Source organism: Pinus tabuliformis, chromosome 7 (assembly GCF_031772625.1).
Source record: "Pinus tabuliformis cultivar Carrire ecotype Pingquan chromosome 7, CPIR1, whole genome shotgun sequence".
Classification (NCBI taxonomy): Eukaryota; Viridiplantae; Streptophyta; class Pinopsida; order Pinales; family Pinaceae; genus Pinus; species Pinus tabuliformis.
In genome coordinates, this window is record NC_142293.1 from 2028478366 (window position 1) to 2029055081 (window position 576716).

General features: G+C 39.3%; 2 protein-coding genes across 3 annotated transcripts; both read right to left on the reverse strand.

Annotated features, from left to right (window-relative positions):
• Positions 1–30345: 30345 nt before the first annotated feature.
• On the reverse strand, positions 30346–377232 carry LOC149256637 (asparagine--tRNA ligase, chloroplastic/mitochondrial-like). Of its 2 annotated transcripts, XM_089460807.1 has the most exons (16): positions 376612–377231; positions 343136–343204; positions 341914–342024; positions 241299–241406; positions 240392–240529; positions 153691–153771; positions 129241–129318; positions 128958–129026; positions 128711–128785; positions 128440–128523; positions 128102–128188; positions 127698–127793; positions 127511–127585; positions 89522–89648; positions 30978–31093; positions 30346–30811 (listed from the first exon to the last, which is right to left on the reverse strand). In XM_089460807.1, the coding sequence occupies exons 1-15, from the start codon at positions 377113–377115 to the stop codon at positions 30978–30980; spliced, it is 1818 nt and encodes a 605-aa protein (XP_089316933.1). In that variant the 5' UTR covers positions 377116–377231; the 3' UTR covers positions 30346–30811. The 2 variants fall into 2 exon arrangements, with proteins under 2 accessions (XP_089316933.1, XP_089316934.1); XM_089460808.1 differs by lacking the exon at positions 240392–240529 and having other exon boundaries at positions 376612–377232.
• A 21986-nt stretch (positions 377233–399218) lies between these two features.
• On the reverse strand, positions 399219–404024 carry LOC149256638 (uncharacterized). The gene is made up of 4 exons (XM_089455424.1): positions 402847–404024; positions 402486–402754; positions 399589–402362; positions 399219–399344 (listed from the first exon to the last, which is right to left on the reverse strand). The coding sequence occupies exons 1-4, from the start codon at positions 404022–404024 to the stop codon at positions 399219–399221; spliced, it is 4347 nt and encodes a 1448-aa protein (XP_089311550.1).
• Between the last annotated feature and the right edge of the window lie 172692 nt (positions 404025–576716).

A 576716-nucleotide genomic window follows, 5' to 3' on the forward strand; every position in this document is an offset into this window, starting at 1 on the left:
ATACCCGAATCTGTTAAAAATAAAAATAAAATATATATTTATATATATTTTGATAGTGTTGAATTTGTTAACCTGATAAATGAGAGTGGCCAACTAGGATGGTATCTAAAGTGGTAATATAAATTAATTTGTAATAACAATATTTAATCTTATGACCTAATAAATATCACGCGATTAATTAAATTCAACTCAAAAACTAATTCAAAACTATCGTATACATAACTCATATTTATTAAGCAACCAACAAAAACATACATAGAGCCCAATATCCTTGGAGAGCCAAAATTTTATATGCTCAGTTAAGGACTAATTCTCATCAACTCCATTGTGAAACAGGGCGCTGGAATAGGCCAAAGGAAGTGTGGGAGGAAAGGGTATGCATTTTTTATTCTTCTGGAAAAGTGGAAACAGAAAAACATTTCATTTTAGAATGTGAGGCCTTCAAAGACAACAGGGAAAGTTATGTAGATATGCTGGCAGCTAGCTCTTGGGATAATCTATTAAGCGAAGGGTTTGTCGAGAAGCTGGGAGCATTTATTGTGAAGCTTCACAGAAAAAGGGCCGAATACATCAAGCAGATGAAGAAGCAATCTGTCCCATAGGCTATATTTAGCCTCGTGGACGTTAAAAATGATTTCTTTCTTTCTTTCTATATTCGGAAATGAATCAAGATTCCAAAGATATAGTTAACAATACATTCCCAAAATTTCCAAGAATGTTATTTATTAGTCAATTACCTTGAATTTTGAAGGCTGGAAGATGATGGACAAGTTCCTTGTTTGGACATATAACAAATATAAAACAAATAATTATACGAGAAATTTTTATGGGAATTCTAGAGTTATGATGCATTTTAGTGAAATAATTAGCACCAAGTATTATTGGAAGGACTCCATATTCGTCTCTTTTGCATTAAATGTGGGATTCTCCCAAAGGCAACAAGGAATTAAGCCAATGGCCTTCTTTTGATTCTGTTACTACTCAAAATATTTCTTGACTGTGGTTGATTCCATGGTTTAGCTCACTAGTTATCATTATATCAATCATCGTTGTGATCTACAGTTGTAGTGAATTTTTATTTCTTCACCTTTAGAAAAATTACACTACAACTCATATTAATCTTTTAGAAGATCGGGATTGATTTCAAAGATGCTCAATGAAATAGATAACTGATGCATCCAATGACAACTAACTAATTAATTATTATTTATGGAATACAAACATGTCTCTTAGTTTCATTCACTAAAGAGCGTCGATATTCTATACATGCAAGCGTGGTAAAGTTTGAGACATAGCACCAAGTTATGTACACTTGTTGAAATAGATACGGATTGCTGCAAAAGTACCAATGCAGGTTAAATTAGAGGATTTTCCTTGTTTTAATTTATTTTCTTCTTGTGTTGACTCTAAGTGAATATGTGGCTGCAAGGGACAAAAGGTGTGAGTATGTTTCTAGGTTTACCTAGTGCAGGCTTGATGCTTATAACAAGGAACAAATCTCTGCTTTGAACTGATGGACACTATTTTTAGAAGAAACACAACAATTGCGTGAACACGAGAAATTTAATGCGCATAGGTGAAGAACCCTTGGTGGAAACTTGGATAGCTAATAATCTGGATAAGGATACAACAATAGGTGTGTATCCATGGTGTATATCAATAGATACTGCCCAGAGATGGAAGCAAGCCTTTTTGAAGAAGGGACAAAATCTCATCCAATTAGAGAAAAACCTGGTAGATGAAGTTTGGAAGGACATATAGTTGCCTGAAGCAACACCTATTTCTGTACATCCTTTGCAATTGAAAGGGAATTCTATCAAAGGAAATTTAGATGGTTTGGTGGGAAAGCATACTCAGGAGAAAGTCGAGGCTATCATCATTACAACTCTTGATGAGGTTGCTTGGTTGTACAACATTTGTGGATATGATATAGCCTATAGTCCAGTTGTCAAGGCATATGTAATTGTGAATATAGATTTTGCCTCACCTTCTTTTATATGGACAGGATAAAATTATCATATGAGATGGAGAAACATCTATGTGAAAATGGGATAACAATATGGAATTATGAGGTAGTGATCATCTATTTAGAGTTGTTATCATCTGGTCAACTTGCGCTTGCAGTAAACCAAATAGAAATGCCATTTTCTTGTTTAAGAAGCATTATTTTCCTTCTCAGTGACTTTAGTATAATCCTTCACTATATGTAATTTTTTTTACATTGACTTGCTAGAAAAGTCGTGACAAGGGTTGCATTAATACCAAGGTTTTAGAATGTAATACAATTACTTAAGTAAAATTGTAGGACGTCATATCAGTTTTACTATTTTGTAGACTTAGGGAAGCCTAGTTTCTTGAAAAGTGACGTTGAGGGGAATATTTCCAGAAAAACCAGTGATAAATGGTATTTTTGACAATAATGAGTTTTGTGAGAAATAACCTATGTTTCTTTGAGAAACGATTTCAATTTCTTGAGAAACCCAAACAAAAATTATGAAAGATTTAAGAGAAACATAATAATAAAAAAAACAAGATGAATGAAATAAACTAAAATCCAAACTATAAAATCACCATATAAAGTCACTAAGATAACATTGCTCTCATATGATTGTGAGAACATATAAGAGGTTGCACCACTCTTGATGTCTAAGGGCTACTGGATGATGAAGTATGGGAGTGAAAGAGTATTTGTAATTGCTGTTGTATCACTATTATTGTGTTGATGAGATTCTATGCCAATGAGAGAGAGCATCAGACTCTAGGTGTAAGGTACCATCTTACCAAACATCAATAATATAGAGAAGTAAAGGTCACATTGAATACTATTACTCAATTTGTTATTCTATTTTTTACTTATTTTTGTTTTACTCATAATATGACTAACTTAGCTATCATGTAATCATGTTCCTTCAACTATTTCAATGTAAGAATATAACATAAGAAGTTGGGGATAACTTTCCCTTAATATCAAAAACTATATTGACCCAAAAACATTTCCAAATTCATCAATTAAAATTCCCAATCCCAATTATTAAGTTAATGCTTCAATTGTGAGAATTGTATAATGAATGTTGCAACAAGAGAAATTAATGTTACCAATTCAGAAGCATATTATTCTTCAAAATGTGTCAAGTAAAATAAAGGACCTGCATAAATTGGGCACAAGTAGTTGTTTTCTACAGTCATTGAAGCAAAAGAATGCACCCATGAATACATGCAGCACATACGAAACTTACTATGCTCATTTGCAAAATTCCTACAGAATTAGTCACTGTAAAATTGTTTCCAGCAACAACCATTTTTTTAAATGAAAGCTTTAGATAATAAAAGTAACACCTGTCTTATTCTCTATTCACACTTCAACAACTTATTAAATTCAGTTTCACATTCATACAAAAACTTGCAGACATAGGAAGCTACATCCATTAAATAATATATTCATAAATTTTCAAGTGCATAAAAGCTACAGTGAGGAGGACATTTACTCTAACAATTTGTATTTACAAAAACTACATCCATTGAAGTTTTGAAAAACACTTTGCAAGCATGCAATCTACAAACTACAACCATTGAGGCCTTTTGACAAACACTTTTCAAGCATGCAATCTACAACCATTGAGGCCTTTTAACAAACACTTTGCAAACATGCAATATACAACCATTGAGGAATTTTTTCAAACACTTGGAAGTCACAATCTCTTAAAGAAATTTTACATGAATACAATATCCTCCCTAAACCTATTTAGCTCATAAAACTTATATTCTTCAAATGACAAAATATTAAAACAATGACTAAATCATCTTATTCTCACCCAAAACTTGACAACATGTGCACAAAGTTGGCAGCAATAATCTGGGTTTTGAAAAGTGTCTTTTTTGAATCAAATTGGGGTTACAGGACCATATAACACGGATACCCCCTGACATTGTCCTGAATCGTACGAAACCATGCATAGATGCATTTTTAAAAACTAGAAAATATGTTGACTCTAATAATTTCATTTACATTTTTTGTCAAATAGATGGCAATCAAGCTTGAATCTACAGCTATGAAAAACAAATAACAACCTTTAATTAAATTATAATAACTTATGTATTTTCTAAATGCCTTTCAAAATCATTTCATCAACTATAAGTGAATTGAAGGGCTTTGAGATTCATCAAACATTATTTTCATTCAATCATTCCTACAAACCCATGGCAAGTATCTTGAACTATTGCAATACATAATGATTGAAAATTACCTCAATGATTCTCTTTAAAACTCTTGTCTTCCATCTTGTTTTTTTTAACATTTTATTTCAACGACTGACCTAGTGAATCCTCCTGGTATAGGTATGCATCCATTTCCTGCTCTGGCAGGCTGCAAGTTAACACTTACTCATGCATAATGATAAAAATAATAATATCATTTTTCATTCACAAATTTTGTGAAACACTTTGCAAAATATCCTGAAACCCTTTCTAAAACTTGTCTTTAATTACATGAAACAAAACCATAACTCATGAACTCTTACCCAAGTCCTTTGGAATTTCTTTATTGCCATTTATCTTCAGCAATATTTGTCTTTCCTTTCTCAAATGCTACAATACCAATTTTAGTACAATAGACTACACCAATAATAATTCCATAACATCTTGAGATCTAAACATCCATTCATACAGACCACTCTTAGTCTTCATTTTCAACTATCTAATAAGATTCCAAATAGCATAAGCTTAAAAAAAATTAGATTCGTACAATAATATAAATTTCTACTTTTTATTTTATGCTAAAGCTATACTATAATTTTAGGACAATAAAAATTACACCTGAAGAGATATTCAACTCCAATCACTTAGAATATGATCCATCCTTGATTCCTTAACCAATTCATTTGAACCATCCAGTTTTCCACCCAACCATATCCAAGGAGAACTTCTCCCCCTGGAACCCTTGATCTGTAAGAGCTCACAAACAGTACCAAAATATAACAGTAGAGAGGTATCCAAGGCAAGTTGAGGAAGATAAGTTTTACTTCCTCCCAACACCACTCAAGGTCAGCTCCACCAGGTAGAGCAACATAGTAATTTAGTTTAGGAATTTCAAAATAATTTTGAAAGCAACTGGCTACTATCCAAGTCTCTCACTCTCATAATATTTTTCAAATCTCTCCAACTCTTGGTATTACAATTGTAATATATCTGACCTTCAAATATATTAAAACAGAAATATGCCCAATACTGCAAGTAAACCCAAGAGTCAATACAATGGAAAAATAGATAAATTTTAGATCTTTATTAATATCAAACCCTTGAGGTAGGGTAATACCATACAATCACTCTTTAAGGAAGGAGAACACTCCACAAGCCATATGATTTCCAATACAATAATCCTTCACATGTCTCAATGGGGAGTCTCTAGCTTTTATATAGGCTTCTTATATACAATACCATGGGTCTCTCAATACCATATATCTAATACAATGAGCTTATCACATTATTCCTAACTACTTGTGGTCCCTTACATGATGTGGGTTAACCACTTTATTTTTTTAACTATGACTCATCACATTATTACATTATTCCCTTGGGTACCTCCCTCTGTGCCCCATCATATCCCCCCTAGGTATACTACATTCCACCCCCCTTAAACATGTTTCATCCTCGAAACATATGAAGAACACAAATAATAAGATCTACTAAAAAAAGTAGTTCACTGGTACCATGCACGTGCATCTAGCCATCCCAGAGACAAGTGATTACTTGTTCTAGCTGGTGCCTTGCTCACTTGAGATGGGAGTTGATCTTGGTGGTTCCTCTATATTGATGTGCTATGGGTGGATTGTCACACCTCTCTATCTGTCATGCAGCGGTTTTTGTCCTTGTTGTTGATTCGTTGCCATCTTGTTGGTTGTTTTCTCGCTGGGTGATGTGGGTGGTGATATGCTGAATTTTTGACCAATGGTGTATCTTTCTTTAATTCACCACCTAATGGAGCTTGATTGGTATCTGGTACAAGTTTTGGCGCTTGTGGTTTTTGCTTATCTTCCAATATTACTTCAACCACGGATTCCTCATCTGATGTGTCAGTCCCTGCAACATCTTCTGCTTCAGCCTCCTTGGACTCTACCTGTTTATTGATGGAAACATCTTATAGTGTGATTTCCTTCTTTTTATACCAGAGCTTTAGGAATTTATTCTGCACATTAATATTGATAGTACCAACAGATTGCATCCAAGGGTATCCCAAAACAACATCCACATTATCTATATTTGAAGCATAAAAATCAGAATGCAATACATACTTATCCATAGAAATCTTCAAATCTTTATAAACTCGCACCTGCTCATTATTAACCGGTGTGTACTCCATATGTTTGGTCAAGACTTGCAATCTTTTTTTCAAATTAACATTTATAAATTTTTGCTTGCATCGAGGATTTATAGACAGCTTCTCCTTTTGAATACATCCATAAACTTGTAATAAAAAGATAGCTTCAGAAAATAACCCTTTTCGTGTTTCATTATCCTGTTGTGTAACATGAAACCATTTATCCAAAAGGAGTTTTACAAATTCTTCATCCGAAAGGTTGAACAAATTCTTGCTGTCAAGTGAGCTCTACCATCTGGTAGCCTCATCTTTCAAAAAAATGCATAATAAACCTCTCCAATGTTTCAAAATGGTTTTTTTAAAACATTTTATGAATTCTTCAATAGTAGGATCATTATCTTTTCCTGTAAAAAATTCTTTGCTAAAAGCCATGAAGAGGGTTTTGAAAAAAATCACTTACGTGGCGAAAATTTAAAATGGCCACAGTTCGGTCAATATTGCTCAGAATCATTATTATGAATTGTTTTCGAAAATGGAACAACCATTTTGCATCTTGTGTGATAGAAATCCCGATCTAGGCACTCTGGAGTTTCAGATTCACGCTGCAACTGTCCTGCCGTCACAATTTTTTTGAAAATACGAGCTGATTTTAAATCAATGATATCTCTCTCATTCGGATTCTGATTCGACCAATTGTTTTTTTTTTAAATTTGATAGTTTTTCAATAGGATCTCAGATATGCAATTATTTTCTCAAAATTACCCAAAAAACCTGTAACAATTGACTGGAGATTTGTTGTCCACGAATATTCGTTAGAAAAATTTCTGCAACACAACTGATTTTTAAATTAGTGATATCTCCCTTATCCGGACTTCGATTTGACCGATTGTTTTTTTGAATTTGGGTATTTTTCACAAAGAATCTAGATATGCAATTTGTTTTTGCAAATTTTACACTAGAAGATTTAGATATGATCTGCAAACTCGTTGCCCCAAAAAATTCCTGCAAAAATAAAAGAAAATATCTCTTCGCTTTGCCCAGGAAAGTGCTCTGATACCACTTGTAATATATCTGACCTGAAAATATATTAAAATAGAAATATTTCCAGTACTGCAATTAAACCCAAAAGCCAATATAATAGAAAAATAGATAAATTTCAGATCTTTATTAATATCAAACCCTTGAGGTAGGGTAACACCATACAATCACTCCTTAAGGAAGGAGAACACTCCACAAACCATATGCTTGTCAATATAATAATCCTTCAAATGTCTCAATGGGGAGTCTCTAGCCTCTATATAAGTTTCCTACATACAATGCCATGGGTCTCTTAATACCATATATCTAATACAATGAGCTTATCACATTATTCCTAACTACTTGTGGTCCCTTGCATGATGCAGGTTAACCACTTTATTTATTAATTATGACCCATCACATTATTATATTATTCCCTTGGGTACCTCCCTTTGTACCCCATAATACCCCCCCTAGGTATACTAAAACAATGCACCTACCTCTCACCTAAGTAAGAATACATGAGACACATATATAGGAGAAGTGTTATAGATCTGATATGAAAATATATGATAATAGAAATAAATCCAAGAAATAACAAGATCTGAATATAGATAGAAATGCTTCACTTTATTAATCAAACCCCTAAGGTAGGGCAACACCATACATTCACTCCCTAAGGAAGGAGAACACTTCACAAGCCATATGCCTATTCATACAATAATCCTTGACACCTCTCAATGGGGAGTCTCTAGCCACTATATAGGCCTCATACATACAATACCATGGGTCATTACCGTGGTTCCCTCAATACCATCTATCTAATACCATGGGCTTATTACATTGTTGCTAACTATTTGTGGTCTTTTATATGATACGGGTTAACCATCTTATTTATTACTATGGCCCATCCCATTATTACATTATTCCATTGGGTACCTCCCTCTGTACCCCATATTATCCCCCCTAGGTATACTACAAGGAGCCACAAATTATTTTCATAAAGGAAGACTAATATGCATGCCTTGTATTCCATTTAGAGGAGTGTAACTCATGCCATTAAGGATAGGTATGCACGCCTTAGTTAAAGAGAGTGTAACTTATGCATTAAAGAGAGTGTAAGAGGATTCTTTTATGACATGTCTTTAATGAGTGGAAGAGGAATATGCCATTCTTTGATGAGTGCATAAAATAGAGTGTAATGTATTATTAAAAGAGAGAGATTTACATATAGCCATGAGAGTCATCAGGGAGAAAGGTGTGAAGTGATTGAGGAGATGAAGGCGACTTGTAATTCCCTTTTAATAATAATATCATAGTCTCATAAAAGATAATAACAATATTAAAATATTGAGGATTAAGTCGAGATTGAACTATTAGGATTGATTAATGATAAGTTAAGTGATTTTCCTTTAGCTATACTTGATTGCCAATTTATGCAAGGTGATTTAATATTTTTGGAAAGTCATGCTTGAGATGCTAGACATGACTTTCTATTTTTAGGAAATCACTCTAAGATTGTTAGAAAATAGGTTTTATTAAGTAAATTCATCCCTTAGCTTCCCATGAGTCATATTTTTCTCCCGGAGAATAGGGATTCCACACCCTTATTGCATGCATCTCTGTGCCTTATTAGATTGAGGACTCCATGCCTTGATCTACTCTAAAGATCCAAGATTCCACACCTTGATCTTTTTAAATATTCAGGACTTCGCGCCCTAGACATTTTATTATAGATACAAGACTCCACGTCTTTATCTTTCATGGATTTAGGACTACGCGTCCTAATTTTCATGGCTTCTCATCTACTCTGCTTTGAAACTCCACACTTCACCTTAAAGTATTGACTGTGAGCTCATACCCATCCGATGGTTCATTGGTAAGGCCTTGTTCCAAGACCTACACACATCACAATCTCATAGATCAAAGGAATCAATGAATTTTATAATTAACTTGTTCACATTTTACCAAATATTGTACATGACTTCCGCAACCATTTTGGTTCTAGGTAAATGACTTCCACAACCATTTAAAATTTGAACATCCTTGTTTGAAAATAACCACGTTCCATATCACATCCTGCTCAATGCAAGGTTAAAAATATAAAATCATAAAAATCATGTATCATGACTTCCATAGTCATTTATAATTTGAGCATCCTTGTTTGCAAATAACTATGTCTCCTGCCACATCTTGCTCATTACAAGACTAAACATATATAATCATATAAATCATGTATCATCCATAAAGCATAATTAACCATATGTTCCACATAACCATGATGATCCATGGATCTATGTGTCTCAATCCTGAATTAACATCCATGTCATACACCTATTTCCAAACTAATATACCAAAAGAGAAAACATCGATAATATGCTCTTAAACAAAATCAATTCTTATACACACAACCATAGATATTATCCTAAGCACACAACAACTAGGTGACCCAAACTAGGTCTATAGCATATAATCATGTACATAAGTTTCTCACACATAATATTATATCATTATATCAAAATCACCCTCTCTACGTGTCATCAAAGCTATCTCACCAAGAAGGGACACTACATACTCCCCCTCTTGGGCTAAACTTGGCCTGAAATTTTTCCTACAGTCATAAGATACTTAGTTATTTTTGATTCTCCTATCGTTAAGGTGTTAACCTTATGTATATGTATTTGATATCTTTTTCTTCATTCCAAACCATAGTTTAATGTTTTTTGAATTGGAAGCAATTCCATGAAAACTGAAACATACCATTCTTAATCAAGTAGAAAATAGATCTATGCCATATTAGGCATGTTTCTATATAAAATGCCAAATATTCCTATATCAAAACCAACCATACAATTTATAGTGTTGTTGGGCCGCCAAATTAACATTAATTTTCACTCCATTTTGACCTTTATCCTCATTTTCTCACCTCATTTCATCACATTATCATTACATAACCCAATATTTCTCTTACCATATGGGTTTATATTTTCATTTTCCAAAGTTATTAATTTCAAGTATTTAAAGTGCATTTATGATTAAAAGTTAGAAAAATAACATGTATTTGCTTATACCTAAACGTGGAATGAGTTTGGTGACATGTGTTGGTGATTTGGAAGGTTCCAAGATACTCTTATGTGGTCTCCAAGACTCGAATTCGAATTCTCTTAAAGATTTGAAGGAGATTTGGGATAGGGGTCAAGCATATCTCATGGAGAAAAATCATGGATAAAGGAATATGTGTCTCATATTGGTTGTAACCATATGAATGATTTGTGGAACTAGGAGGGATTAGTGGACCTCCATTAATGAGTTAGTTGCTTAAATTTTTGTATAAATAGGAGAACCTCCTCCATTCCAAAGGGAGGACTCTTGGAGCATGTATCCAACTTATAATGGAATAGAATAAAGCTTCATTTTACATAAATTTCCATTCTATAGTTTTAGATATAAATTGTCTTAATGTAGTATATGGAATAATTTGTCACTTTGTTCTTAAGAGAATTGAGCTCACTCTAAAAGGATCAAAGAAACATTTTATTTTATAATGGATCTTATTTCATTTAATTGCTTAGATGTTTGAGGATTTGTTTGTGATTGATGAATGAGTTTTAAATTAAAATCTTATCAGCATATGAGGGGACAACCAAGGGTCTAAGTTAGGCTCTCTCTCTATTTGATTTGCATGATAATTGAAATTCATTCTTTTGCTTTTAAGTTTCTAGTTATTTCATTTCTTATGCATATGAATGAATCTTAGTTTAGTTTGGATCAATATACGAGGGGACAATCAAGGGACTAAGTTAGTCTCTCTCTCTATTTGAATCTAAACAACAATTAAAATTCATTCTCTTGTCTTTATTTCAAGTTTCTGGTTTTACGTAATCAATGGTTTCTTTTCAATCTATAATATTGTAGGGAAGGAAAACCAGGACCTCCTCAATTAGGAGCCTCTCCCCTTGCATATTATATTGAATCATAAATCATTTAGTTAGACATAGAATTAGTTGCCTACTCCTGCATATATTTTGCTAGTATCATCACAAGCTTACGAGTATCCCTGGTTGATAATTTAATGAAAGCAATTTAAGCAGTTAAATTGCCCAACATTTTGGCGTCGCTGCCGGGGATGGTGCTAAGGGATTAGGCATGAGAAATTTAATTCAGTATTAGTATTTTTTTTGGAAAAGCTAACTCATGTTGAAAGGATGACTTGGTGATAGCAGGATTAGTAACATGGGGAAGTATACATAGGGGTTAGCTTTGAATCTCATTTTTAGCTGCATATATAAATCATGATAAATAGGATGCATAAATTTCAATCAATCTTGTCACTATAAAAGTGTCGAACTAATCCATTTATGGACAGGAGATCTAGAATGATGTTCAATCATTTGGAGGAGAGCTAAGAGAATGAGTACTACATTGAAGAATGGTTTTAAAAGGTGACTAAGCTACAACATTCTTCCATTCTTCAACAAATCCTAGCATTTAATCCAAATGTGCAATTGATTTCTCATATCCTTGCAAACATTTAGGTATATTTTTCAAATTTGGATGTGAGCATACTGAGATTTTGATCCGTAAATGGCTTCATTGGAAATATTCCTTCACTTAAAAAAAATAAGAATCTCTTTCTCAAAATAAACGATATAATAGGAAAATAAAACCAAGCTTGGAAAGTTTTTCTAAAGTTTTTGATTTTTAAATTTGATTTCATTTATTTCTTGGAAATTTTGGTGGTGCAATAAGAACCACCTCATTCACTAACCATTGGCAGGAATCTACAATCAAAGGGATATTTGTGAAGAAGGAAAACAAGTGGAGTTTAGAGCGCTAAAATTTGAGGTTTGAGATCAATTCTTCTTACTATGTTTTTCAAATTCAAAATTTCAAATGTATAAAAAATTGAAAAAAAATTCCAAGTATGCTCTCTTCTTGCGCCTTGTGCGACTTGGAAGATCAGAAAGGAAATTGAATAAGTTATCTTTGAAATTTTGCAATAATAAAAAAAACATAAATTTAAAAAAATGACTAGGAAATCTAAATTCACTATTTATTCTAAAATTGATTTAAATTTTGATCTTCAAATTTCAAACAAAATTTTCTCAAATCCATTTTTATTTATTTTTGTATTAAAAAAAAAAAAAAAAAACAATAAAAAACTAAATTAAATAAAAAAAAAAAAAAAACAATAAAATGATAAAAAAAAACAAAACACATTAATTAAAAACCAGAATAAAACAATAGTAACAACAAAAACCAAACCTAAAAATACAAAACATAGAAATGAAAACCAAACAAAACCCTTGATGCAATGTGAATAACAAATAAAATAAAATACAAACAAATGAATTAAATTAATGCAACAAAAAAAAATCAATAAAACAAAATCCAACGCATGGCATATGCTATAAAATCCACGACTCATAAGCTTGTAGATTTAATAAAGGTAGGGCAGAAGATAAAAATGAAAGTATGAAGTCACAATTTGATGGCAGCGTGAACATGACACACTGGTGAAAAATCCATGGCTTCTCTACATGGCTTATCGCAACTTCAAATTCATTGTTGGGCTTCATGCCTTCAACACAACCTGCAAATGGAAAAAACTGTAATGTGAATTTTGCTCAATGGTTAAAACTTGATTTAAATCAAAGATGAAATTTGTTCAATGGTTGCGTGTTTATGGTTGAAATAAAATCACCACATGGCTTGTAATAGTTGTTTGGATTAATCGCAAGAGATCATGGATTTTGAATTTGGTAATAGCCATTTGACTTTTAACAAAAACAAAATCTAAATAATACAAAAGAAAACCTGACTGTGCATTTCGCCGACACAGGTTGCAAGCTGTTGCTATTTTCAGGCAATTGAAGAGTTTTAATAAAAGGAAAAATCTTCAGTGGCATTAATTGTTTGAGAACTGTGAATTGTTTCAGCGGCATTTAATTCAAGTTGGTTGATGGTTGCGTCTTTCAGAGGAAAATTTTGTATAAAATCTATATGTGGGTGCGAACAACCAGACGGGTGTGGCATAACTGTTGGGACGTTCGGTTTATTTGGTAGAGATCGTGGCTTCAATCCCAACAACGGTTACTCATTTATAAAACCAAAAATGAATTAAATACACTTTGCAGATCCCTGCATTGCATAACACTCTGATGTGTAGAGGAGAGATAAAAATCGCAATGTGTATATTATTTGGTCGACAGATGAACTCTGGCGATGGAGGAATTCAACTTTAACAAGAATGTATCGGTGGACATTTTCCAAATGTCCACGTATATTGCAAAGGCACATAATGAATGTGACACGTTTTGTTGGGTGGAGATTTCATTTTGATTTGTAGGCAGAAATCTTGTGGAAATCTCAGATTATTCAGAAAATTTTTCTGGATTATCTCATCTATGAATTAATGCATTATTGGGCACTAAAAGTGGTTGCAAAGATTCCGGTTTTTCCCATTTATTTCCATGTGTTTCCCACAACTTTATACTCTTGCATCCTTCACCGTTATAAAATCAGGAACAACAATGAAGAATACTTTGAAGAAAAATTAAGGAACCAAGAAATAACTGTAGAATAGATGGTGGCTCAACGCTTTGGATTTCCATCTCCCACAATCACTATTAGGTTGTACAAGGCCTGATATATTTGCCGGTTGGTAAATTTTAGCAATGTTGAATTGCTCGTATCTTTTCTTCACATGACAAACATATCAAGTTTTTTTTGGCCGGTGTTTTAGCAGGGAAAGATTCCCATATATTTTGGTCCCTGCTCTACAAATTGCAGAATTTCTTATTAAAAAAAAATCCTGATACTTTTCCCAAGTTGTTTGTAAAAGAAGGGGTTGTTCATGCAATAGATACATTGATATCAGCAGATCTATCAAGTTCATATTCAGTACAGCTCTTTCCCTCGCAGAAAGATTGTTTTTCAGGATAATCTGTCATAAATTCCACAGGCAATATTCTACATTTATATAGGTCAAATAGTGAAACAACTGGAGAGGAAGAATATGGAGTTTTAATACTAGAAGAGTTGGTTCACTATTTCCTTATGGAGATGAAACAACTCATGCGTAGTTTTAAAAATTCGAAATGGTCAAAAAGCACTTATTTTTTGTTGTTTTTTCTGAGCAAAAGAAAATGAAATTTGAAAAACAAAAACATGGGTTTTTTTAAAGAACGAGCCTCCACGTGGGCAAGTTTCTCAAATTCATTTCTGTTTTGGATATTTTTATGGTTTTTCCAACTCCTATTTTGCAGATTGCGTGGAGGATTTTCTATTGGTCGCTCTGGCATTGGCATTCACACTAGGCAAGAATGGGGACTACATGCAGAAAGGTTCCCTATGAAAAAAGTAGGGATGTTGTGAGGGAGAAGATGCAAAAAGAGCCTTTGGAAAAATATTCCTACTTTGAGCATGCATGGATAGAAACCACTTCATCACAATTGCACTTTTTTAAGTCGATGACAATTCTCTAGATAAATTGATTGTTTTCATTTCATTCTTGACTCAAGAGATTTTTACTAACATGTTTCTATATAGAATGATCATGTTTCTTTTAGTCTTGCAGGTATAAAATTCGAAGGCATCAAAAACTGGAAAATCTTATGCCATGGCTCAGCAAAAGAAGATAGACAAGGTTTTTAGATGCAAGAAGGGTGCAATCCTGCAACTGAGAAACCTCATGAAAATCTTCATTGTTTCACCCAAATTTCAAATAAGCACAACTTTCTCATAAGACATCGGATTTCGACGATTCAAGCATCGTTGGAAATATCTCGACGAGATTTACATAATGAGAAAGATAACATCAAAATTTGAAACATTTAAAGAATGAAGAAATTGTTGACAAGATATAACAGGTAAAATGAGACACTAGTTTTGACATAGGTATAAATTCTTTCGGTTTTTCTTTCATGAATTTGTTTTATTAGTACCAATTCTCAGTTTTTTTGTAAATGTCATAGATAGAGAGATTGATCACCTCTCTATTATGATAAACTTACATTTCATTGCAGAAAAAGTACTAAGTTTTTGCAGGTTCGAGGAAGATAAACAAATGACCACAAGCAAACAATGTCTTTTAAAGACCCCATTTCAAGCATGAGGATATGCTTTTGGGTAAGCAAAGGGGGAGAATGTCATCATATCCATCATATCAGCCTCTCAAAGATGACATTTCTTTCACAAGAAAATTATCAAAGCAGCAACAAAGATGAGACATCAATGCATGAGCACATGATGTCAAATCAAATCCATCACTTGCAAGCCTTTCAGATGCCAGTGTCTCCATTGCATCCATGCTTCTTCAGTTAATAAACATTCGCCTCATTTCCCTTTACATTCGCCATTATATTTCTACTCCTTTTTAGTAAATAAAAACTTCATTGCATTCCCACTTCTTTAGTCAATAAATTTTCCATTCCATTTTCCTTTTCATGTTTTCAAATAAAACCTTGATCCATTGTTCATTTTCCTTCACAGTCATTTTCCTGTCTCTTTCACTAACCTGTAGCCCATGAATAAATTCATTCAACTCCCTTACAAAGCTGAGTCACCCATTTTCCTTTTCTTCCAAATAAACCCTGATTCAATGCAAATTTTCAATCTATGGTCCTTCAAAATCCTTATTTCATACTCGCGTTAGATGATGGAGGATTCATCAAGGCCTTCCTTCTAGCAAGTCTTGACCCATCGACATCAGCACTTTATCTGGGATAAATACTAGAGTCATTATTAGTACCTTGAGGCTTGCATGCTTTAATGGCAAGTTTTCTCGCCAATGAACAATGGGAATACATTAATGTCCATTGTTTATTGGATCTTGCAAGTGGCTCGACATCAACTCATCTATTCGCACTTCGCAAGATGTACTTAGATATCTTGGCACTCAATGACATTAATGGTGAGTTTCCCTCGTATTAGTTAACGACATTCATCAATGGTCAGTAATCCAATGGCTTCTTTCCATGTTCGACATCGACACATTTATTCACATGGAAAGAATTGTTCCACGATATGGAATGACATGAAGACTATATGATTCAGTAGCAGATTCAACAGTACTAAGGATCCACAGTTATGACTTCATCCATCATGTATGCAACCAAGACACAGATCACATTATTGTATTCTTCATTCCATGATTCAGCAGCAGGAGCTATACTTTTCTACATATACACAGTTTGTCCACTTAGGTAAGTAAAGGTATGTTCTTTTCTAGCTTTTTATCATACAATTCCTTTAATACTAAAATTATAATTTTTGGAAAATGTTTTACCATGTTCATATTCACATTCATACTCCATTATCACATTCCATATGTCATATATGTCCTTTCTACAAATATCATCCTAACCAACATACTTTCTCCAAACAATTACTATTACATTATGGTTCAAACGTTACATGTTTTGCAAATAATGATCAAAGAATGAATGGTTGATTAAATGTTTTCAAAGTATTTTGATGCAACATAAAAACAATGAAAGTATTGTTACCATAGAACCAATACTAATCAAATTTTGGTTGTCACACAAGAACCAACTAAAATAATATGTTGCAATCAAATGTTTTTCAAGAAAGAAGACTTTGCAAAAAGGAACAAAGTTGTCAAAAAGAAAATTATGTGAAGTTAAAAAATCAATATCAGCCAAAGTTCATGTAAAAGCAAGACAATTTAAAAGATCAAATCATGATCAATGTAATAGATTGCATGAGGACATGCAATAACTTAAGTTGGGCAGCCAAATTAACATAAATTTTCACTCTATTTTGACCTTTATCCTCATTTTGTCACCTCATTTCATCACATTATCATTACATAACCCAATATTTCTTTTACCATATGGGTTTATATTTTCATTTTCCAAAGTTATTAATTTCAAGTATTTAAAGTGAATTTATGATTAAAAGTTAGAAAAATAACATGTATTTGCTTATACCTAAAGGTGGAATGAGTTTGGTGACATGTTTTGGTGATTTGGAAGGTTCCAAGATACTCTTATGTGGCCTCCAAGACTCAAATTCGAATTCTCTTAAAGATTTCAAGGAGATTTGGGATAGGGGTCAAGCATATCTCATGGCGAAAAATCATGGATAAAGGAATATGTGTCTCATATTGGTTGTAACCATATGAATGATTTGTGGAACTAGGAGGGATTAGTGGACCTCCATTAATGAGTTAGTTACTTAAATTTTTGTATAAATAGGAGAACCTCCTCCATTCCAAAGGGGGGACTCTTGGAGCATGTATCCAACTTATGATGGAATAGAATAAAGCTTCATTTTACATAAATTTCCATTCTATAGTTTTAGATATAAATTGTCTTAATGTAGTATATGGACTAATTTGTCACTTTGTTCTTAAGAGAATTGAGCTCACTCTAAAAGGATCAAAGAAACATTTTATTTCATAATGGATCTTATTTCATTTAATTGCCTAGATGTTTGAACATTTGTTTGTGATTGATGAATGAGTTTTAAATTAAAATCTTATCAGAATATGAGGGGACAACCAAGGGTCTAAGTTAGGCTCTCTCTATATTTGATTTGCATGATAATTGAAATTCATTCTTTTGCTTTTAAGTTTCAAGTTATTTCATTTCTTATGCTTATGAATGAATCTTAGTTTAGTTTGGATCAGCATACGAGGGGACAATCAAGGGACTAAGTTAGTCTCTCTCTCTCTATTTGAATCTAAACAACAATTAAAATTCATTCTCTTGTCTTTATTTCAAGTTTCTGGTTTTATGTAATCAATGATTTCTTTTCAATCTATAATATTGTAGGGAAGGACAACCAGGACTTCCTCAATTAGGAGCCTCTTCCCTTGCATATTATATTGAATCATAAATCATTTAGTTAGACATAGAGTTAGTTCCATACTCCTGCATATATTTTGCTGGTATCATCACAAGCTTACGAGTATCCCTGGTTGATAATTTAATGAAAGCAATTTAACCAATTAAATTGCCCAACAAGTACCATATCAAAATATTATTTTCAGTAATTGATATGACATCTATAATAATTTGATATTCTACATGTTCTTCTTTTTCATAGTCTACATGAATCCTACATGTGTCATCTTCTTGGTTCTATAGTACATTGAGCTTTCCAAGCTATAAATAGCTCACACATTAGTTGTAGAAAAATAATAATAATGGTCCATCCCATCTCACAATCAAATTTGCATACAAGAAGCATAAAATCATCCACATACAATTTCCAGTGAAACTATGCAACAAAACATGATGTCATATATAAAACCCACTCTTACATCTCACTTAATTTATGTCTTCTCAATCCAAGTTTCCCCTTTTCATTCCATAAGACATTCTTGCAATCAAAATCTTTAGGATCTACCAATAGTTTTTACTAAATGCTTAATCTTTAGGAAAAATCACAATTTTAGGTTTAAGACACCATTTCTTTTAAACTAACAAGCTAAGGTTCCATACAGTCCTCATTGACCCACTTTTGTATTATAGACCATTCCTTTAATTCCCATAATCTTAATTATTATTCACTTCTCTTACTCGAGAATTAGTTATGAATGATTCAGTTAGAAGATATTCATTCCAAAAATAATTAAATATATATTTTTGAAAGTGGCTTGTAATCAAGAACAACTTTCGTAATTATACAAATACACTACCTATATTATTGAATCTATCTTGATAAGTATAAGTCAACTTGTTTTCCCACTATAAAATTACTCGTGATTTCTATTCAATAATTAATCAATCCATTTGGTTTCATGTCTTATTCCTTACTATTAATACATACACACAAAAATAAACAAGTTATGAAAACCATACATTTCTCAAATTATGAAGAATCTTGTGGATTTAAATAAGATTTAGATTATTATAAAGACATTTCTAGCCTAAGGATAAGGTTTTTTTTGGTTTTTTTTGTTTTGTTTTTTCTATTACCTCTCAAAAAATTATAACCTTTTGCAGGATTACTAACTACTCATACAACTATACATCCAAGAACAAAAGTCCTAAATCCTTCAATCTCTTCCATTCCACACATAATAAAATCATCTTAGGCTTCTAAATCATGCAAGAATTCCAATTCATCAAAATGCGATCTCACTCTCCTTCAATTTCTCCCTAAAAAATATCACATATTGTAAACTAGAACTCAACTAAGATTTTCATTAATCACATACCTTTTTCTTTAAGTTCAAATAAAACAAAGTTATCACCACATAAAATGTTTATCTTCTAAACATGTCGTTCTCTTAACAATTTACAAGTTAATCAAATTCTAAGAAAAAAGTTCATCAAGTTTATAAACAATATGAATTTTGACTCGATCACCTAACTAGAAATAGTTTAGAGCAGTTCATGAGTTCAATCCTCATAATTTCTCTAATTAATTTGATTAAATAGAATTCAACCAATATTGAACTGACAAAATAATTAAAGAGACTATTATGGCTTTCCTATACCTAATTTGTCTTGAGCCAATAACAAGGATATTTCATCAACTTATCACAATAATATTTTTCTACATTTCAATCATTTGAAAATCATTTTAATTGTACCTAAATCCAACACATACAAAATAATTAAGATACTAGAGGATAGATACCTAGTTCACACTTGACTCCATATATAAAAATCAATTATTCCAAATGTTCTAAACCACCTAATGGTGTTCATTATACCAATCTTAGTATCTTCATTTGTAATAAAAACAAAATAATGGATTTAAATCTCAAGCAAGTTCATGTTACGAATCTCTATCAATTTAACATTAATTACACATAATCAATCCTCCTTAATCATGTTTATGAGATTTCATCAAAATATTTTTGTTCATTCTAACCAAAAGAATTACTTAACTGATAGATATATGTTAGTATGGATTCCACACGCACACCTTACCTCATTACTTAGCTCATAGATATATGTAAGTATGGACTCCACACCCATACCTTTGCTCATAGATATATGCTAGTATGGATTCCACACCCATACATCAGCTTATATATATATATATATATGTTAGTACGAATTCCACACCCATACATAACTTAGGGAAAACACAATCTTTAAGTGTTCCTTCAAATGGCTTCCACAACCCTTCATGCACCAGTCATTTAAGCCTCTTGTTTATTAGGAAGGACATACCTCAACCTACTATTTTATTTGAGTAATTTAGAGTTATTTGATGCATAAAGTCAACCCAAATTACACTAAGTCATGTCAAATAAATCATAGGAATTCCATTCTTACTCATTAAGAATGTATTCCCAAATCATATTTTAACACATAAAATTAATGCACATACATTACTATTGAATCTACATTCACAGTTAAAAGTGACATCCTTCAAGGTAGCTTCTGTTAAGTTCCCGTTAGTGTAGGTAAGAAAAGAGTAAAAATTAACATGACGAACTCAATCATCATGTTTATTGAATATTGGCCTTACACTTGCTACACATTCCCAAAGAATACACACCAAGGCCATCAAGCTATAGTTTAGATTAGGCTAATATTTTTCTTGGTAGATACAATTTCAACTAGTAGAGATGGCTAGTAAGTCCATATCACATTGATAATGATGCATTAAACATATATGAAGCCATGCATCCACTCCACATATATCACTCACCCATTGAAGATAAAACCATTCACATGCTTGGGTTTAACCCCAACTTCTCAAGCACATCCTTTCCCTACATGTCTTTAAGTCCTTTATCATATTTCTTATAATTTGTCTTAGCAAAAATATAAAGGAATATAAGAAGCCATTATTTTTCTTTCACGAGTTTCTAAATGACATAATAATAATAATATCCTTTATCCAACCAATATGCTTCCAAGTGAACATACACAATAATTCAACATGCATGCAAAATAACCATTCATGCATCAACCTACAAGCAAGCATGTTGACCCGTTAGGCCCTAGTGTTTTAACCTGGCTCTCATACCATATGTAATGTCCCACCTTATCAAACATCAATAGTCTAGAGAAGTAAAGGTCACATTGAATACTATTAGTCAATTAATTTTTTTTGTTTTGTTTCGTTTTACTCATGACATGACTAACTTAGTTATCATTTAATCATGTTCCTTCAACTATTTCAATGTAATAATATAACATAAGAAGTCAGGGATAACTTTCCTTTAATATCACAAACTATATTGACCCAACAACATTTCCAAATTCATCAATTAAAATTCCCAATCCCAATTATTAAGCTAATTATTCAATCATGATAATTGTATAATGAATGTTGTAGCAAGAGAAATTAATGTTACCAATTTAGAAGCATATCATTCTTTAAAATGTGTCAAGTAAAATACTGGACCTGCATAAATTTGGCACAAGTAGTTTTTTTCTATAGTCATTGAAGCACAAGAATGCACCCATGAATACATGCAACTCATACAGAATTTATTATGCTCATTTGCACAAATTCCTACAAAATTAGTCACTGTAGAATTGTTTCCAACAACAACCATTCTTTTAAATGAAAGCTTTAGATAATAAAAGTAACACCTGCCTTATTCTCTATTCACATTTCAACAACTTATTAAATTCAATTTCACATTCATACAAAAACTTACAGACATAGGAAGCTACATCCATTAAATAATCTATTCATAAATTTTCTAGGCATAAAAGCTACAATAAGTACGACATTTTCTCTAACAATTTGTATGCACAAAAACTTCACTACATCCATTGAAGTTTTGGCAAACACTTTGCAAGAATGAAATCTACAAACTACAACCATTGAGGCCTTTTGACAAAACTTTGCAAGCATGCAATCTACAACCATTGAGGCCTCTTAACAAAAACTTTGCAAACATGCAATCTACAACCATTAAGTCATTTTGTCAAGCACCTGGAAGCCAGAATCTCTTAAGGAAATTTGACATGAATATAAGATTCTCCCTCAACCTATTTAGCTCATAAAATTTATATATTATTCTTCAAATGATAAAATATTAAAACAATGACTAAATCATCTTATTCTTTCACCCCAAAACTTGACAACAGGTGCACAAAGTTTGCAGCAACAATTTGGGTTTTGAAAAGTGTCTTTTTGGAATCAAATTCGGGGTTACAGGACCATATGGCATGGATACCCCCTGATGTTTTCCTGAATCGGTACGAAACCACACATAGATGCATTTTAAAAAACTAGCAAATATGTTGACTCCAGGAATTTCATTTACAATTTTTGTCAAATAGATGGCATGCAAGCTTGAATCTACAACTATGAAAAACAAATAACAACCTATAATTAAATTATAATTACTTATGTATTGTTAAATTCATTTCAAAATTATTTCATCCATTATGAGTGAATTGAAGGGCTTTGAGATTCATCAAACATTATTTTCATTCAATCATTCCTACAAACTCATGGAAAACATCTTGAAATATTGCAATACATAATGATTGAAAATTACCTCAATGATTCTCTTTAAAACTCTTGTCTTCCATCTTGTTTTTTTTTTTAACATATTTATTTCAACGACTGACCTAGTGAATCCTCTTGGTATATTTTAGGTATGCATCCATTTCCTGCTCTGGTGGGCTGCAAGTTAACACTTGTTCATGATAATATCATTTCTCATTCACGGATTTTGTCAAACACTTTGCAAAATATCCTGAAACCCTTTCTAAAACGTCTCTAATTACATGAAAAAAACCATAACTCATGAACTCTTACCCAAGTCCTTTGGAATTTCTTTATTGCCATTACCTTCAACAATATTTGTCTTTCCATTCTCAAATGCTACAATACAATGTTAGTACAATAGACTACACCAATAATAATTCCATAACATCTTGAGATCTAAACATCCATTCATATAGACCACTCTTAGTCATCATTTTCAACTATCCAATAAGATTCTAAATAACATAAGTTCAAACAAAAATTAGATTCTTACAATAATTTAAATTTCTACTTTTTGTTTTATGCTAAGCTATACTATAATTTTAAGACAATAAAAATTATACTTGAAGAGTATTCAACTCCAATCACTTAGAATATGATCCATCTTTGATCCCTTAACCAACTCATTTGAACCATCTGGTTTTCCACCCAACCATATCCAGGGAGAACTTCTCCCCTTGGAACTCCCGAGTTGTAAGAGCTCACAAACTATACCAAAATTTAACAGTAGAGAGATATCCAAGGCAAGCTGAGGAAGATAAGTTTCACTTCCTCCCATAATTTCGAAAGTAATTGGCTACTCTCCAAGTCTCTCACTCATAATATTTTCCAAATCTCTCCAACTCTTGGTATCACAATGCACCTCCCTCTCCCCTAAGTGAGAATACATGAGACACATATATAGGAGGAGCCGCAAATTCTTTTCATAAAGGAGGAGTAATATGCATGCCTTGTATTCCATTTAGAGGAGTGTAACTCATGCCATTAATGAGAGGTATCCATGTCTCAATTAAGGAGAGTGTAACGTATTCATTAAAGAGAGCGTAAGAGGAATATTTTATGACATGTCTTTAATGAGTGTAATAGGAATATGCCATTCTTTGATGAGTGCATAAAATAGAGTGTAATGTATTATTAAAAGAGAGATATTTACATAGAGCCATGAGAGTCATCAAGGATAGAGGTGTGAAGTGATTGAGGAGATGAAGGTGACTTGTAATTCCATTTTAATAATAATATCATAGTCTCATAAAAGATAATAACAATATTAATAATATTAATAATATTGAGGATTAAGTCAAGATTGAACCATTAGGATTGACTAATGATAAGTTAAGTGATTTTTCTTCAACTATACTTGATTTCCAATTTATGCAAAGTGATTTACTATTTTTGGAAAGCCAGGTTTGAGATGCTAAACATGACTTTCTATTTTTATAAAGTCACTCTAGGATTGTTAGAAAAGAGGTTTTATTAAGGAAATTCATCCCTAAGCTTCCCATGAGTGGTATTTTTCTTCTGGAGAATAGGGATTCCGCACCCCTATTGCATGCATCTCCGTGCCTTAGTAGATTGAGGACTCCATGTCCTGATCTACTCTAAAGATCCAAGGTTCCACACCTTGATCTTTTTAAATATTCAAGATTCCGCACCCTAAACATTTTATTATAGATACAAGACTTGACGTCTTTATATTTCATGGATTTCGGACTCCATGCCCTAATTTCCATGGATTCTCATCTACTATGCTTCGAAACTCCATGCTTCACCTTAAGGTACTAATTGTGAGCTCATACTCATATGATGATTCATTGGTAAGGTCTTGTTCCAATACCTATACACATCACAATCTCATAGATCAAAAGAATCAATGAATTTCATAATTAACTTGTTCACATTTTACCAAATATTGTGCATGACTTCCACAACCATTTTGGTTCTATAGAAATGATTTCTGCAACCATTTACAATTTGAACATTCTTGTTCGAAAATAACCACGTTCCATATCACATCCTGCTCAATACAAGGTTAAGCATATAAAATCATAAAAATCACGTATCATGACTTCCACAATCATTTATAATTTGAGCATCCTTGTTTGAAAATAACTATGTCCCCTGCGACATCTTGCTCATTACAAAATTAAACATATATATTCATATAAATCATGTATCATACATAAATCATAATTAACCATATGTTCCACATAATCATGATCATGGAGAATATGTAGGGTAGCAAGATCATGTTCAGCGATAGATAGAGCAAGTCAAGGTTTGACAAGCAAAGAGGTTTGTTGATCACATTGAAGTAGCAATTGTAGGGAACTCGGACCTGTGGTTTCTCCAAGTTTCAAAAAAGATCACTTAAGTAGATTTGCAGGCATTGAAAGGTTAACAGTCCGAAGGTTTTGGGCATCATCATTTAGCCCTAATCTCTGCATCAAAGGCAGCAGTCCTAATCCAAGCTAGGCAAAGGCATAAGTGAAGGTTAAAATAGAAACCTCCAGATCTGCATCTTTTATCAAATTCAAATGTACACTGTAATCATCAGTGAATTTATCGAAGTTTTGAAGGATTGTTCTAGGATAGCAAGGCATTCAAGGCCTTTCTTTTGGAAACCATATCAACCGTATAAGAGACACAAATCTTCTATCCCTAGTCCAAAATTCTATGGCATTATTTTATAATTATCACATTGATAGCCCGTAAAAGATAGTGTCCAACAGAATCAAGATTCTAAATCTACATTTGGGTTGATAATCAGTCCCAAATCCATTTTTTTTTTTGAGGGATATTTTGGGCATAAGATCAAGCGAATTCCATACCCTTCATCTATTCATGATCTTCTATACTCACTTGGGCATGAGGTTCTATTCAAAGTTTTTGGGACTAGAAAAAGAAGTAGCCTTGTTCTCCCGAGTTCCATTACATTTCAAAAGGAACTTAATTGTATGGGCTTCGATTTTATCACATTGTCCTCCTACATCTTGCTTAGTCCCTCTTCATCACAGAACATATAGTATCTTTGTGATTTGGCTGTTATAAAGCACGGATTAAGTATGGTTCTCTGCAATTATATGTCCTCTGAGATCATCATTCATTTGGCATTGGCACGCAGCTCATTTGTGGATAGTAGTCGAACAATATTGGAATGGGCATATTGATATGGCACTATAGAGAAGTGAATGTTGATCATATTCACCTCTGGGTGATATTCAAGTCCTGCACATTCTATCGTAACATGATCAAGCTTAGGTATATTCTTAGCTTGAATTTCTTATATCAGTAAAGTTTCTACAGTCATCAGATTTTTTTTTTTTTGGAAAGAAGGATAGTAACAGGCTTCAAGTGGTGGAAGCATTTGATTCGAGTATCGAAGTCAATCCTCTTTCAGCTTTAAGAGGAAGCTTTAAGTGGCAGAGCTGAGATTATGCCAGACCTTAGTAGAAATGATCTTACTGGGAGTTTGAAGATCTATAAACCTCAATATTATTTGTGACATCAGATCTGCTACGTGATGGCAGTATTCTATGACTGGCAGACTCAACATCTCTTATGGTCTGTTCAACATTATGTAAACCCTGTATATCGATGACAGTGTTATAGTCTTGTTCACAATTGAAGTTGTGAACAAGACAGATGTAAATCTTGAATACCTTATCTTTTGAAGCAGCTACAGTGGATCTTGGCATCATCTCATGATGATCATTTGTGAAGGTATGCAAGAATCAACTAATCAGTAAGATAGAGTTTATGACTTGTTGTGAAATATTCAACTCTTGCAGAAACATCAAAGATGCCATCTTGAGCAAGGACTTCAATATACAGTACTGGTTTGCAATAGGAGGTTCCAGTAGTAATGTCTGTAATAGCAACAGTTACATCAAGGTTCACGGTATAAAGTCTGGATGGCAGTAAGAGTGTTTACTTTGCAGACTTTTGAATGTGTATCAGTTTCATTAGCACCTGCTTTATAATCATTGCCAAAGTATAATGTCTCTCCTTTCGGCAAGGAAGAAGATTGCAGTTGTTGTATTGAATGACATCAAAGGTATTGATTCAGAATTAACTCCAACATCCCATTATTCTGGCAGACTACAGTAGGTATCTATGCAACAGTTATCAGTAAGGGTGGTTTTACAGTTTCACCTTCAGAAGTATTCACAAAAACTTGTTGTCACATCACCTCCTTACAGCATGATAAAGTCTCATCTTAAAGATGAAGTGCAGATTGACAAAGGCTTGATGATCTCCTAAAGCAAGGATTCAGAGGGAGTTGTAATGTTTTGATGATGTCTGTCCATCAGATGATGATCCTCCCATTTACCAATGAAAGAGGTGATTTTTAAAATGTAAGATCTAGCTTTATTCCTAGTGTTAAAAGTCCGGTAAATGGAGCATCTGTTGATCCAGATATAGACTATGCACGGGGACACTGGGGTATACCTTGATATGAAGACTCTAAGTTGATTTATGGTCAAGCCACATATATTGGTTAACTGCTCACTAATATTAGCTAAAGTACATTGCTGATCTGACAATACAATAACGGAATCAACACTATATATCATGAGGACCACCTTCATGAATAAAACCAGACTGAAGTTTGCTGCTCTAAGGCACCATTGAAGCACTACATATAAAGCAGCCAGCATGGCTTATTGTGAAGTCATTTGAGAAAGCTCTTCAGTAAACCATTTGAGCACGTGCTGGAATCCATCACTGTACATTGGAGTAGGATTCACCTTACAAAGAGCCTTGTGTTCATGACTGCTCCAATCATATTGATCATATTGACATCAGGTAGATATGGTACATTGGAAATCTGCCAAGCTCCATCATTGTTGGATGAACGGATTACTGTCTTCCTATCATAGCCTCTTGCTCATAGGCTAGGAATCGTGGATAGACCCTACTAGGAGGGTCTCTATTGAACATTGAGCTTTGGGAGCTCTTTATGACTTGAGGTACTTTTTGAAGCTATGAGCGACCATAGGGTGAGTGGTTCACCTTCCCCTATAGGTGCGCTATGTACAGGGTGAGTGGTTCACCTTCCCCTACTATTGATGACATATGCATAGGATGAGTGGTTCACCTTCTCCTATGGCATATGAGCAAGATGAGTGGTTCACCTTCTCTTGCAAATACCTCAGTGAGAGATGTATATAGGCATTTGTTGGTTGTCACATGTGGACATGTCGGTGGGACATGGTTCATCCTTTCCCCACATGCAGGATGCTCATTCCTTATGATCAATGGTTGACATGTCGATGGGACGTGGTTCATCCTTTCCCCACATGTAGGACACTTCCTACGATTATTGGTTGGCATGCATGTAGGACGTGGTTCATCCTTTCCCCACTCTTGGTGGTTTACATGCACGTAGGATGTGGTTTATCCTTTCTCTACAATGGTTTTGATATGTGACTGTACGATGTGGTTTATCCTTTCCCTACGACGGTTGTGATATGTGACTGTAGGATGTGGTTTATCCCTTCCCTACGATGGTTGTGATATGTGACTGTAGGATGTGGTTCATCCTTTCCCTACGTGTGATTGTCGGCAAGGTGTGATTTATTCTTTCCCTGCTATTGCTTCAGTATCATCCTACCCATGTAGTCCAGGACACATGGGAAGTACCTCTCATTTGGCCAATGAGCTGGGAAAAGTGGATAGAGACCATAGCACTACCGATGGACGCATTGTGTACTACCATACTCCCTATGTCTAGGATGCATGATGTTCAAACAACTTGATCACTTTAGATCAAGTCTGATTGGGGTTTGTCCTTTGGTTATGTGGACCAACTTTTGTCAGTGGAGAGTGGCAAGGTCTTGTGACTCACTCTCGATCGATTCTTTTTTATTATTCATATTAGTTTTCAGCAGAGTAGAGATGAGTACATGTCGACAGGGTGGCATGATGATAGATGATGATGGATGGATTAACAGGTGGAATTCTCCCTAGTTGAGAGGGAGTGTTAAAATTGGCAACTAGGGCTAAATCCCACTTTGAGCAGCGCATTTGAAGAAGATAATTGTGGAATTGAATTCCTCTTTTCAAGAGGATCAAAATCGACCTAAAGATCACTAAATTTGGATAAGGAAAAACATTTTTTTGAAACAAAGCCCACTCATATGCTAATTATTAAGGTCGGCCTCTTCCCCAATGTAGGCTTATGAAGTCCAAACGTCATGTTTCTTGACTTTCTCCGATTTGTATAAATTGAGGTGACCTCCAACCTCATTTGCACCGATCATCTCATGAGAAATTGATCTATGAGGCAGCCAAGCTCAGGAAGAGGACTAGACAAGGAAGATTGGGGACTATTAGGATTATTTTGGAAGCCGCATAGCTGTAGGAGGACAGCCGCAGGGTATGAGGCAACTTCTGGGCAAATGTTGTATGGGTTTTACATCTCCTACAGGTCCTGAAGAGCAGCAGAAGGCAGCTGCATTCTCCAGGCAGATGTGGGAAGGTTGTTAGTATGATTTGGAAGTGGTTCAGCTCTGTTTCATGAGGCCGCAACCCTAGAAGAAAGATCAGGTAGGCTGCAGGCCCTACCTACCCCAGATCATGGTGCCGTGAAGGTAGTTTGGGGCTGGTAATTAGCCCTAGACAACCACAAGTTGGAACAGAGATATAGGTAGCCTAGCCGCAGCTGTTAGGAGGCAGTTTGGACTTTGGAGGAGATTGAGTGGGCTAATGTGGACTGCAACATGTTTGTTGAGTGCCCTAACCTGTGGATGAAATCCACAGCAGTATATTCAGAATCAGAGGTATGTATATATAGCTATGGACTAAAAGCAACCCTAATCAGATCATGCTTCTACAGCTGTTTGTCTCCTTCAGAATTTTGTCAAGTCTATTTTGACTTAGAATTATTGTACTCTCTCTCTGCTGAGCACTTGATATTAATAATAAGGAAGATTGATCAAGGGTTTTTCCCTGGCTTGAGCCAATTTTGTGTTCTCTTGTCTTGGCTTGTCCTCTGCATTTATGGTTTATGTTCTTTCTTCAGTTACCATCAATGTCATAATGATTTATGTGATTACAAACAAAAGAAATGGAAATATAAATTGGGCTATTAAGGAATATTGAAGTAAGTGACCTAAGCAAAGAACATGTTAATCCAAAAATTAACACCACTCAACAATAATGACCATTAAAAAAAATAAACACATCAATTGCACCCTTAATGGTCATTCTGGAAAATACATAGAATTGCTTAGACCAAGTAAAACATTTGAGGTCCAGTTCAAGGTAATGTCTACAATCACCAACTGGAAATGACTTTTTCAGCAAGGCTGGTGTAGAACAAACCATGCCACCAACCTCAGTTTGACCATTGACTCACCTGTTGGATGAGAGCAAATCTTTGCTCAATACTCAACCTTTCCACCATTGATGTAGAACTTGGTTTGTTTCCCTGTCCAAATTGTCCGCAAAAAGTCCCTCAGACCACTGATCAATGCAGCCCCTAGGCATTCACCTGCCTTCTCTTGGCTCTGATACCATATCAAATTTACACACAAGAAACACATGGACAATAATACACAACAAAATGAGAGAATAATCACTTCAATTCATTATTAAAAAATGATCAATATGATTCTACTGCATCTCAAGTCCCATGGCTGAAAGATTAAGAGTCTCATGGGAGATGAAACACAAGTCATCTTGACTTATTTATTACTAAATCTAAAAGCATCTACGATGCACAATCACCATTAAATATATATACATTAACAGATTAGTAATTAGTTCGTATAGTTGGTTAGCACAGCGATAGTTATCCACTCAAACAATTACAGGAGTGTTATAATATGTTTTGAAAGTATGGAAAAAGCACCTGATTTTACCTAAAAAAACTACGTTTAATTGGATCTCAAATTGCTTATCATATTCATTAAGGACAATGACTAGAGACACTGATCAACATTTGATTTCTAATTTCTCTTTCTCCTTTTCAAGAACTCTTTGAAAGCATATCAATATTTCTTCTCACTCTACACCACCCTGGGAGGTCATCTGCACAGAAGGAAAAAGAGTGGGAACAGGTCCTCATTTCTTGTGCAAAGAAAAGTTTACATGTTGCAACAAAAATAAAAATAATATATATATATATATATATATATCAACAGCATCACCATATGTAATCATATTTAATTTCAACTACAAAAATTCTCATTTGAACCTAAAATTCTGCAGAGCCAGGAGTTCTTGGAAATGGTATAACATCTCGGATGTTCTCCATTCCAGTTGCAAATTGGACAAGCCTCTCGAAACCCAATCCAAACCCAGCATGAGGAACTGCAATAAGTAGCCAAGAAATGTTTCAGATAAGAACATAATCACCACTAGGTATATCCAAACTACTATTGATCATTTACTGCATCCATAGAAGATCCAAAGTGAAAAATGCACAATCAAGTTTCGTTGCAAGTGAGATGCTCACAGCATTCACAGGTTTATAACATCTAAAATGTAATCACACATGGGAGGAGATTTTGGTATCAATTTTTAGTCCAGTACGAGTAAAATATCATGCTACATTTTATTTTCCATCCTATGAAAAATGCATGCAAAATAAAGTTCAGCTAAAGTAATAAATAAAAATGATTGAAAACTTAAAGATCCTTATTTATAATCGAAGTATGAAATTACAACAAAGAGAATTTAATTATCTTCAATGTATATAGATGGTTGGAAACAATCTAGAATGAACAAATCAGCCATTGAACATACACGTGCACAAAACCCTGATGCAAATTCTCTTACCAACTAGTGTAACAGAACAAATCTCAAGTTGTAGGTCAAGATCACGTGTACAATGACATAACAATAAATCAGTTATTGTCCAAAAGAAGGTTTTTGCATTATGCAGAAGTTGAATAATTCTTTTAAGGGGCAGGTGTCTGCACAAGTAGCTAAGAGTTTCATCATATGATGAAAGATTTGTTACATCACACCCTCACAATCTCTCCAGTCACAAAGCCAAATTTCCAAAGCCTGCATCATATCATATTAATGATCTGGTGTAGAATGAACAGAAAAAACTAAAAACTTTCGAGTCCAAAAAATTTCAATGCCAAAACTCAAGTTGAAAAATCCCATGCCCAATATCTTCCTCAGACATTTCTCGCACACATCTTACAAATGATCCTCTCAAACAGGGTGAGAAGGGTTTTATTCTAAGTTGCCAGAAACGCCATCCTTAAGCCTCTGAAACGGCGATCACCATTTCAGGTACTGAAACGTGTACGATCCAGCTTGGAAACGGATTGGATACTTATCACTCCTGTTTCAGTCTTTTCGAAACGTGCAATTGCTGAAGGGAAATGGATCTTCACGTTTTAAGGCATTTTAGATCCGTATCACGATTTTCGTACGGATCGCGTATTTTCAGAAACGGATCAGATAACGAAAACACGTCGAGTCGGGAATAGATAAAATCGACCAATCACCAAGAACGGGCAAATTTTTATTTGGTTGTCGGATTGAATTTTTAATTGACGGGGTCAGATTAAAGTTAAACGACTCGATCAAGTGAACACTTTTAACCTAACCTGTCGGGCCGCCTCATTCGTTGATTGACTCATTCGACTCTTGAGCCATTGTTAAAGAGCCGTCGTGTGCTTGTTGGAATCGTAAGACGGTAAGAGCCATCTATTGGAGCCGTGACAACCATTTGTGACTCCGTTGGAGCTGCCACGGTCAAACCCTAAGTCGGAGCCAGGTTTCCAAAGTTGCAGTTAAGCCGCCACTGTAAGCGGTTCCATTGTTCTAACTTCCAGGCAAGCAGACGAGTTAAGAACCATGAGGTTTTCGATGCTATTACATCTCGGACTCCAGAGTGAATAGTTAGAAATGGGGAAATAATTTGCAATTGATTGCTTAATGTGATGCGACATTGGAAATGATCATGCCCACACCTAAACCATCCTCCAACATTGAGCAACAACAAGAAGTTAGCCAATGCACCATCCAAAAGCCACGGATACCATTTTAAAATTTATAAATCTTGCATGCCAAAACATAAGGTCAGCAACAAAATTTGAATCTTCATGCTGTGAAAACCAAGGTTGTGATCCTAAGAATCTCAGTTTTATTCACAACACTTGCAGGCATAATCCACATAGCTATTCGTGCACTAGCCACGATACATAAAACTCATCACTAAATGAAACCCTAAAGTAATCTTTTCATCCCACTCTAATGACCAATTTTCATCCCTACACCTTTCAAATTTAACCCTTTATGGATGTGGGACAACACAGTTTATGATCTCATTTCAAAAAACTTGGAGGGTGGATGACTCCCTTGTCCACATTTGGGAGCAAAAGCTTAAAGCAACTAAACTAGCTATCAAGGACTGGGCCAAGAACTCATCATCCACAGTGAGGAACATTATAGACAAAAGGAAAACTGCACCACATCCAAGTTAAAAATGGAGGCAGAACAAGTCACTCAAAATGGCTTCTCATTGACCACCCACCCCACCTAGCCCTAGTATATGTGTTCTTGCACAAAACACTGCCCCCAATTATCAATATCATGTCACCAATACATCACATCCCTCTCTTCAATTCACCATGCTACCATAGCCTTAACCACCAAGACTACACCCTTGACTTGGATACTATAATGTTGCACCTCCAAATTGGGGCAACTTATATACAATGCAGGCACAACCATAGAATTAAGCTTTGAACCAAAATCAAAACTGACAACAAAGGAAGAATTATGTGATGTTTTAAGTGTGGAATGTGGCTACACATTATCACGAGTTGTCCATTTAAATATGTCAATCAGAATATCTGTGTTTTGTAAACAATGCACCAGCAACCAGAGGACCATTAAAATCCCACTGTAGAGAAAAGAATGCTTCCACGGTTTTGTTTTCTTAAATGCTTATAGCCTTATAGGTAGTACTTGGTCAAGCGAACTTGTTTGTGTCATGTGATAGAGGAGAAACTATACCTCTCTAATTCTCTAAGTCGTCGGAAAGTATAAACAAATATTTATTATTTCACTAGAATATCAACAAACCTTTTTTAAAATTATTTGAGTCTGAAATTGTAATTGCCAATTTTATTTTGCAGTTTTATTTACATCGTCATCATGGCAAATTCAAGTTAAGTCATTTGTGAGTCAGAGGAACATGAAATTGAATCTATCTCTAAAGTTGACAAGAAGTCACCACTTTGGAAATATGTAACTGTTGTAGGGAAGATCAAAGGAGGGGGATCATTGGCATGGGTTTCCAATGAGTGTCAAAAGGAGTTGAAGGGATCATACACCTGGGATAAAGCACATTTACCTGGGTTAAGAGGCAATGGGATTTGAATATGCACTGGCTCACCTAAAGAGAATGGGATAGAGAGAAAAGTTTTGAGCAAGGAAAAACTTGTAAAATATCGGAACGAAAAAATAAGGCAAATCCCGTCTCTCAATTCAAACAAACAACAAGGTTGGAATCATCTTCATCAAGGCCTCCAATTCCCTCTTATGGAATTGGCAACCCTAGTTCAAAGCAGTCTAATTTGGGGCTGCTTGAAAAGAGTTTTAATAATGATGCTCGAGAGACAACAAATGCAGCTATAGGTCAATGCATTTATGCAAATGGCCTTCCCTTTAACCTTGTGTGATCTCCTTACTGGGCAAAGATGATCAAAGCAATGAATGAAGCCCCAAAAGGGTACAAGAGCCCTGGATATGAGAAGGTCCGCACTACAATGTTGAGTGTTGAGAAGTTAGATTTGGAGGCTAAATTAAGCCCCATTTGTAATTCATCGCACATTTTAGGGGTGTCCCTCATCTCTGATGGATGGAAAGATCAAAGAAATAGGCCTTTGATCAACGTGATTGCTCAAAGCCCAAAGGGGGCAACGCTTTTGAAGGTAATGGATTGTGAGTGGCAGCTGAAAGATTCCCAATTCACTGCTTACATTTTAATTGAAGTGATTTAAATGGTGAGGCCAAAAAATGTTGTCCAGGTAATAACTGAAAATGCAACGGTGTGTAGAGCAGCAAGTCAAATTATTGAAGGCAAATATTGTTGAGAAATCCAAAGTGTGGCAATTAATCGACTTCTCTTATTATGACATTATCTTGTGATGTTTCATAATTATTATTCTTTCATTCGATTTATCTTTTCTTTATTATTAAGACTAATGCCAAACAAAAAATAGTAGAGGACACAAGATGTAGGCACACAGCTAGGGCAAAACCCCTCTCTAGGGGAAAACGGTCAAAATTCTTCCTTCAATAGATTCAAAAACAAGATGAGACGACCAAGACCTTCACAACCTATAGTAGAGAATTCCTCCATCAAGTCAACCTTGTGATTAGTATTGCATTCTTCAATGTGTTCTTCCTTGCAACAATTAGATGATGCATCAGACAAGCTTCGATTCTCATTGTGATGACACAGTCCGGTAGTATGCTTCATGCTTCAGTTCTGTATGAGTAGTAGTTATTTGATAACTTGGTCACATAACAAAGTTAATCTCTGTCCAATACTGTAATATATGCTTCGGTCCAACAATGATGATCAACATTGTAATATACTCTTGCCCTCGATCCTGTGATGACTGCCCCAAACTCAAATCTTGGTCCTGCAATGATCCGAGTTTCCTCACTGTAATATACCAAGACTTCATTGTAATATTCGGACTTCATCACTGAGGTAGCACCGAACTTCTTCACTGCAATAACACCGAGCTTCTATACTGTGATAGCACCGAACTGTGATTTCCGCACTAGTCTCTGAGATCCTGTGAATTCATCTCTCTGAAATCCAAGCTCTTTCACTATGCTTGATGTGAAGTCCTTAGGCTTGTATATATAGTTGTTTCCATGTGAAATAGGCCGACATGAATTCTTGAAGAGATGTGTCTCTATATAAGATTAGCCCGACTTATAGGCCGACTTGATGATGATTTACTTGAGGCCGACAACAAGGAGACTTTGATGGAGGAGTCTTTGACCAAACAAGAATTGACTTAAATAAATAATCCTAAAGCCTACAATGGAGGCTCGACCTATGACAATTGACCCAAGCATGAAACCCATGCTTTAAAAAGTCAATTCAATTAATAATAAAATACTTTTTGCTTTCTTTTGACAAATATATTACATTTTGACTAAGTACAATTATGAAGACCGAACCTAGTTACATTCTTCAATACTCCCTCTTAACTAGGGAGGTATTCATATTTACGCATAACCATAGAGGTACAAAGGAGATCTCAAAACACATAATCTATGAAGAAGTTTAGGCACCGCAATGCTATGGACTAGATTCTTGACAAGGGCCATCTATCCAAGGTCCTCCAACAGTGTAGGTACCGCAATACCAGGGACTAGATTCCTGATCAGGGCAATCTATTCAAGGTCATCCAACAATTTAGGCACCGCAATACCAAGGACTAGATTCCTGATCAGGGCAATCTATGCAGGTGGGACTAAGATGGACTAAAGCTTTTAGCTAGTCTAGGTACCATCAAGCTTACTTTCTACCCATCAACCCAGGGATCTTAGGTGCGTATCCAAGGTCAACGCTCTACGACCAACGTTACCCTCCCTACTTTGGGAACTAGGCATCAACACAAAGTGTCAGCCAGATGTCCTCCCAAGCAATGTCTCACTCACAAAGCCTCAACTTCCCGATTATTCCAATTTGTAACAAGTCCTTCCAAATCTCTCCCAATCAAATTGATTGAAAACTCTAAGCATGTCAAAACATGCTATCAAACTTCTGAGAGATTTACTTATACAAACACAACCCTAATCAGTAACAAACTTTCAAATGTAGATAAACATATACAAACCTCTGGGGTCTTCCAGACAACTTGATATTGCCTCTCAACTTTCCACAGTAGGACTTTGAGCTTTTACAATGAATCTTGACAGAAGAGTCCTCAACCATGCAACTTCCTTTCCTACTTCTCATGCAGCAACATATTCCACAAATCGATCTGGCTTTTTCTTATCTCAGCAACCCTTCAAAAATACATTCTCCAACTTCTTCTATCAAGGTTTCCATCATGACTATGATATAAGCCCCCTCTCAAGGGAGATTCCTTTTATTCGCGCTCCCTCTTAATCTAGGGAGATTTCTTTCATTCAAGCTCCCTCTTGTCCTAGGGAGATTTCATCCAGGCTCCCTCTTAATTTTAGGGAGTTCTACTTACAACATCGGAGAATCTTTCATGGCTTCCATCCTTCTCACTAGAGTTATCATTACCATCACCATTCACATCACGCTTATCACATCAACTTTTCTTTACGAACATCTTCACTATCTTGAAGATCACGTACCTGCACAACTTAGATAGCAAGTACAACCAAATCTATAGAAGCATGAAGTTAATCATATCAAAATCACGAAAGCATTCAACTTTAGACATCAAAATACTCAAACTTGGTTACATACAAGAGACACATACTTTTCAACTTCTTGTTAGGTTCTTTTTGTTTGTCATAAACCCTAGACTATATCATCAAGACTCTGAGCAATTCATAACAACCTCTATTACATCTATGGTTTCAATGTTTCTTCTAGAGATATGTCATACCCTACTACATTATATAATAAACCCTAGAAATAATTCAAACAAATATAGATTCACAATGTATCCAACCAACTTTCAAAATTCATATGTTAGACTTCCTACTAAGGTTTCATACAAAGCCTAGATTTCATACAAGAGATTCAACAATCAAGACCAATCATAGGTCAATCAACAACATGACTAGATTTCACTAGGATTTGTTACAAACCCTAGATTTTCTCAAACACTCAAACATCCATCATAACTAAAACTCAGATTTCAACAATCTTACACAAATCTCAAATTATCACGTTGTCATCATACAAACCCTAGATTTCATACAAGAGATTCAACAATCAAGACCAATCATAGCTCAATCAACAACATGACTAGCTTTCACTAGGATTTGTTACAAACCCTTGATTTTCTCAAACACTCAAACATCCATCATAACTAAAACTCAGATTTCAACAATCTTGCACAAATCTTGAATTATCACATTGTCATCATTCATCAAAGATTTTCACTTCTACTAAGGTTTAACTCCAAAACCCTAGAATTCACAAATACTACCATCCTAGAGAAACAAACTTCGACAAGAGCTTAGTTCCAAACCCTAGGACTCATGACCATCAACAAAAAAGTCAACTCACACATCTAGGATATCATCATCATGCACAGGCATCTCATAACATGTGTCAGTCAAACCCAACTACATAAATATCAATAAGAGTTAAAAATATAACAAACTTGATCAGACTAGGGTTTGATTGGACAAACACACACATGTCAAGGATTTCATTTCTAAGACATTATAAGGTTCTTGCTTATAAACTCTACCAAACCCAAATATTATAGGGTTTCAGTACAAAACATAGAAAACCCTAAATTATCAATACTTCAAAGGATTGAGATTTCAGACATTATCATTCAACCCTAACAAGTTAGGGTTTCAAAACTCATACCAAAACCCCAAACATGACATCATCAAAAACTTCAAATAACATTTTCAAATAACCCTAAGCAAGCTAAGGTTTCACACATTATCATTAACATACCCTTAGGTTACGGTTTTTTCCAGAGAGCCCTTTTAGGGTTCCACATAAATAATCAAAGATATGAGGAGGGTAGATTTATATAATTATGAATCACCCAATCAAGAATCTTCATGATCCAAGAGAGCTAGACATAATGATATTAGTAATGTAGCGCAAATTTCAAAATATGATGAACATATCTTATAAGAGAATTTCATAAGGTGTATAGTCTAATACATACATAGAGATGTTCCTTGACAAACTTTGTAAGGATTCCTTGGAGTGTTCTGTATTAGGTCAATGATCTTTTATGCCTGTAATAAATACTTTCAAGCAAAACATGTGATCCCAAGAACATTATTTTAATTTCTAAAGTTAGATTTTCTATGTAACAATGGAGGATGGAATCCTATGATATCGAAGATCAAGTTATTCCTTCTACCAATCAACATTAGGACTTTTGCTTGACATCCTAGATTACTTGGAAACCCTAGAAGATAAGGATTAAGGTTCTAATGGGAGACTTTCATATGTTATCTAGGGATTACAATCTTTATCCTAGACTGACTATAAATAAGGATTATATGAACCATTTAAGAAAATCTAAAAGCTCACGAATATATGTACCTTGTGTTTACATACCTTTGATTCATAAGACTTGTTGAATATGCATCTTGTTAAGTAGGGACCTCCCCCGTAAATGGACCTTTATGAACTTCTAAAAGGTCCTTGAGGTTATGGCCAATGTGCTAATTGGTCTTATACATATGATCGGCTATCAGGAAAAGCACTGCAATAGCCAAATGATGATGTGCGGTATCGGTCAACCACGAATCCCCAGTTACTAGATTTAATCCTCCATGAAAAGTCAAAAGTTTGAATATTCCGACCAATTCAGGGTGAAAATAAGGTCAACCCCTTAGCAAAATTGGGATAAAGTTGAGCCAAAAGATCGCAATTCAAAATAAATTCATGAGGAAGTGGTATCTCTTTAAGATCCACTCCAGCGTATAGAAGTTGGTTAATGGGTAGAGAGACGTGTATTTGATGTCCTGCCCAAGATAGAGATCCACGTCCTAGTAACCCTGCTAAATGATGGTTCAACATGGATTCTACATCTTGGAACCAAGCCAATTTTGGGGCAGCTTTGTGATAATGGAACCAACCAGCAAAAAGCATTAACGCTGCAAAGATCAATGCACCAATTGCAGTGCAATAAAGTCGTAACTCACTGGTTATTCCAGATGCTCGCCAAATTTGGAAGAACCCAAAGGTTATTTGTATCCCTTGAAAACCTCCACCTATATCCCCATTCAATATTTCTTGGCCTACTATTGGCCAAACTACTTGGGCACTGGGTTTAATGTGAGTGGGATCAGCCAACCATGCTTCATAATTAGAGAAAAAAGCGTCGTGAAAGTACATCCCACTTAGCCAAATAAAGATGATGGCTAGTTGACCAAAATGAGCGCTAAAGACTTTGCGAGAAATCTCTTCCAAACCATTAGTATGGCTATCAAAATTGTGAGCATCAGGATGTAAGTTCCAGATCCAAGTGGTAGTATCAGGGCCTTTAGCTAGCGTCCTTGAGAAATGCCTGGGTTTGGCCCATTTTTCAAAAGAGGTTTTTACAAGATCTCTCCCCACTATGATCTTTACTTCTAGTTTCGGTGAACGAATGATCATTGAATTTTCCCCTTTTCGCACGGGACATAAATAAGAAGAAACCTGCCAATAGCAATTAGTGAACTTCTGAGAGATATATCTCAACTCATTTCTCCCCTTATTTTCTAGTTTATGACTGGAGCAACTATGATACGGGAGTCGATCTGAGGCAGGTGTTCAATTTTATTATGACATATCTTTGAGGTGCTCAATGGACTGTGGGTTGTTACCATGCAGAAAAGTCTTTCCAGTGTAATGGAAAAAGCAACGGTGATTATTACACCATTTCTAGATGGATATATATATATATATATATATATATATATATTGATACTCCTCTGTATGTCCCCATACAAAAGGCCATCCATTATAAATTGTTATTGATAGATCATTAATGAAAACCATCTCCGGATGGATTTTATCCCTATCAAGAAGATCCATCAACAATCTAGAATCAGAAAAGGTATTATTTTTATATTGTAAATATATTCCTATAAGATGTCGACGAAATAGAATCTAATTTTTGGGAATATTGTGGAAAAATCCCATTGATTTCGAGTCAGATATTCAATAATGAAAACGATTACTCAATAATAGACACTCTCATTCTCCAAAGCATCCTGTAATCTTTAACCAATTTTTTGCTTCGTGTAATTGCCCGAAGCAAGTGCTATAGCTTGTTCCCAATACTCAACAGCTTGATCGAACCAAGCCTCCACAGTTTCAGGATCGAACCAAGCCTCCACAGTTTCAGGATCGAACCAAGCCTCCGCAGTTTCAGGATCTCCCTGTCGAATGGCCTGTTCTCCTCGGTCGGGATAGGTCAACTTGGAAAAGTTTTCTTCCCTCAAAACCATACTTGAGAGTTTCCTACCTCATATGGCTCAATCCACTATTCTTTAGTCTTCTACCAAAATTTCCAAAGAATTGGAGATGATTCCTTGGGAGTTCATATTAACCAAAGGACCAAATAAAGTCAATGACATGAGTTTCTGATTTCACTTCCAATCAATTCAATGATCAGGGTCTATCTTTTCTCCTACCCTAAAAAATATGAAGTATATCTCTTTCTATAATTCAGATTGATTGTCCAAATCAAAGTCTTTTTGCAAGGTAACTATCTCAGTCCCGTATAGAATTTTTGGAGAGTACTCTCTGGCTGGAGTAATCCACATCTTTAGGATCTGATGCTGCACCGCTGCTCAATAGCTTAGTAGATCAACTCTATTACATAAGTTGATTCTTGATTCTTCCAATGAGCAGATTTGATCGTATCAGCCTGAACCTTCTTTGAATAATTGATATTTATGGTGCTTCCATCATCAATTGAATTTTTTATCCATGGAATATTTAGGCTCTATCTATTGATTCTATTCATATTCGGGCTCCTATGAGAGATGGCTTTTTTCACTACAGTTGATAAAAACCGTTACTTGGGATGGTGCATATGTAGAAATCCTTTTCTTTTGTCCTTACTCGTAGTAGTTATTAACTAATTTATTCTATGGTACAGCTAGTCGCACGTAATGACAGATCAAGGCTGTATTATTAAGAGCTTGTGTAAAGGATGGGTTCCATTCTAATGCTTGGAAATAATATTCCAAAGCCTTCTTATGTTCCCCATTACTTGTATGCACAAGACCTATATTATATAGTATATAACTTCGATCATAAGGGTCAGTTTCCAGTCGCATAGCTTCATAATAATTGTTGGACACCTAATCCTAAATGGGTTAGTGTGGAAGCCGAATAGACCAAAGCAGTCCAAGAGACCTTGGGATCTAAAACCCAAGAGTCACATAATGTACTATAAATGTAAATCTCTTGTTAATAAAATTGTATTTGCATGTTTTATCTTTTATATCTCTCTTGCTGTCCATGTGAATTTAACATGGTATCAGAGCAGACGATATCCTGCCCTGCTCATATTTGAGCCACTAATTTTTGTGGTTTTTGATATGAATTGGAATTGATATATCTTCTGGGGTGTTGGCCGTTTTATTTCAATTAATGAATCCTTGTGCACTCTCCCTTTGAACACTGGTCTGAGTTTGCTTCTCAAATTGTTCCTTGTATGTATCCCATTTTTGTCCAAAGGAATTAATTATATGTCACCGCACTTCTGAGATATGTTCCTGGAACTAATGGAACTAATTTATCTATCACTACTGCTCTTTTAATACATTTTCCTGCACAGAACCTGTGTAGAATGATTTGGTTTTTTCTTGTGAAATTGGTCAAGGGTTTTTGCCTAACAGTGAACGCTGCCCCACATTAAACACTGTCTCAGAACGTGGCTTTGGAAATGATATGATGGATGGCATGTGTGCTCCTGTGAATTGTGGAAACCGTGTGATTAAAGAGGCCGTAGCATAAGCAGATGAATCGTTATATTTTATGTATGACAGTTATGACAGGTGTTGCGATACAGATGGTGCAGAGATTGTGGAGCAATTTGCATTATATACAAAACGTTTGAACAAGTGAACTGGTATGTATGCTCCACTTTATTGACTGATTGATGTGCATGAATGTTTGCTTCGGGCAATGGAGAAAGTTGGTCGAATGGTATTGGGAAATAGCGCAGAAAAACGCTCTCTGTCCATCATATTCGCATTATGTCTCTGCCATTCTGCACTGTTCTTCTAAGAAAAACGCCTCTGTCCATCATATTCGCATTATGTCTCTGCCATTCTGCACTGTTCTTCTAAGAAAAACGCCTCTGTCCATCATATTCGCATCATAGCAGCGTTTTCTCCATCAAAGCATTCTCCATCGGACCGTGGAGCACTCGCACGTGCAATAAGGGTGCCACCTTCCAGAACAGCCACCGCTTCCACACAATAAGCAACCACGTCGGTAGCATCAACAATACCTTTCTTCATAGACTACAACTCGCAATTTATTACACAGATTATTTTAACCATTGTGATGGCGCTAGAAAGAGGGCATGGCGATCAAATTATCCTCTTCTCCAACGAGCTCAGATGCTGCAATGCACAGAACCGAAGGCATGAACTCCCTATCATCTGTTAATAGATACCTCCTCATTAGTTGATGCACTTCAGTTTCACCTTCCTTCACTAATCTGTAAAGGAGTCTTTGGAACAGCTTCACTTAACGCTTCCCTTAAGGACGCGATCTTTGTAACCGTTTTCGTAGCCATTTTCTTGATAACCATTCTCGCAGCCATAGCAGTTGCGTCAAACACATGAAAATGCTTAACCTCTGTTAACCCAACTCACAGATTGAATCAATTGCAAAAGAAAGGGTTCTTCTTCTCGGCGGTGTGTAGAGGATTCAGATTTACAGTTGTTGGAGTTTGGGGTTCGTGGAATAAAATAGCAGAAAGTTGGAAGTGTGAAAGAATGTTTAATGAGTTCTCCAAAACGATAAATTCATGGAGCGTGGAGGTAGATCCATGTATGTAGCCATTTTTTATATATAAATTCTTTTGTAAATTGGTTCCGTTGCCTGAAGGATATCCTTGGACACGTAGAAGAAGTGCACAGCCCGAAAGGAGAAGAGATGGACGTTGACCCGCAAGGAAAAGAGATGCAGACCTATCATTTGCATCAAGTTATGTAAGTTTTTTGCACTGAGACACCTGACGAATTCGGGACATTAAACAGCCTGTTATGCCGTGCAGTATGCCTAGCTGGTATTCATAAATTAACGTGAGTGTGTGCTGCTGCTGATGATTTGGAGTCACTTTATATATGGAAAGACGTCCTTCGTGGCTATCAGAAGTCTTTAGCACGGTGTAGTAGGCGGTCATCTAAGCCCTGGTTTGCAATCATCGACAGATATTCATATTCATGTACCGAACATTTTTGGGTGTTTATGTGCCCATTTGACTGAGAAAGAATTCATTCTCTTCTTTAGTTAGATTAGTCAAAGACTCGTGAGTCTTGGCTTGCAGTTTGAAGTTTGAACCGCGATGTTTGCTTGATTTGTTATCTGAAAAGAAAGGAAGGTCTTGGGCAGAGCAGTGGTCTTTTGGGATTGGACAACGATCCATAAGGCTTTGAAAGCATCGTACTAACGGCGGCAAAGATTTACATCTGTTTGTATACACAGACCTCCTCTCCTGGTATACACGTGGTTACCCCACACGCCAACATCTCTGGTTAACGTTTCTCAACTATTTTTTGGTGTTCGCCTATGACGGAATCGCTACAAATAAACTCAATTTCACTGATACGGACCTGAGATACGAAAATTTCCGCCAAATTTAAGATATTTCGGTGGTGGAGGAAACGGAAGATTGGGCGTAGAAGGAAAAGATTAATGAGAACTCAGAGGTGTCAGTCAGAGGGATTGCGTAATTTTTAAAATTCTCTTAATGTTTTAATCGTCGGTGATGCCGTGGCCATTCTCCATTGGATTGGACGTTTCGATTTGGAGGTGCTCCACAAGAAGTCGTGCCGGCTTCTGTCATTTGCTTTATAAACAGCGCCGGGCCATTTCGTCAGTCCAACAAAACCGCTGATTCGCTGACATTGACGATTCATTTCCGTCATTCATTCCATAGAAAGAGCCAGAATTGGATATCGTTTCATCGTGCCATCGCCGGCTGAGTTCGCTGAATTGTTACTGCTGGGTAAACTGTTGAAGTAATTCCATTTGTTATTATTGTTGTTGTTGGTATATCGTTGAATCGTTATTGCTCACAAAAGCACGCAGGTCGGAAAGGCGTGCAGGTTTAGCTGCTGAAGTATTCCCATCTATTGTTGTTGCTGTTGCTGGTGAATGATTGAATCGTTATTGCTCGCAAAGGCCCGCAGGTCTGTTTGCTGAGGTTGCTTGCTATATAAAGGTTGAACTCGTCCCTTGTTCGCTAGATGAGTTGTTATTCTCACTGCTCATTCTTGGTCGAGTTTCTTGTTGTGGGTACCACAATTGTGTACATGTTGGTAGTTGAATAAATTACAGAGCATGAGCTGGGAATTCGAAGGCATACTGTAGAAGTTATCTTTGTCATAGAAGGTTGATCTCACTGTGAAGAAATCGATACCAGGTTCCCTAATTCCTTATCTTTGTAATCTCTATTGCATTTTTTTGGCTCAAAATCAGAATATAAGGTTGCAGACTTTTTCATGCTGCAAAAGTGCCGGTGCTGGTGGTGGACAAAAGAGCGGTTATATTGATTGCAGTTATAGTTCATTTGGTTTGCAAACCTGCAAATTCTCATTTAATCAACCAATTTTGTGTAAATTATAGCGCAAGGTATTATAGTTGGAGAAAATGGCTAGATTTGATGATGTATTAGAGTTACTGAATACACTAATACACTCTACTATTGATGGGAAGGTAAATGTCAGCAAAGACACTCTTTCTGACATTCAGACCTGTCTACATGATGCACAAGAAAAGATTGATTTTTTGCAACTAGAATCTCAATTCCAGCAAGATGAGCTTCAACAGATTTGTCATTCCACATTGTTTTCTGCTCAAAACAATATGTTGTTCAAGGTTAAACCAGCAAGTGGTGAAATTAGTAAGATTGAGGTTGAATCAGATCCAGAACCCAATAAAGCAGCTGTTGTACATGCAGATGCAGAAACTCAATCTGCACTTCCCAAGCCCATCATCAGACCTTGGGAATAGCTTGTCCACAACAAGCACAGAACTGGTCTTGGATATGGCAAGGACTTGTCCTTTCATATTCCAGGCTATGCCAAGCCCATTCAGTTTCAGAGTGCTGGATTCATTCATGACAGTTCAGCTGCTCCTCATGACAGTTCAGCTGCTCCTCATGACAGTTCAGCTTCCGCTGTTCCAGACTCTCTCCTCTTCCACAGCAACAACAACAACAAAAATAACAGATCGTGAAATGCCAACACTGTGACCGAGTTGGCCATTTGAAAGATCACTGTTTTGATCTTCATCCATGTAAGCATTGTCATAAAACTAGCCATCCTTCACACAGATGCTTCAGAAACAAACGCCCTGCAAGAACAAAGATTCATCTTGGATGGATCGCTTCTTGGCAATGGGCATCAACAGCCAAGAAGATATTCCAAACACATGTCAGAACTTGTTCCAGAATATTGAACAGTCTTGCAGTTGAGTTTTCTCCATCATCTCACCTTGTATCTGACAGGGGGGGAAATGATGGTCATCTACAAGCTTCAAAGTCACATCAAGCGAGCCTGAGCCACAACCTGCCACACCAGTTTCAGAGTTGTAGCCAGAGACAAAGATGCCCGTGAACATGACTTCAGTTGGCAATCTGGGACACTTCCTCTAGCAGAAGACTTCAGCTTCTTGCCAGTTTTGGAAGCATTCCAGGAACAAAATTGAGAACACTTCCTCTAGCAGAAGACTCCAGCTTCTTGCCAGTTTTGGAAGAGTTCCAGGAATTGCATTAAGCATTCCAAAGTTGTTGGTCATCCTTAAACCATCACAGGTTGAGACTTCCCTTTTCAGGTTGAAGTTTTACCTTTTATGTGTGGTGAGACCTCCCTTTTATGGTTGAAGGTTTCCCTCTTTAAAACAATAGGATCACTTCCTCTAGTAGAAAACTTCAGTTTCTTGCCAGTTTTGGAAGAGTTCCGGGAACTGCACTAAGCGTTCCAGTGTTGGTGGTCATCCTCAAACTACCGCCCTTTTTACCAACATTTCATAGAGCACATTCAGCCTAGTGCTGCCATGCATTTTTTGCACATTTTGTATTACAGCTCTCTTCTTGGACTCATACATAACCCTTCGGATTAAGGGGGGGAATGTTGGACACCTAATCCTAAATGGGTTAGTGTGGAAGCCGAATAGACCAAAGTTGTCCAAGAGACCTTGGGATCTGAAACCCAAGAGTCACATAATGTACTATAAATGTAAATCTCTTGTTAATAAAATTGTATTTGCATGTTTTATCTTTTATATCTCTCTTGCTGTCCATGTGAATTTAACAATAATTTTGTAAAGCTTCCGCATATTCCCCTTCCGATTGAGTTGACATCTGTTAGGGTTCATTCATTCCATTGAAATGATCTCCGCTTCAAAACTGTACATGAGATTCCCACCTCATACGGCTCCTCCTTTCTTTACAATAGGTAATATGGGGAGAAATCCGTGGAATTGATTAAAAAAAAATAATTTGACCCAATATTATGAATTAACAGGGCTAGTGTATTTCTAATGAATCTCTAGCCATCCTTCTTCCAAAGATTCTTTTCCAAATACCAAGGATCTTAGTACTAGGAATGGAACCTCTAGCAACTTCTTTGTTCTTAACGCCCTATATTCTCCGGGGATTAATCACTTCAACAATCTCTGATGGTTCCATTATAAGGGTAGATTTATCTAATGATGAATCACCCAATCAAGGATCTTTATGATCCAAGAGAGCTAGACATAATGATGCTAGTAATGTAGCGCAAATTTCAAAATATGATGAACGTATCTTATAAGAGAATTTCATAAGGTGTATAGTCTAATACATACCTAGAGATGTTCCTTGACAAACCTTGTAAGGATTCCTTGGAGTGTTCTGTATTAGGCCATGATCTTTTATAACTGTAATAAATACTTTCAAGCAAAACATGTGATCCCAAGGACATTATTTTAATTTCTCAAGTTATATTTTCTATGTAACAATGGAGGATGGAATCCTATGATATCAAAAATCAAATTATTCCTTCTACCAATCAACATTAGGACTTTTGCTTGACATCCTAGATTACTTGTAAACCCTAGAAGATAAGGATTAAGCTTCTAATGTGAGACTTTCGTATGTTATCTAGGGATTACAATCTTTATCCTAGACTGACTATAAACAAGGATTATATGAACCATTTAAGAAAATCTTAAAACTCACGAATATACGTACCTTGTGTTTACATATGTTTGATTCATAAGACTTGTTAAATATGCATCTTGTAGGGAACAGTCACAATACTTGCTTGATTTCTTTGAGTTGGTTCCTTGTGCTCAGACTATCAATTCAGATTTTCAAAGAGTAAGTGTTGAAGTTTCTATCTTTACTTAGTTTAGAAACCCTTCATACACTTTATCTTATTTATTCCTACATACTTGTTATTTTTTCCTTAACAAGTTATTTACAAAGTAAATACTGAAAATAAACACCAGTGCATGCTCAACATATTACACATCAGCAACTAAAAGAAACAAGAACAAACACACCACATGACACCATTATTTTTGGACCAATGTCCCCAGAAAAACCAAATGCAAGAAAACCGGTGTAGCGATCTGAGGGTTTTCTTATTAAGCAATATCAGAGTAAAATTTGGGTGTCGAACTTGGCCTACCCAACAGAGAATTTCCTTAGCAGCTATACCTCATAGTTTGAGAGAAATCTGTTGGACACAGATTGTCATTGATGTCAATATGGCAATATTTGAGGAGCAAAACTCAGATAGATATATATATATATATATATATATATATATATATATATATATATATATATGCATTCATTTAAACAGCGCTTAGGGACCATATATGCCACAATAGAGCTATCAGAGCTACAGAGGAGCCATATATATATATATATATATATATACACACCATACATATATGCCAAAGTACAGGAGCAAACAGAGCCAACAGAGGACGCAGACAGCCATCGGAGCAACAGAGGAACAAGCAGAGCTATGGGTGCATGTATATTATCGGGAGCTATCGGGCCATAAAAGAACTATATGCATGCAGATACAAGCGGAGGAGCATATATCATACATATATGTTTTTACACTATCAGGGGCGTAGAACCTTATACATACACATTTATGCTATCGGGCCCGTAAAACCCATGTATGCATGTTTTAACACTATCGGCGGACAAAAAACCCATATACATAGGCTAAACACTAACGGAGGTGGAAGACTTGGCTCTAGGGCAATTACACTATCGGAGGCGAATTGCGGACTTAAAACTCTATACATGGGAGTGTTGAGTTGTATCGGGTCCGGCACATCGCATCGCTATGAGGGGTCTACGTTAACGTCGAGCCTTGACCCTATGCAACTTGCGATCGCCGATAGCGATAATCGCATCAGCACTTCGGAAGCGGGCGCTACAATATGTCAAGCGGTCCATTGCGATCGCCGATAGCGATATCGCATCGGACCTCCACCAGGGGCAACTCCCGACTGCGATGCATATCCACGTGGACCCGCCGCACATTGCAATATAAGTTAATCTATTATCGCATCCGTCACAATCGCATATGTTATGAAGCCTTGCCACACCCAAGCGCCGATTGCGATGAACGTTGTGGACCCGATGCGACATCACAACTTGGCTTAATATAATATCGCGTCTAGTGGTGGATCGGTTGTCGACCATCGGCGATGTCATGGGCCCGACATATAAAGGACCGTCGGGAGTCACGAATCGCTGATTGCGATTTAAGCTGTGGACCCGATACAGTTTAGATGCAGGTGTAATATTGCTTGAAGTCCGCCCCTTAGTCTTTTGACTAGTTGTTTTTTCTCATATACTCTGTGTAATGAAATATTTGGCTTGCGCGAGGTGTTTTAGGCCGAAAGGCTTACAATAGTTGTTTCTGATGGTTCAGAAGGTTGAACGTCATTTAAAAGGGGTGAATCATGGCAATTATGATAGCGATCGGGACACAACATCTCCGTTAAACTAGTGAAAAAAAAAACCGTGTATGCCTGCAATCATTGCCAAAAGGAGCACTGTTACGGTAAACTGGGAAGATGTGTTCTCCGTGGATTGTTTGGACCTGTCAAATGAATCTACGTGTCCCCAGAGAGTCAGTGAACTCGCATAGTGCAAAGGAAGCCACAACGACAAGGAGGAAGCCTAAGAGGCAGTGTAAGCGGAAATGAATGGACAGAGGCATGAGGAATGAATAAAACAGGAAAACAAAGAACTGTGGTGCGAGTTGTGTTGGTGAATAACCAGAGTGAGAGGCAGCAGAAGCAGCAGAGGCGGCAGAGTAGGAGGTTGGAGCCTCAGAATTGAACATGACTGACATTCTTAGGGGTTGGTGCTCCTAAGCGCGGAACCATTGCAAAAACAGAGTTGGTGCTCTGGATGTTGGAGCCTCACTGAAGTCCAAGTTGGAGCTTGGCAACTAATCACAACCAGATATATACTTATATTGTATTTACTTCATTGCATTGTTTTGTGTTAATAAAAGCATTAATTCCAGCTGTCGATTTCTGTGTTCTATATATAGACATATATATATGCTTTTGGTAATAACTAGAACAATTAAAAATAAATACTGATTCACCCCCTCTAGTATTTCCAACAATTGGTATCAGAGCAGGCTTCTTCATACTAGCCTAATAGCTTGAAGAAGGATCTGCAGCCATGATGAGAAATCACGAAGCATCAAGAAGACCTCCTCTATTCGATGGCACTAACTTTTATTTCCGGAAAAAGAGAATGACCTACTACTTAATGTCCCTTGGAACTGAAGTCTTCCAACGGATCAAGACGAGAGGAAAGCCTACATTGCAAATGCAAAGGCCTTAAACTCCATCACTAGTGGAATCACTGATTCCGAGTTCACAACAGTCATGAACTGTGACTCTACCAAAGAAATGTGGGACAAGCTAGTTGGCTTATACGATGGAGACTCAAAAGTCAAGAAGGCAAAGCTTCAAACTCATAAAAGACAATTTGAAAGCCTGAGGATGGAAGATGAAGAAGATATTGCAGCATACCTCCTCTGAGTAGCTGAAGTGGTCAACTCCCTTAAAGGATTGGATGAAAAAATTGAAGAAAGTACCATTGTTAAAAAAATATTAAGATCTCTTCCAGACAGATTTGACTCCAAAATAAGCGCCATAGAAGAAGCAAAGCATCTATATACCCTCAAGATGGTTGAACTCTATGGAATCCTCACTGCCAATGAGATGAGGAAAGGTGGCCCAAGCCCCAAAGATGCAGCATTCAAGGCTTCAAAGTTAAAGAAGGGGAAAGAAAGGAATGACTGTAGTGATGAGTCCGATGTGGAATCCGAATTGGCTCAATTTGTACGAAAGCTGAAGAAAGGATCTAAGCTTAAAGGCAAGTACCCTCTTATTTGTTTTAAGTGTGGAAAAATAGGTCATTATGCAGCAAAATGTCCTCATAAACATGATAGTGATGATGAAGGAAATTCTAAAAGAATGGCACACAAAAAGAAAGGGTTCAATAAGAAGAACTTCTTCTCTAAGCAAGATGAGTCTGATGAGGATGAGTTTATGGTCATCAAAAAGAAATCAGATGAGGAAAGTGACCATGATGAAAGCCAAGAAACATTATTCATGGCATTCACAAATGATGATGACTCAGGGCTGGAAGGAAATGTAGATGAATTGTTAATTAGTGCCATTGAAGAAAATGAAAAGCTACAGAATAAAATCATCTCTCTCAAGGTGTAAAACGAGGAAACAAGAAGGAGAGAAGATCTCCTGCAAACAAAGCTAAAAGAAAAAGAAGAGACTTGTGAAGAATGTGAGGCCGAAATAGTGTCTCTAAGGAAGGAGTTGGAGGAAATTAAAAAGGGCTATTAAAGCTCTCAAATACTTGAGACTATTCTAAAAGGTCAAAAACCCCAACATGACAAGTCTGGAATAGGTTTCAAAGGAGAATCCTCAAGCACTAAGAATAGTGCGAAAAGCTATGCCGATGCACTTTCCTGCAATCCAAAACAAGAAAATGTATCTTATCAAAAGCCCAACCCAGATCCGAAGAATGAAGAGAGAATTACTCCAAAGAAGAATGTGGAGTAGAATTATGAATACTACAGCAAATATAAACCTGTACTCCACCAAGGGCCCTTCTCAAATCCAGAGAATGAGGCAAGAGTAATTCCTAGGAAGAAAATCGACTCAAACCGTGGCTACTTCAACAGGTACAAAACCATCTTTCTTGGACACTGTTTTCACTATAAAAATTTTGGTCATCAAGCCAAACATTGCATGGCCCGCAGAAGTGTAACACCTAAGCTAAAGGACTGAATAATCAATTCATATGCCCCCAAAAGGCAGGGACAAATCAAAACCTTCAATTCATTTGATCCCTTGACCAAATTCGATCTAATTTGCTCATTCTGCTACAATAATGGACACTATGAACAAAACTACCCACTCAAAGGAAGAAAGACGAGTAGTAAGAATTCCAACATGGATAAATGCGGCCTCACTCTATATGCTCAAAATAATGGAAATCATTGGTTTGTGGACAGCGGGTGTTCCAGACACATGACAGGAGACAAAAGGAAGTTTGTCTCATTGAGCAAAAAGGAAGGAAATGTGTCTTTTGGAAGTGGATCTACCAGAATTGCGGGAAAAGGAACTGTTACTCTGATCAACGGAAAAGGAAAAGCTCAAGATGCTCTGCTAGTAGATGGGCTCAAACACAATCTCCTGAGTGTCAGCCAAATTTGTGATCAAGGACATAAGGTTGTCTTCAGCACCAAAGACTGTGAAATAAGGAACTCTTCCTCAGGGGAACTTGTGGCGAAAGGGGATAGAACACCAGACAACATTTACATCCTGAACAAGATTCAGGAAAATAAATGCTACCTGAGTTAGACAGATGAAAGTTGGTTGTGGCACAAGCGACTTGGACATACAAGCTTCGAAAATCTGGCCAACATCAGCAAGATTAGAGCTGTACAAGACATCCCAAGGCTGTTCAAACCAAATCAAGGAGTCTGTGGTCCATGTCAACATGGAAAGCAAACCAGAACCGACCACAAGACAAAGGAGCTCTCTACATCAAAGCCCTTGGAGATCATCCATGTTGATCTATGTGGACTAACTAGAAATCAGGCACTCCAAGGAGAAAGGTACTTTGTGTTATTTGTTGATGACTATACTAGAATGATGTGGATATATTTTATAAAGTATAAATCTGAAACTTTTGAATGTTTTAAGAATCTAAAAGCCCTTGTAGAAAATGAAAAAGATTCAAAAATTAAGTGCCTCAAAACAGATAGAGGGGGAGAATTCACATCAAACGAGTTTAGTAAGTTCTGTAATATTCATGGAATTAAAAGGGAATTCTCTGCTGCCAGAACACCTCAGCAAAATGGGGTAGTTGAAAGAAGAAACCGAACAGTCCAAGAAATGGCAAGAACAATGTTACTAGCAGCAGACTTGTAGCCGAAATTCTAGAGAGAAGCAGTAGGGACAACTGTCTATACATTAAATCGAACTCAATTGAGACCAAACTGTGAAAAAACACCTTATGAGTTATGGAAAGGAAGACCAGCTTTAGTAAAGTACTTCAAGATCTTTGGAAGCAAGTGCTTCATAAAAATCAATGATGGCTCACCAGGAAAGTTTGATTCTCGGGTTGATGAAGGGATATTTCTTGGATACTCTACACGGAGCAAGGCTTACAAGTGCTACAATTTTCGACTAAAGAAAATAGTGGAAAGCATTGATGTAAAGGTTGATGAAGGACTTCCAGAAAAAGAAATTGAAGAATATGAAGATGATCTTTTCATTGAAGAAGAAGGACCTAAAGAAGAAGAACCTGAAGAAGAAGAAATAGATGAGGAAGAAGAAGAGGAGAAAGAACCACCTCATACCCCTTCAAAGATGAAGTTTATCTAGAAATATCATCCACAAGAGCAGATTATTGGCAATAGAGATGAAGGGATGCAAACAGGGTTACCATTACACCAAAGAGAAATGTTATTGCTCTTCTATCTATGACAGAACCAGAAACATTTGCAGAAGCAAGTAAGGATCCTCATTCGGTGAAATCCATGGAAGAAGAAATGTCCCAAATTGAGAAGAACAAGACATGGGAGCTAGTACCTCATCCAAAGGACAAAAACATAATAGGAACTAAATGGGTGTTCAAAAATAAAATGAATGAGGAAGGATAGGTTATCAGAAACAAGGCAAGGCTTGAGTGCAAAGGCAATTCACAAATTGAAGGAATTGACTTTGAAGAGACATTTGCACCAATAGCCCGTATGGAAGCTATCAGGATGTTCTTGGCTTTTGCTTGCTCAAAAGGATTCAAAATCTATCAAATGGGCGTGAAATCAGAATTTCTAAATGGGGAACTCAAAGAAGTCTACATGGAGCAACCAGAAGGGTTTGATCTAACAGAAGGAAAGGACTTAGTCTGTAAGTTGAAAAAAGCTTTATATGGGTTGAAACAAGCTCCTAGAGCTTGGTATGCAAGATTGGATCACTATCTACAACAAGAAGGTTTCAAAAAGGGAGTGGCTGGAAGTAATCTATACATAAAGATGGATGAAGGTAAGTTACTAGTTACTCTTGTTTATGTCGATGATGTGATTTTTGCTAGTAATAATGATGAAATGAGCCATGAATTTTCTCAAAACATGTCAAAAGAGTTTGAGATGTCAATGATAGGAGAGTTGTCTCACTTCCTTGGACTTCAAGTATCTCAAACTAGAGCAGGATTGTGTATATCTCAAACCAAATATCTAATAGACATGCTCAAAAAATATGGAATGGAGGACTGTGCACCCATGAGCACACCTATGACCACAAATTGCAAATTGAGCAAAGATGATGACTCCCCTCTAGTAGATGCAAGTCATTATAGGTTGATGATTAGAGCCCTTCTATACTTAACAGCTACAAGACCAAACATAATGCAGGCAGTAAGAATGGTGGGAAGATTTCAATTTGCTCCCAAACAATCCCATTTATTAGTTGTAAAAAGAATTCTCAGATATCTGAAAGGAACTTCTGATTTCGGTCTTTGGTACCCAAAGAGCTCAACACTGATTGTAACTGCATACACCGATGCTGATTGGGCTGAAAGTATAGATAATCAGAAAAGTACTAGTGGAAATAAGTTCTTACTAGGAGACTGTTTAGTATCTTGGCTCACCAAAAAACAATCATCCATATCATTATCCACAGTCGAAGCCGAGTATATTGCTACAGCAGACTGTTGTACTCAGATACTATGGATGAAGGAAGCTCTAAAAGATGTCGACATATGTACAGATCAACAGATTACTGTTTATTGTGACAACACAAGTGCTATCAGTCTCAGCAAAAATCCAGTGATGCACTAAAGAACCAAACACATACCAATCAAGTATCATTTCCTCCATGAGCAAGTAGCTGAACAAAACAACATCTTGGAATATATCAGTACTAAGGAGCAGATAGCTGATATTTTCACAAAACCTCTTCTTCAAGAAGCATTCAAACATCTATGTCAAAAGATGAGGGTTATCTCTTTATCATCACTCAAGTTCACTCATAAAGATGTAGCACGACAGGGGGAGTTCGTATGCATTCCTTTGCCATTGATGTCAAAGGGGGAGAGCAGAAGAATATTGCCATCAATAACAAAGGGGGAGAATGTTGGACACAGATTGTCATTGATGTCAATATGGCAATATTCGAGGAGCAGACGAAGCCAAAAGGAGCAGAACTCAGATATATATATCTATATATATCTATATATATATATATAGATATATATGCATGCATTTAAACAGCGTTTGGGGACCATATATGCCAAAATAGAGCTATCAGAGCTACAGAGGAGCCATATATATATACCATACATATATGCCAAAGTACAGGAGCAAACAGAGCCAACAGAGGACGCAGACAGCCATCGGAGCAACAGAGGAACAAGCAGAGCTATGGGTGCATGTATATTATCGCGAGCTATGGGGCCACAAAAGAACTATATGCATGCAGATACAGGCAGAGGAGCATATATCATACATATGTGTTTCTACACTATCGGGGGTGAAAAACCTTATACATATACATTTATGCTATCGGGCCCGTAAAACCCATGTATGCATGTTTTAACACTATCGGCGGACAAAAAGCCCATATACATAGGCTAAACACTAACGGAGGCGGAAGACTTGGCTCTAGGGCAATTACACTATCGGAGGCAGATTGCGGACTTAAAACTCTATACATGGGAGTGTTGAGTTGTATCGAGTCCGGCACATCGCATTGCTATGAGGGGTCTACGTTAACGTCGAGCCTTGACCCTCTATGACTTGTGATCGCCGATAGCGATAATCGCAATGGCTCTTCGGAAGCGAGCACTACAATATGTCAAGCGGTCCATTGCGATCGCCGATAGCGATATCGCATCGAACCTCTGCCAGGGGCAACTCCCGACTGTGATGCATATCCATGCGGACCCGCCGCACATTGCAATATAAGTTAATCTATTATCGCATCCGTCACAATCGCATATGTTATGAAGCCTTGCCACACCCAAGCGCCGATTGCGATGAACGTTGCGGACCCGATGCGACATCACAACTTGGCTTAATATAATATCGCATCTAGTGGTGGATCGGCCGTCGGCCATCAGCGGTGTCATGGGCCTGACATATAAAGGACCACCGGGAGTCGCAAATTGCCGATTGCGATTTAAGCTGTGGACCCAATACAGTTTAGATGCAGGTGTAATATTGCTTGAAGTCCGCCCCTTAGTCTTTTGACTAGTTTTTCTCATATACTCTGTGTAATGAAATATTTGGCTTGCGCGGGGTGTTTTAGGCCGAAAGGCTTACGATAGCTGTTTCCGATGGTTCAGAAGGTTGAACGTCAGTTAAAAGGGGTGAATCATGGCGATTATGATTGCGATCGGGACACAACATCTCCGTTAAATTAGTGAAAAAAAAACTGTGTATGCCTGCAATCATTGCCAAAAGGAGCACTGTTACAGTAAACCTGGAAGATGTGTTCTCTGTGGATGGTTTGGACCTGTCAAATGAATCTACGTGTCCCCAGAGAGTCAGTGAACTCGCACAATGCAGAGGAAGCCGCAGCGACGAGGAAGCCTAAGAGGCAGTGTACGCGGAAACAAATGGACAGAGGCATGGGGAATGAATAAAATAGGAAAACAAAGAACTGTGGTGCGAGTTGTGGTGGTGCAGAACCAGAGTGAGAGGCAGCAGAAGCAGCAGAAGCAGCAGAGGCAGTAGAGGCAAGAGAGTAAGAGGTTAGAGCCTCAAAACTGAATAGGAGTGACATTCTTAGGGGTTGGTGCTCCTAAGTGCAGAACCATTGCAAAAACAGAGTTGGTGCTCTGGATGTTGGAGCCTCACTGAAGTCCAAGTTGGAGCTTGGCAACTAATCACAACCAGATATATACTTATATTGTATTTACTTCATTGCACTGTTTTGTGTTAATAAAAGCATTAATTCCAGCTGTCGATTTCTGTGTTCTATATATATATACATATATATGCTTTTGGTAATAACTAGAACAATTAAAAAGATATACTGATTCACCCCCCTCTCAGTATTTCCAACAAAATCTCTTGGCTGAAACCCCAGAAAATCCTTCCGGCAATTCCTCAGCACAAAACTGCTCTGCAACCCCAGCGTCTGCCCAATCTGGACTGCGTCAGCCCCTCTCTGTCTCACGTTCGCCCTGCGTCAGCCCTAGGACGCCCTGCACCAGCTTTCTGGGCCTCTGCATCAAACACGCTGGCCTCTCTAATGGTCTGCGTAGCACTTGGCTAGCTTTGTGTGGCCCTGCGTGAGCCCTTGCTGGCTCTGCGTCACTCTCCTTGGCTGCTGCGCTGCTCTCCCAGCACAATCTCTGCCCTCTCTGTTTCTCTGTACTCAATGCCCCTCAGCTGCTCTTCTAATCATTGATTCTATCTCTCTTAGCAAATCCTGCTCTAGAGAATAGAATCACTGATCATCTGGTGTGTTCTCCAAGTGCCCTCAAGCCTCCTCTTATACTTTTCTTGTTAACATCTCAACGGCCGAGATTAAGTCCCTAATCAATGGCTAAGATTAGGTCTGGCTTGATCCATGTCTTTTGGACCATTCTAACATAGGTTCATATTCATACACATTAATATTTTATTTTCCCTAAGTTTAGACTTAAGAACTCCATTAAAAATATCAATTATTTTAATATCTCCTTATCTGTTTAGAATTTGCCCAAACCCTTTCTGGGTATTGGAGATCTCATGTGCCCCAACCTCTCCACCAAATTTCGTGGTTGGAGCACATCCGATGCTACCCCAAATCAACACACCCTCTTAGCGAAGACTATGCTCTAGCAATACTCCTCACTGAGTATTACTCTGATCATCCAGCATCGGTACCTGTGTTGATGCTAGGCCTTCCTGCCCAACATCCTTTGCACTATTGCCCATGGTTTTGCCACTTCCACTGTTGCATTTGTACAACAGCTCCCTCTACATCTGTGTTGTTGCTGGTCCTTTCTCCCAACATTGCATCCGCATTGCACCTCCTCTCATCAAGCTGCATCGTGCTGCCCACTGCTGCACTATAACTCAGTTACTGAGAAGTAAGTAACTGATCTCCCAACTGACCTCCCTGTTGGGCGAGAACCACCCACTAATGTTGAAGCTCCCTCTGCCGCTGACAAGTGCTCCCTATCTCTGACCTCTGCGCTGCTGCAACAACTCCCTGCACCTCGCACCGTTGCACACCTCTCTGTGCCTTCCTGCACTAGTGCAACACTCTTGTGCCTCATGCACTGCTGCAACCTACTAGCTCTGCGCCGTCTCGGGACTCCTGCACTATATCTCTCTTTGCCGCTTCATCCGCATCGGTCTCCACTCACATCAGCGAGTCCTGCTACTCCTCGTCGGGGCTCCTGTAGCAAGGTCTAATCCAAGAGGTTGGGTACCTCAAGGATCCTGCCCCTCGTCGCCTGTAGTCCGCCTAACTACAGCTCGATGTCTCCCCACCGTGGTGCGTGTGCACTCATGGCACAATCATCGTCTGTCAAAACTTCCTTCTCTGCTCGTGTTGGCGCTGCCTTAGTCTCAGAAGACTCTCCCTTACTCCTCTTCCTTGGACACTGGGTTGCATAATGACCCAGCTCCCAACAATGGAAACACTTGATCTTGGAGAGATCTTCTTCCGCTTCTCCTGCTTTCCCTCAAATGCTAGGACCATATCTTCCTCCTCGTGCTTGACTTTGATCCCCTTGCTGTTGCTACCCATCTTTGACTATCGTCTGATCTCTTCCTGGCGAAGAGTTGCCCACATCTCGTCCCAAGGTGGAAGTGTCCCTCTGCCCAGTATACTCTAGAAAAATACTTCCCATTCTTCTGAGACAGCATCCAGGGCTGTCCTCACCATCAGTTCTTGATCCGGTGTCGCCTCTATAACAGTCAACTGATCTCGGAACTCATTCGGTCCTCCGAGGAAGATGCCAATCGGTTCTCCCTTCTTCATCTGATACAACCTCAACTGATTCTCAAGTAGGATTCTTCTCTGCACAGAAGTATGTTGGTACAATTTATTGAGGGCCTCCCACATCAGCAACTAAAAGAAACAAGAACAAACACACCACATGACACCATTATTTTGGACCAATGTCCCCGGAAAAACCCAATGCAGCAAAACCGATGCAACTTTCTGAGGGTTTTCTTATTAAGCAATATCAGAGTACAATCTGGGTGTCGAAACTGGCCTACCCAACAGAGAATTTCCTTAGCAGCTGAACCTCACAGTTTGAGAGAAATCTCTTGGCTAAAACCCCGGAAAATCCTTTCGGCAGCTCCTCAGCACTAAACTGCTTTGCAACCCCAGCATCTGCCCAATCTGGATTGCGTCAACCCCTCTCTATCTCATGTTGGCCCTGCATCAGCTTTCTAGGCCTTTGCGTCAGACACACTGACCTCTTTAATGCTCTGCACAGCACTTGGCTGCCTTTGTGTGGCCCTGCGTGAACCCTTACTGGCTTTGTGTCACTCTCCTTGGCTGTTGCGCTGCTCTCCCAGCACAATCTCTGACTTCTCTATTTCTCTGTACTCAATGCCCCTCAACTGCTCTCTCAATCACTGATTCTATCTCTCTTAGCAAACCCCGCTCTAGAGAATAGAATGATTGATCATCCGGTGTGTTCTCCAAGTGACCCTCAAGCCTCCTCTTATAATTTTCCTGTTGACATCTCAAAGGTCGCGATTAAGTCCCTAATCAATGGCTAAGATTAGATCTAGCTTGATCCATGTCTTTTGGACCATTCTAACACAGATTCATATTAATACACATTAATATTTTATTTTCCCTAAGTTTAGATTTAGGAACTCCATTTAAAATATTAATTATCTTAATATCTCCTTATCTGTTTAGAATCTGGCCAAACTCTTTCTGGGTATTGGAGATCTCATGTGCCCCAACCTCTCCACCAAATTTCATGGCTAGAGCACATCCGATGCTACCCAAAATCAACAGTAAGCCTTGTATTTTTTTCTCTATAGGACAAACTTCAGATTCCTTTCATAGTCCTCAAATGAATGCTTTAGATCTCACACTTCAAACTGTTTCTTCAAACTATAGGATCACTTTAATCTATTTCTTCAAGTGTAGGAGAACTGTTACTGTTCTAGTAGGATGTTGGTGATAATGATGAACTCCAACTCAGCCCTAAACTGATGAACTTCTGCCTATAATGAAGGCTCTGTTGTCGCACAGAATGTCTAGGCACCGCAACAATGGCTTAGATCGGGGGCTGTCACTCTGATCCTCAATCTCTCCATTTAAGTTGTCTCCCTACAACAAGCTAATGGGAGTAGACCCTATGGAAAAATGGAACGAAGAAGAACTACTTGAGAACCAACCAGTTCGGAAGACACAGTGAAGCGATCAAGTACTTGATTAAGATTTAGCAAGACTTATAGGATTTGATTAGATTTTAAATGATTGATACCAGTGCATTATGGAGTCAACGATCTTGCTAGGGAAATGAAGACCAAGTAATCAATTAACAACTGTTGCTTAGATGAATGACTATCTTATATGAAATGCAGACCCTAAAACTAATGTGAGATGCAAGAATCTTGGTTAATTTTAGTTGAATGCCTATCCAAGTTTTAACCCTTCGATCCTTTCTATATTGAGCCTGATTTCATAGTAATTGGCAGAAAGAAGATAAGGTGAAGCACACTAAGGTGTGATTAACGATACCTCTCTTGAAAATCCAACATATCTGGTGCCTCCGGTGCTACAGAGAGTTGTGGCTCTGATGACTGCAAGGTCACTGTTTTAAGTACTATTAAAAGCAAGCTACTCAAGCAAAAATGGATGGATACCTATCTCTTTATCGACCAAACTTATGCTTGGAAGTAAATTTTATTTATGCAAAAATAACTTATATGCAAATATATCAGATGATGAGAAGACGAGATGAAGTTAGATTCAAGGATGCAAAGATGCTTATGTCGCAGAAACTTCCAATACCCAAATGAAATGTTCACTTTATTAAATGAAAACTCAAAATTAAACCCCTGAAGATATTACAATTAGAACACAAGCTTATTTCAAATCTTTCTGATACAGTTATAGCTCAAAGAGAGCAAAAACTTCTCTGCGATTAATATCAAGAGATGCTTAAAAAATACTTAGTTTATGAAACAAAGGATATGCATTTTATCACAATTCCATGACAGAGTACTTAATTTTCAAATTAATTTTTAGGACAGCAATAAGAAAAACTTTATGACAACAGCGATATGACAATGAAAACAGTAAGTTATCAATGATATCTTTATGCCAGAAATATACCGAAATTTTTCCAAACTTGCCCACATGAATTATCAAAAATTTCAGTCTATTATAATGTGATTTCCGAAATTATATCAGAACTGATATACTTACTACAGCCAACAATTAAAACGTGAAATAAGCCTAATGATGAATGCTCAACTCAAGAAATTAATTCCTTAATGTATTAAACAACTTAGGAACGGATTTTAGGCTAACCCACATGAAATTTTTCTATTGTTATATTTCAGACTTCAGAAACAGAATTATTCAGAGACAACAGTGACCCAAAATGTGGATCTAGGCCAAATTCTTGATACACATCAAACATAAATGACTTATTAATATATTTAGCAATTTTTTAGTTAATTTCAAACCACTTAGATGTGTTTTTCACCACTATTAGAAAGGTATATGACTGTTGTAACAAATAGTGAGGAAAAAGATGGTTTAGAGATCAAACCCTTAAGCCCTAGGCCTTGAAGATCACTTGTCCAAGTTGCCAAAAAAATTTCAATACCTGAAACACAAATTTTCTGCAAAACCCACCAGTGATTAGCTTCAGAAAATTGAATATTCAGATCAGAAATGGAGTAAAGGGCATCTAGTGCCAATGAGAGCTAGCACTCGGGCTAGGAGAAGGCAGATCTGGGCTTAGGAGCCCCAAAACTTGAAACCCTTGCCCTGAAAAAATTATTTTGCTTCAGATCTTCAGATTTATTGCAAAATCTTTAATGGTTGGCCTTGCAAAAATATTTGGGACAAGATATTGCCCTCCGAGGCCTACATCTGCTTGAAAAATCTCAGATCTGAAGATTTACTTAGCTGATTTCTCAGATCTATTTTTGCAAACAATCTTTGAGCCCAAATCTTGCCCTCCAGGGTCTAGATCTAGCTCAGATCTAAAGATTTTCTTCGTTGATTTATCAGATCTATTCTTGCACACAATATTTGAGCCCAGATCTTGCCCTCCAAGGTCTAGATCTAGCATAGATCTGAATATTTTCTTGGCTGATTTCTCAGATCTATTCCTGCACAAGTAAAAAGAGAAAAACACACTACCCAATATGTACAAAAATAGAGAAAATCCCAAAACCCAAATGTTAAAATTCAAAATTATGTAGATCTACACAAGTAAATAATAGATCTATACAAATAATTTATAGATCTATACAAATAAATAACAGATCTATACAAATAATTTACAAATCTATCAAATCTGAGGAGTATGAGTCCAACTCCGCTCCCAAATCTGATATTCTAAGGCTCTTAATAGCCAGATCTATCAAAATTTCCACAATATTTAAAAGATTTTGAAATTTTAGAGAGGTACTAACCCAAAAACACCCTGCAGAAAAAAAGGTTGTCGTTAAATAAATCCTGAGGCTTATATGAAGTAGGCTCTTCAGAAAATATGTGTTGAGAGTTGGTTGGTCCAACCGAAGACTATCCCCAAACACTTAATGAGAACCTAAGAGATCTTCTGTAAACACTAAATCAACCATCAAATCAAACATAGAAATAGAACAACAATAAAATTCTGAAGAAATAGATATACTTGCTACTTCAATCAAAATTAAAAATGTTACCCTAGATCCAACAAACTGAATAAGATACCTGTATTCAAATTATTCTAAAAGAGCTATCACTTGATAGTTTTTACATAATATCAATGTTGCATTAATCGTTAACAGGATTAAATCGGCGCGGGGAAAAAATCGTAACATACACAAATATTCATTTTTTTCAATTTTTTTAATATCTAAAGCATCTACAACATAAAATAAATACATTGACACATAAATATGATAAAAGAACTAATATATAAGATGTTTAATATCATTTCTAGTGCTACATCACACATAACAGTGAATCATGTCCTGAATAGTATGTCCTGACTCCTGAGTCCCAAATCAGCCTCACAATATCAACAAAAATATAATAATGTATCTCATATCATGAGTCATAATGTCATATTAATATACAATAAAATGAAGTTAATGAACCAAATAACTAAATTCTAATACTATTATACTACGGATTTCCTCTGCCCCTCTAGATGTAGATGTTGGTGAGTTGGCAGTGGACTCTGCTTTGATCTAGAAGTTGAAAAACTAGGAGCTACAGGAGGTAGACCACGTCCTCTACTAGTGACAGGGGTAGCTTGGGTAGGTTGTGTCACCTCCTCCTCCTCATAAAAATAAATAAAAGTATATATATCTATGTTGCCAGGAAACGTGGGTGCGGGGACGGGGACGGGGACGACATTTTTGGAAACAGGGTGCGTGGGTTCGTCGGGTAATATAATAATATTAAATTTTAATAATTATATTTTATAAATTATAAATTTATAATTAATAATACATATGAAATTTGAATTTGTATATTTTTTCAACTTTAAACAAGAAAACTTTAATGATAATCATTTAAACATGCACATCATTGAACATTCAACATTGACATTGAAATTTCAAAATTTATCACCAAAAAATTGTTCTTTTGAATCTTTTCCGTGTAACCATGACACTGTGACAGCTATGTGAGAGAGCTCAAGGCTACTACTAAAACTGAAAATTCAAAATAAATACTAGGATAAATGCTAGACTCAGCTATTTTGGTGAAACTTGGGACAGATTTTTTCACACACAGGCTTTAAAAATAACTATGCAACTTAGGTTCATTTGCAAGGATGCCTATCAATGAATCAGGCTGTGGTCGTACAGACCCTTCCTCCTACACGGTGGAGGAGTGTTAGCATTTCTGCCTCCTCCTCTAATTTCAAGACAGCTTCTCTCCTTATTGCAATTGCTCATTATGGCTGGAGCTTGAGCTTGTAACTTTGCTTTGAATGTTTAGTCTCTCCCATATAAAAACACAATTTTTTCATAGGAGATTCTTCTCAACCTGATAGTGGTCTAGAATTTTCTTGATGTCTAATCATCTACCTGCCCCATGCATGGTGTGCTCTGTGGTAAAGCAATCCCAAAAACAGTGGCAGCCTTACCCTTCCACAAAACACGCTTATCAGTCTTTGTTTCCCAATAAAATGCACAGCAGCCATCTGATGGCTTGAGGGATAGTTTGTCTTTGAGTGCGAAGCTCTGCCTGAATATTAATTATCTAAACATAAAACATCTTGGCAGTTTTTAGAGATTACTTGGTGTACAAGTCTGTAGAGACCATATATGATTTAGGCATATTTTCCTAGTTTTAATCTTAACATGATGTTATCAGAATGCTGTGAGAAATTGGCAGATTTTGATACTTAATTTAGCCATTGTCCAAAATAGCCCTTCGCCATTTAACAGCATCAATTCATTACAGCTTATGGCTAGTCTCAATCCTACTTTCTATTTGACCGAAAATGTCTGAACCTGTATGTGTGCATTTATAGTTTATAATTTGATGGTTATTTGGCTCGGGAATGAATGTTTCATTCCAAATTGATTTACAAGAATTCTTAAAAAAAAGACTTGTAAAAAACTTAAAAAACCAGGTGCGGGTACCCGTGCAACACAGGTTTTGATGGTAAGGACCGTGGAAGAATGTTTCATTCCAAATTGATTTACAAGAATTGATTTAGGGTTTTTTAGGTTTTGTTATAAGTTTTACCTTTGTTATAAGTTAATTTTTAAATTTCAATAAAAAAAATTATCTGAAAATTAAATTTTTAATATAGTTTTTTTTATGAAGAACCCAACCTGAAGAACCCGAAGAACCCAAGCACCCGAAGAACCCCAGAACCCGTTAAAGGAAAAGAACCCAATTTTTTTTTTGAAGAACCCGGTTCTTCTGGGTTCGTCTGGGAAGAACCCGTACCCAAATCCGGTACTTGGGCGCGGGAACCCGGGACGGGTTCGAGAACCCCACCCCCGGGTGCGGGTACCCGTGCAACACACACACACACACATATATATATATATAGATGTTCCACTATTTTTCCCCAAAAATCGCAAATTTTTCCAAAAAATAGTTGAAAAAAAAATGAAAATGTTTGTATTTATAAGGTAATAATATCGCCAGTTTTAAAAAACCACGATTTTACGATAAAATCGCGATTAGTGCAACACTGCATAATATTAAGCAGAAATTAAAACAATGTTACCACAAATTCATGAAGAGGAACACTACAGCATGTTGAAACCCCAAAGGCTTTTGCATTAATTCAAAAAAGTATACAAGAGAGCTTGAGAGCTTAGTACACAATCCAGAGATCGAATGAACTCATTGACAAATGACCTCCTATTTAAAGATAAATCATCCAACGGCTAGTTCGAATGATCCTCGTCAAAGCAATCTCGACCATTGATGAGGATTAAAATTTCTTTCAATCTCATCTGTCGAAGTTTTAAATTATTGATGAAATTCGAAATTTTCAATTAAATGAATTTTAATTAATTCAAAAATTAAATTTTTGAATTAATTTCCTCAAAATTTTGATTTTGACTTAACCCCAGGGACCAAAGGCTTAAAATTTAGCAAAATAATTAATTTACCTTAATCCCTGCACCTCTTAAAATTTAATTTTTTAAGGACCAACGAATTTTGCCTTCGAAGAATTTAAATTTACATAGGACTGAGAATTAATTAAATTTCTGACTTAGGATTTTAATTAATTTTGGCCAGAAAATTTAGTTAATTAACCTATGAGGAGATAAATTATTTTTCTAACCCTCAAGACACTTTATATCAGGAATTTTACATTTTTTACATCTCAAAGGGGAAAACCCATTTGCAAAAGACCCTCACAGACTACCCAATTCTGCGACAAATATAATCCAGCAAACCAAGCAATTTGTAATAAAATAACCTAACCAGATGGTTAGGATTATTCACAAATCACTTTTACATAGACTCGATCTAAAACACTGGGACTCCCCTAAGATTCCAATGACAAAATCCATTCCAGCTTTTGGGTAAGGCTGAAGGAAAACTCTGCCGACCATCCGAGAATGGATCGATGAGACAAAAAACCACCCAGAATGTAGATCGTCATCAGAAAATTAGGTTTACCTAGGTAATTAAATACAAAACATGAATCTGCTGAGATTATTTACATTATACACATACAGAATGGGTTTACATTATAACATGATGATGATAGCTGGACAGCACGGACACGTCGATCAGGCGCTATCCCTTTTGTGAAAACGGAGGTGTACTGCTATGGGTCGTTGACACGTAGTGGTCAACAAGCTCCTTCAAGTTATATATCTTAACTAAGGAGGCTTTAGACCTTTGATCGTCTTGGATGATTTGATATACTCTTGACAATGAATTCGATCTCAGACAATGACTTTGCTCCAATTCAAAACCTTCTTGCCAATAAGGTGATTCTCAACCTTCTTTCACCATATAGCTCTGATACCATGTTGAGAAATCCAAAGTGTGGCAGTTAATCGATTTCTCTTATTATGAAATTATCTTGTGATGTTTCACTATTATTATTCTTTCATTCAATTTATATTTTCTTTATCATCAAGACTAATGCCAAACAACAAATCGTATAGGACACGAGATGTAGGCGCACAACCAGGGAAAAACCCCACTCTAGGGGAAAACCCGATCAAAATTCTTCTTCAATAGATTCAAAAACAAGATGAGACAACCAAGACCTTCATAACCTATACTAGAGACTTCCTCTGTCAAGTCAACCTTCTGATTAGTATTGCATTCTTCAAAGTGTTTCTCCTTACAACAATGAGATGATGCATTAGACAAGCTTTGATTCTCATTGTGATGACGCAGTCCAGTAGCATGCTTCATACTTCGGTTCTATATGAGTAGTAGTCATTTGATAACTTGGTCACATAACAAAGTTATGTCTTTGTCCAATATTGTAATATATGCTTCAGTCCAGCAATAATGATCAACATTGTAACATACTCCTACCCTTGATCCTGTGATGTCTGCCCCAAACTCAAATTGTAGTCCTGTAATGATCCGAGTTTCCTCATTGTAATATTCGGACTTCATCACTAAGGTAGCACCGAACTTCTTCACTGCAATAGCACCAAGCTTTTATACTGTGATAGCACCGAACTGTGATTTCTGATTTCTGCACTAGTCTCTGAGATCCTGCGAGTTCCTCTCTCTGAAATCCGAGCTCTTTCCCTGTGCTTGATGCGAAGTCCTTAGGCTTGTATATATAGTTGTTTCCATGTGAAATAGGCTGACATGAGTTCTTGAAGAGATGTGTCTCTATATAAGATTAGGCCGACAGCAAGGAGACTTTGATGGAGTCGTCTTTGACCAAACAAGAATTGACTTAAATAAATAATCCTAAAGCCTACAATGGAGGCTTGACCTATGACAATTGACCCAAGCATGAAACCCATGCTTTAACAAGTCAATTCAATTAATAATAAAATTCTTTTCGCTTTCTTTTGACAAATATATTACATTTTGACTAGAGTACAATTATGAAGACCAAACCTAGTTACATTCTTCAACAATTATGAACCATCCCACAATTTAATTATGAACCTAGTTACATTCTTTTAATTTTTGTCTTAGCTGGGAACTATCCCACAATAGGTGTTCAGTATTCAAGGCTATGGCCCTACTATTACTATGCAATTCATGGTAATATTTAAGTGACATTCTCCTTTATCTTTCATTTTCATCATTTTACTTAAATCTTTTACATTACCATGAAATGACTCAGGATGTTTGAGAGTGGTTCTAACCCCATTGAATTTCATATGGAGAAAGTAAAATTTTAGATCTCATTCAAAATCCAACAGACTTAACAGTTTTTCAGGATTTCAAGATTGGGTTTATTGCAATGTTTCCATTGGATTTTATCGTGTATGAGTGTATCAAATTGGCATTTAATTAGGAGCACCAATCCCTCTATGTACCTTGATGTTAGTGGCATTGATTGTTGAATTCCTCTATCACGAACCTACTAAAAATGTACCCATCACTCAAACAAAATCTTGAATTGACATGCTAAGCATTTTTTATCTTATTTTAAAGCTTGGAGGCTGATATTGGTGACGAAGATCCCAATATAGGCAAATATTTTGATGATATGTAGGTATTTGTTGTAGCCTAATTTATTTATTTTTGAGGCTAGAGGCCATCTAAGACCTTTTTTATGTATTTTTGGTTCAAAAATGGATTGCACTTTATGTTATTTTGGTTATGTGCACCCTTACATGGTCTATAAGTGACAACTTTTTCTTAATTCTGTATAAATGGTTTGGATTCAGATGGATGCACATGAATATATGTGGTTTTCTTTAAAATTTGAATATTTTATGTTTTTGGTTGACTGGTTCTTTTACCGGTTCCAGTCTGGTTCTGACCGATCCCTGATCGAGAGGGTTTACCAGTTCGATGACCAGTCTAGTTTTGATAACATTGCTCGAAATCTCTCAATAGTCATAAAGCCAAACTTGCTAAGCTTGCATAAACTCATATTAATGATTTTATTGCCAAAAGTCAAGTTGAAATATCCCATGCCCAATATCTTCTTCATACCGTTCCTCGCACACATCTTACAAATGATTCCCTTAAGAGAGATTAATCAAGGACCCTATTTGGTAGTTTAAACCTCTAAGGGAATAACAAGTCCATGGTGCATCCGTCAAATAGCAGGTGTCATGTGAAATAATGGTGGAATGGAATGGGGCAACAGGGAAGGCTCTAAGGTACATGCCATGGTACAAAGGTAGAAATGATGAAGGAAGCCCGCACATGGGTGTATGGATGTAGGAGGGAAAAATCATGGTACATGAGTTCCCTGATCTTTGTTTTTCCACCCTTCATCATACGCCTTTTTCCTTTTATTGATTTTTCTTTCATTGAACTGCTCGGGGCTCTAGGGAATGAGAGCATGATGTGTATGATAAAGCAATGAATAACCCTTAAACTTGGACAGTTCATCACTCACTAGGGGTTGGGACAATCATGGGTTCCACAATGTTGCAGGGGGCTCATATAGAGGCCCTAGGAACCAGGGTGATGACCATAATGATAGGGGTGGAGCTCATGTTTGGCTTTTTCCCATGCGCTAAATTGTCATGTCCCAACCATCTTTTACATTTTATGGTACATTTCCTGTTGTAAGTGGCCAAATTATGCTTTTAACTTTTTTTAGTTGCATCAACCTCTGGGGCATTGTTCCAGACCCGACCCAAAGTGTGGACAAGGGGAGGGGGAGGCTAACTCCATGTTGACCCAAATGGGAAAAGTGTGAAAGGGGGTTATTATGAGCGGAGGAGAATGATGTATATGGTGTCGGGAAGTGGGACCACGCGACCAAAAACAAGGTTTCCCATGTAGTGCCACTTCTATGACTAGTAGTCGATAAAGGAGATCCCATAAGACTAGGATACAATATTAAACATCAGGTTGGGACAAGGGAACAAGAGTGCAGACCAAGCCCATTTTTCCCGCCGAATCCCCCCACTAATCCATGTCCAAATGCGTGCAAGAAAAGCAAGCAAAAACACCCAATTGCATAATGAAAAACCATACCTTCGAGGTAGGGAGGCCCACCGTCAAACATACAATCAAAACAGATGAGTAAGGGCACATAATGGTTGGCTCAGGTGGGGGACAATGGTGGCACATTAAGCTATTTGGTGGCTACAAGGGGCTGCTGGCTACCAGCTAAAGACAAATCTAGGAGAAAAATTCTCCTATACAGGTCACCCACTAGTGGTGGGTAACAAGTTCATCGTGGAAGTTGCCCAAGCTATGCTGCATGATCAAAAGTTGTCAAAGTTCCTATGGGGAGAAGCTACAAATACTGCAGTCTATGATCAAAACAAGGTTCCTCATCAAACTTTGGATAACAAGACTCTCGAAGAAGTATTCACAGGTGTATTTTCATGTGCCAAAGGACAAGAGGAACATGTTGATTAATGCTTGTCATTGATGTCAACCCAAGCAGCACTAGGGGCTACCCCGATCTTGCATGGGCATTTTGACTTGACAAGTTACTCTATTCTTAGTCAAAGATCTTCTAGATGGATTCTACTTGTCGAGATGTTTCCGTTGATATATGGCACGCCAAGTAATTCTTCACGGTTTGAGAGATATTCATGTTTGAAGTTAGTAACCCCAGTTAGTGGGCTAAAACCCTATGGGGTTGTGGATGGCACTCATAATTTGTTGTGGTCATTGAATAATCAATAATTAATAATAATAAAAAATCTCCTAGAATCCCTCCAATGTTCACTTGTTGAAGAACCTCTCAACTCAAGACATTCATATAAATAATGACCCTCGTATCCTCCTCTAGTAGGGATATTGTGGCTTCAAACAGGTCATCGTGGAATTTTCGCTATAAATTTTTTTCTGCAAAGCTTCAGAAGCTGAAATTGAAACCCATTTGAGTCGAAATCTTGATGAACCTCATGACCTCGCTATATTTTCGGAGATATGATCTGAGGAAGTTAGGGTTTTTGTAGGCTCCCGAATTCCATGTCAAACAGGTGACATTGGGAAAATAGTCATAACTTTCTCTCCAACCATTGGATTCAAATTTTGTAAATAGTCACAGAAAGAGGACGAGTTGTAGTTGGTTGAGTAGAATTTTCAGGGCTGAAGCTCGCAACAGTGACACGCGGCACTTCTTACAAGTTCACTCTACTAAACCAGTCTATAATCAGGTCATTGTGGGAGATTGCGCATAACTTTTTCTTGAAGAATCCAATCTTGATCAGACCTATTGGGTTAGAAACAGGACTTAGAGGGCTACCACAAGACAAAATTTCAAACCCTAGAGATCCAAAATTACATAGATACAATAGATTCAATATGGAGCTCCTAGAAGGCAAGAAAAAGCATGCATTCAAGGATCACTGCAGTAAGAGCAACAGATCAACAATCAAGGGTAAGTCTCCTACAACAAGGTATGTATGATTAGTGTTTACATTTGAATTTTGAGTATCATCTCTAGCATATGTTTTTACAGGACAACGTAAGTATATATAGTGACTCGGTTATATCTCGATGTCTCTATATGTCACAATTAGTTTTTCGGATGTCCTATTCTTGATACTACACATTTTATGCTACATATTCTTGATGCTACACCAAGTTTGCTAAATCTATATGATGTTGTAAGTTCATATTACTTGTCTTGTCATAGTTGACAGAATGGTCTTTGTTGTTGTACTTAGAACTTGGTCCATCACAAGTCTAGGGTCTGTCATCAGTTTTTATTGTATATATCTTTAGGTCAGTTTTGGATATAATCTTGCATAGAGTCCAAGCCTATATCAAGAGTGGGAGTCTTTGTCTACCGCTGCAACAAGTCGACAACAAAAGCGACAAGCACACTTCAGGTATGCATTGTAATTTTAATTTGTATTTATTTATTATTATGCACTTACATGTATTTTGCAAGCAGAGGTAAGTTGAAAGGTATTTTGTTTTGTTTTGGGATTGGTTTCGCCGGGCAAATTTTGCATGCAGGTAGAAGAAGATTCAAGTACAACTTCACGCAAGAATTCAAGAGCAGAAGTATCAAATCAAAGGAAGCATTGCAGCGGGACATCCTTTGAAGACATGACAGCCATCTGTATATTGTGAAGAGGTGTCAAGGCCAAGAGTCATCACTGTAAAGTTGTAAAAGAGTCATTTGTAAAAGTGTCATCATTGGAAGAGTCATTATTGTAAAAGAGATGATTTACCTAGAGTCAAAAAGGAATTATTGGAAGGTATAGGAGTCTCTATTGGGATGATGTCATGGTTAGGTCGCAGGTCATAGTGTGATTGGGTGTTCGGTCAAAATCATTGTAAATCATATTGTATCATGAATCGTTGTCCCTGGTACGGGAATCCACACTCTCGTCTCGTTTTAGTCATTATAGGGTGGCAGGGAGGTGCTAGGATGGTGCATGAAGTTGATTACAGGTTGGAGCCTTGTGAACACTTCAAGGTGGTAGGTTGGTCTAGGATGTTGGGGCATCCATTCAGTTGACTACTGAGAAACCAGGGCGTTGGGCGTCCTTCTAGTGGGAGTTGGATAAGAATGCTTTTCTAGAATTCTAGGAAGTTGTTGCTTTCATTTCAGTTGGGGCTGAAAATTAAATAATTTATTGGAAAAGTATTCGGTGGTTTTTAACCCAAAGGGGGTTTTCCACCTAAAATTATTGTGCCTACTATGTTCTTTTATTTACTGCTATTACTGCATAAACATTAATAATAATTAAAGAGTAACTAATGCTCTTAAGAGATTTAAAAGTGCTAATTGCTAAGGAATACTGGTTCATCCCCCTTCTCAGTGTTTCCAACAGAACAAGCTAGAAGTCACTAGAAAGAAAGGTACATTTGTTGGATATTGTGAAAATTATAAAGCCTTTACAATATATATGTTTGGTCAAAGGAGAATCGAGTTTAGAAGGGATGTAACTTTCGATGAAGATGTTGCCCTTGGAAGTGCAAGGGACCTTCCTCCACCTCCTCCTGTTGAGAAGAATGATGATGACATGGACTTCTAGAAGGTCCTTCTGTGTCGGAATCTGAGAAGGATATTGTTGATGATTCCATGGAGCCTATGGACCCCTTGGATGATCCTCCAAGTGATCCCCTTGCAAGGAAGAGACCATTGTGAATTCATGATATATTTCAAGATGCGAAGAGACATGTTCCTGCTAAAGGAACCTTTGGAGAAAGCAAAAAGCCATGCTAATACTAGGGATACGTTACAACTATGAGTACTATCATCCAGGCTGAGCCTCCCACTTTTGAAGAAGTTTTCAGATAACAGGTTTGGAAGGTTGTTATGGCTGAAGAGTACGAATCGATTATGAAGAATGATGTATGGGATGTCGCGAGAACTAAAGGAAAATTTGTTGTGACTTCGAACTGGCTATACAAGATCAAGCATGGAGCAGATGGAAGCATTGAGAAGTATAAGTCAAGGTTCATGGCTAAAGGTTTCTCCAAGAAAGAGGGAGAAGATTATGATGACATATTTGCACCTGTTGCCTGCTACACCATTAGATCAATTGTTGCCCTTTTTTCTAGTCAAGGATGGACTTTTCATCAAATGGATGTGAACACTGCATTTCTTCATGGCATATTGTAGGAAGAAGTATATGTTGAGCAGCCTCAGGGATTTGAAGTGAAGGACAGGAAGACTCATGTTTGCGGGTTGAAGAAAGCTCTATATGGTTTGAAGCAAGCCCCTAGAGCCTGGTATGCCGAGATTGATAGTTACCTAGTGAAGCTTGGATTCACAAGAAGCAGTGTTGACCCAATCCTCTAATTCAAAGTGGTCGAAGGTATGCCTTTGATTTTGGTTTTATATGTTGACGATTTATTCTTGACAGGTAGTGAGCCTTTAATGCTCGAGTGTAAGAGAGAGTTGGCCTCTAAGTTTGAGATGATCTTGGTTTGATGCATTACTTCTTAGGATTAGAAGTGTAGCAAAGACCCGGTGAAATTTTCCTTTCTCAAGGAAAATATGTCGTGAAGTTGTTGGAAAGATTTGGAATCGTAGAATGTAAGCCCCTGGCCACACCAATGGAGATGAATTTCAAGAAGTTATGTGGGCATGCTATTAGACCTAATTTGACGAATCACTCTAAGTATTGACAGTTGATTGGGGCATTGATGTTCCTTGTGAACACCCATTGAGACATATGTTTTGCAGTGACCACTTTGACTCAATTCATGACTAAGCCCGTTCATGCACACTAGGTTGTTGCCAAATGCATGTTGAGATATCTGCATGGGACGATTAACCTTGGTTTGAGATACACTGTCGATGATGTACGACTTCATGGGTACACTGATGCTGACTAGGCCAGAAATGTTATTGACAAGAAGAGCACATCAGGAGGTTGCTTTAGTTTGCGTTATGCCATGATATCTTGGATGAGGAGGAAACAAAAATCCATAGCTTTGAGCACAACTGAGGAAAGTATATTGTTGCTAGCATGGCTAGTTGCGAGGCAATTTGGTTGAGGAAGCTCTTTGGAGAGTTGTTTGAGCATGTCCTAGATACTACAGTGATATATTGCGACAACAAGAGTGGGATATGATTTGCAGAGAATCTTGTATTTCATGACTTGTCCAAACATATTAAGATCAAATATCACTATATACGAGACATGGTGTAGAAAGGAGTAGTGTGACTCCATCATGTTTCAACTGATGAACAGATAACAAACATACTCACCCGTTTAGACATATGTTTTGCAGTGAACACTTTGAGTCAATTCATGATTGAGCCCCTTCATGCACGTTGGGTCATTGCCAAACACATGTTGAAATATTTACATGGGACAATTAACCATGGTTTGAGATACACTGTCGATGATGTACGACTTCATGTGTACCTTGATGCTGACTAGGCTCGAAATGTTATTGACAGGAAGAGCACATTAGGGTGTTGCTTTAGTTTGGGTTTTGCCACAATAACTTGGATGAGCAAGAAACATAAGTCCAGGGCTTTGAGCACGATCGAGGCAAAGTATATTGTTGCAAGCATGGCTAGCTACGAGGCAGTTGGTTGAGGAAGCCCTTTGAAGATCTCTTTGAGCAGTTCCTAGATACTACAGTGATATATTGCGACAACAAGAGTGGGATCTGATTTGCAACGAACCTTGTATTTCATGACAAGTCCAAGCATATTGAGATCAAATATCTCTATATATGAGACATGTTGCATAAAGGAGATGTGAGACTCCATCATATTTCAACTGATGAGAAGATAACAAACATACTCACCAAGGCTTTGTTGAAAGGGAAGTTCTTAGTCTTCAGAGACTAGCTTGGACTGATGGATGCGACCATCCTGGGTAAGGGTCCCAACTGATCAAGAACCCTGAGCATAGCTCTTCCCCCTTTGTGAGCTCCCAATGTGAGGAATGGAGCAATAAGGGCTCATGGGCTTGAGGGAACACTGGACAATAGGATAGGGTGTGATCCCTACCCTTGTGGTAAGTCGATCTTGCATATTGTCATTATAGGGTGTGGGTAATCTTCCCTTACCATCAATTCTAGGATTTAGCAGAGTTTACCATAGTTGGCATCCTACCCACAAGTTAGGCTTGTTGGGATTGGTCCTCCCCATATGGTCAATGGGTTGTTGAAAAATGAGTAACTAAGTTCGGTCTTCATAAATATGAAATGTATTTTTGATTATTGTAAATTATAAAATGAAAGAAAATCATAATTATTATTTTTCGAGCATGGGCTTCATGCTCGAGAACTTTAATTTTATAGGTCAGGCACCCATTGAGTGCTTCTACGGTTGGTCCTAGGTCAAGAAGTCAAAAGAGTCATTGTCATAAGTTGAAGACCCCATCAGGGACACTGTAACTTGTAAAGAAAATTATTTTTTGTCCTTAAAAGTGTCAAAATACCCTTCAAGACCAAGTTGGCCTAATTTGAGGAGCCACGTCCACCTTGAGAAGCCTATATAAAGGAGGAAACTCGACCTCCTTAAAGCACATTCATCTCTCACTCATCTAAGCAGAGGAACAAGAAGAAGGCAACGAAGAGGGAAGAGGACAAAGGAGAATTGTTTTTGGGCTATTTCTCTTTCACATGTGCGAAGGAAGGCTAGGATTTCCGCAACAAATCTAGGGTTTTCTTCTACAAGTTCGCTTTTGAAGGGAAGGAAAGAAGGCCAAGCGAAGGTCACAAGAAGCCATCCTTAAGCTCCAGAAGGAAGAGAAAGCCAAGCGAAGGTCTGAGGAAGCCTTGGAAGGCTAAACAAAAGCTCACACATGTGGCAGCAACAACTGTAGGAGGGTCAAAGATTTCAAGTTTGCAGTGGAGGCTGAAATGTCGAAGTTGTGCTACTGGAAGGGATTTGACTAGGTTTGACTTGTTTACGGAAAGCATATCACCTGGAAAGGTTGGACTTGGTCTTGGAGGGCATTGGTCTTGGTCTATAGGTCTTAAAATTCGTTAATTGAAGAATCTATAAGGAAAAAAAGAGATTTGTTGGTTTTCCTCTCAATTGGAGAAGTTTTGGCCCTGTCTTGTAGCCTATATTTTGTGTTCTTGTTCTTCTTGTTTTGGCAGTTGTTTGATGATACACAAACAAAATAATAAGTAAATAAGCTAACAAGTACGAAAAAGTAAAAATACATAACAAGCAATTATCAAGGAAAGAGAAATCACTCTAATCATTGCCCTATATATTTCTCAACATGGTTTCAGAGCTAAGGTTGGCAAAGGGCATTATGAAGATCTCTACTACATTGAAGAAGTTCCTAAAGAAGTGTTCAAAGGTAGCAAGTCATCTCAAGAAGGGTATCAAAGAAGCATGGAATCTCCTATTTACTCCAAAGAAGAAAGTAACCAAGACAAAGGACGAAGGACTCTTCTCAACACTCACTGGCACATTTCAAGATGAGAACATTTGGGTAATCAATAGTGGAGCATCAAGGCACATGACCGGGCATCACAAGCAACTAAAAACATTGTCAAAAGGAAAGTCTTCTTACTCCGTAGAGCTTGGAGATAATAAGAGTTATCCTGTGAGAGGAATTGGATCAACCTCAATAGAGCTGGAGAATGGAGGCAATATTCATCTCAACAACATCCTATTTGTTCCAGGTTTGCATAAGAACTTACTCTCCATTTCAAGTCTAGAAGATAAAGGTGATAGAGTGGCTTTCATTGATGGAAAAGTTGTAGTATGTGTTGAATTGGGGTAGCATCGAATGTGCTCTAAGCCTCAAATTTTGCAAGGAGGCTTGGGCACAGGTATTCCAAAGAAACCGGAAATTGTTTTGGGAAATTCCACCTAGAAGTGATTTTATTAAAATAATTAATATTTTTAATGGGGTTTCTAAGCCTAAACTTAGGAAAATTAAAATATTAATGGGTATTAATCTAATCAGGGGTGAAACTTCTAGAAAAATCCACGGATCAAGCCAAAACGATCTGAGCCTTTGATTAAGATGTAAACTAGGTTGTTGGTTGTCCAACAAGAAGATATAAGAAGGGGCTTGAGGGTCATTTGGAAAATATAAAGAGAGATAGAGAAAATCGATTTTCTGGAGTAAGAAGTTCTCAGGAGAAAAAATCGATTGAGGATATCTCTTGCAGTTGAGGGGCAAGGATAGCAACTTCCGGAGAGAGAGATTCTCAACTAGAGATAAATCAGCAGAGAGAGGCAGTAAGTGATCCAGAGACCTTGATGCAGGGCCAGAAGGGCCACGCAGAAGTGATGCAGAGTCAGAGAAAGAAAGTCGAAAATCAAAGCAAAGGGTTGGTTTCAGCAATCGGAAGTCGGGGTGTGAAACGGAGAGGCTGAGAGCAATGCCTCTGGGCTATTGATCGATTCCTCAGTTGGGTGATGTAGTGCCTAAAAGGGTTGACACTGGGACAGCGTAGAAGAAGCGCAGAGTTAGTGCAGTGCCTGCAAGGGGCATCTCATCTAGCAATCGGAACAACCGGGACTTTTCTCAGTAATTATGTGAGATAAACTCACAAAGATTCTGCCAGTATTTCTCTTTGTGACTGAATAACCTGGTGAAGTACTCAATGATGTATTCAGATTTTGCTATTGCTTAATAATAATAAACCCTCGAGCTACTACACCAATTTTCCCGCATTGGATTTTTCTAGGGACATTTGTCCAAAAATAACTGTCCTATGTGTTTCTATTTTCCTTGCTCAGTTTCTATGTTTCAGAATCATGTTTAATTGGTGTAGGTTGCTTCAGCAATTTACTTCAATATTTCATGAAGAAATATGAAATAAGCTTATAATGTAATTTACAATCTAGGTTAAGTAGATTCAACTGGTTGAAGTAGGATTCCTGAGACTGTTAGATCTAGGAATTTTCACAGTATGCAGTAAGAACTCAAGCATAGAAAATGCTAAAGTAGTTGGGATTCGTGAAGGAAGACTCCACAGGGTGCTATCCCCTCTTGCTTAAGCTTTAGTTCACATTGAAATCAACCCATGTGAACCTTGGCATAGAAGATTTGGTCATCTCCATTTCAAAACTCTTCCAACTCTAAGCTCTATCGTAGATGGAATTCCCGAACTGAGAGAAGATCACGAAGGGGTATGCAAGGAATGTGCATTGGGTAAGTACACCAAGAGACCATTTGGAAGCAGTGCTTCACGGTCAAAACAAATCTTGGATCTTATTCACTCTAATGTTTGTGGTCCTATGACTCCTAAATCACTTGGAGGTCATCTATATTATGTCACCTTTATAGATGATCATTCAAGGAAGACTTGGGTTTACTTAATGAAATCCAAGGATGGAGTATTTACTAAATTTTAAGGATTCAAAGCTGAAGTAGAGAACCTTACAAAAAGAAGAATCAAGATATTAAGATCCGATAATGGAGGAGAATATACATCCAAGGAAATCATAGATTTCTGTAAGGAGTATGGGATTAAGAGGGAGTTGATAGTGCCATATAATCCTCAACAAAATGGGGTTGTAGAACGAAAGAATCGATCCATTGAAGAAAGAGTCAAAGCAATGTTACATGATCAAGACTTACCGAAATTTTTGTGGGGTGAAGCTACAAGGACCGTTGTATATATACAAAATCAAAGACCCCACAAGTCTCTAGATAACAAGACTCCTGCAAAGATGTTCACTAGGAAGAAACCAACAGTAGATCATCTCCAAATTTTTGGTTGTCCTGTCTATATACATACCTAAGGACAAAAGAAAGAAGTTGGATCCATCTGGCATGAAGGGAACCTTTGTGGGCTACAATAACTCTTCTAAGCCTCTACGATTTACATAAAGGAAGGACACCGGATAGAAGTCAGTCGAGATGTGATATTCGACGAAAGTATTGCATTCAAGAAATCAAAGGATCTCCCTATGGACTCTGATGAAGAACTTTCGGTATTCATAGAAGTTACCAGGGAAGAAGAAGAATCAAACCATGAAGATGAAGGTCCCCGTGAACCAATACAACTTGTGATATTTTCCGAAACTAGAAAAAAGACCTAACTGGTTGAAGTCTACACTTCTAGATGCAGAAGGTCATGGAGAAGCTCAAGTTACATTTAGGGAAAGTGAGAGGCCCAAACGATATTCTGGGTATGAAGCCTACATAACAAAACTCATTGAAGCAGAGCCATCCACTTTTGAAGAAGTTGTCAATCACCAAGAATGGAAGGATGCCATGAATGAAGAATATCAATCTATAATGAAGAATGGAGTTTGGGAGATCGTACCTAAGCCTGAAGACAAATCTGTGGTAACTTCCAAGTGGCTCTACAAGATAAAACATGTATCAAATGAGAAATCACCCTAATATAGCTGCCCTAGATTTCTCATCACAACAGCATATTGGCTTCTATTGGAAGAAGCTCCTATTTTTTGTGTTGAGGACTTCGACAACCTTGAGGGTCAAGCAGCCCAAGATATGGGACATCTTCTTAGTATTCTCACATGTGGTGTTTAGTATACCTATTGATATATGAAGTTTGGGACGCACACAAACACACACACTCCCATTTCCCAATTTTGATAAGTTTTGGATGCGTGGTCAAACTCCACTTTGGACTGCTCCTTTGAAGAAGATAATTATGGCATTAGAATCCTCACTTCGAAAAGACCAAAATCGATCTAAAGATCATCAAATTTGGAAAAGTAAAAGTGGGTTTTCGAATTTATTCTCACATTCGACCTTATCTCTATGTCAGCTCAATAGGTCCAATAGACACATCTCTTGACCCTCTAACAATTTGTATAAATAGGGGTGCCTCCACCCTCATTTGGAGATGTCCTAAGAGCAACTCGCACTACAAAGGATCTTTGTTTGGCTGCAAATTAGGAGCATTCAAGAGGAGGAGAGGACAGGTACTAAAGCCTTTTCAAGACCATTTGGATGTCGATTTCTTCTTGCAGTAGGGCCAACTAATGGAAGGTGATTTCTGAATTGTTTGTGCATGCTTTGGGTCTGGTTTTCAAGCACTTTTGTGTGGGCAGATCTTTTGTAATAAGGCTACAGACCTGTACTAAAGCTTGAGGAGGGTCTAACCCTATATCCTTGTTTGAGAAGGGTCGTGAGTCTACACAGTGGGCTGGAAGTAGCCCTACTAGCCAGCAAAGTATAGAGGAGCCTCACAAGAAGGTAGTTGCAACTGTTAGAAGGATACTTGAGCAAAAGATTAGGGCTGAAGATGTCTGGTGATTAGCCCTAACCAGACCGTGACTAATAGTAGTACGAGAAAAGCCTAAACAGTGAAGAATGAAGGCATGTGAATGATTTGTTTCCAGGTGTTGAGTCCAAGTTTTGGATCGGATTGGATGGAGGTCCTATTTGGACTGTGATTTTTCCATCCTTGTCTTCAGTAAAGAAGGTCACATATACATCCACGATTGAGCTGCTTTTGAAGTCCGGTAAGTGGATGCATTATACAGCGATGAAGACTTGACTGGGTTATCTCCTTGACAACTGGATAATGGTATTGCTCAACATATCGGCAAGTCAATTTGACATTGTGTACTCTTTCTCTCATTCTCCGTTGGACATTTGATGATAATTATAGTAAGAAGAATTGATCAAGGATTTTCCCCTTCTTAGGGTTTTTCCCTGGCGTATACCATATTCATGTGTCCTCTTGTCTTGGCTTGTCTTCTGCACCTTTTGTCTATGTTCTTTCTTCAGATGCTATCATGATAATAATCTTATGTGATTGCTGTGAAAATTCGGCAAACCTCAAATCCTATTGCAGCAACTGATGTTAATTCGATTAAACAATTTACTTGTTGTGTGCTACGGAAAATATCGAATTAAATACATTACAACCTTCACAAAATAAATATTGTGGAAGAAATAAAAATGTTGGAAGAATAGATGCACACACACACAGATACACAGTTATTTTTGGACTAAGTCCTCGGAAAAACCCAACTCGGGAAAACCGGTGTAGCAACTGAGGGTTTTAAACTTTTAATATTATGCAGTAGTAAATCTAAGTACAAGACTATGGATGCTCAAATCTAGCAATCCATACAGAGAAATGACTAACAATAAATCTAGTGAGAAAAATCTCACTCCCACTGGCGATCCGACACTGACCTTGGTTCAAGTTGAGTTGCTCTTTGCTGCCTCTACGTAGTCACTATGTCAGCCTACGCAATATTGTGTCCCACAACTCGAAACTGCTTCTCTCTTGCTATCTGATTAGCTTTTGTCTGGAAGATGGATCCTCCTGGCCTCCAGACTCTCTCTTCAGCTTCTGGCACTGAATCACTGCTTCTCCCCAGCAAAATATGGAATCCCCTCTGAAGCACTGCATTGCCTCTCTGTGGCACTCACTAACTCTTTGCAGTCCACTCACCGGAACTGGAAAAACTTCCTCCAGCCTTACTATCTCTGTCCCTCTCTCACTGCTTCAAGCTCACTAGCTCTCTCTCCGGCAATTCAATGCTACTACTCTAGAAAACGATTTGACAAGGAAATCGAACTACTCGTGTTTTCTCCAAGCCCCATTGAGTTTCTTCTTATAATATTTCGTTGAGACATTAACGGCCACGATTAAAACTTAATCGATGGCTAAGATTAACTAGAACTCGATCCAAGGCTTTTTCTAGAAGATTCTCACCATGACTTAATTAATACCCTTTAATTAATCATATTCCCTCAGTTTAGACTTAAGAAATATTAAAAAACTTATTAATTATTTTAATTAAGTCGTCTCTAGGTGGAATTTCCAGGGGTTTGGAGAATACATGTATTCTAGCCTCTCCACCAAATTTCGTGGCTAGAACACATCCGTTGCTACAAAACTAACAATTGCTAATGAAAATTGGGCTAATATGTATCGCTGAAGTAACTATCTTATGAAAAGAACATGTTAACTCAAAAATTAACATAATATCAGAGCTAGGAGAAGTCAAGCCCAAGAAAGAGTAGATCAATCAGTCATATAATTTTGGATAATGGATTTACTAAGGCTCGTATGGAACTGTTCTGAGGCAAATGGCATCTTCACTTGGTTAGCTCAGACACTGCATTTACATAGCTTGGCACAGGGACTCTTCGCATGACAGTGTCACAAGATCTTTCCTTCACTTATGGCACTATGGCGCAGGTCTAGTATCCCTGCGTTTGGTCTTGTATCTCTGCATTTAGTAATTCAATGATCATGCTTTGGAATGTCCTCACTACAATAGATTTGAACATTCTCCATTGAACATTTGATTTTATATAGTCTCTATAAACTTTGGCGATTTTTAAGGTAAACTAATTTTATGATATAAAATTTGGGTGAATCATATTTTAGGAAAAATGGAAATTGACGAATCTTTTTTTGGAAAAAAACATAGAAAATTAGCCCACCTGCGAATATTAGCCCCTAAAATTTTCACTGCTGTATCCCTGTTATGATCTCAGTAAATCTCCAGTTTGTTACCCCAAGGTAAGGCATTTCCTAAATAACAGTATACATGATTTGAAATGTATTATTGGAAGTAAACTAGCATGACATCTCAACATTCTCAGAGTATCAACGGTGATAAGTGCATGGCATATCTAAGTACTTCTATGGCTAAATTTTTGTGCATCATCTCCATGATTCAATATGTCTTATCAATCAGCTAGAACTCTGTTGAATTGAATTGAGGATGGTTGACAGTATGTCTGCACCTGTATACTCAGTTCTTATATGCAGTACCTTCGAATTTGGCATCTTGGATAAGGGGAGAAGTACCTTAGGAATATCCGTTCCTGAATAACAAGAACTAGGCATCTCATTACAGGCCTTCAACCATGAAGCACAGAATCATATGTGATGACAAATATTTTCTTCTGATATTGTTCAAGCCATCACCATTATTTTTACAAACTTGACTAAGAAAAGGAGATGGCTGCAATGATCTTGTCCTTTCTCTATGATGATGCTATTCAACCTAAGCAGTAGTTGATTTCAGCTTTCCTCCACCCTTTTCCGACCATATCTTCAGGAAGATCAAAAGGAGTGGAAGTATTTCAGAAATCTGGGAAAAGTTATGTGTCAGCTCCTCTTCATGTAAAAATGGTCAAATGGATTATATAGCTCCTCTTACCCATTGATTATGCATGACTCGTTGGGCAAGTTCTCATTTCAAATATTCAGAGGGAGCTATGACTCAGAGCTAGTCGATTTCTTCCTTAGCTTTAAGATCTGACATAATGGAGAAGTTGTTGATTCAGACATCTTGTAAAATTGCTGAAGCATAATATGGTGAACAGTAAGATGCTATAATTCACCTTATTTCATGAAAGACTGAAGTCTGGGAGCTTCGTTGTGGCTGAATGCATAAAGTAGTAAGTTGGGCTTACTATTAAGACATTTGAGTTAGCACTTCAGTGAGCTATTTGAGCACACCTTTGTTGTAAATTGCAAAAGAAGATGTACTTCACAACAAACGACATTCCTATTGCATGCTTGAGTGGACAAATCTCATGATGAGCAGATTGTCTAATGGACACTGTGCACTTTGGAAAAACAAGTTTAGGTTGTGGTCTCCCTGTGTAAGAGGGAGTAGTCAAATATTTTATTCATCAAGATGTGCAAGAAGCAGAGGATTGCTAATTGTTGTCGAGATCTCTGTTGTAAATTAATATGTTTACTATATACATCTATCTGCTGCTAAATGAAGGTATGACACTCCCATTGATCTAGTCTTGACATTCAGAAAGCAGCTTGGCTCTATTCCCTATATGAAGGAATCCTTGCTTAAGATTGAACATTGAGCTCTGGGAGCTCCTGAAGACTTTGGGTACTTATTGAGCTAAGAGCAACCATAGGGTGAGTGATTCACCTTCCCCTATAGGTGTGCGGTATACAGGGTGAGTGGTTCATCATCCCCTGTGATAGATGACATGTGTGTAGAGTGAGTGGTTCACCTTCCCCTACGATTGATGACACATGTGTGTAGGGTTAGTGGTTCACCTTCCCTACTATTGATGGCATATGCATAGGATGAGTGGTTCACCTTCTCCTATGGCATATGAGAAGGATGAGTGGTTCACCTTCTCCTGCGGATATCCAAGTGAAAGATGCTTAAAAGCATCTATTGACATGTCAGTGGGACGTGGTTCATCCTTTCCCCACATGTAGGATGCTTATTCCCTACGATCTGTGGTTGACATGTCAGTGGGATGTGGTTCATCCTTTCTCCATGTGTAGGATTCTTCCTACTATTGCTGATTTGCATGTGTGTAGGACGTGGTTCATCTTTTCCCTACTCTCGGTGTTCTGCATGCATGTAGGATGTGGTTCATCCTTCTCCTACGATGATTATGATATGTGATTGTAGGAGGTGGTTCATCCTTTCCCTACATATGGTTATGACATGTGTTTGTAGGATGTGGTTTCTACTTTCTTGTGAGCAGGATGTGATATAGAATTTCTCTGTTGATGTTCTTGCATCATCCTACCCATGTAGTCCGGGACACATAGGAAGTACCTCTCATCTGGCCAATGAGTTGGGAAAAGTAGATATGGACCATAGCACTACCGATGGACACATCGTGTACTTTCGTACTCCCTATGTCTAGGATGAATGATGTTTCTTCAATTGATCACTTGGGATCAAGTCTGATTGAAGTTCTCCCTTTGGTTATGTGGTCTGACTTTTGTCAGTGGAGAGTGGCAGTGACACACTCTCGATTGATTTCATATCAGTGTTCAGCAGAGCAGAGATGAGATGAAATTTAGAGACGATTCATGGCGACAAGACGTTATAATGTTTTCTGGTTCGTCAGGTGGAATTTTCCCTAGTTGAGAGGGAGTGTTAAATTTGGCAACTAGGGCCACATTCTACTTTGGACTGCTCCTTTGAAGAAGATAATTATGGCATTAGACTCCTCTCTTCGAGAGGACCAAAATTGATCTAAAGATCGTCAAAATTGGATAAGTAAGAGTGGGTTTTTGAATTTATTCTTTCACACGAAAATTATCAAGGTCAGCCTTATCCACCCTCATTTGGAGATATACTAAGAGCAACTCGCACTACAAAGGATCTATGTTTGGCCGCAGATTAGGAGCATTCAAGAGAAGGAGGAGAGGACAGGTACTAAAGCCTTTTCAAGACCATTTGGATGTCGAGTTCTCCTTGCAGCAGGGACAAGTAATGGAAGGTGATTTGTGAACTGTTTGGACATGCTTTGGGTCCAGTTTTGAAGTACTTTTGTGTGGGCAGATATTTGGTAATAAGGCCGCAGACCTGTACTAAAGCTTGAAGGAGGATCGAACCCTAGATCCTTGTTTGAGAAGGGTCGTGAGTCTGCACAGTGGGCTGGAAGTAACCCTACTAGCCAGCAAAGTATAGAGGAGCCTCACAAGAAGGTAGCCATAGCTGTTGGAAGGATACCTGAGCAGAAGATTAGGGCTGAAGATTTCTGGTGATTATCCCTAACCAGGCCGTGACCAATAGCAGAAGGAGCAGACCCTAAACAGTGAAGGACGAAGGGATGTGCATGATTTGTTTCCAGGTGTTGAGTCCAACTTTTGGATCGGATTGGATGGAGGTCCTATTTGGACTGTGATTTTGCCATCCTCGTCTTCAGTAAAGAAGGCCACATATACATCCAGGATTGAGCTGCTTCTGAAGTCCGGTAAGTGACTGCATTATACAACAGTGAAGACTTGACTGGGTTATCTCCTTGAAACTGGATAATGGTATTTCTCAACATATTAGCAAGTCAATTTGACTTTATGTGTACGCTCTCTCTCATTCTCTACTGAACATTTGATAATTATAATAAGAAGAATTGATCAAGGGTTTTCCCCTTCTTGGGGTTTTTCCCTGGCTTGTGCCATATTCATGTGCCCTCTTGTCTTGGCTTGTCTTCTGCACCTTTTGTCTATGTTCTTTCTTCAGTTACTATCATGACAATAAGATTATGTGATTGTTAATGAAAATTGGGCTAATATGGATCCCTGAAGTAACTATCCTATGCAAAGAACATGTTAACTCAAAAATTAACATATCATATATGAGATGCTTATTGATATATGAAGTTTTGGACATCTATTGATATTGTGCAATGTATGGACATGGCTTTAGTGAATATGAAACAAAAATGTCTTTTCATTGAGAAATGTATACATTTTTATATTTTTGTACTTGTGGAAATTATTCCTAATCCAATTCAAACCTTTGGATCTTATGCCTTGCTGAGTCCTTGCCAATTTTGTGTCTGGTGACATTGGAAGAAATTAGGGACAGTGTGCTAGAAGTAAAACTGATGAGACTTAATGTAGTGAACATGTACAATAAATGTAATTTAGCTAATTTGCACTTTCTATTTCTCCATTAGGTGACTTAGTTTAATGTCAAACTGATCACTCGTGCATTTAATTGGAGACTTGGTCAATGTTGGTCACTCTCCCACCCCCAATTTTGTACATTATATCTAGTTAATACAAATGAGTATACAACAAAGATGTACAGCTCTAACAATATTCTCTTTTACTTGCATACTTTCTCTCATGTTCTCTTGTCTGAGTATTCCCATTGCTATTTTTGTGCTCATATCAGAAGTCAAAGTCAGGAAGTTCTCGATGTGACTTGTAGTCTGTTGCAAATATTACTCATACAGATGTACTAATTTAAAAGGTTTCATCTTTAACCAATTTGTTTGCAACTGACAAGAATATCCTAACAGCTATTGATTCATTTCCAACATTTGATGAGGTCTTCTTTAAAAGCCCTGTGTAAGAGGATACTTATACAGACAAAATCGGCCTTGTGCATCCCTAATATACTAAATAGCAGCCTAAATTCACATTAAAAAAAGATGATTTCAATGACGAATATATGCCAACTTAAAACAGAAGTACAATCAAAGTGTGGGATAACATTAAACTTACATAGGCTGCCCAACAATAAAATAATGGGTCAACCTCAACAAGCATTACTTGACTAGTATAAAGAAGGTTCAATCCATGTACATCCAAGTATTTTCAACCAATTGTTGATTTGGGGTAGCATAAGATGTGCTCTAGCCGCGAAAATTGGTGGAGAGGCTAAGACACATGAGATCTCCAATACCCAAAAAGGGTTTGGGCAGATTCTAAACAATTTGGGAGATATTAAAACAATTAATATTTTTAATGGAGTCCCTAAGTCTAAACTTAGGGAAAATAAAATATTAATGTGAATTAATATAAAACTGTGTTAGAATGGTCCAAAAGTCATGGATCAAGCCAGATCTAATCTTAGCCATTGATTAGGGACTTAATCTCGGCCGTTGATTTGTCAACGAGAAATGTATAAGAGAAGGCTTCAAGGTCACTTGGAGATCACACCGAGAGATCAAGATTTCGACTTTCTGGGGCTGGGTTTGCTAAGAAATTCGAGAGAGTGATCAGAGTTGCAGCTGAGGGGCAGTTAATACAGAAGCAGAGGGGCAAAGATAGCACTAGGAGGATCAGCGTAGTAGCTGAGAGTGAAGGACACAGAACCAGCCAGGGGTTCATGCAGACCCAGCAAGGGCTCACGCAGAGGTAGCCAAGAGTTGCGCAGTGCCTCAGAGGGCCAGCATGGGTGAAGCAGAGGGCCAAAGGGTTGACGCAGCGCCTCCAAAGGCTGACGCAGGCTAAGCCAGAGTGACGCTAGGCAAACGCTGGGCCAGAAAGGGCTGACGTTGTCCCTAGATGCTGACAATGAGGTTTTGTGGGGCAGAATGGAGCTGTGAAGCTGCTGGAGTGATTATCCAGGGTTTCAGCCAGAACATTTGTCTCCAACTGAGAGGTGCTACTACCTAGATTATTCTTTGTTGGGTGAGCCGATTTTGGCACCCAGATTGTATCCAGAAACTGCATAATAATAAAACCCTCAGATAGCTGCCCCGGTTTTCCCGCATTGGGTTTTTCCAGGAACATTGGTTCAAAAACAACGGTGTCACTTGTGTGCTTGTTTCTGTTTCGTTCAGTTGATGATCTGTAATGTGTTGAGGATGTACTTGTATTTATTTCCAGTATTTACATGGTAAATAACTTGTTAATTAACAGAACAAATAGGTAGGAATAAATCAGTGAAGTACATGAAGGGTTTCTAACAGGTTAGACTTAGAAATTCCAACACCAATGTTATAAAAACAGAACTGGTAGACCCTCTGAACCAGGAACCGGTAAAAAACCCGGACCAAAAAACTGGTTGACCAAAAATACATCAAATATTTAGATTTTAAAGAAAAAGATATATATTCATGTGCATCCATATGAATCCAAACCATTTATACATAAATATGCAAAAGTTCTTATTTATATAGCATGCAAGAGTAAATATAACCAAAATAGCACAGAGTGCAATCCATCTCTGAACCAAAAATACATCAACAAACACACTCTAGATGGCCTCTAGCATCCAAAAAAAAATCATGCTACAATAAATACTAACATATCATCAAAAACATTGCTTGTATTTGGATCTTCGTCATCAGTATCACCCTCTAAGAATTAAAATAAGATAGAAAAAGCTTAACATGTCTACTCAAGATTTTGTTTGAGTTATGGGTACAATTTTACTAGGGTCACAACAGAGGAGTTCAACAACCAATGCCACTAACATCAAGGTACATAGAGGGCTTGGTGCTCTTGATTAAATGCTAGTTCCATACTCTCGTACATGACAAAATCCAATGGAAACATTGCGACCTAAAAACTGGGAAGTCTGTTGGATTTTGAGAGGGAATTACAATTCTATTAATTGCATACCAATACCATTAAAAATTCAGAACCACTCAAACATCTAATTTATAATTTAACATTACCATTAATTGCATAACAATAGTAGAGACCTATTGAATATTAGACTGCCACATTCAAAAACTGTTGTTTTCAATGTCCTTGGTCCAATTGTACAGAACCAGCTCGTTTGGTACATAACCGACTGGTTTCATGAAGAAAGGCCAGTTAGTTACCAAACCATCTTTTCTGGTTCCAGGCCTCTAACCAGAGTGGTTTCGGGGTCAAACCAGTCGGACCAGCCAGCTCCACCAGTTCTGGTCTGGTTGTGATAGCACTGCTTTCAACGAGATCACAATTCACTAGGGTCTTAAAAATAAAGACTGTCATTCATTAGGATCTCAGTAAAACAATTATAGAAATACCTGAACCGTAACGTCGCAAATCTAGATACCACCAGTAACTTTCCTTTCTGAGCCCCAACTGTTCCATTCGATTCTCAAGTAATTCAAGGCGTTCCTCACGTTGGCTTCCACCAATGAGCTCACCCACCTGAAATTGATTGATTAGCTTCATATACCAAAAATAAATATGAAACTTGTATCACAAGAAGTAACAAAATCTCATATCTAAATCAATAGAAACTAAAAAGAGGCAATGTTGACAATTTAGATGCATACAATCCAAATTGCATCAAATTATATAGAAATCCAAACAAAAATTATCAATATGCTCAAGTGACCAACAATGGTCAACACAACAAAATAGGAAGTAGAGATAAGCAAGGGAATGGGTAACATGTTTCCAACCTAGGTGCCAAAATCTAGAAAATAGATAGGGAAAATATGAAAAATACGTTTAGCAAAACAACGAACAAAAGCTCAGAAGCAAATATGGATTGTGCTAAATTAATAAGTTTAGATACGTTCGATATAAATTGAATGAAATTCCATTACGTTTATAAACACCTGTCATTGGAGAATTATTATTTATTATTCTAAACACCTGTCATTAGAGAATTATTATTTATTGGGTTACCCATAAAGTGCATTTAAAATATTTTGATAAATGCAAAACTTAAATAAAATATATACAGATTAATAAAAGAAATAATAATAATAATAAAATCATCAACAGCTGCCACTATTCATGAAAACGTATATATGTTTGTTACCACATAAAATGGCATGGTAAACATGTACAAGAATTGTTGAAGCATAAGCAGATATGCCACGTGGGATGACACAGCCTCCCATCATTACTTACTATTGAGACTGCAAGAAAGCACCAGCTGGAACTTCAGAAGTATAAGTCGAGCTGGTCAAGGGGATGAAATACATAGTTAAGGAACACCATCAGGACAAGAACTAGCAGATACATAACCCATGACAAAAGGAACCACATAGAAGATTGCGAGTTGGAAGGCTATGCCATGACAATATCTACAGCCTTTGGTACTGGGACCTCATAAAAAATATAAGCCCAGAGCTGAGTGTGCATCTTAAAAGCCCAGGCCAAATGGTTCAAAGGAAACAGAATGTGCTGCTGGAAGTAACAATGACAAGGCAGCAAGGTTTCCACATCAATACTCATCCCAGATCATTCCTGCATCATCTTGAACCAATCACACCATGCAAAGTGTCAATACTTAATGCAATGGATGGCACACGATTAGAGGAACAGAACAAAGGTCATTTGACCACACCAGAGACATGGAGCTGCCCTCATTGTTGTGTTTTAGGAAATATCTTAAATGAGTAGAGATATAATCATCATTGACCATGTCAGTGATGACCAATTTATTTTAAATGGCATTATCATGTAACCCACTGAGCTAATCTGACCAAATCAGCAAGGCTGTGAAAGGATATTTGTTTAAACTGAGATTTGTAATAAAGAAAGGGGGTGACATGGAGATAATTAAAGATGGCATGGCAGCAAGAAATGAGCAAAGGTGGAGAATACAGGCATATGGCCAACAATGAATAAAGCTGGGAACAATGTTAAAAGTCCAGGAATTAATGGGTAGATCCATAAAAGGATGAAAGAAATGATTTGGCAACTTAAGAGGACTAAAGAGCCTTGAACCATGTAATTTTACTTAAATTCTGGATAATTAGCTAATATAGGCAAGCATGAGTCATGATTCGTTGTTGATCCTTTTTGACAAACATAGTTATGAAGTAATCATATTTGACCTTATCAAGATAATCAATATATGTTTGTAATAAAACAGTATACAAGGGGAAGAGTGAAACCTTTATATGGATGGGGTCATTGGGGCTCACATATCTTAGCAGTGTATCTTGATTTTGGGTGGCATCGGATGTGCTCTAGCTCCGAAATTTTGTGCAGGGGCTAGAACACATGAGATCTTTAGAACCCAGAAATCGTTTGGAGAAATTCCACCTAGATGAAGAGTTATTAAAATAATTAATATTTTTATTGGGTTCCTAAGTCTAAACTTAGGAAAATAAAATATTAGTGTGTATTAATAAGAATATGGGTGAGAAGATTCTAAGTGACAAGGATCAAGCCTGTTTTAATCTTAGTCGTTGATTAGGGACTTAATCTCGGTCGTTGATTCATCAACACGAAAAGTATAAGAGGAGGCTTGAGCAGTGTTGTTAAAATCGCGATAAAATCGCGATTTTATCGGAAAATCGCGATTTTTTCATCTTGCCGATCAAATCGCGATTTTTATACGAAAAAATCGCCTACTTTTTTTTTTGCCGATTTTTACTGAAAAAATCGCGCTTTTTTCAAAAAATCGCGATTTTTTCGAAAAAAACGCGATTTTTAACGAAAAAATCGTGGGGGATCAGGACAGCATAGTTTTATAACTTTTTTTGGGTTTTTTCATGCAATGTTTTTTGAAAGAAACAAATAATTTTTGAGTGGGGTAGCTTAATGATCAAGTCTAGGCCCTAGTATGGATATGCTATTCATGGTAATGTTAAATTCTTAAAGTAAAAGTGACATTCTCCTTAATCTTCATTTTCATCCTTTTACTTAAATTTTTAACATTACCATGAAATGACTCAGGATGTTTGAGAGTGGTTCCAGCCTCATTGGATTTCATATGGAGAAAGTAGAATTTTAGATTTCATTTAAAATCCAGCAGACTTATCAGTTTTTCAGGATTTCAGGATTGGGAGATTGTAATGTTTCCAGGTGACACCACCTGCCCGGGCTACCCCTGCCACCAGTAGAGGACGTGGTCTACCTCCTATAGCTCCTACTTCTAGTTCTTCAACGTCTAGATCACATCAGACTCCACTGCCATTTCCACCTGCACGGGCACCAGCATCTACATCTAGAGGGAAAGGGAAAGCTGTGGCATTTTCTCGCAAGAGGGGCAGAGGAAATCAATAGGATTAGGCTTTCATTTTATTGTATATGACATTATGACATGATGAGATACATTATCATATTTTTTGTTGATATTTTGAGGCTGAGTTGGGACTTACTATTCAGGACATGATTCAATGTTATGTGTGATTTTAGCGCTAGAAATGATATTAAACATCTTATATATTAGTTTTTTTATCATATTTATGTGTCAATGTATTTATTTTATGTTGTAGATGGTTTAGATATTAAAAAAATTGAAAAAAAAATGAAAAAAAATGAATATTTTTGTGCCAAACGATTTTTTCCCGCTTTTTTCCGATTTTTTCCCGATTTTAACGATTTTTTCCGCTTTTTTCCCGGCGCCGATTAAATCCCGATCGCGATGTGTGCAACACTGGGCTTGAGGGTCAGTTGGAGATACACCAAAACATCAAAGAGTTCGATTTTTCTGGGGCGTGGTTTGCTGATAAAGTCGAGCTAAGCGATCTAAGTTGCAGTGAGAGGGGCAGTTCGACAGAGGAACTTCAGTCCAAGGCCGAAATACATAGCAGAGAGACAAAGCAGCAGCGGCAGAGACAGCGCAGCTCCAGAGAGGGTGACGTGGAAGCTAGAGGGGCTGACGCAGAAGCTAGAGGCAACGTGAGGCTTTCTGTGGGGCAGAGAGAGTAGCAGTTCAGCATATCGACTTCTGAGCAAGGGAGGCTCACTGGGAGGGTGATGCAGCTCCTAGAGGAGGTGACGCAGTTCCAGCGCAGAGCTTGGAGCAGCCATCGCTGCCCAGCACTGGGAACAACAGTTGTCATCTATGGGGTTTGATCATCCAATTGTTGGATTGCCAAAATATCTATCTCCGGATAGAGGTAATTCTGCAAGGTTTATTCTCTATTGGGTGAGTCAGATTTCACACCCTAGTTGTATTCAGAAATATGTTTAATAATACAAACCCTCTATATGCTACACCAATTTTCCCGAATTGGAATTTTCCGTGGACAATTGTCCAAAAATAACGGTGTCCCTTGTTTTATTATCTCAGTTTATTTCAGTTCATGATTTGTATGTATGTGTAGGTTGCAATAGTGTTTTCCTCATTGTTTAAGTAATTAAATAACTTGTTGAATGTAAAGAACAAGTAGGAGATGATAAACGAGTGATTGTAGTAGGATTTCGATGTGTAGATTCAGAAATTCTCACATGGTATCAGAGCATTGCAGATCATAGGAGACTGAAGACACCAGCTAAGAAGATCCAGAGAATTTGTTGCAAGAGAAGCAGTTGTCCCGAGTGATAGCATTGTTTCAGAGGAAGAGGAGCAGCTGCAGGAGTGACGCAAAGGCTCACGCAGTGCCTGTGTCAGCATTTCGAGCCTGCAGAGGGTGACACAGAGCCAGAGAGGAGCCCAAGTAGTGACTACGTCAGCTCTCTAGGCCAGCGCTGAGTCTGAGTGTTAAGTTATGGTATGCTCTATGCTTATAACAGTTTACTTCTTTTCCTTATTATATTCCACAGATTAGCAATCACATGTACATAAAGTAAAGTGCAGATAGAACATTAAACGATCGACGGAAAACAAGCCAAGACAAGAGACACAAGATGTGGCGGCTAGCCAAGGACAAACACCACAATGTGTGGGGAAACCCTTTGATCAAATCTTCTTTTATCTTCAATAATTCAGCATAGAGAAATAGTACAATAAATCTGATTCATATCAGCAGTAGCAAACCCTAGATCAGCAGCATCAGCATTAGCGGCTTCATCATCAAACTAGGGCAGACGATATCTCACAAACCAACCGTCGGATTGGCTTGATTCCACCACCGAAAGTTGCGGCTTCCAAAGGAGGTTCAGATGAACCTACAGCGCAGTTTAGAGGAGGAGACCTTCTAGTCCACGCAGGTCAAACTTTACTTCTGCAGTTGCAGTTTCAGTTTCTGCAGCTTTTGGCTTCAAACTAAGGTAGTAGATATCTTGCAAACCGTCCATCGGATTGACTTGATTCCACCACCAAAAGTTGCAGCTTTTAGAGGAGGTTCAGATGAACCTACAGCGCAGTGCAGATGAGGAGATCTTTACTTCTGCAGTTGCAGCTTCAGTTTTAGCAACTTCCGGCTTCACGTGTGAAGGGGAGACCCTTTTCTGCACAATAGAGAAGAGACTCTTTTCTGCACAGTAGAGAGAGAGAGAGATGTGATGAGATGAGTGAGTCCAAATGAGGAAAATTCCTCCTGTATTTATACACAACGTTGGTGTTTGAATAGATGTGACTGTCGGGCTTCTGAGCCTACATGAGTTGTAGGTCGGCTTGATAATAATTCCATAATCAAAATAAATTCATATCTCCATGAATACTTATCGAAATCGGATGATATTTATATCAATCCTACACCTCTCGGTGAGAGGAATCTAATAAAAATATTATCAGCCATGACTAAGATGACCCACATGAAGTTTTGCCCTAGTTGCCAATTTTAACACTCCCTCTCAACTAGGGAGAACTTCATCTACAATCTATCTATCAGTCGTTACTATTCCTCCATCAAATGCACTGCCCTGTACAGCCTGACCCTTGCCCTGCTTTGCTCTATTCTACTTGTTCTGCTTTGTCATGTTTTGTCCTGTACTGAGCTGTATGGCTCTGCTCTGTTATGCGCTGCTCTACTTTGTTCTGTTCTGCTCTGCTTTTGTCCGAATTATGAAGAAGAAGAAATGATCGAGGATGTATCATACTGACTCAAAGTCAGTCTCAGAGTATGTACCACTGGTCCCAGACCAATCTCAACCAACCCGAAGTCAGCGTCATAGTGAGTACAACTCCACTGGTCACAGACCAATATCATCCTCCACTGACTCAAAGTCAGTCTCAGAGTGCGTACCACTGGTCCCAAACCAGTCACATCTGACCCGAAGTCAGCTTCATAGTAAGTACCACTCCTACAACTGGTCCCATACCAATATCGCAGTCTCAGAGAGTGTACGACTAGTCCCAAACCAATATCGCAGTCTCAGAGAGTGTACGACTGGTCCCAGACCAGTCTCAATCGACTCGAAGTCACTGTCATAGTATGGTACAACTCCTACCACTAGTCCCAGACCAGTATCATTGATCCCAGATCAATGGAGGTCATCCTAGCGTAGGGAGTACGGTAGATACAACGATGCATCCATTGGTACTACTATGGTCCCTAACTTCATTTCCATACTCATTGATCAGATGAGAGGTAATTCCCATGAGTCCCAGACTGCATGGGTAGGATGCCTCGACAGGAGAACAAATCAATCCTGTCCTCACAAGAGAACACATCAATCCTGCTACAATCGCCATGGAGAACACATCAATCCAGACCTCATAGGAGAACACATCAATCCTGCTACAATTGCCATGGAGAAAACATCAATCTAGGCCTCACAGGAGAACACATCAATCTTGCTACAATCGCCATGGAGAACACATCTCCAAGCCTCACAGGAGAACTAATCATCCTACTACATAGGAGAGCAAATCATCCTGTTCCACAAGAGAGAAAATCATCTTGTCCCACAAGAGAGCGAATCATCTTGTTCCAGTGCGCACCACCAGGGGAGGGTGAGTCACCCTGTGGTCGTATGTTGCTCCAGTAAGAACCGCAAGCCCTCAGAGCTCCCAGAGCTCAATGTATGCAACATGCAGGACCCTTGTACAAGGGTTTCTTGACGACTCCAAGTCGTTTAGGAAAATCACAAATTATATCTTTCCTTGGGGCTTTGACAAGGTGTATCAACCTATACATCATCTTAATGCGATGGAGCCTCCTTGCTCATCGACTTACCATATCCCAGATGATGTCTATCTGCTGGAGCAATCGACGAATATGGGATTCCTCAATAATTGAATCCCACCTCTGGTTGTTACAGAGAATCACAGTGGTATCCAATGTAAATCCAAACAGCTCACTGAAGAGCTTTCGCAACCAGACTGCCTCACAGGAGGCCATGCTAGCAGCAATATATTCTGCTTCGGCGGTGCTCAAAGCCACCGACTTCTGCTTCCTACTCATCCAGGATATCGAAGCAGATCCCAAGGTGAAACAACACCCGGAAGTGCTCTTACGGTCCACCACACTGCCTGCCCAATCAGCATCAGTATATCCAAGTAGTCTCACATCTCCGGCAGTGTATCTTAACCCATTAGTAATTGTGCCACGAAGATATCTTAGAAGATTCTTGGCATCAATCCAGTGAGGCTCAACCAAATATGAGCTCACAATGCTAACTGCAAAACATATGTTCGAACAGAGGTTCACCAAGAACATCAATGTGAATGAGTTTATGAAACTCAGAGGCATTTCGCAAATCTGGTCCGACATCACTACCATATAACTTCTAAAGTTCAGATCCTCAAGGTAGTCACAAGCTTGCAGTCCATCATACCGAATCTTTCCAATATCTTTACCACATATTTTCCTTGAGATAGGAAAATTTCCCTTGGCTTTTACCACACTTCAAGTCCTTGGTCCTTCATTTCAAATTTAGAAGCCAACTCCCTCTTACATTTGTGAATGAGAGAGTATGCACCTGTTAGAAAGAGGTCATCCACATAAAACACCAGTATGAGAGGCTTGTCATCTTCAACCTTAAAGTAAAGGTTAGGATCGGCTTCACTCCTAGTGAATCCCAGCTTCATAAAGTAGCTATTCATCCTCTCATACCATGCTCGAGGTGCATGCTTCAGCCCATAGAGAGCCTTCTTCAACCTGCATACATGAGATTTCGATCATAAATCTCAAATCCTTCGGGTTGCTCCACGTAGACCTCTTCTTTGATCGAACCGTGCAAGAACGCAGTCTTGACATCCATCTGATGTAGGTTCCATCCTTGTGAAGCCGCAAGGACTACGATCGAGCAGATGGGCGTATATCTGGCAACAGGTGCAAATATCACATCATAGTCTATACCTTCCTTCTGGGAGAAACCACAAGCAACAAAACAAGCCTTTTACTTTTCCGTACTTTCATCTACTACATGCTTTATCTTGTAAAGCCATTTAGAAGTGACAATTGTCTTGTCCTGGGGTTTGGGAACTACTTCCCAGACATCATTCTCCATAATAGACTCATATTCTTTGGCCATAGCATCCTTCCATACTTGATGCTTGACGGCATCTGAGAATGATGGAGGCTCATTTTGTATGATCATGCTCATGATGGTCAGGTATCCCTGATACCTGTTAGGTTTCCTACTTTCACGGAAGGTTTTGGGGTGCAGCATGTCCTTCAGCATCATCAAGTATCCCCCTAAACCATGAAGGCCTCTTCCTAGAAGAGGAAGGCTCAGGTGGATAAATAGGATCCATGGGTTCCCCCAAATCAAGCATTGTTACATCATCTACCCTTAGAAACAGCTTCCACAATCGTACAGTTCTTCCTTTCTGCCACACCATTCTGCTCAGGAGTATGTGGTGTAGTAGTCTCCCTCTTAATGCCAGCCTCAGATATGCCTGAGTGAACCAACTGTAGTATATCGGAGGTCTTGCTTTGACTTGAGGGGAATGGTCCCCTTTTGAGCTTTCCTACGGCACATCCTGGACATACACCTTCTTTCTCTACTCGGAATTCGGGCATCCCTGTCACCATTTGTCTTACATTGGGTAGAGCTTTGTAATGAAGGTCGACCAACCTCCGATGCCAAAGTTCGGACTAAAGAGTTGTGTCATAAGACATGACACCTAGCGGACTTCCACCGACCTGATATAAAGAATTAGCTCGAAACCCAAGAGTGAAAGCATCTTTAATATTATTTTTCCATATATGTACCTTGCCATCACTAAAGGTTACCTTGTAGCCTTTGTCTTCCATTCCCAACTCTCCTCTTACCTTTGCTATTGAATTTGTCATTCCTCTGATTGCCATCAGAAGGATTTTGATCATCGTCCCGGTGTGAGTCCTTTCTATCAGGGCACTCCCTTGCATAGTGACCTGCTTTATCGTAACATCGTCCTTTTCTTCCACCCTTAGGTCCAGCTTTTCCTTTTGATTTAGTCCCGAAATTATTTCTTTTCTTAGCATGAGAAGAAAAGGCAGCAGGAGGACCTTTAGGCATGGGTATTTCTTGCTCTTCTACCCTTGTTTCTTCTCAAATGCATCTAACCATTAATTCCTCGAAACCAGGAATTACATTATTGTTCAGAAGAGTAGTCCTGAACACGTACCATTCGAATGGTAATCCTGCAAGAGTTGTGAGTGCTATTTCCCTGTCAGTAATAGTTTCCCCAATAGATAGGAGATCGTTCTTGATCTTGGTGATTCTTAAGAAGTATGCTTGCATACTCTCATCTTTACCCTTCTTGATTTCCTTCAGCTTATTTATAAGAAACAAAACTTGATTTGCATCATTAACTTTAAATAAACTCACCAGTCTATCGTAGATTTCCTTGGAGGTGTCTAGTTCAAAGATGTAGGCCACCAAGTGCTTGTCAATAGAGTCCCGGATGATCTTCTTTGTTTTGACTTCTCCGTTTTTCCATTTGTTCCAGGAAGCAACAAATACATTTGATGGAGGCTCAACAATATTGCCTCTTACATGGTCCAGCACTCCTTGATCCTCTAGGGTTAGATCGATAGGCATCTTCCATCCGTGATAGTCAGCTTTCTCATGAAGCTTGTCTTCGACAGGTAAGAGTGTTGAGGACCCCATAGTTCTTTTAGGATAGCCTTGCCAATCTTCTCTTCGGTGATTTCTCTTGCTCTTACTCGGGCTTTGTCTTCACCTCAGCTCTGATTCCATGTTAAGTTATGGTATGTTCTATGCTTATAACAGTTTACTTCTTTTCCTTATTATATTCCACAGACTAGCAACCACATGTACATAAAGTAAAGTGCAGATAGAACATTAAAAAATCCACAGAAAACAAGCCAAGACAAGAGACACAAGATGTGGCGGCTAGCCAGGGACAAAACCCACAATGTGTGGAGAAACCATTTGATCAAATCTTCTTTTATATTCAATAATTTAGCAGAGAGAAATAGTACAATAAATCTGATTCACATCAGTAGTAGCAAACCCTAGATCAGCAGCATCAGCATTAGCGGCTTCATCATCAAACCAGGGCAGACGATATCTCACAAACCGACCGTCGGATTGGCTTGATTCCACCACCAAAAGTTGCAGCTTCCAGAGGAATTTCAGATGAACCTACAACGCAGTTCAGATGAGGAGATCTTCTAGTCCACACAGGTCAAACTTTACTTCTGCAGTTGCAATTTCAGTTTCGGCAGCTTCCGACTTCAAACTAGGGCAGTAGATATCTTGCAAACAGTCCATCGAATTGACTTGATTCCACCACCAAAAGTTGTGGCTTTTAGAGGAGGTTTAGATGAACCTACAGCGCAGGTTAGATGAGGAGATCTTCTAGTCCACACAGGTCAATCTTTACTTCTGCAGTTGCAGCTTCAGTTTCAGCAGCTTCCGGCTTCACATGTGTGAGGGAGAGACCCTTTTCTGCACAGTAGAGAAGAGACTCTTTTCTGCGTAGTAGAGAGAGAGAGAGATGTGATGAGATGAGTGAGTCCAAATGAGGAAAAGTCCTCCTGTATTTATACACAACGTTGGTGTTCGAATAGATGCCACTGTTGGGCTTCTGAGCCTACATGAGTTGCAGGTCGCCTTGACAATAATTCCATAATCAAAATAAATTCATATCTCCATGAATACTTATCGGAATCGGATAATCTTTATATCAATCCTACACCTCTCGACGAGAGGAATCTAATAAAAATATTATCAGCCATGAATAAGATGACCTACATGAAGTTTTGCCCTAGTTGCCAATTTTAACACTGAGACGCTCAATTCTGTCAGTTGTAGGGGCTCGACAAGCAATGCAGATTCAATCAGAGGAGCTGGTGGGACGTTGTTTCTGTTGGTGCAGAACAGTGTTTGTGGAGACAGAGCCGAGGTAGAGGGAGCCATTGCCTTGCCAGATTTCCTTCAATCGACCGAGGAAGATGTCGATATGTTCTCCCTTCTGCATCTGGTATGACCACAACTGATTTTCTAGTAGCATCTTCCTCTGTACGGAAGTATGTTGATAGAACTTCTTTAGGACCACCCACATCTCATTTGTCGTATTCTTCTCAGCAATGTGTGATACTACATGGTCCTTGACCCCGTCAAGGATGATGCTCTTGGCCCTTGCCATTGCATCCTCGTACTTGTCGTTATCAGCCGGGTCAACTGGGACTGTTATTGTCCTCAAGGTGAAGTGCTTGAGACAGTTCTTGTCTAGAACGGATAAGATTCTGGCCTTCCAGACTACGAAGTTTGAGGCTCTGTACATTCTGTCCTGGTCTCTTACCCCGTTCACTGCCATCTCGTTGCTCCTCTACTTCCTTTCTGGAAGTTCTCGGTGTGACGCCCTCTGAGCCTCGATTTCCCTCCTGGAAACCCCTCTGCCGATGTCGAGATGCCCCCACTCCGATCCTTAGTGTAGTTGCACCACTGATCCAGATTTCTTGGCTAGAAATCCTCGGTAGCAACTCCCTCCTCCTTGGTCTTGCCCTGTTAGGAACTGTTCTGACTACAGTACCCCACTAGCTTTACTTTGCAACTTACCTACAGCCTCCTAAGCCCCAGCAAACTGAAGGTTAGAGCTTCTAGGCTCTGCGCAATCCTGGCACCAGCGAAATCCGCACCTCCTACCCATAGGCGTCAATCCTTCCTAACTGAGAAAGATGATTGGGCACTGCGTAGGTCAAGTCTGCTCCCCTCTGCCACCGCGCTGATCCTCTTCCTGGCTCAAACTTGATGACGCAGGCATTGCGTCACCCCTTCCTTGTTGCTTCTCTGCTAGGAACAGCTTTTGTCACTCAGGACAGCTGTTTTCTGCTGTTGCTGCTCTGCTCAGTTGATGTCCTCAGTTCTGCTGTGATCTACAACTTGGCTCTGTTGTCGCGCGGATTGACACGACAACGCTCAGACCGGGGGCTGTCACTCTGATCCCCGGTCTCTCCGTTTAAGCCTGTCTCCCACGGCTAAGGGGGGTAGACCCTGAGGAAAGACGAAGGCCAACTGCCAAACAGTTGGGCTGGGAGACGAAATGCACTACGATGATTTTATTAATTTGATAGATCAGTGCCTTGAGAGATTTGGTGCTTAAATGATTACTAACTAGACGATATAAGAATATGAACCACAGGCAGCAATCACTTACATCAAATAAAGAGAACAATGCTTTAAATATCCAGTAAAACACAATGTTCATCAAATAACGATATCCAGCAACTTAAAAGAAATAAATTGCTTCAAACAACAGAGAAACCAGATATCAATTTCGTGCTCAGATCTCAGCGTGAAAGATACAGCATAAATAAAAGACTGAACTGGCAAAAACAATTTTCCCAAATTTATTTTTTTTTTTTTTTAAATAAAAAAAATCTAAACTATGAAAACTTTAAAACTAAATCTAAAATCTAAGGGAATTTTTTTTTTTTTATTTTTTTTTTTTTTATTTATTATTTTTTTTTTAATTTTATACTAAGCAAAATCTGAAAAAATAAAAAATAAAAAAAAAAAATCTAAGAGAATAAATCTAAAACTAAACTATTTCTTTGTTATTTTTTATTTTTTATTTTTTTATACTATATTTAAAAAAAAAAAAAAAAAAATCTAAGATCTAAAACTTTTAAAAATCTAAAACATTAACTTAATAAACACTACAACAATATGAACCATGAAAATTAAAAAAAAAGAAACTATATGAAAAATTTAATTAAAATAAAATCCTAAAAGTCTAAACTCAACTATTGACACAGCCAAAACGTATTTTCCTTTTTTACTTTCATACTTTATAGAAAAAAGCACCCAAAATGAAAACCTACGTTGAACAGAAAAGCCGCAGATCATTTGGGAGCCGACAAACTGCAACCCGTGGGTCAAAACAACGCTTATATGACAAGGTAAATCGATTTCAAAGGCTCCGGAAATTTGCTGTTTAGCATTGCTGCATACCTGAAGGGAAAACGACACTGCCTCAGCCGCCGAAAGGAAACCGAGCCACCTGCTGCCGGCGTGAAAGAGTTTTCTGATGCAGACGCAGATGGCAGGAGAAAAGAAGTTGTGCCCACGCTGGAGGATTCACCGCATTTAAGATTTGATCAAACCGGATTTTTGATAGACCCCGACCACGAATGCAGATCACAGTGCTGGAAAGGCGACTCGAATGGGACACAGCCGCAAGCCAAATCAAAAGAAAAGATGCACTCACGCCAATGGCTGGGCATAAATACGATTTTTTAATGCAATGGCAGATGAAAGGCGCTCAAACGATGTAAATCGATATTGGGTAACACATACACAAACACGATCACGACCACAAAATCGTAGGGCTCAATAACCGGATGCGTCCGATGCACAGTCAACAGCAGCAAGAAAAATCGATTTGAAATTCATTTAATACACAGAAATTGCCTGGAGATGGTCCACGTAGTTGCAATATCAACGTATGCGGGCAAGTGGATAGCAGAGACAGCAAGACCCTTAGATTTAAAACGATAATGAGACGAGGGTTTCGTTGATAGAATCAAAGCAGTGCATAATGCAAGCTCCAGCATGCAGTGCAAAGAGACAACAAACACATAGATGCCCAGAAATAACGAAATCGTGGCCCTGGCTCGGAAAAGAAACTGGGGAATCGATAATGCGTTGAATCAAATGAGGAATAGCCGTAGCTGTGAATACGTATCAAGCAGAATGACTGATATAAAACAAAACTACAGCAGGCAAAACGACCCCCAAAATGCCCACGTCTGGGGAATGAAGGAAATTGCAGAATGAAAATGGAAAACCCCAGCAGTCGATGGTTAATGGTTTTGACAATCGATTATCACCTGGTCACTAATGGAGAAAGACTCACCTGTAAATTTCGTCAAGCTGCTTGCAGAGCAGACTGTAGAGATGCTGATTGAACTTAAGACAAGACTGCAGACACACGGCTTCAGGCACCAAATGTCTACGATTGAAAGCACAACGTTGTCATTCACACTGAGATTCCCCTTTTTCTTGTTTGATTTCTCGCAGACAGAGAAATAGCTTCCAAACGCCCTTATGCCAATTTCCCAGAAACGCTGTTTATTCTCAAGACAGCAGTACAATAACCCTGAAAGACAAACAACAAAATCTCGGCAGATATATGCAAAATTTCAGAGTAAAGCCCCTCAAAATTTACCAAAAGTTACAGAAGTTTCTAGCTCTGGACAGCCTGATTTAAAAAATAATTGCAGTAATGCTTTCACTATATCAGAAATTTCACCTTTACTGTGAACAGAAAGAAACTTTTCTCATGTAAAATCGAAAATGAACTTCAAATAATTAACCCAGGGCACAATTAGCTGGGCTCTGCACAGAAAAGCCTGCGGGAGTCGGCTGGTTCAGCCCAGAACTTCCCCAAACGCCCACAAATACCCTTCACCTAAAAATCTCCTGCAGACCTCAAGCAAACATCAGTAAAGAGGGCAAGAAACACTGCTAGATTTCAAGAAATAATGGAGATACCTGCCATTATTTCAGAAACCCTACAACATTCAAACCCTAGCACATGAGCAAGATACCTGTACCCACAATGCTCTGAAAACCAGCTATTATTAACTGCTGAAAACTGAAATATGCAGAAAAATGAAAACCTCACAGCAATTCCAGAGAGTAACACCAGCCAGCTTTGAACCCCAAAGTCTTTTTATTAATCAGAAAATCAGATTACAAGAGAGCTTTCTCAGTACAGACTCACAGATCAGATAAACCTGTAAAATGACCCCCTAAGACCCTATAAAAAGGAAATGATCCCAACGGCTAGTTTTGGGTGATCCATGTAGAACTGATCTCGACCGTTGATGAGGATCAAGACATCTCTTGATCTCATCCGTCGATTTTATTTAAAAATGATATTTTGCATGTGTTCACAAAAAATATTATTATTTTATTATTTAGGGTTTTTGCTTTGTTTTATGAATTTTTTATTATTTTTTATATTTTTTATTTTTTATTTTTATTTTTTATTATTTTTTATTTTTATTTATATTTTAATATTTTATTTATTTTCTAAATGGATCATTTGAACCAAACCGTTGGAAACATCCCCTAGGACCTAGGACCTAGGACTCATGAGGGGATTTAAACATTTCTCAACCCTCAAGACACATTACATCATGACTTTTACAATTTACATCTTAAGGGGACGAACCCACTTTAACATAGACCCTCATAAACCACCCAGTTCTGCGACACAACTATAATCTAGCAGATTAACACGCTAGGATTCTCCTAAAGTCCTAATAACAAAATGCATCCCGGCTTTGGGGTCGGGTTTGAAGGAAAACTCTGCCGATCCATGGATCGGTGAGACTAAAAACCTCCCGGGACGCAGATCATCATTAGCAAGTTAGGTCCACCTAGGCAATTTTAGATACATGACTCTGATCTGCTTAGATTATTTACAATTCAAACATGCAGACTGGGTTTACAACAAAAATGATCAAGTTGTCGATGACTGTAGGCTGGCACGGACATGTCGCTCAGGAGCTACCCCTCTCTGCCAACAGAAAGGAGGTGGACTGCATGGGCAGTTGACCAGTAGTGGTCAACATCTGGCTCTACTTGGGGACACGTTGCTGCACTGGTAGGAATGTAAGAATCCAGAATCTGCATCCATACAACACACAAATGAAAATAAGTAGCGTCCATTCCAAAATCATCATATACATTAAGTACAGGAAAGATAAAAGCTCTTCATTTATTGACTAACTAATAACATGAAAAGTAAATCTAATCCTAAAAACAGAAATGAAATGCTGAAAAGACAAGGAGTAGGGATAGAAATACAATACAAAAGATGCCCCATGGCATCAGATATCATCTCTGAAGAACAGCTTGAGCATTTGGCCGTTCACTGGTAGATCAAGTGGTTCGCCATCCAATCTGCTCAAGTAGAATGAGTTTGGCCCAGCTATATCTCTAATGATGTATGGTCCCAGCCACAAGCTGTCAAACTTTTTATGCTTTCCTGGTTTTTCATTTTTGCGATCCCAAAGTAAAACCATATCTCCAACCTGCAAAGATCTAGATCTAGAGCATTTATCAAAGCTTTTCTTAATATTAGATTGATTTTTACATGTAGTTTCAAAAGCTGTCCGACGAGTCTCATCTAATTCCACAATCTGATCTATCCTATTCTGAACAACATCTTTATCAGTGGAAAAATTTTGGAGAAGCTGATAGGCTGGCAATTTCAGGTGCACAGGTAAGGTAACATCCAAGCCATAAACCAATTCAAAAGGAGATTTACCAGTAGATTTCTTCTTAGTAATTATGTCTGCCCACAAAGCATACTTGATTTTGCTGTCCCAAGACTTCTTGTTATCTCCTACTATTTTCTTGATAATGGTTATGAGATTTTTATTACTTGATTCAGCCAAACCATTACCCTGAGGATAGTAATTCGACGAATGAGATAAGACAATGCCATATTTGAAACAAAAAGATGTAAACTCTGAAGAACTGAAAGCCTTGGCATTGTCAGTAGTGATCTTAGCAGGGACACCAAATCTAGTAATGATATTATTCTCAATGAAATCCATAATCACCTTTTCAGTGGCATTCTTAGCAGGAATGGCTTCGACCCATTTAGTGAAATAATCAGTAGCCGTCAAAATCCAAGAGTAGCCATTGCTAGAATTTTCATGGAACTTCCCTATGAAGTCCAGACCCCAATGCTGAAAAGGTGCCTCTACAATAACAGGTTGTAGAGGAAGGGCAGCAAGTTTCTGTTTCCCAGTGAACAGTTGACAGGCTTGACACGTTCTAACATACTTGTGCACATCAGAAAAAATCGAAGGCCAATAATAGCCAGCTCTCAGGATTTTGTGGGCAGTAGTTCTAGCGGCATAATGACCACCACAAAATCCTGAATGAAATTCGGAGATTAATCTTTTGGACTCAACATCGTCAACACACCTAAGCACTATGCCCTCTGGATTTCTCCATCCAAGGCCATCCTTCATAAGGCAGTACTTAGTGGCTTTTAGTCTAAGAGCCCTTTTCTTATGAGCGACTAAGTGGTTAGGACATGCAAGGTTTGTTAAGTAGTAAACTATGTCCTTATACCATTCATGCTCAGCTAACCTTCTTAATTCTGGTGAAGATAGATCGTCAAGGCAGAACAAACCAAGAGTCTTTTCATTACTTTCAGCTAACATTTGAGCTAAACCTTGGCCTTTGATCAGTTTAGTGGGTCTAATCTCTAAATCATACTCCTGTATCTTAGTAACCCACCTAGCACGAGTCCCTAAGCAATCAGTTTGAGTTAATATGTCCTTAACAGCCGAATGTGGGACGAAAGCGATGATCTTAGAATAACCCACATAAGTTTTAAAATGCTTAAGAGACTTGACCAGGGCATAAGCCTGCTTTTCCATGGTATTGTACTTCAATTCGGAGTTTTGAAGTGCTCTACTCATGAAAGCGATTGGCTGCTCATGACCATCTTTATTCTTTTGAAGCAAGACACCGGCAATGGTATCCTCAGAAGCGAAAGAAAAAATCATGAAATCTTTGGAGTAATCAGGACTAACAAGGACAGGAGCTTTCGCGATAGCAGACTTGATTTCCTGGAAAGCCCTTTTGCCCTCTTCCTGCCAGACAAATTTCACATCTTTCTTCAGAAGACTTTGAATGGGCTTAGCTATTTCCGCATAATTCGGGATAAATCTTCTAATAAAATTTATCTTTCCAAGGAAGGACTGAAGGGACTTGAGGTTGTGCGGGAGAGGAATCTTTTGAATTGCTTCAACTCGTTCAGGATCGACCTTGACTCCTTCCTTAGAAATGATATGACCCAGAAGTTTCCCTTCAGTTACCCCAAAGACAGATTTAGCCGGATTCAAAGAAATTCCATATTCTCTGCATCTATCGAAAACCTTCCTAAGATGATCTATATGGCTGATACCATCTTTAGAGAAAACAGTAAGATCGTCTTGGTAAATTTCGATGATTTTCCCGATTAACCCTTTGAAGGCATAGTCCATGGCCCTCTGGAAAGTAGCCCCAGCATTTGTTAACCCAAATGGCATTCTGATGTATTCAAACGTGCCCCATGGTGTTGTGAATGTGGTCTTGTGTCGATCTTCCTTTTTAACCCAAACTTGATTATACCCAGAAAAACCGTCTAGCAATGACATCATTCCAGACCCAGTTACTCTTTGCAACAAAGTTTCCATTTTTGGCAAAGGGTAATTATCCTTTTTGCATGCTAGATTAAGGTTTCTAAAATCGACACAAAGTCTTATTGTACCATTCTTTTTCCTGACAATCACTAAATTCGAACACCATGTCGAATGCCTAGTTTGAGCGATGATCCCTGCTGCAAGCATTTTCGTAAGCTCTTTCTGGACCAGGGGGGCTAACTTAGGATTAATCTGCCTAAGTTTCTGCCGAAAGGGTTTAGCATTTTCGTCTTTTAAGGGAATAGTATGCTCCATGATATCTTCCCTATAGCCCTTCAACTCATCATAGGAAAAAGCCAAAACATCTCGGTATTCACGAAGTAAATCAGTTAACTTTTTCCTTTCCTCCAGACTAGTGCCTTTACCGATTTTAACCATTTTCGGATTTTCAAAAGTACCAATGTTAACTTCAAGGTACTCGCCTGGGTCCAACTTGTCTTCTTCTCTCAGCTTCGTGGCATCATGCCGATCAAAATGTTGCTCTAAGGCAACTACATTTCTGGGAGTAGGGTTTATGATATGTCCATGATCTAAAGAACCATCCTCGCCAGAAACTATCCGGAAATCCTCAAACTCATCCAAACGATTGAGAAAACGAACGACTTGTTTTTCATCATTAAAAACTTGCCAATGCTCGGAGTTGTCTGGAACAGATGGTCTGAATATTACTTCCATCTTAATTTTATCGTTAATCAACTCGTCAGACAACTGGAAAGTGGTAGCAGCTACGGCAAGCTCATCCGCCAAACTATTTAGCCCTCTAGGGATTGCTTCAAGGTTAAGGGCATCGAAGTGCTCCATAGTATCCCACACAGCATTCCGATAGTTTCTTAATCTCTGATTTCTACATGTGAATTTGTTTTTAAGCTGCATGATAACCAGATCGGAATCCCCCTTGATGCTAAGCAATTTAACCCTTAAAGCCTTGGCCAATTCAAGACCCAACAATATAGCTTCGTACTCAGCAACATTGTTGGTTGCTTCAAATTCTAAACGATAGGCAAACTTGAATACGTGACCAAGGGGAGATTTAAGCACAACTCCCGCACCTTTACCATGACTAGAGGACGCACCATCAAAATACATATACCAGACTTCATCCCTAAGATCTTTAATCTCATCATCGGGAGGAATTATGAAATTGGACACGATAGCATAGTTCCCGATGTCAGATTGTTCTCTAATTATTTCATTACGAGGCTTCTTAGGATCTTCAACATGAAATTTCCTCTCAGGCTCTCTATTTAGTCTAACGAAATCGTCACCGCTAGGAGAAGGAATCATAGCATATGACCAATTCATCTGAATGCTCCCTCCTAGATCAGAAGCCCACTTCCTAGATAACAGCATACCCCAAGCATCAGGTACATCAACGACAACAATATCCATAACCACCATGATGTCTGGGTAGACCGAAAGATGAACTTGCAAATCCTTAATTAAACCATGTACCTCGATCTTCTTAGAATCCATGGCGCATATATTATAGTAGGGTCTGGAAACTCTTAAGTTAAGCTGTTCCATAACCCTTTTAGTCATAACACAAGCAGATGCGCCTGAATCCAACATGCAGTTATTCAATTTATACCCATTGACTAATAAGGTGATAAAGAAGGGTTGATGATCCTTGTTATCAGCATCTACGCTTTGCAGATAAATAGGAGCATCATGATAGTCAACCTCACGAATCTTCTGCTGAGAAGCGTTGACTTGAGGACCCTGAATTGCTTTTAGTAACTTGTCCCTTTGGGAAGGGATCTTAGCGATCTCAGACACGGGAACCCAGATTTTAGCATTATTAAACCAATTCCCCAAATCGACATCTATTCCAGAGTTTATACCAGGGCTTAAAGTTCGAGGAGGAATTTGATTTCCGCTCTGATCTTTATCCCTTCTCTGGTATGTTAAACCCTTATCTCTAGCAATTTCCAGAATTTTCTCAGGAGAGGGTTTCTCACCATATAACCTGGCCAAAATGTCATCTTCGCTTTCAAGGTTATTTATACCAAAAGCAGATTGAGGATTCACAACATCATAGCTCCTTTCCTTAACCTCTATCCAATCATTCATGGGCAAAGGAAACTTGCTCCCTACTACGTTTATTTGCTCACCTGTCCCAAGCATTCCATTATCGAGAAGTCTTCTGATAATGGGACAAGAGGACTCTTCGTGAAAATCAGCACAAGCACGACAGTAAGGAGGAGCATCATCCACCAGGTTGGTAAGCGGATTAGGGGGCCTTTGCTCACTAGATTGACCCTTTCTTTGCCAGTTACTATTTCTGTTATTATTATTTCGAGGCTGAAAATTTTGCGGTTGCGCTCTTTCCATTTGAATTAACCTATTCTGCAAAGTGTTTATCTCCTTATTATGATTGATTTCCATGGTTTCAATTTTTTGAAGCAATTTAAGAACAAGCTCACTTTCTGGCTCCTGGGCTGCTTTTCCCTTAGGTTCCTTTAGTTTCGTAGCAGCCCTATCAAACCCTGGGATTTCAGACTTCCCAGAAGCTGCCTTGTCCTTCTCAAGCTCTACAGCTAAGGTTTGGCAAGCTCGATAATCAGTAAGTTTAGCACGCCTTAACTCATAAGATGGCTCAGGACCAAAGGCATCAATATAAAAATCTTGGAGAGTTTTATCTGAAGGTTTATAGTCTTGAGGTAATTCTCTAATAATGCTATTAAACCTTCTATTAAATTCCTCAACAGTTTCGTCTTCTCTCTTTCTCATCAGAGTAAGAGCTCTTACAAGATGTCGTCCCTCTCTTTTATCTCCATATCTTTCTCTAAATGAATTAATGATTGATTGTAAAGAGTCAAACGAATTAGGAGGTTTTTCTGTAAACCAGTCATGAGCATCACCTCCTAGAGTCAAGATAAAAAGGGTCATCCTGACATCCTCATGATCAAAATCAGGAGATCTAGCGTACTTAGCCATCCATATGTTGAAATCTCGCAAATGGGAATTAACAGTAACGGCATTATCTCCATGAAAGCTAGGCAATTTGTCTATCCCAACAGATGGAATATCATTGGGGGCTCCAGGAATGTTAGAAAAATCACAAGGACCCAACATACTCATGGTGTTGCGCCTAACTTGACCTTTAAAGAGCAAATGAATATCGGAGAGGGCTTCTTGTCCAAGATTTACAAGAAGTGTACGAGAAGTGAGTTTGTGTGATCGCACCCTATAAACCTTTTCAGGATCAGGAGTAGGATTGCACAGACTGCTTGGATGTCTTCTAGTGTACACTCTTGTAGATAATATAGGAAGTGGAGTCGCCACTTGAACAAGAAGCTAAGCACAGAAAAGCTTGAAAAGCAAGAACCAAGGACAGAAAAACTCTATCCCCGGCAACGGCGCCAAAAAATGTTGTCGCGCGGATTGACACGACAACGCTCAGACCGAGGGCTGTCACTCTGATCCCCGGTCTCTCCGTTTAAGCCTGTCTCCCACGGCTAAGGGGGGTAGACCCTGAGGAAAGACGAAGGCCAACTGCCAAACAGTTGGGCTGGGAGACGAAATGCACTACGATGATTTTATTAATTTGATAGATCAGTGCCTTAAGAGATTTGGTGCTTAAATGATTACTAACTGGACGATATAAGAATATGAACCACAGGCAGCAATCACTTACATCAAATAAAGAGAACAATGCTTTAAATATCCAGTAAAACACAATGTTCATCAAATAACGATATCCAGCAACTTAAAAGAAATAAATTGCTTCAAACAACAGAGAAACCAGATATCAATTTCGTGCTCAGATCTCAGCGTGAAAGATACAGCATAAATAAAAGACTGAACTGGCAAAAACAATTTTCCCAAATTTTTTTTTATTTTTTTTTTTTTTTTTAAATAAAAAAAATCTAAACTATGAAAACTTTAAAACTAAATCTAAAATCTAAGGGAATTTTTTTTTTTTTTTTTTTTTTTTTATACTAAGCAAAATCTGAAAAAATAAAAAATAAAAAAAAATCTAAGAGAATAAATCTAAAACTAAACTATTTCTTTGTTATTTTTTATTTTTTATTTTTTTATACTATATTTAAAAAAAAAAAAAAAAAAATCTAAGATCTAAAACTTTTAAAAATCTAAAACATTAACTTAATAAACACTACAACAATATGAACCATGAAAATTAAAAAAAAAGAAACTATATGAAAAATTTAATTAAAATAAAATCCTAAAAGTCTAAACTCAACTATTGACACAGCCAAAACGTATTTTCCTTTTTTACTTTCATACTTTATAGAAAAAAGCACCCAAAATGAAAACCTACGTTGAACAGAAAAGCCGCAGATCATTTGGGAGCCGACAAACTGCAACCCGTGGGTCAAAACAACGCTTATATGACAAGGTAAATCGATTTCAAAGGCTCCGGAAATTTGTTGTTTAGCATTGCTGCATACCTGAAGGGAAAACGACACTGCCTCAGCCGCCGAAAGGAAACCGAGCCACCTGCTGCTGGCGTGAAAGAGTTTTCTGATGCAGACGCAGATGGCAGGAGAAAAGAAGCTCTGCCCACGCTGGAGGATTCACCGCATTTAAGATTTGATCAAACCGGATTTTTGATAGACCCCGACCACGAATGCAGATCACAGTGCTGGAAAGGCGACTCGAATGGGACACAGCCGCAAGCCAAATCAAAAGAAAAGATGCACTCACGCCAACGGCTGGGCATAAATACGATTTTTTAATGCAATGGCAGATGAAAGGCGCTCAAACGATGTAAATCGATATTGGGTAACACATACACAAACACGATCACGACCACAAAATCGTAGGGCTCAATAACCGGATGCGTCCGATGCACAGTCAACAGCAGCAAGAAAAATCGATTTGAAATTCATTTAATACACAGAAATTGCCTGGAGATGGTCCACGTAGTTGCAATATCAACGTATGCGGGCAAGTGGATAGCAGAGACAGCAAGACCCTTAGATTTAAAACGATAATGAGACGAGGGTTTCGTTGATAGAATCAGAGCAGTGCATAATGCAAGCTCCAGCACGCAGTGCAAAGAGACAACAAACACATAGATGCCCAGAAATAACGAAATCGTGGCCCTGGCTCGGAAAAGAAACTGGGGAATCGATAATGCGTTGAATCAAATGAGGAATAGCCGTAGCTGTGAATACATATCAAGCAGAATGACTGATATAAAACAAAACTACAGCAGGCAAAACGACCCCCAAAATGCCCACGTCTGGGGAATGAAGGAAATTGCAGAATGAAAATGGAAAACCCCAGCAGTCGATGGTTAACGGTTTTGACAATCGATTATCACCTAGTCACTAATGGAGAAAGACTCACCTGTAAATTTCGTCAAGCTGCTTGCAGAGCAGACTGTAGAGACGCTGATTGAACTTAAGACAAGACTGCAGACACACGGCTTCAGGCACCAAATGTCTACGATTTAAAGCACAACGTTGTCATTCACACTGAGATTCCCCTTTTTCTTGTTTGATTTCTCGCAGACAGAGAAATAGCTTCCAAACGCCCTTATGCCAATTTCCCAGAAACGTTGTTTATTCTCAAGACAGCAGTACAATAACCCTGAAAGACAAACAACAAAATCTCGGCAGATATATGCAAAATTTCAGAGTAAAGCCCCTCAAAATTTACCAAAAGTTACAGAAGTTTCTAGCTCTGGACAGCCTGATTTAAAAAATAATTGCAGTAATGCTTTCACTATATCAGAAATTTGACCTTTACTGTGAACAGAAAGAAACTTTTCTCATGTAAAACCGAAAATGAACTTCAAATAATTAACCCAGGGCACAATTAGCTGGGCTCTGCACAGAAAAGCCTGCGGGAGTCGGCTGGTTCAGCCCAGAACTTCCCCAAACGCCCACAAATACCCTTCACCTAAAAATCTCCTGCAGACCTCAAGCAAACATCAGTAAAGAGGGCAAGAAACACTGCTAGATTTCAAGAAATAATGGAGATACCTGCCATTATTTCAGAAACCCTACAACATTCAAACCCTAGCACATGAGCAAGATACCTGTACCCACAATGCTCTGAAAACCAGCTATTATTAACCGCTGAAAACTGAAATATGCAGAAAAATGAAAACCTCACAGCAATTCCAGAGAGTAACACCAGCCAGCTTTGAACCCCAAAGTCTTTTTATTAATCAGAAAATCAGATTACAAGAGAGCTTTCTCAGTACAGACTCACAGATCAGATAAACCTGTAAAATGACCCCCTAAGACCCTATAAAAAGGAAATGATCCCAACGGCTAGTTTTGGGTGATCCATGTAGAACTGATCTCGACCGTTGATGAGGATCAAGACATCTCTTGATCTCATCCGTCGATTTTATTTAAAAATGATATTTTGCATGTGTTCACAAAAAATATTATTATTTTATTATTTAGGGTTTTTGCTTTGTTTTATGAATTTTTTATTATTTTTTATATTTTTTATTTTTTATTTTTATTTTTTATTATTTTTTATTTTTATTTATATTTTAATATTTTATTTATTTTCTAAATGGATCATTTGAACCAAACCGTTGGAAAACATCCCCTAGGACCTAGGACCTAGGACTCATGAGGGGATTTAAACATTTCTCAACCCTCAAGACACATTACATCATGACTTTTACAATTTACATCTTAAGGGGACGAACCCACTTTAACACAGACCCTCATAAACCACCCAGTTCTGCGACACAACTATAATCTAGCAGATTAACACGCTAGGATTCTCCTAAAGTCCTAATAACAAAATGCATCCCGGCTTTGGGGTCGGGTTTGAAGGAAAACTCTGCCGATCCATGGATCGGTGAGACTAAAAACCTCCCGGGACGCAGATCATCATTAGCAAGTTAGGTCCACCTAGGCAATTTTAGATACATGACTCTGATCTGCTTAGATTATTTACAATTCAAACATGCAGACTAGGTTTACAACAAAAATGATCAAGTTGTCGATGACTGTAGGCTGGCACGGACATGTCGCTCAGGAGCTACCCCTCTCTGCCAACAGAAAGGAGGTGGACTGCATGGGCAGTTGACCAGTAGTGGTCAACAGGCTCTAATACCATGTTGGAATTTCTAAGTCTAACCCGTTAGAAACCCTTCATGTACTTTCTGATTTATTTCTGCCTACTTGTTCTAATTAATTAACAAGTTATTTACCATGTAAATACTGAAAATAAATACAAGTACATGCTCAACACATTACAGATCATCAACTGAAGGAAACAAAACAAGCACACAAGTGACACCGTTGTTTTTGGACCAATGTCCCCGGAAAAACCCAATGCAGGAAAACCGGTGCAGCTATCTAAGGGTTTTATTATTATGCAGTTTCTGAATACAATCTGGGTGCCAAAACTGGCTCACCCAACAGAGAATAATCTCGGCAGTAGTACCTCTCTACTCGGAAGCAAATATTCTGGTTAAAACCCCCGATAAACACTCCAACAGTTCCCAGCTCCAATCTACCCCACGAAAACCCCAGCGTCAGCCTCTAGGGACTGCATCAGCCCTTTCTCGCCCAGCGTCAGCCTCTAGGGACTGCATCAACGCTTTCTCGCCCAGCGTCACCCTAGCTCACCCTGCGTCAGCCCTTAGAGCTTTGCGTCACCCACGCTGGCTCTTTGAGGCACTGCGCAGTTCCTGGTTGCCTCTGCATGAACCCTGGCTGGCTCTGAGTGAACCTCTAGCTGGCTTTGCGTCCCTCTCCCGGCTTCTGCTTTGATCCTCCTAGTACTATCTCTGCCTCTCTGCTTCTATATTCACTGCCCCTCAGCTGCAACTTTAATCACTCTTTCGACTTCCTCAACAAACCCTACCCCAAAAAATCAAAATCTTGATCAACTTGGTGTGTCCTCCAAGTGACCCTCAAACCTCCTCTTATACTTTTCTCGTAGACAAATCAACGGTCGAGATTAAGTCCCTAATCAATAGCTAAGATTAACTTTGGCTTGATCCATGACTTTTGGACCCTTCTATCACAATTTTATATTAATTCACATTAATATTTTATTTTCCCTAAGTTTAGACTTAGGGACTCCATTAAAAATATTAATTATTTTAATATCTCCCAAACTGTTTAGAATCTGCCCAAACCATTTCTGGGTATTGGAGATCTCATGTGCTTTAGCCTCTCCACCAATTTTCGTGGCTAGACCACTGTTAATCTAGGTTTTCATTGATGTCAATATAGCAACGTTTGTGATGGCAAATTCTTTGATACATGATTGTCCATTGATGCCCATTGATCATAATGCTTATAGTGATGAAAGTTTGATATATGATGATATGATGAGATGGAGGACCCAAGTGGATTGAACAGCAAGAGGTCAATTGAATAGCAATTGAACAACAAATGAGGAGGGAGGTCAATTGAACAGCAAATGACGCAGGAGGTCAATTGAATAGCAAATGATGTAGTAGATCCAATAGAGCAACAGCAATAACAAAGGAGTAAAGAAGAAAGCTATCGAAAGAGCGGAAGCGTGAAGAGAAGTCACAGGAGCAACAGCTATCGGAAGAGCGGGGGTAGGAAAGTACGGACTTCCTTGATCGTGGCTGAAGTCCTGCACTCAATCCTAACCGTCGATCTCATAGTCAACCCTTAGATCACGGTCAACTACGGGGGTTAAGGCCGTTTTTAATCCATGTGCTAGTTGAAGTCCCACAAACCGTCTATTGCGAAAACTTAAAAGGCTATGGACCCAACAGATTTATTAACAACCGTTTATTGAATATCGCCACATCGCAAGCCTCTTTAAAGCCTTGCCACATTGAAATCCGCAGATTGCGATATGTATGCGGACCCGCTGCACCATTATAATACGTCCTAAAGAAATATCGCATCCCTCGCATATCACAAGTCGTAAAGAAATGTAACGATGGTAAACTGTGATTGCGATAAGACTTTGTTGAAATTTGGTACCGGAGGACAGGTGGTTCCCTAAGGCTTTGATCTTTGGCCTAGGGAAAAGTGTCCAAAAGAATTTAATTTTCCTCCTAAAGTGACTTTATAATTTTTATAAAGTCAAATTTAATTTAAAAGTGACTTTAAGTGGTAAAGTTACTAAAGTCTAATTTTAAAGTAACTTTTATAAAGTCAATGAAAAATTACAAAGGAAAAGTGACTTTGGAAATAAATGACTAAGTGGGTCTTTATTAAAGTGGGGTGAATTAAAAAATAGAAAGTGATATTTAAATGAGCATTTAATCTCAGCCCTAGATCTCAATCTATTTCAGCCATTGGATTTAGGGATCACCCAAAAGTCACTTAGGGTTGGATTAAGGGAGGAAAAGGAGGAAAAGATCATTCATTCTTTCATGAGCAGATTGAGAGAGAGAGAGCAAGAGAGCAAGGGAGATTTCTGGACAAGGAGGAGAAGGAGGCAACAGCTTGGGACACATACCAAGACAGCATTTAAGCAAATCCTTACAGCTGAATGAGCAAGCAGTAAAAGGCAAATTTCTGCTGAGCAAACAGCAAAAGGCAGATTTGTTTTTGCACAGAAATCGAGGCAGCTGATTTTCTGCACAAAAATCGAGGTCCATACAGTCCGTACAGCAGGTTTCAGTGTTTTGTTTTGCTGTTTGGAAATTTCCAGTGGGCTGTGAGGCTCAGGAATCAAGATAAGTTGTAAAATTTGTTTGCTGATTTTTTGCTGAATATTTCTCACTGTAAAAAGGCATTCTCCAGAAATAAAGAAGAGCTCTTGAACTGGTTTTCCCCAAGAGTTGTAGGGGGCTTTTCCAGGGTCACCTTGACCAAAAATCTCTGTGTTTAAATGTGTTTTAATGGCTGTTTGTAATTGCTGAATTTTATTTCTGCATTTTCCAGCATTCTGTAAAATTTCCAGAATTGTGTTTTCAGCAAAATTTTGTTTTTCAGTGTTAAATGTATGAATATGGGAATGGGCATTTAACTATATGGGAGAAATAAGGTGAAACTGAAAACCGGGGTGGGAAAACATAAATTTTTACATGGCATCAGAGCTTGAGTGCTGAAGGGCAGTTTGGGACAGCAAGGAGGAAAATTACAGCCTGCTGATTTTTCACTCAGAAAATTCCAGCAACTGATTTTTCACAAACAGCAGTTTTTATCTTTACTACAGCAATGCTATTTTTGAGTTTTAGGACAACAGGATGTCATTGGGATTGAGAGTGGAGGATAGGTTGGATGGGCATACAAACTACAGCGTTTGGAAGGAGAGAATGCAGAGTATCTTTGAGGAGGCAGAAGTCTGGAACATCATGGTGCATACCGCACAGAACCCTGTTGTTGTGCCTACTGATGCCACTCAGTTGGCTGAGTATAATAAAAAGAACAACAAGGGTAAGAGATTGATTCTAGACGGAGTCAAAGACCATTGCATTCCTCATGTGAGAGGAAAGAGAAATGCCCATGAGATGTGGACAGCATTGTCCAATCTCTACCAAAGTACCAATGAGAACCAGAAAATGGTCCTGAAGGAGAAGCTGAAGACTATTAAGATGGGTAATGATAGTGCAGTTGGATATCTCACAAAGATTACTAATGTGAGAGATGAGTTGGCAGCAGTTGGAGAGGACATTCCACCCACTGAGTTGGTGCGGATTGCAGTGAATGGCCTCCCCTGTTCATGGATGAACTTTGCTGATGGGGTTTGTGCGCGTGAGACCCTTCCCACATGAGAGAGGTTTTGGGATGATTGCATTCAGATAGAGATCAGGTAAGGTCAGCTTGGGGCAGCCAAGCCAATTGAGCAGGATAAGGATGTAGCACTGTCAGCAGGAGGCAAGAAAGGCAAAGGGAAGAAGCAGGCTTCCACAAGCAATGGTGAGGGCAAAGGCAAAGGTAAAGGTAAACAGGGTGACACACAGAAGGACTATTCTAAGGTGAAGTATTGGAATTGTCAAAAGATGGGACACTATGCAGTTGTGTGTCCGGAGAAGAAGAAGAAGAAGGGGAAGAACCAGAACGTGGCAGCTTCAGCAAAGGTTGAGGACTTTGCAGTTTGTTTTGACCGAGAGTTTGGGTTCACTGTGTATGAGTCCCCTAGTGCAGGATCACCTGCCACACAGGTTCAGAGGGAGCATGCTTTTCCCTCGATTAGCGGAGCATCTTCAGGTATCTGGTATGTGGACAGTGGGGCTTCACGTCACATGACAAGAGTCCAGGAGTACTTTTCAAAGCTTTCAGAGAGTGGCACTGATATTGAGGTAGTACTCGGTGATGACAGAGTTGTCAGAGCAGTTGGGGTGGGGACACTGACATTTCAAAGGGAGTCCAAACCTCCCTTGAAGGTGTCAAACGATCTTTATGTGCCAGGGATGAGGAAGAACCTCATATCTGTCTCAGCTTTGGAGGACAGAGGATATGAGGTACTGTTCAAGGGAGGACAGGTGTTGATGTATCCTAGGGGCACTCCAGCTGATTCAGCTAGAGTGATAGGTGTATGCCATGCAAAGGTGTACAAGTTTGCATTCCAGTCCCTTGTGGCATTGAGGAGTAGTACCCACAGCAGAGCTAGCAGTTCTGAGCTGTGTGAGATTTGGCACCGCAGGATGGGACATATGTATCATGGAGCCTTGAGGACCTTGCGGGAGATCACTACAGGTGTGCCAGATTTCAGCACTGATCACTTTGATACTTGTAGAGGATGTGCGATGGGCAAGTTTGCCAAATCCCCTTTTCCCAGCAGTGACAGCAGAGCCACTGGGATACTTGATTTGATTCATTCTGATGTGAGCGGTCGGATGTCTCATGTTTCCTTGAGTGGATATGAGTACTATGTTTTATTCATTGATGATCACTCCAGGAGGACCTGGATTTATTTCTTGAAGACCAAGAGTGAGGTCTTCAAGCGGTTTCAGGAGTTTAGAGCTCTTGTGGAGACACAGACAGGTCAGAAGATCAAGTCCCTGAGGTCGGACAATGGGGGAGAGTACACCCTTGGAGAGTTTGTTGACTATTGTGCGGAGGCAGGCATTAGGAGGGAGTTCATTGTTCCTTACAACCCCCAGCAGAACGGGGTTGCGGAGAGGAAGAACAGATCCATCGTAGGGGCTGCCAAAGCCATGTTACATGATCAGGGGTTGCCATTGTTCTTGTGGGCAGAGGCCTGCAACACAGCTGTTTACTTGCAGAACAGGAGTCTGCATCGTGCCTTGGGGCACATGACTCTGGAGGAGGCTTTCTCTGGGAAGAAGCCTGATATTGGTCATCTTCGTATCTTTGGATGCATTACATACTCCTACATACCCAAGGAGAAGAGGACCAAACTAGAGCCCACCGCAGAGAAGGGTATCTTTGTGGGCTACAGTGAGACCTCAAAGGCCTTTCGGATTTACATTCCTGCACAGAGGAGAGTTGTTGTCAGACGGGATGTGAAGTTCGAGGAGGACAGGGCCTTTAGGAGATCACGGGAGTTAGAGTATCTGGATCAGCCAGACCCTCAGCAACAGTTGAGTCAGTCGCAGGGATCCAGTGGGCAGGGATCTGGAGGATCTGGAGGTACATCTATAAGGATGTCATGTCCGTCAGTGAGCAGTGGCTCACCGAGCCAGAGGGGTGGTGCTCCAGGCAGCATGCAGAGCAGTTCACTAGGGAGTCCACTGATGGACAGTTCACACGATACCTCCGCTTCTACAGGTTCAGGTGCAGGCGGGAGGATAGCAAACAGACAGTCAGGAGTTTAGGCTCCTGATGATGATGGGGAGGAGGAGTTTCATTCTCCTATGGGAGAAGTGCACTCAGGGAAGAGGAAGCCCAAGTGGCTTCAAGACACCTTGAGAGATGCCACATCTGTTGCTGAGCCGAAGAGGCCGGTCAGAGAGAGTAGACCACCTGAGAGGTTTTGTAGCTCTATGGCAATGGTTACTAGCATCCTTGACTCTGAGCCTTCTAGCTATGAGGAGGCAGCTAGCCAGCAGGTGTGGAGAGAGGCCATGCAGGAGGAGTATCCTTCTATCATGAAGAATGATGTTTGGGAGGTGGTCCCGAGGCCTGAGGGCAAATCCGTGGTTACTTCCAGATGGCTTTACAAGGTAAAGCATGCTACAGATGGCAGCATTGAGAAATTCAAAGTGAGGTTTGTGACCAGAGGATTCTCCCAGGTAGAGGGAGTTGATTATGAGGAGACCTTCGCTCTCGTGGCTCGATATACTTCGATCCGCTCCATTATATCGATAGCAGCAGAAATGGGTTGGAAGATCCACCAGATGGATGTGAAGACTGCATTTCTCAATGGCTTCATACAGGAGGAGGTGTACATTGAGCAGCCACAGGGCTTTGAGGTGCATGGAAAGGCCTCCCATGTGTGCAGACTGAAGAAGGCCCTTTATGGTCTGAAGCAAGCTCCCAGAGCTTGGTACTCCAGGATAGATACATACTTGCAGGTGTTGGGTTTCACAAAGAGTGAGGAAGATCTGAACCTTTACTTTATCGTGATAGGTGAGGAGCCTCTCATTCTGGTGCTGTATGTGGATGACTTGGTCATTACAAGTGCAGAGAGACTCATAGAGCACTGCAAGAGAGATCTTGCGGCGGAGTTTGAGATGAAGGACATTGACTTGATGCATTACTTTTTGGGTTTGGAGGTGTGCCAGGAGGAGGGGCATTTCTTCCTAGGGCAGGGGTAGTATATTCTGGACATCCTTGGCAGATTCCACATGGAGGATTGTGGACCCATGTCAACACCGATGATCACCAACTAGAAGAAGCTTCAAGCTTCGGATTCTGAGTTGGTGGATCCCACATTGTACAGGCAGTTGATTGGTTCCTTGATGTATTTGGTCAACACTAGACCAGACATTTGTTTTGCAGTCAACACGATGAGTCGGTTTATGTGTGAGCCTAGGAAGGTTCACTGGGTGGCTGCAAAACACATTTTGCGGTACTTGCAGGGGACAGTGGATTATGGTATGGACTACAGGCAGGGGGATGGAGTGAGATTGGTAGGTTACACTGATTCTGATTGGGCGGGTTGTGCTTCTGATAGGAAGAGCACTTCAGGGTGCTGTTTTGGGTTGGGTTCGGCAGTAGTGTCATGGTTCAGCTGGAAGCAGCAAGTCAGTAGCATTGAGTTCAGCGGAAGCAGATTATATGGCAGCCAGTTTAGCTAGTTGTGAGGCCATCTGGCTTCGCAAGATGTTGTTTGGCTTATTTGGTCAGCAGTTGAGGCCTTCAGTGATTTACTGTGATAATCAGAGTTGCATTAAACTCACGGAGAATCCAGTATTTCATGACAGGTCAAAGCATATTGGGATCAAATATCATTTCATCAGAGACTGTGTTCAGAAGGGCATTGTGAAGCTTGAGTATATTCCCACTGATGAGCAGGTTGCAGATATTCTTACCAAAGCCTTACCACGGGGCAAGCATGACTACTTCAGAGACAATATGGATGTGGTGAGGAACAGCTTCATCGGTAAGAGGGAGTGTTGAAATTTGGTACCGAAGGACAGGTGGTTCCCTAAGGCTTTGATCTTTGGCCTAGGGAAAAGTGTCCAAAAGAATTTAATTTTTCTCCTAAAGTGACTTTATAATTTTTATAAAGTCAAATCTAATTTAAAAGTGACTTTAAATGATAAAGTTACTAAAGTATAATTTTAAATTGATTTTTATAAAGTCAATGAAAAATTAGAAACGAAAAGTGACTTTGGAAATAAATGACTAAGTGGATCTTTATTAAAGTGGGGTGAATTAAAAAATAGAAAGTGAGATTTAAATGAGCATTTAATCTCAGCCCTAGATCTCAATCTATTTCAACCATTGGATTTAGGGATCACCCAAAAGTCACTTAGGGTTGGATTAAGGGAGGAAAAGATCATTCATTCTTTCATGAGCAGATTGAGAGAGAGAGAGCAAGAGAGCAAAGGAGATTTCTGGACAAGGAGGAGAAGGAGGCAGCAGCTTGGCACACATACCAAGGCAGCATTTAAGCAAATCCTTATGGCTGAATGAGCAAGCAGTAAAAGGCAAATTTTTGTTGAGCAAACAGTAAAAGGCAGATTTGTTTTTGCACAGATATTGAAACAGCTGATTTTCTGCACAAAAATCGAGGTCCGTACAGCCCGTTCGTACCGTCCGTACAGCCCGCTCGTACAGTCCGTACAGTCGTCCATACAGTCCGTACAACAGGTTTCAGTGTTTTGTTTTGCTGTTTGGAAATTTCCAGTGGGCTGTGAGGCTCAGAAATCGAGATAAGTTGTAAAATTTGTTTGCTGATTTTTTGCTGAATATTTCTCACTGTAAAAAGGCATTCTCCAGAAATAAAGAAGAGCTCTCGAACTGGTTTTCCCCAAGAGTTGTAGGGGGTTTTTCCAGGGTCACCTTGACCAAAAATCTCTGTGTTTAAATGTATTTTAATGGCTGTTTGTAACTGCTGAATTTTATTTCTGCATTTTTCAGCATTCTGTAAAATTTCCAGAATTTGTGTTTTCAGCAAAAATTTATTTTTTCAGTGTTAAATGTATGGATATGGGAATGGGCATTTAACTATATGGGAGAAATAAGGAGAAACTGAAAACCGGGGTGGGAAAACAGAAATTTTTACAGACTTGTGGACCCGACAAACCGCCGATTGTGATGGAGCTATGGACCCGACGAATCTATTGATGACTGTTTAATATTATATTGCGTCCATTTCATCGACAGTATGAATATCGGCCATGTTACATCGGTGATGTTAAGAGTTGCGATCGCAGAACCTCCAAAATTTGCGATTGCGATTGATGACGTGGATGTGGGACCTCATTGGGTACAGTGTCTCCTATGAAATCCTCCATAAATAATGAGTCTATTGTATGAATATTAAAAAAAAGGGCCTCTCTGATATAATTTTAATATGCAACATCTATTGTAATTTGGCCTCTCTTCCAATGAACGTGTCTTTTGAGTATTGGTGAACTCGAAGAGACAGAGGAAGCTAAAGATCGAGAAGTCGAAGGTCGAGAAGCCGAAAGGTCCAGCAAAAAAGGAAGCCAAAAGTCAGGCGTATCAGGCATCTATAACAGAGAACAAGGAAAGTTCACAATGTGTGTACTAGAAGAAATAGAGGAAGTCGAAGGTCTGGCAGACGTGGAAGAAACAGAGGAAGCCGAAGGTCTAGCAGACGCAGAAGGTGCAGTAGAAGCTGAAGGTCTAGCAGACGCAAAAGGTGCAGTAGAAGCCGAAGGTCAAGCGAGCGAAGAAGAAAGCTTAAAGGTTTAGCGGAAGAAGAAGCAAGCCGAAGGTTGAGTGAGCGCAGAGGAAGCCGAACGGCCAGCGGAAGACGAAGATCTGTTTGACCTCGAACCAGCCAAGTAAGATTTCATCAGTCATCAGTTGAAGGGAGCAGTAGACAACATCAGCGTTGAAGTACTTGTGAGTTTGTTCCTTGGAAGTAAGATACTGCGACAATCACTCCTAAAGCAGTTACTGCGACAATAAGAATAGAGGCTTGAAAATAGAGAATTGTTTTTGTGCATACATTGAATATTAGCACAGATATCTTGTTGGAAAGCCTCAACAAATCTTGGAAACATTGTTGGAGATCATGATGCCTATTTGAAATCATCATGAGGTAACTTTGCAGAGTTGTGAAGACTCCTTCATATGAAGACAAGCTGTCATTGATGTAGCAGTGAAGGTGTAGATAGACAAAATTCAATGAAGAAGATGTTGAGAGCAGAGAATTACTACCAAACATATCTAGACAATATATAGCAGAAGGTTGGAGCCCTTGGGGTTGGTGCCTCAGAATTGGAAGGATTGGTGTCCTTGGAATTGGTGATCCTAAATCCAAGGTTGGTGCCTTGACAAGACAGGGTTGGTGCCCTGGAGGTTGGAGCCTCACAAAAAGTCCAAGTTGGTGCTTGGCAACTGGTTTGAACCCTATAAACATTGTACTTGATTTATTGTAAAGATTATATTAATAAAAGCATTTATTCATGTTGTTCATTTTGTGTTCTAAATATAATGATTTAACTGGTAAAAATAACAATTGAAAAGAAACATTGATTCACCCCCCTCTCAGTAAAACCATTTATGGGTATTGAAGATCTCATGTGCTTTAGCCTCTCCACCAATTTTCGTGGCTAGAGCACATCCAATGCTACCCCAAATCAACAGCTACATGGTGTGTCCCTCTCCTCTCCTTAGGCTTGCTTTCATAACTTCTCATTGAGCTAAATCCCTAACCCTAATATCCAAAGTAATGGATGGCTGAAATTAGATCTTACCTCACTTGAGATCAATGGTTGAGATTAAAACATGATCACTAAAGTAAACACTTTACTTTTCCTAAGTTTCTTTAGCTCATAGTCAATATAATTAATTATGTGTTTTTCCTAAATTAGTCTAAGTGACAAAAGAAATTTACCCAATACTTGAGCAAGTTTCCTTAGGAAACTTTGTGTGTGACTTCTACACGCCTAGACACTTCGGCCTATGCATAAGTACCTGCCCGAGCTGCAACCATCAACATTTTTATGTATTATGTTGCTGTAACAGACCTTGAAATTTACTTGAGAGAGTTAGTATGAGTTTCTTACTGCCTTGGTAGGCATCTGTATTAAATTATGTAATTGTTCATGCATAGCATTTGGTATTTTTAATTCTAGCATCTAGTCCAGGTCTGTGCATAAATATTAATGGGAGGTCCCATTTTTCACATATTATTGCAACAAACTATCTGATGGACAGCCTGACAAACCTGTTTGAGGAACAGACCAAAATACTAATTGCTGCCCGTTACCAACCATTTTGGTCAATGTCACATGGTTCGGGTTCACCAATGATTAGGTTTGGTTTGAATTTGAATTTTGTGATGAGATTCGCCATTAGGTTGGTGTGTATATATATGTCTATAGATATAATGAGTTATACGATAAAATAATAAGCAATCAACATCAGTAAACATCAAAAATGTTATCAAGGAAATGGAAACTGCAAGGATAAATTACAAGCTTGAGTTGTGATGTGAGGTTATGAGTTTTGATCTATGGACTTGGTCAATGGCTATGAGGTTCGATGAGGTTCGCCTAATCTTAAAAATATTTTAAGGTTCGCGAAAATTCGAACCTCAAGGTTAAAGTTCGACAAACCTTGTGACATAGATTTTGGTTGGCTACTAAATTTTTTGCAAACAGTGAGGAAGCTAGACTGGCTGCCATTATGGGAGATCTAGGCTTGACAGCTCTTTTAGAAAGAAATTGTTGTCATAAATGGCTCCAAAAGATCAAGAAAAAAACAAGAATCTTTTGCAGTCAATCTTGCTATAAGAGTTGGATATATCAGAGGAATTTTCAATCTTCACTGCGCAAATCTAAAATTGCATCAGCCGAAGATTTCACGAAAGTTATAGTGAAGCTGGGCACCGGCAGAGGAAGTACTAGAGCAAAGGAAGATTTCACCATTGTAGCTTTTGACTCATTTGTACAGCGGTGGAAGCTCTAAGGACCACCTTTGTAATCTAATTTCCTGAGGATCAATAAAATTCTCAAGCAAACCATTTGAAGTTGGAGTTATCCCACAATGCGTTACTCTGGAATAAAATTCCCCGTCTCTGTTATACGAGTAATTGTTGCTAAATTTTGCACTGAGTTCTTTGCATTCTATAACAAAAACAGTTAATTTACACAGCAAATAAAGCATAGAAGAACAAGTCAGTTAGTAATATAAGGTCTGTGTTGGTGGATTGTGACGGACATATTCTGAGCGATTATGGAGCATAATATTCGATAGGGCACTAAATTGTTCCAAAGTAGGGCACTAAAAATTACAGTAGATCTTCATATTTTATGACTTTGCCCAAATAGTGTAACCTAACAAACAAACAAAAAAACCTCACGCGAGGGACTCAAAAAATAGTCATGTTAAAAAGCCACTAAATCTAGACAAAATATATTTTAGTGATCATCCTCCTATGAAGTTCAGTTGAAGATAAAATGTCATCCACATGAGCCATGATAGGCAGGTCATTCAAATAATTATTTAAACAATCAACTTTAACGTTAACCAGGGTTAGCATCCGGCCAATTCATGTCAACATGATCATAAGACGTTGTAACTCTGAAAATGAAATTTGGAATCTTTTGAAATATTATCCTGATGATGGGCAATAGACTTGCTCAAAATGTTGGAACATCAAAACCATTGTGACAGTCTTAAATTCAAAACTATAATGGACAAAGTTTACAGCTGTGAAGGCCTGAATGAATCAATAATACCAATATTTTCAATGCTTAACATCCTTGAGAAACTATGACAGCATCAATGTGCCCTATGTTAGGCTGCAACACTCCAAGTAATTTTATCATCCACAATAAAGGATTCTAGAATTTGGCTAAAACTAGTTCCATAAAGAAAGTTTGCCACATTCAGAAAGCATGGAATGGTTGCATATGCATCTCTCTTTATTTGAACAATTTCAGATAAAGGTTCTCTAGATCCTGGCTACATAAGTTTCTTAAAATACCAAGCTCTATAAAGATGTTGTTTATAACAAAACTAGTTCCATAAAGAAAGTTTGCCACATTCAGAAAGCATGGAATGGTTGCATATGCATCTCTCTTTATTTGAACAATCTCAGATAAAGGTTCTCTAGATCCTGGCTACATAAGTTTCTTAAAAGACCAAGCTTTATAAAGATGTTGTTTATAACATCTTTATACATATTAAATTTAATCAAATTTGACACCAAGCATGCAAGGTCTTCCAATAGTAAGCTGAAATTCCTCAGTACCATGTCAATTAAAATTTAACTTTACCGTCAACTTATGATTAACATCAAAAGTGGAAAAGAAATCTTGAAGCCAATCAGTAAATACAATTATAGTAGATGATGGTAAGCAGCAATGAAATATGTTACCCTTGGAACTAAAACATCCATAGCTGCTACAGTCTTCCCATCCGCATTTTCTCGCATATAGAAAGCTTTTATATCCTGAAATTTTAGAAAAAAAAAATGTACTTTTAGGTGCAATTAACATTCATGACAGTGAATTAATTATCCAACGTAAACTGCATAACAACATCTGCAGAAGCCAAGCACTTGCTTTAGGATAATCTTTTATAATAACAGGTGAACCAGAAAAGGCTTCCTCTGTTATATAACGCTCATGCTCACTCTGCAAGTCACATCCCCATGTCACCTGAGAAATATTGACAAGCTATGAGTCAGAAATATCACATGCCTTAGTTTGCTTGAGATATAACTAGAATGTATAGCTGATCAAGTTAGTTGCATATAAATGCACTGATTCACAAACCTGAATCAATATCAATAAGCAGGACCACAACAATTCATCTGTTGATAACATCAATTACATGATACGAAATTGCTAACGACAGCAGTTTTTAATGAATGATAGTGAAATAGGCTGTTGAAGGGAAGGACTCTTGAAGAAATAGAAAAAGTACGGAAACTAGAACAACAATAGCAACAAGGTAATTCACTTACCGGGAATTCAAAATTTTTCTTTGCTTTCAAAAGCAGTTCAACTGCATCTGTATATGTCAATTGCACAAATTCCTTTTCTGCAACATTCTGCCAAAACAAATGCAAAAGAAGAAAGAATCCAGATGAGGGAAAAATTATTTTCTATATACCAAATCCTTTCTCAAATCAAAACCCAAGGAGATAGAGACAATGTTAGGGTAGCCAAGGAAGAGCACTATGAATAAGATGGCATAGAGCAATAAATTGTACTTTACCACCCATGTTTAATATGTAGCAACATATACCACATGTTTAAAAAAAACCTATCTGAGATTCAGGCTGGATATCTGCATACATACACTTAAACGGGTAATTATCCCCTTCTCAATCCAGGTATTAAAGAATTCCATATCTTCTTTGCAATTATCCAGAATAAACCTCACCTGAAATAATTGGCATTGCTTAGTTCGACAAGGATTCCAAAGAAAGTAGAAATGGGGTAAATATTAAAATAATGAACCAGAATAGTTGAATAAAACAAGTTACATCAATGAAAATTAAGTAAATAATTTAGTTTACAGAAAGTGCAAACAATTTAATAAAGAATAAAAGACATGAATAGTAACCTACGACATACTGGAGATAGGCAGTTGCACAAGCCATGTCATCATTCAGATTGGCAAAAGCAAGCTCTGGTTCAATCATCTACACTAACTCAAAAGGTCACAAAGCACATAAATGTGGTCAATTGCATAGACAGAACATGGTACTGCTGAAACTGTACACAAGGTAAATAGGAAATCATAACACCTAAATTTGCAAAGTTCAGACTACAAAAAGGTTAAATCATCCACAACTGGATCTGAAAGTAAATTACCCAGAACTCAGCTAAATGACGTGAAGTGTTCGACTGCTCTGCTCGAAATGTGGGACCAAACGTGTATACCTTGAAAGCAATTTAGAATGTCAGCATTATAAAATGATTTCAAACTTTAAAAAAGTGATTCTGAAACAGAATAATATGCTCTAGTCACATCCTGTTCTTGAAAGAAACTAGAGATAATCCAAAATGGTGACTGAAGCAGAATGTCATCCTTTAAATGATATCCAATTTTTAGAAAGAGATCATAAGCAATTTAGGTCGAGAAGATATTTCATACATCTGAAAGAGCACATGCATAGGTTTCTCCATTGAGCTGTCCAGAAACTGTCAAGAATGCTGGTTTTCCAAAAAAATCCTGCAAAAATAAAAGAGCTTATTGTAGAATGCACACACAAATTTGAGCTCTAAAGATGTAAAATTCTCTACTGGACAAACTGAAATAAGGATCATACATGAAAACAATAAGAAGAAGAGACAAACAAAGAATTCTCCCTTGGGAAATGGGTCATGCATTAACTAATTACACTACACAGATAATCCCAAAAATGGCATTTCATATGTTGGACTGTGAACATCCCTCCAAAGATTAGATAAAGACATGTCTACTGCAGTCACTGTTACTCACCAATAGCGGGTAACCCCGTAGGAGAGAAATTTTATCCTTCTTTGGACAGCCAGCAGCCTACATCACTTAGTACATGAAGGTATGCCATGATCCTCCACCATTTGCACCAGTCAGACACCTCTTAAGCCTCGCCCAAGGTTGCTTGGGAGCGGGAGCAAATGTGGGAAGTGAGAGCAGAAGCCAAAGCGGGGAACGACATTTTCAAAAGCTCCCGGTTTGGGAGCGAATCGGAAGCAAATTTTTATTTAATACATATTTGTATATTTTTTAATGCATATATGTCAACAAAAGCATTTAGAATGATGAATTAGATATAAAAAGCATAAAAGCATGGATTGAACCATATAACATCAATCATCTAGAAGTTATAATCTTGATCAACCACATCCACAAGTTAGTAACGTAAAACGTATCGAGTCTCATGATTCATCAATCTTAAAGTTTCAAGCTTTCAAAATTCAATATATAGTATTTATCACCATTGATCACTAAAGTTGTACTTGTAACCATTACCATTACCAAGTGACCAAACTATAACAAAGAATATCTAACAAGAAATGAAATGTTTCAACTTTCATGAAGCATAATATTCATAATTCATTACCAATGACTTATAATCAATGTTGTTAAAAGCGCGAGCGGGATTAAATCGGCGCCAGGAATGAAGCGGAAAAAATCGGAAAAAGCGGAAAAAAGCGTTTGGTACAAAAATATTCATTTTTTTTCAATATTTTTAATATCTAAACCATCTACAACATAAAATAAATACATTGACACATATGATAAGAAAACTAATATATAAGATGTTTAATATCATTTCTAACGCTAAAATCACACATAACATTGAATCATGTCCTGAATAGTAAGTCCTGACTCCTGAGTCCCAGCTCAGCCTCAAAATATCAACAAAAAATATGATAATGTATCTCATCATGTCATAATGTCATAGACTCATATACAATAAAATGAAAGTCTAATCCTATTGATTTCCTCTGCCCCTCTTGCGAGAAAATGTCACAGCTTTCTCTTTCCCTCTAGATGTAGATGCTGGTGCCTGTGCTGGTGGAAATGGCAATGGAGTCTGATGTGCTCTAGAAGCTGAAGAACTAGAAGTATGAGCTACAGGAGGTAGACCACGTCCTCTACTGGTCCTAGTGGTAGCCCGGGTAGGCGGTGTCACTCCTCCTCCACCTGCTCCTCCTCCTGCTCCTCCTCCTCCTGCACTAACCAATCATCAGTAGAATCCATGAGAGGCCTCTCGGCCTCAACCCTCCATGCAGCACTGGTGTCAATCCCATCCAATGAGATGGCATCCACATCAGGTGTCCTCTCAAGTTGCCTCACCCACAATCGAAGATTGTATTAGACGTAGACCATGTCATTAAGTCGCTGGACTCCAACCTGTACAAAGATCATGAAATAATAATTAATAAATCCAAATTTTCATTATAAATCGTGTTGCCACGGACCCCCGAGCTTTTTACAAAAAAAAGTTTTTTCGAAAAAAGCGCGCTTTTTTCAAAAAGCGGGCTTTTTTCGAAAAAAGCGGCAAAAAAATTTTTTAGGCGCTTTTTTCCATAAAAAGCGCGATTAAATCGGCTTAGGAAAAAAGCGCGATTTAATCTCGCTTTTAACAACACTGCTTATAATTGCCAACTTCAAACTTAAATTGTCATATATTCTTTACAAAAAATATCATAATAAAAATGAAAGAGTCAACAGTTATAAAAACTACTAGAAACTAGAAAAGACAAGTAAATCTATTATCTACTGCTTCCTCTTGCTGCCACAAGAAATTTTTAATCTCTGAGAAGGTCGTGGTGGTCTACCAGTACTAGGAGTCTCCTCCCGCATAGTCGAACAACTAGAACCAGAAGCCACATGCTCTCCACGTGAGGATGTAGATGGAGATGGTAGCAGCAAAGACAAAGATGTTGGACTTGGAACTCGAGTACTGCTACTAGATGGTGGGGGTTGCATGGTTGTTGTTGCTTCATCATCATCTTTCAAAAGCTTTGTTGGCAATTCTTCTAGAGGTAGATCATCATCCTCCAAATTATCTTCCTCGGGGTTGTTGTCCCAAGTTGTATATGATGTATCCTCACGAGCCCAATCATAATAATGACTCAACAACCTCAAGTTGTAGTGCACATAAAACAAGCTTTCTGCCCGGTTTTCATTGAGACTATAAGTTGTAGGTGCTCCAACACCTCTTTGCAGAAGAAGTATTTACAAACCTGTGAGAGCACATTTTTTGCCAATTTTGGCAAAAGTCCCTACCCACTGTTGCACACATTTTGTCAAAGTTGCAAGGAAGCAAAAGTGCCAAATTTTTTCAACAAGATTGGGTCATCTATCAATAATCTACATGTCATTGTAAACCCATTTTGCAAGTTATGTAATGTAAATAATCCTCCTAAGACTATGTAACAACTTAGGTAAGCCTATAATTTATTGTCAAAATCTTAGGTGAGTCCTAGTGTTTTTAGTCGAGTCTGATGTAAAATTGATTTGGGAATAATTTAAATAGTTGGCTTAATTATTTTATTACAAATCACTTGGTCTACTAGATCATATTGTGTCGCAGATGGGTTATGTGTATTGAGGGCCTAAGCCAAATGTGCTTCACCCCTTTGAGGGTTGTAAATGTAAAATCTTATGTCTTAGAGGGTGAAAAAATAATTAAATCCCCTCATGTAAATTAATTTACTCTCTGGCAAAAATAAAATTAAATCCTACGCCAGAAAATTAATTAATTAGAGTCAAAACTATATTGCCTTAGGAGAAATAATTCTCCAAGTGGAAAAAATTTTGGGTCTTAAAGGAATCAATTTTTAAAGGTCCTCTACTAAGAGAATATTGTATATTTCAAAAAAAAATGGACCCTTGGACCTTGGTGGTTAAGTCAAAATCAAATTTTTGAGGAAATTATTTCAAAATAATTAATATTGAGCTAACAAAAATGGAATTAAAAGATAAAATCGAAAATTCCTCAAAAATAAAAAATCAAGGGAAGATTAAAAGATCTTTAAGTGTTTATAAACGGTTAATAATATTTTGACAAGGATCAAAGCAACTAGTTGTTATTTTTCCACTTGGGGGATAAATCTATAAATTAGAGTCATTTGAGTCTCTAGCATCTTGATCTCTGGCTAGAAAATTGTTGTTGAAGTATCTTTGTAACTATTGTCCTGCTGGGAACTATTTTTTCTATCATAATAAAGACGTTGGGGTGCAACTCAAGGTGTTCTTACATATTGATTTGTGGTATGTGTTGACTACATAGTACGGACATCTCTATGGTGTGTTGAATATTGGTAAGATCTAGTTTTTTTCATGAGATGGAAATAAAATCATACTATTGATAGTTTTGGGCTAATCTTAGGTGTTTTGGTTCTCCAGAGTCCATATAATCTAACAAATTATTTTTGAGATATATACATAGTGCTTGCAGGTACTTCAGTCCTTGGCCTCCAAGTTCACAAACTTGGGCAGGAATAATTGTTACTTGGATCCCAAATATTTGTATGGTGGATTAAATCTTCGCAAGGCTATAGTATACATTGGGGTTTCTAAAGTATTTTTAGCCATTCATCAAAGGAGAAAACTCCATAAAAATATTTTTCTCAAAATTTAAATTTTTTGAAAACCCTTGTATATTTGTAGATTTTGTATATAATTTTGTAAATCTAATTTGTAAATTAATTTTTCTAACTTGGGTTTTGGGGAGTTAAAGTTGGGGTTTGAGTGTTTTATTTTCATTTTTTGCAAGTTGGATCAAGTATTCAAGAGATCAAGTGGAAGAAGAGCTAGATCTACGCCCTTGAGGGTAAAATCTAGTCTCTTGGAAAATTTGCAGGGCTATCCACTGAACATTTTGGTAGCAAAATTCAGATATAAAAGAGAAAAAAAAAAATCGAGACAAGGGATTTGCTTTCCAGCCCTACGAAGACCGGATCTAGCCCTCCTAGGGCCAGCATTGCCCTCTCTCCTCCCAGCATCGACAGTTGTAGTCCTCGGAGAGATCTTTCCCATGAGGTATCATACGCGTCAAACGGAGATAATATGACCAAGTTACAACCCCGGGAAGTTGGTTGCCCAACAGGGCCCATAACTCTCAGGGTTACATCTCCTCGAGTTAGGGTTTTGGTTGTTTAGGGTTTTCTCTTATCGTTCAATAATAAAAAGGCCCTTGAACCTCATTGTAACTTAGTTCAGAGGCATGTAGCCGCCACATCTCTTCTCAAAGTTAAGCTACCATCACCGAGCTATCTTATTTCCATTTTGTTTGTAAGCATAGTTCGGTATTTTTCTATTAATGAAATGAAGTGTTTTCTACTGCATCTCTATGTTTATGATTATATCTGTAAGTTGTTGCGTTCTGTTTAAGTTCGGATCAGTGGGGTATTAGAGCAGTCTACTCTTTCTCTGTTTTTCTTTACATGTTCCCAACGATGTCAAGGTATAAGGAGTTAGGGCTCAATCTAGTTGAACCATTGCAGGATCAGCCTTGAAAAACCCGACGACCTCCCATGGTGGAAGAAAAGAAAGACAAGGGGGCAGGAGATCCTTTCAAAATGTTGCTCAAGGAAGCCCTCAAGCGATAGAGGGACACGATGATGGATAACTTTTTCCAGATCCTTTGACGGCTACCCACAGGCGATGCATCTGTTATCCTTCCTGATTTTTCCTTGTCGTTGTTGTCGATCGGAATTGCACGCTCATTATCATCATCAGAAGGTGGAGACACAATGAGGTTGTGCAACAATCCCAGAAAATGATGAGCTTTTCCATCTGGTAGCCGTCGGGACCATCTTTCCATATCTTTCTGATCATAATCAAAAGGGTAGAACCTCGTCCCTGGAACTCTTACCACCACATCCAAAAGAAATTCCTCCACATTATTGACCGAATTGAACTCCAATTCGAGTAGCTTTCGGAGAACTGTGAAGGGGATTTGATTTTCCAGCATCAAAATGTCATTCAGTATATCGAATCCAGTAAAATCAATCCTATTTCTATCAAAAATAGGTTCATACTTATCACTACCTTCCCAGATTAAGTCGTCTCCACCCAGAGTCCTCAATATTTCGAGAAGGAAGCAACCGTCCAAAGTAAGCATCACAGCCAGGCACTCTGGCTTGCAGTCAATTTTTTCTTCGTAGCTGTTCTTGATATTGTCCACGTCCTGGAAGATCTTCTCGATTGCACGAAAGGAGAAGTCCAAATTATCTGGATCAGTGGCGCCCCTCATATTATTGAACCTCGTCATCATTCTACGCAGGGCTCTCTTTTTGTGATCGTCCATTCCAGAAAGATTTGCTCTGCTGGAATGATAGGGACCCAGCGAAACAGCTTGAGGGACATATGCTTTGATATTCAACTCTTTGAGGAAGTTAGGAACTGTAAATATGGATACAACGGACTGCAATTTGGGATCAGCATAGGATTCCTGTGGAATATGAAGAGCCAATGCTCTGTTCCTTATCCATTTTGTTATTTCTCTACCGCCAGGTATTTCTCCCGGTTGATCAGTCACGGCTCCGAGGGCCGTTTCTCTATTGTCAGGTAATTCTCGCAATTGACCAGTCACGGCTCCAAGGGGGGTTCTCGATCGGGATTTAGATGCTCTCAATTGATATTTAAACGATCTCAATCGATATTCAGATGATGGTATTTTGCTCATCTTCCCCTTTGAAGAGCCGAATGAGAAACGACCTTCCCAACGCTAAATGTTTCAGATAAACCACGCCACCAGCTATGAACTGTTTTTCTTTTTACACATTCTATAGCTTTTGTTAATTCAATCCTTTGTGAATGAGACGAAAAATCCCATCTCTAACTTCAATCAGGAATTAAAAGACGCAACTAGCTGATATAATCTTCACGAAAACCTTTCATATCACCACTCGTTTTACTCAGGACTTGATAACCACCCGACGCAGTCTACAAATGCGGTGTAGACAAACAAGCCACTTTTTGGATTTCTTTCGAAATGAAAGGTCATCCGATCAGAATTCATGGAAAAATCAAGCCCACAAGAAATAATTGAAAAAACCAATGCCACCTAACGGCTACCCACAAGCAATGCCATCTAACCAGTTCAATCGATCGGGTTATTACCGAATCAACCAAGTTGTCTAACAACTCGACCGAGTTATTACCAAGTCCACCAAGTTCGGTAATGACCCGGTCGCTCGGTAATAACCCAGTCGGCTCAGTGACAACGGCCCGTAAACTCAAAAAACAGCGATTTATTTTTTTTTGCTTTTTTGGGGACCCCAACTAGATTTGTAATTTGTCTATAGCTTATTTGAGGTCCATTCCCCCCTCCTAAACCCTATAAAACCCACCCAACCCCTCTCATTTCCTCACAGCCATCTCATTGCATTTGAGTGAGAATTTGAGTGAGTTTGTGAGGAGTTGTGAATTTTGTTTTTGGAGCAGCAGTGAGGACTCGTGGGCAAGCATTGTAGCAAGAGTGAGGAGCTTCTTGGGCAGCCATTTGGAGCAACATTGAAGAGTCGGTTTGTTGGACCAAGCTTGAGGAGGCAGTGTGTGCCTGGAGGTATTTTTTTTCACTTGTAAAACTCTGTTTTTGCTTATTAATATTTATGTGCAATTCTGGAAATTGAAAAGAGTGTTTTTTTGTGAAAGAAATGAACATTGAAGCAATGCTATTTTTTTTGTTTTCATTTTCAGATTTTTTTGCTTTCATTTTCAAGTCAAAAAATGGCACCTAGAGTGAGAGATGTTACTTGGGCATATGTTGAAATGGTTGATAGTCAGCCATAGAAAAATTAAGGAAGGTCCTGGGGGCATTAATAGGTTGAAACAACAGTTAGTGAGGATTAGAGGCCAAATTACTCCATGTGAATCAGATGAAATTGGGGAGATTAGGAAGGAATTGTTAGCCAACTTTGAGAAGTTTAAAGAAGAAAAGGCTAGGCAAAAAGAGTTAGAGGCTAAAATTGGGAGGAAGAGGAATATACAAAAAATGTTGGCTACCAACCCCCATTTTGATTTTGAGGGCTCTTCCTCTATCCCTTGTACTGATGCATCCAACCCCTTCTGATATGTTCCTCCCTCTTTGGAGTCTATTCAAGAAAAGGGTAAGGGTAAAATGAAAAAGAAGGGTGATATGAATATCAAAAGTTATTTCACTGTCACACCCTCCTCTCCATCAGATGCACATGGTCCTCAAGCCAGTAGAATTTTGCAACCCACTTTAGATGACCATTGGAAGAAAGAATTGAGGGAGACTGCTTGTGATTACATATGTAGATGGTGGTATGATGCTGATATCCCCTTCAATGCTTCCCGTTCACCATATTATGAGCCTATGTTTGATGCCATACATGTTGTTGGAAAAGGCTTCAAAGGCCCTACTATGCATGAGATAAGGGGGTATCGTTTGCAGAAGGAAATTGCCTCCATTAATGAGTATTTGAAAGATTTCAAAAACTCATGGGCAAGAACAGGATGTACCATCATGTCAGATGGATGGACTGATCAAAGAAACCGTACCATCATAAACTTTCTTATCTTCTACCCACAGGGAACCATGTTTCTAAAATCAGTTGATGCATTTGATAAGGTAAACGATGGAAAATTGTTGTTTCAGCTATTGGATGAGGTTGTTGAGGAGGTGGGGTGGCTAATGTTGTTCAAGTCATCATAGATAAAGCCTATAACTATGTTCTTGCTGGTAAATTGTTAGAGGAAAAACACAGAACCATCTTTTGGACCCCATGTGTTGCACATTGCATAGACCTCATGCTTGAGGATATTGGCAAATTAGATTGGATCAAAAACACTGTAGATCATGCCTAAAGCATAACAAAATTTATCTACAATCATTCATGGATTTTGTGCCTGATGAGGAAACACACAAGGGGTAGGGACATTATTATGCCTGCCATCACTAGATTTGCTACTCATTTTTTGACATTGCAATTTATGCTTTCACAACATAGAAACTTGCAAAAGATATTTTCCAGTGAAGAATAGAATCAAAGCCAGTGGTCTCACAAACAGGAAGGCAAAGAATTGAAAAACAAAGTTAATGAAAAGATATTTTGGACAAAGGCAGCAGAGATTGTGAAGCTTGTTAAGCCACTGGTTAAGGTGTTGCGGTTGGTGGATGGCGAAAGATTGGTTATGGGTTTCATTTATGAGGCTATGGATCAAGCAAAGGAGCAAATAAAGAGAGCATACAAGGATAAAGTGGCTAAGTATGGGCCCATTTGGGAAAACATTGATGAAACATGGAACAATCAATTCCATCGCCCTATACATGCAGTTGGGTATTTTTTGAACCCATGGTATCATTATAAAGCTAAGGAGACAGGAGCTTTGAAGGGGGAGGTTAGAGATGGATTGATTGACTGCATTGATCGCATGATCCCATTGGAGTGTGATTAGCTGGAGATACACCGACAGGTCACAACCTTCAGCAATGCCTCAGGTACCTTTGGGAAGAACCTAGCAAAGATTGCAAGGGAAGCAGATGAGCCAGGTAAACAAAAATTTCAATTTTCAAATTCTTAATACTTATTTTGTTAAATCGTTTATAATTTGAAAGTTGGATATAATTTGTAATTTTGTTGAGCTAACTCATTACACTCCTATGTTTTTTGCAGCACAATGGTGGGAGGCTTTTGGTAGCCATTGTCCTGAATTGCAGAAGTTTAAAATTCGTATTTTGAGTCAAACTTGCAGTGCTACTGGGTGTGAGCGCAATTGGTCTGTCCTTGAGAGGATTCACACGAAGAAGAGAAACCGTTTGGATCAAAAACTGTTAAATGATCTAGTCTATGTCCAATACAACCTCCGGCTCAGACGCAACCAATTGTTGAACAAAAGACCTGATTCAGATCCCATTGTGTTGGAAGACATTGATCCAACATCAGATTTGGTAGTGGAGAGTCATCTAGCAGAGTTTGATTCTGATGAGGATCTTGATTTGGATTTACAGGTGGAGGCATCACTCGAACATAATGTTCAGTTGAATGCAAATCATGATCCACTTGTACCAGCCTCAGCGTCAAGGCCAACAAGTCCTCCAGTTGTAGGCGCTTCCTCTACTCAGCCTCAGCCACGACAGAAGCACATATCTCGTCTATCTCAGCTTACAGCTGCTGCACAACCTGCTAGTGCTACCACTTCTACAGTTGCAGTTGGAGATGATGAGGAGGAGGAGCCATGGGGCCCCCTGTCTGACTCTAATCCAGAGGTTGATCCAGATGATCTTGGCTCCTCTAACAGTAGCCAGTAGTACTGGCCATAGTTTACTTTCGTTGTAGAGGCCATTTCTAGCCTCCTTGGTTATGTATTTTTGTTTTGATCTCTATATCATCATCATGTATGTATTGGACAGTGCGCTGGGTGCCATTTTTATATAATGGATATATTCATGAGCCTACCTTGATCATATGTTGTCTTCTATCTATATTCTAATGCTGTGTGTTTGGAAACATGAATGAAAATCTTTAAAATTATGTTTTTTTATAATAAAAAAATATTTAATGTATTTTTTACAACGACCAAGTCATTGAAATCAAGCCAACCGAGTCGATACCGAGTCATAGTCGAATTCAGAGTCGACCCTCGGCCGAGTCGGAGTCAGAGTCGGAGTTTTAAAACATTGGCATCAGCCCTTCTAGGGCCAACTCTGTCTCTCCCGGCACTTCACTGCCTCTCTGTTATGTATTCTTCAACCTCGGATGGAAATCCCTTGCTGAACTGCCCCTCACTGCAACTGATCACTAACTCGATTTCCTCAACAAACCTCACCCCAAAAAATCGAATTCTTTGATCACTTAGTGTATCTCCAACTGGCTCTCAAGCCTCCTCTTATACTTTTCTTGTTGACGATTCAACGGTCGAGATTAAGTCCCTAATCAATGGCTAAGATTAGAACTGGCTTGATCCTCGTCGCTTAAAACTTTCTCACCCATATTATATTAATATACACTAATATTTTTATTTTCCTAAGTTTAGACTTAGGAACACATTAAAAATATTAATTATTTTAATATCTCTTCATCCGGGTGGAATTTCTCCAAACAGTTTCTAGGTCTTGGAGATCTCATGTGTCTTAGCCTCTCCATCAAATTTTCAAGTCTAGAGCACATCCGATGCTACCCAAAATCAACACTCCCTCTTAACGAGGAATGTGCTCTAGCAATGCTTCACCATAGAAGCATCACATTGATCCTCCGCATCGGTCCTCTATGTTGATGCTTGCCCTGCTACCCCACATCCACTACATTGTTGCTTCCTGTACTGCTGCCCATGACACTGCCACTACCACTGCTACATCTGTACTGCAGCTCCCTCTCAACATGCTGCATCATGCTGCCCATAGCACTGCCACTGCTAACTGTTGCACTGCAACTCAATTACCGAGAAGTAAGTAACTAAATTCACCCAAACACTGACATCCTGGTCAGTCTGGAAGCCTTGTGACGCTGAAGCCACCTCTACTGCTATTTTGTGCTCCCTCTGCTGCCACGACACTGTTGCAACGTCTTATGTGCCTCTCGCACTGCTGCAACCTCCACTGCGCTCCTACAGACTTCTACACTCTAGCACTACCTTGCCGCTCCATCACACCTTGCTCCACCCGAAATCTGTCGTCATGCTACTGTCTTTGAGGGCTCCCATAGCCATATGTGATCCAAGAGTTTAGGCACCTCAAGGATCCTGCCCCTTTTCTGTAGTCCTCTCAACTACAGCTCCAAGTCTCCCCACCTCTTCTCTAGAGGCGCATGAGCACTCATGGCACAGTTGAAGCAATTGACCTTGGAGATGTCTTTCTTCCTCCTCTTTTGTAACCCCTGTTGTCCCATTGAAGCGAGAGTTGCATCCTACTCCTCCTCCTTCTTGATTCGAACTCCCTTACTACTACTCCCCGCCTTATTCAATCTCCTGAGCTCTTCCTGTCGAAGAGCTACCCACATCTCCTCCCAACTGGGGAGAGTCGCTCTGCCCAAAATGCTTTGGACAAATGTCTCCCACTCCTCAGAGACTGCATTCAGGGTAGTCTTGACCATGAACTTTGGATTTTGTGTAGACCCCACGGAAGTAAGCTAGTCGCAAATCCCTTGCAACTTGAGAAGGAAGGGATCTATCTCCTCCCCTTTCTACATCTGGTATGACCTTAGTTGACTCTCCAATATCATCTTTGTTCCACGGAAGAGTCTTGGTATAAGGTGGCCAGGGTCTCCCACATATCCCTTGTTGTTGACTTCTCGGCAATATGTGGCATTACATGATCATTGACCCCATCTAGGATCATGCATTTCGCCTTCACCTAGGCCTCCTCATACTTCTCATTTGCATCAAGGTCAACTGGGACAGCTACTGTTTTCAAGGCATAGTCCTTGATGCAATGTTTATCGAGGATTGCCAGGATCCTGGCCTTCTAGATGGCAAAATTGGAAGCCCCGTCCAATCTGTCTTGATCCCTAAATCCGTTCACTGCCATCTATGCTCCTCTTTCCTAGACACCCTCTGAGTCCTTATTTCCCTCTTGGAAATCCTTCGTCCAATCAACAAATCGCTCCTCTCCAATCCTCCTTTGTTGCTGCAACCCGGATGTAGATTTCTTGGCTAGAAATCTGTCGAGGTAGTGCTTCCCTCTACCTTGGTTCAGTCTCCTTAGACACTGTTCTGCACTGACAGAAACACCGTCCCACCAACTCCTCAAATCGAAATCTGCTCAGCTCCCTTAACCCCGGCAACTGAAGAATCTAAGCCCCTCTGGCTCTGCACAATCAGAGTGAGAGTTGGATCAGCTCCCCCTAGCCAATGTGTCAATCCTTCCTGGCTCAAAAATATGACTTAGCACTGTGTAAGCCTAATTTGCCTCCCTCTACCTCCGTGTTGGTGTGGACAGCTAACGCAGCTACTGCATGGGCAGCTAACGCAGCTACTGCGTGGACAGCTAACGCAGCTACTGCGTGGGCATTGTGTGAGCCTCTGTGTCACCTTCTCTACACTACGTCACTCCCCTTCTACATCTTTGGATCTAGAACACCGTTGTCACTTGGGACAGCTGCTTTTCTACTGCAAATTCTCTAGATTTCTTGGTTGGTGCCTTCAGTCCCCTATGATCTGCAATCCCTCTAATACCATGTGAAAATTCTTGAATCTAACACATCAGAAACCCCTACTGCAATTACTGGTTTACACTCTCCTACTTGTTCTTTACATTAAGAAGTTCTTTAATTGCATAAATATCAAAGTAAACATTATTGCAGTCTTCACAAATATACAGATCATGCATTGAAATAAACAGAAACAATAACACAAGGGACACCACTATTTTTGGACAATCATCCTCGGAAAAACCCAATTCGGGAAAATCTGTGTAGCATATAGAGGGTTTGTATTATTAAGCAGATTCGTGAACACAACTAGGGTGCCAGAAATGGCTCACCCAACAGAGAATATCCTCAGCAGTATTAACTCTATTCGGAGACAGATATTCTGGCAAATCAGTAACCGGATGATCAAACCCCACAACGACTTCGGTTCTTCCCTATGCTGGACTGCGAAAGCTACTCCAAGCACTGCTCTGGAACTGTGTCACTCCTCCAAGATCTGCGTCACCCTCCCCGGCTCAGAATCTGCAGATCTGCTCTCAGTTTGCCCCACAAAATCCCACAGCACTGCTGCTGAAGCCCTCTACGACTTTTGTGTCCGCCTCTACGGCTTTTGCGTCAACCTCTACAGCCCTCTGCGTCAGCTCCTACAGCCTCTGCATCAGCCCTTCTAGGGTCTGCATTGTCTCCCCCAGCACTTCACTGCCTCTCTGTTATGTATTCTTCAGCCTCGAATGGAAATCCCTTGTTGAACTACCCCTCACTGCAACTGATCACTAATTCGATTTCCTCAACAAACCTCGCCCCAAAAGATCGAATTCTTGATCACTTGGTGTATCTCCCACTGACCCTCAAGCCTCCTCTTATATTTTTCTTGTTGGCAATTCAACGGTCAAGATTAAGTCCCTAATCAACAGCTAAGATTAGAACTGGCTTGACCTCGTCACTTAGAACTTTCTCAACCATATTATATTAATATACATTCATATTTTTATTTTCCCAAGTTTAGACTTAGGAACTCGTTAAAAATATTAATTATTTTAATATCTCTTCAACCAGGTGGAATTTCTCCAAACGATTTATGTCTTGGAGATCTCATGTGCCTTAGCCTCTCCACCAAATTTTCAAGGCTAAAGCACATCCTATGCTACCCAAAATCGACAAAGGGTGTATTTGTTGGAAACAACACAGGAAGGCTAGAGAACGTCTAGCGTTGGTGCATTCAGATTTGTGTGGTCCAATGGAGATTGTGTCTTTTGGAAAGGCATGCTATTTTCTCACTTTTATTGATGATTATTCTAGGAAGACATGGGTGTATTTTCTGAAAGACATGGGTGTATTTTCTGAATGACAAGTCTGAAGTGTTTTCTTATTTTCTTGAGTTTAAGGCTTTAGTTGAAAAGCAAAGTGGTCTACAAATTCTCACCCTAAGAACAAATAATGGGGTAGAATACAAGTCAAATGAGTTTTTGAATTATTGCAGGAAGAATGGAATAAAGCGAGAGTTTACTAATTCATATTCTCTTCAACAAAATGGTGTTGCGAAGAGGAAGAATAGAACCATAGTTAAAATGGCTAGAAGCGTGTTAAAAACTAAGTCACTTGGAAATGAGTTTTGGGCTGAAGCAGTACACACAACAGTATACACTCTTAATCGATGTCCTACAAAGGCAGTGTTGAATTTGACTCCAGAAGAAGCATGGTCAGGATACAAACCAAGTGTTGCACATATGAAAGTTTTTGGTTGTACTACATATGCACATGTTCCTAAGGAAAAGAGGAAGAAATTGGATGATAAGAGTGTGAAGTGTATCTTTATTGGATACAATACTGAAACAAGAAGTTACAGGTTGTTTGATCCAGAGGCAAAGAAGGTGATAATAAGCAGAGATGTGTTTGATGAGAAGGGAATCTATCATCCAGAACAGGTATAGTTTGAATTGAAGAAAGATGCAGTGAATATTGGTGATGAATCAAATTCCAAGTTAGTAAAAGAAGATGACATTAAGAAGAAGCCTAAGTGGCTTGAAAGGGTCATTCAAAAAGCAGTATGTTGGATAGAAATTTTGAAAGAAGGGTTACTAGATCTCAAAGTTATCTAGTGAATTATGCACTTATGGGACAGGTAATGAAAATGGATGAACCACAGGATTATGCAGAAGCATCAAGAAAGAAAGAATGGAATGAAGCTATGGAAGCAGAAATGAATGCCTTGGTGAAAAATGATACATGGGACTTGGTCAAATTACCAAAGGGAAAAGATGTAATTGGCACTAAGTGGGTTTATAAAACCAAGTATAAATCAGATGGCACAATTGATAAGTACAAGGCTCGTTTAGTTGCAAAGGGCTATGCACAGAAAGAAGGAATTGATTATACTAAGACATTTGCCCCAGTGGCAAAGTTGGATACAATTAGGATGGTTCTTGCATTAGTTGCACAATACAAGTGGCCAATTTTTCAAATGGATGTTAAATCAGCCTTTATAAGTGGTTGTGGATGAAGAAATTTATGTGGAGCAGCTTGAAGGTTTTGAAGTGCCAGGAAAAGAAGATTATGTTTATAAGTTGAAGAAGGCCTTGTATGGTCTTAAGCAAGCGCCAAGGGCATGGTATTCAAGAATTGATAAGTATTTTCAGGACCATCGCTTAGTTAAAAGTTTATCTAATCCCAATCTCTATATCTTTCAGTCAGGACATGGCATTCTGATAGTTGTCTTATATGTTGATAATTTCATCTACACAGGGAATAGTACGAAACTATTTCAGAGGTTTGAGTCACATATGATTGCTGAGTTTGAGATGACCTATCTTGGTGAGTTGCATTATTTCTTGGGTGTTGAAGTTTGGTAGAAGGAAGATGGCATTTTCGTGTCACAAGCCAAGTATACTTGGGATATTTTGAAGAAGTTCAGTAGGTTGAGTTGCAAGCCAGCGACAACTCCTTTGAAAGTTGGGTTGAAGTTATACAGACATGATGACTCCAATTCAACTGATGTTACTTTGTGTCGTCAATTGGTTGGAAGTTTGATCTAATTAACTACAACTTGACCAGATATTTCTTTTGAAGTCAGTATGGTATCAAGATTTATGGCAGAACCCAAGGAAATACAATGGAAAGCAGCAAAGAGGATTTAAGATATCTGCATGGAACGGTTGGTTATGGTTTGGTATACAGGTCTACAAACGATTTCAGGTTTATTGGTTATGCAAATTCAGATTGGGTTGGATCTATGGATGACAGGAAATCAACTTCAAGGTATTCATTCAGTATGGGTTCAGCGGCAGTTTCTTGGAGTACTTATAAGCAACTGACAATTTCTCTCTCGACAGCAGAAGCAGAGTATAAAGCGGAAGCGATAGCAGCATGTGAAGCAGTTTGGTTAAGAAGAATTCTAGAGGACCTACATGAACAACAAAAGCAGCCCACTTAGTTGATGTGTGATAATCAAAGTGCTATTCAAATGACCAAGAATCCAGTTTTCCATAAGAAGACCAAGCATATTGATATTCAGTATCATTTTGTTCGGGATCTAGTTCAGCAAGGAGTGATCAAGATAGAGTACTGCAAAACAGATGAACAAGTAGCTGATATATTCACCAAAGCACTGTCTAAGGAAAAGTTCTGCAAATTTAGAGATGATCTTGGAATATTTCCAAATGATCATTATGCGGGAGAAATGATGGAATAATGAATCATTTGTCAAATATTAAATAGTTAAATTTATTGTTTTTAGTGAGAGATTTATGGAGAAATTAGTGGAATGACAGTTGAGAGATTTGTGGAATGATTGTTGAGAGAATTATGGAGTGATTTGTGGAGTTATTGATTGAAAAAAATTGTGGAGTTGACAAAATCCCAATACCTCTCCTCATGTATAAATATATCTCTATGTTAATGAAATAAGTTGAGTTGGTGTGTGAGAGTTGTGCATTATTGTTGAATGTTTTATGCTCTATAATTTAGTTTTTATTGTGTTGTTCTATCTTTCAACATGAATACTACCCTCTATCATTATGGCCATCACCCTGGATCCTGGGCCCCCTATATGAGCCCCCTGCATTATTAAGGAACCCATGATTGACCCAACCCCTGGTAGGCAATGAACTGCCCCACCTAAAAGAGGTATGCATTGTTATATCTTACACATCATGCTCTCATCCCCTGGAGCCCCAAGCGTTTATGAAAAGGAAAATCAATAAAAAGGCAAAAGGCATATGAAGAAGGGTAGAAAAACAAAGGTCGAGGTAACTCATGTACCACGATTACTCTCTCCTACATTCATACACCCAAGTGTGGGCTTCCCTTATCATGGATACGCTTGTACTGTGGCATATGGCTTGGAGCCTTCCCTTGCTGCCCCACTCCATTCCATCATTATATCACATGCCACCTACTATTTGGTGGATGTACCATGTACATGTCACTCCCCTTAGATGTTGAAACCACTTAATAAGGTCCTTGATTAACCTCCTTCTTGAACTTGGAGACACTTGTACGTTCTAAAGCCCATTATGGAAGGGCATGCCACTATGAAGTGTCCACCTAGTTCCATGATTTGTAATTTCATTTACTCAATTGCATTGATGATTTGTTGTACTGGAAGGTGAGGAGATGCATTGGATCTTATACAGGATTGCAAGTGGGTCTACATCTTGGGGTTTAGTCTCCCTATACAGTGTCCAAGCCATCCAAAGGGTCATATTGACATTTGTAAGGTGAGTGTTGAGAGCCATGGGCCTCCACTATAGCAGAGAGAAGATAGTCACATCATGGGATCCTTTAGCTCCACTCAATGCTCAATCATGTTCCATTTATTTGACAATGATGATGTACCTAGACCACCTTGCCCAGGCGACTCACACTTGCACCACACAGTTCACAGTTGCTCTAGGGCCCAGATGAGGATGTGTCTCACCATGGGAGACAAAGGGAGGACTTGCATCATTGTTTCGGCCCTTACGGATGGGATACAAGTTTGTTCGATCCACTTTGAGACCCATGAGGATGTTTTTATGCCCCCACAACCACTTGGGAGCACCACAGGTCATTTGCTTGGAGATCAAGGGGCTACCCCTTTCATCACTAATTTTGGAGCCCTTTCATCCATTTTAGCACATGTTGGACTTCACTGGGCCTTCCAACGACCCTCCTAGATATTGTATTTGTTGGAATTTCTAAGTCTATCCATTAGAAATTCTTCCTATACTATCTAATTTATTTCTTCCTACTTGTTCAGTTACTTACCATGTAAATACTGAAAGTAAATACAAGTACAGTATACATACAAATCATCAACTGAAAGAAACAAGCACAAAAATGACAGTTATTTTTGGACTAATGTCCCCAGAAAAACCCAATGCGGGAAAATTGGTGCAGCTATTCAAAGGGTTTTATTATTATGCAGTTTCATAATACAATCTGGGTGCCAGAAATGGCTCACCCAACAGAGAATGCCCTCGGCAGTAGTACCTCTCAGTCGAAGATAGATATTCCAACCAGTGTTGCAGGAATCGCCCCCCCCCCCCCCGGATCCAAAGGCAGAATCGCGAATCGTACGGAATCGATCCGGAATCCCCACAGGAAGCGCGATTTCGTTTTTGAGGTGGCGCGATTCCAGGTTAAAAAAACGATTCCTGCCATTTGAGGTTGCGGCCCCCCGGAATCGCGGTTCGGGAGGCGATTCGGGCAAGGGGTGGCGCCACGCAACCTGCCCGGAAGCGCACGCCACCCAGGCGCAACCCGCACGCAACCCGCGGAGGCAGCGAATTAAACGTATTTTTTTTTTAATTTCTTTTAAAATTTAACTTAACTAGCATGAGGGGGTGGGTTAGGGTGAGTTTAGGGTGACTTTAGAAAAGAATAAAGCCCCCATTCTCTTCTCATTTTCTCACTTTGAGTTTATGAGAGTTGGAGAAGAGAAGAGAGGAGAGGAGAAGAGAAGAGAGGAAAGGAGAGGAGAAGAGAGGAGAGCTTGGAGGAGTGAAGAAGGAGGAGCTAGGAGAAGGAGGAGGAGCTTGGAGCAAGAGCTTGGAGGACTTCATCTACAAGAGCTAAAGAGGTAAGTTCAAACCCCAAACTCCCTTGTTTTTTTGAAAAAAAAATTGTATTTTTCTCCTCCCTCTCCTACTCTTTCCCATTGTTTCTACTTGCTCCTTTATTTACAGGTTGTCCACCACCTATATCCATATTCCAAGATGGTGTTCTTTTGGCTTCTATGTATCATTCCACTCTTGGTTTTAATGATGGCAAGGGTGAGGAATAGAGGGGAAGAGGAAGGGGATGAACTTGGTCCTAATAGTAGTGACCCAATGTATGATGAGGAGGAAGGGTTTGAAGAGGAAGGGGATGAACTTGAAGAGGACACTGAAGCACAAGATGGGAAAGGTACATCAAATCCCTTGTGGAACTATGTGACCAAACTTGAAGGGGGAAAGGGTGGTGGATCTTACAAATGGATGTGCCCTCATGGTTGTCATGGAGGAAAACCATATACGGGTTCATATACCCGTCTGAGGAGGCATCTTTGTGGGGTGCTAGACAGTGATGAAAAAAAGGGTTCTGTGGGGGTAACCATTTGCCCAAACATTTCAAGTGAACAAAGACAAAAATACATCAAAATAGAGATGGCTGCACAACGAAAAAACAAGAAACAAAAAACTCATTCTGAATCAAGTGCAACCTCTAAATTTGGTAGTTGCCCATCTCCTCATGGTACTTTTGCAACCTCTGGAGGTAGAAAAACAATAGGGGATTTCCTTAATGTTGCTGGGAGGGATGATGTGGATGGAAAGATAGTCCGTTTTCTTTGTGCTTGCGGTGTACCATTCAATGTGCTTCGCTCTCCCTATTGGCATGAAATGGTAAAGGCCATCAATGAAGCCCCAAAAGGATACAAGGCCCCCAACTATGAGAAAGCTAGAACAGTGTTATTAGAAAGAGAAAAAGCTAAGGTTCAAAGAGCTTTGACACGTTTTACACATGAGTGGGTGGATTCTGGGGTATCCATTGTATCAGATGGGTGGACAAATATTAGAAACCAACATTTGATAAATGTTCTTGGTGTTTCTTCTAGTGGTGCAGTATTTATTGCATCTCATGACTCCTCCTCCATCAGTGCAACTGCACCAAACATTGCAGATCTCCTATTGAAATCAATCAAAGATGTTGGTCCGAATAATGTGGTTCAAGTGATCACAGATAATGCAGCAAATTGTAAGTTAGCAGGAAAAATTATTGAGCGTACTCATCCACACATCTTTTGGTCTGGGTGCCTGGTTCACACATTGAACCTTTTGATGCATGATATTGTGAAACACAAAGATTGTGGGTGGATTGCTGAGGTTTACAGGAAAGGGAAGCAGCTCATTAAATTCATCACAGGGCATACAAGGGTAAACTACTTCTATGGCACTTACTCCAAGTTGCAATTGCTTAAAATTGCAAAGACAAGATTTGCTAGTTATTACCTCACCTTTAGGCGGCTAGTGAGGGTGAGACAAGCTTTAACTAATCTGGTGTGTGCTGAAACATGGGATGAAATTAACACTGACACAGATGGTGCTAATGAAGTCAAGGACACTGTTCTTGACAGTTACTTTTGGTCACAGGTTAAATATGTTTTGCAATTCACCAAACCAATTTATTACATGATCAAGTTTGCAGATTCAGATCGACCAGTAATTGGGGAGGTGTATGAGCAAATGGATAGCATGTTGGGGCAGATTAAAGACATTGTTGAGCCTAGAGATACCACCTTGTACAATTATATTCGTGAAGAGGTGGAAAAACGATGGGATATGCTAAATGTTCCATTGCATGCATTAGCATATGTTTTGACACCTAAATACTATCATCCATCATGGCTTTCAAAACCAGCACCTGGGGGGGGAGTCAGGAAAAAACCACACCAAGATAAAGAGGTTCACGAAAAATATATGGCTGCATTGAGTAGATTAATCCCTGATAATGAGGAGGCTGCATTGGTACGGAGACAGGTGAGCAACTATACGAGCAACACTGGTCCATTTGGGAGCATGCATGCAATTCAAGATCGAGAGCATTTTTCTGCTCTTGAGTGGTGGAACATGCATGGAGGGCCTACTCCACTTCTACAGAGTTTGGCATTGCGGGTGCTATCACAGGTGGTAAACACTTCTTCTGCAGAGAGGTGTTGGAGCTCTTATTCTTTCATCCACAGTGTTAAAAGGAACAGGTTGAATTTAGACCGGGCAGAGAGCTTGGTTTATGTTCATTACAACTTGCGATTGTTGTCCCATTACTGTGAAGATGCAAAGTCTAATAAAGACTTGTTGACTTGGGACAAGAATCCAGAGGAGCCCAATTTGGAGGATGGAGTGTTGCGACTAGAGCAATTAGAGGATTCTCTTATCCAGGTATGTCCATTGTGGTATGAATTTTCCAATTTTCCCTTATAAAGCATTTCTCTAATTCATGTTTTTAATTTTTTTGTTAACTAGTGTTTTTTTTTTGCATGAATTTTTTGAGCAATTCTAGGATGATGACACGGGTGTTGATATGCCACCACCCCCACCCCCATCTGGTCCCTTGGTTTCTAGGTTCCATGGTTCAACACCAACGGCAGGGGGTTCTTCTTCATCAGTTCCAGTGCCACGACTTACACAGGGACCATCTTCTTCATTGCCACCACGTGGAGGCCCGCCATCACGTTCTATTCGTGGTGGAAGGAGGAGAGATTAGTAGATATATTCACAATCTACTTCTTTTTGTCATAGATTACTCATTAGACTTGTAGACTTGTGAATTTAAATTTTGAACCTTTTTGGCTTGGCGGTGACCAAGTGACATATTTTGTAAACATTATTATTTGAATTTTGGACATGACAAATGTTGACAGTTGCTCACTTGCTAGATAAATCATAATATGCTCTATGTTTTATGTTTTATAATATGCTTAAATGTTTTATGTTTTATAATATGCTTAAAAATTTGATGTATGTTTGTAATAGCTAGAATATAGATGATTGTTGTACATACTAGTAACTACAATGGAATCATGGATGCCATATCTATCTTGATTTATGCAAAAATATGCATGTTTTCATGTCTTCTACAATTAATTTGGTATTTGGGATGTTTGGTTTGAGTATAAATGCAAAAAAATATAAAAAAATATATATATATAGCAGACGCTTCCGCGGACGCTTCGCTTCCTAGATTTTTGGAAAATGACGCTTCCGCGCTCCGCGCTTCCGCTTCGCTCCCGCTTCGTGCAACATTGATTCCAACTAAATCACCAAAGGAACGATCCCACAACAACACTGTAGCGCTTCTGTTGCTCTTTGTCACTCTGATAGGGACTGCGTAACCCTATCCAGCTCTCCAACTCCAATCTACCCCACGAAATCTCCCAGCGTCAGCCTCTAGGGTCTGTGTCAGCCTCTCTAGCCTAGCGTCAACCCAGCATCAGCCTCTCGGGGCTTTGCGTCAGCCTTTGGAGCCTCTGCGTCTCCCACGTTGGCGCTCCTTAAGCTCTGCGCAGCTCCTGGCTTCCTCTACGTGGCCTCTAGCTAGCTCTACGACAACCCCCTCTCGGCTTCTACGTTGATGCTCCCGGTACTACCTCTGCCTTTCTGCTACTATATTCACTACCCCTCAACTACAACTCTAATCACTCCTTCGATTTCCTCAGCAAGCCCTGCCCCAGAAAATCAAATTCTTGATCAACTCAATGTGTTCTCCAACTAACAATCAAGCCTCTTCTTATACTTTTCTCGTTGACAATTCAATGGCCGAGATTAAGTCCCAATCAACGGCTAAGATTAGATCTGGTTTGATCCATGACTTTTGGACCATTCTAACTCAGTTTTATATTAATTCACATTAATATTTTATTTTTTCTAAGATTAGACTTACAAACTCCATTAAAAATATTAATTATTTTAATATCTCCCAAACTGGTTAGATTCTGCCCAAACCATTTCTGGGTCTTGGAGATCTCATGTGCTATAGCCTCTCCACCAATTTTCGTCGCTAGAGCACACTTGATGCTACCCCAAATCAATAGTATTATCATTTTTGTTGTCTTGAGAGGCTTATTGTTCATGTTATGGAGCTATTTGGTGGGATTGTCACCAATTAGGGTGTTATTTTGCATATTAGAGGCACTTTTAGGGGTTTGTTAGGCTAATTAGACCCATTGAACTATTAAAGGCTCATATAAATACAAGTGAGGCCTCATTTGTAACTCATCATCTCTTGGATTTGGATTGGTATCTCTTCTTAAGAATTTCGCATTAGCTCTTGGAGGACGAATTAGAGATTCTTGAATGCATTTTGATGTTTGGATTGATGCTATCCTATTTTAGAGCTTCTCTCTTGCAAATATAATGGATGGATATACTTTTTGTGCTATGTAAGTTTTTCTTCCATGCGAAATTTTCAATTTATGTCAAATGTATGGAATACTACATCATGGTGTTGCTTGTGCTCTAAATTTAAGGGAAAATCTTGAATCATCTAAAAGTCTTGATCAATTGCATGTTTATTCATTGGGCATGAAAACTGAATGTTCCTAAGGCGAATCATTGAAGGTTTAAACCTCAAAACTCCATTATTTTGTCAAATCGAAGTATAAATCCTTGTTGTAGCTGGGTAGTTGCTTCACTACGGCATGCGAAGCTGCAATTAGGCTCCTTGATAGAGCAAAAACACCAAAATCAATCTCACCCTTGACTCCATTCTCCCAATAGACTAGGCCCTGGTCTAGTCCTCGGTGATCATCTCAACGAATAAACTTTTTCACCTCCCTTTCTCTCTTTTCTAAGCCCTAAACCTAGTGTCTCATAAGGTATCACACAAAATCAATTGTAACCATCCAAAATTGATGAAACTTGGTCAAGAACTGCGTTGGTGTGTCCTTGAGAGGTCCTCCAATTTTCAAGTGATTCCAACAGTGGAATCTAAAGTTATCCCAAGCCCTAGCTCAAGAACCGTTTCTCCCTAGGCTTCCTTTGGTTAGTGGCTTCATTAAGGATCATTGCATTGAAAATCCAGGTCAAATCCTATCTCTTGTATCATTTTCTCCTCCCTCACTTGGTAAAGTCCATTTGTCTGAAATTTCACCTCAAGCCCTTGACCTCGATTGGGTCCACTAGGGCTTCTTTGTGGTCTCGCAACCTTGTCACTCCAATGTCACATAGATTGCTTAGAAACCCTGTTCTTCTAGGATTCCTTGGTCTATGGCACTTCTTACCAAGAGAGACTCCTCAACCCTAGGTGTAGGTCTCCTTCTAGCCCTTCTTGGAGAGCCTTTCGTCTTGCTTCTAAAACAAGCAATTCCTATCATTAGAGTCTCTCTTTTGAATAGGCTCTTGGAATCACTACCTTTACACCATTGATATATTTCTCCTAGTGATTTCCCTAATACCGGAACTTCTCCCATCAGTAAAAGTCTGTAAAGAGCAGGGAGCTTTAGCCGAGGTGATAGTGGGTTGTTGCTCCATTGTTGTCACTTGACCTAGTAATTTCTATATAGGAACCCCTCCTAGGACCCCTGCTAATGTGAGCGGTAACAGTAAGAAAACCAAAGAAGGCAATGGAATAAACATAATAGTATTTTTAAATAATTAAAATATATTTATACATAGCCACAAGTTTCATTGTAATGATCATATATATTAAGAATGATCATTAAAAACACTAAGAGAGGACGCAAATAGGATGAATGGTAATTAGCACAATTATCAAACCTAGTGGGTCTACCCAAAACCAATGGTTCTATCAAACCAACCACTCAAACAATCATGCTGCTCAAAGTTGAGCTGACTCAACCTTAAGAATTCAAGCTCAATATTTGTATCATGTCTTGATATAACTCCTAAGATAAATCATAATTTTACCTGATCAGCAATAGAATAGAACTTTCTGACACGCATGGTTAGACACGTCATAGATAAGTATGTAATTTGTTTCTTTTCACATACAACATAACAAAATTTTAATAAATTACCTGTGCCCAATCAACATAACCATCCTTTGTGCTAGGGATCATGCTAATTGGAGAGCCCACATCCTCCTTAGAGCTAGGAAGCTGTTACATATCAAGAAAATCTGGTTAAGAATAATACAACAAGAAGAGGAAAAATATCAGTTAGTTCTTATAAGCAATTTAAAATCCTCCAGAACTTAAAATAGCTTACAAATCAAGGTAATCAACATATAAAAAAGCATCTTTTTAGAAGGAAAAGGAGATAAAAATACAGCCTTGCATGAACAAGCTTTTACCAAAGAAAGAGATACAGGAAAACTGATTACCAAAAACAAATATTTGGAATTTCTGCTCCAGCAGATGTCATTATATAAATGAAAGACCTTCTGAAATGAAAAACAAATTGAAGTGGCAAAGCAATGCAACATCTATAAGACCTTCCAACATTCAGAGACCTAAAAATCAATATCTGAAAATTTACAAATAAAATATCAATTGGATGTCCAAACAAAGAAAAAGAAACAATTTTTGCATGCATAAATAAAAAGGGTAAGCAAGTGCATGGTTTCATTCTTTTCGATTCTAGACATAATAAAAAATTTACTATGGAACATTTATAGCTACAATCAATAGATTACATGCACTATCCATCATCCACAACAATAAAATCAACTAAGGCTTATCGACTAATACCAATTATCAAGGAATGACCTGACATTGGATACATGTGGAGCCTCAATACAAGAGCTTGTCAGCCCATCAAGCAGCATATGGTAGTCTTTCTTCTACTACCCATGCTAGAATCCCCATGTGAACAAAAAGATTCTGATAATAAGATCTTATGATTTTTTTATTTTTTTCAGTTTGGTGAGGCTCAGGATTCACATAACCCAACACTTATTAGACATCCACTTTCTCATCGTGTGAGAAATCCATACATGAACTTGGTGATGCAAGGAATGCTCCAAATCTCCCACTCTATTGGAATATTGATGTATAATTGTGTGATCCTAGGTCTTTTGTTAAGAGAATCATAAAGTTCACACATTATGTGAGTTGCTTATGAAGAATATATTGTTGATGAGTTTGTTACAGATGCCAAAATATGGAAGGAGAGATAAGATTCCACTTTCTATTAGAAATATACCACTGCTAATAGAATTCCAGAACTGTCATGTTTTAACCAATCCAAACTTGGAATCGGCAATAAACCAGTGAGGCAAAAGAGCGAAGAGCTTTAATTGGATTGGGAAAAAATCAGTGAATACAATAAATAAAGATATTGTTAGTTTAGGTATGTTCTATGCTAGAGCAATTTATTTTAATTTTCACAGCTAGCTCAATATCTTTTCCAGATTAGCAATCACATCAGCATTAAAGTAAACTGCAGATAGAACATAAATATAAATCGCAGAAGACAAGCCAAGACAAGAGGACACAAGATGTGGCACTAGCCAGGGACAAACCCCAATGTGGGGAAACCCTTGATCAATTCTTCTTATATGTTTTAATAGTTCAGCAGAGAGAGAGAAATAGTACGTTTACAACAGAAGTCAACACTTTGACTTATCTAGATAAGAGCATAGATCATCTCTAAGAAAATGATATATGAGATCAGTTGAAGACATGCTGCTTCAACTGATTCTCCAAGGTGACTCCTTCACCTATCATTGTGTTGCATTTCGTCATCATGCTGCACCTCATCATGATGCACCATGTTGCACCCACCATCACTATGCTGCATCTCATCATGCTTCATTAATCATGATTCATGACTGTACCCATCACTATACTGCATTATGTGCCATCACCGCACCATGTTGCCATACTGAGCTATGTGCTGGTTGCATCTTGCTTGCTTGTTGTCCCTAGCATGCTTGTTGTCCTTAGCATGCTTGTTGTTGCATGCTAGTTGTCCCTTGCATGCTAGTTGTACCAATACATGCTTGTCCCTTGCACGTTGCTCTCCTTCGAAGACAGATGCTTTGGCGAAAACCCTGGATAAACACTCCGGCAGTTCTGGCTTCTACCCTCTGCGTCAGCTTTCCTAGCAATTCCAGTCATTCCTGGCAGTTCCGGCTTCTGCCCTCTACGTCAGCTTTCCTAGCTGTTCCGACAGTTCCGGTTGTTCTCGGCAGTTACGGCTTCTGCCCTCTACGTCAGCTTCCCGGCTGTTCCGGCAGTTCCGATTGTCCCCGGCAGTTCCGACTTTTGCCCTCTGCATCAGCTTTCCCGACAGTTCTGGCTTCTTCCCTCTGCGTCAGCGTTCCCAGCTGTTCCGGTAGTTCCCGACAGTTCCGGTTGTTCCCGGCAATTCCGGCTTCTACCTTCTGTGTCAGCTTCCCGGTTGTTCTAGCAGTTCCGGTTGTTCTTGGCAGTTCCGACTTCTACCCTCTGCGTCAGCTTTCCCGGCAGTTCCGGCAATTTCGGCTTCTGCCCTCTGCGTCAGCTTTCTTGGTTGTTCTGACAGTTCCATTTGTTCCCAACAGTGCCAGCTTCTGCCCTTTGCGTCAACTTTCCTGGCAATTCCGGCTTCTGCCCTCTACATCAACTTTCCCAGTAGTTCAGGCTTCTACCCTTTAGATTAGGGCAGCGTTATCCCTTAGGATCTCTCCTCCTACTAAAACCCAAAGACAAGTAGAGAGGAAGAGATCCCAAGTGTGTTGAAATGACTTGAAAGACACCTCTATTTATACTAAAATGTTGAGCACAAGTGAGGTTTATTTGGTTGTTGGCCAACCTTGACGAATTGTCCCATAACACAAATAAATTCATATCTCCATGAATACTTATCGGAATCGGATGATCTTTAGATCAATCCTACACCTCTTGATGAGAGGGATCCAAGAAAAATATCAGCTTCCATTAATAAGATGACCCACAAGGAGTTTGGCCCTAGTTGCCAGTTTTAACAAATATACATATATTGAATAAATAAATAAAAAATAAAAAATAAAAACATTTTCCATTGATATTCAATAAAGCCATGTCCAAACAATGCATAATATCAATAGATGTCCAAAATATCATGAATGAATAAGTATCTCATATATGTTATGAGTCCAAACATGATCCAAATTACTGAGTCCTGTTGAATGGAGTTGCCATTGATGCGAACGTCTGTAAATGAATGCTCTTAATATTTGTTTGGATTGCATTAGTTGGAAGCTCCAATGGAAGGATGGATGGAAACCCTTGTAGCCCTGCATTTATTGAGGTTTTTGAGGATGAGATCAGTGAATTTGATCTAAAGATCACCGTCATTCGATCCTCCTCGATGTGCCGATTCAAGCGGTAGGTTGCATGCCATGTGGGTCCTCACGGTTGAGTAGATATTGCTTCTTGAAGTTGAAACCCCTGATTTTCGTCAAGCTTCCACAAATCAATTGCAAAAGTAGCTCCATTATTATTTCAAGTTTGGCATTAAAAACTTACTTTGTTCATATGGATCTTGGTAATTACAATGTTGAACAAGGAAGCTTTATAGAAGGGTTTACCCTTTTGAAAAAGGATTTTATTTTAAAATTATGAATTGATTATCAGTTGGGATCAAAAAGGTTTTGTTTAAATTTGTAAAGTTGGCACCAGAATATATGCCAGTCATGTTCGTTGATCTAGGCTCAAATTTTTATGGACGAAAAAAATTGGTCACATACATTTTAACCTTACAACTCTTGTCGTACTTCATGGTCGGTTCCTCCACTGTCCGACCATCAATATTATATAAATATCACACCAAGGGATTGAGTGGAGGTATCAAAATAATTCCTAGATAATTATCTTCAATCTGTTGTCAAGTTCAACAGAATTAATGGTTCGAATCGGTGGTGAATTCACTTATGGTCTGTACTCTGCAATGAGGAGGGTTTTCTTATTTTGGATGATTGCTTGTTTTTCTAGGACTCGCCGAGCAACTTTCTTTCAAGTGAAGACCAAAGTTCTATGCCAATATTTTATTTTTGAGGCTTGGACTCGTTTTAGCAAGGTTTGCAAGATCAATCAAAACATCTCATGCAACTAGCTCTTTTGACACGTATCTCAGTGCACTTGCATATCTAGAATGTGTAAATCTAGTGTGGAATTCTTAAGAAGAATATATACATGTGGCCCAGTCTGAAGTATTTGCTCAAGAAATACTCAATCTAGTTTTTCGACAATCTCTTTGGCAAGAATTTGGAATCGGAAGACATTCAGATCTTTTTTTTGAGATTCTTTAACACTTCTAGGATGAGCATTGAGAACCATGGGCTTCCACCATAGCAGATATTACTTCTTGGATCCCCAGCAACGTTCATTGATTGCTCGTGTTCCACCTTTTGGATGAGGATGATGCACTTGGTCCACCATGCCTAGCCAGCTCCACAGTTGCACCATAAACCTGGCAGATGTTCCAGGATTCCTCCCGTTGCAGAGGGAGGGCTTATGTCAGTGCTCGACGGTCTACAAGCATATTTGATCCATTTGGAGACCCATGAGGATGTCCTTGTGCCCCCACACCCACTTGGGAGCACCACAGGTTCTTCATTGGATAACAAGGAGCCAGCTCATTGTCCACTATGTTTGGAGTCCATTTCTTCATTATGGCGCCCCTTGTACTTCATCAGGCCTCCTCAAAGGCCCAACAACTAACATTGTTGATCATTCGACCCTCTTGAGAGTCTTATCTTTACATTATTGAGCTATTTGGCAGGTTTGTCACCAAAAGTTTTGTTATTATGGACATTATTTTATTTGAGGGGCTAAATTAAGCCTAATTAGCTAAATCGAATTCATTAGGAAGTGTATAATCACAAGTGTGGTGAATCATTTTGATCATCATCAATTGGATTCGATCATTCTCTCTTGGGAGATGTTTGCTATTCTTTTTGAAGGACGAAATTGGATGAATGGATGAATTTTGATGTTTGGATCAATGTGGAAAAAGTCAAAGCCGGAATTAAATCAGCAAGGGTCCAAAAATTGAAAAACTCGTTAACGTCGGGAGTTTTTTGAAAAAGTTGGCAAAAAGTCGGCAAAATTAAAAAATACAAAAATATTCATTTTATTTTTATTTTTATTTTTTTAGCATCTGGAGTATCCACAGCATCAAATAAATGCATTTCCACGTAAACATGTAAAGAAAGCTAATATATCATATGTATATGAAGTCTAGTGCTACATCACATATCAAAATAGTGAATCAACTCCTGAATCTTGAGCCTTGTCTGAGTTTCAACTCTCAAGAGTCAAAATATCAACAAAAAATATAATAAATGTATATCAAGAGTCATCTACATGTCATAAAGTAATCAGTCACTGAGATTCTCTGCCCCTTTTACAGGAATAGGGAATGGCTTTGCCTTTTCCTCTAGAGGAAGAAGGCCCAGATTCTGGAAATACAAGTGGACTCAGTCATCCTCTAGAAGTCGATAAAAGAGGTGGCTTTTGTCCTATGTTGTTGTTGCCCATCCTAGATGGTGTCACCTCCTCCTCATCATCTTCATCCAGCTCTGCCTCTTGACCCTGATGCTTCTCCTCCTCCTCTACCTCTGGCTCTCCCTCCCCTGCAATCGCTACCTCCTCTAGATCCACGTCTAACCAATCAGGAATCGAGTCCATGGTCTGCCTCTTAGTCTCGACCCTCCATGCAACAGTGGTATCAATATTGTCCAGTGAGATGGCTTCCACATCAGGAGATTTCTGAAGTTGTCTCACCCACAATAGAAGATTGAAATAGATGTAAACCATGTCATTGAGGCGTTGGGACTCCAATATGTAATAAGGTCATAGATTGTAAATTCGTACTTTGAAAATTTAAAATTTAAATATTAAAAATAATGAAATGAATTCAAAACATTTAATTTGAAATTGTTTTACCTGTTGCACTTTTCGCTGTGTATTTTTTCAAATACACTCCAGTTGCGCTCACCCCCAAAGGAACTGCGTGTTTGGCTAAGCACTCGAATGGCAAGCTTTTGGAGATGGGGTACTCTTCCACCATAGCTTGTCCACCAAGCATCTACAAGTTAAAAGAAAAATGAGAAACATAAAAAAACATTGAAATTCTAAACTTGAAAGTTTGAAACAAACTGAAGCTTACCTAGCATTTTGGTCATCCTATTCTTAATAGTCATGGTAAAACCAAATGTGCCACCTTCCATCCTATATACCTCCATTTCTTTAGAAATATCTTCACATTCTTGCTCAGATGCCACCATCCTCTCAACACAAGTGAAGAATCCACCCATCACCTCGGCATCAAATCTGAAACCACAGGTGTAAGCAAATGTGGGGTTGAGGTAGATACCTGCAACATGAATGGGGCGATGGAGGGTATTGTTCCACCACTCATCAATCACTCTCCGTATGACATGTTGTTTCTCTAACCCCTCGTCTCCCTTATCTTCTTAATAAGCACGAATGGCTTCTTTGGCCCTATCCATGGCCTCATACAAGTAGGCACATTGTGGGTACAAGTAGGCACATTGTGGGCTTGTCTCCATCAACCAACCGAAGAACCCTTACCAAAGGCTCTGATATGGCACACACCTCCTCTACTCCTGCCCAAAAGCTCTAATCATATGAAACTAGTCTACATATGCCCTCTCCCTCTGGTTTGCGACTAATAGATAAAGCACGCCAATCTGGTGAAAGAAACATGCTCTTCACATCCCACATAGAATTCAACAGAGACTGAAGAGATATGAAAGTAGTGGCAAATCGTGTAATGGCAGGACGCACCAACTCTTTGTTGTTGGTGAATCTTCTCATCAAGCTAAGCACAGATGCATGATTATATATAAATTTTGTTATGCTCCTAGATGATTCAACAATATCCCTCACAATAGGAATCTTACCTATATCCTCCAACATCAAGTCAATACAATGAGCAGCACAAGGTGTCCAAAACAAGTTAGGATACCTCTCCATAAGCAACTTGCCAGCTGCAACATAATTTGCAGCGTTGTCCATTATGACTTGGACAACATTTCTTGGGCCTACTTCCTAAATGAAGATGTCCAACAACTCACATAATAAACGTGCATCTTTAAACAAATTTCATAAACATTGTCCCCTTGGGACAACTAAGCAAGAAGTTAAGAAGGGTCCTACCCTTCTGGCCAGTCCAACCATTTGACATGACTATGCATCCAGTGTGTTCCCATGATGCCCTAAACTCCTCCAATCTAGAAGTGCAATTAGTTTTTTCATCTTGAAGAAGAGGCCCTCTCAATTCTGCAAAGGTGGGGGCTTTGTACCCCGGGTCAACAACAGCAACAACATCAAACATAGGTTGGTAGAATGGGTTTGTCTTGGCAATGTTGAAAGGAACATCACTCCATTGAAGATATTTACTGACCAACCTGTCAGCTTCTGCCTTTTCTTTTTTTTAAGTGCCAATTTGGTGCCAGGTTGTGCACCAAGTGTGGTTCTAGGAACACAAAAAGTTGAGAAAGATGAGGGGTTGGGACATATGGGTGTGGAAGGTGATGTTGAAGAACCACTCTCACTTTCCCCCACCCTTGAGGCCCCTACAAGTTGGATTTTTGGTGCTACCCTGGTGTCTTTGCGCTCCTCTTTATCCATCAACGATTGAATGGCTTGCCTAATTATTTATGGAGATGGATTTGGGCAAAGGTCTACATTTTGCCTTAGAATTTGCCCCAAATGGAATTTTAATCTGTTGAAACCCCCTAACATATGCTTGCCACACAACTTGCAATTCAAATACATTCTATTAACCCCCCCAGATTCGAGTATAGTATCAGGTTCACCATATTCCCACATAGGGTCCAAAAGCCTTGGCATTTTGTTTGAAACTTTGAACTTGAATTTGAATCTGGGCACAAAAAAAATTAAAAAAAAATTAAAAATTTCCCATCACATAAGAAGTAAACACAAATGTAATTGTTGATTTTAGATTTTAAATGCCTCTTCTCACTCACTTGAACACACTCAGATTAACTAAACAAGGGTTTGAATTTTTGTCATTTGATTCTGGAAAGTTGAAGTTTTGTTCCAATCTAGATTCTAAACAATTTTTTGATTCAAAATTCTAAGCAAAAATAAGATAAAAACAAACTAATAAAATTATAGAAAGATTTAAGAAGCCTTGTGTAACAAAGACTAAGAGAGAAATTAAAATACATACCTAGCAGCAGCAATTCAGCACTTTGAATCTCTCACGTTGAGCAGTGGACAAATCTCAAAATCCCCACCACAAAACTAGCAAATCTCCTCCTCTTGGGCAATGGCAAACAACTACTCTCTCGATAGGGACAAATGAGGGCAAAAACAGCAAACAAATGTGTGTTTTTTCCCTTTACGGCCTCTTATCCACGGCCTGAGAAATGAGGGACGACTTTTTGGGTCGACTCCCGATAAAATCGGGATTATTACAATTTATTCTTGATTTTTTCGGGAGGGAAAATGTCAGCAAAAATTCGGCCGATTTAATCCACTGGCTGAAAAAACGGAATTTTAAGATCAAATCCCGACTTTTTCCACGTTGGTTTGGATCTCTTCATTTTTGTCTTGGAGCTTCACTCTTCGCATATAATGATTATTGGATATACTTTTTCTTACATGTAAATAATCTTTTCATGTTATTTTATCATTTCTTCTGCCACATGCATGTTGTTGGGGATTTTCACTATACTGAGCTGAAATTCACTGCTTTTCTTATGTGAAATTGTAGAAATTTTGTCTTTTCATCGGATTGCATCATGTAATGGGCCATGTATGAATAAGTGAATATTCCTAGAGATATTTGTCGAAATTTTATCTTGATAAGTCATCATATATTGCATATCAAAGTATAAAGACCTTGAAGCAATTGCCCATGCGAAATTGTTCTAGAGGCCTCCTTGACTAAATGAAATCATCCCAAGCATTGGAATCTCCTTGACTCCATTTCTCCCAAAGGATTAGGCATTGATCCTCCACTGGTGATCACTCTAAAGCACATCTTTCTCACCTTCTCTCTTTCTTTCTAGGCCTAGCCTCCATACGGGACCCAGGGCATCATTTTTCTCAAAATCCACTGATCAAAAAAATTCAATCTCTTGCCCTCTACTGCGTTGTTGTGTCTCCCAAGAACCCTCCAAATTTGAGGCAATTCAATCAGTGGGATCTCGAGATATTCCAAGCCCTAGATCTGAAATTGATTCTTGCCCTTGGTTTCCCATTGGCTAGTGACCTCATAGGGATCATTGCATTAAAATCACTAAAAATTTATCCTTTGATCCCCTTCTCCCCCTTAATTAGGTCACATACACCCCTGATTGATCAACTCCAGCTATTGGACCTAGCTTTGGTCCACTTGGTCTCATGTGGTCCCACAACTTATGGAAGATAATTTTACAAAGACCATTTGGAAACCAAGTTTTCACAAGGGTTTCTAGGACTAGGTTCCTCCTTGATAAGTCTCATTCACAAACCCTAGCCCTTGAAAGTACCATGGCCCTTATTAGAGAGCCTTACACCTTGCTTCTCAACCAAGCAAACCATACAATTATGTCTCTCTTGTGAATAGGCCTTAGGAATCACTCCTTTTCTCTTCATTGATTCATCCTTCTAGTGATTCCCTTTACTACCGAGTCTCCTCCCATCGGTGAAAATCCATAAAGAGCAAGGAGCTTTAGCTGAGGTGACAGTGGGCTATCACTCCATTGTTGCCCCTTGACCTGGTAGTTGCTCTATAGGATCCCCTTCTATGACCCCTGCAAGTTTGAGTGGTAACATTTTTGGCGTTGCTGCCAGGGACACGAGACGTGTGTCTTGTTCCTCATATGACATTATTGACATATCATTTTGGCGACTCCATTGGAAGAACGAAGCCCTAGTTCTTCATTGAACCTCAAAGTCAATGCTTGTAGGGTGAAGCAAGCATTTGTTAAGGCAATTTTAGTTCACCCTGGCAACTCCCATGATATCAATATATAAAGATCAATGGCTTTTAAAAGGCTTCATGAGTGGTTTCCTGCTTTGGATATCACATGGGTTCCAGGATACCCAAATGGCCTGGATTGGAAGTTCATGCAAAATATGCCACAATTTGAGGGTGATCCATCCACAGCAATTGACCACATAGCAAAACTTATTAAGCATGCTTCTGAGGTTAATGTGGTTCATCTAGACAGCCTCATGGAGTTATTTATTGCCTCTATTGAATACAAGCACCGAGGTTGGCTTGACTCGTGTGAGCTTGAAAGCATTTCATCTTTTATCAAGTTGATCAACAAATTCGTGGAGTATAAGGGACCGAAATTCCAATCTAATGAAGTTGCTTGTGAGAGCCTAGAGGAAGCCCTCCGAAGGGAAGGTCTCATTAGTCAAGATGAAGAGGTTGGAGATAACCTTGAGGATCTAAGCGATGAGCAGGAAGATGAGTCCTCATGGGTCCACATGATGAACAAGATGATTTTGAAAACACGTGTTGGGAAGGATGAGTCTACGGAAAGTGAAATCGAGACTAACCTTGCCTTTCTCAAGGATATTACTCTCGATGACTCTTCTTTTGAGAACCTTGAGGAATGTGATCCCATTAGTGCCTTGGAAGATGACATTGAAGATTACTTCCACATTGAAATGGAGAAGTGAAAAATCGTTAGTCCTCAATTTGATTGTGCTCCCATTTATGACACCGACAAGGAAGATGAGGTTGAGAGTGGTCTCCCATTTCTCTCAGACATATTTATGATGACATATCCATCGATACCCTTGGGAAGGAGAATTATTATTTTCCCTTGCATGAAGAGAGGCAGTTGGAAGTAATCGATTCTCCTTTTAGGGAAAAACCAATCTTTGATGTTAATAATGAGGAAATCGATAAGGCTCCTACCTATCCTCCTTATGATTCTATATTCAAATCACTTGAGCCTTTAGATTATGATCTTAGGGAAGAAAAACTTGTTGAATATGACACTTCACCATCCCCTTTGTCTTTTCCTCTTATTCATCATCTTGAGTCTTCCTCAAGTGATTCCCTCACCCATTCTCCTTTTAGGGAAAAACCAATCTTTGATGTTAATAATGAGGAAATCGATAAGGCTCCTACCTATCCTCCTTATGATTCTATATTCAAATCACTTGAGCCTTTAGATTATGATCTTGGGGAAGAAAAACTTATTGAATATGACACTTCACCATCCCCTTTGTCTTTTCCTCTTATTCATCATCTTGAGTCTTCCTCAAGTGATTCCCTCACCCCTTGTCATATGATCCCAAGTGACCATGAGCCCTTTCCCCCTTTTTAGTGTCAAGGACGAGCCCCTCATTGACTATACTTTATCTCATTGGACACACCCTCAGGGTTTTGATGACTCCATGACCTCCCCTCTCTAATGGACCCATCACCTTGAGCAGCATATTCGTTGCACTCCTCCTTTCCCTCGTCCTTCATCCCCCTCTCATCGCAACTTTCTAGCATCTACAAAGCACAATATTATGAGCAATGATTGTGACAAGAATTTGACTCCATGACCTCCCCTCTCTAATGGGCCCATCACCTTGAGCAACATATTCATTGCACTTCTCCTTTCCCTCGTCCTTCATCCCCCTCTCATCGCAACTTTGTGGAATCTACAAAGCACAATATTATAAGCAATGATTGTGACAAGAATTTCTTAAGGGAAATCATTCATTCGACCATTGTGTACTTAGGGGGAAGGCCCTGCACTTCTAGATTAATCTTGTACAACCATTTAGAAGTTACAACAGAATTTCCTTCGGGTCTTGGAACCACGTCCCACACATCATTCTTCATTATGGACTCATATTCTTCAGCCATAGCATCCTTCCATACTTGTTCTTTCACTACTTCTTCAAAAGTGTGTGGTTCAACCTGTATCATGTTGCTCATTGCTACAACATATCCCTAATATCGGCATGGCTTCTTGCTTTCCCTGAAGGTTCCTCTTGCAACATTATGTCTCTCAGCATCTTGTATAGTGTCACAAAGCTATAGCGATCTCTTCTTAGCAAGAGGATCACACGGAGGGGGATCCAAGGGGTCCATGGGTTCCATAGGATCATCAACAACATCAATCTTTGGCTCAAGCATAGAAGAGTCTTCTTGTACATCCAATTCATCGTTCTTATTTTCAACATTGGCAGGGGAGGAGTGTCCCTTACTTTCCCAAGGATAGCATCTTCATCAAATGTCACATCCCTACTAAACTCTATAGTCCTTTGACCAGCCACATATATTCTATAAGCTTTAGAATTGTCACAATAGCCAACAAAAGTACCTTTCTTTCATGAAGCTTCCAGCTTGTTCCTCTTGTCCTTTGACATATGAATGTAAACAGGGCAGCAAAAAATCCTCAAATTTAAAACATCAGGCTTCATAGCTATAAAAATTTCTTCAGGGGTCTTGTCACCTAAGGCTTGATGAGGAGCCCTATTTTGAAAATAGACAATAGTGTTTGTAGCTTCTCCCCATAGAAACATCGACGGCTTTTAATCATGCAACATAGCTCGGGTAGCTTCCATGATGGTCCTACTCTTCCTTTCAGCTACTCCATTTTGCTCAAGGTTATAAGGTATGACGGTCTCCTTCTTGATTCCTGTGTGCTTGCAAAAGTCAATGAACTCATTTGACATTAATTCTCTTCCATTATCAAACCTGAAAACTTTTATTCTCTTCCCTGTTTGATTTTCTATCATTGCCTTGAAGTCCTTGAACATGTCAAATGCTTGGTCCTTGTGCTTCAAGAAGAAAATCCATGTTTGACGGGAGAATTCATCCACAAAGATTATATAGTATAGGTAGCCACCAAGAGATGTCACCAACATGGGTCCACATAGATCAGAATGTATTAATTGAAGTATTCCATTTGTCCTGCTCCTGCTAGAAGGGAATGGTCCCTTTGTCTTCTTTCCACTTGCACATCCCAGACAAACTCCATCATGATTTGCTTGAACCTCAGGCATCCCAAAAACCATCTTCCTCACCTTAGGCAAGGCATCATAATGAAGGTGAGCGAATCTTTGGTGCCATAGCTCACATTGATGATTACTATCATGAACCAATGCTCAAATCAATCTTCCATTGACTTTATAAAGGCCTTTGATTCTTGATCCCAAAGTGAAGGCTTCCCTCAAGCGAGATTCCATAGGCCAAGTAAGGACCTTCAAATTTATAAAAACAACCTTCATTCGTTTTTCCTCCAAGGCAAATATAGACACAAGATTCTTTTTCAATCCTAGCACATATAGAACATCTTTAAGATGTATAGTTTGACCATAATCTAGATGAGAGGTAACAAAACCAAACCCCTTCACAAGATAAGTAGAATTGTCCCCAAGAATGATCTTCAAATTTGTCTCCCTCTCAACCAAGTTTGAGAGAACTTCACAATAACCAATGAAGTGTCTAGAGGCCCCACAATCCACTAACTAGCTATCAAACGAATCCAGAGGAGAGGAACTAGAAAGCACAAAAATAAGAAAATATTCAGATTGAGTAGCAGTTGCATTTTTATCATACCTTGAATTCCTTGATCTCTTTTGAGGACAATGGCCTTCTTCAAGAGAAGCAAGAGCATCTCTTCGTCTTCTATTGCTATATTTGTTTTTGTTGTAGCCACAGTTGTTGTAGTTGTACCTTGAAGCACCTCTCTTTTTCAGATAGTCTCAAACATAGTGACCATGCTTGTGGCAATTGTAGCATTCAACTTGTGGCCTCTCCTTTCTAAATCTTCTATGGAGTCCTGGGATTCAGGGGCAAGCTTTCTTGAATTAGATGGCCCTCGTTTTCCTTCCCTCTTCTTGTCTTGAGCAGCAAATGCAGTGGGTTCTCCTTCTTCATGATTTTAAATTCTCCCTTTAGAAATCATCCTGGTCTCCTCTTGAGTGCACTTTCCCAGTAGTTCATCAAATGAACGAAACCTGTCATTGTTGCTAATGGTGGTAATAAATGTCTCCCAAATCGTTGGAAGACCTCCAAGGGCAATTAGAACTAGCTCTCTATCGAATGTAATTTATCCAACAGAGAAAAGCTAATCCTTGAGTTGGGATATCCTTAATGTCCTTGAGTTGATTCTTCAAAGATAGAATATGGTTCAAGTCGTTGACCTCATACATCCCAACCAACTTATCATACATTTCCTGCAACACAAATAATCAAATGATCTCTCAAAGAATCAATAATAATTTTCTTAACTTTGACCTCACCTTTCTTGTACTTGGACTTGACAACATTAGAAGCATTCTCTAGAGGCTTAGGTACCTTTCCTTCAACGTATTTGAAAACATCATTGTCCTCCAAAGTCAACTCAACCCTAGCTCTCCAAACAGCATAGTTGAGTTATTCAGCTTCTCCTCAATCTTGAAGTATGAGGTAGACATCTTGACCAAATGAAGTGATCTTCAGTAGCGAATAAGATATCTTCAAAGGGTGATTGCTCATCTCCTTGGGCTTGTCTTCACCTCAACTCTCCTCAATCTTGAAGTATGAGGTAGACATCTTGACCAAGTCAAGTGATCTTCAACAACAAATAAGATATCTTCAAAGGGTGATTGCTCTTGTCTCCTTGGGCTTGTCTTCACCTCAACTTTGATACCATGTTAATTTTCCAATGTTTTATGCTGTAACAATCACTTATAACAATTCTTCTTCCAATAGCAATCAATTATCCAATATATTTTCAATCACCCAATAACAGTAAGAAATTGTAGATAGAACATAAAACCATATGCACAATAGAAGACAACCAAGAACAATAGAGACACAGAGATTTGGTCAAAGACAAAGGAAAATCCCCACAAGGGGGGAAACCCTTTCCAAATTCTTCTTTTATTAGATTGTCATCAAATGTTCAGCAAAGAGATACATAGTCCAAGTACATCTAACAAATAGTCAAAGGTCAATGCCTTGACCAACCAAGTCAACTATCCAATATGCAATCAAATAAGAGCAATATAGTCAGATCTGGTCAAACTTCAATTATGCAATTTTCAGTCAAAGTCAACAGTAGTCAACGCAACCCTAACCAATCCTTGATCAACAATCAAATTTGCTCCAAAAAATTCGGTCAAAATAGTCCCAAAAGTCTGCCCAAAAATCTAGTCAAAGCCAAAGGTTGACCTGCAGAAACCCTAGCGCAAAAATTGCAGTCAATGTTCGTCAAGTGTTGAAATTTCTAAGTCTGACACATTAGAAATCCCTACTGCATTATCTGGTTTAATTTCTCCTACTTGTGCATTCCATTAACTGAAATAAACACAAACGCAGCCTTAACTCATATATAGATCAGCCACTGAAATAACTGAGACAAACACACAAGGGACACCGTTATTTTTGGACAATCATCCCCATAAAAACCATATGCGGGAAAACCAGTGTAGCAAATATGAGGGTTTTATTATTATGCAGTTTTTGAATACATCTAGGGTGCCAAAAATGGCTCACCCAACAGAGAATGTCCTCAGCAATAGTACCTCTCCTCGGAGATAGATATTTCGGCTGATCAAACATCGAATGAATGATCCCACAGCAACAATGGCAGCTCCTTCGCTGGACAGCGAAAGCTGCTCCAAGCTTCTCTATTGCTCTGCGTCACCCTTCCTGGCTCACCAACACTCAGTCTGCCCCACGAAAATTCTTCTAGCACCGCCTCTTGGCCCTGCATCAACTCTACTAGCCTATGCACATCTATTAAAGCCTCTACGTCAGCTCTGAGGCCCTTTGTGTCACCCACGCTGGCCTCTACAGCCTTTGCGTAGCTCCCAATTTCCTCTGCATCAACCTCTCCAGGCTCTGCGTTGTCTCTCTGGCACTATCTCTGCCTCTCCGCTATGTATTCTCGACCTCGTGCCAAACTGCCGCTCAGTGCAACAGATCACTTGCTCTATTCTCTCAGCAAACCCTGCTCCAGAAAATCAAACTGATTGATCAATTTGGTGTATCTCCAACTGACCCTCAAGCCTCCTCTTATACTTTTCCTGTTGAGTCTTCAACGGCCGAGATTAAGTCCCTAATCAACGACTAAGATTAGATTTGGCTTGATCCATGTCATTTAGAACATTCTCACCCAGTTTTATATTAATACCCATTAATATTTTATTTTTCCTAAGTTTAGACTTAGGAACCCCATTAAAAATATTAATTATTTTAATATCTCTCCAACCGGGTGGAATTTCCCCAAACCATTTCTGGGTCTTGGAGATCTTATGTGCCTTAGCCTCTCAGCCTTATCCTCTCTGATGTTCCTTATGACGAGTAGCTCTAACAAAAAATACAGCTTTTTCTGTGGTGTCTTAGCAGTTAATGGCTCAGGCTTGAGGGCTCCTAACTACTAAGGCTCAGTACTTCTTAACCTCCTGCTAAGCCAAGTAAGAATGATTTTCATGGCTAGAGCGTAGCTGATGCTACCATAAATCAACACTCCCTCTTAGCAAGGAATGTGCTCTAGTAATGTTTCATCATGGAAACATCACACTAATCCTCCGCACCGATACCTGTGTTAATGCTTGGCCTACTACCTCACATCATCTACATTGTTGCTCCTATAATGCTGCCCATGACACTGCCACTGCTACATCTGTACTACAGCTCCCTTTCAATATGTTGCCCATGTTGCCCCTAGCACTACCATTGTTCACTGTTGCATTGCAACTTAGTTACCGAGAAGTAGGTAACTGACTTCTCCCAAATACCAACATCCCAGTCAGTCTGGAAGCCTCATGAAACTGAAGCTGCCTCTATTGCTATTTTGTGCTCCCTTTGTTGCTACTGCACTGCTACATACACCTCTATGCCTTTCGCACTGCTGTAACCTCCACTGTGCTTCCTCAGATTCCTGCACCCAAGCATTGCCTTGTTGCTCCACTACACTTTGCTCCACCTGACATCTGTCATTCTGCTACTGTTGTTAACGGCTCCTGTAGCCAAATATGAACCAAGAATTTGGGTACCTCAAGGATCCTACCCCTAGTATGTAGTCCTCCTGACTATAACTCGATGTCTCCCCACCTTTTATTTAGAGGTGCATGAGCACTCATGGCATAGTCGTCACCAGTCTCGACTTCTTTCTCCGCCTTAGCTGGAGCTGCCTTGGAATCAGAAGTCTCTCCCTTGTTTTTCTTCATGGGACACTGGGATGCATAATGTCCCAGCTCCCCAAAATGGAAGCAATTCACCTTGGAGATATCCTTCTTCTTCCTCTTCCCTTGTTGTCCCGCAGATGCTAGAGTCGCATCCTCCTCCTCCTCTTTCTTGATTCCATTTCCCTTGCCACTACTACTCGCCTTGGTCAATCTCCTAATCTCTTCTTGGCAGAGAGCTACCCATATCTCCTCCCAACTTGGAAGGGTAAACCTGCCCAAAATACTTTGGACAGATGTCTCTCACTCCTCAGAGACCGCATTTAGGGCAGTCCTAACCATAAATTTTGGATCTGGTGTAGACCCCACAGAAGTAAGTTGATCGCGAATCTCCTACAACCTGAGAAGGAATGGATCTATCTACTCTCCCTTCTACATCTGATACGACTGCAGTTGATTTTCCAATAGCATCTTCTATTGTACAGAAGTGCCCTGATACAAGGTCGTCAGAGTATCCCACATCTCCTTTGTTGTATTCTTTTCAGCAATATGTGGTATGACATGATCTTTGACCCTGTCTAGGATCATTCACTTCGCCCTCACCATTACATCCTCATACTTCTCATTCTCATTTGGGTCGACTGGGATAGCCACGGCTCTCAAGGCAAAGTCCTTGATGCGATGTCGATCTAGGACTGCCAGGATCCTGGCCTTCCAGATGACAAAGTTGGAAGCCTCGTCCAACCCGTCCTGATCCCTTAGTTCGTTCACTGCCATTTTAGCTCATCTTTTGGACTCCCTCTGAGATTTGACTTCCCTCCTGGAAATATCCATGTAAGTCCTAATTTCCCTCCTGGAAATCCTCTGGGTAGCTATCGAACCGCTCCTCTCCAATCCTCCTTGCAACTACAACTCGTATCTGGATTTCTTCGCTAGAAATTCGTCAAGGTAGCGACTCCCTCTACCTTGGTTCTATCTCCTTAGGTATTGTTCTGTTCTGACGGAACCAGCACCTCACCAGCTTCTCAATCACAATCTGCCCACAGCTCCCCAAGGCCCGGCAACTGAAGAAACTGAACCTTTTAGGCTCTGCGCAATCCCAGCAACAGCAGAATCTGCTCCTCCTGGCCACAGCGTCAATCCTTCCTGGCTAAGAAAGATGACCGGGCACTGCTTAGGTCTAATCTGCCCCTCTTTGCCTCTGTTCTAACCCTCCTCCTAACTCGAAATGATGACGCATGCCCTCTGCATCACTTCTTCTCTATTGCTTCTACTCTAGAACAAGGTTGTTTCTCCGGACAACTGCTACTGCTGTAAATTCTTTAGATTATTGTTGGTGCCTTCAATTCTCCTGTGATCTGCAATGCTTTAATACCATGTTGAAATTTCTAAGTTTGACACATTAGAAATCCCTACTGCATTATCTGGTTTAATTTCTCCTACTTGTTCATTGCATTAACTGAAATAAACAATGCAGCCTTAACTCATATACAGATCACAATTGAAATAACTGAGACAAACACACAAGGGACACTGTTATTTTTGGACAATCGTCCTCGGAAAAACACAATGCAGGAAAAACGGTGCAGCAGATATGAGGGTTTTATTATTATGCAGTTCCTGAATACATCTAGGGTCCCAGAAATGGCTTACCCAACAGAGAATGTCCTCGGTAGTAGTACCTCTCCTCGGAGGTAGATATTCTAGCTGATCAAACACTGGATGAACGATCCCACAGCAACAACGGCAGCTCCTTAGCTGGAAAGCAAAAGCTGCTCCAAGCTTCTCTGCGTCACCCTTCCCAACTCACCAGCACTCAGTCTGTCCCACAAAAATTCTTCCGACACTGCCTCTTGGCCCTACGTCAACTCTGCTAGCCTCTGCGTAGCTATTGAAGCCTTTGCATCAGCTCTCAAACCCTCTGCGTCACCCACGCTGGCCACTACAGCCTCTGCGTAGCTCCCAACTACCTCTCTGCGACTATCTCTGCACTATCTTTGGCACTATCTCTATCTCTCTGGCAGTATCTCTGTCTCTCTAGCACTATCTCTGCCTCTCTACTATGTATTCTCGGCCTTGTGCCGAACTACCCTTCGCTGCAACAGATCACTAGCTCGATTCTCTCAGCAAACCCCACTCTAGAAAATCGAACTGACTAATCAATTTGTTGTATTTCCAACTGACCCTCAAGCCTTCTCTTATACTTTTCTTATTGAATCTTCAATGACTGAGATTAAGTCCCTAATCAACGGCTAAGATTAGATTTGACTTGATCCATGTCATTTAGAACATTCTCACCCAGTTTTATGTTAATACCCATTAATATTTTTATTTTCCTAAGTTTAGACTAAGGAACCCCATTAAAAGTATTAATTATTTTGATATCTTTCCAACCGGGTGGAATTTTCCCAAACCATTTCTGGGTCTTGGAGGTCTTATGTGCCTTAGCCTCTCCACCAATTTTCATGGCTAGAGCACATCTGATGCTACCACAAATCAACATCAAGATGCCCAGAAAAGTTTGGTCAAATTCCCAGTCAACTCAGCCGTCTAGAACAAATCCAAACCCAAGTCAAACGAAGTCAAATCGTACTAAGTCAACATTGTTCAAACAATCCCAAAACATAAGTCAACGTTGGTCAACAGAAGTATCTCTCTCTCCTTCGCACTTCTAAACTTGAACCCGTAAATTTAAAAGAAGATCAAACCAAATGAAGAAGGAATGATGTGTGATGTAATGCCTCCAAGTGATGTGACCTTAGGTGTTTCTATATGTGGTTGAGGTGGACGAATTTCCTCTTCCAAGCCGACATGTACTTTTTGATGTGACATGGACCAGCATTAAAAGTATAATTTTCCCATGTGCAAAAAATATTTTTTCCAAGGACCAGTGGGGTCTCCTCAAGGTGAGTAGAGCTTCTTCAAGGAGGGAATTTCTTCCTCAGCTGCCAAATTTCAACATGTATAAATACCTAGACAAGTGCCCTTTCACTAAAAGGCATGTCCTTTCATTGCAGTGTCTCTGTTGGAGAATTGTAACTAGTTTCGGTCTTCATAATGACCTTTGTACTTGTGACATTATATATTTTTGTAAAAAGAAAAAGAATTATTATTTTCTAGCATGGGTTTCATGCTTAAGTTAATTTGTCCCTAGCTCAAGCATGTTCTTCATGCTTCTAGGGTTTGTTAAGTCAAACGAGTATTTTTCATAATTCTTGAAATCAAGTCCCATTTAGAATTTGAAAAGAAACTGTAAAGAAAAAATTATTTTGAGTCAAAATGTCATTTTTGTCCCTACAAGGCCAAGTCGACCCTATTAGGGGTAATTTGACTTCCTCATTTGGTATACACTAGTGTTGAGAACATCGCAATTGGGACTAAATCAGCGAGGGTCCGAAATCGGAAGAAATTGGAAAAAAACCAGTAAAAATCGGCAAATACAAAAATATTCATTTTTTTCAATTTTTTTAATATCTAAAGCATTCACAACATAAAATAAATGCATTGACACATAAATATGATAAAAGAACTAATATATAAGATGTGTAATATCATTTTTAATGCTACATCACATATTACAGTGAATCATGTCCTGAATACTAAGTCTTGAGTCCCAACTCAGCCTCAAAATATCAACAAAAAATATAATAATGTATCTCATATCATGAGTCATAATGTCATATACAATGAAATGAACCAAATAACTAATACTATTGATTTCTTCTGCCCCTCTTGCGAGAAAATGCAACATCTTTCCCTCTAGATGTAGATGGCGGTGGAGCTGTCACCTTTTCACACTTTGTACTAATGCATACAATTCTTTATCATATGTGGGATAATTAACTACTGCAGAAGCAAATGTCTCAGAACGATAGCATATGGGTTTTCCGTGTTGCATCAACACTGCTCCCATGGCATAGTCACTAGCATCTGTCTCAATCTCAAATGGATGTTGAAGATCTGGCAGTGCTAGTCCTGGTGTTGTACTGATTTTCTCTTTTAAGGTGTCGAAGGCTTTCTGTTGTTTGCCTCCCCACGTAAACACATGTTTCAATCCTGTTAAAGCATGTAATGGAGCTGCAATCAAAGAAAAGTTAGTAATAAACTTTCTCCAGTATTGTGCTGCCCCTAAGAAACTCCTAACCTCTGTAGCAGATTTGGGTTTCGGCCAATTTACAATGACTTCAACCTTAGAGGGATCTATCTTCAATTCACCACCCCCTACAATATGACCCAAATAATTTAAAGATGTTCTGCCAAATTCACATTTTGACAGTTTTACATAGAGATTTTCTCTTTTTAAAACATCTAAAATCTGCTTTACATGCTTTACATGATCTTCCCATGTCTTACTAAAAACAAGAATGCCATCTAAATAAACAATTACAAAGTCATCAATAAAAGGTTTGAGTACATCATTCATAACTCTCATAAATGTAGTAGGAGCATTAGTTAAGCCAAAAGGCATAACCAACCATTCATAAAGTCCTTGCTTTGTCTTGAAAGCATTGTTCCATGCATCCTGTTCTGCAACTCTGACCTGATGATAGCCACTTTGTAAGTCTAACTTAGAAAAGTAAACTACTTCTTTCAATTGATCTAATAGATCATCAATACGAGGAAGAGGATAACGATTCTTGATCGTTATTTTATTTAGTGCTCTATAATCAATGCACATTCTCCACGTACCATCTTTCTTTCTCACCAGCACGATTGGAGATCCATATGGTGATGTGCTTGGTCGTATAAACCCTTTATTGAGCAACTCTTGTACTTGCATCTTTATCTCTGCATTCTCTAAAGCTGACAACCTGTACATTCCAACGTTAGGTAATGGAGCATCTTGCTGCAATCAAATATCATGTACTATTTCCTTTTGGGTGGCAGACCTTTAGGTTCTTGAGATCAGATATCATATTCTGAAACAATTTTAACTAAATCAGCATTTTGTTTATAATCGCAACCTTCAAATGCATTGGACTTTTCAGGATCCTTTGCCTTTACAACCATTAGTAAAAACTGCTTACTTGAATTCACAATTCTTTTCATCTGTCATGAGTTTATGAGAGAATAGTTTCCTTTTGAGTTTATGAGCTCTTACAATATATTCCATTTCATCTTTAGTGAGTTGATACTTATTTTCGACTCTATAGAAAATAGCTTTCCTATCATACACGTATGGACTTCCCAAGACAATACCACATATATCCAATGGAACTATATCTAACTCAACCTCATCTATAAATGTTGATCCAGTAGCAAACCTAAGTTTACATTGTCTCGTCACTTGTAGCTTTGTTTTATCACACACCCAACCTAATGGATATGGCTTCTCATGAGGTTTTGTTTATAATCCCAACCTTACAATTGTTTCAGAAATCAAATTTACTTCTGATCCACTATCAAACAAAGTATCAATCTTATTGTGCTTGGAAATTACTCTAATATGAAAAAGCTCATTTCTTTCCCTCTCATTACTTTCATTATCAACAGATTGTGCAGAATTACTTGTGGATGCTTCAAAATCTTTACCTTTAATACCTGTGGTTGTAACTGTTGTTTCATCGCCTGAATCTGATCCCAAGTCCTGCTGAATAGCTGCAGCATTCTTTTTCTTCCTTCCACCAAACTTCTTAGGTCTCCATTCTGGATGCAAAAGCCAGCAGTGTGCCTCATCATGTCCTTCTTTCTTGTAATGAGTGCATGAAGGTTTATCCTTCTATACAGTGTTTGCTTTCCTCTCCTTCCATTTCAGTTTCTTCTTTTCCTTGCTCTTGTTTACAGAATATTTAGATGTTCCCCCAACCTCTGGGTTTACATTTTTACCTCGAGCTTCTAGATGTGTGGCTTGAACTGATACATCATCTAAGCTAGTGGGATTATACATGAGAATAGTATGCTTTAAATAGTTATGAAGACCACCTATATACTTTAATAAAGTCTCAGGTGAATCTAATGATATACCTAGAGTTAAAGCTCTCTTTTTGAATTCCTCAGTATAACTCTGTACACTCTGACCCTTCAACTGACGAAGAGTTTTCCAACTCATCATTGCCTGCTGCATGTAACCTAAAGGATAGAATTGCTTTTTGATAGCAGAAACAAATTCATTCCAGGTAGAAATGATTTTACCATGTTTTTGCAGATCAGCTTGTGTCTTGCCTTCCCACCATACCTGTAAGGCCTCCGGGTGATGATGGATGGGCGCTGAACACACACCAAGCCGACGGGCAATAAAACAAAGGTTTGGGCGTTCACCATAATATTTGAAGGGTCGGCCCAAGGTGATACGCACAAGTGAAGTGCGTATATGTAAGGGAAGGCTGCGGTTCATTTGATACAAGCAACTTTGCACTTCTAATCAACGCATAGCGGTAAAACAAATCTGCGCAGGGGTAAAGTGGAATACGCATGGGTTATGCGTAGTTCCTCCAATGTGTAGAGGTGGAGTTTTGATCCGGGTTGAGATGTGAAGGTTGGTTATGCAGAGAAGGTGTGCAGGACTTGACAGGGTGAAATAGGTGGCTCGGGTGACCGTTCACTTTGTGCAAGGGTGCACATAATTGTAAAAGGTTGTTCTATGCCTCGATTGTAAAATTATTCTAAGTATTGGCTTGGAACTTGCCAAGCATTACTTGTGTTGTAATATTGAAGAAGCTGTTATAATATTTTGTTGGGCAGACTTTCTGGGAGTTGCCCCTCCCTTTGTACTTGCTTATTGTTGATGTTCTCGGTTAATTGTATATGGTTAATGATTGAGAATGGTCTTCACTAAAGTATAAAGGATAATGTTTTTACTTGGTTGCGAAACAAAAACTAAGTATGTTAATGTTGAAGTAGGCGTAGTCCACGAATGTTAGTATTGTTAAAAAGAAAGCGTTCGGTGGTACCGCACCTCGCTACAAGCGGTTGGAAGATCACCGCAGGTGTAGGGGCGTGACAGTTGGTATCAGAGCTCGGTCGGAGCTGGTGAGCAAAGGTTGTTCGTGGCAGTGACAAGGGTACTTGCAGGTGAAGGAAGCCGTTTCACACGAAATGAAACAAGGGTTGGTTCAGGTTGCAGGATACTCGAATGGTCAAGACTAGATCACAAAGGAAGGAGAAGCTGGTCGAGATGGCAGCCGGGTCTCAAGCCGGGTCTAGTCATGATGGCAAGGAAACTACTATGGAATTCATTGAAAGGGTGTTGGTAAAGGTAGAAGATATGGAGATTTCTTTTGAAGAGAAACTCGATGAACTCCGAACACAGAATGATGAGCTTAAGACACAAAATGAGTACACTGATCTTAGGTGTGCACAACTTGAACAAAGAGTCAAAGACGTCGAGGAATCAAGAAATCAAGGTCTTGCAGAGATCGTGAACTTGAAGAAGACTCTTGAAGATACAAAGAATGAGCTTACGATTGTGAAGAAGGCCATGGGGCATAATTCATTTGGGGGAATGCCTCATATGAAGGTCAAGGAACCGGAATCTTATGATGGAACAAGGAAGGCAGCAATTCTTGGCAACTTCTTGTGGGACGTGGAGCAGTACTTGGAGCGGTTGAACCTGGTTGATGGTGAGACACAAGTCAAGGTAGCTACTCAGTTCTTGACAAAGGATGCTAAGATGTGGTGGCGAAGGAGAGTGGACCAGATTGCCAATGGCAGTGCTGATGACATCACTTCGTGGAAAGACTTGAAGAAGGCTTTGCAGACCCACTTCAGTCCTCAGGATGACACATGGGAAGCAAGGACCAAACTCAAGTACATAAAGCAAACAAGAAGCCTACAAGCATACCAGCAAGAGTATTCAAGTGCAGCTTTGGAACTTCATGACATGGCAGAAAAAGACAAGGTGTTCAACTTCATTATGGGATTGAAACCTTGGGCACGCAACGAGGTGAGGAGACAGAAGATTAGAACACTTGAAGAAGATTTTGCTGCAGTTTATAGGTTGGTGGATCACTTTGAGGAAACTTCTGATGACAAGAAGAAGAAGACCGAAAAGCCAAAAGAGAAGAAGGATGATGGTGCTTCAAAATCGGAGGATGGCCCGAAAATGAAGAACCCTTTGAAGTGTTGGTTATGTGCAGGACCACACACGGTGAAGAATTGTCCCTCTAAACTAAAGGTGGCTACGATTGCACAATCTGATGATGAGGGTAATGATGCTTCTGTGGGGATGATGCAGATACTTGGTGCTTCTGCTACTACAGAAGTAATCTCTAAAAGAGACCCGGAAAGAATCAAGCTAGAGTATGTTCGAATGAAGGTTGGAAGTACTAATGTGCTCACTTTGGTGGATAGTGGAGCCTCTCACAACTTCATGAGCGAGGATACTGCAAGAAGAATTGGGCTGAATTTTGTACCGGCAAAGGCACAAATGAAGACAGTGAATTCTCCTCCTATGGACATTCTTGGTATAGCTGAGGAAGTGGACACTACACTTGGTGAATGGACCGGAAAGGTGGACTTCACTATAGTATGGATTGATGACTACGAAGCTGTATTGGGGATGGAGTTTATGAAACAATTCGATGCTATGATTGTACCACATTTGAAGAAGCTCTACATTTATGATGGAAGGGAAGATGTACCCATTGGTGTGCCTACCATTGGTGCAACAAGACCTGATTGTAAAGTAGGAGCAATGCAAATGGAGGATAAGGAGAAGGTGAACAAGCGGTTGTCCACTGTTGAGACAAAGCTTGTGGAGCAGTCATTGGTCATTAGATCACTTTCAGATAGCATCTTGGACTTGACAAGGAGGCTAGAGATAGTGGAAGATGATGATGATGATGAGGTATATGTAAGGCCGGATGTCCAGAAGGAAGACCGGGTTGCTTATCTACAAAGGATGGAGATTGAGAATCCTGATAGATGGATTGAGTTAATTAGTGAGGGAGAGCCTTCAGGCTCTACTCCCTCTACATCTTCTTAGATGAGTAAGAAGATGGGCTCATTGTTAGCTGCAAATGGCAGTGAGTCCTCAAGCATATGGAGCAGGTATGATTGATGATGGCATGTTGCAGATGAGATGGATGGAGTTTCCATGGACCTGGGCATGGATCGTGGAGATACATACTTTGGTATGGTGAGCTTGGTGGCAGTTGGTCACTAGGCCGAGACATGGTGGAGACAGTGGTTCTACATATGTTGCAGTGATGTTTGCCTTATGTGGAGGAGTCAACATCATGGATGATGGTATGTTGTCGAGGACGACAACGATTTCAGGTGGAGGAGAATGTAAGGCCTCCGGGTGATGATGGATGGGCGGTGAACACACACCAAGCCGACGGGCAATAAAACAAAGGTTTGGGCGTTCACCATAATATTTGAAGGGTCGGCCCAAGGTGATACGCACAAGTGAAGTGCGTATATGTAAGGGAAGGCTGCGGTTCATTTGATACAAGCAACTTCGCACTTCTAATCAGCGCATAGGGGTAAAACAAATCTGCGCAGGGGTAAAGTGGAATACGCATGGGTTATGCGTAGTTCCTCCAATGTGCAGAGGTGGAGTTTTGATCCGGGTTGAGATGTGAAGGTTGGTTATGCAGATAAGGTGTGCAGGACTTGACAGGGTGAAATAGGTGGCTCGGGTGAGCGTTCACTTTGTGCAAGGGTGCACATAATTGTAAAAGGCTGTTCTATGCCTCGATTGTAAAATTATTCTAAGTATTGGCTTGGAACTTGCCAAGCATTACTTGTGTTGTAATATTGAAGAAGCTGTTATAATATATTGTTGGGCAGACTTTCTGGGAGTTGCCCCTCCCTTTGTACTTGCTTATTGTTGATGTTCTCGGTTAATTGTATATGGTTAATGATTGAGAATGGTCTTCACTAAAGTATAAAGGATAATGTTTTTACTTGGTTGCGAAACACAAACTAAGTATGTTAATGTTGAAGTAGGCGTAGTCCACGAATGTTAGTATTGTTAAAAAGAAAGCGTTCGGTGGTGCCGCACCTCGCTACAAGCGGTTGGAAGATCACCGCAGGTGTAGGGGCGTGACAATACCAGTGCAATTCCTCCAAGTCAAAGGCTAGCCAGCTGAATCTTCTTCCTTTCTAAATCAACATTTTGTACCCTGCAATATACATCAATTTGTCTTATCCAATTATCTAGCTTTTCTGTGTTGAATTCTCCATCATAAATTGGCAAATCAAACTTCACATCTAATTTAATCAAAGAAGTTTTCTTCTTTTTCTTATCAAGGCTAGATTTATGCGAAGAAGATGATGAGGATGATGAAGGTGATGATGGAGGAGATGGTGGAGAAGGCATTTCTCCTTTTCCTTTGCCTTCTGGAGGGGCAGCTAGAAAAGGTTCCTCTGCTCCTTTGTTTGGTTTGGGTGTTGAAGTGCTTTCACCTTGACCCTTCTTAAACTCTAGATACATCTCTTCCACCATGGCTCGCATGGCCATAAAATTGTCCATGAATTGAGATTCTGATCGCAATGGAGCTACTTTTGCCATTCTCCTCTAAGAATAGACTCTTCCAATCTCTGGATTAGCCTCAACAAGTTCTCCTTCTCCTATTTTGAGCTTTAATCTAGTTAGCATTCAAAATCCAGCACAAGCTTGTCTAACCTTAACAAAACCAAAACCAAAAGCTCTGATACCACTTGATCTAAAAATGAGATCTTAAATCAATATTAAGGTGTTAAAGACTCATGTGCAGGAATGCCTATATTAATCAGTGCAACAGATCGAAAAGATTGTGAATAATATAGGCAATGAGCAGTTAGAAATCATAATAAACACACACATCAACACAGCAAATAATCAAGGAGTTCACCAGACTTCCTGGCTACATCTCCTGGTCCAGCTTTTAGTGTCGACCTCTATATTATGTCTTTAAGAGAAGAATATTACAAGTGTAAGCTCAAGCAGAGTCTCAACACAACAACAGTGATATTACATAGGGATTTCACTCGAAAACCTCGAGTTTAAAGAGTACACAGACTCTCCCTATTAGTGCCTCTGATCAACTGTTTGTAGCTGCGTTTTCTCTGACTCTCTGTCTCTGAGCAACTGTTTCTCTCCTCTGCCTCTGCCATTGAGTGGTTTTTAAGCCTCTCGGCCCTGTCCGTTCACCTTCCTTTTCGGGCTCTCTACCTTCCGGCCTTTGTCCCTTCATCTCCCTGCCGAGCGTTAAACACTCATTGCAAAACGCTTAAGGCACATAGGCAGCTGTTCACAACGGAAAGATCTTGGGCGTGGGTGAAAATCCCCTGAAATTACACTTCTCTGTTTAAAACGGAAATACACTAAAAATAATGGAAAATCCGACCAACAGACCAAAGCCGGAACTCAAAAGATACAAAGCCGCATCTATAAACCTATCGGGTTTGCCATTCTATCGCAATATCGCATTGTATGTGGTCAAACATCAATACACGGGGAAATACAAAGAAATACACAAAAAGCGAACTTCAAATATATTTAAATCGCGTCCATAATCCCTATCGGGTCCGGCCTTTATTGCATGTCACAAGGCCCCTTTTGTATTTGATTCACCGATCCCATTCGCCGATTGTATTCGCCGATCGCCGCCATCAGCATATCGCTCATCGCATGTCCAACGATCCTCTTAGCATCACCCCTTTGTTATATTGTGATGCGATATTGCGATGCGATAAGTCGCAATCGCATATGGCTTGTGTCTCTGGCCTACGGTAAGTCCTTCCCTTTTAAATCTGCGATGCGATATACATGGTCTTTGCCGTTCATCTGCACGCCGATCCGACGATCCACGTTATATCGTTGGATCGCAGTCGCAACCTACTCAAGGTTAGCACCGATATGCCCTGCTGACCTCCGCCGATGCGATCTGCCGACCTCCTCCAATGCGATCTGCCGATTTGATATGGACCGTCAATCTGTCCAATCCAACGGCTCCTGTGCAGTGCCATTTGAACCTGATGAAGGCTCGAAAAATCGGGACTCCAACAAGGGGGATAACCACCCGGTCCGGACCTTAGGACAGCTCCTTTTCCGTTTGGAATAGTGGCTTGACTGGGGATGATGGGACCAATTTCCCAATCTATTTATGATGTTCGTTCTAACGGGATGATGTTTTTCTTTTCTGGGTTTTATGGGGTGAATACTTATTCTAAACTTAATCTATCTTCTAACTATCATATGCAATCTATCATAATCAAAGAAAACATCTAACTTTAAAACTATCCCGGGAGTAACGTTTATATATGCGATCTAAAATGATTTCTGAAAGTAATTGATAATAAAGATCATTCAATCACGATAAGAAGAGAATCCGTTTAATAATGATCATTTCGTATAAAAAGTTAGCCGAAACAATATGAGAGATATATCGCATAAAGATTCATTCATATATTCAGCATAAAGAATAAATCATCATCATACAAAAGTGCAATAATGATAACTAAGAATTTAAACTTTCATACATAAATAACTGAAAATGATTTATTGCTTGATACACAAGTAAAAAGCATTAAGAGATAGAAGTACCATTTGTAATACATCCTACTCATGTGCTCCAGCAATATTGATCTACCTTCATATCACTTAACATCAACTAAGAGTACAGCACTGCAATTTCAGTAGAAGATGCTAAACTCAAGTAGAAAATAAATCTCGTTCCATTAATTTTACCAAAACCTCCTCAGTGGGGGTCAAAAGTGCACATTCTGAAGAATATTTTTGATAAAATTTCTAGACCCTTTTCTAAATGCATGAGAGGGGTTTAAATACTAATCCATGAAACTTAAAAATAGAAATTACAAAAATAGATGAGGAGGTTTAAACGACTTGCCTCATTTTAAGTGAAAATAAACAAAAACAAAAATAAAATGTCTATGACTAATCCTGCATCTGGTCCTTGAGATCGCAAATATCCAGCATAGGTTTAAGGAGTGTCAGTTGGCCAACTTCAGCTTTCAGTTGTCCTGCAAATACGGCATTGGTGAGCGTTGGCACCATTTTCTCGGTGGAAGTAATCAGGCACTTCAGGGTCATCCATTGGCTGTGCGGTTTCACTAGGTATTGCCAGTATGCCTCCCAGTTCAACCTGTTTACTCGTCTAATTGCCTCTACCCTTTCCTCCGCTGCCTGTTTCCATACTGCTTGAAGTTGTTCTGCTTTTGGAAGAAAGCCAGGGGTGGTTTCTGCTACCAAATTAGCATTGTGTATATTTTCATTCACACATTCGATGACATTGTTTGCTGCTACTGCTGCATCCTCCATTGCTTGTTCTGCCTCTCTGAGCCGAGAATCCCATTTCGCAAATAAGATTTCTTTGTGCGATTCATCTATTTTGGGCATATCTGCTCTTTTCCCATCTTCGGATTTCTGCCAATTTAAGAAGTCTAAAACTTTCTTAAGAATTGAATCATATTCAAGTTGTAATTCCACAACTTGGTTCGTTATGTTATTGCTCATTTCGCAGTGAGAATTCCACTGCGAAATCTTCTGGCATAATAATTCTTTCTGGTGTAAAAGCTGGGAATTGAGGCCAAGTGCTTCTGTGACAAACTGTTCAATTTTGGGATCATCTTTATGCAGTTTTGTTATGCTCTGTAACTGTGCTTCTTTACCAACTAAATTACTTTGATGTGCCAACTGCATTTGTTGAAACTCTTGCTGAAGTTTAGCCAACTGCATTTCTACTTGTTGGTTGATACTGACCTGCTGTAACTGTTGTTCTAATAACAAAATCTTATCTTCTTTTTCTTTGAGCAATAGTTGTACCTCTGCTGCCTTGTCAATGGTTGTTGAAGCATATGCGCCTACGACCTGCGAGAGTCTAGTGAGGTTAGTCGATGGATCTGTGGATGGGTCTTTCCAGAGAACATCTAGAGGTTCATCCTCAAGAGTGAGCACGGAATCCAACTTTCTTTTCTTTCTTTGTCTTCTAACGACGACTTTGTGTTGAGGGCTGTAGAATACATCTAGAGGAGGAATTTCCTCTATTCTCAATACAATCTCAGATGTGGGAGCAATGGGAATATGCTCTGTTTCCTGAGTGCTAACAGCTCCTTCTGTTACCATTTCTGTAGTCGTTTCTTGTTGGTTTGTTGGTGGCTCTGCGATTTGTTCCTCCGTGTTGAGTATCTTATTGAAATTTTCCCATTCTTCTTCTAAATCAATTACCAGCGGCTTTGCTTGCTTTGTAAGGGGAGTTGAGGCTTCGGCTTGTTTTATAAGTGAAGTTTGCTGATCAAACTTTGCTGTGGACTGGGCTATGTCTTTAATTGACTCCTCACTCTTGCTGTGTTCATTCTCTGATGTTTTCTCAGATTGATCGACAAACTTTTCTACGGATTCATTTCCAGAACTTGTTTTGGATTTTTCTTTTGAGTCTCCACCTATGCTTGCACTGGGAGTAGGATCTCTCACTGGCTCAATGAGTAGTTGGTCCAATGGGACCTTAGATAACCTCTTTTTCCTGTAATTATCAAATGTTTGGAGACCTTCTTGATCAAAAAGTATTTGTGCCATATGCTGCACTTCTTTGAAGGTGTTTTTCTGCAGGAAAACATCATCAAAGGGGTCTTTTTCATGGGTAAATATTCTTATTTTGACCATTGTGTTAAAATCTTTTACAATACCAAAGGGATCATATTGTCTTCCTGGGAACTTGGGTAATTGCAAAGATAATACATTGTCAACCTCTTTGAAAGCATGTCCTAAGTCATGCAATGCAAATACTCCACATGTTACAGGAAATTGAGGCCAAATGGCCTTCTTGGAATCTTTCAGTATCTTACTCATTCCTCCCTCACCGCATGTCTGATAGGCTATCTCCCTAGCCATCAGTTTGTCTGGGACATAAAAAGGTAGAACATGGGGCGAGGCAATACTGTCGAACACTCTGATATATGTGAATAATTCTTCCCCGAACCATCTGGCTACGGGGAGAATATCTACTTCAGCCTCTTGGGAGAACCTAGGGGCATCTCGGTTGTAAATCTTTTTGTGAATTGGAAGCATAACTCCGTGACAAATCTTGAAGAAGTGTGGTACAAAATTAGACTCCCACATGACTTTGTGATATATTTGAATGAGAAGTGGATTTTGAGTAGTCCACTTCCATCCTATAAGAGGGATTTTGGAACCAAAACAAATAGCATCCATAACATAGGCGCTCATGAAAAATGGAGGGTAAACCCTCGAAACAATACTCCTTTTTCTTCTGTACTCTAAAATTGTTGTAGCTAAGTTATCAGACAGGATTTAAGCCCAATTCATCATTGTAGCATTGACGGTTGTATCCATTAGGGGTAACCATTATGACGAGAATTCGGTGTTGTCTGGTTGACCAAACAATATACATAACATAGCGGCAACAAAACAAAAAGGGGAACTAAGAGAACCGGTGGTGTACATACCGTTTTTATCTTTCTTGAGTCTTTCTTCGTTGTTCGACCAATTCTTCATGCATTCTGCCAAGTCTTCATTTTCCTTGGTGAACTTCTCGACAAACTGCCTGTTGTAGATGGCCTACGGCTCTGGTAGATGGTACATGAGTCTCAGGTTGTCTGGAGTAAACAACCCTATGACTTCTTGGCTTGCCATCTTGAATTCTCCGTCCAATATGTCCACATCGTCTATGATCCACTTAACCATGTCAGTATAAGGAAGTATCTTTGGTCTTGCAGCAATGTGGTGCAAGAATGAGCATGCAAGTTCAGTCAGAGTAGCATCAGAAGAAACGCGTCCATCCACTGTAACTATTGTTTCCATAAGTCTCGGTTGTTCTTCCTCTAATAGCTGATACATAGTCTCCCATGTGGACGTCCCTGCATCTCGATTACAAGTAGTATCTGTGAACAGGGGGGTCATCTCTGACTTCTCAGAAGCGGGTGCCTTTCCTTTCTTCACCATTTCTTCGGATGTCCTGCTCTGTGTGTTCTTCCTGAAAGTTACAAGCAGAGAGCAGAATAGGATAAAAATGATAGTGAATGCAGAAATAAATCAATAGAAGGACGAAATAAGGGTGACGCAGGGTCTTTAATTCTAAATCACGTTAGAAGATATCAACTTGTGTCAAATGGCCTTTCACACCTGATCGTAATCGTTCTTTTAATAAATGTCCACTAATGAACCGTTATGCTTAACTTAATGTTCATAACTTCACATTGAAAGTCGGGAAGCACTCTCCTAGAACTGTGAGCCCTTTTAGTTGCGATAAACGCGATTTTGCAATTTGCTACATAATATCGCAGATCACTAAATAGCAAAAACTTGTTTTCGTTAAGACTTACCGCCATGTGAGTTGATGCGATATGAAATATGCGAGATGCTATCGCATTTTGCAATATCTGCTTATGCTTTATCAAGTAGCATTGCATAGTTAAAAATGCGATGTGAGAAGATTATAGGAGTTTTTTAAGATTTCGCATTTCGCAGATATGGGGTAACTTTTATAAGGAAGGTCCGATGTGAGAATAATCCTCTAAAAGCGGGTATTTTCAAGGTTTATTTTAATATTCACGACTTTCCAGGTATAAAGGTACTCTTAGGCTATTTTGATCATGTGGCACTTATTTAAGAAACTTATCGTTTGTGAAGTTTTATACGCTTAAAGTATGAAAAGGTAAATTTTCCATGGTTTTGCAAGTTCCATTTTGACATCTTATTTTATTCTAAAAATAAAAAGGCATGACTAGATGCTAAGATTTGATTTTTTGGAAGGGTCCCCATTTATTAATGTTATTGCTAATATTAGTAAATGTGGGGGTTGTTGATAAGCACAACAGAACCTTGGCTTAGCTCTATTTCCGTCAAATCTTAATGTTTTTTCCATGCGATAGTGTTTTCCGATATTTGAAGACTTAGAGGTTTAGAGGGTTTAAGATCCATTTTGGATCACAAACTAAAGCTTAACTGGCATTTTGGTCTTCCTATCCACAACAGCCATGTCAAAGCTAAATGTGCCACCTGCCATATTGTATATCTCCATTTCTTTGGAGATTTTTGCACGTTTTGATGGAGATGGCACCATTCTCTGAACACAAATGAAGAATCCATCCATGACCTCAGCATCAAATAAGAAACCACATGAGTAAGTAAATGCGGGGTTCAGGTAGATCTCTGCAGCATGAATGGGACGATGGAGTGTATTGTTCCATCGCTCATCAATCACTTCCCATAGAAATTGTTGTTTCTCAAACCCCTCATCCCCCTTATCATCATAGTAGGTCTGAATGGATTCTTTGGCCCTATCCATGGCCTTATACAAGTAGCCCATTGCGGGCTTGTCTCCATCAACTAATTGAAGAACCTTTACCAAAGGTTCAGTAATGCTACACACCTCCTGCACTCCCGCCCAGAAGCTTTCCTGGTATGAAACTAACCTGCATATGGCCTCTCCCTCTGGTTTGCGGCTAAATGCCAAAGCACGCCACTACCCTAAAAGAAACATTCTCTTCACATCCCACATATAATTTAAGACGGATTGAAGAGATATGAAAATGGTGGAAAACCATGTAATGGCAGGGCGCACCAACTCCTTGTTGTTGGTGAATGTTCTCATCAAATGAAGCACAGATGCATGATTATATATAAATTTTGTAATGTTTTTTGATGACTCAACAATATCCTTGACAAAAGGACTTTTTCCTATGTCCTCCAACATCAAATCAATGCGGTGTGAGTGCAAGATGTCCAAAATAAGCTAGGATGTCTCTCCATAAGCATCTTGCCAACAGCAACATAATTAAATAATTTGCAACATTGTTTGTTATGACTTGGATAACATGTTGTGGACCCACCTCCAGAATGAATACATCCACCAAATCACATAATAACCGTGCATCTTTGATATGTGCAGATGCATCAACAGATTTCATAAACATTGTCCCTTAGGACAATTAACCAAGAATTTAATAAGGCTTCTACCCTTTTGATCGGTCCAACCATCTGACATCACAGTGCATCCTATGTGTATCCATGATGCCCTAAATTCCTCCAATATCTTAGTGTAGTCAACCTTTTCATTTTGAAGAATGCTCCCTCTATATTCATCATAAAAGAGACTTTGTACCATGGGCCAACAATAGCAATAACATCAATCGCGCGCTGGAAAAATGGACTGTTCCTTGCAATGTTGAAAGGAATATCACTCCAAAAAAGAAACTTGCCCAACAACTTGTCAACTTCTTTCTCCCTTTTTTAATAACTAAAGAGATAGATGGTTGTGAACTAGGTGTGGTTCTAGAAACAAAAAATGATGAGGCAGCTACAAGTTTGGTTGTAGATTATTATGTTGAAGTAGAACCAGTGCCACTCTCATGTTCGCCTCCCAATCTTGACACTACTCCATGCTCGCTGACTTGGACAATTTGGTTTGTTCTCTTTCTTCTAATGATCTGAGGGCTCTTCGGATGATTTCTGGATTTGTATTTGTGCAAGGCCCTACCTCATGTCCAGGAATTTGTGCAAATGTGATACTTCAATCTGTATACCCCACTATCATATGCTACCCATATAACTTGCAAATCAAATTTGATATGTCAAACCCTCCATTAGGTTCACCAAATTCCCACAAAGCGTCCAATTTCCTTGGCATGTTTGTAATTGAACTCTTGAGTTTTAATGTAGGATGAAGTTTGAAATTTGAAGTTGAACCGAGGGCACAAGAAGAATTGCAAGTTAAAAAAATAAAATTAAAATTTACATACAACATATTGAATTTTTTACAACAACAAAAAAACCTCAACTCAATGCAACAATAATGGAAAAAATACACATTCAAATCCAAGCAAAAATGATGGAAAAAAACTAGGGCACAGGAAGAAATTAAACTAATAAATTTAACAATCAATTTTTTGCATTTTTGACCAAAATAAATGCTCTCTACTATATCCAACAAAAATGAAAAAGAAAAACACAATCAAATCATATAAAAAATCATGGAAAATAAATGGGTGATAGAAACCCAAGGAAAAACAAAAAAAAATGGCCAAATTTGATGCTCATACCTAAAAACCACGCTTTGCTGAAGAGACTTGGTCCAAACTTGAATTTTTTTGCTTGGGATGCTAAATTCCTTCATTTTTCTCCTCCCTTGCGTTTGTAGATGAGTTCTCCTCCTTGTTAACTCTCACTCTTGCCCTCTATATGAAAAAAATGAGGAAAAAAAACCACAAAATTGCTTTTCTAACTCGTTCTGCGGCCCCGCAATTTTTACCTGTCAGATCGCGATTTTTTGTTGATCTTTCGAAAATAAAAATAAAATCTGCGATTAAATCATTCTTGCAAAAAAATCGCAATTTTTTCAAAAATCGCTATGCACACAAGCAAGTTCGATCTCTTGTGCAAGATGCAGCAAAAATCAGCAAGAAATCAAAGGAAAGAGGGGAAGAAAAGTGAAATCAAAAGAGACAAAATCTGCCCTAGAAAACCTCACACCTGCGAAATTTCAGAGTTGCAGGAAGGTCGAAAATTGTAGGTTTGTTGCAAGAGGCTGAAATTCTATTGCAAGGACCAAAATCTGACGTTTGACCAGCTTTTGGAAGGTTTGACTACCGTTGACTTGAGGACAATTTGACTTGTTGAAAAGGCTTGGAAGGAGGGATGACTTGGGGCTTGTCAGTGGACTTGATCTTGGCATTTGGGTCTTGGATTTCTCATTTGATTTGATTCTATCAGAAGAGAAGAAATTATTTATGGGTATTCCCCTTTGAGAGGGGTATTGCCTTGGCTTGGAGCCTGCATCTTGTGTCCATTCTCTTTTATGATCTTCATGTTTTATGGTCTTGATAACTGTTTGATGAAAAGAATCTAACGAAGAATAATAAGAAGCTAACATAAGTTCACAAGCAATAATCAAGGATAAGGAGAATTGTTTTAATTACTTCCCTACTTGATTCTCCAACATGGTATCAGAGCTAAGGTGAGAAGAAGGTAGCTTGAAGATCATCGTCGCTGGCATAAGTGGAAGACATCCATTGAAAGACATCATTTAAAGGACACAAGGAAAGGCTCAAGGAAGAAGACCTAGAAGGAAGGATACTACATCAAGCTCTCATTGAAAGCCTCGTCATCTTAAGAAAAGACATCTATCTTTCTCTCTCTTGAAGACTCTTTGCTATTGAAGGAAAGTCATTGAAGTCTACTAAAAGGTCTTGAAAGCATCAAGATAGTTGAAGGCATCATCAAGAAAAACACTTGCTTGACAAGTACCATATTGTTTTCAATGTCTCAATCTACAAATCAAATGGCTTCATTTTGCAAGGAAAGCAACAAGCTCAGTGGATCAACAAACTTTCTAACATGGAAGAAGAGGATTGATTTGGTGCTCATAGAAAATGAAGTCATCGACTATGTTCTTGGCGAAATTACTGAACCAGAAAAAGAGAACACTCAAATACAAGGGAGAAGTGAGGGCACAAAGGATTCTTATTGAATCTATAAAGGATCATCTCATTCCCCTTGTTACTAATTTGAGTACATCTAAAGCGATATATGATAATTTGGTGAAAATCGTACTCTATAAGTACCTCAGGTCAGAAAATATCCTTGAGGAATCAATATATAAAACAAGGATGTCAAATAATGAAGATATGGCCCCATATCTTATGAAGATCTCACAATTGAGGGATCAGTTGCAAGGGCTTGGGGAAGTCATTTTAAATTTAGAAATGACTGCTAGTTTACTAAATGCTTTGCCACCTGAATGGAGAAATTTTGTGACTAGTGTCTACTCAAGAAAAGATACTAATCGCTTTGATGAACTATGGTCTCAATGCATCTTGGAAGAAACAAGTTTGAAGGCAAAAGATGACATTGAACCAAATGAAAAGTCTCAAGCCTTTGTTACAAAATCCAAGAAGAAGAAAGGGGAATTTGGAAAGTCCAAAGGAAAACAAGATATGTCCAAGATACAATGTTATGGATGCAATGAATATGGACATTTTAAGAGAGATTGTCCAAACAAGAAAAACAACAAAAGGAAGGAAAGGAGTGGAGTTCACATAGCTGAAGAAAAAGAAGAACATGAGAAGAAGTTAAAAGGTGAAGATGCTAAGGATCTATAATATTGAAAGAAGTTTCGTCTCTATCAGGTTTATTTGCAGTGTGTCTTTCTTTTGTTAGAAAGTAGCAGTTAGAGTAGCATGCACCGTTGCATTCTCTAGAAGATTCTTGGTTTTTGCGAAGCATGGCATCATAGAAGGAAGCATATGATAGTAGAAGATTTACAGTCTACATGATCAAATCGCTTTGGAAGAAGTTATCCAACTGACAAGAATAAAAAAAATTGAACCATCTTGCACATCACAGTTGGGTTGGAAAAAGTAACTAGTTTTGGTCTTCATAATTGTTATTGTACTCATGCCATTATGTATATCTTATGCTACAAGAAAAAGAAGAAAGAAATATATTATTTTATTCATGGGTTTCAAGGTCCTCTAGGTCAAGACTGTTTTTCATGCCTCTAGCGTTTGTCATGTCAAAAGAATATTTTTATTGAGTCAAATAATTTGTATAAGACCCTATTGGGCAAATTGTAACATGTAAAAGATATTAATTATGAATCTAGAAAGTCCTTCAAGCTTCCTAGCACAAGTCGACCCTAGCAAAGACAAGTTGGCCTAAAGAGGGGTATTCGACTTCATGGAAAGACTATAAATAGAAGCAAATTCGACCTCATTTAGTCACCAATTCGATCTCTCAAGAAAGAAGTTCGATCTAGAGCAAGGAAGATCAAGGAAGCTAGAGTGAAGATAAAGGAAGCAAGAAGAGGTCTAGAAGAATAGGGAAAAATTGTTTTGGGCCTTGTTATCTCACACTGTGAAAGTTGGGGTTTCTGCAGCTTCAAGGAAGGCCGAAAATTGCAGGTCTAAATTGCAGGAGGCTGAATTGCAGATCCAAGTTGTAGGAGAACCGAATACTCTAATTTGGTCTAGTTTGACTTTGGAGACCTCAGCTTATTTGAAGGAAGACTTCTTGAAGAATTGACATGTGCCAGAATTAGAGATTTTGAAGCAATTGCAGGGCCGAAATTGCAAGTCGGAGTTGGGGGCCTAAGTTAAAGTTGGAAGTTGGTTGAAGCAGGATTAACTCTTGTTGTCTTGGTGTTGATTTGGGGTAGCATCGGATGTGCTCTAGCCACAAAATTTGGTCAAGAGGTTGGGGCACATGAGATCTCCAATACCTAGAAAGGGTTTGGGCAGATTCTAAACAGATCAGGAGATATTAAAATAATTAATATTTTTAATGGAGTCATTAAGTCTAAACTTAGGAAAAATAAAATATTAATGTGTATTAATATGAATCTGCGTTAGAATGGTCCAAGAGACATGGATCAAGCCAGATCTAATCTTAGTCGTTGAGTAGGGACTTAATCTCGGTCGTTGAGATGTCAACAGGAAAAGTATAAGAGGAGGCTTGAGGGTCACTTGGAGAGTACACCAGATGATCAGTCATTCTATTCTCTAGAGAAGGGTTTGCTAAGAGAGATAGAATCAATGATAGGGAGAGCAGCAGAGAGGCATTGAGTACAGAAAAACAGAGAAGGTAGAGATTGTGTCAGGACAACAGCGCAGCAGCCAAGGAGGGTGATGGAGAACCAACAAGGGCTCACACAGGGCCACGCAAAGGCAGCCAAGTGTTGCGCAAAGCACCAGAGGGGCCAGCGCAGCTGACGCAGAGGCTCCCAGAGCTGACGCAGGGCCTCCTAGGGCTGATGCAGGGCCAGCGTGAGACAGAGAGGGGTTGACGCAGTCCAGATTGGGCAGTCGCTGGGATTGCAGAGCATTTTTTTGCTGAGGAACTGCTAGAAAGGTTTTCCAGGGTTTCAGCCAGGAGATTTCTCTCAAACTGTGAGGTATAGCTGCTAAGGAAATTCTCTGTTGGGTAGGCTAGTTTCGGCACCCAGATTGTACTCTGATATTGCTTAATAAGAAAACCCTCAGATAGTTGCACCGGTTTTCCCGTATTGGGTTTTGCCGGGGACATTGGTCCAAAAATAATGGTGTCATGTGGTGTGTTTGTTCTTGTTTCTTTTAGTTGTTGATCTGTAATATGTTTAGCATGCACTAGAGTTTATTTTTAGTATTTACTTTGTAAATAACTTGTTAAAGGAAAAATAACAAGTAGGCAGGAATAAATCAGAAAAAAGTGTATGAAGGGTTTCTAAACTAAGTAAACTTAGAAACTTCAACAAGATATCAGAGTGTGATTGCAGATCACAAGAGGACTAAAAGACATCCGCCGAGCAGAGCAATAGCAGTAGAAAACAGTTGTCCCGAGGCGACAGAAGTTGTTTCTAGCAACGCAGAAGCCAAGAAGTGTGATGCAAATCCAGCCAGAGCCATGCAAAAGAAGCCGGGAGCTGCGCAGAACCTCAAAGAGGCTAGCGTTGTTGATGCAGAGGACCAGAGGGCTGACGCAGGGCATCCCAAAGCTGACGCAGAGCCAGCATGAGGCAGAGGGGCTAACACAGTTCGCAAAGAGGCAGTTGCTGGAGTCTAGAAGGCTACAGAAATATTGCAGAGTGGAGCTGGTGAGGTACTATAGTCAAAACAGTACCTGTCAGAGCAGGGCCAGAGGAGTTGTTAACGAGGGTTTATAGCTGAGGAACCTGGATCAGCAGTGCAGTTGCACAAGACAATCAGAGTAGGGGGCATCTCGACAAGCGGCAGAAGGATTTCCAGGTGGGAAATCAAGACACAGAGGGAGTCCTAAAGAGAACTTCCAGACGGTAAGTAGAGACTCAGAGGAGTCGAACAGAGAACTTCCAGGAGGGAAGTATAGGAGCGTCATGGCACTACACGGGGTAAGAGACCAGGATACACTGGACGGAGCATCGAACTTCGCAGTTTGGAAGGCCAAAATCTTATCAGTGCTTGACAGGAATCGTGTCAAGAACTTTGCCGTGAAGGTTATAGTTATCCTAGTCGACCCCAATGATAACGACAAGCGCGTTATCCTTGATGGGGTCAAGGATCATGTGTTACCACATATAGCTGAGAAGGAAATTACAGTTGAGATGTGGGAGGTTCTCAAGAACCTGTACCAGCATACTTCTGTGCAGAGAAGAATGTTGCTCGAGATACCGACGATGTCGTATCAAATGAACAAGGGTCAATCGATTGACACCTTCCTCGGAGGACTGAATGAGATCCAAGACTAGTTGACTGCTATAGGAGTGACACCGGATCAAGAGCTTATGGTGAGGACAGCCCTGAATGTTGTCTCTGAAGATTGGGAAGTGTTTGTCCAGAGTATCCTGGGTAGAGGAACTCTCCTACTGTGGGATGAGATGTGGGCAGCTCTTCGCCAGGAAGAGATCAGACGGCAGTCAAAGACAGGTAACAGCAGCAAAGGGATCAAAGTTCAGCAGGAGGAGGATGTGGCCCTAGCATCTAAGGGAAAGCAGGAGAAGTGGAAGAAGAAAGATCTCTCCAAGATCAAGTGCTTCCACTGTGAGGAGATGCGTCAATATGCAACCCAGAGCCCAAGGAAGAAGAGTAAGGAAGAGTCTTCCGAGACTAAGGCAGCGCTAGCACGGGCAAAGAAGGAAATTTTGACATACGATGACTATGCCATGAGTGCACACACGCCACTTGGGCGGAAGTGGGGAGACATCGCGCTATAGTTAGATGGACTACAGGGGATGAGGGGCAAGATCCTTGAGGTACCCAGCCTCTTGGATTAGACCTTGCTACAAGAGCCCGACAAGGAGTAGCAGGACTGGCTGAGTCGGCAGAGACGGATGTGAATGAAGCGGCAGAGAGAGCTACAGTACAGGAGTCCCGAGACAGCGCAGAGCTAGCAGGCTGCAACAGTGCGAGAAGCTCAGGAGTGTTGCACCAGTGCAGGAAGGCACAGAGAAGTGTGCAACGGTGCGAGATGCAAGGAGTTGTTCCAGCAGCGCAGAGGTCAAAGAGGGAGCACTTGTTAATGGCAGAGGGAGCTTCAGCATCAATGGGTGTTTCTAGCCCAACAGGGAGGTCAGTTGAGAGATCAGTTACTTACTGTAGAAATTTCTGTTTTCCCACCCCGGTTTTCAGTTTGTCCTCATTTCTCCCATGTAGTTAAATGCCCATTCCCATAACCATACATTTAACAGACTGAAAAAAATAAATATTGCTGAAAACACAAATTCTGGAAATTTTTCAGAATGCTGAAAATTGCAGAATTAAAAATCAGCAATCAAAAACAGCCATTAAAACACATTAAAACACTGATATTTTTTGTCAACTTGACCCTGGAAAAACCCCCTAGAACTCTTGGGGAAAACCAGTTTGAGAGCTCTTGTTTATTTCTGAAAATTGCCTTTTTACAGTGAGAATTATTCAGCAAAAAATCAGCGAGAAAATTTACAACTTATCTCCTTTCCCGTGCCTCACAGCAATCTGGAAATTACAGCAAACAGGACAGCAATAAATGTTGTACGGCCTCCGTTTTGTGTGCAGAAAAATCAGCGAACTGCTCCTCGATTTTTGTGCAAAAATCTGCCTTTCACTATGTGCTGAATCAGTTGTACAAATCTGCTCAACTGCTGCCTTGGAATGTGTGCCAAGCTGTTGTCTCCTTCTCCTCCCTGCTCAGAAATCTCTCTTGCTCTCTTGCTCTCCTTCTCCCAATCTGTTCATGAAAGAATGAATGACCTTTACCTCATTTTCCTCCTTTAATATAACTCCAAGTGACTTTTGGGTGATCCAAGTGACTTTTGGGTGATCTCTAAATCCAATGGCTGAAATAGATTTAGATCAATGGCTGAAATTAAATGCTCATTTAAATCTCACTTTCTATTTTTTAATTCACCCCACTTTAATAAAGACCCACTTAGTCATTTATTGCCAAAGTCACTTTTCCTTTCTAATTTTTCATTTACTTTATAAAAGTTACTTTAAAATTAGACTTAGTAACTTTATCACTAAAAGTCACTTTTAAATTAGATTTAACTTTATAAAATTATAAAGTCACTTTAGGAGAAAAATTAAATTCTTTTGGACACTTTTCCCTAGGCCAAAGATCAAAGCCTAAGGGAACCACCTGTCCTCCGGTACCAAATTTCAACACTCCCTCTTACCGAGGAAGGTGTTCCTCACCACACCCATCTTGTCCCTGAAGTAGACATGCTTGCCCCGTGGTAAGGCTTTGGTAAGGATATCTGCAACCTGCTCATCAGTGGAAATATACTCAAGCTTCACAACTCCCTTCTGAACATAGTCTCTGATGAAATGATATCTGATCCCGATATGCTTTGACCTGTCAAGAAATACTGGATTCTCCGTGAATTTAATGCAACTCTGATTATCACAGTAAATCACTGAAGGTCTCAACGGCTGACCAAATAAGCCAAACAACATCTTGCGAAGCCAGATAGCCTCACAACTAGCTAGACTGGTTGCCATATACTCTGCTTCCGCTGAACTCAGTGCTACTGACTGCTGCTTCCGGCTGAACCATGACACTACTGCTGAACCCAACCCAAAACAGCACCCTGAAGTGCTCTTCCTATCAGAAGCACAACCTGCCCAATCAGAATCAGTGTATCCTGCCAATCTCACTCCATCTCCCTGCCTGTAGTCCAGACCATAATCCACTGTCCCCTGCAAGTACCGCAAAATGTGTTTTGCAGCCACCCAGTGAACCTTCCTAGGCTCACACATAAACTGACTCATCGTGTTGACTGCAAAACAGATATCTGGTCTAGTGTTGACCAAATACATCAAAGAACCAATCAGCTACCTGTACAATGTGGGATCCACCAACTCGGAATCCGAAGCATGAAGCTTCTTCCAGTTGGTGATCATCGGTGTCGACATGGGTCTACAATCCTCCATGTGGAATCTGCTAAGGATGTCCACAATATACTTCCCCTGCCCCAGAAAGAAATGCCCCTCCTCCTGCCACACCTCCAAACCCAAAAAGTAATGCATCAAGCCGATGTCCTTCATCTCAAACTCCGCCGCAAGATCTCTCTTGCAGTGCTCTATGAGTCTCTCTGCACCTGTAATGATCAAGTCATCCACATACAGCACCAGAATGAGAGGCTCCTCACCAATCACAATAAAGTAAAGGTTCAGATCTGCCTCACTCTTTGTGAAACCCATCCCCTGCAAGTATGCATCTATCCTGGAGTACCAAGCTCTGGGAGCTTGCTTCAGGCCATAAAAGGCCTTCTTGAGTCTGCACACATGGGACTCCTTCCCATGCACCTCAAAGCCCTGTGGCTGCTCAATGTACACCTCCTCCTGTATGAAGCCATTGAGAAATGCATTCTTCACATCCATCTGGTGGATCTTCCAACCCATCTCCGCTGCTATCAATATAATGGAGCGGATCGAAGTATATCGAGGCACGGGAGCGAAGGTATCCTCATAATCAACTCCCTCTACCTGGGAGAACCCTATAGCCACAAACCTCGCTTTGAATTTCTCAATGCTGCCATCTGCAGCATGCTTTACCTTGTAAAGCCATCTGGAAGTAACCACGGATTTGCCCTCAGGCCTCGGCACTACCTCCCAAACATCATTCTTCATGATAGAAGAATTTAGAATACTCCTGCATGGCCTCTCTCCAGACCTGCTGGCTAGCTGCCTCCTCATAGCTAGAAGGCTCAGAGTCAAGGATGCTGGTAACCATCGCCATATAGCTACAAAACCTCTCAGGTGGTCTACTCTCTCTGACCGGTCTCTTCGGCTCAACAACATCTCTCAAGGTGTCCTGAAGCCACTTGGGCTTCCTCTTCCCTGAGCGCACTTCTCCCACCGGAGAATGAAACTCCTCCTCATCATCATCATCAGTAGCCTGAACTCCTGACTGTCTGTCTGCTGTCCTCTTGCCTGCACCTGAACCTGTAGAAGCTGAGGTACCGTGTGAACTATCCATCAGTGGACTCCCTAGTGAACTGCTCTGCATGCTGCCCGGAGCACCACCCCTCTGGCTCAGCGAGCCACTGCTCACTGACGGACCTGACATCCTCATAGATGTTACTCCGGATCCTCCTGATCCCTGCCCACTGGATCCCTGCGACTGACTCAACTGCTACTGAGGGTCTGGCTGATCCAGATACTCTAACTCCCGTGACCTCCTAAAGGCCCTGTCCTCCTCGAACTTCACATCTCTTCTGACAACAACTCTCCTCTGTGCAGGAATGTAAATCCGAAAGGCCTTTGAGGTCTCACTGTAGCCCACAAAGATACCCTTCTCTGCGGTGGGCTCTAGTTTGGTCCTCTTCTCCTTGGGTATATAGGAGTATGCAATGCATCCAAAGATATGAAGATGACCAAGATCAGGCTTCTTCCCAGAGAAAGCCTCCTCCGAAGTCATGTGCCCCAAGGCACGATGCGGACTCCTGTTCTGCAAGTAAACTGCTGTGTTGCAGGCCTCTGCCCACAAGAACAATGGCAACCCCTGATCATGTATCATGGCTTTGGCAGCCCCTATGATGGACCTGTTCTTCCTCTCCGCAACCCCGTTCTGCTGGGGGTTGTAAGGAACAATGAACTCCCTCCTAATGCCTGCCTCCGCACAATAGTCAACAAACTCTCCAAGGGTGTACTCTCCTCCATTGTCCGACCTCAAGGACTTGATCTTTCGACCTGTCTGAGTCTCCACAAGAGCTCTGAACTCCTGAAACCGCTTGAAGACCTCACTCTTGGTCTTCAAAAAATAAATCCAGGTCCTCCTGGAGTGATCATCAATGAATAACACATAGTACTCATATCCACTCAAGGAAACATGAGACATCCGACCGCTCACATCGGAATGAATCAAATCAAGTATCCCAGTCGCTCTGCTGTCACTGCTGGGAAAAGGGGATTTAGCAAACTTGCCCATTGCACAACCTCTGCAAGTATCAAAGTGATCAGTACTGAAATCTGGCACACCTGTGGTGATCTCCCGCAATGTCCTCAAGGCTCCATGATACATGTGTCCCATCCTGCGATGCCAAATCTCACACAGCTCAGAACTGCTAGCTCTGCTGTCGGTACTACTGCTCAATGCCAAAAGGGGCTGAAATGCAAACTTGTACACCTTTGCATGGCGTACACCTATCACTCTAGCTCAATCAGCTGGAGCGCCCCTGGGATACATCAACACATGTCCTCCCCTGAACAGTACCTCATATCCTCTGTCCTCCAAAGCTGAGACGGATATGAGGTTCTTCCTCAACCCTGGCACATAAAGAACATCTGACACTTTCAAGGGAGGTTTGGACTCCCTCTGAAATGTCACTGTCCCCACCCCGACTGCTCTAACAACTCTGTCATCACCGAGTACTACCTCAATACCAGTGCCACTCTCTGAAAGCTCTGAGAAGTACTCACGGACTCCTGTCATATGACGTGAAGCCCCACTGTCAACATACCAGATACCTGAAGATGCTCCGCTAATCGAGGGAAAAGCATGCTCCCTCTGAACCTGTGTGGCAGGTGATCCTGCACTAGAGGACTCACACGTAGTGAACGCAAACTCCCGGTCAAAACGACCTGCAAATTCCTCAATCTCTGCTGAAGCTGCCACGTCCTGGTTCTTCCCCTTCTTCTTCTTCTTCTCCGGACACACAACTGCATAGTGTCCCATCTTTTGACAATTCCAACACTTCACCTTGGAATAGTCCTTCTGTGTGTTACTCTGTTTACCTTTACCTTTGCCTTTGCCTCCACCACCGCTTGTGGAAGCCTGCTTCTTCCCTTTGCCTTTCTTGCCTTCTGCCACCAGTGCTACGTCCTCATCCTGCTCAACTGGCTTGGCTGCCCCAAGCTGTCCTTTCCTGATCTCTGTCTGAATACAATCATCCCAAAACCTCTCCCATGTGGGAAGGGTCTCACGTGCACAAACCCCATCAGCAAAGTTCAACCAAGAATGAGGGAGGCCATTCACTGCAATCCGCACCAACTCAGTGGGTGGAATGGTCTCTCCAATCGCTGCCAACTCATCTCTCACATTGGTAATCTTTGTGAGATATCCAGCTGCACTATCATTACCCATCTTAATGTTCTTCAGCTTCTCCTTCAGGACCATCTTCCGGTTCTCATTGGTACTCTGGTAGAGATTGGACAATGTTATCCACATCTCATGGGCATTGCTCTTTCCTCTCACATGAGGAATGCAATGGTCTTTGATTCTGTCTAGAATCAGCCTCTTACCCTTATTGTTCTTCTTTTTATACTCAGTCAACTGAGTAACATCAGTGGGCACAACAACAGGGTTCTGTGCGTTATGCACCATGATATCCCAGACTTCTGCCTCCTCAAAGATACTTTGCATTCTCTCCTTCCAAACACTGTAATTTGTATGCCCATCCAACCTATCCTCCACCCTCAATCCCAATGACATCCTGCTGTCCTAAAACTGAAAAATAGCACTGTTGTAGTAAAGATAAAACTATTGTTTATGAAAAAATCAGTTTGCTAGAATTTCCTGAGTGAAAAATCAGCAACTGTAATTTTTCCTTTTGTTGTCCCAAACTGCCCTTCAGCACTCAAGTTCTGATACCATGTAGAAATTTCTGTTTTCCCACCCCGGTTTTCAGTTTCTCCTTATTTCTCCCATGAAATTAAATGCCCATTCCCATAACCATACATTTAACAGACTGAAAAAAATAAATATTGCTGAAAACACAAATTCTGGAAATTTTTCAGAATGCTAGAAATTGCAGAATTAAAAATCAGCAATCAAAAACAGCCATTAAAACACATTAAAACACTGATATTTTTGGTCAACTTGACCCTGGAAAAACCCCCTACAACTCTTGGAGAAAACCAGTTTGAGAGCTCTTCTTTATTTCTGAAAATTGCCTTTTTACAGTGAGAATTATTCAGCAAAAAATCAGCAAGCAAATTTACAACTTATCTCCTTTCCGTGCCTCACAGCAATCTGGAAATTACAGCAAACAGGACAGCAATAAATGTTGTACGGCCTCTGTTTTGTGTGCAGAAAAATCAGCAAACTGCTCCTCGATTTTTGTGCAAAAATCTGCCTTTCACTATGTGCTGAATCAGCTGTACAAATCTACTCAACTGTTGCCTTGGAATGTGTGCCAAGCTGCTGTCTCCTTCTCCTCCCTGCTCAGAAATCTCTCTTGCTCTCTTGCTCTCCTTCTCCCAATCTGCTCATGAAAGAATGAATGACCTTTTCCTCCTTTTCCTCCTTTAATATAACTCCAAGTGACTTTTGAGTGATCCAAGTGACTTTTGGGTGATCTCTAAATCCAATGGCTGAAATAGATTTAGATCAATGGCTGAGATTAAATGCTCATTTAAATCTCACTTTCTATTTTTTAATTCACCCCACTTTAATAAAGACCCACTTAGTCATTTATTTCCAAAGTCACTTTTTCTTTCTAATTTTTCATTTACTTTATAAAAGTTACTTTAAAATTAGACTTAGTAATTTTATCACTTAAAGTCACTTTTAAATTAGATTTAACTTTATAAAATTATAGTCACTTTAGGAGAAAAATTAAATTCTTTTGGACACTTTTCCCTAGGCCAAAGATCAAAGCCTAAGGGAACCACCTGTCCTCCAGTACTAAATTTCAACACTTACTTCTCAATAACTGAGTTGTAATGCAGCAGTGAGCAGCACAATGCAACATAATGAGAGGAGGTGCAGTGCAGAATCGCAGATGCAGTGTTGGGAGGAAGGACCAGCAGCAGCACAGATGCAGAGGGAGTTGCAGTGCAGATGCAGTGCTGGGAGGAAGGACCAGTAGCAACAGCACAAGGTGGGCAGGAAGGCTTAGCATCAGCACAAGTAACGATGCCAGATGATCAGAGTAATACTCAGTGAGGAGTATTGCTAGAGCACAGTCCTCGCTAAGAGGGAGTGTTGATTTTGGGTAGCATCGGATGTGCTCTAGCCACGAAATTTGGTGGAGAGGTTGGGGCACATGAGATCTCCAATACCCAGAAAGGGTTTGGGCAAATTCTAAAAAGATCAGTAGATATTAAAATAATTAATATTTTTAATGGATTCCCTAAGTCTAAACTTAGGGAAAATAAAATATTAATGTGTATTAATATGAATCTGTGTTAGAATGGTCCAAAAAGACATGGATCAAGCCAAAGCTAATCTTAGCCGTTGATTAGGAACTTAATCTCGGCCGTTGAGATGTCAACAGGAAAAGTATGAGAGGAGGCTTGAGGGTCACTTAGAGAGTACACCAAATGATCAGCCATTCTATTCTCTAGAACAGGGTTTGCTAAGAGAGATAGAATCAGTGATCAGGAGAGTAGCAAAGGGGCATTAAGTACAAAGAAACAGAGAAGGCAGAGATTGTGCTGGGAGAGCAGCGTAGCAGCCAAGGACGGTGAGGCAGAACTAGCAAGGGCTCACGCAGGGCCACACAGAGGCAGCCAAGTGTTGCACAAAGCACCAAAGGGGCCAGCGCAGCGGACGCAAAGGCTCCCAGAGCTAACACAGAGCCTCCTAGGGCTGATGCAGGGCCAAGGTGAGACAGAGAGGGGCTGACGCAGTCCATATTGGGCAGACGTTGGGGTTGCAGAGCAGTTTTGTGCTGAGGAACTGCCGGAAGGGTTTTCCAGGGTTTCAGCCAGGAGATTTCTCTCAAACTGTGAGGTATAGCTGCTAAGGAAATTCTCTGTTGGGTAGGGTAGTTTCGGCACCCAGATTGTACTATGATATTGCTTAATAAGAAAACCCTCAGATAGTTGCACCGGTTTTCCTGCATTGGGTTTTTCCGGGGACATTGGTCCAAAAATAATGGTGTCATGTGGTGTGTTTGTTCTTGTTTCTTTTAGCTGTTGATCTGTAATATGTTGAGCATGCACTGGTGTTTATTTTCAGTATTTACTTTGTAAATAACTTGTTAAAGAAAAATAACAAGTAGGTAGGAATAAATCAGCAAAAATTGCATTAAGGGTTTCTAAACTAAGTAAACTTAGAAGCTTCAACACTAAGTTGATCCCTGACATAATTGGAAGGATTTCTTGGAGTGCTGACTAGGTGCTTGGAGGAGGACTTGGTCTAGGGTTTTGGGCCTTGGTTCTCTCATTTGAAGCAAATTCTACAAGAAAAGAAGAGATTTTATGGGTTTTCCCCTTGGAGGGGTTTTGCCCTGGTTTGGAGCCTATATGTTGTTAGAAAATCAGAAAGGCAGAAAGATTTTCTTTATATAGATAATTACTTGTGACTTTCTTATCTTTATGTTCTTCTTTTACCTTTTAGTTCATCAAGCAATTACCAAAACAATAGCACAGAGATCATAGACACCAGATATAGACGGAGAGCCAGGGCAAAACCCCAATCTATGGGAAAACCCAGTCAACAACTCTTCCTTAATAACTTCCTGCGATAATCCAAGACTGTTAGCCTAGACAAAAGGTTTCCTCCACACCAAGTCAGCCCTTTCTTCCTTCAGCAGATGATAACCCTCTAGCAGCAACTTCAACCTAGCAGCAACTTCAGCAGCAACAACTTCAACTTGGCAATAAAGACTTCAATCTTCCTAGATACTCCACTCTTGTGAGAGATAGATGAACCAAAACTTCGTTTTTGATGTCTTCTTCCTTTTTTTCCAATTGTGCACCCTTTCTAGCTTCTTTTCCAACTTCACACTTTTTAGCTACCTTGGCTTGGAAGTCGAAAATGTGTCTCAAATGAATTGCACTGCACTGCATATATAGCCTTCTAGTGAGGTCGAATTGCCCTTCTTGAAGCCAACTTGATATCCTTGAGGTTGACTTGGTGAGGAGGGGACAAATAGCATATTTGACTCAATATTAATTCTTTTTACATGATTCAAAAGCCCAAGAAGGGTCTCTTTAAATGGAAAATGACTCTAATGACTCAGAATAAATCCCAGAAGTCCTCAATGGGGACTATTGCACTCAAATTGTCAAAGTTCCAGGGAAGCAGAAGTACCAATTTTTTCAACAAAGATCGGATCACATATCAGCACTCCATGTGTTATGGTTATCCCATTCTGCAAGTTATGTAATGTAAATGATCTTAGTAAAACCTTGAGTCTATGTAATTTTAACCTCCCTGATTACCTGTGTTTCTAAACACGGCTAATCAGAAGAGTTTTTTCCCTCCAACTTAAACCCCAAAGCTAGGGTGAAATTTATTGTCAAATTATTAGGTGAGTCCTAGTGTTTTTAGTCAAGTCTGACGTAAAAGTGGTTTGGGAATAGTTTAAGCTAGTTGGCTTAATTATTTTATTAAAAATCATTTGGTTTACTAGATCATATTATGTCGCAGATGGGTTATGTGTCTTAAGGGTCTAAGCCAAATGTGTATTCCCTCTTTGAGTCTTGTAAATGTAAATTCTTATGTATTAGAAGGTCGGAAAAATATTAAATCCCTTCGTCGAAATTAATTAATTTTTCTGGCAAAATAAAATTGAATCGTAAGCCAGAAAAATAATTAATTAAAGTCAAAATTAAATTGTCATAGGAAAATAAATTCCCCAAATGGAAAAAATTGTGGATCTTAAAAGAGTCAATATTTAAAGGTCCCCCGCCAAGGGAATATTGTATATTTCAAGAAAATTTGCACCCTTGGACTTTGGTGGTTAAGTCAAAGTCAATTTTTTGAGGAAATTAGCTCAAAATAATTGTTTTTGAGCTAATTAAAATGAAATTAAATGATAAATTCGAAAATTCTTAAAAAATAAGAAATCAAGGGTCAAGATTAAAAGATCTTTAAGTGTTTATCAACGACCAAGATTATTTTGACAAGGATCAAAAAACTAGTCGTTATTTTTCCATTTGGAGGATTTATCTATAAATTAGAGAGTCATTTGAGTCTCTAGCATCTTGATCTCTGGCAAGAATATCGTTGTTGAAGCATTTTCATAAACTATTGTCCTATTATAAACTATTTTTTCTGATATAATAAAAGGCTTTGGGGTGCAACTCAAAATGTTCTTGTTCGTTGATCTGTGGTATGTATTGACTACAGGCTTCCTATGTTGTGTTTTATGTGATTATATTGAAATAATACAGTGTTTGCAAATACTCAATCCTTGGTCTCCAAGTTCACAGACTGTGGGCAAGGATCATTTTTCTTGGATCCTTAGTTTTTATATAGTGGATTAAATCTTCGCTAAGGCTATAGTGAGCATAGATTTTCTGAAGTATTTCTAGCCATTCTTCAAAGGAAAAATATTATATTTTCTCAAAATCCATTTAAAATCCCTTGTATAATTTGTAAAATAATTTTGTAATTGTAACTGTAAATTATTTTTGTAACTTGGGTTGGGGTTTTTAGATTTATTTTGTATATATTTGGGGTTTGGGTGTTGTATTTTTATTTTTTGCAGGTTGGATCAAGGGATCAAGTGAAAGAAGAGCTAGATCTAGGCCCTTGAGGGTAAGATCTAGCCTCTTGAGAAATTTTTGCAAGGCTATTCACTGAAGATTTCATAGCAAAATTCAAATCCGAGAAAGAAAAAAAATTCAAAACAAATGTTTTCATTTTTCGGGCCTAGATCCGACCTCCTCAGCCCCTGCGTCAGCCTAGTGACTCCCTGCGTCAGCCCAAAGACCCCCTGCATCATCACTTTTCAGCTTTTTATGGCTGGCCGTAAAACCTAAAGGCCTCCTCCTTCTCCCTCCTTCCCTGCGCAGAGGATTTTAGATCTTCACAAGGCAACTCATAGCATTTTGGGGCCTCGGCCTCCCTCTAGAAGGCTAGATGAATGCCCTTGAGGGTTTGTCGTGGCTTTTTAAGGCCCAAAACCCTTGGCATCCTCCCTTTTGAGCACTGGTTACCCCTGCGTCAAGCCTTTGAGGCTCTTTCTCCCCCAATGTTGCCTCTTTCCGACCTCCTCTTGCCTTTTCTGCCCTCGATCCATCACTCTAGCCCCCTTATCCCAAAACGGTGGCCTTCTTTGGCCTAGCTTTGGCTTTTCTTGGCCACTTTTGCCCTAATCTGCCCTAAAACCACCCTCTAATTTTTCAGCACTGAATACTTGGAGGTCTTGCAAGTTTGAAGCTCAAAAATTATGTTTTTCAAGTGGCAACTTGATCCTAAAGTTTCAACAATTTTTTACCAAGGGATCTTCAAGGCCTTGGGCCTAGGGTTTGACCTTTAAACCTAGTTTTATCTTTGTTTTAGTACAGTAGTCAATTCAATGATAATTAAGCCCTAAAATCACATGTTTAATGGTCAAAATCACCTAAAATTGTAAAATCTAAATTTTCATGAGTTTTGGCCACTTGAGCATCTTAGATCTAGCCTAGATCTAATTTTATGCTTGTTGGAATTTACTGCATAACTGGCAATTTCAGCCCTGAAATTTCTGAAACATACTGGATATAAGGGTCAAAATTTTTGAATTTTTAGTTTCCGGCAAAATTTTACTATTTTGGGCATTGTCTTAAGTATTGCTAGCTTGTTGATCTGTCCTCTGTTTACTACTGTAATAAACATATCAGATTTGAAATTTCCTGAGTCATATGACATACTCTATAAAAGCGATACAAATTGAAAAAATTCAAGTTTCACTACATTTTTGTTATTTTTGGGCATATTGGTCATTTATTTTTGGCATCATTAGCTTGTTGATCTGTGGTTATTTACTGTTGTAACTAAAAAATCAGATCTGAAATATCATTGAATACATCATCATAAAGTGGGCTTAACAAGTTAGTTTTCATTTGTTGGTCATCAGAAAATTTTATGTTTCATGTGTTGGGCAAATTTCATGATTTGAAGTGGTTTCCTTACTGCTGTCATAACATTAACAAAGTCTGAAATTTCTGAAGTGTTATTGCTGATCTAAATTGTCATAAATCTGAAATTGGCTTATCTCATCTTGGTCTCAAAGGTTGTCTAACTTTGCACTCAAAATCTGAAGTTAATCTTGTTGATGAATAGAGTTAACTTGGGCTTCTAAGTTTAAATTGGCATAATATCTTGTGTTGATAATCATTGGTGGATAAGTTGATTTACTTAAGAATCTTGTGGATTGACCTATAGTTGAATTTTTGCACTTATATTCGTTGGCATCTAGCTTGTTTAGAAATACAAACTTTAGAAATACCTGTGGTTTATAAGCCACCATACAAACTTTAGAAATACTGAGATTTATAAAACTTAATCAAAGGCCACAAGGTTTTGATAAGATAGGTCGAGACCTACAACCTCATTTCTTGTGGAATCCAAGGCTAGAAGTAGCCCCATAGTCCAGCAAAGTGAGACAACTTGAAGAAGATACAAGACCACAGGTTGAAGATGCATTTATAGTAACTGCAGTAAGCCCTAACTAGACGGTCAAAGTTGCAAAATAACAACATTAACTTGATTCCAAATCTATCATCAAGGGTATCAAAGTAAAGAAGGATTGTTGTATTCCCTTCAAAGTTTGTTTGAAACAAGAAGGATGTAATGGAAGCCACAGTTTGAGGACCAAAGCTTCAAAAGTTTTGAGACCTAAAATTAGTATTAGATCTATTGTTAAAAGAACAACAAAATAAGTAGAAGCCCTTAAGAGCTTGTCCAAGGACTATTTGAAAACTGAAGCACCAGTAGAAATTCAAGATGAGCAGAAGTTAGTCACCTTCAGAAGAGCATCTTCACTTAACATTTTTGAAGCTTCTCTTGAAGACAATGTTATTAAGAAGATCGTAACAACAGTGAAGGTGACAAATATTTCTTCATTTATGAGATCAAGATTTTATTCTTGGGAAGCAAATGAAGTCCAATTCTTTGCAAGGAAGGATAAGGTAAGGCTGCAGTAAAGGTATGTATAATTGTCTTTATACTTATCTAGCTTAAGTTAAAGGGTTTGCATAATGTAATGACATGGGATGCATTAGGGTTCTAAGGTTTATAGACTTCACTTTGTTGATGGTTTGTTGGTATCTAAGGATTGTAAACCCTAGATAGGACTTGGATTAGAAAACCCTAACCCTAATCAGTTTGTTCCCTCATAGAAGCCCTAGCTCTTGACTTCTAGGGTTTGCAGATAATCTAGGGTACATGGTAAACCTTAGCGAGGGTGGAATGGGGCGAAATCTATGATATGACATCAAGATTCAAAACCCTAGGGATGATGTTTCCAAGGGGAAATATCAAATTTAGGGTTTGTGTCTAAGAACACTACGAGAATACCCTTTGAGAAAACCACGGAAACCCTAGATCGTCATCATGTATACATGTATATACTTTGCTTGGTTGTACTTGTCAGTGAATATTGTAGGTACATAATAAAGGAAGCAAAATGAGAAGGATGGCTAAGCAAAGTAGTTCTTGTGCTTGTTAATGATAACCATGATAAAAGGAGGGAATAGTAAGGACCCTGAAGGAATTGATGCTAACAAATTCATTAAAGGAGTAAGCATGCATCATTGTGTTTCTAGAAGAATCTTAATTGAGTATGGCATCATAAATAGAAGCATGTGATAGTAGCATATTTAGAGTCTACTTGATAGAATTGCTTTGTAAGAATCATCTAGTCTTTAGAGAATGAGAAATTTGGGACCTGTTATCACTTGAAATTTCACCTCAGGCTGAGAAAGGTAAACCTCAAGGCAGCATCAAACCATTTAGCCTCGTAGCTAGCCCTACGGGGCTGGAGAAGGCTCTCTTCGGTCTATCTCGGTAAAATCTTCAATAGATGAGATGACCAATATGGTAACACTGATATTAGGCTAGTAAACTGATCAGAGCGTTTGATTTGGGGTTTTTTGGGTTTTTGGTGGCAAATTGAGGAGAGGGCAATTTTGGGTGCGGGGATTTGGACAGAGTTTCTGCAGGGGGTTCCTTGGGGCGAGGTAGGAGACAGCGTTGATGCCTTTAACTAAGGTGAATGGTCAAGAATGAAAGATGAGGAGCTAAAGAGAGCAAACAATCACTTTGAATTCTCTTTAGACAGAAGAAAACATTGAAATTAAACAAACTTAAAAGCAGAGCATGGCAAACATGAATTCTTACTTTAACACTTCATTTGCTTAATGTGCAGAAGTAAAAGAAAGGAAATGAATCACATAACAAGCTTACTAGAACATTGAGAAACACACCATCAACACATGAGTCCACAAGAATCCCAAAGAGGACTGCAAAACCCTGGTCTTCCTTAGCCAAAAATTGCAGAGATACAGTGAATAATACAATGATAGCTTCTCCCTCAAGAGTCCAACCATGAAAATGAGCAAGAAAGTACATAATATAGATGATCTAACCTCTTTCCCTGCCTCCATGGGTCGAGCTCACTATCCTAGGAGTTGTTTCAACCACTTCTAAACTAAGCACTACAAACTAGGCAGTCAAAACAACTTGCCTCTAATAACTTGGAAACCAATTCATTCATTTAATATTTACCCTTTTCATGAATGAATGTTCTGGAAGTGTTGCATAAGAGTAAAAGTGTCTAAAAAGTACAATAATTACATCAAAGAGAATCACATTTCATCCCAAAAAGTCAAACTAAGTCAAATCTGCGTTTTCTGGGCTGTACAGTGCATTTCTGGACAAAACTGCCTGACAGGCCGCACGCCCCTGCCTGACGGGTCACGCGCCTTTGGAGCCATGTTTGGAGCACTTGCAGGTGGCCAAATTGAGCAAAAGTGGGCTTGTTGGAAAGGTCTGTGAGTCTACTTTCCAACCCAACTGGAATTTTTGAATTTGGAGTTCATTTGCCCTGTCAAAAATCAAATCTCCCAAGACTGCTTTCTGCAGTTCAAAAAAGTGGCAGAAAGTCATTTTTTGCTAGTTTTTTGACTTTCTGGAGGCCCAAAACTTCACCAAATCTCAAGTCCACCCATGAGCATATGTAACTTTGCATGACAAATCTGGAAATGCTGAGTTTTGGTCAAAAGGAGTTGCCCTGATGAAGGGTCGCGCGGGGGGTGAGACCCGTTAATGGGAAAAACCTGCAAATTGTCAAAAAATGCCAAAATTCACCCAAAATTCTCAAAAAAATTTGGGATTTGTGCTGTGGCTAGGCTATTTAGTGCCTTGATCCTTGAGTGAAGCCTCAGCCAAGATACGGAGGGGATTTGGCCTCTTTCTCCGTTTTAGTGCCTCGGTCAACCGCCTTTGAAACATCTTCATTTTTGCCTTGCACACATGCATCCTTGCCCAGTAGTGTTCTTCATGTTCCTCAGCAGTTTCTTCTCTTGGTTGGCCTTAGCCAACAGCCTCTCCAAGTGTGTATTTACCTGGATGAGAATGGACTCTCGGTCAACAGGCAATGGGTCACCCGGTCTTCTTCGGTTCAAGATTCGGTCACTACGAATCCTCCACAGCTCATCAAGTGCTTTCTCCTCCTCCAACTGCTTGTTGCGCTGCTCCAGGTATGTGATGGTCCATTGTGCACCCTCTAATCTCCTCTGCAAGGCATCATTTTCAGCTCTGAGATGCTGAATGGCCTCCTTTGCCTCTTGGCTTGGAGAAATGGCCTCAAGATCAACAAACTCAATATCTGGAACTCCTGATGGCCCCTCATCAATCTTGGGCTGCTTGCCCCTCTGTGCTGCCTGTGCTGCTGAAGAGAGCGAGGCCCCTTCCACCTGATGTGGAGATAACACTCGTTGAGCTGATGATGAAGGTGAGACCCCTTCCACCTGCTGTGGAGATAGTACTCGCCTAGCTGATGCAAATAAGGCCCTCGGGCCTTTCTGATAGGTAACCAGAGGTGAGGAGCTGACATGTCTAGTGACAGGGATGTCATGCTGCTGTGATGGTCCTCCCTCCTCATGAATAATCTCAGGATGTGGCGAGGGTGGCGCTGTGAAAAACTCACGAGAGATGAACTCCTCCCATGAGATGCCCTGCTGAGTCAACTGATGCAATACTACTAGCTGAATCAAACCATAATGATAAAGGCTCTTGTACTGCTGTGCCGGGCTCTTCCTCTGTAACATGGGCACCATCCTCTAAATGTTCTAATAGAAGAAAACAGGGATGTTCATCATCCTCACTCGGGTGAAGTGCATCAAGAGGCGAATATGATATGAATACACCTGTGAAAATCTGCCCTCACAGGTAAAATAGTGCATGATGAGCCTCATCATGGGAGCATACTCGCTCCTGAGAAACCTGAATGGAAACACACCTGCCAAATGTCTCATGAATGGTGGCCGGACAAAAGGCTCAAAGTGAACATTATCCAGCACCTTGCGCTTATTCCACACCTCCCCAACATTAGGTATCCCTGTGGCATGTGAGATCACCTCGGGTGTCAATGTGAAGTCCACCCCTGCAAGGTTGACATGTCCATCATGCAAGTGTAAAACAAAAAGGCGAGCCAACTCTCTGTGGTGTTGAATCCAAGAGATCCTCTCACAGAACTCATAACAAGACATATACTGAAAACATGTCACTACCATAGGACAAGCCTGTAACTCTGCTAAAGAGGTGGGCTCCTCTCTCTTATGATGTCCACCCTTACCGCCCTTATGAGGCCTCCTCTGTGCCTCAATCTCTAAAGCTGATGACTGGTCATCACTTTGCTCATAGGTTTCAGTTTCTGACATGTTTAAAAGAGCAAAGTGGACAAATGTACTGCTGCTTCTGCTTTATAAAATGTTGATTTGTATGTTGTTTCAAGGGGACAAGGAACACGAGGGAAATGTTAGGGGAGGGGCATTTTTACAAGGAAAATGGGAATACATGTATATAGCAGGGAATTTAGGGAAATACACTGTAAACATCATTGCATATACATCATCAAATTTCATATGTTTACATGGGCATAAGGAGAGATAGGGTTAGGATGTGATTTTTTTTTGTTTTTAAAGGGAAAAGGGGTAGGGTTTATTTTCTTTACAAATTTATAAGGGAAATTGACATGGAAATATAGGGAAAATGAAAGGGAATGAGGAAAATAATTACAAGGGAAAAACCATGAAACAGCACTAAACCCTAGCACTCTTTTACAATGTAACATTCAGCCATATGGAGGTCTTGCTCCTGAACATTTTGATCATCAAAAACACATTCATAATATCCATCAACCATAACCAGCAATCATTCCAAGCTTAGAGAACCTACCTCAAGCGATTTGATGGCTTGGAAGGCGTTTGAGCAAATTTGAAATAGGTTTGAAGGGAGACAGTTTGACGGGTCGCGCACCTCGCCCAACGGGTCGCGCGGGCCTGACGGGTCGTGCCCGTTGGAAATTTGCACTGCAGGGAACCCTCTGACGGGTCGCGCGCACCTGACGGGTCGCGCGCCTGTCACTCGCCCGAACTTGCTCTGCTTTCGCTCCTTTCACTCTATCACTCACTCAAACTTCTCTTGCAAGTGTCTTGGATGCACAATGAGAGTGAAAGGAGGGAGATTGAGTTTTTATAAGTTTCATTTGAAAAAATTTCATGTTCAAACCCACTTTCTAATGTTTCTCTTTGACACTTTATAAAATTGACTTTTTGGTTTCCTTTGTCCTGAAATTGACTCATTTAGTGCTTTGACTTGATTCTTTTTGCAGGTAGATCATCTGAGGGATCTTGGCAAGGGGACCAGGGTTGCATACTGTCCACTGAAGTCTTTTGAAATTTCATCACTTTTTACAAACATTTGAAAAATGACCTTGGCTTTAAAAACAGAGTTTTTAAATCCAAGGTGAAAATTAACTGTACAGGATAAAAAATCTCGAATAAATATCTTTACAATCATCCCTCTGGCTTGCTGAGCACTTATTGACCTTCAAAACATGACCTTGTAGACATTTTTGACCAAAACCCTAGACCTAGGAAATTGACCTCAAGACAAGACAAGACAAGCTTTGAGAGAGCTTAATGACTGAAATGACCTGAGCCAGCAATGCCAAGAGGGGAAAAATATACCAGCTCCTCCATCAGGGTTATGGCATGCCTAATGGGATGCAAAAATTGACACTGATGAGACACCTACATATGCAAATGCAAAGAGTTTTGATCGCTGATGGAGGGCTCAAGACCGACTCTAACATTGGCTCCAATGGGGATGGTAGCTCCTTGGAGGTACCAAGAACCATAGACCTCTGGGAGAGCAGACCAGTGCCTTATTAACATTGGGCAATGGAGTCAACTTTTACACATGTGACCAAATTTGAACAACCTTATTTGACTTGGACAATTGACTGAAATCCTAGACTAACTTTGACACTAACTAACTCACTTTATGCAGAAAATAAACTGACTGAAACAACTTCAGAAACTCACACCAACTAATCACCATTTTCAGAATTATAGCCTTCACTGCGGGCCCCAAACTGAAGATGGGAGATCAGTTCACACTTGCTGCAGAATAAAAGTAAAATGGTAATTACAATGAGAGTGATTAGAGCAAAAAATGCTCAAGCATGATACCTTTTGAGCAGCCAGCCATTCACCGACCCACCAAGACATTCATCACCGTTCATTTCTTTGAGAAGAAAAGCATTTGGACCACGGTATGCTGCAATTTTGTAGGGACCTTTCCACAAGTTGTCAAATTTTCCATGTTTCCCTTTGTCTTCATTTCGGGCACATCCCATCTCAACACAACATCATCAATCTGAAAATCCTCTGATTTAGCCTTTTTGTCATAGATTTTCTTTATGCGCTCCTGCAACTTAAGGGAATTTTGATGAACCTCTTCTCGTGTCTGCTGTAAATGAATCATTTGACTGATCCGCCGTTGCATAGGATCCTCGTCGCCACCAGCTTCTTGAAACAACTTGGCTACTGGAACACTAAGTGAAGTAGGAAACACTGCATCAACTCCATAAACCAGCTCAAAAGGTGACATACCAATGACTTATTTTGACTTACCCGATCAGCCCATAATGCATTTACTAACTTTTTGTGCCAGCTTTTCTTATTTTTTTCCAGCAATTTCTTTATGATGTTCACTAGAGATTTGTTTGAAGATTCAGCCAGCCCATTACCTTGCGGATGGTAGGCAGTTGAATGCCCCAAGCTGATGTTATATTTGTAGCAAAAATCAACCATTTTCTTCGATTTGAATGCTGCTGCATTATCTGTAATCAACTTATGTGGACAGCCGAAACGTGACAATATATTACTTTCAAGAAAAGAGATAATTACCGAATCTGTGGCCTGCCGGGTGGGAATGGCTTCAATCCACTTCGTGAAGTAATCTGTGGCAGTCAAGATCCATCGATGCTGCCCGGAAGATGCTGGGTGGATTTCGCCAATAAAATCCAAGCCCCATTGCTGAAATGGTGCGATGATTTCAATGGGCTTGAGAGGCAACGGCTGTAACTTTTGCTTTCCTTGAAAAATTTGACATTCATGACAGCTCTTTACCGCTTTATACACATCAGAAAATAAAGAAGGCCAATAGAAACCAGCTCTCAAGATCTTATTAGCCGTGGTCTTCCAAAACAAGTGACCCCCACAGTCACCTTTATGAAAATCTTCTACCGTTGTCTTAGCTTCTTCTTCGACCAAACAGTTCAGCAATAGGCCACCGGGATCTTTCCAATAAAGTGCTGATTTGATAATGCAAAATTTGGCAGCCTTTAGCTTCAATGTTCTAGCTTTGTTTCTAGGCATCCCAGGGGGTGAAGACAAATTTTGAAGCACATATACTATATCAGCATACCAAGGGGAAGGCACAAAGATATCGGATACCTGTAGAACTGAATTTTCTTCATCTTCATCAGACAAGGCAGCAATCAAATTAATATCAAGGACGTGAAGATTTGTTTCAGCCATCAACTTAGCAAGACCTTGACCTTTAATCAACTTGGTAGGCTTAATTTCTACATCATACTCTAATAGTGCAGCGATCCACTTACCCCTTCTTCCTTCCGGTTCCGTTTGTACTAAAACATCCTTAACAGCTGCATTGGGAACATATGCTAAAATATGAGAATTCAATATGTATACCCGGAAATCTTTCAAGGCTTTGATCAGCGCCAATGCTTGCTTCTCAATAATATTATAATTCAGCGCTCCATCCCTTATGATACGGCTGAAAAAAGCGATGGGCCTCTCAACCCCATCTCTCTTTTGCATCAATACGGCTGCCAATGTATGCTCAGAAGCAAATGAAAATAAAATAAAATCCTGTGTATAATCTGGGCTGATCAAAGTTGGGGCTGAAGATAAGATTACCTTGATCAAATTAAAAGACTTTACCGCCTCTTCGGTCCATTTGAGCTCGCTGTCCTTCTTGAGCATGTTGGTTATCTCTCTAAGATGTTCGGCAAGATTGGGGATGAAGCGACGCAGAAAATTCAATTTACCATTGAAGGACTGAATTTCTTTCTTGCTACGGGGCTGCTCTAATTGCTGAATTGCTTCCACCCGTGCAGGATCGATACGAATGCCCTCTTTAGAAATGATATGGCCCAACAGCTTGCCTTCGCTCATAGCAAAAAGACTCTTCTTCGGATTCAATGAGATACCATACTTTCTGCACTTTTGAAACACCTTAATCAAATGAAACAAATGCTCTTCATCTGATTTAGAAAACACGGTAAGATCATCGAGATAAACAACTAAAAAGACATCTTTCTCATTTGCAAAGGCCATGTCCATTGCCCGCTGAAATGTGGCACCCGCGTTCTTCAATCCAAACGGCATCTTGGCATAATGAAATGTACCCCATGGAGTAGTAAATGCTGTCTTGTCACGGTCATCTTCATGTACCAAAATCTGATTATACCCGGAATAACCATCAAGCAATGACATCCTTGATGCCCCCACTACCCGCTGCAATATATGGTCCATTTTAGGCAGCGGATAATTGTCCTTTAATGACACCTTGTTCAGATTTCTGAAGTCTATGCATAATCGAATCTCGCTGGTCTTCTTTCTCACGGGCACCAAGTTGGAAATCCAATCAGAAAACCGGATTGGCACTATGATTCCAGACTTATACAACCTGTTGACTTCCTTCTCAATCAATGGCAGTAATTTAGGATTAATTCTTCTCAACTTTTGTCGGAAAGGCGTTTGATTTGGCTTTATGGGAATGGTATGTTGAATGATACTTGTATCATAAGTTTTCAAGTCTGAATAGTCCCATGCAAAAACATTAGAAAAAGAAGACAATAATCTGATATACTCTTTCTTTACCTTTGGCGGCAATGCTTTCGAGAGCTTCACCATCTTTGGATTTTCGGTTGTCCCAAGATTCACATCTTCAACTCCTTCGTCCGTTGGTCTCAAAGTTGGCTTGCGGGCCACATCATCTTGATCGAACAATTCTTCCAAAGGAATTAATCCTTTAGGAATGTAATTGTCCTTGAGCTGCAACACATCCATATGATTAACTCCTTCAGCTTCTGTCTCTATTGAAATGTCTTCGAATTTACCCTCAATTTGCAGAAAATCTTTGATTTCTTCGTCATCTTGAAAAACTTGCCAACACCTTTGATTATCTGGAACTGTAGGACGATGCTTCACATATATCTCAAACTTATTGTTGGAATTCATGGGTATTTTCAGATTACTTGCTGCCTTTGACAATGCATCCGCAACACCATTTTGAATATGGGGCACACATGTCAAAGTATGTTCTGAAAACCGCTTTAATATATCTAGGACAGCATTCTGATATACTCGCATACGAGGATGTTTGGCCTGAAATTCACCTTTCACTTGCTTGATAACCAACTCGGAGTCGCCATATACCACTATCTTCTTTGCCTTCAACTTCCGAAGGATTTTCAGACCAGCAATAAGAGCTTCGTATTCCGCCTCATTATTTCAACAATCAAATGCCAATTTATAAGAACATACCCGTACCTTGCTTGGAACTTGGTTTTGGACTGAAAATGGGCTTCGAATCCACACACCTATACCAGCGCCATCGCTGCCCACTGCGCCATCAAAATCCATGGTCCAAAGACCATCCTCATCATCTTCTAAATGCTGAAAATTTGATGTTGATGCATGATCTGTTTGCTGCTCACTTGTTTCAGCAATTGGCCTTATGCCAGCAGACCTTTCTTCACTTTCCTTTGTCAAAACTTCTCTGAAATGTCTGGTATATCTTCTACTTGCACTAACTGACTATCTACCTCATTGAAATTATCCGCAAACAAAACAAAAGATTCTAAATCTGTTTGTACATAATTTACAGGATGATTGACGGGCTTTTCCTTACTAGTGATCATGTATTTCATCTTTTGTTCCCGATATAACTTCCTCATTTGACCGAAAACTGGAATTGTAGCATAAGAAAAATCAAGCTGAAGTGTACCTTTGAGCTTGGCTCCCCATGATCTCGACAGCAACATGCCAAACCGCGGAGGAATATCCGCCACCACCACATCCATCAAAACATTCTTCGCTGGAATTTGATCTAGACTCACCACCAAGTCTTTGATCAAACCAATACATCTTACCCGGCTGGAATCAAACGAATACAAATCATGATACTTCCTTGTGATGTCAAGTCCCAGCTTCTCCATGATCGTTTTCGGCATCAAATTATGCGAGGCTCCCGAGTCAAACATGGCATTGTGCAACACAAACTCATGCAATCGCAAACTGATATAAAATGGAGGAACATCACTTTCAGGAGACTCACCATTTAAAGCTGGCCCAAAAATCAACTCCGGCTGATCATCTTGTACATTCACCGTGTCTAGCATTGGATCAAAATTCAACATCTTGGAGAGCTGACCTCGGTAGGTGCTATTCTTCATGATTTCTGTCAAAGGAATGGGCACTTTCAACTTTGCAATCTCATTCTCCAAACTGAAAACTGAAACCTTCTCACCTTCTTTAGCCGGATTATCTCTTTTTTCAGCTTTATCTTTTGCCACATTTGATGGCTGATCCGTCTTAGCAGCTGGTGATGATTGACTTGTTGAAGGATCGACTATATCTTTTCCTTTTGCGTGTGAGGAAGCTGAATCATTCTTTGCTAATGTATCTTTCCTTTTCTGAATGGGATTTATGGGAATAGTTTGGTTTCTCAATTGCCTTGGCTGGCCTTGCTGGGCTGATAACGCATGCAAATACCCTCTTTGATACTCTTCGGATTCTTCTTCAAGTATTGCATCATTTGACAAAATATAATGCTCATCTTGGGGAATGACGGAATTACTCACCAACTCATCTTCTTCTGTAATATAAGTGGGCATGTCATCAGGAGTGAAGAAGTGATTTTCCTCTCCAACATTATCACCTTCGTCATCAGATTCTTGAATAACAAAATTCTGCTGAAAAGGAGGTTTCATTTGCTGCTGAACTGCTGCCTCTTGTGCCTTTGTTTCACGCTGCTTGATCCTATATTGTTGCTGCTGTTGACCTCTGAAATTGGGATTACGAATCTGAGGCTCTGGCTTGTCAATAGTAACCTTTTCAAGTGCCCTCTTTATCTGTTCAACATCACGAAGTAGCTGATTTGAAGTGGATGCTTCCTCTTTGATTGTGACTCGCTTTTCTGCCTTCATCCTTGCTCTTTTGTCATTCAAGTTTGCCTCAACGCTGACAGCAATCTTCTGCATATCCTCCAAGGTAGGTGGATCTCTGTCTCTCAATGAGTAGGCCATCTCCGGATCAAAACCATCCGGGAATTTAAGAAGTGCTCATTTTCTTGACGGTCTCAAATCGTCGGGAATAGCATTGTAAACTGCATTGAATCTGATTATGTAATCTTGAACTGACTCACCCGGATTGTGCTTGAGGTTGTTGTATTCGGCATTAATCTGAAGCGGATCCTTTCTGATTTCCCATCGATCTAAGAATTGATTATGAAGTGCTTCCAAGGTGGCAATGCTGTTAGTTGTCAACCCTCTGAACCATTTTATAACTTCTCCGGCAAATGTTTGCACGAACAACCGCATGGTAACATCTTCTTCATCTAACTCATATAGATCAAAGAAAGTGGTCATTTTGTCGATATGTTGCCGAGCAGTAATACTTTGTGGAGTGCCATCAAACATGGGAATTTTGCTTTGATAATCAGCTGGCATATCATGAAGATTTGCAGGCAAAGCAAGTGGGGCAAACCGAGCAGCCATCGTTCTAGGAGGGGGAGTAGGATGAGTATGAAGAAGAGGAGCTGTGATAGCAGGGACTATAATAAGAGGAGGTTGTGGAGTCGGGGGAGTCGGAGGGGTAGGAGAAGTAGGAGGAGTATGGGGTGTAGAAGGAGAACCGACTGTGGATTCGGGATAGGTGATTATAGGCGAAACTGAAACATAAGGAGGATAAGATTCTTCGTGAGCCGTGATAGTGGATCCAATATGATCAGAGATATTCTCAACAAAATCAGCAAGGGTAGTAGCTTGAATATGTGTCTGGAGATGTCTCAAGATGATTTTTTCGACCAATTTGTTATGTTTCTCAAATTCAATAGCAGCTGCAAAATCAGGGTCAAGGACTAGAGAATCGAGCACACTTTCAGATTTGGCTTTAAACAGAGACAACTCAAAGCTTTCGTCAAAATCTAAATCTTCAAGATAATCAAAAATAGCTGGGCATGAATGAGATCTGGAAATGGGTCTAGGATCTGTAGCCAGCTTGTTTTTCTCAAAAAGACTAGGAAAGAAAAACCATTCAGCCTATGAAAACTCTCAACCTATCATCCACGGCTCAGAGTTAACAATTATACTGGGATAAAGTGTCAATGAAGCGCTACGTTCACAAGCTCACGGAGATTGACTGAAGCAGCGTTTATCTACTAACGCTGATGTAAAACAAGAGCGTTTTCGAAGGCTACCTGGCGTAACTTCAGGCTTCGTCTAAGACTTATGAAATAACACGTCAATGAGCAAACGATTAGTGTGTTCTCTCCAGTATGGTCGCCAGTATGTTATCGCTTGAAATTTCACCTCAGGCTGAGAAAGGTAAACCTCAAGGCAACATCAAACCATTTAGCCTCGTAGCTAGCCCTACGGGGCTGGAGAAGGCTCTCTCCGGTCTATCTCGGTAAATCTTCAATAGATGAGATGACCAATATGGTAACACGGATATTAGGCTAGTAAACTGATCAAAGCGTTTGATTTGGGATTTTTTGGGTTTTTGGTGGCAAATTGAGGAGAGGGCAATTTTGGGTGCGGGGATTGGACACAGTTTCTGCAGGGGGTTCCTTGGGGCGAGGTAGGAGACAGCGTTGATGCCTTTAACTGAGGTGAATGGTCAGGAATGAAAGATGAGGAGCTAAAGAGAGCAAACAATCACTTTGAATTCTCTTTAGACAGAAGAAAACATTGAAATTAAACAAACTTAAAAGCAGAGCATGGCAAGCATGAATTCTTACTTTAACACTTCATTTGTTTAATGTGCAGAAGTAAAAGAAAGGAAATGAATCACATAACAAGCTTACAAGAACATTGAGAAACACACCATCAACACATGAGTCCACAAGAATCCCAAAGAGGACTGCAAAACCCTGGTCTTCCTTAGCCAAAAATTGCAGAGATACAGTGAATAATACAATGATAGCTTCTCCCTCAAGAGTCCAACCATGAAAATGAGCAAGAAAGTACATAATATAGATGATCTAACCTCTTTCCCTGCCTCCATGGGTCGAGCTCACTATCCTAGGAGTTGTTTCAACCACTTCTAAACTAAGCACTACAAACTAGGCAGTCAAAACAACTTGCCTCTAATAACTTGGAAACCAATTCATTCATTTAATATTTACCCTTTTCATGAATGAATGTTCTAGAAGTGTTACATAAGAGTAAAAGTGTCTAAAAAGTACAATAATTACATCAAAGAGAATCACATTTCATCCCAAAAAGTCAAACTAAGTCAAATCTGCGTTTTCTGGGCTGTACAGTGCATTTCTGGACAAAACTGCCTGACAGGTCGCGCGCCCCTGCCTGACGGGTCACGCGCCTTTGGAGCCATGTTTGGAGCACTTGCAGGTGGCCAAATTGAGCAAAAGTGGGCTTCTTGGAAAGGTCTGTGAGTCTACTTTCCAACCCAACTGGAATTTTTGAATTTGGAGTTCATTTGCCCTGTCAAAAATCAAATCTCCCAAGACTGCTTTATGCAGTTCAAAAAAGTGGCAGAAAGTCATTTTTTGCTAGTTTTTTGACTTTCTGGAGGCCCAAAACTTCACCAAATCTCAAGTCCATCCATGAGCATATGTAACTTTGCATGACAAATCTGGAAATGCTGAGTTTTGGTCAAAAGGAGTTGCCCTGATAAAGGGTCGCGCGGGGGGTGAGACCCGTTAATGGGAAAAACCTGCAAATTGTCAAAAAATGCCAAAATTCACCCAAAATTCTCAAAAAAATTTGGGATTTGTGCTGTGGCTAGGCTATTTAGTGCCTTGATCCTTGAGTGAAGCCTCAGCCAAGATACGGAGAGGATTTGGCCTCTTTCTCCGTTTTAGTGCCTCGGTCAACCGCCTTTGAAACATCTTCATTTTTGCCTTGCACACATGCATCCTTGCCCAGTAGTGGTTCTTCATGTTCCTCAGCAGTTTCTTCTCTTGGTTGGCCTTAGCCAACAGCCTCTCCAAGTGTGTATTTACCTGGATGAGCATGGACTCTCGATCAGCAGGCAATGGGTCACCGGGTCTTCTTCGGTTCAAGATTCGGTCACTACGAATCCTCCACAGCTCATCAAGTGCTTTCTCCTCCTCCAACTGTTTGTTGCGCTGCTCCAGGTATGTGATGGTCCATTGTGCACCCTCTAATCTCCTCTGCAAGGCATCATTTTCAGCTCTGAGATGCTGAATGACCTCCTTTGCCTCTTGGCTTGGAGAAATGGCCTCAAGATCAACAAACTCAATATCTGGAACTCCTGATGGCCCCTCATCAATCTTGGGCTGCTTGCCCCTCTGTGCTACCTGTGCTGCTGAAGAGAGCGAGGCCCCTTCCACCTGATGTGGAGATAACACTCGCTGAGCTGATGATGAAGGCGAGACCCCTTCCACCTGTTGTGGAGATAGTACTCGCCTAGCTGATGCAAATAAGGCCCTCGGGCCTTTCTGATAGGTAACCAGAGGTGAGGAGCTGACATGTCTAGTGACAGGGATGTCATGCTGCTGTGATGGTCCTCCCTCCTCATGAATAATCTCAGGATGTGGCGAGGGTAGTGCTGTGAAAAACTCACGAGAGATGAACTCCTCCCATGAGATGCCCTGTTGAGTCAACTGATGCAATACTACTAGCTGAATCAAACCATAATGATAAAGGCTCCTGTACTGCTGTGCCGGGCTCTTCCTCTGTAACATGGGCACCATCCTCTGAATGTTCTGATAGAAGAAAACAGGGATGTTTATCATCCTCACTCGGGTGAAATGCATCAAGAGGCGAATATGATATGAATACACCTGTGAAAATCTGCCCTCACAGGTAAAATAGTGCATGATGAGCCTCATCATGGGAGCATACTCGCTCCTGAGAAACCTGAATGGAAACACACCTGCCAAATGTCTCATGAATGGTGGCCGGACAAAAGGCTCAAAGTGAACATTATCCAGCACCTTGCGCTTATTCCACACCTCCCCAACATTAGGTATCCCTGTGGCATGTGAGATCACCTCGGGTGTCAATGTGAAGTCCACCCCTGCAAGGTTGACATGTTCATCATGCAAGTGTAAAACAAAAAGGCGAGCCAACTCTCTGTGGTGTTGAATCCGAGAGATCCTCTCACAGAACTCATAACAAGACATATACTGAAAACATGTGACTGCCATAGGACAACCCTGTAACTCTGCTAAAGAGGTGGGCTCCTCTCTCTTATGATGTCCACCCTTACCGCCCTTATGAGGCCTCCTCTGTGCCTCAATCTCTGAAGCTGATGACTAGTCATCACTTTGCTCATAGGTTTCGGTTTCTGACATGTTTAAAAGAGCAAAGTGGACAAAATGTACTGCTGCTTCTGCTTTATAAAATGTTGATTTGTATGTTGTTTCAAGGGGACAAGGAACATGAGGGAAATGTTAGGGGAGGGGCATTTTTACAAGGAAAATGGGAATACATGTATATAGCAGGGAATTTAGGGAAATACACTGTAAACATCATTGCATATACATCATCAAATTTCATATGTTTACATGGGCATAAGGAGAGATAGGGTTAGGATGTGATTTTTTTTTTGTTTTTAAAGGGAAAAGGGGTAAGGTTTATTTTCTTTACAAATTTATAAGGGAAACTGACATGGAAATATAGGGAAAATGAAAGGGAGTGAGGAAAATAATTACAAGGGAAAAACCATGAAACAGCACTAAACCCTAGCACTCTTTTACAATGTAACATACAGCCATATGGAGGTCTTGCTCCTGAACATTTTGATCATCAAAAACACATTCATAATATCCATCAACCATAACCAGCAATCATTCCAAGCTTAGAGAACCTACCTCAAGCGATTTGATGGCTTGGAAGGCGTTTGAGCAAATTTGAAATAGGTTTGAAGGGAGACAGCTTGACGGGTCGCGCACCTCGCCCAACGGGTCGCGCGGGCCTGACGGGTCGCACCAGTTGGAAATTTGCACTGCAGGGAACCCTCTGACGGGTCGCGCGCACCTGACGGGTCACGCGCCTAGCTTGACGGGTCGCACGCCTACCACTCGCCCGAACTTGCTCTGCTTTCACTCCTTTCACTCTATCACTTACTCAAACTTCTCTTGCAAGTGTCTTGGATGCACAATGAGAGTGAAAGGAGGGAGATTGAGTTTTTATAAGTTTCATTTGAAAAAATTTCATGTTCAAACCCACTTTCTAATGTTTCTCTTTGACACTTTATAAAATTGACTTTTTGGTTTCCTTTGTCCTGAAATTGACTCATTTAGTGCTTTGACTTGATTCTTTTTGCAGGTAGATCATCTGAGGGATCTTGGCAAGGGGACCAGGGTTGCATACTGTCCACTGAAGTCTTTTGAAATTTCATCACTTTTTACAAACATTTGAAAAATGACCTTGGCTTTAAAAACAGAGTTTTTAAATCCAAGGTGAAAATTAACTGTACAGGATAAAAAATCTCGAATAAATATCGTTACAATCATCTCTCTGGCTTGCTGAGCACTTATTGACCTTCAAAACATGACCTTGTAGACATTTTTGACCAAAACCCTAGACCTAGGAAATTCACCTCAAGACAAGACAAGACAAGCTTTGTGAGAGCTTAATGACTGAAATGACCTGAGCGAGCAATGCCAAGAGGGGAAAAATATACCAGCTCCTCCATCAGGGTTATGGCATGCCTAATGGGATGCAAAAATTGACACTGATGAGACACCTACATATGCAAATGCAAAGAGTTTTGATCGCTGATGAAGGGCTCAAGACCGACTCTAACAGGACCATTTTGCATAATGTTCATCCATACATTGTCTAACTTTATGTTAGAGATAGTCATTTTGCTTAGGGGGATCACTAAGATCCTAGAAGAACCATCGCTTTGAAAGGTTCTAGGAAGAAGCAATATGACAAGGAATGGTATACATTCCATATAGTATGGAAACAATACTTTTAAAAGATGAAGGAATGCAATTGCTCAAGATGAAAGCTCCTTAAACTCATTGGAGACCTAATCAGCGTGATCCGAATTTTCAGCTGCGCCTAGCGAGCTCTGATCAGGGCCTTCGGCCTCCATGGAACCCCCGGATCCTCCCTGTGGGGGTCCGGATCTGCATCGTGCCTTCTCGGATCTTGTGAGATCTCTCCCCCCGCAACGACCCAGGCCCACTGCCACCAAATTCGTTAAAAAGCTTGACATTCTGCAGGAAGTTCATTTGCCGCCAACAATTCCACGCATGGCAGCTCTTTCTTTGGCTGAGAAAGGATTAATTGGGCAATTTACAGGACTATGGCCCTCGCCCAGAACTGTTCAGAGATGGGTAGAGAGGAACTGGGCAGACAAGATTCAAGGGAAGATATCCATTCGCTTCTGTGGCAGAGGATATTATACTTTTCATTTCGAGACAAAGGAGGATAAAGACTTGATATTCAGAAACGGGCCATACTTCATGGACTCCAGGGGACTCTATCTAAACAAATGGACCCCAGACTTTGACCCAGAACTAGATATTCCAAGCGTCGTTCCAGTATGGGTTCGTCTGCCCCATCTTCCTCTTCACTGCTGGGGGGATGACTCAGTTAAGGCAATAGGGAATGCTGTTGGTAAATACATAGATAGGAGCGAACCTAAAGACAACATGCAGGCATGCGCAAGGATCTGTGTGGAAGTCGATCTAGGACGGGGGCTACCGGAAGCAATAAAGTTGAAAGTAGATGATTGGAGTCACATCCAGCAGCTGGACTACGAGCAGATCCCCTTCAAATGTAAGGTATGCCACGAGTACGGACACTTTGCTAATAGATGCACAAAAATTGTCAATATAGATAATGAAGAGCAAGACGGGCGCTGGGAAACTGTTAAAAAGAAAAAACTATCCCCTCCCAAAACAGATGTGGATCCGGGAATTCCTGGGTCTTCATCTTTGAGATCCTCCTCTCCATCCTCTTCGAATCCTGATATGCAGCCATCTGATCCACCGCTTCCCCCCTCTACCAACCCTTTTGCGGCCCTTTCTGAGACAGAATCAGCCCCTGATATCCCTTCCTCTGATCCCCCTCCTCTACAGCCCCCTCAACCTTCCTTGCAGTCGCCATCTGATCCACCAGCACCAAGAATCACCAGGAGCATCTCAAAGGATCATGGAGCGCCCAGTGATATCTTTAAAAAGCAAGGCCCTGGAAGAAAATCAGCGAGACAGCAGAGGGATGAAAATGCACAAAAGGACATAGCAATGGGCACACAGACCCCAATCGAGACATTTATTCTCGGCCATCAGGAAAAAGAGAATAACAGTAAAGGCCATGAGAGGCGAGCACCTCTCCATATGACCAGTAACACATGATGAAAATCCTATCCTGGAACTGTAGGGGGCTAGGGCACCCCTCAAAACTAAATGCCCTCAGAGATTTGATCCACAATGAGAAACCTAAAATCATCCTTATTCAGGAAACAAAGCAAGAGCAATCTGAGATGAATAGAATCATAAACCAACAAAAACAGTATTCTGGAAACATTAGCGAGGCAAGAGGAGCCTCAGGAGGCATCGCAACCATATGGGACAGTAATGAATGGGCATGCAACTCCACCGATACCCACCAAAATTGGATCCGAACTGCGCTTGATAGCAGAACAGGAGGACAATCAGTCATTATCTACAATGTTTATGCTCCAAATAACTATAGAGAAAAAGAAGTTTGCTGGCACAGTCTTAAAGCAAGAATAGAGGGAGATCAGAACTCTAATCTCATCGTAGCAGGTGATTTTAACTTGGTACTCCATGCCAACGAAAAAAGAGGCGGCAGTTTTACACCAGATTCTTCCAGAGGTCGGCTGGAAACCATCATTCAGGAAAATGACTTAGTTGATGTCATTCCTAAGAACCGTAGGTATACCTGGAGTAATAGGAGGCTCGGAATAGGCAATATAATGGAGCGGTTGGATAGATTCCTTGTCAGCATAGCATATCTATCATCCTTCTCAAACGGTTATTCCAACATTCTCAACATGTCAGTCTCTGACCACTACCCGATAACGTTAACCTTGCAAAGACACAGCATATTTTCATAAACAGGCCACAATTAGAAAACTTAAAAACACAGTGAGTACAATCATGGATAATGAAGGAATCAGATGTAGCAGTCAGGAAGCTATAAAGGAAGCGGCCACCAAGCATTTTAGCAAATTGTTGACGGAAGAAAAAGCAGTAGAAGACTACTCAGATATGCTCCAATATTTGCCTAAAGGGGTCACGCAAGAAATGAATAACAGCCTCAGCAAAGAAGTAGAAGAAGAGGAAGTCAAAGCAGCTATATGGAGTTTGCACCCAGACAAGGCCCCAGGGCCGGATGGTTTCACTATAAGCTTCTTCAGGGAATATTGGTCAATGATAAAAAGGGATCTTTTAAAGATGATTCGGTGGGTACTGAAAAAAGGGAAAATGGGAGGATACACCAACTCCACATATCTTGCTCTTATACCAAAAGAAAACCGCCCCTCCACTTTTGAGAGATTCCGTCCCATCTCTCTTTGCAACTCAGCCTATAAAATTGTCTCAAAAATCCTAGCAACCAGGCTCAAGCCTATTCTCCCCTCTTTGATAGCTGAAAACCAAAGAGGATTCCTCCCCGGAAGGCAAATTACTGATTCCATCATGCTTGTCCAAGAGGCCATCCATTCAAGTCTAACCAGAGGAGAAAAGGGATTTGTATTAAAGCTGGACTTAGCCAATGCCTTTGATAGAGTAAGGCATTCTTTTCTGTTTGTTGTTCTCTACAAAATGGGGTTTGAAACACCCTTTATCAATATGATCGTAGCCTGTATAACCGGACCCTGGATATCTCCCCTGATCAATGGGAGACCATGTATAGCCTTCCAATCATCTCGAGGCCTTAGACAAGGCTGCCCACTCTCTCCATATCTGTTCATTCTCATGGCCGAGTCATTCAGTCAAGTCTTAGATTATAACCGGAGAATAGGATTAATTACTGGCATCAAGACAGAAAATGGAACAAAGAATATTAATCATTCTCAATTTGTTGACGACACCCTGCTCATTGGTGGAGCCTCCACCACAATAGCACGGAGATTTAAGAAGCTGTTAGATCAATTCATAGAATACTCAGGAGGCAAAGTCAACCAGTTAAAAAGCTGTATTTATGGATGGAACACAGCAAGTCATACTATCCACAGTATAGCGAGCATATTTGGAGTAACTTGCAGCTTAAATTGGCACCATTTCTACTATCTAGGTATGCCAGTAAGCCTGGGGCCCTTGAAGGCCGAAACATGGAACGAAATTTTGGACAAGATTAAGCGAAAAGTGCAGCAGTGGGGCACAATGTGGTTGAACCCAGCAGGAAGGTTAATCCTCCTCAAATCAGGTATTGCTTCTCTCCCTGTATATCGATTTTCTCTTTATCAGGCTCCAGCAATTTTCCACCATAAAATGGAAACTGTTCTTAGGCAGTTTCTTTGGCAAGGAGGGAAAACAGTTAAAAATAAATTCAATCTGGTAAGTTGGAAAAATGTGATCCAATCTCAGGACAGAGGCAGACTGGGCATTAGATCTCCAAAACTTCTAAATTTGGCCTTTGGTGCCAAACTTGTATGGAGGTTGATTACAAGACCTGCAGCATGGTGGAAAAAGGTTATGGAAGCAAAATATTTAATATGTCCAAGGCAACAGCTATTGGAATCTAATATTCCTAACAGGGAAAGCACGAGAATATGGAAGCTGTGCAGAAAGGCAATATCATTTATGCACCAAAATATTTCTAAGGTACCAGGAGGGGGAGCCAGCATCAATTTTAACACAGATAAGATCCTAGGACAGCAGCCCCTGGGGATAAACGCAGAGGCATCTCCTGGCATAAACTGGCTCAACAGTAAAGGAATTCACTACTTATCACAAATCTCCAGTTGGGACCCCCATACTCGTGCTTGGACTGGCTGGAAATTCCCGGACCCGCCAAATAATTTAGCACCCAGTCTTAACGCCTTGAAGAAATTCCTCCACAGCAAAGCCCCAATTCAGGAAGGCATTCTGGATGGGCTGCGATGGGATGCGACGGGAACTCATTACACAGTTAAAGCTGGACACCAATATCTATGTGATAGCACTTACCAATCTGAACTTTGGAACCATTGGAAAGTTGTATGGAGAGCAGAGGCTCCCCCCAAAGTCAAATTCTTTATCTGGTTGCTTCTCAAAGGGAAAACGCTAACAGCTGAGAATCTTAGAAAAAGAGGAATAATTGGACCTACCAGATGCCCAAATTGCTGCAGATCGGAGGAAACAATGCAGCACTTATTTATAGAGTGTCCAGTAGCAGTAGAATGCTGGAAGCAGATGGCTTCAATGGGGGGATTAACATGGGAGCCTCAAGCTACTATAGCAGATACGATCTACAATTGGAAGAAAGCCTGCCCATGGAAGGAAAAAAGAAGCAAACTAACGCAGAGAGCATGGAACACCTTTCCCCTCACGCTTCTGTGGCGACTATGGCTAGCCCGAAACGGGAAGGTCTTTCAGGCGAAAGATTTCAGTATCCGCAAGATATGTCATAAAGCCAAACTGTTGGCTTTAGAAACAATAACAAACAATACCACGGGCAGAGTAGATGCAACCAGCTACAGCATCGAGGAGCGTAATTTAATCAGCTACATATTGGAAAATAATTCCAGGGCCATGGAAAACTGCAGGAGAGGGACAAAGACAAGAGAAGAAGCTAGCACATGGAAGCTTCGATTAAAAGAGGAGGAATTCTCAAACTGGCTAAGAAACTGCAACACTTTCTGCCTATTCTTTGACGGAGCATCCAAGGCAAATCCGGGACTGGCAGGTGCTGGCGGTCTTATCTGCGATGCAAATGGTGAATGTATCCTTCATTTTGAATGGGGGCTGGGGGAAGTCTCTAATAACAGAGCAGAAGCTCTCGCCCTATTTCAGGGGCTCACCCAGCTAAACAAACTCGGGATAAAAAAGGCGAAGATCTTGGGAGATTCTTCAATCGTCATCCGTCTCATGGCACACCGGCAGCGCACTCCAAACATTATGCTCCAACAGATCAATCAGCGGAATCAGATCCTCCATGAGACAATGGAGGAGGCCAAGTACTACCATATCCTCCGTAGCCTGAATAAGATGGCGGATGAGCGGGCTAATAAAGCGTGTGAAAGACCCATAGGCAGCCTGAATAAGATGGCGGATGAGCGGGCTAATAAAGCGTGTGAAAGACCCATAGGCAGCCTGAAATGTAACACAACTGTGACATTCTTTCTGTTACCTTAAAAAAAGAGGAAAATGTATTTAGTCAACAGCAACAGACCTATAGCTGGCAGAATTACAGCGAGGAAGCACGTGATAAGTGCTGGCGATATGAAGGACAAAGTATGGTGGATCTCGAACAGATGTGCAAACAAAGAAATGTTACAGAGCATAGGTAATGTCAAAATAGCAAGCGATATTTGTCCCTTCCGAATGGATTACAAGACTTCACAGGATTTGCTTCAGTACTTGTCAAGGATGCGCCATAATCCCAAAGCGATCAACCTGATCTTCTCCTACCTCCGAAACAATCTCTCTAAATCCGATTTTGCCTATATAAGATCAGCTTGGCCTATTTGTCATTTCAAGTTAAGAAATCATTTAGAGTTTCAGTCAGCCACAGCTCTCTCTGTTTTTATTCAGTCTTCTGGTAGCGCTCAGAACAGCGACGCCGCTCCCAACAGTCTGTGCCCGAGCTCATTGAAAGATTGTGTTACTTTGGCAAGAAACAGCAGTCACAATAACTGCTCTGTAGGAAGGAATACATTTGAAGCAAGTAGGAACAGTTCAGAAGATTTCATATAGAAATAGATTAAGATATAGATTAAGAATGTTCTACTGTTGCAAATTATGGTCTTTTCAGTATATTAGGATTTATAGCAGTTCAGGTAATATTACAAGCATAACAATTAGAACAAGGATCAAGGAAGTGATCTATCTTGTAATTCCTATGATCCATGATATCAAAACTTTGTATTCATGGAGCCGTGACTCCTTCTTTTTCAGCAATCAATAGCAACCGACTCTTTTAAAAAAAAAAAAAGATGAAAGCTCCTTTTAGGATTTAAATAGTTAGATAATTGTGTGAAAGATTAAGAATGCATGTTTAAAGTAACTTTTGGGTAGAATCCACTTAATCTTGTAAGAAAAGTTGGTCGTAAACTATGCATAGTGAATCTTTCATTTGGTTATATGATGCCTATGAAGATGAATTTGACTTATTCTAGAATGGATAGAATATTAAGACTTTCTCGCTAGAATATATATATATATATATATATATATATATTAGTGATCAACATCTAGTATAATCTCCGAAAGAAAATGGTAACTTGGTAATCAAGTTCGATCCTTGGGCATTCTAATGCATGAAGGAAGATCCATGTGGAGATGAACCTTGAAGATGTTGATGATGAGAAAGTTGTCACTATGAGGTAAGTTTTGATGTTAATAATTATTATTGGTTATCTGGTTAACATATTGTTTTGCTACCTGGAAGGATATTGCAAGAACACATGATGACAGTTGAGGCAAGTTCAATTGTATGGATGAAATACATGAAGAATGTTGAGGGAAACTCACTATGTAATCCCTGGCAACTGTGAAGTCAAGATGTATTGATCTTTGGGATTGAGAGGTAGCAGTACGAGAAGATAACTTGAAGATCAAAGTTTGTACTACAATCAAAGGAGATCACTTTCTTGACGAAGCTATGATCAGCTAAAACTTTGGGAAGGCTCAATATAATGCCTTCATTGACAAGAAGTGATGTGAAAAATTGATGACCTGGAACCTGTCACAAGATTGAGGGAAAAAAGATGGTTCCATGATACCCATGAAGGAAGGAAACTCGATAAAATGAGGTGCAAAGGAAAGAGGGACCCATCCAGAATAGGTATGGAAACAAGCTTGAGAGCTTGTGGCTATGACTTCACTAGTGGAAAATGAAGTCACACTTAGAATCCAAATGCTTTAAGAAGATGGAAGCCTTAGAAGCAGCAATGAAGAAGCATAACATCCATTTGGAGCACTCTTCAACTTCAACTTCATCTTCAGGAATAGCACTTTCTGCATGTGGTTGTCAAGCATCTCGGTCTGGTTATGCACAAAATGTATCTTCTTCTTGTCATTCTCATGAGTGGCTCATTGATTCTGGAGCTTCTTATCACATGGCCAAAAACAAAGCCATGTTTTCTTTTTTAAATGATTGTAAAACCAAGAATATATATGTTGGTGATGATAGATCTCTTAGTGTTGTAGGGACTGGAACTATTCATCTAGAAATGGTCATGTTGTCGCACAGATTGTCACGACAACGCTCAGACCAGGGGCTGTCACTCTGATCCTCGATCTCACCGTTTAAGCCTGTCTCCTGCGGCTAAGGGGGGTAGACCCTATGAGGTGATGAAGACCAACTGTCGACCAGTTGGATTGGGAGACACGAAGAAACAAGGACTAAATTGACTTTGTTAAGTTAAAAGACCAGTGCCTTGTGGGTTTGATGTTTAAACAGTTATTTACTAGATGTTGCAGAGATGTAAACCATGTACAGCAATCATTTACCATCAAACAACTTGAACGATGCAAGATATCCAGCGATTAAAAAATTTCGAAAGATGAATGCTTTAAACAACCACGCAATTATGAACATTAACCAGATATCATATTCATGCAGCTAATCTTCAAAATGATCATTCATGTGCAGACTCGCATAAAATGATAAACATTCATTCCACATCAAAAAAATTAGCCTTAGCAGAAAAGATAAAATGTGATAAAATCCCCGAGCCAAGACTGAATCTGGCAAAATATTTCCAAAATATTTTTTTACGTTTTTCAAAATAAAACAAGACTATAAAGTCTAAATAAAAAGGTTTTTTTGATTTTTTTTCTTTTTTTTTCTTTTTTATTTTTTATTTTTTATAATTTTTGTACTTTTATGATTTTTTTTATGATGTTTTATGATTAATAAAACTAAAATTTAGATCTAAAAAACAAAACTTTAATAAAACTAAAATCTAGTCTAAAACTAAAGTAAAAATTTATTAAATCTAAAATTTGAAAATAATTAAAATCTACATAAAAAAAGGGGGACTCTTTTTAAGCTTTTTATTTTTATGATTCTAAATTCAAAGTTTAAATAAAACAAAAGCTAAAGGAAATAAAACTAAAACAACGATTATAGTTCTAACTTAAAAATATTAAATAAAACCTAAATCTAAAACTTAATAAATAAATTTAAACTATGAAAATCGTATATCCCTAAACTAAAACAACGAAAAACAAATCCAGATGAAACTAACTGCGAAACCGAAATAAAACTCAGATTTCAGATCGAATTCTACCCAGAAAAATTGACTGAGGCTCGAATGGAAAATCTGACCAGCGTAAAAGACCCAATCGTTCTCCACGCAGGCCCGCAGAAGCTCGGGTAGCACAAGGGAAAGAAAACTGACTGCGTGGGCGTGTGAGGAAAACGTTGTTTCTAAAACGCACTGCCCAGCAAAGGTCGAAAACTTCGAATCGTATTGGAGCTTACCTGATGCCCGCGCGAATGCTGTGATTACCTCACGTGAAATACCTGATCCCTTCCCCGTCTCTGAGCGCTGCAACGACTTTTGTTTGAGCAGGTGCTGGTAATGCGTGGCCAGACAGTTTCGATGGAGATGATATGCGGTGAAAGGCGTAGCCGCAGGGATTGATGGATACGTTTTCCTTTAACGCCTTAAAAGAAATCACATTTAAGTTATATGTGTGTGCAGGTGATGGAAATATGCAAGCGGCTGAGCAGGTGGAGGCTGGAGCTGCGTGAAGAGCAGGAATATCGTGGGCAGAAGGCGATATGCGTGAACAGGCAAACGAGGGGTGACGGGTTTGGAGCAGAAATGCAACACGTTGGTGGGCAATGAATTATCTGCGAGCAGCTTGATGTAAACCCGATGGTGGATAGAATTTGCAGCGTGAAGGATCAATAAAGAGAGCAGTAGGGACAATGTATGCAGTCGACAGCAGATAAGGGATCACAGGAATAGAGGGTTGCCAAATAAATCACGTGGAGAACAGGAGGTTGTGCAGAAATCAAACAACCTGCTCTCATAAAAATCCTTCTTCCTGCAAATAACCTTGTGATCTGAAATGCAAAAAACACCAAGAAGTGAGACCTACCAGAAACAAATGAAACTCTAAATCAGCTAAAAAAAAATTACAATTGTCGACTCTTAAACAGCCAGATCTATCGGTAATCAGCAGTAATATTATCAGAATTTTCAGATTTTACTATGAAGAACTTCAGAAAATCTCTCATGCAATTTAGAAAAATAAACTGAATGATAAACCCAGGATCAAAACTAGCTGGGCTCTGCAAGAAATGCTTGCGGGAGCTGGCTGGTTCAGCCGAGAACTTCCCCAAACGCCCACTGGTCTTCTTTAATAAGGGTTTCCTGCACAGCTCATTTCAACCGTCAATAAAGAGAGAAAAAACAATACTAGATCTCAACAGCAATGGAGATACCTGCCATTACTTCAGAAAACCTAATACCATTCAAACCCTAGCATGTGAACAAGATACCTGTGCTCAACAATACTCTATAATAAGCTGTTACTAATGGCTGAAAATCAAAATATGCAGAAAATAAAATAGCTCACAGCACTTCCAGAGAGTAACACCAGCAAGATTTGAACCCCAAAGTCTTTCTTTATTAGCACCAGAAAAGTTTACAAGAGAGCTTCTTCAGCACAAGACTCCAAGATCGAATGATCTCAAATGACCCCTAGCACCCTATTTAAAGGAAAAGATCCCAACAGCTAGTTCAAGTGATCCATGTCAAAATGATCTCGACCGTCGATGAGGATCAAGATATCTCTTGATCTCATCCGTCGAATTTTTAATGTATTAAAAAATTGAAATTCTGCATTTATTTACTCAAAATATTATTATTTTATTATTTTTAGGTTTTTTTTATTTTTTATATTTTTATATTTTTTATTTTTATTTATTTATTATTTTTTAATTTATTTTTAAATGGATCCTTGAACTTAGCTTTTGGGAAAATTACCTAGGACCTAGGACTTAGGACTTATGAGGGGATTAAAACATTTCTTAACCCTCAAGATACTTTACATCATGACTTTTACAACTTTACATCCCAAGGGGAAAACCCATTTGACATAGACCCTCATAAACCACCCAGTTCTGCAACACAACTATAATCTAGCAGATTAACACACTAGGATTCTCCTAAGATTCTAATGACAAAATCCATCTCGGCTTTGGGGTTAGGCTGAAGGAAAACTCTGCCGATCATGGATCGGTGAGACGAAAAACCTTCCGGAACGTAGATTATCACTTAGAAACTTAGGTCCACCTAGGCAATTTACAGACTTGACTCATATCTGCTAAGATTATTTACAATTTATACATGCAGACTGGGTTTACAACATAAATTGATCAAGCTGTCGATGACTGTAGAATGGCACGGGCATGTCGATCAAGCGCTACCCCTTTTGCAAAGAAAAGGGGGGTGTACTGCTATGGGCAGTTGACCGGTAGTGGTCAACAGGTCAATTTAATGATATTATGTGTTCCTACCTTATCCTACAACCTTCTATCTGTATATAAGATAACTCGTTCAGGTGAAAGTAAAACCGTTGAATTTTCACCTCATGATGTTGTAATTAAGGACCTAAGAGTTCCTAGACAGATTTTAGCTATTGGCATTGCTGATGATTCTACAAGGTTGTATAAGTTTAACAACTTTGGGTCATCAACTCTTCCCTCAGTATTTGTTGCTCATAATGATGACATGAGCAAACTTTGGGATGAGCGATTTGGTCACTTAAACTATCGCTCCCTTCAAAATCTATGGAAGGAAAATATGGTGACAGGTCTTCCTATGGTATCTTGCAGAGATGGTGTTTGTTCCAGATGTGTACTCGGAAAATATCATCGGGATAGTTTTGAAAAACATGCCTCTTGGCACGCCTCATCCCTTTTAAAGCTTGTGCACGGTGATTGATGTGGTCCACTTCCATATGTTTCATTCTCTGGCTACAAGTATTTCTTAACTTTCATTGATGATTTCTCTAGACGCACTTGGGTATACCTCTTAAAACTCAAGAGTGAAGTCTTTAACATGTTCTTGGCCTTTAAGGCCTTTGTTGAGAAACAATCTGGACATCAAATTCCTAAGCTAAGATCTGATAATGGTAAACAATATGTTAACAACAAATTCATCAACTTTTGCACTTAGCATGGAATTCAAATGCAATATATTGTTCCATATACTCAACAAAATGGTGTAGATGAAATGAAGAATCGCACCTTAGAGGAAATCATTAATTGTATGCTTCAATCTAAAGGACTTAGTCTTAATTTTTGGGTAGAAGAAATTAACTGTGAAAATTACATAGTAAATCGCACTCCTACTAAGGTTTTAAAGAATATCACTCCAGAAAAAGCATGGAGCTCAATTAAACCAAATGTAAGTCACTTTTGTGCCTTTGGAAGTGAAGCATGGGCCCATATTCCCGATGAGAAACATAAAGCCTTAGAACCTAAGAGTGAAAAATGTATTTTTGTTGGATATTTTGAAGATTTCAAAGGATATAGTCTTCTTCCACCTAAATCCAAAAATGTTATCATTAGAAGAGATGTAAAGTTTGCTGAAAATATATCGGCTTACAAGCCTAATTCGGCGGATGTGCCACCTCTCTCTATCCCTTCTACTTCTGAAAATATTTTTCTTCAGATGATGACGGTGAGGATGACAATCCTCCCCCACCTTCTCAGGATCCTCCTTCAACTCCTCAGCATCAAAAATGGGTATGTGCTACTCGGGATGCAGCAGGTGCTCTTGCAGGTGATCCTACATATCAACGACGTACACGTTCTCAATTCCATAGAGCCTCTTCTTCACTGGCTCAAGCTTCAGCAAAATATGATCTTGACACCTTTGCAGAAGCTACAAGCCATCCAGATTGGAACGCAACTGTGAATGAAGAATATCATTCATTATTGGCAAATGAGAAATGGCATCTTGTTCCTCTTCCAAAGGGACGAAAACTTGTTAGATGTAAATGGGTTTATAGAACCAAGTTTGGACCAGATGGAAAAGTTGATAAACATAAAGCTCGTCTTGTTACCAAGGGTTTTTCACAAGTTGAAGGCATTGACTATACTGAAACCTTCTCCCCTGTTGCCAAAATGAACTCTATCCACCTTGTTCTTTCCTTTGCTGCCTCTTTCAAATGGGAAGTCCATCATATGGATGTTAAATTTGCTTTCTTGCATGGGGACTTACATGAATAAATCTATATGGAACAACCCCTTGGCTTTATACAAACAGACTCCAACCTTGTATGTCGGCTTAAGAAATCCCTTTATGGTCTCAAGCAAGCCCCTTGGGCTTGGTATGCCAAAATGGATAGCTTTCTTTTAGATATTGGCTTTTCTAGGTGTCATTCTGGCAATACTGTCTACACCAAGAAAGTGGGTAAGTCTATTATCGTTCTTGTTCTTTATGTTGATGATCTTATCCTTACCAATAGTGATCCCAACCTTATAAACCATGTGAAGTCCAGCCTTAAAAAGCAGTTTGAAATGACAGACTTAGGACACTTGCATTATTTTCTTGGTCTTCAAGTTTTGCAATCCAAAGAAGGTATTTCCCTTTCCCAGTCCAAGTATGCATGTGATCTTCTACGCCACTTTCACATGGAAGATTGTAAGCCAACCCCTTCTCCCTTTCAATCTGGAGCCAAACTTTCAATCACGTGTACTTCCCCTGAAGTTGATGCTACCTTATACCGTCAACTTGTAGGAAAACTTTTGTATTTGACCCATACTCGTCCTGACCTTTCCTTTGTTGTTGGCCTTTTTGCTTGGTGTATGCAAAACCCGCATGAAAGTCATTGGAAAGCAGTGAAAATAATACTTTGTTATGTTCGAGGTACAGTTCAATTTGCGATTCATTACAATGTAGAAGTATCTCCTCTATTGGTTGGTTTCACTGATTCCGATTGGGCTGGTGACCTTGATGATCGGAAGTCTACTACAGGTTATGTCTTCACTCTTGGTTCTGGACCTATTACATGGGCTTGCAAGAAAGAAAGTTCCATTTCTCTTTCTTCAATAGAAGCAGAGTATCGTGGCGCCGTAGAAGCTAGTAAGGAAGCCCTATGGCTTTGTCAAATCCTGTCAGAGTTTGGCTTTCAACAACAGTGTCCGACTACACTTTGGTGTGATAATCAAAGTGCCATTCAACTATACAAAGATCCAATCCAACATCAGCACAGCAAACACATTGAACTACACACGCACTTCATCAGAAAGCTCATTCATGACCATGTTCTTGAAGTGCAATATTGTTCAATCGATGATCAAGTTGCATACATCTTTACAAAGGCTCTCACATAGGCGAAGTTTACTAAACTTCGAATTATTGTTGGAGTTCAGTAAGTTGTTAGTAAGTTACTAAGGGGGGATAGGCTCTAATGCCTCCTTCCTTCTCCTATTGTCATATTTGTACATCCTTCAATCCTATCCGAAGTTGTTCTTAAGGGGGGATGTTAGGATACTCCGAAAACATATGAAATATTTAAGTATAACTTGGTCTATCGTAGAGTTAGGTAAAGTGTGTTTCTTTACTATGTACTTTTGTAACTTACAATCCGACGGTCACGATATGTTCTAGACATGAAGTGATCTGACGGTACATTCTCTCCTTGGTATTACCGACACTTCATCCATGGCTTAACACCCGATTGGTCCATGATATCTATTTAAAGAGCATGGAGGGTCATTTGTAAGGTGACCGTTCATGAGAGAAACTTATGTAAATTTTCTTATTTTACATTAATAAATTGTCTGAAGTGGTTGCGTTGGCTTAGGCAGTGGACTATTTCCCCCTTTGAGGGTTTTAACCACGTCAAGAATACCGGTGTACTGATCTGTGATTTGTTTGTGAGCGAGTCCTTTGGTGTTCTATCTAAGGAACTTACCCTGTAAATTCCTACAAAGTCAGAGGAAATAGGAGAAGAAAAGCGAAGTCAAAAGAGAGAGAATCTGTCCTAGAAAACCTCTCACATGCAAAATTTCAGAGTTGTAGGAAGGCCAAAAATTGCAGGTCTGTTGCAGGAGGCTGATATTCTGTTGCAGGGGCCAAAATCTGAAGTTTGATCAGCTTTTGGAAGAGTTTGACTACCGTTGACTTGAGCAGACTTTGACTTGTTTAAAAGGCTCGGAAGGAGGGATGACTTGGGGCTTGTGAGTGGACTTGGTCTTGGCATTTGGGTCTTGGATTTCTCATTTGATCTGATTCTATAAGAAGAGAAGAAATTCTTTCTGGGTTTTCCCCTTTGAGAAGGGCTTTGCACTGGATTGGAGCCTACATCTTCTGTCCATTGTCTTTTATGATCTTCATGTTTTATGGTCTTGATAATTGTTTGATGAAAAGAATCTAATAAAGAATAAAAGAAGCTAACATATGTTCTCAAGCAGTTATCAAGTATAAGGAGAATTGTTTTAATTGCTGCCCTACTTGATTCTCCAACAGTCTCTTCATTAATTATTAATTATTGTTGTTATTTATTGTCATTGATATTTTTAATTATATATATTAATCTTTATTACATTATCAAGTTTTTGTCAAATGCTGAACTATAGACTGTGGAACAATCATTCCCTTTTCATATTATTATGCTGACCAGTGAGACTGCAGCAATTTTCTAATACAAAATTTAGCCATTCCTGCTTAATTTAAAACAAATGATGATGATCTGATTTTTATCAAACCTTGTACTTGGCTAAGCAACTCTCATTTCATTAAGACAAAAAAATTCCTACTTTTTTGATGGTAAATATCTTATGAATGAGAATTCTTTGTATGATTGCTCTTTACTGTCTATTAGATTTGGATTTGAAATCTGCATATCCATAGGATTCAAGTTTGAAATTACATTACAGATTCCTCTTGTTTTTCTTTCTCTCCATTGCTCAACTTGACTAAGACAGGTTACTTTTAAAAATCAAAAACCCAGTGATACAAATTTTCTTTGGGAGTTAGAAAAGCAATAACTTTGAAGTGGGAGAGATTGTGCAGGTAACGGGGGCACCTTCCCTAGCTGATCCTTCAACCTCCTTGGGACTAATTCCCAATGGGACAATTTCAAGGGATAACACGTGGCCAAGAAGAATCACAAACAATTGGAAAAGGCATCGCCAAAAAGAATTGGGGTTGATTGCATTTGCCAATGGGACTTCAATATTTGAAGCAAATTAAGAAAACTAAAAAGAAGCAATATCGAGAAGCACCTTCTATTAACTTCATGAACCATTCACATATTTTCAACCGATAATAGGAACATGTTCCCTACCAAAGATGTGACACAAAATTGCTCTCCGGCACCTTCACAATCTGAAGCAGTGATTATTGGACTGGCAACCCAGACAAAACCCATCTCCTGGAAAAATTTGTGTGTAGCATATGCGAGGGCATTTCTTACTCGGGCAACCTGATAACCAGCTCCCCAAAGAAAAACCAATCAATAAGATTTCTTGTTTATTTTTTTTTTCCAGCAAGAAAAATTTGCTGTGTACTAAAGCCTAGAAAAAAAGCAAGGAAAAATCTAAACAGACAAACTACTGAAAATACTACAAAAGATTCTTGTGCGAAATGAAAATTTCCTTGCGTCTAAAAGCTTAGAAAAGGAAATTAAAATGACAATCTAAACTGCAAACTACTTAAAATACTCTAAAGGCCAACACACTGTTTTATTTCAATCAAAACTTTGGTCTTGAGAAAACAGAAATGCACACCCTCCTTGGGCATGCAACAAATTACATCTAAAAGCAGAGGTGGTTCTCATGAATAGACAACTTATAAAATGTACTTCATCACTGAGATTATATTACAGAGTGTACATTTTTCACCTTATAGGCTAAATAAAATCCTTTATGAACTGCAGCATCTGATTATACAGCCCACTCTACTCCAATGGAATCACATAGACATGCTATATGGCCAATGCAGATAATGTCTTTGACATAATACTTTTAGACTCAAGAATACTAACTCTGGCTGAAAATAGTTTACCAATGAAGCAGATGAGAGATGCTGTACATCAACTCTGCTCTTTAAAATCACTTCCAAATCCTCATTTTCCACTCAGTATCATAGTTGGGATAATTTATATCAAAGCACCACTGCAAATAAATTTTGAAAAACTATTATGGGTATATCAGCTGAAGAAAACTTTCTAGACCCTAAAACACACAACATACCGCACCAAATGTATTTGTTCGAGGCCGCATATGTGCTACACTTCTCAGATACTCTCTACTTGCCTTTTTCTTTTGAACAGGAAATGTGGCAGCATCACAGCTCCCAATCTGCCAGAAACAAACAAAATTCGAAGTACATTAATAATACGATAACCAAGAAACAGAAGATGAGACTGGAAACTGCACCAGAAAAGTTACATTAAAGAGACAATTACTCAAATCTAAAGTTAAGGCAGTTAAAAAAAGATACGAAAAGCCCTTGGGGGTACGCTCACTTGGCAAAGCATGTTATGTAAAGTGTTATGTAAAATATCATGAAGTCCTTGGTTCAATCACTCCGATTTACCCATGTCCATGTTAGAGACAGCATGGTGCACAGAGTAGTTACAGTGGTAGCAGATGGTATTGACCCCATGTCATGCAAGTACGAGACCGCTTCAGTTGTCAATTCCACTAGTTACAAACAAAAACTAATTTAAAAAAAGAAAACAGAAGAACAAAACAAAGATATGAGAAGGATGAAAAGAAAATGCAGGTAGCATGCTGACATACTGCCATGATTTTCCATTCACTACTTCAATTCATGCATAAAATTTTCAAATCTCAAAAGTCCAAATCAGAATACACCTCAACATTAATGGATAAAACACTACTGCCATTCAATCAATACACCAGATAAAACTATTAAATTTAATGCCCAGGAAACCATGTGTGCTATTGCAAACTCCGATAATTTTGAACACCCAATGAATCAACTAGCTTACTTGAATTCTCATAGTATGCATCACCAAACATAATTATTTACAATATTACAAGGGTTGAAAGTCAACAATTTCCATCATAATCGGAACCAACCGGAAATAGAATTTCCAAAATCACAAACCGCACAGGAACTAACCAGAAAAAAGGGTTAAAAACCAGTCAACTGAAATACATAAAATATAGAAAATTTAAGGGGGGGGAGATTATTCATGTAAATTATGTAAATCGAAACCATTAGACACCAACTATCCAAATTATGCACATGTATATAGCATGTAAGGAGGAATATAGTGAAGCTCTGAATAAAATTATTAAAGTTATCAGAAACCAAACTAAAACAGGCCGAGGGTCAGATCAGTATGGAACCAGAATCAGACAGGAACTGGTCTGTTAACTGCTTTGTGAATCAGTCTACTAAAAAATACACAAAATAGACATACATAAATACATATATATATGGTGACTGGGTAATGTTGGTGAAGGCTTGAACCTGACTGGGAAAGTAGCAGTGAAAATGCTATTGCAGTGGCGGAAGGCAGCAGTTTGATGGCGTACATGAGGGATGATAGCAGCGGTGGCTGTCTGTCTGATGGAAGCGGCAGTTGGACGCTGTCTGGTCAGTGGCGGGTAATGTGGTGGCTGCCTGGGGCCGAGTGCAGCTGGAGATTGGTCACTCTGGTGACAGGTGGTCTGCGGCGGTGGCGTAGACAGCTGCTGTGGCAGCCGTCGTACAGCTGGACAGCCAGCTGTAGGATGGCGGTGCTGCAGATTGGTCGCAGGACAATTTTATTTTTCTTATTTGTAATTTGTTAGCTTTTTTATATTTATTTTTATCTTGATTTTAAAAAAAAATAATAATAATAATATTTTAATATATATATATATATACTCATTTTTTTATATATATTTTGACTTTTTTTATAATTCTTTTTTTTCTATTCTTTTTCATTTTTTTAATATATATATATATATATATATCGTTTTATTTTATTTTAATTTTATTATTTTTTTATTAGCCAAAGGCCTCATGGCAAAATTGGAGAACTTCCAAAGCTTCGTGTGGCTAAGAAACGTCAATTGCAACAGCAATGGACTTGATGAGGGGTTTGATGGCCAAAGGCCTAGTGATCAGACAACATGGCTCTAACGCCAATGTCACAAACAATCATTGAAGTTGTTTACACTTAAACGTAAAATACACAAACGTATTGTAAATAATATATATTGATAAGATAATAGAATTAATAGTTTGATATGATATGATTACAAATGAGGACCCACTTATATAGCTATGCAGGTGCCCCTTCATGAACGGTCATGTCCTTTGGGACATGTCTCTTCAATAACTAATTTTTATTTAATTAATCATTATTTTATTATTATTATTATTTATATTTTTTTTATATTATATTCATAACATTTCCCTCCTAGAAATCAATTCAACAAGGACAAATCCTTTCCTAAGAAAGTCACCGAAGGAGACCGTACCATGCAACAGAATGTTCCTAACACTCTTGCTCCAACCAATTTGGTAGGGCAAGGAGGGTCACCTTGGGATCAACCTTCTAAGGATCCTCAAGAGGATAGCCCTTATGAGCAAGATGAAGAGGAGGAAGATCCTGAGCATTTGAATGTCGTAGGTGAGACTCACCCTTTCAATATCCTGCTTGGGGACTCCTATGTTCACCCACAACCTAGCCAAGCCCAAATCAACGCTAATCAAATGGAGCCTATTCTAGCTGTGGAGAATAATGGGAGGTTTAAAGGTCTACAATACTCTAGGAAGAGCAATGATCAAGCCCAAGCAAGCTCTAGCTCGGGAAATCCATCTCAAGGGAAGAACACTTCCCAAGGGCCACCTCAAAGCAAGTCAAAACCCAAGCCTAGAAATGATGAAATCGAGTTGGATGTGGATGCAAGTAATGTTGTGGCTAAACTCACTATGTAGGTCCCCATAAAAGAGATGGCTAAACTCCCTCCTCATAGGAGGCAAATCAAGAAGGCTTTAGGTCTCAATGATGAGCCTGATGACCCTCTTGTTATATTGCAAAACATGAACTTTGACAAAGGGAATAGAGGTCATGAGCCATTCTTATTATCCCTAGTGATCGATAGACTTATACTTCACAATTGTATGCTTGACTCTATCTTTTGCTAATGTCATGCCATTAAAAGTCATGCATCAGTTGGAATTTGATATCACTAGGCCATATAAGAATGTGTGTGGTTTTGATTCTAGGTCAATCCCCATTTATGGTCTTATCAAATATCTTAAGGTTTCTTTGGCTGCTAACAAAGACATTTCAATGCTAATGGATGTTGTTGTTATCGATGTACCTAATGTTTGGGGAATGTTACTATCAAGGAAATGGAGTGCCTCGGTTGGTGGCCAATTACAAATGGATTTATCATATGCCACCATTCCCAAGCCCGATGGGACCCCATTCATTCTTTATAGGGAACCCCAACTCCCAAACCATGTGGAGGATATAGACCCCTTTCCATTTCCGAATCATCAGCATGGGACCATGAACCAAAACCATTCGGGCAATTCGTCTAAGCTCATTAAGCCTCCCCCTTCTCAAGAAGTTTGCCATATCAAGAAGTCAAACCCAAGGTCAACCATTCCTAAGAAGCAATGGGTCCAAAAACTAAAGAAGGATTTCCAAATAGGAGAACTTGTCTTGGTTGACAAGGACCTTGTCCCCATCAAGATCCATGGGAAAGTGGGTGTAGGATACTTTTACATTGCCAAGCTTGATGGTGAACATTTACCTTCACCGATAAAAGCGAGTTGCCTCACCTCATTCACAGGAGATTTATATTCACATGTTATGCATGGTAGTGTAGGTGCATTGCATATTCAATTCGCATGCTAATATCACCCATCTCATGTTTTCAAGCAAATTAGAATGCATTTAGATTACACTTTGCATTTAAATTAGACTTTACTTTCTGTATGGCTTTATTACTTTGATATAAAACATGGGTGATACCCTATGCCCAGTGCACATCCTCCCAAATAAGTTGTTACAATGTGCAAGTTAAAGACCTGCAGTCCCAAGAGTGTATTGGAGTTCTCATGAACTCCCGATTCGAGTACATGGATCATACACTCAATAGTGAGCTCTTGTCCCAATTGGAGCCAGATGTTACCCACCGAAAGTGGGTGACCCCATAGGAGAAACTTTTCTCCTATCATCTTTTCCAGTCGGCCAACTAGCAGCCCTTGACAGCCACTAGTAGTCGATGACGATGTGCGATTCATATCTCTGCTACCTACATTAATCATATGTTTCCTCGCCCATTTGGCAAGAGCACATGTTGTAAGGTGGGCATCCGATCAATTGTACGTTATTCATTTTGCAAATTGGGTACTTAGGCTTAATTATATTTTGGGCATTTGACATAGATTATGGGATAATCTAGAAGGAAGAGGGGTTTTGACCGTGACGTTGTTCCCTCACCTTAAATAGGGAGTTAATCTTTCATCCTAGTCCAGTGGGACCTCCCCTAATGGTCCAATGGGTATAGGAGGGGCACTAATTGGGAAACCCCCACTGAGATAGCATAGTCCCATTTTTCCCTATTCCATACTTACCACTTTCCATCTTACATTACAAACCCGATATTTCACATCCCTTCTTCAAGTTCAACTGACCATTGGTTCTCAGCGATTTGACCCCTGGTTAGGACCCAGCACTTTGCCCTGGGAAGTTGATGTAGCTAAAAGAACAAGAAAACACATATGTTGCCTACAAGAAAAAACCAAAAGAAGATCAAAATGCAAAAGAGGGTCAGGACATATGTTGAGAAACCAAGCGTAGGGTAGATTAGGGTTGATTCCTCTTAACTTGATAATTACTTATGAATGTTAGATTTATTCTTATTGTTTGTTATATCTTCTTCATCAAGCAAGCCAAGGCAAAACCTCACAAAGGGGAAAACCCAACAATCCTTCTCTTATAGAATTAGATCAAAATGAGATATCCAAGACCAAGACCAAAACTACCACCAAAATATCAAGTCTAGCCCTCCTCCAAGTCACCTCCAAAAGACAAAGTCAACACAGATCAAACCTGGTCCAAATCTAGTCTTCTTCATGAAATTTTAGTCCTCTTCTTGTCAACATATTGAAATTTTGGGTCTGCAACGGAGGGGCAGAAAATAGGTTTATAGCTGTGTCAAAAAACTCATCCTCGTTAACAGATTCTACCCTCCATGTGCAAGATTCTCTCTCCTTTAATTTGGTACTCTTCTTCTTTATTAGGTGCAGAAAGTACTTTATGTGATGATAATTGATTGTGCTTCAAATGGGTTGAACTGTCCTTTATATATAGTTGTGCACGAGGTCAAATGTGTCACTCTGGAGGGCCAGGCCAACTTGTCTCAAGGAGGGCCGACCTTCTCATTTGGTGGACTTATGACTCAACATAAAAATGAATTTTTCTTTTCTTATAAATGTCTAAATGGGACATGACTCAAATACATTTTGACTCATAATAAATTCTTCTTAACTCTTTTTTACTCTATGAGCATGAAGAACATGCTTTGACCAAAGATAAATATAATAATAATAAATACAACAACGATAGATTTACATTACATTATCAAGACCGACACTAGTTACAACTTCAACACTCCCTCTTAACAAGCAAAGCATTCATAATGACTTGACGGGAGAGTCTCGAGTTGAAATATTCATATAAGAAAGGATCTAGATTGATAAGCATCAATGATGTTAACATCATCATAACCAACATTGTCAAAATACCAAGGCCTTGACAAATAAGCTCTATATCTCTCCACTAGATCATAGCACAATGCTAGGAAGCACTAAATTGGGCACCACCGCCTCTCAAGGCACATACTGTTGAAATGTAACTAGTGTCAGTGTTCATAAATTGTATTTGAGTCATGACTTGATGTGATTTTGTTGTATTTGTCATAACTTATAAGGAATAGAAAAAGAAAAATTATTTGTAAAATAAAAATTATTATTTTTGAAATGGGTTTCTTGCCCATCAATTTGTTGTCTTATGTCAAAGCACCCATTGTGTGCTCTAAGGGTCTTGATGTCAATTCAAAGAGTCAAGGTCATGATGTACTAGCCCTTGGATGGCTCATGTAACAAGAAAGAGAAATAATTATTGTAAAATATGGAGTCTAGAAGCCTCTAAGACTCCATATTATATATATAATATTATATATTATATATATTCGCTTAATATATATAATTTATAATTATATATATTGAAAAAATTATTATTATATAAAAATTTTATTAAAAGAGTGAACAAAATAAGAAGAAGAAGAAGAGAATATTTGAAATATATATATATATATATTAGATTTTTAAAAGAGAGAAGTAAATTTAAAAAAGAAAAAAGAAAAAAAGAAAAAAATATGGAATCCCTGAGTTGGGAACAAAAACAATCAATCGCAAGAGATATAGAACAATTAATTACAAGAATGGAGCGACGGGCTGAGGAGAGAAAGAGAATGAATTCCTTCATCGATTCTCTATATCCATCATCACTTCCACAGAATGATGTTATCCAGTGTACCGAGAAAGTGCAACTAAAAGATCAAGAGAATGACAAAATAGCCAAAATTCAACAAAGCAAGGAAGTGTTAGATTGCGAACATAAAAATCTTGTGGATATACATTACAAAGAAATAATGGAAACGGATGAAGAAATTTCTCGTCTCAAGAACCACGTCGAAAAATTATTGGCACAAGTGAAAAAGACTAAAGTCTCAAAGAAAGAACTCAAGCAGCATTTATCGGAACAAGAAGAGGAAAATTTGCGTTTAAAGAACATTAATAAAAATTTATTAGAACAAATCAGAGATTTAAAAGATGAAAAACTTAAAATTCAAAACAGTGAAAATAAGGTTGAAAAAAACCAAAGAACTTTTACATTTGAGAAACCATAATCAAAGTTTGCTCAATCAAACTAAGAAACTAAGAAATTTATAATTATATATATTAAAAAAAATTATTATTATATAAAAATTTTATTAAAAGAGTGAACAAAAAAAGAAGAAGAAGAAGAGAATATTTGAAATATATATATATATATATATATATTAGATTTTTAAAAGAGAGAAGTAAATTTAAAAAGAAAAAAATATGGAATCCCTGAGTTGGGAACAAAAACAATCAATCACAAGAGATATAGAACAATTAATTACAAGAATGGATCGACAGGCTAAGGAGAGAAAGAGAATGAATTCCTCCATCGATTCTCTACATCCATCATCACTTCCATAGAATGATGTTATCCAGTGCACCGAGAAAGTGCAACTAAAAGATCAAGAGGATAACAAAATAGCCAAAATTCAACAAAGCAAGGAAGTGTTAGATTGCGAACATAAAAATCTTGTGGATATACATTACAAAGAAATAATGGAAAATGATGAAAAAATTTCTCGTCTCAAGAACCACGTCGAAAAATTACTGGCACAAGTGAAGAAGACTAAAGTCTCAAAGAAAGAACTCAAGCAGCATTTATCAAAACAAGAAGAGGAAAATTTGCGTTTAAAGAACATTAATAAAAATTTATTAGAACAAATCAGAGATTTAAAAGATGAAAAACTTAAAATTCAAAACAGTGAAAATAAGATTGAAAAAAACCAAAGAACTTTTACGTTTGAGAAACCATAATCAAAGTTTGCTCAATCAAACTAAGAAACTTAAGGAGGATAAGAAAGCATTAAAAGATAAGTTGGAACAAGTCACTCAAGTAGAAGTATCAGAATCTCCAGTCGCAACCGTTCAAGTTGAAAATAAGGGATCGAATATCGACCCCGTGAATATGACAACTCAAGAAGAAAACTCAGTTGAAGAAACGACACACGTAGATGTTGCAGTTCAGATAATAGACATCCCAAGTGAATGTTCCATAACCAATTCAACAACATCTTCGCCAAAAGAAAATCTAAAAACTTTATATCGACATCCGAATCATGAGAGTAGACAACTCAACCATGCTACATATCAGGACCATTCAGACCAGAAACAACAAATTGATGTTCTAGATAATAGTGATGTAACCTCAATCCCGTCTTATGCTAACAAGTTGTCACAAAATTCCAATGATCGGAATATTACACAGAAGATTAATCTAGGATGGTCTGACCCCTTCTCAGTGCGACAATTCTGTTTGTCTCTAAGAAGATCATATCAGCGTGTATCGACGAAGATGATTGTTCCAAGTTAGAAAGACGCTTGAAGTCGAAAAAGAGATCAAGCCTTTTTTCATCAACAAGCTTTGAGGACAAAGCTTTTTGAGGAAGGAGGCTATGTAACGAATAAAATATATAAATAATATAAATATAAAGTAAAAGATAATAATCATAATTAATTATTAGTTAAGTAGTAATTAGGTTGAAGAGGTATGTCTAATTGAGACATGACTCTTCATGAAGAGACACTTGATTTGTATATAAGCAAGCCTCTCGTTCTCATTGTAAATCATTCATCTTATTCTTATTCACACATTTAATATATAATATTTGTATCCTCATGGATATCTATATATTCCAAGTATTTTGGAGTAATTAAATTGTAGAAGGAACTTTGTTCGCTTCAGATGGGTTGACCAGCCCTCCTCAAGTCAACCTAAGGAGGCCTAATCCGCCCTCACAAGAAGCCTATTAAAGGAGCTCGCTCTCACATTTGAAGGGATATATACAACGGAACATACTTATGATCCTAGAGAGAAGGAAGAGGCCTGATCCAGCAAGGAGGAGGAGCGAAATTGTTAAGAGGCCAGCGAAGAAGTGAAGGAAGTGAATTTTTGTTCTTTACATCTATTTCTGCTCACACATGCGAGTTTGATGGAGGATCTAGGGTTTCCTCGGTTCAGATTTTGCAGAGATAAGTTTGGGGTTTCGTTGGCTCATCTCTTGGGGTTTGGTCAAGGTCAAGGTCTTGGAAGTCTTCATTGAAATTCTATAAAAAGAGATTTTTGTGGTTTTTCCTCTCTAGGAGAGGTTTTGACCCTGGCTAGCAGCCTACATCTGGTGTTCTTGTGTTTGCATTGTGATCTTCTTATTGGCATTTGTCTTGATGATAAACATAACTAAATAACGATGATAATGTCCTAATATAAATCACAAGAAAATGCCAAGGATTAAAAAGAAATCAAGTCAATAAATACTCTAACTCTCTGCCCTAGATTTTTCAACACATACCCCACCTAGGTGTTCCCAACGTATGTACTCACAAGACCATTTCCTAATCCCAAGGAAAAGTTCATCCATCGAACCATTCTTTACTAAGTCCATGTATTCAACTTAGGATGTTAATCCTAATCAACATCAATACATGACTCAAGAATGTTCATCCCTAATGCTTATCCAACCCACCATTCTGCCTACCCGTGTTCATGCACTAGGCTTACGGATGTTAGTCCTGGCCATAGTACGTGACACATGGAGAATAACGGTGTCCATCCTCACTCCCTCTCAATCAGGGAGTAGATAACTACCAGATCAAGCATTTGTCAAAAGTACTCAAACTTCTCTTACATCAACTACATGTTCATTCGTGGAGATTTGTTGTAGTTTCTCGGCTCCTATCTGCACCATACTCTCGAATCATAAAGCACTTTGACCTTCGTGGTTCTCTAACAATCTTCATATAGCTTTAATTAATCAAATCGACATGTCATCTTGAACATATTACAGAGCCAAACTTCTTCACTGCTGATTGTACAAACTTCCATATCATCTTCCTTCATAGTGCAACAAAATCTTGCTTCATGTTCTTCCAAGAAACCATACTAGTTTCCCAACCATCAGTAGTATCTCTATCAGCATCATTACTGTCAACCCAATCGATATGTTCTTGAATCGAATATATAAGGGAACCAATCAGCTATTGGTGCATCAATATCAGAATTCTTCAACTTCTTGCCATAGTTTTGTCATCTGTCCTGAAGAAGAATTTTGACCACTAGCTTTTCTGGGTTTTCTGCCAAACCTTAAGTACTATTGTATCCATCCAAGATCTTACAACTCCCTCTTTCCAGCTAAGGTAAGAGAACTTCTTTCATTAAGTCTTGCTTTCCTGCTGCCATCAAATTGACTTCTTTGATGCATACTTCAAACTGCTTTCTCCTTCTTCATTTACGTCTATTGAGATTCAGAAAAATCTTTGTGCTTTGCTACGCTCTTCCAATTCTTCCATCCACTAATATGTAATATTACCCTTTGGAAACACCTTAATTTTCCATTAATTTTCCAAGTTTTTATTGAAGATCTCGGTGACGGTTTCGTCAAACAGTTTGGAAATACAATGTTGTAGGTACATTTCTCACAATTTTAATTCAAGAAGCACACACAGTGACCATTACACACCATGAGAATGCTTCAAAATAACCTTGACTGATATATAATGAACCCAAAATATATTTCATGCTGTAATAAATGTTAGTGACAATAAATCTGAGCATAGGCAGCTTATAATATATGTTACACAAATATACACAGTGAATAACAAGTGTAAGAGAACCTGGTATGTTTCTTCCAGCAAACTAATTCTCTGAATATCAGTCCTCTTCAAGGTAAACAGAGCAATACATATATGTCCTCTTTCGTTGATGATGTGTGACAACAATCCTTGAAGAATGCTAGGAAATATCCCAAAATCACCACTAAGTTTTCTGAATTTTAATGAACCTTTTCAGTGGAATATTTCATCAAACACATTGTGAATATATCACTGTAGGTGTAATTTTTCACTTGTTTATTTTATACATCAGTATACAGTGACATGGATGTATTATCAAACCTCAGACCAACGATTAGAGTGATGAATAAAACTCAGAAATGATATATAATACTGTCACAATTGGTATTATTGCAGAGGTATTCAATCTTCACATTAAATTTTAATTAAAGAAATACACAATGAGGGTAAATAGAGGAACCTGGAAATTATTACAGCAGTATATCAGTGGCATATAAGATCCATCAAATATGCATCTTCAGCCATAAAACATCAGCGACACGTGTATAAATGGTTGCATCTCAACTAGTCATTCCCACAATGAAACTCAGTCCAGGTATGCCAGAACTCATGCCCACACTTAGTTTAATTCTCAGCTTCAAGGGTGGCAGGGAAACTCATGCTCCTTCATTGTATAACCCAGTTTTGGCACTATAACCAGTCACAAAACTGAACCACGGCCAGTAAGAATACAAACTTCAACCCACAGCAAGGGTGATTCATCCAGCAAAAGGAGTAAAGGGATTCGGCCCTTTTTTCAGTGTTATTTCGACCCAGCAACAAAGAAATTCGACCAACAATAACAATACACTAGGAGGAAGCACAGCCTCTTTTGACTTTAGTACTTCTCTAGCTCAGAAATTTGACCTGGGTGTTTGGGAGTATTAGACATTCAAGAAAGGATCTCAGATTTGGCTTTCTTCCTTCAATGTCACAGCCTACAATAGATATGAAGAAAAAACAAGGATTAGGGGATAAAATCAACTAATAATACATCTTTTACCTCCTTGTCTTTTGCAAGTCTTTTTCTCCTTGATAGCGTAATGGTGAAATCTGAGTGATTTCACTCTATTAAACAACTAGGGTGTATAGTTTCAACACCGAAGTTAACAATGGTGGCTAGGGTTTCTCAAACCCTAAGCTTCTCTCCAAAATCTCTTCAAGAGCTCCCTTTGTCAAAAATACAAGCGATAAAATGAATAGAGGCCCTCTCATTTCCCTTTTTCTAACTCACTTATTTTTTCCCTCTAATAAAAATATTAAAAGCACTTTTTTTCTTTGTTTAATAAAGTGACTTTTATTAACTAATTAAAACCATTTTAACCTCGGAAAATACTTAATTCACCTCCATGGTCATGCCGGCCATCCAAAGCCCCTTTTTATCATTCTACCCTGTAAATATTTTCACCCCGATTCCAACAAGCTATCACACTAAGGTGTTTCTTCAAGTAATCAACCCGAAACAACAACTTAAGCGTAATTGATTAAAATATCCCTATTAATAACCCACTTTTACATGAATCGCCGGAATGCAACGAAACCAAGAGCGAACCGTGCAGAATCGATCGTGATGGTGAAATACGGCAAGCGATCTCAGTCGAACCCTGTGGTAATCCTCGAAACTCTACGAGCCCAACAAGAATTTAATCCAACTCCTGTGACCTGGCTGACATAAGTTTTGGAGACTCCTAATCTCATCACAAGATAATGCAAGAATTGGAGACATTACAGTCTCCCTTCCCCAATATTGCTTGTCCTCAAGCAATGCCATCACATGTTGCCTCTCCATAAGCTGATCATTGTTGCACAGAATGTCTAGGCATCGCGACAACGGCTCAAATCAAAGGTTGTCACCCTGATCTCCAATCTCTTCGTTTAAGTTGTCTGAGTCTCCCAATAGCAGGCTAAGGGGGGTAGACCCTATGGAAATGGGATGAAAGAGAACTAGTTGGAAACCAACCAGTTCGGGAGACACAGTGAAGCGACCAAGTACTTGTTTTAGATTTAGCAAGACTTATAGGATTCGATTAGATTTAGATGATTGATACCAGTGCCTTATGAAGTCCACAATCTTCCTAGGAAATTTAGGACCAAGTAATTGATGAACAACTGCTGCTTGGATGAATAACTATCTTATATGAAATGCAATCCTAAAACTAATGTGAGATGCAAGAATCTTGCTTAATTTTAGTTAAATGTCTATCTAAGTTTTAACCCTTCGATCCTTTCAATATTGAGCCAGATTCTGTAGTAAATGGCAGAGAGAAGATAAGGTGAAGCACACTAAGGTGTGATTAACGATGCCACTCCTTAAAATCTAACATACCCGGTGCCTTCCGCGCTGCAGAGAGTTGTGGCTCTGACAACTGCAGGGTCACTGTTTTAAGTACTACTAAAAGTGGGTTTCTCAAGCAAAGATGGATGAGTACCTATCTTTCTATCGACCAAGCTTATGCTTGGAAGTAGATTTTAATTATGCAGAACTAACTTAATATGCAAATGCACGAGATGAATAGAAGATGGACCGAGATGACGTTAGATTCATGGGGTTGAAAGCGTTTTATGCCACGATCTATTTCAGAGTTATAAGCCAAAACCTTTGATCACCCAAATAAATATTCACTTCACTACACTGAAACTTCTCAGCAATATGCTTAAAATATCACAAATTAATGCCCAATTAAACCACAAGTTTATCACTTCAAATATTTTTAAATCAATTATAGCTCAAAGAACAAAAAATTTCTTCACAATCTTTTAATATCAATGCCAATTATATACATGCTCAAAAATGCTCAGTTTAGGAAACAAAATATATGCAATTTACCATAATTCCATGAAAGAGTACTTGAAAATTTCTCAAAAAATAAACTAATATGCAATAAATATCCAATAATTCAAGTAATTAAACCATGCTTAGAGTTAATTAAATGACAAGCAATCTCAATAGATGTCAAGCACAAAAAACCCAATGTCAGTGATTATAAAACCTAAGCACTTAAATTCCAAAAATTAATTACCATAAAGAACTATGAAATTCAAATGCTAAACACTTCAAACAATTCCAGATTTAAAATAATTTTCTTAAGTGACCCAAATCTAGAAAAAAATATTGTTTTCCTATAGTCAAATTTTAGAGAGAATTTAAAAAAAAAAAAATGTGCCTTGACCATAGAAGAAATTTAATTTTTTACCCCTCAAAAATTTTGCTTTTAAGATTTAAAAATCCCAAACCTTTATCACAAAAAACCCAAAAAATGAACTTTAGATTTAAAAATTTATATTATTCCTTTGGCAAATTTTATTGTGACAAAGTTACGAGTACAATTTTAATGTGGTAAATGTGAAAATCAAAAAGGTTTGATTTTAATTTTTAATGGGCCGAAGGCCACATAAAAAATTTAATTCGAAATTTTAAAGCCTTGAAAAATCAAAGCCACACTAAAATTAAAAATCAAAAATCACACTTTCAAAAATCGAAGCCACACTAAAAAAAACGTAAAATATGAGCAATTAGATGTGAGGCGTAGGGTTTATCAAAGGAAATGACCGCGAAGGAGGAAACATTGCAGGTCGAGGAGCGGCAAAGAGAGGTTTGATTGCAGGTTCGAGCAGCGTATGGTTTACAGGCAGCGGAAGGAACGCAGAAAGGAGGGAGAGTTGAGAGCCGTAGTAAGGAAAATTCAAAGCAGAGATGCAGGTCGAGGAGCAGCGGAAGAGAGGTTTGATTGCAGGTTCGAGCAGTGTATGGTTTGCAGGCAGCGGAAGGGACGCAGAAAGGAGGGAGAGCTGAGAGCTGTAGTAAGGAAAAATCGACGCAAAGATGGAGAGCGAGGAGCAGAAAGGAGAAGGGAAACTCAGTTGAAGGGAGCAAAGGAATCGAAGCACGCAGAGGAGGTAAGCCGCAGGTTATGGAGCAGAGAGGACACAGTGAGGAAGAGGATCGAGCTAGGGTCGCAGCAGGGAGAAAATGTAGGCAGAGAAGGAACCGCGGAGAGATGAAGGAAGGAAACGCAAAGAGGAGAAGGGTTGAGCTAGGGCCGCAGAAGAAAATGATGCAGAAAGGAGTGGGAGGACAAACACAGGAAGGAAAGGCAGCGATTTGAGCGAGTTGCGATTTGAAGGAGCAAAGAAGGAAAAACAAAAAGGGTTAGGCCCAAAACTTCAAAAAAATTGCCCATAACCTTATTTTAAAGATCTCAAAGAAATTTTATGAACAAACCCAGATTTAGAATTCTTTCCTACACACAAAAAATTTATGAGACAAGATCTTGCCCTCCATGGCCTAGATCTGTCTCAGATCTCGAAAATTTTCCTTGAAAAAACCTTCAGATCAGCACCTGTAAAATGAAAACAAAAATATCAAGATCCCAACATACAAAAAAAAAAAAAAACCCAACACCCTAAATTAGAAAACATCTCAAATCTATATCTATAGATCTGTGCACAAGAGTTGCGGATCTATAAGATCTGAGTAAGAGTCCAACTCCGCTCCCAAATATTAAGATCTAAGGCTCTTACTAGCCAGATCTATCAAATTTTCCACAAAATATTTAAAAGATTTTTTTTTTAGAGAGGTACTAACCCAAAAACACCCAGTAGAAAAAAATTAATCGTTAGATAAACCCTGAAGCTTATATGACGTAGACTCTTCAAAAAATATGTGTTGAGAGTTGGCTAATCCAACCGAGGACTATCCCTAAACGCTCATTGAAAACCTGAGACATCTTCTGCAAACACTAAATCAGCCATCAAACCAAGTAGAGAAATATAATAACAAAAAAATTCTAAAGAAAGAGAGATACCTGCCAATTCAATAAAAATTAAAAATGTTACCCTAGATCCAACAAACTGAATAAAATACATGTATTTAAATAATTCTAAGAGAACTATTGATTGATAGTTTTCACATAATATTAAGCAGAAATTAAAACAATGTTACCATAGATTCATAAAGAGGAACACCATCGCAAATTGAAACCCCAAAGACTTTTGCATTTATTCCAGAAAATAGACAAGAGGGCTTGAGAGCTTAGAACACGATTCAAAGATCGGATGAAAAAAAAGTTCAACACCGACCTCTAATTTATAGATAAGATCTCCAACGGCTAGTTGGCTTGATCTCTGTCAAATTAATCTCGACCAATCATAAAGATTTAATTAATATTTAATCACCACCGTGAAAATTATTTATTTTTTGAGGAAAAATCGAATTTTTCATTTTACTGATTTTTAATTAACTCAAATTAATTAGTTTGAGTTAATTTCATCAAAAACTTGACTTTGACTTCACCACCAAGGCCCAAGGGTCCAAAATTTCTTGATTTCTTCAATATTCCTTTGGTCGGGGACCTCCAAAAATTAATTTCTTTAAAACCCACGAATTTCATCTTTGGAATATTTAATTTTACCTAGGACACAAAATTAACTAAATTTCTGGCTTAGGATTTTAATTTAATTTTACCAGAAAATTTAATTAATTGACTTATGAGGGGAATAATAATTTTTCCAACCTTCTAATATTTAGCCATGGTGTCTAATTATGAGGGACCATGCACTAAATATTTTTTACATCAATATATTACAATTTAATACATGAAGGGGGAACACCCGTTCGTTATAGACCCTCAAATATCTACCCAATTCTGCAACTCAAAATATGATCTAGTAGACTAAGTAATTTGTAATAAAATAATCTAGCCAATTAGCTAGAATTATTCCCAAATTACTTTTATAAGGACTCGATAAAAAACACTAAAACTCACTTAATATCTTGACGACAAAATCCATCCTAGCTTTGGGGTGAGGTTGGAGGGAAAAACTTTGTCAATCATTTGTGTATGTGAAAATTTGGATGCCCAAATTCCTACTACAACAACTGATTACGTTTCTCCTATTTGTTAATTATTAAACCAAATTATTTATTGTTTCCTACAATAAACACTGAAACGAATACACTGCGGCCTTCACCATTTAATAAAATATGGAAAAAAGAAACTGAACAAGAAAGAAATATACAACGCATCTACACAGTTATGTTTGGACAAATGTCCCCGGAAAAACCTAATGCAGGAAAACCAGTGCAGCAGCTCTAAGGGTTTTATTATTATGCAGTAGTAATTTCTAAATACAATCTCTGAATGCCCTCCCGACAATCTAGTTACAAAGAATATCACTAACAGAGAGATAAGTGAGGTTACCTCACACTATTACTAGAAATCTTAGCTGATCCAACCACTGAATGAACTGCCCCTGGCTGCCTCTGCGTTAGCCCAGCGTCACCCCTTCAGCTGATTGATTTGCTGCCCAGGAACTTTGATTTGCACGTCCTGGTCTCACACCCCAGCTTCCAGCTTCTACAATTGACTCCTTCAACAAAATTTTGAATTCCCTCTTAGCTTTTGCGTTGCCTCTGCCTGGCCCTACATGGCTCTGCATCATCCTCTCTGGCTTTACGTTGCCTCTGCTGGATCTCTCTCTCTTCTTTGCTGAGTATTCTTCGACCGGGAAAGATTTCCATTCGGATACTATCCCTACCCCTCGCTGCAAAAGATCACTATCGAAAATCTCTCCAGCAGTTACTCTGCTTCAGAAAATCGAACTTCTGATCTCCCCTTTGTGTGTGTTCTCCAAGTGCCTCTCAAGCCTCTTCTTATATTTTTCTGTTGGGCAACCAACGGCCCAAACTAACTTCTAATCAATGGCTTAGATCATTTTGGTTTGGTTCTCATCTTCTTCTAGAAGTTACACCCACGGTTTAGATTAATACCCATTAATTATTTTAATTTCTTAAGTTTAGACTTAGGGTCCCATTAACAATAATTAATTATTTTAATAAAACTGTCTCCGAGTGGAATTTCCTAAAACGATTTCAATGTATTGGAGAATGCATGTGTCTAAGCCTCCCTGCAAATTTTGAGACTTGGAGCACATCTGATGCTACCAGAAATCAACACTCCCCCTTAGCGAGGAATGCGCTTGTCAGGCCAGGGTAACTCCAGAATGGGCAGAAGAAATTGATTGATTATTTCATTACACAGCTATTGTTTATATACATAAAATGGACGGATCAGTTCATCTTCTTGATGACTGTTCATGTTCCAGGTTACCCAACCGTTGAAGATTAGGTGTGAACATTCCCCCCCCTTAATCTGAAGGGATGTTGGTGAGTCCAAGCATCGTTCTGAATCTTTCAAGCTTTTCTCTTCCAAGCGCTTTGGTGAAGATGTCTGCAATTTGCTCATTTGTGGAACAATGACGGAGATGGATTGTTTTGGCCTCAACATGATGTCGGATCAGATGATATTTAGTATTGATGTGCTTAGTACGATCATGGAACTTTGGGTTCTTGGCCAACTTTATTGCAGAGGTGTTATCAATCATGAGTGGAGTTGATTGTACTTGTTTTACCTGCAAATCTTCAAGAATTTTCCTGAGCCACACAATTTCTTTCGTTGCTTCAGCTGCTGCCACGTATTCTGCTTCTGTTGTGGAATCAATTGGAACTGATTGTTTGCGTGATCTCCAGGAGACAGCTCCTGATCCAAGACTCATAGCATATCCTGAAGTAGATACCCCAGTTTCTTTGTCTCCATCAAAGTCTGAATCAGAGTATCCAATCAAGCTGAAGTCGTCCACCTGTGTATACTTGATTCCAAGGTCTTGAGTTCCCTTCAAGTACCTTAGAACTCTTTTTGCAGCAGACCAGTGTCCCTCACAAGGCTTTTGCATAAACCTGGAGAGGATTCCAACAGCAAATGAAATGTCTGGTCTGGTAGTAGTGAGGTAGATGAGACTTCCTACAAGCTGTCTATACTTTGTTGCATCCTCAAATTCCTTTCCTTCAATAGATGTGAGCTTCAAGTTTTGTTCCATTGGAGTAGAAAGAGGATTGCACTCTGTCATGCCAAATCTGTTTAACAAATCTCCAATGTATTTCTTTTGAGAAAGAAATATGGATTTTGGATGTTGGGTTACTTCAATGCCAAGATAGTAATGAACATAGCCCAAATCAGTCATTTCAAAACTTTTTCCTAATTCTTTCTTTATGGATGCAATATAGCTTTCATCGTTCCCTGTAATTAAAAGATCATCTACATATACCACAAGATATACAACTGTTTTGCCAACTTTCTTGACAAATAAAGTTGCATCATCAAGATCAAAATGTTTGAAGTTGAGTTTCAGAAGATGCTCAGTTAGTTTTTCATACCAGGCTCGTGGTGCTTGTTTGAGGCCATACAAGGACTTCACAAGTTTGCATACTTTGTGTTCATGTCCTTTCACAGCAAATCCTTCAGGCTGGGACATAAAAACATTATCTTTTAGATCTCCATTCAAGAATGCAATTTTTACATCCATTTGATGGACTTTCCAACCGTTCTGAGCAGCTAGTGCAAAGAGTGTCCGGATGGTGGCCCATTTTGTTGTGGGGGCAAAAGTTTCCTCATAATCGACCCCTTCCTTCTGTGCAAAACCTTTTGCCACAAGCCTAGCTTTATGCTTGTCAAGTGAGCCATCAGTTTTGTACTTGTTCTTGTAGACCCACTTGCAGCCAATTGGTTTGGTTCCAAATGGAGGATCAACCAGCTTCCAAGTGCCATTCTTTATGAGGGCATCATACTCCTTCTGCATCGCTTCTTTCCATTCATCATGAGAAGCAGCTTCTTTGAAGGAAGTTGGTTCAAAATCTGTAGACAAGTTCAATTCACAATCATAAGTAACATCCATATCAACAGGTGAATTAGAGTTATCTACATCACCTCCATCTTGTCGGTTTGTATCTCTGGTTCTTGTTTTTCCAATTTCATCAGGATGAACACTTTCAAGTGTCTTTGTTAGCCACTTTGGGGGACCTTTCTGAGATGGTCCAGACTGCTCTGTTGATTGAGTTGGAACTGAATAAAGATTGAGTCTCCCAAGTCTATCAATTACATCACTTAAAGCATCATCCGTTGTTGGAGTTTCATGCAGGGGAGATTGTTCTTCAGAAGAAGATTCCACATGTTGTTCTAGTATAGGAATCCCCCCTTCAAGATGTGGAATCTGATTATCAAATTCTTGAAATGATTTCGTTTTTGCGAATCTATCCAAGCGATCAAGTTGCCGCTCAACAACACTGCCAGATTTGGATGATTCAAGAAAAATGACATCTCTAGATACAACAAACTTTTTATTTACTTCATCATAGAGACGGTATGCTTTAGAGGTGTTTGAATACCCCAGGAAGATACACTTACGACTTCTAGCACCAAGTTTGTTTCTATGTACCTTTGGTATTAAAGCATAACAGGTGGAACCAAAAATCCTGAGATGTTTTACCGAAGGAACATGTCCATACCACAGTTCATAAGCAGTCTTGTTTCTTATAGCACTAGATGGACATCTATTCTTTATATATGCAGCACACAGAACAGCATCAGCCCAAAACATTATGTTTACATTTTTGAAGAAAAGCATGGATCGTACCATATTCAAGATTGTTCTATTCATTCTTTCTGCTACACCATTTTGTTGGGGATTATAAGGTACAGTTGTTTGATGTTTGATCCCATGTTGGCGAAGATAGTTTTCAAATTCATTTGATGTATATTCTTTTCCATTATCAGTGCGAATAGACCCAATATGAGATTGTGCATCATTTTCAATCCACTTATGAAAATTCTTGAATGTTTGAAAAGCATCAGACTTGTCCTTCAATAAATAAACCCAACACATTCTGGTGTAATCATCAATAAATGTCATGATATATTTATTTCCATTTGCAGAAGGAACAGGCATTGGACCACATAAATCTGAATGAATGAGTTCAAGCTTCCTATGTGCTCTTGAATGTGAATCATGAAAAGACTGTTTGCTATGCTTTCCTAGAATGCAAGCATCACATTGCTTATGTTTTCTAGGAATGGTAGGCAAACCAGCAACACCATTTTTCTTCAACAAGCAGAGACTATCATAGTTTAAATGTCCAAATCTAGCATGCCATAATAAACTTGACGGAAGTGTACCTTCTTCATGATGAGAAATATATGAGAAATGTTGTGCATGAGCAGAGGTTCCTTGCAGTTTAAGAAGTCTTTCTTCTTCTATACCCCTCATGACAAGTGAGTGGTCAGATTCCTTTCTTACCTCAAGCTTTCCATCAAACATATGAATGGAGTGACCTTGCTGGCGGATGTGGACCAGGGACAGCAAGTTTCTCTTGAGCTGTGGGAGATATAGAACATGATCCAGAAGAAAGTTTGGAAGACCAGGCAGTTTAAGCCTGATTGTGCCAAGCCCTGATGGCTTGATTTTTGACTGATCTGCAAAGTATACTGCTCCATCAACATTGTCAGTGAAATCTTCAAAAAAATCTTTCCTATGAGTCATATGACAGGTTTGCTCCTGAATCAAGCAACCAATCATTTTTCGAAGAAGCAAGTGAAGCATTAAACAAATCTTCATTTACTCCAATGTTACATTGTGCCTCAATATAGTGAGCGGATTCAGGTGCTTTACCTTTGTCTGTGTCATCAGTTTTACCTTTCTGCTGATTTCTTCTCTACTCAATTTTGTCCCATGGTAGCTTGCATGTAGAAGCATCATGTGATCCATTTCGTTTGCAGCGAATGCAATGCAGATCTGCCTTTTCTCCTTGAGAATGTCTGCCCCCCTGCCTCTGAAGTATCTTCCTCTTCCTCTTCGTCCACCTCTTCCTCTTGTAGAATCTTGAGAAGGATGCTTTTCTTTATGAGCAAGGCAAACAGTCTCTTCAGAAGATTCAGGGACTGTCTTCTTTCCAAAGGCTTTCTCTCTTTCAGCAAACTTTTTCATAAGAGAGTCAAAGGTTATATCTTTAAGATTTCCATTTGCTTGTAATGACTCAAGATAATTGGAGTAGGTAGGATAGAGTGCTTTGAGAAAGGCAATAAGAGAGATATCCAGCTCAACCTTAGTGGATTTAATATCATGCATTATAGACTTTATTTCAGATGCAAGAGCAAGAGGATGATTATTTTTCAGTTCAAGAGTGAAGAGTTTAATCATGAGCTGAACAACTTCAAGTGCAGAATGTGTATCATAGAGTTCTTTCAGCTTTTGTAAAGCTTCAAAGGCAGTGGAATAGGATGAAATATGACGACTTCTTCATTTACAGATGCTGCGATCAATGCATAGGCTTTGCTGTTCTTGTTTTCCCAAATGACAAGTTCTTTATCTGATGTAGGTTGCACAGGGTCTTTGTCTTCTTCTCCGACACACACTCCTTTCCACAACTCATTGTAGATGAGGGTGTGTTTTACCATCCGAGACCATTCAGAATAGTTCTCCTTGCCAGTGAGAACTATTCCGACCATAGAGATGATTGAATGCATTCTGTAAAAATTACTTCTGCTGATAAAAAATCCTTACGTTACAGCCTTCAAATCCTTCTGATATTTGCTAAAAGCATCAGCATTTCATCACTGTAATACTACTATGTTTTGAAAAAATGCGCAAGGGATCACTTCAATGTATTAATATATCACTTCAATATATCAATTTATCATGCAACACTACAAATGTTTTGATATATAAAACACTCTGACTGATATAACTTGAATGCTTTGAAAACTGCCTTGAATGATATATATATAAACACTTTGAAAAACAGCGCAATATACTGAATGCTTTGAAAAACTGTTTATATAGATGGCGCAATACTACAACATTACCATTCAAATGATAAAGAATTGTGCAATATTATAGGCATTCAAATCAAAAGCCAAGACCTACGCGGGCAGAAGCAAATTCGGAGATCTGCTCTTCTTATCGTAGATGCCAAACAACTCTTGGCGTTCTCTTGACAAACGATTCTGCTCTGCGCTAAATCATTACAGTCCCCAGCACTCTCATTAGCAGGATTACATCCATATGACCGTGGGACAAAATACATTGACCTTGGCAAACCACAAAAGGCTTACGGGGCTTATATCTCGGGGTTTCCTCGTCAGAACGTCTCAGTAGGCCGTCTCTTCGGCTTCTTGGACGGACGAGATACTCGCTTAGAGCGCCGGTCGAGGTACCGTCAGCCGAACGATTTCTGGACAGCAACTCCCAAGGGGCCGAGAACTTCAGCCACGACAAATTGAGCCCGCGACTACTGGATATTCTGCCTAGATTGAAGCGTTTATTAATCGATCAAAATATCAACAAGAAAATAGAGTTTCGAGAATTACCCTTGGAAAACTGGGAACTGCCCAGCGTCGGGCTTCTCTGATACCATCATTTGCAGCGCAAATCGACCAAGAAAAACACTATTGTTTCTCAATAGACCATGAGAACATTCATTGCAGTTTAAGAGTTCGATTCATGCCCGCTCTGCTAACGTCCACGGTTCAGGCCAGCTAAACAAAGTTGAATTGCGTTTTGGGTATATCAATCGGTGTTTGGGCACAATCTGAGGTTTGGAGACAGCGAGGGAAAAAACGTTTACCATGCAGATGCGCAGGGTATGATGAGGCCGACAGTAAATGACAGAGATTTCATGAGGCAGCGAAACCACGCAGGGATTTGAGCCTTTGTCAGGGGTGGAGAGGCAGGATAATCAATGATGCGCAGAGAATTAATAACACTCAGAACAGATGCAGCGCTCAGGACAGAGCAGCTCTCAGGACTGAGCAGCGCTCAGGACAGAGGAGCGCTCAGGACAGAGGAGCGCTCAGAACAGAGATAGGAGTTACAAGGAATCTGGGACCTGCGCTCTGATACCATGTCAGGCCAGGGTAACTCCAGAATGGGCAGAAGAAATTGATTGATTATTTCATTAGACAGCTATTGTTTATATACATAAAATGGACGGATCAGTTCATCTTCTTGATGACTGTTCACGTTCCAGGTTACCCAACCGTTGAAGATTAGGTGTGAACAGCGCTCTAGCAATGCACCCTGTTGAAGCATCACTCTGTTCTGTAACATCTCCTTCTTCGTTGCGGATCTCTGACGTCCTATCCACCAACTACTACGCAAAATGTTGCATCTGTACTACTGCTGACCCTGCCATTGTCAACACTGCATCCATACTGCAACTCCCTCTCAATTTTGTGTCCATGTTGCTACTGCCACTGCCACTACCACTGCAACCTTCTCCAACTGTTGCTACTACTACATCAGCAACAGAAAAGCATCCCAAATTACTAAACAAGACACTCCCTCTTAGCGAGGAATGTGCTCTAGCAATGCACCCTACTGAAGCATCACTCTGTTCTGTAACATCTCCTTCTACACTGCTGATATCTGACATCCTGCCCACCAACTACTGCACAAAATGTTGCATATGTATTGTTGCTGACCCTACCATTGTCAAAACTACATCTGTACTGCAACTCCCTATCAATTTTGCATCCATGCTGCTACTGCCACTGCCACTGCCAAAACTGCATCTGCACTGCAATCTTCTCCAACTGTTGTTGCTACTACATTAGCAACAGAAAAGCATCCCAAATTACTGAACAAGTGTTTAGTATGATCCAACTCGTTGTTGGAGTCTGACTGCTACTAGTCTCTACGCTGACCATCTGAAGCCTCTGCGCTATCGCTGACTCTGCTCTGTGCCAAATGCATTGTTGTCAACTGTAGCTCTGCGTTGTTCAGTCTCTGGTTCTCCTAGCCACTACAACTGTCACTCCAGCACTCTTCTGCACCAACACTGGTCCATCCCGCTACTACTAATTTGGGCTCTCTTAGCAAGGAATTGATCTAAGACGAGGGCTCCTCAAGGATCCTGCCCACCTAAAGTCCTTTCAAACTACAACTCTAAATCACCCCACCTCCCTCCTGGAGATGACTGGGGTGTCATGGCGAACTCCTCCTCCTCAATCTTCATGGCTACAACACTCGGATCATGCTTCTCATCTTTGTCCTTCTTCCTGATAGGACATTGTGTTACGTAGTGACCGAATTCACCACACTTGAAGCATTTGATCTTCGAAACATCTTTCTTCTTCTTTCGTTGCTCATGCTGCCCCTTCGATGCGAAGGCTGCATTCTCTTCCTCCTCCTTGGGCTTCGACCCACTACTACTGCTTCCATCAAGTTTACACTTGACCAAGTCTCTCCTCAGCTCCTCTTGCTTAAGAGCTACCCACATTTCATCCCAGTTTGGCAAAGTCGCCCTGCCCAAGATGCTCTAGACAAAGACTTACCACTCCTCAGATATTGAATTTAGGGCTAGTCTTACCATCTCGAAACCTTGAAGAGTTGACCCCACAGCTGCCAGCTCGTCTCGGGTCTCCTAAAGCTTAGTGAGGAATGGATCAATGCATTCCCCCTTCTGCATCTGCAAAGATCTCATCATCTGCTCTAAGTACATCTTTTGCTGCTCGGAAGATCCTTGATATAGCGTCGACAATGCATCCCACATCTCCTTGGCAGTGTCTCTGCTAGCAATGTGACAGACTATATGATCCTTTACTCCGTCGAGGATCATTCTCTTTGTCTTCGCCATTTCTCCCGTGAACTTCTTGAGCGGATCTGGATTTGCAGGCTCAGTTACCACGTTGTCGACGTAGACTTGAGAAAATGCTCATCCATAAGGCATGACATCCTTGCCTTCTAGATCACATAGTTGGATGCACCATCCAACCTATCCTGATCTCATCAATCCACTAGCTACCATCTCTGCCAATCGAAAAATTCAAATGACCTCCTCTCTCCTGCTACTGCTCAGCAAATGAAAATTCAAATTCCCTGGCAAGGAATTCTGTAAGGAAGAAATTCCAAGTGTCTCTCTTCTTCCTTCTGACATCTTTCTGTCCAGCAACTACCTGCAGAAAACTGCATCCCACCAGAAACCCCTCTTCGTTGAAGCTTCTACTGTGTTGCTCCCTCTGTCGCTAACATGTTTCAATCCGGAAATGCTACCTCTCTGTCAACTCACTCATAGAGATTTACCACGAATATCTAGCCCTCCTAGCCTAAACTGTGCAATCCCTTTAGGGATTCGAATTTCTGCCTCTTGAGGAATTTTGAACTCCCTTTCTCCTTAAGTGTTGGGCTCTTTCAACACCGATCTCTTGTTTCACCTGCAACTCTAATACCATGTGAAAATTTGGATGCCCAAATTCCTACTGCAGTAGCTGATTACGTTTCTCCTATTTGTTTATTACTAAACCAAATTATTTACTGTTTCCTACAATAAACACTGAAACAAATACACTACAGCCTTCACCATTTAAATAAAATACGAAAACAAGAAACTGACAAGAAAGAAATACACAACACATCTACACATTTACTTTTGGATAAATGTCCCCAGAAAAACCCAATGCGAGAAAACCAGTGCAGCAACTCTGAGGGTTTGATTATTATGCAGTAGTAATTTCTAAATACAATCTCTAAATGCCTTCCCAGCAATACAGTTACAGAGAATATCACTAACAGAGAGATAAGTGAGGTTACCTCACACTATCACTAGAAATCCTAGCTGATCTAGCCATTGAATGAACTACCTCTGGCTGCCTCTGTGCTACCTCTGCGCAGTCACTGCATCAGCCCAGCATCACCCCTTCAGTTGATCGATTTGTTACCCAGGAACTTCGATTTGCACCTCTTGGTCTCACACCCCGGCTTCCGGCTTCTGCAATCGATTACTTCAGTAAATTTTCCCTCTTGACATTTTCATTGCCTCTACATGGCCCTGCGTGACTCTGCGTCAGCCTCTCTAGCTCTGTGCTGCCTCTGCTGGATCTCTCTCTCTCTCTCTTCTCTGTTGAGTATTCTCCGACCGGGAAAGATTTCCCTTCGGATACTATCCCTGCCCCTCACTGCAAAATATCACTATCGAAAATCTCTCCAGCAGCTGCTCTGCTTCATAAAATCGAACTTTTGATATCCCCTTTGTTTGTGTTCTCCAAATGGCCCTCAAGCCTCTTCTTATATCTTTCTATTGGACAACCAACGGCCCAGATTAACTTCTAATTAATGGCTTAGATCATTTTGGCTTGATCCTCGTCTTCTTCTATAAGTTACGCCCATAGTTTAGATTAATACCCATTAATTATTTTAATTTCTTAAGTTTGGACTTAAGGTCCCATTAAAAATAAATAATTATTGTAATAAAATTGTTTCCGGGTGGATTTTCCTAAAATGATTTCTGGGTATTGGAGAATGCATATGTCTAAGTCTCCCTGCAAATTTTGAGACTTAGAGCACATCCGATACTACCCGAAATCAACAGTGTCTAGAGACAGAGATGAATCGGTAAGGCAAAAAACCTCCTAGGATAGAAATGTCACCAAAATACTATGCTTACCTAGGTTGTTACATACATGATGGTTTTACTAAGATCATTTACATTATAACCATGTAGAAATGGGTTTACATCTTTCACAAGTTGTCAAATGATGATCAAAATCTGAATGATGCGAACACTTGAACATGATAGATCCCTTTACGAAAAAAGGGGTGTACTGCTATGGGGTCGTTGACACAGAGTGGTCAACACTCATGATGTTACGGCCCCAAACCATCTTGATCATCGTGAAGCATTCCTCAGTCCACCCACTCTCCAACAATGCATAGACACCAGAGACCCTTTGTATACTCTCAATACGTAGAGCATCTCGATAATGAGAAATTTCAATCAACTCCTCGGAAAGTTGCTCAACCTGAAAACCAATCCAATGTACCTCAAGAGTGAACTCTTGATTGTGCAATCCTCCTCGTTCGTATGAACTAGCCACGGCCTCCTCCTGCTGATAATATTGCCATGCTAGTGAGGTGCTCCATAATATGAATGGGTCACTTGCTGGAAAATCAAAGTAGTTATATTATGCTTTGATTCTCCTTTCTTAACAATTACTTGTGAGTGTGTTGCCTTCTTTTACTTCTTTATTATCTTATCTTTCATCAAGCAATTACAATATTATGTGTGTATGAAGATCACAAAACAAGAGACACAAGATATAGGCACCATGCCAAGGAAAAACCCCCCTTGAGGGGAAAACCCAATCAAGATAATTCTTCCTTTCAATGGTATTCTTTGAGACTCTTCACCCTAGACAAATAACAGACCTTCCCTCCACACCAAGTCAGCCTCCCAGATCTTTGACCCCTTCCAGCAACTTCGACCAGGCAACAGCTTCCAGCAACAACGAAACTTGGAAGACTTCGATGTCCCAAACTAGGGCACAAAACAGAGAGAGAGAGAGGCACCGAAAGTTCACTTTTCTTCTTCTCCTTAGAATTCCGCAAACCCGCACTTCCTTTGGCTTCCCGGCAACAAACTTTGCACTTCCCAACTACTCTTGAGATATCGAACTAGCTTGAGATGTGATGCTGCAAATGACTTCGACTAGCTTGTTTTTATAGGCTTCTTGTGGGTCGAATAGGTGTACTTAGGCCAACTTGATCTCTTCTAGGCCGACTTGGTCTGGAGGATACATAAATTATATTTGACTCAATACATAACCTGTTTACATGATTCAAAGCCCAACAAGGGTCTTTTTAAAAGTACAATGACTCTATTGACTTAGAAGAAATCCTAAAAGTCCTTAACAGGGACTTTGACCTAAAACATGGTGACCCAAGCATGAAACTCATGCTTTAATAAGTCACAATAATAATAATAAAAATTATTTTCTTTATTATTTTGACAAGTGCATTACATGATGACTCAAATACATTTAATAAAAACCAGACCTAGTTACATTTTCCAACACTCCCTCTTATCTAGGGAGGTATTCATCATATACAAGTACAAGGAAGATCTCAACTATATGGACCATGAAGAAATTTAGGCACCATAATGCCATGGACTAGATTCATGACCAAGGCAATCTATCCACTGGTCTCTCAACAATTTAGGCACCACAATGCCACAAACTAGATTCCTGACCAAGGCAATCTATCCGAGTGGGACTAAGATGGACTCCAGCTTCCAGCCTCTCTAGGTACCATCAGGCTTACTTACTAACCACCAACCCAAAGATCCAAGTGTGTATCCAAAAACAAAGCTCTATAATCAACACCACCTTTTCCAACATCAAGACCTAGACATCAACACAAAGTGATGGCCAAATGTCCTCCCAGGCAGTGCTTCACTCACCAAGCCTCAACACTCCTTGATCCAGCAGATCCAAGATCACCAATCTCTCCCAATCAAACTGAATGGTAACCACCGTGTTATCAAAACCTTCGAGAGATTCACCTGTACAAACACAACCCCAATCAATAATACTTTCACATGTACATAATCAAATACAAATGTTAATTTTAGGTATGTTCTATGCTTAGAGCAATTTATTTCAATTTTCACAGTTAGCTCAGTATATTTTCCAGATTAGCAATCACATCAGCATTAAAGTAAATTGCAAATAGAACATAAATGTAAATCGCAGAAGACAAGCCAAGACAAGAGGACACAAGATGTGGCGCTAGCCAGGGACAAACCCCAATGTGGGGAAACCATTGATCAATTCTTCTTATATGTTCTTCAATCGTTCAGCGCAGAGAGAGAGAGAGATAGTATATTTACAATAGATGTCAACACTTTAACTTATCTAGATAAGAGCATAGATCATCTCTAAGAAGATGATACATGAGATTAGTTGAAAACGTGTTGCTTCAACTGATTCTCCAAGGTGACTCCTTCACCTATCATAGTGTTGCATCTCATCATCATGTTGCACCTCATTGTGTTGCACCATATGTTGCATTGTTGTCACATCTGCCATTGTAGAACCATGTTGTCATACAACATGTCTCATGTGCTTGCCACAGCTATCCATGTTGTCCATGCTTGCCATGTTGCACCATGCCATCCATGCTTGCCATGTTGTCCATGCTTGTTGTCCCATTGTGCTATTACTGCACAATGTCATTGTTGTCCCATTGTGCCACTGAATCATCATTGTGTTGAACATTGTGGCACAATATCATCTCTGTCCCATCATTGTTTTGTCTCATCATACTGTTGTCCCAACATCTTACAGTTGTCCCATTGAACATTGCAGCACTATATCATATTGTTGTCCCAACATCTTACAGTTGTCCCATTGAACATTGCAGCACTATATCATACTGTTGTCCCAACATCTTACAGTTGTCTCATTGAACATTGCAGCACTATATCATACTGTTGTCCCATGCATTTTAGCAGTGCTATGTAGCCTGTTGTCCCATTTACTTTGCTGCACTAGTTAGCAGTACCATGTAGCCCAGCTGTCCTATAGCCCAGCTGTCCTATTTACTTTGCTGCTGTCCACAACATTGTTGTTCCAATGCTGCCTTTACTGCTGCTTATATGGTGACTAGTTAGGGCATCTGGCAGCCCTTACACACCCAGCTATCTGTCCACAAACAGTAGCATATTGCTTCTATTCTCCTCGACTTGGTTGCTTGCTTATGGTGCACTTAACTGTCTTGTCCCCATGTTGTCCCTACAGCCTCCATGTTGTCCCTTTGATCCTTCATGCTACGGCTAAGGCTCCACTATCCACACAGCCCTTCACTCTATCTAGGGTAGCCTCCACGTTGTCCCTTTGACCCTTCACATCAGCGTCCTCCTTCTTCTTGAGCTGCCTTAGGATAGCTTCATTAGGGTTGCGTTTAGGTCTTAGTGAGGAAAGCCTTTAGTTCTACTTTAGGGCAGCTTTTAGGTTTGCGTTAGGGCAACCTTTAGGTCTGCATTAGTAGGGACCAGCATATAGGTTTAGGGCTCCTCCTTGATAGCGTTAGGGATTTTCTTCATGATTGCGTCCTCTAGATTAGGGCAGCGTATTTCTTCTTGACTGCGGCTAGGGCAGCTTCTTATCCTCCAACATTTAGGGCTTCCACTCCTAGATTTCTCTTCCACTAAAACCCAAGACAAGTGGAGAGAAATCAAGATAGAAGTGTGTGTGAGAAATGACTCTCAAGTCATCTCCTTTTATACTAAAACGTTGAGCACATGTGGGGTTTATTTGGTTGCTGGCCGACCTTGACGAATTGTCTTATAACACAAATAAATTCATAACTCCATGAATACTTATCGGAATCGAATGATCTTTAGATCAATCCTACACCTCTCGATGACAGAGATCCAAAAAAAAATGCCAGTTGTCATAAATAAGATGACCCACATGGAGTTTGGCCTTGGTTGCCAATTTTAACACTCCCTCTCAACTAGGGAGAACTCCATCCGTTGATCCATATGTCTGACTGTACTATCTCTGCCATCAGTGCCCTGCACTGCTCTGCTCTGCTGAGCTCTGCTTTGTTGAACCATGAAGAAGAAGAATTGATCGAGAATGTCTCATACCATTCTCTACTGACCCAAAGTCAGTATTATTGATCCTAGATCAATATCACAAGAGAGTTTCTCAAACCACTCATATTGATCCCAGATCAGTTTCATTGATCCCAGATCAATGGAGGTCATCCTAGCACCAGGAGTATGGTAGATACAACAATGAGTCCATCGATATTACTACTATAGTCCCTAACCCCATTTCCCTACTCATTGGCCAAATGAGAGGTACTTCCCATGAGTCCCACACTGCATGGGTAAGATGCCTCGACAGGAGAACAATTCATCCTGTCCTTAAGTCGCCTCGAGGTATCACAGGGGAATGCTGAGCCATTCACCATGTACACAGCGCACCATTAGGGGAGGGTTAGTCGCCCTATGGTCCCTGGTTGCTCCAATAAGTATCCCAAGCCCCCCGGAGCTCCCAGAGCTCAATGCATGCAACATGCAGACCCTCATAAGAAGGTCTCTCAACGACTCCAAGTCATTCGGCAAAATCCCAAATTTGACCTTTCCCTGAGGCTTTGACAAAATGCTTACGACCTGTACATCAGTCTCAATGTGATGGAGCCTCCTCGCTCATCGATGTACCATATCCCAGATAAGGTAGTATTTGATGTCTATCTGTTGTAGCAATCATAAAATACGGGATTCCTCGACAATCGAATCCCCCCCTGGTTGACACAGAGGATCATGGTGGTATCCGTCATGTGTACAAACAGCTTGCTGAAGAGCTTCCACAACCAGCCAGCTTCACATGAGATAATACTCGTGGCTATGTATTTGGTTTCAGCGGTGCTTATAGCAACCGACTTCTGCTTCCTGCTCATCCAGGATATCGAAGCAGAATCCAAAGAGCACCAACACTCAGAAGTGTTCTTGCGATCCTCCACACTACCTGCCCAGTCAGCATTCGAATTAATCATGCAGCTTCACATTTCCGGCAGTGTATCTCAATCCATAAGAGATTGTGCCCCGAAGATATCTCAGAAGATTCTTAGCACCAATCCAGTGAGGCTCAACCATATACGAGCTCATCATGCTAACTACAAAACATATGTCCAGACGGAAGTTCACCAAGAACATCAGGCCCGGCATCACTACCATACAACTTCTGAAAGTTAAGATCTTCGAGGTAGTCACGAGCTTGCAGTGTATCATTCCACATCCGGAATCCAACTCCCTCGTACTTCTGCAAATGAGAGGGTCTACACCTGTTAGAAATAGGTCGTCCTCAGAAGGTGCCGATATGAGAGGTCTATCATCCACAACCTTCGAGTAATGGTTTGGATCGACTTCACTCCTAGTGAATCTTAGCTTCATCAAACAGCTATCAATCATCTCATTCTAAGCCCGGGGTGTTTTGCTTCAAGCCATAGAGGGCCTTCTTCCACCTGCACACATGAGATTCTCGATCATGAATCTCAAACCCCTCAGGTTGTTCCAAACCTGCGGACCTGCTACATGAGGAGAATGGTCCCCTTGTAAGATTTTCCTTCGGTACATCTTGGACATGTACCTTCATGCTCTTCTTGAATTCAGGCATCCCTTTCACCATCTGACTCACATCGAGTAGGGCCCCATAATTAGTAGACCTCCAGTGCTATAGATGAGATGTGACAACTGACATGGTCCCCAATGGACCATCCTGCAACTTGATACAAAATTCTATTTTCAAACACGTACCTTTCTATCGATGAATGCCACCTTGAAACCTTTGACTTCCATTGTCGAAATGGACATCAGGTTCTTCTAGCAATCAGGTACACAAAAAAGATTCTTGTAAATGAATCAAGTTACCCTTATTCAATTAAGGGGTAACATTCCCTACACCCTTTCCGAGATAAGTGGCATCGGCTCCAAGTATCATCCCACGATTGTTTCCATCTCTGTTAAATTTGAGAGAGCACCCTTCTATCCGATGAAGTGCCTTGAAACACCACAATCAATAAGCCAGATTCCCAAAAAATCTGAAGGAGACAACCAATACAAGATAATGCTTCTTTATCTTATCAAAAACAACATTTGATTCTTCATACTTGGGGTTCCTTACTTTCTTTGAAGAGTTAGTCGTTTTCTTGATGACCTACATTACTTGTCATTCCTCCAATCATTGAAGATATCCCTGGAATGATTGTTATCTTCATCAAGAGATGTGTCCCTGCCATTCAGACTCTCCTTTGCATAATGGCCACACTTATTACAAACAAGTCATCTGCCTTTCCTTCTGCCCTGAGATCCGGTCTTCCCAATGAAGTGATCTTTAGGTAGGCCATCAGAAGCTTCCACTACGCCATTCTGATAATATTCACTGCTTAGATTTCAACCTCAGTGAATTTGAAGAGGGATGAGGAATCCACTAATCCTTTTGTCCTTTCCCAACTGTCTTCGATGATTGCTCTGTCACTCTTGCTTGGGCTTTGTCTTCACCTCAACTCTGATACCATGTTAATTTTAGGTATGTTCTATGCTTAGAGCAATTTATTTCAATTTTCACAGTTAGCTCAATATCTTTTCCAGATTAGCAATCACATCAACATTAAAGTAAACTGCAAGTAGAACATAAATGTAAATCACAGAAGATAAGCCAAGACAAGAAGACACAAGATGTGGTGCTAGCCAGGGACAAACCCCAATGTGGGGAAACCCTTGATCAATTATTATTACATGTTCTTCAACAGTTCAGCAGAGAGAGAGAGAGAGAAAGAGTACATTTACAATAGACGTCAACACTTTAACTTATCTAGATAAGAGCATAGATCATCTCTAAGAAGATGATACATGAGATCAGTTGAAGACATGTTGCTTCAACTGATTCTCCAAGGTGACTCCTTCACCTATCATAGTGTTGCATCTCGTCATCATGCTGCACCTCATCGTGTTGCACCATGTTGCACCCTATGCTGCACTGTTGTCACATGTGCCATTGTAGAACCATGTTGTCATACAACATGTCTCATGTGCTTGCCACAGCTATCCATGTTGTCCATGCTTGCCATGTTGCACCATGCTTGCCATGCTATCCATGCTTGCCATGTTGCGCCATGTTGTCCATGCTTGTTGTCCCATTGTGCCACTGCTGCACAATGTCATTGTTGTCCCATTGTGCCACTGCCTCATCATTGTGCTGAACATTGCGGCACAATATCATGTCTGTCCCATCATTACTCTGTCTCATCATACTGTTGTCCCAACATCTTACAGCTATCCCATTGAACATTGCAGCACTATATCATATTGTTGTCCCAACATCTTACAGTTGTCCCATTGAACATTACAGCACTATATCATACTGTTGTCCCAACATCTTACATTTTGTCCCATTGAACATTGCAGCGTTGTATCATACTGTTGTCCCAACATCATACAGTTGTCCCATTGAACAATGCAGCACTATATCATACTGTTGTCCCAACATCTTACAGTTGTCTCATTGAACATTGCAGCACTATATCATACTGTTGTCCCATGCATTTTAGCATTGCTATGTAGCCTGTTGTCCCATTTACTTTGCTGCACTAGTTAGCAGCACCATGTAGCCCAGTTGTCCTATTTACTTTGTTGTTGTCCACAACACTGTTGTTCCAATGTTGCCTTTACTGCTGCTTATATGGTGACTGGTTAGGGCATCTGGCAGCGCTTACACACCCAGCTATCTGTCCACAAACAGTAGCATATTGCTTCTATTCTCCTCGGCCTGGTTGCTTGCTTATGGTGCACTTAACCGTCTTGTCCCCATGCTGTCCCTACAGCCTCCACATTGTCCCTTTGATCCTTCATGTTGCGGCTAAGGCTCTGTTGTCCACACAGCCCTTCACTCTGTCTAGGGCAGCCTCCACGTTGTCCCTTTGACCCTTCACATCAACATCGTCCTTCTTCTTGAGCTGCCTTAGGATAACTTCGTTAGGGTTGCCTTTAAGTCTTAGTGAGGGCTGCCTTTAGGTCTGCATTAGGGCATCTTTTAGGTTTGCGTTAGGGCAGCCTTTAGGTCTGCATTAGTAGGGACCAGCGTATAGGTTTAGGGCTCCTCCTTGATAGCGTTAGGGCTTTTCTTCATGACTGCGTCCTCTAGATTAGGGCAGCGTATTTCTTCTTGACTGCAGCTAGGGCAGCTTCTTATCCTCCAACGTTTAGGGCTTCCACTCTTAGATATCTCTTCCACTAAAACCCAAGACAAGTGTAGAGAAATCAAGATAGAAGTGTGTGTGAGAAATGACTCTCAAGTCATCTCCTTTTATACTAAAGCGTTGAGCACATGTGGGGTTTATTTGGTTGTTGGCCGACCTTGACGAATTGTCTTCTAACACAAATAAATTCATAACTCCATCGATACTTATCGGAATCGAATGATCTTTAAATCAATCCTACCCTCTCGATGAGGGGGATTCAAGAAAAATATCAATTGTCATAAAAAATATGACCCACATCGAGTTTGGCCCTAGCTGCCAATTTTAACAACAAACCTCTGTGGTCTTTCAAACAACAAATGTTGCTTCTCACCTTTCCATAGTAGGACTCTCAACTGAATCTTTAACAGAAGATTCTTCAATAGTACACTTTTATTTCCTACTTCATATGCAGCAACATATTCTTCAATCAGAACCTGCTTTCCCTCTTTCAACAACACATCAAAATGCATTCTCCAATTTCCTTCTCTCATTCATGGCCTTCACTAAAACTTACAGTTGTTGGTTTGATCTAGTGCATGACACATGAAGTAGAGAACCATATATGTCACTCCTTCTTAATCAAAGAGGATCTAGTTATTCCTGTACAAAGAATATTCTCAACCATCCTCTTATCTTAAGGAGATTTCATCCAGGCTCCCTCTTAACCTAGGGAGTTCTACTTTTTCTTTACGACATCGGAGAATCTTTCGTGGCTTCCAACCATTTCATCAAAGTTATCATCATCCCCATCATGCTTATCACATCAACGAACATCTTCACCATATTGAAGATTGTGTACCTGCACAACTTAGATAGCAAGTACAACCAAATCTATAGAAGCATGAAGTTAGCCATATCATAATTACGAAAGCATATATCAGATACCCAAACTTAATTATAAACAAGAGACACATACTCTTCAACATCTTGCTAGGGACTTTGTCATAAACCCTAGACTACTTCATCAAGGCTTATTTCATAACAATTTTCATTACATCTAGGGTTTCAATGTTTCTTTCCAAAGGTATGACATACCCTACTACAACATATAGCAAACCCTAGAAACAATTCAAACAAGTATAGATCTGCAATGTATCTAACTTTCAAAATTCATATGTTAGACTTTCTACTAGGATTTTATACAAACCCTAGATTTCATACATGAGATTCAATAATCAAAACCAATCACAACTTAGTCATCAACATGACCAGCTTCCACTAGGGTTAGTTGCAAACCCTAGATTTTCAATCAAACATCAATCCCAACTAAAACTCAGATTTCAACAATCTTACACATATGTCAAATCATCATTTTATCGTTAGAGATTTTTACTTCTACTAAGGTGTGTTAGGATATTCTAACACAGTGGAAATAGTTAAGTATAACTTGGTCTAGTGTATAGTTACTTAAACTGTGTTTCTTTAGTATGTACTTTTTGTAAGTTACGATCCGACGGTCACGATATGTTCTAGCCATAAAGTAATATGATGGTTCATTCTTTCCTCGGTATTACCGACACTTGATCCGTCGCTTAACACCCGATTGGTCCATGATCTCTATTTAAAGAGCATGGAGGGTCATTTGTAAGGTGACCAATCAAAAGAGAAGCTTATGTAAATTTTCTTTCTTTTACATTAATAAATTCTCTGAAGTGGCCGCGTTGGCTCAGGCCATGGACAGTTTCCCTCTTTGAGTGATTTTGATTGGGCTGGTGACCCTGATGATCGGAAGTCTACTACAGTTATGTCTTCACTCTTGGTTCTAGACCTATTACATGGGCTTGCAAGAAACAAAGTGCCATTTCTCTTTCTTCAGCAGAAGCAGAGTATCGTGGTGTCATTGAAGCTAGTAAGGAAGCCCTGTGGCTTCGTCAGATCCTATCAGAGTTTGGTTTTCAGCAACAACATCTGACTACACTTTGGTGTGATAATCAAAGTGCCATTCAACTATGCAAAGATCCAGTCCAACGTCAACACAGCAAACAAATTGAACTACACATGCACTTCATTAGAAAGCTCATTCATGACCATGTTCTTGAAGTACAATATTGTTCAACTGATGACCAAGTTGCAGACATCTTTACAAAGGCTTTCACAGAGGCAAAGTTTACTAAACTTCGATTTATGGTTGAAGTTTAGGAAGTTGTCACTAAGGGGGGATAGGTTCCTTCTCCTATTGTGTCATCTTTGTACATCCTTCAATCCTATCCCAAGTTGTTCTTAAGGGGGGATGTTAGGATATTCTGACACAGGAAATAGTTAAGTATAACTAGGTCTAGTGTATAGTTAGGTAAGGTGTGTTTCTTTAGTATGTACTTTTTGTAACTTACAATCCGACGGTCACAACCTGTTCTAGACATGAAGTGATCCAACAGTTCATTCTCTCCTCGATATTACCGACATTTGATCCATGGCTTAACACCCGATTGGTCCATGATCTCTATTTAAAGAGCATAGAGGGTCATTTGTAAGGTGACCGTTCATGAAAGAAGCTTATGTAAAAAAAAAAAAATTACATTAATAAATTGCCTGAAATGGCCACGTTGACTCAGGTCGTGCACTGTTTCCCTCTTTGAGGGTTTTAACCACGTCAAGAATACTGGTGTATTGATCAGTGATCTATTTGTGAACGATGTCCTTTGGGGTTCTATTTGAGGAACTTACCCTACAAATTCCTATATGGTATTAGAGGTATTCGAGGGTCACATTCGTTGGTGATCCAAATCCTAAGCCAGTACAACTGCATCCAACTATCGTTTCCTAGATCTATTGTTTCTGACCGCTTTCGGGCCGAGAGGATTGCTCTATTGTGTTAGGAGCATTTGTTCCAGTGAGGAACCCCTTTCGTTTCATGCGAAAAGGTTTCTAGTAGCCCTAGCTACGTCATTTTTAAGATCTGGAGGTAAACAGTATTTATTTGCAGTTACAATTATTTATCTCTCTATTTATTTCAGTTTATAGTCCTCTATAATTTCTTTTATGACCGGATCTATACCTTTCATTTCTACATATGCTCATTGCCCACGACTCTATGCGATCTAGACAAACCAGAAACAGAAAGAAAGGATTTTTCTCATGCATATGCTCTTTTCCACTGTGTCTTAGTGTGATCTCGGAAAATCAAAAACATTGAGGAAAATATTTAGTTTCCAACTAAATCCAACTTTAAGCCGTAAGGCTTGGATTTATTTTGCATGTTCGTTTTGGGTTGTGTGTTTTTTTTTTGTTTTGTAGGCAAAAAGAGGTTTTTCAAGTAAGCACGCACTCCAAAGCTTCGGTGAACGATGGGAAAATAAAATAAAAATAAACGAACAAACAAACAAACCTTCCTCCTTTCCGAAAATTACTATCCTTTTAAACTAGCTCACAAGGTCCAAAGTTACTTTATGAGAATAGAGGTTTTGGGTTCAAGTCTTTCTTTTGGTTGAGTTACTTTTTCAAAAAGCACATGTAACTTATGTTTTAAAGTTACTTTATTTAAAAGTGTTCTCACCCATTATGAAATGAAATGAGATAATATTTTAAGGTCCACGAGACTAAAAATAGTCTATGAGACCATTAGTTCCCTGTTTTTTGCTTTTTGCAATTCAATCCTTTTCCGATTCAAATAGATGATGGAACAGTGTCTTTTGGAAATGACGAGTCTTCAAATGTCATAGGAGTAGGTACGGTCACTCTTGGAAGCAAGGATGCATTAGCAAAGGATGTGTTGTTGGTTGAAAATATGAATCACAATTTACTCAATGTTGGACAGATGTGCGATCAAGGACACACGATGTTATTCAACTCGAAGAAATGTGAAATCGGGAAAGACAAGTTTGGTAAAATTGTGGCTACAGCAAGCAAAGCTCCAAACGACATATATATTTTGGATGAGACACCTAGAGGATGTTTCTTGGCAAAAGAAGACGAGAGTTGGTTATGGCACAAACGAATGGGACATATAAATTTTGAAAATTTGGTCAAGATTAGCGAAAAGGAAGCAGTTAGAGAAATGTCGAAAATCTCAATACCTACCAATACGATATGTGAATCTTGTCGGCACGGCAAATAGACAAAAGTCGAGTTCAAGACAAAGGAACATTTTGTGTCACGTCCAATGGAATTAATACATACTGATCTATGTGGTCCTATGAGAACAAAAGGTTTAGACTGTGAATTATACTTTATGTTAATGATAGATGATTACACCGGAATGAAAGTCGTCAGTTTCCTGAAGAAAGAGTCTAAGGCATTCGAATGTTTCAAAACCTACGAGGAATTGGTCAAAAATGAAACAGATTTGAAGATCAAATGTATAAGATCAGATAATGGCGGAGAATTCACGTCCAAAGCATTTCAGCAATACTGTGACGAACATGGAATAAAAAGGCAATTCTCAATAGCCAGAACACCACAATAGAATGGAGTAGCTGAAAGAAAAAATAAAACCGTACAGGAAATGGCTAGAACCATGTTAAAAGACTCAAACTTAGACGATAAATTATGGGTTCAAGCAATTGATACTGTCGTATTCATTATAAATAGAGCCCTGCTCAGGAACAATTGTAACATGACTCCGTACAAACTACGGAAAGGAAGACCAGCTAACATCAAATACTTCAAAATATTTGGAAGTAAATGCTACATCAAAAGAGAAGACCAAAAATTGGGCAAGTTCGATTCCCATGTTGACGAAGGTATTTTTGTTGGTTATTTGCGCAAAAGAAAGGCTTATATATGCTACAATCTAAGGCAAAAACAAATAGTTGAAAGTATAAATGTTACTTTTGACGAAGACTGTGTTCTAAAGGATAAAAATGAGATCATCTCTTTAAGCAAATCTGAGGGCCTTGAGGTACAATCTGTGAAAGATGAAGAAGAAGCTCCAGAACAAGACCAATCAAATAAGGAAACACCAGTCAACCAAGAAGAAATAAGAAATGATTAACAGGATGTACAAGAAGTTTCTCCAAAAGGTTCAAAAGAATGGTATCAAAAGAATCATCCGTCAAATCAGATCATCGACAACATAAATGAAGGAATTGGAACCAAAAGAAGTCGACAGCTTCGTTCATCACAGCAAGCCCATCTTGCCCTTTTAGCGATTGTTGAGCCTAGCAATTTTTAGGAAGCTAGTCAAAATGAACACTGGGCAACAGCTATGAATGAAGAACTGGATCAAATTGAGAAGAAAAACACTTGGGAATTGGTTCCAAGACCAAAGGATAAAAATGTTATTGCAACTAAATGGGTCTTCAGAAACAAACTGAATGAGGACGAACAGGTTACTGCGAATAAAGCAAGATTAGTTTGCAAAGGATATGCACAAGTTGAGGGAATCAATTTTGAAGAAACATTTGCTCTCGTTGCAAGAATAGAAGCTATCAGGATGTTTCTCACTTATGCATGCTCAAGAAAAATCTAGGTCTACAAAATGAATGTTAAGTCAACCTTTCAAATGGTGAATTGGAAGAAGAAGTTTACATTGAACAACCCGAAGGTTTTCTACTCACTGACAAAGAAAACTATGTTTGCAGATTAAATAAGGCACTATATGGTCTCAAGCAAGCTCCTAGGGCTTGGTATGATCATCATGATAGGTATCTACATCAACAAGGATTCAAGAAAGGAAGCGCTGACAGCAATCTCTATGTGAAAATGAATCAAGATAACCTAACGATTATCGAGGTATATGTGGATGATATAATCTTTGGAAGCAATGATGACAGATTAAGTAAAGACTTTGCCACAAAAATGCAAAGTGAGTTTGAAATGTATATGCTTGGCGAGATGACATCATTTTTGGGGCTTCAGATTTCTCAACAGGATAAAGGAATATTCATATATCAAACCAAGTACATCAAGGAAATGCTCAGAAAATTCCAGATGGAAGATGGCAAGCCAGTCCTTACCCCCATGATAACAAGTTGCAAGTTCAGCTTAGAAGATTCGTCGAAGGATGTGGACCAAAGATTGTATAGATCCATGATTGGTAGTCTCTTATATGTGACAGCCTCTCGGTCGGATGTGGTGCAGGCAGTTGGACAAGTAGCAAGATTCCAAGCAGAACCAAAAGAATCTCATATTATTGTTGTCAAAAGAACATAAATAAGATTCACAAGCAAATAACAAGGTTAAGAAAAATAAGATTAATAGTTGCCATTATCCATTTTCCAACAGGACTAACCGTTGTAAGTCTCAGTGAAGGCCATAAAGAAAGAATAGAGTCTGGAGGATTAGATAAGCATCTACGACTGGAACTACTTATGGATTAGAGAATCCAGGAAAAAGAAGTTGTTGATTGATACTCATTGAGGATGAGGTAGGGCATCCAAGATAACAGTAATCAAAGAAGACTGATATTCCTTGAGGATTCAAGATTGGAAATCCAAGATAAGAATAGTCCTAAAAGGACATACTCGGTGAACATTCGGATGGGGTATGTGCCTTAGAAGTAGTGTGGCAGCTCACTTAAAGCCTCCCAGCATTATGCTCTCGAATAATGATGAGATTGTCTAGTTAAGGCCTTCAAGGACAATGTTGGTTATGATAAAGATGCTTGACAAAAGATGGCTTATCATTCTGACTCTTCTTACGAGAATGGTTGAAGATTAAGATTCCTTGTACCGTGTAATGGGATTATGAATACCTCCCTAGTTAATAGGGAGTGTTGAAAATTGTAACTAGGTTCGGTCTTCATAATGACCTAATTGTAATCATTGTTGAAAAATGTGTAACTAGGTTCGGTCTTCATAAATATGAATGTACTTTTGATTCTTGAAAATTATAAAATGAAAGAAAATTATTATTATTATTTTTGGAGCACGGGTTTCATGCTCAAGGTCTTTTATCTTATAGGTCAAGCACCCATTGAGTGCTTCTAGGGTTAGTCCTAGGTCAAGAAGTCAAAAGACTCATTGTCATAAGTTGAAGACCCCATCAAGCACATTGTAACTTGTAAAGAAAATTATTTTCATCCTTAAAAGTGTCAAAATACACTTCAAGACCAAGTCGGCCTGGCAACTGACAAATCAACCTAATTTGAGGAGCCACGTCCACCTTGAGAAGCCTATATAAAGGAGGAAACTCGGCCTCCTTGAAGCACATTCATCTCTCACTCATCCAAGCAAAGGAGGAACAAGAAGCAAGTAGCGAAGAAGGAAGAGGGCAAAGGAGACTTGTTTTTGGGTTATTGCTCTCTCACACGTGCGAAGGAAGGCTAGGGCTTCTCCTACAGATCTAGGGTTTTCTTCTACAAGTTCTATTTTGAAGAAGTTAAGGAAAGAAGGTCAAGCGAAGGTCATAAGAAGCCATCCTCAAGCTCCAGAAGGAAGAGAAAGCCAAGTCAAGGTTTGAGGAAGCCTTGAAAGGCTAAATGAAGCTCACACGTGTGGCAGTAGCAATTGCAGGAGGGCCGAAAATTTTAGGTCTGCAGTGGAGGCTGAAATTCTGCAACTAGCGGTCAAAGTTGTGCTACTGGAAAGATTTGACTGGGTTTGACTTGTTTAAGGAACGCATATCATCTGGAAAGGTTGGACTTGGCCTTGGAGGGTATTGGTCTTGGTCTAGAGGTCTTGGAATTCGTCAATTGAAGAATCTATTAGGAAGAGTATGTTGATTTGGGATAGAATCGGATGTGCTCTAGCCACGAAATTTGGTGGAGAGGTTGGGGCACATGAGATCTCCAATACCCAGAAAGGGTTTGGGCAGATTCTAAACAGTTCAGGAGATATTAAAATAATTAATATTTTTAATGAAGTCCCTAAGTCTAAACTTAGGAAAAATAAAATATTAATGTGTATTAATATGAAACTGTGTTAGAATGGTCAAAAGACATGGATCAAGCCAGATCTAATCTTAGACGTTGATTAGGGACTTAATCTCGGTCGTTGATTTGTCAATGAGAAAAGTATAAGAGGAGGTTTGAGGGTCACTTGGAGAATATACTGAGGGAGACCAACCAGTTCAATTTCTGGAGCGGGGTTTGCTGAGAAATTGAACCAGTGGTCTAGAGAGCAGTCAGGAGGCAGCAAGTATGGAACAGAGAGATGGGAGATCAGCACAGAGGCAGAAGAGGCAGACGCAGAGCCAGAGGAAGCCACGCAGAGGCAGCAGAGACTGCACAGAGCCAGAAGGGCCTACGTCATCCACGCAGAGGCTACAGGAGTGACACAAAAGGCCAGAGAGGATGTGCAGAGCCTTAGGAGGCTGATGCAGAGGTTTTCAGGGTGATGCAGAGGTCAGAAGTGCTGGAAATTTGTATATGTGTGGGTAAGCTAGTTTGGCACCTTGTTGTACTAGAAAATTGCTGAACAATAAAATCCTCCCTTGCACTGGTTTTCCCACATTGGTTTTTCCGGGGACATTAGTCCAAAATAACTGTGTCAATGTGTGCATATGTTTGTTTCTGTATTACGGTGTGATATTTGCAGCAGTGTTTATTTTAATGTTTGTTGAACTAATTTCATGAATAACTTATGATGAAATAAGTAGAAAAAGTAAATCAGTTGTTGCAGTGATAGAATTTTCACATGGTATAAGAGCGAGTAAGCAGATACAAAAAGGGAAAATCAGATATGGGTCGATACCACGATGCAAAGGCATCCACTTCAGGGGACTCGCGCAAATTTTCAAAAGATTGCACAAGAGAGAGAAATTTTGATTTCTCTATGTTGGCTTCCAGGTTGGAAGAAGAAGTGGCATGCATGACTAGTGTTGCATCACCAGAAGTATGGTATATAGACAGTAGAGCCTCATGGCATATGACGGGAATCAGGGAGTGTTTCTCGGAATATCGAGAAGAGAAAATGAATTTTCAGATCAACATGGGGAATAAGGCAAAGTGTACTCCAGTAGGAAAGGGTACCATAGTTTTTCAGACAGAATCAGGAGAATGGTTTCGTGCCACAAATGTGTTGCATGTACTAGGATTGGGGATGAATTTACTTTTTGTGTCACAACTACAAGGCAAGGGCTATGACATTTACTTCATCAAGGAAAAGGTATGTGTCAAACATCCGAGCTGGAAAAAGAAAGTGAGATTGGGATCAAAAGTAATCGGTTGTATAGATTACAACTAGAATCTCCAATGGCACTAATAGGCAGTCATGGGGACAAAGACTTGAACGAACTATGGCATAGAAGGATGGGTCACTTGCACCATGGAGCTCTGAGAATTCTCAGGAGCACTGTAACAGGAGTTCCAGATCTGAGTACGGAACGAGATGATGTATGCAGAGGATGCGCTCTAGGAAAATATGCCAAGGCAGCATTTCCTAGGAGCAACCACAAGGCCAAGAGTGTACTAGGATTGATACACTCAGATATCTGCGGACATATGTCTGTCAAAGCTCTCAGCGATGCCGAGTATTTCATTACCTTCACTGATGACCACTCGAGGAAAACTTGGATCTATTTTTTGAAAACCAAAGATGAGGTTTTCTGTCAATTCAAGGAGTTCAAGGCTCTAGTGGAGAATCTGACAGGTAAGAAAATAAGAGTCTTTCGCTCAGATAATGGTGGAGAATATGTCGATAAGGAATTCACTGATTATTGCGCTAAGGAGGGCATCAGAAGAGAGTGGACAACTCCCTACATTCCGGAGCAGAATGGGGTGGCAAAAAGGAAAAACAAGACGATTGTAGAAGCAGCTAGGGCCATGCTGCATGATTAGGATATGCCAAAATTCTTGTGGGCGGAAGCATGCAACACCGCTATCTATGTTTAGAATAGGACTCCTCATCGGGCATTGGGAAAGATTACTCCAGAGAAAGTCTTCACTGGGAAGACGCCTGAAGTCAGTGATTTTAGGATATTTGGGAGTTTAGCATATTGTCGTATACCCAAAGAAAAGAGGAAGAAGTTGGATCAGACTGCGGAAAAGGGGTGTCTAGTGGGATATAGCAAGAACGCTAAGGCATACAGAATCTACCTTCCAGGAAGTAGGAAGGTAGTAGTACGACGAGATGTAAAGTTCATGGAGGACATAGCTTTCAGAAGATCTCGCGAAATGCCTTCCGAGGAGCAGTCGAAAGAGGATCCGTTGGTCATGCCTCTTCAACCAATGGAAGTGAAGAATTCTTCCTCAAATCAGGAAGATTCTCAGGATGAGGAGGAGGAGCGAACAGAAGCACCTGCTAGTAGAGGAAGAACCAGGGAGGAACTTCGTCAGATTCTGTGTGATGTGGAGAACTTCATCGGAGAGCCAAGGAACAGCAAAAGAGAGCGAAAACAGCCAAACAGGTATTAGGCATTAGTAGCTCAGGATGGGGAGCCTGCCAGCATCAAGGAGGCAGCTCAGCATCAGGTCTGGCTAGATGCGATGGTGGAGGAGTATAACTCCATAATGGTAAACGATGTCTGGGAGGTGGTGTCAGGGCCTCAAGATAGATCCGTGGTAAGTTCAAGATGGATCTACAAGATCAAATATACTGCGGATGGCAATGTTGAAAAATATAAGGCCATGTTTGTGGCTAAGGGGTATGCTCCAAAGGAAGGGATTGACTATGAGGAAACCTTTACCCCAGTAGCCAGGTATACATCTATTAAGACCATGATATCTCTTGCAGCCCAGATGGTATGGGAGATCCATCAGATAGATGTTAAGACGACATTTCTAAACGGGGTAATAGAAGAAGAGGTATACATTGAGCAACCAAAGGGCTTTGAGGCTCATGAGAAGAAGTTTCATGTATGCAGATTGAAGAAAGCCTTGTATGGACTGAAGCAGGCACTGAGAGCATGGTATGGTCGAATAGATGGCTACTTGTAGAAGATGGGGTTTGTCAAGAGTGACGCGGATCCGAATCTCTACTATCTGGTCGTAGAGAACGAGCCACTTATCTTAGTATTATATGTGGATGATCTCTTCCTGACAGGATCATCCAGACTCATTGAGGACTGCAAGAAGAATCTAGCCACAGAGTTCAATATGAAGGATCTAGGATGAATGCACTATTTCCTAGGGTTGGAAGTTTGGCAGCAGAAAGGAGAAATCTTCCTTGGGCAAGGGAGGTATGCTACAGAAATCCTGAAAAGGTTTGGGATGGGAGACTGTAGACCTATGGCTACGCCAATGATCACCAACTGGAAGAAGATTGATGCATCAGAAGACAAGGATGTCGATCCCACCCTATACCGACAACTCATAGGGTCCCTGATGTATCTAGTCAATACCAGGCTAGATATTTGATACGCTGTCAACACCCTCCGTCATTTCATGGTGGAACCAAAGAGGGCTCACTGGGCAACAGCCAAACACGTTCTCAGGTATTTACAAGGAACAGTTGATTATGGGCTCTTATACACCAAGGGGAAGGATATCAAGTTGAGTGGATTTACTGATGCAGATTGGGCAGGAAGTTCAGTGGATCGGAAAAGTACCTCTGCGTACTGTTTCAACATTGGAATGACCTCCTGGTGCAGTAGGAAACAGAAGTTTGTGGCTCTGAGCTCGTCTGAGGCAGAATATATGGCAGCAAACACAGCTTCGTGTGAGGCCATATGGCTTATAAAACTGCTAGTAAACCTATTCAAAAGAATTATGGAGGCAACCAAGATCATGTGTGATAATCAGAGTTGCATCAAACTCTCTGAGAATCCAATATTTCATGATTGGTCAAAGCATATTGATATCCGGTGTCACTTTGTCAGAGATTGTGTCCAACGAGGAGCTGTACAGTTGAGCTACACTCCTACAGGGGAACAAGTGGCAGATATCCTCACCAAGGCCCTTGGAAAGTCAAAATTTGACTACTTTAGGGAAAATATGGGGATGGTAAAGAACCCCTTTTAGAAGTAGTGCATTAGCAGCACAAATAAAGAGGGAGTTGCAGTGCAGATGCAGTGTTGGGAGAAAGGACCAGCTGCAGCACACATGCAGAGGGAGTTGCAATGCAGATGCAGTGTTGGGAGAAAGGACCAGTTGCATCACACATGCAAAGGGAGTTGCAGTGCGGATGTAGTGTGCGGGGAAAGGACCAACAGCAGCATGAATGTAGAGGGAGCTATCGTACAGATGCAGCAGTGGCAGTAGCAGAGTCATGGGCAGAAATACAAGATGCAGCAGTGCAAAGGATGTTGGGTAGGGAGGATTAACATCAGCACAAGGACCGATGCCGAATGATCAGGGTGATACTCAGTGAGGAGTATTACTAGAGCACAGTCCTTGCTAAGAGGGAGTGTTGATTTGGGGTAGCATCGGATGTGCTCTAGCCACAAAAATTGGCAGAAAGGTTGGGGCACATGACATGGCAACTATGGCAAAACTTCATGTGGGTCATTTTATTCATGGTTGATAATATGTTCATTAGATTCCTCTTGTCGAGAGGTGTAGGATTGATATAAAAATTATCCGATTCCGATAAGTATTCATGGAGATATGAATTTATTTTGATTATGGAATTATTATCAAGCCGACCTACAACTCATGTAGGCCCAGAAGCCTAACAGTCGCATCTATTCACACACCAACGTTGTGTATAAATATAGGACTTTTCCTCATTTGGACTCACTCATCTCATCACATCTCTCTCTCTCTACTGCGCAGAAAATAGTCTCTTCTCTACTGCACAGAAAAGGGTCTCTCCCTCACACATGTGAAGCCGAACGTTGTTGAAACTGAAGCTGCAACTGCAGAAGTGAAGTTTGACCTGTGTGGACTAGAATATCTCCTCATCTGAATTGCGTTGTAGGTTCATCTAAACCTCCTCTATAAGCCGCAACTTTTGGTGGTGGAATCAAGCCGATCCGATGGTCGGTTTGTGAGATATCGTCTGCCCTAGTTTGATGATGAAGCCGCTAATGCTGATGCTGCTGATCTAGGGTTTGTTACTGCTAATATAAATTAGATTTATTGTACTATTTCTCTCTGCTGAATTATTGAAGAAAAAAGAAGATTTGATCAAAGGGTTTCGCCACACATTGAGGGGTTTGTCCCTGGCTAGCCGCCACATCTTGTGTCTCTTGTCTTGGCTTGTTTTCTGTTGATCGTTTAATGTTCTATGTGCACTTTACTTTATGTACATGTGATTGCTAATCTGTGGAATATAATAAGGAAAAGAAGTAAACTGTTATAAGCATAGAACATACCATAACTTAACATGGTATCAGAGCTCAGGTGAAGACAAAGCCCGAGCAAGAGCAAGAGCAATCACCGAAGAGAAGATTGGCAAGGCTATCCTAAAAGAACGATGGGGTCCTCAACACTCTTTCCTGCTGAAGACAAGCTCCGTGAGAAAGTTGACTATCACGGATGGAAGATGTCTATCGATCTAACCCTTGAGGATCAAGGAGTGTTGGATCATGTGAGAGGCAATATTATTGAGCCTCCATCAAATGCACCTCCTGCTACCAGGAACAAATGGAAGAACAGAGAAGTTAAAGCGAATAAAATCATCCGAGACTCTATCGACAAGCACTTAGTGGCCTACATCTCTGAACTGGACACCTCCAAGGAAATCTACGATAGACTGGTGAGTTTATTTAAAGTTAATGATGCAAATCAAGTTTTGTTTCTTAGAAATAAGCTGAGGGAAATCAAGAAGGGTAAAGATGAGAGTATGCAAGCATACTTCTTAAGAATCACTGAGATCAAGAACGATCTCCTATCTATTGGGGAGACTATTACTGACAGAGAAAGGGCACTCACGACTCTTGGAGGATTACCGTCTGAATGGTATGTGTTCAGGACTACTCTTATGAACAATAATGTAATTCCTAGTTTCGAGGAATTGATGGCTAGATGCATTCAAGAAGAAACAAGGGTAGAAGAGCAAGAAATGCCCTTGCCTAAAGGTCCTCCTGCTGCTTTCTCTTCTCATGCTAAGAAAAGAAATAATTCCGGGACTAAATCAAAAGGAAAGGCTGGACCTAAGGGTGGAAGAAAAGGACGATGTTTCATCTGCAATAAAGCAGGTCACTATGCAAGGGAGTGCCCTGATAGAAAGGACTCACACTGGGATGTTGATCAAAATCCCTCTAATGGCAATCAAATGACAAATTCAATAGCAAAGGTAAGAGGAGAGTTGGGAATCAAGGAAGACGACAAGCATTCAATAAGGCTAGAAATTCCAGGATGTATTAAATGCACCTGACCTCTGAAAGAACCTAGTGTCCATCTCAGCAATGGAAGACAAAGGATACAAGGTAACCTTCAGAGATGGCAAGTCCGAACTTTGGCATCAGAGGTTTGCCCCCCTTCATTACAAAGCTCTACCCGATGTAAGACAGATGGTAACAGGGATGCCCAAATTCCAAGTAGAGAAAGAAGGTGTATGTCCGGGATGTGCCGAAGGAAAGCTCAAAAGGGGACCATTCCCCTCAAGCCAAAGCAAGACCTCCGATATATTACAACTAGTTCACTCAGACATATCTGGTATGATGCCTATGAACTCCTTGGGAGGATATTCATATTATCTTACTTTTACAGATGACTATTCTCGAAAGACCTAGATATACTTCTTGAAAAAGAAGGATGAAGTGTTCTCTTGGTTTCGACACTTCAAAGCCCTGATCGAGAATCAAACCGAAAAGAAGATCAAGATCTTAAGAACTGATAATGGGACTGAATATGAATCTAATGAGTTCCATGATTTTTGTAAAGAGGTTGGCATCAAGAGGGAGACTACTACACCATATACTCCTGAACATAATGGTGTAGCGGAAAGGAAGAACCGCACGATTATGGAAGCTGTCTGGGCCATGCTACATGATCAAAGACTTCTGAAGTTTCTATGGGCTAAAGCTGCAAACACTGCCATATATGTACAAAATCGATGCCCTCATCAAGCATTGGGTTCCAAGACTCCTGAAGAAAAGTTCACCGGTAAGAAACCTGATGTTTCTCATTTTAGAATTTTTGGAGGCCCTGTATATTTTCATGTGCTGAAAGAGAAAAAAAAAAAAAAAAAAAAAAAAAAAAAAATTTGGTTCATCTGGAAAGAAGGGAATTTTCGTGGGCTATGGTGAAAATACTAAAGGCTATAGAATCTATGTAGCCGGTCAAAGGGAAGTCTTGATTAGTCATGATGTCACCTTTGACGAAGATATGGCTCTCAGCAAGGTGGAAAATCTTCCGACTTTGAGGAGCTCTCAAGAAGCCGACACTAGGGAACCGAAAGAAAAGGATGATGAATCAATGCCTGATATAGAAGATCCCATGGATCCGATTGATCCTCCTCCACATGAGCCTTCCTCTTCTAGGAAGAGGCCTTCATGGCTTAGGGGAATACTTGATGATGCTGAAGGACATGCTGCACCCCGAGGAACCTTTTGTGAAAGTAAGAACCTAATAGGTATCAGGGATACCTGACCATCATGAGCACGATCACACAAAATGAGCCTTCATCATTCTCAGATGTCGTCAAATATCAAGTATGGAAGGATGCTATGACCGAAGAATATGAGTCCATTATGAAGAATGATGTCTGGGAAGTAGTTCCCAGACCCCAGGACAAGACAGTTGTTACTTCCAAATGGCTTTACAAGATAAAGCATGTAGCAGATGGAAGTACGGAAAAGTATAAGGCTCGTTTTGTTGCTCATGGTTTCTCCCAGAAGGAAGGTATAGACTATGATGAGATATTTACACTTGTTGCTAGATATACAACCATCCGCTTGATCATAGCCCTTGTGGCTTCACAAGGATGGAACCTACATCAGATGGATGTCAAGACCGTGTTCTTGCACGGCTCAACCAAAGAAGAGGTCTACATGGAGCAACCCGAAGGATTTGAGATTTATGATCGAAAATCTCATGTATGCAGGTTGAAGAAGGCTCTCTATGGGCTGAAGCAAACACCCCGAGCATGGTATGACCACTGGTGCTGTATGTGGATGACCTCTTTCTAACAGGTGCATACCCTCTCATTCACAAATGTAAGAGGGAGTTGGCTTCTGAATTTGAAATGAAGAACCAAGGACTTGAAGTGTGGCAGAAGCCAAGGGAAATTTTCCTATCTCAAGGAAAATATGTGGTGAAGATTCTGAAAAGATTTGGTATGATGGACTGCAAGTCCGTGACTACCTCGAGGATCTTTACTTTCAGAAGTTATATGGTAGTGATGTCGAACCTGATTTGGGAAATGCCTTTGAGTTTCAAAAACTCATTCGCGTTGATGTTCTTGGTGAACCTCCATCTGAACATATGTTTTGCAGTTAGCATTGTGAGCTCATATTTGGTTGAGCTTCACTAGATTGGTGCCAAGAATCTTCTGAGATATCTTCAGGACACAATCTCTCATGGATTGAGATACACTGCCGGAAATATGAAACTGCATGATTATTCGAATGTTGATTAGACAGGTAGTGTGGAAGATCATTGGAGCACTTTTAGTGCTGTTTCTCTTTGCATTATGCTTCGATATAATGTATGAGCAGGAAGCAGAAGTCGGTTGCCATAAGCACCGCCGAGACCGGATACATATCTACAAGTATGAACTCGTATGAAGCTGCCTGGTTGGGGAAGCTCTTCAATAAGCTGTTTGAACACATACCATTGTGATTCTCTATAACAACTAGAGGTGGGATTCGATTATTGAGGAATCCTATATTCGTCGATTGCTCCAGCAGATAGACATCATCTGGGATATAGTAAGTCGATGAGCAAGGAGGCTCCATAGCATTAAGATGATGTACAAGTCAATACACCTTGTCAAAGCCCCGAGGAAAGATCTAATCTGTGATTTTCCCAAATGACTTGGAGTCGTCAAGAAACCCTTGTACAAGGGTCCTGCATGTTGCATACATTGAGCTCTGGGAGCTCTGAGGGCTTGCGGTTCTTACTAGAGCAACATACGACCACAGGGTGACTCACCCTAACCTGGTGGTGCGCACTAGAACAAGATGATTCACTCTCTTGTGGGACAAGATGATTCGCTCTCTTGTGGAACAGGATGATTCGCTCTCCTGTGTAACAGGATGATTAGTTCTCCTGTGAGGCCTGGATTGATGTGTTCTCCATGGCGGCCTGGATTGATGTGTTCTCCATGGCGACTGTAGCAGGATTAATGTGTTCTCCTGTGAGGCCTGGATTGATGTGTTCTCCATGGTGACTGTAGCAGGATTGATGTGTTCTCCTATGAGGCCTGGATTGATGTGTTCTTCATGGCGGCCTGGATTGATGTGTTCTCCATGGCGATTGTAGCAGGATTGATGTGTTCTCCTGTGAGGACAGGATTGATTAGTTCTCCTGTCGAGGCATCCTACCCATGCAATCTGGGACTCATGGGAAGTACCTCTCATCTGATCAATGAGCAGGGAAATGAAGTTAGGGACCATAGTAGTACCGATGGATGCATTGTTGTATCTAACGTACTCCCTACGCTAGGATGACCTCCATTGGTCTGGGATCAATGATACTGATCTGGGACCAGTGGTAGGAGTTGTACCATACTATGACACTGACTTCGGGTCGCTTGAGACTGGTCTGGGACCAGTGGTACATACTCTGAGACTGACTTCGTGTCAGTGTAGTACTAGTCTGGGACCAGTGAGAGTGGTACATACTATGACGCTGACTTCGAATCAACTGAGACTAGTCTGGGACCAGTGGTACACTCTCTAAGACTGTGATACTAGTCTGGGACCAATGGTAGGAGTGGTACTTACTATGAAGCTGACTTCAGGTCAGTTGAGACTGGTCTGGGACCAGTGGTACGCACTCTGAAACTGACTTTGAGTCAGTGGAGGATGATATTGGTCTCGGACCAATGGAGTTGTACTCACTATGACGCTGACTTCGAGTTGGTTGAGATTGGTCTGGGACTAGTGGTACATACTCTGAGATTGACTTTGAGTCAGTATGATACATCCTCGATCATTTCTTCTTCTTCATAATTTGAACAAAAGCAGAGCAGAACAGAACAAAGCAAAGCAGCGCATAACAGAGCAGAATCGTACAGATCAGTACAGGGCAGAACAAGACAAAGCAGGACAGGCAGAATAGAGCAGAGCAGGGCAAGGGTCAGGTTGTACAAGGCGGTGCATTTGATGGATGAATAGTAACAACCGATAGATAGATTGCCGAGGAAGTTCTCCCTAGTTGAGAGGAAGTGTTAAAATTGGCAACTATGGCAAAACTTCATGTGGGTCATTTTAGTCATGGCTCATAATATGTTCATTAGATTCCTCTTGTCGAGAGGTGTAGGATTGATATAAAGATCATCCGATTCCAATAAGTATTCATGGAGATATGAATTTATTTTGATTATGGAATTATTATCAAGCCGACCTACAACTCATATAGGCTCAGAAGCCCAACAGTGGCATCTATTCACACACCAACGTTGTGTATAAATATAGGAGGACTTTTCCTCATTTGGACTCACTCATCTCATCACATCTCTCTCTCTCTACTGCGCAGAAAAGAGTCTCTTCTCTACTGCACAGAAAAGAGTCTCTTCTCTTTTGCGCAGAAAAGGGTCTCTCCCTCACACATGTGAAGCCAGAAGCTGCTGAAACTGAAGCTGCAACTGTAGAAGTGAAGTTTGACCTGCGTGGACTAGAATATCTCCTCATCTGAATTGCGTTGTAGGTTCATCTGAACCTCCTCTAAAAGCCCCAACTTTTGGTGGTGGAATCAAGCCGATCTGATGGTCAGTTTGTGAGATATCGTCTGCCCTAGTTTGATGATGAAGCCGCTAATGCTGATGTTGTTGATCTAAGGTTTGTTACTGCTGATATAAATTAGATTTATTGTACTATTTCTCTCTGCTGAATTATTGAAGATAAAAGAAGATTTGATCAAAGGGTTTCCCCACACATTATGGGGTTTGTCCCTGGCTAGCCGCCACATCTTGTGTCTCTTGTCTTGGCTTGTTCTCTGTTGATCGTTTAATCTTCTATCTGCACTTTACTTTAAAGTTTATGTACATGTGATTGCTAATCTGTGGAATATAATAAGGAAAAGAAGTAAACTGTTATAAGCATAGAACATACCATAACTTAACACATCGGATGTGCTCTAGCCACAAAAATTGGCAGAAAGGTTGGGGCACATGACATCTCCAATACCCAGAAAGGGTTTGGGCAGATTCTAAACAGTTTAGGAGACATTAAAATAATTAATATTTTTATTGAAGTCCCTAAGTCTAAACTTAGGGAAAATAAAATATTAATGTGTACGAATATGAAACTGTGTTAGAATGTCCAAATGACATGGATCAAGCCAGATCTAATATTAGTTGTTGATTAGGGACTTAATCTCGACCGTTGATTTGTCAACAAGAAAAGTATAAGAGGAGGCTTGAGGATCACTTGAAGAACATACTGAGAGAGACCAGTCAGTTCAATTTCTGGAGCAGGGTTTGCTAAGAAATTGAACCAGTGGTCTGTAGAGCAGTCAGGAGGCAGCAAGTACAGAACAAAGAGACGGGAGATCAACACAGAGGTAGAAGAGGTAGATGGAGAGCCAGAGGAAGTCACGCAAAGGGGGCAGAGACTGCGTAGAGCCAGAAGGGCCTGCATCATCCACGCAGAGGCTGCAGGAGTGACGCAGAAGGCCAGAGAGGCTGTGCAGAGCCTCAGGAGGCTGACACAGAGCCTCATTAGACTGACGCAAACGGTTTCAGGCTGACACAGAGGGTTTTAGGCTGACGCAGAGGTCAAAAGTGCTGGAAATTTGTATATCTGTGGGTAAGCCAGTTTGGCACCCTGTTGTACTAGAAAATTGTTGAATAATAAAATCCTCCCTTGCTGCATCGGTTTTCCCACATTGGGTTTTTCCAGGGACATTAGTCCAAAATAACTATGTCAATGTGTGCATATGTTTGATTTTGTATTACGGTGTGATATCTGCAGCAGTATTTATTTTAAATTTTGTTGAACTAATTTCATGAATAACTTATGATGAAATAAGTGGGAAAAGTAAATCAGTTGCTGCAGTGATAGAATTTTCACATGGTATCAGAACGAGTAAGCAGAGACAGAAAGGGAAAATCAATTATGGGTCGAGACCACAATGCAGAGGCATCCACCTCAGGGGACTCACGCAGATTTTCAGAAGATTGCACAAAAGAGAAAAATTTTGATTTCTCTATGTTGGCTTCCAAGTTGGAAGAAGTGGCGTGCATGACTAGTGCTGCATCATCAGAAGTATGGTATATAGACAGTGGAGCCTCATGGCATATGACAGGTATCAGGGAGTGTTTCTCGGAATATCGAGAAGAGCAAATGAATTTTCAGATCACCATGGGGAACAAGGCAAAGTGTACTCCAGTAGGAAAGGGTACCATAGTTTTTCAGGCAGAATTAGAACAGTTTTGTGCCATAAATGTGTTGCATGTACCAGGATTGGGGATGAACTTACTTTCCATGTCACAACTACAAGGCAAGGGCTATGACGTTTACTTCATCAAGGAAAAGGTATGCGTTAAACACCCAAGCTGGAAAAAGAAAGTGCAGATCAGGATCAAAAGTAATCAGTTGCATAGATTACAACTAGAATCTCCAAGGGCACTAATAGGCAGTCATGGGGACAAAGACTTGAATGAACTATGGCACAAAAGGACGGGTCACTTGCACCATGGAGCTCTGAGAATTCTCAAGAGCACTGTAACAGGAGTTTCGGATCTGAGTGCGGAATGAGATGATGTATGCAGAGGATGCACTCTAGGAAAGTATGCCAAGACGGCATTTCCTAGGAGCAACCACAAGGCCAAGAGTATACTAGGATTGATACACTCAGATATCTGCAGACCTATGTCCGTCAAAGCTCTCAGTGATGCCGAGTACTTCCTTACCTTCATTGATGACCACTCAAGGAAAACTTGGATCTATTTTCTGAAAACCAAAGATGAGGTTTTCTATCGATTCAAGGAGTTCAAGGCTCTAGTGGAGAATCTGACAGGTAAGAAAATAAAAGTCTTGCGCTAAGGAGGGCATCAGAAGAGAGTGGACATCTCCCTAAATTCTAGAGTAGAATGGGGTGGCAGAAAGGAAAAACAAGATGATTGTAAAAGCAGCTAGGGCCATGCTGTATGATCAGGATATGCAAAAATTCCTATGGGCAGAAGCATGCAACACCGCTGTCTACGTTCAGCACAGGACTCATGCAACCAGAAAAAGACTTAACTAGTTGAAGTCTACACTTCTAGATCCAGAAGGTCATGGAGCAGCTCAAGGTACATTCAAGGTAAGTAAGAAGCCTAAACGATATTTTGGGTATGCAGCCTACATAACAAAACTCATTGAAGCAGAGCCATCCACTTTTGAAGTTGTCAATCACCAAGAATGGAAGGATGCCATGAATGAAGAATATCAATATATAATGAACAATGGAGTTTGGGAGATCATACCTAGGCCTGAAGACAAATCTGTGGTAACTTCCTATTGAAAAGTGTAACTAGGTTCGGTCTTCATAATGACGTGTAAATTGTGATTTTATGTAATTGATGAAAAGAAGAAAATACAATTATTTTTGTAGTACTTGAATCAAGGGTTCAATGATCAAGGAATTTTATTTAGTTAAGGTTCCAATTGTGAACCTTTAGGTTTTGTCATGTAGTCATAAAAGTCAAATTGAGTCAATGTCATGTATGAAGGACCCTTCTTGGGCATGTTACGTTTTTGTATGATCCATTAAATGTATAAAAAGGCCCTCCATGACCAAGCAAAGGCACCTCCTACAAGTTGGCTACAAGATGGAATAAATAATCTTCACAAAAGGACATGTCGGCTCACCCTCTCTCAAGTCGGCCTAATTGACTGGGAAACAACTATAAATAGGCATCTCGACCTCATTCTAGAAGGCAGAATTTCGGTGAAGAATTCAGTCTAAAATCAAGGTATGTGAAGTCCACTTAGAAGCAAGCCTAATCATCAGCAAAGAAGGGAGAGAAGGAAAGCGAAGTCTTTAGCATCATTTGGATCTATTTTTGGGTCACTTTGATCCCACACATGCGAAGAAAAGGGACCGTCCCTACTGTAGAAGAGATCGAAATATTGCAATCCCATTGGAAGGTTAATTCAAGGAGGAAGCAAGGGTGTATCTCAAGCCAAGTTCACAAGGAAGTACCCTCCACCTACAGCGAAGGAAATTAAGATTACAATCTTGATGATTTACACATGCTAGGGTTTCTGAAGGAAGCCGAGATTTGCAGGAAGCTGAAGTCTAAAGAGCAACCGAGAAGGAAAGAAGAATTAGCAGATTGACCATCGTTAGCTCAAGGAAGGAAAGGGTCAAGCTAAGAAGCTTTGTATCTTGGTCTTGGAGTGGAAAATAAGTCAAGGGTCTTGGTCTTGGTACTCGTCAATTGAAGTCTCTATAAGAAGAAGAATTTGTTCGGGCTTTCCTCTCAAGTGGGAGAGGTTTTGGCCCTGGCTGGTAGCCTATTTTTTGTGTCTCTTGTCTCTTTATGGTTTACGCATTGGTAGTTGTTTATGAAGAAGAACACTATAATAACATAAGTAATAGAAGATCCTAATCTAAGTAAAAAGCATTCACAAGCAGTTATCTAAAGAAGAGAAATCACTTAATCTCGATGCCCTAGATTTCTCAACACTTCCAAGTGGCTCTACAAGATCAAACATGCAGCAGATGGAAGTATTAATAAATATAAGGCAAGATTTGTAGCTAGGGGCTTCTCTCAACAAGAAGGCATCGATTATGAAGAAACAACTCCAACGGCAAGGTATACAACTATTTGTTCGTTGGTCTCTTTGGCAGCGTCAATGGGATGGAACATCCACCAAATGGATTGCAAGACTGCATTCCTAAATGGCACAATTGATAAGGAAGTCTATATAGAGAAACCCTTGGTATTTCAAGTTAAAGACAGAAAGGCATATGTTTCCAGATTGAAGAAGGCCTTAATCAAACACCAAGGTCATGGTATGCTAGAATGGATGCATACCTACAAAGATTAGGTTTCTCAAAGAGTTATGCTGATCCAAACCTTTATATTAAGGTTGTGAAGGGATTGCCAGTAATAATTTTTCTGTATGTGGATGATCTCCTCTTGATAGGTGTGGAAGATTGAATTGAAGAATGTAAGAAGCATCTAGCAGCAGAATTTGACATGAAAGATCTAGGGCTTATGCACTACTATTTGGGATTGGAAGTCTAGCAAGGACCTCATGAAACCTATCTAGATCAAGGAAAGTATGTGATCAAGATGTTGAAGAGGTTTGACATGATGGATTGCAAACCAATGACAACCCCAATGATCACAAACTTGAAAAGACTAAGGAGTTCTGAATCAAGCCCTATGGATCCTTCCAGGTATAGGCAATTGATTGGCTCACTAATGTACTTGGTGAATACTCGACCAGACATATGTTTTGCAGTAAATATTCTCAGTCAATTTCAAGTGGAGCCAAAGCATGATCATTGGATAGCAACAAAACACATACTGAAATGGTACTACATGGGAAACCCTAATTTTGGTTGTGTGGCTCACTCCCTCATCCACATAAATCACACCCCTTTCCTCTCATTATAACCCCATTCATCATTCCTCCCACCTAGGTCCACATTCCTTCCCCTCCCCTTGTCCACTACTTTTGGGAGTTCTATCTCACATTATGGCACCTATGGACTTCATTAGGCCTCCTCTAAGGCCCAACGACACATGTTATTGATCATTCGACCCCCTTGAAGGGCTTAGTCCTTTATTATTGAGTTAGTTTGGTGGGCTTGTCACCAAAAGTACTTGTTGTTTTGCACATTATTTTATTCTAGGGCCTAAATTAGGCCAAAATAAGCTAAATCGAATTCATTAGACATTGTATAAATAGATGAGTTGATTCATTCTCTCATCGTTACTTGGATTGATCATTCTCTCTTAAGAGATTTTCGCTATTTTTTTTATAGGAAGAAATTAGATGGATGGATGAATTTTGATTTTTGGATATCTTCATTTTTGTCTTGGAGCTTCTATATTAGCATATGATAATGATTGGATATACTTGTTCTCACATGTAGTGCTTTTTAAAAGCTATTTTGTCATTTTTTTTATGTCACATAGATGATGTTGGGATTTTCACTATACTAGGCCGAAATTTTGCTACTTTTCTTCAGTGAAAGGGTATAAATTTGTCTTTTATTAGCGTTGCATCATGTTATGGGCCATGTTTGAATGAGTGAACATTCCTATAGATATTTCATCGAAATTTATCTTGATAAGTCATCACATATTGCGCATTGAAGTATAAAGACCTTGAAGCAATTTTCCTCATGCCCTAATTGTCATGCAAAATTGTTCTAGAGGCCTCCTTGACTGAATGAAACCATGCTAATCATTGTAATCTTCTAAACTCCATTTCTCCCAAAGGAATAAGCACTAGTCTTCCATAGGTGATCACCTTAAAGCATATTTTTCTCACCTTCTCCCTTTCTTTCTAGGCCTAGCCTACATAGGTCACATAGGGCATCACTTATCTCACAATCTAGCCATCCAAATACTTTAATTTTTGGTCCACAACTGCGTTGGAGTTTGCTATAGAGGCCCTCCAAATTTGAAGCAAATCCGACGGTGGGATCTCAATATATTGCAAGCCCTAGCTCGAGGACTGTTTCTTGCCCTAGGTTTCCCTTGGCTAGTGACCTCAATTGGATCATTGAATTCAAACCTAAAAGGAAATTTGTCCTTTAATCCTCTTCTCCTCCCTAATTAGGTCAAGCCCCTCACTGGGTGGTCAACTCCATACCCTTGACCTAATTTTGGGCCCCCTTGGTCACGTGTTGTCCCACAACTCATTGGAGCCAATTTAACAAAGACCACTTGGAAACCAAACATCTGCAAGGATTCTGAGGTCTAGGGATCTCCTTTACAAGTCATACATTCAAACCCTAGCCCTTCCTAGAGAGCCCTTCTGTTAATTTTAGGATAACAATGGTATGTTTTATGCTTAGAGCAATTTTACTTCAATTTTTTTTATTAGCCCAATATCATATCCAATATAGCAATCACATCAACATGATAATAAAATGCAGATATAACATAAACAATAATAATAGAAAACAAGCCAACAAAAGAGGACACAAGATATGACACTAGTCAAGGACAAACCCCAATGTGGGGAAACCCTTGATCAATTCTTCTTATAATTCTTCAAAAGTTCAGGAGAGAGAGTACAATTTACAATATTCACTTGCCCAAACTGATCAGTCAAAACAGCAGAAACCGAAAGCCTTAACCAAAAAGTCAACACTGGTCAACAGGGCTGAAATTGACCTCCAAAACAGCACGGTTAACCTTGATCAACTCGGCCTCCAATAGCAAGATAATGCAGCCCAAAATAGTCTGAAAATAGCCAATCAAATTTGATCAATAAAAGTCAACGCAGTAACCTGAATTAGGGCAATCAATGTTGGTCAATGCAAGGGTCAAATTGCCCCGGTTTTGTGCCCAGAACAGCGGCCTACCCAAATAGAGGTCTCCCTCACAAAACCGAAGACAAACAGGGTCAACGCTAGTCAAAATCAGCCTCCTGAAATTTCGGCCTTTTGAAATTTTGGTCTCCTAAAATTTCGGCCTCCTGAAATTTCAGTCAAATCTGGTAAACGCAACAACAAGAAAAGACGGTCTTCCTTTCACACGTGTGCAAAGAGAGAGAGGCCCAGAAATTCGTACCCAATCAAGATGAGAAAGAGAGATGAATGAGATGAGATGCCAAAATGAGGAGGCACCTTGTATTTATATGCAACATTGAAGGCCAGAGGAGGCTAATTTGATGGCTGGCCGACCTTGACAATTTGTCCATAATCAAAATAAATTCATAACTTCATTTCTACATGTCAAAATGGGATGATCTTTAGATCGATCCTACACCTCTCAGAAAGAGGAATCCAAGAAAAATATCAGTTTCTTCATAAGAGTTGTCCAAAGTGATGTTTGGCCCTAGTTGCCAAATTTAACACTCCCTCTCAACTAGGGAGAACATCACTTGCCAAACTGTCTGACAATTTGTACCATCCTTGTCACTGCACTGCTCTGCTCTGTTGAACCATGAAGAAAGAAGAAATGATCGAGAATGTATCATACCATTTTCCACTAACCCAAAGTCAGTCTCCTACAACAAAGAGTGTCATATCACTCTTAACTGACCCATAGTCAGTTTCCATTGATCCCAGATCAATATCAACATCCTAGCATAGGGAGTACGGCAGTACACGATGCGTCCATCGGTAGTACTATGGTCCCTATCCTCATTTCTCTACTCATTGGCCAGATGAGAGGTACTTCCCATGAGTCCCAGACTGCATGGGTAGGATGTGCCAACAGGAGAAGGTGAACCATTCATCCTGCTCATATGCCATAGGGGAGGGTGAACCACTCAGCCGATGCATATGCCACCATGGGGTATCATAGGGGAAGGTGAACCATTCACCCTGTACACAACGCACCACTAAGGGAGGGTGAGTCACCATGTGGTTGCTCATCGCTCCAAGTACCCCAAGCCCCCCGGAGCTCCCAGAACTCACTATCCATCTCATACAGGACCCTCATAAGAGGGTCTCTCCACGACTACAGGTCGTTCATTGAAGGTTAAGAATTTGACCTTCCCGAGGGCTTCGTAAGAATATCAACGACTTGCTCATCAGTCCCAATATGATGGAGGCCTTATTACTCCCCCTGTACCATATCACGGATAAAGTTGTACCTGATATCAATATGATTGGAGTGATCATGAAACATGAGATTCTCATAAAGATGAATCCCACTCTAGTTGTCACAGAAGATCACGGCAGTATCTGCCACATGTCCAAACAACTCACTAAAGAGTTTCCTCAACCAGACAGCCTCACAGGAGGTCTAACTAACAGCAATGTATTCAGCCTCAGCAGTGCTTAAAGCAACCGACTTCTGCTTCCTACTCATCAATGATATTGAAGCAAAACCTAGAGAGAAGCAACATCCTGATGTGCTTTTGTGATCCACCACACTGCCAACCCAATCTACATCAGAGTAACCATGAAGCCTCAAATTCTCGGTAGTGTATCTCAATCCATAAGTGATTATGCCCCGGAGATATCTCAAGAGATTCTTGGCAGCAATCCAATGTATATGATGAGGCTTGACCATAAACTGACTCAATGTGTTCACTGCAAAACATATGTCCGGACGGGAGTTCACCAAGAACATCAGGGCCCCTATGAGTTGACAATACTCAGAAGGATTTCCCAAATCGGGCCCGGCAGCACTTCCGCATAACTTCTTGAAGTTAAGTTCCATCGAAGTAGTCACGGACTTGCAGTCCACCATCCCAAATCTTTCAAGTAGCTTCACAACATATTTTCCTTGAGAAAGGAAAATCTCCCCTGGCTTTTGCCAAACCTCCAACCCTAGGAAGTAATGCATCAGTCCTAGGTCCTTCATATCAAATTCGGAAGCCAACTCTCTCTTACATTGATGAATAAGAGGGTCTGCACCTGTCAAAAAGAGATCGTCCACATAGAGTACCAAGATGAGAGGTCTATCATTCTCAACCTTAAAGTAAAGGTTCGAATAAACTTCACTTCTTGTAAATCCTAGCTTCATCAAATAGCTATCAATCCTCTCATACCAAGCCCGGGGTGCTTGCTTCAACCCATAGAGGGCTTTCTTCAACCTGCATACATGTCTCTGACAATCTTGAACTTCAAACCCCTCAGGTTGTTCCACATAGACTTCCTCCTTAAGTGAACCATGCAAGAAGGCAATCTTGACATCCATCTAGTGTAGATTCCATCCTTGCAAGATAGCAAGGGCTATAATCAAACGGATGGTGGTGTAGCGAGCAACGGGTGCAAATATCTCATCATAATCTACACCTTACTTTTGAGAGAAGCCTCAAGCAACAAATTTGGCCTTTAACTTCTCAGCACTTCCATCAACACCATGCTTGATCTTGTAGAGCCATTTAGAGGTGACAACATATTTGTCTTGGGGTCTAGGGACCACATCCCATACATCATTCTTCATAATTGACTTGTACTCTTCGTTCATAGCATCCTTCCATACTTGTTGCTTCACAGCTTCTTCGAATGAACAAGCTTCAGACTTAATAATGGTGCTCATAGCAGTTAAGTACCCTTGGTACCTATTAGGCTTCTTGCTTTCATGAAATGTCCCCCTCGGTGCAACATGTCTCTCGGCATCTTTGAGAGTTTCCCTCAGCCATGAGGGTCTCCTTTTGGAGGAGGACAGCTCATGAGGAGAGGGATCAATGGGCTCCATCGGTTCTTCTACATCAAGCATCGGCTCATCCTGCGAATCTCCCTAATTTCCGACATCTGCTTCTTTGTCCTTCCTTGGAATAGGAAGGTTGCTAATCTTCCTTAGGGAAACATCCTCATCGAAGGTGACATCATGACTCAACTCTACTTCTCTTTTACCAGGCACATAGATTCTATACGCCTTAGAAGTTTCACTATAGCCCACAGAAGTTCCTTTCTTCCTAGATGCCTCCAATTTACTTCTCTTTTCTCTCTACACATGAAAGTATACGGGACTACCAAAAATTTTAAAACGAAAAACATCAGGTTTTTTACCGATGAAAACTTCTTCGGGAGTTTTGGAGTCCAATGCTTGATGAGGGCATCGATTTTGAACATACACAACAATGTTGGCAGCTTCTCCCCATAGGAACTTTGGAATTCCTTGATCATGAAGCATGGCACGAGTGGCTTCTATAATGGAACGATTCTTCCTTTCAGCAACGCCATTTTGCTCAGGAGTATATGCAGTAGTAGTCTCCCTCTTAATTCCAGCTTCCCTGCAACAGTCATTGAATTCATTTGACTTATACTCGGTTCCATTATCGGTCCTCAATATCTTGATCTTCTTCCCTGTTTGATTTTCCACCAAGGCTTTGAAGGGATGAAACCATGAGAATATTTCATCCTTCTTCTTCAAGAAATATATCCAAGTTTTGCGAGAGAAGTCATCCACAAAGACAACATAATATAAATATCCTCCTAAGGATATCACAAGAAACATACCAGATAGATCAGAATGAACCAATTGCAAAATGTTTCTAGTCTTGCTATCACTTGAGGGGAATGGTCCCCTTGTATGTTTTCGCTCAGCACATCCCTAACATACACCTTCATGCTCTATTTTGAATTCGGGCATACCTGTAACCATATTCCTTACATCAGGTAGAGCCTTATAGTGAAGATGAGCAAGCCTCCAGTGCCATAGTTCAGATTGAAGAGATGTGTCGCAAGACATGGCTCCCAGTGGACTATCTCCAACTTGATATAAATTTTCAACCCTGAATCCAAGAGTAAATGCTTCTTTGAAATTTCTTTTCCACACACATACCTTTCCATTGATGAATGCCATCTTGAATCCTTTGCCTTCCATCACCGAGATAGACACTAGAATCTTCTTTAGATCAGGTACATATAGTACTTCTTGAAGATGAACATTGCTACCTTGATTCAATTGAAGGGTAACATTCCCAACTCCCTTCACGGGATAGGTGGCATTGACTCCAAGGGTAATTTCCAAATTTGTATCCTTCTCTATCAGATTTGAAAGAGCTTCCATGTACCCGGTAAAGTGCCTTGAGGCACCACTATCAATCAACCAATTTCCCAAAGTATCCGGAGGAGAGGCAGTGGTGAGGGTAGATATAAGATAAAATTCCTTTTGCTTAGAATTTACAACATTAGACTCATCATACCTGGAGTTTCTTGTTCTTTTAGAAGCTCGATCATTTCCAAGTTGAGTAGCGGAAGCATTCCTTTTCCCTTTGTTGTTGAACCTGCCATTCCTTTGATTGTTGTTGTTGCCCCTGGAATGATTGTGATCATCATCATGAGATGTGTCCCTTCTATTTGGACACTCCCTGGCATAGTGACCAAACTTGTTGCAAACGAAGCATCTTCCCTTCCTTCCATTTTTGAATCCCAGTCTTCCTTGACTTTGCTTCTTTCAACCTGCATTGATCTTCCTCTTGGCACGAGTAGAGAATGCGATAGGAGTATTCCTATTCGAAGGCATTTCCAATTCCATCATCCTTGTTTCTTCTTGAGAGCATCTAGTCAGCAATTCTTCAAAACCGGGAATTCTATCATTATTGAGAATAGTAGTGTTGAACACATGCCGTTCAGGAGGAAGACCTCCAAGGGAAATGAGAGTGCGCTCCCTGTCAACAATAGCTTCACCAATCGAAAGAAGATCATTTTTTATCTCGGTAATCCTCATGTAGGATTGAATATCCTCACCTTTTCCCTTCTTTATATCCTTCAGCTTGTTCTTGGGGAAAAGAATTTGATTTGCATTGCTAGATTTGAACATGCCAACCAACCTGTCATATATCTCCTTTGATATATTCAAATCTGAGATGTAAGCAACTAAGTGCTTATGAATAGAATCCCTGAAGATCTTCTTGGCTTTGACTTCACCCTTCTTGTACTTTGTCTTAGCAACAGCCGGTGCATTTAAAGGAGGTTCTAAAATCTTTCCATGCACATAATCCCTGACATCTTGCTCTTCTAAAGTCAAATCAAGAGACATCTTCCATGCATGATAAACATACTTATCATGAAACTTATCATCAGACTTGAAGTAGGATGTGGAGGCCATTGAGAATTGTTCTTGATCAGTGATTGCTCCTCTTAGTGATTGCTCTTCACTCTTGCTTGGGCTTTGTCTTCACCTCAGCTCTGATACCATGTTAATTTTAGGATAACAATGGTATGTTCTATGATTAGAGCAATTTTACTTCACTTTTCTTTATTAGCCCAATATCATATCCAGTATCGCAATCACATCAACATGATCATAAAAAGCAGATACAACATAAACAATAATAGTAGAAGACAAGCCAATAAAAGAGGACATAAGATATGGCACCAGTCAGGGACAAACCCCAATGTGGGGAAACCCTTGATAAATTCTAATCAATGAATGAATTGAATTGATTTACATGAGCAAAATGAAGCTCAATAAGTAATATAGAGATATTTACAGAAATAGAAACATCAAGTTTCTATTAGGAAATAGAAACAATCAGTTTCTTCTAAGAAACTGCTAAAAAGATAAAAATAGAAACAGCTAATAAGAATGAGCATTAATCACTAAATAGCATTATTCTAATACCCTCCCTTAATGCTCAATCTATTTACAACACCGATAGACCCTCTGAATTTTACAAACTTATCAGGACCAAGAGGCTTAGTGAAGATGTCGGCGGGTTGCTCCGTTGTGGGAACATATCGCAACTGAACGGATCCGTCTTCAACAAGCTGGCGAATGTAGTGACAATGGGTTTCTACATGCTTTGTTCATTCATGAAAGACTGGATTCTTGGCAAGTTTGAGCACTCCCTGATTATCACAGAACAAGGGAGTAGGACCTGTCTGGAAAACATGCATATCTGCAAGCATACATCGAAGCCAAACTACCTCACAAGATGCCTTAACTGCTCCCCGATACTCTGCTTCTGTTGAGGAGAGAGCCACTGCCTGTTGCTTCTTACTATTCCAAGTGACAGCATCGGATCCTAGACTAAAGACATACCCAGTTGTAGATTTATGGTCATCAACCGAACCAACCCAGTCAGAATCTATGTGACCACTGAGTATAGGATCAGAACTTCGAGTATACAGAAGTCCATAATCAGGAGTGCCACACACATAACGCAGCACACGCTTTGCTGCTATCCAATGATCAGCCTTAGGAGCTAACATGAAGCGAGAAATGTAGCTCACTGCAAAATTGATGTCAGGTCTAGTGGCAGTAAGGTAGATGAGGCTGCCCACTAATTGCCTGAATAAAGTTTCATCCACAAGGGGTGAGGATGACTGAGCTGAAAGTTTGAGCCCTAGTTCCATAAGAGTCGTGGCAGGTTTGCAATCCTGCATTCTGAATCTGTCCACAAGATTTATGGCATACTTGGACTAAGAGAGAAAGACGTTGTTCTCAGTCTGCCAGACTTCAACACCCAAACAGTGATGAAGAAGTCCTAAATCTGTCATATCAAAAGTGTTGCACAAGTCCTGTTTGATCCCATGGATCAAATGTGTTGAGCTGCCAGTAATGATAAGGTCATCCACATAGACAACCACAAACAGAATATCATCACCAGTATGCTTGATATACAGGTTTGCATCAGATGGACTCCACTGAAAACCATGATCGATGAGGTACTGATCAATTTTCATGTACCAAGCCCGAGGAGCTTGTTTTAGACCATAGAGTGCTTTGACTAATCTACAGACTTTCTGTTCTTGACCGGCAACCTTGAATCCTGGAGGCTGCATCATGTAGACTTCTTCCTGTAAGTCACCATTCAGAAAAACACTCTTTACATCCATCTGATGGACTTTCCAATTGAACTAAGCTGCTAAGGCAAGGACAAGCCGTATGGTACTCATCTTGGTTGTAGGAGCAAAGGTCTCATCATAGTCAATGCCTTCCTTCTGTGAGAACCCTCGAGCAACAAGGAGAGCTTTATACTTGTCTAGGGTTTCGTCTGCTTTGTATTTCACTTTATACACCCATTTGCAGCTAATGGGCTTTTTTCCTACAGGAAGATCAGAAAGGGTCCAAGTGTGATTCTTCTGAAGACTCTGGAATTTAGCTTCCATAGCCTGTTCCCACTCAGGTGTACCCTTAGCCTCTGAATAGGTTTAAGGTTCAAAAATATTGTGCAGGTTAGCCATAAGAGCAAAATTTACTGTAGACTGTTGTTTGCTCTTATGTCTAGAAGTTCTACCTTCAAGGAGCTCATTATCCCGGAGATCACCAATGGTTTTAGCCCACCATTTAGGCCGGAGAGTAGAGGAACCAATATCAGGAGGAGATGGAGAAGGCTCAAGAACAATAGGAACAGCAAGAGGAGGGTTATTTTCCGGAGGAAGCTCAGGTAGTGCATTATCAAACACTGATGTTGTATCATCCCTCCTATCAGGTGGACCTACCAGAAGAAGAACACTGTGAGGCTGATCCTCAGAACACTGCTCAGAAGGAGGAGACTGAAAGAATCCTCTGTCTTCATCAAATACTACATCACGACTGAAGCTAAGACAACCAGTGGCTATATCTATCAACCTATAGGCCTTGTGATGATCACTGTACCCTATCATCATGAGTTTCTGAGTTTTGGAATCCAACTTAGAGCGCTTAGCAGCTAGAATCCAAACATATGCAACTGAGCCAAATACTTTGACGTGACTGATCTTAGGCTTACGGCCAGACCAAACCTCTTCAAGAGTCTTCCCCTTAACAGCCTGAGTAGGTGAACGATTAAGAAGATAGACAACATTAAATACTGCTTCAGCCCAGAATTTGTTCAGAACATTCCTGTGTTGTAACATAGAATGAGCCATTTCAACAACTATACGGTTGCGGCGTTCGACAACACTGTGCTGCTAAGGGGTTTAGGGTGTAGTTAACTGACGTTTGATGCCATGAGTATCACAGAAGTTGGAGAAAGCAGAAGAACAAAATTCCCCCCCGTTATCTGTCCTAAGAGTTATGATATTATAGCCAGACTCTTTTTCAACAAAGGATTTAAACTTCTGAAAGATACTAAATACATCAGATTATATTTTAGAAAATACACCCACATATTTCTACTAAAGTCATCTACAATATGCAAAAAATATTTGCAACCAATAATAGATAATGTATGCATAGGACCACAGATATCAGCATGAATTAACTGGAGTACCTTAGATGCGCGCCAAGATTCTCCATCCTTGAATGAAGACCGATGTTGCTTGCCAGCTTGACAAGGGCCGCATACTCCCAGCTGCTGAGTCTGAATATCAGGTAACCCTGACCAGTGTTTTAAGAAACGGCTGTTTCGAAACCGAAACGGCCTGGTTGATCCGTTTCAATAGCAAAATTAGTGACCCGGCCATGGAAACGGTCCGGTTGGCTGAGTCATGGGTGACTCGGCCAACCCGGCCGTTTCCGTTATGACTCGGCCGAGTCACAAAGGAACGGCCCAGGCACACATAAACAGCAAAAAATATAATTTTTAATGGATTTTTTAATTGTTTTTTGTTTGGTTTGGACCCCAAACAGTTATATGAATATGCTAAATGATTTTTGGGGTCCAATTCCCTCTCCCAAACCCTATTTAACACACCCAAGTGCTCTCATTCACTCACAGCAGTCTTATGCATTTGAGGAGAGTCTTCTTTGAGAGTTAGTGAGCAGTTCTTGAGCTTGTTTTGGAGCAGCAGTGAGGAGTCTTGGAGGAGCATTGTAGCTGGAGTGAGGAGCTTCTTGGGCAGCCATTTGGAGCAGCATTGAGGAGCTGATTCTTGGAGCAAGCTTGAGGAGGCAGTTTGTGTCTGGAGGTATTTTTTTCCACCTCTATAAATCTGTTTTTGCTTAGTAAATTTTAGGTGCATATCTAGAAAGCTTAGAGAGTGTTTTTTGTCAAATAAATGAACATTGAATCAATGGTTTTTTTTTTCATTTTCAGATTGTTTGCTTTCATTTCCTAGTCAAAAAATGGCACCTAGAGCAAGAGATCCTGCTTGGGCATATGTTGAAATGGTTGATAGTCAAATGCAATGCAAATTTTGCCATAGGAAAATTAAGGAAGGTCCTGGGGGCATTCATAGGCTGAAACAACACTTGGCAGGGATTAGAGGCCAAATTACCCCATGTACCTCACCAGAAATTGGGGAGATTAGAAAGAATTTGTTGGCCAGCTTTGAGAAATTTAAAGAAGATAAGGCTAGGCAAAAAGACATACAGGCTGAAATTGGGAGGAAGAGGGAGATACAAAAAATGATGGCTACCAACCCCCACTATGATTTTGAGGGTTCTTCCTCTATCCCTCAAACTGAGGCATCCAACCCTTTCCGATATGTTCCTCCCTCTTTTGGTTCTGTTCAAGATAAGGGAAAGGGTAGAATGAATTTGAAAAAGGGTGATGTGACTATCAAAAGTTATTTCACTCCCTCCTCTCCATCAGATGCACATGGTCCTGAAGTTAGTAAAACTCAAATGCAGCCCACTTTAGATGACCATTGGAAGAAAGAATTGAGGGAGACTGCTTGTGAGTACATAGCTAGATGTTGGTATGATGCTGATATCCCCTTTAATGCTGCTCGTTCACCATATTATGAGCCTACGTTTGATGCCATACATGCTGCTGAAAAAGGCTTCAAAGGCCCTACTATGCATGAGCTAAGGGGGTTTTGTTTGCAGAAAGAAATTCAATCCATTAATGAGTATTTGCAAGAGTTCAGGGACTCATGGGCAAGAACAGGGTGTACCATCATGTCAGATGGATGGACTGATCAAAGAAACCGTACCATCATAAACTTTCTTGTCTTTTGCCCACAGGGAACCATTTTTTTAAAATCAGTTGATGCATCTGATAAGGTAAAATATGGCCATTTGTTGTTTCAGCTATTGGATCAGGTTGTTGAGGAGGTGGGGGTGGCTAATGTTGTTCAAATCATCACAGATAATGCCTCTAACTATGTTCTTGCTGGTAAACTGTTAGAGGAAAAACACAAGACCATCTTATGGACCCCATGCACTGCACATTGCATAGACCTCATGCTTGAGGATATTGGAAAATTAGATTGTGTCAAAAACACTATAGATCATGCCAAAAGCATAACAAAATTTATCTACAATCATACATTGGTTTTGAGCCTCATGAGGAAACACACTGGAGGCAAGGATATTATTAGGCTTGCCATCACTAGATTTGCTACACATTTTTTGACATTGCAATCTATGCTCTCCCAACATAGAAACTTGCAAAAGATGTTTTCCAGTGATGAATGGAATCAAAGCAATTGGTCTAACAAACCGGAAGGCAAAGAATTGAAAAGGAAAGTCCATGAAGAAAATTTTTGGAGAAAGGCAGCAGAGATTGTGAAGCTTGCTGAGCCACTAGTTAAGGTGTTGCGGTTGGTGGATGGGGAAAGGTTGGCTATGGGCTTCATTTATGAGACTATGGATCAAGCAAAGGAGCAAATAAAGACAGTATACAAGGATAGAGTGGCAAAGTATGGGCCCATTTGGGCAATCATTGATGAAAGATGGAGCAATCAACTCCATCGCCCTATACATGCAGCTGGGTATTTTTTGAACCCACGGTATCATTATAAAGCTAAGGAGTCAGGAAGTTTGAGGGGGGAGGTCAAAGATGGACTAATTGATTGCATTGATCGCATGATCCCATTGGAGTCTGATCAGCTGGAGATACACCGACAGGCCAATATCTTCAGCAATGCATCAGGTACCTTTGGGAAGAACCTAGCAAAGATTGCAAGAGAAGCAGATGAGCCAGGTAAACAAAAATTTCAATTTTCAAATTCTTAATAGTTTTACTTCTTTTTTTTAAGTTTGTTAAATCGTTTATAATTTGAAAGTTAGATATAATTTGTAATTTTGTTGAGCTAACTCATTACACTCCTATGTTTTTTGCAGCACAATGGTGGGAGGCCTTTGGTGGCCATTGTCCTGAATTGCAAAGGTTTGCAATTCGTATTTTGAGTCAAACTTGCAGTGCATCTGGGTGTGAGCGCAATTGGTCTGTCTTTGAGAGGATTCACACAAAGAAGAGAAACTGTTTGGATAAAAAACGGTTAAATGATCTAGTTTATGTCCAATACAACCTTCGGCTCAGACGAAACCATTTGCTGAACAAAAGACCTGATTCAGATCCCATTGTGTTGGAAGACATTGATCCAACATCAGATTGGGTAGTGGAGAGTCGTCCAACAGAGTTTGATCCTGATAAGGATCTTGATGTAGATTTAGATATGGAGACATCAGTTGAACTTGAACATGTTGTTCAACTTCAGCCTGTTCAGTTGAATGCAGATCCCAATCCACCAGCGTCAGTCTCACAGCCAGCAAGGACTCCAGTTGTAGGTGCTTCCTCTGCTCAGCCACGACAGAAGCGCAGCCGCATATCTACTCTATCTCAGCTTGCATCTGCTGCACAGCCTGCTAGTGGTACCACTTCTACAGTTGCAGTTGGAGACGATGATGATGAGGAGGAGCCATGGGGCCCCTTGTCTGACTCTGATGATGATGATCCAGAGATTGGTCGAGATGATCTTGGCTCCTCTGGCAGTAGCTACTAGCCAGTAGTACTAGTATTGGAGTCTGGTCACCATCACAGTTTACTTTTGTTGTAGAGGCCATTTCTAGCCTCCTTGGTTATTTGTATTTTGTTTTGAGTCTTTGATCATGTATGACAGTTGACTATGTATTGCCATTGGGTACCATTTTGATATAATGGATTGGTTCATGAGCCTACTTTGATCATATGTTGTCTTCCATCTATATTATAATGTTGTGTGTTTGGAAACATGAATGAAAATCTTTAAAATTATGTTTAAAATATTTAAAATTATGTTTTTAATAATAAAAAAATATATATATTTAATGTATTTTTTACAACGACCGAGTCATTGAAATCGAGCCGGCCGAGTCATTACTGTTTTGGAGTCGGAGTCGGAGTCGATCCTCGGCCGAGTCGAGGTCGGAGTCGGAGTTTTAAAACTATGACCCTGACACAAGTCCCTCCCGAGAGAGCTGAGAGAGATACTGCATGTTTAGATGCCCATATCGCTGATGCCATGGAGTGTTGATGGGGGAAACACGAGCTGCTAGAGCTACTTCTGGAGAATCTCCAATGTCAAAAAGCCTGTATAGACCATGATCCTCTAGGCCAACTGCAACCGTAAGACTAGTGTCCCTGTCGATAATGGAGCACTTGTGCGCACTGAACACTACATCAAGCCGAGGAGAGTTCCTCATAATCTGGCTAACAGACAGCAGATTAATTTCCATACCAGGAACATAGTATACATTCAAGAAGATGAGTGTGCGCCCACCAGACTGGATCTGAACTGTACCTTTGCCAACCATTGTGTACTCTTCACCTCCGCCAAATACTACTGAATCACTGAAAGGTGAGAAGTCAATAAACCAGTCACGCCTATGAGAGAAATGGCGTGACGCACTAGAGTCAATGTACCAGGCTGAAGACGGGACATGATCTGAAGACCTTTTAGCCTTAAAAGCGTAAAAGGCAGATTCTATCTGCTCGGAATGTTCTGCAACATTCGCTGTCTGATGGGGCCCTCCCTGTTTCTTCTGTTCAGGAGCAATCCTCTGTCGGTAATCTTTCTTCATGTGGCCGAATTTGTGACAGTAATTACACTGCACATTTCTCTTCCTAGCAAGATCAAAAAACTAAGAAGAACCTTTCTGCTGAAAGGACTGAGAGGACTGATATTTGGTAGAAAAAGCATTTTCTGAGGAGGCTAATGAAGCACCACTACCAAACTGTTGTTTCCAATGATCCTGCGGCATGAGTTTGGTGCATCACTCCGGAAACCTCAGATCAACATTAGTGGAGGTAATGTTGAGTGTTTCTATGAAGTGCTCATAAGATTTTGGTAGACTTTTCAGAGTGATGACTACCATATCTTCTTCCTCCATGGTCCGACCAATGGCTTCGAGCTAATCTCGAATGTCTTTAATCCTGTTAAGATGTTCCTGTAAAGACATATGTTCGTCCATCATGATGGAGAACAACTGATTCTTGAGAAAGAAAGCTCTGCTCTTGTCGGATGTCTCGTGCAATTCCTTCAAATGTTGCCAGATTTCGGCAGTTGTCTTGCCGGAAGGAATCTGTGGTAACTAATCATCAGTCACAGAGAGTTTGAGAAGCATAACAGCCTCTCGATTTCGATTATCAAACTTATCTTGATTAGTACCAGCTGTATCAGGTCTAAGCTCTTTGCCCAAAACAAGCTGGTCAAGACGCCTATATTCAAAAATGGTCAACATTCTCTGTTTCCAGATGTTATAATTGGTGCCATTAAAGCGCTCACTGCCTTCCAACACCAAATTTGTTAGTGAGGCCATCTGCACGTTTCCCAAGACACAGAAAAAACAACAAAGAAGGTTGACCCGGATTTTAATGCAGATGCCTAAAAAAAATTATGCATTCAATAATTAATTTGAGAAATGACGTTCAACAGAGAAGACACGCTCAGCCAGCAATAAAAGATACACTGAATACACTGTATAAGAGTGCTGATAAATACAGCAAATAATAGATCTTGGAAACTGAGTGTATATATGTCCAGTACCCTACGCTGAGAGCACCTGTAGATGAGAACGCTCTTGTCGTATTTCTTCACGGCAGTCTCTTTATGGCAGCAACGTCTTTCTCTGCTGCTCAATATGTTTGTATGTGCTGACAGCCGATTAAAAAAAAAAAAAAAACGACTGCGTTTGACTGGATTCCTCCAATGGCAGCGGCAACAACTTAGATAGACAACGATAGTGACAGCAGCGTATTGAACGAGGTAGCGTATTGGATACGTGCCGTTGTCCAAGTTATTTCCCACTTTGATTGGCTAAGGGTTGTCTATGTCTTTGTTTCGATTGCTGACAAATGGACGCAAGTCGTAGTCAAGGTACGAGGAATATGAGAGTGGGAGCCCATCTATAATCTTCCGCACCTGGATCGAACCCCTGGATATTCCATCGAAGTGTTCTCGAGCTGCCTCACAACTACGATTACGAATGTGGGTCCGAGCCTATCGCCGGTACGGGTGAGTCGCCCAAGGAAAACGACAACCACTGGTGAAAGATTAAAATTGCATACAGATTTTCGAAATGATGGAGAAGTCAGCAAGGGGCGACTGTCGAAGGGATCAGCAGACGGTAGCGAACTAAAGACTGGTTGGAACGCTGATTTTGGAAATTTGGCAGATGCGAAGACTATCACAGGAAAGACTGATCACTCTCGATGCAACGATACCGTTGATAATATAAAATCAACAGCTATCCCGTAAGCTATCCCTCCAGATCAACAGAGATTAATATTTGCGAGGAGACAGCTAGAAGAAGGGCGCACTCTTGCTGAAAAGGAAAAAAAAAATCGAGATTTGATATTGAACCCAATGATACAATTGAGCGAATTAAGCAGCGAGTTGAGGGAAAAAGAAGGAATACCGCCTATACAGCAAACAATGAAACTCCCAGGTTCGATCCCCACGACTTATCCTTCAGGCACTGGAGATAGGAGCGGAAAAAACCTTCGATTACTGCGCTAATCAGAACGAAACCTCTTGCAGCGTAGAAATTATGACGCCCAAAAAAAATTCCAGATTCCTAGAGAGCTATTTCGAAATGAAGCAAAATTTTTCAGATAATGAAAAATTATTTCGAAAAATACCTAAGCTCTGATACCATAATCAATGAATGAATTGAATTGATTTACATGAGCAAAATGAAGCTCAATAAGTAATACAGAGATATTTACAGAAATAGAAACATCAAGTTTCTATTAGGAAATAGAAACAACCAGTTTCTTCTAAGAAACTGCTAAAAAGATAAAAATAGAAACAGCGAATAAGAATGAGCATTAAAAAAAATCACTAAATAGCATTATTCTAATAAATTCTTCTTATAATTCTTCAAAAGTTCAGCAGAGAGAGTACAATTTACAATATTCACTTGCCCAAATTGATCAGTGAAAACAACAGAAACAGAAAGCCCTAACCAAAAAGTCAACATTGGTCAATAGGGCTGAAATTGACCTCTAAAACAGCACGGTCAACCTTTATCAACTCGACTTCCAATAGCAAGATAATGCAGCCCAAAACAATCCGAAAATAGCCAGTCAAATTTGATCAACAAAAGTCAACGCAACAACCTGAATTAGGGCAATCAACGTTGGTCAACGCAGGGGTCAAACTGCCTCCGTTTTTGTGCGCAGAATAGTGGCCTACCCAAACAGAGGTCTCCCTCACAAAACCGAAGTCAAACAGGGTCAATGTTGGTCAAAGTCAGCCTCCTGAAATTTCGGTCTCCTTAAATTTCGACCTCCTGAAATTTCGATCAAATCTAGTTAACGCAACAGCTAGAAAAGACAGTCTTCCTTTCGCACGTGTGGAGAGAGAGAGGCCCAGAAATTAGTACCCAATCAAGATGAGAGAGAGAAAGATGAATGAGAAGAGATGCCAAAATGAGGAGGCACCTTGTATTTATATGCAACGTTGAAGGTTGGAGGAGGCTAATTTGACGGTTGGCCAACCTTGACAATTTGTCCATAATCAAAATAAATTCATAGCTTCATTTGTACATGTAAGAATGGGATGATCTTTAGATCAATCCTACACCTCTCGAAAAAAGGAATCCAAGAAAAACATCAGCTGCCTCGTAACAGTTGTCCAAAGTGATGTTTGGCCCTAGTTGCCAAATTTAACACTTTCACCTTGCTTTCCAAGCAAGCATGCCAGATATTTGAGCTTCTCTTGTGAATTGGATTTTAGGATCACCTTTCATTCTATCATTGGTCCGTTCGTTATCGTGATCCTTGTTGTACTGGGTCTCCTCCCATCAATGAAAGTCCATAAAGAGCAGAGAGCCTTAGCTGAGGTGACAGTGGGCTATCGCTCCATTGTTGCCCTTGCCCTAGTAGTTGCCCTATAGGACCCCCTCCTAGGACCCCTGCTAGTTTGAGTGGTAACATTTTGGTGTCGTTGTCGGGGACAAGAAACGCATGTCTTGTTCTCCATACGACAACATTGACATATCATTCTTGGCGACTCCATTGGAAGAATGAAGCACTAGTTCTTCATTGATCTCTAAAGTCAATGCTTATAGGGTGAAGTAAGCATTTTTCAAGGCAAAATCATTCACCCCAGCGACTCCCATGTCATTAGGGACCCAACATGTTGACCACATTTTCCCCCATAAAAATGACAAGGATCGCGAGATATCCCTCATCAAAATCGATGAAGAATAAGCCAACATTCGATGGGAATCCACATTCCGCATCCAATCACGTGGTAAGGTTCATGAGGTATCTTTCAAAGCAAAATATAACTCAACCTTGTGACCAAATGGAATTGTTTGTCCTATCCATTGCCCCCAATACCGATTGGCTTGAGTCATGTAAACCTAAAAGCATTCTTTCTCTTCCAATGTTGACTACACACTTCTTGTTGCATGAAGGGTCGGGTTTCCAATCTCATGAAGACATATGCCAAATGTTGGATGTGGCCCTTCGAGAGGAGGAAGTTATTGAATATGGTTTTATGCTTGAGGAAGAGTGTCTTGATCCTTCTCCAAATCATCAAGATCAAGTGATTGATGCATACCTTGAGGATAGTGCCAAAAGAGAGACTCATGAATTGGAAAGCATGTCCTCTAAGGATAATGAAGAAGATCTCAACCCCGAGAGCCTTCAGGCATTGCAAGAATGGATGATGGAATATGAAGAGTCTTGCAAGCAACTAATGGCCACATATAACTCCCAAGAGATTTTCTCCCACTATTGTGAGCAATCGGAAAGGATCTGTAAAATGAAGAGTGAATATAAAAATAGTCCTACCAATGACATTCTTCTTGATGCATTTTATCAAAATCATGTAGTAAATACCATGGAGATCATTCTTCGAGAACGAATGAAGGAGGAAAAGTTCTCCATGTGTAAAGAAAAGAATGAGTGGCATCCTAACCAACACTAAATATATAGAGAAGAACAGGAAGATTATGAGGAAGATCATGATAGTTAAATAAATGAAGAATCTATGAGTGACTTTTGGGTTATTGATTGGGGAATTGGGTATGATTATAGAAATGAAGACCCCATAGTTTCTCAAATCCATAAGAATGAGCTCAAGAAAGAAGAAAATGATCTGCCCTTCTGAATAACAATGTTGGCCCTTATGAAGCCCTTCCTAGTGATTGGAAAGGTCTCTTCTTTATGTTCCAAGATGATTCAATCAAAAAAGAGCCTTCCAAAATTGTGGGAAATTCTGATGACTCTAATATAGAAGAAATTGAGGAAGATGCTTCCTTAGGCCATGCCACTTGTTGTCACGCGGATTGACATGACAACCCTCAGACCGGGGGCTGTCACTCTGATCCCCGATCCCTCCGTTTAAGCCTGTCTCCCGCGGCTAAGGGGGGTAGTCCCTGTGAGATGATGAGGCCAACTGTCGACCAGTTGGTTGGGAGACACGAGATACAATTAAGATAAGCACTAAAAAGATTTAATTAATTTAGCAGACCAGTGCCTTAAGAGATTATGGTTAAGATGATTACTTGTTAGATGATATAGAAACGTAAATCGTGAACAGCGATCATTTGTCATCGAAAGGTATCAACTAAATCACATGACCAAAACGATATCCAGCAACTGAAAATTTTGAAGAGATAAATGCCTTAAAACACCACGAGAATCGTAAATCATTAACTAGATATCAATTTCGTATCTCGACTTGAAAATTTAGATCTCAGCATGAAAGATATAACATGAAAACCACTGAAACTGGCAAAAATAATTTTCCACAAAATTTATATATATATAGATATATATATATATATATATATATATATATATATATATATATTAATTTTAAAATAATAAAAAGGAAAAAATTAAAACTAATTTACAATCTAAACAAAATAAATCCTAAAATAAAAGAACTAAATCAAAACTAAAAAGGACTAAACTAAATGAAAATCGGCTTTTTATTTTTATTTTTTATTTTTTTTTTTAATAAATCTTTTTTTTTAATTTTTATTACTTTTTATATAATAAAAATCTATAAGAAATGAAAACGATTAATTATAAAAATTAAAATAAAATAAAAAAAATTCAAATCGTAACTTTACAAGACCATAAACTAAACAAAAAAAAAAAAATTTAAATCTAAATTTAAATCTACGCTGATAAATATATACGTAACCCTAAAACCTACGATGCATACCAAATGAAACGTTGAAAACATGAAAAAATTGCAACCCAAGCATATAAAATTCGAAAATGCCTGAACCCTAAGCTACGCAGATGACCACAGAACGCAAAAATTCGATTTACCTGCTACCAATATATGCTGCGTGAATGAAGAATTTTGGTACAATGCGTGAATCAATAGCTTACCCAAGGAAATTGAACGGCGGACAATCATAAACCAGCTCAAAAAAAAACTGAACGCATAAAAAATGAAAATTACTTCACCTGGGCATTATGTTGAACTGCTTCAACTTGCTGGTGCGTAAAAATTTTTACCTGAGCTGGTGGTGTGAACGTATAATTACGCCAAAACCCGTGGGACGCTCGACAACGGTGATGAATTATGATTTGGGGTTGCAGCGTTTACGTTTATTATTCCTTGTCTCAGTCGACAGCGAGTGCAGTGTTTTGCAATCGCGTTAAACGCATACGATGCCCAGATGCCAGATGGCCTTGCCTTGATCGCAGTTGAATAGGGCGTGTAAGAATTGTAACTCTGTCTACAGGTTGAAATGACAGCACGTCGATACGCTGGACGGCGGAGGCAGTAACCCACGCAGACGATGGCACGATGATAGAGATTGTCTCCGAGATTTAATGCATAAATGCCACCAATATTCACTTGAATGCTGGGAGCAGATGTAAATGCTTCGCTGCTTGGCCCTCAGATCGATATTTGGTGTGCGTTTGCAGCTTTAAAAAAAAAAAGGGACGACAGAGGCTAGAAATCGAAGATTTTCACGACGGCAATCAATCACATATACGCTCAAAATGCTGAAGGATCATATAACCAGAGCCAAAAATCGTAATCCTGAGTGCTTCGACTGAGATTTGATTATCATGAGGGTTAAACGTTTTTCTCTGCGGTGAATGATCTCTGTCTGCAGATCAAATTGCCTCTGACGGCGGTCCTGCAATTGCAAAAAAGACAAAACCCTATACCTGCAAACACAAAAGAAAGCAAAACCCTAATGAGAAATCTATATATAGAACAAACGTTAAAACCCCAAAACAGTTGATTAATGTATAGATTTTGGCCCCTTAACAGCCAAATTCAGCAATAAGAACAGAAATATTTTAAAGAACAGAAATTTCAGATTGTCACTGTGAAGAACTTCAGAAAATCTCTCATGCAAATTAGAAAAAATAAACCGAATGATAGACCCAGGATCAAATCCAACTGGGCTCAGCAAAAAATGCTTGCGGGAGTTGGCTGGTTCAGCCGAGAACTTCCCCAAACGCCCACAAATCTTCTTCGATAAGGGTTTTCTGCACAGCTCAGAACAACCATCAGTAAAGAGGGCCAAAATGTTGCTAGATCTCAAAAAGTAATGGAGATACCTGCCATTACTTCAGAAACCCTAACAACACTCAAAGCCTAGCAAGTGAACAAGATACCTGTGCTCACAATACTCTACAATAAGCTATTATTAATGACTAAAAATAACATATGCAGAAAATTTAAACAATCTCACAGCATTTCAAGAGAGTAACACCAGCAAGATATGGACCCCAAAGTCTTCTTTTATTAACCAGAAACAGATTTACAAGAGAGCTTCTTCAGTATCAGACTCACAGATCGAATGATCTGAAATGACCCCTAGCACCCTATTTAAAGGAAATGATCCCAACGGTTAGTTCGAGTGATCCATGTCGAAATGATCTCGACCGTTGATGAGGATCAAGACATCTCTTGATCTCATCCGTCGAATTATTAAATAATATTTTGCATGCATTCGCTTAAAATATTATTATTTTATTATTTTAGGGTTTTTGCTCTATTTTATAATTTTTTATTATTTTTTATTTATTTCATTTTTTTTAATTTTTTTTTTTTATTTATTTTATTATTTTATTATTTTTATTTATTTTTTTAATTTTTAATTCGTTTTTTAAATGGATCATCGAACTAAGCCTTTGGAAACATCACCTAGGACCTAGGACTTAGGACTCATGAGGGGGATTAAAACATTTCTAACCCTCAAGACACATTACATCATGACTTTTACAATTTACATCTCAAGGGGACAAACCCACTTAATACAGACCCTCACAAATCACCCAGTTTCTGCGACACAACTATAATCTAGCAGATTAACACTAGGATTCTCCTAAAGTTCTAATGACAAAATCCATCCCGGCTTTGGGGTCAGGTTGAAGGAAAACTCTGCCGATCATGGATCGGTGAGACGAAAAACCTTCTGGGACGTAGATTATCATTAGAAATTTAGGTCCACCTAGGCAACTTTACATACATGACTCTGATCTGCTAAGATTATTTACATTTCATCCATGCAGACTGGGTCTACAATTAAGCTGATCAAGCTGCTGATGACTGTAGGCTGGCACGGACACGTCGTTCAGGTGCTACCCCTTTCTGCCAAGAAAAGAGGGGGTGTACTGCATGGGTAGTTGACAGGTAGTGGTCAACACCACTGATAAAGGGTTTTTGTTCATGTTTGAGCATTCCCCCCCTTGTTATGCCCCTACCCTGGAAATAGATGTTTGTGATGATGTCCATTTCCCTAATCTTGATGAAGAGTTGATTTCCCCTATGAAAAACCTAGAATCATTGTTCTTCCCCAAATACAATGATGAGTCCCCTTCTTGTTTTCCCAATAACCAAAATAATATCATCCTAAATGTGTTTGAGACATTCAATCCTTCTTACGTAGAGGGAAATAGGCCTGAGATAGCTCTTCATCAAAGATTCATGTACTTGATCATTGACATTTCTATCTTCTGGTTAGAAGATCAAATTCAATCTTCTCAGTTGATGCCTTTCCCTTCTTCTAGGGTTCCTTTCTATATCATATGGTGTTGGGAATCATGATTGACGTTAAACCAAAACCCGCAAGTGTTATTCAACGATCACATTGCCAGAGAAAAGGATCCACGAGAGGCGGTTAGTCCATGTCGTGAAACACACGGGGAGCGTTGGTTTATCCAATGTCCAACAATCTTCCCCCCAACGCGAGCCGGGTGTGTATTAAACTCGTGACCTACGCTCTGATACCACTTGTTGGGAATCACGATTGTCGTTAGACCAAAACTCGCAGGTGTTAGTCAACGATCACATTGCCAAAGATAAGGATCCACGAGAGGCAGTTAGTCCATGTCGTGAAACACACGGGGAGCGTTGGTTTATCCAATGTCTAACATATGGGTCTCTTGTTTTCCCACCTCCTGCCCCCGTAACCCCTCATATCATTATTCCCATTTGTATTGTTGAGTCCATTGCAAAAATAATCATGAAATCATGCATTCCTGTATTGATCAATTGATATGTTGGTTGCATTGGATCTATGATTATACCTAGCACTTGATATTGTATATTATGCATGTTAGAGTAGGATGCATTGCATGTTGTTTTCCACATTGGAATTAATATCATATGATATTTCTCATAGTAGATTAGTTGCATTTAGATTAAAATCAATATCTTTTCCTTTCTGTTGATTTTACGACCTAACACCAAGCATGGGTGATCATAAGACACTGTAGAAACATGTTGCCCCGTGGTTTAGTCTTTGATATGTGTAGGTAACAAGTCTACGGTAACCAAGAGATTTTTGGTGTTCTCGTGACCTCCTGTTTGAGTAGGCTCACCCACTTTTCAAGAGATCACGTCCCAGTTGGAGCCAAATGTCACCCACCATTTTTTGGGTGATATCCCTAAGAGAATTTTTCTCCAATATGGTCCTCAGCCGACAGCACCTTGCAGCTACCAACTAGCTCATTGTGCCATTTTTCTGCCACCTGAGCCAGCCATGTGGTCCCTCACCCATCTGTCATGATCGTATGTTTGAAGGTGGGCCTCCCAAACCTAAAGGTATGCCTTGTCATTTGTTAATTGAGTATTGTAGTTTACTTATCATGGAAAATTTAGGGCATGGATTAATACCGGTATTTGGCGAAAAGAGTGGGCTAGGTTTGTGCTCTTCTCCCCTAGACCTCTTTTTGATGCTAACGTTAGACCCTAATCCCGTGGGATGTTTTTTACTGACCTTTGGGCTTTAGGGATGGTACTACACTATGTTGCCAGGAAACGTGGGTGCGGGGACGGGGACGGGGACAGCATTTTGGGAAACAGGGTGCGTGTGTTCGTCGGGTAATATAATAATATTAAATTTTAATAATTATATTTTATAAATTATAAATTTATAATTAATAATATATATGAAATTTGAGCATGCACATCATTAGAAGGAAATGCCCCATGCATGGTGTGCTCTGTGGTAAAGCAATCCCAAAAAGTTAAAAGTTAAAACAGTGGCAGCCTTACCCTTCCACAAAACACGCTTATTCATTTAGGCATATTTTCCTAGTTTTAATCTTAACATGATGTTATCAGAATGTTGTGAGAAATTGGCAGATTTTGATACTTAATTTAGCCATTGTCCAAAATAGCCCTTCGCCATTTAACAGCATCAGCTGATTACAGCTTATGGCTGGTCTCGACTCTCAATCCTACTTTCTATTTGACCGAAAATGTCTGAACCTGTATGTGTGCATTTACAGTTTATAATTTGATGGTTATTAACTTATTAACTTATTTGGCTCGGGAATGAATGTTTCATAAATTATTAAATTCATTCCAAATTGATTTACAAGAATCTACAAGCTCAAATTATAAAGTAAGAGGTCTCTTTTCCAGTTCTGGTTTCGATGCCATATAATATTAAAGGCATTGAAGATCCACAAATACAGGAGATTCATAATTTACATTGAGACTCTAACAAACCTTGGGCATAAGTTTTGAAATTGTTTTTATAGCATAAGACTAATGGAGAGACTGATCATAAGAGTCTCCTGCGGTAGGAAGGGACTCATGAATGTGCAAACAGCTACCCTTTTTTTTCCAACTATGGTCATCACCTTATTAAATATTTCCACAAAGCTACAGGGAATATGATATGATATTCTGCTTGTGGGATTGTACACCCATAATGTTCCTTTTATAATATTGAGATATCATAATCATATATGATTTCAGAACACTGTGTCGCTCATAAGTTTTGAAAAACTTATCACTGTTGATAAATTTTTACAATGATTCATTACCCTTGAGCAGCACGTCATGCCCACAGAGCAATGCTAAGGCATGTGAACAAAGACAGTCTTCGGAAACTGTAATCTTTGGAAATAAGAACACGGGTCTACAAAGAACAGAGAACACGGGTCTACAGGCCTGGGTTTTTGGTTTTAAACTTTTAAGGAAAATTGAAATAATAAAATTGCAAAGGAAAACTTGTAAATACCACGGTCCACTGCCGTTGAAGCTGCTCTGTCCACTGCCGCTGAAGCTGCCCACTGCCCACTGCTGCTGAAGCTGCCCACTGCCGCCGGAAATGGTAAACGGGGACGGCTCAAGCCTCAAATCAGTGATCAGTATCACGGTGTTTGTTCCAAGAATAATCACGTATCACGGTATCAGTATATTTGCTTGTGTAAAGACTCAAGAGTTAATAGATTTAGGGTTTCTTAAGTTTACCTTTGTTATAAGTTATTTATTAAATTTCAATAAAAAAAATATTTGAAAATTAAATTTTTAATATAGTTTTGTTATGAAGAACCCAAAGAACCCAACCCGAAGAACCCCAAGAACCCAAGCACCCGAAGAACCCGAAGAACCCAAGAACCCAAGCACCCGAAGAACCCAAGAACCCGTTAAAGGAAAAGAACCCAAATTTTTTTTGAAGAACCCAGTTCTTCTGGGTTTGTCTGGGAAGAACCCGTACCCGAATCCGGTACTTGGGTGCGGGAACCCGTCCCACCCCGGGTGCGGGTACCCATGCAACATAGGTACTACATAAACTTTGATTTTGGTTATGTGGCCCCTCTCCCTCATCCACATATATCACTCCCCTTCCGCTCATTATAACCCCATTCATCATTCCACCCACCTGGGTCCACATTCTTCCACTAGGTCCACATAGGGTTAACCTTTGCCTCCCCTTGCCCACACCTTAAGTCGAGCCTGGAACGATGCCCCGAAGGTTGATGCAGTTAAAAAAGAAAATAAAAAGCATAATTGGCCACAATCAACAAGAAAATGTACCAAAAAATGCAAATGATGGTCAGGACAAACACATTTAGCACGTGGGCAAAAATCAATACGTGAGCTCTACCCCATTCCCATGGCCATCACTCTGGTTCCTATAGGCCCTAGATGAGCCTCCTCTATCATTCAGGAACCCATATGAAGAAGGGAGAAAAAATCAAGGCCGGGGTAACTCATGTACCACGATTGCTCCCTCCTATACATTATTTATCCAAGTGTGGGCTTCCCTTTGTTAGCTACCCTAGTACCCTAGCATGTGACTCGAGATTGCCCTTTCATGCCCTACTTCGTTCCATCACTTTATCACATGCCACCACCATTTGAAGGATGTACTAGGGACATATTGTCCCCTTTAAAAGTAGAAACTACCTACTAAGGTACTTGGTTAACCCCCTGGAACTTGGAGACAATAGCACATGCCAAAGCCCACTATGGAAGGGCATGCCATTATGAAGTGCCCACCTATTGTCCATGGTTTGTAAACTCTTTAACTTGATTTCTTTAATTACTTGGTGTGCTGGAAGGCAAGGGGACGGATTGGATCTTATGCAGGGCTATAGATGGTCTCCATCTTGGGTTTGGTCTCCCTATAATGGGTCCTAACCCTCCAATGAGCTACAATGGTACATGTAGGGTGTGTGTAGAGAGTCATGGGCCTCCACAACAGTAGACAGCATTCCATGGATTCCCAGTCATTCAGAGATTGCTCGTGGTTCACATATTGGACGAGGAAGATGCACCTGATTCACCATGCCCATCCTGCCCCACTGTTATATCGTGTACTTAGCAAATGACCCAGGACATGTATGATGATGTGGCATCACTTATAACATCATCTGAGCCCTTGCAGATGGGCTACAGACATCTTTGATCTGTTTGGAGACCTACGAGGACACTTGCGTGCCCCCACATCCATTTGGAAGCACCACATGTTTATTACTTAGAGAACAAGGGGCCAACCCCTTGTCCACTACGTTTGGGAGTTCTATTTCACATTATGGCACCTATGGACTTCATTAGGCCTCTTCTAAGGCCCAACAACACATGACATTGATCATTCGACCCTCTTGAGAGGCTTACTCCTTTGTTATTGAGCTAGTTTGGTGGGCTTGTCACCAAAAGTACTTGTTATTTTGCACATTATTTTATTCCACGACTAAATTAGGCCAGAATAAGCTAAATTGAATTCATTAGACAATGTATAAATAGATGATGAGTTGATTCATTCTCTCATCATCACTTGGATTGATCATTCTCTCTTAAGAGATTTTTGCTATTTTTTTTGGAGGAAGAAATTGGATAGATGGATGAATTTTGATGTTTGGATATCTTCATTCTTGTCTTGGAGCTTCTATATTGGCATATGATGATGATTGGATGTACTTGTTCTCACATGTAAGTGCTTTTTAAATGTTATTTTGTCATTCTTGTCTATGTCATATAGATGATGCTGGGATTTTTGCTATACTAGGCCGAAATTTTGTTGCTTTTCTTTGGTGAAAGGGTATAAATTTGTCTTTTATTAGCGTTGCATCATGTTATGGGCCATGTTTGAATGAGTGAATGTTCCTAGAGATATTTCATTGAAATTTATCTTGATAAATCATTGCATATTGCACATTGAAGTATAAAGACCTTTAAGCAAATTTCCTCATTCCCTAATTGTCATGCGAAAGTGTTCTAGAGGCCTCCTTGACTGAATGAAACCATGAATCTTCTAGACTCCATTTCTCCCATAGGAATATGCACTGGTCTTCCATAGGTGATCACCTTAAAGCATATTTTTCTCACCGTGTCCCTTTCTTTCTAGACCTAGCCTACATAGGTCACCTAGGGCATCACTTATCTCACAATCTAGCCATCCAAATACTTCGATTTTTGGTCCACAACTCCACTAAACTTTACTCGAGGCCCTCCAAATTTGAAGAAAATCCGACGGTGGGATCTCGAGATATTGCAAGCCCTAGCTCGAGGATCGTTTCTTGCCCTAGGTTTCCCTTGGCTAGCGACTTCATTTTGATCATTGAATTCAAACCTAAAAGAAAATTTGTCCTTTGATCCTCTTCTTCTCCCTAATTAGGTCAAGCTCCTCATTGGGTGATCAACTCCATACCCTTGACCTAATTTTGGGCCCACTTGATCCTATGTGGTCCTGCAACTCATTGGAGCCAATTTCACAAAGACCAATTGAAAACCAAATTTCCACAAGGATTTTGAGGTCTAGGGATCTCCTTTACAAGTCATACATTCAAACCCTAGCCCTTCCTGGAGAGCCTTTCACCTTGATTTCCAAGAAGGCATGCCATGTATTTGAGCCTCTCTTGTGAATAGGCTTTTAGGATCACCTTTCATCCTATCATTGGTCCATTCATTACTGTGATCCTTGTTGTATCGGGTCCCCTCCCATCAGTGAAAGTCTGTAAAGAGCAGGGAGCCTTAGTTGAGGTGACAGTGGGCTATCGCTCCATTGTTGCCCTTGACCTAGTAGTTTGCCTATAGGACCCCCTCCTAGGACCCTTGCTAGTTTGAGTGGTAACAGACCCTAGAGTGATACATTGTGATAACACCAGTTGTATACGGTTCTCTAAAGACCCAGTATTTCCCGGAAAGACAAAGCATATAAACAACAAGTATCACTACATTCGAAAGCTAGTACAAGATGGTGTGCTGCAACTACAGTATATTTCCACCAATGAGTAGGTAGCTGACATATTGACAAAATATCTTCCTAATAAGAAGCTTGTATATCTGAGAGACAAGCTCGGTTTGGTTGATGTATGCTCCCTGATTGAGAGGGAGAGATAGGCACATCATTCTTGTCTTCACTTGGGAAGACAAAATGGAGGATTGGGTAAACATCAGACATCTGATGCTCTTTGAGGATGTGGTAGGGCATCCAAGATAAGAGTAGTCGTGGACTAATATTCTTTGTAGACTAGCTATCCAAGATAAGAGTAGTCCAAAGAAGGTCATACTCTGTGAACACCCTAGTGGGGTATGTACCTTGAGAATCAATGATGATGGTGTTTATAAATCATTGGTCTCACCAGCATTGTGCTTTGATCTTGTGGATAGATAGAGTTGTTAGTCAAGGCCTTACTACATGACAATGCTAGTTGTTATGATGCTAAACAGATGTGTTACCAATATGACTCTTCTTATGAGATCTCTTCAGATTGAGAATGTCCATGTACCATTTATGAATACCTCCCTAATTAAGAGGGAGTGTTGAAAAATGTTTAACTAGGTTCGGTCTTCATAAATATGAAATGTGCTTTTGATTATTGTAAATTGTAAAATGAAAGAAAATTATTATTATTATTTTTGGAGCATGGGTTTCATGCTCAAGGTCTTTTATTTTATAGGTCAAGCACCCATTGGGTGCTTCTAGGGTTGGTCCTAGGTCAAGAAGTCAAAAGACTCATTGTCATGAGTTGAAGACCCCAATGGTTTCATTGTAACTTGTAAATAAAAATAATTTTGTCCATAAAAGTGTCAAAATACCCTTCAAGACCAAGTCGGTCTGGCAGCTAGCAAGTAGGCCAAATTTGAGGAGCCACATCTACCTTGAGAAGCCTATATAAAGGAGGAAACTCAACCTCCTTGAAGCACATTCATCTCTCACTCATCCAAGTAAAGGAGGAACAAGAAGAAGGCAGCGAATAAGGAAGAGGACAAAGGAGACTTGTTTTTGGGCTATTGCTCTCTCACACGTGAAAAGGAAGGCTAGGGTTTTTGCAACAGATATAGGGCTTTCTTCTACAGTTCAATTTTAAAGAAGGGAAGGAAAGAAGGTCACAAGAAGCCATCCTCAAACTCTAGAAGGAAGAAATCCAAGTGAAGATCTGAGGAAGCTTTGAAAGGCTAAACGAAGCTCACACGTGTGGCAACAACAACTGCAGGAAGGCCGAAAATTTAGGTCTGCAGTGGAGGCCGAAATTCTACAACTGGCAGTCGAAGTTGTGCCACTGGAAGAGATTTGACTGGGTTTGACTTGTTTAAGGAAAGCACATCATCCAAAAAGGTTGGACTTGGTCTTGGAGGGTATTGGTCTTGGTCTAAAGGTCTTGGAATTCATTAATTGAAGAATCTATAAGGAAGAGAAAAGATTTGTGGGTTTTCCTCTCAATTGGAGAGGTTTTGGCCCTGGCTTGCAGCCTATATTTTGTGTTCTTGTTCTTCTTGTTTTGGTAGTTGTTTGATGATATACAAACATAATAATAAGTAAAGAAGCTAATAAGTAAGAAAAAGTAAAAATACATCACAAGCAGTTATCAAGGAAAGAGAAATCACTCTAATCATTGCCCTATAGATTTCTCAACAATCATGAGATTGTATAATCTTTATAAAGAAATAAAAAGAAATTATATTCTGATTTTGGAGTATGGATTTCATACTCGAGTTTTGTTAGAAAATCAGAAAGGCAGAAAGATTTTCTTTATGTTGATAATTACTTGTGATATTCTTATGTTCCTTTTAACTTTCTTATGTTCTTCTTTACTTTAGTTCATCAAGCAATTACTAAAACAATAACACGAAGATTGTAGTAGGCGGACAGCAAGGGAAAAACCCCTATCTATGGGAAAACCTAGTCAACAACTCTTCCTTTAATAGTTTCACGAGATGATCCAAGACTTCTTGACCTAGACACAGACTTCCTCCAATCACCAAGTTAGCCCTTGCTTTCTTCTGCAAATGATAACCTTTCAGTAACTTTGACCTAGCACTTCGATCTTCAACTTCCCCAGCAACAGAACTTAGACCTAGCAAAAAACTTTGACCCAGCAGAAGCTTCAACAGAGCGGAATCTTTGTGACCCGTGATTGTTCTCATTCCTTTTCTTATATATATATTTCAATATGCACTCCCGTAAGGCACAATCTTCACCCAAAAAATTGCCATGCTTAACAAAAACCAAATAAATTTATAGACTGACAGACTTTACAAAGCCCTAAATTCTCTTGCCAAAAACCCTTCAAAACAACTTTTTATACCATGTATCTTTGGTTTTTTTTCATATAAAAAAAACCTTTAAAAAAATATCTTCCTTCCACACAAAACCCTCTTCTTGTAATTAATCCTTTCTAATAATTCAAAACTTTTTAGAAAAAAACCTCTTAATGTCCAAGCCTTTGCATTACAAGGCAACCTTTAAATCATCCCTTTCGAATCAACCAATCTTCATGAAACCCTTTTTAATTGTCACTTATTAAAAAAGATTGATGAAACAAAAAGATGGAGAGTTGCATTAAGTCTCAACTCCACGCCTTCGAAAAAAAATCGTATAAATTTTTGTTTCAAAAAAAATGAGGCACGTGACTTGAAAAAAAAACCACGCTTTCCTGACTTTCAAAAAGCGAGTGTTGACTCTGTATTCAGTTGAGTCCGCTTTTGTTTCATACGTGTCAAGGCTTGCACTACCCAGCACTAAATAAACTACGCAATTAACCTGAAATTTCACAAATTCGAAGTTACACGTAAATTGTGTGGTTTTTGTACTAAGTGTGAAATCTACACGCACTTTTTAACAATTCTACAAATTTGCAATGCAGTTTTTTTTTTAAATCGTCGACCTTTTTTTATTGGCCCTCTTCTCACTGGTTTTTGACCGAGCAGTAATTTCGACCCAGCAGAATCTTCGACCCAGTGGAAACTTCGACCCTGCAGAATCTTCGACCCAATAGAAACTTTGACCCAGGAGTAACTTCAACCCAACAGAATCCAGAATTTCGACCTTCCCAGCAGCAAAATTTCGACCTAGTAAATAACCCAGTAAATCCACACATGTGAGAGAGAGACAACCCAGAAAACTTCAATTTTTCCTTTTCCAGAAAATCTCTTCCTTCTTCTATAACTTCGCACTCTTTCTACTTCATCTTCTTGGATATCGAACTTGTGTGAGAATATCTTCCAAATGAATCGAATTGCTTGTATATATACCCTTTTTTGTAGCTCGAATTACCCTCATGTAGGCCGACTTGATCAAGTAAGGGTCGACTTGGTGTGGAGGAGACAAATGACTTATTTTACTCAATATTGATTATTTTTACATCATTCAAAAGCCCAAGAAGGGTCTCTTTAAATGGACAATGACTCTGATGACTAAAGACAAAACCTAGAAGTCCTCAATGGGGACATTAACCTAAAACATAATGACCCAAGCATGAAACCCATGCTTTAACAAGTCATAATAATAATAATGATAATAATAAATTCTTTTTTTTCTTTCTTTTGATAAATACATTTCATTATGACTAAAATACAATTATGAAGACCTAACCTAGTTACATTCTTCAACACTCCCTCTTAACTAGAGAGGTATTCATACATACATATACACGTACATGGAAGATCTCAAAACAAATGAACCATGAAGAGTTTAGGCACTTATAGTGCCACGGACTAGATTCCTGACCAGGATAATTTATCTGGGTGGGACTAAGATGGACTAAAGCTTTCAACCTCTCTAGGTATCATTAGGCTTACTTGCTAACCATCAAACCAGGAAACTAGGTGCGTAATGCAAGGTCAGAGCTCTATGACCAACGCCACCCTCCCTACTTCGGGAACTAGACATCAACACATAGGCCGACCAAATGTCCTCCCAGGCATTTTACACACAATGCCTCAACACATCAAATCTCTCTTGATCAAACAGACTGGTAACCTCGAGCATGCTTCCAAACTTCGAGAGATTTACCTGAACAATCACAACCCCAATCAGTAAAAACCTTACACATAAGTAAACACAAACCTTCGAGGTCAAACATCTTGATGTTGCTTCACAATTTATCACAGTAGGACTTAGAGGCTTCCCAAACAAATCTTGACAGAAGATTCCTCAATCATATAGCTTCCTTTCCTACTTCACATGCAGCAACATATTCTTCAACCTAATCCTGCTTTCCTTCTTTCAGTAGCACCTCAATATGCATTCTCTAATTTCTTCAAGGTATCCATCATGACTATAATATGCCCTCCCTCTCAACTGGGGAGATATCCTTCTTTCTTTTATCTAGGCTCCCTCTTAACTTAGGGAGATCAACTTCTTTCTATGACATCGGAGAATCTTTCATGGCTTCCATCCTTCTTATCAAAGTCATCTTGATCATCATCATTCATATAACTTCCTTTATCATGCTTATCAATCAAATCAACTTTACTTACGAATATCTTCAGCATCTTGAAGATTATGTACCTGCACAACTTAGATAGCAAGTACAACCAACTACATATATAGAAGCATGAACTTAACTATATCAAAATCATATAATAATGGAAGCATTGGACTTTAGACATCAAATACCTAAACTTAGTTAGGTTCATAATCAACAAGAGACACATACTTTTATACTTCAACTTCTTGCTAGGGTTTTGTCATAATTCCTAAATTTCATCATCAAGACTTCGAGCAACTCAATCAAAATAACGATCTACATTATATCTAGGGTCTCAATATTTCTGCCAGATATATGACATACTCTAATATAATATATTGCAAACCCTAAAAGAAATTCAAACAAGGAAAGTTCTATAATGCATCCAACAACTTTAGAATTCATATGTTAGACTTGTACTAGGATTTAATGCAAACCCTAGATTCCATCTTTGAGATATTAAGCTTCAACAATCAAAACCAATCACAGCACAATCTAAGCTTTGAACAATATGACCAACCTTTTTGTAAACCCTAGATTTTATCATCACATTAGAAACAATATCATCACATCATATCCTAGAATATCAAACTTCTACTAGGGCTTAGTTACAGACCCTAGACTTCGCACACTATAAGCATCAACAATTTGGTTAGCACATATGTTGGAGAGGTAAATCCCCTCTACGGACAGAGGCGATCCCACTAGCCCAAAATGGGTCTAGCAACAATCAAACAATGCTATCACGCAAGTTCCTAATTGCAAATTAAAGGCGGATTATGAGAACCTACTTGGATTCCAACGCTAGTGTTGTAGAAGAGTTGACACTCCCGTTCCTTTGCTCCGGCCGGTCACGATCCTCACGATCTCCGTGAATGGACACCTGCACATGCAAAGAACGACACGAATACAAGCATAAAATCCAATAGATGCAATTATATATCGGTCAGAAAAGATATAATCCAAACATCATCATAATGAACAGCAAGAATGGAACCATAATGATAGTCATCTATTATTGATAATCAACAAAGAAGAATACAACCATAGTTCTGACGTCGAATCCTCCTTTAGCTGGGTGATCAGCTACATATGTCTTGCAAAGCTTGTTGGGATTGGGAACAAGCCTCTCTCTCTTTGATTATGAATGCAAAGAAGACTCTTACAGCAATCTCTCAGACTTCTGATAGTATAATTCTCCCTATACTCCAAACTAGCTTGTCAAATGCAACAGAACAAGCTTTTATAGATGGAGGAGGAGGAAGAGATACAATGAATCCAGACATCCATGGGATTAGCATTATCCTCGAAAAGCTATTATGGATAGAGATACGATGAATCTCGACATCCATGAGATTGGCATTATCCTTGAAAAGCCTCATGAGTCGAAAGGAAAAACTTTCGGGCGTGCGTTTGTTAAAAAGCTTTCCCAAACTTGGTTGGCGCGGGTAAGACTCTGAGACAGAGCGCCAACTGGCGTGCCCTCTTTGGAGAATTTCCCCCATTGGCGCGGGTGATACACTGTGGATCCGCGCTAATGGAAAAAGAGGACTTTTTAAGGATATTCTGCAGGAGATGTCTTCAAGGCATATGAAGTCCATACTTAGGGGAACATAATGCAAGTGTTTTCAAGTTATGTCACTACTTCTCACAGGTCCCGGAATCAGTCCTCCAAAGTATGGGAAAGGGGTAACAGGGATGGTGACAAATGGTGACAAATTACTGTGTAACAACATATATCTAGGATTTCATAATCATGCACAAGCATATCAATATCCATTAGGTAAGCCCAAGACACAAATATCAATACATATTAAAGTTAGACATATAAAGATCTTGATTAGGCTAGGGTTTTGATCAGACAGACAAACATACACGCAGGATTCATTCCCAGGAGCTTACTCTCGATACATAAGGGTTTTACTCATAAACCCTAGTTTACCAAGACCTCAAGGTCTAGGAACACATTACCATCCAACCCTAAAGAACTAGGGTTTCCATAATAATACTAAAACTCCAAACATGACATTACCATCAAAACCCCTAATATCAAAAGAATAGTATTTTTCTAGATTTCATCAGTAACCCTAAGTAGACTAGGGTTTTTCACATTAGTATTGACATATCCTTAGGTTAGGGTTTTTCAGAGAACCTTTTAGGGTTCCACAAACATGATGTTTTTAATGAGGGTAGATTCAATCTAATGATTAATTACCCAAACAAGAATCTTTATGATTCAAAGGTCCTAGACATAACACTTGTTAGTAATGTCAAGCACATTTAAATGAATCTAAGTTGCACGAAACACCGAAACGTTTTGGAGTTTCCAAAATGGGTATGTTTAGAAACGTCACCTCCCAAAAATGGAAATGTTGGTCAAAACGTCATATATATATATATATAAGTGAATAACGCATTATCTTGCAAGAAAAAAGGGAATAAGACACATAGATGATAATTTAGAAGGAAAAACAAGTTTATATTAACTCTAATAGATGATTACATGATGGCCGAGTTTCAACTGAGTCTCAGCCAAGTTTCGGAGTTTTAGGTACTGGTACGGCCCGAAATGTCAGGTTCCTTCAAGTTTCGTGCAACATAGAAATGAATATACCTCTATCACGAAGAAAACAAAATTTATGATCTAAAACATACCTTTGAGTTGGTTTCTAGACAAACCTTATAGGACATCAATTTCAATGCTTTGTCTTGTGAGATCTTCTCCATAGTCCTTGAGCATATCAACAAGCTTTTCCTAAACAAGGAAAATATAAAAGGAAATGTTATTAGCATCTAGATAAGAAAAAGGAAAACCAAATATAAAAGATAATACGAGTAAGATACTTATCTTTGGAAAATTGGTGAGGGATCCCTCTTAATCCAATCTCGAGGTATACCTATAACTTTAAAAAAACAATTCAACAAGGTTTTTCCAAAGCATGTTAAACCTATAAGTACTAAAAAGCAAAATACAAAACAATTCAAAAACTTAAAGTAGAGGGACTTAGTAGTATAAGTCCTTTATTTTCGATTCTTTGGTTTTGTTCTTCTTTGGAGATCCTTCTTCGGCAACATTTGCTTGATCCCTATTTCTCTTTCTATTCCTCGGATTCTCAAGACAATCACTTCTATAGTGACCCATCTTGTGACAATTGTAGCATTTGATTTTGGATAGGTCTACCTTCCTTCTAGGCCCTTTAGACTTCTTGAAGGTTCCTTTGTTCTTGTGATGAGCGGAATAGGCATTTGAAACTTTCTCCTCTTCATTCTCTTTGTTGCTTACTAATGAAATTCTGACTTCTTCTTGACTACATGCATTCCATAATTGTTTGAATGTAGGAGTTTCCTTCCAACTATTGAGACCTAATGAAAAGGCACTCCAAGATGTTGGTAATCCTAGAAGTGCAATGATTACAAGCTCCTTTTCAGGTACTATCTCATCGATTGCCTGGAGTTCATCTCTGATTCTAGTTATTCTTACAAAGAAGGATGAAACAAAGTCTTCCTTTGTCACCTTTATAGTTCTTAGTTCATTCTTAAGACTTGCTACTTGACTAAGATTCTTGATTGTGAATAATTTGGATAATGCCTCATATATCTCTTGAGCAAAACCAATGTTGGATATATATGGGATAAGGTTATCCTTTATTCTATCCACCATTAGTTTCATGGCCAATATCTTTGTTTCTCTAAACTTTGCCTTTTCTGTATCACTTGACTCATTTGTAGGCTTCTTTACTTTTCCTTTGACTAGATCCAAGACTTTATTCTTCTCGAGGATGAGATCTATCCTCTTTTTCCATGCCCTGTAATTGGATGCTCCTTCTAATTTGTTTTCTCCCTTCATTGAGTTAGACATTGTTCTTGAAGATGGTAGGCTTGACTTCTTATATGATCATTTTACTTGATAACTCTTTATTCGATCTTCTTAAAACTCCTTATTCTCCTTTTAATAGATCTTCAAGCTGCCTTTTTCCTTCTTCTTCACCTTAGCTCTAAAACCATGTTATAAAATCAGAAAGGCAAAAAGATTTTATTTATGTTGATAATTACTTGTGATATTCTTATGTTCCTTTTAACTTTCTTTTGTTCTTCTTTTACTTTAGTTCATCAAGCAATTACCAAAACAATAACATGAAGATCATAGACACCAGATGTAGGCAGGCAGCCAAGGAAAAACCCCTATCTAGGTGAAAACTTAGTCAACAACTCTTCCTTTAATAGTTCACGAGATAATCCAAGACTTCTTGACCTAGACACAGACTTCCTCCAATCACCAAGTCAGCCCTTCCTTTCTTCTGCAAATGATAACCTTCCAGTAACTTCGACCTAGCACTTTGATCTTCAACTTCCCCAACAACAAAACTTCGACCTAGCAGAAAACTTTGACCCAGCAGAAACTTCAACCCAGCAGAATCTTCGACCCAGTAGAAACTTCGACCCAATAAAATCTTCGACCCAGTAGAAACTTGAACCCAACAGTAACTTCGACCTAGCAGAATCTTCGACCTAATAGAAACTTCAAACCAACAGTAACTTTGACCCAACAAAATCCAGAATTTCGACCTTCTGAGCAATAGAATTTTGACCCAGTAAATCCACATGTGTGAGAGAGAGACAACCCATAAAACTTCAATTTTTCCTTTTCCAAAAAATCTCCTCCTTCTGCAACTTTGCACTTTTTTTGCTTCCTCTTCTTGGATATCAAACTTGTGTGAGAGTATCTTCCAAATGAATCGAACTGCTTGTATATATACCCTTTTCCGAAGTTCAAATTACCCTCATGTAGGTCAACTTAGTGTGGAGGTGACAAATGAATTATTTCACCCAATATTAATTATTTTTACATGATTCAAAAGCCCAAGAAGGATCTCTTTAAATGGACAATGATCTAATGACTCAAGACGACCTAGAAGTCCTCAATGGGGACTTTGACCTAAAACATGATGACCCAAGCATGAAACCCATGCTTTAACAAGTCATAATAATAATAATAATTTCTTTTCTTCTTTTTTTCTTTCTTTTGATAAATACATTTCATTATGACTCAAATACAATTATGAAGACCAAACTTAGTTACATTCTTCAACAAGTTTGAGTCAAAACCATGTTCTTCGTGCTTTTAAGTTTTCTAGGTCTTTCTAAGACAAAGAATAATATTGGTCATGTGTCATAGTCCCATTTGGACTCATTGTAATAACAAAAGATATTTATTTTATCAAGAAAGCCATTTTGTATCCCAAGACCAAGTCGGCCTAAGAGAAGATCAAGTTGGCCTAAGGGAGAGCTATTCTGTTGTAAAATGTAACTAGGTTCGGTCTTCATAATGACATGTAATTATGATCTTTGTAAATGATGAAAAGAAGAGAATAAAATTATTTTTGTAATGCCTTGCTTCATGGGTTTCATGAGCAAGAGATTTTATTTGTTAGTGGCTCCCATTGAGAGCCTTAGGATTTATCATTAGAGTCATAGAATTAATGTTATGTATGAAGAGCTCTTCTTGAGCATGTATAAATTATATATAAGTCTATATAGCCCTCCAACGATGAGCACACAATCCTCTCTAACATGTTGGCTTCAAAGAGCAGCAACTAACTCATGTCGGCTTCTTGTTATGGAGACACACCGGTTCATATACTCATGTCAGCTTTTATATGACGGACATACCACTATAAATAGCAACCTCGGCCCAATTCACAAAGAAAGAAAATTCGAACATCACTCTCTGAGTTTTTCGAATGAATGTGATAGAAGACAAGTTCAGGTTATCTCTAATTCGCATAACCAATTCAATGAAGGCTAGAATTCGGTGAAGGCTACAGTTTAGTGAGAAGTAAGGGAATTTGGATCCCTCTAAGATTCAAGTCACAGTGACAGCGAAGAGGTGCCAAGTTAGGATGTCAAGTTCGGATAGAAAAGGAAAGGACTGCGAAGAAGAAAGGAGGGGACAGTAAGGATGATCTCGGTCAATAGAAGCTCGGATCTCTTTCTGAGTTTCGAATGGATGCATCACAGTGACAAGAAGAGAAGCAACCTCAAATCACAGTGTCAAGGGTTCATTACTGTGACAAGAAAGAAAGGTCTTGATGAAGGGCAGTGACTTTGACTCGGTGTCACTACTGAAGAAGAAAGTTCGGTTTCCTTGACAAACACAGTGATCACAATTGGGTGTCATCACATATGGTGCGAAATCTGAAGTAGAAGGAACCAAGGAAGAGTAAATGAGAAGATGGAAGAGGACTTGTGTCTTGGTCTTGGAGAGGCTACTAGGTCAAGGGTCTTGGTCTGGTATTTGTCAATTGGAATCTCTATAAGAAGAATTTGTGCGGGTTTTCCTCTTAAAGAGTGAGAGATTTTGGCCCTGGCTCATAGCCTACATGATGTGCCTCTTGTCTATTTATGTTTATGCATTGGTTATTGTTTGATGAAGTAGAACACTAATAATCTAACAAGAAGAAGATCATAATCTAAAGAAGTAAAAAGCATTCACAAGCAGCCACTAATGAACAAGAAATCATTTAATGCTAATGCCCTAGATTTCTCAACATATTCGACCCCTCAAGAAGGTTATAAATACAAGGAGCTCAACCTCATTTGAGTCACTCATCCAAGACAAGTTTGATCTGCAATAGCGAAGGAGAAGAAGAGCTAGAACAACGAGGAAAGGAAGGAAGAATTAAAGTTTCTTGGGCTAAATCTCTCTCTTTGTCCAGACGTGCGAAGTTACGGTTTCTGTGAAGCTGCAGTTGCAAGAGGTCAAAATTGCAAGGTTGGAATTCTAAGGAGTAGTTGTTGGGCCAAATTTTTAGGATGAAGTTGCAGTAGGTCGAAGATTGGAAGCTACCATAGAGAAGATCTTGCTAGGGGCTGACTTAGTGCTTGGTAGGGTTGTTGGCTTTGGTCTTTGGGTCTTGAAAGTCTCTTTGTAAGCGGATTCTATATAAGAAGACGAGCATTTTTCTAGGTTTTCCCCTTGGAGGGGTTTTGCCTTGGCTTAGAGCCTATATCTTATGTACTATGTCTTGTTGTGATCTTCGTTGTTTTGATAATTTTTTGATGAACTAAATCTAATAAAGTAATAAAAAGGCCAACACACATCACAAGTAATTATCAAGTTAAAGGAAAATCTCTATAACATCTAAGTCTCCTGATTTTCCAACAATCCTTTGCCTACAAAAATGACTAGCAAGAACTTGACTCACCTGGGTCGTTCCATTAGCCTTCAGTTCTCACACAAGCCTTATTTTACCCTTGTCGTAGCACCATTTCTTTCCTACTACAGGCTTTTGGCTGTGCATCGTCTGCTCCTTTAGACAACATCCAACAATTGGTCTTTATTGTTCAACCCTCAGTCACATAACAAACCGTTGTCAAACCCTTCTTTTGCCCTCGGCCCTCCTCCTTTTCTAGGCCAAGCTAACCTCGGCTAGGTCTATTCCTGCTGATCTAGGTTGTGGCTTCCCTTGGTCTACTCCCTATCTGGTTGTTCTCAGCCTCACTTAAGCCTTCCAGATTTCCTAGGCCTGTGGCCCCTTCACAACAGCCCACAGTCACCCTTATCTTAGCCTCGGCCCCTTCACAACAGCCCACGACCACCCTTATCTAAGCCTCAGCCCCTTCAAAACAGACTCATTTGGCCTCTTAACAAAGATGTGCAGCTACAACATCCATAACACACAACTTGGTTCGTTGCTTAGCTAGGCCTGCGGCCTTCTATGGCACATTCTAAACCCTACATCCAACCCTAATACACCATGACAAACCTTTTTCTAGCCTTAGCCAAGCCTTCTTCGACAGTTATTTACTTAAGCCAACCTCAACCCTCCACAAACAAACCCTTTGAGGCTTGCCTACTCGACCCTTCTAGCTAACAAGGCTGAATTGGGTTCCTTGTCAAATGGACTTCAGCCTCCCTCCTAGTTGGTTGTGGCTTGCTAGTCCACTCGGCCCTCTTAAGACAGATCACACTTCTTGTTGCCTGCGGCTAGGGCAAACCAGCCCTTCCTAACTCGGCCTCCTACTAGCTATCCTTGCTGCAGCTATCCTCCAAGGTTTGTGGCTCTTCTAGGGCTCTCATTCTCCACACACGTAGTCCATCTCATTGTGTGATTAGGCCTCTCCTTTGGCCTATATTTATAGCTCTTGTCTAAGTGTCTTGGGGGTCTTCTTTGTCCTTCAAGAAACCCTCACTTTACCACTCAATAACAAATTAGAATATAATATTAATTTCTATGGGTACCAAGCCCATTGCTTTGGGTCCAAAACCCCAACCCTTGAGTATCTTACCCACAAGTTCACTTTTTGTGGGTTTTCATCTCTCAAAAATTCCTTCCAAGCTACCCAAATTTCAACAAATTCATGCTATTTGGTGGGTAACATGATTACAGATATATGTAATATAATGCTCTGTGATAAATACAATGATGCACTACACACTTTTATATAGAATTAGATCTAGGTTGATAAGGCCTAACGCCAAAATATATGATCACTCGAGTCACACATTAATAATACATGATAGTGACGTGAATGATATTAATAACATTAATGACCCATTGAGTCAAGATTATTTTTTAAACACTAACAATGTGCATGCATGTTTAACCCTGCATGTCAATATAAATTGTGTATTTGTTAACAATATTAGATAGTATTGAAAATGCATGTCAAATAAACATGCAAATAGGATTCAGTTGAATAGTCTCAGACCACCAACTAGATACATATATCAAAGATATAAAATCATCCTATCATAGTGCTTGGGACATTCAATATAAATGTATAATTCAAATATGGCAGCATCCCTATAGCAAGTCATATTTGTGAGGAAATCATATTGATCATGTTGCTTTCTTATGCTTGTTTGTCTTCTTTCTCATTCGAGAGAATGTGTGGCAGGGGGTTGAAAGAAAGAAACATGTGGAAAGAAATGACATTTCATATAAAATCTAAAATACAATTTGAAAGACATGCCACACAAAGAAAAACATGAGCAAAACACTCTCCTTTTTATCTTACCAAAACAAGTTTTGTTGTCCTCAATTCCACACTCTGCTTGGAGCCTGTACTGGCTACTAAAACACCATCGATAAAGATAGATGCCCCTGTTGTGATCAAGCCAGACTCAACCTGTTACAATAACACAGAAAAATGGCACCTTATATGAATGCTTTGACATTTCCAACCAAAGTCAATCTTTGTCTCCCTACTGCAGCAACCTACAATAATATGAGAAGGCCAAGGGAGAGATCCACTGGCAGAGGTTACTACTATATTCACATACAATAAGAATATGAAAATAAAGAGATTCTGGCCACCTTAGATAAAAGCATAAAGATGCATAATAACTAACCACTGTAAAGACTTAAGATACAGAAGAGTCTCGGAGTGGGACAAAAGGGGGTACATATATTATAAATAGCAACAATAGAAGGTGTCCAAAGACATGCTGTGAAAACTTCTTGTTTGTAACACCACATTTCTAAGGGTGAATTTTGCTTTTCAAAACAATACAAAGATCCAGAAAAGTTAACATAGAACTGATTAATAGATTAATTGATGAATCTAAAACATGCAAGATAATTTTTGACCAATACTCTGCTTCATTGATGTTAAAGCATTTGCACATTTATCACATATTACTCTTGATGTATTTAACAGTTAATAAGATCATGAATTTATTACAGAAAATATCCATAGTCCATGGCAAGGAAAGCCTTTTGCACCCCAACCGATCTTGGCCATGGTTCACAAGTTTGTAGTTTCTTCCATAACTCGAGTCAAAAACATTTTTCAAGTTTGCACCTTCAACCAATCTGGCCAAGTATCTTTTCAGCACTGGGTCGCTAAAATTTCGCAGAGAACTATTACGGTATAGAACTAATTGGATAAAGTATATCACTGACTCCAAAGTTATATCTAATTACCCCAGAATACAATCTGATGGAGTAACAACCTCGGAAATGCTTAAACAAAAAGAACATCATGGATTGTAAGACTGAGTCAGTCAAATGTCAATTACTTCGACCTGCCAAGAAAGGAATTATATAGGTAATGAAAAAACATTTTTATATAATACACTCATAAATAAGTGAACTAGAAACGGAAACACTATTTCCAAATATATAATAATAGCCATCTAGATAGAGCCATAGTTAACACAGCTCAGGAAAATGAAAAGCACACAACCTCTAGGGAAGAGCATTATTTAAGTTTTATCAAGCAAGAAAAGAAAAAATACCTTGTCATATCCCTCAATATCAGAACCCATCACACACTGCAAATTTGAGAGACAGGACCCATCATTTACCTGAAAAAAGGCCACAATTTAGCAACAAAAGACCAAGGAAACGGGTCTCTTATTTAAAAAATAGAGAAATTCGAAATCCAACTTGATCCCAGATAAGAGAAAAGGACTCAAACATAAAATCAAGAGCACATCATTAGAGATATACAACATTTTTCTAAATGATATTTTAAATTGTTTAGGGGAAGCATCAATAACTCAGCTTTATATTGACTATTGCCAATATATATGTTATATTTCAGTACTTTGCAAATAAATGCTGAATAAACAGATTTTAGATTCAATTACACTGTTCCTACAAACTACTTCAGCACATTTCAAACAATCTTGGTTTTAATTGTAAGTGATTCCAGCTAGAATTCTTTTTCAAAAGCTACAACGATGTTATGGGCATGCGAGATAAAATATGCTTGCACAAGATGTACAGAATATATTTGAAAATTGCATAAACAATTAAACAATGCTTAAGGAGACATTGCAATTGAATAATGTGATGTCCTTAAATTAGTTGAAGAGGTAGGTCATGATCTTGGGAGTCAATTGACAATAGTTGATAATTTAATATAGTCTGCTATATTATATTACATGTGTAGTCATGCAAGTTTGGCAGCTATCTGCCGTAGATTGGATCACTGAACCATGTATCTGCCCAGAAGATGCACACTGTTTAACAAATTTGGTGATTGAGAGTTTTGCCCTATAGTTTAGGTCCTTTGCCCAATGTTGATTTTCAAATGACCATAATTTCTCATCCAGGAGGGAGTTTTTAAGAGTGTGATATACCCCATTGGAAAGGTCATGGCGAGGATTATCCAACCATACTATCCATAGGCTCATTAGGACATCATAACCTCGTCAAAAACTCAATAAACTTGAAACCTCTTTGGCATCATTTGATTCATGAATGACATTGTTGCTTCCTTAGGCATTACCTTTGACATTTTGGAATTTATTTCAGATAAATATTTTATGGGTTTTGTTTAAATTTTTGAAATAAAATAGATCAGAGCTGGTATAACAAATCTAACAGATCCTCATCATGCCTTTTAGTGGCCACATTCGAGTCTTTGCCACACGCCAAAACACATTCATATTCACAAACTATAGAAGCAAACAGATTCAATGCACTACATATCTCCAAAAGCACTCCAACTTACATTACTCTTGTTACCCACCACTTCGTGGGTGATATCCCCAAGAGAATTTTTTCTCCGTGATGAGCCTCAGTTGGCAGCCTCCTACTAGCTCATTGTGCCATTTCTCTGCCACCTGAGCCAGCCATGTGGTCCCTCGCCCACCTGTATTGATCGTATGTTTGAAGGTGGGCCTCCCGAATATAAAGGTATGTCTTGTCATTTGGTAATTGAGTATTGGGTTTACTTATCATGGATAGTTTTGTGTATGGATTGACAGGGGGATTTGGCGGAAAGGGTGGGCTTAGTTTGTGCTCTTGTCCCCTTGATCTCTTTTGGTTGCTACCCTTGGATTTTAGTCCTGTGGGATCTCCTTTATTAACAATTTGGTTTTAGGCTCATACTACTTGGGAAACCCTGACTTTGGGTGCGTGGTCCCTGTGAAAATTTCTAAATCTAACAAATAAAAAATCCTACTCCAGTAAACTGATTTGCATTACCTACTTGCGTTCTTCATTTTAACAAGATATTTTCAGAATTATTCAGAAAATATTAATGCAAATGCACTGCAGCCTACACCAATATACAGATCAAGTACTGAAAAATAAATGAGACAACCACACAAAGGACACACTTATTTTTGGACTAAACATCCCCAGAAAAACCCAATGCGGGAAAACCGGTGCAACAGATATGAGGATTTTATTATTAAGCAGATTTTTTAATACAACTAGGGTGCCAAATCTGGCTCACCCAACAAAGAATAAACCCAGCAGAAGTACCTCTATCCAGAGATAAAGATTTTGGTTGATCCAGCGACTGGATGAAAAACACCACAAGTGACTATGTTGTCCCCAGTGTTGTGCAGCGATGGTTGCTCCCAACTTTGCGCTAGAACTGCGTCACCTCCTCTAGGAACTGCGTCACCCTCCCAGTGAGCCTTCCCGGCTCAGAAATCAATCTACTAAACTGATGCCCAATCTGCCTCACAGAAACCCCAACATTGCATCTGTGTCACTGTGTCAGCCCTCCAACCTCTGTGTCACCCTCATGGAGTTACATTGTCTCTCCCTGGTGCTGTGTTGCCTCTCTGTTATGTATTCTCGACCTTGGACGGAAGTCCCACTATCGAACTACCCCTCTCTGCACTAGAAGCTTACTCTGAAATTCTCAGCAAACCACACCCCAGAATTTCGATCTAGCTCAAGTGTTGCTCTCACTATGTGTATCCTCCAACTGACCCCAAGCCTTCCTTTATACTTTTCCTGTTGAGAAATAAATGGTCGTGATCTACTCTCTAATCAACGGCTAAGATTAAATTAGACTTGATCCTCGTCACTTAGAAGCTTCTCACCAATATTTACATTAGTTCACTTTAATTATTTTAATTTCCTAAGTTTTAACTTAGGCACCATTAAAAATAATTAATTATTTGAATAATATGCACTCTGGGTGGAATTTCTCCAAACGATTTATGGGTCTTGGAGATCTCGTGTGTTCTAGCCCCTCCACAAAATTTCGGAGCTAGAGCACATATGATGCTACCCAAAAATCAACACTCCCTCTTAGCGAGGAATGTGCTCTAGTAATACTTCCCAGCAGAAGTATCACATTGGTCCATGGCATCGGTCCTCTGCACTGCTGATGCTCGGCCTGCTACCCTTCATCCACTGCGTTGTTGCAATCTATACTGCTGCCCATGACACTGCCATTGTCACTATTGCATCCGTACTGCAACTCCCTCTCAATATGTTGCATCATGTTGCCCATAGCACTGCCACTGCTAATTGTTGCACTGCAACTCAGTTGTTGAGAAGTAAGCAACTGAAATGCCACCCAAAAGCTGACATGTTGGTCAATCTAGATGCCCTTTGACATTGAAGCTACCTCTACTGCTAATTCGTGTTGCCCCTCTGATGCTACTGCATTGTTGTTGTATCTGCTTTGTGCCTTCCGCACTGCTACAACACTCCACTACGCTGGTTCAGACTTTGGCGCTCTAGCTTTGCCACTGTTGCTCCATCATCCCTCGCACCCACTAACTCCCGTCATTCTGCTACCGTCATTAAGGGCTCCCGTAGCCATATGTAATCCAAGAGTTTGGGCACCTCAAGGATCCTGCCCTTTTATGTAGTCCTCTCGACTGTAGCTCAATATCGCCCCAACTCTTCTCTAGAGGTGCATGAGCACTCATGGCGCAATCATCATTATCCTCTTTGTCAGCTTGCGCTAGAGCAGCCTTCGAGTCAGACTTCTCTTCTTTGCCCTTCTTCCGAGGGCACTACGTGGTGAAATGACCCATTTCTCCACATCTGAAGCATCTAACTTTGGATATGTCCTCCTTTCATTTTTGTTGTCCTACTAATGCGAGAGTCGCGTCTTCCTCTTCCTCCTTCTTGATTCTGACCCCTTTGTTGTTGCTTCCTACCTTGGTCCATCGTTTGATCTCTTCCTGTCGAAGAGCTACCCACATCTCCTCCCAACTGGGAAGAGAAGCCTTGCCCAAGATGCTTTGGACAAAGGTTTCCTAGTCTTCAATGACTGCATTCAGGGCAGTCTTGACCATAAATTCAACATCTGGTGTAGCCCCCACGGAAGTTAGCTAGTCACAAATCCTTTGCAACCTGAGAAGGAAGGGATCGATTTCTTCTCCCTTCTACATCTGAAACTATCTCCGCTGACTCTCAAGCAACATCTTCCGCTGAACGGAAGTTCCCTCGTACAATGTGGTCAAGGCCTCCCACATTTCCCATGTTGTGTCTTTCTCAGCAATATGTGGGATCGCATGATTCTTAACTCCGTCCAAGATCATGCACTTTGCTTTTTCTTGAGCCTCCTCGTAATTCTTGAGAGGATCAGTATCAAGTGGAACAGCAACCGTCCTCAAGGCATAATCCTTGATGCAATTTTTATCCAAAACTACTAGGATCCTGGCCTTCCAGATGATGAAGTTGGATGCTCCATCCAACCTGTCCTGATCCCTCAGTCCGTTGACGGCCATCTCCGCTCAAAAGAATGTAGAACTGGTTCTCTTCTCCCTCTTTCCTTGCTGCCCCAGCAAAACTCGGAGCAGGATTTCTTTGGCGCTAGAAATCCTCTAAGGAACAAGCACCCTCTGAATTTCGATTTCCTTCATGGAAATCCTTCTGCCAACTACTGTCGAACCACCCTTCTCATCTCTCTTTGTTGTTGCTTAGCACTAGATCTAGATTTCTTGGCAAGAAATCTTCTAAGGAACTGATTCCCTCTACTTTGCTTCTGCCCCACTAGGTATTGTTCTGCACCAACAGAATCAGCACCCCACCAGCAACTCCAGATGAAATCTGTGCTGCACCTCTAGCCACGACAACCGAAAAAACGAGACTCAACAATCTCTGTGCTGGCCCAGTAACCACTGTGCCGCCCTCTACAACAACAACGGCACCCAATTAGGCTGACGCAGGCTCTGCGTGAGCCTCCCTTGGTGACTGCGTCACCCCTCCTCTGCTCTCTTGGCCTAAAATTCCATTGTCTCTCGAGACAGTTGTCTTCATGCACAGATTTTTCCTCTGTCCTTTCGTTGATGTCTTCAGTCCTCCTTGATCTGCAATCGCTCTAATACCATGTGAAAATTTATGAATCTAACAAATCAGAAATCCTACTGCAGTAAACTAATTTGCATTACCTACATGTGTTCTTCATTTTAACAAGTTATTTTCATAATTATACAAAAAATATTAATGCAAATACACTGCAGCCTACACCAATATACAGATCAAGTACTGAAAAATAAATGAGACAACCACACAAAGGACACATATTTTTGGACGAAACGTCCCTGAAAAACCCAATGTGGGAAAATCGGTGCAGCAGATATGAGGGTTTTATTATTAAGCAGATTTTTGAATACAACTAGGGTGCCAAATCCGGCTCACCCAACAGAGAATAAACCTAGCAAAAGTACCTCTATCCGCAGACACATATTTTGGCGAATCTAGCAACTGGATGAACAAACGCCATGAGTGACTGGGATGTCCCTAGTGTTGTGCAGCAATGGTTGCTCCCGGCACTGCACTAGAACTACGTCACCTCCTCTAGGAGCTACGTCACCCTCCCAGTAATTCTTCCCGAATCAAAAATCGATATGTTGAACTGATCCCCGATCTGCCTCACAGAAACCCCAGCGCTACCTCTGTGTGACTACGTCAGCCCTCCAGCGTCTGCGTCACCCTCCTGGAGCTGCGTTGTCTCTCCCTGGTGTTGTGCTACCTGTCTGTTATGTATTGTCGGCCTTGGACGAAAGTCCCACTGTCGAACTGCCCCTCTCTACACTAGAAGCTTACTCCAAAATTCTCAGCAAACCACACCCCAGAATTTCGATCTAGCTCAAGTGTCGCACTCACTGTGTGTATCCTCCAACTGAACCCAAGCCTTCCTTTATACTTTTCCTGTTGAGAAATCAACGGCAGTGATCTACTCTCTAATCAACGGCTAAGATTAAATTAGACTTGATCCTCATCACTTAGAAGCTTCTCACCCATATTTAAATTAATTCACTTTAATTATTTTAATTTCCTAAGTTTTAACTTAGGCACCATTAAAAATAATTAATTATTTGAATAATATGCACTCTGGGTGGAATTTCTCCAAACGATTTCTGGGTCTTGGAGACCTCATGTATTCTAGCCCCTCCACAAAATTTCGGAGCTAGAGCACATCCGGTGCTAACCAAAAATCAACAATCTCGTTCCTTTACCCGCATATATTACTCCCTTTCCACTCGCTATACCCCATTCATCATTTCTCCCACCTGGGTCCACATTTCCATTCTGGGTCCACATACGGCTAGCCTCCCTATTCCCTTGCCCCCACCTTGGGTCAGGCCTGGAATGATGCCCCGAAGGTTGAAGCAGTTAAAAGATAAAGGCATAATTGACCACATTTAACAGGAAATTGTACCACAACATGCAAAAGATGGCCGGGACAAAATAATTAGCACGTGGGCAAAAGCCAATGCATCAGCTCTACCCTAATCCATGGCCATCACCCTAGTCCATAGGTCCTAGATGAGTCTCCTTGATCATTCAAAAACCCATGATTGTCCCAACACCTGGAGGGCAATAAACCGCCCTACCTAAAAGGGGTAATCACTACCATATCTTACACATAATGCTCTTTTCCTTTGAGCCCCGAGCAGTGAATTAAAGAAAATTCATAAAAGGCAAAAGGCATATAAAGAAGGGTGGAAAAATCAAGGCCAGGGCACCTCATGTACCACGATTGCTCCCTCCTACACATTACATACCCAGGTATGGGCTTCCCCTTATCTAGCTACCCCTATGCCCCAATATATCGCCCAGGATTGCCCCTCTCATTCCCTACTCCATTCCACTTATTTATCACTTGCTACCTCCATTAGAGGTATGTAGCTTGGGCACACTATCCCCTTTAAGGGCTGAAACCACCTAATAAGGTACTCGGTTAACCCCCTTTGGAGCTTGGAGACACTAGCACATGCCAAAGCCCACCACAGAAAGGCATGCCATTATGAAGTACCCACTTTGTTATCCATGATTTGTAAACTCTTTTACCCGCTTATTTTAATGACTGGTTGTACTAGAAGCCTAGGGAACGCATTGGATCTTATGCAGGATTTCAGGTGGTTTCCATTTGGGTTTAGTCTCCCTATACGGGATCTTAACCCCAGAGGTCTACATTGGCACATATAGGGTCTGCATAGAGAGCCATTGGCCTCCACAGTAGCAGACAACACTCCATGGATCTTCATCGATGCTCAGAGACTACTAGCGATCTACTTTTGGGATGATGGTGATATGCTTGGTACATTATGCCCAGCAGGCCCCCATAGGAGCCCCACACTCTTGGCAGGTGTCACAAGACTTGTACGACGACATGGCAGCATTCATTCCACCACTCAAACCCTTTCAGAGGATCTACAGGCATCTCTGATTCATATGGAGACCCATGGAGTCGTTTATGTGCCCTCAGACCCACTGGGAGCACCACAGGTCTACTACTTGGAGAATAAGGGGTCACCCCCTTGTCCATCGTATTGTGAGGAATTTATTCCTCAGTGCACTTCAAGATATTATTAGGCTAATGGAGGGCCCCATGACATGTACATATTATTATTTGGCCCCTAGTGAGGCTTACTTTTCCACTTGTGAGCTAGTTTGGTGGGCTTGTCAACAATAGGGGTTTTATTTGCACATTATTTTATCATTAGGGGCTAATGTAGGCCCATAGGCTGATTCGAACTCCTTAGGAGGCTATATATTAATGTTAGATACATTCATTTGGATCATCACTTGACTTGGGATCTCTCTAATCATAGAGAACTTGGCATTTTTTTCCTTGGAGGATATTTTTTTGAGATGGATGAATTTTGACGTATGGATTTGGGCTATTTTTCTTGCCTTGGAGTTTTGTCTTGCAAACAAAATGTTGGTTTGACATATTCCAGAACATTGTAAGTAAATTTTGACGTCGTTATTCGTGTTGTTGCTTACTGCAAAAATTAGGGTTAGTTGTTGCATAATTGAAATGTGGAATTAAGCATGTTTTAGTTAATGTAATGTATGGGCTAATGTTATATGAATGAAATGTCTTAGAGATTATTTGTCTCGATAAGCTTTGCATAATTTGCTTTGAAGTATAAATGCTTGAAGGTCACGTTTCTTTTCTTTCTCTCAACATTGGATGACGCTGACTTTTTGGGCCTCCTTGATCAAGAAACCGAGTTCTTACTCATCATCTTCCTTGACTCCATATCCCCAAGTGAATTAGGCACTAATCCCTCAAAAAGGGTGATCATTTTAACCCTCTTTTTAGCCTTTTCCCCTTTTTCCCTAAGTCTAGCCCCATTAAATCACCTAGGGCATCAATTTCCCGGGAATTGACCCAAGGAAAAATTTTGATCTTCTACAGGCTACTGTGCAGGTGGGTCCCCTCCCTCTCCTCCAAATTTGAGGCAATTCTAAAGGTGGAATCTCTGGGAATTCCAAGCCCTACCTCTAAGATCGAATTTTGCCTAGGCATCCCCAAGGCTAGACCTCGACACGATCAACTCAACCTTTTGAATTAAATATTATTGTTTGGTCCTTTCCTTTCACCTTGTCCAGGATAGGGACATCATTGGTTGCTACATTCTATCCCCAAACCTGGAATGGGTCCACTTGGCCCCGTGTGGTCCCACTTCTCAATAAAGATTATTTTTCAAAGACCATTTGGGAATCCAAGTTTCCCAAGGATTATAGGGATTGAGAACCTCGTCTATAAGCCTATTCCTTATCCCTTAACCCTCCAATCCTCACCCCTTACCCCGGGAGGACCAAGTCCCTTACTTAAAGAGCAAGCAAGTTCCATTCTTCACTCCATCCTTGGGAAAGGGTTTCCAAGGTCACTTTCCACCTATCCATTGACATATACTTTACAAGTGATCCCTACACTATTAGGACTCCTCTCATCGGTAAAAGTCTGTAAAGGGCAAGGAGACTTCGTTGTGGTGACAATGGGTTAAGCCTCCACCATTGCCCTTAACCTAGCAATTGCCCTCTTAGGAACTCCTTTTAGGTCCCCTGCTGGTTTGAGTGGCAACAACTCCCATGTGACCAAATCTACAAGATGCCTCTCTTGGCCTATAAGGTCAATTTTAGCTTCAACTCTAACTCTGCCTCCATTTGTGGCTCATTTTACATGGATTACAAAGACAGGGTTGTTTATCTCCCACGACTATAGTGATTCTCACACATGTAGGGTTCAACCTCAATTTTCCAAGCCACAAGCTAGAACAAATAACCTTCCACTAGCTAACATGGTCTCTACTTCAAATCCTCACTACAAAAAACCTAGATTTTCCATGGGGTCCAAAATGGCTTTCACCAAACATTTGTAACTTGATTCCACTTGATTCCCTCAACACCCAACATGAAAATTTACTAGCGTACAACTCTTGAACCTATGTAAAATGCTCGAACATACAATCAACATGACTCTCAATAATGAAACTTGTCCATACCTATGATCTGTCATTCTACTAGATCATTATCCTCTAAGCATGCATCCTTTCTATAAAGCACAATGAAATTACCCAAGACCTAGGCACACACATCAATGCCAAGAACGCATTAACCCGATCTTCGACAATCCTTCATCATTTGGGCATTGGTCTAATCCATGGAAACTTCGACCAGGAGACAAGATCAATAACAAACCCACAAGCACCATGCTTTTGTGCAAGAGCAATAGGAACCACAGCATTCAATGTCAACATCACAACTTTCCAAAGCTTCGTGGAACCTAGAATATGCAACAAACTTCACATTGATTCCAGTTCCAAGGCGCTCCAAAATCATCTCCTTGGGTTCTCTCAAAACAAAATCATCGAGTGGATCCCCCTAACAGATCAATGCCTTTTAGCCCTTCATAGCCCATGTATTGCTCTAGAATTTCCAGCGACACTTTGCTCTTTAGCTATCAAGATTTAGATCTTATATTATATATACTTTTGAGTTTTATTATATAGGTGGACCTTGAAATTTGACAATGCATTAATACTCTTGTATTTAGCAATCAAATTAACCTTTTGTGATCATTTGTTGAGAATTAATAAATTTATCTTCTCTTATCTTATCTACATAAATCTAGTCACTTAGTAGATATATGCTCCATGTGACCATCCAGTTGTTGATTTGTGTAGCTTGGGGGGTACTCCAAGCCCTAGGGTTCAGGGTTTGGAGGGCAAAGCGCCACAAGGGTCACTTGTGGGCTTGGAACCCAAGGATGGGGTTTTGCACCCAATCATGTTTGGGGCAATTCCGGAAGCACATTTCTACATGTGATGGCATGAGACAATAGAGGGCAGAAAGGAGAATCCAACGCTTCGAGAATCGTCGAATTCCGAGTTGTAGAAGTGGAGAAATGAATTTTTGAAGTTGACAAATAATTATTGGTATTCAAGTCATGTAGGCTTGAAGTAAAATTGTCCAATAGATGTGTCTCTTCATGAATTCGTGGAGCCCCTTTATTGGTGTATAAATAAAGGGTGAATTGGAGTCATTAAGGCATCCATCCATGCAACGTTTTCTCTATACAAGGATTCGGTGGAGAAGGGAGATCTCTTGCCCTAGCCGCAACACAAAGGACGCAGAATAGTGAGGTATAGGAAGTTTGTTTCAGGGTTAAGACAGGATCCAAAGTGTTGTGATGAAGGCCGAGGGTGTTGGCTATTAGGCCGAGTTCTTCAGGGACAAAACGTTGTTGTTTGGAGGATTGTTTGGGCACTGTTTTGACGCTGGTTGCTACAGGAGAGTTGTTGTGCTAGGCTGCAGGCCATAGCACTACAGTTGGGCTTGCGTAGGAGGTGATCAAGGGTTGACACCTATCCCAAGTTGCAACGTAGCTTAGGAGGGGTTCTACTAAGGTGTGTCATAGGGTCGCAGCCCTTAAAGGGACTGTTTGCTGACTGTTGGGTGGATTTAGGGCTGTAGCAAGTGCCCTAACCAAGACTGTCACAAACAACGAAGTGCAAACATATTTACAACAGTGTTTTGGACGAGCATTGGGTCATGCATTGACCAGTTTGGATTAGTTTGATTGTGCAGCCTGTTGGTGCCGTATGCAGGAATATCCTAGGAGCAGAACCGATAGTGAGGTATTGGGTGCCATTGGTCTGATGGAGGGTAGCATGTTGGGTAGCCCTAGACTAGCAGTCTTGAAGTGACAAAGATAGTTGAAGATTGGGTTGCATCCTTATGAGTAGCTCTTTAATGGACAAAAGAGGCTACTAGAAGGTAGATTGAAGCTCGGGAATTGGCCAACCTAAAGAGTAGATTGATGAGCTCGTGTACATGCAGCAGAAGTGACATGCAGTTGTGTTATGCGGTAGCCCTTCTGGAGTCTCGATGTGTAGTGGCCTTGATAGACTAAGGCACAACTAGTGAGCAATACGGAAGCAAAGGACCGGCAGGACGATATATGACATCGAGTTTGACATTGTATCTTGTATACCATAGATGGTTGCATTAGATGGTTGCATTATTCAAATTTGGTTTAATATAATGAAGATTGGTGATTGTACAATTTTGTTAAAAAGTGTGTATATTTGTGCATATGTGATTTGTTGCTTTATATTTCTGTTGTGCAAAGTAGTTTATGATTGAGATTCTTGTCTTGGTAGCGTCAGTGATTTTAAGACTCTAACCTAGACCCAAGGTCGTGGAAATTCAACATGGTATCAGAGCATGTCTGAGCTACTTTGGAAGTAAGTAAATCAGAGTTGTGCACAGTGAAGTACAATGTGAGAGGGAGTTGGTCACATTGTAAGTGACGGGCTCACTACAATGTCAAAGTTGTAGGCAGGTCTCCGGTATGAGGACAGATTAGAATGGTTGTATACCATAGATGGTTGCATTATTCAAATTTGGTTTAATATAATGAAGATTGGTGATTGTACAATTTTGTTAAAAAGTGTGTATATTTGTGCATATGTGATTTGTTGCTTTATATTTCTGTTGTGCAAAGTAGTTTATGATTGAGATTCTTGTCTTGGTAGCGTCAGTGATTTTAAGACTCTAACCTAGACCCAAGGTCGTGGAAATTCAACATGGTATCAGAGCATGTCTGAGCTACTTTGGAAGTAAGTAAATCAGAGTTGTGCACAGTGAAGTACAATGTGAGAGGGAGTTGGTCACATTGTAAGTGACGGGCTCACTACAATGTCAAAGTTGTAGGCAGGTCTCTGGTATGAGGACAGATTAGAAGCGTTGTCCAACTATAGTCCTTGGAAGGAAAGGATCAAGTTGGTCTTGCAGGTCAACCGGATCTGGTAGTTCGCCGAAAAAGGGATCAAGAAGCCAATCGACCCTATGGAGTTGGAAATATATGAAGATTTGGATATGAGGGTGAGATTGATCATCCTAGATGGTGTGAAGGATGCCCTCATACCTCCTTTGTCCTGGAAGAACAATGCACATGAGATGTGGATGTCTCTTCAGAATTTGTTCCAGAATAAGAACAAGAATCGGGTACTGGTATTGGAGGATAAGTTGAAGTCCACCAAGATGATAAAGGGTGAAAGCGTGACCTCATATCTGACGAGATTGTCTCAGGTCAAATATGAGCTTGCTGCCATCAGTGTGACTATCTCAGATGGAGATATGGTAAGGATTGCCTTGAAAGGGTTCACTAAGGAATGGAAGCCCTTCATCAAAGGGATCGTTGCCAGGGAGAAGCTGTCAGACTGGGATAGGCTATGGGATGACTTCATTCAAGAAGAGTTGCAAGACAAGGATCTTCATCCAAAGAAGAAGTCTTTCGATGATAACGTGGCACTTGCAGTGCGAATGAAGGGTAAGCAAAAGGAGTACTTGAGTAAAGTCAAGAGTTTCAACTATGGCGAGATGGGTCATTATTTGTCAAGATGTTCGATGAAGAAGAAGGGAGATGATGAGAAGAGGAAAGGAAAGCAGCTTGTCGATGTTGCCACTTTAGCTGAGATAGATGATCTCACGGAGAGATTGGAAGAGGAGGACTTTGCTATGATTTCTCATTTCTCACAGGTTACTATCAATGAGGATGGATGGTACGTGGACAGTGGTGTGACGAAGCATATGACAGGGTCACGGGAGGTTTTTGAGACTCTACTTGAATGGGACTCGAAGTTGCACATAGTGTTGGGTGACAAGAGTTAGTTGGAGATCCAAGGATCGGGAGTTGTGCCATTCAGGATGGAGACAAGACGTGTGATGCAGGTCTAGGATGTACTATTTGTACCAGGACTCAGATATAGCGTGATTTCCGTCTCGATGATCAAGAGGAAGGGGTTTGAGGTCTTGTTCCAAGATGGGAAGGCAAGACTCAGGCCCAGAGGTTCTAAGTTCGATGGGATTGTACTCGGAGTTAGAGAGCATCGTCTCTACAGGTTCATGGGCAAGCTTGTATATCATGGAAAGAAGCAGGTGGAGCAGGTGCAAGTTCTAGAGAAGCAGGAGCTGGTGCAGGTACAGGTGTAGGCTTCAGAGGAGCAGATACAAGTTCCCAAGAAGAAGGTACACCTTCTCGAGAAGGTCCAGGTTCCAGAGACAAGGAGGGAGTCTAGTTCAAGAGGGAGCTTGCAGATTCAAAGGGAGACTCTACAATCAAAGAAGAGCGTGTGGTCAGTAGGGAGCAATAGTGCTCCTACACAATTGCCAAGAAGGCATCATGGAGAGAGTGGAAGACGCTACAGGATAAGAATAAGAAGCGGGGTGCTTCCAACAATGACAGCGACACTTTCGAGAAGGGCGTAGTTCACCATACATGGATTGCTACGATTGTGAGCGCCAGGAGTTAGGCAAGTGTTGAGAGCAGTGATGATGATGATGAGATACTTCCTAGTCTTGGAAGTACCTCCCTCGCTAAGAGGGAGTGTTGATTTTTGTAGCTTGGGAGGTAATCCAAGCCCTAGGGTTCAGGGTTTAGAGGGAAAAGCGCCACAAGGGTCACTTGTGGGCTTGGAACCCAAGGATGGGGTTTTGCACCCAATCGTGTTTGGGGCAATTCCAGAAGCACATTTCTACATGTGATGGCATGAGAAGATAGAGGGCAAAAAGGAGAATCCAACGCTTTGAGAATCGTCGAAATCTGAGTTGTAGAAGTGGAGAAATGAAATTTTTAAGTTGACAAATAATTATTGGTATTCAAGTCATGTAGGCTTGAAGTAAAATTGTCCAATAGATGTGTCTCTTCATGAATTCATGAAACCCCTTTATTGGTGTATAAATAAAGGGTGAATTGGAGTCATTAAGGCATCCATCCATGCAAAATTTTCTCTAGACAAGGATTCGCTGGAGAAGGGAGATCTCTTGCCCTAGCTACAACACAATAGAGGCAGAACAACGAGGTATAGGAAGTATGTTTTAGGGTTAAGACTGGGTCCGAAGTGCTGTGATGAAGGCCAAGGGTGTTGGTTGTTAGGCCAAGTTCTGAAGGGACAAAACGTTGTTTGGAGGATTGTTTGGGCACCATTTTGAGGCCAGTTGCTACAGGAGGATGGTTGTGCTAGGCCACAAGTCATAGCACTAGAGCTAGGCTTGCGTAGGAGGTGATCAAGGGTTGACACCTATCCCAGGTTGCAGCGTAGCTAAGGAGGGGTTCTACTAAGGTGTGTCGCAACCCTTAAAGGAACTGTTTGTTGATTGTTGGGTGGATTTAGGGCTGCAGCAAGTGCCCTAACCAAGACAATCACAAACAACAAAGTGCAAACATATTTACAGCAGTGTTTTGGAGGAGCATGGGGTCATGCATTGACCAATTTGGATCACTTTGATTGTGCGACTTGTTGGTGTCGTGTGGAGGACTTTCCGAGGCGGCGAAGAGTCCATCCTAGGAGCAGAACCAACAGTGAAGTATTGGGTGTCATTGGTCTGGTGGAGGGCAGCGTGTTGGCTACCCAAAGTAGCCCTAGACTAGCTATCTTGAAGTGATGAAGATAGCTGAATATTGGGTGAAGTTTGTAGCCTTATGAATAGCTCTTTGGTGGACAAAAGAGGCTATTAGAAGGAAGATTGAAGCTCGGGAATTGGCCAACCTAAAGAGTAGATTGATGAGCCTGTGTACATGCAGCAAAGGTGACATGCAGCAGTGTTAGGTGGCAGCCCTCCTGGAGTCTCAATGTGTAGTGGCCTTGATGGACTAAGGCACAACTAGTGAGCAGTACGGAAGCGAAGGACCGGCAGGACAAGATACGACATCAAGTTTGTACCATAGACTGTTGTATTATTCAGATTTGGTTTAATATAATGAAGATTGGTGATTGTACAATTTTGTTAAAAAGTGTGTATATTTTTGCATATGTGATTTACTGCTTTATATTTCCACTGTGCAAAGTAGTTTATGGTTGAGATTCTTGGTTTGGTAGTGTCAGTGATTTTAAGACTCTAACTTAGACCTAAGGTCGTGGAAATTCAACACCAGCCACAGTTTACACCCAATCACATGGATTTCTCTCACAACGATTTTTATGTACCAAATACTTAAAATAGAATAATAAACCAAATCACGTACAATGTACACAAGATGTGAACGTGAAGCACCACTCCAAAAGTGATTATACAGATGAGTGACACAATGTCTCCTTAAAGAATAGAAAAACCTCTTCCAAATACCCCAAAGCATTCATATATCCAAATCATATATTTATGTCCCAATCATGACCTTGACCTTTCTATATGCCTATTCTCACTCATTGCATTTGTGGGCCCTTTAATAGGTCAGCCCCTATTTACGTATATGTTTACACCATTACATATACATTTAACCTCATATATGCCCCCATTGGGGTCTAATACCACATGTTATGTACCAAACCCTCAAAATAGCATTATAAACTAGAGTACACACAACACAAGATGTGAACATGGAGCACCACTCCAAAAGTGATAATAGAGATAAATTATACAGTAACTCCTTTAAGAATAGTCAATTGGGTTTAGCCTGGGTGGTTGGGAGGAATAGTTATTACCTTCCCTGCTGAGGTTCAAATCCCATAAAGTGTCATGTTAATCTCTTGGAAAGAGTAATCAATGTGGTGCACTTAAATGAGTATATAATGCGGTGTTGGCATGGTACCAACAACCTCACTAATACCTTCAAGCTGAGAGAGAAACAGATTTCTTTCCCTAGACAATCCGCAATGCCCAATTTTTTTCCTCTAGAAAACTCCTTTACGAATAAGAGAACGTCCTCTAAATAACCCAATAAATGGATATCTAGAAATCATATTTTCATGTCCCAATAATGACTATAATGAGCTTTGTATATACTATATATACATTCCCACTTATTGCATGTGTGGGCCTTTTATTAGGTTACCCCTTATTACATTACATTACCCCATTACATATACATTTAACCTCATACATGCCCCCACTGGGATTATATCAACTATTACATGGACTAGCATCCACCACCTTCCCATCAAAGTCAACTCTAAATACAAGCAATGAGATTCTTCAAACAAGTACACACACAAACCTCGAGACACTACTTTGTAAGTCGATCACAAAGAACAATCGAACACCCTTAGCATCACCCACCTTTCTTGCACTTCCTCTCAAGCTAAGCTTCTCAACCTTGTTCACATTAATACTTCCATGTTAGGTTAGATCAATCAAAGGATCCAATTTTTATCAAGATGTGTCATGTGCCCATTCTAGATGGACCTTTCTTGACCTTGACTTCATTTTTTGACACTACACCATGCCTCACACACAAAAAAACCTCCTCTCTCATCTACATAAAGCAATTTATCTAGCCCTGACTTCTAAGGAGCACTCTCCTCAAGGACAACAAGCTTCTTTGTCTACCACATGCCATGTTATAGGCAACAATGTCCATGCTTAGAACCCAAATGAAAACCAATTAATGCTTAAACACATCCACCCCCAAACCAAGGCATGTGATTTAACTAGAAATCAATCACGTTATAGATTAAATGCCCACACACACAGCGATCATCGTGATCACACTTCTCGTCATGTCTCATGGCCTCAAACCACTCTCGCAATAGAATCTAGGTCAACCTACCTCTAATTCCATGTTGGAATCCTACATAGAGAGATACAAATTGAACAACAAGCACAAACTAAACATCAATGGCTACCCTACAAACCCTTAACCAATTAAACTAGCATCGAAGATATATTTATAACTTTCTCAGTCTAGCCAAGTTACCCACTTCAAGCATTGTACAATGGACAAAAAAAGCCACTTAAATAGGCTTCCTTCACATGAATACCATGGATTAAAATTGTGTGCCACCATATACCACCTACGATAAAACCATCCTTGACCAAGTCAAGATTAACCCTCCCTTGACATTGTACATTTGTCTAAAAAGGTCTACAAATCACTCCTAAGCTACTTGTAAAATTGTGTATAACCAATAATGGTCACCAATTTGACAAGATGGTCTTGCTCTTATCATGGGCATTGAAATCTCATCATACACTTTGTTGAGCACAAAGTTCATATTATACATATATCAATGTTTATAATTGATATGACAATGTTCAATAACCCTAACAATGTACAAGCCTTTTAGTCCCCTCACCCTCAACCATTAGAACTAGAAGGATTTAACATCCTTTCTTTCGCACACACATCACAGATCTCCACTCTTTGGCCCTCTTACTATATCACTGCATTTCCACTATCTTATCTTTTTACTAGACTACTGGTTGCATCAAGGGTAGTAAGTTGCACCTACAACCCAATATGATAAAGAAGTTGTCAAGTTTACCACATGGGTAACTGTTAATTTTAGGCCACAATGGTATGTTCTATGCTTTAGAGCAATTTTACTTCAATTTCTTTAGAGCCCAATATCAATATTCAGTTTAGCAATCACATAACATGATAGTAAAATATAGATAGAACATAAACATAAACATAAATAGTAGAAGACAAGCCAAGACAAGAGGATAAAAGATGTGGCACCAGCCAGGGACAAACCCCAATGTGGGGAAACCCTTGATCAATTATTCTTATAGTCTTCAATAGTTCAACAGAGAGAGTTAGTACAATTTACAAATCTGATAATTTATAACAGCAGCAAAAGAGCCCTCACCAGAAAAGTCAACGTTGGTCAACGGGGCAGATTTGACCCTCAAAAAATTGGTCAACTTTAGTCAACTTCGGCCTCCAAACAGCAAGATGAATCAGTGCTCAAAATAGCCCGAAACTAGCCCAGTCAAAATATGGTCAAACAGTGAACCTGCAATCAACCCTAACTGCAGTCAACGCTGGTCAAAGTCAACGGATTGCCTCGATCTCTGTGCCCATAAATGCGACATGTTGGGACAGAATTTCTCCACCAAAAATCACAATCAAAGAGGTCAACGTTGTTGGTCAGTGCTTGGTCAAATTGTCCAAGAATTTCGGTCAACGCAGTCAACATTCAAAACAGAAAATTCATCCTTTCCTTCGCACGTGTGGAGAGAGATGCTGCCCAGAAATGTGAACTCAATCAATGAGGAGAGAGAGAGATGTGTGAAGATGAGTGTGTCCAAATGAGACCAAGGCATCATGTATTTATAGTCAAACGTTGAGGATAAATAGACATGATTGTTGGGCTTCTAAGCCTACATGAGTTTGTTGGCCGACCTTGACAATTTGTCCATAATCAAGATAAATTCATAACTTCATTTGTACATGTCGAAATCAGATGATCTCTAAATCAATTCTATACCTCTCGGAGAGAGGAAGCCAAGAGAAATATCAGTTGTCATAAATAAGATGACCCATGTGGAGTTTAGCCCTAGTTGCCAATTTTAACATTCCCTCTCAACTAGGGAGAACTCCATCTGCTAATCCATTTGCCAATTTGTACTATCTCTGCCATCAATGCACTGCTTTCCACTGCTCTACTCTACTCTGAAGAAGAAGTGATCAAGAATGAATCATACCATTCTCTATTGACCCGAAGTCAGTCCCAATCAAAAGAGAGTGTCTCATACCACTCTTACTAACCTGAAGTCAGTTCCAATCAAAAGAGAGTGTTTCATACCACTCTTACTGACCCGGAGTCAGTTCCCATTGATCCCAGATCAATATCGGTCATCCTAGCATAAGGAGTATGGTAGTACACAATGCGTCCATCGGTAGTACTATGGTCCCTATCCTCATTTCCCTACTCATTGGCCAGATGAGAGGTACTTCCCGTGAATCCCAGATTGCATGGGTAGGATGTCTCAGCAGGAGAAGGATGAACCACTCATCCTGCCTACATGTCGCCAAGGGGTATCACAAGGGAAGGATGAACCGCTCACCTTGTACACAACAAATCACTAGGGGAAGGTTGAACCACTCACCCTATGGTTGCTCACCGCTCCAAGAAGTACCCCAAGCCCCCGAAGCTCCTAGAGATCAATGTCCATCTCATACAGGACCCTCATAAGAGGGTCTCTCCACAACTCCAAGTCGTTCTTGGAAGGCCGAGAATTTGACCTTCCCCAAGGGCTTTGTTAGAATATCAGCGACCTGCTCATCAGTCCCAATGTGATGAAGCCTTATTGCTCCTCGTTGTACCATATCCCGGATAAAGTGGTACCTGATATCTATATGCTTGGAGCGATCATGAGACACGGGATTCTCTGATAATCAGATCCCACTCTGGTTGTCGCAAAATATCATGGTGGTATCCAACACATGTACAAACAACTCACTGAAGAGCTTCCTCAACCAGACAACTTCCCAGGAGGCCATACTAGCAGCCATGTATTCGGCCTCAGCGGTGCTCAAGGCATTCGATTTCTGCTTCTTGCTTATCCAGGATATCGAAGCAAAACCCAAAGAAAAACAGCATCCAGAAGTGCTCTTGCAATCCACCACACTACCAACCCAATCAGCGTCAGAATAACCATGCAGCCTCACATATCCAACAGTGTATCTCAGTCCATTAGTGATTGTGCCCCAAAGATATCTCAGAAGATTCTTGGAGGCAATCTAATGTATATGATGAGGCTCAACCCTGTATTGGCTCAATGTGTTAACTGCAAAACATATGTCCGGACGGGAGTTCACCAAGAACATTAGTGCTCCTATGAGTTGACGATACTCAAAAGCATTTCCCAATTTAGGTCCAGCAGCACTACCACATAACTTCTTAAAGTTAAGTTCCATCGGAGTAGTCACAGGCTTGCAGTCCACCATCCCAAATCTTTCCAATATCTTCACAACATATTTTCCTTAAGAGAGGAAAATTTCACCTGGCTTTTGCCAGACCTCCAAGCCTAGGAAGTAGTGCATCGGTCCTAGATCTTTCATCTCAAATTTAGAATCCAACTCCCTCTTACATTTGTGAATGAGAGGGTCTGCACCTGTCAGAAAGAGGTCGTCCACATAAAGTACCAGAATGAGAGGTTTATCATTTTCAACCTTAAAGTAAAGTTTCAGATCAGCTTCACTTCTAGTGAATCCCAGCTTCATCAAATAGTTATCGATCCTCTCAAACCAAGCCCGGCGTGCTTGCTTCAACCCATAGAGAGCTTTCTTCAACCTGCATACATGAGATTCTCGATCATGAACCTCAAACCCCTCGGGCTGTTCCACATAGACTTCCTCTTTGATTGAACCATGAAAGAAGGTGGTCTTGACATCCATTTTATGTAGATTCCATCCTTGCGAGGCAACAAGGGCTATGATCGAGAGGATGGTGGTGTATCGAGCAACAGGTGCAAATATCTCATTGTAATCTACACCTTTCTTTTGAGAGAAGCCTTGAGCAACAATGCGAGCCTTGAACTTTTCTGCACTTCCATCAGCTCCATGCTTGATTTTTAGAGCCACTTAGAGATGGCAATCGATTTGTCCTAGGGTCTAGGGATCACATCCCAGACATCATTCTTCATAATTGACTTGTATTCTTCATTCATAGCATCCTTCCATACTTGTTGCTTCACGGCTCCTTCGAATGATGAAGGCTCATTTTGAATGATAGTGCACATGGCAGTCAAATATCCTTGATACCTGTTTGGCGTCTTGCTTTCACGGAAAGTCCCCCTTGGTGCAATGTGCCTCTCAGCATCTTCGAGAGTCTCCCTAAGCCATGAGGGTCTCCTTTTGGACAAGGAGGGCTCGTGAGGAGGAGGATCAATAGGATCCATAGGTTCATCAACATCAAGCATCGTTTTGTCCTCTTTTTCACCCTGATTTCTGGTGTCAGCTTCTTTGTCCTTTCTTAGAATAGGAAGGTTGTTGATCTTCCTGAGGGCCATAGCTTCGTCAAAGGTGACATCATGACTTATCTTAACTTCCTTTTGACAAGCCACATAAATTCTATATCCCTTAGAATTTTCACTATAGCCCACAAAGATTCCTTTCTTCCAAGATGCACCCAATTTGCTTATTTTCTCTTTCGGCACATGAAAATATATAGGGCTTCCAAAAATTCTAAAATGAGAGACATCGAGTTTCTTACCAATGAACATTTCTTCAGGAGTCTTGGAATCCAATACTTGATGAGGGCATTGGTTTTGAACATACACGGCAATATTGGCAACTTCAGCCCATAGAAACTTCAGAAGGCCTTGATCATGAAGCATGGCACGAACAGCTTCTACAATCGAACGATTCTTCCTTTCAACCACACCATTCTGCTTGGGAGTGTATAGCATTGTAGTTTGCCTCTTAATGCCAGATTCTCTAAAATAATCTTGGAATTCATTGGATTCGTACTCGGCCCCATTATCAGTCCTCAATATCTTGATTTTCTTCTCGAATTGGTTTTCGATCAAGGCTTTGAAGTGTCGGAACCAGGTGAACACTTCATCCTTCTTCTTCAAGAAGTAGATCCAGGTCTTGCGAGAATAATCATCCACAAAGGTGAGATAATATAAGTATCCTCCCAAGGAGTTTACAGACATCATACCATATATGTCGAAGTGGATCAATTGCAATATGTTTGTGGTCTTACTATCACTTGAGGGGAATGGTCCCCTTGTAAGTTTTCCTTCAGCACATCCCGGACATACACCTTCATGCTCTACTTTGAACTCGGGCATACCTATCACCATCTGTCTCACATCGAGTAGGGCCTTATAATGAAGATGGGCAAACCTCCGGTGCCATAGTTCAGATTGTAGAGATGTGTCGCAAGACATGGCTCCCAATGGACTTGCTCCAACTTTATATAAAGTGTCAACCCTAAACCCAAGAGTAAAAGCATCTTTAAAATTTCTTTGCAAAACATGTACCTTTCCATCAATAAACGCCACCTTGAATCCTTTATATTCCATTATTGAAATGGACACCAAGTTCTTCTTGAGATCGGGTACATATAGTACTTCTTGCAAATGAATAGTGTTACCTTGATTCAATTGAAGGGTAACATTCCCTACTCCCTTCACAGGATAGGTGGCATCGTCTCCAAGGATGATCTCCAAGTTTGTCTCCTTTTCTATCAGATTAGAGAGGGCTTCCTTGTATCCGGTGAAGTGCCTTGAGGCACCACTATCAATCAGCGAATTTCCCAAAGTTTCTGGAGGAGAGGCTGTGGAGAGGGCCAATATAAGATAGTACTCTTTTTGCTTATTGTTAACAATATTTGATTCTTCATACCTGGAGTTCCTTGATTTCTTGGAGGGTCGACCATTTCCTTGATGTCCCGCATTCCTTTTTCCTTTGCCATTGGACCTGCCATTCCTTTGATCGTTGTTGTTGTTGTTGAAGTTGCCCCTGGAGTTGTTATGATAGTCATCATCTCAAGGTGTATCCCTTGTATTAGGACACTCCCTTGCATAGTGGCCAAACTTATTGCAAACAAAGCACATGCCCTTCTTTCCTCCCTTAGATCCAGGGTTTCCATGGAAATGACCTTTAAACCCTGCATTATTCCTCCTTTTGGCATGAGCGGAGAATGCAGTGGGGTTGCTTCTATTAGAAGGCATTTCTTGCTCCACCATTCTTGTTTCTTCTTGAATCTTGACATCAATTCTTCAAACCCTGGAATCCGATCATTGTTGAGTATAGTGGTTCTAAACACATACCACTCAGCTGGGAGTCCTCCAAGGATGGTGAGAGTAAGTTCCCTGTTAGGAATGACTTCTCCAATCGAGAGTAGATCATTCTTGATCTCAGTAATCCTCAAGAAATAGGATTGAATGTCCTTGTCCTTGCCCTTCTTAATATTCTTCAACTTATTCTTGAGAAATAGAATTTGATTAGCATTACTAACCTTGAACATGCCGACCAACCTGTCGTATATCTCCTTGGAGGTCTTCAATTCAATAATATAGGCCACCAAATGCTTGTCAATGGAATCCCTGATAATCTTCTTCACTTTAATTTTAGCCTTATTGTACTTGGTCTTCGCAGCAGCCGGTGCATTTGAAGGAGGCTCAGGGATTTTACCATGCACATAATCCATCACTTCCTTCTCTTCCAAGGTCAAATCAAGAGATATCTTCCATCCATGATAGTCAGATTTATCATGGAGCTTGTATTCAGCGAGGAAGTAGGATGAGGAACCCATTGAGTCTTTTTTCCTTGTCCAACTATCTTTGGTGATTGATCTTTCACTCTTGCTTGGACTTTGTCTTCACCTCAACTCTGATACCATGTTAATTTTAGGCAAGAATGGTATGTTCTATATGCTTTAGAGCAATTTTACTTCAATTTCTTTAGAACCCAATATCCATATCTAGTTTAACAATCACATCAACATGATAGTAAAATGTAGATAGAACATAAACATAAATAGTAGAAGACAAGCCAAGACAAGAGGACACAAGATGTGGCACCAGCCAGGGACAAACCCCAATGTGGGGAAACCCTTGATCAATTCTTCTTATAGTCTTCAATACTTCAGCAGAGAGAGTTAATACAATTTACAAATATGATAATTTATAACAGCAGCAAAAGAGACCTGACCAGAAAAGTCAACGTTGGTCAATAGGGCAGATTTGACCCTCAACAAATTGGTCAACTTCAATCAACTTAGGCCTCCAAACAACAAGATGAATCAGCCCGAAATCAGCGCAGGCAAAATCTATTCAAATAGTGAACCTGCGGTCAGCCCTAACTGCACTCAACGCTGGTCAAAGTCAACGAATTGCCTCGATTTTTGTGCCCAAAAATGCGCCCTGTTGGGATAGAATTTCTCCACCAAAAATCCCAGTCAAAGAGGTCAACGCTTGGTCAAACTGTCCCAAAATTTCGATCAATGTCCAAAACAGAAAATTCGTCCGCCTTTCCTTCGCATGTGTGGAGAGAGATGTTGCCCAGAAATGTGTACCCAATCAATGAGAAGAGAGAGAAATGTGTCAAGATGAGTGTGTCCAAATGAGGCTAAAGCATCATGTATTTATAGTTAAACGTTGTGGATGAATAGACATGATTGTTGGGCTTCTGACCCTACATGAATTTGTTGGCCGACCTTGACAATTTGTCTATAATCAAAATAAATTCATAACTTCATTTGTACATGTCGGAATCAGATGATCTCTAGATCAATCCTATACCTCTCAAAGAGAGGAATTCAAGAAAAATATGAGTTGTCATAAATAAGATGACCCATGTGGAGTTTGGCCCTAGTTGCCAATTTTAACAGTAACACTTCATGTCGGCTTTAAAAAATATATAATAAAGTCAATATTAATATTATATCTTAGTCAAAAATAGAAACAAACAACAATAAAATTATCTCTATACATATGAAAGAGAGAGATTTGAAGCCCTGAGGGTTAACAACTTGGCTCAATTGGTTGAGTTCCCATTGCTAAAGTACCTTGCCATTGGGAGGTCACTGGGTCAATTCTCCTCGACACCCTCGGAGTTAGGCTCTACTAGTTTGGCCAAGGGGGTGTGATCCATTCAGGTTCATCTACCAAAATTTTTCTCGAAAATAAAAAATTAAAATAAGTAAAAGAGGGAGAGAAAGATTTGATATGTAAACCTGATTTAAAAATTTCTATAAAGATGTTAGAAATCCACACACCCCGGGCCTGGTATATGCCTTAGCTAGGAAACATAAACACACTGAAGATGCCTAGCTTTAAAACAATTTGCACGGCGGAAATATAACAGCAATTAGAACAATGATAGTACACAAGAATTAATGTCCAAAACTTGTTCTTTATTAGTCCTTTAATAAAAATCCCACAGGGCTCTCGTACTAGGGATCATGGCCCTTTAGAATTCACAATACAATGCCAAGATACAAGCCAATCCTTTGACCAATAACCCAGGGCCGAGGCCTTATCCCTTTGACTCTCATCTACCCAAAAAATATAATAAGTATACAACTGTACTTTTTGTTGCTATCCTTGGTAAGCGGTCCTTCTACAGTCCTTTGTACAGTTGTCAACAATAGCACTACTGCAACCCTTTCCTTAGGCCATTACTGTTAATTTTAGGTATGTTATATTTTATTTCAATTTTCACAGTTAGCTCAATATCTTTTCCAGATTAGCAATCACATCAGCATTAAAGTAAATTGCAGATTGAACATAAACGTAGATCGCAGAAGAAAAGCCAAGACAAGAGGACACAAGATGTAGCACTAGCCAAGGACAAACCCCTATGTGGGGAAACCCTTGATCAATTCTTCTTATATGTTCTTCAATAGTTCAGCAAAGAGAGAGAGAGATAGTACATTTACAACAGAAGTCAACACTTTGACTTATCTAAATAAGAACATAGATCATATCTAAGAAGATAATACATGAGATGGCTGAACTCAGTTGAAGACAAGTTGCTTCAACTGATTCTCCAAGGTGATTCCTTCACATATCATTGTGTTGCATCTCGTCATCATGTTGCACCTCACCCTGTTGCACCATGTTGCACCCATCATCACTATGTTGGACCTCATAACCATGTTGCACACATCATATTGTTGCACCTTATGCTACCACTATTGTCCCATGTGCCATTGTTGCACCATGCTAACACAATTGTTCCATGTGCCATTGTTGCACCATGCTAGCCACTGTTGTCCCATTTGCTTGCTCCACCAAGCATCATAGCCTTATTGTCCCATTTGCTTGCTCCACCAAGCATCATAGCCTTGTTGTCCCATTTGTATTGTTGTTGTCCCATCACAGCTTGTTATCCCAATTGTGCCATCATTGCACTATGCCATTGCTGCTAGCATTGTTGTCCCACTATTGTTGCTATTCCATGTTTGCCATACTGTTGTCCATGGGCAGAGTTCTGGTCACTGGTTAGGGCATCCTCCTGTAACCTACAGCAGCCCAATGATCATGCCAAAACCCACCTTAAATTATGCGGCCTTCCTTTCTTTGCAAGGTAAGTGACCTCGTTGTTTGAGGAGGCACCTACAGCTCCATGTGTAGGGTTGTTTGACCCCCAAAACAACACTCACAGGCCTGCGGCTTAAGATCCCTTACTCGGCCTATCTCAGGGAGGATTCTCCTTGTTTTTCTAGCCCAAAACAGCCTTCTATGAGGGCGGCCTTCACACAAACCTTGTTGTCTCTTCAAACAATCCTCAAGGAGCAAATCCGAGCTCCTTTCCTTTGCGGCCAGCATCAAGGTAACCTTATTGTCCCCTTTCCTTTGATGAAGTAGTCTCGGTATTGTGGCCTTCTAGCCCAACGCCTCAGCGCTCCTAACAGCAGCTCTGTCATCCTAAAAATGACCCTGAAACAGTCCTTTAACATGTTGTTCCTGCCTCCATATGTTGTGGCTAGGGCATGTCATAACCCTCCTTGACTGCAGCTAGGTAGCTACGTCTAGGGCTGGTTATAACCCTCCTTCTTGACTGCGTCCTCTAGGTTACTAGGGTTGTGCTAGGACTGTGTCTAGGCCCTGTTTAGGACAACGTCTAGGGCTTGTGTAGGACAGCGTTAGGGCTGCTTTAGGACTGTGGCTAGGGCTTGTTAAGGCCTCCTCCATAGCTGCGTTAAACTTCTTCCATGAGCTCCTTTAGGTCAACGTAGATCCCTTCCATAGCTTTGTTGGCCTGTCTTCTTTGTTGCGGCTAGGGCAACCTCCTTTCCTCCAACGTCTAGGGCTTCTTCCTCCTAGATTTCTCTCACACTAAAACCCAAGACAAGTGGAGAGAAATCAAGTGAGAAGTGTGTGTGAAATGACTCTCAAGTCATCTCCTTTTATACTAAAACATTGAGCACATGTGGGGGTTATTTGGTCGCTGGCCGACCTTGACGAATTGTCTTATAACACAAATAAATTCATAACTCCATGAATACTTATCGGAATCGGATGATCTTTAGATCAATCCTACACCTCTCGATGAGAGGGATCCAAGAAAAATATCAGCTGCCATAAATAAGATGACCCACATGGAGTTTGGCCCTAGTTGCCAATTTTAACACTCCCTCTCAACTAGGGAGAACTCCATCCGCTGATCCATCTGCCGGGCTATACTATCTCTACCATCAATGCCCTGCACTACTCTGCTCTGCTGAACCATGAAGAAGAAGAATTGATCGAGAATGTCTCATACCATTCTCTACTGACCCGAAGTCAGTTCCATATGAAGAGAGTGTGTCATACCACTCTTACTGATCCCAGATCAATTCCAAGAGAGTGAGTCATATCACTCTTACTGACCCGAAGTCAGTTTCATTGATCCCAGATCAATATCACAAGAGAGTGTCTCAAACCACTCATATTGATCCCAGAACAGTTTCATTGATCCCAGATCAATGGAGATCATCCTAGCATAGGGAGTATTGTAGATACAACGATGCGTCCATCGACAGTACTACAATGGTCCCGACTCCCTAACCCCATTTCCCAACTCATTAGCCAGATGAGAGGTACTTCCCATGAGTCCTAGACTGCATGGGTAGGATGTCTCGACAGGAAAACCACTCATCTTGTCCCTAAGTCGCCACGGGGTATCACAGGGGAAGGCTGAACCATTCACCCTGTACACAATGCACCATTAGGGGAGGGTGAGTTGCCCTATGGTCGCTTGTTGCTCCAAGAAGTACCCCAAGCCCCACCGGAGCTCCTAGAGCTCAATGCATGCATCATGCAAGACCCTCATAAGAGGGTCTCTCAACAACTCCAAGTCGTTCAGGAAAGTCACAAATTTGACCTTTCCCCAGGGCTTCGACAGAATGTCTACGACCTGTACATCAGTCTCAATGCGATGGAGCCTCCTCGCTCATCGATGTACCATATCCCAGATAAGGTAGTATTTGATGTCTATATGCTGGAGAAATCATAGAATACGAGATTCCTCAACAATCAAATCCCCCCTGGTTGACACAGAAGATCACGGTGGTATCCATCATGTGTACAAACAACTCACTAAAGAGCTTCTGCAACCAGGCAGCTTCACACGAGGTCATACTCGTAGCTATGTATTCGGTCTCAGTGGTGCTCAAAGCAATCGTCTTATGCTTCCTGCTCATCCAGGATATCGAGCAGAACCCAAAGAGAATCAGCACTCATAAGTGCTCTTGAGATCCTCCACACTACCTGCTCTGTCAACATATGAATAATCATGCAGCTTCACATTTCCGGCAATGTATCTCAATCCATGAGATATTGTGCCCCGAAGATATCTCAGAAGATTCTTGGCACCAATCCAGTGAGGCTCAACCAAATATGAGCCCAACATGCTAACTGCAAAACATATATCCGGACGGAAGTTCACCAAGAACATCAAAGCGAATGAGTTTATGAAACTCAGAGGCATTTCCCAAATCTGGTCCGACATCACTACCACATAACTTCTGAAAGTTAAGCTCCATCGAGGTAGTCACGGGCTTGCAATTCACCATTCCAAATCCAGAATCCAACTCCCTCTTACTTTTGCAAATGAGAGGGTCTACACCTATCAAAAAGAGGTCGTCCTCATAAGGTGCCAGTATGAGAGGTCTATCATCCACAACCTTCAAGCAATGGTTTGGATCGGCTTCACTCCTAGTGAATCTCAGCTTCATCAGATAGCGACCAATCCTCTCAAACTAAACCCGGGGTGTTTTGCCTCAAGCCATAAAGGGCTTTCTTCCACCTGCATACATGAGATTCTCGATCATGAATCTCAAACCCCTCGGGTTGTTCCAAACCTATGGACCTGCTACATGAGGGGAATGGTCCCCTTGTAGGATTTTCCTTCGGTACATCTCGGACATGTACCTTCATGCTCTTCTTGAATTCAGGCATCCCTGACACTATCTGACTCACATCGGGTAGGGCCCCACAATAAGCAGACCTCCGGTGCTATAGATGAGATGTGTCAACTGACATGGTCCCCAATGGACCATCCTGCAACTTGATACAAATTGCCAACCCTGAACCCATGAGTAAAAGCATCTTTGAAAATTCTATTTTCAAACACGTACCTTTCCATCGATGAATGCCACCCTGAAACCTTTGACTTCCATTGTCGAAATGGACACCAGGTTCTTCTTGCGATCAGGTACATAAAAGATATTCTTGTAAATGAATCGAGTTACCCTCATCCAACCTCATCCAATTGAGGGTAACATTCCCTACACCCTTTCTGGGATAGGTGGCATCAATTCCAAGTATAATCCCACGATTGTTTCCATCTCTACCAAATTAGAGAGAGCACCCTTCTATCCGATGAAGTGCCTTGAAGCACTACAATCAATAAGCCAGATTCCCAAAGAGTCTAAAGGAGAGGGCCAATACAAGACAACACTTCTTTATCTTATCAGAAACAACATTTGATTCTTCATACTTGGGGTTCCTTCCTTTCTTGAAGAGTCGATCATTTCCTTGATGACCTACATTACCTGTCATTCCTCTGATCATTGAAGATGTCCCTGTAATGATTGTTATCATCATCAAGTGATGTGTCCCTACCATTCGGACACTCCTTTGCATAATGGTTGAACTTGTTACAAACAAGGCATTTGCCTTTCCTTCCACCCTTAGATCCGAACTTCCCATTGAAGTGATCTTTAGGTAGGCCATCAGAAGCTTCCACTGCACCATTCTGATAATATTCTCTGCTTCAATTTCACCCTCGGTGAATTTGAAGAGGGATAAGGAATCCATTGATCCTTTTGTCCTTTCCCAACTGTCTTCGGTGATTTCTCTTTTACTCTTGCTTGGGGTTTGTCTCCACCTCAGCTCTGATACCATGTTAATTTTAGGTATGTTCTATGCTTAGAGCAATTTATTTCAAATTTCATAGTTAGCTCAATATCTTTTCCAGATTAGCAATCACATCAGCATTAAAGTAAATTGCAGATAGAACATAAACATAGATCGCAAAAGATAAGCCAAGACATGAGGACACAAGATGTGGCACTAGCCAACGACAAACCCCAATGTGGGGAAACCCTTGATCAATTCTCCTTATATGTTCTTCAATAGTTCAGCAGAGAGAGCAAGAGAGATAGTACATTTACAACAGAAGTCAACACTTTGACTTATCTAAATAAGCGCATAGATCATACAAGAGATGATACATGAGATGGTTGAACTCAGTTGAACACATGTTGCTTCAACTGATTCTCCAAGGTGACTCCTTCACCTATCATTGTGTCGCATCTCGTCATCATGCTGCACCTGATCGTGCTGCACCATGCTGCACCCATCATCACTATGTTGGAACTCATGACCATGTTGCACACATCATACTGTTGAACCTTATGCTGCCACTGTTATCCCATGCGCCATTGTTGCACCATGCTACCACAGTTGTTCCATGTGCCATTGTTGCACCATGCTAGCCACTGCTGTCCCATTTGCTTGCTCCATCACGCATCATAGCTTTGTTGTCCCATTTGTATTGTTGTTGTCCCATCACAGCTTGTTATCCCAATTGTGCCATCATTGCACTATGCCATTGTTGCTAGCACTGTTGTCCCACTGTTGTTGCTATTCCATGTTTGCCATACTGTTGTGCATGGGCAGAGTTCTGGTCACGGGTTAGGGCATCCTCTTGTATCCTACAGCAGCCCAATGATCATGCCAAAACCCACCTTAAATTATGCGGCCTTTCTTTCTTTGTAAGATAAGTGACCTCGTTGTTTGAGGAGGGACCTACAACTCCATGTGTAGGGTTGTTGACCCACAAAACAAAACTCACAGGCCTGCGGCTTAAGATCCCTTACTCAGCCTATCTCAGGGAGGATTCTCCTTGCTTTTCTAGCCCAGAACAGCCTTCTATGAGGGCGGCCTACACACAGACCTTGCTGCCTCTTCAAACAGTCCTCAAGGAGCAAATCCGAGCTCCTTTCCTTTGCGGCCAACATCAAGGTAACTTCGCTATGCCATCAGTCACAAAGGTGACCTTATCGTCCCCTCTCCTTTGCTGAAGTAGTCTCGGTATTGCGGCCTTCTAGCCCAGCTTCTCGGCCCTCCTAACAGCAACTCTGTCATCCTAAAAATGACCCTAAAACAGTCCTCCTTTAACACGTTTCTGCCTCCATATGCTGCAGCTAGGGCATGGCATAACCCTCCTTGACTGCAGCTAGGTAGTTGCATCTAGGGCTGGTTATAACCCTCCTTCTTGACTGCGTCCTCTAGGTTACTAGGGTTGTGCTAGGACTGCGTCTAGGGCTTGTTTAGGACAGTGTCTAGGGCTTGTTTTGGACAGCGTTAGGGCTACTTTAGGATTGCGGCTAGGGCTTGTTAAGGCCTCCTCCATAGCTGCGTTAAACTTCTTCCATGAGCTCCTTTAGGTCAACGTAGATCCCTTCCATAGCTTCACTGGCCTGTCTTCTTTGTTGCGGCTAGGGCAGCCTCCTTTCCTCCAACGTCTAGGGCTTCTTCCTCCTAGATTTCTCTCACACTAAAACCCAAGACAAGTGGAGAGAAATCAAGAGAGAAGTGTGTGAAATGACTCTCAAGTCATCTCCTTTTATACTAAAACGTTGAGCACATGTGGGGGTTATTTGGTTGCTGGCCGACCTTGACGAATTGTCTTATAACACAAATAAATTCATAACTCCATGAATACTTATCGGAATCGGATGATCTTTAGATCAATCTTACACCTCTCAATGAGAGGGATCCAAGAAAAATATCAACTACCATAAATAAGATGACCCACATGGAGTTTTCCTTTGACCAATAACCCAAGGCCAAGGCCTTATCCCTTTGACTCTCATCTGCCCAAAAAATACAATAAGTATACAACTGTACTTGTTGTTGCTATCCTTGGTAATCGGTCCTTCTACAGTCCTTTGTTACAGTTGTCAACAATAATACTACTGCAACCCTTTCCTTTAGGCCATTATCAATCCTTCTGCAATCTCTATTACACAACCCTACTCCTTGCTTTCCATAGCCAACAGCATATTGCTTGCACAAGGCCTACTCACCCTCGACCTGTCCCATAGCCTTCAACCTTCCTGTCCACACCAGGCCCCTCTTTTATGTCTATAGCAGGCCCGGCAGCCTACTGCCCTGCAGGTAGACTCCTTAACTTAGCCTCCTTCGCTCACAGAACTCCTTGTTGTGACTTATAGCCTTTACTCAGCCTCTCTCTAGCTTGTTGCGGCTCTTTTAGAGCTATTTTTTGCCTTACACAAGTGTGTGCCTTTCCAACCCTCATGACCTAGCCTATCCTTTGGCTACTTATAGTTGTCCATAGGTCACTTAGGGAACCCGTTGGTCCATTAAGGTGTTGCCAACTCAACCTTATCATTAAATTAGCATATTAAATTGCTTCCTTGGGTTCCAAGCCTACCCACTTTGGGTGCCTCACCCACAAACTTGTCTTTCTGTGGGTTTTCTCCTCACAAGCCTAGCACCAAGGGCTTGTGGGAGTACCTCCCAAGGCTACCTAATTTCAACAAAAGAGATACAAAAAGAGAGATTTTCAATTGGGTCTAGCCTTTGTGGTTATGGGATGAAATGTTATCCTCCCCACCCAAGCTCTATTCCTATAAGTGGCATGTTGATCTCATAATGAGTATATTATTGTAAGTTTTAACAACATTGAGCCCTATTGTTGACCTAGACTTGTGCCCGAAAGAATGTAGAGTTTACCTTAGGCACCATCCTCAAAATGAGGGGAAGAACCCAGATTTTTCCCTAGGCATTGTAACCTAGAAAAAAATAATATATATATATATAGGGAGAGAGAGATATACACATAAATTTAAAAACTATAACTATGATATTTACATAAAAATATTGTTGCACCTCTCTCTTCATATATGTCTATATCCATCTTAACTAAAGGAAAAAGATTTACACTTCGAGAGGTTTGATCCCTCTCGATGCTTGATAGATTCAGAGATACGATGGATGTATGCTGATTTAAAGCTCTTACCTAGAGACTTATTAGTTCCAGTTTTTTCTTCTTCTTTTTTCTCTTTTAGAATGGATCTTGGAGTTGCTTTCACACTCCCACATTGTATTTACTCTCTCGGTGTATCGGTGTATCTGTTAGCGCCATAACCATTGACCTGCTTTTGTGGTAATTTGCAGCACATTAATGAAATTATAGTTTTTTATTTATCTGGAGCCAAAGTGGGGGAGGGGATCCATCAGCACTTCATGTCTATATGTTTAAATGCATGTAATGGTACATTAAATTTAGACAGTGCATTGGGTGCATTGAATATGGACACTAACACAGACCCATATATGCCTGCATTTAAAACAGTGCATCAGCTGCCTTGAATATAACCACTAACACAAACCCATCTATGTCCGAATTTAAAACATTGCATTGGCTGTACTGAATATAACCACCAACACAGACCCAACTATGTCCGAATTTGATATGCACGTGAAGCTTGCATTGTTTGAGGTTTTTGTGTAGTTGATTATTGGAGTTTTCATTAGGCATGAAAACAGAGAATAAGAGTACCTCTATGAATGTAACGGACTTCTGAGCTCTACATGTTCGAACCCATCCTCGTACAGAGAAGCTCTGCCCAACGCGGTCCAACCCTTGGTCTGGCCCGCCCTTAATGTCGGCAATACGAAGCCTTCTCTTGAATTTTCCCACAGTTCCCGACGACGCCGGTGACCACCCGCATTGCTGCTCTTCAGAAACCTGGACACTGCCATCGGCCCGGGCACAGGCTCTTCTGCGACAAATAAATGTGGGATTCAATCCCTTGTGCTCGATGCCAGAAGCACCACGCAGGGAGAAAGCGCTGGAAAAGTGTGCTAATTTTAGTGACGCAGGGGAGCTCGCATGCAAGGGGCGACGGTGCAAAAAATGGAGATGGGCAATGGTTCCATAAAAGGAGACGGTGTTAAATTTAGAGGCGCCGAGGCGTGAAGAAGAGGAAGCTGCTGCGAGGCAAATGGTGGAGGTGAAGCCTGCCATTGCCATTGTCATTCCCATCCCCCTTACGATTACCATGCGCTACTCACCTGCCTCTTGTCCGCAACCCCTTATCTTGTTTGGTTGTTACAACTCTCGTAGCAACCCATCTATGATTCATATCATGCCTGGCCTCCGTCCTTGCATATCATAAAACATTAATGTAATCCCATTTGTATTTTCTTCATCTTTACAATATTTACATTGTCACCGGTGGCATGCCTCTCGAGTTGTAGATTTGTTTGGGGAAGCGCTATGATTTGAATTGTTATGAGGTTAACAGTACTATTATTATCTTTATTAGGGTTTAAGTCTGGTTTATTTAATTCTACATTATGTACTTATGTTGTCTTAGAATATGTAATTGAACGTGAGGCATGGATTTGCTTGTTTAATATAAAGATTTTAACGTTATTGGTATGTTTTTTCAACATTAAAATATTTTAACGATATATAAGTTTTTTTTTAAATGGATAAAGTAAGTATAAAATTAATTTTTTTTGAATAAATAAGTATATAAAAAATGAAGATTAATAGTAAATGTTAATTTAATTAATTCATAAATTTTAAACATAATAGTGGCTTCCTAAGCCTAGGAAAGTAAGTAATTAATTTAGTGAGTGTTATCACCTTTAGTTTAATTTAACTCTTTTTATGACATGTTATGTATAAATTTTTAGACTAATCAACCAACATGGCTCAAGCAAAGAAATAATGGCTTATCAAGTTGGTGAAAGTGAGTAGTTAATGTAGCTCCATTGAGATTCAAGTAGTACCTCGCATGCTCATGCATGTGCTTGTGTTTGTGGATGCACATAACTCGAAGAACAACAATGATAAACTACACAGATAATCAACAATGGCTTGTCAAGTAGGTGACAAAATGTATTTAATATAACCCCTGTCAAGGTTCAATTCCTATCAAGTGACATGCTTATGCATGTGCATGCACTTGTGGATGCATAATAGCACATGCAACAACGACTGGGGTTAAGTGCAAGTCCTAAGCAACTTTGATGGAATAGATACCCCCTACTCACAACATCTAAGCCACAGGCAACCAAATTGAATGGTGTTAATGGTTCCCTTGGAGTGTTAAATCCAAGCATGTTAACCTCATCGTGATAAGAGGAAACTAGTTCAAGTAAATAAAAATAAACTAGACAACTATGTTTGCATTGCACGACAACTTATCTTTATCTTGAGGTTGTGGGCCATCCATCCATCATAGACTCTATGTTGGTAACAATGGCCTCCCACAAATTGATCTAGAAATTGTTATGGATATTCCACTAGACAATTTGTTCCAACAAGTCTAATTAAAATAGATTGAAATCTGAAATCTATACTATGTGGGTTAATTTTCCTTATATTTATGGATTTATTAATTTTATTATTTTTTTTGCTTTGTAAGCAATAGATAAATTGCAGAAAATAGAGAAAAATGAAATACAAACACACACTAAACACCATGAACACCAAGATAAGATTTGGGAAACCCTTTCGAAGAAAGCCTCACTGGTAGGTGAGGTTTCTATACTCTTTTTTGTTTATAATGAAATTGATGCAGATACGAAGGAGGAGGCACTTTTTATGGAGTTGCCTGAGACTTGTGGCATTGGGCTACTGCAAATTAGAAACCCCCTCTATTATGCTCTCCCTCTATCCACACTTAGCTACTCTACTCTAGTATGGAACAAAATGCAAGAAAAATAGAATGGAACCTTGTTTCCTCATAATGGTTTGGTTATCACACAACTTGATAGCCAACTTGCGATTAAATTTGACCTATTCAACCCTCAACATGAGTTACAATTCGACCATTCTAAAGTCTTCTTCATCATCCCCACATAGCTAGTCCCTTTTCCATGACTAACGAGGGCTAATGTGGTATCCTCTCAAATTATGGCCGTCAATCACAATATTTCAACTTCCGAGAAACATACGTTTTGCATCCAAATTCTGATTAACGTCTCTCTTAGACTATTGGAAAGGTATCTATGTGTAGAGTAGCGTTAAGGGGGTGCTACATTAAACTACTGAAGTTCTACCCCTAAAAAATAATCATTTAAGGCCTTAAACTAACTATAGAAGGTTTCCAAACCTAGTTCTCCAAACTAAGTACCACGGCAAAAACTACTATTGTTTGTTGATTTCTCTTATTTTTCCACCCTGAAAGCATCTAGATGAATGGAAAATAATTTAATGATCTAATTTAGATCACCCATATTGACTTTCTCTTGTCGAAGAATATTGTAAGCCTTTGATATAGCTAATTCAAGCCATATGCACTTGTTTCCTTGAGGTGAAGGTGGTGGAGGTTAAGAATGATGCCTTTCACTTTGCTCACAAATAATGTGGTCAACAAAGTGGTGATGTATCCTTTCCTATCATCATGATTAATGAAATCAATCAAGGGCGTAAGGCAATTGGTAAGAGCTTCTCTACTCACCCTACTCATTGGGTAAAGAGACCACTCCCCCCCGCCCCGCCCTCCACCCCTAAACTCCACCCAAAAATAAAAAGGAATTCCAACAATTGGCATAGGTATTCCATGTACATCTCTATGATCTATACTTAGGCTATAATCTACAAAAATTCAAGGTTTGTAGGTATGAGTGAGTTGCCACGCCATGTAAAGTATTAACTATGTTGAACTTTCTTTAACATAGTTTCATTCATTCATTTTTTAATAAAGGAGAGGATTTACTTTCTAATGTTGAAATGTTGCATTGAACTTGACAATCCAATGAGGTTTGTCTCTTGAGACGGTCACTTCATAAGGGATAAATTGGCTACAAAACATATATACGCAATCCCAAGCAAATTTAGCAAACTTGTGAAACCAAAAAATATGTTTTAAAGTTAAATTTATCCCACAAATGGGACAGTTCATTGGGGCACCCCCACTGCATGACCCTATATCCTTTTTTTATATGTAACCAAACAACTTCCTTTCCATCCCAGTGATGTTATCTTATTCTTCATGGTTCATCGCTTCAACAACAATTGGCTCATGAAGACCAAAATATGTCACATGTAAGATTTGAACATGGGTGGGGAGGATAACATTTTTTCTCCCCCGACCACCCCAACTAGACCTAGTTAACACATGAGCCTCTATCCTTCAACTATCCTCCACAAAAGTAATGACATGACAAAGAAATCCTTCTTCATCCATTTAAAGGTTTTTGCAAATTTGAAAGCCTAAAGATTTAGTTTTTTGCTTCAATTGAGCCTCCATATCATATTTAATACAGCATTCAAGACAAGGTTTGACACTGCCATTTAAATCTATCAATGAACTACATTTTCAATGCCTTTGTTTTGCACATTAAAGCTTGAACTACTTCAATTGAGCCTCTATAACATATTTAATACAACATTCAAGACAAGGTTTGGCATTGCCATTTATATTTGTCAAAGACCTGTATTTTCAAGGCCTTTGTTTTGTCCTGTTAAAGCTTGAAACTATAATGTTTTCAAGATAATTAGAGAATTCACATTATGACCTCATGTAACCTCTTAGAACTTCAACCCCTCTAGCAATCTGAAGGGAAACTGAGGAAGGTGAGAGGGAAAAGCGGAGATTCATAGAAAATGTAAAGGCAGTGGAGTATATTGGCAACTAGGTTATGGATACTGGCAACTAGGTTATGGATACTGGCAACACGAAAATGCGACATACCAAATATGTGCAAATGATTGACATTTATTAGCACCTTAAAACCATAATGGGCAAAATATTGGTGGAATGTTCAAAGAGCAGCAGGAAATATTGTTGTGCTTTGATGAAGTTTAAATATAGATCAAAAAGTTAGACAACTAAATGATAACAATGGAAAAGATGTTTGTTGAATTAGAATTCACAAACTCAAACAGGGAGAGAGGAGCACCAATAACGATCCAAGTGGACTCTTCTATTGAATATAAGTTGTCCATGGAAACTGTATCATGTTTGTTCTGTCAGGCCAAGCAGTAACTCCATAAGGCAAAAATGATTCGACTGACTTATTCCATCAGGTAGGTCTTCATTATATACATGAGGGAGAGACTGTTTAGTTCGTCTCCCGATGATTGTTCATATTTCCTATTTATCTATTTACATAAATTCACCCAATCACAAGGATTAGGTGTCAACATTCCCCCCTTAATCTGAAGGGATGTTGGTGAGTCCAAGCATCATTCTGAATCGTTCAAGCTTTTCTCTTCCAAGTGCTTTGGTGAAGATGTCTGCAATTTGCTCATTTGTGGAACAATGACAGAGATGGATTGTTTTGGCCTCAACATGGTGTCGAATCAGATGATTTTTAGTATTGATGTGCTTCGTTCGATCATGGAACTTTGGGTTCTTGGCCAACTTTATTGCAGAGGTATTGTCAATCATGAGTGGAGTTGATTGTACTTGTTTTACCTGCAAATCTTCAAGAATTTTCCTAAGCCACACAATTTCTTTTGTTGCTTCAGCTCCTGCCACGTATTCTGCTTCTATTGTGGAATCTGCTGGAACTGATTGTTTGCATGATCTCCAAGAGACAACTCCTGATCCAAGACTCATAGCATATCCTGAAGTAGATACCCCGGTTTCTTTATCTCCATCAAAGTCTGAATCAGAGTATCAATCAAGCTGAAGTCGTCCACCTGTGTATACTTGATTCCAAAGTCTTGAGTTCCCTTCAAGTGCCTTAGAACTCTTTTTGCAGCAGACGAATGTCCCTCACAAGGCTTTTGCATAAACCTGGAGAGGATTCCAACAGCAAATGAAATGTCTGGTCTGGTAGTAGTTAGGTAGTTGAGACTTCCTACAAGCTGTCTATACTTTGTTGCATCCTCAAATTCTTTTCCTTCAATAGATGTGAGCTTTAAGTTTTGTTCCATTGGAGTAGTAAGAGGATTGCACTCTGTCATGCCAAACCGGTTCAACAGATCTCCAATGTATTTCTTTTGAGAAAGAAATATGGACTTTGGATGTTGGGTTACTTCAATGCCAAGATAGTAATGTACATAGCCCAAATCAGTCATTTCAAAACTTTTCCCTAATTCCTTTTTTATGGATGCAATGAAGCTTTCATTGTTCCTTGTCATCAAAAGATCATCTACATATACCACAAGATATACAACTGTTTTGCCAACTTTCTTGACAAATAAAGTTGCATCATCAAGATCAAAATGTTTGAAATTGAGTTTCAGAAGATGCTCAGTTAGTTTTTCATACCAGGCTCGCTGTGCTTGTTTGAGGCCATACAAGGACTTCACAAGTTTGCATACTTTATGTTCATGTCCTTTCACAGCAAATCCTTTAGGCTGGGACATAAAAACATTCTATTTTAGATCTCCATTCAAGAAAGCAGTTTTTACATCCATTTGATGGACTTTCCAACCGTTCTGAGCTGCTAGTGCAAAGAGTGTCCGGATGGTAGCCCATTTTGCTATGGGGGCAAAAGTTTCCTCATAATCGACCCCTTCCTTCTGTGCAAAACCTTTTGCCACAAGCCTAGCTTTGTGCTTGTCAAGTGAGCCATTAGCTTTATACTTGTTCTTATAGACCCACTTGCAGCCAATTGGTTTGGTTCCTAATGGAGGATCAACCAGCTTCCAAGTGTCGTTCTTTATGAGAGCATCATACTCCTTTTGCATTTCTTCTTTCCATTCATCATGAGAAGCAGCTTCTTTGAAGGAAGTTGGTTAAAAATCTGTAGACAAGTTCAATTCACAATCATAAGAAACATCCATATCAACAGGTGAATTAGAGTCATCTACATCACCTCTATTTTGCCAGTTTGAATTTCTAGTTCCTGTATTTCCAACCTCATCAGGATGAACACTTTCAAGTGTCTTTGTCACCCACTTTGGGGGACCTTTTTCAGATGGTCCAGGCTGCTCCGTTGATTGAGTTGGGACTGAATCAAGATTGAGTCTCCCAATTCTATCAATCACATCACTTAAAGCATCATCCGTTGTTGGAGTTTCATGCGGGGGAGAGTGCTCTTCAGAAGAAGATTCCACATGTTGATCTAGTATAGGAATCCCCCCTTCAAGATGTGGGATCTGATTATCAAATTCTTGAAATGATTTTGCTTTTGCTAATCTATCCAAGCGATCAAGTTGCCGCTCAACAACATTGTCAGTTTTGGATGATTCAATGAAAATTACATCTCTAGATACAACAAACTTCTTATTTACTTCATCATAGAGGCGGTATGCTTTGGAGGTGTTTGAATATCCCAGAAAGATGCACTTACGACTTCTAGCACCAAGTTTGCTTCTATGTACCTTTGGTATTAAGGCATAACAAGTGGAACCAAAGACCCTGAGATGCTTTATCGAAGGAACATGTCCATACCACATTTCATATGGAGTCTTGTTTCTTATAGCATTAGATGGACATCTATTCTTTATATATGCAGCACATAGAACAGCATCAGCCCAAAACATTATCTTTACATTTTTGAAGAAGAGCATGGATCATACCATATTTAAGATTGTCCTATTCATTCTTTCAGCTACACCATTCTGTTGGGGATTATAAGGCACAGTTGTTTGATGTTTGATCCCATGTTGGCGAAGATAGTTTTCAAATTCATTTGATGTGTATTCTTTTCCATTATCAGTGCGAATAGACCCAATATGAGATTATGCATCATTTTCAATCCATTTATGAAAATTCTTGAATGTTTGAAAAGCATCAAATTTGTTCTTCAATAAATAAACCCAACACATTCTGGTGTAGTCATCAATAAATGTCATGATATATTTATTTCCATTTGCAGAAGGAACATGCATGGGACCACATAAATCTGAATGAATGAGTTCAAGTTTTTTATGTGCTCTTGAATGTGAATCATGAAAAGACTATTTGTTATGCTTTCCTAGAATACAAGCACTTAAGTTTCCTAGGAATTGTAGGCAAACCAGCAACACCATTTTTCTTCAACAAGCAGAGACTGTCATAGTTCAAATGTCCAAATCTAGCATGCCATAGTAAACTTGATGGAAGTGTACCTTCTTCATGATGAGAATTGTATGAAAAATGTTGTGCATGAGCAGAGGTTCCTTGTAGTTTGAGAAGCCTTTCTTCTTCTATTCCCCTCATGACAAGTGAGTGGTCAGATGCTTTTCTTACCTCAAGCTTTCCATCAAACATATGAATGGAGTGACCTTGCTCGTGGATGTGGACCAAGGACAGCAAGTTTCTCTTGAGATGTGGGAGATATAGAACATGATCTAGAAGAAAGTCTGGAAGACCAGGCAGTTAAGCCGGATTGTGCCAAGCCCTGATGGCTTGATTTTTGATTGATCTGCAAAGTATACTGCTCCATCAACATTGTCAGTGAAATCTTCAAAAAAATCTTTTCTATGAGTCATGTGGCAGGTTGCTCCTGAATCAAGCAACCAATCATTTTTCCAAGAAGCAAGTGAACCATTAAATAAATCTTCATTTACTCCAATGTTACATTATGCCACAACATAGTGAGCGGATTCAGGTGCTTTATCTTTGTCTGTATCATCAGTTTTACCTTTCTGTTGGTTTCTTTTTTGCTCAGTTTTGTCCCATGGTAGCTTGCATGTAGAGGCATCATGTGATCCATTTCTTTTGCAGCGTATGCAGTGAAAATCTGCCTTTTCTCCTTCAGAATGTCTGCCCTCCCTGCCTCTAAAATATCTTCCTCTTCCTCTTCGTCCACCTCTTCCTCTTGTAGAATCTTGAGAAAGATGCTTTTCTTTATGAGCAAGGCACACAACCTCTTCAGAAGATTCAGGGGTTGTCTTCTTTCCAAAAGCTTTCTCTCTTTCAGCAAACTTTTTCACAAGAGAGTCAAAGGTTATATCTTTGAGATTTCCATTTGCTTGCAATGACTCAAGATAATTTGAGTAAGTAGGATAAAGTGACTTGAGAAAAGCAATAAGAGGAATATCCAATTCAACTTTAGTGGATTTGATATCATGCATTATAGACTTTACTTCAGATGCAAGAGCAAGAGGATCATTATTTTGCAGTTCAAGAGTGAAGAGTTTAATCATGAGTTGAACAACTTCAAGTGCAGAATGTGAGTCATAGAGTTCTTTCAGCTTTTGTAAGGCTTCAAAGGTAGTTGAATATGACGAAATATGGTGACTCACCTCTTCATTTACAGATGCTGCGATTAATGCATAAGCTTTGTTGTTCTTGTTTTCCCAAATGACGAGCTCTTTGTCTAAGGTAGGCTGTACTGGTTCATTGTCTCCGTCTCCGACACACACTCCTTTCCACAATTCATTGAAAATGAGGGTGTGTTTTATCATCCGGGACCATTCAGGGTAGTTCTCCTTGCCAGTGAGAACTATTCCCACCATGGATATGATTGAATGCATTCTGTAAAAAATTACTTCTACTGATAGAAAAATACTTCTGCTGAAAAAACTGTATCAAATGCAGACCAGAGATTTGTCATTTCTATTTATACATAGGCTTTGTGCATGACTGAATTCCTCAAAGCTAGGTCTCTGCCTAGAATTGCGAAACAAATGGAAATGAACTTGACACCTATGGCTATATGTGGTCTCAACTGCCCAATTATTCAGGAAAACAGTGCCAACTATTAAAGCAACAGTCCTTTTATTCTATTTTTTTTTAGAAGTATATATTTCGTTAAACTTTTCAGAAAAAGACAAGCACAATAACTATCACCAGTAAGCACATGCGGGAGCAACTACTCTTTGCCTTTTTTCTCAGCACCGCCAATCTCCTTTGTGCGCGCTATAGCCGTGAGCCTGTTCCATCGACATCTTGGTCTAAGTTATCAAGAAGTCGAGTCTGCAAATCCAATTCTTCATTGACAGCCAGTGCAATGTGCTTGGTGCTTATTACAGTTTCCTCTAGTAAATTACAACTGTCAACTTTAAAAAAGAAGGTGCATTGTGCTGTGAGGGGACTGTATGGTCAGGCGGCACTTAGATACTGCAAATGAATTTGGAAACGGTTCTATCACTGTCACTAGGCACTACTTTTACAGAATTAGTTGAGATTCAAAACATTTTTGTCACTGCCATTTACACTCGGACGCTCTTGCAGAATTACCGGAGTTCAAAGGAGTGAAATGTAGCTTTTCTGCACCGACGATTTCACTGGGATATTGCCTATTACATGACTGTGACACAATATAAGAGTGATCTGATTTTATGAAGAGGATGGACACAACGTTATATCTCAGGCAGAGGCGTATTGGGTATACACAGCGTTAAACAGTGGAAGAGTTGAGCGATATTACACGAGTAATGAACAGTAGAGGCAGCGTGGTATCAACCCGGAGTGTGGTGCTGTGAGGAGCAAGAGCGGATAGGTATGTTAACGCAAAACGCCTTTTTTTTTTTATGAAACGTTCATGGACAGTGCAGATAGCACAGGTAAACAGTGTTTAGACCTGGCAGCGACTGTGGAGGGAGCAGGTCTGTATAAATGGAATATGGCAGACAGAGGGCGCAACTAATTGTATGGAGGAGCAGTGCAGGTATATGAGAGCAGACAAGGGAGTTACAAGGGACAAGAGCTAAAAAAGGAGCTGGCTTTGATACCATGTCAGGCCAGGCAGTAACTCCATAAGGCAAAAATGATTCGACTGACTTATTCCATCAGGTGGGTCTTCATTATATACATGAGGGAGAGACTGTTTAGTTCGTCTCCCGATGACTGTTCATATTTCCTATTTATCTATTTACATAAATTCACCCAATCACAAGGATTAGGTGTCAACGTGTTCATCGTGTTTTTGTTAAAAAATGATTATCAAGAAGGCACTCAGGCCTTCGAAATAAGAAGTAGCTTGTTTAGCAAATAGTATATAATAAGATTTATTATTAGTTTCAGACTTTTTACTTGGACAAAAGCAGTAATGTCATGCTACTGATTTGGTTTCCCTTGTGGTACACTAGTAGGCATAGCAAGATAATCATATGTTCTATTTTTCTATCTCATATAATATAAATCATCTACCCAACTTACCAAAAAAAAAAATCTTAGAAATTTAAATAAGTGCTTGCTAACCACAAAGAGGATTCCCTACGCAATCAAGAAGATAATTCCAGGATTTAGGGACTCAAGAATGCCACTAAAGTATGTTAATTGTTTGTTGTAAATTGAAATATCAGAGCTGTAAAATACTAAAAAAAAAACTAATCAATTTACATAGACACATGGATTTATGCCTTGGGAAATGTGTGAATTTGTTGTTAGAACATGGAAATATGCCTTAAAAATGACACCTTTACATGTAAGAATGTGAAATGTAGCAATTTTAAGGCTAAAAATTATAAATTGGGATTGTAGTGCCTTGAATTTTATGGGTTACGGAGCAAGATTCTTGATGTTAACCAATGCATGGATTGAAGTAAGGTTGGAAACATAATCAACCACTAAGATATAGTAACCAAAATGATGTTAAGTTCTATTTAAAAAGTTGTAAATACAAAGTTTGGGGGAATATTATCTCTATATACAAGAACTCTAGGTGATGTCAAACCTTTTTTTGCAACATCTTCTCACACCTAGTTTAGGGATGAATTTCAAGCAAAAATCAAACTTCTCAAAATGGAGTAAAATTTGACAAGCATGCTATACACCATGCCTAGTCTCTAAAAATAATGTAAAATCCATAAATAAGTAAAAAAAAGCACAATTCTAAAAGTATACCAAAATTTCACTCTCATATTGTACTCAAAACTAGGTCTTTGAAAATGTGATCATCTTTAAAATCTAAAAATTTCTATTTCTAGGCCTTAACATTGATCATATTTGAATACCTTTCACTAAAGCTTAAAACATGTAGAAACTTCATCAAAGCAAAACTCCAAGCTCATCTCTTCAATGGATATCTTAATCCACTTTTAAATTTTGAGAAAGATGAAACTTCTAAAAATAATAACTTTCCAAGATTGTGAATCATGAAAATATGAAAGTAGTCATTTGAAGAATTTAATAATGGGAAGCTAAAAATATCATCCATACTAAAAAGGCTCATTTTTTTTTAAACTAGTGGAATCAAGAATTTGAAAGTGTCAATCTTTCATCCCTCATGCATCATCCACATATTGTGGATATTAATTCAATGCATCAAGAAAACAATTAAGAATAGAATGTTAGAAACATAAATTGAAAATGTGCTAAACATGGCATAAGATGTGCTAATTATATAAAACATGAATCCCTAAATACTCCCCAAAATTCAGACAGTACAACCTTGGAACAAGTTAGTGCTAGAAAAAAGCTCTATAATAATGTGTTGATGTGGCTAAGGTACTCATAAATCATCGATGTTGATTAATGGACTATATAATATGAGTCCATCCCATATTTTTTTCACGAAATATTGATGTTAAATGGTGAACTCAGGTGTTGAGCTCACCCATTGTAATATCCATGAATATATGATTGAAATGAACACTCAAATTCATGTAGGTCGATCTAGTTATACATATATGGGCACCCATCTCTTCCACAAAGTCAATGGTTTCTATCTTCTTAGCAGTTTTTCTATGGTTTTTCAGGTCCCAAACTTCTGAGGCCATTTTGAGGCCTTAAATGATGTTTTTTGGCTATTTAAGGGGTGGTGGGTTACCATGGCATACCTTGGTTCCACCTAAACGTTGTTGGCATTGGATAGTTCCTTCCAACAAGCTATTATGCATCCTATACAAATATTGTATGCAAAAGTTGCACCCTCGAGAAATTGATTTAATAACTCACCACCTCAAGGCCCACAAACCTTTTGGTGCTTCATCTTCTAGGGTTAGGGTTTTAGACCTTTAGGGTTATTTCTATATGTTAAAAGACCATTCTTTCATCCTCTTGTAATAGCTAATTGTGAATGTGTGTACCTGTCATCTCCCTCTCTTCAAAGATAGTGATTTGAAAATGGAGGAGGAGGTCAATTTCCTCTTCCAGAAAACAAGGATCGTTCTCTGACACTTTGTAAGGGAAAAAATGCGTCTTAACACAAAACAGGTTTTCCAAAAGGTCTCTTCAAGATATGAGTTAGTTTTCACATGTAAACTTAAGCATAAGCAACACAACATCACATAAACCATACAAGAATTCATGAAGAGTAGAACAAAGGATTTGGTGACGAAGTTCGGCCCTCTTGAGCTACATCTCTGGGCTTGCCAACATAGCTAGACCACTCCATATATTCAGTGGAAAATGAGTACATAAAGTTTGTTGATAAAACATGTGGTTATTTCCCCTTCAAAGAAATATTCTCCTATAAATAACTCTCACATAAACATCATTTCAACCTACAGCCAGTCATGAAAACATCAGAAACACAAGGTGTATACTATAAAGACCCTATACCCCATCTGAGAATGAGCATACATGAGCATTTAAGCACTTTAAGTCCACATTGAAAGACAAATAAAAAGATTTCCTCAACAAAACATAATGAGAAAAGAATAAATGAGCCAAACCCTGCAAGTAACAGCTCCTACAGTAAACATTCGAAGGTAAGAAAACTCCTACAAGGCCTTCTCCATGCTCAAACACCTTCAAGAATTGTTCCAAAGCACTAACTGATCCATAAACTCGTGGACTTGAACCTGTAAAAATTACCTTTATATGTGCTCAAATCAGCAAATAGAGGTCACCATTAGATCCAGGATGTCCAAAAACCCCTAGGTGGACTCTTCTTGAGCTTCAAAAGGCCAAAAACTCACAAAGATATGGCTCCACAAGCTCTCCATGTAGTTTTGTTGTTATTTGTCCTACAAATCAGACCAACAGTCTAATTGTCCTATAAATCCACTCTATTTTCGGCAGCGGGGGCGACAAATTCACCCGCTGAAAGTGAAATTTGTTGCATACTTAAATTGCCCAATAACCCTTATGCAGAATAATCTAGCCACATGGGCCATGCGGTCGGGGGTCGGGCTAACTGCCTGCCCTCGCCAACCTAGCCCCTGAACTCTCGGGTCATGGTCATATTAACCTCCACGGGGCTGAGGGCCAGGCCAACAACCTGCCCTTTCCATCGAAGCTCCCTCGCTTAAATTGTTGCGGTCATATGGGTGGCCATATGGCTTGGAGTTGGTCCCCTTACAGAGCTCCCTCCGTTGAGCGCCTTCGCCATGGTTCTGTGTAGGTGCATGCGACCAGGGCCTAGGGCTATTGGTAAGCCCCCTCATTGTTGGTACTCATTCTGGTTAGCCAACTGTTGTGTGGGAACATTGTGACCATGGGATGGGCTAAGGTCTCGAGCCCCCTCCTCCTTGCGCCATGGTTGTGTGATGTTGCAGGTGACTGGGGACAAGGCTGACCACTCAACCCCTCCTCCCATATATGCGTCATGTAAACCTTAGATAACCTTTGCGGCCATAGTGGTTAAGAACCACCATGTTGAGGAGTTGGTAGAGTGCGATGTTGGTAAGCTTGAGGTGAGGGGTTTGATCCCAGCCGGGCCTCTGGTCGACCAAACAAGATTTTGCACTACTTGGGGGTGCCACATGGCACCCTTCCATTAGTCCACATCACAACCCCTAAACCAATAAAATTCGACCACCTGCACGAACCAAAGCTTGACACCTGGAAGCACCCTATTGGTTCATACGTACATAGTCACCCTATATGATATCAGTTGTACAGAAGGCCAGTTAGTTGCCCGATCAGAAAACCTGCTCATTTTTTAGCTGTTGGGCCAAACGATCACAATGCAATAACTTGAGCATACAATGTCAGATTGAGTGAAACAAACATCGTTGGATTAGGAACAACGAGCACTTCAACTTGATTCTAGTTTTAAGATTTTATGGGCACTTTAATTTTTGAGCTAAAATTTGATCATCTGGTCATAGCTCCCCACTAGGAACATTTGGACTCCAAAAGTTTACTTCTCCTAGTAAATAAAATGAGGTTGAAACTCAAAATTATCCAAAAATTAAATCAATATGTTATATTTTGAATTGGTGCACTTCAAGATCCAATCAAGGCACTTCACCTATCTTCTTCGTGAAGACCTATTGTGTTGTTAAGAATCGAGCCAAAAATTCTTATTGTTGATGCAGAAACAAAAACATTGATGAGTGGAATTTGAACATTCTCTTTAATCTCATATTTTCATGACTCAAACAACTTCATCTTGAACTTTAACTTTTGAAGACAAACTTGAATCCATCTTGGAAATCATAAGCAATATAAACTTGCTTTACCGTCCTGAAACTGAGCTTGTACACAAAAGCACATTGTTGCAAAAATTCAATGACGTAATTGGCTTTTCCTACAAAAACATAATCATCTTGTACAATCTTAAATACAAATTCTATTCACAACAAGTTTCATCTTGAATACTTGCATTGGTGAGTACATGAAAAACTTGGATGACAACTTGTACATTCCAAAAGTCTTTACACATATGGACTTTTAAACAAGCCAATAACATAACACCAATGAAACATACTTGTTGCACAGTGACTATTATTTTTCACTTTACAAAAGTACCCAAATAGGTAAACAACAACAAGTAATTGCAAATTTACAAACAATCTACCTAATCTCTTCCTCTCTTGGGCTTATGGGTTCTCTTTTTGCATCAACTTTGCGTTGAAGGTTGCTTTAGGATTGTTGCGAGTCCTCTTTGCCACCTCTTACTTCCCTTGCAATAGGTTGCACAATCTATTTTTCCTTCTTAGAACGAAGCTCTGGGTGTAATTTCCAACATCGTTCATTTCCATTCCCATGCAGCTTGCAATGGGTACAAAAGAAATTTCTCTTGCTTGCTGACAAGGAAGTCCTCTCATGCAAAGGAGATTCATCATGCTTGATGCTTGGAATCTAATCCATACTTTTAACCATTACCATGTTTTGCTCACAAATAACCACACAATGGTCAAATGCATCACATAAATAACAAGGAACATATTCAACAAATAGTCAAAATTTCCATCATTTGCAAAGCTCCCATGAGATTTATACCTGTCCTTGGAGCTGCAACGTTGACGATGTGGACTAGACGATGACATGCAAGGTCCTTTCAAGCATTCGTCTCTCTTACGAGACAAATGAACATTGTCACCATCATCTTGGTGTGACATATCATCCTCAGATGATTGTTGTGCCTCAAACCATTTAGAGCATTCTCCAAACTCACTTTAACCGTATCCCAATCCTTGATACTTTGGTCTCTCTTGTACCATGATTGGATTGGTGATCCCTTGGCCATTGATGGCAAGGCCTCCTCCTTTGTAACCCATTTTAGAAAGAAACTTCATACCAATGCCTTTGGTATGTTACTCAAATGCTGCAAAATAGGTGTTATGAACATAAATAGAAGGAATTGTACTTGAAATATTACCTCCTTGATTGAACTTTTCATTCATCTTTTCAACTTCTGATGATGATGACGACATTGAAAATGACTCTAGCCACCCACTCTTACCAACTGGCATATGGTGAGAATCTTGGAGATGCTTGCAAAATGCACATGCATCATTTTCCTCACATGGTTCGTAACTATTGTGTGAACCTGTTGTAGTGCAAACTCAACACCCCCATTTTTTACTTATTTTTTTCAAATAATAAGGACCATTTCCATAAATTTTTAACTAAATCACCTTTTTAATGTTTTCTTTTGATTAAGTGTCCTACAATTTTGTCATTTTTTTTTGTTTCCATCGGATTTCTATTTTTATTACTTCATTGTATTCGACTTTTCGCTAGCTTTCCATTGGTACTTGTTTCATCTCATTTGGTCAGACGATTTGCAAATGGTGCTCATCTGAAGTTTGATCATTTTTATCGCCTCACTTAAAAAATGTATATTATTTTAATTTTTGTAAATAAATTAGTAATTTATTGTAATATTAATTTATAGTTAATTTTTACTAATTATTTCATTTTCACTAATGGCCCTAAAAAATCGCCCAGCCAAATTGTAGAACAATTAAAATTATTTGTTTTCGGGATCTCGATAACTTATTCCAATTCTCATTTTTAAAAGAAATTATGATGCCTGGAATATTAAAATTGCAAAATGGTTGTAATTCATTTTGTAGGATTTTTAATTACCAAAGTGGTTGTAATCTATAATGGATGAGTCTCACTCCAAGTGGGCCTTGTTACCCACCACCTTGTGGGTGATATCCCTAGGAGAAATTTTTCTCCATCGTGAGTCTCAGTTGGCAGCCAACAGCCCCTTGATGCCTCCTACTAGCTCGTTGTGCCATTTCTTCGCCACCTGAGCCAACCATGTGGTCCCTCACCCACCTGTATTGATCATATGTTTGAAGGTGGGCCTCCCGAATCTAAACGTATGTCTTGTCATTTGGTAATTGAGTATTGGGTTTACTTATCATAGATACTTCTGGGTATGGATTGATGGGGGGATTTGGCGGAAAGTGTTAGGTCCTTATAATACTAGTGATTTCCCTATTACTATTGTCATTGTAGCCCTTAGTGTTATTGTTGTGCCCCATAGAAGTCCACTATTGTTATTGTTGTGCCCTTATATTATTATTTTTAGGCCGGCTTTGATTATATTGTGACCCTTTAGAATCCTATATTTAGAAAGCAGGTTTTGTCATTTGTATCATCCAAGAATTGTTCATTTGTGTAATGTAAAAGAAGTTTCCCCCTCGAAGAGGCTGAATTCTAAGGCGTTTATCTTTCTTTTTTATCTTTTTTGTGAGCTAGTTTCATAACATTTGGTATCAGAGCTTTGGATTCTACGGTTTCACTGTTCCAAACAGGTCATCGTGGAATTTTTGCTATAACTTTTTTTTGTGATGTTTCAGAAGCTTAAAAAAAACCATTTGAGCCGAAATCATTCTGAACCTCAGGTCCGAATTTTAGATTTTGTATCACTATATTTTCGGAGATATGATTTGAGGAAGTTACGGTTTTGTAGACTCCTAAATTACATTTCAAACAGGTGACCTTGGGAAAATCATCATAACTTTCTCTCTGAGCATCAATTTGAAATTTCGTAAGAAGTTACAGAAAAAGAATAGCTTGTAGTTTTTTGTGTATCTTTTTTCAGATCCGAAGGTCAAAACAGTGACACATGGCACACTGTACAAGTTCATTCTACTAAAAAATAATATAATCAAGTCATCGTGGGAGATTGGGCATAACTCTTTCTTGGAGAATCCAATTTTGATCAGACTAGTGGCATTGGAAAGAGAACTCACAGGGCTACCAGAGGAAGCAATTTCAGACATTGGAGATTCGTAATGACAGAGATACAATAGATTCAATATCGAACTTCTACAAAGCAAAAAATAAAGGTGTGTAGTCTTTTTAAAATTTTGCATAAGTTTGGGTTGAAAAATTAGGTTGAAGTTCAAAGGGAATAGTGAAGCATAATTATCATTAATTGATGCCCCGAAGAAAGAAAATGGAAACACCTAGTAAGCAACCTGAAAGCTCTAGCATGACTCATGAAAAAGAGGAAAAAAATGCAACATGATATATCAAAATTATGAGACCAAGTGCAACAAATTTCACTCTCACAAAAGTTAACCGAAGCTAAGATGAATGGCGTGGAAGCTAATATGAATGGTGTGCAAGTTAAGATGGATGGCGTGGAAGCTAAGATGAATGGCATGGACGCTAAGATGGAAGATTTGAAGATAGATTTGAATAAGTTGCTACAAAAATTGTTTACTAATGGTGAAAGGGTAGTAAAGGACACTCATGATGAGAACAAAAGAAATGTTAATCATGATTTCATAGACTCTAATGTTGGATTGAAGACCCACCATGTTCTAAAGATCGATATGAGGAATTTTGATGGCAAGGATCACGTAACATGGATACTACAAATGGAGCAATTTTTCGATCTCCATAATGTGAAAAACACACAAAAGGTATGCATTACAACTTTATATTTGGAACAAAATTAGTTTGTATGGTATCGATGACTTTGCTCTTGTAAACAAATTGTTACTTTGACAATTTTTACGGAAAAAATGAGAGCACATTATGAGGATACAAAAAGCAACACTTTTTTTAGCCAATTGATAAACCTCAAACAAAAGGGTTCAATGATGGAGCACATTGAGGACTTCCAAAAAGTGAATATAAGGGTAAAAGATATTCAAAAGGAGCATAGGATTGATGTGTTCATAGGGACTTTAAAAGATAACATCCAACATGAGGTTCACCTTTGAGAACCTGACCATTGGAGAAGGCATTCAGATTGGAAAGAAAAATGGAAAGCAACATTATGGCAACAAGAAAGCCTACCACTCACAACTATAAAGATGGAAGTGTTATTTTCCCTAGCCTTCCACAACCTGCAAGGTTGACACCCCAACAATTGGAAGAAAAAAGAGCAAAAGGGCTTTGATACAGTTGTGATAGCAAATACACTAAAGGTCATAAGTGTGCTGAGAAGAAATTATTTTACATAGATTGTGAAGAGGAGGAAGAAAAGGAACAAGAAACGTCAAAAGAAAAGGATATACACCAGGAACAAACCCTAGAGAAAAAAGAAATCAATCCAACCATATCTTGTAATGCATTGGCCATAATTACCACTCCTCAAACTATCAAGATAAAAGGACATATCAAGAAGAAAAAGGTAATAGTGTTGATTGATTCGGGCAGTACCCATAATTTTATTCATTGTAAGATAGCCAAGGAATTGAATTGCTTGCCATATCCAACACCAAAGTGTCAAGTGATGGTTGCAAGTGGAGGAACCATAAATTGCTCTGGAAAGTGCCATAATATCAAGGTATCCATGGGAGAATATGTATTGAATAGCCCAATCCCAAGCTTGGTTGTTTACCTCCTGAACCCTTTATTGGGATTGTCCTAGCGGAGTTCATACTAACTTTGACTGAGGGGCTTTCTTGCCAGGAAGGAACTAAGCTCGTGATAAGGAAAGAAACCTAAACTATTTACATTACACAAGCTACGGAGTAACAACATCATCCCTAGGTGGTTAGCCATATTTTGAGATCGAGATCTTGAAGCATTCATCAAACAAGAAGAATCGGACGAGTTTTATCCTTCCCCATGAGTTCAGCGATCGTCCCATCCCCACAGGACTTTGAACGACCACCCCCACCTGACTTACCCTCCTTCCTAGCTTAATCTCTTGAAACTCGTTCTCTTTATTGTTTGCTTTCGAGTTTTTGGAGAAACAATAATGATCCTCATCAAATAAGCTAAACTAGGGAGTCCCTGAACTTTTTAATCTGTTTCTTAAGCATTGCTTTGATTGGAAGATTGTCAAAATGTTTTTATGTAGTTTTTGCTTTGAAACAAGAAAATTTGTAGCACACAAAGACTTTTCATTTGGGCTAAATTTTACTTCATGATTGTTATTTCCTTTACGGTTTGGAAGCTTAATTGCTTATAACTATGCAAGATAAAACTTATTAAAATGTCAACAAAAAATGAATGTTCACATGATTATCTCCTTTTACTTATTTTGTTGAGACATTTGTACAAGCAATCTTGTTGGGGTTTATCTTTTAAAATTTGAGATTTTTTTTTTCAGCTTTCTCTTTCTTCATTTTTACATTTTTTTTGTTTGTTGATTTCTTTTTCACTTCAAATTGGAATTATTTTTCACTTTTTCTATCGATTTTGGCTTGATTTGATGACTCTGGCATGATTTACGTGGAAGGCCTTTTCCTCACCTAATAATAATTGGCATAATGGGAAATATTTACTCTGTCGATTTCATGAACTTCATTTATCATTAAAGGTATATCTTTATGGAATCCTAAAGCCTTCTTTCTTTAAAAATCTTTGCCATGGAGAAACACACATCCTTTCTAAGTAATATGGTTCACCTTTTCAAGGAAAGAACTGGTTTGAGTTTAACTTAATGAATCCTTCCCACCCCTCCACTTTGTAAAAGCCTTTGATTGATAGTTAAGGGAAAAGAGTTTGGAGTCAACATTATGAAAGTATTATCTCTATTAACATAATTCTTTATTACCATCCCACCTCTTTCACTCAGGTACATCATAAACTAAAAACTTGCAAATGTGTTTATCAAAAGGGTGATTAAAAGAGGAAGCATGAGAAATACAAGTAAATCTGTTGGGGCTATGGACACTCATTGGCTACGAGACTAGGCTTGTATAGCATAAAAGACAACTTCGCCAAGGTACTGTTCAAGCTCGCTAGCAACGAAGCGATGTCAAAGACCATTCATAACAATAGATATATGCTTTATCAAAAACTCGTATATGTACCTTCTTCTATTTCTCATACGAGGTAATATTAAAATATATTTTTTTCCCAAAATTTGGATTCATGATTTTTGCTCAAGTCTATTTGAGTACTTATATTTTTGAACTCATATTGCTTAATCTATTTTAGGTGGGACCCATGGAAATGTTTTATTGTTTGAGGATCAATGGACTCCATTATTTTTAACCTTTAGGTAAATTAAAGTTCATTATCTTTAATCAGAGATAATTGGTTCTTCCCCGTGTGTCGCCGGTGTTGTAATGAAAACTCAACGCCCCCATTTTTGACTTATTTATTTCAAATAATGGGGACCCTTTCTATAAATTTTTGGCTATATCACATTTTTAATATTTTCTTTTGATTAAGTGTTCTACAATTTTGTTTTTTTGTTTTTTTTTTGGATTTCTATTTTAATTGCTTCATCGAATTCGACTTTTTGCTAGCTTTCTATCAGTGCATGATTTACAAATGGTGCTCATCCGAAGTACAAAATCACCCAGCTAAATTGTAATTAAAATTATGTGTTTTCAGGATCTCGGTAATTTATTACAATTCAAATTTTAAAAGAAATTACGAAGCCTGAAATTTCAAAATTGCAAAGTGGTTGTAGTTCATTTTGTAAATTTTTTAATTACCAAAGTGGTTGTAGTTTATGTGGTTGTAGTTTATAATGGGCGAGTATCACTCCAAGGGGGTTCTTCTTCACCTCACCTCTTTCCTTACTCTTTTATAAAAGTCCCAATAAAAAAATCTCTTGATAAAAAAATTCCGATAAGTTAAAACCCAATATAAAAATCCTGATATTTTTAAAAAGTTCCGATAAAAAAAAAAAATATATATATATATATATAAAAAAAATCTGATATTTTAAAGTCCCGATATTCATATCAGACATTTTTTTTGGCGCGCGCGTCAAAATGATCATGTTAAAAACTTTTGATATTTATAATTCTCTGATACTCTCCTTATACTTCGCATGCGCCTCTGTCATGCTTACGTCCTTCACCTCCTTACACCTCCCGTACACACTCCACCTCACTAAAAGCTCCTCTCCTTATGCTTTTTTATCCATTTAAAATGGATCCAAAGTCACTTACGTAAAGTTTTTAAAATATTTTTTAAATTATAATTTTATTATATTTTAATTAATTTATTTTTTATTTTTTTTTTAACTGAAACGGGTGTATCTTTATTTATATTGGATGAAATTTGGTCTTACGCCAATGCTGCCATCATTACATTGCATCTAATACTATTCCATGGTGCATGCTGCTTAATCCTCATGGATTACATGGGTGGATAGAACTTTCCCCATTTATGAGAATTTGGCCTTTTCCTAAAGTACAGCCCTTGTTTGCCAACAGATCAGCTTCGCTGTTCAGATTTCTGAGTATATGGAAGCATTTGTAGGATTCAAAATCGAGAAGGACTTCCTTCAGTCTGCTCAGAGTTTTGTTGAGGCTTACATTGATGAACAAGTTCTCCGAATTCAACTTTTTAATTATGAGCTCGGAGTCTCCGAATACTTGGATTTCTTTGTCCCCTCTGTCTCTAGCAATTTGACAGGCTTTAAGAAGGCTTAGAATCTCGGCTTGGTTGTTAGATTTCTGCCCAATGCCCCAGGAGAAATTGTCTCTTTTGACTCCAGCCGGGTCATAGATGACCCCCCCTGCCCCAGCAGCCCCGGGGTTGCCTTTGGAGGCACCATCAAAAAAGATCGTGGATATTTTTTGTTTTTTCCACCATGCCTGAAAATTTTCTTCCGTTTCTCTTATTCTCCAGATTGGGTTCGTTGCTTGAGGGGCAGAAAGCAGCCTCCGGGGGTGGGGGGAGAGATAATTCAGCCACCTTTCTTCTTCGGGAAGCAGCAATGGATCTGCAGAAGAGTACTGTTGTTGGGCAGCTTCCAAGAGGAGGGATTTCGCTTTTGCAGCTACAGCTAGAGGGGTTTGTTCTTTTCCGTTGAAGATCAGGTCATTCCGGGCCAACCAGGTCTGCCAGCAAGTGAATTTGGGAATGGCAATCCAGATTTTCCTCCAAAAAGATTTGCTGGGGATTTTGTGGGGGTAGCAATGATTCCAGGCATCGAAGAGGTCTGCAACAGAATTATACGGAGGAACAGTGATTTGGAGCTCATGAAGGATAAGGCGCCACACCTCATTGACAAACTTGCAGTCCATGAAGAGGTGCTTGGCTGTTTCTTCACTGTTGCTGCACAGCACGCATCTGTGTGGCCCAGCAATGCCTCTCTTCATCAGATTTTCTCCGGTAAGCAGTTTATTGTGAACCAGGGTCCAAAAAAAGAAATTGACTTTTGGTAGAGCGAGGGGCTCCCATACCTTCTTCCAGAATTCCGGATTCCTGTTGCTGTTCTTTATGGGTTGGAGAGCGTTGTAGGCTTCCGCTGATGAATAAGTCCCTGTGCGCCCCCAACCCCATCTGTCCTTCGACCTTCTGCTCACTGGAGCTGCTTCCTCCAGCAACTCTTCGAGCATTGTCCTCTGATGATTTAAACGACTTGGTACACCGTGAAAGTCCCACCCGGACCATGCGCCACGACTATCCCATTTGGAGAGATCGTAAACGCTGTTAATTCCAGCGCGCTCCAGCCAATGCCTTAGTTCGTCGATTTCCTCATTTTCTGACAGAGGGGCGCTGTCCATAATGCGATCTAGCCACAATTTGGTATGTTTACCATTGCCGGGGATTTTATAGATTCTATCTTTGAAAAAGTTCAGACTTTTATTGCATAGTTTCCATACCTGGGAGGTGTTGGTTATTTGGGAAGCCTGAAGATTTCGAAGCGGAGCCTTATGCGCATACTTTGCTTTCAGAGTTTCACTGACTGGATTCTTGGGATTCTCGTATAAATTCCATAGAATTTTTCCACCCAGCGCCAGGTTGACCATGGCTGGATCCCTGATTTGCAGGCCTCCTTCTGCGAAAGGCCGTTTCACCTGCTCCCATTTCACCAGATGCATTTTATGAATGTTCCCTTTCCCTCCTTGCCAGAGGAAATCGCGAATCAATTTGGAGATGTGATCTGTCACCTGCTTTGGTGCTAGTAAGAAGGCAGCTTGGTAAATTGGTAGAGCTGAGAGGACAGACTTGATCAAGATGACCTTGCCTCCAGGAGTAAGCCAGTATCCTCCCCAACTTGTGATCTTTGTCTTAATTTTGCTGATGACTTCAGCCCACAGGGCTCTCTTGTTGCAGCCATTGATGATAGGGAGTCCAAGGTATTTTATCGTCTCCCAATGGGCTTGGCTCTTGAAGCCTAGGATAGCAGAGATATTTGCGAGTTCCTGATGGTCGATGTTCCATCCAAAGACTTCACTTTTCCTTTCGTTTATGGAGGCTCCCGTGACCCTGCAGTAGCTTTTTAGGACTTCATCAAATGCTTTAGCAATTCTATGAGAAGCCCCTCCGAGCAGGAGAGAGTCGTCTGCAAAGAGGGCATGATTCAGGGCAGGAGAGGAAATTGAAGGTTTGAGGCCTGGGAGAGAGCCTGCCTCTTTTTCAGCTGAAAGCTTTCTGCTGAGGGAGTCCGCCATCAGAATGTAGAGGAAGGGAGAGAGAGGGCATCCCTGCCTAAGACCTCTCTGGGCTCGGAAAAAGGAGGTGGGGCGGCCATTGACAAGAGGGGCAATCCAAGGGGAGTCAGTGCAGGCTTTGATGAGAGCGACAAAGAGAGGGGAGAAGCCATAGGCAAGGAGAGCTTTGTAAAGGAAGGCCCGGTTAACTCGGTCAAAGGCGTTGGCCATATCAAGTTTGATCAGCATCCCCTTTTCTTTTCGTTTCTGGCTTGAATGAATGATTTCTTGAACTTGTATGACATTGTCCAGAATGTGCCTACCTTCAATGAACCCGCCTTGATTGCTGGAGATGAGTCTGCTTAGGAGAGGCTTGATCCTGTTTGCAAGGAGCTTTGCAAGGATTTTATAAGAGGCATTGCACAACGAGATTGGCCTAAATCGGGCAAAGGTTTCAGGATTTGATTCTTTAGGGATGAGGGCCAGATATGTAGAGTTGGTTCCTCCCCCTACTTTGGCTTTATTCCTGAATCCTTTAATCATTTTTATAAGATCTGCTTTAATAATGTCCCAGCATATTTTGTAGAAATGGATGGTAAATCCATCAGGCCCTGGGGCCTTGTCCGGGTCCATAGACCAGACCACTTTTATGACTTCTTCCTCCGTAAAGGGCCTGTTGAGATCGAAGTTGTCTTCAGCTCTGACCAGAGGGGGAATATTGGAGAGGAATTCTGCCATGTCCTTCTCATTACCTTGGATTCCAGCAGTGTAAAGCTGACTGAAATGGTTTACAGCTGCCTCTTTGATCTGATTGAACCCTTTGCAGGTCTGCCCTTCTGCTGTTGTTATTTCAGAGATGTGGTTTCTGCAGAGTCTTGCCCGATATTGGCGGTGAAAGAAGGTGGTATTCCTATCACCGGCCTTCAACCAGAGGCTTCTAGATTTGATTCTCCAGTACTCCTCCTCTAACCGAAAGGATTGAAAGGTCGAGCGTTGGATTTTGACTTCTTTATCCAGCAGTGCTGAAGTGACTTCTCTGTTTTCCATTTCTGTTTGCAACTCCTCGAGGGTCTGCACCATTTCTTTTCTGATACTAGTTGGATTTGGAGCAGGTTTTTTGATCCACTCCTTCAGAGCATGCTTTGTGGCTTTGAGTTTTTGCTCCCATACGTAACTGGGGGACCCTGAGAAGGTTTTGCTCCAAGCTGCTTTCACTGTGTCAAAAAAGCCTTCTCTTTCTGTCCATAGAGGGCTGAAGCGAAAAGGGATGGGGCCCAAGTCTTCTTCGTCTTCTAAAGAGAGCTGGATGGGCTTATGATCTGAAGTAAGTTTGGGGAGGATTTTGGTAGTGATGATCTTTTTGGTTGCCATCAGGGCACCCTGAACCAAGAATCGATCCAGCCGAGCAGAGATATGGTCCGCTCCTACCCTGTTGTTGGTCCAGGTGAAGAGCCCTTTCGCTGGAATGAAATCGACAAGGTCCCAATCCTGAATGAGTCCTTCGACCATAGGAAGGAAGGGATCTCTGCTGAGAGTGCCTCCCCTTTTTTCCTTATGTTTTAAAACGATGTTTAAATCCCCTGCCAAGATGATATTTTTGGGAGAGTGATGCTCCAGGAAGGCTATGAGGGAGGTCCAACAATCTCTTTTTTCTGAGTATAATACAGGGACATAGAGGTTGAAAAGGGAGAAAGATAACTTACTTGGATTGTGCATTAGCTCCGTGTAGATCCAGTGTTGGGTTTCATGAGAATTATTCAGCTGAAAGAGATCCTCTGACCAGAGAGTTGCAAGGCCTCCAGAAGAGCCTCTTGAGCTGACTGCTTTTCCTACATTTTTCTTCCATTTCTTTTGGCTGATGTCCAAGAGGGCTTTCCCCTCTATCTTTGTCTCTTGGAGCAAGAGGATGTCTGAGGGCTCCATCTTGAGAAGATCTTTGATCGCTTCAGCTTTCGCGGGATTACCCAATCCTCTGCAGTTCCAAGAGACAAGGCGCATTATTTACCTGGGAAGTGGAGGGAGCCTCCCTTAGGAGGCCTGTTCCTTGTATTTCTTCCGATAGACATCTCAATAGTAGGCTGGCTTCCTTGAGTTTTTAGCCTTTCGGCCTCCTCTTCCCTTTCTTCTCTGCGAGATTTCCTGCCTACTTTTTTGATGGGTTGCTCGAAGGTCTCGTCCTCCGATGACCCTGAGCTATCAATAGGCTTTTTCCTAGTGATATCTGCATATGTGGGACTTGAAGGGCTACCTTGGGTGGCCTCAGGCATAGTCTTTTCCCCTCCATCTTGTATGTTGGTGGGAGATCCAGGCTGTTCCAGGGTTTCCTGATTTGTAGCAGCTGCCGTTTTCTGACTGTTTTCTTTGCCATTTGGATTATTGCCTTGGCTGTGGTTGGAACTGCTTGGGACCTCCTTCAGAGGGCCTTTCCCGTTGCCCTTCCTGTTGGGTTTTTGGATTAGAGTCCACTGCTCTCCGTTTTGGTTCTCTGGGATATCTTCTGTCTTTTTCTTACAGTGTTTGGCAAAATGCCCGTAGCCATGGCAGTGTCTGCATTTGAATGGGATCTGTTCGTAATCGAGCTCTTGGACATGGGTCCATCCTGCTACAGTGAGTTTGATGGCTTCCGGTAAGCCCTCCTCTAGGTCTACTTCAACGCAGATGCGGGCGCAGGAGTATTGATCTTTCCTCGGGGCTTGGTCGATGTAATTGCCTAAGGCATTTCCGATGATCTGGAGGGACTTAGGGTTCCAGCAATGGAGAGGGAGGTGGGGAAGGCGAACCCAGACCGGGACGGCCGTAGGAACATCCTGAGCAGGATCAAAATCAGGCGACCATTTGTTGAGGTAAAGACCTTGCGGCCCCATGAAGTAAGGGTCGTTCCTGAAAATCAAGTTTCTGTCCTCTGCACTTTCGAAGACAAAGACGAAGAAACCTTTGCCCACGAAATAGCTTTTGACTCCCTCTTTGATAAGCGGCTTCCAATTCCTTTGAGTCCACTCCTCCACCGATTTGGGAGAGGGCCAGAGGCCCGTGAACTGGCCAATGAGGCCACGCTCAGCCAGATTTAGAGCAGCTTTACAGGTTTCTTCCTCTGGGAGGGCGACAGAGGGGATGGTGTCCATCTTCTTCACAAATTTCTGCTGGCTCGCCGAAGAAGGGCGCTTATTGCATTGAGCAATCATTTCCTTGAAGGCTGAAACCTCCGGGGGGGGAGGCGGATCCGAGCCCCCAGAGGGCTCCATGGCTGCGCGGTTCAGCTGCAGATCGGGGGCAAGGCGCGGCGGCCCAAGGGGCACGCGAATGCACAGAAGCCCTAGCCCGGATGCTTCACGGGCAGAGCTCTCTCCAAGCGCAGCGTTGCGAAAAAATATATCACTAATTAATTTTTATTTTAAATAATTAGTTTGTAATTAATTTAATTTTTATTAATTAAATAATAATTGTTAATTTAATTTATGATTCAATTTTAATTAAAAATTTTTATTATTGGCCTACGTAATGATTTTTCTTGAATTCTCGTATTTTTTATATTTTAACTTTGGAAGCTCATAAGTTGAGTTTTACTTAGCCAAATCTGGCCCAAGATGGTTCGTTAGATAGATAAAATCATGAAGAATATTTCTGAAGTAGATGCATGAGCATATTTGATCATTTAATGAGTCTAAAATTTAGCATAAATTCAATCTCCGAATTTGTAAACAAAATTAATTTTATGAGTTTAATTTTTTGCATTTTCATTTGTTAATAGCCTTTGTTGATTGATGATCCATTCATTTATGTTCTCTCTGACCAATAAGATATTTACAAGGATCAATGGAAAACTCATATTTCCTTTTATTTATTAGATTAATTAGGTTTTGATTAGAGAAATTTTGTTTTCCAGATTTGATATATATATGTGTTTTTTTTAGTTTGCATTTTAATTTAATTTGATTGGTTTTGGTAGGAGAACAGTTGAGGAGATGAGGAACAGAAGATTTCAATCAATGTTATTACTCTAGCAAGAAGGAAAAAGAATTTGGACCAATGAAAATTGTTGGAGCAGATTTGTTCTTCAAACAACTCTCCTATTAGGAATTCATTTTGTAATTATAAATAAGGGTTTGTAGAATGAGCCAAAGAAGGCTTCTCTCTTCTATAACTTTGTAATTCTTATAGAACTACTGTGATAGGGGTTTACAGTTGCAGAGGAGACGCAGATCTGAGGGATAATTTTGGGGTTTTTATTTTTCATTCTAGACTGTATTCGGGGAGTCGAGTTTGCACTACTGCAGCTCGATTTTTGTAGCAGAGTTCAAACATTGTAAAGGACTGTTGAAAATAAGAGCTAGAGAAGAATGTTCAATAAATTGGTATTTAAAATAGTATTATTTTTTATACTAATTTCATTTTATAATGGCAAAAATGTGTCATTTTCATTCATATTTGTGTACCTTTGTTGATGTGAGTAATCTGCCTTAGTAATTTGACATTAGTTATCTCTGCTCTTGTGTTCTGAACTCTGATTTCTGAGTAACTATTTAATCATAAATCAGACTTTTAATTCTGATTTAACAAACCGTAATATTTTGTGAACTATTTTCTTATATTATTGTTTAACCAATCGAGTTACTTATTTAATAATCATCATCATTTTATGAACTACTTCCTTAAATGTTGTTGATTAATTATTCACCATTAGTAAATCTCTAAACATGATATGTTTCGCCATTAATATTAACAGTTAAATGAACTACTTCATTAGCTGCATATTCATCTTAAGTCAAACATGCTTAAAATCCCAATCATTTAATTACTTTGCTATCGGTTGGGTTAGATCTACATCTTCCTAATCAAGATAGGCTTAGGATTTCTTTCCTTTTGCTTGTATTCTAGGATTAGTTTGCATTTATATTAATCATTTGCATTTCTAGAAGTCCTCTTATCAAAGAGGAAAACTTTAGTTGTGGCTTGGATGAGCCTTAGATCAACTTAAGGATCACTTTCTTGCCTGATCAGCAAGAAGAGTCGATCTGATGTCTCTTCTTTATTGGTAGGTGAAAGTCATATTTTAAGCCAGTAGAGATAGAGAGAAGGTAATTGAACCTAGTTTAACTAGTTGGAACCACCATTCCAAATGGAAAAGGAGTTGCTTTAAGTTCCCGACTGGGTGGTCTCGCTTATAATGTTGAGGTAGACATTTCGAGCCTACAAAAGAACCATGCCCACATATTGGTTTTATTTTGGATGTGTCTTTTGTTGTCATAGGAGTGGAAATTTTAGTAACTTGTTCCTCAAGCACATGCTGCAACTGAAGGCGCATATGCCTCTTCTCCTCTTCAACCATTTCTAGCATTCTTCTCATCTCAATGTTCTCCATATGAAGAACCAAATTTATCTCCTCTAGCTCTTGGAGAATCTTCTTGCCCATTCTTGAAACTTGGTAAGATGAGGCTCTGATACCAATTGATCTGAAAATGGAGGAGGAGGTCAATTTCCTCTTCGATAAAATAGGTATAGCTCTCTGACGCTTTCTAAGGAAAAAATGGGTCTTAACACAAAACATGTTTTCCAAAAGGTCTCTTCAAGATACGAGTTCATTTTCACATGTAAACTTAAGCATAAGCAACACAACATCACATAACTCATACAAGCATTCATGAAGAGTAGAACAAAGGATTTGGTGACGGAGTTCACCCCTCTTGGGCTACATCTTTGGGCCTGCCAACATAGCTAGACTGCTCCATATATTTAGTGGAAAAGGAGTACATATAAGTTTGTTGATAAAACACGTGGCTATTTCCCCTTCAAGGAAATATTCTCCTACAAGAATTCTCGCATAAACATCATGTCAACCTACAATTAGTCATGAAAACATCAAAAACACAAGGTGTCTCCTACAAAGACCCTGTACTCCATCTGAAAATGAGCATTTAAGCACTTCAATTCCACATTGAAGGATGAATATGAAACTTTCCTCAATAAGACATAGTGAGAAAAGAATAAATTATTTAAACCCTGCAAGTAAAAACTGTTGCAGTAACCCGGATGCGGGTGCTTCCACCAGTCATTAAAGATGGCACACGCCATGCCACATGGGAGCAGGACGGACCGCCAGCTCTGGTACGCGGAGGATGGTATAAGGTATGAGGAGTTAATGCACAAGGTCAGTGCATTCAGTTTGTTGCAGTGGAGACGGGACGCCGCATTCATGCCGAGCATGTCTGCTCAGCACTCAAGGCAGAACAGGAGTAGAGCCCAAGGCCCTCCCCACATGGAAAGTATGGACGCTATGCATTATATTGAAATTCACATATCAATTCTCGCACAGAACCGGTATATTGTTGCTCTGCGCATTCGGAGAAAGGTTACCCCAGCTTCCAGTTTTCGAGGGCTTGACAAGTGCCTGGGGTCTCTGGTCTTAAGAGCCATGCCGCGCAGCAGAGGAATTCCCAGGCGAGGAGGAAGATCTGGTATCCGGGTTGGTTCAGAGATGGAAGATGTGCAGCCAATTTCGCCCATAACCGCGGCGCCACCCTCCTCAGAGATGGAAGACTCAGAGCAGGAATGCCTTCTTCCACAAGGCACCTACCAGACATTCCGCTTCAGGTTCCCTAGCCGCCTGGTCAGGCCAGAAGTTGTGGTTAATTTCACGGTTTTCATCACCGAGGAAGAACCTGGTATGCACAATTCTAATTCCCCTGCAAGTGTTCACGACAGCGACATCTTTTTGGGCGACATGAACGGTTTGGTTTACAGAACCCACCGTTTCGAGGCAGCTCCAGCCCAAAACGCCCTGGTCCAGCAAGCTTCGTCTCAGGATGTCTCGGGTAATGACGTCTCTGTGCAAGAGATTCTGCAGCTGCCCAATTTGAATCTGGAAATGGAGGTCTTCAGCGCTCAGGCTCAGCCAGGTCCGGGAGAGTTGCTTCGGGACGAGGATGGGATGGTCATCTGGCTCGACTCGCCCAGCCAGGACAATGGCACGCAGACGGCCTCGACCAGCCAGCCAGCCTAGTTATCATCGGGTGCTCTGTTTTATCTTTTTTGTAATCATGTCAATACAAATGGTGTTGTTTTCCTGTGTCCATTTCAGTCCAAGGTCTCAGTATAGCTATTGCTGCAAGTCTCAGGCTTCAGCAGCATGCTCTTTTTGTTTCAGTGTCAATGATGTAAAATGGCTCTGTCCTGCCAGTAGCCATGGTGTCTTTGTTAGTTTGAGTCCAGGTTATTTGATGTCCAGAAACCATGATTATGGACTATGTTTTGTGACTCGGTTAAAGCAGATAGACAGTATAGTCCAGATTCTTCAGTTTGAGGACTGGCCTCGGCCTCCTCGCGAGATCTAAACTATGTACATATTTTTCTTTTCTTTAATATAGCAGTAGCCTTTACTTAGAAAAAAAAAAAAAAAACTGTTGCAGTAAATATATGAAGGTAAGAAAATCCCTATAAGGCCTTCTCCATGCTTAAACACCTTCAAGAATTTCTCCAAAACACTGATTGATCCATACACTCATGGACTTGAACCTACAAACAGTTCCTTTAGATGTTCTTAAATCAGAAAATAGAGGTCACCATTGGATCCAAGATGTCCAAAACCCCTAGGTAGACTCTTCTTGAGCTCCAAAAGGACAAAAAATTATAAAGATAAGGCTCCACAAGCTCTCCATGTAGTTTTGTTGTTATCTGTCCTACAAATCGGACCAACAACCTAAGTTTCCTACAAATCCGCCTCGTTTTCCGCGATTGAGGTGACAAATTCGCCCACCGAAGGTGAAATTTTTTGGATACATAAATTACCCAATAACCCCTATGCAGAATAATCTGGCCACATGGGCCAAGCGGCTGGGGGTTGGGGCTAACCACCCGCCCCCGTCGGCCTAGCTCCTTATCTCTCATATTAACCCCTATGGAGTCAAGGGCCAGGCCAACAACCCGCCCTTTCTGCCGGATCTCCTTTACTTCAATTGTCATAGTCACCTGGGCGACCATATGGCCTGGGCTAGTCCCCTTACGAAGCTCCCTCCATCGAGCATTTTCGTCATAGTTCTGTGTAGGTGCATGTGACTAGGGCCTAGGGCTAATGGTAAGCCCCCTCTCTGTTGGCGCTCATTTTGGTTAGCCAATGGTCGTGTGTGAATTTTGTGACCAGGGGTGGGGCTAAGATCATGAGCCCCCTCCTCCTTGCGCCATGGTTGTGTGATGCAACAGGTGATCGAGGGCCAGGGATGACTGCCCGACCACTCCTCCCATATATGCACCATGTAAACCTTAAATAACCTTTGCGCCCATAGTTGTTAAGAACCACCATGCAGAGGAGTTGGTAGAGCGTGACATTGGTAGTCTTGAGGTCGAGGGTTCAATCCCAACCCGAGCATCTGGTCGACTAAACAAAATTTTGTATTGCCTAGGGGTGCCACATGGAAGCCCATGATTGGGCCATGTGGCACCCTTCCATTGGTCCACATCACAATCCCTGAACCAATCAAATTTGACTACCTCATCAACCAAAGCTTGACACTTGGAAGCACCTAATTGTTCTGTACCTGCACAGTCACCTTGGATGATTTCAACTATACGGAAGCTTAGTCATTAGACTTGTTCATTTTTAGTTGTTGGGCCAAACAATTAGAACACAATAACTTGAGAATACAGTGTCAAATTGAGGTGAAAAGAACTTCGTTGGATTCAGAACGACGAGCACTTCGACTTGACGTCAATTTCAAGGCTTTCTGGGCACTTTCATTGTTGAGCTAAAATTTGATCACCTAATCTGACAATTTTCACCATTCTAGCTAGTTCATGTTCTACGTTATTAGTTTATTTTATTTATTTATAGAAGTTGGGTTTTCACTGTATTATCGTGTTATCTATTATATTTCACTACTTCTGTGTTTCACCTCCTTTCCTATATTTCATTTCATTCCTTGTACAACTAACATTATGTTGGCATTATGATACAAGTGTTGTCCTTGATGGCAACTCACTCAGAAGCAGGTACAAGTGATGGCAACTTAATCAGAGGACAGATCTTAGTACAGCAGGACAAGAAAGAGATATACGCAGGTTCATTAAGGAAAATCAGCATATACACGCAGGTTGGTTTCAGCAAAAGCGCGTACATGTGAAAACGTACCTTTGGTTCGTGGCGGTTAGTCCTTGGAAGTTGTGCCTATGGTTTTGGACCATGGTGTCTCGACAGATGTGTTGATCCCTAGTTTTGAAGTTGATGGTATTGTGTTACTATGGTTTTGGACCGTGGTATTGTGAAGGGCCTAAGGCTATATAAGGAGAAGATCATTAGGCAAAGGGAGCAAGCAAGGTGTGTCTGACGAAGTGAGAAGATCTGGTATTGCTGGTTATCTGTTCAGGACGCTTGGCAAGGGTCGGATCTGACAGCGAAGGTATAAGTAATTATTTCTAGATTTGCACGCGGGTTGCCTTTGGAGAAAGCATGTATACACGCGGTTTTGGTATAGCGAAGTAGCGTATGCATAATAGGATTTGATATTTCAGGTTGCTGTTGATTCTGGTGGTTGTTGCAGAGTTCTGGGCTCTGGTTTGTGTTTTGTGTTCTTGATGACAGGGTTTCAGTGATTCAGTATTGGGTGATCTAGAGAATTATGATGCAAGTATAAGTTGATGATTGTATTGCAGCAGTGTTTGTTTTGTACTCATGGATCCAGTCTGAAAATTGATGAAACGTGGTCCCTGTAGGAAAGAAGGTTGTAGCCTTCTGTAGGGTCAGCACCTACGTACTAGTAAATGGATCGGCTAGTACAAGAGCTGAGGGGGTTGTAGCTCCCTTCCAGAAGTAGTTGGAAAATGAGAGAGGGTTGTAGCCCTCTGCAGGTTGTAGCCTGCGTACTGGTAAAGGACTGCACCAGTACATTGTAAAAGAAGTTTCTTATTAAAGAAGAAAGAGACGAATTGCAGCAGGTGGTTTTCACCCACATTGGGTTTCCACCTTATATCATGGTGTTCATGTGTGTGGCTTTTATGTGATGATCTGTTCTGTTATACTGCACCTGTTTACTGTCAATGTGGTTAATAATGTTCTTATGAATTTACTGAAGACAAGCTAACTGAATCATAAGATTTCTGGATATACGCTAGTTGCTTTAGGCACAGTAGCGTGTACACGCGGGTTCACTTAACTGAAGTAGCGTATATGTTTCTGAGCATGAAATTTGAAAAGTGTTATTGATATGATAATATTGATTCACCCCCCCCCCCCCCTCTCAGTATTATTTCCAACAATTGGTATCAGAGCCAGGTTCTTCAGAGGAAGCTTGATCGCTTGAAGGAAAAGATCCATCAGAATGGCTAATCCAGAAAGAGAGGCACACATCAGGCCACCAGTCTTTGATGGGAACAATTTTACCCACTGGAAGATAAGAACCACTGCATATCTACAATCACTTGGAGCAGAAGTTTGGGGAATCGTAGAAGGAGGATACAAATTCCCATCAGCAACTCCTACAGATCCAGCAGAGAAAAAGCAATATGAGCTCAATGCCAAAGCTGTTACTGTCCTATTGAGTAGTTTGACACAATCATAATTTATGAAGATCATGCATTTCAAATCAGCTAAGGAAATATGGGACAAAATCGTTACAAGCTACGAAGGAGATGATCAGGTAAAAAGAGCAAAGCTTCAAACTCTCAGAATCCGGTATGAAACTCTTAAGATGCATAGTAATGAAAGCATAGCTAATTATTTCCTGCGTATGGATGAGATTGTAAATTGTATGAGGGATCTGGGTGAAGAATTTGAGGAAGTTGTCTTAGTTGAAAAGGTTTTGAGATCTCTGTCTGCTAAATTTGATTCTAAAGTATCTGCCGTAGAAGAAAAGGAGAATGTGCAGAAAATCACCATGTCACAGCTTCACGGGATCTTAACTTCTTTTGAAATGCGACAAGAGGTACCATCAGAAGCCGCATTCGAAGCGTCAGAGGAAGAAGATGAGGTAAATTTTGTCAAGAATCTTGAACGGGGAACTGGACGGTTCAAAGGTAAGCTACCTTTCAAATGTTTTCTATGTGGTAGAGTTGGTCACTATGCTACTAGATGCCCTCATAACAAAGGAAAGATATCTGAAGAAGATGGTAGAAGCTATTATACCCATATTAAAAGTTCATTTAATGATAGTGAAGATATTAGAAGTCTCATGGCACATGAAAAGAAGAATGCTTCATCCAATAATAGTGAAGATATTAGAAGTCTCATGGCACATGAACAGAAGAATGCAGAAACTGAAGAAGTTACCAAATTAAATGAACAATTGGAGACAGAAACCAGGGTAAGGGAGCAATTGTAGGATATAGTAAAGGATCAGAGCATAACTATTCAGAGACTTGAATCAAAGATCCTCTCTCTAAAAGAAGATCTTAAAAAATCAAGAGAACAGAATAGAGAAGCTCTTGAAGATCAAGAACATGAAGTGATCAAACTAAAGCGACAAGTGGAAGAAGGAAGAAAAGTTGAAGAAGACCTAAGGAATCAGTATCTGGAAAAGGAAGAACAACATCAAGTTGAGGTAAATATCTTGAAAGGTAAATTAGAAGAAAAGGATAAGCTTTTACGATTTCAAGATAGTACTAAAGTCTTGGACGATATTCTTAATAGTCAAAGGTCTCCTGCTATCAAAACTAGTCTTGGTTTTCATGAATATGTTGAAGGTGAGTCTAGTTCACAAGGTGAGGCAAGAAACTCTAATGAGAAATCTGAAATGCTGAACAAGGAACAACCAAGGAAAGAAATTCCTCAAGGAAGATCCTTTACTCCTAACTATGGAAGTGATAGACGATTATTTCCTCCTCTGAATAATGTTGAATGTTATGTATGTCATAATCTTGGACATGTTGCAACCAGATGTAGAAGTAGAATGGTTCAAGACCATTACAAAAGATCATCGCATCCCAGGTATTTCAGAGGATATTGCTTTGCCTGCAATGAATATGGACACAAAGCAATTGATTGCAATAGAAGGAGCGTGAAATATGTAAGATGTTATACATGCAACAAATATGGGCATAAAGCAACGAAATGCAGGAGCAGATTTCAAAATTCAAAACAAGAGGACCATACATCATCACAGTTCCAGGAATTGAAGAAGACAGAATTAGAGACAGAAAGGTGTGGCATAACTCAGTCAGCTGACACAACAGACACATGGGAATCTAAAAGTGATGAATTTCAGTATTCCATCTTGCATACGCTGATATAATGAAGACAAGTCACGTATATATGCGAGTTACAGGCTGCAAGGTCGCGTATATGTACAAAGGGCAGCAGAACAGACCCAGGAAGTGTTTCAGTCATGGTTGGCTCAGGCTCAGGGGGAGCATAAAGGGTAGCAGAACAGACTCAGGAAATGGTCATGGTTGGCTCACACTCAGGGGGAGCATATAGTTCAAATAATTCATTGTTGGCATTATGGTTAGAAGTTGCTAAATGATACATCTTGTTGTTTGATCAAAGGAATGGTATTGCAGGCTTATGCGTATGGTACATATCATATATGATAAATTATAGTTATTGCTGGTCTTAGAACCTGCATCTGCTCAGGGGGAGCATGGATGGATTGATACAACTTGGCATATACAAAGGGGAGCCAAATCAGAAACTTCAGGATGTACTCAGGGGGAGTATGGACAGCAGAAGGTATACCAAAGAAGAGAATATCTTGGTCCGCCCTTTGCCCTTGATGTCAAAGGGGGAGAGTGACTTGGTGTGGTGGTTGCCATCAAGTCCAAAGGGGGAGATTGTTGGCATTATGATACAAGTGTTGTCCTTGATGGCAACTCACTCAGAAGCAGGTATAAGTGATGGCAACTTAATTAGAGGACAGATCTTAGTACAGCAGGACAAGAAAGAGATATACGCAGGTTCATTAAGGAAAATCAGCGTATACACGCAGGTTGGTTTCAGCAAAAGCGCGTTCATGTGAAAACGTACCTTTGGTCCGTGGCGCTTAGTCCTTGGAAGTTGTGCCTATGGTTTTGGACCATGGTGTCTCGACAAACGTGTCGATCCCTAGTTTTGAAGTTGATGGTATTGTGTTACTATGGTTTTGGACCGTGGTATTGTGAAGGGCCTAAGGTTATATAAGGAGAAGATCATTAGGCAAAGGGAGCAAGCAAGGTGTGTCTGACGAAGTGAGAAGATCTGGTATTGCTGGTTATCTGTTCGGGACGCTTGGCAAGGGTCGGATCTGACAGCGGAGGTATAAGTAATTATTTCTAGATCTGCACGCGGGTTGCCTTTGGAGAAAGCGCGTATACACGCGGTTTTGGTATAGCGAAGTAGCGTATGCATAATAAGATTTGATATTTCAGGTTGCTGTTGATTCTGGTGGTTGTTGCAGAGTTCTGGGCTCTGGTTTGTGTTCTGTGTTCTTGATGACAAGGTTTCAGTGATTCAGTATTGGGTGATCTAGAGAATTATGATGCAAGTATAAGTTGATGATTGTATTGCAGCAGTGTTTGTTTTGTACTCATGGATCCAGTCTGAAAATTGATGAAACGTGGTCCCTGTAGGAAAGAAGGTTGTAGCCTTCTGTAGGGTCAGCACCTACGTACTAGTAAATGGATCGGCTAGTACAAGAGCTGAGGGGGTTGTAGCTCCCTTCCAGAAGTAGTTGGAAAACGAGAAAGGGTTGTAGCCCTCTGCAGGTTGTAGCCTGCGTACTGGTAAAGGACTGCACCAGTACATTGTAAAAGAAGTTTCTTATTAAAGAAGAAAGAGATGAATTGCAGCAGGTGGTTTTCACCCACATTGGGTTTCCACCTTATATCATGGTGTTCATGTGTGTGGCTTTTATGTGATGATCTGTTATGTTATACTGCACCTGTTTACTGTTAATGTGGTTAATAATGTTCTGATGCATTTACTGAAGACAAGCTAACTGAATCATAAGATTTCTGGATATACGCTAGTTGCTTTAGACACAGTAGCGTGTACACGCGGATTCACTTAACTGAAGTAGCGTATATGTTTCTGAGCATGAAATTTGAAAAGTATTATTGATATGATAATACTGATTCACCCCCCAGCATTATGCTCCTTGTCATTTCTCAGTGCATGCCCCTAATAGGGTAGGGTATAGAGAATTAGGTCTCGATTTATTTTCAATTGGAAACAATTTCTCTCACCAACCTAAGCAACCTCCCAAGGTGGAGAGATGATGGAGCAAGATATCCCATCAAATTGTTACAAAAGAAAGAAATTTCATGACAAAGGAATGAGATGATGGACAATTTTTCCCATATCCTTCGACGAATGGAAATGGTGATTAAGGTACCTTCAATAAGCGACAATTTCAGAGGTGCAACACCCTTCAAGATACAATTTAACTATGATATCCCTTAATCTGGAGGCCAAATATATGCATATTCCCTATAGAAATGGTTAAATTAATTAGACGACTATTACTTTGTCCAAAAGAAATACAATAATGAAAATATCACTTTGTGCTCATGAAAGCCCTTCCCCATGCCAAAAATTGGTGGGAATGATATTGAGAGAGACACAAGAAAGATGAGTCTATGGTATTCAAGACAAGACCCACTTGGGCCAATTTTGTTGATGTCCTCAAGGAGGAATTCTACCTTGTAGAGAACTATGGTGACCAATGCATGGAGATGGGAAACTCTGCAATAGGAGAGAGACCAGATAGTGCCAAAGTACACCAATATTTTCCATACCTTGCACTCAAGGCTTGGTATCAGAGACATTAAGTGGAACCTAGTTATGAAGTACCCTAGTGGCCTACACAAGTACAATTAAGCAGAGATGGATTTATTAGACATCTCCATATTGGGAGCCACTTGTCAATATGTTGTCAAAATTGAGCAAAAATTGAAGTAAAGGAATAAGCAGGAGTTTGAATATGCAAATATACCACAAAAAAGCTTGAAAAAGGTGGCCCTAACTCACAAAACAAGGGACAAAACAAGGAGATCTAACCTCACGACAAGCAACATAAGTCACAAGAAAAGAAGGGTAATGGGAAGTTGAAGAATTGCACTGGAAAGAGGTGTGAGTTCCACAAAAACCCTTGGCACAACATTGATGAATGTCACCCGAAACAACCATTGTTGGTTGAACTAAAAGAAAAAAAAAATTGAATATGACTCATATTGTAATTGAGAATAAGATAAAATAAAGTGAATCGTAGGTACAAAACCTAGTGTTACCATCATGATTGCAAAGATCCAAGCATAATAGTTAGAGGAGCCTTAGGAGGGGAAGTGCCTCTTCCATTCATATGTGTGGGTGAAGGGGACACCATTACATTTTATTTTTAACAACAGGTTCTAGAAGAACCTAATTCTAGGGTAGTTCATCAATAAATTGAAGTTGTCGACAATGCCACAACCCCAACATTACACCATTGGTTAGTTGGACAAGACATCTACATCAACCAACAATGTTACCTATCCCATAACTTCAAGCCCTTCAACGACTAGGCCTTGCGTGATGTTCCCCACTCAAAGTTTTTGAGTTCTTCTATGTCAGGCCATAAGGGCAACTCCACGAATGTAATTGTTTTTGCATTAATAGAGAACATGAATATATGTGTATATATATATATATCTATATATATATATATATATATATATATATATATATATATATATATATATATATATATATATATATATATATATATATATATATATATATATATATATATATATATATAACGAGAGGGAGACTATTGGGATTCATCTCCTAATGTCTCTTCGTCTTCCAATTTCCTTTATTTTTCTATTTACATAGATTTTTCTAATCCCAAAGATTAGGTGTCAACATTCCCCCCCTTAATCTGAAAAGATGTTGGCGAGTCTAAGAATAATTTTGAATCTTTCAAACTTTTATCTTCCAAGCGCTTTGGTGAGGATGTCTACAATCTCCTCATTTGTTGAACAATGTCATAGGTGTATTGTCTTGGCCTCAACATGATGTCGAATCAGATGATACTTTGTATTGATGTGCTTGGTTTGATCATGAAACTTTGGGTTATTGGCCAACTTTATTGCGGAAGTATTGTCAATCAAAAGAGGAGATGAATGCACTTGTTTCTCCTGCAAATCCTCTAGAATGTTCCTATGCCACACAATTTCCTTCGTTGCTTCAACTACTACCACATATTCTGCCTCAGTTGTGGAATATGGTGGAACCAATTGTCTGCGTGACCTCTAGGAGACAACAACTCCTGATGCAAGACTCATAACATAACCTAAAGTAGATACCGTAGTTTCTTTATCTCGATCATATCTGAATTAGAGTATCCAATAAAGTTGAAGTCACCCACCTGTGTATACTTGAGTCCAAAGTCTTGAGTTCCCTTCAAGTACTTTAAATCTCTTTTTGCAGCAGAACAATGACCCTCACAATGCTTCTGCATAAACCTAAAGAGGATTCCAACAACAAATGAAATGTCTTGTCTGGTAGTAGTCAGGTAGTTGAGACTTCCTACGAGTTGTCTATACTTTGTTTCATCCTCAAATTATTTTCCTTCAATGGATGTGAGCTTTAAACTTTGTCCCATTGGAGTAGTCAAAGGATTGCACTCGACCATGCCAAACCTATTCAACAAATCTCCAATGTACTTCTTTTGAGAGAGGAACATAATATTTGGATTTTGGGTTACTTCAATTCCAAGATAGTAGTGAACACATCCCAAATATGTCATCTCAAAACCTTTCCTCAGTTCTTTCTTTATGGATGCAATGTAATTATCATTGTTCCATGTTATCAGAAGATCATCTACATATACTACAAGATATAGAATTGTTTTTCCAACTTTCTTGACAAACAAAGTTTCAACATCAAGATCATAATGTTTGAAATTGAGTTTCTAAAGATGCTCAATCAATTTCTCATACCAACCTTGCAGTGCTTGCTTGAAGCCATACAAGGATTTTACAAGCTTGCATACTTTTTGTTCCTAACCCTTCACAACAAATCCTTTTGTCTGGGACATAAAAACATTATCTTTCATATCTCCATTCAAGAAAGCAGTTTTTACATCCATTGATGGACTTTCCAACTGTTCTGAGCTGCCAAGGCAAAGAGTGTCCGGATAGTAGCCCATTTTGTTGTGGGGGAAAAAGTATCCTCATAATCGACCCCTTCCATCTCTGCAAGACCTTTTGCCACAAGCCTAGCTTTATGCTTGTCAAGTGAGTCATTTGCTTTATACTTGTTTTTGAAGACCCACTTGCAGCCAATTGGGTTGGTTCCCAATGGAGGCTCAACCAACTTCTAGGTGCCATTTTTTTATTATCAAAGCATCATATTCTTTCTGTTTCGCTTCTTTCCATTCATCATGAGAAGCGACTTATTTGAAGTCGGTTTGAAATTTGTAGACAAATTTCGTTCACAATCATAAGAAACATCCATATCAACAGGTGAATTAAGATTATCTACATCACCTCCATCTATCTAACAAAGCTTCTTGTCCCGGTCTTTCCAACCTCAACAGGATGCACACTTTGTGAGCTATTTTGGAGGACCCTTATGAGATGGCCCAGTCTATTCAGTTGACTAAGATGGGGCTGAATCAAGGTTTAGCCTCCCCATTTTGTCAATCATATCACTCAAAGTGTCATCTTAATAAGTGGATGGAGCCTCATGAGGGTGAGATAGTGCTTCAAAAGGAGATTCCATAGATTGATCCAGTATAGGGATCCCCCCTTCAAGATGTGGAATCTCATTGTCAAACTCTTGAAAATACTTTGCATGTATGGATATATCCAAGCAATCAAGTTGTCGCTCAACAACATTGTCAGTATTGGAAGATTCAAGAAAAATCACATCTCTAGATATTATAAACTTCTTATTAACTTCACCATAGAAACGATATGCTTTAGAGGTATCTGAGCACCCAAAGAAGCAACATGTGTTACTCCTTGCACCGATTTTGTTTCTCTGTTCCTTAGGTATCAAGGTATAACAGGTGGAACCAAAAACCCTGAGATGCCTTACTGAAGGAATGTGACCATACCACATTGTATAGGGAATCTTGTTTTTCACAGCATGAGATGGACACCTCTTCTTTATATACATAGCACATAAAACCACATAAGCCCAAGACATCAACTTAACATTCTTGAAAAACATCATTGAGCGTACCATATTTAAGATTTTCCTGTTCATTCTTTTTGCTACATTGTTCTGTTGGGGATTATAAGGCACGGTTGTTTGATGTTTGATCCCATGCTGGCAAAGATAGTATTCAAATTCATTTGAAGTATATTCTTTTCCATTATCAGTACGAATAGAGCCAATATGCGATTGTGCATCATTTTCAATCCATGCATGAAACTTCTTGAATGTTTCAAAAGATTCATATTTTTTCTTCAATAAATAAACCCAACACATTCTGGTGTAGTCATCAATAAATGTCATCATATATTTATTACCATTTGCAGAAGGAACAAGCATTGGGCGACATAAATAAGAATGAATGAGTTCAAGTTTTCTATGTGCTATGGAATGAGAATCATGAAAATACTATTTATTGTGCTTTCCTAAGATACAAGCATCACATTGCTTAAGTTTCCTATGAATTGTAGGCAAACCAGTAACACCATTTTTCTTCAACAAACAAAGGTTGTCATAGTTCAAATGTCCAAATCTAACATGCCATAAAAGACTTGATAGAAGTGTATCTTCATCACAGTGAAAACTGCATGAAAAGTTTTGTGCACGAGAAAAGGTTCCTTATAGCTTTAGAAGTCTTTCTTCTTCTATCCCAGTCATGATAAGTGAGTGATCTAATGCTTTTTTGACCCCAAACTTGCCATCAAATATGTGAATGGAGTGTCCTTACTAGCAGATGTGGTCCAAAGACAATAACTTTCTCCTCAGCTTCGAGGGGTATAGAACATCATGTAGAAGAAAGTTGGGAAGACCAAGTAATTTGAGACTGATGGTGCAAATCCCTGATGGTTTGAGATTCGACTTGTCTGCAAAGTAGACCGATCCATCAACATTGTCAATGAATTCTTCAAAGAAATCTCTTTTGAAAGTCACATGGTAAGTTGTTCCTGAATCAAGCGACCAAGCATCTTTCCATGAAGCAAGTGAAGCATTGAATAAGTCTTCATTTACTCCAATGTTGTAATGTGCCACAACATAATGAGTGAACTCGGGTGGTTTTGAATTCCCTTTATGAGGTGTTTTACCTTTTTCTTCATTTCTTTCTTGCTCAATTCTATCCCAAGGCAGCTTACATGTGGAAATATCATTTCCATTTTTGTTACAATGTATGCAATGAAGATCAAAACTTTATCCTTGGAAATGTTTGCCCCCCTGCCTCTAAAATTCTTCCTTCCTCTTCCCCTTCGACCATGTTATAGATCTAACCCAGAAAATATATGAGAATATAAATAAACCCAAGAATAATAAGATAGAAATAGAAATGCTTCTCTTTATTGATATCAAACCTTTACGGTAGGGCAACACCATACATTCACTCCTTAAGGAAGGAGAACACTCCACAAGCCATATGCCTGTTCATACAATAATCCTTGACTATCTTGACATGGAGTCTCTAGCCTCTATATAGGCCTCATACATACAATACCATGGGTCATTACCATGGTTTCCTCATACCATCAACTAATACCATGGGCCCATTACCTTATTACTAACTACTTGTGGTCCCTTACATGATATGGGTTAACCACCTTATTTATTACTATGGCCCATCCCATTATTACATTATTACCTTGGGTACCTCCCTTGGTACCCCATATTATCCCCCCTAGGTATATAACATTCCACCCCCCTTAGCATGTTTCGTCCCCGAAACATGGGAAGAACACAAATAATAAGATCTACTCAAAAGAGTAGTCCACTGGTACCATGAACGTGCATCTAGCCATCCAAGAGAAAGGTGAACCCTCGATCTCGCTGGTGCCTCGCTCGCTTGAGATGGAAGTTGACCGTGGCAGCTCTTCTGTGTGTAGTAGGTGGATCGTCGCTCCTCGCTATCCGTCATACGAGGGTTGTTGTCCTTGTGGCTAATTGGTTGCCATCTTGTTGGTTGTTTTCTTGCGGGGTGATGTGGGTGATGATATGTTGAAGTTTTAACGCACGATGTCTTTTTCTTTAATTCACCCTGTTGTGGTGTCTTCTTTTCCAATATGACTTCAACCACTGAACCCTCATCAAATGTGTCAACACCTGTTACCTTTTCGGCTTCAGCCTCTATTTGTGTTTGATTGTCGACCATCAACTGCTCATCATCTGATATGTCAGTCCCTGGAACATCTTCTGCGTCAACCTCCGTGGACTCTACCTGTTTATTGATGGAAATATCGTGTAATGTAATTTTCTTCTTTTTATACCAGAGCTTCAGGAATTTCTTCTGCACATTAATATTTATAGTACCCACTGATTCCATCCACGGGTATCCCAAAACAACATCCATATTATCTGTCTCTGAAGCATAAAAATCACCATGCAACACATACTTATCCATAGAAATCTTCAAATCCTTATACACTTGAACATCCTCATTATCAATCTGTGCAGTTTCAATGTGTTTTGCTGGAACTTGCAATCTGTTTGCCAAATTAACACTTATAAGATTTTGCTTGCAACTAGGATTTATAGACACAACGATTTTCTCCTTCTGAATCAATCCATGAACCTGCAATAAAGATATACCAGTAGGAAATAACCCCATATGTTTCTCCTTATCTTGTTTTCTAGTATGAGACCATCGGTCTAAAAGGAATTTTTCAAATTCTTCATGAGGCAGGTTGTAACACTTCGTTTGGTTAAGTAATCCCCACCATGTGGCCGCCTCATCTCTAAAATCCTCCACTGCCCACAATTTCCAATTGTTTTTCCATAACCACTTCTGTTGTTTTATGTATTCTTCAATAGTAGGACCACTATCTTTTCCTGTAAAATAAAGAACCTTGCTAGAAGCCATGAAGAGAGTTTTGAAAAAAAACACTTACTTGGCGAAAATTTGAAATTGTCACAGTTTAGTCAATATTGCTCAGAATCCCTATTATGACCTGTTTTTGGAAATGGAACAACCATTCTGCATCTGCCCATGTGATAAAAATTTTGATCCAGGCAATGAAATTTCAAATCTGCGCTGCAACTCTCCCGCCGTCACCAAAATTTCTGCAAAAAAGAGCTGATTTTAAATCAGCGATATCTCCCTCATCCGGACTCCGATTCGACTGATTTTTTTTTTTTGAAATTGGGTAATTTTTCTCAAACAATTCAGATCTACAATTAGATTTTGTAGATCTTGCACCAGGACGTCTAGATCTGCGCCACAAACTCGCTGCCCCGAAAAATTGTCTACAACACCACTGATTTTTAGATCAGCGATATCTCCTTCATCCGGACTCCAATTCAGCCGATTTTTTTTTTTTTTTTGAAATTGGCTATTTTTTCACAAAGAATACAGATCTACAATTAGATTTTGCAGATCTTGCACCAAAACGTATAGATCTGATCTGCAAGTCACCGCCCTTGAAATCCTGCAAAAAAAAAAAAAATCTCCACTTTTGTGCCCAAGAAAGTGCTATGATACCACTTGTTATAGATCTAACCTGGAAATATATGAAAATATAAATAAACCCAAGAATAACAAGATCGAAATAGATAGAAATGATTCTTCCTAGGTATATAACAGACCACCTCTTCCTCTAGAAGAATCATGTGCATGATTCTTCCCTTTCTGTGCAAGGCACACAACTTCTTCATAAGACTGAGGAGTTGTATTCTTCCTACAAACCTTCTCTCTTTCAACAAAATTCTTCTTAAGCGAGTCAAAGGAAATCTCCTTAAGTTTGCCACTTGCTTGCAATGACTCAAGATAATATAAATAAGTGGGATATAGTGCCTTGACATAGGCTATGAGAGAAACATATATTTCAACACCAATGGTTTTTATGTCATGCATAATGGATCTTATTTTTGATGCTAAGGCGAGAGGGTCATTGTTTTTCAACTCAATATTGAACAATTTGATCATCAATTAAACAACTTCAAGCTCAGAGTGTGATTCATATAATTCCTTCAACTTCTTTAAAGCTTCAAAAACATTTGAAAATGGAGAAATATGACGACTCACCTCTTCATTTACAAATTTTGCAATCAAGGCATAAGCCTTGTTGTTCTTGTTTTCCCAAATGGCAAGCTCCTTATCTGAAGCGGGATTTTCAGGTGCATTATTTCCTTCTCCTTAACAAATTTTTTTCCACAACTCTTTGAAATAAAAATGTGCTTTATCTTCCTAAACCACTTGTGATAGTTCTATTTTCTGGAGAGAACCAATCCAACTATAGAGATAAGTGAATGCATCATAAATTCTGAATTGGGCTAAAAAAAACTTGCAATAAAAAACTGATGTGTCTCTACAACTAATTAATTGGGATATCATTATTTCTTCAGATAAAGATGCAAGATCTCAATATTCAAATAAGATATATATCTTTTACAATATACCATCATATATCATATGGCATGACATAACAAGAGCGTCATCACCTTTAAAAGCACTCCATACACGCTTTGTGATTTATTTATTTTTAAAAGGGACAAACCATATTTTATATTATACAAACCATTTAAGGGTTTTGTTTTAAACCTCATATGAATCCACTGTTGTATATGTATATACCATATGATCCTTTTAATGACTATTCACCATTTAAAAATAACACCATACATCCTTCATAAAAAAAAACTGAACGTACACATTTCAGGAGGACAACGCACAACCATAAAAACTTCACCAAATAGGTTCTTAAAGTACAACGCACATGGTTAAATTTTCAATGTGGCATAACCAACGCATAATTTATAATTTAACACAGTCATATAATAAATAGCATAACACTTACACCATACGACCTTCAATTCAACACAAGTTCCAGGTTTTGAATAACCTCATTGAGTTATGGGACATAGAATGCATAGGCTGGGGAGGGTAATTTCTTGGGATTTTAAATTTCTATGAAATTCAAGGAGGTTGGTAGGTATGCATTTTAATTAAGTTGGAGCATACCATTAAAGAGGAGGTGGGACGAGAGGACAAGGGCCATGCTCCCTTGAAGGAAAAGTCACTTAATGGAGGACACAAAAATAAATGAGGAGGACAACATTGTTGAGGAGATTATGCCCAAAGCACGCAAGCGAGAGTGGGTGGTTGGACTGTAGTCAACAAGCAAGGGAGTGAAAAGACGTGGCACAACCCCACAGGATAAGAATATACTACACCATTGGTTGAACAACAGGTGAATAACCACCATGGATGAGAATAGAAGGTTATTCAAATGACAGAGGATTATGAAGTAGTAGAAAAAAGAGGTTAGGGAAGAAGAAACACAAATGAAGGGATGAAAAAGGGCAGCAAAAGAAAGAAGGAAGGGGAAGCAGAAGGGAAAGTGGGAGAAACTTGGAAAAAGAAGAAGGTAGAGAGAAACAACAACATTCGATTGATAGGAGAAGTTAGGGAGGAAATCACTTCCAGGTGGGGAAGAATTTACCTCTCAAGTCTCCATTGGTAGGACGATTTAGATGGTGATTCTTGGAAAATCCCTAGGGGTTGGGGTGGAGGAATTATTCTCGGGAAAATTCTTGCAGTGTTTATGGATGAATTCCTTGTTTTATGTTTGATTTGTTGTGGTTATGGATTCCCCAAGTTGGGTGGAACCACGGTAGAGGTGCTTCGGGAGTCAAATCGATTGAATTCTTGACTTGACAGTGCAAGGATACCCCTGTGGGTGAGGAGAAGATGTCCCTGTATTCTTCCACGACCATATCCACCTACTTCTATTACGTGGAGGAACCCTTTCGGGGGGCCATGGATGTGGCTATGATCTTCCCCTTACACTGAGAGCGAATCAGAAAGAAAACAATTTTCCCAGTCTCGGAGATGATATTACTACATTGCTTAGTAGAGATCAAAGAGATGGAAGTAGGTGGGGCTACCTCCATTATCCTATATAACTTATTACCCAAATAAATAATAATAGTGTGAGGCCTCGACTCATATACAACATGACACTTCCACAAGTATGGTTGGCCTAATAATACATCACAAACTTCAATAGGAGCAACATCACACAATACCTCATCAGTGAAGGGATTGATTTTGTATGGAAGGTGACATGGTTGGTTGAATCAAAGATCTCCCCCTTGGTGAAGCCACTCGATGGTGTATGAGTGTGGGTGTGGTGTGGTTGGTAGGCCCAACCGCTTCACTACCTATATTGAAATGAGGTTATTTTGGCTCTCGTTGTCGACAATGTATTGCAGCGACAAATCCTTCACCCACATCTATGCGTGGAAGAGACACTACCCCTCCTCTGGATATTCGGGATCAATCTTCTAGATCTTGGTGGTGGCAATAGTAGCGTTGGGCTCTGCATCAATAATCTGCTTCCCTTTTTGATTCTCCTTATCAGGTTATGACTTAGATTCATAACATGCATCTGATTTTGAAGCCTTCAACTTGACCACTAGTGACTTCTTGACTAGACACTCACTTGTGTTGTGAGTGGGGCTCTTCTGGATCTCACACCACTTCCCTGTGTCCTTCTTCATCTTTGTGGTGTTGTTCTTTTCTTGCCTTCGACGGGTTTTCTTGGGTCAATTCGCCTTGGCTTTGTCCTTTATTATATTGTTTGGGGGCGCCTTTCCCTTGCTTTAGATTCGTAGATCCAAAGTCTCACTTCTTTTGTTTTAACTTTTGGTCGATCTTGACAATGTATCGGTAGGTGACACCAAACAAGGAGGTGTTTAGGAACTCCATCTCCTCTTGGATGTATTTCTATAGGAAACTGCGGTACTTGAGTGCCAAATTTTGCTCAGAATCCTTGATACCCAACTTCGTGCGAAGGGTATGAAAAATATTTGTGAACTTTGGAACATCTTGGTCCCTTCCCTACCATAATGTGGTCCACTTTATGTACTTATCTTCATAGCTCCCGACAGGGTAATACTTCTCCTTCATGGCGTCTCAAAAATAGTTCCAAGTGGATGTGACTGAAAACAGTGAGGGTTCCCTCTCGTCCTTCTGCTCACAGTAGGTTTCCCACTAGTCCTTGACATGGGGGGCGACTTTGAGGAGTGCAAAAGTAATATTTTCCCTACTAGAAAAATCATGAACCGAAAAATACCCTTCTAATAGATTTAACCATATATCTACGACGTCTGCATCTATCTAGCCTTCAAATATGGGAATATCAAAGTTGACTTGTACCTTGAAGGGAGTGGTGCCTCCAAAGTGGTTGTCGATTGAAGATGTGTCGCCTGTGGACATCTGCTGAAGGATCTAGGCAAAGTTTTCCATCATTGCATTCCTCTGTCACTCGAGGGCTTCTTCGAGCAATATTTTGAAGGGATCTCTTGCTCCCTCATCTTTCTTTTCTTCCGCCATGGGAGGTCATTGGGGTTTGCAAGGTTGGTCTTGCAAAGGTTCAACCAGTTCAAGTCCTAACTCCTTATACCCTAACCTCGTTGGGGAAATGCAAAGAAAAATTAAGAAAGAGTAGACCCACTCTGATACCACTCGTCTGGACTTATGTAGGAACACAACAGAATATAGATATAAACATAAACACAAAGATGCAGCAGGAATAAATCTCATTTCACTAATATCAAAGAACTGAAATATGCTTACATACAGAATGGAAATAAACTAACTCGGGTGATGGTAGCTTATCTCTGAGAAGAGATGTGGCAGTTTCTTGCCTTTGAACTGTGTTATAATGAAGCTCGAAGGCCTATTTATTATTGAAAAACAATGGAAAACCCTAAATAGCCAAAAACCTAACCCTAGGGGATGAAGCACCAAAACTATGGGCCCTGTTTGGGTAAATTGGTACATACACTTCCTAGGGTCGTAACTTTAGCATACCATCTCTGTTTGGTGCGCATAATACCTCGTTAGAAAGATCTATCCGAGGAATACAACTTTTATATGCAGACATTAGTGTAAATTTTCTGTTTGCCCAATTTTCCCAAAAAACATTTTTTAGGGCCTCAAAATGGCTCCGGAAGTTTAGGACCTGAAAAACAACCAAAAATAGTAAACTATGCTACAATTAAGGAAACTGAAATACTGAAAGAGACAGCGGCGGGGGTCCAAGTGGAATAGGCGGGTGGCCACCAATATCCACCTGGATCAGCAGTTGGACTACAATCAATAAAAAAGGGAGTGGGGAGACATGGCACAACCCCATAGGCCAAGAAGATCCTACACCATTGGTGAGATAACAGGTGAAGAACCAACATGGATGAGAACGGAAGATTCATTCAAATGACAAAGGATTATTAAGTAGCATAAAAGAGAGATTAGGGAAGAATAAACATAGAAAAAGGGACGGAAAAGAGCAACAAAAGAAAGAAGGAAGGGGAAGTATAAGGGTAAGTGGGAGAAACTTGGAAAAAGAAGAAGCCAGGGAGTAAAAGCAACATCCAATCGACAAGTCATGCAGGAAATCACTTCTAGGTGGGGAAGAAATTTCCTCTCGAGTCCCCATTGGCCAGAGGGTGGAGATGGTGATTCTTGGAAAATCCCTAAGGGTTGGGGTGGAGGAATTATTCCTGGGAAAATTCCTGGAGTGTTTTTGGATGGATTCCTTGTTGTATGTTTAATTTTTTGTGGTTTTGGATTCCCCAAGTTTGGTGGAACCATGGTGTTGAGTTTTGTAGGGTGGAGATGGTGAGTCTCTGGATTCCCTGTGTATTTTGTTGCGCACGGTTCTGCTAAATGGAGGAGACGATGAGTCTGTAGATTCCCCGTACCTTGTTGATTTCAACTCAGTTGAAGGGTGGAGATGGCGAGTCTTTGGGTTCCTTGTTCATTATTGAATATCTCTTAGTTGGAGGGTGGAGGCGAAAGGATCTCTGGAGTCTCAAAAGCAACTAGAGTTGGTGTTTTTAGCCTTGAGCAATAAATCCCTTAGTATTTGGAATCTGGATCTTGGGTGATAGCTGCAAAGAGAACTAATTGCAACTATCTACGATTGGGTGGAGATTCCTAGTCCCAGACTCAGTTTCCCAAATATTTATAAGTTAAGTGTTTCTTAAGTATGTTTTATGATAATGAATGTGTAATACATCTCTGGTTTGAAATGGTGTTGTTGTGTAGACACATGATTGTATTACTAATATTGCACAATTGACTAAGATATTGTGTAGTGTTTAAAGGCTCTAGAGTAGCCTATAAGAAGCTTGATGTAATAACAATAATATATAGTATGAGAACTTCTTGTTGCAACATGATGATTACATTGATGATAGTCTACATCAACCTGACTAATGTTACAATGTGATAATGTTGAGGATTTTCCTCCTTCCTTATTCTCATTAATGTGGGATCTCATATGAGGGACCTCTTTGAGCCCTCAATGATGCACATCCTGATGTTACTCAGGATTTGGTCTAATATATTTGTATGTTGTGTTGTGTAAAGCATGTCTTCTTGAGTCTGGTTATAGCCTTGAATAGCTAGTTATAGTCTTGTGTTGAATGTGGTTGGCACCCTGTCTGGGGTAATCATCCACAGGTCCTTGCTAATAGCTAAGTTTCTTGGGAACCCATTACAAGATCGACTTCTTGTTCCATCATGCAGGTAGAGGTAGTGCCCAAGTAGGTGCACACAATTACATGTATGTATGTTGTAGGACTTGGGATGCACTGTGGTGTGCGGTGTGAGCATTGGAGGCCTTTTAGGAATCACCAAGCATGTATCAGAAGGTAACTGGAAACCATCAGTGAAGTTATGCTTGGAATTAGTTGTGCCTAAAAAGCGAATGCTTGTAAGTCTGCAATCTTATCTATTATGTGCCTATCCATAAGGCTCTTGCTTGTATTCAGACCTAAAAGAGGGATTCCTTGTTTCCTTGAGGAGTGTTGATCTCCTTGTGGCCTTTTTAGCACCATGTGCTTCATGGTGGCTATTATATGCTTACAACACTTATTGGGTCCTTGAATGAGACTTGTAGATATCTATGCCTGAGATCTGTTAGATCTAGGTAAAATATTGGAGATCCTAAGAACTGCAGACCCTTGAGGCACTGGATAGGCAAGTCGCTAGTCTGAATGGATAAGTACCTGATCAATGTTCTTTGCTACATGCACTATGAACCCAAATAGAGTAATTTGGATGTAAGATTAGGAGGGATAACACCAGTGGGTGCCTTGGAAAACTCTAATGGCCATGGTGGGACTCTGGCACAAGTCCAGATGTTTCTATAACCACAACAGCTGGTTATTACCCAAATGTACGAAGCAAAATTTCCTGGATACATAGCACGGGTTCATGGAACCCAAACCCATGAACGGGTCGACGACTAATAATTAATTGCTAACTGGCACTGGGAGATTAGCCAGTTGGATAGCTATGTGGCTACCACATGGCCAAGATGTTGATGTGGTGCTCCCTAATTCACCACAATTGTAATGGTCATATCTCTTGATCTAAAGATCATATTAAGGTAAAGTTTTATATCATTGGAATCGTCTCAATGAGACGAACAAAATGGTGATGTCAACCCAAGTCTCTGAGTGAGTTGAAAAGATCGATTTTTTTTTTACCCCATTTCTATAAGGACACCTTGGATATTGGGTTAGCATAGTAACCACCTCCTCTTAACATGTTTTATGATGAGGATTAGGAGGGGTTTGTTACATTGAATCACAACATAAAGCATTTTAGGATTTGAAACACTGCTTATGCTATGCACCAGTCCTTACCATGCCAGACCTACAAAAACAATTTAAGACTAAAACATTTTCCTCTAACTATGTTATTAGTGCACTCCTCACCCAGCATAGACATCTTATCATAGTGAAACACTGTCTAATATTGTCTAGAGATTCCCAACCTATGACAAGGAGATGTCCTCTATCATGCAGGATTGTGGACATTGGAAGAATTATATTCTCGAGAAGGAGATGATCATGCACACTAATCACGGGCCTCTGCAATTCATATAGAAATAAGGAAAGTTATATAATGATCACCATAATAAATGTTCCATATAAATGTAGTAATTTCAATCAAATATCAAGTACAATAAGGTAAAAACCAACCATATTGTAGACCACCTCAAGCAGCCCTTAGTTGTGGTGCTAACCATAATTCTTAACTCTTATGGGCGTGAGACCTTCAGGTGGCCATAATTATACAACATTGAATATAACCTTGTTGCTACATACCAAATGTGGATCATAAAAAAGTTCTAAATTTTCAACTCAAGGATGCATTCTTGTGCTACTTGGGCCACCTTTATGTTCCTTCAAGTGAGCGTGCCAAGCTTATTTGGAATGCAAATTACAATTGAGTTTCTAGGCACTTTAGTTTGGAGAAGACAATAATAGTACCCCAAAAGTATTTATATTGGCCAAAGCTTCAACATGATGTCCATCGATATATCAAATCATGCACCACTCGTGTAATTGCTAAACCAACCATTAAGAAGCAGGGGTTGTACACTCCTCTACCTAGCCCATACAAGCTCTGGAAGTTAGTCTCCATGGATTACATGTGAGGTTTACCCTCCACTAGGCATTATAACGATTATGTGTTTATAATTGTCAATCGGTTCTCTAAGATGACCATTATGTCACTACATAAGAAGGGTATCATAGTCGAAGCCACTGCTAAGCTCTTTGAGCATGTTCAGGTTCATTTTATGCTACCTCAAACCATTATTCAAGACAGGGATAATATGATCTTTAATACATTTTGGTCTAGCTTAAAGTCTCTAATGGATACCAAGTTAACCAAGTCAACCGCTTTTCATTCCCAAGGAAATGGACAAATAGAAGTGGTCAACATGACAATTTTCCATATGTTGCACATGTATAACTCCAAGCATCTATGTACATGGGATAAAAAAATTCCATATATTCAACAAAGTTATAATAGATCCGTCCATAGCTCCATCGGCCACATCCCTCTTCAGGTAAGTTTGGGGTTCCAACCATTGACTCCAATTAATGTAGTTTTTCCAATTATATCTCCACCAACATAGTCATTCCATCCTCAAGTCAAGAAAGATAGAGCGACCAATTTTTTTGAAATGATCCAATGCCTCGGACAATAGGTTCATGATATCATGTAGAAATCTAATGCTAAGTACAAGCAACAACATGACCAACATCAAGTCGCACACAAGTCTTAGGTTGGTGATAAAGTGTGGTTGCATTTATATAAAGAGTGCCTCACAACCCCCCATAGGAATCTTAAACCACTTTGATACGGGCCTTACACAATAAAAAAGGTTGTAGGTGAAAATACTTTTGAGTATTCCCACTTTCCTTGGCTTGCATCTAATATTTAATGTGCAACTACTTCGACCATATTTTCCACCTCTGTTGGACACCTCGAAGGCAACCAAGAAATTCCCCCGACAAAACTCAATCCTAAATGCATTGAATAAGATAAAATAGATCATATCATGGACACCAATATGAAGGACACTTGCTAGGAGAACAAACATGTCTGCCAACTTGTCAAACTAAGGAAACATATTCACTAAGGCAAGTGGCTTATGAGAAGTCAAATTCATCAAGAGTTTCCCCATTTTATTAGGGAACTTTATGCAATGGAGGTCGTTTCTTCCTAAGAGGGAAGGACTAATCTAGGCGGATATCGGTGGTGACCCACTTCTTCCACTGACTCAACGATTTTCTATCTTCTCGTCAAATTTTCTATGTTATTTTGGGTCCCAAAATTTTGAGGTTATTTGGAGGCCTTAAACGATGTATTTTGGACATTCAAGTGGCAGAAGGTTGCCATGGAACACCCTAGTTGTAGCCAAAATTTGTAGTCCTTGCTTTCTTGAGAATTATGGTCCATGTAACAATAAGTCCATAGAGTAACCCTTCTCCAAAGCACAAAAATATCATTAAACCATCTGTTTTACTAGGGTGACAAACACTTTAGTTTTCTACAATATGTCTCATTAAGCCATGTGCTTTGTTCTTTATGTGAAAATAGTACATGCAAGTGGAAAAGTCGAGAATTAGAGTTTTTGTATATGCATGTTCTTTCTTCCTTTGCACAAGCTTCCTTAAGCCATGCATTCCACTCCTAGACCATGAAAAGCATTTGTATGTGCTCGCTGCAATTTATTCCATATTAGAGGCATTATCATGATCCACTGATGAGTTCTCAATGAGATATAGATCTAGAAGTGGTCAAATTCATGTATTATAAATTGGTATCATGAGACAATAAAATTTGTAGATCATGGATTAAATAATTTTTTTCCATTTCTTGTTGTGCTTGCTTGTGCTCTAATTATAAAGATGGTATAAGAGACTCCTTGAGTCTCAATCGGCCGAGAAATTCAATAGTAGTGTTCCATGGGAGACTATTCAATAACCAATGTTGAAATGTTGAGTGATGTAGGTTTATACTTGATCTCATAGTTAAATTTATTTATGTTAGAAATGCTTCAACAATAATTTGCTCACTGATCTAGCTCAATGATAAGGATTCTAATTTCTTCTTTGTGTATGTTACTAATATTGGAAACAAAACGAGTGAGAAATAAAACCAAATATATATCTATGCAACTATTTATTTCTTGGATTCAAAATATCGTTGGTAAAATTCTAATAATATTTCCAACTGAGATTCTTGTGGAATTTCTCTCATGATTAGTGCACACATAATCCGAGTCTAATATGACAATAGAAGCATAATGTTTGATGGATAATTTCCTTCTATGGAAAAAAGTAAACTCCCTAGATCTAGTGGCTTGATATAGAAAAAATAGAGACAAAAAGACTATGCTTTCCTTAGAGAATTTTAGAATATGGAAGAAAGACCTACTTGGAATCCAACGTAAGCTCTCCTCTTCTCTGTGCTTGTAAGCTCCAGCTCAAACTTTGAATGCTAAAAGTGGAACCTAAAAAACAACTAAAACAAGCAAGAGAACCAAAACATACAAATAACATATACTAACATCTCTAAACAATGAGTCAAGAAGGCATTATTCTACATATGCATAAATGAGACATAAGTATAGGAAAACAAAGCACTTTTTATATTAATGAATGTAGGAGAAGATACAACCCTTTCAGATCTTGACCTTGTAGATGTCTCCCAACTATCTTGTCCTTCCTTTGCCACAAAGAAAGCCTTCAATCACAACTCAAGTGCATGGATGGATAATGGATCCTTAGGCACAAAGCAACAACATGAGGGCATAACTAAGAGTCTCCAAAAGCCAACCTAGACTCTATGGGAGGTAGTGAATTTATAGGGTAAAAGAGGTGGTTTGGGATTTACCATTCTAGGACTTAGATCCACATTAGAGGGAGGATAAGTTCTAGGGATAAGAGATAAGACCTCAAGACTCAAGAGTAGGAGTTCAAGATCTAATCCAACAATAAATGGTTAAAACCACTTGGGAAGCTTCTAGAAAGAGAAGATTCATTTTTTTTTTTTACTGAATTTCTAGGGTCATCGTACTTGAGATGAAGGAAAAATGTGTTGGTTAGTGCAATTTCTCTGTGTACAACTTGCAACAATGTAGTTTGCATGAAGGCTAAGTGTGATGGGGCCAAAAATTAGGGTTTTGAGTTGTTTAACCCATAATTATTGGAACTTTTAGAGAGAGGATGTTCTTGGATTTGCAAGGGATGAATGCAAAGTGTCAATGGATGTTGATTGATTCGGTTTCAAGTCCATTTGATTGGATGTGAAAAAATGACCTGTAATAAATTCCCCCCTAAAGTAAAAAGTCAGAAGTAGTGGTTGAGGACTAAAGTTCTTTACCATGTGACAAGTTCAGATCAAGAATAGATTGGTCGAGATCATCAATTGTCTGTTACAATACATAATCATCATGATATCATTGTTGAGGTAGGCATACCCATACTCAACATATAAGCCAATTTACATGTACATGTAGAGCAATCAGAATTATGTCCACAATTGACAAATTGTGGACCCATGTTTGGATAAATTTTTGAATGATCATAAGCATCATACTTTATAATATTCTATAAATCCTGAAATCATAGCCCAAATGGATGAAACTAGATCTGGGGTCTTCTATCTCGTCACTCGATAGTACAAGTGTAACCATGTGAATAAATGTGTCAGAGTCGACCATGGTAGACACCATCTGATTATCGACCAATGATGTAAGTCGTTAACAGATGTGAGATGAACCACCAATAATGAAAATGGACCTCAAGGTACCACAATATGATCTATGTGGTGTGAGTAAATGAGCTGAAGTTGAACACCACATATAATTTTTTGGTCGAAGGCCAATGACGAGAACCTTTCACTGAAAGCAAGGAAACTTTCCATTGAGGTATGAAAGCTCCAAGGCACCGAAGGGTGTTTCTAAGTCAACTTCCTGGCTAATGTGCTGATTTCGACAAGAAACGGCCTGTTGCAGGAGGGCCTGAATGTATCACCCATAAACAACACAAAACGAACATCAAGATTTCAGACAAATTGTGATGACGCAAATATAGTTTAGGAGCGACAAATTTCAAGTAAGGCTTAAGGGTATTGTATAAAATGTCCATGGAGGGTGGATTTTCTCTTGAACATATCAGTGACACTTTATGGAGTTGGAAACATTGACTGAAAGACTCATCATTAAGGATTTTAATAAGTTGTAATCGACATAGAGACAAGTGAATTCCCCAACCCAAAGCAGTCATGGAGATGAAGTGAAAGAGTGTCATGTTCAAGAGCGACTCACTACCATTAATAGGTTTGATGCCTTGTTTTCCCAATTTCCCAACCATTTCTGGCCAGTACCTCTTTATTTTTGACAATCTTGAGGAGGATAACATATGCTTGATATATAAGTTCATCCTTCGGATGAATCCTTCTAAGTATTTTTAACGAACCCTGAGAAGGAGTGGTACAACCTTGTCATGCTTAATGATTCCAGCAAAATCACAACTCGACTTCTTTTTCATGTTTAGAGAGTTTGAAAAAGAGGCGAAAAAGAAAACTCCAAGATGTTCCTTTTTGTAAATTTGTCCCTTGGGCCCAAAAAGGCGTAAAACAATACCCAAGAGAACCTTTTAGCCATGCTCGATTAAAGTATTCCTTTTTCATAAAAAGTCCATCCAATATGGAAAAGGGTTAAACTTATTACAGGCATACGTCTTTTCATTTACTTTAACAAGTTCGAAAAGATAAGTGCTCGGCAACCTTTTCATGTTTTAGGAGTTTGAAAAGAGCTCAAAGAGGACTCCTCCCAGACGAACGAGCATTATAAAGGGTAGCAGCTAGTTCCGGTCACAATGGAAATTCTCAAAATATGTGTAGGTCAAGAGGTAGGCTCTTAAGATAATTGATCATAGCGGTTCCTCCAATAAAGCGTAAAACACCAAGTGAAAGTGAATGAATAGCCAAGCAGATGGTGACGATGGAGTGAGAAAACCAAGGCTCATCTGGCATAAACAAACTGATAAAAAATGGCAACCACAAGAAGTAAAGTATGGGATAAGTTTCATTTTTATACAGGCTTGAAACAAAGAAAAACTATAGTTGGAGTTGGTTTCATTTTTTAACAAGTTTGACATAGTAAAATAACTATGCTCGAGGGGTGCCTTGTTTCATTTTTTAACGAGCTTGACACATGAAAATAAACTATGCTAATGGAACCTTGTTTCATTTTTCAACAAGCTTGACACAAGAAAAGGAATTATGCTCATAACTATTTACCTTTATCATGACCCCTAAGAGGCCATGGATTCCAAGAGGGATTTATCAAATGGTAGAACAATGCTCTGGAAGGGATATATATCAAGGGATCCAATGGAAATATCAAGCTCCAATGCCCCCAGCAAATGATTCACCATATCGCCTATTCAATCCAGGTCAATAAAATTTGAGAAAATAGTGAAAGGCTCCTCTTCAACATTAGGTATGGGTACGAGACAGGTTGCCACATAATTAACCTATGGCGTAGGAGATACCACTTTCCTATTTGGAACATTTAGGGAAGTCAGAGGATTGGTAGTCAAATCAAGACCAACAAATGAAGGCTGGTCAATAGTTACAATTTTTCCATCATTTAGGAATCACATCACTCGAATGAGTGTCAACACGACAATGTTCATAGCATAAACATAGTCTCGCCTAAGGAGAAAATTAAAGTCCAAGGGACCTTGGACTACCATAACGTCAACATATACGATTTTTTCTTCCAAAGTAACAAGGAACTGAGGAAGGATACATCGAGGCTGACTAGTTCTTTCGTTAAAAGCCAAAAAATTTGGAGCAACAACCACAAGCTGAGGGAAACCAAAATATCGCCAAGCAGTGGTAGATAAAAGACTAGCAAAGGCACCCTCATTAATAACAATGTGATATATATTCTTATCGCACAACTTCACCTTGATTTGGAAGGGCATATAAGAAGGGAGACTAGGTTCTGCCAATTGATTCCAATCAAAGGAAATGACCTCGTTACTTGGAGGGGGTTCTGTGACAATGATATAAATTACCCCTTGTTCATTATAATCGAAAGAATTGAGAAGAACCTGAGTGGTATAATCCTCACACTCTACATGAATAGTGTGATCTATTGAAGGTGGAATCAGGTTAAATACTTTCTCAACCAATGGTTGGTTGGGAACATAATCATGGGATTCACATTCAAAGAGAGTGGGATTGATTGAAGATGGATTCAAATCAATTACTTCATCAAGTATTGGAGGATTCGAGGAAAGTTTTCAATAGCCAACTAGAAGCTGTTGTTGAGAAGCAGCAAGGATTTCCAAAGGTTTAGAGGCTCCGTCCAAGCAAGGGAAAAGGGGAATTGGATGATTCCCTTCACATAAATTAGAAGGACACTTAACTTTACCCTTATTTTTGTGAACCTTATTAGCACTAATCGATGATTGTTCACCAACATGATCTACAGAAGTTGAAAACAAGGGTCGATGTGAGCCTGTAAAACACACCTCTAATACTTGGGGAATACAAGGACAATCTCCAAGAAGGTGATCACCCTTACAAATAAAACAAGATAATTTTACTTTACGAGGCTTTGAAGGATTAGCTACATCAACAATAATGGTTTCTTGTCCCCCCCGCCCTTGCTTATTTCGCTTCTTCGTTTTCTTCGATTTCTTCTTCTTCTTAGCCTCCTCGTTCCTAGCACCAATACTTTCATCAGGTGAGGAAGAAGAAATGGAGGAAGAGGGATTGGGAGAATAAGGCAAAGGGTCAACTTGAGAACCAACTTGAGGCTAATGTTGCTTAGGTGGAGGACTCAGTTGTGGAGCAGTTTGGATATTCAGAACCAAAGAGGTTGAAAAACAACCAAACTGGTAAACCTATGGTAAATTCGAGAAGGGACAACGTAGCCATATAAGGAGCACCAATATTTCCAAAAGAGGGAAAATGACTAGGATTCCCATCAGAAGGGTTTCCTTGACTAGTAGACTCCAGAACTGTTGCCATCAGATTCAACCTAAGGTCTACTAAGGAGTAGAAAGTGAGTTAATTAATTGATTTTAGAAATTAAAAACACAAATAAAAATAAAGAGGGGTAACTAGGCATATAAGGATTACCAAGCCACTTTGAATTGCAATATACCGTTGCGGTAAGTGTAGGGAATCGCCCCAAATGTTGTGTTCGGTGTATCACAGTTAACAAGGCGACCAACTCTGTTACCTAGGACAAATTGCAACCTAGTGGGGACTTTTAAAATATACCCGGAGGTACATGGAAGGACAATCCGTAGTAGTGTTATCTAATGTGTAACCATATGATGGGGGTGTTTCTATATACTTGGATGTACGTGGAGCGTCATCCTATATACTCGAAGGTACATGGAAGAATGTTATTATATACTTTGATGTACATGGAAAATCAACCATCCCCGGGATGTAAGTTTAACGATTCCATAACACGAATTCTAGCTTAAACCACTATGTGTGTTGTTAATGTTCCAAATGATGATTAGGTTAATTGAATAAATTTTAAATTTGATCTTGATTAAAGTTTCAGTTTCAAGGATCATGAAACGAATTCACCTGAACTCCTATAATGCAACTAACATGATTAAAAGAACTATTTTTTGTTCAATGAAGATCTATCTAAGGGAAGGAAGGAGTTTCAATAAATGATGCAACAAACAAGAACTTCCTAATTAAGATATTCAAATGTACTATTCCAATTCAATTCAAATCCCTAATGCATGAAAAAAATGATTTCTTTTCTTTTCTTTTCCTTCTCAATTTTGAAATGCAACTAGATTATTGAATCAAAAGAATTTTAACAGATGTCTTTTATCAAATCAACAATCAAGCCAAGTGATCAAAAACCCTAATTGACAAGAAGAAACAAAGACAAGGAAACCCTCATAAAAAATAAATCACGCTCGAATTTAAATAGGCTATTGGCAAGGCATCCTAGATGACCATTACAGGTTATATATGACAACTAGTGTGAGTCATTGTACATAGAGAGAGAGAGAGAGAGAGAGAGAGAGAGAGAGAGAGAAGTGCATTGGGTTGCTCTGGCTCATAACAGAAAGTGCACTGGGGCTGATTTTGTTGAAAAGACGAAAAACAAATCCAACCAAGCTATAGTTTCCTAAGATTGATAGCTGTCTGAACAAGTCAAATTGAGTCGTTTTCACAGGTCCTAAAAGACTAGGAAAAGGAAACCACTAAAGGAATATCTCATTCCCTAGTATGGTAGCCAAGTAGTTTGAGGAAAATTCCCTTCTACAAAGAGAAGAAAACTCCCTAGATCTAGTTGCTTGATATAGAAACAACAAAGTAAAAAAGACTATGTTTTCCTTAGAAAAGTTTAGAAAATGGAAGAAAGGCTTACCTGGAATCCAACGTAAGCTCTCCTCTTCTCCTTGCTTGTAAGCTCCAACTCCAACTCTGAATGCTAAAAGTGGAACATGCAGAACAACTAAAACAATCAAGAGAACCAAAACGTACAAATAACATTAACTAACATCTCTAAACAATGAGTCAAGAAGGAATTGTTCTAGATATGCATGAATAAGACATAAGTATAGGCAAACAAATCACTTTTTGTATTACTTAATGTAGGAGAAGATACAACCTTTTAAATATTGACCTTATAGATGTCTCCCAACTATCTTATCCTTCCTTTGCCATAAAGAAAAGCTTCAATCAAAACTCAAGTGCATGGATGGATAATGGATCCCTAAGCACAAAGTAGCAACATGAGGGCATAACTAAGAGTCTCTACAAGCCAACCTAGACTCTATGGGAGGCAGTGAATTTATAGGTTAAGAGAGGTGGTTCGGGATTTACGATTCTAGGACTTAGATCCACATTAGAGGGAGGATAAGTTCTAGGGATAAAAGATAAGACCTCAAGAGTAGGAGTTCAAGATGTAATCCAATAGTAAATTGTTAAAACCACTTGAGAAGCTTCTAAAAATAGAAGATTTGAAATTATTTTTTATTTTTACCAAATTTCAAGGGCCATCGCACTTGCAGTGAATAAAAAATGCGCTGGTCAGCGTAGTTTCTCTGTGTACAAATTGCAACAGTTCAGTTTGCGTGAAGGCTAAGTGTGATGGGGCCAAAAATTAGGGCTTTGAGTTGTTTAACTTAGAATTCTTGGAACTAATGGAGAGAGGATGATCTTGCCTCTGCATGGGATGACTGCAAAGTGTTAATGGATGCCGTTTCATTCAACTTCAAGGCCATTTTGGTGGATGTGACAAAATGATCTATAACACATAATCTACCATTTTGTTAGCAAACATGATTTGAGGAATCCATCAATCCATTAGTGGAAAGCGATCCTTATCTAAAAAATGCACAATTGGTTTATATAGAAAGATGCCCTTACCACTCAGGTTATCCCACTACAATGTATTGAGTTCTATCTTGAAAATATATTGCAATTGAAAAAGAGATAGTGCGTGGCCCATATTGAATAGTCCAAAAAAACAATCTCAAAATTTGAGAAGTTTCAATAACCCCCACACTCATTGTTGATCGATTTTCCAGTTAATAAAAAGGTGATTAATCAACTCTGTTACTCCACATAAGTTATTTCATAGGATTTCCAAATACCTAATGCCAACATAACATAAAGAGATGTTTTAACACGTATTGAAAAATGCACACTCTTTACCTTTTATTCTGACACATACGAAATAATTAAGTATAACTTGGTCTAGTGTAGAGTTAGGTAAAGTGTGTTTCTTTACTATGGACTTTTTAAACTTACAATCTGATGGTCACGATATGTTTTAGACATGAAGTGATCCGACAGTTCATTCTCTCCTCTATATTACTAACACTTGATCCATGGCTTAACGTCCGATTGGTCCATGATCTCTATTTAAAGAGCATGGAGGGTCATTTGTAAGGTGACCATTCATGAGAGAAGCTTATGTAAATTTTCTTTCTTTTACATTAATAAATTGCATGAAGTGGACGCGTTGGCTCATGCTATGGACTGTTTCCCTCTTTTAGGGTTTTAACCACGTCAAGAATATTGATGTACTAATCTGTGATATGTTTGTGAGTGGTGTCCCTTAGTGTTCTATCTAAGGAAATTACATTGTAAATTCCTACATGGTATTAGAGCTATCTGAGGGCCGCATCCGTTGGTGATCCAAATCTGAAGTCGGTACAATTGCATCCGACTGTCGTTTCCTAGATCTACTATTTCTAACTACTTTCGGGTTGATAGGACTGCTCTATTATGTTAAGAGCATCTGTTCCAGTGAGGAACCCCTTTCGTTTCACGCGAAAAGGTTTCTGGTAGCCCTAGCTACGTCATTTTTAAGATCTGGAGGTATACAATCTTTATTTGCAGTTTTAGTTATTTATCTCTCTGTTTATTTCGGTTTATTTATCTCTCTTTTTTTAATTACCGGATCTATACCTTTAATTTCTGTGTATGATCTTTGCCCTGCGACTCTATGTGATCTGGGCAAATCAGAAACATAAATGAAGGATTTTTCTCATGCGTATGGTCTTTTCTGTCGTGCCTTAGTGTGATCTCAGAAAATTAGAAATATTGAGGAAAATATTTAGTTTCCGACGAAATCTTTGCATGTTCGTTTTGGGTTGTGTGGTTTTTGTGTTTTGTAGGCAAAAATATATTTTTCAAGTAAGCACGCACTCCAAAGATTGAGTGACCCAAAAAAAAAAAAACCTCCCTCTTTTCCAAAAATTACAAACTTTTTAAACTAACTCACTTGGTTCATAGTTACTTTATGGAGATAGAGGTTTTGGGTTCAAGTCTTCCTTTTTGTTAAGTTACTTTTTCAAAAAGCACATGTAACTTATGTTTTAAAGTTACTTTATGTAAAAATATTCTCAGCCATTATAAAAAGTGAGTCACTTATAATTGTAAAGTCTCTTTATCTTTTATTTAAGTTACAATTTAGTGAGTAGCTCATAAAGTACCATTGTAAAAGTGACTTTCACTTATTTATAAAAGTGGGTCACATTTTTATTTATCTGTTTATTTATTTTTTAAGTGAGCTAATTAGATTAAGTTTGGAAAGGTGGAGAGGCGGGGTGGGGGGGAGGTAAGCCAGGGGGGCGATGGGTTTTCAAAAATATAACATTATCATTCACTTCAACACATTCACGTACTTCATCAACATCTTCAACAATTTTTATTTAAAAAGCCATAACTTCTTCATCTGGAAGCCGTTTTCAAAGCCATTTTTTTTTAATCGGCCTAATTTTTCGAGATATTTCTATTGGAACACTTGGTTTCAACATTTACAACTTCAATTTCTATTAAAATGTAAAGTCCATACTAAGTTATTCTTGACAACACCAACTACTTCCAATGGGTGTCTGACATGGAGGATTTACTTAGAAGTAAAGTCTTTATAGAATAGCCTCAAGCCAAGAATTTAAACCTAAAGATGAAGATAATGTAGTAAAATGGGAAAATAAGCAAGATCAAGCATGTGGGTTGATAGGGATGTTTATTTCTCCAGACCTTGGACTCCATATTGCAGAACTTGATACCTCTAATGAAGCAATAAAATAACTCAAGAAAGTTTTTGGAAATAAAAATGAAATTAGAGTCCATCAACTCGAAAATGAGTTGCTTACATTGGACCCCAATAATTTTCCCTCCATTGAAGATTTTTTGTCCAAGTTCAAGACCCTTAGACTTCTCTTGGAAGGTGTTAAGGTTAAGAAAGAAGATGGTAGCCTTATCTATTCCATTCTTACTAAGTTAGGACCAACCTACTCTGTGTTTGTTTCCACTTTCCATTCTGCTACAGAAGCCTTTATTTCTCAAGGAAAAGCTTACAAGTGCCCCTTCTTTTGATGCCTTTTGTGATTCTTTAACAATAGAACAAGAAAAACTCTTACATTTTGGTCTTCTTAATACTGGAAACTCTTCTAACAAAGCCTAAGCAGCTGAGCAACAACCAAATTCAAAGAATCCTAAGAAGTAGTTTCCTTAAAAGAATGGTCCTAAACCAAACAAGGGTCGTAAGCACTTTCAATCTTAAGAAAATGAAAAATCAATTCAACAAAATGATAAGGCAAATAAAAACAAAGGGAATAATATTGATAGACATTTCAACTTTTGTAATCGAGATGAGAACTTAGAATCCAAATGCTTTAAGAAGATGTAAGCATTAGAAGCAACAATGAAGGAGTATAACATCCATTTGGAGCACTCTTCAACTTCAGCTTCATCTTCAAGAATAACACTTTCTGCATGTGCTTGTCAAGCATCTCGATCTGGTTATGCACTAAATGTATCTCCTTCTTCTCATTCTCATGAGTGGCTCATTGATTCTGGAGCTTCTTATCACATGGCCAAAAACAAAGCCATGTTTTCTTCTTTAAATGTTTGTAACACCAAAAATATATATGTTGGTGATGATAGATCTCTTAGTGTTGTAGGGACTCGAATTATTCATCTTGTGAACCACACTAAAAATAATAATAAAATTAATTAATTAACCAATTGTGGAATTAAAGCGCTTGAAATAGGTGTATGCTTTTGTTTTCCTTTAAACTGTCTAATGCCTTAAGTTCTATTGCTTATGTTGATGTTTAAATACATGTAACAGTAAATAATGCAACAATTAAACAAACACATAAGACAACAATATAATATGGAGTTCACCCTAATATCTTGGGCTACGTCTCCTTGAGCTCTAGTCAACTCGACTAGGCTCTTTGGGATTATGGCTGAATTGTTTTACAAGCTCCATGCTCAACTCCATTGGTTTACAACTGAACCTATGGGTTTAGGATACCATTTTATCTCGCTGGCTGTAATACTCTGGAGACAGATCTAGGCTTCTATGGACTAATTCTTTCAGTTAGTGTTCTGAGCTTCTTGAGCTTCTAGCTTCTCTGACTCCCTCAGAATTCTGCACTGTCTCTGGAACTCCTTCTTCTATCTTCAGCACACATCAGACACCAGCAACAACTTGATCATTTTGATCTCTTTGCTGTTCTGAACTTCATTACATCCCATAGATCTTAGAAGTCAGTTTGAGCTCTCTGGCTCTGCGGCTCTGGCTCTCAACTCTCTGGCTCATCTGGCTCTGGCTCTCTTAGCTATCTATCTCTGTCTGTCTAGCTCTACCTCTGCTCAGCCCTCTGGCTATGAAGCTCTCAAGCTTTTTGGCTCTCGACGCTCGAGTTCTCAGGCTCTCTGTCCCTTTCGTGTTTCGCTCGACCTCCCAGCGACTCTTGGCCACTCCCTGAAGGGAAAGCTGGCTTCTCTGTGTTATCAGTGGTTCGCTTGACCTCCAAGCAACTCTTGGTCAATTGTGCTCTCTGTGTTTTTGTAACACATTGGTTACAGTCCTCCATCATTGAAAAACCCGACTGCTTCATCACAAGAATCACTTTCCCATTGCAATGAACCAGTGGGCACAAGAAACCCAACCGTTCGGCCTTCCTCCTACATAAAGCCTACGTTCGAAAACACAATACATAGGGAAAACTGGCGAAAACACATCATTGGAGCGTTTAATCGGACTTCAAATATATGCAATCACATCTATAAACCCATCGGGTCCGCCATTCTATCGCAAATCGCAATCGCATAGGCATATGGCCAAAAAAACCCAATACATGGGAAATACATAGAAATCTCGTAAATCCAGATTTCAAAAGTTATGAAATTGCGCTTATAAACTCTATCGGGTCTGCCATTATATCAACATATCGCAAGCCACATATCGCAATGTGCATTGGCCCTTTGTATTGGGGATCACCAAGTGCTAATCGCCGACCGCTGATATCGGCATATCGCTATCGTCCCCATCACTATATCGACATATCACAATATCGTTGTCATAATGGCCCCGGGGGTCTTCCCTTTGACTGTGTCGATCACCAATCGCCGACGCTGATCATCGCATATCGCAATCAGCTTTTCCTGGGTCTTGATATCGCATTTAAGCCTTTCCCCAATGTGATATGTCGGAGATCACTATCGGGGGAGTCCTTTTGCCTTCGGTCTACGTCCTCCTTCTGATGCAATTTTTCCATATAAGGCCTTAAGCCCATTTTTATAAGAATTTTCCTCCTTTTCAAAGGACAATGGGCAAGCTTCTTATTACAATAACTTCTTCATCCGAAGTCCATTCCAGCCCATTCAAATTGCATTAGATTCAGATTGAAAAATATATGCAATGGGACTATTTCCAAGAGCATCCCTTGACTTTAATTTTCCTCCGTGAGGAATATTCGTAGACTTAGAAGTCTATTCTAGATCCATTTTGGATCAGCTGGTGACCTTGATGATCGGAAGTCTACTGCAGGTTATGTATTCACTCTTGGTTATGGACCTATTACATGGGCTTGCAAGAAACAAAGTGCCATTTCTCTTTCTTCAGCAGAAGCAGAGTATCGTGGCACCGTAGAAGCTACTAAGGAAGCCCTGTGGCTTCATCAGATCCTGTTAGAGTTTGGCTTTCAGTAGCAGCATTCAACTACACTTTAGTGTGATAATCAAAGTGTCATTCAACTATGTAAGATTGAGTCCAACATCAGCGCAACAAACACATTGAACTACACATTCACTTCATCAGAAATCTCATTCATGAGCATGTTCTCGAAGTACAATATTGTTCAAATGTTGACAAAGTTGCATACATATTTACAAAGGCTCTCACAGAGATGAAGTTTGCTAAACTTTGATTTATGGTTGGAGTTCAGGAAGTTGTCACTAAGGGGGGATATGTTCTAATGCCTCCTTCCTTATCCTATTGTGTCATATTTGTACATCCTTAAATCCTTTCCCAAGTTGTTCTTAAGGGGGGATGTTAGGATATTCCGACACATAGGAAATATTTAACTTGGTCTAGTGTAGAGTTATAACTTGGTCTAGTGTAGAGTTAGGTAAAGTGTGTTTCTTTACTATGTACTTTTGTAACTTGCAATCTGACGATCACGATATGTTCTAGACATAAAGTGATCCGATGGTTCATTCTCTCATCGATAGTACTGTCACTTGATCTGTGGCTTAACACCCGATTGGTCCATGATCTCTATTTAAAGAGCATGGAGGGTCATTTGCAAGGTGATCGTTCATGAGAGAAGCTTATGTAAATTTTGTTTCTTTTACATTAATAAATTGCTTGAAGTGGCCGCGTTGGCTCAGGCCATGGACTCTTTCCCTCTTTGAGGGTTTTAATCACGTCAAGAATACTGGTGTACTGATCTGTGATCTGTTTGCGAGTGGTGTCCCTTGGTGTTCTATCTAAGGAACTTACCCTGTAAATTCCTACAAGGGTGGTGCAGTTGACTTCAATTTTTATGTTTCTGCTTCTCAAAATGTGGTAGTTTGTGGTTTATTTTAAAATCATAAGAAGAATCCTTCTATTCTGTCAACAACATCAATTTGAATTTGCTCAAGTTAATGTGACTATATAATAAGGATTCCATATGCATGATCACAAAATCCACTTGTAGCTATAAAACTGTGAATTTCCACTTTTTTTTTACTAGAAAATTGTTAGAGTTTTAGGTTGAAGCTATCTGGATAAAGCCTATTGAAGGAGCTAGTGGGTACCATCCCAAAGTTTGGGGAAGTGCACATGCGTCAGGCATCAATAAATTGTATGTTGGGCATGATTATCATGATTTGGCAATTAAAACTTTAAAACTCTAAGAAATATATACACAAAGATGCCCTTACCACTCAGGTTATCCCACAACAATGTATTGAGTGCTATCTTGGAAATATATTTCAATTGAAAAAGAGATAGTGCTTGGCCCATATTGAATAGTCCAAAAAACCAATCTCAAAATTTGAGAAGTTTCAATAACCCCCACACTCATTGTTGATAGATTTGTCAGTTATTCAAAAGGTGATTAATCAACTTTGTTACTCCACATAAGTTATTTCATAGGATTTCCAAATACCTAATGCCAACATAACATAAAGACATGTTTTAACACGTATTGAAAATTTCACTCTTTACATTTTATAAGTCTCAATGAACATATTTTAATGGTATAATATAGGCGTTGAAGTAATAATTTATAAATTTTGTATAAATTGATCAAGCAAAAACTCATATTTTATTCCTTTTGGGGTAAAAGTGACTTTAGAAAACTCTACTGTGATGTTGAAGGGAAAGTGGAGGGTATAAGGAGAATCTCAAAATTTGGAATGAAGGTATTTGAAGACTTTTGGATGTATATCCAAAATTCGTAAAGGAGGAAATAAGTCTAATGGTTTTATCTTCCTAATGAAATGGAGTGTCGCTCAGTAGTGAAAAGGGGACAATGTAAGTGTTGAAAGCTTCATCATGTATCAATTTTTCAATAAAAATATTCATTTCTTTATGGTAGACGTGTTCTACACCACCTTGAAATAGAATAAGGGGGTCTAAGGGCTCTTATATATGCATGGAATTTGTGTATGATTTTAGATGTGTGATATCTCTACTTCATTGTGATCGAAATCAATGTGTTCCATTCCCTGATTAGCTCATGTCCATATTAGGGGTAGTGTGTACTTGTTGCACCTAGTGGTAATAGTAGGGAGAAAAATAGAAAATAACTAAGTATACAATGGATATAATTACTTAGTTAAAATTCAAAAAATGGATGGGAAAATGGATAATGAAAGTACTAATGATAAAGACAATGGATGAAATATTTAGAAACATGATAAATGGACAACTGAGTAAGATAAAATGAAGAGGATCTGGGTAAGTGTTATAGCTGCTACAACAACCCAATTTGGAGTCCCCCCTACTTAGATTCTTTGAGTGATAAATCTACCTAAGTTAGCTAAGAGGCAATTGTTTAAAGAAGCCCAGTGCACCTTTATATGGTCTAGTGCGTCATGCTCATTCTTGACACATTGCAATGCTAATCATTAGTGCAGCACAACATTGTTCGTCAATGCAACATGTCACGAAGAAAATCCTATAATTGCAACCTCCTCTATGTACCACACATTTCTAACCCTCTCACACTCCTTAAACATATGCACAAGAATTGCCATGCTACTGCATTTAATGTGCATGGAGACCCTCACATGTGTGATAGTTCTATATAATGGTGAACCCCCCGTTAATTTACACCATGTTCTTTTGTTTCCAAAGCCCTCTCCTCTTCAGCGCACTAGAGCACATTAGTATGCGAGTTGTTGTTGATCTTCGAGCGACCAACAAGAGCCCAACAATCATGCTAAGGTTTCGGGTAACTAACCACACCCTTTCTTGTCTATTTATGTCTCTTAGCGCTTCATCTTTCGCGTGCCACTTCATGCTCCAACCCTTGACCTTCCACATATCCATTTTCCTTTATATCTTAAATCTTCATGTCTTATCCCTTTTCTTCCCCTCTTCCAATCATATCCCTCTCTTTTGCTTTGGCTCCTCTTTTAAGCCATTTTTCTTACCTCGCCAAATTTCCTAGTCCCTCAATAGCACAAGAATGCACGTATCCATGCACTATGATCATCATTCTTATTGAACCTTGCACTAAAATACAGATCTTTTCTTCCTATTCTTTGTGCAGAAGAAGAATATTCTCTAGCATATTACCACCCTTTCTTGTTGCAATGAAACACCCAAGTTGAGTTTCTCCACTACACTTTTCTCCGTCATCGTCATCCTTACCTTTGTACTATGACACATTTTACCTTTTGACCATACAATTTGTGTGAATCATCCCTACATAGCGACACATCTTCTCACAATACACTATCCCTATCCCTCACGCAATGGCACTCCCAAACCCCATTTACTATTCTAGATCACAATGCTGCAAGACCCTTGACCATTGTGCTCCGACATATTTGTCCTCAATAGACTTATCCCTTAGTCGGCACAACAATGTGTTGATCTGCCTTAACATGTGCAATGCACTGTATTTATTTAGTTATTTTCTTCTAAAATATTATGATCATGAGTATTTTTGAAATATTAGGTATTGTAGACTTGGAGTGTTTTAGCATTTGTTTATTGATAGGAGACATGGATCCACCCACTAAGAAAAGTTGGGACAAGGAGATCGTAGAAGGCAGTGAATAAGGGGCAGTTAAAAGTCATATTATCTTGGTTCCCATCTATGCACACACAACCTACTATATATAAAATTCAATGCTAATGACTTGGGGCAGGTATCTATCAAGAATTTGCATGAAAAGAGGTGTTTGGAGATGAAGAGGACAACGAGGTGTATCATAATGTCAATAACTTATGGCTGCACAAAGTAGTAGCACACCCTATCACCCTATTCTGTGGTGAAATAATTGAATGGATTATGAAGTGTATAAACATAGAAGATATGACTATCTGAGATTGCCATGGTTTAGATATAACAACTTACACATATCCTTACATCGTCGAATATTATAAGCTTCAAGGCAGCCAAGTTTCACTTACAAGTAAATGGTTTTGTAATTTTCCTCTTTCTAGTAAGGATATCCTTAAGACTTTGTGGTAAGATCCCAGTAATTTTTGTTTCTAATCCGATGGGATATATAAAACCAAGTTATTAAGAAAGGCATATTAGATGGTGGAAAAAATGTGTTGTAGATTGGATGGTAGGAAAGATGCATAATGTTTTGAAAATAATTGGGTACCAGTTATGTAGACTTTTACTCAAGATGGGAGTATCTTTAATTGCGTAGAGATTCTAGCAGCATCCATCATGACAAATGTAAAATGAGACCAAAAGCCACGAGAAGGACAACAACCTAAATTTTACGTGGCATCATATTTGCTAGATACAATATGTGCAAGATGCCAATTTGAGCCATTAAGATGGAGGTGGAACTTTGCAACAACAAAAGCAGAGGCTGGTGATCTAGAATGTTTCAAGTTTAGTACACTAAACTTGAAACACATATGATCCCAAGGGTATTGCTACTAGCCATTGTAAACAACTAAAGTACACATGACCATACACATATTGTCATTGTGACAAACACCCTCCAAATTTTGGAGCCTCCTTATGATCATGCCATCCTTTGTTTCAAGCCATTACTGTCATGCTTAATCATGTTGATCAAGTGTTCACGTCTTCTTTTAAGAATTCTAATTGTCGAAGCGACCCACTTTTACATGCTTATCTTGTGATGACTGCATAGAAAACCTCTTCTGAGCAAGCCTAGCAGTCAATGTGTATCCTTGCAAGTCAAGAATTGCGCAATGCCTAATCATAATAACTACACAATGCCTAACCATAGTGATTGCACAGTGCTTGGTGACAGTAACTGCGCAATCCCTAGTGACAAAGATCGCACAATATTTGTGGACATTGCCTGCCCAGTTCTTCATGACAATGCTTGTGCAATACACAATCATTATTCCCCACGCAATGGCACTCCCAAACCCCATTTACTATTCTAGATCACAGTACTGCAAGACCCTTGACCATTGTGCTCCGACACATTTTTCCTCAATAGACTTTTCCCTTTGCCGACACAACAGTGTGTTGATCTGCCTTAGCATGTGCAATGCAGTGTATTTATTTAGTTATTTTTTTCTAAAATATTTTGATCACGAATATTTTTGAAATATTAGGTATTATGGACTTGGAGTGTTTTAGCATTTATTTATTGATAGGAGACATGGATCCACCCACTAAGAAAAGTTGGGGCAAGGAGATCGTAGAAGGCACCGAATAAGGGGTAGTGAAAAGTCATATTCTCAATTCCCATATATGCACACACAACCTACTATATATACAAATAAATGCTAATGACTTTGGGCATGTATCTATCAATAATTTGCATGAAAAGAGGTGTCCGGAGATGAAGAGGACAACAAGGTGTATCATAATGTCAAGAACTTATGGTTGCACAAAGTAGTAGCACACCCTATCGCCCTACCATGTGCTGAAATAATTGAATGGATTATCAAGTGTATAAACATAAAAGATATGATTATCTGAGATTGCCATGGTTTAGACATGACAACTTACACATATCCTTGCGTCGTCGAATATTATAAGCTTCGAGGTTGCCAAGTGTCGCTTACAAGTAAATGGTTTTGTAATTTTCCTCTTTCTAATAAGGATATCCTTAAGACTTTATGGTAAAAGCCCAGGAAGTTTTGATTCTAATATGAAGGGATATATAAAACCAAGTTATTAAGAAAGGCATATCAGATGGTGGCAACGACGTGTTGTAGATTGTATGGTAGGAAAGATGCATAATGTTTTGAAGATAATTGGGTACCAATGATGTAGACTTTTACTCAATATGGGAGTATCTTTAATTGGGTAGAGATTGTAGCAGCATCAATCATGACAAATGTAAAATGAGCCCAAAAGCCACGAAAAGGACAACAACCTAAAATTTACATGGCATCATATTTGCTAGATAAAATACATGCAAGATGTGAGTTTGTGCCATTAATATGGAGGTGGAACTTTGCTACGATAGAAGCAGAGGGCGGTGATCTCGAATGTTTCAAGTTTAGTACACTAAAATTTCACACATATTATCCCAAGGTATCGCTACCACCCACTGTAAACAACTAAAGTACACATGGCCATACACTTATTATTGTTGTGACAAACACCCTCCAAATTTTGGAGCCTCCTTATGATCATGCCATCCTTTGTTTCAAGCCATTAATGTCATGCTTAGTCATGTTGCTCAAGTGTTCAAGTCTTCCTTTAAGAATTCTAAGTGTCAAAGCGACCTACTTTTACATGCTTATCTTGTGATGCCTGCATAGAAAACCTCTTCTGAACAAGCCTAACAGTTAATGTGTATCCTTGCAAGTCAAGAATTGCACAATGACTAATCACAATTACTACACAATGCCTAACCATATTGATTGCACAGTGCTCGGTGACAGTAACTGTGCAATCCCTAGTGACAAATATTGCACAATATTTGTGGACATTTCCCGCCCAGTTCTTCATGACATTGCTTATGCAATACACTATCCTTATACCCCACACAATGGCACTCCAAAACCCCATTTACTATTCTATATCACAGTGCTGCAAGACCTTTGACCATTGTGCTCAAACACATTTTTCCTTAATAGAATTATCCCTTAGCCGGCACAATAGTGTGTTGATCTGCCTTAGCATGTGAAATGCACTGTATTTATTTAGTTATTTTTTTCTAAAATATTATGATCACGAATATTTTGAATTATTAGTTATTGTGGACTTGGAGTGTTTTAGCATTTCTTTATTGATAGGAGACATGGATCCACCTAATAAGAAAAGTTGGGGCAAGGAGATCTGTTAGCGCTTGAATTTGGCCTTAGGCTGAAAAAGACAAAATCCAAGGCAACATCAAACCACTTAGCCTCGTAGCTAGCCCTACGGGGACAGGAGAGGGCTCTCTCCGGGTCTATCTCGGCAAAAGGTTTTCAAAGGGCTGAGATGACCAATAAAGAACACTGATTTTAGGCTAGTAAACTGATAGGGAAAGTTTGATTTTAAATTTTTAGAGTTTTGTTGGAAAACTGAGCACAACAATTTTGGGTGCGGGGATGAGACACAGTTTTTGCAGAGGTCTTTTTGGGGCAAGGTAGGAGATTGTCTTGATGCCTTTGAAATAAGTGAATGGATAGAAATGACCGGTGAGGAGCTAAGGAGAGCAAGAAACCATCGAGAGTTCTCCTTAAACAGATGAAAACATAGATATTAAGCAAACTTAAAGGCAGAGCATAGAAACCATGAATTCTACCTTAACACTTCATTTACTTAATTTGCAGAAGAGAAGAGTAGGAAAATGATACACATAACAAACTTACAAGTACATGAGAGAAACACACCATCAACACAAATCACCACAGGAATCCCAAATAGTGCTGCAAAACCCTGGTCTTTCCTTTGCCAAAATTGCAGAGATACAAAGAGTAATACAGTCTAAGCTTATCCCTCAAGAGTCCAACCATGAAAATGACTAAGAAAATACATAATATAGGCAAGCTAACACATTCCCTTGCCTCTAGGGGTCGAGCTCATCATCCTAGGAGCTGTTTCAACCAATTCTAAACTGAGCACTACAATCTAGGCAATCAAAACAACTTGCCTCTATAAGCTAGGAAACCAATTCATTCATTATTTTTTTTGCCATTTTATGAATGAATCTTCTAGAATAGGTAAAAAAGTGTCATGTCAACATAAAATTACATCAATTACATCAAGGAGGATGAAAAATCCCACCAAAAAGTCAAAACTGGTCAAATGCTGCGTTTTCCTGAGCTGAAGGTGCAAAACTGGCAAATTTCCCTGATGCGTAGCGCGCCATTTCTCAACGCGTAGCGCGCCTTTCAGCCCACTTTTGGGGCACTTCCCGGCATCCAAATGAGGCACAAGTGGGCTTGTTGGAAAGGTCTGGATGTCTACTCTCCAACCCAAGTGGAATTTCTCAATTTGGTGGCCATTTGCCCCTCCAAAAATGCAATCTCCCAAGACTGCTTCCTGTGTGTCCAAAAAGTGGCAGAAGGTCATTTTTTGCTTGTTTTTTGACCTTTTGGGGGCTCAAATCTCCATGAAATGTCTTGGCAGTGGCTGAGAAAGTGTAATTTGTCATGAAAAATCCAAAAATGCTGAGTTTTTGTGAAATGGACCTCCCCAACTTAAGGGTAGCGCGCGGCGCGCTACGCGTTGAGGGCAAAAACTTGTTTTTAGCACAAAAAATTCAAAATTGACCAAAATTGCTCCAAATTTTCTGAATTTTGAGCTGGGGGTGTATCATTGAGCACCATGCTCCTTCAAGGTGGCTTCAGCCAAAATTTGGAGTGGATCGGGCCTTTTCCTTCGTTTTAGTGCCTTGGCCAAGCATGCTTTAAGTACCTTCATTTTTGCTTTGCATACATGCATGCAGGCCCAATAATTATTCTTCATGTGGTGGGGCATATCTTTGTCCCTGTTTGCCTTGGCTATCAACTTCTCTAAATGAGTGTTCACCTGAATGAGCATAGACCCTTGCTCAATAGGTGTCAAATCACCGGGCCTCTTGCGAGCCAAGTTCCGGTCTTCTCGGATCCTCCGCAACGCATCAAGAGTGTGTTCATCCTCTAATTGCTTGTTGCACTGCTCTAAGTATGTGATTGTCCAATTTGCCATTTCCAACTTTTGCTGCAACAAGTCATTTTCAGCCTTTAGTTGCTGAATGATCTCCTTTGGCTCTAAGCTAGGAGAGCTGATATCAAGGTCAACAATATCTATGTCCGGATCTCCTGATGGCCCCTCATCAATCATGGGCTGTTTGTCTCTCTCCTGTACCTGTGCTGCTGTCGAAAGCGAGGCCCCTTCCACCTGATGTGGAGATAACACTCGCTGTGCTGGCGAAGAAGGCGAGACCCCTTCCACCTGGTGTGGAGATAATACTCGCCGTGCAGATGCAAATAAGACCCTATGGCCTCTCTAATATGTAACACATGCTGGAGTGCTGACATGCTCGGGCTCTGGAATGCGAAACTGCTGTGAAGGCCCTCCTTCATCATGGACAATCTCAGGAGGTGGCTGTGGTACCATGAAGAAATCGCGAGAAATGAAATCCTCCCAAGCAATACCTTGCTGTGCCAACTGATGCATCACTATGATCTCGATCAGTGCATAATGATATATACTTTTGAGTTGCTGTGCGGGGTTCTTCCTTTGCACCACGGGCACCATCTTCTCTATATTTCGGCACATGAAAAATGGAATGTTCATCATTCGTACCCAGGTGAAATGCATCAACAAACGGATATGGTACGAATATAAACGTGAAAATCTGCCCTCACAAGTGAAATAGCGCATAATGAGCCTCATCAAGGGTGCATACTCATCCCTTAGGAATCTGAAAGGAAAAATAGCAGTAAGGTGCCTCATGCATCCGGGTTTGATGTATGGTTGATAATGAAATTTGTCTAGCTGCTTGCGCTTGGTCCACTCTTCTCCAAAATTTGGTATCCCGGTGGCTTGAGCAACAATTTCAGGTGATAGGGTGAAATCCACTCCTGCAAGGTTCACATGGCCATTGTGCAAATGTAGGACAAACAAGCGGACTAGTTCTCAGTGGTGTTGAATTTGTGAGATCCTCTCACAATATCCAAAGCATGATTGATACTGAAAACATGACATTGCAAGTGGACAAGCTTGCAAATGAGCCAAAGAAGTGGGCTCCTCCCTGACATGCCGACCACCCTTACCACCCTTATGATGCCTCCTTGGCACTTCTACCTTCGGTGTTGAATCACTGCCATAACTCTGCTGATAATCTGATTCGGTTTCTGACATGGTTTTGAAGGCAAGATGGCTGAAATGTATTGCTGACTTTGCACCCAATTAACTACTGTTTGACTTTTTCAAATGTTGTCACCAAGGGGACATAAATACAAGGGGATTGTTAGGGAAAGGGGAACATGAGGGAATTAGGGAAAACAAAAATAAGGAATTTAGGGAAAGCAACATGGGAAATTATAATATTGTGGGACTTTAAGGTAGAAAGGTTTGGGAATTAAGTAGGTTTTAGGAATTTTAGCGAAGAGAATTATGAAATTTCATGGGTAAATTTGAAGGAGAATGGTGATGAAAATGAGGGAAAAGAGGGATTACAAATGGGCAACCTTGGACAACAAAAAATTTTTGAAACCCTAGCACCATTGAGACTTTAAATCTTCCACAACAATGAGGGTTTTGATTTAACATTTTCATAGCATTTGAACATATTAATTTTCTCTTTCATCTTGCAAAACCAAATCTAACCATGAAGGAGAGGCCTACCTGCAATGTGCTTGAGAGAAAAATCCATTTGATGGCTTGCTGTCAGTTTGTTGAGTAGAAAACCCAACGCGTAGCGCGCCTTGCCCAACGCGTAGCGGCCCTCTGACGCGTAGCGCACGTGAAAAATAACACTGAGAAAGGCTCCTTGACGCGTAGCGCGACCTCCCTGACGCGTGTAGCGCCCCTGAAACTGCCCAATTTGCTCAAGAACTCCTAAAATCGCCTTTGCAAGGATTCACTTAGCTTGTGAGAGGCAAATGAGTTGCTAATGAAGAGTGATGTGCTTTTATAGGCTTCCTTTAGATTTTCATTTGCCCAAAACCCACTTTATAATGTTTTGAGTGTTGACACTTTTTGAATTAATTGGCTCTGACTTTTGGTTTCTTTTCTTTGAAAAATTGGTTGAAATGATGATTTCTTCTGAAAATTTTTGCAGGGATAGCTTCTAAGGTGCTTTGGCAAAGGAGACCAAGGCTGCACTTCGACATTTGAAGAATTTGAAATTTTGAGAATTTTTACAAAAAATGAGATAATGACCCTTGTTTTTCAAAAACAGAGTTTTTGAAAACAAGGTGAAAGTTTAGCTGTACAATAGTGAGAATTATTGAAATGATGTTTAATGAAGGACATCCCTCTGGCCTGCTGGTCCTTTATGACCTCTCAAGACAAAAATGGACTCAACCCTAGACCTAAGACCTCAAAACTTAAAGCAAGATGAATGACCCTTTGAGGATTTTATTTACTTAAACAAACCTGAACCAGCAGTGCCAAACAAGAGGGGAATAAAAGACACAAACTCCCTCCACCGGGATTATGGCATGCCTAACGGAATGCAACATGATCACACTGATGGGACACCTAATCATGAAATGCAAAGAGCTTTGATCTCTGGTGGAGGGCTACTAGACCGACTCTAACAAGATCATAGAAGGCAGTGAATAAGGGGTAGTGAAAAGTCATATTATCTCAGTTCCCATCTATGCACACACAACCTACTATATATACAAATCAATGCTAATGACTTGGGAAGGTATCTATCAAGAATTTGCATGAAAAGAGGTGTCTGGAGATGAAGAGGACAACGAGGTGTATCATAATGTCAAGAACTTATGGCTACACAAAGTAGTAGCAAACCCTATCGCCCTACCGTGAGCTAAAATAATTGAATGGATTATCAAGTGTATAAACATAAAAGATATGACTATCTGAAATTGCCATGGTTTAGACATAACAACTTACACATATCCTTACATCGTCGAATATTATAAGCTTCAAGGCTGCCAAGTGCCACTTACAAGTAAATGGTTTTGTAATTTTCCTCTTTCCAATAAGGATATCCTTAAGACTTTGTGGTAAGAGCCCAGTAAGTTTTGATTATAATCTGATGGGATATATAAAACCAAGTTATTAAGAAAGGCATATTAGATGGTGGCAACAATGTGTTTTAGATTGTATGGTAGGAAAGATGCAAAATTTTTTGAAGATAATTGGGTACCAATGATGTACACTTTTACTCAAGATGGGAGTATCTTTAATTGGGTAGAGATTCTAGCAACATCCATCATGAAAAATGTAAAATGAGCCCAAAATCCACGAGAAGGACAACAACCTAAATTTTACATGGCATCATATTTGTTAGATTCAATATGTGCAAGATGTCAGTTTGAGCCATTAAGATGGAGGTGGAACTTTGCTACGGCAGAAGTAGAGGCTGGTGATCTAGAATGTTTCAAGTTTAGTACACTAAAGTTTCACACATATGATCCCAAGGGTATCGCTACCAACCACTGTAAACAACTAAAGTACACATGGCCATACACCTATTGTCGTTGTGACAAACACCCTCCAAATTTTAGACCCTCCTTATGATCATGCGATCCTTTGTTTCAAGCCATTAATTTCATGCTTAGTCATGTTGATCAAGTGTTCAAGTCTTCTTTTAAGAATTCTAAGTGCCGAAGCGACCCACTTTTACATGCTTATCTTGTGATGCCTGCATAGAAAACCTCTTCTAAGCAAGCCTAGCAGTCAATGTGTATCCTTGCAAGTCAAGAATTGTGCAATGTCTAATCACAATAACTACACAATGCTAACCATAGTGATTGCACAATGCTTGGTGACAGTAACTGCACAATCCCTAGTGACAAAGATTGCGCAATATTTGTGGACATTGCCTACCCAATTCTTCATGTCAGTGCTTGTGCAATACACTATCCTTATCCCCCACACAATGGAACTCCCAAACCCCATTTACTATTCTATATCATAGTGCTGCAAGACCCTTGACTATTGTGCTCTGACACATTTGTCCTCAATATATTTATCCCTTAGCCATCACTAAAGTGTGTTGATTTGCCTTAGCATGTGCAATGCACTGTATTTATTTAGTTATTTTCTTCTAAAATATTATTATCATGAATATTTTTGAAATATTAGGTATTGTGGACTTGGAGTGTTTTAGCATTTCTTTATTGATAAGAGACATGGACCCACCCACTAAGGAAAGTTGGGGCAAGGAGATCTTAGAAGGCAGTGAATAAGGGGCAGTGAAAAGTCAGATTGTCTCAATTCCCATATATGCACACACAACCTACTATATATACAAATTAAAGCTAATGACTTGGGCAGGTATCTATCAAGAATTTGCATGAAAAGAGGTGTCTGGAGATGAAGAGGACAACGAGGTGTATCATAATATCAAGAACTTATGGTTGCACAAAGTAGTAGCACACCCTATCGCCCTACCATGTGCTGAAATCATTGAATGGATTATCAAGTGTATAAACATAAAAGATATGACTATTTGAGATTTCCATGGTTTAGACATAACAACTTACACATATCCTTGCATTGTCGAATATTATAAGCTTCAAGGCTGCCAAGTGTCACTTACAAGTAAATGGTTTTGTAATTTTCCGCTTTCCAATAAGGATATCCTTAAGACTTTGTGGTAAGAGCCCAGTAAGTTTTGATTCTAATATGATGGGATATATAAAACCAAGTTATTAAGAAAGGCATATTAGATGGTGGCAATGTTATGAAACAAGCTCAAGAAAAGATAGAAAAGATAGATCAACGCCTTAGAATTCAGCCTCTTCGAGGGGGCAACCTCCTTTACATTACATGAATGAACAATTCTTGGATGATACAAATGACAAAACCTCCTTTCTATATATAGGAGTCTAAAGAGTCACAATATAACCCAGCCGACCTAACAATAATAATATAAAGCCACAAAAATAACAATAGAGGGATTCTATGGGCCACAGTAATAACAATATGGGGGCAATAGGGGCACAACGATATTAATAAGGGGTATAAATACAACAATAATGGGGTAATCACTAGTATTATAGGGACCCAACATGCCCCTCTCCTTCAAAAAAGTGTTGTCCTCAATGCTTGAGTAGTTCTGAATACTTCTGTATAAAATTCTCATCCTCCCATGTGGAATCTTTAGCAGATAAGTTCTTCCACTTGATAAGATACTCCGAAATTGATCGATTTCATAGCTGTCGAGTTCTTGTTTCTGCGACTGCTTCCGGTTCCAATATAATTTTTCCTTCCTCTTCAAGTTCTGGCAATATAGTTTGAACTGGGAGCTTGTCGTCAATAAACTTCTTTAAACATGAAACATGGAAAACTGGGTGCAATCGAGAAGTTGCAGGAAGCTCCAATTTGTATGCTATAGTACCAATCTTTTGCAACACCTTGTACGAACCATAATACTTTGGTGATAATTTATTATCCTTCTTAGCTTGCTTGAGGGACATTTGCTTATATGGTTGTAGCCGTAGGAATACCCAATCACCTACATCAAAACTTCTTTCACTGCGATGTTGATCTGCCTGTTGTTTCATTCTATTCTATGCCAACACGAGGTTATCCTTTAAGAGTTGGAGGACTTGTTGTTGATGTTCGATGTGATGTTCCACTACCTGAACCTTAGATTTTTCTCTTAAATATGATGTGATGGATGGTGGTTGATACCCATAAAGTTCCATAAATGGGGTCATTTTTGTTGTTGTATGGAAGGAAGTGTTATACCACCATTCAGCCAGAGGCAACCATTTGACCCATTGTGTTTTTTTATCAGATACAAAGCAACGAAGATATCCTTCCAAACATTTGTTTACTATCTCAGTTTGGCCATCAAATTGAGGATGATAAGATGAGCTATGAGCTAACTGAGTACCAAGACAAGAAAATAATTCTGTCCAAAAATTTCCAGTGAAAATGGGATCTCTGTCACTTACAATAATCTTTGGGTTTCCATGTAGCTTTTGAATTGTTTCGATAAATGCAATAGAAACTGTACTGGCCTTAAATGGATGTGATAATGCACAAAAGTGTGCATACTTGGTAAGTTTGTCAACTACCACCATGATGACACTCTTTCCCTCAGACTTGGGTAAACCCGTGATAAAATCCATTGAAACCTCCTCCCAACGTTGGCTTGGAATGGATAAAGGTTGTAATAGACCCGATGTCTTAATTGTTTCAACTTTATTTTGTTGGCAAACCAAACATTCCGCCACAAACTTTTGAATATCTGATTTAAGGCCATCCCAAAAAAATTCCTTCTTAACCCTGTGGTAAGTTTTTTAAAATCCTGAGTGCCCTCCTAAGGGAGAAGTGTGCAATTCCATAAGAATCTTTTGTTTTAGTTGGGAATTCTTACAGAGGTATAAGCGATCTTTGTACGAAAACGAATTATTTTGCCAGCTAAATGTATCAGACGTACTGGAATCTTGCTGTAAATTTCGAATAAGTGCCCACACTTCTTCGTCATTCTTCCATTCCTCCCTTGCTTCATTTATCCAATCTAGTTGGATAATAGAAATGGTGCACAACAATGCTTCCACATCCTCATCCTTTCTTGAGAGTGCATCTGCCACCACATTTTGCTTCCCTGTTTTGTAGATGATTTCAAAGTCATAACCCAACATCTTTGTGACCCACTTTTGTTGCTCTTCAGAGGATAATCTTTGTTCTAAAAAGTATTTAAGGCTATCATGATCCCTTTTTACCTTGAAGTGTCTTCCCATTAGGTAGGGTCGCCATTTCTTAAGTGCATGGAGTATTGCCAACATTTCCTTCTCATAAATAGCTTTGCTTAAAAACTTTCCCTTGATTGGACGACTTTCAAAAGCAATGGGTCTTTCATCTTGCATTAGAATAGCACCAATTCCATTTCCTAAAGCATCACATTCCACAATAAAGGTTTTTGTGAAGTCCGGTGTAGCTAAGACCGGTGCTTGGCAAATTGCCTCTTTAAGATGTTAAAAGGCCTTTGTTGCTTTCGGAGTCCATGAAAATGCATCTTTCTTCAATAATGTTGTTAGAGGTGCTGCTATTCTCCCATAATTCTTAACAAACTTGCGATAATACCCTGTCAACCCGAGAAATCCTTGCAAATGCTTTATGGATGTGGGGATTTTCCATTCCTTAATGGCTTTAATTTTGCTAGGGTCTACCTTAACTCCTTCATGAGATAGAATATGACCCAAATATTCCACCTCCTGGACTCCAAAGAAACATTTGGATCTTTTTTCATATAATTATTTCTCCTCCAATAGTTGTAGCACCGTGTCAAAATGTTCAACGTGATCCTTCCAAGACTTGTTGTAGATTAGTATATCATCAAAAAATACTAACACAAATTTTCTAAGGAATGGTTTGAAAATTGAATTCATCAAATCTTGAAATGGTGAAGGTGCATTGGTAAGGCCAAAAGGCATGACCAAAAATTCATAATGACCCTCATGAGTTCTAAATGCTGTTTTCGGAATGTCTTCAGTATTCATTCTGATTTGATGATATCCTGAACGAAGATCCAACTTGGTGAAGTAAATTGATCCATGCAATTCATCCAATAATTCATCAATGACAGGAATGGGGAACTTATCTTTAATAGTGAGCTTGTTGAGCTCCCTATAATCCGGACACATGCGCCATGATCCATCCTTCTTGTGCACCAATACTACTGGAGTAGAGAAAGAACTTTGACTCGGTTGAATTATACCAGCCTCTAGTATTTCTGCAACCATACGTTCAATTTCACTCTTTTGGACATAGGGATATCTGTACGGCCTGATGTTTGGAGGAACACTTCCTGGAATCAGATGAATAGCATGATCATGATCACGCATAGGTGGGAGACCTTTGGGAGTCTCAAATACCTTGGAATGATTGTCCAGGATTTTTTGGAGATCTGGAGAAATAGATGATTCTGATGTGGAAACATCTAGCGAACATAATTGTGCAATTACACCTCTTTGTTCCTTTTTTAGAAGCTTTGTCATACCATTAGAGCTGATTATCTTTCCTGGTTTCCCTGCAATACCCCTTAATTCAACTTCCTTTCCTTCCGTAGAAAATTTCATGAAAAATTCTTGAAAATTAAAAGCTATTGTACCCAAGGATTGTAGCCATTGGACTCCTAGTACAACATCAACACCTCCCATTGGAATGGAAAGCATTGGGCTAGTCAATACATATTCTCCCATGGATAGCTTGATATTATGGCACTTTCCAGAGAAATTTTTGTTCCTCCATTTGCAATCATCACTTGACACTCTGGTGCTGGATATAGGAAGCAATTCAATTCTTTTGCTACCTTACAATGAATAAAATTGTGGGTGCTTCCTGAATCAATCAACACTATTACCTTTTTCTTCTTGATTTGTCCTTCTATCTTGATGGTTTGAAGAGTGGTAATTCCTGCCAATGCATTACAAGATATGGTCGGATTTATTTGTTCTTCATCTAGGCTTTGTTCCTGGAGTATATCCTCTTCTTTTGACCTTTCTTGCTCCTTTTTTTCTTCCTCTTCACAATCTATGTAGAATAATTTCTTCTCAGCACACTTATGACCTTTAGTGTATTTGCTATCACAACTATAACAAAGCCCTTTTGCTCATTTTTCTTCCAATTGTTGAGGTGTAAACCTTATAGGTTGTGGAAGACTAGGGGCAACAACACTTCCGTCTTTATAGTTGTGAGTGGTATGCTTCCTGGTTTCCATAATTTTGCTTTCCATTTTTTTTGCTAACCTGAATGCCTTCTCTAATGAATCAGGTTCCCAAAGGCGAACATCATGTTGGATATTATCCTTTAAAGACCCTATGAACACATCAATCCTATGCTCCTCTGGAATATCTTTTACCCTTATGTTCAATTTTTGGAACTCCTCAATGTGCTCCATTATTGAACCCTTTTGTTTGAGACTTATCAATTGGCTAAAAAAAGTGTTGCTTTTTGTATCCTCATAATGTGCTATCAATTCTTCCGTAAAAATTGCCCAAGTGATAAATTGTTTACAAGAGCAAAGCCATTGATACCATACAAACTGATTTGGTTCCAAATATAAAGTTGCCATGCGTACCCTTTGTGTGTTTTGCACATTATTGAGATCGAAGAATTGCTCCATCTGTAATATCCATGTGGCGGGATCCTTGCCATCAAACTTCCTCATATCGATTTTTGGAATATGGTGAGTCTTCGATCCAACATTAGAGTCTATGGAATCATGATTAACATTTCTTTTGTTCTCATCATGAGTTTCCTTTAGTACCCTTTCACCATTAGTGACCATTTCTTGTAGCAACTTATTCATATTTATCTTCAATTCTTCCATCTTATCATCCATGCCATCAATTTTAGCGTCCATGCCATTCAACTTAGCTTCCATGCCATCCATCTTAGCTTCTACACCTTTCTTTAAACAATCCATCTTAGCTTCTACACCTTTCTTTAAACCATCCATCTTAGCTTCTACATCTTTCCTTAAACCATCCATCTTAGATTCTGTTGCTTTTTGTGCAAGTGACACTTGTTGCACTTGTTCTTGTAATTTTGGTATATCATATAGCATTTCTTCTTCTTCTTCATGAGTCATGCTAGAGATTTCAGGTTCCTTACTAGGTGTTTGAATTTTCTTTCCTCGGGGCATCAGTTACCGATAATAATGCTCTACTAGCCCTTTGAATTCCTTCAAAATAAATTTTCAAACCACTCTTAAGAAAAAATTTAAAAGAATCTACACACCTTTTTTTCACTTTGTAGGAGCTCGATATTGCCTCTGATGTATCTCTGTACTTTCAGATCATCCAGTTTCTAAGTTGCAACCTGTGGTAACCCTCTGTGTCCTCTTTCCAATGCCACCAGTCTAATCCAATTTGGATTCTCCAAGGAAGAGTTATGCGAAATCTCCCACAGTGACCTGATTATAGACTAGTTCAGTAGAGCGAAGTTGTATGACGTGCCACGAGTCACTGTTTCGTCCTTTGGCTCTGAAAATTATATACAAGAAACTATAGTCCGTTCTCTTTCTGCACCTTCTTACGAAATTTCAATCCAATGCTCAGGGAAAAATTTATGATGATTTTCCCCAGGTCACCTGTTTGGAATGTAATGCAGGAGTCTACAAGAAGACCAACTTCCTCAGATCATATATCCGCCAATATAGCGCAAAAAGATTTGAAATTCAGACCGAGATTCAGCGCGATGTCTTCTCAAATGGTTTTTTTTTTAGCTTCTGAAACGTCGCAGAAAAAAGTTATAGTGAAAATGCCACGATGACCTGTTTGGAGCAGCGAAACCCTAGAATCCAAAGCTCTGATACCAAATGTTATGAAACCAGCTCAAGAAAAGATAGAAAATCTAGATCAACGCCTTAGAATTCAGCCTCTTCGAGGGGGCAACCTCCTTTACATTACATGAATGAACAATTCTTGGATGATACAAATGACAAAACCTCCTTTCTATATATAGGAGTCACAATATAACCCAACCGACCTAACAATAATAATATAAAGCCACAAAAATAACAATAGAGGGATTCTATGGGCCATAGTAATAACAATATGGGGGCAATTGGGGCACAACAATATTAATAAGGGGTATAACTACAATAGTAATGGGGTAATCACTAGTATTATAGGGACCCAACAGGCGACAACGTGTTGTAGATATATGGTAGGAAAGATGCATAATGTTTTGAAGATAATTGAGTACCAATGATGTAGACTTTTACCCAAGATAGGAGTATCTTTAATTGGGTATAAATTCTAGCAGCATCCATCATGACAAATGTAAAATGAGCCCAAAATCCACGAGAAGGACAACAACCTAAATTTTACATGGCATCATATTTGCTAGATACAATATGCGCAAATGTCAGTTTGAGCCATTAAGATGGATGTGGAACTTTGCTACAACAGAAGCAAAGGCTGATGATCTAGAATGTTTCAAGTTTAGTACACTAAACTTTCACACATATGATCCCAAGGATATCGCTACCAGCCATTGTAAACAACTAAAGTACACGTGGCCATACACCTATTGTCATTGTGACAAACACCCTCCAAATTTTGGAGCCTCCTTATGATCATGCCATCCTTTGTTTCAAGCCATTAATGTCATGCTTAGTCATGTTGATCAAGTGTTCAAGACTTCTTTTAATAATTCTAAGTGTCGAAGTGACCCACTTTTACATGCTTATCTTGTGATGCCTACATAGAAAACCTATTTTGAGCAAGCCTAGCACTTAATGTGTATCCTTGCAAGTCAATAATTGAGCAATGACTAATCACAATATCTACACAATGCCTAACCACAGTGATTGCATAGTGGTTGGTGATAGTAACTACACAATCCATAGTGACAACGATTGCACAATATTTGTGGACATATCCTGCCCAGTTCTTCATGACAGTGCTTGTGCAATCCCTAGAGACAGAGAATACACAATCCTCATAGACAGTGGGCGTGTGAGCGCATCCTATGCAGATAGTGATTACAAACCTTTTGTCAATAGTGATATTGTTCTTCTTGAAGTCAGTTAATTCACTCTTTGCTCCTAGTTTCCTGACATGCACTAAGCACACTCACCAATCTTAACCCTAATTGCATGTCTACTCTCCCTGTATAAAGCATCCATCCCAGAGGTCATCCTTATATTCATCTTTCACTTTCGAGTTCTATGCACTATTGGAGTATAAGGAACATTCTCTCACCCATGGTTGCAAATGTACTATCTTTTGGGTGAGTTACTTAACTGTCACTCTTACTTTTGCAAGTGTCTCTTTTGCTTTCCTTTTCTATTACATGCATCGTTTTTTCTTGCTATATCTTTTACAAGTGTTTCTCTTTCCTACTCTCATTCTTGCATGTATCACTTGTGTTTTCCTTGTGTTTACATGTGTCATTTTTACTTTCTTTCACTTTTATATGTGTCTCTCTCACTTGTTTTCAAATATCTTGCTAAGAAAATTTTTGCGCACAACCCAAATGTATTCTCTTTGTGTTAGTTGATGTTATATATCATAAGAACATGTGTTGGACACTCCCCCATGGCAAAGTGCATCTTTTGACTACAGTTGAAACTTGCATCGTAAACTTGTATTAAGTGTCGCAAACTTATGTTTGAACCATCACACTCAAATTGAAGTGTCGCTTTGCTATCTTTCCAATCTATATGTGTCAATGTTGGCAATTTTACATTTGTTTACCTTGTATTTAATGATATACATGTGTGTGATCTATGTTTGGGACTTGTTTGGATTTCTTTCTCTCTCTTGTTCCACCGATTCCACACTTAGCCATTTTGGAGCTCTTCTCACTCCTCACAAAAGTACAAAAGCATTAACCCTCCACCAGGTGAGAAGCATTGCACATTCATAAGTCATAGTGATGAAAAATTTACCTATCCCTAAGGTATAATGACATAACCTTCCGTTGCTTACATCGGTCCTTTGCGGAATCCCTTCACCAAGTGTGCTCCTATTGTGAATTTCATAGTTCTAGTATTTGGGTCACTACAATACTCAACAACATAATCCCCGAGTCTTGTCCTAAATCACTGCACATTTCAGAGTTACATTGCCTAATATTACCACTTTTACTGACTAGACTTGCCTACTACGCAGTGCCTTGTCTCGCCTCACCTCAACTTCTCATTGTGAAATTATAGTGGACAATGGGGGTTATCCCTTAGTCCCTGCAAAGCTCAATTGCACAATCCCTGCTTCCTTTACCTTGAACACTACACATTGCACGTCCTTAGTGAGCAAGCTCATCATCCTTGTCCCTTAAACTTGCCCACTGCATAAAACCTTGATGAGCCTTTCGTAATTGTGCATTGAGCAGTTCCATAGCACAACATGGTCATTCCTTAATCCATACAGTGCTAAACTGCACAATTCCTAGACCCTTTCCCTCAAGTCCTTGCACAATGTCCTATCACAGTTAGCATGTTACATGAGAAAACAAAGATATAATAGGTGATTATGGGATTGAGGTTGTCTTGTCTTGAGTGAAATTTATTTGCAGGTGGTATCACCCTATCATGGAAAGATAATTCTCATGGAGGTTAACAAGAAGAGGTTACAATAAGGACATTCATGGAAACAAGACACAAAGATGCTATCATTGCAAGAGTAAAGGAATCTTGGACCACTATAGAGACGTGGAAACCCATGTTCACTTAGAAGGTTCCAACACTCATCCAGACCCTTTGGAAGGTGAAGATGAAGCACATCCTAGATTAATCATCAATATTTGAAGACATAACAGTGGATAAATGAACCTCACATTAATACATTTCCATCAAGTCTCATGTCACAGTCAACAAACTATGGTCATTCAAAGTGTCAACACAAGAGTGTTGTTTGGTCCCATGTATTTTTGCCACATTATTTGTGGAATGTAATTATGTAATTTCAAAAATAGTAAAATGTAAAATGTGTGGAATCCCAAGGGTCACACATGGAACATGAAGAGTCACTAGAAATTCCTATAGTCATGTGGAATCTCAATTGTCACATAGGAATTCGAAAAGTTATGTGGGATCTCAAGAGTCATGAGGGAGGTCAAGAGTCACAAGGGAGGTGGACAGTCACCTCATTTATTATAAATACACCCTCATATCCCAAGCAAAGTACTTTTCACCTTGGCTTCTCTAGCTTGGCAGAGGAGAGAATATCATTCATTGGAGGAGCAAGTAGTGACTTAATGTTCCACTATTGGGGCTAGTGTTACAACATTGTAATTATGTATCTTGGGAATTTCACTTAATATATGAACCTCTTGGAGCCGACACACTTTCATGCATATATCGTGAATGTTGTAAGACTATTATTTCATTATTTGTGGTATATGTTTATGTTTATACATACTAATGTAAATTAACTATTTCGTTTTCTTTGGCATGCATCTTGTTGAATGTGTGTTGTATTTTCTTTCATGATCATTGTTATCTTGTGAACTATTTCGCAGGTTAACTAAGGAGTCTTACCTTTCTTTTTTGTGTCTCTTTTAGGATATTACTATTACCTTTATTCTAGATGCCCACTCTTTATTTTCCCTTATGTGAAAGTACCTTCTATACATTGCAATTGTATGCCTCACGGTGCCAACTTAGTTGCTTGTTTCAAAGGTTGTTTGCATAATCTTTTGTGTTGATAATTGTATCCAATGAAAATCTCTAAGAATAATGGTGGTCAGGTTTATTATCTAGATGGGGTTCCTACTCCAAACAATGTGAGGTCTAGTTGGGACTTCATACCAGGGAGACCCCTGTGTTGGCAGATTTACATCCCCATCAACAACACCCTGACCATTGATGAGGAGGAAGAGAAGGTAAATAATTGTCACCATGCTTCTTATATTATGGATTCAAACAATGAAGTTGGTAGCTCTCACCCCACGAGCAATCCTGAAGCTATAAACATAAAATCCTCCCAAGGAAAAGAAGCCTAAAAAGAGAAAATTTCCCTAGAGAAAGAAAGAGAGAAGGAGGTTGCAAAGAAATAAATATTGAAAAAGCTGAAGGTTGAGTGAGAAGCTAAGAAGTAGGAGGAAAAGAAGAAGCAGTAAGAAGAAAATAGATGTAGGAAGAAATCAAAAGAAAGCAAGAGAAAGAGAAAAGAAAATAGGAAGAAGTAGTAAGGAGACTTGAAGAAGACATGCTCACAAAAGAGATAGTATATCAACAAGGGTAGGAAGAAGCTAAATAAAAAGAGCAATCCTAAAAGGAAGTAGAACTCGTATTGCCTCTTATGAATATTGAGCCTTCTACAACACTCACTAGAGGAAATCTGCCACTTGGGGAGGTGGGAATTTTGATCGACGAAGAAAATCAGGTGTTACATTTGTAAAGTTTCATATTCGACCGCAACACAAACAAGATCGTTCAGGAGAGGAAAAAGTACTTAGCCTGGGATCCAGCCAAACCAATCTCAGTGTTAACTAAGTGAGATATAATACTAGATACTACAAACAACCCAATGGGAATAAATTAGGCTGGATCTGCATTCTCCATTGCAATGGAGATGAACATAGAACATTTGTTGAACAAAGTGAAAGAGTTGGAAAATAGTCTAAGTAATTTGTAACAAGAAAATGAAAGGCTCTATAGAGAAATCCAATATTTGTCTGCTTCAAGTTCTCACAAGGATTGTTTATGGGAAACTGTAGTAGAGGAGATTAGAATGCTAGAGAAAAACATGAAACCATATAAATAAATGACCCCTCTTCAAAAAATAGTTTCTTCAACCATGGCCATCTAAAATGAGCTCATGGGAAAAGTTGTATTGTTGAAAGAAGCCTTGTTAAAGAGTGCAACTAGGGGCTAATTCCCCTTCCTAGAAGCATGTTACGTATATAGATATATATAACATAAATAATGAATAATTAACTAATAAGTTGTGTTAAAGAGTCAGGTCTCCAAGAAAATGGCCATTCGTGAATGGGTACCTACCTAGGTATATAATTAGACCCTCAGTTGTAATCAAATCATCTAGTATCTTCTTCTACTTATTGTTGATGTTCTATCTATGAATATTGTCAATGACGATAAGACAATGAAGTAACTGTTGCAAGCATAGAACATACCATAAAAATTAACATGGTATCAGAGCTTTGGCGGAGAAAGACCTCAACATGAAGTAATTGTTGCAAGCATAAAACATACCATAAAAATTAACATGGTATCAGAGCTTTGGTGGGGAAAGGCCTCAATGTGAGTGTTAAATTTTTGGGGTTGTTACAATCTTACGCACAATATATTTAATTTTTACTCTTACCTAAATAATGCAAAGAATTCCATAAATTATGGTGGGCAGTGATTTCATGATAAATATGTCTAATTACTGAAATATAAAGAATGAAAAGAATTATGTTATGAAATTAGCTCAAGAAAAAGATAGAAAAGATAGATCAATGCCTTGGAATTCAGCCTCTTCAAGGGGGAAACCTCCTTTACATTACATAGATGAACAATTCTTGGATGATTCAAATGACAAAACCTCCTTTCTATATATAGGAGTCTAAAGAGTCACAATATAACCCAGTTGACCTAATAATAATAATATAAAGCCACAAAAATAACAATAGAGGGATTCTATGGGGCACAGTAATAACAATATGGGGGCAACAGGGGCACAACAATATTAATAAGGGATACAACTACAATAGTAATCGGGTAATCACTAGTATTATAGGGACCCAACATGCCCCTCTCCTTCAAAAAAGTGTTGTCCTCAACGCTTGAGTAGTTCTGGATGCTTCTGTATAAAATTCTCATCCTCCCATGTGGAATCTTCAGCGGATAAGTTCTTCCACTTGATAAGATACTCCGAAATTGATCGATTTCGTAGCTGTCGAGTTCTTGTTTCTGTGACTGCTTCTGGTTCCAATATAATTTTTCCTTCCTCATCAAGTTTTGGCAATATTGTTTGAACTGGGAGCTTGTCGCCTATAACCTTCTTTAAACATGAAACATGGAAAACTGGGTGCAATCGAGAAGCTGCAGGGAGCTCCAATTTGTATGCCATAGTACTAATCTTTTGCAACACCTTGTACGGACCATAATACTTTGGTGATAATTTATTATCCTTCTTAGCTTGCTTGAGGGACATTTGCTTATATGGTTGTAACCGTAGGAATACCCAATCACCTACATCAAAAATTCTTTCACTGCGATGTTGATTTGCCTGTTGTTTCATTCTATTCTGTGCCAACACGAGGTTATCCTTTAAGAGTTGGAGGACTTGTTGTTGATGTTTGATGTGATGTTCCACTACTTGAACCTTAGAATTTTCTCTTAAATATGATGTGATGGATGGTGGCTGATATCCATAAACTACCATAAATGGGGTCATTTTTGTTGTTGTATGGAAGGAAGAGTTATACCACCATTCAGCCAGAGGCAACCATTTGACCCATTGTGTCTGTTTATCAGATACAAAGCAACGAAGATATCCTTCCAAACATTTGTTGACTATCTCAATTTGCCCATCAGATTGAGGATGATAAGATGAGCTATGAGCTAACTGAGTACCAAGACAAGAAAATAATTCTGTCCAAAAATTTCCAGTGAAAATGGGATCTCTGTCACTTACAATAATCTTTGGGTTTCCATGTAGCTTTTGAATTATTTCCATAAATGCAGAAGAAACTGTACTGGCTTTAAATGGATGTGATAATGCACAAAAGTGTGCATACTTGGTAAGTCTGTCAACTACCACCATGATGACACTCTTTCCCTCAGACTTGGGTAAACCTGTGATAAAATCCATTGAAACCTCCTCCCAACGTTGGCTTGGAATGGATAAAGGTTGTAATAGACCCGATGTCTTAATTGTTTCAACTTTATTTTGTTGGCAAACCAAACATTCCGCCACAAACTTTTGAATATCTAATTTAAGGCCATCCCAAAAAAATTCCTTCTTAACCCTATGGTAAGTTTTTAAAAATCCTGAGTGCCCTCCTAAGGGAGAGGTGTGCAATTCCATAAGAATCTTTTGTTTTAGCTGGGAATTCTTACAGAGGTATAAGCGATCTTTGTACCATAACGAATCATTTTGCCAGCTAAATGTATCAGACGTATTGGAATCTTGTTGTAACTTTCGAATAAGTGCCCACTCTTCTTCGCCATTCTTCCATTGCTCCCTTGCTTCGTTTATCCAATCTGGTTGGATAATAGAAATGGCGCACAACAATGCTTCCACATCCTCATCCTTTCTTGAGAGTGCATATGCCACCACATTTTGCTTCCCTTTTTTGTAGATGATCTCAAAGTCATAACCCAACATCTTTGTGACCCACTTTTGTTGCTCTTCAGAGGATAATCTTTGTTCTAAAAAGTATTTAAGGCTATCATGATCCATTTTTACCTTGAAGTGTCTTCCCATTAGGTAGGGTCGCCATTTCTTAAGTGCATGGAGTATTGCCAACATTTCCTTCTCATAAATAGCTTTATGTAAAAACTTTCCCTTGATTGGATGACTTTCAAAAGCAATGGGTCTTTCATCTTGCATTAAAACAACACCAATTCCATTTCCTGAAGCATCACATTCCACAATAAAGGTTTTTGTGAAGTCTAGTGTAGCTAAGACCGGTGCTTGGCACATTGCCTCTTTAAGATGTTCGAATGCCTTTGTTGCTGCTGGAGTCCATGAAAGCATCTTTCTTTAATAGTGTTGTTAGATGTGCTACTATTCTCCCATAATTCTTAACAAACTTGCGATAATACCCTGTCAACCCGAGAAATTCTCGTAGATGCTTTATAGATGTGGGGATTTTCCATTCCTTAATGGCTTTAATTTTGCTAGGGTCTACCTTAAATCCTTCATGAGATACAATATGACCCAGATATTCCACCTCTTGTACTCCAAAGAAACATTTGGATATTTTTGCATATAATTGTTTCTCCTCCAATAGTTGTAGCACCTTGTCAACATGTTCAACATGATCCTTCCAAGACTTGCTGTAGATTAGTATATCATCAAAAATTACTAACACAAATTTTCTAAGGAATGGTTTGAAAATGGATATCATCAAACCTTGAAATGTTGAAGGTGCATTGGTAAGGCCAAAAGGCATGACCAAAAATTCATAATGACCCTCATGAGTTCTAAATGCTGTTTTCGGAATGTCTTTAGTCTTCATTCTGATTTGATGATATCCTGAACGAAGATCCAACTTGGTGAAGTAAATTGATCCATGCAATTAATCAATGACGGGAATGGGAAACTTATCTTTAATAGTGAGCTTGTTGAGCTCCCTATAATCCGGACACATGCGCCATGATCCATCCTTCTTGTGCACCAATACTACTGGAGCAGAGAAAGAACTTTGACTCGGTTGAATTATACCAACCTCTAGTATTTCTGCAACCATACGTTCAATTTCACTCTTTTGGACATAAGGATATCTGTACGGCCTGATGTTTGGAGGAACACTTCCTGGAATCAGATGAATAGCATGATCATGATCACGAATAGGTGGGAGACCTTTGGGAGTCTCAAATACCTTGGAATGATTGTCCAAGACTTTTTGGAGATCTGGAGAAATAGATGATTACAATGTGGAAACATCTAGCGAACATAATTGTGCAATTACACCTCTTTGTTCCTTTTTTAGAAGCTTTGTCATACCGTTAGAGCTGATTATCTTTCCCGGTTTCCCTGCAATACCCCTTAATTCAACTTCCTTTCCTTCCACAGAAAATTTCATGAAAAGTTCTTGAAAATTAAAAGCTATTATACCCAAGGATTGTAGCCATTGGACTCCTAGTACAACATCAACACCTCCCATTGGAATGGAAAGCATTGGGCTAGTCAATACATATTCTCCCATGGATAGCTTCATATTATGGCACTTTCCCGAGCAATTTATTGTTCCTTCATTTGCAACCATCACTTGAAACTCTGGTGCTGGATATAGGAAGCAATTCAATTCTTTTGCTACCTTACAATGAATAAAATTGTGGGTACTTCCTGAATCAATCAACACTATTACCTTTTTCTTCTTGATTTGTCCTTCTATCTTGATGGTTTGAGGAGTGGTAATTCCCGCCAATACATTACAAGATATGGTCAGATTCATTTCTTCTTTATCTAGGCTTTGTTCCTGGAGTATATCCTCTTCTTTTGACCTTTCTTGCTCCTTTTCTTCTTCCTCTTCACAATCTATGTAGAATAATTTCTTCTCAACACACTTATGACCTTTAGTGTATTCACTATCACAACTGTAACAAAGCCCTTTTGCTATTTTTTCTTCCAATTGTTGTGGTGTCAACCTTATAGGTTGTGGAAGACTAGGGGCAACAACACTTCCATCTTTATAGTTGTGAGTGGCATGCTTCCTCGTTGCCATAATTTTGCTTTCCATTTTTCTTGCTAACCTGAATGCCTTCTCTAATGAATCAGGTTCCCAAAGGCGAACATCATGCTGTATATTATCCTTTAAAGTCCCTATGAACACATCAATCCTATGCTCCTCTGGAATATTTTTTACCCTTATGTTCAATTTTTGGAACTCCTCAATGTGATTCATTAGTGAACCCTTTTGTTTGAGACTGATCAATTGGCTAAAAAAAGTGTTGCTTTTTGTATCCTCATAATGTGCTGTTAATTCTTCCGTAAAAATTGACCAAGTGATAATTTGTTTACGAGAGCAAAGCCATTGATACCATACAAACTGATTTGGTTCCAAATATAAGTTGCAATACATACCTTTTGTGTGTTTTGCACATTATTGAGATCGGAAAATTGCTCCATCTGTAATATCCATGTTGCGGGATCCTTGCCATCAAACTTCCTCATATCGATTTTTGGAATATGGTGGGTCTTCGATCCCACATTAGAGTCTATGAAATCATGATTAACATTTCTTTTGTTCGCATCATGAGTTTCTTTTACTACCTTTTCACCATTAGTAAGTATTTCTTGTAGAAAATTTGTCAATTCCGTCTTCAAATCTGCCATGTTTCTCTTCAAATCTGTCTTAAAATCATCAATCTTAGCTTCCACACCCTTTATCTTAGATTCCACGCCATTTATCTTAGCTTCTGTTAGCTTTTGTGAGAGTGAAATTTGTTGCACTTGGTCTTGTAATTTTGATATATCACGTAGCATTTCTTCCTCTTCTTCATGAGTCATGCTAGAGCTTTCAGGTTGCTTACTAGGTGTTTGCATTTTATTTCCTCAGGGCATCAACTATTGATAACAATGCTCTACTATGCCCTTTGAATTCCTTCAAAATATTTTTTCAAACCAAGCTTAAGAAAAAATTTAAAAAAATCTACACACCTTTTTTCACTTTGTAGGAGCTCGATATTGCCTCTGATGTATCTCTGTAATTTTGGATCATCCAGTTCTGAAATTGCGATCTGCAGTAGCCCTCTATGTCCTCTTTCCAATGCCACTAGTTTTATCCCAATTGGGTTCTCCAAGGAAGAGTTATGTCAAATCTCCCACAGTGACCTGATTATAGACTAGTTTAGTAGAGCGAAATTGTACGACGTGCCACGTGTCCCTGTTTCGACCTTTGGCTCTGAAAATGATATACAAGAAACTACAGTCCATCCTCTTTCTATACCTTCTTACGAAATTTCAATCCGATGCTCAGAGATAATGTCATGACGATTTTCCCCAGGTCACCTGTTTGGAATGTAATTCAGGAGTCTACAAAAATACCAACTTCCTCAGATCATATATTTGCAAATATAGTGCGAAAAGATCTGAAATTCGGATCCGAGATTCAGCGCGATTTCTTCTCATATGGTTTTTTTTTTAGCTTCTGAAACATCACAGAAAAAAAGTTATAGCGAAAATGCCACAATGACCTGTTTGGAGCAGTGAAACCCTAGAATCCAAATCTCTGATACCAAATGTTATGAAACCACCTCAAGAAAAAGATAGAAAAGATAGATCAACGCCTTGGAATTCGGTCTCTTTGAGGGGGAAACCTCCTTTACATTACATAAATGAACAATTCTTGGATGATTCAAATGACAAAACCTCCTTTCTATATATAGGAGTCTAAAGAGTCACAATATAACCCAGCCGACCTAACAATAATAATATAAAGCCACAAAAATAACAATAGAGGGATTCTATGGGGCACAGTTATAACAATATGGGGGCAACAAGGGCAAAACAATATTAATAAGGGATACAACTACAATAGTAATGGGGTAATCACTAGTATTATAGGGACCCAACAAATTCCATGAATTATGGTGGGCAGTAATTCATGGTAAAATATGTCTAATTATTGAAATATAAATAATGCAAAGAATTCCATGAATTATGGTGGGGATTAACTACTGGTAAATATGTCTGTGTGTATACTAATAGTGATTTTTGTTTGAACGCTCTTGAATACTATATCTGTCAATATGAAATAAGGAATAATTGAAAGTCTATTATTCAAGCATAGTTACGGTGGGTAGTAATTCATGGTGAAATATGTCTAATTATTGAAATATAACGAATGTAAAGAATTCCATGAATTATGGTGGGGATTAACTACTGCTAAATATGTCTAATTACCTAAATATAAACTATGTGTCTACTAATAATAATTTTTGTTTATACGCTCTTGAAGACTATATCTGTCAATATGGAATAAGGCATAATTGAAAGTCTATGATTCAAGCATATGTCTTTTGAAGTCAGTTTGCTCAAATAAGATTGGTTAAGACCCTCTTTCATAAACCTTAAGTGGAATTGGCAATAAAGAGGTGACAAGATTGAAGAGATTTCAACTTGACATATTGCTTGGTTCCTAGCTTGATAAAGGTTTCCATGCATAACATACTATAATGTGAGAACTAAGTTTAAATATCAATGACTTCTCGAATCATTGGAATGAAAGTTATGGATCATCACTACAATCTTGTTTGAAGTATTCTTAGATAATATCTTATCATCATAAGAGAAGCTCTATCAAAAGTCTAAAGACTTGCATCATAATATTATGATATACCAAAGGTTTGTGTCAAATACTTAGAAAATGAAAATATATTAATGGATTGTGTCAATGATATACAAATTGTATGCAGTTATAAAGAAATCCTTTAAGAACCCATCAAGGATAGTTGTTTTTGGATAATTGATTGGATCACTACGTTACGGTTCACTGATGAACTGAGATAGTGTATCCAATGTGATCCTGCACTAACTAGAATAATAAGTACACCAGAGAGATGAAATGGTTCAATTTTTCATCAAGAAGGATGTATTTTAATTCTCCCTAATTGATGAAGAGGCTTTAGTGGGAAGATAAGATCCTTGCATGAATTACTAATGTTTACAATTAAGAAGCACATAATGTGAAGCTGCCTTCAGGTTGTGAAGAATATGAGTAGGACTCATGATTACAAATTGAAGAATGTTTTATCTCATCAGTGGTAGAAAGAGTTGTTTGTTGAATCCTCCCAATGATTATAGCAAAGGACTTCCTTACGGAAATAAATTGTCAGAAGCATGGGACACTGATTGGTAATTATTCAGGTTATTGGATCCCATGATGAGTCCATTGTCATGAGGATCCTTTATATTACAACATGCACCTTAAACCTAAGAGAGTCTATTCGCAAGAAAGAAAATTTTGCATAAAAAGCACGGGGGACTCTTCATGAATTAGACAAGCTAAGGCTTGTGGTATCCCTAAGGGAGAGGGAGTAAGGTTGGTTAAATATTTTATTTAACATGATCTTTGATTTGGTATCCTAGATGTATAGGAAATAGAGGATTGCTAAAATCGTTGCAGCTAGAATGGATATCTGTAAGACAATGTGTTTTGAAGAGGCTCTTTAGTGAGATGAGTGCAATCATCTATATGCTACTAGGAGGAGCAATGAGGCTCCCATGGACAGATATTCAAGTTGCTGATATCCTCACAAAGCCTTTGGGAAGGCAGAATTCTTATTCTTTAGAGAGAAACATTCCCTATATGGAGGGATCTTGATTGGGTTAAAAATTGAGCTTTGGGAGCTCCTAGGGGCCTAGGGTACTTCTTGGTGTTACATGTGAACATAGGTTGAGTGGTTCAACTTCCCCTATGAAGTACATACCCCAGTTTGTGAACATAAGGCGAGTGGTTCACCTTCCCCTATGGAGTATTCTATATGAGAACATGGAGAGTGGTTCACCCTCCCCTTGTGGAGTACATACCCCAGTATGTGAGCAAAGGGTGGGTGTTTCACCTTCCCCTATGTAGTACACTATATGCAAATAGTGTGGGTTGTTCAACTTCCCCTGTGGAGTACATACCCCAGCATGTGAGCATAGGGTGAGTGGTTCACCTTCCCTTGTGAAGTACACTATATGAAAACGGGGTGAGTGGTTCACCTTCCCCTGTGGAGTACATACCTCAGTATGCGAACATAGGGTGAGTGGTTCACCTTTTCTTAAGGAGTACACTATATGAGAACATGGTGAGTTGTTCACCTTCCCTTGTGGATACCCCAACATACATCATACCCTTGCAATTTGAGACTCTTGGGAAGTACCTCTCATCTGCTCAATGAGTTGGGAAAAGTGGTTAGGGTTAATTAGTACTACCAAAGTATGCATTAGACACTACTGTATTCCCTATGAATAGGATGCATGATGTTAAACAACTTGATCACTAAAGGATCAAGCCTAGTAGGGGTTCTATCCCTGGACATGAGGACTTGCCTCTGTCATTTTGGTGAGGATGGCAGGGTCTTGTGACCCACCCTCTTTCAATCCTTTCTTAGTGGACTATGATTTCAATCTTCAGCAGAGATGAGACAAGTTGCAGAGGTGGTACATGTTGGACATGATGGCTTAATTATGGATGGATGTTGATAGGTGGAATTCCTGTCTAGTTGAGAAGGAGTGTTAAAGAGTGCAACTAGGGGCTAATTCCCCTTCCTAGAAGCCTGTTATGACTAATATTATATATATATATATATATATATATATATATATATATATATATCATAAATAATGAATAATTAACTAATAATTAGTGTTGAAGGGTCATGTCTCCACGGTACCTACCTAGGTATATAATTGGGACCCTCAATCGTAATCAAATCATGTCATATCTTCTTGTACGTATTTTTGAAGTTCTATCTACAATTATTGTCAATGACAATAAGGCATTGAGTAATTGTTGCAAGCATATAACCTACCATAAAAATTAACAAGCCTTGACTGCAATAGTAATCATGTTTGAATGGGGCACAAAGTATTTCAATACACCTGCAGAACTAATGAGAAAAAATGAAATGAGTAAGGATTGAGACACAAAAAAAGTTAGGATTATCATGCAATATCAAGAAAAAATGGGGAAGGATATAACCATAATAGTAATCACTTATCGACAAGATCATATCATGTTGAAATTCCTCATCGAATCTCATAAAATTCCTTCCATCGGAGCATAAGGAATATTAAGACTAGAATAGGAAATATTGTAAGAAATTTAAGAAATGGTGGATGCATGTATGAAAGCCATTGCTCAAAAAGACCCGAAGCCTTTCGAAGTATCCATTTCCAAACACGTGGTGGAACCAACAAAGTTGCAAACAATGATATCTACACTTTTCCACCAATTTGAAGAAGATATGAAAACATTGTTGCCGTATGATCTTGAGTGTGAAATCAAATATGAGATGCTCATATCCAACAAAGTCATATCCATCACGGTCGATTACAAAGCTTGGCATTATCATCCAACTTAGGAATTATAAGTTGAAGTATTACCTTCTAGCATTTCGTGATTAGTGCCACGAGGGGCATTATTTTTTTTAATTTTGAGTTTTCATGTGAATTATGTAAATAAAATTAGAATCAAAAGAAAAATAGAAATTAAAGTAATGGGAGAAAATGAAAAGCCATATAGAAATTGAAAAGTCATGAGGGGAGTTGAAAGGTCATAGGAGGGGAAGAATAACGCCACTTTGTATAAATAGACCCTCATGGCTTGTTACAAAGGACTTTTAGTTTTGGACTCTTTTGATCACCTTGGAAGAGGAAAGCTTGTACGTTTCTTTCGAAGATAAAGTGATAGTTTAGAACTTCCACTATTGGATTTCATGGATGATTTTTGTAATGGTGCATTGGATATTTTAGCTTAATTTTGAGAAGCTCTCTTGGGCCAAGGCAAGAATTTCATTCACGTGTTGTTGAACATCATAAGACTATTCTTGTGGTGATTTAATGGTATGTGATTGATATTTATGTGTTTACAATTAATGAACTATTTCAATAGTTGGAGAATCAAATCTTAATTGAGATTGTTTGTTGATTTATACTTTCACGAGTGTTATTGATTGTGAATTAATTTACAATTGATAACGAATATATCTCTTTACCCATGTATCTTAATTAAATTTTGCTAACAAACTTTCTTTGAGATTCATGTTCATTTACTTAGTTGGTTTTATGTTCTTTGTATCTTTTATTTAAATTATTTCATAAAGTTGTCCTAACTTTCATTCTATCAGAAGCCTGGTCTGAATTTTCTTTCTTTTGATCACTACATCCAAAACAAATTATCGAACAAACATGGTAGTAGCCAGGCCCACATACCAGATGGGACTCCTATCCTAAATGGTGTAAGGTCTAGTTGGGAATTTATACCACGAAGATCCCCTTATCGTTGGTGCTGCATTTCTTCCCACCAACAATTTTGGTGCTAAAAGGAGGGCCGCCATTGTATGGTTGGTATAGTTCATCACTCTTATCATTCTAAAGAAAACAATCAATTTATTTCACCTCAATCTATACTTGATCCATTCGAAGAATGTTATCCCGAATATTTACCTCCTTCCAAAATCCATGAGTAGTTGTATGAGATTACTCAAGATCAGTTAGAATTTCTTAGACCATTCACCTAAGATTACATGGAAAATCTTGGAATACTTCTCATTTCTAGTTTTTTGCCTCATAAGCATACAAGCCGAAGAAAAAAACCCTAGAGGTGTACTAGTTGATTCAGTTGAAGATTTGGTTGAGGCTGCATTGGTTTTTTGTCATAATTTGTTGAAATACCTCATTTGTTTTGACCTTATAATGAAGAATGCGAAGCACCACCAATTGTTGAACATCTAGAAGGTGGAGATGATCATACTGACTATGATAGTGAAAAATATCTAAACAATCATATGGTTGGTAATTAGTTGGCATGGATAGCCCAAGGGGATTTGAACTTTCTAGGTATCTTACATGACTTACCTTGACATCCAGAAAAATTACTCCCAAAACTTGACTCAAAGAAGTCCTTCTCTACGAAATATCATATAAACAATTTCTATTTATCTTTAAGATTGACGAATGTTCAATATGAGGATGTGGCTTATAGGCTATTTCATTATACTTCTAAGAATAGAGCCACAATCTTGTATCATAGTCTTTCGTTAGGTTCCATTACAAATTAGAGTAATTTAAGAAGGCCTTTATGGATAAATTTGGAGAAGAGAAAACTCCGGCCACACTTTAAGAGAGCTAGGTGCATTGCGAATTGATAAGAAAGAGAACGTTAAAGATTTCATTCAACATTTCACTATGATTTTGAATAAATTTCTCGCTAATGTACCTCCTCATGATTCGGTAGCAATTGAGTATTATACATCAACCCTACATTCTAACATCACCATGTTAGTGAAAAGGGCCAAAAAAGATTACACTGCCATAAAATTTCACTAAATCCTTGTGTTGTGGCCACCAAAAACCCCCCTCCTTATTTAGTATTAGCAATAACACTATATAAGTGGGGACCCTTAGCCAATTTTTTTTTTAAAAATCAATTAGTGCTTATATGTCACTCCTTAAAAAATATCGCATCGCGCCAAGAACGATAGGGCATTTTCTTATGAGTCAAAATGATAAAATGCGAGATTGCGACGTGAACTCCATCGCATCGCATGCATTAATAAACACTCACGTTGGAAAACCTTAAAATCACCGATATGCGATATCGCATATCGCATGTCACAAAATCGCATAAAATGCACATAACAATTAAACGATTAATCGATCCGCAATCTTGCGATATTGCGATCTGCGATCTTTGCGATGTTGCGATCAAACAACCTTGCGATAGAACAACACGATGAAATTGCGGTAATGCGATACAGCGAAATGCGACACTATGATGCAAATCGCAGAAACATTCCATTGCATATTTTCCTAGCTCAATATTCAAGATTTTTTTTTTCCATGAACCAAGAACTGGTTACACGCTTTAACGATAATTAATGAATTACACGCCAGTTGTTAATAAAATATGGTTTTGTGTTTTTCGAAGAGCCAGTTCACGTCAGATAGCATGTTTTTGCATATCCGTGGCATTTAAAGCTTTCCTGTCATTATTTATTATCATTACTCTCTCCTCACTTGTGAACTGCAGGAACGAAGAACAAAAGTTACACAAAGCAATGTGTAGGAAAATATGGGGAAAAAGGGGAAGGCTCTAATGTTCAAAGACAGAGAAAAGGCGCCCTCATAAACAGATACCGCATGCAACAGAGCCACATATTCACAAAATGTTGTTGAGCCATCCATTACAGATCTTTCATATACAACCATGGTTAAATGGATACTGAGCGAGGCTGATATCAACATACAGTTTAATGCTCAGGGTCAAAAGCTCACGAGATCATTATTTTTACAAATTTTTGAGCTTTATACCCGATAAGAGAAAGAGGCGCAAAAGGCAAAAAACGCATCAGAGAAGCCCGGATCAAAGAACGGAGGCAGTTTCCGATGCAAGATTAGCGCCTAGCGCTAATCGCGCATCGCTGAGGAAATTTCTCGAGAAGGAAAGCCTCTAACTGCTCAGTCATATGTAAGCCCGAAAATTGCAAAGAAACAATGATAAAAACAAACTGGAAACAAAAAGCTAAAGAAAAGGCAGAAGCAATCCAAAGGGTTAACCAAGTTGAACTGAGATTATTACTGGGCATACACGGTAAAGCCACATAGTCAGTGGATGACTCTCGAGTATATCATCGATTTTGTTGAGAAGATGGTGCCAGCTCTTGCCAATTCTGTTTGCTTAGCTCAACCAAAAGCGGAAGACAGTCATCCAACTCTACTCAAGCAAACACTGAATGCTTTCAACGTTAAGGAGCAAATGCAGAAATAGTTAGATATTAGATTTAATTTTTAGAAATAGTTTTGTTTTATTTTTGCTTAGAAAAAGGGTGGTCATTTAAACCACATCCTGAATCTTTGTAAATAAGCTATTTAATTAGTAGTATTTAAATCCTTCTCATGCATTTAGAGAAGGGTCCAGAAATTTATCAAAAACTTGTCCTCAGAACATGCACTTTTGCACCCTCCGAGGAGGTTTTGATGAATGAATGGAACAAGATTTGTTGATGTTTGCATTTGATATTTGCTACTGATGTTGCACTTCTGTACTCTTAGTGGATGTTAGAGCAAAGAGAGATAAATCATTGTCGCTTGAAGCTCATGAGTAGGACTAGTCATAAATGGTACTTTTATCTCTTGACCATTTCTGCTTATGTGTTAAAGTGATATACAGTTTTTAGTTATTTATGTGTTATTGCATGAATGCCTGAGTTATCATTTGGCACTTTTGTACGGTGATAGCTATTTATTTATGCTTAATGTATGAATAGCTCATTATGCGATATGTTTTTCACAACTGTTTCGTCTAACTTTTTATGCGAAGTGGTTCATCCTTATTGATTTCTTTTCTCATAATAGCTGAATGATCTTTATTACCAGTTGTTATTTGAAATATTTTTAGATCGCATAATAGAAAAATTACATCCCGGGTTAGTATAGACTTAGATGTTGCTACTTATTAGATTACAATAGCATAGCATTAGATTAAAGTTAGAATTAGAATATCTCAATTAGGAACTGTTAAATCAAGAACATCAAATTCTACACACACACACTCATAGATTGGGAAACTGGTCCCATATCCCCAGTCAGACCCACTATACCAAACGGATAAGGAGCTGCCAACCAAGGTCCAGACCGGGCGGGTATCCCCCTTGTTGTAGACCCGATTTTCGGGGCTTCAACATATTTGGCGCTAGAAGGAGGGCCTGAACTATGAACGGAAAGTAAATCTAAATATGAATACCATTCTGAGAGTAAATTTCCCTCACCATCTCCCCCGACTTCTCCATTACACTTAAATCCAGAGTTAGAAGTCGCTGGAGTATCAACCGCTGCTACAAACCCTGACATTTCAGAACAATCTACCATTGAACCTCCTGAAGTCGAATCTCTGATTCACAAACTTTAGTGATTTTTTTTTTTTTTTTTTTTATAAGTAGGACTTCGGCGTAAATCACATAAAGAGAGACATTTGTCGACACGTTTCGAACCAACCAGTGTGGCTCATCGTCAGGACAAGTTGAAGAAATAGATCCAGCCTTTGCATGCTAAATAGTCTGAGCAGAGCCTCCAACGGCTATCTTGATCAACGGCTAATTTTGACTTAGGGATAGTATTTAAAAAGTCAAAATGATCCCTTTAAATTATCATTTTGAATTTTTAAATACTATCCCTAAGTCAAAATTAGCCATTGATCAAGATAGCCGTTGGAGGCTCTGCTCAGACTATTTAGCATGCAAAGGCTAGATCTGTTTCTTCAACTTGTCATGACAATGAGCCACACTGGTTGGTTTGAAACGCGTCGACAAATGTCTCTCTTTATGTGATTTACGCCGATGTCCTACTTATAAATATTATGGATCATAGAAGCCTCAATTCAACGATTTTCTATTTCTCCTCAAAGGTCTGATAAATCTCAAGGCAGCGTGACTTCGCAATATAACCCTGCTCATCCCCTGACCAGATTAAAGAGTGAAAATTTTGGTGTTCAACCCACCGAATTACCTCTTCCCACAAGGAAAAGAGCAAGGAAATCACCTAAGGAGTCCGATAGCGAGACTCTTTCATCATCATCATCCATCTCAACTTCTTCACCGCGAAGTCAACCATCCACTCCGCCATTTCAGATCATTGTCTATCCGTCCACTGGAACCCCCACAACTCCTCCTCAATCATCTGCAATAGTAGTATCCTCATCTTCCCAACCGTAGGGATCATCTTCTGCACTTTCCTCTGTTAGTAGTTCAACAATGGCCCAGTCTCCATGGAATAACCCCGGGGCAGTCTTAATGCCTGCATCCTTGAGTCAAATACCGGCCCATCCTGAGAAATGGCTGCCTAAGTTTAATCCCGAGGCAGGCATGCTAGCAGAAGAGCATATAAACAACTTTATGCTATCCATTAATCTCAATGGGGTTACTAATGAAGGTGATGTTGTTCGACTTTTCCCTTATACTCTGCAAGGAACAACTGGATCATGGTATTTCTCATTACCCTTCGGATCTATCACTAGTTGGGACATCTTCCAAGAGCAATTCCTGACCAATTTTGGTGATGATAGGTCTACGACAACGCTAATCAACGACCTATCCAACCTTAGGGCTGAATCTAGATAACCTATCAAAGATTTCAATTTACGTTTCAATAAAATCCTAAACAAAATTCCTACTGCTTCCCAGCCCAGTGAAGAAGTACGAAGTGAATGGTATATCACTGCTCTACCATCAAACATAGCAATCTTCGTGGATAGGGCTAATAAAACAACCTTAGCCGAAAACATGAAAGAAGCAATAGCAGTAGAGAAACGTATAATAGCCTTGGAAAAGAAATCCGCGATAGAGGAATGGAAATCCAAGAAAGTCACCTTCAAGGAAGATTCCAAGAAGAAACAAACAAAAGATCCATTCGATTTGGAAGGATTGCAGAAAGTTCTAAAGACCATGTCCAATGAAATGGTCGACATCAAGAAGCAAGTAGCAGAAACTTCTTCAAAAAATCCCTACAGAGATTTAAAAAGAGGCCCTTCAACGGATTCAAAACCACCCAATGCTATTTCAAATGCTGAATCCGAAGAAGAGGAAGAGGAAATTGCCACTGAAGGGCAAACTGATGAAGAAGTTGTAGAATTACAAGGAATGTGGGATTTCATCCTCCCACAAGAAGAAGATCAAGAAGTATTCCCAGTTAGCACACGAAGTAAAAATCAGCTTGATCCTCCCCAAACTATCCCTAAGCCAAAGAGCGCAAGCTCTGCAATAAAGGATAAAGTCGCAACAAAGAAAACGACATCTAAAGCGATTCAAACTAGCCTAGTCCAAACAGATTCATCAACTCCATCTAAAACACTGATCGTGTCGGATGAAATGGAGTACAATATTATAGAAGATATGAAAAGGACTAGGGCCAATATCACTCTTACGAATTGAGCAAGTTAAAGCATCAACATAAGATAATGTTGAAAGAATTACATGCTGTGCCAGTTGCACCTTTGCCTGCCGCTGTACTTTCTCAAGCTTCTCATAACATGGGAAGACCTCCAACTAATGCGATCAATAAGGTTGATCCAAATGACATCGCTTTAATTGGAGGAAGATCGAGATCTCATACTCCCCCGTTTCTTCTTACTTATGAAATTTTCAATAAAAATGTGCACAATTGCTTGGTGGATTCTGGTGCTTCATCTAATATTTTACCAAAGTCCATATGTGCCAAGTTAAACATTCAACCACAGAAATCCACTGTGCGCATAGTTTATCTAGATCGATCTCAAGTCGAAGTGATTGGCGAACTAAATCAAGTAACCATAAGGCTGTCATCCAACCCAAAGGTATGTCAAGTTATTGACATTTTAGTTGCTGATATCCCAGAATTTTATGGCTTAATTCTTAGCAGGGATTGGTCAGAAAAACTTCATGGATACTTCGCAACTGACTGGTCGCACATGTGGCTGCCCTACAATGGTAAACCAAATCAAATAAAAGTTGAACGAGAACTACATCAGAAATACATAGTAACGGAGCTAGAGGGGGAAAATGAACCAGTAGCATATAACAGTAGCATTATTGGCAATTACTCGGTAGATTCTTTCCTCGGCAATTTCAATGCTCATACGTCACCCTATTTAGAACACTCTGTTTTGTCCCAAGTCGAAAATTTTTCTCGAACTGATAGTTCAAAATGTATCAATTTTTTAGATAGTCCTGTAAATAAATCTTTGTTTTGGAAATTATTTTTTGATGGTTCTAAATCTAACGAAGGGCAGGAGAAAGATGTGTTCTAATTAGTCCAGAAGGAGATAAAATCATGCTAACATGCATACTCGAATTTGATTGCACCAACAATACATCAGAATATGAGGCTTTGGTCCAAGGGTTGTACAAAGCAATCGGGTTAGACGTCAAGTACCTTCAAGTTTTCGGAGACTCTAAGATTGTGGTCAGATAGGTACGTAATACTATACATTGCTTATCAGGTCATTTAAAACATTATCAATCCTTAGTTCAAGATCTGACTGAGCATTTTATAGCATTTAATATTTCTTCAATTCCCAGACTCCAAAATGTAAGTGCAGACCTTTTGGCTAACGTAGCTTCTAAGCTTATTCCTTCAGAAGATTTTAGTCCAGATAGATTCTCAATAGAATTAATCTTTAGACCATCTATTCCTGATAACATCACAAATTGGAGAGTATTCAATGACGATCCTGATATCGTAAATTTCCTCACATCCGAAGGATCCTACTCCAATCAAATAGTTGACGAAGACCAACATGATCGACAATTGCAACAAGATAGCACTAACAATGCTATACCTAAGTCGGTAGTCAAGTTAGAAGACTTGTACGATTTGAAAGATCGGTTTAAAAGGTCTACCAATTCAAAACTCCAAAGTTCAACTTTGAACTACGAATTAGTAAACCTAGGGACCGATGCCAAACCACAAAACATTAATCTAGGTCTCAGCCTAGCCCCTGAAGAAAAATTAGCGTGTATTCGTCTTTTGAGACAATATAAAAATGTTTTTGCCTGGAATTATGATGAACTCAAAACATACGACACTTCCATCATCCAACATACTATTCCAATGATCGATAATGAAAAACCTGTCCAACAAAAGCTGAGAAAGATCCATCCCAATTTAGAAAATCAGATAAAAACTGAACTCAATAAGTTATTGAAAGCCAGAATAATCTTTCCCGTCAGACATTCTAAATGGGTCTCCAATATGGTACCTGTTAGAAAGAAAAACAGAGATATTAGGATTTGCATTGACTTTCGAAACCTTAACAAGGCCTGCCAAAAAGATAATTTTCCTTTACCACCTATGGAACAGATATTGCAGGCAGTGGCGGGCTCAGAATTAATGTCTTTCTTGGATGGATTCTCAGGATACAATCAAGTGCTGGTACATCATGATGATCAATTGAAAACCACATTCAGAACTAAATGGGGCACATACGCATATCGGAAGATGCCATTTGGTTTGATTAATGCTGGTGCCACATTTCAAAGAGCCATGGACATCGCATTCAAAGGTTTAGTCAATAAATCTGTAGTAATTTATTTGGATGATATAACAGTGTATTCCAAGAAACGAAGCGACCATCTTAGAGATTTAAAACAAATCTTCCAACGGTGTTTAAGGTATGGAATTTCACTTAACCCAAAGAAATATTTTTTCGCATTAAGTGAAGGGAAAATTCTAGGATTCATAGTGTCAAAATCTGGAATTCAAATCGATTCCGACAGAATCAAAGATATTTCTGAAATATCCTTGCCTCACAACAAAAAAGCCATGCAATCTTTCCTTGGTTAGATCAACTTTCTAAAGAGATTCGTTCCAGAGTTTTCACGAATCGTGTCTCCTTTGCAAGCCATGATTAAAAAGAACTCAAATTTTAAATGGGGCCAAGATGAACACGAAGCATTCAACCTGATCAAACAAGCTATTATTAATTCTCCATCTTTAGCAACTACAAATTTTTCAGAGCTTTTTATTTTATATACATTTGCCTCAGATAGGTCATATGTTGCGATACTCACTCAAGCAAATCAAGAAAAGTGGAAGCCCCAATTGCGTTTTTCAGTTCAAATTTACAGGGCGATGAATTAAATTATTCAGACATGGAGAAACAGGCTTATGCTATTTTCAAAGCAGTCAAATACTTCAGACCTTTTTTGCTCAAAACCCATACTAAAATTATAGTACCGTTTCCAGCGGTAAGGAATCTTCTAGTACAGAAGGATGTGGGTGAGAAAAGGGCCAATTGGGTTATTGCCTTACAGGAATATGACATTGAGATTAAACTAGCAAACATTGTAAGAGGCCAAGGCTTTTGTAAAATGCTGGCTGGAGCGTCGCAAGCATCTGAAATTCCATCTGCAGAGGTACAAATGTGCGAGGTAAGCCTAAACGATGAAGAGTCATTATACGATGATATCATTTATTATCTTAAGAACGGGTATGCTCCTTCACACCTCGATCATACTAAGAAAAGAGCTCTAAGGTTGAAAGCCAAACAATATCAGCTCATAAATGATATTCCTTTTAGAATAAATTATGATTATGTTCTTCTTAGGTGTCTTGAGAAATTTGAAGCTGAAAAAGTTTTGCAGGAACTCCATGATGGGCCAGTAGGTGGACACTATGCTGGAGATGCTATTGCACATAAAATCTTGCACGTCGGCTATTACTGGCCCACGTTATTTAAAGACTCGCACAGTTACGTGAGGAAATGTCAAGTCTGCCAAACTACTACTGGAAGACAAAAGAAGCCATCCTTGCCGCTACAGCCGGTTAACATTGAGAAACCTTTCAGTCAGTGGGGATTGGACATAATAGGTGAGATCGTTCCTCACTCTTCTAAGCAGCATAGATATATCCTTACAGCAACAGATTATTTTACTAAGTGGGTAGAAGCAATTCCACTCAAGACGGCTAATGCTGAAAATATCATTGAGTTCATAGATCAATTTATAATCACCAGGTTTGGATTGCCTTCCACTTTAATGTTTGATAATGCATCATGCTTTTCTGGAAATGCAATGATTGAATTTGCACTTAAAAGAGGATTCAAACTTAAATATTCGGCCAATTATTACCCGCAAGTCAATGGGTTAGCTGAGTCCACAAATAAAAACCTAATCAGGATTATCAAAAGAACAGTTGACCAAAATCATAAAAATTGGCATAAGGCTTTGATATATGCTTTATGGGCATACCGAATAACGCAAAAAGCTTCTATCGGCACTTCTCCCTTTAATTTAGTTTATGGGAAAGAAGTGGTTCTTCCGACTCATTTGGCAATTCTCTCTTTGTCTCTAGTTCAATACATTGATGAAGTACCCACTTCCTCCTTATAGCTAAGACAAATGGAAATAATCAAATTAGAAGAACAACGAGAACAGGCTAAGAAAACGCATGCTCATCATCAAGCACTAGTAAAATCCTCTTTTGATTCAAACATAATGACCAGAAAAGATTTTCAGATGGGAGACTTAGTTTTAAAATGGGACAAGGCTCATGAAGAGAAAGGCAAACATACAAAATTTCAAAAAATGTGGCTTGGTCCTTTTCAAATTGTAGAAGTCATAGGTCCATCAACGTTTGTGTTACAGGATTTAGCAGGTAAGAGAGACTCTTTGCCTATTAACGGACAAATTCTCAAGAAATATTTTCCATAGAAGATTATTCTTCTATTTTTGTAGAGTAGTTGTTTTTCTTTTCATAATAAAACCAGTTGTGAGTGGTTACATTAGGCATTTATGAACAAGACACCAATTCTCTTTCAGATTTTGATTTTTCGCTTGTATAAATAGCAAATCTTTTGGAAAATTGATCTTTATTATTGATAGATACAGTTAAAAACTCTAGCCTAGATATGACACTAGTTTCAACTTCATAAAGTTTGATGAAAACAACCTTTAGTGAAGAAATTGTTTTATCTCAGTACAATGAAAGGTATCAATAACAAAATAAAGATTCTCTGTAGAACAACTATTTCCAAAAAACTCTACTATTGTCATCCAGAGCTATCTTAAGGAAACAATGACTTCCTCCCTGCTAAAGAGATCACAACTTTAAGAGGAATAACCCAAGGATACACTTCGTCTTGAAGAATAAGAGGTCTCATCACGAGCCGACTTATCATAATCACAGATATTATAAACTTGTTGACTTTGCCAAATACTGTACACCACAACAGGGCAATGACTCAAGATTGCTGCAATCAAAATACAAGGGGTCTCATCACAAGCCAGCTTGTTCAGCGAAGTTATAAATCAAGTGAATGACTGTGTCATAAATTGGCTATCAAACCAAGACATTGTTCTTTAAGAGAAAAAAGAAAATCAAAGCAATAAGTGTGGATGTGGATTCTTCTTTGAGAGTTGTAGGTTGCTTTAAGTAGGATACAGGATCATTGCTGGGTAATAGGTAACCCTGTCGAGGCTATAAATGCCTGCTGGCAGCAGAGGCTCTACCTACGACAAATGAGCATATTTAAAACTGGTTTACAGAGAAGACTTTGTTTTATCTTTACAAGACCAAGTAATTATTGATGTAAATACAAGGGCTAGCTTGAGGAAGCAAATAATCAAAGTTGAAAATTGTTGAAACAAAGTGTCATTGATAGGTTAGAGCATAATGTACTTTATCTTTCCATAATAAAGTTTAACTTTCTGGAAAATTTTCTGTTTTGGAAGTCTAGAAAATTCAATAGAAAAACAGAGATAAGTGGTTCTTCCAAGTAAATCGCCAATTGTTGTGGCCACCAACAACCCCCCTCCTTATTTAGTATTAGCAATAACACTATATAAGTGGGGACCCTTAGCCAATTTTTTTTTTTAAAATCAATTAGTGCTTATATGTCACTCCTTAAAAAATATCGCATCGCGCCAAGAACGATAAGGCATTTTCTTATGAGTCAAAATGATAAAATGTGATATTACGACGCGAACTCCATCGCATCGCATGCATTAATAAACACTCACGTTGGAAAACCTTAAAATCACCGATATGCGATATCGCATATCGCATGTCGCAAAATCGCATAAAATGCACATAACAATTAAACGATTAAGCGATCCGCGATCTTGCGATATTGCGATCTGCGATCTTTGCGATGTTGCGATCAAACAACCTTGCGATAGAACAACATGATGAAATTGCGGTAATGCGATACAACGAAATGTGATACTGCGATGCAAATCGCAGAAACATTCCATCGCAGATTTTCCTGGCTCAATATTCAAGAAAAAGTTTTTCCATGAACCAAGAACTGGTTACGCGCTTTAATGATAATTAATGAATTACACGCCAGTTGTTAATAAAATATGGTTTTGTGTTTTTCGAAGAGCCAGTTCACGTCAGATGGCATGTTTTTGCATATCCGTGGCATTTAAAGCTTTCCTGTCATTATTTATTATCATTACTCTCTCCTCACTTGTGAACTGCAGGAACGAAGAACAAAAGTTACACAAAGCAATGTGCAGGAAACTATGGGGAAAAAGGGGAAGGCTCCAATGTTCAAAGACAGAGAAAAGGCACCCTCATAAACAGATACCGCATGCAACAGAGCCGCAGATTCACAAAATGCTGTTGAGCCATCCATTACAGATCTTTCATATACAACCATGGGTATTGAGCGATGCTGATATCAACAGACAGTTTAATGCTCAGGGTCAAAATCTCACGAGATCATTATTTTTACAAATTTTTGAGCTTTATACCCGATAAGAGGAAGAGGCGCAAAAGGCGAAAAACGCATCAGAGAAGCCCAGATCAAAGAACGGAGGCAGTTTTCGATGCACGACTAGCGCTAATCGTGCATCGCTGAGAAAATTGCTCGAGAAGGAAAGCCTCTAAATGCTCAGTCATCTGTAAGCCCGAAAATTGCAAAGAAGCAATGATAAAAACAAACTGGAAACAAAAAGCTAAAGAAAAGGCAGAAGCAATCCAAAGGGTTAACCAAGTTGAACTGAGATTATTACTGGGCATACAAGGTAAAGCCACATAGTCAGTGGATGACTCTTGAGTATATCATCGATTTTGCTAAGAAGATGGTGCCATCTCTTGCCAATTCTGTTTGCTTAGCTCAACCAAAAGCGGAAGACAGTCAGCCGACTCTACTCAAGCAAATACTGAATGCTTGCAACGTTAAGGAGCAAATGCAGAAATAGTTAGATATTAGATTTAATTTTTAGAAATAGTTTTGTTTTATTTTTGCTTAGAAAAAGGGCGGTCATTTAAACCACATCCTGAATCTTTGTAAATAAGTTATTTAGTTAGTAGTATTTAAACCCTTCTCATGCATTTAGAGAAGGGTCCAAAAATTTATCAAAAACTTGTCCTCAGAACATGCACTTTTGCACCCTCCGAGGAGGTTTTGATGAATGAATGGAACAGGATTTGTTGATGTTTGCATTTGATATCTGCTACTGATGTTGCACTTCTGTACTCTTAGTGGATGTTAGAGAAAAGAGAGATAAAACATTGTCGCTTGAAGCTCATGTGTAGGACTAGTCATAAATGGTACTTTTATCTCTTGACCATTTCTGCTTATGTGTTAAAGTGATATACAGTTTTTAGTTGTTTATGTGTTATTGCATGAATTCCTGAGTTATCATTTGGCACTTTTGTACGGTGATAGCTATTTATTTATGCTTAATGTATGAATAGTTCATTATGCGATATGTTTTTCACAACTGTTTCATCTAATTTTTTATGCGAAGTGGTTCATCCTTATTGATTTCTTTTCTCATAATAGCTGAATGATCTTTATTACCAGTTGTTATTTGAAATCTTTTTAGATCGCATAATAGAAAAATTACATCCCGGGTTAGTATAGACTTAGATGTTGCTGCTTATTAGATTACAATAGCATAGAATTAGATTAAAGTTAGAATTAGAATATCTCAATTAGGAACTGTTAAATCAGGAACATCAAATTCTACACACACACACTCATAGATTGGGAAACTGGTCCCATATTCCCAGTCAGACCCGCTATACCAAACGGATAAGGAGCTGCCAACCAATGTCCGGACCGGGCGGGTATCCCCCTTGTTGTAGACCCGCGATTTTCGGGGCTTCAACACCTTGACATTTAAAAAGGAAATGATTGCTATTGGTGTACACGGAACTCAAGAAGATTCAAAGGCTAGTGGGAAGAACCCTTGGATAACAATGAATAAACTCACTGAGAAAGACACTACTTATTTAGAGAGTATCGTTAAAATGATGAAGAAATTGACCAATGAAGTATCAAATTTGAAAAGAAGCGTTGGGGAGAGTTCCTCAAGTAACTATTTTTACAAACCATTTTTTAAGCGTAACAATAATCCCCCGCCCAAGTTCGCTCATATCTCTAATGTGAATGTGAATGTGAATGTTGAAGAGTTAAAAATGGATAAATTTTGCTCATACCATCAAGCAAATAATTCAAAGAAGACTTGCTCAAAGTTGATCAATTCTATGGCCTTGGTGATAAATAACCTACTTGATAATCAATAAATAAATGATAAACTAGAACAATCAAACAAAGAAGAAGCCACTCCAATAGATTATGATTCCAATATTGGGTCAATATGTTATTGTGGGATGTGGTGGACAGAGATACTCAAATAGTTGGAGAAGTTTCAATTGGAGAGAGAATCCCAACCAACCAAGGCCCCAAAATATTACAACCTATGAAGTAAAGAGTCAATAGTTGAATCTAATCCTCAAGAGTCAAGTAAGGCTTTGTTGAGATAGATACTTGCACCAAGGACCGACAATTAGAGTCCAACTTATTAGTCCATGAGTAATCAAACGACGAAATGTGCACAAGGGAATATTAAAGAAAGTGTAAAGCACCTGAAGCGTTTAATAAGTCCTCTCAAGCTACATATTCAACCCACACAACCAAGGACAAATTTGGTGGTGGTGCAATAGATTCTAACATTATTCAAGATATGAAGAAAATGCGTGAATGTGACATTATATGAGATCAGTTAAATTCATAAGCAAAGAGAGTTGACAATCCAAACTTTCACACCAATGACTCAACCAAGTAAATCTGGTTCTACACCTTCCAATTTCGAGAAAAACACATCAATGGCTCAAACTAAGGCTACCAAGCTTGACAAGGCTTTACTTAATGCATAAAGTATTGGAGACCATTTATGATCACAAACACCACCATTCATGCTGATTGAGATATTTATTTATAATGTGCAAAACTGCTTAATGGATTCTAGTGCTTCAACTAACATGATGCCTTTGTTAGTATGAAAAAAGATCATTGCCAATCCAGGAAACACTAATGAAAAAATCATACAACTGGATAGGTCCAAAGTACAAGTAGTCAGTGAAGTCAACAATGTACTCATCTGCTTGTCATAAGATTCGAGAGTACATCAATTCATTAATATTGTGGTGGTGGACATACCAGAAGCTTATGGCCTTCTTTTGAGTAGATATTGGTCCAAGAAACTTCAAGGTTACTTTGCTATGGATTGGTCTCACTTGTGGCTCCATTATAAAGGAAAGAACAATCAAATAAGAGTTGACAATGAGCCACACATGAAGTACATTGTTATTGTATTAGAAGGGCACAATGAACCAATCAACTTTGCTCAGGAAACATTGGGAGTTTCTTTCTAAAGTCGGAAATTCTTTGCTATACAACACAACCATCTTTAGTACTACCAAACAAACAGTTAGAGCTCCTTATTTTAATTATGGATGGTGTAAATGGAAACTGTATTATAGTGTAAAGAGTATTAGTGTAGATACAAACAATCTTGTAAATAGTAGTAATATTTGGACTTTATACTATGACATATCTAAAATATAGTATGGAGCTGGTGTAGGTTGCATCCTGATGGACCCTAAAAAGCAAAAAATGCTCATTTCTTGTTGCTTAAAGTTCGAATGTACCAAAAACACGGTGGAATATGAGGTACTAATTTTTGGGTTAAAAAAGGGCCATCGATCTAAAGGTAGAGTGCATCAAGGTAATTGGGGGTTTCAATATAATCACCAGATAGGTGCATAATACATTCCATTGTTTATTAGCTCATATAAATAACTACCAACAAGAAGTATGGTGTCTTATTTCGACATTTAAAACTTTTAATATCATTACAATACCTAGAATTAATAACGTTGTAGGTGGCACCTTAGTAAATGTAGCTACCCTGTTTATTCCTCTTAGAGATGGATTTTATTTTGAAATTGTTTATAAGTCCACAATCCCCGACAATGTGACTAACTTTCATGTTTTCAACGATGATCAATTGATGTTGGAGTTTCTCACCAACTTAGACACATTTAAGGATGTGGCCACTGACCAAGAAGAACATCATAATGTTGCACATAATATTGTCATTGATGACAACAAGATGTCATTGATGTTAAAGGGAATGTATGAGATAACAAAAATATCATCTATGATGACCAAAGAAACAATATGACTCTTTATGAAGTAATATGATAGTTGGTTCTCTTACAAGTTCTCATCAAGAGCAATTAAATGTGCTTAAAGTTATTTGAGTTTTTGATTTAGTTATGGTGTCCTAAAAATCCTACAAACAACATGGTTGTGTAGGTCTCATCGATACCTTTCCAACAATATATCTTGCTAAAAAAACTCCTCACGGATGAGAAGCTATGGCCAATTGAAGTTTGAATATTAATTGAGGGATAAAATTTTCGAGCAAAAAAACCAAAATACTAAATCTGTTAACTAGTGTTCATGTTTAGAGCTGATCCACCATTGAAAGAAGGAATCAACGACGTCGGAAGCAAAAATATGCACACTAGTTAATGTAATTAAATGGCGTGCTTCTTTTAGACTTTTCAACAACACTTCTACCAATTCAACGAATAAATGATGCTAAAGACGCACGAGGTTTAATCATCCCTATCAAACCAATCAGATGATCGCACATGGTAGAATTTTGTTTGATGATGATGTGGACCTATATATCATCGACACATGACACAATTGCATAGTCGACATGACACATTAGAAAGATGATGTCATCTCGATGATGTGGTGCCACAAGAGGATGTCATGTGGCATGGTGATTTGACACATTTAGATTAGTAGAAAGTACGAAAATAGGTGACACATGGCACCCCTCTCGAGTTGCCACATGGCGTGATGACATCATTGTGTGGAGGACCATTGATCCCCAAGTCACATGGGGTGGTCACATAGTCATATGGGGTCAAATCAAAGATGCTAAGGGCCGACCCAAAATCTTGGTCATATGGAAACTTTAAGAAGGGTCACGTGGCCAGACCCATCCATTATACTATGGGTAAACTTTGGATTGCACGCCTTGATCGACGTATCCCATGATTGGCTGGACCATCTTTAGGACCACTCACATTATATATATATATATATATATATACACACCTATCATCCCAAATACATATATTTCATTTGAATTATTTGACGAAGAGACTAGTTTGCTAAAGAGTTTGAGAAGTGTTTGGCTGAGAAGGTATTTGTTCTAGTTATTTTGGTTCCAAGTTTGGAGTCTAACCACTAATGCATGGTTTCTTTCACGTAAATGAATATATAAGTGATGATGAGCCCGAATGTGTGTTTGTATGAATAAATAGCCATGTCACGGAGGTTTGGATAGCCACGATGGCATTTTTTTCGTCCATATGAGTAACATCGTTTACGTCGAGCCTAGAGGTCTATTTGTATGAATAGGTAGCCATCTGATGTAGGAAAAATATGAATTTTCCTATAAGCTCCACCCTATCGGATTCAAATAAATGACCTAAGGATAACATCTAGGATTTTGTATCAAAGACACTTACAAAATTTGGAATCTCTATGGATTCTACCTAAACTCAAGCTTGGTCTAGCTGGAATTCCAAATGGAATTCTACCCAGCTCTGCTATTCAATTGTATTTAAACAACAAACCCATTTAGAGAGTCAATTTCTTATTAAGTCTAGATTTCACACACAAACTAGCGGAAGCTCAAAGATCGAGCTGAACAATATAACCAGAAGAACAAGAATCAATGCACAATACATATGAAAATACTTTGGGTAAAGCCTCAGCTAAAAACCCCACTATCTGTATTATCATACAAGGTGGAAATACATAGGAATTATACAAGGCCTTAGCTCTCACAACTAGCCAACTCTCAGTACAATCCTCACAAATGCTCATAGGAAATCTTGGCTTCTCTCCAGCCTTCCTCTCTACCCTCCAAGCTCCTATTTCCTTGCACTATTCCTTGTGGATGATTCTCCCGTTACCAAGTAGAAAACCAATTCTCCAAGTGGATGATCACCTTCAAAACTGCACAATCCTCAAGGATTAAATCCTTGACTGCATGCATGAGTTTTCTCTTTGAGAAAACACATGCAACTGATAGTACACTGTCCTTGAATTTAATCTCAACTGGGTCTTTCTCAGAATAGACATGCATGAGTTTCTGATGAGGGAATCTTCAGTTAACTGGAGTAGCACTAGTTGAGTGCATGCATGCATCAACTGATTGTTAACTCACCATTAGTTCCTCAAACAGTTTGGAACTAATTTAAGTGGACTTAACTCAATAAACTGAGTTAACTAATTCCAACTCAAATATAACTCAATATTATCTGTTTAATTTAAGGGATAACTCTTGCATGACTTCAAAAAGACTTCTAACTTGAATTTCTCCAAATAATTAATTTAAAATAAATAAATTAATGATTTCCAAGTAGCTGTTAAGACTAAGTTCGGTTTTAATTCACAATTTAACTCAAGGACAAATTAAATTGGAATATTCTTGTTGCCATATTTCAACACTCCCTCTCAATAAGAAAGGGATTATCTGCCACCTCGACCCTGTCTATATGGAACTCGAATTTACACTTTGACAATGCCTTTGTCAAAATGTCAGCATCTTGCTCCTCTGTCGAAATATACTGCAGCAACGTGATCCTCTCGACCTGTGAAAAGCCATGGGAAACAAATCTTGCCTTATGTTTCTCCACACTACCATCAATAGCTTACTTTACCTTGTAAAGCCAACGAGAACTCACAACTGACTTGTTCTCTGGTCTTAGAACCACGTCCCAAACACTGTTATGAACTATGGAGTCATACTCCTCCACCATAGCATCAACCCAAATCAGCTGCTGCACTGCTTCCTCAAAGGAAGGTGGCTCGGTCTCAACACATTCCCCAGCAAGGGCTATGTATCAAGTGTACCTCTCAGGTGACCTCCTCTGTCTGCGTTGAGAAGATGGTGCTCCCACATTCTCTCTCGCATCCTCCAACAATCTGTCAGCTTCTCTTGTGTGCTTCCGTCCATCTCTAGAAGACTCTACTTGAGTGGATGTCTCCGTTCGTGTAACCTCTGCATGCGGCTGCTCCGCATCAGTCTGAGGCTCCTCTTCCTTAGGAACCAACAATTCCTCCATAGCCTGTAGTTGGAGCTCCCTCTCAAGGGAAACTCACATGGCCTTCTACTCATCAAACTTGAAATCTCTGCGAACCACTGTCCTCCGACTGGTAGGAAAGTACACCCGATAGTTGTGAGGTGTATCAGTGTACCCCACAAGTATCCCCAACTCTGCTGTCGGCTCAAGATTCTTCTGTGTATCATTTGTCACATGGCGATATACTGATGAGCTAAAGATCTTGAAGTGACCCACATCTGGTCTCTTACCGGAGAAATCTTCCTCTGGTGTCTTCATCCCAAGTATGCAATGCACGCTTCTATTTTGCAAATAGACTGTTGTGTTGCATGCCTTAGCCCACAAGTGAAGTGGTAGGCCTTGGTCATGCAGCATTGCCCGTGCTGCCCCTAAAATAGTTCCGTTCCTCCTCTCGAGCACCCCATTCTGATGTGGGTTATGAGGTGCCGTCAACTCTCGTTTAATTCCTTCTGCTGCACAAAAGTCCTTAAACTCTTGAGAGACATATTCTCCACCGTTGTCACTTCTCAAGGCCTTGATCTTCTTCCTTGAATCTTTCTTGACCAAAGATTTGAACTCACAAAACTTTGTGAAGGTTTGATCCTTCTTCTACATGAAATAAATCCAACATTTACGAGAATAGCCATCAATGAAAATCACATAATACCTTTGCTTCACTGTGGATGCCGTCGAGAATGGTCCACGCAAATCAACATGAACTCGCTCTAAGATAACCTCTGCTTGTCTGTCACGATCATGAAAGGAAGACTTTGTGTACTTTCCCAAGGTACAACCTTTGCATGTGTCAACTTGCTCAAGTTTACCTTTGGGAAGTCCTGTAGATATCTGATGCATTATCTTCAAAGCCCCATGATGAAAATTGCCCAACCGCCTGTGCCACAACTCGCCAATGTCTTGGCTTTGCACCAATTCTACTTTTGTACTCAATGCTGCACAATCATCTACTTCTAGTTTATAGAGATTCTTCACTCGAATCCCTATCCTCTTGGTTTGAATCGTGGCTATGTGTCTTAGAAACACCTTTCTTTTACTGAAGACAACATCGTAGTCTTTGTCCTCCAACATTGCAACTGATACCAAGTTCTTCTTTAGTCCAGGCACATACATCAAATTTGTCAAGGTGAGAGGAGTTCCATGCTCCCTCTGAAAAGCAACTGTGACCACTCCTGAAACACTATACCTTCCGTCGTCACCCATCTCTATGCGCATCTTGAGGTCTTTCTCCTCCAAGGCATTGAATAAATTTTTATCACCGGTCATGTGGAATGAGGCTCCACTGTCAAGATACCAGACTCAACCCATCATCGATGACACCATGCATGCGATGAGGGTAAAGTCAATTTTGAATTGAGAGGCTAATGCCTCACTGTTGGGCATGGAATCCCCCAAGGCATGTTTTGGGGCTTAAAGCCCAAGTTTTGACCAAGTCTTTTGTAAAAGCTCCACGAATTATGGGTGCGGAGTGCGAAGTTATAATAGAGTCACAGGGTTGTCCGCCCTTGGTTTTGTAATGTAATGTCGGCTTGATAGACCTACCCATGGTTTGTGGACCATGGGATTATATAAATAGAGCGAGGCTCTAAGTGTATAGGAGAGAAAATAGAATGGGAGCATGATAAGTCTAAGAGATTGAGTCGAAGTGTAAAGTGTGTCTTTGGGTCGTAGAGTAGGAGAAGGCTCTGCAACTGAGTGCGCAGAGGCCTAGTAGTCCACAGTTGAGTGCGCAGACCCCTGCAGCTAAGTGCGTAGGGAAGGTCGAGTCTGTAACCATTGGAAGAATTAATAAAGAGAATTTTACCATATTTCTGTGTATCTTTTCCTGTTTTAATGTATGATTGGATATAAATTGCAAGTATATTGTTTATTTGTTGTGTGAACTCTTATGAATGTGTTGTATAAATAAATATACCGTAAGGCATCCAATTGCGTGAAGATAATTTACTAGGTGTAGGAAGGAAAGTAAGATCTCAGGTACGACTTAGGCGAATAGTGTAGAACGCTACTCCGACAGCGCGGAAGCCCCACAACCCTTGGTTAGGGCTGCGTGGAGGCAAGTATGTTAGGGCGGAAAGGCCTGGGAAGTGCGCAAAGCAACCTATGCGTAGGGACGAACAGTTGGACCAGTCAAACCTCTCAGACATTTCAAGGGTGCAGAAACCTGATTCTAGCTCCCTCCCATACTACTTCGGGTGAGACCTCAGTTTTCACTCCGCAGATTGTTGCCGAAAGGGCCAGTAGTACAATGATTTGTTTGGCTAATTAACTCCGAACGTGGGTCAGTGTTAGGTCCCTATAATATTAGTGATCCCCCCATTACTATTGTCATTGTACCCTTATTGTTATTATTGTGCCCCTATTGTCCCCATATTGTTATTATTGTGCCCCATAGAATCCCTCTATTGTTATTTTTGTGACTTTATATTATTATTGTTAGGTCAGCTTGGTTATATTGTGACCTCGTAGACTCCTATATATAGAAAGGAGGTTTTGTCATTTGAATCATCCAAGAATTGTTCATTTCTGTAATGTAAAGGAGGTTTCCCCCTCGAAGAGGCTTATTCCTAAGGTGTTGATCTATCTTTTCTATCTTTTGTGAGCTGGTTTCATAACATTTGGTATCAGAGCTTTGGATTCTAGGGTTTCGTTGCTCCAAACAGGTCATCGTGGAATTTTCGCTATAACTTTTTTTCTGCGACGTTTCAGAAGCTAAAAAAAAAACCCATTTGAGAAGAAATCGTGCTAAAGCTCGTGTCCGAATTTCAGATCTTGTCTCACTTTCTTTTCGGAGATATGATCTAAGGAAGTTAGGGTTTTTGTAAGCTCCAGAATTTCATCTAAAACAGGTCATCATGGAAGTTTCACTATAACTTGTTCACTACGAAGTTTTAGAAGCTAAAAAAAAACCCATTTGAGAAGAAAGCGGTCTGAACCTCGGGTCCAAATTTCAGATCTTGTCTCACTATATTTTCAGAGATATAATCTGAGACATTTAGGGTTTCTACAGGCTCCCGAATTACATCCTAAACATGTGACCTTGGGAAAATTGTCATAACTTTCTCTCTAAGCATCAAATTGAAATTTCGTAAGAAGTTGTAGAACAAGGACAGACTGTAGTTTTATGTGTATCGGTTTTAGGTCCTAAGGTTGAAACAGTGACATGTGGCATGTCATACAAGTTTGCTCTACTGAACTAGTCTATAATCAGGTCACCATGGGAGATTTGGCATAACTCTTCCTTGGAGAATCCAATTTCAATCAGACTGGTGGAATTGGAAAGAGGACACAGAGGGCTACTACAGGTCATGATTTCAGAATTGGGAGATCCAAAATTACAGAGGTACATTAGATTCAATATCGAGCTCCTACAAAGAAAAAAAAGGTGTGTATTTTTTTAAATTTTTGCATAAGCTTGGTTTGAAAAATTAGTTTGAAGGAATTCAAGGGGCATAGTGAAGCATTATTATCGGTAATTGATGTCCCAAAGAAAGAAAATGGAAACACCTAGTAAGCAACTTGAAAGCTCTAGCATGAATCATGAAGAAGAGGAAGAAATGCAACATGATATATCAATATTACAAAACCAGGTGCAACAAATTTCACTCGCACAAAAGGTAACAGAAAATAAGATGGATGGTTTAATGAAAGACGTAGAAGCTAATATGGATGGTTTAAAGAAAGGCATAGAAGCTAAGATGAATGACTTGGAAGCTAAGATGGACGGCGTGGAGGCTAAGATGGACGGCATGGAAGCTAAGATGGATGGCGTGGAAGCTAAGATGGATGATTTAAAGAAAGGCATGGAAGATTTGCAGACAAATTTGAAGACATATTTGACAAAGTTTCTACAAGGAATGCTTACTAATGGCGAAAGGGTAGTAAAGGAAACTCAGGATGACAAAAAATAAATGTTAATCATGATTTCATAGACTCTAATGTTGGATCGAAGAACCACCATGTTCCAAAGATCAATATGAGGAAGTTTGATGGCAAGGATCTCGGAACATGGATACTACAGATGGAGCAATTTTTTGATCTCCATAATGTGAAAAACACATAAAAGGTACACATTGCAACTTTATATTTAGAACCAAATTAGTTTGTATGGTATCGATGGCTTTGTTCTTGTAAACAAATTGTCACTTGAGCTATTCTTACAGATGAAATGATAGCACATTATGAGGATACAAAAAGCAACACTTTTTTTAGCCAATTGATAAATCTCAAACAAAAGGGTTCAATGATGGAGCACATTGAGGACTTCCAACAATTGAATATAAGGGTAAAAGATATTCTAGAGGAGCATAGGATTGATGTGTTCATAGGGACTTTAAAAGATAACATCCGACATGAGGTTCGCCTTTGGAACCAGATTCATTGGAGAAGGCATTCAGGTTGGCAAGAAAAATGGAAAGCAAAATTATGGCAAAAAGGAAGCCTATCGCTCACAATCATAAAGATGGAAGTGTTACTTCCCATAGACATCCACAACCTACAAGGTTGACACCACAACAATTGGAAGAAAAAAGAGAAAAAGGGCTTTGTTACAGTTGTGATAGCAAATACACTAAAGGTCATAAGTGTGTCGAGAAGAAATTATTTTACATAGATTGTGAAGAGGAGGAAGAAAAGGAACAAGAAACATCAAAAGAAGAGGACATACACCAAGAACAAACCCTAGAAAAAAAAGAAATGAATCCGACCATATCTTGTAATACATTGGCTAGAATTACCACTCCTCAAACTATCAAGATAGAAGGGAATATCAAGAAGAAAAAGGTAATAGTGTTGATTGATTCGGGAAGTACCCATAATTTTATTCATTGTAAGATAGGCAAGGAATTAAATTTCTTCCTATATCCAGCACCTGAGTGTCAAGTGATGGTTGCAAGTGGAGGAACCATAAATTGCTCAGGAAAGTGCCATAGTATAATTCTATCCATGGGAGAATATGTATTGAATAGCCCAATGGTTTCCATTCCAATGGGTGGTGCTGATGTTGTACTAGGAGTCCAATGGCTACAATCCTTGGGTACAATAGCTTTTAATTTTCAAGAACTTTTCATGAAATTCTCTTCAGAAGGAAAGGAAGTTGAATTAAGGGGTATCGCAGGGAAACCGGGAAAGATAATCAGCTCTAACGGAATGAAAAAGCTTCTAAAGAAAGAACAACGAGGCATAATTGCATAATTATGTTCACTAGAGGTTCCCACATCGAAATCATCCATTTCTCCAGATCTCCAAAAAGACTTGGACAATCATTCCAAGGTATTTAAGACTCCCAAGGGCTTCCCACCTATTTGTGATGATGATCATGCTATTAATTTAATTCCAGGAAGTGTTCCTACAAACATCATGCCTTACAGATATCCCTATGTCCAAAATAGTGACATTGAACGTATGGTTGCAGAAATGTTAGAGGCTAGTATAATTCAACCTAGTCAAAGTTCTTTCTCTGCTCCAGTAGTATTAGTTCACAAGAAGGATGGATCATGGCGCATGTGTCCAGATTATAGGGAGCTCAACAAGCTCACTATTAAAGATAAATTTCCCATTCCTGTCATTGATGAATTATTGGATGAATTGCATGGATCAATTTACTTCACCAAGTTGGATCTTCGTTCAGGATATCATCAAATCAGAATGAAGACTGAAGACATTCCAAAAACAACATTTAGAACTCATGAGGGTCATTATGAATTTTTGGTCATGCCTTTTGGCCTTACTAATGCACCTTCTACATTTCAAGGTTTGATGAATTCCATTTTCAAACCCTTCCTCAGAAAATTTGTGGTAGTATTTTTTGATGATATACTAATCTACAACAAGTCTTGGAAGGATCATGTCCAACATGTTGACATGGTGCTCAAACTATTAGAGGAGAAACAATTATATGCAAAAATCTCCAAATGTTTCTTTGGAGTACAAGAGGTGGAATATCTGGGTCATATTGTACATCACGAAGGTGTTAAGGTAAACCCTAGAAAAATTAAAACCATTAAGGAATGGAAAATCCCCACATCCATTAGGAATATACGAGGATTTCTTGGGTTGACAGGGTATTATCGCAAGTTTGTTAAGAATTATGGGAGAATAACAACACCTCTAACAACATTATTGAAGAAAGATGCATTTTCATGGACTCCAGAAGCAACAAAGGCCTTTGAACATCTTAAAGAGGCAATGTTCCAAGCACCAGTCTTAGCTACATCAGACTTCACACAAACCTTTATTGTGGAATGTGATGCCTCAGGAAATGGAATTGGTGCTGTTTTAATGCAAGAAGAAAGACCCATTGCTTTTGAAAGTCGTCCAATCAAAGGAAAGTATTTACACAAAGATATTTATGAGAAGGAAATGTTGGAAATACTACATGCACTTAAGAAATGGCGACCCTACCTGTTGAAAATGCAACAAGATGATGGAGCTTAGTGAAAAGAAGTTTCCTTCACTAAGTGGGCCCGCAGGTTATTTTTGGCGCAAAGTCTATTTTTAGACATATGGATCATGGTCTATGAGTTGCAGGATGCTATTTATGGATGATTGGACATGTTGGTAAAAATAGATGGACCTCTATTTTTAGACATATGGGCGGAGTCTATTTTTAGACTGCCAGTCAAAAAATAGAACAGTCGAATATTATTAGCTCTTAATAATATTTGGGCTATAAACATTATCTTATCCTCTTGCAGCACTTCAGTTCGAGCTACGGATGTGGCACATGCAACTGCCAGAAGGAAATACACTTTTCCTATGGGTTAGTTGAGCTATTGCATGATGGACTTCAGTTAGAACTCAAGTGATTGAGTTTGGTGGAGTTGATTGAGGAGTTGATGGAGTTGTGTTCAGTTTGACTTAGTTGAACTAGTTGTATTTAGTCTAACTGCCAAATACACTAGTGATGAGTGATGTGAATTAATTATTAATTAATTCACTAATTATTAACCCATAAATCAACTAAAGAATACATCAGTTACTCAGTGCATGGATAGTTCAGTGGAGACAAGTGTTAGATGTGGGTGAAAGGGTGAGACTACTATCAGTTGTGACTATAGCTGTGCATGAGATTTGCATAATCATTGATTGATATTGTCAATGAGGATTGCGCAGTACAGGCCAAGGGAATTCAAACTTGGATCTAATCTATTCTCAACTTGGATTGTGTAGTAGAGGCAGGCAAATAGTGGAGCAGATTTGAACCCGTGACTTGTTCAGATCTGAGCTAGTTTGTGTGTAGCATGTGGAGATAGTACTGAGTACTTGTGAGGAGTATTGTACTATGCATTGTTACATGTTCTCTATCATTATAATATACAGATAGTTGGGGGTTTTTAGCTGTATGCTTTCCCCATTACATACTATGTTGATATGTGTGATTGATGTTTCAATGTGCGCATGCGATTGTTTTTTTAATTCTACAAATTGATGATCAATGGTAGAGGAGGTTATGTATTATGCATGCATTCCACAAATAGTGTATAATCAGGATAATATCTGTGAATAAGTGTTATATTATTCAAATTTCTACATGGTATCAGAGCGAAGTTGATCATCAGATCTATTATTCAGAAAGTGATTACATTTTATTTCTTCAGGCAGAGTCTGTAATCGGGCCAGGTAGCCTCTGGATTCATCCTTCTTTTGGAAGGTGAGATATCCAGTAAATTCCCATACAGTCAATCTCTATACGAGAAATACTTTGTTCTCACGAATTTTAGATTAGAAGCGGTTGAGTTTTGAGCTGGTGGAATTCGAATTTGCAGCAGTGTTTTCTTGGTGTCGAAGTTGAAATGTCTTTCAACGGATTGCGATTGGAGTATGCCCTTGAAGGAAGCTTGAATTATATTGCATGGAAAGACAGGATGGAGGCGGTGTTAGATGACAATGGGTTGAAGGAGTTCATAGAGGCTGAGGTCCCAAAGCCTACTGATGTTGCTCAAGTTGAGGCTTGGCAAAAGAAGATAGCAAAATGTCGAAGGATTCTGTTGGAGGGCGTGAAGGATCACATTGTATCCAGCCTGCATGGAAAGGCTTCTCCATACTTGATGTGGAAAGCGTTGACAGATTTATTCCAACGCAAGAGCGACCAGAGGAAGTTGGCAACTTAGAAACATTAAGTGTGAGAAAGGAGACAGTATGCCTAAGTATCTCACGAAGTTCACCCAATGTCGGGATGAGCTGGGAAGTGTGGGGGTGACTGTCGATGATGAGGACTTGGTGAGCTTGGATCTCCTTGGTCTTCCAAAGAGTTGGCATTCCTATCAAGACTCTGTCAATGGTCGGGAGAAATTGCCAGGATGGGAGAGACTTTGGTCTAATCTTGTGCAAGAGGAGATCAGGCGGAATACCAGGGACGGATCTTCATCAAAGGCATCTGATGAAGAAAATTTCGTTTTGGCTGCCAAAGCAAAGAAGGGGAAGAACAAGAAAGCTTCTCATTCTGGTGCGAAAGGCAAGAAGTAGGACATGTCCAAGGTGAAGTGCTTTCACTGTCACCAGCACGGAAATTATGCCACAAATTGTCCACAGAAGAAGAAAAATAAGCAAGCTACTGGATCTGCAGCGGGAGAGGCCTTAGCCTCGCAGTTTGAGCTAGATTTTTTGCTGATCGCATGCTTGGTATCAAGTGTGATGGGATCGGTATGGTTTTTGGACACTGGTGCGTATTTTCACATGACAAGAGATCGAGATTTGTTTTCTGATCTGGATGAGAAAGATCTTGGAGTGCACATCGAGATGGGCGATGATGGTAGATACAGTGCGACCGGTATCGGTACCATTTCCTTTGAGAGGGAGTCTGGTAAACCCTTCATATTGAAGGAAGTGATGCATGTTCCAGGATTTAAGAAGAATCTTATCTCTGTGGCGATGTTAGAAGACAAGGGATATGATGTTGTCTTCAGCGAGGGAAAGGATTTCCTGTGCAGTAAGACAACTGGAGAAACCCGTAAGATAGGGGTTCGAGTCAAGAACCTTTATCAATTGCATGTAGATGGCTGTGCAGAAATGGCATGCAAGGTAGAAGGATTGGTGAGCCGGGATGATGGCGAGCTGTGGCACCGGAGATTGGGCCACCTTCACCATGGAGCCTTGAAGATACTGCAGCAGATTTCTACTGGGCTTCCTAAAGGCACTCTTGTGCAGTCAGATCAGTGCAATGGGTGTACTTTGGGAAAATTTGCGAAAGCCACCTTTCACGAGAAGGATTGTCGCGCCACGACGATCCTTGAGAGAATTCACATAGACGTGTGTGGAAATTTCTCAGTAGCTTCGACATCAAAGAAAAAGTACTATGTGATCTTTGTTGAGGATTTCTCTCGAAAGTGCTGGATCTTCTTCATGCAGAAGAAGAGCGAGACATACTCAAAGTTCCGTGAGTTCAAAGCACTGGTCGAGAAGGAATCGGGGAAGAAGGTGAAGGCTCTTAGGAGCGACAATGGTGGTGAATTCATCTCTGGCGAGTTCAAGGACTTCTGCAGCGCAGAAGGGATTCAAAGAGAGCTCATAGCTCCCCATAACCCACAGCGGAACAGGGTTGTTGAGCAGAAAAACAGAACGATCGTGGGTGCTGGATGGGCGATGTTGTATGATCAGGGCCTACCCCTTCACTTGTGGGCAGAGGGATGCAATACTGCAGTATATGTGCAGAACCGTTGTCCTCACAAGATACTTGGCATGAGTACACCTGAGGAGGCTTATTCTGGTAAGAGGCCTGATATTTCCCATTTGAGGATTTTTGGTTCTCCTGTTTACATGCATGTGACAAAGGATGCCAGGAAGAAGCTGGAGCCGACCGCAGAGGTTGGGATATTTGTGGGGTACACTGATATGCCCCACAACTATCGTGTGTATTTGCCAGACAGTCGCAAGACTGTTGTGTGACGGGATATCAAATTTCAGGAGGAGAAAGCCATGAAGTGTTTGCTTGAGAGGGAGCCACACTTGCATGCAGATGAGGAGCTATTAGTTCCTAAGGATGAGCTTCAGGATGTGGATCAGCCACAAGATGAAGTTCATGGAGTGGAAGAGACCACTCATGCAGCGCCAACCATCAGAGGGCGAAAGCGCACTACAGAAGCTGAGCGACTGGCTCAAGATGCAGAGAAGGTTGTAGGACCACCTACAACACAGCGCAGACAGAGACAATCACTTGATTGGTACACTGGATACATGGCTCTTGTGAGAAAATGTGTCGTGACTGAGCCATCCTCTTTCGAGGAAGCTGTGGAGGATCCCGCATGGGTAGATGCCATGGTGGAAGAGTATGATTCAATTGTTAGAAACAGTGCATGGGAGATTATCCCAAGACCGAAGGGGAAATTAGTGGTGGGTTCGAGATGGATCTACAAAGTGAAGCAGGTAGCTGACGGGAGTGTGGAGAATTACAAGGAAAGATTTGTTGCCCGAGGCTTCTCACAGATAGAGGGGATCGATTATGAGGAGACCTTTGCACCTGTAGCAAGGTATTCTTCCATACGGACGATTCTTGCTCTCTCAGCATAGATGGGGTGGCACATCCATCAGATGGATGTGAAGACTGCGTTCCTCAATGGAGTCATTGAGGAGGAGGTGTACATAGAACAACCCGAAGGTTTTGAGATCTTCAGCAGCGAGTCGCATGTGTGCAGGCTCAAGAGAGCGCTGTATGGGTTGAAACAAGCACCTCGTGCTTGGTACACACGGATAGACAATTATTTCATCGGACTTGGATTCTCCAACAGTGAGGCGGATCCTAACCTATACCAAATTGTGGTGGAGGGTAAGTTGCTGATCATTGTACTTTATGTAGATGATTTGATTTTGACGGGAGATGAGCTGTTGATACTTTCATGCAAGGAGGATCTTGCTAGAGAGTTTGAGATGAAGGACTCGGGCCTCCTTCATTATTTCCTGGGATTGGAAATTTGGCAGCGCAGTGATGGACTATTTGTTTCTCAAGGTAAGTATGCCCAAGAGATACTGGAGAAGTTCAACATGCATGGCTGCAAGCCTGTTGATACTCTTCTTCCTGGAGGTTGGAGGAAGGAGGATGATACTTCAGCGAAGGTAGTGGATGCCACTGTTTATCGACAGTTGGTGGGGTCTCTTATGTATCTGGTCAATACACGACCTGATATATGCTATGCTGTTAACCAGCTTTCACAAGCTATGGTTAAGCCAACCAAGCTCTTCTGGAAGGCAGGCAAGCATGTATTGCGTTATCTCAGAGGCACATCAGGATATGGTTTGTGGTACAGACAGGAGGATGAGGTGAAGCTATGTGGCTTCACGGATGCAGATTGGGCAGGGAGCCCAACAGACAGAAAGAGCACATCTAGAGGGATCTTCAGTATCAGGTCGACAACAGTTTCTTGGTACAGCAGGAAGCAGAGATCCGTGGCACTCAGTTCAACAGAGGCCGAGTATATGGCGGCAAGTTTGGCTGCATGCGAGGCTATATGTATGAGGAAGATCTTGGTCGGGTTTTTCGGGTCACACTTGGAGCCTACTGTGATTTATTGTGATAACCAGAGTTGCATTAAACTCTTAGCTAATCCAGTATTTCATGATAGATCCAAGCACATCGACATCAGGTACTATCATATCAAAGATTGTGTGCAACAGAGAATCATGTTACTTTCATACATTCCCACGGAGGATCAGGATGCTGATATCTTGACGAAGGTGCTCACCAGGAGCAAATTCGAATACCACAGAGGTAGGATAGGGGTTTCAGATAATCCATATCTTGTTGAGAGGGAGTGTTGAAAATGCAACAAGATGATGGAGCTTAGTGAAAAGAAGTCGCCTTCACTAAGTGGGCCCGCAGGCTATTTTTGGCGCAAAGTCTATTTTTAGACATATGGATCATGGTCTATGAGTTGCAGGATGCTATTTATGGATGATTGGTCATGTTGGTAAAAATAGATGGACCTTTAGTTTTAGACATATGGGCGGAGTCTATTTTTAGACTGCCAGTCAAAAAATAGAACAATCGAATATTATTAGCTCTTAATAATATTTGGACTATAAACATTATCTTATCCTCTTGCAGCACTTTAGTTCGAGCTACGGATGTGGCACATGCAACTGCCAGAAGGAAATACGCTTTTCCTATGGGTTAGTTGAGCTATTGCATGATAGACTTTAGTTAGAACTCAAGTGATTGAGTTTGGTGGAGTTGTGTTCAGTTTGACTTAGTTGAACTAGTTGTATTTAGTGTAACTGCCAAATACACTAGTGATGAGTGATGTGAATTGATTATTAATAATTCACTAATTATTAACTCATAAATCAACTAAAGAATACATCAGTTAACTCAGTGCATGGATAGTTCAGTGGAGACAAGTGTTAGAGGTGGCTGAAAGGGTGAGACTACTATCAGTTGTGACTATAGCTGTGCATGAGATTTGCACAATCATTGATTGAGATTGCCAATGAGGATTGCACAGTACAAGCCAAGGGAATTTGAACTTGGATCTGATCTATTCTCAACTTGGATTGCGTAGTAGAGGCAGGCAAACAGTGGAGGAGATTTGAACCCGTGACTTGTTCAGATCTGAGCTAGTTTGTGTGTAGCATGTGGAGATAGTTCTGAGTACTCGTGAGGAGTATTGTACTATGTATTGTTACATGTTCTCTATCATTATAATATACAGATAGTTGGGGGTTTTCAGCTGTATTCTTTCCCCATTACATACTGTGTTGATATGTGTGATTGATGTTTCAATGTGTGCATGCGATTGTTTTTTTAATTCCGCAAATTGATGATCAATGGTAGAGGAGGTTATGTATTATGCATGCATTCCGCAAATAGTGTATAATCAGGATAATCTCTGTGAATAAGTGTTATATTATTCAAATTTCTACACTACCTAATGGGAAGACACTTCAAGGTAAAAACAGATCATGATAGTCTTAAATACTTTTTAGAACAAATATTATCTTCAGAAGAGCAGCAAAAATGGGTCACAAAGATGTTGGGTTATGACTTTGAAATCATCTACAAAAAAGGGAAGAAAAATGTTGTGGCAGATGCACTCTCAAGAAAGGATGAACATGTGGAAGCATTTCTTTGCGCCATTTCTATTATCCAACCAGATTGGATAAATGAAGCATGGGATGAATGGAAGAATGACGAGGAAGTGTGGGCACTCATTCAAAAGATACAACAATATCCCAATACATCTGATACATTTATCTGGAAAAATGATTCGTTATGGTACAAGGATCGGTTATACCTATGTAAGAATTCCCAACTCAAACAAAAGATTCTTAGGGAATTGCACACCTCTCCCTTAGGAGGGCACTTAGGATTTCTAAAAATGTATCACAGGGTTAAGAAGGATTTTTTTTGGAATGGCCTTAAATCGGATATTCAAAAGTTTGTGGCAGAATGTTTGGTTTGCCAACAAAATAAAGTTGAAATAATTAAGACTCGAGGACTATTACAACCTTTATCCATTCCAAGCCAACGTTGGGAGGAGGTTTCAATTGATTTTATCTCAGGTTTACTCGAGTCCGAAGGAAAGAGTGTTATTATCATGGTAGTGAATACACTTACCAAGTATTCACACTTTTGTGCATTATCTCATCCATTTAAAGCGAGTACAATTTCTACTGCATTTATGGAAACAATTCAAAAGCTACATGGAAATCCAAAGATTATTGTAAGGGACAGAGATCCCATTTTCACTGGACATAATTATTTTCTTGTCTTGGTACTCAGTTAGCTCATAGCTCATCTTATCATCCTCAATCTGATGAGAAAACTGAGATAGTAAAGAAATGTTTGGAAGGATATCTTTGTTGCATTGTATCTAATAAACAGACACAATGGGTCAAATGGTTGCCTCTGGCTGAATGGTGGTATAACACTTCCTTCCATACTGCAACAAAAAGGACCCCATTTATGGCACTTTATGGACATCATCCACCATCCATCACATCATATTTAAGAGAAAATTCTAAGGTTCAAGCAATGGAAGATCACATCGAGAATCAACAAAAATTTCTCCAACTCTTAAAGGATAACCTCACCTTAGCACATAATAGAATGAAACAACAGGCAAATCAACATCGTAGTGAAAGAAGTTTTGAGGTAGGTGATTGGGTATTCCTACGGCTACAACCATATAAACAAATGTCCCTCAAGAAAGATAATAAGGATAACAAATTATCACCAAAGTATTATGATCCGTACAAGGTTTTGCACAATATAGGTACTATGGCATACAAATTGGAGCTTCCTGCAGCTTCTCGAGTGCACCTAGTTTTCCATGTTTCATGCTTAAAGAAGGTTATAGGTGACAAGCTTCCAGTTCAGACAATATTTCCAGAACTTGATGAAGAAGGAAAATCATATTGGAACCTGAAGCAGTCAAAGAAACAAGAACTCGACAGCTACGAAATCGATCAATTTCAGAGTATCTCATCAAGTGGAAGAACTTACCCGTTGAAGATTCCACATGGGAGGATGAGAATTTTATACAGAAGCATCCAAAACTACTCAAGCATTGAGGACAACACTTTTTTGAAGGAGAGGGGAATGTTAGGTCCCTATAATATTAATGATCCCCCCATTACTATTGTCATTGTATCTCTTATTGTTATTATTGTGCCCGTATTGTCCCCATATTGTTATTATTGTGCCCCATAGAATCCCTCTATTGTTATTTTTGTGCCTTTATATTATTATTGTTAGGTCAGCTTGGTTATATTGTGACCCCGTAGACTCCTATATATAGAAAGGAGGTTTTGTCATTTGAATCATCTAAGAATTGTTCATTTGTTTAATGTGAAGGAGGTTGCCCCCTCGAAGAGGCTTATTCCTAAGGCATTGATCTATCTTTTCTATCTTTTTGTGAGCTGGTTTCATAATAGTCAGGCCCTAACAAGCCAACAAATGGTTCCGTTGTCGATACCAGAATCTGCATAGAGATGTGTGATGTAGTACCATTGGAATCCGACAAAGAAAGGAATTGAAGATTGGTTGGACAGAAAGATACACGAGTTCGCGGCTTAGGAAAACAAGAATCCGCGACTATCAAAAGAAGAGTGGTTAGACTGCTACTTATACACAGAGATACACAAAATTTTCTTCACGTCTTTTCCTACTAAGCTACTTCAGTCAATTATAGCGAGGCAAAAAGACGCTTCCTCAAAGGACTGCGAGGTAAGTACGTTAAATCTTTGAACACTTGGATTAAAATGCTACTGTGTGAAAAATGGGTTATGCGAATAAATTGATGTTTAGGGCTACACGAAGTGGGAGAATCTACAGAAACAAAGGTAGCACAAAACTAGAGACTAGCCCCTTGATTTCACCTCTGCGAGGGGGCGAAGAAGAGCTTGTGAAGGTCTCGCCAAAAAGTGCGATCAGTATGATAAGGTAGAGAATTCCGCGCATACCACCCCCACCCACACCACCACTAGTTTCACCGTCTTCACCCCCGTCTTCGCCCATACAACCTCTGCCACCACTGTGAAGCAGTATGGCGAGCGCGATAAAGCTACCAGTGTTCAAGGGAGTAGGGAATGAAGATCTGGACCAGTTTTGGTTTGTGATAAAAGTTGTATGGGAAGCGAAGGGAGTCACGAATAAAAATATAAAGAAAGAAACGTTGGTCAGCGCTCTACAGGATCATGCGCTGACCTCGTACATTAAGCGTTCCAATGAAATCTGAATTCGGGGATCGCAGATATCCAAGCTATGCTAAACAAAGAATTTAACAGACCAAAGTCAGAGGCACAGTCGATCATTGGGTTCAAGGAAATCACAATGCTACCAGGCGAGACCCCTTGGGAGTTGGATCAAAGACTGAAGTGCACAATTTGCGAAGCTAACATGACGTTAACAAATGGGCAACATCGCGAATGGTTTGTAGCATCGTTAACATCACATCTACGGAACACGCTATCACAACAGAGGTTAACCACTCAGGTTGAGGCATTGGATGTTGCGATGAGATTGCATGAGACCCCTATACAAGATCCCAACCTAGGAGTTCAACATATTCACGCGTAGTTAAGAAACTTGTGCCTTGAGATGCAGAGTTTGAAACAAGACAAGACAACCCGCCCAGAGGCGCATGATGAGGTATGGTGCATAAAATGCAAGGGCCAGGGGCACGACAAGAACCACTGGCCGATATTTGCGAATCACCTTGCAGGAGGAGGGCAAATGCCATTGAGACCGGAGGCACAAGCAGGACCAAGCGCAGAGCCTGCACTATGGTGTGCGATTTGTCAGATAGGAGGAAAGCATGCTACAGATAACTGCCATTTATTAAAGAAGTATACACAGAATTCACAGTAGTTGTTCTGTAATTTCTGTTGGTCAGTGGGACATGATGAGCGCACTTGTAGAAGTTATGAGCTGATGATGGATCAAAATCCTACCTATAGAGTGCATGCCTATATGCGGCCCCTCGATCAGAACGCAGGAATGGTGTGCACTGGATTTCAGGGGTGCGGACGAGGCCGAGGTGAAGGGGGACCAGGCAAAGGTCACGGACAGCTGATATGTTACAATTACGGAAGGCCAGGGCATTATGCCCATGATTGTACAAATCCAACATGACCATCATGCTTGCATTGTACGTTGTTTGATCATGAGACGGAGGATTATCCCACATTGATAATGAGGTTGCACAATAAAGGAGCAATCCAACCTCCCCCGACCCAGAACCTGCAAATGATGAGGTCTGAGCCATGTGAGGAAGACCCTAATGTAAATATTATGCTTCGGAGTGGAATTACGACAGAGGATGACAAAGGCAAGCAACCTGAAGAAAGTACTTCGGTTCACAAGGCTCCAACGAAGGAACCAAAATTTGATTTGGAGCATGCTAAGGGGACCTTCATGGAAGCCAAGAGGAGCTTCGTTGATGCCTCCACTTCAGGAAGTAAAGATAAACTGGAGCTGGAAATGGACACATCGATGCTCACTATGTTCCTAGAAACATGCATGAAGCTGTTGCGCGACGGCAAGACTGTAAAGGGGCTGTAGGAACTCATAAATAGATGTGTTGGGACCATGCAAGGAGAACCGTGCATATTCCGGAAGCTCGGAAAGCACACAATGCGAACGAGAAGGGAAATGAGATTGACCATGAAGATTGGGTAATATGAGATGGACCAAGTGATTTTAGATCTAGAATCGAACGCGAACGTCCCGACGAAGTAGACATGGGAGCACATGGGGATGCCTACACTGCAATGGTCTCCTATCTAAGTGTGAATAGCGAACTAGCAAAAGATCCTACCTATGGGGAGATTGTAGGGAATAACAATAGATATCAAAGGAACAAGCCTGCTAGTAGATTTTGAAGTGATAGAGATTGTTGATGATAGTGTTGTAGCATTTTTTGGTTTTTATAAGATAGAAATTTTGAAAAAATGTTAAGTTAGGATATGGACATAATAATAGTGAATAAAATGTTTTTGAAATTTTTTTCTTGATGATGATGTCCATATCAAAGAAAATGTTAGGTTAGATGTCCTAAAAAATCAAGACAAAAAGAAAATGTTAGGTTAGAAAGTAAAGAAAACAAATAAACTCTGAAAGTGAGCAAGTCTAGATGCCACTACTATTTTTCTGCAAAATAATGGTTGTGTGCAGCTTATTTTAAATGCCACAACCCATGATAGTCAAATAGTTTAATCTTGACTGTTTCATGCTTTAAATTTGATGTTATAGTTAGATAATAAAGATCTGGCCAAACTGTTTAATCTTGGCAGATCAATAGTTAGGTAGAGAATAATAAGGTGCTCATTAGTTTAATCTGAGCCCTTGGAGGTTATAAGGTTAGAATTAGATAGTTTGCATTTGTAAAATAAAAAGAAAGGAAAAGGGTTTGCTAGCTTAAATGCACCCATTAAGTGAAGAAAAAATGATAGGATAAGCAAAGGGTAAGTAGAGAAAGGTTGCAGAAGTTTGATGATTGATTGGACAAAATGTACATTTATTATGTTTTACCATATGTTTTTATGTCCATGAGGCAATTACACAAAGCAAATAAAGAACTACAATATCAATTAATTAACTTCCCATTCATCTCCATAAATCTCTATATTCACTAATTTCTCCTTCCCACCTTCATACATTCATATTCATTCATTTCCCATAGAAACCCCTTTTCCTAAGGTAAAAATCCTTTTTGCATAGGAAAAGTGAAAATCCCATGTTAAATCCCCTTTTACCCAAAAACCCACAAAAATCTGTTTAGTCTAAGTATTAATGTATATATGCGAAAATCAAATAACCCATGAAAAACATTATACTTAGTGTATTTCCCCTTTTCCGCTCATGTTTTATATTAATACTAACTTATAGTATTAAACCCCCAAAAGTCTCTTTTCCCATATATTATTAAATTCCTTTTTTAAATAACCTGAAACCCTTAGTTTTATAATAAAACTATGTATTTTATAACATATCGCATAATCGCGGATCGCAAGCCTTTCAACGTATATGCACCCTCCGCCATTGCGATAAGTGATGCACAATAGACTCGGACCCGATGCATATATATTTCATATTTCATGCCATATCGCATCCGCCTCCATCACAAGTCCTGCTAAAGCAATAAACCTCCGCCGTTACGATCTCCGATTGCGATGGGAACATGGACATGACGCAATATATATCATAACTCATTACCATGTCGCATCCGCCCCCATTGCAAGTCCTGCTAAAGCATATACCCTCCGCCATTTGCGATCTTCGATTGCGACAGGAACCTGGACCCGACGTAGTATTAACCATGATATATTTCCACATCGCGTCCAGCCCTTATCGCATTCCTTTGCGATGGGCCTTCCTCCACTAAAACCTGATTGCGATATGCGATATGAACCCGAACTCGATATCAATTATCCGCCTGAATTCATAAAATTTCAAGTTCGCCATATGGGTTTTGCGAAGGTTTTCTTTGTTAAAATGTTTTTTACGATTTTAACGAAAAACCAACCTAAACCTGTGTTTAACTATAAAACACTGCTAATATGGGTTTTTAACCTTAATAAAGCCCATAACCGCCATAATTAATCATTGGGTCCATCCGCGCTGCTCTAATGTATTCAAATCCAACGGACCTCAGCAATTTTAGGTTGGCTCTCTGTACGAGCATTACCCACCCGAAAAGTAGTATTCCACTGACCTCCCTTGCTACGTGTCAAGCTCAGATCATTTCGGGTGACCTCCTCCCAAAACCGCCCACGCCTTATAAGTAGTGCGATGAAAACCAAAACCGCCTCCCGCATAACGACAAAATAGCCACTATTCATTTTGCGCAATTCAAATAGAAGGCTGTTCTTCTGTTTAAATGCAAAAATTTCCATTTTACTCTATTTTGCTTATTTTCATAGTGAAACCCCCATAAAGCCTCTGCGACCAATAAAACCATCATTCTACCTTCTGATACGCTCTGGACTCCTTCCAATATCCCTTCAACCTCTAAAAAAATCATTGAAGACCTTCTCTATCACCTATGTCTTTCTTAATAGTTTCTGTGTTTTGCATGTAAAAAATCCTGTTCCAGGATTACAAAGAAAGAGCCTGTGTATAGTTTGAAGACAAATCTAAAAGGATTTACTGTTGAAAAACACAGTAAAAGCCTGAAATGCACAGTAAAGGTAAAAAGGAACACAGTAAAGGTTAATCAGCAGGGTCAAATGATTTTCACAGAGTTTAAAGAGTATCAGATGAAAGATCAAATGAAGAAATCAACCAAGCGTAAAGGATTCAAATAGTCAAGCAGCTTAAAGGGGCAAAATATCAAACAATAAAGCCAGCACAACCTGAATAAAAGGGACAGCAAGAAGCAGTTCAACAGCTACCCCTATCTTCTTGTATGAAGATCTTTCCTTTCCTAGAATAAATCTTAATCAGTTTTAGGATATTTCCTTAGTTTCATTATTGTATAAATAACTCCCTTCTCGAGTTGTTATAGGTTTGAAGTTCAAGGTTTATTACTCATTGCTTGTTGAGTAGTGACTGTTCATTCTACTTTGAACCTAGTTGTACCTGTGAACGAAGATTTTGTAGACACTTGATGATCTCAGTTTTTCTGGAACCTTAATACAAAGCATAGGATTCTGAATTTGTTTTACACAGTTTGTGCTATCCTGTAAGTTTTTCTAGTTATCAATCATTATGTATTTTTTCATATGCTTATGACTTATAGCGATATCTAGGTAGGAGTAATTGTGTGTCAATTAATTCCTATAAGCTCCTGAAGTGATCATTTATTAAGAGAATGGATTAATGAACTGTCTGTTTAGCTAATCCCCTCTAATCAATAAATCATCAACATCTTATGTAAGCTTAAGTATATTGCCTTGAACCTTTGGAATGTAGTTTATAAGGTTTTCACACTTATGATTGTTCTGTTTTATAGTCTGGAAACTGTGATAATCATATTATTTTCTGTCTTCTTCTCACCACTATTTTTGATCTATATCACTGTGTAAAGCTTTATAGCAGCCCTTTGCTGAGATATTAATATAACCCAAAGGATTAAGTATTTCAATTCTACATCTATCTTTATTCATTGGTCTTCCAAAACTAAAACCAGAAACCCCCAAAAAATTATTTTGGATGCTCTGGCATTGGTAGCTGGCCTACTACTATCTCAGAGGTACAACATCAGACTGGCGACGCTGCCAGGGACTCAAATTTCATTTAAGTTTCCCTTGGAACAATGATATTCATTCATTCTTTTCCTTTAAGGTCATTAAAGGTTTAGAAAGGTTAAAATCATTCACCTAGGTGACTCCACAATCCCAAGCTGGCACCTTATAAACATACCAGATCTCGTTCAGAAGCTGACATAGTTAAACCTCTGTCAAATCCTGAAAGGCTTCTGAGAAAAGCCAGTTCTAAAAGGGGACACCAACCATATTCTTCTTCCTCTTTAGTCCTACAGTCTGAAGAATTAGAATCATTTGACCCCTATAGTAATATCTCAGCTGATCCTGATTGCTCCCATTTATCACCTAGGGTTGCTGAACTTCTAGATAAAGGAGTTGATTTTAATTCAGCCTACCTTATTCATTCATTAGAATCTACCCCAATACCCACACTACCACCAGGATCACCTAAAATTGAATCTAATTTTGGTATTAATCTATCAGAATATAAACCCACAGATTTCATATCCCCTACCACCTATCATTTTCCTTCCATTTTTGACCGACCTGAAGCTTCTTCTTCTAAACAATTTGAGGAGACCTTTTCTATATATTCCAGTCGTCTCTTTGAAACAAAAGAAGGTATTCCTTTATAGGTCCCAAAGTTAGTTCTTAGGACTCCTTTGAAGTCTTTCAAGAGATCTCCTCCTTCACCTCCAACTAGTCCATCAACCCCTAAATCACCATCTTCTTCCTCTACTTCTTCTTCATCCTCTACATCCATACAAACACCTCATACTCCACCTAGACAACCTCATACACCTCAAGCACCTCGTACACCACCTGCTGTCATGGCTTTCCGACCTATCGTACAAGCTAGATATGCTGCCTTAGTCTTACCTAATAACCTTGATGCATTCCTAGCTGGATACTTAAAATACCTTCACAAGTACAATGGAGAAACTAGTCCCTCAGCTGAGGACCATCTTCAAGCTTTCCTAGACTTTGTAGACAACATGAATTTTGAACAAGAAAATGTTTATATGAGATTGTTTGTACAATCACTTGAAGGAATCGTGAGGATTTGGTTTAGGCAGTTGCCAACAGCTTCCATTAGAAATTGGGAGGAGCTTGCAACCATATTTAAAAATCAATGGGGTGTGAAAAAGGATCCTCTTTACTTCCTCACAGAATTTGAAGAACATAAAAGGAAATTCAGTGAACAGGTATCAGAGTTTATCAAAAGATTCAATAACTCTATCACAAAATGCCTGCTGATTGTAAGCCCCCTGTAGCAGCAGCTAAGTCTAGATTCTCTAAAGCTTTTGATCATGACTTTGTTGTTATGCTACGAGAGAGAACTTCAACAACTGTTGAAGATATGCAAACAAACGCTATAGAAGTAGAAGCAAATAGGGCAGCCTCAACTTCTTTAAAACTTAAGGAAGAAAAGGCCCAAATAAAACTCAAATCTGTTCAAGAAGCCTCAAGTTCCTCTAAGACTAAATTAGAAGACTAAAAAATAGATGAAATAACATCTCTTCTTAGAAACCTATCAAATAGGATTTCAAAGATTGTGACCCAACCTAGGACAATATGACATACAGTTACTAGACCTCAAAACCAAAATCAAGGTCAGTATAAAAGAAATCCAACACTACAAATTCTTCAGAGACCTAGCAATGATCAACAGGTTCCTACTCCTCTATTGATAGATTACCAAAAACCTGATGATAATACTATGACAATTATTGAAGACATTAATAGTATGGATTCTTCTTCCAATCAAACAGCCATCATTCCTCTCTCACAACAAAATCAAGTTCAAGAAGATCAGGAAGCTTCACAGGTCTCTAAATATCATGCTTTCTCTAAATTTTTAATTGCAGAATTAAACAAGAGGTATGATCTTAGGCCTAGACCTAGTCTTGGGAGACCTCCAAAGGAAAATCCAATAATTGAACCACTTACCAAAACTGTCGAATCTCAAACAACTCTTATTCAGCCCTTAGATCAATCAATTGATACTACCCAAACTGGCAAAAACATTTTGACTACATTTAGTGTTGAAAAAGAATTAGAGAGGGTTAAGATCCCAATTCCATTGCCAGAACTTTCTAAAAACCCTGGTTACAAAAGCCAAGTCACAAAATGGATAGAAAATACCTTTGATGCTGAAGGTGATGTCATAAGTCTGCAAGATGAAAAACCAGGAGTAGTTTGTGGCCCTAGTTTAGACATGATAGATGAGATAGTGCCTCCTTTCTATGTAACTCTTAAAACAAATGACTCCATGTTATATAATTGTATGCTTGATTCAGGAGCATCACACAACCTTATGCCAAAATCTATCATGGACCAATTAAAACTCGACATAACTAAATCCTACCATGAACTATACACCTTTGATTCTAAAAGGGTGGCATGTTTGGGATTGATCAAGGATCTAGTGGTTACCCTTGTCGAAATTCCAATGAAAAGTGTAGTACTTGACATTGTTGTCATAGATATCCCTCCCAAGTTTGGAATGCTCCTTTCTAGGTTTTGCTGTGCCAAATTAGGGGGAACTCTACAGATGGATATGTCATATGCTACTATTCCTGTTTATGGAGGAGAGCAATTAAGATTATATAGAGAGGTAAGATTTGTACATACTATTTGTAAGACTGTTCAGCCAAGGAACCATTCAATTTATGCAATAGATCAAGATTGGTTGTTTTCAACTCACTTCAAACCAACATAAAACTCAAGTCAAAATCGAAGAGGTAGTTGAAAGTCCTGAACCAAACCAAACTGATATTTGAAAACTGTTCTTTGATGGCTCTTGCATGAAAGATGGGGCAGGAGCTGGAGTAGCTTTAATTTCATCTAAAAAAGAAAATATAACCCAATCATGTAAATTATATTTCGAAGTTACAAATAATGTGGCTGAATATGAAGCTTTCCTTTTATGATTGCTATTATCCAAAAGCCTAAAAGCTCAAAATTTAAGTGTCTTTACTGATTCAGAACTTATTGTTAAGCAAGTAAGAAATGCTTTCCAGACCAAGCACCCTAGACTTAGGTCCTATCGAAATGAAGTATGGGATTCAGTTGAAAACTTCTTTGATGCTTTTAATTTGACTCACATTCCCAGAGATCAGAATATTCATGCGGATGCCTTAGCTGTCTCTGCTAGCTCTTTTAAAATTCCTGATCATACTAATGTACTCTATCAAATACAAGTCAAGTATAGGCCATCTATCCCAGATAATCTGAAACATTGGCAAATATTCGAAGATGATGAACATTTGAAATCATTTCTGCAGGTAATAGATGATTTTTCATTTCTACAAATTGATGAAGATATAATTGAAATAAATGAAAATGCAAATGAAAATGATACTTCAGATTTTAAAACCAAAATTGCTAATCATGACATTATTCAATTATCTAATATTTTTTTTCCAAAAGGACTTATTCCTTTAGAAAGATTGTTTTATCAAAATGAGGTCCTGCGAAACCCTCAATCCATTTCTTCAGAAGATGACATAGAAGAGATTAACATTGGAACTGATGAAGATATCAAAAACATCAAAATATGTGCATCTCTAGACCCTGAGATCAAAGCTCAATAACTTAAGTTATTGCAAAATTATAAGGATGTTTTTGCTTGGACTTATGCTGATCTAAAGACCTATGATACTTCATTGATACAACATAAGATTCCTTTGAAGCCAGAAGAAAAACCTTATCAACAGAATCTTAGAAGGATAAATCCAACCCTTCTACAAACTGTAGAAAGGTAGATTAATAAAATGCTAGATGCCCATATCATCCTCCCTCTTAGATATTCTAATTGGGTTGCAAATCTAGTTCCTGTTAGAAAGAAAAATGGATAAATAAGACTCTATGTGGATTTTAGAAATATAAAAAAAGCATCATTAAAAGATAATTATCCTTTGCCCAAAATGGATTGGTTACTTCAAATGGTTTCAGGAGCACAAATACTTTCCATGCTTGATGGTTTTTCAGGTTACAATCAGGTGAATGTTGATACAACAGACGGAGAGAAGATAGCCTTTACTACACCCAGGGGTACATTCATGTATGCTAGGATGCCATTTGGCTTGACTAATGCTAGAGCAACACTTAAGAGAGCTACGGACATAGCTTTTATGGGTCAGGTAAATAAATTTGTGGTTACTTATCTTGATGACATAATTGTTTTTTCTAAATCTGATCAGAAACATCTAAATCACTTGATGAAGGTTTTTGACAGGTGTAGAAAATTTGGAATATCATTGAACGCTAAGAAGTCCTTGAGAGCTACGGACATAGCTTTTATGGGTCAGGTAAATAAATTTGTGGTTATTTATCTTGATGACATAATTGTTTTTTCTAAATCTGATCAGAAACATCTAAATCACTTGATGAAGGTTTTTGACAGGTGTAGAAAATTTGGAATATCATTGAACGCTAAGAAGTCCTTGTTTGCTGTCAAAGAAGGAAAATTGTTGGGTCATATAATTTCAAAGGAGGGAGTAGTAATTGACCCCAAACAAGTATCTGCCATTGAAACATTGACCTTACCTAGAAACAAGAAGGAGATTCAAGCTTTTCTTGGCAAGATTAATTTTCTGAGGAGGTTTATTCCAAATTATGCAGAGATTGTAAAAGAAATAACTAACATGCTCCGAAAGGACCATGAAGTCAAATGGACTCCCACTTCTAGGAATGAATTTGAACAAATAGAAAAGGCTATCTTTGAAGCTCCCACCTTATCCAGCCCTGATTATACTAAACCATTTAGTATTTTCTCTTTTGCCTCTGAAACAACCCTTGCTGTTGTTCTATTACAAAAAAATGAAGATTCCCATGACCAACCCATAGCCTTTTTCAACAAGGTTATGAGAGATGCTGAGCTTAAGTATGGCATCATTGAGAAGCAAGACTATGCCCTCATTCAAGCCCTGAAATCATTCAGAATGTACATCTTACATTCACCTATTACTGCTTATGTCCCTAATAGTGCTGCGAAAATTGTCCTAACCTGACCAGACACTGATGGGAAAAGAGGTAGATGGATCACTCAAATTTTGGAGTTTGATCTAACTATCAAGACTACCAAGCTTCTAGCTGAATCCAACTACAAAGCACTTGGAATCAATTCTGTTTTAGAAATACAAGGGAATAATACACAAGAACCTTTTGTCCTTGCAGAAGGGGAGAATCCACAAGAACCTTACCTTCATCCTAAAGGGGAGAATCCACAACAACCTCTACCTTCAGAGCAGATCAGTCCTATACACATTGATGAAAATTCCTGTTGTCAAACTAGTATCAAGATATTGTAAATTTATTGATCCATTTTGAGTGTCCAACATCGTTCTCCAAAACCCAGTGTAAAACCCTTAAGTTAAAATCAGTCAAATACTGCATTATAAATGCAAATTTATACTGGAAATATCCACTGAATATTTTGTTATTATGTTTAATAGAATCAAAAACTGAAGGAATCGTTGATTAGTTTCATATAGGATTTTGTGGGGGACATTATGCTTGGAGAGCAACAACATAGAAGATTTTGAAGGGAGGATTTTATTGGCCCACATCGTTCGTACAAGTAGGGGAAAAGGTCAGAGGTTGTGTTCCTTGTCAAATGTTTGCTGGTAAACAAAGATCAGCAGCTCTTCCACTTGTTCCATCAATAGTTTCAACAACTTTTTCTCAACTGGGATTAGATTTTGTTGGAGAAATTCACCCCACTTCAAGTAATTAGCATAAATGGATTCTCACTGCAACAGACTACTTTACTAAATGCGTGGAAGCAATTCCAGTCAGAAATGCTACTGATTCAGTAGTAATTAAGTTTATTGAGGAGAATATCTTATCTAGATTTGGTTGCCCAACTCAAATTGTCATTGATAATGCAACAACTTTTGCTAGTGTTAAAATGATTGAATTTTTCCATAAATATCATATTCTGTTACATCATTCAACTCCATACTACCCTCAAGGTAATGGTCTTGTAGAGTCATCAAACAAAAAGTCTGGTAAAGGTAATCAAAAAGACTCTAGCTGGTCATAAGAAGAGTCGGGATTCACATTTGATTTATGCAGTATGGGCAAACATAATTACTCCAAAGAGATCAATTGGAAAATCTCCATTTCAATTAGTCTATGGGCAAGATGTAATTTTCCCTACCAATTTGGCCTTCCTTGTTTTAAAATTCCTGTAGGATTCAACAGATGAACCTGATGATTTTTCAAGAAGAATAAATCAGATTATTGAACTTAATGAAAACAGAGATGAGGTTCAATACAAATTGAATAAGTATCAGAATAAGATGAAGGTCCTGTTTGACAAAAGAGCCAGGGAGAGGGACTTTAAGGAAGGTGATCTAGTGCTAAGATGGGATGCCAGGAGAGAAGGGAAAGGAAATCATGGAAAATTTGACAATCTATGGTTTGGACCTTTAGAAATTGCTGAAGTGAAGGGTAACAACACTTTTGTGCTGCAGAATCTTTAGGGGCAATATTCCACTTATCCAGTAAATGGAAGGTTTCTCAAACATTATATTCAGTACAAAGAAGTTGAAATAATTTTCATTGTAAATACTCAGGTTTTCTTTTACCTTTCAAGATGTTAGTGTGATTTTATTTACAGCAAGGACTCCACAGTCCGAGGAGAAGGCACATGGATCTGCAGGTTCTTTGCATTCTACAAGAGAAAGCAGTCCCTAGATGGAGTCAATGTTGTAGCATTTTTTGGTTTTGATAAGATAGAAATTTTGAAAAAATGTTAAGTTAGGATATGGACATAATAATAGTGAATAGAAGTTTTTGAAAAAAATATCTTGATGATGATGTCCATATCAAAGAAAATGTTAGGTAAGATGTCCTAAAAAATCAAGATAGAAAGAAAATGTTAGGTTAGAAAGAAAAGAAAACAAATAAACTTTGAAAGTTAGCAAGTCTAAATGCCACTACTATTTTTCTGCACAATAATGGTTGTGTGCAGCTTGTTTTAAATAACACAACCCATGACAATCAAATAGTTTAATCTTGACTGTTTCATGCTTTAAATTTTATGTTATAGTTAGAGAATAAAGATCTGGCCAAACTGTTTAATCTTAGTAGATCAGTAGTTAGGTAGATGATAATAAGGTGCTCATCAGTTTAATTTTAGCCCTTGGAGGTTATAAGGTTAGAATTAGATAGTTTGCATTTGTAAAATAAAATGAAAGAAAAAGGGTTTGCTAGCTTAAATGCACCCATTAAGTGAAGAAAAAATGATAGGATAAGTAAAGGTAAGTAGAGAAAGGTTGAAAAAGTTTGATGCTTGATTGGACAAAATGTACATTTATCATGTTTTACCATATGTTTTTATTTCCACGAGGCAATTACACAAAGCAAATAAATGTCTACAAGATCAATTAATTAACTTCCCATTCATCTCCATTCATCCCTATATTCACTAATTTCCCCTTCCCACCTTCATACATTCATATTCATTCATTTTCCATAAAAACCCCTTTTCCTAAGGTCAAAATCCTTTTTGCCTAGGAAAAGTGAAAATCCCATGTTAAATCCCCTTTTACCCAAAAACCCACAAAAAGTTGTTTAGCCTAAGTATTAATGTATATATGTGAAAAGCAAATAACCCATGAAAAACATTATACTTAGTGTATTTCCCCTTTTCTGCTCATATTTCATATATTTCCCCTTTTCGCTCATGTTTTATATTAATACTAACTTATAGTATTAAACCCCTAAAAAGTCCCTTTTCCCGTATATATTAAATCCCTTTATTAAATAACCCAAAACCCTTAGTTTTATAATAAAACTATGTATTTTATAACATATCGCATAATCGCGGATAGCAAGCCTTTCAACGTATATGCACACTTTTCTATTGCGATATGTGATGCGCGATAGACCCGGACCTGACGCATATATATTTCATATTTCATGCCATATCGCATCCGCCTCCATCGCAAGTCCCGCTAAAGCAATAAACCTCTACCGTTGCGATCTCCGATTACGATGGGAACCCGGACTCGACGCAATATATATCATAACTCATTGCCATTTCGCATCTGCCCCCATCGCAAGTCCCGCTAAAGCATATACCCTCCGCCATTTGCGATCTCCAATTGCGACGGGAACCTGGATTTGACTCACTATTAACCATGATATATTTCTGCGTCGTGTCCGGATCTTATCGCATTCCTTTGCGATGGGCCTTCCTCCGCTAAACCCCGATTGCGATATGTGATATGAACCCGGACCCGATATCAATTATCCACCCGAATTCATAAAATTTCAAGTCCGCCATATGGGTTTTGCAAAGGTTTTCTTTGTTAAAATGTTTTTTACGATTTTAACGAAAAACCAACCTAAACCTTTGTTTAACTATAAAACACCGCTAATCTGGGTTTTTAACCATAATAAAGCCCATAACTGCCATAATTAATCGTTGGGACCATCCGCGCTGCTCTTTTGCTCCACCACCGTCCGATCTAATGCATTCAAATCCAATGACCCTCAGTGATTTCAGGTTGGCTCTCTGTACGGGCATTACCCACCCGAAAAGCAGTATTCCACTGACCTCCCTTGCTACGTGTCAAGCTCAGATCATTTCGGGTGACCCCCTCCCAAAACTGCCCACGCCTTATAAGCGGTGCGATGAAAACCAAAACTGCCTCCCGCATAACGACAAAATAGCCACTGTTCATTTTGCGCCATAATTCAAATAGAAGACTGTTCTTCCATTTAAACGCGAAAATTGCCATTTTGCTCTGTTTTGCCTGTTTTCACAGTGAAACCCCCATAAAGCCTCTGCAACCAATAAAACCATCATTTTACCTTCCGATACACTCTGGACTCCTTCCAATATCCCTTCAACCTCTATAAAACCATTGAAGACCTTCTCTGTCACCTATGTCTTTCTTAACAGTTTCTGTGTTTTGCAGGTAAAGACTCCTGTTCCAGGCTTACAAAGAAAAATCCTGCATACAGTTTGAAGACAAATCTAAAAGGATTTACTGTTGAAAAACAAAGTAAAAGCCTGAAATGCACAATAAAGGTAAAAAGGAACACAGTAAAGTTTAATCAATAGGGTCCAATGATTTTCACAGAGTTTAAAGAGTATCAGATAAAAGACCAAATGAAGAAATCAACCAAGTGTAAAGGATTCAAACAATCAAGCAGCTTAAAGGGGCAAAATATCAAACAATAAAGCCAACACAACTTGAATGAAAGGGAGAGCAAGAAGCAGTTCAAGAGCTGCCCCTATTTTCTTGTATGAAGATCTTTTCTTTCCTAGAATAAATCTTAACCAGTTTTAGGATATTTCCTTAGTTTCATTATTGTATAAATAACTCTCTTCTCAAGTTGTTATAGGTTCGAAGTTCAAGGTTTATTACTCATTGCTTGTTAAGTAGTGATTGTTCATTCTACTTTGAACCTGGTTGCACCTGTGAACGAAGCTTTTGTAGACACTTGATGTACTCAGTTTTTTCTGGAACCTTAATACAAAGCAGAGGATTCTGAATTTGGTTTTACACAGTTTGTGCTATCCTGTAAGTTTTTCTAGTTATCAATCATTATGTCTTTCTTCATATGCTTATGACTTATAGAGATATCTAGGTAGGAATAATTGTGTCTCAATTAATTCCTATAAGCTCCTAAAGTGATCATCTATTAAGAGAATGGATTAATGAACTGTCTGTTTAGCTAATCCCCTCTAATCAATAAATCATTAGCATCTTATGTAAGCTTAAGTATATTGCCTTGAACCTTTGGAACGTAGTTTAGAAGGTTTTCACACTTATGATTGTTCTGTTTTACAGTCTGGAAACTGTGATAATCATATTATTTTCTGTCTTCTTCTCACCACTATTTTTGATCTATATCACTATGTAAAGCTTTATAACAGCCCTTTGCTGAGATATTAATATAACCCAAAGGATTAAGTATTTCAATTCTACATATGTCTTTATTCATTGGTCTTCCAAAACTAAAACAAAAAACCCCAAAATAATTATTTTAGATGCTCTGACATTGGTAGTTGACCTACAACTATCTCAGAGGTACAACATCAAACTGGCGCCGCTGCCGGGGACTCGAATTTCATTTAAGTTTCCCTTGGAACAATGATATTAATTCATTCTTTTCCTTTAAGGTGATTAAAGGTTTAGAAAGGTTAAAATCATTCACCTAGGCAACTCCAAACTCCCATGCTGACACCTTATAAACATACCAGATCCCGTTCAGAAGCTGACATAGTTAAACCTCTGTCAGATCCTAAAAGGCTTCTGAGAAAAGCCAGTTCTAAAAGGGGACACCAACCATATTCTTCTTCCTCTTTAGTCCTGCAGTCTGAAGAGTTAGAATCATTTTACCCCTATAGTAATATCTCAGCTAATCCTGATTACTCCCATTTATCACCTAGGGTTGCTGAACTTCTAGATAAAGGAGTTGATTTTAAGTCAGCCTACCTTATTCATTCATTAGAATCTCATCCAATACCCACACTACCACCAAGATCACCTAAAACTAAATCTGATTTGGGTATTAATCTACCAGAATATAAACCCACAGATTTCATATCCCCTACCACCTATCATTTTCCTTCCATTTTTGACCGACCTGAAGCTTCTTCTTCTAAACAATCTGAGGAGACCTTTTCTATATATTCCAATCCTCTCTTTGAAACAAAAGAAGGTATTCCTTTACAGGTCCCAAAGTTAGTTCTTAGGACTCCTTTGAAGTCTTTCAGGAGATCTCCTCCTTCATCTCCTCCTTCACCTCCAACTAGTCCATCAACCCTTGAATCACCATCTTCTTCCTCTACTTCTTCTTCATCCTCTACATCCACACAAACACCTCATACTCCACTTGGGCAACCTCATACACCTCAAGCACCTTGTACACCACCTGTTGTCATGGCTTTTCGACCTATTGTATAGGCTAGATATGCTGCCTTAGTCTTACCTAATAACCTTGATGCATTCCCAGCTGGATACTTAAAATACCTTCCCAAGTACAATGGAGAAACTGGTCACTTAGCTGAGGACCATCTTCAAGCTTTCCTAGACTTTGCAAACAACATGAATATTGAACAAGAAAATGTTTATATGAGATTGTTTGTGTTAGTGCCTAGATTTACCTCAGGCTGAAAAGGTAGGATCCAGGGCCAACATCAAACCACGCTTAACCTGGTAGCTAGCCCTACCAGGTCGGGGGAGGGCTCTCTCCGGGTCAATCTTAGCAAATGATGATCTATGGGGCTTGACATGACTGAAATATTTTCTGATTTTAGGCTAGGTACATGTGCAAGAGATTTTGTTTGAATAAAATAGTGTTTGATTGGCTCAGTGGGAAAGGCACATTTTGGGGTACGGGGATTGAGGCTCAGTTCTGCAGAGATCTCGATGGGGCAAGGTAGGCAATCGTTTTGGCACTTAAATTTCAGTGAGATGGAAGGAAAAGACGGGTGAGGGGTTGAAGAGGGCAAGGGTAATCATGGATCCTCCTCAAACAGCTGAAAACATCAAACAACTAAAGCAAACTTCAAGTAGAGCATTGAACTTTCAATGAATTCTACTTACACTCTTGTTTGTTTATTTCAGAAGAAATAAGATAGATAATGGCATACATAAACAAAGTTCACAATTACAAAGAGAAGCACTTTACCAATACAAATTGCCACATGAATCCCAAAGAGTGCTGCAAATCTTGGTCTCAATTCCTTAGCCAAAATACTGAAAATGAATGTACAATGAAGCCCAAGGCTTTCTCAAGAGTCCAACCTTCTACCAAAATCCAACCCCTACACTATGAAATTCATAAAATATATACATTTTCTCATCCTTGTACTAAGGGATTGAGCTCAACCATTTTCTTCAAAATAGAATCAGTTACATAAAACTTGGGCCGAATTTCTGAAAATAGGTGTTGAAGATGAACTCGTATCTCCTAAACCATAGCACCTGTTACAAAAATGAAAGAGGTTTTTGTAGATAAGGTCACAATTGAGAAAAACCTCTCTCAAATTTGGGAAATTCGTTTCCAGTTGCTTGCAATCTGTTCCACAAGATCATCTCTAAAACAGAAAATCATTAAAAATTTAAATCTATGAAAATGAGTTGTAAAGATCTAGTCACATATCCCAATCCATGACACATGTGAATAAACTGAAAGAGGTTTTTTTTATATGGCTCGTGCTTAACAAAAAAATCCTTGGGTTTTGTAAAATTACTTTCCATATGTTGTAAAATGGCCCCGCACTAAAATGACTAAAATAGTAAAAAATATGAAAAATTTGCTTTGTTTTAATGTAGGCTCCAAATATCACTGTATATCTCCCACATAGTAGCACCTGTGCATAAAATGAAAGAGGTTTTTGTTATCTGGTATGTGATGAAAAAAAACCCTTTCACTTTTGAAAAATTCCTTACCATTATTTCATAAACTGATTTTGTACTAAACTTGTCATTGTGTGCAGCAACTGACCTCAAAACATGCATAACCAAGAATCACTCATTCATTTCTTCTAATCCAGGAACCGATTACGGGAGTGTGATATACCGTTGGAAATATTTTTCCAAGATTCTTCTGATGGATAGACTTGTGACATGTTTTGTGCTGAACATCATGTGCAAAACATCTAACAAAACCAGACATAGTAAGAGCTCATGTTGATCCTTGGTGACAGGCTGCGAAGACTGGAACTAACAGTTTGTACAGTCACTTGAAGAAAATGTGAGGATTTGGTTTAGACAGTTTCCAGAAGCTTCCATTAGAAATTGGGAGGAGCTTGCAACCATATTTAAAAATCAAAGGAGTGTGAAAAAGGATCCTCTTTACTTCCTCACAGAATTTGAAGAACTTAAAAGGAAATTCGGTGAACCAATATCAGAGTTTATTAAAAAGATTCAATAAACTCTATCACAAAATGCCTACTGATTGTAAGCCCCATGTAGCAGCAGCTAAGTCTAGATTCTCTAAAGCTTTTGATGATGACTTCTCTGTTATGCTACGAGAGAGAACTTCAAGAACTCTTGAAGATATGAAACAAACGTTATAGAAGTAGAAGCAAATAGGGCAGCCTCAACTTCTTTAAAACTTAAGGAAGAAAAGGCCCAAAGAAAACTCAAATCTGTTCAAGAAGCCTCTAGTTCCTCTAAGACTAAATCAGAAGACTAAAAAATATATGGAATAACATCTCTTCTTAGAAACCTATCAAATAGGATTTCAAAGATTGAGACCCAACCTAGGACAATACAACATACAGTTACTAGACCTCAAAACCAAAATCAAGGTCAGTGTAAAAGAAATCCACCACTACAAATTCTTCAGAGACCTAGTAATGATCAACAGGTTCCTACTCCTCTATTGATAGATGACCAACAACCTGATGATAATACTATGACAGTTACTAAAGACATTAATAGTATGGGTTGTTGGGTGTGGAGCCTGATTATCTTCTATATTCAAAGGTATTGCCACATAGGACCCCAGCTCGAAATGGGGGCGGCAACGCCGCCCTTAAAATGTTCGCTGCAGGGGGGGTCCAAGGGGGGGCGGCTGCGACCTTTGGGAGCCCCCCCTGGCGCGGGGTTTCGGGGGCAGCGCCCCCGAAGCTAAAAACAACTATAAAATTGCCTTGTAAAAGTATAGTAATTTCTAGTCAATCTGGGCCGTTCATTAGGCGGATGATCTGACGGTAGAACTTATGTTTAGTTTAGGGTTTTTTGCCCTAGAAGGCAACCTCTCTCTTTGTATGAGGGTATTGTATTTGAGGCTATGTGTATTCTGTGAGCCAGAAACAGAGAGGTGAGACTGTGAGAGAAAACAGAGGATATTACAGCGGATTTGCTGTAGGTTGTGTCTCTTCATTTTGCTGGATAATAGAAAGGAAGGACTGGCTGTTCGGGGTGGACGTAGCCCAAACTGGGTGAACCACGTATATCTGTGTCTCTCTTGTTTTGTGCGTTTTCTGTGTTTATATTTCTGCAATATTTTATGTGTTCCATTGCTCCGTAATATATAATTTTCTAACAACTGGTATCAGAGCCGAAGGTCTATTTGGCTGATAAACTCGCAGGAAAGAAGGGTTCCTAGTTCGAGTGGGAGCAATGGCGGAAGATGGTAAGTTTAGGGTCGAGAAATTTAACGGCCAAAACTTAACGCTGTGGAAGATGCAGATGGAAGATTATCTGTATCAGAAAGATCTATACCTACCATTGGGTGGAAAAACAAAGATGCCGATGGGTATGAAAGACGAAGAATGGAACCTTCTCGATAGAAAGGCACTCGGAATAATACGGTTGTGCCTTGCTGCGTCAGTTGCCTTCAATATTTCGAAGGAAACCACGATAGAGGGTTTGATGCAGACGTTGTCGAAACTATATGAAAAACCCTCGGCCTCAAACAAGGTATTTCTTATGAAACGGTTATTTAATATGAATATGTCGGAAGGTGGATCTGTTGCAAACCATTTAAATTATTTTAATACAGTTACAAGTCAGTTAAGTTTTGTAGGGGTAAACTTTGATGATGAAGTTAGAGCTCTGTTATTCTTGTGCTCATTACCAGAAAGTTGGAATGGTTTGGTAATGGCCATTAGTAACTCTGTTTCTGGATCTAGTACTTTAAAGTTTGATGATGTTGTCGGTGCTATCCTTAGCGAGGAAATGCGACGGAAAAGCTCCGGTGAGGCATCGGGAAATGCTTTGAGTGCAGAGTCTAGAGGAAGAAAAATGGAAAGAGGAAAGAGCTCAGGATATCGCAGTAAATCAAGGAAAGGCAGATCCAAGTCCAGATCGGGGATAGTGTGCTGGAAATGTGGAAAGAAAGGACACCTAAAGAAAGACTGTAGATCTCGGAAGGGAAAAGAAGGAGATGCACAACAAGAAAACAATCATGAAGCAAATGTGACAAGTGAGGTGTTACAAGATGCTTTGATTCTTTCTTTTGAAAATATTATTGATTCCTAGGTGGTAGATTCAGGGGCTTCATTCCATGCCACACCTGATAAGAAATACTTTCATGACTATGTTCAAGGAGATTTTGGACAAGTTCGTCTGGGTGATGATAAACCCTGTAAAATCATTGGAATGGGTAAGGTTCTTGTAAAATAGCAGAATGGAAACCAATGGCTATTAAAGGAGGTAAGGCATGTTCCAGATCTAAAGAAAAATCTGATTTCAACAGGGCAGTTAGGCGGTGAAGGTTGTGTGACAACTTTCACAGATAAAGCTTGGAAGGTCACCAAAGGAGCCCTGGTAATAGAAAAAGGCGAAAAGGTTGGTACATTGTATTTATGCAATGGTATTTCTAACTCTGTTAATGCTTTAACTTCCAAAGGAGCAGATGCAGCATTATGGCATCATAGGCTCAGACACATGAGTGAAAAGGGGATGAAGATTCTTCACTCAAGGAATTTGTTGCCGGGTTTGAAGAATGTTGATTTGGACTTCTGTGAGAATTGCATTTATGGAAAACAAAAGAGAGTCATATTTCTCAGAGTTGGGAAAGAAAAGAAGAATGAAAAATTAGAGCTTGTGCATACAGATGTATGGGGACCTGCTCAGGTATCATCTCTTGGTGGCTCTCGTTATTATGTTACTTTTATTGATGATGCAACTAGAAAAACTTGGATTTATTGTATTAAGAATAAATCTGATGTATTTGATACTTTCAAGAAATGGAAAGCTTTGGTTGAGATTGAGACAGGAAAGAAATTGAAGTGTCTTAGATCAGACAATGGAGGTGAATATTGCAGCAAAGAGTTTGATAGGTACTGTTCAGAGCATGGAATTCGCAGAGAGAAGACAGTTCCAAGAACACCACAAGAAAATGGTGTGTCAGAAAGGATGAACAGAACAATCATGGAGCGTGCAAGGTGCATGAGATTGCATGCAGGATTGCCTTTACAGTTTTGGGCAGATGCTGTAGATACTGCTGTTTATCTAATAAACAGAGGGCCTTCAAGTTCCTTGGATGGTGGTGTTCCAGAGGAAGCATGGACAGGTAAAAAGGTAAACTACTCTATTTTAAAGCCTTTTGGTTGTGAGGCCTTTGTCCATATTGATAAAGAAAATAGAACAAAACTTGAGGCAAAGTCAAAGAAATGTACCTTTATTGGATATGGTGTTAATGATTTTGGTTATCGCTTATATGATTACAAAAATCACAAAATCATTAGGAGCAGAGATGTAATATTCAATGAAAAGGTCTTGTATAAGAATCAGTTGCAGGAAAAGAAACAGGAAAAGGAAAACAAGGAATACGCAGTTTTTGATGAAATCACTGAAAAAGTAAAGGTGCCTGAAAATAATAATAATCAACAACCACAACAACAGCAACCACCACAACAACGATAGGCACCCGAAACACCTGAAGTGGTGTTAGAAGATCTACCAGGATAAGTAGACCCCCTGAACGATACTCTCCTTCATTATATTATTTATTGCTAACTGATTCCGGTGAACTCGAATGTTATGAAGAAGCAATGCAGGTTGAAAGCAAGAAGAAGTGGGAGGTAGCCATGGAAGAAGAGATGGAATCCTTAATGCATAACCAGACTTGGGATTTAGTCAGGTTGCCTGTAGGAAAAACTACATTGAAGAATAAATGGGTTTACAGGCTGAAGGAAGAAGATGGAGGAAAACAGAGGCATAAAGCTAGACTTGTGGTGAAGGGGTTTGCACAGAAGAAAGGTATTGATTTTGATGAAATATTTTCTCCTGTTGTTAAAATGACTTCAATCAGAACTATTTTAAGTCTTGTAGCAGCTGAAGATTTGCATCTTGAGCAGTTAGATGTAAAGACAACCTTTCTCCATGGGGATTTGGAGGAAGAGATATATATGCAGCAGCCACAAGGATATGAGGTGAAAGGGAAGGAGAAACTAGTGTGCAGGTTGAAGAAGAGCTTGTATGGCTTAAAACAGGCTCCAAGGCAGTGGTATCTAAAATTTGACAAGTTTATGTCTGAACAAGGTTATACTAGATGTCACTCTGATCATTGTGTTTATTTGAAAAAGAAAAATGATGGCAGCTATATTATATTGTTATTGTATGTAGATGACATGCTTGTTGCAGGATCTAACATGCAGGAAATAAATGTGCTCAAAAGAAAATTGGCAAATTCATTTGCAATGAAGGATTTGGGAGCTGCGAAACAAATCCTTGGTATGAGAATAACTAGAGACAGGAAAAATCGTAAATTAACATTGTCTCAGAATGAGTACATACAAAAGGTGTTGAAAAGATTTAACCTGCACAATGCAAAACCAGTTAGTACACCTTTTGCTAGCCATTTCAAACTTAGCAAGGAAATGTGCCCAAAGACCCAAGAAGACATGGATTATATGTCTAAAGTTCCATATGCATCAGCAGTTGGAAGCTTAATGTATGCAATGGTCTGCACAAGGCCTGATATTGCACATGCAGTGGGAGTTGTAAGTAGGTACATGAACAATCCAGGAAAGGAACATTGGATGGCAGTGAAATGGATTCTCAGATATCTGAAAGGTACCACAAATCAAGCATTATGCTTTGGTGGTTCAAAAATCTCCCTACAAGGATATGTTGATGCAGATATGGCAGGTGACAGAGATAACAGGAGGAGCACTACAGGATATGTATTTACTGTTGGAGGAACAACTGTCAGTTGGGTTTCAAAAATCCAAAGTGTTGTTGCACTTTCAACAACAGAAGCAGAGTATGTTGCTGCTACAGAGGCTAGTAAAGAAATGATTTGGTTACAAAGGTTTATGGGTGAATTGGGTAAGGAGCATGATATGGGCACGTTATACAGTGATAGCCAAAGTGCCATTCATCTTGCAAAGAACTCAGCGTTTCATTCCAGGACTAAACACATACAACTCAAGTACCATTTCATACGATCAGTGTTGGAAGATGGAGAGTTGAAGCTGGAAAAGATACACACTAGCCAGAATCCTGCAGATATGCTAACAAAAGTTGTAACCAGGGAGAAATTGAGAATATGCTCAGTTTTAGTTGGTCTTCAAGGATGACGATGAAGATGAGAAACAACCAGGTCCAAAGAGGAGTCATTGTCCAGCAAATGGAGCAGCGGTGGAGTTGCTACAATCAGTCTCCAAGTGGGAGATTGTTGGGTGTGGAGCCTGATTATCTTCTATATTAAAAGGTATTGCCACATAGGACCCCAGCTCAAAATGGGGGCGGCAACGCCGCCCATAAAATGTTCGCTGCAGGGGGGGTCCAGGGGGGGGCCGTTAATTAATTTCTAGTCAATCTGGGCCGTTAATTAGGCGGATGATCTGACGGTAGAACTTATGTTTAGTTTAGGGTTTTTTGCCCTAGAAGGCAACCTCTCTCTTTGTTTGAGGGTATTGTATTTGAGGCTATGTGATAGATGTGTATTCTGTGAGCGAGAAACAGAGAGGTGAGACTGTGAGAGAAAACAGAGGATATTACAGCGGATTTGCTGTAGGTTGTGTCTCTTCATTTTGCTGGATAATAGAAAGGAAGGACTGGCTGTTCGGGGTGGACGTAGCCCAAACTGGGTGAACCACGTATATCTGTGTCTCTCTTGTTTTGTGCGTTTTCTGTGTTTATATTTCTGCAATATTTTATGTGTTCCATTGCTCCGTAATATATAATTTTCTAACATGGGTTCTTCTTCCAATCAAATAACCATCATTCCTCTCTCAAAACAAAATCAGGTTCAAGAAGATCAGGAAGCTTCACAGGTCTCTAAATATCATGCTTTCTCTAAATATTTAATTGCAGAACTAAACAAGAGGTATGATCTTAGGCCTAGACTTGGTCTTGGGAGACCTCCAATGGAAACTCCAATAATTGAACCACATACCAAAACTGCTAAAGCTCAAACAACTCTTATTCAGCCCTTAGATCAGTCAGTTGATACTACCCAAACTGGTAAAAACATTTTGACTACATTTAGTGTTGAAAAAGAATTAGATCGCCAAGCTGCGGTTAAAGGCACAGCCGTCCACCCCTCAGGAAGTCAGAGAATAGCGCGCCAGCGCTATTATAGCCAGACTGGATAAGATCAACAGTGCAGTACAAGATTGCACCAGAATGTTGGAGGAGTCCTTTGAGGTCCTCACGAATCTGTAGGAGGACCCCAACATCCAGTGCTTAGAGACAGAGGTGCGAGAACTCTAGTAGTAGTATGTAAACATGAAAGGAACTACGCAAATGGTGGCCCTCACTCAGAGGCTCGCGCGAATGCAACAGGGCAAAGCGCTAAAAGAACAGGTGGACACGACATGGCACAAGGAAGTAGTTCTAAAGGCACGCATTCAGCCATGGATCGACGGAGCCTTCACCATCTCAACAAAAATTGAATGCAAGCTTGCGCAAATGCAGGGGACAGAGGCACAGATGCAGGGAAGTAGTTCCGACACCGCTGTCTTGGAACAATGCGTATAGGAGATCTAGCAGGCAGCCACTTAGTGCACTGTCGACCTTGAAGCAGTTTAGACGGAGTTGGAGGGACTCCACGCCGACAAAGTGACTCGAGGGTGAGTCACGATGTTTGTGTTGGGGTCCTGTTGGGCATGGAATCCCCTAAGGCATGTTTTGGGGCTTAAAACCCAAGTTTTGACCAATTCTTTTGTAAAATCTCCATGAATTATGGGCGTGGAGCGCAAAGTTATAATAGAGTCACAGGGTTGTACGCCCTCGGTTTTGTAATGTAATGTTAGCTTGATAGACCTACCCATGGTTCGCGAACCATGGGATTGTATAAATAGAGCGAGGCTCTAAGTGTAGGAGAGCGAATAGAATGGGAGCTTGATATGTCTAAGAGATTGAGTTGAAGTGTTAAGTGTGTCTTTGGGTCATAGAGTAGGAGAAGGATTTGCAGCTGAGTGCGCAGAGGCCTAGTAGTCCGCAGCTGAGTGCGCGGACCCCTGCAGCTGAGTGCGCAGGGAAGGTCGAGTCTATAACCATTGGAAGAATTAATAAAGAGAAGTTTACCATATTTCTATGTATCTTTTCCTGTTTTAATGTATGATTAGGTATAAATTGCAAGTGTATTGTTTATTTGCTACGCGAACTCTTATGAAAGTGTTGTATAAATAAATCTACCGTAAGACATCCAGTTGCATGAAGATAATTGACGAAGTGAGGAAAGGTAAGTAAGATCTCAGGTGCGACTTAGGCGAATAGCGTAGAACGCTGCTCCTGCAGCGTGGAAGCCCCATAGCCCCTGGTTAGGGCTGTGCGGAGGCAAGTATATCAGGGTGCGACGGCCTGGGAAGTGCGCGAAGAAACCTGTGTGCAGGGACAAACAATTGGACCAGTCGAACCTCTTAGACATCTCAAGGGTGCGGAAACCTGGTTCTAGCTCCCTCCCATACTATTTCAGGTGAGACCTTAGTTCGTGCTCCACGGACTCTTGCCGAAAGGGCCAATAGTACATGGATTTGTTTGGCTAATTAACTTCAAACTTGGGTCAGGCCCCAACAAGCCAACACTCACCTTCCGATCCTTCCGAGGATCCCTTCTTGGACTTCTTCGATGGGAAATTAGTCGCATAATGTCCCATCTTGTGACAATTAAAGCATCTTACTTTAGACATGCCCTTCTTCCCTCCATGAGAAGAATTCGATTTAATGGGAAGCCTTCCCCTTCCATTTCCTTGCCTTACCAGCTAAGGCCATATTTTCTTCATCATCATCCTTGGATGAAGAACCATCTTGTGTGCTCCTCTTGATCTCCTCCTGCATAAGATCCGACCACAGTCGTTCCCATTCCTATAGTTTCTCCCTTCCATTCATAGAATCCTGGTAGCTATTCCAACTCTTTGGAAAGCCAAGGAGAGCGAGGCTCACCATATCATCGGCAATAGTTATTCCCACACTGCCAAGCTCATCTCTCCAGGTGGTGAAATTTTTCAAATATGTGGAAACAGTATCACCCTTCTCCATCTTGATTCTTCAAAGCTTATCCTTGAGCACCAATTTCCTCTAGTCGCTAATGTTCTGGTAGATGTCCTTCAATGTCTTCCACATTGAAAATGGAGTATCCTTCCCATGGAGACTCAAGAAAATATGGTCTCGAAATGCCTGAAGGATGATCCGTCTTGCCTTCGCTACAAACTTCTTCCACTCAGCCAACTCTTGTGTATTAGTTAAAGTTGGCTTTGGGAATTCTTGATCAATGAATTCCTTCAAGCCATTGTCTTCTAATACAACCTCCATTCTATCTTTCCATGCTATGTAATTCGAGCTACCTTCCAAGGCATACTCTAGTCTCAAGCCATAGAATGCCACTGGCTAACCTTGAAGTATGATATGAATTCAATTTGCACCTGCAACCCCGAACTTAAAACTTCGAATTCTCTTCTCAGTATATTGTTCACAGCTCTGATACCATGTAGAAAATTTCTACAAATCCAACTCCGATACCATGTAGAAAATATGATGGCCGGTTAACCTGATAATGCAATATAAATCAAAGTAGAATACTATAACCTACTTCTACTATCAATTTGCGGAAGCTTAAAGATCGAGCTGAACAATATAATCAGAAGAAGAAGAATCAATGCGCAATACACATGAAAATACTTTGGGGTAAGCCTCATCTAAAAACCCCACTATCTGTATTATCATACAAGGTGGAAATACATAGGAATTATACAAAGCCTTAGCTCTCACAGCTAGCCAACTCTCAGTACAATCCTCACATATGCTCACAGGAAATCTTGGATTCTCTCCAACCTTCCTCTCTTCCCTCCAAGCTCCTATTTCCTTGCGCTATTCCTTGTGGATGATTTTGTTGTTACCAAGTGGAAAACCAATTCCCCAAGTGGATGATCACCTTCAGAACTACACAATCCTCAAGGATTAAATCCTTGACTTCATGCATAAGTTTTCTCTTTGAGAAAACACACGCAACTGATAGTACACTATCCTTGACTTTAATCTCAACTGGGTCTTTCTTAGAATAGACATGCATGAGTTTCTGATGAGGGAATCTTCAGTTAAATGGAGTAGCACTAGTTGAGTGCATGCATGCATCAACTGACTGTTAACTCACCATTAGTTCCTCAAACAATTTGGAGCTAATTTAACTGGACTTAACTCAGTAAACTGAGTTAACTAATTACAACTCAAATATAACTCAATATTATCTCCTTAATTTAAGGGATAACTCTTGCATGACTTCAGAAAGACTTCTAACTTGAATTTCTCAAACTAATTAATTTAAAATAAATTGAATTTCTCCAACTAATTAATTTAAAATAAATTAATTAATTATTTCCAAGTAGCTGTTAAGACTAAATTCGATTTTAATTCACAATTTAGTTCAAGGACAAATTAAATTGGAATATTTTTGTTGCCATATTTCAACAAAAATATGAAACTTTATTTCATTAATTAAAATCTGTATATACAAAAATACTCAAAAACATTTGTTTCTCTTTATGGGCCTGATTTCACATTCATTTGGCCATTGATTCTCATTACCTATAATCGTACAATAATAGAATTAAGAAATGTAGTAACTTTTGTAGATACTAAAATCACTTCATAAATCACTCCATAAATCAATTTTTCCTAAATCCTAAAATCACTCCATAAATCATATTTTTCTAAATTCTAAAGTCATTCAATCTATCCCTAGAATCTCTCATGCTTTTCAAGGTAGATTTTCTTTGCCTTATGGACAAAATCTCACCTATCCATAACTTTTCTAAAACTATGACTCATCTAGTTCTAAAAATCATAAAATATCTCAACTCAAAAAATATAATTTATTTACATAGAAGAATATAAATTATTCTAAAAATAAAGACACATTTTTGAAGTTTTTTCACATTGAAGACTTAATGGCTTGGAAGCTCTAATGCTCTTGCATCACCACATCATGGAGGTTTGGATAACCACAATGTCATTGTTTTCGTCCATGAGTAATTTTGTTTATGCCAAGCTCAAAGGTCTGTTCATATGAATAGATAGCCACATTATTTGCATTAAGCCACGAAGGTCTAGATAGCCACGATGGTTTTGTTTTATATATGGAGGATTGCTAGACTAAAGCCACATGGATCAATGTGGAAGCATGCGGGGATGATTGAATTGAAGGCAATGTTATTACAATAAAAAGGTTGGCACAATGTGGCATCACAATTGACACCAAGAAAACTAAGTGTTGAGAAGTGAAACAAGAAAGTCTCAATTTGATTTTGCCTTGGTCAAATTGAGAAAATTCGAATTTCCACATCAGCAAAAACCTTAAATGCATTAACTTGTGTGACATGGCTCTTGTCACTGAGTTAGCTTAGTAAATTCGAGTTAGAGGGAGTTCAATTAAGCATGTGTGATTGCTAAATTTTAGTAATCCAGTTTAGTTATATCCAGTTGAGTTTAGTTAAACTAGTTCTAACAGATGGAGGAACTAGTGGAAGGTTATTTGTGCAGTGGGACAATAGTCTCACCAAGTGATCATCTAGTTAACTGATCAATCAACCTAAAATAACTAGTGCATGCAGAGAATTCAAGTTCCCAATTGTGGTGGATATTCTAAGGCAGTGTAAAAAGAAGTTGTAAACTAGTTCGAGTGTACATGTGTTGCATGTAGACACATGATCAAACCTTGGGAATAGGAAAATTCCTAAAAAATAGGGGCTAATTCTTTGGGAATTGAGCAAGGAAATATGGGCTCAAGATGAGGCAAAAATTGACTAAGTCTGGGTCAGATCTTCTCATTGAGCAGAGAGATAGGTTATTCACTTGCAGGTTGAGCTCAGACAGAGCTAGCAATTGTAATACATCTTTATTCATCTGATTTAATGCAAGCAGGCTTAAGGGGATTTTAGCAGTTTCTTTCCCCTAAAAAAATACTTTGCATGTGTATTATCTATTATTACATGTATGAGATTGTTGTTCTAAATTGTGGCTTGAATTCTGCAGAGAAGTAGAGTAGAATTGTGTCTCTTGATTTAGATTAAAATTTCTTGAGAAGTTGCAATTCTATCACCAAATTTCTACATGGTATTAGAGTTGGATTCACATTAGAGTAGGAACTTCGAAGTTGTTTCTTAGGAGGTTTGGATTTGCAACTTCAATGTTGTAGGATCTCTTAAGAGTTGGGAAAATGACCTTCAACGGGCTGATATTAGAGTATGCATTGGAAGGAAGATCGAAATTCATTGCATGGAAGGATCACATGGAGGCGATGTTGGATGATAGTGGATTGATAGAATATGTCAAAGCAAATATTGCAAAACCATAGGCGTCTGATGCACAAAACCTAGCCCAACGGAAGAAAGATGTAGCCAAGGCAAGGAGAATAATATTGGAGGGACTGCGATACCACATTGTCTCAAATCTCCATGGGAAAGAAACTCCTTTCACAATGTGGAAGGCATTGATAGAGTTGTTTGAGAATAGTAGTGATCATAGGAAACTGACCCTCAAAGAAAAACTTCGAAATATCAAGATGTAGAAGAATGACAATATTCTACAGTATCTCAACAAATTTACACAAGTTCGTGATAAACATGGAGGGGTTGGTGTCAATGTTGCATAAGATGACCTTGTGGGCCTAGCTCTTCTACGCCATCCCAAAAGCTAGCATAACTGCAAGGACTTGGTGAATGGGAGGGATAAATTAGCAAATTGGGAATTCTTATGGTCCAATTTGGTACAAGAAGAGATTGGGTAGAATACTAGAGATGAAACCTCATCCAAGGGCGAGAATGAAGAAAATCTTGCATTGGTTAGAAAGGGAAAGAAGGACAAAGGGAAGAAGTCTCAAACCAAACCAGAATCCAGCCAAGGTGGAAAGAAGAAAGACTTGTCTAAAATTTAATGCTCAAATATAATGAATTCAGTCAGTATGCTACAATGTTTCCACACAAAAGGTCTGGCAAGAAGAACCCAAGAGGAGCAGTAAGTGAGGCATTGAATTCATAGTTTGAGCTAGATTTCACCCTTATCGCATGCATGGCCAACACGATGATGGGGAGTGTGTGGTAGTTGGACTCTGGTGCCTCATTCCCCATGACAAGGTGTAGAGAGTTTTTCAGTGACCTAGAGTAGAAAAATATCCAGATGCATATTGAGCTTGGGGATGACGGAAGGTAAAGTGCTACCAGGATTGGTACAGTAACCTTTCAGAGGGAGTTAGAGTCTCCTCTTCACCTCAAAGATTTCATGTTTGTTCTAGGCCTAAAGAAGAATCTCATCCATATAGAAGTATTGGAAGACCGTGGGTATGATGTGATCTTCAGTAAAGGGAAATCATTCCTCAGACACATAGCCGCTGGATAGGTGAAGCAGATTGGGGTTTTGGTGAAGCACCTGTACAAGTTGGATGTGGAAGATTGCACTACATTAAGTAGTAAGGTAGAGAAAGTGCAGAGCCGCGATGTCAATTAACTTTGGGACAAGAGATTAGGCCATTTATATCATAATGCCTTGAAAATTATGTAGCAAATAGCGATTGGCCTCCCTAAAGGAGCACTTGAGCAACACGATGTTTGCAAAGGTTGTACCTTGGGGAAGTATGTGAAATCCACATTCCATGAATGAGACAACAAAGCACATGCAGTCTTGGAAAGAGTCCACTATAATGTTTGTGGACCTTCCTTGACAACCTCCACTGCTAGACACAAACTTCTTCTTCCTCCTCCTTTTTTTATTTTATTTTATTTTTTATATTAATGATTTCTCAAGGAAGTGTTAGATCTTCTTCATGCAGAAGAAGGATGATACATTCTCAAATTTTGTAAAATTGAAGGCACTATTTGAGAAAGAGACCGACAAGAAGGTGAAGGCTCTTAGGAGCAACAATGGAGGTGAGTATGTTTCGAATGACTTCAAGGAGTTCTATGTGAAAGAAGGCATTCGAAGAGAGTTGACAACACCCCACAACCCACAACAGAATGGGGTAGTTGAGAGAAAGAACTAAAACATTGTTGGAGCTACTAGAGCTATGCTACATGACCAAGGATTACCAATCATTTGTGGAAAGAGGCATGTAACACACCAATCTACTTGCTGAACCAGAGTCCTCATCAAATTCTTGGTATGATTACATGAGAGGAGCCTTTCTTGGGGAGAAATATGGATGTGTCTCACTTCAGGATTTTCAGAGCCTCTGTTTACTGCCATGTCTCCAAAGATTCTAGGAAGAAGCTTGAGCCAAAAATAGAGTTGGGAGTTTTTGTGGGTGATGAGCCCCAGAAATGGGTAATTATATGGGCTCATTTAGCCTCCTAATTCGACTTAATCCACCATTCTCATTAGTTTATTGCATGTTTTTGATTATATTTATGCTAATAGAGTGAATTGGGTTAGTAATTATGCCAAAAAATCTAATGTGTGCTTTATGCATATTTTTGGTCAATTATTGAGACAAAATCAAAGGTTTAATGAGCACTTGGCAGCCAAATTCGTGGAAAAACAAGGGAGAGGATTTGTAGGAAGGTGTCCCCTTCATTTATGAGTCCTTCTCTCGAATTCTCCACCAGCAGCTTGGAGTTCAAGGGCCACCACATCGATGATCACAAGGGTACCCAAGCAGGGCTAGTAAAGTTGCTGTTAACTGCAAGTTTTGGTAGCCGAGTTCCTAAAGTTTAGGAGGACTGTTGGGGTCCTCAATTTGTATAAATAAGAAGGCTCAGGGCCTCAGTTTGGTTAGACAGATGTTAGTTAGATTTTAGTCATTTTTTTAGTCTATTTTCGCACTCTAGTGCAGCCCTGTATCAGCACATTTTCGAGCTTTTTCTTGTAGATAATTTTTGGGATGTAACTATTATTTCTTGATAAATAAAGATGAATCGAGCTTTGCACCAGCTCTGACCTTTCTTAGGAGGCTGTAGCTCTTGGGGGTTGGGTCCAACCTAAGTGCCAGTACCTCCTTTGTGTACTTTTATGTGTCTTTGCTGCATTCATAGAATAATTTCTGTTATTTAGGTTAAGATCTTGCTTTGTTACTTAAGTTGCTTTTGATGATTAAAACAACTTTTCATGCTTCAGGTTGATTTGACAGTTTGGTAACATAAAATATCTGTAAAAACGCCATCAAGAAATTCTTGATCTCATCTCTCCCTCCTTGGGACAATGAGCTGAGACCAAGGCATACTTGCTGCCACAAAAACACTGTTTTTGCCTTTCCATGCAATTTCCAGTGTTAGGTTTTTAGTTGGAAAAGTTGATACCAGTCATACTTGCATGTTTAGATCTATTCTTGCTTAGTTTCCATAGTTATATTGCATGATTTCCTGTCTATAAACTTCTGTTCATCATGTTTTTGGTTTTTAGGTCAGATTAGGTCAAAATAGATAGATATCTGGTTTTTCTAGTCTTGATTCGATTAGTTTTGGAAAATAGTGTGTAGAGTACCTATAATACATTCCTACCTATCCTTCCTCCATCATCCAACTTGTTCCAGCCCCTAATCCAAGATTCCTTCCCTTCATTCGCCACACTTTCCCAACTTGCCCTAATTTCTACATTTTTGTGCAACATTGCTCTTTCCATCATTGAACAAATCCAACCACCTTCATCACTCCTTAGCTTCATTTACCAGGTCTTAGACCCCTTAACATCCTTATCCATCCTCCATTTCCACTTTCCCTCCGTTTTTCTACCATTAACCCTCTCAAATCCTCTTTCGGCTCTTCCAGTAGAACATCCTGTAGAACCCCCACAGACTTCCTGTAGAAGTTCACGTGAGTAGTTTTTCGTGATCTGATCACTGTGAAACTCTAGGGAAGGGTGCCAGGGACCCCTTAGGCCCTTTTATCACCTTCCCAACCTCCTGCAAGCACACACTCCATTTCTTTGCGCCAATCAACCTCTGCACAGTCAAAAATAGTTAAAGCACATGCATAATAATTCTGCCAACTTACTCAAAAATACACAAAAGATGTTTTTTTCCATATTTTCCTTTAGAAGTAGCTTAGTCACATGCATTTCACCTTTCCAAGAGTCAATGGCATCCATTTCTGCAACTTTCATCTCTTTTCTTGCACTAGTAGGGTCAGTTAGTAAAATTGGGGTTTGCTAGGGTTTGCATTTCCTTTCTGCTTTCAGCTTCTTTCTGCAAGTAGACTAGACTCTTTTGAGTTAGCTTTCATCCATCATAGTTAAAAGCTTCTTCTAAGATCTCATAGAAGTTGGCTTAAGCTCCTAGCGGACTTGTGCCAGCTGATCAAGTGACAGCCTGCAGTAAGAGCTAGTACTTGTGCATACAACACCGTCACTTCCAAGTTTGTTACGAACTACCGGGTTGATAAAAGTAAAGAAGGGAGTCCCATGAGTTGCAGCATCATTGCTACAATACTGGAGCCCACCATATTTTTGGTGCCATTGCCGGGGAAGCGTCAGAGTAATTGTGATTGTTGCTTTTCTTCTATTTTCTATTGCAACCTTCTGCTAAGTAGTTTATTTCAGCAAGAGTAAAGTAGTTGTTTCATTTCCATTTTGCAATTTCATTTCCACAAAAGTAGATTAGACATTTCCTACTTTCATTTCATTTCAACAAGCGTAGATTAGACATTTCCTGCTTTCATTTCATTTCAACAAGTGTAGATTAGCATTTCAATTCTGCAATTTCAATTTTGCAAGCGTAAATTAGCATTTCAATTCTGCATTTTCATTTCAGCAAGATAGATTTTAGTTAGTTGCAATTTGTTGTTCAATCAATTTCAGTTTTGCAGGTACAAGCAGAAAAAAACAAAAATCAACCAAAAATATTTCCTTTCATGCCTCGTAGGAGTAGAGATAATTCAGAAAAATGTTTGCACAACACCCCCACTGCTTCACACAACCAACCTTCTCTCTTATTTGATGGTTGTGATTAAGAATAACGCTTAGGTGGACAACAAGAGATATTTGAAGAACCTCTAGGGGAGAAGAAGAAGAAAACATTCCTTTGGAGCAAATGGCTGAAAATAGAAATGTTGGGAGTAGTACCTTTTCTTCCAACTCATCCATTGAAGGTGAAATTGAAAACATGTGGGAAGATTTCAAGAGCGAGATGAGGCAGTTTCTTTCCATGCAAATGGATACCTTGTGGATGCAAAGGAAGCAAGAGGAAGCAGAGAGGGCTTTGGCCATATTTTGTCCTAGGTGCACTAGAAAGCATCCTAGGAGCGAATGTCCATTGCACTCCATAGAAGTGTGTTTTGTCTATGAAGGAGAACATCCTACGAATCAGTGCCCTTCCTAGCTCGGAATTAAAGCTGCATATCAGAGGGCCAAAGGAGCCACTAAACCAATCTATTATATGAACCAAAGGAGGCCACATGGACCCATACCTTAACAGCAGGGAATGCAAGGGACCCATACTTCCATGCCTTCTTGGGGTCCCACTGCTCATCCTTCCTGGTCCACACCCCCTTCTTGGTTGTATTAATCTCAATATCATGCTCAACCAGCTACTCATGCATTTCACCCCTATGCTGAGCCACAACCTCAGTGGAATGCACCTCATCAAGGGCGGAGGCCCCAGTACAACTCTCCTCCTGCTCCTTTGCCTCCACCACCCGCTCGACCGCAACCATCGCCTCCCTCTCCACCAAGGCAACCCCAAATGCCTGCTCAACCAAACCCGAACACAAATAACAGGCAGGCTCAGCAAGTATATAGTGGGAAACCACCTGCCCAACCACAACCCCATCCATATCCATCTCAAATATACACCCCCACTCAACTACCTGTACCACCATTTCCAAACCTGCACATTGGAGTAACTCAACCCAATTACAATGCTGAGGCACAACATGTCTAAACAACTCCTCTTGAGCTCAATGATATTCACCATAGCTCAGGAAGAGTATTGCAAAACAGAGATTATATTGATATCATTGAAGGACCTCATCCAACAGACGAAGATGCAAAAGAGAAGATCAAAGAACCATGGGCTGCACTTGATAAAGAGAAGACAACAGAATTAGAGATCGAGAGAGCTCCCTCATGGCTACCATCAAATCCTCCATGTATTCAAGAGAAAAATCAACAAAAAGAGAAAGATGAGAAGGTCATGGTAGAAGGTGACATGAAGAATGATCCAGATCAGCAAAAGGACCAAGGATATCAGAGCTATATTGAGATATGGTTCCAGACGGCCACTAAGTTGCAATAGTACTCTCTTCCTCAGCTATGCTTGATCCCTTCAAAGTCAAATAATTTGGTCTCTGAAATCCGGATACCTGTCAAAGCATGCATTTCAAGCCTCCACATCATTTTGTCTATCATCTTGATGTGCACATGGCTCCATTGGAAGTATTTTTATACTTGAAAATGATTTTGTTTTTCAAGTAGGGTAGGGTAGAAAAAAAGAAAAAAGAAAAAGAAAAAATGAAAAACAAGAGAAAAAAATAAAAATCTAAGGTGAAAACCTGCTTGGAGGCGCCTTAGATTGGCTCATTGATTGAAAACCTCCATGAGGCGGTCAATGGGTTAGAAAGAAGAGAAAAGAAAAAGGGAATAAGATCCCTAGGTGAAAACCTCCCTTGGAGGCACCCAGGGCAGGCAATTAGGATGAAAACCTCCTTGAGGCACCCTAGTTGTTTAAAAAAAAAAACAAAGAGAAAAAGAAAAATAGACCTAATTTCTGGTGAATAAATTTTAGGTTGCAGGAAGGACATTGCAGATTAGGAGGATCACACAAGACAAAGACAGAGGTTAGCACCAGGCTACAAGCATCCCTCACAATCCATTCCTCCATGACCACTACCCTTTCCTAAGATTTGGTTTCATTCGGGCTAAGATTTCACCTTCTATAGGAAGTTCTGTGTCTTCTACAGGAAAATCCTGTAGAACCTACAGACAAGCCAAAATCGATCTCAGAAGAGGACCTGAAGGTTGAGAATCTGTCTATGAGGCCTGTAAACATCCCTGTTTCCATCCATCACCATATGTCACCCTTCTCCATCATTCTTGACATTCTTTCCACCTCACTTTGCTTCTTTTCTGAAAACTGTGTTTTCTACAGGAAGTTCCTGTAGAAATTACAGAGAGCTAGAAATGGACTTCAAAAGCAATTTGAGGAACAAGGAAGCTTCATAAAGGGTTCATAAATCCTCCTGCAGTCTTCAAACCCCTCTTCCATCATTTCCATGACTGCATCACACCCCAAGCTCATTTTTCTTACTGTCCAAAAAACTGCAGAATGCTCTGATACAAAAATACATAGAGCAGAAATTTGTATTGTCCATAAATTGAAAACCGTGCATCCATTTAAAAAACTGTTACATGGGGAGTTGTATAGGGATGATAGCAACATTCCCAAGCAATTTCAGCCAATTCCAGTGCACGGTTTCCAAGAAATCAGCCTCCATCACCTTCAACCATTTTTGCATTTTCTCCATATCCGTGCATCCATTTCAAAACTTGTTTCATGGGGAGATGCATATGGGTGATAGTAACCTGCCCAAGCAATTTCAGCCAATTCCAGTGCATGGTTTCTGAGAAATTGACCTCTGTCACCTTCAGCCATTTTCAGTTTTTCTCGAAATATGTTCATCCATTGACCACAATTTTGCTATGGGAGGTGCATAACGATGATAGAAACATGCTCAAAAAATTTCAGGTCAATCCGATCTATCGTTTGGGAGCTATGGACAAAACAAGTCGCTGTCCTGCAAAAATCCAGCATCAGCAGCATGAGGGTGCAAATCTAAACGTTGAAATAGACTCTTGCAGCTTAGATCTAGCCAGAGGATACCTGCACAAGAAAAATAGCCATGTATTAGCAACCAGACTAGCATGCATCCACAGAAACAAAGGCATGCAGCAGAAGGAAAGGCCACAACACCTCACAGCAAACGCATTTGACTTCCAGGTATGTGACTAAACCCGTTCCTCTGTTGCATGAATGTAATTTAAGAACTGCATGGATAGTGAGATGGTTGTGATTAAACAAGATCGGTGGCTAGCTAACTGGCCAACCCCATCTAGTTCAGACAATGCCTCTTCTAGTTCAAACAACGCTCAGTGGGTGCAATTGGCACATTTGCTCAGCCATCTTGGGAAGAAAACTAAATACAGGTAATGGTGGCTATTTAAACTCCAACGTAATTGATGGAAGTTATTACGGGCAAGCAACATACAGTTTCATAATATCACTGCAGTCTGCATGGGGCCAATGCACATCCGGCCACCTCATCTCCTCACCACGAATCACGCTAGTAGTTAAAAGACAACTATGTTAATGCATTCACCACCCTTTTTTCATTTTGCATTCACAACGTTCCTAACTGGAGTACGCGTCCACCACTTCCAGAGCAGCTAACCAATGGTCCTCTGCAAGATTTTTGCCTGATTTTTGAGATTTCTGCCTGTTTTTTTAAAATCTCCCGCCTATCGAGCTCTAAAGGAAGTACAATTTCATTCTACAGGAGCCGGGCGACTTCTACAGGAAGGTTTCTACAGGAAAGGAAGAGGACAGCCCTGCAGAAAGAAAACCTGGGACTTTCACCAAATTTCAAGCTCAAAACGAGGTAGGCTCGGGAAAATTTCTCTGTGCATGATTTGTTTGAGTAAGGTGGTGAATTAAACATGGCATTAGAATGAAAAAAGAGAGCAAAAGTCTGCCTGTACATTGAAAAAAGTGAAAGGCTGCTTGCATATTTCCCTGAGTCTACACCGTTTCTTTTTTCTCTACATCCGAAATCTCCACGTTTCTTTTTAAATTCTCCTGTAAGGAGGATATATGCAGTCATAGAGACCAGTCTATGTGTGTGAAAAACTGAATTTACATATCTATCTGTATGCTGAGAAGAGAACTTGTGTCCCTATGCTCTGTTCTGTAAAAACCAAATTTTCCTTTACATAAATAGAAAGTCGAATTTTGGGTGACAGCAGTGTTAAACCAAGGAAATTGTTGCTAGTTGATATTGAATACATGAGAAATTCCTTCTTGGGTTCAGAAGAAACCGAATTCAGCTATCCTCTGTTTCAGATTGACTGTTTGATTACATGAGTATTTTCTTTTCTGGTTAAATCACAAAAAGAAGCACTCAACACCATGCCAAGATGATTCAGGAGGAGCAAACTGAAGAAATTGAGAAGAACATTGATGAGGGAGCACAAGACATTCAAACAGATGGCAAAATAGAGGAAGAATAGAAGGAAAAAGAGGAATTTGACAAAATTGCTGAGCCTAAGACAGAAAAGGAGAAAATAGCAAAAACAGAGAAAGGAAAAAGGACAAATATTGGCAAGAAAAAGGCCAAGAAAGCCCAAAAGAAGGTTGCCACAGCCAAGGTAGGCACCCAGCAAGAGAAAGAACAGACACACCCTGAGATATCAATGACACAAGCAGAAACAGTGGGCATAGAGATTTCTACAGGAAGTGAAGAAAAAGAACAACATAAAGAGAAATCCCTTGAAATGTTGGCAAGGGAAGCAGCAGCTGTGCTTGCTGCATTAAGCACACCTACAAAACAAAAAGGAAAAAGAAAAAGGCAAACCTCCATGTATTTCAAGGCCAGGAAAAGCACAAGAATTCAAACAAGCAGAATAGGAGGAATAGTGGAAGGACATGGACAAGAAGGCATAATTTTATGGCACACATGAGTAGACCACATTAGAAGCTTGGGATGATAAGGAGGCCACCAGGGCCATCAAAGATGAAGAGATAGATTAGTTGCTTAGAGGATGAGCAACACTTTCAGTAGGGGGTGATGATGAGCCCCAGAAATGGGTAATTATATGGGCTCATTTAGCCTCCTAATTCGACTTAATCCACCATTATCATTAGTTTATTGCATGTTTTTGATTATATTTATGCTAATAGAATGAATTGGGTTAGTCATTATGCCAAAAAGTCTAATGTGTGCTTTATGCAGATTTTTGGTCAATTATTGAGACAAAATCAAAGGTTTAATGAGCACTTGGCAGCCAAATTCGTGGAAAAACAAGGGAGAGGATTTGTAGGAAGGTGTCCCCTTCATTTATGAGCCCTTATCTCGAATTCTCCACCAACAACTCGGAGTTCAAGGGCCAACACATCGATGATCACAAGGGTACCTGAGCAGGGCTAGTGAAGTTGCTGTTAACTGCAAGTTTTGGCAGCCGAGTTCCTAAAGTTTAGGAGGACTGTTGGGGTCCTCAATTTGTATAAATAAGAAGGCTTAGGGCCTCAGTTTGGTTAGGCAGATGTTAGTTATATTTTAGTTATATTTTAATCATTTTTTTTAGTCTATTTTCGCACTCTGGTGCAGCCCTGTATCAGCACATTTTAAAGCTTTTTCTTGTAGACAATTTTTGGGATGTAACTATTATTTCTTTATCAATAAAGATGAATCCAGCTTTGCACCAGCTCTGACCTTTCCTAGGAGGCTGTAGCTCTTAGGGGTTGGGCCCAACCCAAGTGCCAGTATCTCCTTTGTGTACTTTTATGTGTCTTTGCTGCATTCATAGAATAATTTATGTTATTTAGGTTAAGATCTTGCTTTGTTACTTAGGTTGCTTTTGATGATTAAAATAACTTTTCATGCTTCAGGTTGATTTGAAAGTTTGGTAATAGAAAAGATCTGCAAAAAGGCCATCAAGAAATCCTTGATCTCATCTCTCCCTCCTTGGGACAATGAGCTGAGACCAAGGCATACTTGCTGCCACAAAAACACTGTTTTTGCCTTTCCATGCAATTGCTAGTGTTAGGTTTTTAGTTGGAAAAGTTGATACCAGTAATACTTGCATGTTTAGATATGTTCTTGCTTAGTTTCCATAGTTATCTTCCATGATTTCCTGTCTATAAACTTCTGTTCATCATGTTTCTGGTTTTTAGGCCAGATTAGGTCAAAATAGATAGATCTCTGGTTTTTCTAGTCTTGATTCGAACAGTTTTGGAAAATAGTGTGCAGAGTACCTGTAATACATTCCTACCTACCCTTCCTCCATCATCCAACCTGTTCCAGCCCCTAATCCAAGATTCCTTCCCTTCATTCGCCACACTTTCCCAACTTGCCCTAATTTCTACATTTTTGTGCAACATTGCTCTCTCTATCCTTGAACAAATCCAACCACCTTCATCACTCCTTAGCTTCATTTACCAGGTCCTAGACCCCTTAACATCCTTATCCATCCTCCATTTCCACTTTCCCACTGTTTTTCTACCATTAACCCTCTAAAATCCTCTTTCGGCTCTTCCTGTAGAACATCCAGTAGAACATCCTATAGAACCCCTGCAGACTTCCTGTAGAAGTTCACGTGAGTAGTTTTTCGTGATCTGATCACTATGAAACTCTATGGAAGGGTTCCAGGGACCCCTTAGGCCCTTTTCTCACCTTCCCAACCTCATGCAAGTGCCCAATCCATTTCCTTTTGCCAATCAACCTCTGCACAGTCAAAAACAGTTAAAGCACATGCATAATAATTCTGCTAACTTACTTAAAAATACCAAAAAGATGTTGTTTTCCATATTTTCCTTCAGAAGTAGCTTAGTCACATGCATTTCACCTTTCCAAGAGTCAATGGCATCCATTTCTGCAACTTTCATCTTTTTTCTTGCACTAGTAGGGTCAGTTAGTAAAACTAGGGTTTGCTAGGGTTTGCATTTCCTTTCCGCTTCCAGCTTCTTTCTGCAAGTAGACTAGCCTCTTTTGAGTTAGCTTTCGTCCATCACAGTTAAAAGATTCTTCTAAGAGCTCATAGAAGTTGGCTTAAGCTTCTAGCGGACTTGTGCCAGCTGATCAAGTGACAGCCTGCAATAAGAGCTAGTACTTGTGCATACAACATCGTCGCTTCCAAGTTTGTTACGAAATACCGGGTTGATAAAAGTAAAGAAGGGAGTCCCAGGAGTTGCAACATCATTGCTGTAATACTGGAGCCCACTAGTGGGATACACCGAAATGCCACACAATTATCGTGTGTACTTACCTTCCCTCAGAATAACATTTGTGTGAAGGGAGGTAAAGTTTGATGAGGAGAAAGTGATGCGGTGCTCTCTTGAGAGGGAGATTTAGATCCCACCTGAAGAGGATATTTTAGCTCCAAAGGAGGAGCATCAGGAAGTTGTGGATCAACCACAAATAGAGGAGAAGAGAGTGGAGACATCCACTTAAGCAGAACCATCCAGAGAAGGGAGAAAAAGAACTAGGGAAGTTGATAGATTAGTGCAAGATGCAAAGGAGAATGTGGGAGCTCCTTCAAATTTGTGCAGGCAAAGGAGGTCACCTAAGAGGTACACTAACTACATGGATCTAATGACTAAGCTTGTAGAGACTGAGCCATCCTCTTTCGAGAAATTAGTTGAGCAGCCTATCTGGGTTGATGCAATAGTGGAAGAATACAAATTCATCATGAAAAACAATATTTGGGAAGTGGTCCCAAGACCAACAGATAAATAAGTTGTGGGTTCGAGATGGATCTTCAAAGTTAAGCATTCAACAAACAAAAGCATAGAGAAGTATATGTCCATATTTGTGGCCAAAGGGTTCTCTCAAGTTGAGGGAATTTACTATGAGGAAACCTATTCTCCTGTAGCAAGGTATTCATCCATCAAATCAATACTTGAACTGACTACGCAGATGGGGTGGAAGATCCACAAGATGGATGTAAAAACAACATTTCTCAATGGTGTTATTGAGGAGGTGTACATCAAGCAACTAAAAGGTTTTGAGACATTTGATCATGGGTCTCATGTGTGTAGGCTCGAACGAGCATTATACGGTCTAAAACATGCTCCCCATGCTTGGTACACTAGGATTAAGAATTATCTCACTGGTTTGGGCTTCACCAAAAGTGAAGTGGATGCAAACCTATATCATTTTTCGGTAGAAGGTAAATTTCTTATCATTCTTTTATATATTGATTATTTAATATTAACAGGTGATGAGAAATTGATTATCTCTTGCAAGGAGGACCTTGCAAGGGAATTTAAGATGAAGGACATGGGTCACATGCACTACTTCCTCGTGTTGTAAGTATGGAAAGGTGATGGCGAATCGTTTATGTCTCATGGCTAGTATGCCAACGAGATGCTACAAAGATTCCACATGGAGAGTTGTAAACCCATGGAGACACCTTTAGCAACCAACTGGAGGAAGGAGACCACCACTTTAGGTGAAGAGGTGGATGTTACTATTTACTGGTAACTAGTGGGTTCATTAATGTATCTTATGAACACATGAGCAGATATGTGCTATGCAGTTAACCAACTGAGCCAATCTATGGTTAGGCCAACCAAATTATATTGGAAGGAAACTAAGCATGTTTTATGGTACCTCATACACACTATGTAGTATTGATTATGGTACATACAGACAAAGGGAGTGAAGCTATGTGGTTTCACAGATGCAAATTGGGTAGGGGGTCCATCCGACCAAAAGAGTACATCAGGTGGAATTTTCAGTGTTGGGTCGGCAATGATTTCCTAGTACAATATGAAGCAAAGATCTATGGCACTCAACTTGTCAGAAGAATAATACATGGTTGCAAGTCAAGCAACATGTGAGGTGATCTGGATGAGAAAGATACTTGTGGGACTGTTTGGTCAAATGATGGATCCAACTGTGATCTATTCTAATAATCAAGGTTGCATTAAGATCTTTGAGAATCTAGTATTTCATGATCGATTCAAGGATATAGATATCCGGTATCATCATTTACGAGATTGTGTGTAGAGGCAAATAATGTTGCTGCAATACATTTCAATGGAGGAACAAGATGCTGACATCTTGACAAAAGCTTTGTCAAGAGGGAATTTCGAGTTCCACAGGTGCAGGATAGGGGTGGTTGATAATCCCTTTCTCACTGAGAGGGAGTGTTGAGAAGTGCATCAAGAAAGTATTAATTTGACTGTGCCTTGGTCAAATTGAGAAAATTCAAATTTCCACATTAGTAGACAACTTGGATGCAGTTAACTTATGTGACATGGCTCTTGTCATTCAGTTAGGTCAGTAAATTCGAGTTAGAGGGTTTGGAGTTCATTTAAGCATGTGTGATTACTAAATTTTAGTAATCTAGTTCAATTATATCTAGTTGAGTTTAGTTACACTAGTTATAACAGTTCGAGGAACTAGTGGAAGGTTAGTTGTGAAGTGGAACAACAATCTAACTTTTTTATCACACAGTTAACTAATCAATCAACCTAAACTAACTAGTGCATGCAGAGAATTTGAGTTCCCAGTTGTGGTGGAGGTTCCAAGGTAGTGTAACAAGCAGTTGTAAACTAGTTTGAGTGTACAAGTGTTGCATGCAGGAAGATGATCAAACCTTGGGAAGTGTGAAATCAATTGGAGGAATATTCGTAAAACATAGGAGCTAATCAATTGGAGGAAATTGACTAAGACTGGGTTAGAGCTTCTCATTGAGAAAAGAGATAGGTTATTTACTTGCAGGTTGAGCTAAGAAAGAGATAGCAATTGCAATACATATCTATTCATCTGGTTTAATGTAAGCATGCTTAAGGATTTTTAATAGTTGCTTTCCCCTAGAAAAATACTTTGCATGTGTGTTATTTCTCATTACATGTTTGAGATTATTGTTCTAAAATGTGAATTGAATTTACGGAGCAATAGAGTAGAATTGTGTCTCTTGATTTAGATTGAAATTTCTTGAGCAATTGCAATTCTCCATTATATTTCTAGAATAAGTTGGTAAGGCGTGTGCACTATATACATGAGATCACAAGTTTGAACCCTACGAGGTGATAGGTCGATGTATTTTTATTTTTAAGTTTTGGATGCCATTCTATCGAATAAATAACTCATCGTTAATGAAAAAATCATATCACCTATGCCATATTGTTGCCATTTTGTCAAGTGTGCCCATAAAGGGGCAAACTATAGCCTATTTATTTTAAGATAAAGTCTTATATGGTTATTTTGGGTTTATGAGAGCATTATTTATCCAAATTGAGTTCTGAAAGAAGCTGGACCATCATGGCTTAGAGATGAATGTAACTAGAGGGGTTTGATGCTATTTTGACCTTTATTTTATGGCTATAATCTCTTATGTTAATTTTGAGGGTCAATGAGTATGTTGTAGTTGTTTTGGATATATGATGTAAATAGGCTTTGTGAAGGGGTTTGAATGACCAGATTGATGAACTAGTTGAAGTAGAGTATGGATAGTAGTATGACAACCAACAATAGTGATATATATGAATTTTGTTATAATATAATGGTTGCAAGTTGTAAGGAAGCATTGTGTTTGCAAGTTGTGTTGCAGTACAATGATTACAGGTTATGTGGCAATGATTGCGAGTTTTAAGATGACATAGTTGGAGGTTGTGATCATTGTTTGTGACAGTCCTTTTGATAACAAATTTAGTGATATCTGATGATAGTGGGTATAATTTTAAAAGGAGATGAAGTGGAAAAGGAGATCCGTTCCTCCATTGAGTTGGAGCTTACTCATTCTTGAGGTTGGAGCCTTAATCAGGTTGTAGCCTACAATAATCAACTACTTTCATCTTTCGAGGTTAGTGCCTCAATCACGTTGTAGCCTACCGCAAGTGGAAAGGTTTTGGGGACGACTCTCCACCCAACCATAGGCTCAATTGTGCAAGGATTCTGCTACAACTGGTCACCCCGAGCCCTCAATCAACGTACTACTGCCAGTGACTCCTAAGTCATAGAACACCATTCTCCCAAGAGAATGAAAGATAGAATCTCAGAATGATGGAATGCAGGAATGCCACTCATCTTCCTCACCATCTATTAAATAGAACAAACATTGGATGGGAACCACATGCACACACTCCATGTGTCTACATGCGACTTTTATTTTTAGCTTTCTTGTTTTATTTCTTTTTATTCTTATTTAGAGCTTTAGTATAATTATTACTATTTTTATTTTTATTATTTTTATTTATTTTCTTGTATTTTTAAATATCATTTATTATTTAACATTTTAACATTTATGATTTGTTATTTTTATTATTTATTATTTATTATTAAGTGATTTATTATTTATTATTTATATTATTATTATTATTTATTTTGTATTATTTATTATTTATTATTTTGTATTATTATATTATTATTTTTATTATTTATTATTTATTATTAAGGGGAGGGATATTACATTGTGAATCTATGTAATGAATTAAAGATAAAGAAGAAAATTGGTGGTTTTCTCTCATATGGGTTTCCACCTAAAAATTTGTGTCTCTTTGTGATGTGATGGCTTCTTGATTTGTTGATGACTTATTGATATGCTATTTATATGATGATGCATTATTATAGTTGATGATATAATGCTTATGGTCCATTTATATGGGGTTGTATGATTATGAAAAGTTATGAAATGCTAAAAATAATCTCACATTGATTCACCCTCCCTCTCAGTGTGACCTTTAGGCCAATAAGTGGTTTTAGAGTAGGTGCCTTCAGGAACAACTAGTTGTTGGAAGGTAGATCAAGGAAGTTATGGCAATTAAAGGAAAGAGCAAGAAAAAGCTATCTCAGAAAAAGAAGGGTTGCAATCATGTGAACAATGTATGTGATCCCCAGAGAAACTCCTTCTACATACACATGGATGCTAAGGAATCAAGTATTGCATTTTGTTTCAATTGTGGTAAAGAAGGTCATTATACTTCTTTGTGTCCATATCCTACCATAGATGATGAAGATGACATTCCTCAACTAATGAAAGAGGAAGTAAAACATGAAATTGAAATGAAAGCATATTATGAAGGAGAACTCAAGAATGCTATAAGAGAACTAGAATATTCAAGAAGAAATATTACTCAATTAGAATACCAACTACAAGAAAGAGATGAACTCTAGAAGAAAAAGGATCATGATATTGATAATTTGAAGGTTCAAATAGAAGAAGCAAGAACATTAGATGAAGTATGGAAATGCAAGCTAAAAGAGAAGGAAGTCCATTATGAAACCCTAATAAAGGAGAATTTATAATTAAGAGTTAAGCTAGAATATGTCATGAATGGAAGAAAAGGGCAACAAGAACTTTCAGAAACTAGGGATCAAGATATATCATCCTTAATAGCATAATTGGAAGAATCTGAAGGAATTAAAGATATCCTGGTGAGTTTGCTAGGAGAAAAGAAGCAAGATTCTGAAAAAAGAATTACAAACTTGTCGAAATAGAAGAAGAAATTGGTCTCTTAAAGGTAAAGGTAGAAGAGGAAAGAAAAAGAGAAGAAATTTTGACAAGTCATCTTAAAGAAAAATCCAAGGACTTAATAAACTTGAAGTAGGGATTTAAGGGGAAATCATCTTCTTGAAATCGCAATTTGAAGAAGTTGGTTTATTGAGGGTTGGCATTGACAAGCTCAATGAAAGCTTGAAGGGTTCAGATGTACATCCTTAGTTGTCAAATATATCAAAGTGAAAAAATAGGTCTTGAAAAGAAGACTCAAGTGTCAAGTCTCTAAATGATGAAATCAAAGAAAAATTTGAAGACAAAGATGAGGCTAGATTATAAGTTTTGCTACTATAGGTCGTTGTGTCGATAAGCAAGAAGGCAATAATGTAAAGAAGAATGAACATCATCCAGAGTTCAATCCTCCTCCAAGGAAGAATATTTCTAGCAAATCTTCAAGGGAATCTAGGTATCAAAATACATTTTTTGGTCGTTGTTTTTTATGTAAAAACTTGGACATAAGGTTAGGTATTGGGGAGCCTATGAGAGAGATGTTATAGATATTTCAAAATCAAGTTTGCAGGCAAATTGGATGCATATGGATTCAATTGTAGAAAATATATGTCAATTTCTGTTAAGTTATGGTATGTTCTATGCTTATAACAATTTACTTCTTTTTCTTATTATACTCCACCGATTAGCAATCACCTGTACATAAAGTAAAGTGCAGATAGAACATTAAACGATCGATAGAAAACAAGCCAAGACAAGAGACACAAGATGTGGCGGCTAGCCAGGGACAAACCCCACAATGTGTGGGGAAACCCTTTGATCAAATCTTCTTTTATCTTCAATAATTCAGCAGAGAGAAATAGTACAATAAATCTGATTCATATCAGCAGTAGCAAACCCTAGATCAGTAGCATCAGCATTAGCGGTTTCATTATCAAACTAGGGCAGACCATATCTCACAAACCAACAGTCGGATTGACTTCATTCCACCACCAAACGTTTCGGCTTCCAGAGGAGGTTCAGATGAACCTACAACGTAGTTCAGATGAAGGGATCTTCTAGGCCACGCAAGTCAATCTTTACTTCTGCAGTTGCAGCTTCAGTTTCAGTAGTTTCCGGCTTCAAACTAGGGCAGTCGATATCTTGCAAACCGTTCGTCGGATTGACTTCATTCCACCACCAAAAGTTGCGCTTTCAAAGGAGGTTCAGATGAACCTACAACACAGTTCCAAAGAGGAGATCTTCTAGGCCACGCAAGTCAATCTTTATTTCTGCAGTTGCAGCTTCAAATCCAACAGCTTCCGGTTTCACACTAGGGCAGTCGATATCTTGCAAACCGTTCGTCGGATTGACTTCATTCCACCACCAAAAGTTGCGGCTTTCAAAGGAGGTTCAGATGAAGCTACAGTGCAGTTCCAAAGAGGAGATCTTCTAGGCCACACAAGTCAATCTTTACTTCTGTAGTTGCAGCATCAAATTCAACAGCTTCCGGTTTCACATGTGTGAGAGAGAGAGACCCATTTCAGCGCAGTAGAGAAGAGACTCATATCTGCGCAATAGAGAGAGAGAGATGTGATGAGATGAGTGAATCCAAATGAGGAAAAGTCCTCTTATATTTATACACAACGTTGGTGGGTGAATAGATGTGACTGTTGGGCTTCTGAGCCTACATGAGTTGTAGCTCGGCTTGATAATAATTCCATAATCAAAATAAATTCATATCTCCATGAATAGTTATCGGAATCGGATGATATTTATATCAATCCTACACCTCTCGACGAGAGGAATCTAATAAAAATATTATCAACCATGAATGAGATGACCCACATGAAGTTTTGCCCTGGTTGCCAATTTTAACACTCCTTCTCAACCATGGAGAACTTCATCTGCAATCTGTCTATCGGTCGTTACTATTCATCCATCAAATGCACTGCCCTGTATAGCCTGACCCTTGCCCTGCTCTGCTCTATTCTGCCTATTCTGCTTTGTCTTGTTCTGCCCTGCACTGATCTGTACTGTTTTGCTCTGTTTTGCTCTGCTCTTGCATTGTTCTGTTCTGCTCTGATTTTGTCCGAATTATGAAGAAGAAGAAATGATCGAGGATGTATCATACTGACTTAAAGTCAGTCTCAGAGCATGTACCACTGGTCCCAGACCAGTCTCAACCAACCCAAAGTCAGCGTCATAGTGAGTACAACTCCAATGGTCCCAGACCAATATCATCCTCCACTGACTCAAAGACAGTCTCAGAGTATGTACCACTGATCCCAGACCAGTATCAACCGACCCAAAGTCAGCGTCATAGTATGGTACAACTCCTACCACTGGTCCCAGACCAGTATCATTGATCCCAGATCAATGGAGGTCATCCTAGCATAGGAAGTACGGTAGTTACAACGATGCATCCATCGGTACTACTATGGTCCCTAACTTCATTTCCCTGCTCATTGATCAGATGAGAGGTACTTCCCATGAGTCCCAGACTGCATGGGTAGGATGCCTCGACAGGAGAACTAATCAATCCTGTCCTCACAGGAGAACACATCAATCCTACTACAATTTCCATGGAGAACACATCAATCCAGGCCTCACAGGAGAACACATCAATCCTGCTACAATTGCCATGGAGAACACATCAATCCAGGCCGCCATGGAGAACACATCAATCCGGGCCTCACAGGAGAACAAATCAATCCTTCTACAATCGCCATGGAGAACACATCAATCCAGGCCTCACATGAGAACTAATCATCCTGCTACACAGGAGAGCGAATCATCCTGTTCCACAAGAGAGCGAATCATCTTGTCCCACAAGAGAGTGAATCATATTGTTCCACAAGAGAGCAAATCATCTTGTTCCAGTGTGCACCACCAGGGGAGGGTGAGTCACCCTGTGGTCGTATGTTGCTCCAGCAATAACCGCAAGCCCTCAGAGCTCCCAGAGCTCAATGTATGCAACATGCAGGACCCTTGTACAAGGGTTTCTTACCGACTCCAAGTCGTTTGGGAAAATCACAGATTAGATCTTTCCTCGGGGCTTTGACAAGGTGTATCAACCTGTACATCATCTTAATGCGATGGAGCCTCCTTGCTCATCAACTTACCATATCCAAGATAATGTCTATCTGCTGGAGCAATCGACGAATACGGGATTCCTCAATAATCGAATCCCACCTCTGGTTGTTATAGAGAATCACAGTGGTATCCAATGTAAATCCAAACAGCTCAATGAAGAGCTTTCGCAACCAGACTACCTCACACGAGGTTATGCTAGCAACAATATATCCTGCTTCGGCGGTGCTCAAAGCCACCGACTTCTGCTTCCTTCTCATCCAGGATATCGAAGCAGATCCCAAGGTGAAACAGCACCCGGAAGTGCTCTTACGTTCCACCACACTGCCTACCCAATCAACATCAGTATATCCAAGTAGTCTCACATCTCCGGCAGTGTATCTTAATCCATGAGAGATTGTGTCTGGAAGACATCTCAGAAGATTCCTGGCATCAATCCAGTGAGGCTCAACCGAATATGAGCTCACAATGCTAACTGCAAAAAATATGTTCGGACGGAGGTTCACCAAGAACATCAATGCGAATGAGTTTATAAAACTCAGAGGCATTTCCCAAATCTGGTCCGACATCACTACCATATAACTTCTAAAAGTTAAGATCCTCGAGGTAGTCATAGGCTTGCAGTCCATCATACCAAATCTTTCCAATATCTTTACCACATATTTCCCTTGAGATAGGAAAATTTCTCCTGGCTTTTTCCACACTTCAAGTCCTAGGAAGTAGTGCATCAGTCCTAGGTCTTTCATTTCAAATTCAGAGGCCAACTCCCTCTTACATTTGTGAATGAGAGGGTCTGCACCTGTTAGAAAGAGGTCATCCACATACAATACCAGTATGAGAGGCTTGTCATCTTCAACCTTAAAGTAAAGGTTAGGATCGGCTTCACTCCTAGTGAATCCCAACTTCATCAAGTAGCTATCGATCCTCTCATACCATGCTCGGGGTGCTTGCTTCAGCCCATAGAGAGCTTTCTTCAACCTGTATACATGAGATTTTCGATCATAAATCTCAAATCCTTCGGGTTGCTCCACGTAGACCTCTTCTTTGATCGAGCCATGCAAGAACGCAGTCTTGACATCCATGTGATGTAGGTTCCATCCTTGTGAAGCGACAAGGGCTATGATCGAGCGGATGGTCGTATATCTAGCAACAGGTGAAAATATCTCATCATAGTCTATACCTTCCTTTTGGGAGAAACCTCAAGCAACAAAACGAGCCTTATACTTTTCCGTGCTTCCATCTGCTACATGCTTTATCTTGTAAAGCCATTTTGAAGTAACAATTGTCTTGTCCAGAGTCTGGGAACTACTTCCCAGACATCATTCTCCATAATAGACTCATATTCTACGGTCATAGCATCCTTCCATACTTGATGCTTGATGGCATCTGAGAATGATGAAGGCTCATTTTGTATGATCGTGCTCATGATGGTCAGGTATCCTTGATACCTATTAAGTTTCTTACTTTGACGGAAGGTTCCTCAGGGTGCAGCATGTCCTTTAGCATCATCAAGTATCCCCCTAAGCCATGAAGGCCTCTTCCTAGAAGAGGAAGGCTCATATGGAAGAGGATCAATCGGATCCATGGGTTCTTCTACATCAGGCATTAATTCATCATCCTTTTCTTTCGGTTCCCTGGTGTCGGCTTCTTGAGAGCTCCTCAAAGTCAGAAGATTGATCACCTTGCTGAGAGCCATATCTTCGTCAAAGGTGACATCATGACTAGTTATGACTTCCCTTTGACCGGCTACATAGATTCTATAGCCTTTAGTATTTTCACCATAGCCCACGAAAATTCCCTTCTTTCCAGATGCTCCCAATTTATTTCTTTTCTCTTTCGGCACATGAAAGTATACAGGGCTTCCAAAAATTTTAAAATGAAAAACATCAGGTTTCTTACCGGTGAATTTTTCTTCAGGAGTCTTGGAACCCAATGCTTGATGAGGGCATCGATTTTGTACATATACGACAGTGTTTGTAGTTTCAGCCCATAGAAACATCAGAAGTCTTTGATCATGTAGCATGGCCTAGACAGCTTCCATCATCGTGCGGTTCTTCCTTCCCACCACACCATTCTGCTCAGGAGTATGTGGTGTAGCAGTCTCCCTCTTAATGGCAACCTCAGGTATGCCTGAGTGAACCAATTGTAATATATCAGAGGTCTTGCTTTGGCTTGAGGGGAATGGTCCCCTTTTGAGCTTTCCTTCAGCACATCCTAGACATACACCTTCATTCTCTATTCAGAATTTGGGCATCCCTATCACCATTTGTCTTACACCGAGTATAGCTTTATAATGAAGGGGGGAAAACCTCTAATGCCAGAGATCGGACTGAAGAGATGTGTCATAAGACATGACACCTAGCAGACTTCCATTGACCTGATATAATGAATCAACACTAAACCCAAGAGTAAAGGCATCTTTAACATTATTTTTCCATATACATACCTTGCCATCGCTGAAGGTTACCTTGTAGCCTTTGTCTTCCATTCCCGAGATGGACACTAGGTTCTTTTTGAGGTCAGGTGCATTTAATACATCCTGGAATTTCTGGCCTTCTTGAATGCTTGTCCTCTTCCTTGATTCCCAGCTCTCCTCTTACCTTTGCTGTTGAATTTTTCATTCCTTTGATTGCCATCAGAGGGATTTTGATCATCCTCCTAGAGTGAGTCCTTTCTATCAGGGCACTCCCTTGCATAGTGACTTGCTTTATCGCAAATATTACATCGTCATTTTCTTCTAGCCTTAGGTCCATCCTTTCCTTTTGATTTAGTCCCGGAATTATTTCTTTTCTTTGCATGAAAAGAAAAGGCAGCAGGAGGACATTTAGGCATGGGCATTTCTTACACTTCTTCCCTTGTTTCTTCTTGAATGCATCTAGCCATTAATTCCTCGAAACCACGAATTACATTATAGTTCAGAAGAGTAGTCCTAAACACATACCATTCAGATGGTAATCCTTCAAGAGTTGTGAGTGCCATTTCTCTGTCAGTAATAGTTTCCCCAATAGATAGGAGATTGTTCTTGATCTCGGTGATTCTTAAGAAGTATGCTTGCATACTTTCATCTTTACCCTTCTTGATTTCCCTCAGCTTATTTCTAAGAAACAAAACTTGATTTGCATCATTAACTTTAAATAAACTCACCAGTCTGTCGTAGATTTCCTTGGAGGTGTCTAGATCAGAGATGTAGGCCACCAAGCGCTTGTCGATAGAGTCCCGGACACTCCTTGATCTTCAAGGGTTAGATCGATAGACATCTTTCATCCGTGATAGTCAGCTTTCTCACGGAGCTTGTCTTCGACAGGAAAGAGTGTTGAGGACCCCATAGTTCTTTTAGGATAGCCTTGCCAATCTTCTCTTCAATGATTGCTCTTGCTCTTGCTCGGGCTTTGTCTTCACCTCAGCTCTGATACCATGTTAAGTTATGGTATGTTCTATGCTTATAACAGTTTACTTCTTTTTCTTATTATATTCCACCGATTAGCAATCACATGTACATAAAGTAAAGTGCAGATAGAACATTAAACGATCGACAGAAAACAAGCCAAGACAAGAGACACAAGATGTGGTGGCTAGCCAGGGACAAACCCCACAATGTGTGGGGAAACCCTTTGATCAAATCTTCTTTTATCTTCAATAATTCAGCAGAGAGAAATAGTACAATAAATCTGATTCATATCAGCAGTAGCAAGCCCTAGATCAGTAGCATCAACATTAGCGGTTTCATTATCAAACTAGGGCAGACCATATCTCACAAACCAACAGTCGGATTGACTTCATTCCACCACCAAAAGTTTCAGTTTCAAGAGGAGGTTCAGGTGAACCTACAATGAAGTTCAGATAAGGAGATATTCTAGGCCACGCAAGTCAATCTTTACTTCTGCAGTTGCAGCTTCAGTTTCAGCAGTTTCCGGCTTCAAACTAGGGCAGTCGATATCTTGCAAAACGTTCGTCGGATTGACTTCATTCCACCACCAAAAGTTGTGGCTTTCAAAGGAGGTTCAGATGAACCTACAATGCAGTTCCAAAGAGGAGATCTTCTAGGCCACGCAAGTCAATCTTTATTTCTGCAGTTGCAACTTCAAATTCAACAGCTTCTGGTTTCACACTAGGGCAGTCGATATCTTGCAAACCGTTCGTCGGATTCACTTCATTCCACCACCAAAAGTTGCGGCTTTCAAAGGAGGTTCAGATGAGCCTACAACGCAGTTCTAAAGAGGAGATCTTCTAGGCCACGCAAGTCAATCTTTACTTCTGCAGTTGCAGCTTCAAATTCAACAGCTTCCGGTTTCACATGTGTGAGAGAGAGAGACCCATTTCAGTGCAGTAGAGAAGAGACTCATATTTGCGCAGTAGAGAGAGAGAGATGTGATGAGATGAGTGAGTCCAAATGAGGAAAAGTCCTCTTATATTTACACACAACGTTGGTGGGTGAATAGATGCGACTGTTGGGCTTCTGAGCCTACATGAGTTGTAGGTCGGCTTGATAATAATTCCATAATCAAAATAAATTCATATCTCCATGAATACTTATCGGAATCGGATGATCTTTATATCAATCCTACACCTCTCGACGAGAGAAATCTAATAAAAATATTATCAGCCATGAATAAGATGACCCACATGAAGTTTTGCCTTGGTTGCCAACTTTAACAATTTCTCCTTGATTTAAGTATTACGCAAGATGCCACAATTTTGGTCACATTGCACAATAATACACCATATGATTCCCTAAGCAAACGAGGGCAGGAAAGGGTTCTTCCAGGCAAGATGAAAGCCACATTAAGGTTAGGAGAATAAAACAAGTTGAGCTAGAAGTTAAACCTGCATTGAGTATTCAATGGTCATATATGAGTTACTGATCATGCTATGTGTCCTAAGGTAAAACCTATGATTTCTCTATTTGTAGTTCTACCTAATAGTTAAAATTGCCTTGAGTATTCAAGGCTCAGATATGAGTTATTGATCATGCTATGCGTCCTAAGGAAAAACCTATGATTTCTCAGTTTGAATTTCTACGTAATAGAGGATTCCCTTGTTTGAAGATTGTTATGACATGTATGTTTTGGTTGTAGCAATAATAAGCATGGATGATGTAAAAGAAAGAAAGTACAGAGGAGAAAATCTATCAGTTTCTAAGGAAGAGGTTATTATAAGAAACCACAGTGTTGCAAGATGTTGATAATTTGACATAATCTATGAACAAAGTTTAACCATCATAACTGATGGATAGTATGATAAAAGGCATGGCCAAGATCAAAGGAGAAAAATCATCATCAATCAAGCAAAAAGATCGAAAAATGAAGACTGTGATACAAACATTAGAAAGCATCTTTGTAATCGAACAAGGGGAGACTTCATCACATCCACAATTCCATAGGAAACATGGAGCTCTCAGACAATTAACGGGCAATTAGAAGATGAAAATATGATAATTACTTATGGATGAAGGAAACATGGTCTTAGGGGGAGATTTTGGAGATCGGTCATAAGTAATAGGAGACTCCAAAGCAGTGAATGATCACAAAGGGAGACTTGGATCAAGACTACAAGAAAAGAGCATGGTATCAAGGGGAGTACCAGAAAAATTATGAGCAATAGTGGAAGCATAGTCTGAGGGGGAGACTTTGCTAGAATTAAAAACATAGTAGCTATAATATCCCTCCCCTTAATAATAAATAATAAATAATAAAAATAATAAATAATAAAAATAATAAATAATAATATAATAATAAATAATAAATAATAAATAATAAATAAGAAAAATAATAAATGATACAAAATAATAAATAATAAATAATAAATCACTTAATAATAAATAATAAAAATAATAAATCATAAATGATAATAAAAATATAAATAATAATAATAATAATAATAATAATAATAAAAATGGTTATTCTCTAAATAAGAATAAATAGAAATAACATAAGAAAAGCAGGAAAAAGAAGAAAATAAAACAAGAAAGCTAAAGAAAAGAAAAGAAATAAAACAAGAAAACTAAAACATCAAAAGAAAAGTAAAGAAAGCTAAAAATCAAAGTCGGATGTAGACACATGGAGTGTGTGCATGTGGTTCCCCATCTAATGTTTTCTCTATTTATTAGTGGGTGAGGAGGATGGGAGGCATTCCATCTTCCCGAATGGTGTTCTAAGACTTAGGAGTCACTGGCAGTAGTACGTTGATTGAGGGCTCTGGAGTGGCTAGTTGTAGAAAATACTTGCACAATTGAGCCTATGGTTGGGTGGAGAGTCATCCCCAATTGTCTTTTGAACTTGTAATGAAAGTTTGAACCAATCACACTGGCTTTGGAATTTTTTAAAATTTTGATGTTTTATGTTTAGAAATTAAAACGTACTATTTATATATTTTTATATTTAAAATTATTTGATAACTTTTCACGATAATATCCAATGAGCGTACCTCTTTTTAGAATGCGTAACGCAAAATAAACTTTGTGGTTTGTACAAAAGATGTGCATTCTTGGGTTGTCTTGGTTAATTATAATTTTTCTCTTTCTAATTAAAAATAAATAAAAATCGTTGTTTTTCATGTGATTATGTTTTGTATTTGCGTTTTAAATATAACATTGAAGTTGTTTTTTTTTATTGAGTATCATAGATTACAATTTTTTTAAAAAAATTCAAATTTGGTTGAGGTGTTATTATTTATTTATATATATATATTTTAAATATTATGAAGTTATTATTTCAGTGGAGATGAAAATATTTGAATAAGAAATGAAAAATGAGATATTCATGTAAACGTTTAGTGTATTTAATGTACATTTTGTAATAAATATAAATATGGATTTCAGAGTTATTATAATAGGAGTTTAGTTTGAATTTAGTTATTGTAAAGTTTTATGATAAAATTTGATATAGAAAAGAATGAAACTCATAAACTAAATAGTTTATGATATGATATGAGTTGGATTGGGGTTTTGAAGTAATGCTTTAAATGAAGGATTGATTTACACAGAATTATTAATGGATTTGGTTCGAGGGGTGTGAAGTTAATGGTAGTGGATTGGAATTTTAATTTTAAATTTTGATGGCTAGTTTAAGGGTTGTGTTATTAGTAAGAGATAATATTTATTAGATTTTTGCTAATATTCTTGAAAAATGTAGTTTCCTTTACGAAATAATCGTATATGACATGAATGTGACCTATAGATGTATATGAATAATTGAGGAGAATGGTGTTTATGAAACCATTGTGAAAAATTAAGATGTATTGATGTAATAAGAGCATATTACTAGGGTATATTAAAAGTGAATGGGGTAGAATGCTACAATGGGACATGTGACAAAAAGTTAAATCTTAATTAAAATAAGTGGCAATAAGGTAAGTCTTGGAGTCGGATTCTATGACTTGTACAACCCATTAGAATATAAAAACAGGTAATTAGACATGATTTTGATGAGAGGTAATGATGTATATGTGGTGCTTATTTATTTATTTGTTATGATAATGATATTGAATGCTCAAGATGGATATGATATGCATAGGGATCATGAGGTTATGATGTGATGTATAGTGATATGTGGTTCATTTATTATGTGAAGTCATGATATGTCTTTGATGCAAATATGTTGATGTTCTAACTTATGATGGTATTTCATGAGGTGAAGCATGTGACCGTTGCGTACAAATTTATGACATGCATGAGCATGCAGTGCGTTATTATTCATAATGTTGCGATTAAAAATGATGAATGTTACATGATGACATGCAAGACTTGGCATGTGGATTATTTTCTACGATACTATGATGGTATAGCTAATGCATTGGGTACATGTTGAGGTGTGATGATTGACAAGACTCCACAAATGGGCTGAGAGGGCTGGTTTATTTGATGATCTTGTGCGAGCCCATACGCACGAGGGAGAATAAGTAACACCATATGGGCTGGGGACAAACTCAAACAACACTACATATGCCAATGGTTCCTTTTTCTTGTGTATAACTCTTGATGGATAGCTCTTGAAGAGCTATGGGACCATCTTGAGGAGGCCAAGTGCCTGATGTTCTAGGCTAGGTGTCTGTTATTGGATTGGGATGTTGAAGTTTGGAAGGGATGTAAAGGACTTCGATGCCTGGGGCTGTGTGCCTTAGTAGTTGTGGAGGGAGTGGGCTAGCCTTGCGAGATGCCCGGAGTCACTGAGTACTGTACCTGATGCCTGCCTTGGGGTAGATGAGGTCTGAGTCAGGCATGAGCCTTGGGGCCAGCCTTGGGCTAGGATACAGACCGGGTCAGGCTTATGCTTGGTGCCGAAAGTGGGAAAAAGGACAGAGATTCCTTGAGATTTTCCGGGGTGTTGGGGACTTTCGATGCCTACTGGTTATACTAGTTCAGCAGAGGGTGTTGGCAACATGCAGTAAATTAAATAATAAATAATAAATAATAAATAATAAATAATAAATAATAAATAATAAAAATAATAAATAATAAATAATTCAACCTAACTTCGGGACAAAGTTCCTTAAAGTGGGAGAGTATGTAATATCCCTCCCCTTAATAATAAATAATAACTAATAAATCACTTAATAATAAATAATAAAATAATAAATCATAAATAAATGATATTTAAAATATATACAAGAAAATAAATAAAAATAATAAAAAAATAAAAGTAGTAATAACTATACTAAAGCTCTAAATAAGAATAAATAAAAGAAAACAATAAAAAAATCAGTAAAGCTATCAAAAAGAAGAAAATAAAACAAGAAAGCTAAAAATCAAAAGAAAAGTAAAAGAAATAAAACAAGAAAGCTAAAAAAAAAAAAAGTCGCATGTAGACACATGGAGTGTGTGCATGTGGTTTCCCATCCAATGTTTGCTCTGTTTATTAGATGGTGAGGAGGATGGGAGGCATTCCATCTTTTCGAGTTTCTATCTTTCATTCTCTTAGGAGAATGGTGTTCTAAGACTTAGGAGTCACTGGCAATAGTACGTTGATTGAGGGCTCGGGTGTGGCTAGTTATAGCAAGACCTTGTGCAATTGAGCCTACGGTTGGGTGGAGAGTCGACCCCAAAACCTTGTTGCAGATAGCAGACTTCAACCGAAATCATAGGTAAGTGTTCTAATCATAGTTTTGAACTTGAAGTTAATTAGTTGAATTGCATGTTGAATATAAATTACTTGATTAATTACATGTTTATTTTGGGCTGTTACAATAGCAAGAAGGAAGCATAATTTAGTTAGGTCCACATGATCATCTAAAAACACGTTATGGAAAAATACTTATGCAAGATCGTCAGCATGGCAATTTTCAACAGATATGCATGACCCTTTGCCATTTATGTCAAAGAGGGAGAGATTGCTAACATTAATGTAGACATTGACATTGACCAAGGAAGGAATTTAGGCAGGCAGAGATGACATTGAACAAAGAAGGTATTTGCACAGGGGGAGTTTAGGATTGGATGAAATCAATGGCCATCAATGTCTGATGCTGTTGCCATAAATGACAAAGGGTGAGAATGTTAGACATAGTGTTGTCATTGATGATAATAAGATGTCATTGATGTCAAATGGAATGCATGAGATAACAATAGTGCCATCTATGATAACCAAAGAAGCAACAAGACTCTCTATGAAGTAATATGACAATTGGATCTCTTATGGGTTCTCATCAAGAGAAATTAAAGGTGCTTCAATTTATTTGAGTTTTTATGTAGTTATGATGTCATAAAGACCATAAAAATAGCATGGTTGTTTATGTCTCATTGATACCTTTCCAATGGTATATCCTGCTCAAAACAATTCCTCTCAGATGAGAATTTATGGCCAGTTGAAGTTTCAATCTTAATCAAGGGATCAAACTTTAGGGAAAAAAACCAAAATACTAAATATGTTAACCAATGTGCATGTTTGGAGTGGATCCATCATAGAACATTGGAATCAATATCCTGAGGCATGCAAATATACACACTAGTTAACTTTGTTAAATGGTGTGCTTCTTTTATACTGATCAATAACACTTCTACTAGTTTAATGAATGGATGATCCTCAAAATGCATGAAGTTTAATCAATCCTATTGGACCAAACAGATGATGACACATGGTAGTATCTTGCTTGACGACGATGTGGACTTATTGATGATTGACACATGTCATATTTGCACAAACGACATGAAACATTAGCGAGATGACATCATCTTGGTGATGTGGCATCACCAATGGCACATGGCATGGTGATTTGGAAAATTTGGATTGGAAAAAAGTATTAAAGGAGGTGAAATGTGGCACCACTCATGAGATACCATGTGGCATGTTGATGTCATCATATGGAGGACCAGTGATCCCCAGGTCACATGGTCATATGGGGCCAAATAAATGTATTATGGGTCAATCCAAATTTTGAGAAGGGTCACATGGTCGACTAGACCATCTTCGGGACCATTCACATTATATATATATATATATATATATATAGGCACACCCATCGTTCCAAATACACACTTACGAGTCTCAACTTTGACCCATCCAAAGTACCCCTTAAACAACTTCTCTGACCCATTTTCATGTTGGTTTGTGTTATATTCTTTCCATGTAGTTAACAAGGGGTTTGAGGGGCACCCATAACCCCACTTTATGGGGTCCGGGGCAACGCCCCAGAAAATTTTGGTTTTGGACCTTATGTTAGGTTGGGTGGACCCACCTATGGTTTTGTGCATGATTTTCGCACATGTTTTTTGGACGCGATGGTTTTCAATCCATGGTATTGGACGCGATGGTTTTTGGTCCATGGTATTGGATGCTTCAGCATGTATAAATATGTATTGTAACATTGAAAGGAACATAATGAAAAATCAAGCTGGTAGTCCCGGTTTTGGGATCCAGGGGGGAATCTCTGTGTATATGTGTTTTATGTGTTCTGCTCTCGCATTATTTATTTTCTGTGTTTTAGAATTCATATGCAGGTAATTTTTGTACAGGGTTAAAACCTACATTTCTTATTAGAGCAGATTTGGCTTCAAGGGGACGCCTTTGTTGCTGAGGGGTTTCGCTCGGGCCTGTGGTAGACCCTGTTCAGTGGGAGATCTGCGAGATCGATTCTGGTGGTGAAAGAAGATGACCAGCGGTGGAAAGATAGAGATCAAGAAATTTAATGGTTAGAGTTTTGAGTTGTGGAAACTCAACATGGAGGATTTGTTGGTGGATAAATGTCAGTGGATCGTGGTAGATCTGGGTACTAAACCAACGGGAATGTTCGATGAAGAATGGAAGAAGTTGGATCGGAAGGAAAAGAGAAAAATAGGATTGTGTGTCTCAGATTCAGTATTGCTAAATGTATCAAGGGAAGCTACAACAAAGGCTTTGTGGGACAAGTTAGGGACTTTGTACCAATCTAAGTCTCTGGTGAATAAATTGTTCTTTCGTAAGAAGCTATATAACCTGAGGATGAAAGATGGAGACTCGGTGACAGAGCATCTGAATGCATTTAATACTGTGGTAAGTCAGTTAGCATTTGTTGATATTAAAATTTCAGATGAAGATAAGTGCATCAGTTTGTTGTGTTCTCTACCAGATTCGTGGGATAGTCTGGTTATTGCAATAGGTAGCAATGCAATTGCCTTGTAGTGTGATGAAATAGTCTCAGCCTTGCTGAGGGATGAGATGAGACAGAAAAATATGGAGAGCCAAAATGGTGATGCCTTGTATGTACGAGGACGGTCCCAGAACAGAAACAAAAATAAGTCATTGAGTGGGAGATCTAAATCTAAAGGGAGATATAAATCTCCAGGAAAACCTATAAAGGTCGTGTGCTGGAAATGTGGAAAGGAAGGCCACTTCAAAAGGGACTGTAAATCTAAAGCTCCTGACAAAGGAAAGGGATCTGATGAGGCTCCTTCTGCAGAGGCGAAAACCACCTCAGATGAAGGTGGGGATGTGTACTTGGCTTCTTCAAGTACACATGTAGATCATGAGGCATGGTTGATTGACTCAGATGCATCCTTTCACTTCACTCCCCATAGAGAGTGGTCCTGTGAGTATGAGAAATATGTTGGTGGTGATGTCTTCTTGGGGGATGACAGGAAGGCTAAAATCATTGGTCATGGAAAAGTAAAGTTGAAGCTGCAAGGTGGAAGGGTTAGAACACTTTCGTGTGTTCTGCATATTCCTGCATTAGCCAGAAATCTGATTTCTGTTTGTAAGCTGGATGATGCAAGTGTAAAAACAGTGTTCGAGAAGGATACCTGCAAAATGGTTCGGGAAGCACTGGTATTGATGCGGGGAGTTCGGATTGGAACTCTGTACAAGCTGCAAGGTAGCACTGTTATTGATGGGTGCAATAGTTCTATGGTTCCTGAAAGTGGAGAAGAAAATCTAGTGGTCTCTGGAGAGAAGACCATGCTGTGGCATCAAAGGCTTGGACATATTGGAGAGAAGGGCCTTCGAATACTTCATGGTAAAGGTATGGTAGAAGGTATGAGTAATAGCTCTCTGAATTTTGATTTCTGTGAAAATTGTGTATATGGGAAGCAGAAATGGGTGAGTTTCCCCTCTGGTGGTAAGAGGGCGAAACATATATTAGAGCTTGTGCACAGTGATGTGTTTGGACCTGTAAAGGTCCCATCACTGGGTAAGTCTGTGTACTATGTATCATTGATAGATGACTTCTCAAGGAATACATGGATATATTTCCTTAGGAAGAAATCTGAAGGTTTTGATAGGTTTAAAGAATTTAAGGCTCTAGTGGAAAATCAGACAGAGAATAAGATAAAGGTGCTGAGGACAGATAATGGTGGAGATTTTTGCAACAAGGAATTTGAAGAATTCTGTAAGAAGTGTGGTATATCATGGCAGAAAACTACTCCATATACGACTCAACAAAATGGAGTTTCAGAAAGAATGAACAAGACGTTGATGGAAATGGCAAGAAGCATGCTTAGTGGTGCCGAGTTAGGACAAGAATTCTGGGCAGAGGCGGTGGATACTGCATGTTACTTGGTCAACAGGTCACCTTCATCAGCGTTGGAGGATAAGACTCCATAAGAGGTATGCACTGGTAAGAAACCCTCTCTTTCACATCTGAGGGTATTTGGATGTGATGCATATGTACATGTTCCAAAGGAGAAACAAACCAAGTTGCATAGTAAATCTGAAAAGTGCATCTTTATTGGGTATAGGGATGGTTTAAAGGGTTATAAGCTTTGGAACCCAGTAACAAGGAAGGTTATGTACATCCGAGATGTGGTGTTCAGAGAGGTGAAAGATGTTATTAAACATGAAGTCCAACCAAAGGAACCTGAGAAGATAGAGTTTGAGATAAAGGAGGAAGAATCAGACTCTACAGTAGAGGAGGAATCAAAAGATGAAGAGCCACAAACTTCGGTTGTGAGAAGATCAGTTCGAGAAAGAAGGCAGCCAGAAAGGTATAGTCCATCTACTTTCTGTTCAAATTTTGCTTTGTCTGTTACTGATGATGATCCCAGAAATATGAAGGAAGCAGTAGATTCAGAGGATGGAAAACTCTGGAAAGAGGCCATGGTTGATGAAATGGCATCTTTGCACAAAAATGAGGCTTGGGATCTGGTGGAGTTGCCCGCTGGAAGGAAACCCATTGGCAGCAAATGGGTGTTCAAAAAGAAGACAAATGCAGAAGGAAAAGTGGAGAAATACAAAGCTCGGTTGGTAGCAAAAGGTTATTCCCAGGTGCCGGGAATTGATTTTGGTGATATTTTTTCTCCTGTTTCCAAGATAACTTCTATTAGATTACTTTTATCTGTTGTTGCTGATTTTGATTTTGAGGTAGAACAGATGGATGTGAAGACAACATTTATTCACGGGGATCTAGAAGAGGAGATCTACATGAAGCAACCTGAAGGCTTTGCGGTGAAGGGTAAGAAAGAACTGGTATGTAAGTTAAAGAAGTCTCTATATGGGTTAAAACAATCACCAAGGATGTGGTATCAGAAATTTGATACATTTATACGGGGACTTGGCTTCAC

What these genes read in the sequence shown, in the direction of transcription:
- LOC149256637 (XM_089460807.1), bottom strand. Translation starts at nt 377,115, where the DNA reads ATGGTAATCGTAAGGGGGATGGGAATGACAATGGCAATGGCAGGCTTC. An exon ending in GAACAAATACATTTGGTGCG is followed by an intron (nt 240,530 to 241,298) that starts GTATGTTGTGTG and finishes GCTGGTTATCAG; the next exon opens with GTTGCCCGAGTAAGAAATGC. An exon ending in CTGCCTATCTCCAGTATGTC is followed by an intron (nt 128,524 to 128,710) that starts GTAGGTTACTAT and finishes CAATTATTTCAG; the next exon opens with GTGAGGTTTATTCTGGATAA.
- LOC149256638 (XM_089455424.1), bottom strand. Translation starts at nt 404,024, where the DNA reads ATGGAGCCCTCTGGGGGCTCGGATCCGCCTCCCCCCCCGGAGGTTTCA. An exon ending in GGAGCTAATGCACAATCCAA is followed by an intron (nt 402,363 to 402,485) that starts GTAAGTTATCTT and finishes TCATCTTGGCAG; the next exon opens with GGGATTTAAACATCGTTTTA. An exon ending in ATCCGGAATTCTGGAAGAAG is followed by an intron (nt 399,345 to 399,588) that starts GTATGGGAGCCC and finishes ATTCTGTTGCAG; the next exon opens with ACCTCTTCGATGCCTGGAAT.